This window comes from Phocoena sinus, chromosome 17, assembly GCF_008692025.1.
Source record: "Phocoena sinus isolate mPhoSin1 chromosome 17, mPhoSin1.pri, whole genome shotgun sequence".
Classification (NCBI taxonomy): Eukaryota; Metazoa; Chordata; class Mammalia; order Artiodactyla; family Phocoenidae; genus Phocoena; species Phocoena sinus.
In genome coordinates this window covers 11,233,361-11,810,076 of record NC_045779.1, presented here as the reverse complement: position 1 = coordinate 11,810,076, position 576,716 = coordinate 11,233,361, and the positions used below count along the sequence as shown (strand labels likewise).

General features: G+C 40.5%; 5 protein-coding genes, 1 long non-coding RNA gene, 1 other non-coding gene and 2 pseudogenes across 16 annotated transcripts in view; 6 read left to right on the top strand and 3 right to left on the bottom strand.

Moving 5' to 3' along the window:
- DNAJC5B (DnaJ heat shock protein family (Hsp40) member C5 beta) overlaps positions 1 to 56,287 on the bottom strand; it is an 82,060-nt gene extending 25,773 nt beyond the window's left edge. Inside the window, exons 1-4 of one of the 2 annotated variants that reach the window (XM_032610042.1) lie at positions 56,186 to 56,237; positions 39,655 to 39,805; positions 28,106 to 28,225; positions 21,729 to 21,856 (exon numbers count right to left, since the gene is read on the bottom strand). In XM_032610042.1, coding sequence (XP_032465933.1) covers positions 21,729 to 21,847 — 119 coding nt within the window. In that variant the 5' untranslated portion in view covers positions 21,848 to 21,856; positions 28,106 to 28,225; positions 39,655 to 39,805; positions 56,186 to 56,237. Of the gene's footprint in view, positions 1 to 21,728; positions 21,857 to 28,105; positions 28,226 to 39,654; positions 39,806 to 56,185 lie in introns of both variants that reach the window. The other variant, XM_032610043.1, reaches the window with a different exon arrangement.
- Positions 56,288 to 65,985: 9,698 nt separating this feature from the next.
- On the top strand, positions 65,986 to 66,715 carry LOC116742413 (annotated as a pseudogene).
- A 126,722-nt stretch (positions 66,716 to 193,437) lies between these two features.
- Positions 193,438 to 309,431, top strand: PDE7A (phosphodiesterase 7A). 2 transcript variants are annotated; one of them, XM_032609998.1, is made up of 13 exons: positions 193,438 to 193,607; positions 262,113 to 262,173; positions 265,318 to 265,401; positions 284,440 to 284,591; positions 286,583 to 286,646; positions 292,286 to 292,381; positions 294,176 to 294,276; positions 299,315 to 299,446; positions 299,641 to 299,732; positions 302,160 to 302,304; positions 302,746 to 302,842; positions 303,738 to 303,818; positions 307,635 to 309,431. In XM_032609998.1, the coding sequence occupies exons 1-13, from the start codon at positions 193,470 to 193,472 to the stop codon at positions 307,841 to 307,843; spliced, it is 1,452 nt and encodes a 483-aa protein (XP_032465889.1). In that variant the 5' UTR covers positions 193,438 to 193,469; the 3' UTR covers positions 307,844 to 309,431. The 2 variants fall into 2 exon arrangements, with proteins under 2 accessions (XP_032465889.1, XP_032465890.1); XM_032609999.1 differs by lacking the exons at positions 193,438 to 193,607; positions 262,113 to 262,173; positions 265,318 to 265,401 and adding an exon at positions 283,512 to 283,609.
- LOC116742395 (PX domain-containing protein kinase-like protein) lies at positions 227,561 to 231,317 on the top strand. Its single transcript, XM_032609997.1, is given in 1 exon segment — positions 227,561 to 231,317. A coding segment is annotated over 1 exon segment (1,728 nt). The 5' UTR covers positions 227,561 to 228,109; the 3' UTR covers positions 229,838 to 231,317.
- On the bottom strand, positions 249,048 to 249,336 carry LOC116742398 (annotated as a pseudogene).
- A 316-nt stretch (positions 309,432 to 309,747) lies between the features above and the next one.
- Positions 309,748 to 317,046, top strand: LOC116742399. Its single transcript, XR_004346452.1, has 4 exons — positions 309,748 to 312,214; positions 313,977 to 314,143; positions 315,210 to 315,333; positions 316,911 to 317,046. It is a non-coding gene; the product is annotated as an uncharacterized LOC116742399 (long non-coding RNA).
- Positions 316,059 to 396,509, bottom strand: MTFR1 (mitochondrial fission regulator 1). 8 transcript variants are annotated; one of them, XM_032610008.1, is made up of 10 exons: positions 383,724 to 383,818; positions 370,440 to 370,579; positions 369,028 to 369,111; positions 361,876 to 361,974; positions 356,069 to 356,143; positions 353,826 to 353,941; positions 327,294 to 327,529; positions 325,213 to 325,465; positions 318,476 to 318,644; positions 316,059 to 317,640 (listed from the first exon to the last, which is right to left on the bottom strand). In XM_032610008.1, the coding sequence occupies exons 5-10, from the start codon at positions 356,120 to 356,122 to the stop codon at positions 317,572 to 317,574; spliced, it is 897 nt and encodes a 298-aa protein (XP_032465899.1). In that variant the 5' UTR covers positions 356,123 to 356,143; positions 361,876 to 361,974; positions 369,028 to 369,111; positions 370,440 to 370,579; positions 383,724 to 383,818; the 3' UTR covers positions 316,059 to 317,571. The 8 variants fall into 8 exon arrangements, with proteins under 8 accessions (XP_032465899.1, XP_032465894.1, XP_032465892.1 ...); XM_032610003.1 differs by lacking the exons at positions 356,069 to 356,143; positions 369,028 to 369,111; positions 383,724 to 383,818 and adding exons at positions 395,843 to 395,915; positions 396,010 to 396,509; XM_032610001.1 differs by lacking the exon at positions 369,028 to 369,111 and having other exon boundaries at positions 383,816 to 383,871.
- LOC116742814 lies at positions 351,112 to 351,215 on the top strand. Its single transcript, XR_004346593.1, has one exon. It is a non-coding gene; the product is annotated as a U6 spliceosomal RNA (small nuclear RNA).
- A 202-nt stretch (positions 396,510 to 396,711) lies between the features above and the next one.
- Positions 396,712 to 431,655, top strand: ARMC1 (armadillo repeat containing 1). Its single transcript, XM_032610352.1, is given in 8 exon segments — positions 396,712 to 396,912; positions 400,307 to 400,471; positions 400,474 to 400,526; positions 406,774 to 406,865; positions 416,119 to 416,308; positions 428,377 to 428,493; positions 428,580 to 428,654; positions 429,446 to 431,655. Coding segments are annotated over 7 exon segments (846 nt in total). The 5' UTR covers positions 396,712 to 396,912; positions 400,307 to 400,344; the 3' UTR covers positions 429,638 to 431,655.
- Positions 431,656 to 576,716: the final 145,061 nt, after the last annotated feature.

The following is a 576,716-nucleotide window of genomic DNA, read 5'->3' as shown; positions in this document are numbered from 1 at the left end:
CTATGTATTTTATCTTATTGTTTTGTTTTTTGTCCTCTGTAATTCTTTCTGGTTATTTTCTTCTGGTCTGTTGTCCAGTCAGCTCTCTGACCTGTTTAACCTTGCCTTTGAATTCTTGAATTTCATTGTTGTATTTTTTTTTAGTTGTATAATTTATGTTTATTTAAAACATCTGGAATGTCCCTTTTCATAATTTTGAGTTCTCTGTGAAAATTCTCAATCTTGTATTTTATCTTCCTGATCATAGATGTTTTAATGTCTTTCTCTGATAATTCTAATACCTGAGTTTTCTGAAGTTCTGCTTCCGTTGTCTCCTTTCGGCTGATTCTTGTTCTTATTGTCTTAACTTGTGTCCTTGATTATCTCTGGTATGACAGATATTTAAAACTTATAAAGAATGATCGGAGTACTAAGAAGATGTTATACCAGAGAGAATTTTTATGTCCTACTTTCAGATGTCTGGAGGCATTTACAAAACTGGGATCATGTTAATCCAATATTAGGAATTGAGATTTTCCCAGTCACCCAGATGGCTCAAAGTTCAGTTACAGTCCATACAAGGGTGGTGTTTCCATTATCTGTTTCTGTGTAACAAGCTACAGTAAAATTTAGTAGCTTAAACCAACAAGCAGTTTATTTATTTGCCTACCACGTTGTAATTGGGTAGGACTTTGTGGGGACAGTTTGTCTTTGCTCTGTTTGCCTTTGACTGGAACTGCTCAACTTGAACTGAAGGATCTGCTTCCAAGATGCCTTCACTGACCTGCTGGTAAGTTGGTGCTGGCTGTGGCTGGAAGCGCAGCTAGGGCTGTTGGCTGGGCACTCTGTTCTCCTCCACGTGGCTTCTCCACGTGGCTAGGTGAGATGCCTCACAATGTGATGGTCTCAGGGTAGTCATATTTCTTAAATGTTGTCAAAAGTATATTGCAAAAGTAGAAGCTGCTAGGCCTTTTTAAGATTTAGGTAAATCATCACTTCTGTCATATTCTGTTAGTTAAATCAGGTCAGAAAGCCAGCCCAAATTCTAGAAGACTACACAGGATATGAATACCAGGAGATATGGTTTATGGAGGACTACCAAAGTAATTGTTAACCACAGATGGTTTACTTCCATTTTTGCCCTTTCTCCTGGGGTGCAGCACTTTGGAGTCTAAATAGAATTGCAGGATTTCCATTCTTATGGGGCCAGGGTCCTGGTTTTTTCCCCCTTCTCTGAAGGCTGAGTCCTGCTCAGCCTCTCAGCTTCTCTTCTCCCATATCATGACCTAGTAAGCAGCAATTCTTTACTCTCAAATGCTTTTAAGATGTACATATATAAATATAATTTTCCTTTCAGTTTTTCTAGTTTTTAGCAGAAGGGAGAACTGGTACTTTACCTAGCCAGTGATAACCAGAAACTCCTGATTCAGAAATTCTTGGTTATCTTTCATGTTTATATTCGCTTCTTTCAACTCTATGTTAATTTCACAAAGAGCTTTTTACCACTGTTATATGAATGAGCCAAAGAGTGCCTCTGTGTATTGACCCCTACATTGTTTATTTCTTTACTGCAGACTGAGACCCATTAGCTCAAAAGCCCGCCAGTGTCAAACTCAAATTTTCATACATTCAGTTATTTTTATTTTTTGACCACACCATGCGGCTTGTGGGATCTTAGTTCCCTGACCAGGAATTGAAACCAGGCCATCGGCAGTGAAAGAGCAGAGTCCTAACCACTGGACTGCCAGGGAATTCCCTCAGTTATTTTTCAAATAACCCAAATAAGCAGATTGCTAGCCATTCAGAGCCTGTCTACTTTACATATCTGCAAGACTCACCCCACATCTGCTGGCCATTGGTAAGACAGAGCGTTATGGCTATAAGACTCCAAGCTGCTATGGCCCTTTGGAACTCTCCGACTCAGAGACTCCGCACTGTGCTCCCCAGTGACACCACCTAGGTACATAAGCCCCCTTTCCAACCTTCCTCTCACCTGGGTGTTCCCTCGACCTCCTGCCTTTTTGATGATAACCCCCATGCCATAAGCCTGTGGATGGTCTCATGCTGTGAGGAACTTCCCCTCTCATGCAACCCTGTTCAAGCACCATCCAGTAAAGCCTGTTGTGTTGCTGGCTCTTATGGTCATGTCTTTTCTGTTGACCAGCCGCCAAATCTCTCAACCGCCCACAGCCATTTCGTACGTTTGTACTGAGTACAGTTTCCGTCCTCATAAGACATTTTAATACAGTAAGGTGCTGAGAAAAAGCTGGAATGAGAATGTAAGTGGGACTCAAGGAAGCAGGAGCCACTGGGCCAGGATTAGTGTAGAGTCAAGGGACAGAATAGCAATGTCAGGGCACCATTTGACTTCACATTGCAAGTAATGATGCCAATACTACCCCTACTGTGTAATTATTTCTGAAACACCTGCTGCCATAATGCATGATTCAAGTACCTTGACTACCAAGGCTTTATCCAGGGTCCTCTGAAGGCCACATTACACAGTCCTGTGATTTCCTCACACGTACAGATGGAATATCTGAGCAGCTCACCCCAGAAATTGTTAGTTTTCTCTGGTTTTCTGGGATCCACAGTCACATTCAAGATTCAAGACAGATTGCATGAGGTAACGATGGGAACCATACTTGATGGTCTATTTCAGAGAACAGTCCTTTCTCTCATATAGAATGACATCGAGAGTCCAGTGCTGACCTCTAGTGGCAGTTGAGACAGTGATCCCATCGTGCTTCAATGATCCCTTGCCAGATTTTTTTTTTTTTTTTTGAGGTACGCGGGCCTCTCACTGTTGTGGCCTCTCCCATTGCGGAGCACAGGCTCCGAGCGCGCAGGCTCATCGGCCATGGCTCACGGGCCCAGCCGCTCCGCGGCATGTGGGATCTTCCCGGACCGAGGCACGAACCGGTGTCTCCTGCATCGGCAGGCGGACTCTCAACCACTGCGCCACCAGGGAAGCCCCCTTGCCAGATATTTACTAGAATTTTTACTTCATGAGGCGTTATGCTTGTTTTTTATTTTTTTAATATGACTTAAAAATACTTAAACTTCTGAAAAGTTCAAATGCCAATTGATAGAGCTTTGTTTTAGGTCATTTTCTGATCACTACAATTCTTTTCTGTGGCTAATTTTAAGAGCAGCTCTTTACCCTCCCTAATAAAATAGGATAGACTATAATATTTGTGCAAACACAGTAGATAAAATGTGGCCAATATTAGAAGTATTTGTCTACACCAGTCATAAGAGTACTACTTTAGGGGATGGAGACCTGAAGTTCGGACACCAGTAGGCCTCTGACAGCCTTCAGCAGGCCACTAAGATTGTGTGCTATATTTAATCCTTTTCCCCACAGCCTACGGCTCACCCAGAATCTGAGAGCTGCATATAATACAAAATCTCAGTATCTGGCCCAGGTTGCCATCAAAAGTTTCTGTGCCTCTAACCTTATTACATTTCCTGGGGAAATTTTTACGTTCTTGTTTTTTCAAAGCCGGCAATCTCTGTTGAACTCTGAACATCAAGGGATCGTAAGACCAGGATGTAGGAGAAATGGCTTTACAAACCTTGTCTCCTTCTTCCAACAGCAGCTCCAGCCACTGGTTCTTGTCAAAGCCCTCAGAAGGCACTTGCTCTCTGTAAGCCTTCCTCCTGCTGGCTCCCTAGCTCAAGCTCAGTAATAGTGTATCATGTCAACGCCACAAGCAGGTCCTGGTAATTACCTGTAGCAGGCCCAGCCACTGGCCCTTGTAGGGCTCCCAATGCTCACTTTCTTGTCCTCCCTAAACGCATTTCCCCCCAAACCAATATTTTAAAACTAGCAGGATCTATTCTTCTAGACTGTCAATTTCACTGACTCAATTTCCTTGACTATCTGGACTCAACCTCATGGTCATACTGTAGGAGTGCTGCTCAAACCAATTTATTCACTTCCTTAAAAGTTCTGATTTCCTGTCATACCTCCAAGGAGATGACTCTAGCTATCCACTACTTCCACTCCCATTTCTGGGAGAGCAGTATTGCTGGAGAAGATTGCAAAACTATGCAAATCAAGGGCAATAAAGACAAACAGCTTCCCCCCTCTCCACAAGAAACCTCATTTCCTACTTCAAACGGGGTTAAAAGTTCATTAGAAAGAAACTCCTTCACACCCTTTTACTTCTATACTTCTGCATAATTGCACCCATCTTTCCCTCCTCCTGTTATTTAAGGGAAGAAGAACCTCTCCTTTTTAAAATTAAATTTGCCAGCGTGTTCTAGACTCTATTTATCTGGGCACTTTCCTAAATCCTGGTCCATCAGTCATCAATCTCTACCCCCAACTCCAGTATCTTCAATAATGTCTTCATTAGCTCCTTCTCCTCAGCAAGCAAACATGCTCATTGTTTGTTTGTTTGTTTTTATAAATTTATTTACTTTTGGCTGTGTTGGGTCTTCGTTGCTGCACACGGGCTTTCTCTAGTTGCAGCGAGCGGGGGCTACTCTTCATTGCGGTGCACAGGCTTCTCATTGCGGTGGCTTCTCTTGTTGCGGAGCACGGGCTCTAGGCATGTGGGCTTCAGTAGTTGTGGCTCGCGGGCTCTAGAGTGCAGGATCAGTAGTTGTGGTGCACGGGCTTAGTTGCTCCGTGGCATGTGGGATCTTCCCGGACCAGGGCTCGAACCCATGTCCCCTGCATTGGCAGGCAGATTCTTAACCACTGTGCCACCAGGGAAGCCCATGCTAATTGTTTTTTAAAAAGGGAAACTATTTTTTTTTTGTCCTCCCCTCCCCTTCAAATTATTGAAATGTTAATTATCTCCTCCTTCCCTTCCCCATACACTTCTTCAAAGTGTAGTTTACACAGGAAGGTTGCATTCTCAATATCCATTCACTCTTCAGCTCACTGTAATCTGACTTCTACTTCTAGTCTCCGCTGAACTTGCTCTCCGTTCCACAACATCCTAACTGAAAAATCCAGTGGCCCATTTGCACCTTCATTCTACTTGGCCTTTCTGCAAGGTTTATTGGCCACTCCTTCTTTTCTCTTGGCTTCTAGGATGTTTTCCTGATTCTTCCCCTGCCCTGGCTGGGAGGCTAGGCAAGGTAGTACAAACATGTGGGTCCCTTAGGGCCAAGGTTGGCAGGAGTGTGTCTTATCCAAAGTGACCAGTGCACCAAAAGCAAGCGGTTATTCAAACACCGAGTAAAGATAGAGCAGACAAAGAACTGGGAAAGCAAGAGCAGGAACTGGAGTGTAGAGTGAACACATCAGAGACAGGATTTGATTCACTCCCTACAAGCCAGAGGGTGGCCACTTCTCATAAAAGGACCAAGAACAGAGTGGCTAATCCGACTGTGTTACTACAGTCATCTATGCTTATCATTTCTCCTCTGCCCACCAGTTAAATCAGTGGTTTTCAACATCTGGTATTAAAAATCGTCTGTGAAGGGGTGTTCTTTTTAAAAACTCACATGTCGTGTCATATATATGTCTTTCTTTTCTTTCTTTTTCTTTCTCTAGAACTTTTCTACATTGCAAACTGAAGCTTTGTATCTGTTAAAACAACTAACCATTTCCTCCTTCCCTCAGTCCCTGGAAACCACGATTCTATGTTGTTTCTTTAAGCGTGACTACTTTAGATAGAAATTTGTTGTTTTGTTTAATGTGTACGTGAATTGCTAGCTTCAAAGCTGTTTAACACTTTATTAACAGCTTTGTTGGAATGCTATTATACTATTAATTATTTGATGCTTTTTTTCCTATGGTAAATAGTTAAGCACACTGTACAATATTAATGGCAAAGCATTATGCACATACAACATCAAGTTATGACAATTTGATCTCTATTAAAAACATTTATAGCCTATTCTTTTTGCTTTTTTTATTTTGTATTTTCCTCCAGGACTTATTTATTTTATAACTGGAAGTTTGACCAGCTTCACCCATTTCACTCAGCCCCAGCCTCCACCTCTGGCAACCACCAGTCTGTTCTCTGTATCTATGAGTTTGGGGTTTTTTTAGATTCTACGTACGAGTGAGATTACACATTATTTGTCTTTTTCTGAGTTTTTCACTTAGCATAATGCCCTCAAGGTCTATTCATGTTGTCAAAAATGGCAGGATTTCCTTCTTTTTATGGCTGAATAGTATTCCATTGAATACATATCACATTTTCTTTATCCATTTATCCATTGATGGACACTTAGGTTGTTTCCATGTCTTGACCATTATAAATAGCGCTGCAGTTAACATGGGTACAGATATCTTTTCAAGTTAGTGTTTTTGTTTTCTTTAGATAAATACCAAGGAGTGGAATTGCATGGTAGTTCTATTTTTAATTTTAAGAATTTCCATACTGTTTTCCATAGTGGGTGCACCAACTTATATTCCTACCAGCAGTGCGCACAGGTTCCCTTTTCTCCACATCCTCACCAACAGTTGTTATTCCTTGTCTTTTTTGTGTGTGTGCTGTACGCGGGCCTCTCACTGCTGTGGCCTCTCCCGTTGCGGAGCACAGGCTCTGGACGCGCAGGCTCAGCGGCCATGGCTCACGGGGCCAGCCACTCCGCAGCATGTGGGATCCTCCCGGACCTGGGCACGAACCTGTGTCCCCTGCGTCGGCAGGCGGACTCTCAACCACTGCGCCACCAGGGAAGCCCTTTCTTGTCTTTTTGATAATAGTCCTTCTAACAGGTGTGAGGTGGTATCTCATGGTGGTTTTGATTTGCATTTCCCTGATTATTAATGATGCTGAGCATCTTTTCATGTGCCTGTTGGCCATCTGCATTTCCTCTTTGGAAAAATGTCTATTCAGTTCTTCCACCCATTTTTCAGTCGCGTTGTTTGTTTTTTTGATGTTGAGTTGTATATGTATGCAGTTGTTTTTTAAATAAGATAGGAAAAAGGAGGAATTACAGACAAACAGATTAATTCTGTCTTTTATATTTACCTGTGAAGTTACTTTTACTGGTGTCCACTAATTCTTCATGTGGGTTCAAGTTAGTGCCTAATGTATTTGCATTTCAGCCTGAGGACTCCTTTTAGAATTTCTTATAGGGAAAGTTTACTAATGACTCATTTATTTATTTCTCTAGAAATGTGTTGATTTCTCTTTCATTTTTGAGGGATAATTTTGGTAAATATGAAATTATTGGTTGACATATATTTTCTTTCACACTTTGAATATATCATCCTGCTGCCTGCCTTCGGGCCTCATAGTTTCTAATGAGAAATCAGTTGTTGATCTTACTGAGGACCCTTTATACATGATGAGTCACTTTTCCCTTGCTGCTTTCAACATACTTTTTGGCTTTGAACAGTTGTTTATGATGTGTCTCAGTGAAGATTTTCTTGAGTTTATCTTACTTAGAGATCATGGAGCTTCTTGGATGTGTAGATTAATATTTTTCATCAAACTTGGAAAGTTTTCAGCCATTATTTCTTCAAATATTCTTTTCTCCCCTTTTTCTCTCTTTCTCCTCTCCTCTGGGACTCTTATTATGTATGTGTTGGTATGCATGATGGTGTAGGCAATGAAATTGACCTATTTTCAATTTCACGGTTTCTTTCTTCTGCCCACTCAAATCTACTATTGAGCCCTCTAATGAAATTTTCATTTTAGTTATTGTACTTTTCAACTCCAGAATTTCTATTTTGCTTCCTTTATATAATTTTTATTATTTTGTTAATATTCTGTATGTGATGAGATATCATTTTTATCCTTTAGTTCTTCAGGCATGATTTTCTTTAGCCTTTGACATATTTAGCTTATTTAAAGTCTTTGTCTAGTATGTCCATATTTGGAGCTTTCTCGGGGACAGTTTCTGTTGATTTTTTTTTCTCCCTGCATGTGGGCCTTTCTTGTTTCTTTGCATGGCTCGTAATATTTTTTTTGAAAACTGGACATTTGAATAGGATAATCTGGCAACTCTACATTTCAGAATCTCCTCTTTCCCTGTGGTTTTCAGCTGTTGCTTGTTGTAGTTGTTTGTTTAGTGACTTTTCTGACCTAATTTTATAAAGTCTATATTCTTTTTTTTTTTAATATTTATTTATTTGTCTGCACCAGGTCTTAGTTGCGGTACATGGGATCATCATTGCTGTGTGCTAAGAGCCTGCATGCCGCAGTTAAAGTCTGTATTCTTAGTCATGTGTGGCCACTGAAGTCTCTGTTCTATTAGCTTAATGGCTAGCTAAAGATTAGACAGATTTTCTCACATTTGGAGCCCAAAATCACCCAGTCTTTGCAGATGGGCTCTGTGTGTATGGTAGGGCACACCTTCAGCACTCAGCTAGGCAGTTTACAACTCTGCCTTAGCCTTTACCTCCTGCCTGCACAGCTCTTCAAGGTCAGCCAGAAGTGAGAGCTTAGGGCTTTCTCAGGTCTTTCCTGAGCGTGTGCAGACCCCTGGGCATGGTAGTAGCTTCTAGATTCCCAGGAATAGGTCAGAGCTTTTCAAAGCCCTTCTTCCCCAAAGTATCTCATTCCCCAGCCTTTTCTTCCAAGTTTCTTTAGTGAGTCTACCGTTGCCCCAACTGTTATTTGTTACCTCAGGCAGCAATGACTAAAAATTTGCCTATAAATGTTTTAAACACATGCCCTCCCTCCTTTCATAGCAACTTTATAGTACTGGATAACTTTTGATGTAGGTGGGATAAAACAAGCCTTTTAAGCAGGTCTTCCAGGGAGCTACCGGACAGATCATCTGATGACAATTATTTGCAAATAAAGTCTTTTCTGCTTCTTCTGGTACCACTGGTACCAGGAATGCAGACAGCTATTTTCAAGGTTACAACTGAGCTAAGGAGCAGGGTATGGGACTAGGACAGTTTAAAATGCCATGAAGTTCGATGTTCTTACCATGATTCAACTTTAAAAAAAAGTGCACCCAGTTGCCACAAGCTTCTGTATAGTTTTCCAGGTTCTGAAAAGGTTGATTCTGATGGTTCTGATAGTTCTAAAAATCTTTTAGATTTTTAGTTGCTTTTATAGTGGAGGAGACTTTTAGAGTTCCTTATCCTACCATTTTCATTGATATCATCACCTATCAATAGTTTAATATCTATATCAATTCCAGTAAAATGTATAAAGTTTATAGAAAACATTTCTTTGAAAGTATTCTTTTATTATTTATGCTTTTCTTTGAAGAATACTGATGGACATAAAGCAGATTTAAGGAATGTTTTGATACCTAATAGATGTAACAATATTCAATGAGATAAACAGTGTTAGTGTTGTTTAAATTTATGTCCACATAATTTCTTTCAACCACTGTATTAGGTTATTTGGCTTGATGGCCATTGCTAAAGCACCCAGAAAAAAAAAAGATTGCTTTTTCTTACTGATTTATTCATTTATAATTTTCATGCATGCATTTATTTACCAGTTATTTATTAAGTACCTAGTCCATCAGGTATAGCTATAGGTTCAGGGTATCTGGCACATAAAATGCGCCGAATGATGCCATGATTTTATCAATAGATGACTTAAGAAGCAGTTGGGCTTAACAGTATTGCCAGAGAGAGGTGCCTTACATTACCTTAGGACCTATATGGACTCCCTTGCAACTCTGACTCATTTAACCATCTAGAACTTTGCTAGTAAATACCAAAAGCTACTCCTATCCAGTATAAGAGTAAACATCACATTAGCTGGGATGTGCAGTCATCTCCTGGGTGTGCCAACAGTGGACCCACTTCCCCACACTGTCTGGAACTTACAGCTCTGTGCTAATTCTGGATTCCTCTCACTACTGCTGTCTTTAAATCTCAACCTGGGCCTAAGAACCCTAAATTTTATCCCCAACCTTCCTTCTCAGACCCTGATCTTTGCTCCATCCTTCAGTGTGGCCTGTCACTCAGATTCAGGCCTTTATATCCTTTGGATTCATGGTAGCTATTCTAAAACCGGAGATGTAATGGTTAAGAGTGGTAGGCTCTGGAGTAAGGCAACCCAAATGCTGGTATTAACTCCACTACTTACTGCTGGGTGACTTCGGACAGCTACTTATCCTACCTTCCTAAGCCTCAGTTTTCTCGAGTGTAAAATGAAGATAATAATAGTATCTACAATACAGAGATGTGAGAATTGAATTGAATAATGAATATAAATCACTGAGCGTAGTGCCTGGCACATAGTAAGCATTCCATATATGCTGGTTATTTTTATTATTCTTGTTATTAATGACTCATTGTGGCTCTTGTGATTGTCCTTCTGGCTTTTCTTTGATTGGTATAATTTGTACTATATAAATTGGTATAAATTGTCCTAAAATTAAGACTGCATTAACTTTCTTGGGGAAGACTTCTCTAATCCCTAGTCCGGATCAGCTTTGTTATATACTCTCATGAAGCCATCCTTTTTCCTTCAGAACACTTCATCGCATCAGTAATTATACACTCGTTTTTTTCATCATTTGATTGTTTTTTGTCTCCTCCGTTGGACCTCAAGTTACATGAGATCAGTGACAATGGTTTGCTTAGAATTGTATCCCCAGAACCTAGCATAATGCCTGGGATAGGAATGAATAATGGCAGGAAGCATTCACCTTCATTTAAATGATTAATATGAATTCTATGCTCAAGTTAATCTATTCCCCTCACTACAATTTCCCTTGTTTTGCTTGTCTTCTTCTAGTATGAATCTTTTAAACCTTACTGAATCTAACTTTTTATAAGGTAAGCTCTTTAAATGGTACAAAGTTTGTGGTTACAGATGGGTATAGATAGACGTAGATATATAGATAGATATGTATATTCATCTTTCATAGTATAATGTATTGATAATAGGTATCTAGTAGTAAATAGGTATTGAGTAAATGAGCGAGTGGAAAAAAAAAAGTCATTGATCCTAGTGATTCCAGTGCCCAGGAATAACTGAAGGAGAAGCTGCATGAAGAACTAAGAGAATCAAGTGGAAGCTTTGCCATAGGAGACGGGAGGTTATGCACTGACCTGGAAGATAACGCTGACATAGCCTCATATACACTTCTTTTTAGTGGAAGGTTTTAGAACTCAGGAAACAAATTAGTGCTTGATAGAGATTAATTTCAATTTATTTTGTGAGCTTGAATCATCACTTTGCCTTGTAAATATTTACAATTCTTATTAGCTATGCATTCCCCTGACATTTAAACTTTATTCATAAGCAGCCTCTGTTATGACCTGTAATTGCTAATAAAGATGGGTAAAAGCACCACAGATTGGGGTTGCCACAGATCACTATGGAAATGACACTCTTTCCTGCTCCTTGTGAAAACAGCATTGCCACACTTTGGTCTACTCTGAGGCAACTCACCTCTTCAGAGGTGGAAGATAATTTCCAGAAAGTTCCATGTGAAACTGAATGAAGTAGAAAAATCAGTTGAGTCCCTGCTACCCTGTGAACCAAGATATTTGGTACCTTGTCAACAAGGAGAAATTAAGCTCATCCATGGGCGCAGAGACCCAGGTGCTAACATACAGAGCAGTTCACTTTGATTTTGTGGTTCTCTGAGGACCTAAGGAAGAGCTCGATCTGTATCTGATTTCTCATCCAGCTGGCCAGTGTTATGTTAGGCTCCTGTACCACATACACCAGGGGAACCAGTCAGCCTTCCTTTCAGCCATCTTAAATTTGTTTTTATCTAACTTCAAAAATGGACACATCAGTGTAAATAAAAACTATCATTTAGGTTGCATATGAGATTTTGAATACTCAAGACTTAGATTCTCTAAATCGCATAACCGGCTCTATTTCCTACAGTTTTCCCTTCCTTATCCCCTAACTACTTCTCATCTGAAGGCTCCACAGCCATGTAAAATGTACTGTGTCCCTACTGAAACTATGGTCTTTCCTTGCTGATCTGCTCCTCTCTATGTACTGGGTCAGTATATGACTCTCTCTTCAGCTAGGTGACCAAATATTTGAGAAATGGTCCTAAAGAAGCTGAGAATATAATCAAGGAGAAAACCCACAGGCAAAAATCTATTTGCTGACCAGTTCATTCTTGCATTTGGTAAATATTGGCTTGGTGCTAGGACTGGAAGTGCGATGGAAGACAAAGCATACTGCCTGCCCTCAAGGAGTTGATGGAGTGGGAAAGGCAAGAAAGGGAATTACAACCTATGAGGATTTCATGCTCTGATGGGACAGCACAGTGGGCCATGGAGCGTGTAGAGAGCTTCCAGGAAGGTCCCAACACGCCCCTCTCCTCAAACCCACCTCAGTGTTTCCTTGGTTCCTTGTAATCACTTTGGGTATGATGTTTGGGTTTCTTCTTTTTTTGTTCTCTTCTCTCTTGCCTCTCTCCTTCCCTCCCCTTCTCTCTCTCTCTCTCTCAATTAGATTCTAACTTTCTGCTTATATGCTCCTGAAAACAATTTTGAGAAATTGTTCCTTCCACAATCTTAACTTGGTATCTAAAAGTTTTTTGATAAAAGTGAATAGATGTGGGAATTCCCTGGCAGCCCACTGGTTAGGACTTTTCACTTCCACTGCAGGGGGCATGGGTTCGTTCGATCCCTGGTTGGGGAACTAAGTTCCTGCATGCTGCGGGGAGCAGCAAAAAAAAAATGAATAGATGCAAAGGGTGCAATTGTCAGCATATTACAAACATTGACATGTTAAAATATAAGTTGTTACACTCTTTTAAACGTGTTCAGTGGAATTTAAATGTCACAGAATCTAAATACCCCCCATACACACACTCTCTTACACACAAACATACACACACTCTCTTACACACACATATACACACGGACACGCCCTCTCACATACATGCACACACACACAGACATTCCTTAGAGAGTCTCTTTGCACCCATGCCCCAACCGGGTTTGAAGAATACCATTCTTTAAGGTTGTATTTCTCACTCCTTATGTATCCTTTGTGGCAGCCAGTACCCATGTGCCAGACCTTGGCTAAACACTTCACATGTATCATCTCATTTAATCCTCAGCAACTGTCTGAGGTCAGTACCATTATCTGCATTTTACTGTGAGAAAAATGAGGCTAAGAGAAGGGGTTTGAATCCAGGTCTTTCTGACTCCATATCCTGCACTCTTGACTGTTACTATATACTTAGAGTTCACTGCAGTAAAGGGATTTTAGTGTTAAAATCTGTGTGGAACACCTCAAAGAGAATATGTAACGTCCAGCACCATTCCTAGCACTGCTTTGCTTTTCTCCACATCATTTACCAGCATCTGGTATACTGTATATTTTACTTCTCTGTTTATTATTAAGCCTCCCTCATTTCCGCAGCCTAGAATATAGGCTACAGGAGTGCTGGGATTTTGTCTGTTTTGTTCACTGCTATTTTCTCAGTGCCTAAAACCCTGCCCAACATATAGTAGGTGCTCAATAAATATCTGTTGGGTAATAAACAAGAGTTGCTGCTATAAAGCCATTACGATTGTAGGAGACTCTAAACATACCAGTGGTTGCTAAGTGATCTGACCAGCCTTCCTGGCTTCTGCAATAATTAGATAGCAGTATGAGGCATAGACCAACAATCTACTGATTTTGGAGTGAAGGATTTTTATGTGACAGTCAATATCAAGAAAAGAAGGCTCTAATCACACACCTAAAGTGCTTGCTGAGCACAGATTAATGACAAACTGCATTTACGTAATTCGGGTTTTTAAGGAGAACGTAGTCAGGTAGCCTTGTTGTAGGGCTATGGTAGGGATGCATCTTGTAGCCGTCACAGCCTGCCCTGCACGGCCAGGAGTTTGAACAAATCAGGGCATGCTTGAGAGCATGGTGATGGCAGCCTCCCAGAAATCCCCCAGGGCTAGAGAGCCTTCCAGAAGGAGTCTAAGCCATATACCCTGCTGGAGCAGTCACAGTTGGGTGAGTCTGACAAACTGGTAGGGCAGCCTGACAGAAGCCTCTCTGGGGGTGGGCTGGGAAATGCAGAGTGTTCTGGGAAAGGATGCTGTCTTAGGGAAGAAAGAGCCAGACATGATAAACGTGACCCTTTATCAAGGGAACAAATGTTTATCTGTCAGAGGGGGTGGAGATTCTAGGTATAGCATCATTACTGCTACTCTCTGACTCACCCTTGAGCACGTATCTGGGTCCTATAGAAAAAGAGATCTGCAAGAAAATCTGGAAGCTTTTCTACCAACCTTTGACATTCACTGGGGGCTGTAAGAGAGTATCACAAAAACGAGGGAGCCATTCCCGACATCCATCCCCCCACCTCCCAAGGGCACAGCCCAGCAGGCATTTATGACTCCTTTGAGCCTCAAGAGAAATAGCAGAGGCAGCTTCTTGGCCTGGAGGAATAGTCAGAAGACTTGAGCACTGAGGAGTTAGCAAGGAGCACCTGCTATGCCTGCCAGGCCTGGGAGAGTGGCACAGAACAGCAGCAGAGCAGCTGTACCCAGCTGAGAACCAGGGACCTGCAGCAGCAGAGCCTAGCATGCCCCAAGTTGTACCTAGCAGTGGCCGTGGACATGCTCACTGAGTGAATGGCAAAGCAGATATCATCAACAGGGTGGAAACTTGGTTTGGTGGAGCAATCCTGCTACATGGGAATGAACTGATTCCTGGGTCCTGGGAGACTCTCCCAGGGGAGCCTCCTAGAAGGACTTGGGTGGTGGAGACTTTACAGGGAACCTAAGCTCTTGAGTCACTTGAAAGGGGCCAAAGACTGGTATTGGGGGCTATGTAGAAAATAATCTTTGAGGGTCTTATTTCAGCAACCTACCATGTCCCCAGTTGTCCCACCGTTCACTAGTATTTCTGTCTTCCTCTCCTCCTCTGCCAGCTTCCTAACTCAAAATTTCTGTTGGCTCAGAGAGACTGCTTTAATTAGGTGAGAGGGGAAAGCTTGCCTGTTTAAAGCTACAGCAAATATGTGAAAGATGGGTAACCTCTTAGCCATTCCAGGTGTATCTGAACTTTAAAAGCTTAACTCAAGTGAGTCTCCTTCAGACAGCATGAAAAGGGGGAGTAAAGACTCTTAGGCAAGAATAGGGGAAAAATATTTGTTCATCTTGTGAAGAAACATTGGTAGGATTAAGCGACATGACCCAGCTATGAGAGAATTGAATTAAATAAGGCTTACACTTCAAACTCCCTGGAATTATTATGCTCTGTAATATGGGAGGCAGATTTATTCCATAATGAAGGCCCTGGCTAAGACTCATACCACGAGTCTCATTCTGTGCTATGGCACTTTTGACATGGAGGAAAAACTCGCTTTATGCTAGATAAATGGTTTTTAAACAGTAGCACCAAATGGCAGGATAATTTTAGACTTTTAAGGATGAGAGTATCTGTCCATTCATAACAGTACCTGGTATTTTCACTGCGATTTTCCACAAAGGGCCCCAAGAGCTTTGAAAAAGTGATCTCCTTTCTCTTTACAAAATCTCAGTGAGGCAAGTGCTTCAGTACATTATGAATTGACACAGTAGAAACCTTCCTGCAGTCGTCCTCCCTGCTGTCCTTTGAAATAGCTGGGGACTCCAATTTATCAGCTGACTAATGAAGTGTGGTTGTACTTGTAATGTAGGAAAAACAATGATATAGGAAGACACGATGGTTTATTGACAGAAAGGTTCTGTGATAAGGGTTTATAAATAGACATAGGAAGGCACTGAGATAGGTCTGTGAGGCTGTTTATGGTATTTTCTCTTAAAAAATAAAGGACTAGAGATATTGACAATTTCCTTCCCAACTCTGTACCCCTCTTAGAGAACATAGCCACTTTTCCCTCCCATAGGGTTGGATCCTACAGTCCTTGCTGAGTGGTAGTGGGGATTTGCGATTTCAGATCTCTAGTTAGAGCCAGGTAGACGCGGGCGAGCATCTGACCCAGCTGGGCCCACTAGATACTTGCTCATGAATTTAGAATTGGTACATAGCAAAACTGGAAAGTGGACAGGAACACCAAGATAGTTCCCCTCTTCCCACCTCTAGCTACCTTTCTGGGACCATGGGAAACTTTCTGTTTGCCTCTCGGAGAAGCTCTAAGTTGGTTTAAAAAGGAAGCCTTGATGGAAAACAACCTAACTATCTATCAATAGAGAAATGATTAAATCATGAGATGGCTCTGCCATGGAAAGCTATACAGCAATGTGAAAAAATGGAAACTTTTAATGAACTGATCATTTCCTAGAATGATCTCCAAGATATATTAAGAGAAGAATGCAACTCACAACGTAGGAGTGATAGTACACCACCATTTGTATAACAAGAAAGGAAAAATATAACTCATACTTAGACCATTTACATTTAATATAATAATATGTTAGGGCTTAAGTCTGTCATTTATTTGTTTTCTGCTTGTTTCCTGTGTTTCTCATTTCTCCATTTCCCTTTTCTTGTCTTCCTGGGGGTTATTTGAGCATTTTCAAGGATTCCATCTTGATTTACTTCTAGTTTTTTGCAGTGTATTACTTTGTGTATTCTTTTTAGTGGTTATCACAGTCTACAGATAACAGTGTTTGACCAATTTGAGTCAAGTACAGAAAGCTCACTCCCATTTAGGTCCCATTATTCTCTCCACTTTTAAACATCATTGTCTTGAGTATCAGATGATATTATAATTTTTATACCAGTCATCATATATTATTTAGAAAACTCATGAGGAGAAGGATAGTCAATTGTATTTACCCATATTTCTGTGTTCTTCATTGTTCTTTCTTCCTTTCTGATGATCCACAATTGCTTTCTTCATCATTTTCTTTTTTTTGAAGAACATCTTTTAGCTATTCTTTGAGTAGCTCTGCTAGTGATTAATTCTTTGTTTTCCTTAATCTGAGAATATCTTTCTTTCCCCATAATTCCTGAAGTATAGTTTCACCAGATATAGAATTCACAGTTCTTTTAGCACTTGAAAAATGTTGTATCACTTCTTTCTGGCCATTATTATTTCAGATGAGAAATCTGCTGTCATTTGAATTACTGTCCCCATATAAGCATTGTCTTGTTTCTCCGTCTGCTTTTATTTTCTTTGTCTTTAGTTTTCAGAGGTTTAATTATGATGTGTCTTAGTATGGACTTGTTTAGATTTATACTATTTGAGATTCACTCGGCTTTTTAAAAAATTAATTTATTAATTAATTTATTAATTTTTGGCTGCGTTGGGTCTTCGTTGCTGCATGCAGGCTTTCTCTAGTTGTGGCAAGAGGGGGCTACTCTTCGTTGCAGTGTGTGGGCTTCTCATTGTGGTGGCTTCTTTTGCTGTGGAGCACGGGCTCTAGGCATGCGGGATTCAGTAGTTGTGGCTCGTGGGCTCCAGAGTGCAGGCTCAGTAGTTGTGGCGCACGGGCTTTGTTGCTCCGCAGCATGTGGGATCTTCCTGAACCGGTGCTCAAACCCATGTCCCCTGCATTGGCAAGTGGATTCTTAACCACTGCATCACCAGGGAAGCCCTCACTCAGCTTCTTGATTTGTAGGTTTACATGTTTTGCCAAATTGGGAGAATTTTCGGTGGTTATTTCTTTGAACACTCTTCAGTCTCATTCTCTTTCTTCTCCCCTTCTAGGACACGAATGCTGTAAGCGTTAGATCTTTCGTCATGGCCTCACAGTTTCCTGTGACTGTTTTCAGTTTATGTTCTCTTGTTCAGATTGCATACGTTGTATTGCTCTGTCCTGAGGAGGACACTGGACACTGACTCTTTCCTCTGTCATCTCTACTCTACTAGTGAGCTCATCCAGTTAGTTATATTATTTCTCTTATTTTTCAGTTCTTTCATTTCCATTTGGTTCTTCTTTACAATTTCTATTTCTTTGCTGAAATTTCCATTTTTTTCACTTGGTTCAAGAGAATTTGTAATTGCTTGTTGAATCTTTTTTATGATGGTTACTTTAAAATACTCAGATAATTCCAATAACTGGTTCATCTCTGTGTGGGAGTCAGATGATAATCTCTTCTCATGCAAGTTGGGATTTCCTTCGTTCTTTGTATAAAATGCGTGATTTTAATGTGGACATTTTGGCTATTATGTTAGGAGACTCTGGGTCCTATTTCAATTTTTCCTTTTAATAGACAGTCCGTTTGCTTGGGTTTAGCATGCAGGTCCTAGCCTACTTTTGTGGTCAGTGGTTCCAGTGACAATCTAGTTTTCAGAAACTCCATGGTGCTATTTTGGTCTGCTTGGTTTGTCTCCTGCCTCTGGGGCCGCTACTGGTGCTTGTTGGTACTAGTTGAGGAAGTGAAAGGAGCCTTCCCAGGCTGGATGTCTGGTGCCTTTAGGTGGCGGAAGGGAATCTCCAGGCTGCAGGGACAAAAACATTTCCTGGGCTGAGTGTTTGTTGTGGCAGAATCCCCCTTGTTAATTTCCCCTGTAAAGTGGGATCTCTGGGTGGGAGAGGGGAGTCTCAGGCTGGTGGGAAAGTCCTCTGGCTGGCTCTTGTTAGGCGGACATTCAGTTGGTCCTCTTTGCTGTTTCTGCTGGGATTACCTAGAGTTGTTGACAGGACTTCAGTTCAATTTAGAGGAAGAATAGGACTACCTGGCTGCCTTCCATTGCTAGAGCGGGTGTTGGGAAAGGCCAGGCCTGGATTACCTTTTCTTGGGTGTGGAGTTGTAAGATGCCTTGTCACTGTGTTGCTCCTTTGGTCCTGTGATCCCTAACCAATTCATCTCTTCTTCTTCCATCTACCTTTTGAAGGTTCTCTTTTTTTGTCTCTTGTGTTATTTCCAAGGGTTTTCGTCATGCTTATTAGCAGGGAGAATCTGTGAGAGACAAGCCTGTACCATCTTGCCTAGACCAGAAGGTCTCTTTATATGTTTATATAGCATAAGATCTCTCTAGAAGGGTACACAGGAATTTCTTTCCCTGGGGAGGGAACCTGGGGGATATGAGGTAGGAGGGAGAATTTTTTTGTATACCTGTTTATGTGTTCTCATTTTAATCAGGTGAATATATTATCTATTCAAAAATAAAATAAAATATTTAAAAAAAGAGGTCTTCTAGCTCAGCCTTGTTTTCAAGAGCACAACCAAGGGTTACAACAGAGGTCAAGCACCGTATGGATTCAACAGTTGGTAATTTTATTAAACTTCACTGACTTTTGATTTCACTATATTGTCACTGCTTTGATCCAGATCCCTGAATATAAGAATAATATTCTCAGTGGATTTTCAGCCTGCTCATACATTTTGAATAACTTGCAGAATACAAATGTGTCATTTAGTTAGAAGTAGATGCCTTGGGCAGCATACTAGTACCCTAATCAGCTGAAAAAATAATATTTGTATGACATTAAAACAAAATTAATAGGAAGACACTGATTACATGAAAAGACTTTAGGTTGTAATTATTAAACTTGCAAACTACTCAGCATAATTAGCGTCTTAATTAGGATATGACTTGAAATTTTAGCTTACAAAATAAATAAAGGCAATGAAGAGTCACATTTGTAAAGTAAAGCGGGCTTTAGAACTTATAGTTAGACATCACTTTTCTTCTCATTTTGGGGTCGTCTTTGTGTAGGGTATTATGCCTACAGTGCATATACTTTGATTCCCAGTCCCACCCCAGCACAGCGTCTCAGCCCAAAGCCTTAAAGGTCAAGTTTAGTGACCCTTCACCAAGGACATCTACCCACAGGGGGCTGAACAGCTCCCAGCCACGCTCCTGGGTAGCTCTAGGGCACAACGAAACAGCAAAGACTTTTTCTTCTCCAGCACCTTAAGTGAAATATAAACTAGAAGATTGATATTGACTTTGATCAAAATCTACCATTTTCACAGAACTATTTGGATTCAAATGGAAATTTTCCCCACTGTCATTTATTCTTCAGCACATGCTTCTTGAAGACATTTCAGGTCCCATGGTTTACCACATGGTGAAGGTTCCAATTCAAAGCCAAAGAATTGTCCATCAGTAGATGAAAATGGAGAATTCAATAAATTTTGGTGGGCTAGTGATTTGGGGAAAAAATTAATCTGGAATCCTACCTTCATTCCTCATGTCAAAATAAACTCCAAATGGATCAAAGATTTAATATAAAAGCAAAATCATAAATGTACTAGAAGAAGATAATGGTTAATATTTTTATAATATTATAGTTGGGAGAGGCTTTCTAACCACAACAGGTAAAACAAAAGCCATAAAGGAAATGACTAACAAATTTGCCTACCTAAAAATATTAAACTTCCATACAACAAAAAACAAACAAAAATAAGTTTAAAAACCAAATTCAAGGCCAAATCAAGAAGTAACTGATTAAAATCTGAAACTTTCATTTGTGGTTTGATTCATTTTTCTTCTAAAGGCACAGCTTTATTCCTCAATAAGTTAGGAAGTAATTGGAAATATGCATCATCATTTATGTACAAGGATATTAAGTATAGTGAAAATTAAAAGAATTTACGTGTTAAAAAGTAGCTCATAAAGTAATTAAGTTACAGAATAGCCATAGGCTGCAGGCATTAAAAATCACAATATTAAACAGCACCAAAATATTTTCATGATAGGATCTTGTTAAAAAGAAAGCTAGTTAGTTGGTGGGAATGTAAATTGGTGCAGCCACTATGGAAAACAGTGTGGAGGTTTCTCAAAAAACTAAAAATAGAACTACCATATGATCCAGCAGTTCCACTCCTGGGTATATATCCGAAAATGCAAAACTCCTAATTTGAACACATACATGCGCCCAATGTAGGGATGGGGGAGTGGGAGGTGCAAACTACTGGGTGTAAGATAGGCTCAAGGACGTATTGTACAACAAGGGGAATGCAGCCAATATTTAGTAATAACTGTAAATGGAAATTAACCTTTAAAAATTGTATAAAAATTTAAAAAGAGAGAAAAATTATATTTTCCTAAAATATGAAATGCAAGAGGTTGGAAAAAAATTTTAATGAAAAAATACAACAAACTAGTGAATGTAACGTAAAAGAAGCAGACTCACAGGTATAGAGAGCAAACTAGTGGTTACCAGTGGCAGGGGAGGGACAAACTACTGGGTGTAAGACAGGCTCAAGGGCATACTGTACAACACAGGGAAGAGAGCCAGTATTTTGTAGTAACTGTACATGGAAAGTAACCTTTAAAAATTGTATAAAAATAAATAAAATTGGGACAAGACCAAAAAAAAGACAGCTAGTTAGAGAATATAGATAAATCCAATTCGAGTGTAAAATGTCTTCTCTAGATTTTTTTAAAAAGACTGGAAGAAAAAATATCAATGATAATTATCACTAGAGGTAGAATTATGGATAAATTTTATTATCTTCATTTTTAGTGATTTCCAAATTTTGCACGATAAGTAAATTATTTTTTTACTTAATCCTTTTTAAAATTCCTTGGTGCTTTGAAGAAAAAGATATTTCAATTCTTCCCAAAAGTAGCTAACTTGGAATTAGATCAGATATGAAAGATCAAAACTGAAGACTTGAAAAGCATAGCACAATACAGCAATTACAGAGAAGCTCCCCTTTATTTAGTTTTTTAAATCCCTCTACCAGATTTGGTGATGCTATCTTATGTGGGTTAAATCACAACTCCTGGTCATTTGCGGTGTTTGTCTGTATGTCTGTCTCTCTCTAACAATGCAGGCCTAGAACACAGGCTACCCTTTCCTAAGGCCCAGCATCACAAGAGAGTTCTTTCATAAAATCAGTGTGATGCCTGTCCATTCCCAACTGCTTATGCTGTAGAATAGGGAATGGAACATTCCAGGTCTGAGACCTGATTACCAGGTCTCAGCAGGAAGCTTATGTCTTTAATTGGAGGCACTCGCCAATCACAAAATAACTATCACTAGCAGTACAGGAAATATCATCATTGAACCTCCTCTGTACCTGTATGTTTTCTTAATTTCTTCATTTGATGCTCCCTTATGCAGACCAAGAATTTCATATAGAGCTTCTCCAGATGTTGACATAGTCCGCTGTCTTTGGTTAGGTGTGTTACATGCCATTTTCTCAAGCTGCAAAACCAGAGGGGAAATAGCCGTGAGGGTTATGCATACTGGATCCCACTGTCTCAAGGGAAGATAGTTCATTTCTGACCTTTTGTAAACTGACAATCTGAAGTACATCTTTGTGTTAGCTGCAAAAGGAGGGGAGGAAAAGGTTAGGAAAGCCAACACTAGAGCTTCAAGTCAGTCAGGGTTTTAAAGGCTACAGGCAGCCATGCAAATGGAATATGGCTTTGTCCACATGGGTAAATAGAAGCAAAATGTTATCTAAATAGCCAGCTAGCTCGTAATTGTTAAAAGTCCTCCCAAGTCAGGCATATATAGATTTTTTTGGTCAGAATTTGCATAACTCCTTTTTTGTATCTTTTCCAAATTTAGCCAGCAATGGAAATATCATCTATTTTACTTTGACTCTATTGGCCTAGCCATTGTTAGAGTATGAGTTTAAAAAAAAAAAAAAAAAAAAACGCAAAAAACCAACTTTCTGTAAGTATCAAAAAAAAAAAAATCCTGGTCTCATCTAGGAGCCTGGTTAGAACTTCTCTGCAGCTGTGGGATACCAAGTCCCCCAACAGTGCTCATGGGTTTGGCACACGAGATAGCACAGCACAGAAAGGGCTGTGCTGTCCCAAGTCCCAAGGAGCCATCTTCCTGCTGTGTTCTGGCTCTAGGGGGGAAGCACAGAGAAGCAAGCACACTGGGGACATTCCTGCGTCCACACTCACCTCTCCAAGCCTTAATGTCTTCACTTGTAATATGAGGATAATAAAGCCCACATCATAAGGATACCTTAAGGATTTAGAAATAATGCGTGTAATGTACCCAGGACATAGTAACTTCAAAGAACTATTTTTATTAAAGAAGGCACAGTGTGTAAGTCAGAGAGTGCACTGTAGTCAGACCCTCTGGGTTGGAATATTGGCCTTGCCGTGACCAGCTGCACGACCATCCCTATCTATAAATCGGAGACAAAAAAGTGTCGAAACTCATAGAGCTGTTGAAGAATTAAATGAGTTAGTATATTAAAAAACGGAAACAAATACCAATGTTCGTAGCAGCATTATTCGTAAAAGCCATATAAATGAAAATGTGGTATGTACATTCAATGAAATATTACTCAGCTATAAAAAGAAATGGAATTCTGATACATGCTACAATAAGATGAACCTTGAAAACGTTATCTAAGTGGAGTAAGCCAGTCACAAAAGGACAAATATTGTATCTGATCCCTGTTATATGAGTACCTTGACTAGGCATATTCATAGAGACAGAAAGTAGAACACGGACTACCAGAGGTGGGGGTGTGAGGGGGAAGTGGGGAATGGGGAGTTATTGCTTAATGGGTACAAATTTCTCTTTGGGATGATGAAAAAGTTCTGGAAGTAGATAGTGGTGATGGTTAAATATCACTGTGATTTTACTTCATGTCATTGAATTGTACAGTTAAAAAAGTAAACTTTATGTTGTATTTTATCACAAAAACAAAACAAGAAAAAATAAATAAATAAAGTTACTTAGATTGCAAGCTCCTCTGACCAGAAGTTCCTTGAAAATTACTGTCTATCTCTGGGCTTTGGGCTTTGGGCAGCAAGTGCTGTATGAACGTATATACCAGGGCTCAGGAGATGGCATCAGGGTTGTGGCGATACTCACGTTCAACACAAGGAATCCCTGGTGACAACAGTGGCAGCGGCAGACCCAAATGGGCACATCCCAGTGGTAGATGGGCTGGGTTGAAGCCAACCTTTGAGCTCTGCTTCCACCAGACTAATGACTGAACCACCACAGGCAAGAGCAGAGCCTTCTGGATGTCATTTGGTGGGTCAGGGTGGTCTTAGAGGCCCCTGAGACCTCAACATGGCACAGTGAGTGCTTGTGGTCCTAAGTAATTCGATTAAGAAGGACAATGTGCTGGGCTTCCCTGGTGGCGCAGTGGTTGAGAGTCCACCTGCTGATGCAGGGGACGCGGGTTCGTGCCCTGGTCTGGGAAGATCCCACATGCCGCGGAGCGGCTGGGCCCGTGAGCCATGGCCGCTGAGCCTGCGCGTCCGGAGCCTGTGCTCCGCAACGGGAGAGGCCAAAACAGTGAGAGACCTGCATATCGCAAAAAAAAAAAAAAAAAGGACAATGTGAAGAACTTCAAAATGTTTTTGTGAGCATTTAGCTTCTTGAGGGGAGAAAAGGAAGCCAGTGCTGGAGAAAGTCAGACCCCAAGCAAAAGTCCTGCAGCCCTGAAGACACTGGGGAAGAAAACTGACTTAACAGAGGACAACACCACAAGAACAAAGGCTCCTCTTTCGGCATGACTGTGTTGTCCCCTCCTCAGTTAGCCTTCCATGAAGGTGGAGCTTCTGGAGGCCAGAGGGGCCCTAGTCCCAAATGTCTGGTTCACACAAGGACAAGAGGAGGAGGAATCCTAATTTTGCTTGCCACAAAACAAAATCCAGCAGGTGTACATACTGACTGGCAGCCACTCAGTAAATCGTAGCACTTATTTTCACTACTGCTCTACCTTACCTTTCTTACCTACCATCACAATTTCCCTAGCAAGTAGGTAATTCAAGACTTGGGGCTGGGTCATTCATCCCTGGGTTCCAGTTCTGCAGCTCAGCCCTGTCTTGGAACCACAGCCCAACTGAATATTCACAACTGAAGGAAAAGTTGCCCAAGTCACTGACAGCCTCCCTACTTCTTTTCGGTCCCCTCTCTCCTGCTGCCACCACACACGTATGCTCATGGTACTGATGCTCTGCCCTACACTTCCACCTAACTGCTCCCAGGAATGGAGGCGACTGGTAGGTAGGTTTCTCACTAGTCACACTAAATGCCACGAATGAATGGGATTTGGAAAGTAGGGATTTCTGTGTGGCTTGGTAGACAAGGAATAGGACCACAGTCATCCTACTTGTCTCGGAGATTTTAAGATCTCGCTGGGTAGCAAGATCCCCAAAGTCACTAACTAAGAATATGTCAACATTGGGGCTTCCCTAGTGGCGCAGTGGTTGAGAGTCCGCCTGCCGATGCAGGGGACACGGGTTCGTGCCCCGGTCCGGGAAGATCCCACATGCCGCGGAGCGGCTGGGCCCGTGAGCCATGGCCACTGAGCCTGCGCGTCCGGAGCCTGTGCTCTGCAACAGGAGAGGCCACAGCAGTGAGAGGCCCGCGTACCGCAAAAAAATAAAAAAAAAGAATATATCAACATAATGATTCAAATCCTAGGACCGTAGAATATGGAGTTAGAAGTCATCTAAGCCAACTTAACAAATGCCTTTTGGGGCATTCTGACCAGAGATCGCTGTAGCAGACAACTTTACTGTTAGCCTATTAGCTCTCCTTTCTCCTCCTACTGCACTGCAGCATAGACGTCTCGCGAGACCTGCCTCTGTCTTACGTGATCTCAGTTGAATAGACCAGGAGTGTGTACCTTACGCAAGCCAAGTCAACCAGGTCAACCAGACTCCTCCCCTAAGATTTTTTTGTTTTGTTTTGGATGTAGAACAATCTCTCAGATGGTAAAACTTGTAAAATGTAAAATTTGGGTATTGTTGGCTGGGCTGAAATGAGAGAGATTGAAACAGACCTGCAGAAGAGGAGCAGTGGCAGGAGATGGAGAGAGAGCCTCGGTGGGGTTCAGTCCCCTGGTTCCAGGTGGTTTCGGGTACACTTGCAACACATCCCCTCCCACAGTTTGTCCATCAACCCTTCCTTGGGTTGAGCCAGTAAAATTCCTCCCTGTACACAAATGCATATACATTGTTTTCTTTTGAGCATGTCTTAGCTATAAATAGATTCTGGTCACTGTCAACCAATACTCCTTAGTGTCATGTACCTCAGTTAAACATCAGTAGCAGTTCCCTGAGCACCTTTAAGCCAGGCTTATCCACTGTGGATTTTTCTTAAATCACTGCAACCTACTCTACCTTTAAATTGAAAGTGGCTTGCAGGTACTTGAGAATGAATACTTCAGGGACATAACAATGGTATATATATGTGTGTGTGTGTGTGTGCACGCATGTGTGTGTGTGTGTATACACACACACACATATATATATATATATATACATACATACATACATACACTAAGGTATTCAAACCAAACAGATTCAGATATAGTGTATAGACATTACTAGTATGGATAAAAGAAGCAGTGATAAATCTGGATCGACATTTTCAGAAGGAAAGTTTGTAGAGAGCTAGTCAAGAGAACTAAGAAGAAATAAAAATATGAAAAATAGTTACCTTTATTTTTCTCTATATTCAAAAGAAACAGTTTCAGTTTGAGGGAATAAAATGTATTCACTCTTCATCATCTATCTCATGAAATAAGAGAGAGGCCATGGCTTGCATAAATCAACAGATTGTCCTAAAATCAATTTCAACAAGGCAAAAACATGCGCAGTTTCCCAATTTTGACTGGGACTTTATTTTTCCAAGACTGCCCCCTAAAGTTATTCCAGGTGAGGAACAAGAGAGGGAGGTCACTTGGGGGCTGGAGGAGTCCTGGAAAAAATCTGGGGTTCCCCCTTCCCTGCCCCACAGCCATCCCTTTATATACGCCTCTCCCCAATGGAAAAAGAAGGCAGAGTCCATCTCTCAAATAGTTCTGGACATAGAAACTCACGCCCAAGAAGACATGGTAACTGGCTATTCCTTTGGTTTATGTATTTTTTCATATCATCCTTTATTTAGAAATCTAATCACACTGTAATCTATTCCTGCTAAGTGAAATCCAGTAGCTGACTTTCCTTATGTTGTGGACTGAATAATATTCACAATGGGTTGTTACAGAGTTCGGAATTTGTTTATTTTCTGTTTCATCTTCTTTGCCCTATTCCCAAGAGATCAAAATATTTCTTTTTAGACGACAACATCAACGTCTCTTAATTGAGGTACTTAAAAAAAGTTATATCAATATTGGAACACAAGGAAAAGATAGTTGGTCAATAGCTGGTCAGTGTCGTTAGTAGTTGGCTGTCTATAAAGTGAAACATAAAGGAACCCAAAGACTGCAGGGTTGCTTTCTGTGTGTCAAGCAACAACCTGCTATTTTTCTGTGCCCTTGCTGAGCTGGAAACCAGACTCTTCATATATTATTAATGCAGATGGCATTTAGTGTCAAATTCAATAGAGTAATACATTGAAACCCTTAGTTGTTTATTGTGTGAAAATAAAGACATTATGCCAAGAACATACTAACTACAGAGCAATAGTCAAAACATCTCCTAAAAACTCTCCTTAAACTTAAATAATGGAGTCATACCCTTGTTTAATTCCTTATATAAAATATAATCTTTATGAGTTCTTCCTCTGTAGCCTTTTGAATGCTAATATTCCTATTAAAAACTCAAGTCTTTATTATTTATTCATAGTCTCTCATCTGTACTATCCTATCGAGAAAAGGCTGTTATGCAAAGTTATTAAGTAATTTAATTTTGATCATGATAAGTGCATGACACTTAATCATCTGAACTTAAATTACTTTCTAGCCGCATTACAATCCATTAATATCATAATATCTTAAACCACTGACCACTAAAGTCACTACCAAACCACATACAGCTTACCTGTCTCTTGATAAAGATATAATTGAAAGAACGTTCAGACATCCAATTCAAAATAAACACATATTTTAAAGGTTCTAATTCCAGGAGCCCTACAAATGCTGTTCTAAATTTTTCATGTTGACATGAAATGTTTCCTTCAGAGTAAAGGAAGCTTCACCTCTGTCTATTATGTGAATTCTGAAAATGGAAAAAAAATCAAACTATGCCTTTCTTGGCAGGGTCCCTTCACGGCTGAGAAAATGAATGTGAGCAGGGGAGATGAGATCGTTAAACAGCAAAAGCCCTTCTGATGGCCGTGATTGGAGGAGCCAACATGTTTCACCATTTTTAAATTACTTCTGTAATTCCTCTATAGAAATCTGTTTATTGGAGCCAGATCTCCTTATTCAAGGGGCGTTGTATCTTAAAGCTAAACACACATCCAAAATGCTAACCTATGTTTTAAAGTAAGAATTCTCCCTAGTGTGATTACAGTTTGCTATTGAAAACGAATTACCTCTTGACTGCACTGGTACTTCCATAAACAGCAACCTGAAGATGAGACAACTTGGGAATCTTACAAATAACCCATAGTACCTGTTCCTTTAACTCCGATTCTGTGTTTTCAAACAGGAATAACTTGCTGTTTTCAACTGGTCTGGAAATAGATGTGCAAAGAAATAAAAAAAGGCAACAACAAGGAATTGTTTCATACCTGTTCCGCTCTTTCAGAGTAAACGGCTGCTCCTTTCTGTCGTTCCCATGCAAGCTTAAGCGGGTCAATGGCGTCGAGTTACTTTTGATTTGTTACTCTATCAGCCAATTGGTTATCCCTCTGGAAAACATAACAAAGAGAGAATAAAACATGCATGACCACGAAGGTTGCCATTACAAGGCATCCAGTGATACCAAAATACACGCTACCTCTAATCCGATCATTAGTCAACTGTTGCTTGGCTCAGCCAGATGCTGCTATGGAATTGCTTCCAGGTTTCCACCAGAACTTTCAATCAAGAAAATGTGCTATCTCCTGACATGCAAAGTGGGTTCTTTTTTTTTTTTAATTGAGATATAGTTGACATATTTAATTCGTTTCAGGTGTACAGTGTAATGATTCAATATTTGTATATATTGCTAAAAGATCACCACAGTAAGTCTAGGTAACATCCATCACCATACATAGTTACAAATTTTTTTTCTCGTGATGAAAACGTTTAAGATCTACTCTCTTAGCAGCTTTCAAATATGCCATACAGTATTATTAACTATAGTCACCATGCTGTACATGACATCTCCATGACTTATTTTATAGCTAGAAGTTTGTACCTTTTGACCCCCTTCACCCACTTCACCCACCTGTTACCATGACCACGCCCCCCACCCCCCTCTGCTTATGGCGCCCACCAATCTGTTCTCTGTATCTGTGAGCTCAGGTTTGTTTGTTTTCTTTTAATTTCACATGTAAGTGAGATTATGTAGTGTTTGTCTGAATTATTTCACTTAGCATGATACCCTCAAGGTCCATCCATGTTGTCATAAATGGCAAGATTTCCTTCTTTTTTATGGCTAAGTGATATATACCGCATTTTCTTTATCCGTTCATCCATTGATATACACTTAGGTTGTTTCCATATCTTAGCTATTGCAAATAATGCTGCAATGAACATGGGGGTGCAGGTATCTATTCGAGTTAATGTTTTCTTTGGATAAATACCCAGAAGAGAAATTGCTGAAATATATGGTAGTTCTGTTTTCAATTTTTTGAGGAACCTCGGTACTGTTTGCCATAGTCGATGCACCAATTTACATTCTTACAAACAGTGTGCAAGAGGCTCCATTTTCTCCACATTTTCGTCAGCATGTGTTATTTGTAGACTTTTTGATGATAGCCATTTGGACAGGTATGAAGTGATATCTTACTGTGGTTGTGACTTGCATTTCCCTGATGATTAGTGTTGAGCACCTTTTCATGGACCTGTTGGCCATCTGCATGTCTTCTTTGGAAAAATACCTATTCAGATCCTCTATCCATTTTTTATTTGGGTTGCTTGCTTTTTTGCTATTGATTTGTATGCATTCTATATATATTTTAGTTATTAACCCGTTATCGAATATATGATTTGCAAATACTTTCTCCCATTTGGTAGGTTGCCTTTTCAGTTTGTTGATGGTGTCCTTTGCTGTGCAGAAGGTTTTTAGTTTGACATATTCCCACTTGTCTATTTGTGCTTTAGTTGCCTTTGCTTTTAATGTCAAATCCAAAATGTCACCAACACCGATGTCAAGGTGCTTACCACCTACATTTTCTTCTAGGACTTCTATGGTTTCAGGTCTTACCTTCAAGTTTTTAATCCATTTTGAGTTGATTTTTGTATATGGTGTAAGATAACGGTCCAGTTTCATTCTTTTGCATGTGGTTGTCCAGTTTTCCCAACACATTTATTGAAGAGACTGTCCTTTCCCCAGTGTATATTCTTGGCTCCTTTGTCATAGATTAATTGACCATACGAACATGTCTTTATTTCTGGGCTCCGTGTTCTGTTCCATTGATCTGTGTGTCTGTTTTTATGCCAATACCATACTGTTTTGATTACTATAGCATTTATATTAATAATATAGTTTGAAATCAGGGAGTGTGATATCTCCAGCTTTGTTGTTCTTTCTCAAGGTTGCTTTAGCTATTCAGAGTCAAAGTGGGTTCTTTTTAATTTTATTTTCCTTTGGTCTAAGGCTAGTACTAATCAGTTGCTTTAAAATTACTGGAAGGACCATGTAACATTAATAAGGGTGAAACTGTAATTTCTTACTACATTAATTCACTTGTTTTCATATCTGAACATTTTACCCTAATCTTAGTTAAGAGGCACTGAGTCACAGTGGTGACTGAGGTGGTTTTAAGAATTAGGGATAAAAAATAAAAAAAAAAGAATTAGAGATTTCTTGGGACTTCCTTGGAGGTCCAGTGGTTAAGACTCCATGCTTCCATTGCAGGGGGCATGGGTTCAATCCCTGGTCAGGGAACTAAGATCCTGCATGCCAAATGGCACAGACAAAAAAAATTAGGGATTTCTTGTTAAAACAATGGTCAAAGCCTCATATAAAGTAGAAGGTCACAAGAGAGAATAGTTCCCTATGATTTTGAGTAAGATCATACAGACTGAAAAAGTCTTAAGTCAAGTGAGACAGGTATTACTCCTGAATTTTGCAAAATGTGGTCTGGTTCCTGAAGTTAAAGGTAGTGTTTAAGTTTGATGCTTAGTATGACAGGTAGCAAATCCTAGTGCTATTTTGTATAAACATTTCAGAGCATTCTCACCTCTAGATATCGTTGTTTTCCTTCAGATACAAAGGCTATTTCTCATAGATCCTGATTTCCAGCCAGAGTTTAGAAAGCAGCCCATCATCATGCAGATAAATGGGGCAGGGATGGGGGGAACTAAAGACATATAAAGCTAAATACCCAAGTTCCATCAACCCTTCAGCTTAAGGACAAATGTCCTTTTTTAAAAAAAATTGAAGTATAGTTAATTTACAGTGTTGTGTTAGTTTCAAGTGTACAGAATAGTGATTCAGTTATATATTTATGTGTATACATATATACATACATATATACATGTATGTATTCTTTTTCAGATTCTTTTCCATTATAGGTTATTATAAGATATTGAGTATAGTTTCCTATGCTATACAGTAGGTCCTTGTTGTCTATCTGTTTTATATATAATAGTGTGTATATGTTAATCCCAGACTCCTAATTTATCTCTCCCCCACCCACCCCGCTATCCCCTTTGGTAACCATAAGTTTGTTTTCTGTGTGAGTCTATTTCCAGTTCATAAATAAGTTTGTTTGTATCAGTTTTTTAGATTCCACATATAAGTGATATCATATAATATTTGTCTTTTGTTGTCTGACTCACTTCACTTAATATGATCATCACTAGGTCCATCCATGTTGCTGCAAATGACATTATTTTATTCATTTTTATGGCTGAGTAATATTCCATTATATATATCTATATAAGTATGTATATAGATATATGCTACATCTTCTTTATCCATTCATATGTCAATGGACATTTAGGTTGTTTCCATGTCTTGGCTATTGTAAATAGCGCTGCTGTGAACATTGGGGTGCATGTATCTTTTCAAATTAGAGTTTTCTTTGGATATATGCCCAGGAGTGGGATTGCAGGCTTGTATGGTAACTTTATTTTTAGTTTTTTAAGGAACCTCCATAGTGTTCTCCATAGTGGCTGCACCAATTTACATTCCCACCTACAGTGTAGGAGGGTTTCCTTTTCTCCACACCCTCTCCAGCATTTATTGTTTGTAGATTTTTAATGATGGCCATTTTGACAGGTGTGAGGTGATACCTCATTATAGTTTTGATTTGCATATCTCTAGTAATTGGCAATATTGAGCATCTTTTCATTTGCCTGTTGGCCATCTGAATGTCTTCTTTGGAGAAATGTGTATTTAGGTCTTCTGCCCATTTTGTGATTGGGTTGTTTGATATTAAGCTGTATGAACTTTTTGTATATTTTGGAAATTAAGCCCTTGTTGGTAGCATTGTTTGCAAATATTTTCTCCCAACCCGTAGGTTGTCTTTTTGTTTTGCTTAGGTTTCCTTTCCTGTGCAAAAGCTCTTAAGTTTCATTAGAAGGGCAGTGTCCTTTGATGAAATGAAAATAGTTGCTATATTAATATGGTGAGATTATGGGTGATGTTTTTTAAAATTGAGGTTTAAAGCCTCAAATTCAGTTTAATAAATAGTTTTAGTAAAGTCCATTATTTTTACACAACTAACCACTCTCTTCTTAAATCATTACTTTTTAATTTTTTAATATTGGCTAAACCATGACTTTATAATTTTTTTAAGTATTGCAAAACTCTTAGGTGAAGTAAAACTACACCTGTTTCTTAGAGAGAAAACATAGTTTCTTATTCATCTAGTCATTCAACAGTTGGTTACCTACTAGGTCTAGGCATTGGGCTAAATGCTAGAAATATCCTGGTAAACAAAACCAAACACAGACTCTGGGTTTGTGGTTTACAGAGTTATACAACCTACCAGTAGAGACAGATATTAATCAAATGATCGCTCAAATAAGTATAAAAGTAAGACTTTGGAGAGATGTAAGACTATGTAAATCAGTGGAGCAGGGGAAGATCAGAAAAAGCCTCCCTGAACAAAAATAACCAAGCAGATAACTGAAAAGAACTAGATGAAGGGATTGTTTGTAGAAGCAAATATATTCTAGGCAGGTGGAAGAGTACATTCAATGGCCCTGGGCACTTAAATTGAAGAAATAAAAGATTCATGCTGATGTGTGCTCTAATACATAGGATGTCAACACATGCCTATACACATATGGCTTCTGATATATAATCTAACGATACAGCCAGAGATTAATGGAATCATATTCCACTAAAACAGGTGAGGCTTTCTAGAAATGGTGTGCCTCAAATGATATTTGTAAAAGGACATAACTCATGGTAAGCACATAAATAATTCCTTGATGCAAAATGCACCAAATGTACTATAAAAGCACTGCCAATGTAATCAGTGAAGTTTGAAGAGGGGAACCTAGAAAATATTCCAAGATTGAACCAATGTGGCCTTTCTAGAAAATTGCAGAGAGAAGTCTGTGTGTGTGTGTGCGTGTGCGTGCATGTGTGTGTGTGTGTGTGTGTGTGTGTGTCTGAGGGTGGGGGCATTGCATGCAAATTTTCCCTGTGTATTCTATTTATGGGGTCTTCACTATTCCCTTAGGTGCTCCTAGAGACCTTTTATATACCTCCCTGAATTACCACATGGGGTTAGGGTTATTATAATAAATGACTAGTTCCAATACATCAGCATAGAATCTGCAGCAGGTACTAGATGAATTTGAATATTTGACCAAAATAATCTAAGAATCATAAACATTAGGGTACATAGTGTTTAATGTAAACTTCGTATATCAGCAGGTGCAAGCACCACTCATTTTGAACATGTGATGTCCAAGGGCACATAGTTCCAACAAATAAATCCTAATCTAAACAACCCAATGCAGTGAACAAAGGCATTATTATCGCTATCACTGTTACTATTATTACCCTTCTACATTATTATTATTATTATTATTATTGCTATATATGGAATGCAGGCCACCCACTTTATAAATTTCATGGGATGAGTCATCTGGGTAAGCTTCATTCTGTTAAATGAATTTAGAAAGGAAGAAGATAAGTTATTGCCTTGACTGTGTAAAATTAAGAGGCTGTTGGCGACCACTCCAGCAGCACCTCAAACAAAATTACAGAACAATTCTGGCAGTTTTTCTATAAAATCAAGTGTTTATGTTTCAGAATGCAATTGGTTAATTCCTATTATGTCGCGTAATTTTCCAAAGTTAAAAAATGTCCCTTTTAAAAAGAGGTTACAAAGGTGATGGAATTTTAATGTGCCTAAATCTGTAAATATGAAGAAAGCATAGAATCATAGAAGGCTAAGGGAGATGGTAACCACAAATCAAAAACCTACATAGATATACAAAAACTAGAGAGAAAGGAAAACAAGCATACCACTAAAGAAAATTATTAAACAACCAAAGAAGAAACCAAAAGAAGAAAAGAACAGAGAAGAACTATCAAAACAACCAGAAAGAAACAGCAAACTGGAAATAAGTACATACCTATCCATAATCATTTTGAATGTCAATGGACTAAGTGTTTCAATCAAAAGACATAGGGTGGCCAATTGAAAAAAAAAACAAAAAAACAAGATCCATCTTACAAGAGACTCACTTCAGAAATAGACACACACAGACTGAAAGTGAGAGGATGGAAAACGATATTGCATGCAAATGGAAATGACAAGAAAGCAGAGGTAGCAATACTTATATCAGAAAAATAAACAGACTTTAAAAGAAAGTCTAGGGGCTTCCCTGGTGGCACAGTGGTTGAGAGTCCGCCTGCCAATACAAGGGACACAGTTTGTGCCCCGGTCCGGGAGGATCCCACATGCCGCAGAGTGGCTGGGCCCATGAGCTGTGGCCACTGGGCCTGCGCGTCCAGAGCCTGTGCTCCGCAACGGGAGAGGCCACAACAGTAAGAGGTCTGCATACCGCAAAAAAAAAAAAAGAAAGTGTATAACAAAAGATAAAGAGCATTATGTAATGATAGAGGGATCAATACAAAAAGAGAATATAACATTCATCAACATATATGTACCTAATACAGAAGCACCTAAATATATAAAGAAAGTACTAACAGACATAAAAGGAGAAACTGACAAAAATACAGTAATAGTAGGGGACTTTAACACCCCACTTGCATCAATGCACAGATCATCCAGGCAGAAAATCAGTAAGGAAACAGTGGTCTTAAATGATATTAGACCAGTTGGATTTAATAGCTATCTATAAAACATTCCATCTAAAAGCAGCAGAATACACATTCTTTTCAAGTACATGTGGAACACTCTCCATGATGGATCACATGCTAGGCCATCAAATAAGTCTCAACAGATTTTAGAGGATAGAAATTATATCAAGCAGTTTTTCTGACCACAACAGTATGAAACTAGCAATCAATTGCAAGACAAAAAATGGGAAAAGCATGGAGACTAACCAACATGCTACTAAAAAAAGAGTGAGTCAGTGAAGACAGCAAAGAGGAAATAAATCAGAAAATACCTTGAGACAAATGAAAATGGAAACACAACTTTCCAAAATCTATGGGATGCAGCAAAAGCAGTTCTAAGCAGGAAGTTTATAGTGATACAGGCCTACCTCAAGAAACAAGAAAAATCTCAAACAACCTAACTTACCATCTAAAGGAATTAGAAAAAGAAAAACAAAGCCCAATGTCAGCAGAAGGAAGGAAATACTAAAGATCAGAGAGGAAATAAAATAGAGACCAAAAAAAACAATAGAAAAGACCAGTGAAACCAAGTTGTTTTGTGTTTTTTTTTGAAAAGATAAACAAAATTGATAAACCTTTAGCCAGGCTCATCAAGAAAAGAGAGAGGACCCAAATAAACAAAATAAGAGATGAAAGAGGAAAAATAGCAACAGATATCATAGGGATACAAAATATCATAGGAGAATACTGTGAACAGTTATATTTCAACAAATTGGAAAACCTAGAAGAAATAGACAAATTCTAGAAACATACAACTCTCTAAGACTGAATCAGAAAGAAATAGACAATCTGAACAGACTGATCACTAGTAGCAAAATTGAATTTGTAATTTGAAAACTCCTAGGAAACGAAAGTCCAGGACCAGAGAGCTTCACAGGGGAATTTTTAAAAACATATAAAGAAGAGCTAATACCTGTCCTGCTCACACTATTCTAAAAACATGAAGAGGATGAAGAGCATTCCCAAATTCATTCTACTAGGCCACCATTACCCTGATACCAAAACCAGACAAAGACACTACAAAAAAAGAAAATTACAAGCCAATATCTCTGATGAATGTAGATGCAAAAATTCTCAACAAAATATTAGTAAGCTGAAGTCAACAATAAATAAAAAGAATCATGCACCATGATCAAGTGGGATTTATTCCAGGGATGCAACGGTGGTCCAATATTCACAAACCAGTCAGTGTGATACACCACATTAAGAAAAGGAAGGGTAAAAAAATCATGCGATCATCTCAATAGATGCAGAAAAAGCATTTGACAAAATTCAACATCCATTCATGATAAAAACTCTCATCAAAGTGGGTATAGAGGGAACATATCTCAACATAATAAAGACCATTTATGACAAACCCATGGCTGACATCATACTCAACAGTGAAAAGCCGAAAGTCTTTCTTCTAAAGTCAGGAACAAGACAAGGATGCCCACTCTCACCACTTCTGTTTATCATATTATTGGAAATGCTAGCCACAGCCATCAGACAAGAAAAAGAAATAAAAGGCATCCAAATTGTAAGGGAAGAACTAAAATTGTGACTATTTGCAGATGACATGATACTATTTCTAGAAAACCCTAAAGTCTCCACCAAAAAACTCTTAAAACTAATAAATGAATTAGTATAGTTGCAGGATACAAGATTGATATACGTAAATCTGTTGCTTTTCTAAACATTAATATGAACTATCAGAAAGAGAAAGCAAGAAAACAATCCTGTTTAAAATCACATCAAAAAGAATAAAATACCTAGGGATAAACTTAGCCAAGTAGATGGAAGATCTATACTCTGAAAACTGTAAAACACTGCTGAAGGAAATTGAAGATGATACATAGAAAATGGAAAGATATCCTCCCATGTTCTTGAGTTGGAAGAATTAATATTTTTTAAATGGCCATACTACCTAAAGCAATCTACAGATACAATGCACTCTATATCAAAATACCAATAACATTTTTCACAGAAGTAGAACAAATAATCCTAAGAGTTATATGAAACTAAAAATGACCCTGAATTGCCAAAGCAATCTTGAGAAAAAAAGAACAAAGCTGGAGGTATCAAGCTCCCTGACTTCAGACTGTACGATAAAGCTACAGTAAGCAAAACAGCATGGTACTGGCACAAAAACAAATATATTGATCAATGGGACAGAATAGAGAGCCAAGAAATAAACTCACGAACTTATGGTCTATGACAAAGGAGGCAAGAATATACAATGGAGAAAAGACAGTCTCTTCAATAAGTGGTGTTGGGAAAACTGGACAGCTACAAAGAATGAAATTAGAACATTCTCTGACATCATACACAAAAATAAACTCAAAATGGATCAAACACCTAAATGTAAGACCAAATACTATAAAACTCCTAGAGGAAAATATAGGCAGAACACTCATTGACATAAGTTGCAGCAATATCTTTTTGGATTTGTCTCGTAAGGCAAAAGAAACAGAAGCAAAAATAAACAAATGGGACCTAATTAAACTTAAAATCTTTTGCACAGCAAGGGAAATCATTGACAAAACAAAAAGACAACCTAGAGAATGGGAGAAAATATTTGCAAATGGTGTGACTGACAAGGAGTTAATATCCAAACAGACAAACAACCCAGTGAAAAATATGGGTAGAAGAACTGAATAGACATTTTTCCAAAGAAGATATACAGATGGCCAACAGACACTTGAAAAAATGCTCAACATTTCTAATCATCAGAGAAATGCAATTAAAACCACAGTGAGATATCACCTCACACCTGTGCAACTGGCTATCATCAAAAAGTCTACAAATAAGAAATTTTGGCAAGGATGTGGAGAAATGGGAACCCTCCTACATTGTTGGTGGGAATGTAAATTGGTGCAGCCACTATGGAAAACAGTACAGAGGTTCCTCAAAAAACTAAGAACTGCTATATGATCCAGCAATTCCACTGCTAGGTATATATCCAAAGAAAACAAAAACACTAATTCTAAAAAAATACATGCACCCCAATGTCAGAGCAGCATTATTCATAATAGCCAAGATACACACACACACACAAACACACAATGGAATATTACTCAGCTGTAAAAAAAGAATGAAATTCTGCCATTTGCAGCAACATGGATGGACCTAGAGGGTATTATGCTTAGTGAAGTCAGACAGAGAAAGACAAGTGTTATCACTTGTATGTGGAATCTAAAGAAATAAAACAAATGAATGAATATAACAAAACAGGAACAGACTCACAGATATAGAGAACAAACTAGTGGTTACCGGTAGGGAGAGGAAAGGGAGGATGGGACAAGATAGGGGTATGGAATTAAGAGATACAAACTACTATGTGTAAAATAAATAAGCAACAAGGACATTGTACAGTACAAGGAAATATGGCCATTAATTGTAATAACTTTAAATGGAGTATAATCTATAAAACACTGAATTACTATGCTATATACCTGAAATTAATATAATATTGTAAATCAACTATACTTCAGTTTTAAAAAGAATCATAGAAGACTAAGGGGGAAGAACTAGATAGGAGCTCTTTCTAGAATCATTTGGAAAGATTTTAAGATTTCTGATGTCTAGACCCCACCCATGTTGTCCAAAAGCAACATCTCTCAGATTTATCCCAAAGCAAAATCTTGCAGAGTGGGCCTGGCTCAGGCACTTTTAGGGCTCCAGGTGTTTCTATAGAGCTGCCCACATTAAGAGCCAGTGCTGACTAGTTTCCTTATTCACTGGACCTGACAGCTTTAGTTAAGTAACACGGAAAGCACTTGTCGACCAAGCAGCTCTCTAGAGGAATTTTCCATTGCCTGGATTTCCTAAGAAAACACTTAGCAAAGATAATGGCATCTGTGTGATTCAACAGAAAATAAAATTTGGCTTTGCATAGTTTAAATCAAGAAGGAGTATCCCAAAACAACATTCCTGTAGACTCTGGGAAAGTCACTTTAAACCTGTGTCTTCTCTGTAAAAGAGTAATAAAATATGAACCGTTTTTATCTCAGACCTTTTATCAAATACCTCGTATAGGTGTGCTAAGAATGATACTAGGTACTTTTCTAAACACAGATCTAATGATTATTTTCTAGGGTTGGGGTTTGAGCAATTGTTAAGATGGTCCTCTCTCTCTCTGCCCCCTAAAATTGAAACAGTATGCTGGAAGAATGGGCAATCCTGGTAGATTTCATCCCAAATCTGTAATTCACCAGTAGGTAGAATGAGCTATGTGATAAATATAGTGCAAGACCTTATACTGGGGGTTGTGAGGGTTTCAGAGGTGGTGATGGTATTGCTGGTGATGATAGTAACCAGATGTTAACTAGATTCTCTCATTGGAACCCTACAAAATTCTAAGGTGGATACTTTCATATCCTTATTTTACAGAGGAGGAATATAAGATTGGAGAGGCTGAATGAATTGCCCAAGGTCACCAGCTAGTAAGCCGTGGACCCAGGCTTTGAAACCAGGCTGACTGATTTCACAGCCCAAGCTGTAACTCGCCAGAGAGCTTTGCTTCAGGAGTTCACAGTCTAGTTCTAGGGGGTTGTTGCCTGCTATATTCCCTTGCTTATCAATCTGTGAATGAGCCAGATGGAGCATATTTTAAAGCTCAAGAAAAATATTGTAGTAGTGGCTTTAAACAAGGAACTACCAATAAGCGCGTTCATTAATGAGGTCCAGTAAGTAGTTCAGTGTCAAGGACAGTATTTATTTGGTTAAGTAACGCTCTGAATCTGAGACCTGTATTACTGAAAAAATATTGACTGCGTCTTGTCCGCTGCTAGGAAACATAACATGTTTTGTCCGCTGCTAGGAAACATAACATGTACTTCACAGATGTGAAATTTAAACACCTTGCTGCTTACTTACAGTAAGCAATTGCTGTGATAAACCAGGGAGACTTCAAGTCCAACAGAAGTGTTTATTTGACAACGTGTCTGTAAGCAGAACGTGGATCCTTGATTTTGCGGATGGCTGTTCCCCATTCACCTTAGCTCAGGATGTCTCTTATGTTAATTAGCTTAAAAAGATAGAAGATAAAAACAAAGACATAAACTTCTGCTCAAGGCAAAATTTCTTTTCAATAAGGTTTCCAATACAGTGGTTGTTCTACAAATTGTCATCTAAATGTGGCTAAACGGACTACAAAACCAGCAGAGTACATAGAAACCAAAATAGTTTTCATTCCCGTTTGGGGGGGCATTTAAGTGCTAGTTTAATAGGACGGGCCTAAAGGCATATCTTTAACTCTAATAAAGCCCACCTTCAAATGAAGCCTCACCCAGCCCAGGTAACAGACATGTGTTTGAAAGTGAAGGAAATACTGAAGGATTCCCTCTAGAGATGAATAACTGCACTTAAACCACCCTTGGTAATTTCCTAATAAGTTTTTTTTCACAAGTGAAATACATTACCTGACACTCAGTGTCCATTTTAAGAAAGAGATAACTGACTACCTGCGGTCATATCACTTCCCCCAAGCATGAACATCAATAATAAGGGGCAGAAAGCTGGAACTGGGGTCCAGTCTAAGTGCTCTGCTTCCAAATCTGTGCCTTTAAATCCTTGTTAATTTAAAAGGCTGAATTGAGAAATAGAACCACAAATGGCGGGGAATCCTCTCTTGTTAGTACACGTGGCCAGGCCCCTGCAACAATCACAGGACTGGGGAGCAGCGCAGTCCCCTGTTGTGCGCCAAACAGATCACGGCCTTGCACCAATTTCTAGTGTCCACGCTGGATTTTCCAGTGGTACATTTCAACTTACTCACTGGGATAATGGCAATGACTTTGTGCCCTCTATTGTAGATACACATTTTCCCCTCGTTTTGCTGAAGTTTTCTCTTTCAGATGAACAACTAGAGCCCACTAAATTGTAATCAACCCATTAGCACAGCTTTTTGGTCTGCAAAGCCTTCTTCTATCTTGTGTAGTAAGTGGTGTTTTATTATTGACAACATATTGCTAAGAACAGTCTCTGTCTCTGCTGAATGCCTCTGGAAGGTGCCCAGAACAGCTAAAGCTGAACCGCCTCTCCCAGTGGGTGAAGGTAGACAGGCCCCTTTCTGAATGAGTTACGTAGTCAGGTGCAGAGTTTTCCACAACTGCACACACACCCATGGTTTCTGGGCCTGCAGAATTAGATGGGCCCTGATTCTGGTCTCCCTGCTGCCCACCTAGATGGGCACTTGTGCAGCTTAAGCTCTCCTCACAGGCCTCAGACTCCAAAGCTGAGCTCAGTTGCCCCTTCCCAGGGCCCTCACCACCACTGTCAGGCCTCCCATGGGCATCCCCAACTGCTCTACTGCAGCTGCTCCCAGACTCTTCCGTGAGGCATACACAGCTTTCCATAATGCTCCAAAAACCACGAACATTCTGCCAAATCGTCCTCACAATCAGAGGTCACTGGCGGGAGCTGGTCCAAGACCACAGACATGCAGACTGGTCAGCGGGCCACCGTCACCAAAGCCCCACGAGCTGCCCAGGTGATAACCTTAGGACCTGTGCAATCCCTCATCCCTCCTCACGGGGTCTCCTCTCTCAGGCTTCTCAATTCTCTCAGGGCCAGATACTAAGTAGAACTCATGAAACCGGTTTTAAATGAATGGCCCTGGAAGTAACAAGCTGGGTCCCTGCACAAGTTAGCTCTTACCTGGGACACAGTCCAAACCCTCCCAAAGAGCTGACCGGAACTAGACAGTCTCAGGATGGGGTGGGAGGGTAAGTGACAAGTGCTTCCCCACAAAGGAAGCTGTAACCCTACCCAGCACCCTTCGGTGGGTGTACCAGCCCCAGGGCTTGGACATCGGAAAATGGTCTCAAGAGCCTTCTGTATAACTTTCTTAGAGACCCGAGCAAAAGAGTCAAATGAGCGATATTCAACATTTGGTCTCACATTAAAAAAGCAAGGCAGAGCAGCTCTATCTGTATGCCTGTATCGCCCTCTGGTGTTCAAAAAGTAATGAACTATAAACAGTTTCAACTTCAAAAGATTTCCTCACCCCAAATCACCCTTTCTTTTCAGTATCCCTGACGCCTCTCCCTCAGCCACCCGAGATTGTGAGAGTCACCAAGAAAAATACTCATGGAAACATCAGGGTGGGGCAAGCCGTGTCTAGAGGGGACGCCGCCCTTCTGCCATATTCTTCTGAAGCTGAAGTTTTGCAAGAGTGTGGAGTAGCTAGTCAGCTAGGGGATTTAAATCATAACCCTATAAAAACCTGTTTTGAAGTTTCTGTCTGAAGGGGGACACTTTAGGGCAATTGTTGAAATTCTGAGGTCTCAGACCCACTTGCTGGGCCAGGACAGAAGACCCACGAGATCCAGGCGGCAAATTCACAGTGAATCAATGCCTGCTGGTTGCTGCCGGGGAAGGCAAAGGCCAAGAGACGTTCGCTCTCTCTCTGGCACATTGCATAGGTTCCCAGATGGCAGGTCTTAGTCAGGTTTTCTTTGGCCAACAGGGTGGGGTAAGTGTTTTATTTAAAGGCAGACGCACATTCCAGTCTGCAGTGGCTGCCCCAGTGTCACACTCAGCAACCTTGACCCACGCGCAAGGTGTCTGAGTTTACAACTTCTGGTTACCACCTAGAAGAGGAGGCAACACGTCTACACTTAAAAACATAATCCACAATACAAGACAGCTAACAAGGAGTAGCAGATGACTGCACGGAACATACGTCCGGAGGATGTAGGAGAGAAGGTTCCCTGGGAGCCAGAGCACAGGGAATAGGGACCTTCCCTCACAGCTCACACTGGGGAGCTTCCACTTGCCTTGTGCCCAGACTTGGCGGCGTGGCAGGTGTATAGTTTTCTAGCAATGCTGAACAAGGTAGCACAAACTGGGTGACTTACAATAACGTAAGCCTATTATCTCACAATTCTGGAGGTCGGAAGTCTGAAGTCAAGGTGTTGTTGGCTAGGTGGGCTCCTTCTGGTAGCTCTGAGGGAACATACTTCACGACATCCTCTTAGCTTCCAGTGTTGCTGGCAATCCTTGGCATGCCTCAGTCTCTGCCTCTGTCACCATGGCGGTCCCCCCGTGTCTGCCTTCACATGGTGTTTTCCTGTGTGTGTGTCTGTCTCTGCAGCTCCTCTTATAGACTATAGTCATATTGGATTGAGGACCCACCCTACTCCAGGATGCACTCGTCTTAACTTACATCTTAATTACACATGCAGAAGCCCTACTTTCAATAAGGTCACATTCACAGGTACTAGGGATTAGGGCATGTCTCTTTTAGTGTCACAGTTAAACTCACAACAGGACCGTAAAGTTGGGCAGATTTGGAGGTTATATTTAGACCTATTCAGTGGTATGCTGGAAAAGGTTTAGCAACCAGATTTCCAGGGGAGAAAAAGCCCTAGTATGTAGTGTTTGCAGATTTCCGTGGTGTAACTATTCCCTCCCGGGCCTACTTCAATCTACCAACATAATACCTGGCTTGCAAAAATTCCAGAAAATTTAACAATGCGTGGCCCTCATCCACTGGTACTAACCGGCTTCCGCGTGCTGTCGAGCCTATTATAGTTTCAAGTGTCAATGGCTGAAAGGAGTTTTCCATTATCATTTGTTTTATATGTTTACATATTGAGGCCAAGGCGCCCCTACAACTTTTTATTATCTGTACACAAAATGACTGACTTGTGTATACTGCATATCAAATTTTAAATCTGAGTACGCCTTTAGCCATTCTGTTTTCTGGGCCTCCCTTACCCCAAAGCAGCAGCAGCATTCTCCCAGCCCTCCCAGACACTCTGCCCCCGACCTTTGGTGTCCCTACCATCCACAGGTCCTGTTCTCCCCATGGCCATCCCCGCGTCTGTCAACTCACCCATATTCTCTCAGGACCCTGGCACTCAACTCTCTCCACCCCAAGTCCTGTCACTGACTTGGGGCCCTTCAGCTCCCATGTGGTCCTCCCAGACAGCACCCTCTCCCTTATGGCTCCTCGCCCTATTCAGATACCTGGATGTCCTGAGCTTGCAAACCTTTAACTCCAGCCTCACCCACCACTGCCTACCTCGCCAGCTAACGCCCCTGTGTTCGTGGTACTTACATCTCACTAATATTTCCCAGCTCCCCAAATCTATCAGCCTCGTTCCTTTCTTCAACCCTTTCCCTGTTCAGCTTAGACTCCGCCATCACCACTATAATTATAGTATTCCCATGTCCATACTCCTAATTCCTTCCACCACCGCAGCCAACATTCAATTGTACAGCCACTGGTAAGGCAGATGTTGCCACCACAGACCCATGGTCTCCAGTCCCAGCTGCAACCCTGCCCCATACCCCCTGCATGTCCCAGGGGAACCCTAGTCCTTTCACCATTCTCCACCAGTCTCCTCCTAAACTCCTACCTCACTTCCATCAAAAGACATTATGTCCTACACAGGAAAAAATATATAGAGTACTCTGTTGTTAACAAAGTATTTTCACATAGGTTCATTTGACCTACACAGCAACTGGGACAGGTAGGCAGGGAAAGTGTTCTTACTCCCATTTTACAAACCAAGAAACTCCTCTGAGCCTCAGACAGTTATGAACAGAGCCTGGGTAGGAGCACAGGTCTCCCAGTTACAAGAATCCCAAGTCAAGCAGTGAAGTGGATATTTGTCCAAGGGCACCAAGGAATCCTTGGCAGCCAGGACGAGCACCCATGTCTCTGAGTACCTTCCACATTCTGTCTCCACCTCTAGAGTGTGCTGCCTTCTCAACAATGGCTCTGTTGCTCCCAAAGCACCTGAAGTTCATTTACCCTTTATATTTAAATTTTTTTTAAGTAAAGTGATCTTGAAAACAATAAGCAGTTTTATTTTACTTTATTTTGAGAGTTGTTCCCACCAATGATTGTTTCTCTGTTAAGTATTTATCTGATGGTGTTCTCCGAGCCTCGGCTGACACAAGCCCAGTTGCCCTCGGCTCCTGTCATCAGGTTCACAGGCTCTGGAAACAACACCAGCAGTGAGATGTAGGGAGCCAGACCAGAGATCTAATCTAGAAACGTCATCCCATGGAGCCCAAATGCATGCCTGTTGACCTGCCGTGGAGAATCCTCTGGGTAGATCCACACAAACTTACAGTCGAGCTGAGTTTCTGTGGACACATGATATAATCCAAAGCCACTTCTGTTGGGAATGGGGGCCAGAGTGAGTCATTCACAGCAATTCCAGGCAGGTAGGAGTCTCAGCTCTTTCCAGGGCCTTCCGGTGAAGCGTGAGACCAAAGGGAATCTGCTTCTGTTAATAAGGGTCCACCCTATCCCAGTTTTCTAGCAACACCTTGCTTTGTTTGTGCTGCACCTACGTCATTGTACATTATTGTATACGGAGGCAGACGTGCAAAAGGGGTGCCGGCGCCCCTTGTCATCTGGTGCAGCCTGCGTATCTGCCCCTCGGACACCGCCTTGGCGATACACTGTTCTTCAGCCTGCCTCCGCTGGTTGGGACTGGCAGGCTGCCCTGTCCCCAGCCCATCAGAACTGGTATCTGTGGGCAACCCCAGAAGCACTGGACTGGGAGGCGGATGGCTTGGCTCCTAAGTGTGAACTTGGGTAAGATGCACACCCCCGGGTCTCCAATCCCTCCTCTCTAGGACAAGAGGTTTGCCGTGGCCCAGCTAATTCGGCAGTACTGGCAGGACTGCTTATGTTGTCACGACAAAGGGGATTCCCAAGAAGCAACCCAGACAGTGCTCCAGGGAGAGGGGACAGAGGAGTCTCCTCTATACAAGATTGATTTAGGGGCTCCCAGTAAGTTTACCACTGGACAGCATTTCCTGGAAGTGCTGGTGAAGGTAGAAAGTGAGGGGCAGCAACACGTCAGGCCGTGAGGGGCAAAGCAAATGAAGGGAAAGCCCAGGCCTATTCCGTAGGTGAGTCAGCAGATGGCACACACCTGTAGAATTATTGATTCATGCGTATTTTATGCTGGCTTTATGGGCAGATTGTGGGGAGGAGTAGAACAGGATTGGATTGGCCCATGGGGACATTTAAGGCAATGGAGGGTACTCTTGGTGGTTCTGAGGACAGTAGTTTAAGAGAGATGTCTCACAGTCCTGGCCCTTGGCAGCCCATGGTGACCTGTCAGCCGTCTCCCTACCACAGCAGAGGGGTGGGGTGGGGAGAACACAGGATCATTGTGAACGTTAAATAATATTATCTGTACAAAGCACAAGCATGAAACTTCCAGTGAAGAGTAGCATCTGTTAATGTTCTATGGAGGACCTCAAAGGTAAAGGAAAGCAGAGCCCTCCTAGCAGCTCCACGTTGCACTCAAGTCTGACGTGTACAGACCTGTGAAGACAAAAATGGGACCGCTCCCCACTGCTGCCCAGAGCTTCGACCAATAGCAAATACCTTCAGACCTGTCGCACCCCAAGCCTCAGGACCAGGGGGAATGCAGCACCAGCACTGAGGGGCAGGGGCCACACAGCTTAAGAATTCAGATGGAGTCATTTAGACCTAGGTTAGAATGCTGGTTCTGCCATTTACTAGCTGTGCCACCTTAGACAAGTTACTTCAGCTCTCTGAACCTCAGGTTCCTCATCTCTAAAATGTACAAACATTTATTGAATAAACATCTATTGAGCAAATGGGAATAAGCCTACTTTCCATATGGGTCTTTGTGGCAATTAAATGAGAAAATTCCTGAGCCTATTGGTGACGTGATAGGTATGATGGTTAATTTTATGTGTCAACTTGACTGGGCCATGGATTGTCTAGATATTTGGTCAAACATTATTCTGAATGTGTCTGTGAGGGTGTTTTTGGATGAGATTAACATTTGGATCAATAGACTGAGGAAAACAGATTGCTCTCCCCATGTGGGTGGGCCAATCCAATCACTTGAAGACATGAATAAAACAAAAGGGCTGACCCTCCCGCAAGTAAGAGGAAGTTTCCTCCTGCCAGACTGCCTTGGGCTGGGACATCAGTTTTTTTCCTGCCTTCAGACTTTAACTGAAACTTTGGCATTTCCTGGGTCCCTAGCCTGCTGGTATTTGGACTCCTGGGTCTCCAAAATGCTGAATGTGGGTCTTGGGACTTGTCAGCCTCTGTAATTGCATGAGCCAAGTCCTTATAATAAATAATATACAGATAGATAGATAGATATCTTTCCTATTGGTTCTGTTTAACTGGATAACCCTAATAGAGCAGGTGCCCCCCCCAAAAAAGGTTGTTTTTATGATTTCTATTTCTGTTATTTCAGAATTTGGCAAGAAATGTTGCCTATACATAAAGCTGAGTAAATTTATGTTGTTTAAGGGACAGGGGAAATGCCAGGAGGGTTTAAACAGCACTTGTTATTCATGTGCTGTTCAGAAGATGTAATTTGATCATCTAAAACAAGCACATATAACAACACGTGTGTATGTGTATGTCAAGATACTACACACACATTATGTATTATAGTATATATTATATACGTGTATATTATGTTCATTATTTATTAAATTATATATGTAATTTTGACAATATTATTACCTTAAACTCTGGGAAAAACATTTTAGATTTGAACTGATAATTATTTTCTGTTTGTATGGCTTTCTAAAATTAAAAAATTATATAATTTAGGGCTTCCCTGGTGGCGCAGTGGTTGAGAGTCCGCCTGCCGATGCAGGGGACATGGGTTCGTGCCCGGGTCCGGGAAGATCCCACATGCCACAGAGCAGCTGGGCCCGTGAGCCATGGCCGCTGAGCCTGCGCGTCCGGAGCCTGTGCTCCGCAGGGGGAGAGGCCACAACAGTGAGAGGCCCGCATACCACAAAAAAAAAAAAAAAAAAAAAATTATATAATTTATACTAATATAATATTGGTACTGAGGAATCTTAACTAAGATGAAATCATTGAACTGCAAACTTGACTTTCATCTAAAGAAGGTAAAGAAAGCCCTCAATGGCTTCCTCTCTCTGCAGCTTGCAGAGGTAGTGAAGGACCCCAGAAAAAGACAAGCAGGGACCTAGAGAAAACTGTCACAGCGAGATTCGAGGCACGGGGGAGAGGACACTGGTGGCCAAGGAAGATGGACCGAGTCCACTTTGGCTGGTCAGGCTGCAGATGTGCTGCTTCCTGATGACATGAGGGACCTTAAAATGATTCATAAGGAGAGGAAAGATGCAGAGGAAACTCAGTGTTCAGTGACTTTGTTCCAGGTGGGAATAAAGGTCACAGGGCTCCAGGGGGTATTTTAATCTCCTCTTGTACAGGCTATAGCTGAGACAGGAAGATGTAGGAAGCAGACAGCTAGTTCGGGATGGTGTCAAAGGACATTTTTTGGTTTTCTGATGATGACCAGACAATAGGACACCCTGTAAGGAATGCCAGGAAGCCTTTGAGGGCCATCAATGACCTGGCAGGCAGGAGACCTGTCTCCTAATTAAGGCTTTCCACTGAAATCCAAGTTGGGGAGGAAGAAAGGGTCTGATTACAGTTTACACTATGAAGGGCAATAGAGGATAAAATGCCCAACAATTCTTTGAAAAAAAAATGGGAAGGAAGACTATCAAGAATAATACTTATAGGCACAGATGTCTGTTCATCAGGATTTATTAAATACCTGTGTGCCCTGGGGACTCTAGCAAATGAATGAGATCCAAGGCCTGTATCCACTGCAGTGTCCTCTAAAAGCAAAGTGTCTGAAGAGCCCTTGACCAGCCTTGTTGAAAATGTCAGCTCTGAGAAGAAAAATCCCTGTTACTCTGAGCTTAACTCTGATTGGCAATGGGGCTCTGACATTTTAGAGTTTATGATACCCTTGGTGCGGCTGTATAAACACAGGATTTTCAAAGTACATTTCACAAATTTAGAGAGGATCGTCTGATCTTTTGCTCAAGGAATATGAATCTGATAAGCCAAGCTGATGCTGCCATCACAGATGACTCCACGATGAAAGAAAATTAAGGGTGTGCTAAATTCGTGTGGCTGCAGAGGGAGTTCTCTTACTTCAGATTTGAAAAGAGCTGTGTGAAAAGGTGGAAGGGGAGAGTGGCCCAGTGTGGGACCATGAGTGGTTTAAAGCAGCCAGCACATCACAAGCTGAGGGTGGTAGACAAGGAAAAGGACAGGCAAGAGCACTTTAAGACCAAGTTTGACTTCAGTGTTAATCAACAGGGGGTTTGTGAAATCACTGCAGGAGCACAGCCATCATAGACATTGAAGAGAATGAAGCAGAGCTCCCCAAGCTGGTATAAAAATGGTCTAACCATATACAGTTTCCCAGTTTAAAAAAAGTAGGGCATATGTATAGTAATCTCATTTTAAAAAGTGGATCTATGTGTGTGGATATATACATACATACACAGAAAGCATGTGCATAATACATACTCAGACACATTTGTGTATGCAGAGAACATTTCTGGAGAGATGTAAAACTTGCAGAAGCTCCATGGAGGAAAAGTACTGGGGACTGAGGTGGGAGGGAGAATCGTTTTTCATAGCATAACATTTTACACTGTTTAATATAACTTTTTGATTAAAACACTCCTTTTTTTTTTTTTTTAATTAAACTATGTTTGGGGCAGAATCACCAGTGCTGAGAGGAGCCCACTGCTTTGAGCAGCTGTGCGCTGTCAGCCTTCAACACCCCACGTCAGTGGTGTTGCCTTCTAGTCTGTCTGCGATCAGTGTTTCCCTTTCTGGCCATCCTGCACACCATTTTCAGTTTTCCCTTTCAGAAATGTAGGTTTACGTAAGCCAAGAAATCCTTGTTGTCTCCTGTTCCCTACAGGATCAAGTCCAGTCTCCTCCATGTGAGGCATTATCTTTAAGTGATACTGCAACTAGTACAGTATCATTTCTGGGCCTGTATGGCCGACTTCCTTCACTTCCCCTCCTCCATTTGATCCATGTGTGGTCAACCAGCCAGGCCTCATCAGTTCTCCTTTCTAAAGCTCCCTGAACTCTACTGCCTTCCTCTCTTCCCACTGTCACTAATCTAGAACAAGTTCAACACATCCTTGTTTTACCTGGCCAGCCTCCTAACTGATAGCCTTTTCTCCAGTCTCTCTCCACTCCCATCTGTTCTCTGGACACTACATTCTTTTAAAATGCAAGTAGTGTCCTATCACTGCCCTGCTTATAACCCTTTAAAGTGGTCCACTGATCGTAAGCTGAAATCCCCACTCCTTATCGGGGCCAGCCTCTGCATCTTTCTCCAGGGCCATGTCCTCCCAACCCCTTCCTCTCAACTCAGACTCTATTTCCACCAACTTCTGTGCACTGGTCAGTTCCTTGAGCACCATGTCCTGTTTCCTCTGAGTCTTTGACATGCTAGTCCCTGTCTTAAAACAGTCTTCTATTCCCTTCTCACTGGTCTTTCAACCACACCTGTTTCGCTCCTTCAGCATAAAGGGTCATAAATAATAAGAGTGTCATGAGAAGATCATAAATGACGGAGGAAGAAAGTGGTCAGCCCTTTGAGAAGGAATCCTGCAGGAGTTCAACTGTCAGAAGAGGCCTGCATGAGAAAGACCACAGCAGCAGGAAAGTGCTGGGCAGCCTGGAGAATCGGAAATAGAGGGATGCGTCTGGTGCATCTGGTGGAGAGGACTGGGTGAACGGGTGGCAGAGGAGAGGAGTGGCCACACGAGGCTAGAGACTGTGAGGGACCTTGAAAGTCAAGATAAGGAGTTCAGTCCTCATTTTTTTTTTTTTGTGGTACGCGGGCCTCTCACCGCTGTGGCCTCTCCCGTTGCGGAGCACAGGCTCCGGATGCGCAGGCTCAGCGGCCATGGCTCACGGGCCCAGCCGCTCTGCGGCATGTGGGATCTTCCCAGACCGGGGCACAAACACGCATCCCCTGCATCAGCAGGCGGACTCCCAACCACTGCGCCACCAGGGAAGCCCCAGTCCTCATTTTTTTTAACAATGGGGAAACTTGAACTGTTTTTAAACTGGCAAGTGACAAACTCTAGTATTTATTTTAGAAAGATGTGACCAACAGAGTGCAGAGGAATGAAGTTGGGGAGATGAGTGATCCTAGGGAAACATGATGAGAGCCTGGCCCAGGGCAGCAGTGGGCAGAATTGGCAGGAAGTGATGGATTCGAAAGAGATGTGGAGCTATAACCTCCTGGGCCTGCTGACCAAACGCCAGGGAGGAGAGAACTGGGAATCATGGAGGACTCGAGATTCTAGCCAGAATAGCTGGGAATATGGTGAGGTCATTGGCGGAGACCGGCATCACAGAAGGAGATCAGATTTGGAGGAAGATAATGAATTAGATTTAGAGCATGTTGACTTAGGGTGTAAGGTCAGGAAGCCCACACATCCATAATTAAAATCAGACACAACCCTGGTTGTAGCATGTAGGGCCTCTTACAGAAACCACCTGTTAGGGTGGGCTTCATCCTTCCTGGCAGCATGTTTCTATGACTCCAGTTTTCCCAATCCCAAAGAAGCCATGTGAATTGTTTGCATTGTATGCAAAGGAGTTGTAAAAGCACAGGGAGAAAGGAGATAAGGTCTGTGAGTGGGACAAGACCCATTGTGTTGGGGCCAAAATTTGCACCAGAAAATTGTTTTCCTCCTCAAGCTTGTGTCAGTCACTCTTCTGTTTCTCCTCAAGATTCCTCCCAAGTCCTAATTCTGCCGTGATGAGCAACCAAAACACTGGAGACAGCTTTGCTTCTGCCCTGCACTGAGCCCCTGGGACGCTTTGAAGTCCACGAGAACATTTTTCACATAGTTACGCAGTTCCTTCTTTGCATCTGAACTCTTCACACGTGTATATCTTGTCTCCTCACCTAAATCCTTAATTCTTAAAGAGCCCAATTTATGCCAAACATTTTATTTTGTTATTGCCACAGTGCCTGGTACATCTTAAGTTTTCAAAAACTACAAATTTGATTGAAACTGACACTGAATTCATTTGGGGTCGGAAGGAGAAAGATAACCACTGTCTTGAAAGGACAGGATACAAGAGGCAGTATGTTGGTTATATGAGTCAGTTCCTAACATACAAAGAACATTCTAACATGAAAGGAGTGCTTTCCCTTCTACTAATAAAAATGACTTTGCCTTCTAAATATGCTTGAAAGGAGCAGAAGAATACTGGCGTTCTAACTGCCAAGGGGTCTTTTCAACTGGCTAAAAAGTCTATTTTTCTTGGACCACCATTTGTTTATAAGCAGTATTGGTAAGATAAGTATAGAACTTGTCTTTTACAGTTAGTTATACTAAGTTGTACTAGACAGTGCTCAAATGGCAAGACTGAGAATTAAGTCTTTCACTTCCTTTCAGTTCTTTTTAGTTAGAGGTCTACTTGTGTGGCCATCATGATGGTGGGCGAATTAAAAGAAGGGTATTCATGGCTCAGCCCGTGACATAATTCCCTGGGCAGAAGAGGTGAGGCAACCTCCAGTATTGCCAGTGGCCAGCTTGTGCACTTGTCATGATGCAGGATGATGTTTGTTGGGGAGGTGGAGAGAAGACGTAGGAAGCTGGTTTTGTGTTATTACTTGACCAGTACCAATAGGCCTCTGATCACAGCACCCTCTCCAGCTGTCCTGCCACCAGCGCCTGGCACTCTACTATCAGCACCACTATTTAGTGGAACCTCCCATTACGATCACCCTTCACCCTACACAGGGGCACTGGAACAATGGGACCTAACACTCACAGCTTTCAGTAGGGGGCACAGTTATGAGTAGGAAAGGAAATGGCTCAAAAGTGGATCCAAGTCTTGGGAGCAGCACAGAGCATGCCTCTGGAGGTCTGCAGAGACAAGGGCGAAAGGCCCTGGGGTGCTTCTTCACACTCCTGCCAAGGGCTAGATTCCCTCTCCTTTTAGAGCATACCCTTCCCCTTCTGAGGTTCCCCCAAGTGTGAGGTAAACAGCAGGAGAGCTCCTCCTTGGCCTTGGTGGCAGCAACGCCTGTTGGCTCTGGGCCACATTCCTTTCCAGACTTCACAGACCTCCGGTCACAAAGGGCTCATTGCACAATTCTTAGGAAAGTGGGCATGGGGGCTGGGCCGAGATGAAGGGGCGTGTCTGGCATGTGTCAGAGATCCAGGTGTAGCTGTTTGCCAAGGCACCCCGGGTGGTGGCAGCAAGACAGAAGATCAAATGTCTCGGGATCTCTGGTGAGGTGGCTTTTACCTTTTTTTTTCCCTCCCACGGCTGTTAATAAGGCTTGTGAGGATGCATCTTCTCAGGTGGGAAACATTTCAGAAGTACACTTGGCCTACCTGTGTTTCAGCTTACTGGAGGGAGTTGAGAATTCAAAACCCACAATGAAGAATCTGAAACTAAAGCTCCTTTTATCCCTCCATTTTTCATAGTCAGCCTTCTGCGGTTTTATGTGGTAGTACGTGCAAGATTACTCAATATATTACACAACTTTTGAAATTACTATGGAAGCTGAAAGATATTACCACAGCTTTGTTTAAGCCCTATGCCATGATGGAATGTTCTTTCCTGTTGGTAATCATTTCATAATTCTCTTTTATTAAAGACAATCTATTTGGAAAACCAGAAACATATGGAAGATCCTTGTAGGATATACACATTTCAGTGGATTAAAAAACAATCTAATGTCCTAGAAAATATTAATCAGACCTTTGGAGCTGATGACTATGCAAATGAGGTCTATGCTTATATCCAACAATTCTTCATTTTCTTTCAGATTTGGGGACTTCAGGCTGATGTTAATACATTTGCAATGAATTCAATTGGAAAAAGCTCTGAGTATCTCTATCCAGGGGGTGCCTGGGCTCAAACTTACAGATGAATTAGAGATGCAAGACATAGACAGCTCTACATAAAACAAACCCTGGACAAACTTAAGACTGCTCCTAAATTATTGATAACTCTAAATAAAATGTTAATTCGTGGTCTAAGTCGGGAAAGGCTCACGTAGGGGACAAATTATGTAATAAAGATAGGTCAGTTACCACAGATGGCGTAAAGCCTCACAACTGCCAGATGAAGTGTTTACTCATATGGGCATTTACAGAGTATACACACGCAAACACATAAACAAAGTGATCTACCTAAACTAGAAGAGGCCACAGGAAGTCTGTATATTTATTATAAAGCCAAAAGCTCATTAATTGTATAAATGCCTCTTTTTATTTTTTTTTTAATGGACTGCTACTAATCAGGCGTCAAGGCAGAGTCGCCTGTCAGTTTCCCTGGATTCATTTTCATTGTATTCTCAGCCTTTTGGATGGGGTCTTGGGTGCTTTCTCCTGACCTTGATCAAAGCTTGTTTTGTTTGGAGCTGTGAAGGCCGGGAAAGCTTTGGTGAATAGTGTCACCTACCTAGAGTACCTGAATTTACCAATAACCACACCAAGGTGATCAAATGAGATTTCCTTATCTTAGAATATTCTGACTTGGAAATTAAAATAGTTCAAGTCTGAACCAATAAATTCCTTCAGAGTGAATTAGAGGCAGGGAGGACTGAAGAGGTCACCACACTAAGAGTGAGAGGACTTAAGCTTTAGTCTCAAGCTAGCACTAACTAGCACAGTGGCCTAAGTCAAGACACTTAACCTCTCTGTGCTGGGTTCCTCCTCTGGAAATGAGGACGTTGGAATGGTCGATCTCTTAGTTCTCCTCCAACTCTGAACGCCTGTGGTATGTGACTAACACAATGGTCAGAGAACATGCTAGTCAATAAATCTAAATGTAGACAAGTTAGGACATTCTGCGTTTTGTGGATATTATTTTAGGTTAAACCTAAACGTAGTTTTCAATGACTATAAAATGAATAAAGTCTAAAAACTGGACCAATGAGCTTTTAATTTCCAAGGACTTCAGAGGTTGGGTCATAATCTAATTGTGAAAATCATAGTGGCTTCTCTAGGCGGAAGCTGAATATGTGCTAGAGTCAATGTGCAGGTACTTTTTGTCTTTATCTGAACCTCTGAATTTATTTACATGCTTTGGATTATCACTACTTTTATAGAGTGAGTTTTGGCCTCGCGGCTGAGATATACTTATTCCCAATGGGTTGGAGGCTAAAGAGTGTTAAAATTGTGTCTTGTGGATAGACACTGGGTCTTCCCCACCTTGTCTATTGCTCTTGGGGTCCTCTGTGGGCAGCTGATCTACCTGTGAGAACACTGGACTGCTGTTTCCACTGGGGAGCATGGCAGTAAACTTGGGTCTTGCAGGCGAATCTCAGCGTGCCTGCCTGAGCAGTCCTGTACTTGGCTCTGGGGTCGCAGTGTGCTCAGGGAGGCCAGTGCCGATGAGTCAGGGCCTGGCACCCACCCCCGCGCTCCGCCCTACTGGTAAACAGAGCAGCTATTTGCCGTCATTCAGAGCTTCTCAGGGCCTTGAGACTCCAGCAAGAAACAAATATTTTAGAAGCCAAAACCCTAAGGCAAGGTAAAGAAAACAGAACTGTCCGCATCCCCAGCGATGACTTCACTGGTGCGAGTTCTTTAGGGGGAGGAGCTGGAGGTGGTTTCAGCTGAACTGTTTTACTTACTTCTCAGCCAGAAGGCCCTTCTCTTTCACTGTGTATAGGGGGTGGCCTTTTGCCTTTCAAGCCTTGAAATTTCAAAACCAGACTTTAGAATCAGTATCGGTTGCTAACCCATTAATAAGTTTTTTCTCTTCATTTTATTATATTACTTTTGTTTGCATTTTATACTATCTTCTATTAAAATACTTCTTTCGGTTAACTTATTTTAAAATATATATTTTTTTAATTTAGTTATTTATTTATTTTTGGCTGTGTTGGGTCTTCGTTTCTGTGTGAGGGCTTTCTCTAGTTGTGGCGAGCGGGGGCCACTCTTCATCGTGGTGCATGGGCCTCTCACTATCGTGGCCTTTCCTGTTGCGGAGCACAGGCTCCAGATGCGCAGGCTCAGTAGTTGTGGCTCATGGGCCTAGTTGCTCCGTGGCATGTGGGATCCTTCCAGACCAGGGCTCGAACCCGTGTCCCCTGCATTAGCAGGCAGATTCTCAACCACTGCACCACCAGGGAAGCCCCAGTTAACTTATTGTTTATTTAGCTTACTCTTCCCTATCATTCTGGGGAGAAGCTATTACAAGGAAAACACCTTATATAAAAGAATAAACATCATTAGGCAACAATTGTAGACTATTTTAGAAAGTAATTTTACACTGACCTCTTGCGGCTCCCTCCTGAGCCTCTTTTGCGCCCCCCAGTGGTGGGGGGAGGACAGTGAGGGGCTGACCGTCTTGGAAATGCCCTGTGGTTCGGCTTCATGGCAGTAAGTCTGGCTGTTGGGAGCACGTGCCCCAGCTCTGCTTCTGGTGGGACCACCTGTGGCCTTTCGTCTGCTCATTTGGATTCTTTACATTACCCTAAAGTAACTGGTGCATGGTCTCCGTGCTTATGCTGTCATCCCTAAGCCCGGAGACACGCCTCGTGTTCCTTTAGACACAGTAATTTCTCTTCTGAGCTCAGCAGATGTCACGTACCTGAACCGGAGTCATGGCTGGCTGATTCCTTCTAGCTCCATCAGGTAGCGTCCACCTCTAATACATCAGTAGCCAAACCTCCTGTTACCTTCTGCTTCTCAGCCAGGGTTGAGCCTGGGCTGGATATTGTGATGTCACAGAGTAGAATCCTTGCTCCTCCCAAAGGCCCAGCTAAGACCCTCCAGCTGCAACACTTCCTCTCCTGCCCATGGCAGGAGGTTGGGAAGGTCCACCCCCAATTTATAAACTGGCCCATGGAATTATAGAATCTTACTGCGGGTAGAGACACGGGAGACCTCGTGACTAAATTCCGGTCTGACTCCCTTATTTTGCAGCTGGGAAACTGAGGCTGGGGGGGTTGAGTGGCAGAGTTAAATCTCAAGCCCAGGTGCCTTCAGTGTCGCCCCTCTCACCCTTCTGCACACACTGTATTCACCCCGGGCTCCGCTCTCTGGATTTTGTCAGCATCTGATAAGCAGCTCATGGGATGATTCTTACCTGAATCCACCCACAAAAAGACACCATTCGAATAACTTGCATTATGGAAAGAGAACAGTGTCTCATGAAAATCATTAGCTTTTCCAACAATCTATAGGTGCCAGAAATAGCAACTTCTCGTCCTAGCCTGAACTCAGAAGTCCTGAGCTACCAGACCAGTCCTAGATTAACAAGTGAGTTCTGGGTAACCGATGTTTTCAGTGAGATTTGATGGTCAGGAGCAAAGCTCAGCCCAAAAGCCCAAGGGTAGTGTTGCTGCAGTGCCAAATCGGGTTCTAGTGTTTGCTGAGGAGGGACCGGGAAGGGACAAGCGGTAAAGAAATAGATTCTCACTGGAATTTAGTTCTTTCCTCTTTCATACCCTTCACTTTTTCTAGATACTGTCCCCATGTGGTATTTTAAAATTATCTGCATTGCATGAGACAACTTGTATCTGTGAAGCCAGAGAATTGTGCTTTTGGAATCTCTCAAGAGGGGACTATATATTGCACTTATATAATACCAACAACTAACATATTATGTCGTGCTTTAGCATTTACAAGCCACTTTCACATATATCATTTCACTTAATCTTCAGAGCTCAGTGAGGTAAATAGTGTATTATTTTTAGGACAATTTTATGGGTAAGAAAATTATAGCTTAGAGAGGTTGTGACTTGCGCAAGATCACAAAGCTAATTAAATGGAAAGGGTAACATTAACTACAAACCAGATCTTCCAACCAAGCGTTTTGCCCACCACCCGCGTCCCCAAAGGGTGGGAAGAATCGTGCGTTGGTCCCTGAACACACCTGAAGGCAATTGCATTAAGCAGTCCTTTGAGTAACAAGGAAGAAAGTATTCCCATGGATCATAAATACCACTTTGCTAACCTCCTAAATGTCTTCATAAAAACTTAGAGAAATTGTTAATTTCAAACTTTAAAATAATATAATCATTGCCCTTCCACCAGACAGTTTCACATCTGTGAATTCTCGTAAGGGAATCATCACGGATATGAACAATATTTAGCTCAAGAGGTTCTTTGAGGGAGTTCCCTGGCGGTCCAGCGGTTAGGACTCTGCGCTTTCACTGCCGAGGGTGCAGGTTCAGTCCCTGGTCAGGGAACTAAGAATCCCACAGGCCGCACAACCTGGCCAAAAAAAAGGAGGTTCTTTGAAGCATCGTTTATAACAGAAAACAAATGAAAAGCTCAACACTAGAAAAGTGGTAAAAAGGATTATGTTTAACTCATGAAAATAGTGTTGTAGGTGAGGTTTTCCCAATCTTTAATCATTCATATGCTATCTTTGGAATATTGCCATCTGTGCTAATATCTACTTAACATCTTCCTTTAAATTAACTCACATGTTTTACTGAGATAAGGATATTTAAAGGTAACTTTTTATCACTACATAAGTGGAAGTACAGTATAATTACCTTCAGTATCAGATAGTTATAGAAACAAATATAAAGAAAAATAGTAAGGCTATTAATGCATTGACTTGGTCCTAAAACCTAGCAAAAAAACCCAAAAAAACACCAACTGATTTAACCAAATCACAATTAATACCCTTTATTTCTGTCACACACCTAACCTTTCTGCACTAAAAAATCTCTTTTCTCACTGATGTACAAAAGGCCCAGTAAGAAAAATGAAGTACAGGTCTGATTCCAAAGCACAGTTATGCATATTTATACATACCTTGCATACTAAATAACCGCTAACTTCCAAAAGTGACCTTTGCTGTACCTCAGAAAAGAGCACAGCTGTCACGTTGACAGTCAGCTGGCACAGTGGTCAGAGGGCCAGTGCTCGTAATTGCACTAGCTCTCTGTGCAGTTTTCACTCGCAGTTCTCAGAAACTGTGCCTGGGGAGCATTTTAGAAATCTAAAATTTTTTGTTTGTTGCTGTTAATTGGGGGTTGGAAGTACTACTGCCTTTGTTGGGGAGGAGCCGGAAGTGTTAGACAGCTGCAATGCCAGGCATGTTCTCACCAGGAATTGTGACCAGGAATTGACCGGTAATTAATTCCAAGTGACTTCAAATGTCTTTCAGAAAATCCAAGCTGGTGAAAAGTCAACTGAGCCAGACCTAAAGAGTACTATATTCATAATTACCTAATCCAGACCTAAATCCATTTCACACGTAAATGCAAACTTTTTGCCCAGCTTTAATATATGCTAAATATATATATATATATGCTGATTTTTCCAGAAATGCAGCTACTTTGTACATCAGGGAAGACCGTTGTTTATTGTGTTCAGAATTCTACCAAAAGTTGTTCACAATTTTGGAAAATCAGTGTCGCCAATCGCCATGCAGCTCACAGTGTTTGAGTCGCCATGAAACTCACCTGTGTCTATCTACACTCCCAGCTTCACATTCTCAGTGAATCTCCCATTATGTCCATCATGGTAGTACATCCATCATTAAGACCAACCACTTAATTCACTGAAATGTTTATTCTTTTATACAAATTATTCTCTCTTGTTTCCCCTTTTTATCTAGGGTAGGGCATTATATTGACTTTTATTAAATTACGTGGATAGGTAGGCTATCTCTGACTGTCATTTTGGGATTGGACAAGGTGAGTTAAAACTTTGTCATTGAAAGGGACCGCTGGCACTGACAGGGTGAGCTCATCACTCCCACACTCGTCAAGTCCAAGAAGTTATCTGAAACATTCATGGGCATGACTAAGGGTCACACATTACTGAGGTAATCCACACATTCTTCATAAAGTCGATTATCGAGTTCTCCCTTCTTTAGCCTTATTATAAACAACAGTATCTGCAAAGTTCCAGGCTCAGTGCACTCGTTACGTTTTTCAGTTACAAACAAAAAATGTGACCATTAAAAATGTCTAAAATGTGTTCATGTAGCACCAAAAAGTCATTTCGTGCATCAACTGTGGCACACATTACATATCATCTTTAGGTAAGGCAAGATTCTCCATTTTAATGATATAGAAGAATGCCCACAAGATAGCAGAGAGCAAAAAAGATCAGTTGCAAAAAAGTGGGGACCATTTTTAATAAATACACGTATTGGGAGGATTGAAAGAGCTACACCAAAATATTCACAGTGGTTATATGAGAATGGGAGACTGTGTGTGATTCACTTCTTTTGCTTGGCTACCTTTTCTAAATGTTTTAGAATGGACATGTATTGTTCTTAAATTAAAAAAAAATAAAAGGCTATTTGAAATACAAATACTTAGGAGATAACTTTGGAGGGAGATATGGGACATTTATATTCATATATACATCTCTGTAGTGTTTGACTTTAACAAGCAATATTACTTTTGCTACTAAAAAATCTAATACAGTAGAAAATAAAACATAAAAATGTTGAAAGGAATACACTTGTAAATATAATGAATATCAATTTTTTCTCAGTTGAACCAGAAATGTTATAATAGATTTTTATATCACAACTAGCTAAATAAGCTAGTGAGGCCAGTATACAACATGCATCTTTCTTTTTCTTTTCTGGTAGCAAAAATATTCATTACCATATTCTTCCTACCACACAAAGTGGAAAGACCTATAGAGCAAGCAGGGATACATTAGAAGAAACATAAAATGAACCAACAATTTTCCTAATTTCATTAATATTTTTAGTAGTGTCCGTGGATTAAATAAAAATCCCCCAAATTTCTTTTAAAGGTCACCTTGCTTAGAACAGACTGTTCTCATGGCAGGATATGCAAAGGTGGAGCTCCCTTTTCCCAAAGTGATCTTTCTTCAGCTATCATCTCAGAAAAAAAAATAATAATTTAAAAAATTAGGTCCTTACTTGTATTTTATCTTGGCTGAGCATATACTTAATACTTTACGTTCTGCAGATGTATGGGTTATATCCCTTCTCCTGTAGCATAGGCTTCTGTGATGAAACATCACACCTGTGGAAGAGGTGGGCAAAGCCTCACAGCGGGGCCCACAGAGGTTTCCGTCCCTCTAACAGTGGGATGAGGGAAGCCTGCAGTGAGGGGATACCTTCATGAGCAGGCATTTTCAGGCTAAATGAATGTTATAGACGCTTGGAAGTCAGAGCTCAAAGGTTTTTGTTCAGTTGTGGAGGGGAATTTTGTGGAAAAAAATATTAATTTTGTCAACACTTAAATCCACTTCAAGCCAGAATTTCTCAGATTGTGCTTTATAGATCACCTATACCAGAATCTTAAAAAAATTACTGCAGGTTCCCATACAACTCCGAGAATTTAGTGCCACTGAATCTCAGGGGCTGGGTTAGGGACCTCTGTTTAGGCAAACCCTCCAAGGTCTTCTGCTGCACAGAAATATTTAAGAAGAATTGCTGTAGGTCAAAGGCTCCCACATTTTAGAGCAGAACATCAGAGGGTCTTGAGGGCTTACAAAAACACAGATCATTGGCCCTACCCTAAAGATTCTGGTTCTGGGGCCTGAGGGAGGCCCAAGACTTTATATTTTTAACAAGTTCCCAGATGATGAAGGGGCTGACGGTCAGGACTACACTTTGAGAATCCCTGTGCTCTGCCCAAGAAAGTAGGAAATTCTAAAAGCACTTTCAAAGACCTAGGAATTGCGGTTTGGGACCTTGAGTCTTTACCTCTTAAAGACTCAGAAAAGGATTTGTATACCAAAATTTGTTTATTTTATTTCGTTTAATTAGAATTTTTTTTCCACAAATAATTTTAATTTTCCCACTAAAATGCTTGCAGTTTTCGTGCATCCATTCAGGATTCTCCAAGGTTAAACAAAATCACTTTTCCTTTATTTTGTACCTGTTATATGTGAAAATGTTGTAGGTGAATACAACTGATCTCTGACTTCAAAGATGCCTACATTAATTTGATTTCGATGACCTGTTGAACACCAGTGTTAGCATACAACAGTTACCAGGAGCTAAAGCTACAAAATAGGTAAGGGATGTGACCAGACTGTGTGCTAGAGATTTTAATTAAGCCTTAGTGACTCCGAAGCTAGACTTTTCTTTAAAGGATGTTATGAGAATTCAACATAATCTTGAAAAAGTAAATCTAAATCCAGGCCTTTTTCCAAGCCAAAGTACTTATACTTATTAGCAATGTAAGCATGGCTGGAGGATGAGAAAGATATATGTTGTTAGTGTTTACCCCCAGGAGACCCACCTCATGTGCTCATAAACATCATCATATTTTCTCTAAACAAAGATAGTACTTTACACCTCAACATAATTCATTTTTACGTAGTGCTAATGACATTAGTAAAAGAAAATGTCAGCCAAGCTGCAATAGAACATTTCCACACTAATAAAGTACTGTAGTTGAGTCAAATGCTTTAAAATTACTGGCTTTGAAAGGTTAAAATAATAAGTGATCACAGATCCAAGAAATACAATGCTCATGTCATTAGCAGAGACATTTTCTACCAGATCATAATTAAAGTCTCAGGGACTTTAGATCCTGTAAGATCCCGTAAGGTGATCCTTATAGGACCGCCTTTGCTAGATGGCTCCTCTCTGAAGAACAGAAAGTTTTATACAGGACCAATAATGCAACCATCTTAGGAAATTTTTTAAATTTTATATTTTGCTTTGTAATGTATTTGTTACATTACATGTACACATGTATGTCCAAATTATTCCATTTGGACATAACGACCTGGTCTTTTTTTTTTTTTTCTTAAATATTTATTTATTTGGCTGCACTGGGTCTTAGCTGTGGCTCCGGGTTCCTTAGTTGTGGCATGCGAACTCTTAGTTGCAGCATGCATGTGGGATCTGGTTCCCTGACCAGGGATCGAACCCAGGCCCCCTGCATTGGGAGGTGGAGTCATCCACCGCACCACCAGGGAAGTCCCATGACCCGGTCTTTTGGAAATGCTTTAAACCAAACATAAGACACACTGTGAAGATCTACATTCCCAAAGACTGGAGCTGATATTGGTCTAATTTTCCCAGCAAGCCACCTTTTCAGAAAATTTTTTACTTCTTACACCCATGACAGAAGCAGACACAATCATGTCTCAGGAGTTAAGGGAACATATATATCATTTATTGATCTTTGTGAGTAGGTACTTGACATACATTATATTTTGTCCTCACCACTCTCTTGTGAGGTAGGTATATTATTATCGCCATTTAATCTGTAAGGACATAGTTCAGAGAAGTAAAATTCTCCTTGAGCTTCGTAGTAGTGAGTGGAGACAAGATTGAACCTGAGGAACATCTGACCCCAGAGGTTGTGTGCTCTCTCCCCCCTGGATCATCCTAACATGAGTTATATTACTTACCCCTTCTTCTACATTGGAGAAGGTAGTATGTTTGGGCTTAAAAGCTGAGCTAGAGTTCCCAGGAGAAGCACAAATAAACAAGAGGCAGTAAAAGGTCTGAACAAAGACCTTTGGTATCAACTCTTTCTGTTAACAAAAACATGAGAGCAAGATTTGCTTCAAATAATCCAAAGTTAGTGGTTAGACACGTGTACTTTGTGCCAAGAAATTGTTCCTAGGTCGGTTAAAATTTTGGAACTGAACTGTTTCTAGTTCACTTGAAATTTTGTAAATTATATATTAAATGCATTAAGGGAACGAATTATTTAGCAAAAACATGAAGTCAATCCCTTTGTTGAAAGAAAGAATATTTACATCCTAGTTTACCTCCTTTGTAAAGTTGGGATTTCCACTTCATAATTCATCCACTTCCACAAATGTTAATTTCAAACCTGTGGTACACAAGGCACCGTGCCAGGTGCTACAGGGGATGAGTTGAACAAAGACATTGTCCTCAGAGCTTAGAGCCTAATGGTGCGTAAGTTAAATAGCAAAAAAAAAAATTCTACCAGAAAGCAATGTATAAGTATCATAAGAGAATTATTATCAAAGTGCTATGAGATATTAAAGGAGAGAGAACCAACATCTAGGTCTGGCAGTCAGGGAAAGCTTCATGAAGTGGAAGGCATATGAAATGACTGAAAGGATGGGTACTTTTTTGATAAGTAAGATGAGAGAGGTGAGAAGGAATTTCTGAGTACAGCTGGGTTAGAGCTTATCAATTATCAATAATTCTAATCAAGTCAAATTCTTAGTGCTATAAAATGCAATCAGGATATGCATTTATTTGTAATCCACTCCAAAGGCTTTGAGAGAACACATGATTAAACCACACATATAGCAGGATAGTTAAAGATTATATGGGAATGCCTATACTTTCTGCTTAATTTTTCTATAAACCTAACACTGATCAAAAAAATTAAAGTCTATTATTTTTAAAAATAAAGGTAGATTCTGTTATACTACAGTTAAATTTTTGTTTTGTTTTGTTTTGTTTTAAGGAAAAATCCTCAACACTTGCACGCCTGACATTGTCACAGGTGGCTTCCATTATCTTATGGATGATCCAATCCAACACTCCATCCTCCTCAACTTCAGGGTTCTTCAGCTCAACTTTGCTGGCTCCACTCACATCTGTGGAGTCCCCCAGATCTTGTTATCACCCAGTTCTAAATTTTTTAATTCCAGTCTCTCTCTGATCATCTCCTCCTGTCGTTCCAAACCGACCGCTTCCTATTAAACTGCTCTTTGAAACTCACAGAAGCCTACATTCCACTGACCATACCAATTTTCCCAGTTTACCCTCTTGAGCTTAGGATGCCACCATCCCACCAACCAGCCTCTTGTGCACACCTCAGATGCTTTGCTCCAGTGTCCTGTTGAGCTCTTCCAGTAACAGCTCAACCCTTGGTAAATCTGCCTCTTCTCCCCTTTCTTTACCCCCAATAGTTATCCCAGCTGAAGAAACTCATAACCCCATGCAGACTGCTCCCACTAAAAATGGTCTGCAATCTCAGTCATGCCCTCAGCACAAGGCAGCTCTTCCACTGTCCACTGAACAGTCATTGTCAACCTTCTTCAGTCTCCTGAAGCCCTCTGTGTGACCTATTTCCCTCTCACTCTTAACAGTGAGACTTATCTCCTCTGCAAAGAACTGAGAAGTCATCGTGTTATTTCTCCCAACTCGAGCCCCACACCACTCTGAACGCATCCACATCTGTCCCCTCTCTTAACCCTTCCTTCAGCTCAGTTGAAAACGCATCCCTCCTCCAGACCAACGCTAATACCTCTCTTTGTGCCCTGAGCCCTATTCAGGCTCTCAGGGGCTACTTTAAGGAACTTGCTCCTTTAATTATCCCCTTTACCTAATTTTTACCTCTCTCTCTCTCTCTCTCTCTCTCTCTCTCTTTGCTGACTCTCTCTTCTCAGCATAAGAACATTCTCAAGTCTCTTCTATTTATAAAAACACAAACCCTCCCTTAAATCCAGACCCTTTCCCCGACACAGCTACTTTCAGTTCTCTTTCCTCCTTTTCCAAACCAAGCTAATGGAAAGAATAATCTATGTTACCTTTCAAGCCACAGTACCAATGTCCAAAGCAAGACAGGGAGGATACAAAAGTACCCAGGCTTGATATTGTGTTATACATAATGACTCCCTTCATGACGTCACTCCCAAATTCTCCTAGGACTTCCTTTAAGCTAGTGGACAAGCTACTCATGTCCCTGCCTGAAAGACTGTTTACAGTATTTTCACATGATTTTTCTCATTCTAATGCCATTGCCAGGACATCTGGTAGGAGAGTATGTGCAGTCAGAGTCAGATGGACATGGACTCCTGTTTACCCCCGATCTGTGTTTCTGTCTTACCTCAGTTTGGGCATCACAGAGATATAAACGTTCAGCAGTTTCCCCCCCCTCATGAGATCTTAGCATAATCTGCATGTTCCCTTGAAACCCACTGAACTCACAACATTTTATATCTAATGCGCTACCTCTGATTACCTTCCCTTTCCCTTTCAAACGGATTCCCCTCTGGATTTCTGCTCTGCTTAATACCCAGGTGGCATTCAGAAATCTAAAGGAACTTACCTCCACAGTGACCTAATCTTTCCTCTGGTGGTTAAACTTCTATCCAAGTTTAACTACTACTTGATCCTAAGATTATATTGATAGGAAACACCTAAGGGCTAATAACAGCTTTTCAGGAGAAGAAAGAACGAAAAGACTACCATGTAAATCAAGACACCAATTGAACGTGTTCCAATTTAAGAGACATTTAAATGTGGAAAGAGTAGCTGCTTTTTGGAATATAGAAAATCCAGTATTTGTTTTCACTTCTTACTGTGCAAGACACTATGAAGGGATATAAAGTGATACAGAGCCGGTCACATATGGTACCTGCCCAAAGAACTCCCCGACTGAATAGGGAGACGGAAATCACATACAATTCAAATGCAAGCCAAGTATTCCAGCTGAGTTGTTAAGATCACCGTTTTTGGAGTTAAATCCTGTCCTTGAAGCTACTATGTTCCAGAAAGGGGAGGTGCATAACAAACCATCAGGATTCTGGGGAATGATAAAGAGTGTTACCACTTCAGTACCAGGAAGTGAAAATCTTACTCTTATTCAACAGGAAGTGGATGCTTTGGAAGAACTAAGCAGGCAGCTTTTTCTGGAAACAGCTGATCTCTATGCTACCAAGGAGAGAATAGAATACTCCCAAAACTTTCAAGGGGAAATATTTTAATTTTCTGGGTTACTTGTTCTCTATTTACTATGTTTGGAAAATTTTCATGGCAACCATTAATATCGTTTTTGACTGAGTTGGGAAAACTGATCCAGTCACAAGAGGCATTGAGATCACTGTGAATTATCTGGGGATCCCATTTGATGTGAAGTTCTGGTCCCAGCACATTTCCTTCATTCTGATTGGAATAATCATTGTCACGCCTATTAGAGGGGTGCTGATCGCTCTTACCAGGTTCCTCTATGCCATATCCAGCAGTAAGTCCTCCAATGTCATTGTCCTGCTATTAGCACAGGTAATGGGCACGTACTTCGTCTCCTCTGTGCTGCTGATCCGAATGAGCGTGCCTCTGGAGTACCGCACCATAGTCACCGAAGTTCTTGGAGAGCTGCAGTTCAACTTCTATCACTGTTGGTTCGATGTCATCTTCCTGGTCAGTGCTCTCTCCAGCACACTCTTCCTCTATTTGGCTCATAGACAGGCACCAGAGAAGCATATGGCACCTTGAACTCATGCCTCTTACAGACTGCTACAGGCCAGTGGTGTCAGAATTTGGATATAAAAGGGAAAAAAATGGAGGGGACCGGGGCCTAACATTTTTTTAAACAAACAAAATACTGTGGTAGCATATTCTACCTCCAGCTTACACCTTCCTCCTCAGATGATGCTGTGATCGTGAGTGGCATCAGCTAGAAATGAGAGAGAGAAATAACTCAAGCTAGGACTCAGCCAAGAGCACCCTGTTTGGGTTTGAGGCTGGAACAGTTTGCTGGGTGGTGGGGCTGAAAAGAGCCAAGAAACTAAGGGGAGAAAATACACTGGAATTCTGGGGTAAGAGAGATCTAAGGTAGCTGGGCCAAACACATGAGCTTCCGTTTAAGTCAAGGATCACGTGGAGAAGGTTATGACGTTCCCTTGAGATTGACTCTCATTAAAATCAGAGATTGTTAACAACAACAACAAAAAAAGAACTCAGTTAAATCCTGAGTTCAAATCTTTGCCCAGTTTCCTCATCTATAAAGTGGGAATAATGATACCTGCTTTGTAGGAGTGCTGCAAAGAAGAAATGAAATGGATGGCGAATGTAGAGTTTAGCGCAGATGAAGCATATTGGAAGTTCTCAAGGACAAGTCAGTGGGATTTGGGTTATTATTAGCTTTATCATTATTATGGAGGGATAAACCAGATATGGTATGGATTTAAAGGAAGAAGAGCTCACATATGCTCGGGAGACTCAAGAAAGACTTCATTCAGTAGGTGGGCTTTGAAGAGCCTTGGAGAATGTGTGATATTTCTTTAGGACAATATGGAGGAGCTGTATCTCTCGGCAATCCTGGCATAGGGACCCAGAGCCTGCCCGTGTAACCACCTTAAGAGTCATGGGCAGAGATGAAACTTTGTATATGTTAAAATTTACAATACTTGTTTATGATTGTACCTGGTCTATTCATTTATTTAATAAATTCCTATTTATATCTTTGATTTGAAACAGGCGTTACTTGTTAAAGTGCTATAATATCCATAGTGATCAAAAAATGCAAGTAAAGGGTATTCTGAATAAGTGCTATTGTAAAGTAATTTCAGAAGAGCATACTGGTTATTAATGACAGGCAGTGTATTATGTACCCCTTGGCTTGTCATCCTGTCTGTGGAGTACATGTTATAAAGGAAGAAAAGTAGGTAAATATATTTCTCATGAACATCAAATTGAGTGTTCCTTCCTTGTAGTTTTGTAAAGTAGAATTGTGGCAAGATTGTCCCTAGTTAATGCCAGGAAAAGTGAAAAATAAATGTCTTTTTAAAAATGTCTCTTATATAAACAAGTAAAACCTGTTAAAGTGGTTTGCAATCATTAAACATAGGTCAGTTCCCATTAAAACAAACTCCATGGATAAATCTGAATTATTTTATGTTGGTATTTTGTTATATCAAATATTGCTTAGCATGAAATTAAATATATAGTTTGCATTGGAGCAAAATAAATGTCAAAATTATTATTAATTTATCCATTGTTGGCAGAGTCAAATTATTTTGCAATAAAAGAGTTTTAATTCTTCCTATATTCATCTTAATGGGTGCAAGTTTATGGCTCAAAAAATGAGCAAGTGAATTTTTAATGTTTTTATATAAATAGAGAAGTTAATTTTTATCTCAGATGCCTATTTTAATAATTGCCTTCAAGATACTAGAAAACTGCAGTTGAGATTTTGTTATAATTTGTGTGTTCTTCATAAAAACTATCTAACAGGTTCTAAAAGTATCCATAAATAGATAAATAAATAAATAAACAAAAACATTATCTAAGCGGTTCTAAGATTCATTAACATTCTATATCTCAGTCTCATTCCCAAGGAATTTCTTTGTAATAGGACCTTGTTTGGAACTATAGTTATTGTCTGGGTTTTAATAGTACCACTAATTATTAAAGTTTGATAAAAAATTCTGGACTCTAGTCATTTGAGGACATTTCTGATATACCTTGTGGATGTGATGTTTTGAATACTCTAACCTGATTTTGGAAATAGAGCTGATCGTTGTCTAGAGAAGTACTACAACTTTCTCCTCCACCTACTCTCTCACCTTTAGTAGGCTCAGATCCCATCTAGAGCCATTCCTCAGTTCTTTGGGAACCTTTGCCGGATGTATTAATCAAGTTTTGCCATGTACCAAAAAATTCTCAGTGGTTCACGATAACAAAACTTTTACATCTTGCCTACAGGTTGGCTGCGCAGCTGTGGCAGCCGTACTCTGACCTGTGAGTCAGGTTCAGGTTTGTTCTGTGGGTTCTTCATTCTGGGATACCATAATCCTAGATTATTTGGGACACCACATACCATAGTGGAACAGAGACAGGCTTCCAAAAATAAATAGCCCATTGCAGAAGGGGAAGCAGTCACAGATCTGTAGCAATTCTAAAATCTCACTGGGCAAACATTGCCAAGTTCCCAACCTGGAGGTAGGGAATGTTCCTTGCTCAGGCTCCAATTCTCTTCCCTGGGAATAGCTCTTTTCTCCATTGTTCTCATGGCTCTTGGCCCCACCTTGGGGGAGGCAGTTTTCCATTACCCCTTTTGGTCACGTCTGAAGAAGTATATGTCCTCTCTGGCAGCTGAGCAGCTTCCTCATCCTACTATCTGCCTGTAGAATGTTGGGGACCCTAAGGTCTTTTTTTTTAAATAAAATCTTAATTGAGAATAGTTTTAGATTTACACAAAAGTTGCTGAGAGAGTACAGAGTTCCCATATACCCAACACCATGTTTCTCTTATTAGTAACATCTTACAGTAATACGGTACATTTGTCACAATTAATGAACCAATATTGATACATTATTATTATCCTAAGATCTTTCATTATGGCTCAAAGAGTCACAATCTCATTTAGGAAAAAAATCAGTCTTTTTTAATCCTGGCAAGGCTGCTTTGGGACTTAAATGTCTCTCAGAAACTATTAAAATTTTTTGTGTGTGAATTCAAGTTAGCTCCATGAGACAACAGCCATATCCACATCATTTTCAAGTCATGCCTCCCTCTCTCTAGACTTAATTACAGGTAGTTTGAGTTTATCAAGTTTTGTGAAACCTAGTCCTTATTTCTTTTCTACAAGTTATTTTGTCCAGATGCCACCTTAATCCATTCAAAGGTCTTACAAAGAGTACGATGGTGACTTTTATTTGCTCCTTGTCCTGAGACCGGGTCTTATTCATATCTTAATCAGCCTTTGTGGCTTTAAACATTTCTCAATTTTTCTTGTTCTATTTGGAGATGAGACACAGTTCTATTTTAAAATTTGCAAGTCTTGGAATTTATGGAGTCACTCTTCACTCTTTCATTCCTGCTTGCAAGCAGGTCAGTTCCTTCTTGAAAGACCTTATGAAAAGCAGCAACCGTATCTTGAAATCTCTTCACCCAAAACCACGCATTCATGAGTTATATTTTCTGCCTTCAGGTTATCTCAGGTGACAGTTCTACCAAATATTTACTGCTTCATAATATGGATCATCATTTTTCCAGTTTCCAACACTTTCTTGCTGTCTGCTGTTTAGTCCCAAGACCAAAGACACATATTTTATGCTTTTATTTCAGCAGCATCACATTTTCAACAACTAGTTTCTATGTTAGTCGGCTTTTACTGCAATAATGCTGTGTAATAAACAACCCCCAGATCTCCATGACTTATAAAACAAAGGCATCTGGCTCATGGATCTTAGGTTGCCTGCAGTGGTTCTGTTCCGACCTGCAGGCGGTTCAGGTCTGCTTCTCTGCCCCTACTCTAGGGCCTAAGCAGAAGGAAAAGGCTCTTTTTATGGCAAAGGGCAGGAAGGCAAAAGGCTAAGCGAAACCACACAAGCACAGTTTAAGTCTCTGCTCACATTTTAGTGACCAAAGCAAGTCACACCGTCAGACCTACTGTCAGTGGAGGGAGGAGAGGAGAGAGCAAATAGTTACATGACAATAATATACACTCTACCTCACCGGGCAAAAGTCTGGCCTCCAGTATTCATCGTTCAGGGGGGTCCCTAAAATGGAGGGGGGCTGGAAGGTGAGGGGTAAAAATATGGTTAGGAAAAGATTTTTTTACATCTACTGCCACTCAAAGCTTTAATCCCTGTTTTCCTCCCTCTTAAATAGCTCCTTTCCCTAAAAGACCAGCCAGAGCTGGGCTGCGTCAGTAACTAATTTCTTTTTTTTTTTTTAACATCTTTATTGGGGTATAATTGCTTTACATTGGTGTGTTAGTTTCTGCTTTATAACAAAGTGAATCAGCTATATATATACATATGTTCCCATATCTCTTCCCTCTCGCGTCTCCCTCCTGCCCTCCCTATCCCACCCCTCTAGGTGGTCACAAAGCACCGAGCTGATCTCCCTGTGCTGTGCGGCTGCTTCCCACTAGCTATCTACCTTACGTTTGGTAGTGTATATATGTCCATGCCTCTCTCTCGCTTTGTCACAGCTCACCCTTCCCCCTCCCCATATCCTCAAGTCCGTTCTCCAGTAGGTCTGTGTCTTCATTCCTGTCTTTTTAAGGAATTTACAACGTGCTGCCCGGTCTCTAAGCTCTTTCCTGGCCTCGGGCAGAGAGGAAGACTGAGGGCAGAGTGGCTCCACCTTGGTCCTGGCCATGGCATCCAATTCCTCAACACCAAAGCCAAGGATCCTGGCCCCGCAGATGTACCTTTGCACATGTCCCTCCTGGGGTATTGGACAGCAGGCCTAGCCACACTTGTAATCCCTACATTTTTCTCAGCGCCCTCCTCTCTTCATCCCCACTGGCTCCAGTTCTTCTAGGCCGTCGTCACCTCTGGCCTGGCTTCCTACAACAGCCTTTGAGCCCAGCTTAACCTCCAGCCTGCCCATCTCCAAACGCTCTCCATTCACAGTGATCCAGAGTAATCTCTCCAGGGTGAAAATTTGATCTTGTGGCTCTCTCAGCTTAAATCCTCCGATGTTTTCACATTTTGTCTCTAGTAAATAAAAGATGGCTTTCCATGTGTGCCACGACCCCAACCTGTCCCAAAGTATCCAGCTTTGGTAAAGGATCAAGTTTCTCCCATGCACTCAGACTCCCACACCTGCAGGCCCCTGGATGCCAGGGAAATGGCCCCGGTCACCCTGCTGGATGGACCTCCTGCGCAGGAGGAGGCCTGAGAGCCTCAGGGCCCCACAAGCTTCCCCTCACCCCAGCCCAGCTGCCACACACCACTCCTGACCTCCCCCAAGGGGGAAATGACTACTGACAGGAATGGGATCACACTGCTGGGTACATGGTGTCAGCGCCACAAATTGTGACGCTTACGTCTGTGCCCATTTGTTTCTGTCTCTGTGGTATCAGGAAGTAAGTAAAGAAAGAGCTGCTGGGAAGTCAGTGGAGAAGGGGAAAAAGTTAACATTTCAGGAAATTTGAAAAAACTTCTCTTCTGTAGGGTTCCAGAAACTAGAAGAAAACAATTCCTGTCTGACGTAGGAGTAGATGACCCCGTGAGGCACCTTCTTAAGATTCTCCAGCAGCATTACTGGGAGGAGGAAGACGTCCTTTAGTATTCCTTCCATTTCTGTACGTGAGGAAGTGAAGAGATCAAAGCATGGTCACCAAGTTGACAGCACTGTCAGGAATAATCCACAAAAGTCACATTTACTCATTAACAGATCCCTCTTCCCTGGACAGAATTACTGTTCTCTTTGGAGATTATTTTCATCAAGGCTTTTTTTTTGTTTTCAAGTCATAAACACATTAAACGAGGTCAAGCAAAGCAGTGTGGTTATTGTAAGGATTCTAGGTCATCTTATAAAACTCAGGGTCAAGAAAGTGGGTCTTGTAACTCAAATGAGGAACTGGCTACTACAGTAAAAATTGAAGCCAGATATGAGCAGTATGTGTTGGTATTCATGTTTTCCTGTAATTATTAATGCCAGTAGCCCCGGAGACCAAATGCTGGACTTGTCCAATACCAGCTGTATCCAGCTTCTCTTTCTCCCTGAAACTGACCCTCCCACCACTTTCTATGCAGGGAACCGGCATGTACTTGTCCCCTACACAGGGCAGCCGCCGGTGGAACCAGATGAAGGCATATGATCCAGAGCAGTTTACCCAGTGCTGGCCAGAAACCCACGAGGTGGAGCAGTGCAGAGGTCTCGCTCCAGTAGTATCAATGGTAGTTAGCCGAGCCAATTAGTTTAGGTTCCTTTGGATTGTGGGGAATATGGAAAGGTTGGCCAGTGAGTAATAAAGGTGAATGGAACCAATTTACAGAGGGACACAGACAACTTAGCTAAGAGACCATGTTGGCTCAGAGAGCTGGAGAGAGTCATTGGCCTCTAGAAATGTCTTTCCCATTTGTAGTTTATAGGTGTCAGTGTTAGTTTGCTAGGGCTGCTATAACAAAGTACCACAGGCTAAGTGGCTTAAACAACAGGTATTTATTTTGTCACAATTCTGGAGGCTAGAAGTCTGATATCAAGGTGTTGGCAGGGTTGGTTTCTCCTTGGCTCGTAGATAGCTGTCTTCTCCCTGTGTCTTCACAGTGTTCTCCTTCTGTGCATGTCTGTGTTCTAATCTCCTCTTTTTATAAGGATGCCAGTCAGATTGGGTTAGGGCCCATGTAATGACTTCATTTTAACCTAATTACCTCTTTAAAGACCCTATCTCCAAATACAACCACATTCTGAGGTACTGGGGGTTAGGACTTCAACATATAAGTTTGAGGGGCCCAATTCAGTGCGTAACAATGCCACCTCCCCTTTTTTAAGAGTCTCGTGCAAGTCTATGCAATCAAAAGAACCTAACAAACTGTATTAGGACCCTCTGTTGGAAGCAGCAGAAAACTCAGTTCAAACAACCTTAAGGAAAAAGGGAATTTATTGGCTCAAGTAACTGAGAAGTCAGGAGTGTCATTATCTTTAAGTATGTCTGAATCCAGAACTCAGATAATGTCATTTGATTTGTCGGGGTCCTGGCAGGAATAGATGGCTCCACCCAATTAGGGTTTTTTTTTTTTTTTTCAGGCAAAGCTTTACTGGGGCCCCTGCTGCAGCAGCAGGGAGCGAGAACAAACAACAGGTTCTCTTGCTTGCCGACTCCCTGAGCGGGCGGCAAGCTTGTTCCTTATATGGGGTGAGGGTAAGGGTGTGTCCAGGGGTCGGGCCAGAGGGTGGCTTAGGTGTTTTGCCCACCCCTTGGTGGTGTTGTGTGCAGGTTTTAAAAAGAGGACTACTTACAAAGATGAGAGCAGGATTTAGGGAAATTACGAGGGGTATTGAAGTACCAGAGCAAGTAACAGTTAATAGTGGGACACCATTACCATCTCTAGGCCTAGAGGAGTAATAAAGCAAGTATGGATCCTGGAACCTGAAGACAGTGAGCTATGTGACCAGGTCCCCTGACAGAAGCCATAGGCTTCAGCAGAGAGACAGCTAACCTGAGGGGACCCCACGGAAAGGGACTGGGAAATAAATGACCTAATGTCTCTGATCTCCTGACAGCATTGCCACCTCGAAGCCAAAGGGGAAGAGAGGTAGATCGTGTCCATTTAGTCAGCTGGTAGAGAGCAGGAGAGAGATCTGTGGGCAAGTGGAAAATACCCAACAGCACTTGGTCTCCCTCTTCATCTTCTATGTTGGTGTCTTTCTAGGCAGGGTCTTAGCTCATCACCCTTACAGCTTGCAATCTGTGGGAAGAAAGCTTCTCTTGCACAAGTTTTTCCAACAGAAGCCCAGAAGTTAGTCTTGTTAACCTGGCTTATATCACCAAACTCATCTCTATTTCAGTCTATATTTATGCCCATCTCTAAATCAATTACTGTGGCCAAAGGACAACTGAGCAGGTCATGATCACCTGAATACCCTTGGAGCTGGGAGGATGGGATCAATCCCATAGAAACACATAGTGTGGAATGGGGTAGAGTGGTTCCCCCAAGGAAAATTCAGGTGTTGTTAACAGAAGAGGGGGGAATACATAGAGACTGGACAGGCAAGGACATCATATGTACACGGCATTACCCGGACTACTGGTAGTGCAACCCTGGATAAAAACGGAATGACTGATTGCCTTGATTGGATGCAGTTTGTTTTGAGAACTATTCATTGCACATAGTTGGAGGTCAGTAAACATTTGCAAAAATCTGTTGGATTATAAATGTTTATAACCTATGTACAGAATTAGTTTGCAATTGACTAGGAGACATTTCTGAATCCAGAGGACATTTTTTCCACTTCCAATCTCTATAGCAATCCTTATATGAATATTGACCTATGATTATTAACATCTTGTTTGTAAAAATCTATATTTACACTCCAAACACTGCCTCTTTCAGTGTTCTGAATTATTTGTAAACCCTGTTTATTTTCTTTCATTAGACCACAGCCTTGTGAATTTCTGGCTTGTTTGCACACATCACCAAGTATTTTTTTAGACTCATTTAGCAAAAGATCATCATGAAAGAGGCAATAAACTAAAGTAAGATTAGTGAGCAATTTAAATTTAACTGTTAATAAGGCTTCTCTGTTTCTGTCCATTAAAGATAACTGTCAGTGTTGCTAACAGCTATTTATTAAACTGATTAAAATGAGTATTGTCTTTAAAAAGTCAAGCTGCTGTTATCTGATCTCAAAGGTGAGCTTGTAAAATTAATTCTTCTAGTGTTTGCTTGTCATTCAAGCATGTCGTTAATTCTGTCCACACCCACTGGTTTTTTTGTTCAGCTCCAGCAGGTTTTTGGCAGTAGTTCTGTCAATGGCTCTTTGGATAAGAAGCCCTGCCAGCAGCGTTTAAGCAGCATTTTGCAGGGAGTGGGAGCAGGGATTCAGATTGGGCTGACGTTGAAAATCAGAGAATTTCCAAAGTATAAGAATCACTATTTTTAGAGTTTTAATGCCATCGAAAGGTTCAGATAGGAAACCTTTCCATTTATGTCTCCTATATTCTGGAGAGCAGTGATTTTAGTGATTTAGTCCATAAATATTTATGCAGTAGACAAGAGAAGCATGGACCCCACCTTAATGGGACTTAATCTCCTGTAGGGGGTTCCCCAAATACATGGATGATGGGGGTTGCCATGGTGTCTGCAGGTAAATTCATGCAGGGTGGTACACCTGCTGCCCCTTCATCCTTGCACAGGACATGCCAGGAGGAACCGGAGAGAAAGCCTGAAGTTATGAAGCAGCCACCTTTCTATCATCTGCGGCAACAAAGGCAAGCAACAATATAAATCTCACACATCCAATTTTGGAATACATGACAAACAGCAAGAGCAGAAGATTTAACTTCTCTCTCATCTCTTACATAGACATTTCATCTCTCTAAATCCCTGCCTCTTTTACTAAGCCTTTCTTATCGTTCCAGCTCAGAGTGATCTTATTGTCCCCTTTCTCTCAAAGCCTGTGGTTTGTAGACTTGATTATATACTCCCTCATAGTAGTATTGGATTTTTAGATGCCCCCCCCCCCATGCTCCTTGAGGGCAGGGACCAGATTGAATGCTTTTTTACATCCCATATGGCCTGTATTCTGGTGTAGAACAGGAGCTGTATAATCACTGACTAAAATAACAGAAATGCTTTGCTCAGGTTAATGTTAAACTTGGTTTGCATTCTCAGGCCATAAACCACCCAGTAATTAGAGGGTCATTTGTATAGAAGCAGCCTTGAATGTAACAGTAATGAAAAAGATCTTGTCTGGTGGCTGGAAGAAGTAGAGCGACCTAATAAAAATCTAATAAACCGGGTCAAAACTAACCCAGAGAACATCAAAGCTGAAAGAGTTTGTACAAAAATCATTTGGTTCACAGTCCCTCATTGTACAGAAAGGAAACTAGGGCCCTTAGAGGCTGTGGCTTGTTCAAGGTTACATTGAATTAGTGATAGAGGCCAGACCAGTAACTACAGTTCTTGACCAAGTTACTGGGTGAAGAGTCAAGTTGGGAGTCAGCTAGACTCAACTTTGTGTTTTCCAAGCCATCATGATAGTAACTGGCATTTTGCAACTCCATTTTGTTGTTCCTGGCACTGTGTCAGGTGCTTCTTATACAGTAACACACTACTTCATTTAATCTTCACAACCCATCTGAAGGACGTACTGTATCAGCCAGGGTTCCTCTTGAGAAACAAAACCAGTAGGAGACAGATATCAAGAAATATGTTTATTAGAGAAATGCAAATCAAAACTACAATGAGCTATCACCTCACACCTGTCAGAATGGCCATCATCAAAAAGTCTACAAATAACAAATGTTGGTGAGGGTGTGGAGAAAAGGGAACCCTCCTACACTGTTGGTGGGAACGTAAATTGGTGCAACCACTATGGAGAACAGTGTAGAGGTTCCTCAAAAAACTAAAACTAGAACTACCATATGATCCAACAATCCCACTCCTGGGTATATATCCAAAGAAAATGAAAACACTAGTTCGAAAAGATACATGCACCCCAGTGTTCAGAGCAGCATTATTTACAGTAGCCAAGATATGGAAGCAAATCAAATGCCCATCAACAGATGAATGGGTAAAGAAGATGTGGCATATATATATATATATATATATATATATGTAAAATATATGGAACTTAGCCATAAAGAAGAATGAATTTCTGCCATTTGCAGCAGTGCAGATTGACCTAGAGAAGATTATGCTTAGTGAAATAAGTCAGACAGAGAAAGACAAATACTCTGTGATATCACTTATATGTGGAATCTAAAAAATAATACAAATGAATGTATACACAAAACAGAAACAGACTCACAGATACAGAGAACAAACTAGTTACCAAAGGGGAGAGGGAAGGGGGGAGGGGCACATTAGGGGTATGGGATTAAGAGATATAAACTACTATGTATAAAATAGATAAGCAACAAGGACACGGTGTATAGCACAGGGAATTATAGCCATTATCTTGTAATAAGTTTTCATGGAGTATAATCTGTAAAAATACTGAACCACTATGCTCTACCCCTGAAACTATACTTCGATTTAAAAGAGAGAGATTTATTGCGATTGGTTTACAGGATTTGAGGAGCTGACTAGGAGAATCCGAAATCCATAAGGAAGGGTAGCCTGGGGTTTGGGGCACAGAGTGAAGCTGCTATCCACAGGTAGAATTTCTTCTTCTTCAAGGAAGCCTCAGCCCTACTTTTAAGTCCTTTCAGTACCTTCTTGGGGGTGTGTCTGATTCACCCCCATGTCTCTCTCCTGCTTTGACTTGTATCTGCTAGAAGTTTGGTTCACTTTCTTAGCCAGGCAAAAGAGGACAAATTGGTTGATTCTGGCTCTTGCTCTGTTACGTTTAGCCTGCCTCATCTGAATTCAAATCTCTTTTCTAAAAAAGAAATATTTCTGCCTTCATGAAATAATTGTAAGAAATGGCCTTGTATGTGGACACTTTGTGAGCATATTCCCCCAAAGTCACTGTCCTACTGCTTCCTAGAATGTTGAAGGTTGTCTACAAGGGCAATAGAATTGGACTTGTTGGGATTCTTTTGTCTCCCATGACTTAAGTAGGGCAAAAGGGAGTTGATTACCCCTTTTGTGTTCTCAGGATAAGAGCAGTCACAACCCCAGGTCCAATAACCAAGTGGCACCACTGATATTACAGTTTATCTATCCAAACTTGAAACCAACCATCTTAGAAGACCTTCAATGGCCTTGACATTAACATCACCAAATGAAAACATTTTTCTCCCATTGGAAAGTCACAACTGCATGTTTTTCTCTTCTACCAACCTGTACTTCGTAGTAAGGGAGCAGATATTTATCGAAGGCCTCACCTGTCTCAACCTGCTGTCCCTGAACACATCTCATGATAGCATCTCTGCACCTCATCCAGGTGCAGCTGGGGAAAAATATACCATAAGTCTCAAATATACTAGGTGTCTCTAACGTGTGGTCCCACACACTCAAGCCTTTTGCCATGTATCTTCTCTCCCCTATCGCATTCCTGCTGTCACTGTTCCAAACCTCTCACTATGTCCCTCTACCCAGCTCCTGCCTCCATACCTTGCTCTCAGCAGATGACCTTGCCAAGTGCCTTGCAGAGAACTTGAAGGCTAGCAGACAGAAACTCCCTCAACTTCCTGGCTGATCACCTTCTGCTTTCCCACTAAAACCTTGCTGTATCTGCCACTTTCCTTCCTTCCTCCACTCTCAGAAGAAGGGGTATTCCTTCTTCTCATTCAAGGTGAATCCCTCCGTCTGTTCTCCCCCTCACCCACCCTCCTTCTCTATCATTTCCTTTCTGGACTTTAGACTCTCTTTCATAAGATCCTACCCAAGAGCCTTTAAAGAGGTCCAAGTCTTGCCCGTCAGGAAGGAAGGGAGGGAAGGAGAGGGGAAGAAGAGAGGAGGGGACCGACTCCTCTAGCTGCTGTCTTGCCTCCTGCCCTCAGACAGGCTTCCCAGGACGGTTGTCCTCGTATCTCAAGTTTCTCATCTTTCCCTCTCTATGAACACACTGCAGTTTGCCTTTTGCTTCCACCATTTCACTAAAGATGCTTTTGCTAAGGTTACCAGTGACCCCCCAATGCCAAATCCAATAGATGCTTTCCATTCCTTATCAAACTTGATGATTATGGGACACACACTTGACACTGTCTCCGTAAGAAATACTTCCTAATTTCCAGGACACCACACACTCCTGGTTCTCTTCCACCTCCTGACAGATTCTCACCAGAACACTTCATTGACTTTCTCCTACAATCTGCTCCCTAAGCTTCTGTCCTGACTCTTATTTTCTTCTCATTCTATACCTCTTCCAGTGATGTCCAGGCCTCACCAGGACCTTTAATGGCTCCTTTCTCCCAGTGTCAGAGATCACTAGAACCTATACAAGTTGCTGCAGCAGTTCCCTGCAGCCTAGGGCATTTCTCTAGACAACACCGTTCATCCACTGCTTAGAACCTTCTTCTCTTGTTTGGTTTCCATCCCACTTCCTGGAACAGGATCCTTGCTCTCTGCTAAGTCTCTTTGCATGCATGACTTATTTAGATGATCAGCTTGGTTTTTGAGTCTACTGTAACAAGAACAAAATTATTAATGCATGAGTCCTTCCAACCTTTCCCCTCTTCCTGGCCTCTAAAAGGATCCTGACTTTGCAAGTTTTATTTCTTCTCCTCCCTCACCCCCAGAGAAGCCTCTCTTGCCTTACAGACTCATCTTTGGGGAAGTGGGAGGGAGATAGGAACAGGAGATGTGCAGACTGGGGTGGAGGCTTTTCAGGACATGTATGAGGGTTGGAGGAGCAGTTTGTGATGAGAGGGACATAAATGGGAAAGAGACAGGGCTTTTAAGAGGTATTGCTATGGTCTGTGTTCATTCAAAATGTTAAAGAAATGAAAGCGAATAACGAATAATTTTGGCGGCACTTGTGGGTTTTGGCAGATTATGACGGCAGCTTTGCTCTAAAAATGGACCACAGGGTTTCTCAAGCTTACAACTCCTCCCCCCAAGACTGCGAACTGAAGCACGGATTCCCCCTTGGACACCAGCCCCACAACTCAGACTTCCTCATTTTCCTTGAGGCCACCCTGTGTGGGAGAAAAGACCCAAGTGCTCATCTGGTCTTACATGTGAGGCTCTGGCCTCCAGACCTGAATTTCCAGATCAGTTCTCTCTTCTGAGCAGCAGACCAGTACATTAAACTGCTTACAAGACATTTCATCTAGACATTTCACAGAACCCTCACAGTCACCTTGTCCCTAAGTTGCCTCTTTATCTTCATCATCCCTTCTTCTTAATGTCCCTACTCTTAGGTCCCTCAGTGAGACATGAACCTCAACTTCGTCACCCCCTACAGAAACCTGGGTGTCATCCTTCCTTCGCTAAGCGCTCTCATCCGGATGGTCCCCAGTCCTCTCCTGATACTTAAATGTATCGACATGCCGAGCCACTTGGTGCTTCCTAAGCTCTTGAAGTTTCAAAGTCTCTCACATCATGCCATGGAGCGTTCCGTTGTGTTTGCATTCAGTGTCTTTCTATTCCCTACCTCAGCTCTTCTGTTCAACCTTAGAGGATACTTAAACTTCATCACTTTTTCGAAGCCCTCCTTGATTGCCCTACACGGACTGAACATTTTCTCCTTTATACTACCTTGGACTTACGGTGTTAAGGCAGGTATCACAATGTATTGCCATTATTTTATTTATTCAACTGTCTCTGCTCCTCGACAATGAAATCCTTGAGAGAAAACATTGTATCTTATTCCCCAGCATGGTGTCTAGTTTCTAGTAGTAGCTCAATAAATAATCACTTAATAATTGTGCAAATGAATTAACAATAAGTTTACGAGGCAGTCAGGAATCCAAATTAAAGATAGAAAAGATAGGCTTCATGGAGTTAAGTAATTTGCCCAAAGTTACACAGCTACTAAGTGAGGGAACAGAATTTGATCTTGGTCTGTTACTACAGCCCATACCTTTTGTTTACAATAATTACACCACCTCTTAGCTGGTCAAAGCCCTTCTTATACTTTAGAAAATTTTATGTAAATTTTCCTTGCTGATAGTGATAATGTTTATCTCTTTATGGTGACATTTTTAGGGCATTTTCTTTTTCTCTTTTTTAAAATAAATTTATTTATTCATTTATTTATTTTTGGCCGCGTTGGGTCTTTGTTGCTACCCGTGGGCTTTCTCTAGTTGCGACAAGCGGGGGCTACTCTTTGTTGCAGTGTGTGGGCTTCTCATTGCAGTGGCTTCTCTTGCTACGGAGCACAGGCTCTAGGCGCGCGGGCTTCAGTAGTTGTGGCACGTGGGCTCAGTAGTTGTGGCTCTCAGGCTCTAGAGCACAGGCTCAGCAGTTATGGCGCATGGGCGTAGTTGCTCCGTGGCATGTGGGATCTTCCCAGACCTGGGCTCGAACCTGTGTCCCCTGCACTGACAGGAGGATTCTTAACCACTGTGCCACCAGGGAAGTCCTAGGGCATTTTCTTGGAGGTATCCCGGGGATACAAGAATTATTTCAACCATTCTGTTTTCATTGCATATTTTTATGCTCATCTTTGAAGGTTGCCTCAAAAATTCAAGCTTTTAAAGCCATTTTTTCTACATTTATTTCACAAATTCTAGGTGGTGATATTGTTGGAAAGTAGGTTGGAGTTGGAGTCCCCCAGTTCTACCCGTTGTCACTCATGGAACGACAGCCATCTATACCAAGGGCACCCTGAAGCAAAGGTAGGTGCAAGAGTTTGTTTTGAAGAAAATTAAAGGATACAGTAGTGCTAGTTGTTTGTGGGGAAGTGTTTTGTGTTCAGTAAATCCTCACTATTACTCAGCCGAGGACCTCCCTATGGATTTCTAAGAAGTCAAGTCGAACAGCCACTAATACCCCGCGACTGTTCTTCTTCGGGATTCATTTCTGTAATTGCTGCCTATGGCAATGTAGTATGTGATGTCTGGACATATTATCTCAGGAAAGAAAAAAGAAACATTTGGAAGTCCACACTATTTTAAAAGCCTAACAAGCAAACAGTTGTTTCTCCCCAACTGGAGGCTGGAGAGTATGTGAATCAAATTGGGGGTTGTTTTGTTTGCTTATTCACAATATCTCTTTTATTTCATCTGACAAGTATGTAGGGTAGTATGAGGTCATTTCTAGTCATTAAAAAAATTGTACCACTTTTCTAAGTAGTTCAGAGCCCCTGAGTTCTTTATAAGTGGAATCCAGGAGAGATGCGGCAGTAACCACGGATCAGAGTCATTACTGAATTTTCAAACACGCATCATTCCTTTCCTCCAAGGCTTCTTACAAAACTTTCATTGCCAAATAGGCATTAATCTTTCCAGTGCTCAAGGAGGTGGGTGAAAGTGTACACTTTATCGGCATAAATTTATGGAACTATTTAGGGAGAACAGACAGCAGCTCACTTGCAGATGGAGTATGTAGGGAGAAATGTAGTGGAGATTCTAGTTAATTAGTTCCACTGTCATTTTCTAAGGACTTCCTAAGCATCAGACACTGTGGTGTGTTAGGGACGCAGAGATTAAACAAACAAACCTGGTCTGTCGTCTCAAAGCACCTCCAGAAGAGTAGGCAGTCGTGGCAGCTACACACTCACTGCTGAGGACCACGATGACTACAAGCGCTGAAACCCCAGGGGCGCACAGAGGAGCACCTTGGTGGGATGGGGATGAAGGAAGACTGCCCAGAGCTGGCACCTGGGCTGAGTCTTGAAGACAAATAGGAGCTGGGCCAAGAAGAATATTAAAGGCAGAGGAAGCAGCCCTGCCTGTAATAAATGAAGGAGAGAAGACAAGGCTCTTTCAGGCAATTGTAAACATGTCAAAGTGGATGAAGTAGAAATGTGAAGGCTGGGAGTGCTAATCCTGTGAAGGGTGTGGTAAGGGGTGGGATGCAGATCGGGTAGAACAAAAGCGTGAGCAGGAAAAGAACAGAGGGGCTTCCATGAAACTGCTTCCGCAGCTCGCTCTCCAGCTAGAGTTGAGCCGAATGTCTCTGGTTCGCAAAGCCTTTTTCTAGACAGACCCACTTCTCAGAAACAGCCCTGAGAGAGTCATTGCCCCAGAGGTCACAGAGCCTGTTCTCCGGAGCTCAGGGACTCTAGGAGGCAGAGAAAGGAGCCCCCTCCCACCCCCCATCCCAGGAAACACTTAACGAGGAGCCTCTGGCTCCTAAATGGGAATGGGCTTCCTAAGAATCCAAACACTGCAGGTCTTTGCTCTATCAAGGTTAGCCATCACCAGCAATTCAAGAAAAATGTTGCCCCAAGCTATGGAAGAACAACCCGCCTGCACTGTTGTGTGATTGTGTACCCACAGGGCAGGGACCAAGTACACAGTCTCTCCCAGCAGTTGCTCCTGATAATGGCTTAGTAAATCCTCACAAACGTATTGACTCTTCTTTTGTTTAATAGTAATTGATTGATGCTCAATAAATACTTGCAAATAATAATTACAGTTGGGCCCTGTGGTAAGGGAAAAACAAAGGAAAAGGAAAAGAGAGAAAAAGTTAATGTACAAAAAGAATGTGGAAGAAGTAACCAATATTAATTCATTGAGTACGTACTAAATCACAAGTCTTCATCGTAGCCCTTTTGTGTATTATACCATTTAATATTTACAATGACCTATGATATACATATTATTATTATCTCTACTTAAAAGGTGAGAAGACTGAGACTCAGAGAAGTTGAGTAACTTTCCTAAGGCCAGGGGAGTGGTTTTCTGATTCCAGACCAGGGATCTTATTTGCTAAATCCAGCTTCTGGTGAGAGAGGGAGAGGCCTTGGGGCTTCACTGTAAAGCTGTAGTAACAGTTCAGACGTGAGTAAGGACAGCAGGAGATTCTGCCTTATGTTTCAGTAACTAAAGAATAAAGTTTAAATCTTGCTTGGGAGGCTTAAAAAAAAAAATCTAAGAATCCAGCCACCATTCAATGCCCCACACAATTTTCTCTGAACATTCTGCATCACCACTGTCCCTCCACAGCCTCAATTATTCTGATCTTTGTTTATAATCCTTTTATATCCATTTTGATGACAAGTGTATGTATACTTTCTTGGTGATCTGCCTTAGCAGGGAAGCCAAAGTTTAGGATCTGATATCTAAAATGTATCATGACAAATGCCCACATTTGATGTACATTTTCCCATAGAATCATCTTGGAAGTGCCCATTTGACACGAGAAAAAAACTTTTCAATAGAGTTATCCATGATTGAGTAGTAGGTGGCTTTAAAAGCATTAATTCATGGGCTTCCCTGGTGGCGCAGTGGTTGAGAGTCCGCCTGCCGATGCAGGGGACACGGGTTCCTGCCCCGGTCCGGGAAGATCCCACATGCCGTGGAGCGGCTGGGCCCGTGAGCCATGGCCGCTGAGCCTGCGCGTCCGGAGCCTGTGCTCCACAACGGCAGAGGCCACAACAGTGAGAGGCCCGCGTACCACAAAAAAACAAAAAAGCATTAATTCATAAATGCGCTTTGACTATCACGTTGTCAAAAGCCCTGCTTAGAGGATCCGCTTAAAGATTAAGGGGAGATTGGATCAAGATGGCAGAGTAGAAAGACATGCTCTCACTCCCTCTTGGGAGAGCACTGGAATCACTACTAACTGCTGAAAAATCATCGACAGGAAGACACTGGAACTCACCAAAAAAGATACACCACATCCAAAGACAAAGGAGAAGCCACAATGAGACAGTAAGAGGGGCGCAATCACAATAAAATCAAATCCCATAACTGCTGGGTGGGTGACTCACAGACTGGAGAACACTTATACCACAGCAGTCCACCCACTGGAGTGAAGGTTCTGAGCCCCACGTCAGGCTTCCCAACCTGGGTCCGGCAACCGGAGGAGGAATTCCTAGAGAATGAGACTTTGAAGGCTAGCGGGATTTGATTCCATGACTTCGACAGGATTGGGGGAAACAGAGACTCCACTCTTGGAAGGCACACACAAAGTAGTGTGCCCATCGGGACCCAGGGAAAGGAGCAGTGACCCCATAGGAGACTGAACCAGACCTACCTGCTAGTGTTGGAGGTTCTCCTGCAGAGGCAGGGGGTAGCTGTGTCTCACCGTGAGGACAAAGACACTGGCAGCAGAAGTTCTAGGAAGTACTCCTTGGTGTGAGCCCTCCCAGAGTCTACCATTAGCCCCACCAAAGAGCCCAGGTAGGCTCCAGTGTTGGGTTGCCTCAGGCCAAACAACCAATAGGGAGGGAACCCAGCCCCACCCATCAGCAGACAAGCAGATTAAACTTTTACTGAGCTCTGCCCACCAGAGCAACAGCCAGCTCTACCCACCACCAGTCCCTCCCATCAGGAAACTTGCTCAAGCCACTTAGATAGCCTCATCCACCAGAGGGCAGACAGGAGAAGCAAGAAGAACTACAATCCTGCAGCCTGTGGAACAAAAACCACATTCACAGAACAATAGACAAGATGAAAAGGCAGAGGGCTAGGTACCAGATGAAGGAACAAGATAAAACCCCAGAAAAACAACTAAATGAAGTGGAGATAGGCAACCTTCCAGAAAAAGATTTCAGAATAATGATAGTGAAGATGATCCAGGACCTCAGAAAAAGAATGGAGGCAAAGATCAAGAAGATGCAAGAAATGTTTAACAAAGACCTAGAAGAATTAAAGAACACACAAACAGAGATGAACAATACAATAACTAAAATGAAAACTACACTAGAAGGAATCAATAGCAGAATAACTGAGGCAGAAGAACAGATAAGTGACCTGGAAGACAGAATGGTGGAATTCACTGCTGTGGAACAGAATAAAGAAAAAAGAATGAAAAGAAATGAAGACAGCCTAAGAGACCTCTGGGACAACATTAAACAAAACAACATTCTCATTGTAGGGGTCCCAGAAGGAGAAGAGAGAGAGAAAGGACCAGAGAAAATATTTGAAGAGATCATAGTTGAAAACTTCCCTAACATGGGAAAGGAAATAGCCACCCAAGTCCAGGAAGCACAGCGAGTCCCATACAGGATAAACCCAAGAAGAAACACGCCAAGACACATAGTAATCAAATTGGCAAAAATATAAAGACAAAGAAAAATTATTGAAAGCAGCAAGTGATAAACAACAAATAACATACAAGGGAACTCACATAAGGTTAACAGCTGATTTCTCAGCAGAAACTCTACAAGCCAGAAGGGAGTGGCATGACATATATATGTAGTGATGAAAAGGAAGAACCTACAACCAAGATTACTCTACCCAGCAAGGATCTCATTCAGATTCAAGGGAGAAATCAAAAGCTTTACAGACAAGCAATGCTAAGAGAATTCAGCACCACCAAACCAGCTCTGCAACAAATGCTAAAGGGCCTTCTCTAAGTGGGAAGCATAAGAGAAAAAAAGGACCTACAAAAACAAAGCCAAAACAATTAAGAAAATGGTAATAGGAACATACATATCGATAATTACCTTAAACGTGAATGGATTAAATGCTGCAACCAAAAGACACAGGCTCACTGAATGGATACAAAAACAAGACCCATATATATGCTGTCTACAAGAGACCCACTTCAGACCTAGTAACACATACAGACTGAAAGTGAGGGGATGGAAGCAGATATTCCATGCAAAAGGAAATCAAAAGAAAGCTGGAGTAGCAATAGTCATATCAGATAAAATAGACTTTAAAATAAAGAATGTTACAAGAGACAAGGAAAGACACTACATAATGATCAAGGGATCAATCCAAGAAGAAGATATAACAACTATAAATACGTATGCACACAACATAGGAGCACCTCATTACATAAGGCAAGTGCTAACAGCAGTTTAACACAATAACACAATAACAGTAACACAATAATAGAGGGGGACTTTAACACTTCACTTACACCAATGCACACATCATCCAAACAGAAAATTAATAAGGAAACACAAGCTTTAAATGACACAACAGACCAGATAGATTTAATTGATATCTATAGGACATTCCATCCAAAAACAGCAGATTACACTTTCTCCTCAAGTGCGCATGGAACATTCTCCCGGAGGGATCACATCTTGGGTCACAAATGAAGCCTCAGTAAATTTAAGAAAATTGAAATCATATCAAGCATCTTTTCTGACCACAACACTATGAGATTAGAAATGAATTACAGGGAAAAAAATGTAAAAAACACAAATACATGTAGGCTAAACAATACGTTACTAATAACCAAGAAATCACTGAAGAAATCAAAGAGGAAGTAAAAAAATACCTAGAGACAAATGACAATGAAAACACAACGATCCAAAACCTATGGGATGCAGTAGAAGTAGTTCTAAGAGGGAAGTTTATAGCAATACAAGCCTACCTCAAGAAACAACAAACATCTCAAACAATCTAACGTTAATCCTAAAGGAACTAGAGAAAAAAGAACGAACAAAACCCAAAGTTAGTAGAAGGAAAGAAATCATAAAGATCAGAGCTGAAATAGAAACAAAGAAAACAACAGCAAAGATCAATAAAACTAAAAGCTGGTTCTTTGCGAAGATAAACAAAATTGATAAACCATTAGCCAGACTCATCTAGAAAAAGAGGGAGAGGACTCAAATCAATAAAATTACAAATGAAAGAGGAGAAGTTACAACAGACACCGCAGACATACAGAGCATCCTAAGAGACTACTACAAGCAACTCTATGCCAATAAAATGGACAACCTGGAAGAAATTGGCAAATTCTTAGAAAGGTATAACCTTCCAAGACTGAACCAGGAAGAAATAGAAAATATGAACAGACCAATCACAAGTAATGAAATTGAAACTGTGATTAAAAATCTTCCAACAAACAAAAGTCCAGGACCAGATGGCTGCACAGGTGAATTCTCTCAAACATTTAGAGAGAGCTAACACCCATCCTTCTCAAACTCTTCCAAAAAATTGCAGAGGAAGGAACACTCCCAAGCTCATTCTATGAGGCCACCATCACCCTGACACCAAAACCAGACAAAGATACTACTAAAAAAGAATATCACAGACCAATATCACTGATGAATATAGATGCAAAAATCCTCAACAAAATACTAGCAAACAGAATCTAACAACACATTAAAAGGATCATACACCATGATCAAGTTGGATTTATCCCAGGGATGCAAGGATTATTCAGTATACACAAATCAATCAGTGTGATACACCATATTAACAAATCAAAGAATAAAAGCCATATGATCATCTCAATAGATGCAGAAAAAGCTTTTGACAAAACTCAACACACATTTATGATAAAAACTCTCCAGAAAGTGGGCATAGAGGGAACCTACCTCAACATAATAAAGGCCACATATGACAAACCCACAGCAAACATCATTTTCAATGGTGAAAAACTGAAAGCATTTCCTCTAAGATCAGGAACAAGACAAGGATGTCCACTCTCGCCACTATTATTCAACATAGTTTTGGAAGTTCTAGCCACGGCAATCAGAGAAGAAAAAGAAATAAAAGGAATACAAATTGGAAAAGAAGTAAAACTGTCACTGTTTGCAGATGACATGATACTCTACATAGAGAATCCTAAAGATACCACCAGAAAACTACTAGAGCTAATCAATGAATTTGGTAAAGTTACAGGATGCAAAATTATTGCACAGAAATCTCTTGCATTCCTAAATCCTAATGACGAAAGATCAGAAAGTGAAATTAAGGAAACAATCCCATTACCATCGCAACAAAAATAATCAAAAACATAGGAATAAACCTACCTAAGGAGGTAAAAGACCTGTACTCAGAAAACTTTAAGACACTGATGAAAGAAATGGAAGATGACACAAACAGATGGAGAGACATACCATGTTCTTGCATTGGAGGAATCAGTATTGTGAAAATGACTATACTGCCCAAAGCAATCTATAGATTCAATACAATCCCTGTCAAATTACCAGTGGCATATTTTACAGAACTAAAACAAAAAATCTTAAAATTTGTATGCAGACACAAAAGACCCTGAATAGCAAAAGCAGTCTTGAGGAAGAAAAAAGGAGCTGGAGGAATCAGACTCCCTGACTTCAGACTATACTGCAAAGCCTCAGTAATCAGACAATATGGTACTGGCACAAAAACAGAAATATAGATCAATGTCACAGGATAGAAAGCCCAGAGATAAACCCATGCACCTATGGTCAACTAATCTATGACAAAAGAGGCAAGGATATACAATGGAGAAAAGACAGTCTCATCAATAAGTGGTGCTGGAAAACTGGACAGCTACATGTAAAAGAATGAAATTAGAACACTCCCTAACACCATACACAAAAATAAACTCAAAATGGATTAGAGACCTAAAGGTAAGACGGGACACTATAAAACTCTTAGAGGAAAACATAAGAAGAACACTCTTGGACATAAATCACAGCAAGATCTTTCTTGACCCATCTCCTAGAGTAATGGGAAAAAAAAAATAAACAAATGGGACCTAATGGAACTTAAAAGCTTTTGTACAGCAAGGGAAACTATAAACAAGACGAAAAGACAACCCTCAGAGTGGGAAAAAATATTTGCAAACGAATCAACGGACAGAGGAATAATCTCCAAAATATGTAAACAGCTCATGCAGCTCAATATTAAAAAAACAAACAACCCAATCAAAAAATGGGCAGAAGACGTAAATAGACATTTCTCCAAAGGAGACATATAGATGGCCAAGAAGCACATGAAAAACTGCTCAACATCACTAATTATTAGAGAAATGCAAATCAAAACTACAATGAGGTATCACCTTACACCAGTTTGAATGGGCATCATCAGAAAATCTACAAACAACAAATGCTGGAGAGGGTGTGGAGAAAAGGGACCCCTCGTGCACTGTTGGTGGGAATGTAAATTGATACAGCCACTATGGAGAACAGTATGGAGGGTCCTTAAAAAACTCAAAATAGAACTACCATATGACCCAGCAATCCCAGTACTGGGCATATACCCAGAGAAAACCATAATTCAAAAAGGCACATGCACCCCAGTGTTCATTGCAGCACTATTTACAATAGCCAGGTCATGGAAGCAACCTAAATGCCCATCAACAGAGAAATGGATAAAGAAGAAGTAGTACATATATACAATAGCATATTACTCAGCCATAAAAAGGAATGAAATTGGGTCATTTGTAGAGACGTGGATGAATGTAGAGACTGTCATACAGAGTAAAGTAAGTCAGAAAGAGAAAAATAAATATTGTATATTAATGCATATATGTGGAACCTAGAAAAATGGTACAGATGAACCAGTTTGCACAGCAGAAATAGAGACACAGATGTAGAGAACAAACGTATGGACACCAAGCGGGGAGGTGGCGGGTGGGAGTGGTGGTATGATGAATTGGGAGATTGGCAATGACATGTATACACTAATATGTATAAAATAGATAACTAATAAGAACCTGCTGTGTAAAAAAAAATAATTAATTAATTATTATTAATAATAATAAAGATTAAACATGAGTGTGCTTGAAGAGGTCTGCTTTTGCTATACGTAACATGGCTCTGTACTTTTATGATTCATTGTGTGGGTCTAGGAGGCAGACGTTCTGTCTTATTTGTTTATTTTTGGCTGCGTTGGGTCTTCGTTGCTGCACGCGGGCTTTCTTTAGTTGCAGCGAGTGGGGGCTACTCTGCTGCGGTGTGCGGGCTTCTCATTGCAGTGGCTTCTCTTGTTGTGGAGCATGGGCTCTAGGCCCTCGGGCTTCAGTAGCTGTGGCTCGCGGGCTCTAGATCTCAGGGTCAGTAGTTGTGGTGCACGGGCTTAGTTGCTCCGCGGCATGTGGGATCTTCTGGGACCAGGGCTCGAACCCATGTCTCCTGCATTGGCAGGCGGATTCTTAACTGCTCACCACCAGGGAAGCCCTGTCTTATTTACCCTGCAGATAAATATTACTGAGTAAGCAGTAACATATTTTAGAGTAGATTAATGGGGATCAAAAGGGTAAATAAGAGGAAAATGTACCCTAGTATCAGAGGTTTATAAACATACATTTAGTCTGTAGTTAAATGCAGTAAAACTAAATGCAATAGGCTGTTTGCTTTCATAATTTCTTATACGGTCCAACAATAATGGTTACTCCATTGAAATGAAGTACTGATCAAGATCGTAGTTTCAAGCATCAGATTTAAAAGTGCATATTTCAGTGTCTGCCTTCAGTCATTCATTCATTAAAATAGTTACTGAGCACCTGCCTTATACCAGGAATCATTCCAGGGAGTGAGGATACAGTAGTGAAGAAAAGAAAGGTGTTCCCTCATGAAGCTTATACAGTTCCAGTGGGAGGAGACAGAAACAGACCCATGAATGTAGGATGTCAGGATGTCAGGTGAGGAGAAAATGAAGCCAGGCAAAGGATCTAGAGGTGATGGGGTGGTGTTATTTCAGATGGGGAGTCAGGAAAAGGCCTCCCTGCTGTGGTGACATTTGAGCAGAGACGTGGAAGAAGAAAACTCATGAGCCTTGCAGTGACTGAGGGAAGAAAATTCCAGGCAGAGGGAATAGCACATACAAAGGCCTTAGAGTGGGAGGCTGCTTGATGTGTTTGAGAGACGTTGAGGACGCCAGCGTGAAATATTATACTTAGGGTTTAAATCTCACTTAATTATAAATAGATAAACTTTCATTTTTAAAATGTCCTAATAAGCTGATGATTAAGCAGAAACACGTTTTGTTTCAATCCATATTAAAAATCTTTGTCAGTTTCCTACTCGGGATAAATAATACATTTCCGGCTTACTTTCATTTTTTTATGTCTCTTCTGTGCCAAGCACGTGTGGGCACTGTTGGGCGCTGGGCAAGCAGCACTCAACTTCACAGGCACATTCCAGCTTTGACCAAGCTTACAGTGTTGAAGAACTTGCACTCCTGGAGATCTTCCTTTTCATGATTCAGTGTGGAAAGGCTTAGGAGCCAGGATCGGGATCAACTAGGAAGAGGGATGGGGAGGGCTGCGGGGGGAAGCAAAGACCAGATGGTAGAGGCTCAGGAAGGTCTTGTAGGCAAACAGGTTCCAGCCTCTGAGAGAAGAAGGGAGAAATCAGGTGAGGAGCCTTGGGGGCCATGGAGTCAGTGACCCACCAGGCAAAGGGTTTGGGCACCAGGGGGCAGGAGTCCTGGCCAAGCATCTCAGTCAGTTACAGCCAAGCTCCCAAAGCAAGAAATGAGCCGAAATGGCCTGATAGGACTCAAGGTTTGACATGGAGGGTTTCCGAGCATTTTTGTCAGGGCCGAGGAACAAGAACTCAGTTTTTCTACAAGTTGAAATGGTGAAGGCAGGGGTTTGACTGCATTGTTCACGAGAGTTTGAGTTGATACATGTTTATGGAGTTGAATTGCCCAGTTTCTGACTGATTACCTTAAGTGGACCCATCTGCTTCCCAGCACTGGTGTCCTCCGGACCCCCGTGAGCCTCCTGACCAGCCCCTGTCACCGTTATTACTCACATCCGCGCCCTCTTTCCCAGACGTCCCTGCTTCCCCAGGCCCCTGCCTGACAAGGACGCTCATTGTAGAAAGTGCCAGAGAAGAAACAATGGCATTTTCTGTAAATCTCTGAGGTCAATTAGACTTTTTTACATGTGTGTTTCTTTCTGGAAAAAAATCCAGAAAACTTAACCTTTAATTTTAATTCACATATAAGCAAGATTGTTTGTTGCTATTGTTTGTTCTTTGAGATGTTTTTTCTTTGGTAGCTGTTGCCCTATGTACATGTTTTAAACAGACACACACTTTCTTCCCCATACATGGATGCACACATCTTATATCTTTTACATAAACACTGCATCATGTAACTCCATATACAATTATATCTAGTATACATTCATAACCATCATTCTCTACAAAGTGAAAACAGTGTTCAAAATATAAACCAAAGTAGGATGTAAATGCTGGTCTCTGGGCTTTATATAACACAAGGTAAAGGAAATCTGGTAGCTGGCATTCATAAAATTAGTTTAGGTGTTCGAGTCCTACTATGTGTTTCTTGGTTGCCTTAGCATCCCAGTGTACAGATAAACTCTGACATGATGAAAACCATGGAAAGAAGGTCAAATACTCAAAGCTATACTATTATAAGGATGATTGCAATCACCTTGTTATAGCTCCTTCAAAAACTTTTTTGAACAAGATTTTAATTTTCTGGGTTGAGTTTTTCTTGTTAACTTTTTTTTCTAAAAAAAAAAAAAAGGTATTCCTACTCCATGCAGAAAATTTGATAAACATATTTATTCCCTCTACCTCTGAAAATCAAGTCCTCTTAATCTCAAGGTGAATGACTGGATGCACGGAGATCACCGTTCGCTCAACTTATGCTTCAGACAACTCTGTAGCAACAGGTGTGATCAGACCAAAACAGGCCTTGCAAAGACAGCATTCTGAAATGTCTGTCCTGATTTTGTCAATTCCAGCACAGCATCTCAACTGTGTTGGTTAGTTCCTGTCTACCCAGATTAGTTATCTTTCTGTAACAATTGATAGAGAGGATCTTTAAGTCAGGGACCTGACAAAGGAATCTGTTGGAATGACAGCACCCTTTAGAAAGAGAACTACTCCTAAAGCACCAGAGGCAGCATTATTCTTAATGTCCAGCATCTTGTGGGCTACGTGTTACCTGCCTGTTATATGTTTCCATTGCACGCCCTGCTGCCTCTACCTCACACTCAACATCTAAGCTTGAACTAATCAGGGACTTCCCTGGCGGTCCAGGGGTTAAGACTCCGTGCCTCCACTGCAGGGGGCACGGGTTTGATCCCTGGTCGGGAAGTAAGATTCCCACATGCTGCGTGGCGCAGCCAAAAAATAAAAATTAAAAAAAGAAAAACAACAACCCTGAACTAATCAACTTCTTCCTAAAACCAGCTCACTTCTTGATTTCCTGCTTCTGTTATGTATTTTCCCAGTTACCCAGGCTTAAAGCTGTGAAGTCATCTTTGATGCTCCCTCTTCTTGGTCCTCTATTAGTCAACAAGCCCTGATCATTCATACTTTATAATCTCTTCCATAGTTGTACTTTTTAATCAATACCACTGCCATCATTCCGACTCACGTCCTGTTACTTCATGGAGGGACCACTGCAGTGGTCTCCTTGCCCCCTCCTTCAGGCTCACCCTCTTTCAATACATTCTATGCTCTGGCCAGATTATTGGTGATCAAAGACTGGTTTAATCATGTCACTTTTCTACTCACAAATTTCCAGTGAGTCTCTATTGCTAAAGGGATAAATCCCAAACTCCTTGATTTGGTGGGTAAAGTCCCGATGCCAAGCTATCTCCCTAATCTCATTTCTTAATTCTCACCTACCCTCAGCTCCAGTGAAATGCCATCTACTTGACCTTTCTTCAACATACCCTGTACATCCCACCCCTTGTCAGTGCCCAAGCCATTTCTTTCACTTGGTTGACTAACTTGGTTGTCATTCCTCACTTCCTTTTTCCTCTGGTCATCTTCCACTATAGGAGCTGGAAACACTAAATATCCCCTTCCCAACCTCCCTTGCAGCTTGGGTCAGTCACGTGTCACAGTGGAACATTTTGAATGTCATCATATTTGTTGTACTGCTGTTCTGTTTTGCTGCTAGAAAATTTATAGTAATTAGTGTAGAAATGTGGATTCAATGAAATGTCACGATGGGGGCTTAGTGCCAAAAGAGGAATAGTGCTACAGTTTCCAGTTTATTCGGCTAAATTAAAGATTTTCATCTAAGAAACATAGCACCTATTCTTGAGAAGTTAAATTTTTTTCCTTCTCTCTCTTTCTCTTTCTGTCTCTCTCCCTCTCTGTCTCTTCCTCCTTCTTTAATTTGATAGAAAAAAGATGAAGGAGGTGGGATTGCTTGTTTGACATCTAGAAGTAACAGAAAGGTTTAAGTCCTCTCCTTTACCTCTTCTGATAAAAAAAAAAAACGGTGGCTTTATTTGATAACTATTTAGAAGCTACATTTTATTTGATTGATTACTATGGCCTGGCACAGTTGTGCTATTAACTGGTAGTCATAAAACTTGAAGACTTATTGTTTACCTGAATTGCCGCAGATCCCTTTCACAGGGCTATTACATTTTTTTGTTTTTTGTGTTTTTAATGTGCTTCGGGGGTTACCAAGTCAAACTGTCCAACCCATAAACTGTTGAACTTTAGTCCACAAAGTAGTAACTATAGAAACCAAAAGGGTCATTTAGAAAGGCTGTGTACAGTTAAAGACACCTGTGGTTAACACCAAAAAAGAAAGAAGGAAAGCCCATCAATCCTCAGTCCACTCAATGCACAGTTTCACTTCTGATTCTTAACAGTAAAGTGTAAACCGATTTTGAGGTAAGATATCTGAACAAAAGAGTTATAATGTAGCAACAGCTGCAGAGGTCAGATCAAAGCTCTCCCTTCCGACAGGCAAGTGACGTTTGATGCCTTTGCACATCTGACCAATTTGACTTCATAATCAATACTTTTGTCAGAGTTCTCATAAAAATAACATCCCCTAAAGAATTTCAACTCTGGCATTTACGAGGCACATCAGTTGCTAAGAGGAAGTACAGTCGCATTCGCTTTACAAGCCTCATCGCATGCTTAGCCACGGCAGAGTTAGGAGCTAGTGTTGCAGGCACATGCTTTTTTTCCCCACGTCTTTATTGGAGTATAACTGCTTTACAGTGGTGTGTTAGCTCCTGCTGTGTAACAAAGTGAATCAGCTATACGTATACATATATCCCCGTATCTCCTCCCTCTTGCGTCTCCCTCCCACCCTCCCTATCCCACCCCTCTAGGTGGTCACAAAGCATGGAGTTGATCTCCCTGTAGGCACATGCTTTTAAAGGCCAAACTCTAATCCTAAATATATCCCAATGTGTCTAAGAAGAGTGACTATATTTATAAGCAACAAATGAAGAACCAAGAGCAGAAAGGAAGAATGAGAGGAAGGAGAAAGCAACTGGGAGAATGTAAAGTAGAAGGGAGGGCACAAAACAGGCACCAAATCCCCATTCCTTCCACTGCTCCCAGGGTTCTTTCAAATGCACAGGCCCCAGGTTTGCGGTTTGGGAGGGTGACGTAGATAAAGAAGTCTGATGGAAAGCTGCCCTTGATGAATATTTAAATAGCTCTCTGATAGCGACAGAAGACCAGGGGATGGAACGCTTCCTTTCTGCAGGTGGGAAGGGGGATGTTCTGATGGAGGTGGTGAGATTCAAGCGGGGTCTTGAATGATGAGTAGGATTGTGACAGATGGAGATGCACCCCAGGCCACAGAGTGCGTGGGAGCCACGATGACTGAATAGGAAAGCCAGACTCAGGTCATACACCAGGCTGAGAATTTCACACTTTTTGGCCGCCTGAAATGTAGTCAGTGAGGTGTCTGCCACATGAGCAGGAGGGAGAATGATTTGAGCGAAGGCCCTGGTTTCTGGGCAAAGTCCACTCCTGCCCTTTCTCCACAGGTCTCAGCCTGAGCCCCTGTCATGGCAGATAGCTTGCAATGCCCCTCCCCCTCCTCGATTTCCCCATCCTCAGCCGCGCTTCCATGTTCTCCCTGCAGTGGCACCTGTTCTTTTTGGCGCAGGACCCTTCCCTCTTTCTGGGACTGGCTCCCTTTTCTGGGGACTTCTTCCTCTCTCCAACCCAAGCCTCTAAGCAGAGGATCTAATGGGGTCAGCCAGTCAGAGCACCCTGAAGCCCTGGAAGTAGCTGCTCTGTTAGGACCCGTCAGTGGGTGCGAACCTCAAACCAGTCCTGAAGCTTCTCACACTGAACGTAGGGATTTAGTCTCTCTTTGGTGTTGAAGGTACAAGGGTAGAAGCTGCTGATTCACGAAACTGATGTAAGGGAATAAAAAGCTGAAGCAGAGAGGGCTTCCCTGGTGGCTTAGTGGCTGAGAGTCACACCTGGATCCCACTTCCAACTGAGAATCCTTAGACCAGAGCTAAGATAGGGATCCTTTACCCTACAAGGGCCCAATCTTGACTTTCTGGGAGCAATTCTTGGAAGCAGACTCCTGGCTCAGGCCTTTAATCACTGCCTGAGTGGCTTGGTCACCCCAGTCATTTATGCCATCTTAATCAGCCTTATCAAGACATGGATTACATGGGTGAGACATCAGGACCTTCAGTGAACATTAGGGAACTTGATGATGAACTTTGCAGTTGTCTAGCCAGTCACAAAATTTCATAGTCAACAACCCCAAACTCCTATACAGCTTTGAAAAAATAGTTTTTTTCTTTATCTCCATTTCCTTTCTGCAGAAGAGGTATCTCATACATGATACTGAATGATACTCACCCAAGCATGGCACACCTCTGTTGCTTTATTAGTTTCCCAGGAATGCTATAACAAAGTACCATAGATTGGGTGGGTTAAAACAACAGAAATTTATTCTCAGTTCTGGAGGCTAGAAGTTAACATCAGTGTCAGTAGGGCCGTGTTCCCTCCGAAGCCTCTAAGTAGAGGATCTTTCCTTTCCTCTTCCCAGCTTCTGGTGGCCTAGGTATTCGTTGGTTTGTGGCAATAGAACTCCGGCCTTTGTAGTGCTTCATTAATAGATTTTATGGAGAATTACAGCCAAGGCAAAAAGGCAATCTGAGAGCAAGTGCACAGTTTTCAGAGGACAAAGTGATGAAATTCCTTTGGTAATCCACTCACTATTTATTGGGAACTATATCACAGGAAATAAGACATTTTGAGGGTGGGTACCAGTCCTTTCAAATCTTCAGAGAAGCAGAAACTTCAAAAAAGCCTGAATCTGCTTTTTTGTTTTCATGAGTCATTCTTTAGGGAGGAAAAATCTCAGAACTGTCATTAAAAAAAACTGTTTTCGGGGCTTCCCTGGTGGCGCAGTGGTTGAGAGTCCACCTGCTGATGCAGGGGATGCGGGTTCGTGCCCTGGTCCGGGAAGATCCCCCATGCCGCGGAGCGGCTGGGCCCGTGAGCCATGGCCGCTGAGCCTGCGCGTCCGGAGCCTGTGCTCCGCAGGGGGAGAGACCGCAACAGTGAGAGGCCCGCCTGCGTACTGCAAAAAAAAAAAAACTGTTTTCTCCATAAGAATGGGAGGCAAACCAACTAGCACACACACAACCTGGCACGAGGCCTGCCTTCTGCATTGTGGACAGTGCCCGGCAAATTTCTCATAGAGTTACAAAAAGAAAGAAAGAAATCACCTCCTTCAACCATTACAGCAGAGCTCTTTGTGATGCGTTTTGATCCATACCTGGAAGGTGTGAATTAAACTAGAAGATATTAAGTGTATCCAATAGCTTTCAATTTGTGCCATCCTGATTCTGCTTTCGATCTTTCTCAACGGAGAAATTCTTATCAGCAGAACACTGTACTGGTCTGCACTTCCCTTTGATAGAATCTCTAGTGGCCATGAGGGTAACCATTGCTGGCTTGTTTGCGCTTGTCTTAGAGGCTAGGTGGAGGAAATTGGACATAATAATTAATTCAGATTCATTGCCCAGGGGTGCGTCAAGAAACCCGAACTTGAATCTCAGGTTGCAGACACGCAATTCAAAGAGAACATGATCGTCCTTTTCTCCCGGCGCTTTGCTGATAGAATTGTAAAGCTAAACGGAAGATCACCCCCTACGGTATTACTTTCACTTCAAACATCCTGCAGTCTAAGAAGCAGCAAAACTACAAGTAAAATGATATCACCAATGCCCTTCCTTGATTTAAAATACTACCAGCACGAGTCCAGTGGGAACTTTCTATATGATCTTTGAAAACGAAAACTGTGTCCTTCTACTGGTTGCTCCTACGTGAAAAACGCACTGTACGGTGGGTTTTTTCTTCCAAAAGCAATTTTGTAATGGAAAACCACAGTGACCTTAACCTTATGAAAAGCTGAAAAACACAGACCCACTTTATGTTGAACATCAACAAAAATACCTAACTACCAGGCTTATTTCCTGGCCAGTGTATTTGATGTGTTTATGAAGCCTTGTAAAGTATTCCAGCAGCTATGACTATATGGAAAGTCTCCTTGGGCAGGTTGGTACATGACCTCAGCCTTATTTAGAGTTGTCATCAGCTCCTTGTACGATAGTGGCTTTTTACAGTGGTCTATGATCCAATTGTGCTTTCCAGGGTGCAGTCACCGGCATCTGTATGATTGTTTCTTGGACTTTTGGTGATGCTTGTTTAATAGTTGGATAAGAAAACTTTTCCACTTGACTGCAAGCAACAAAACATCATCTCTTCTCTATACTCTATTTTTTAAGTATAAAAGCAATGTATGTTCTTTTTTAATTTGGAAAAACAGAGAAAAGGTTTTTTTAAAAAATCTTTTATCATCTCATCACTTCTTACATCCACTGTTAATATCCTGGTTATAACCTCACCACTTATCTGTATGCATTGGTTCTTATGTGGCGAATTTGGATGATTATACAAGGTATACAACTTTGTGTTCTACTGTTTTTGAAAGGTTGTGTCTTCGCTTTTGTTCATTTTCAGAGTCATTTTTAACAACTTCAAGCTATTATATAAAGTGTTGACACCATAGCTTACTTAGCCAGTAGCTGTTCCGTTTGCCCCCCACCGCCAACTCCAACACACACATTTTCTTCTGATTTTATAAACAACTTTGTAATGATCATCTCTGTGCAAAAAGAATAGCAAATTCCAAAAGATACAGTGGATCAAAAAGTATTAATATTTATAACTCTTGGGTCAGCGTGTCAAATTACTTTCCCAAAGGGTTCTGTTCTTTTATACAGACACTAGTTATGTGCAGAGTACCCAGTTAGTTTATCACACACCCTTCTTGCCTTTGGATTTTGTGATATTTTTAATGACTTCTCTGATTTAATTGATGGCTATGATAGTCCCCAGCAGAGTTCTTTTCTTCATAATTTGGTTCACTACTTGTATTTCTTCTCTGATAAACAAACTGTCTTTTTGTGATCTTTCCCACATCTCTATCAGTGTCTTAATGTTTCTCTTATGTAGTTGTGAAAGCTCATACTATTTAATATTTTGGTCTGCTATTTGCTATAAATATTTGTTTCACTTTTAAACTCATACATCCATATTTTAAATTTTTTACTGTAACCAAATATGTGTATTTTCCCTTCATTGACTTCTTTTAAAGAAGAAGTTGCTTTTAAACTTAGGAAACCTTTCTCCATGTATAAAATGGACAAATTCAGTTCCATTTTCTTTCAGATTTTCTGTTTAACTCTTTATATGGAATTAGTGTCCATAATGATGTATTGCTCTAAGCTGTTTTCTCAATAGTTAGCTAATACTCTTATTTATTTGCTGAATATTTATAATGTTGTATGGCACAGAAGTAATTCTTACATTTGAGGGTCAATCTGTTCTGTTTTATTGAGCTATCAGTTTAAGACTTACAGCTGAAATTATTGTAGCTTTACAATATACAGGCACAACCCATATGTCTCCAGAGGTAACATTTTCTTTCATTAGAATGCCTCTTGGACTGTACTACACAGACATCATTGAACATACTTATTTTTGGTACAATATTTTTTTCACCACTGGTTACATAGGAAACTTTGATGTTTTTCCATAAAACTCAATACCACATTTTAAGCAAAACTATGGATAGAATAAGACTTGAGTTAATAAATAATAATAAAAATACATAATAAGTCTTGAGCGAAATAAAATTAGTAGAATAGAGTCATATCGATATAATAATGTGTAGACCATTTTGAAAAGCACACTAAGTGATGGCAACGGGGATTACATCTGGGATATTACATACAAAGCAGAAGTTTGTTAAAATAGCTGTTCAGTTTGGTGAGAAAGTGATATTTTAAACATATTTTGTACTAACCTAATGTATCTGATATACAGGTATTTTACTTTGTTCTGGTTTTATGTTAGGAAAATTAGTTGGGTGTTTTATGTTAATGTACCAACCATTTAATTTTTCCCATAAAAATAATGGGAAATAGGCTCTCAGTCAGCACCTTTTGAGCAGTAAGTCTGATTATCAAGAACAAATTATTGACTTAACTGGGAGGTCCCTGTTCTTTATTATCTTGCAGGACCAGAACTTCCTTACCAATATTTCTCTTTTCTATAGCATTTTTTCTTTTCTTTTTTAATTTTTAAAAAACTGAACCACTGAGAGTAAGCTGTCTACATGCTGCCCCCAAACCTCCAAATACTTTAGTACATAATTCCTATAAACAAAGACATTTCCCACTTAACACGCCCCCCAAAGAAAGATCAAAATTGGTAAATTAAGACTTACGTGCTGCTACCATTTAAGCCATTAGACTCCACCCAAATTTTGTCCGTTGTCCCCAAATTGCTATTTATAGTAAAAGGATCCAGTCCAGAATCATGTGTTATATTTTTTTGTCATGTCTCTTTAGTCTCCTTCAAACTGTAATAGTCTCTTGATGTTTCCTTGTCTTTCATGACGTTGACACTTTTGAAGAATGTCCCTCAATTGGAGTTTGCCTGATTTTTCTTATAATTGGTTTCAGCTTTTGAATTTTGGGCAGGAATGTTACAGTGTTGGTTTATTTTCATTGTTTCTGCCACAGAGAAATACTAAAAGTTAGTTTATTGGTTTCATCTTCACGTTTATAAAGAAAATAAAAAAATAAATTACGTAAAACTGGACAGAACTACCAATACTTCTCCACCTTGTTCTTGGTTGGCAATAAATCAAATAGAAGGTTAATATACCAGTTAGCTAGTGCTATGTAACAAACCACTTCAAAACTTACAATTTAAAACAACAACCATTTTTTAGTTCATGATTCTTCACATTGGCAATTTAGGCTGGGTCCAACTGGGTGGGTTCTTCTGGTCCAGGCTGGGCTCAGATGATCTCAGCTGGGCTGCTCATAAGTATACAGTCAACTGGGTGGAGCCTGGCGGGGGGGGGGGGGGGTCAGTTGGGATGACTCATTTCTTCAACTTCTAAACTTTCCAAGAGAAAGAACAGAAGCACATAAGCTCTTGAGGCCTAGGCTCAGAACTAAGACATCACTTCTGCCACATCTATCAACAGAAATCATAATTGCAGATTCAAATTTTGTAAATATAACTAACAAATTCTATGAATGGGGAGAGCAAGTGCTTTGGATTAAATAGTGAATTCAAAATAGAAGTTGTTCTGGTCACCTATGGCTGTGTAATAAACGACCCTAAACTTAGTGACTTAAAACAACCGGTTTATTTTTCTCATGATGTTTCTATATTATGAATTCTAGAAGGGTTTATCTCTGATCCATGAGGTATCTGTGGTGGCTGAGACTGGATGATCTACCTCTAAGATGACTCTTTCACTCATATGTGGCACATCAGTTCTCTATGGCCTCTCTCTCCCCACACATGATGTCTTATCCTCCAAGGCCTCTCCAACATGGTTGGGCTTCTCACAGCATGGTGGTATCAGGATAGCCATACCTCTCAAGTAGTGGCTGACTTCAAAGAAACAGAAAGTAAAAGTTGCCAATTTCATACACCTGAAACCAGCACAACCTTGTAAGTCAACTATACTCCAATAAAAATTAAAAGAAAAAAAAAGTTGCCTATTTCCTAAAACCTGGATTCAGAAACTGGTGCAACTTCACTTTAGCCATATTCAACTGACCAGAACAGTCACAGAATCTAACCAGATTCAAGGGGAGGGACCCAAACTCCCCACTCATCAGTGGGAGGAGTGTCAAAGAATTGGTGGCCACAGTCTGCTCTGTGGTCACAAAGTATTATATTCTTCCCACATGCAAAATGCACTATCCCCCTTCCACAGTCCCCAGAAGTCTCACCCCATTATGTCGTTAGGTTTAAGTTGCAGATCTCAGGGCGAGGTGCAGATAAGCCTCCTTATATTTGGTTCCTCAGGTATATATCCTCTCAATCTGAAGTCCTCCTCTGAATAAGAAAGTAAGTTTCCTTCATACACACACACACACACACACACACACACGCACACGTGCGTGCATGGACACACACATGCATACACACACACACACACACACACACACACACACAATGCTGGGGCAGTCATGTGTAGACATGCCCTTTCAAAAATGGGGAAGACAGGGGACACAAAGCAGTCACCGTTCCATAGCAATATGACATCCAGGTAGGCACATGTTGCCAGTTTCTTGATGAAGCTCTAGACCTGCAGCCTTGGTATGATTCTCTGTGGTTCTTGGCTTTTGACCTTTGGGCTCTTGGTTCTGCCCTCTAAGACAGTCTTCATTTTCCATAAAATATAGCCTATGTTTTCTGCTGAGTAAGTTTCTCAGCCTGAGTCCTTCCTGTATTAGTTTAGGGGTCCAAAGCCCTCTTTTTAATTTCATATTGTCTCTGACCCTTTCACTCCAAGGTGGTTTAATTCCTTTAAAAACATTGTGGGATTCCTGTATATCAAACTATAATCCATTCTATTAGATCAAAGTCTTACCCACAAATCCTTTTGAGATAGGCTTTTCTCTGCCTTTGGCCTTTTGGAAATCTGCTTAAGGATGGTACAGTAGCCTTAAGATTACTAGAATCTATTGCTTAATAGAGAAGGATGATAAGGCACTTAAAATCTTTTGTCTAGCCGATAGGGCATCAACTTCAACGTTTCTGAGATCTTATCACAGGGATTTATGCTTGCAGATTTGACCTGAGTCTTGCTTTTACTTTCTTTTACTGCCCTGCTTTTTACTTTTACCTGGAGGCTATTTCTTGCACTAAAAGTATGTTCTTAGCTGGAAAGCAGATCAGAAATAGTGCTGTTTTGAAGCCAACAAGTCCTGGGTTCTATATATTTCCTCTAAATTCTGCTAAAAAATTGAATAACATCTTTAGCTAATTTCTCCCTATCTATACTTTACTGTATGCAGATACAAGAACTATTTGGCACTCTTAACATTCTGCCTGGAAATCTACTTATTGAAATCTGCTAGTTTATTAGGTACATTTTATATTTTCCAAAATACGTCAGGTGACAGTTTTATTAAACCTTCTACAACCAAAAAATAGAGGTTTCCCTCTTGCCAGACCTCGATAATAACCTCCTGTCCTTCTCCATTAACACTCTTTTTCAATCTCTGCCCACTGTTCAGTCCCCAAATCAATGCCACATGTTTTCGGTTTTTGTAATGAGGGCACCTATATCTGTTCCTGTTTTCTATTGCTGCATTACAAACTACCACAAAATTAAGTATCCCAAACAACTATTTTATTTGCTCAAAGTTTGGAGGTTCAGAATTTGGATGACCTCAGCTGGGCAACTTGTGTGTCTGATCTGTTTGTGGTCAGCTGGGGTCACTGGGGCTGGGTATCCACTTCCAAGATGGCTCATATGTCTCACTCATGTCTAGCATCTTGGTGCTCCTTGGTCTCTCTCTTGGGCCACATAGTGTCTCATTCTCCAGGTCCTCTTCACAGGGCTTTGACTTCTCACAACATGGTGCTCTCAGGGTAGCCACACTTCTACCTGGAGGATGGCTTCCAAGAGTGAGTGTTCCAAATGACAGGAAGTGGAAGCCATCAACCTCCTAAGGCCTGGACCCAAAAACTGTCAGAGTGTCATCTTCACCATATTCTGTCCTTTAGAGCAGTCACAGCACCCACCTAGGTTCAAGTGGAGGAAACATAGACTCCACTTTCAGTGGGAGAAGTGCCAAAGTTTTTGTGACCATCTTTAACCCACCATAGAGGTGAATCTTTTGTTCTCCTTGCTTTAACAGGGCAGGGAATTCCGAACCAGGAGATAAGCCAATATGATTGAATCCCAAGTCTAGCCTCCTTAACTGGTGTATTATTATCTTGGTGTCACTTTCCTTCCCTGATTCTCTGTTTCTTCATTTATAAATACAGTAGGATATGAATATTCCATAATTTAAGATTCATGGCTACATTTATATTAGGATCATCCTGAAGGTTCGTAACATGAAATAATTTGTCATTTGGCTGAGGTACCCATTTAAATTATGCTTGCTGTGAGTCTGCTGCACTTAGTCAGCTTACCAACATCTGCAGACAACTCAGTAGAGCTTTGTTTTCTTCCTGATGTCACGTAAGCAATTATTTTCATGGTTTATTTAAAATTTATTTTCGTAGGGAAAACCATTCAATAAAAAAAGATGTAGCTCTTAAAAGTTTTGGATAAAAGAATAGAAGAATGCTTAATTGATTGTGTCTCTAACACTATAACAGGAATGCGTATACCATCAAATTCAATATTCCATTTATTAATTTAAAATACATAATGCAGAGTCTACTTCTCTACTATATCTTCAACTTTGAGATTCCCAAGATCTCTACATGTATCTATTGTGAAAAACAAGAGAGTCTACTACAATGATAATATCTATTTCACAGAGTTGCTAAAATAATAGATGAGATACTCTGTATAAAAGAAATCAGTTGGGGACTTCCCTGGTGGCACAGTGGTTGAGAGTCCACCTGCCAATGCAGGGGACACGGGTTTGAGCCCTGGTCCGGGAAGATCCCACATGCCACGGAGCAACTAAGCCCGTGCGCCACAACTACCGAGCCTGTGCTCTAGAGCCCGCAAGCCACAACTACTGAGTCCATGCACCACAGGTACTGAGACCTGTGCACCTAGAGCCCGTGCGCCACAACAAGAGAAGCCACCTCAATGAGAAGCCCGCGCACCACAACGAAGAGTAGCCCCCGCTCGCCACAACTAGAGGAAGCCTGCTCACAGCAACGAAGACCTAACACAGCCAAAAATAAATAAAATTAAATCTTTTTTTTAAAAAAAGTAATCAGTTGACTTAAAACTATTGTTTCACTAGAACGTGGGCTCCTGGGGATAAGGACCCTAGTATATTTTTATCTTTAAGTCGCTAGTACATAGCACAATACCTGACACATTTTTCTGACTACAATTGACAGAAATCCAATTCACATAAGTGCAAGCAAAAATGGGAATTCGTTGCCTCACTATATCAAAGAAAGTGTGATAAAACTGTGGAAAGAGTAGTTGGTTCAAAGGAATAGCTGGAAGTATTCCTCAAGTCTACCAGGAGCTATATCTTTCATTTCTTTTCTCTTTGCAAATTGGTTACATTCATCTTCCAAGTCTTGCATCATACAACTTTTGACCTTTCTTTTACCAAGCCCAACAGTCTTGGATTTTATTTGTCAATCTTAGGTCAGGTGACAATCTCTGTAGCAATCAAATATGTTGATTTTTAAACTCCAGTTGAGGAGTTTTATAATTGGTCCACTCATAAATCAATTCACTGTGGTCAGGGGGTCATGTAAATGCGTCGTAAGATTCCAAGGTAGTCACAAGGAAGAGGCAATACAAGTTTTAAGATGAAAAGAAGCTGTAGGGGTGGTTTCCTCAGCAAACAGTCCCACAAATTTCTAATAATCTTGGCATTTGATAAAAAGTTGCTTACCAAGTGTCTGTTATTTCATGTTATAGTCCAAAACTATACTCTAAATGTCGTAGCTGTGTCGAGGGCCATTACGGCCTTAGCTGTGGTTGTACAGTCAGACAAGACATTATCACAATTACCACATGAGTAGCTCCCTCTGCCACAGAAACTGCTACGTTGGGTTCTAATCTCTGTCTTAGCTCTGTCTCCATGCTAGGAAGTCAGAAAACCATGGTAAAAAATGAGGCATTTGGGATTCTTCTCTAATACGCTGGCAAGGAAAAGGTGACTAGCTTACACCATCAGAATTTCAGTGGCCTGTCAAGTAAAAAATACAAAGTTCTGGAGCTTATGACCCATTGTGGGCATAGAAACGCCACTGCCATCCAAGGAAAAACTATAAACTGCAGTCCGATTCTGCTATTTCAGCAACAAACTGTTCAACGGCCACTTACTTGAGAAACATTTTTAAACCCCTGATAACCCTGCTCTCTGGGAAGGATCCCCGCCTCCATTCTCTGTGGTCACTGGCTCTGTCTTTCAGAAATACTTATTCCGGAAACACTTAGTGAGCACCTGCCAAGCCCTGAAGAACAAGCTATGCATAAATAAAGAATTTTAATGCAAAGCGATAAGTTTAATGACAGATACGCAAGGCCTTGGGGTGGGTCAAATGAGAACATTTAATCATCCTGGAAGACAGCACTGACTTCGTTGAGATGGCACTTGAATTAAGCAACTAGTAGGTGTTAACCAGGCAAACGGGAAGGGAGGGGATTCTAGCAAAATATGAATAAAGGGAAGCATCATGGTATGAGCAAGAAACTCGAAATATTTGGGTGTTCCTGAAGTGTAAAACAGAAGGAAGTGAGTGACAAGAAATGAAGCTGCAGAAGAAAATTGGAGCCACATAATGAAGAGCCTTGGATACCATGTTAAACGAGCTTAAATTTCATCTTAGAGGGAGTGGGAGGCCTTTGGAGCATTTCAGTGGGGGAATAGAAGAGTCTCATTTACATTTATAGTGATCAACCTGGTTGGTGTCTGGAGGATGGATATGGCAGTTCCTAATGATGACTGACACCAGGTTTGATTTGTTTCACGGTAATTCACGTGGTGTCATGGCCACATAGAGGGCAGCACCTGTAAGGGGTTATATTCTGGAATCAGCCCAGTAGCCAGTATACTTAAATGTAATTCCAAATTTATTCCTTAAATAATCCCAAAGAGAATCTACTTGTTTATCCATAATTTCTCATTCCCTTTGTTTTCAGTATTTCTACCATCCCTCAGTTGCTCTAGTATTTTCTCTCCATGCCCTAATAGTCTCTCTCCACTAAAATTTGGGAAAGTATGATATACATTCAGCAGTCATTTTGAACTCTGAAATCCCACTGCGTAAATGTCGTAGGGATCAACTCAGGAGCAGAGAATGTCCTTTTTTTTTTTTTTTTTTTTTTGCAGTACGCAGACCTCTCACTGTTGTGGCCTCTCCTGTTGCGGAGCACAGGCTCAGCGGCCATGGCTCACGGGCCCAGCCGCTCCACGGCATGTGGGATCCTCCCAGACCGGGGCACGAACCCGTGTCCCCTGCATCGGCAGGCGGACTCTCAACCACTGCGCCACCAGGGAAGCCCCAGAGAATGTACTTTGACCCTGTGTTCTAATATCCTCCTTGACCACATCTGGAGTGAACATTGGAGAATATGCCTTCCTTAGGGTATAACCTCCTACCCATCCAAAGATGGGAACCCAACGATCTTTTTAAGTCTTGAAAGTCACAGACTTTTAAAGTTCTGGCTCATGGTTTTTTGGTGGTTAAATTTAAAACTTAGTGGGATATATAGATACATCCTAACAGGCCACGGCCTAGTCTATCCAACATGGTAGTCACTAGCCATCTCTGGCTGAGTCTTGAAATGTGGCTAGTCTGAAATGAGATGTAAGTGTAAAATACACACCAGATTTCAAAGACTTAATATGGAAAAGAAATGTAAAATTCTTATGAATAATTTTTAATATTGATTACCTATGGAATGATATTTCTGATATATTGGGTTAAATGAACTATGCCATTAAAGTTAATTTTATCTTCTTACCATTTTTTTAAGATTTATTTATTACTTATTTATTTTATTTATTTTGGGCTGCATCAGGTCTTAGCTGTGGCACATGAGATCTTTCATTGCAGCGTGCAGCCTCTTCATTGTGGTGCACGGGCTTCTCTCTAGTTGTGGCGTGCAGGTTTTCTCTTCTTTAGTTGTGGCACATGGGCTCCAGGGCACATGGGCTCCGTAGTTTGCGGCACGTGGGCTCTCTAGTTGAGACACGCAAGCTCAGTAGTTGCGGCGCACAGGCTTAGTTGCCCCGCGGCATGTGGGATCTTAGTTCCCTGACCAGGGATCAAACCCAAGTCCCCTGCATTGTAAAGCAGATTGTTTACCACTGGGCCACCAGGGAAATCCCACTTTTTACTTTTTTAACGTGACTACTAAAAATTTTAAATTTACATATATGGCTTGCATTATATTTCTCTTAGACGGTGCTGATAATTAGATGGTAAGTCAGCAGAAAAAAAGGAAATGTGCCAACGTGCAAACTAGTTCTTAAAGTTTCCACCCAGAATAACACATATAACTTCTCATATTTCTTTGTCCAAAACAAATCACATGTGCATGCTAAGTTTTTTAGGGGAATGGAAATATTATCAAACCAAATGCACTCAGGGGACACACAGTCTCCAGCACTACGGACAATCACACCTCCTTCCCTTAGGCAATTTCATTAATGCCACTTACGAGACAGACTTAATATTAAATATCAATGAAGGGGCTGCCCTGGTGGCGCAGTGGTTGAGAGTCTGCCTGCCGATGCAGGGGACACAGGTTCGTGCCCCGGTACGGGAAGATCCCACATGCCGCGGAGCGGCTGGGCCCGTGAGCCATGGCCGCTGAGCCTGCGCGTCCGGAGCCTGTGCTCCGCAGCGGGAGAGGCCACAACAGTGAGGGGCTCGTGTACCGCAAAAAAAAAAAATCAATGAAGGCTGGAACCCATCAGTTTATTATTCCCACCATTGCCTTACTCTTTGCACGTGCTGGCTGAATGCACATTTCCCAAGAAGCTCTCAATGATGAGCTAACATGAAGCAGTGTTCCTAGGACGGGAATAAGAAACACTTCTAAGAATCAGTGTCAACCCTGCTTAGGTGTAGCGATACACATCAATGCTGACCACCCGGGCAAAGCTGCAGGAGGCAGACCCTCTTGGTGGGAAGCAATTGGAGATGGAGTAGATACTACTGAGCCAAAATGTCGTGAAATACATAAATAACAATGCACAGCACCAGCATGCACGTATTTAGAGCAGTCATGAAACAAAAAGCAGTGTGCATGCGTGCATTACATGTCAGCAGAGGCACTGTAGGGGTGCTCGCTTAGCACAAAGACAGGCAGGAAGCTGGAGCTGGCAGAGCAAAGAACATGCAGAGGCCGTGGATCTGGGCTGCACGGCAGCTTTGCAACTTGATAAGGCGCCAGGGGCCTGGATGCACGCACAAATGAAGCATGAGGGCAAAGCTGTGAATCAGACCACCAGTCTGAGCAGCACAGTGATGACTGGTCAGGGGAAGTAGTGGGGTAAGAACCAGTTCGGAAGGTAAGAAACAAGCGACCTTACGCACTGCAGAGAAAGGCCAGGAAAGCGGCCTGACGCTGCACCGGAAGGAAAAGGGCAGGGCAGAATGAACAAAGTAGAGGTGCAAAACACCGAAAGGAAACCTCAGTGTTGTGGGTAATCTACAGCTACAACCAGGACACTTCCTGTTTGCTTCTTTCTGGTACAGGAATTCATTCCTGGCTCGGTCTGGGAGCTATTGGTGGGAAAGGGTAAGAGGGTGAATCTGCCAGGAGTAGGGAGTATTCACAGAGAGGTAAGAGAAGATCCTGACCATTTCACATATAAAGAACAGATAATTACACAGTGGAGTGTTTGGAGCTCACACACCACACAGAAAGATATGTGATGTCTTTACAGGTGCATGTTGGCTTCATGACCCACTTTCAGCAGAACATATGCTCATCCTGAGTGGTCATGGTTGGCCCAGAGCCAGTTGAGTTATCTTGTTTCAGCCTCGCTTGCGACCCGTGCTACACACTGAAAAACTGACGGCGAGGCCAAAGCAAAGCAATCTGGTAGCATGATTCACCCCAAAGCTAATAGAGGTACAGCAGACAGTCCCTCAAGACTTGGCCAGTGGGGTAACCTCCTTTCTGAGAGCTCATGCTGTAGTTTGTTAGTTGGTTCAGTTGCCTGGCTGGGTGGTGATGGTAGTGTTGTTTGAGGTTTCTTCCTTCCTTCCTTTCTTTTCTGAGCATGAAGACCATTTGTCTACCTTAGGAGTTGGGAGAGGAGACTTATCTGAAAGAGTAGAAGACAGAAGTGTTGGGACAGGCTTAAGGCCTGGGCTTTCTGAGAGGATGACCAGAACTGGCTCACTTGTTCAGAGGCCATTAGGCTCCTTAGTGAGAGGGAAGAAGGGCACCGTATCTTTTGCTTATGGGGTCTAAAGAAGGAAGGACTAGGAATTGTGGAGAAGACTTGAGGGGAGGGACTGGGGCCAAGGAACCTCTCCCTCCTATTTTCCTACCACACACTCTCCTGAGGACCTCATCTATTCCCATGGCTTTTTAAAATATATATATATTGGAGTACAGTTGATTAACAATGTTGAATTAGTTTCAGGTGTACAGCAAAGTGGTTATACATATACATGTTCCGATTCTTTTTCAAATTCTTTTCCCATTTAGGTTATTGCAGAATACTGAGCAGAATTCCCAGTGCTATACAGTAGGTCCTTGTTGGTTATCTCTTTTAAATACAGCAGTGTGTACATGTCAATCCCAAACTCCCAATCTACCCCTCCCCCCGACCCTTCCCCTCTGGTAACCAACCATAAGTTCATTCTCTAAGTCAGTGAGTCTGTTTCTGTTTTGTAAATAAGTTCATTTGTATCATTTTTTTTGATTCCACATATAAGCAATATCATATGATATTTGTCTTTCTCTCTGACTTACTTCACTTAGTCAGATAATCTCCAGATCTATCCATGTTGCTGCAAATGGCATTATTTCATTCTTTTTAATGGCTAAGTAATGTTCGATTGTATATATGTACCATATCTTTTTTTATCCATTCATCTGTCGATGGACATTTAGGTTGCTTCCATGTCTTGGCTATTGTAAACAGTGCTGCAGTGAACATTGGGGTGCATTTATGTTTTTCTCTGGATATATGCCCAGGAGTGGGATTGCTGGATCATATGGTAGCTCTATTTTTAGTTTCTTAAAGAACCTCCATACTATTCTCCATAGTAGCTGCACCAATTTACATTCCCACCAACAGTGTAGGAGGGTTCCCTTTTCTCCACACACTCTCCAGCATTTATTGTTTGTAGAATTTTTGATGATGGCCATTCTGGCTGGTGTGAGGTGATATCTCATAGATTTGATTTGCATTTCTCTAATATTTAGTGATGTTGAGCATCTTTTCATGTGTCTCTTGGTCATCTGTATATCTCCTTTGGAGAAATGTCTGTTTAGGTCTTCTGCTCAGTTTTTGACTTGGTTGTTTGTTTTTTTGATATTGAGCTGCATGAGCTGTTTGTAAATTTTGGTGATTAATCCCTTGTCGGTCACATCATTTGCAAATATTTTCTCCCATTTTGTGTGTTGTCTTTTCATTTTGTTTATGGTTTCCTTTGCTGTGCAAAAGCTTTTGAGTTTAATTAGGTCCCATTTGTTTATTTTTGTTTTTATTTCCATTACTCTGGGAGATGGATCGAAAAAGATATTGCTGCAATTTATGTCAAAGAGTGTTCTCCCTACGCTTTACTCTAAGAGTTTTATAGTATCCAGTCTACATTTAAGTCTTTAATCCATTTTGAGTTTATTTTTGTCTATGGTGTTAAAGAAAGTTCTGATTTCATTTTTTAACCTATAGCTGTCCAGTTTTCCCAGCACCACTTATTGAAGAGACTGTCTTTTCTCCATTGTATATTCCTGCCTCCTTTGTTGTAGATTAATTGACCATAAGTGTGTGGGTTTATCTCTGGGGTTTCTGTCCTGTTCCATTGATCTATATTTCTGTTTTTGTGCCAGTACCATACTGTTTTGATGACTGTGGCTTTGTAGTATTGTCTGAAGTCAGGGAGCCTGATTCCTCCAGCTCTGGGTTTTTTTTTTGGTTTTGTTTTGTTCTGTTTTTCCTGAAGATGGCTTTGGCTATTCAGGGTTTTTTGTGTCTCCATACAAATTTTAAGATTTTTTTTTGTTCTAGTTCTGTGAAAAGTGCCATTGGGAATTTGATAGGGATTGCACTGAATCTGTAGATTGCCTTGGGTAGTATAGTCATTTTGACAATATTGATTCTTCCAATCCAAGAACATGGTGTATCTTTCCATCTGTTTGTGTCATCTTTGATTCCTTTCATCAGTGTCTTATCGTTTTTGGAGTACAGATTTTTTGCCTCCTTAGGTAGGTTTATTCCTAGGTTTTTTTTTTTTTTTTTTTGATGCAATGGTAAATGAGATTGTTTCTTTAATTTCTCTTTCTGATCTTCCATTGTTAGTGTATAGAAATGCAACAGATCTCTGTGTATCCCATAGCTTTAAATGCCATCTGTATGCTGATGACCCCCCAAATCCCTGCCTCCAGATCAGACCTCCCCTTCCAGGTTCCAGGTGTGTATTCTGGCTTCCCACTGGACTTCTCCTTCTGTCTGTCTCACACACAGCTGAAACTTAATTCCAAAACCTGAATGGATTTCCGCTCACTCTCACGACTGCATTTTCCCCTCAGATTTCCCCATCTTAGTTAATGGCACCATCATGGGCCGGTCTTTCAAGCAAGAAATCTAAGTCATACTCGCTTCCTCTTTGTCTCACTTCTCAGATAGAATCCAACAGGAAGTCGTATTGGTTCAACTACCAAGTAGATGGAGAAGGCCTCGGTTCCTCCCGAAGGCCCCAGTGCTCGGCAGCAGCCTCCTCACTGGTTCCCCCGCTTGCTTTCACGTCTGCATCCTACAACCCATTCTTCATGCACTTTGAAGCAAGGATGACCTGGAATTTCCATTATTTCATGTTATTCTCCCATTTCAGTGGCTTTATTTTTCACATAGAATTATATGCAAGCTCTCTACGGCCTTCCATCCTGCCACTGACCGTACCTCACTTCTCATCTTGTACTATTCTGCCCCTTGCTCACTGTCCTTCAGCAACCCTGATTTTCTTTCTGTTTCTTTAACATACCTACCTCAGGGAGTTTGCATATGCTGTTCTTTCTGGCTGTGACACCCTCCCTTCCTTCAACTGTTTGCATGATTACTGTGTCCTCATTTCTTTTGTCCTACCTCACATTGCCTCCTCAGAAAGGCCTTCCCTGAGTGGTCACCCTCCGCTGTTATTCTGTCTCTACCTCTTGCTCTTTTCATTCAAAGCACATTTCACAATTTGTAATAATGCTTTAATTCAGTGTTTTACTGTCTGAACCACTAGCACCTCGCTTGGGCCTTGCATATAGAAGATACTCAATATGTTTCATTATTGTTTGTTCCATGTATCTTAGACCTGAATGCTGCCATCATAGTTATGTGAAAATTCACTTGGTTGGCCAGAGTGTTTCTGTCCAGTAGACTGGAGGTATGGCTTCTGCAAGGGACACCAAGAAGATATCCAGAAAGTGTGCTGCAGTAAATGGGTTAACATATCAGAGAAAATTGCCCCATTACATGAGTGGGAATACTTTTCAGCCTGTGCTTCACGATCTCATCCATCTGCCATTCACTCATCATGTAAACAAGAAATCCCCTACGTGTGCATTAGACCGTGCCCAATACACATCTGATCACAGCATGAGGACAGCCTGCTGAGAACAGAGCAGGAATGCATAAACTCTAGAGGTCGACTGGAACCCTGGCAAGGGAGGGGAAGAATTCCTAAGTTGTCCTTTGGTGGTGGTCGAGGACACACTGGTACACCATGAGCTTGAGTCAGAGTAAACTAAGTAGCTCTATTTCACAGGAATTAGACTTCACCAGTGTCTGCGTCCCATGCATCAGATTGGAACAGAATTTATAAGACTGGCCTTCTTACAGGGACAGCTTGAAGGAAGACAGTCCAAAGCATCAAGGGATGCTGAATAAACATTACCCAGGGCAATGTAAGAGTGTGTGCCAAAGTGCAGAAGTAAAACCATATTAAGAGGAGAGGTGGGATTAACCAAGAGTTAGGAAAGACAGGAACGTGAGTCAAGTAGAACTAATAAACAGGAGCCGACCCTGGAAGGCACAGGATGGTCAGGCTGGGAAGTTCCTCCTAGAGTTGCCTCTACATCCTGCTGCAAGAGACCCACTTTTGTCCCTCCAGTTTGGTAGGGTGCCAGAAATTCCACCTGCTCTGCTCTGCTTAAGAACTATGTGCCTGAATGGCCATAACATTCCCCTGCAGTTTTAAGAATTTAAGGAGTTGCATCAGATTGCTGGCAAAGCACTCAGACAGAAACACGGGTCAGGAGGGAAAGGGAAGAGGCAAGAGGTGCCAGGACGGAGTGTGCTGTAGAATAGCTGCTTGAGTACCAGGTGTAGAGGTGTGGAGTGTCTGCCCTCAGGACCAGTAACTCAATCCGTGCCTCTACGCGGTGACTCATCTAAGCTCATCCCACAACAGTGTCGTGGGAAGTTATAGAGATCACAAGGTTCTAGGGAGCCCTGCTCTTGTATCACTTTGGGTACCCCAGGTTTTTATATAAGTGTCCAAGAGGCTAGGATTTATAGAGAAAGAGAACTCTGTTAGTTTGTCTACCTTCAGTTGCAGGAACAGGAAGGCAAAAATACAATGTATTCACTTAAAAAGCTGAAAGGTTTCAGGGCAAAACACTTCAGGCATGAATGAACTCAGTAGTTCAAAGCTCCCCACCAAAAGCCAGCCTCTTTCTTTCTCCCTCAGGTCTGGCTTCATTCTCAGAACGACTCGTGTCCAGGCTCTCTTCCTGTCTCTTTCTAAGAGGAGAAAGAGCTTCTTTTCTCAGTAATTCCAACAAAGATCTCAGGACTGGCTCAGTTTGTACTGATTTAGTCATATGCCTATCTCCAAACTAATCACAGTGACTAGGGGAATACACTGGTTGGCCAAGACCTGGGCAGTGTAGGAAAGAAGTTTAGCTCCACCTGGACCACCTGCACTAAGGGTAAGAGAAATTTCCCAAATAAAAATAAAAATATTAGGAATTCCCTGGCTGTCCAGTGGTTAGGACTCCATGTTTCCACTGCTGAGGGCCCGGGTTCAATCCCTGGTTGAGGAACTAAGATCTCACAAGCCGTGCGGTGCAGCCAAGAAAATAAAATAAAAACGAAAATATTGTTAAAATAATATGGTAAGAATGAGGAATGGAGGCCAGAAGAGCAAACGCAAGACACCAAGGGGACTGGGATAAACTAAGTTGGGTGTGAGTACATAGAGCCAAAGTCAAGATTTAACCAGGAGAGTCCTGGCGCCGAGCTGAGTGAAATGGGAATGTGAATTGAATGAAAGGGGCCAGGAGAGGACCCAAGTACAGTGAGCTGAAGGGCTGGTAACTGGGATTGTTAAGGGCAAGGTTCAGGCCAGTTTCACCAGAAAACAGAGCCTCGAGCAACACTGCATTGCTAATGCTTCATGGGGAGGTGCAATGTCAAGGCTGCAAAAATGAGGGAGAAAGGAAATGAGGCTAGAAGCAAACAGGATGGTGTCACTCCTTCATGAAGAGACACAGAGGACCTCTACTATAAAGGGGCCATTTCCTTTACACTGTACTGGAACACCGTACCGTGGAACAGTCCATTGTGGGGAGGGACAGAGAAGAAATGGATCTGCCATCACCACCGATCAAAGTGTGTGCCCACGGAGTTAACTCCCCCAAACCCCTGTGATGTTGCCTGTCCTGTTCAGTAGGGGAAGCCAGCTTTATGTAACCTGTGACATGGTGTTTCATCCGAGTGCATGTGAGGAAGTAGTGGGAGGTACCAAAGACTCTGGGCATTGGCCTCAGGCAGTAGAACAACCTGGAACTGAGCAGATCAGGCAGGGAGCTAACTGCTGCAAAAACAGCTGAGGAGAAGCAAGGGGCAGAGGGCCCAAGAGCTGGGTGAGGCCAGGGGAATCTGAGGTGGCACATAGGATGTATTCGGTACAGCGTTCATACTTTGAATTAGGATTTTTTAAACTGCTACTAGCCTAGCTTGGCACATTGTAGGCCCTCCACAAGTGTGGATAAATGAATAAGTTAATATGTGCTAGGCATTATGTTAGGTCCTTGGGATACAATAGCAACGAAAGCATAGATTTCAGGCAGATAAATTCTCCAGAACAGGTCAGGGATCAGTTATTTCATTTTTAGGGGAACCTAGCTGTGCTGAGGACAGGACTTTTTAAAGATGTAGTCTTGACATGGGTTCCATGCTGTAGTCTCTGAAACATTCCCATATTTTCCCATGTGGCCCACGTGGTCTGTGCCTCCTGTCTCTAGAACCTGTGAGTTTAATAAGCTTTGTGTTTTTTTTGTTTGTTTGTTTGGTTTGGTTTTCCTGAGTCTTTCCTGTGTCTTCTCTTCTGGCTGCACCTGACTGACCATTTCATAAAAGAATACAAGACAAACACCAAGTTACACACAAGACATTATATAATGAGAACATATGTTATATCTGTATCTGTGGATATATCTATGTCTATGGATACATCCATATATACACTATATATTGATCTGACATTGCAGATGGCATGTCACTCATGATTTCAGGAGATATAATTATTAAAATGTTAAACTGTAGCCACTCATCCCTATAACAATTATAACTAACAATTCTATAGCATTTACATGTCTCAAGCCCTGTTCTGAGTGTTTTGCTGATGTTAGCTCATTTAATTCTCACAACAATTCTATGAGATAGTGCATAGCCCGCCAAGAGATCTTCTTAGACTCAGCCAAACTCTCAGGCTCACCAAGTGACGACAGACCACCAGCCTATTCAGGATATAGGAGAGGAACCAAAGCTCACCAGCAGGGCACTTCAGACATTTCTCTTCAGTGGGAATTCTTGAAACGGTGCAACAGCCTGGGGTCAGGAAATAGGACCCACATGGGATAAGTGTAGGATCTGCCTGGCACAGAAGCCTCATTCTTCACCAGAGCCAATACCTCCTGTAGGGTTTTCCCCCCCTTTTAATTAATAGACATTATATTTTAGAGCAGTTTTAGGTTTCAGAAAAATTGAGAGGAAAATACAGAGAGTTCCCATATACTCCCTCAGCCCTCGATACACAGTTTCCCTTATTATTAACATCTTTTATTAGTGTGATACATTTGTTACACTTGATGAATGAATGAAGATATATTGTTATTAACTAACATCCTAGTATATTATTAGGGTTCACTCTTGGTGTACATTCTGTGGGTTTTGACAAATGCGTAATGTCACATATCCACCACGATAGCATCATACAGAATAGTTTTACTGTCTTAAAACCCCCATGTATTCTACCTCTTCATCCTCTTCTTTCCTCAGACCCCTGGCAACCACTGATCTTTCTACTCTCTCCATAGTTTTTGCCTTTTCCGTAGTGTAATGCCTTTTTGGTCTTTCATTTAGCAATATGTTTTTAACATCCCTCGATGTCTTTTCCTGGTTTGATAGCTCATTTCGTTTTTTAAAAAATAATTAATTAATTAGTTTGTTTCTTTCTTTATTTATTTTTGGCTGCATTGGGTCTTTGTTGCTGCACGCGGGCTTTCTCTAGTTACAGCGAGCAGGGGCTACTCTTCGTTGCAGTGTGCGGGCTTCTCACTGCGGTGGCTTCTCTTGTTGTGGAACACAGGCTCTAGGCGCGTGGGTTTCAGTAGTTGTGGCACGTGGGCTCAGTAGTTGTGGCTCGAGGGCTCTAGAGCACAGGCTCAGTAGTTGTGGCACACAGGCTTAGTTGCTCCGTGGCATGTGGGATCTTCCCAGACCAGGGCTCGAACCCATGTCCCCTGAATTAGCAGGCGGATTCTTAACCACTGTGCCACCAAGGAAGTCCCTGATAGCTCATTTCTTTTTATTGCTGAATAATATTTCATTATATGGATGTACCATAGTTTGTCTACCCATTCATCTATTGAAGGCCATCTTGGTTTCTTCCAAGTTCTGGCAATTACGAATAAAAGCTCCTGTAAACATTTGTGTATAGGTTTTTGTGTGGACCTAAGTTTTCAGCTTATTTGGGCAAATACCAAGGAGCGTGATTCCTGGATCATATGTTAATATTTCCTGTAGGATTTTTATAGGCATAACTACAAGGATCCTGAAAGATACAAGCCTAGTTTTAAGGGTCACCGTACTCAGGGAAGCCCAAAGCATAGCATCCCCATAAATGGCCATTGGGCATTTATAGATTTTTTCTAATTCCTCCCAGTCCAGATGCAATTTGCCACTCAGGGTTCATTTTTACCATAAACAACGATGTCTAGTAACATGGTTGACATTTCTACTTTTCCCAGATTACTGTAAGAACAGAGCTGGATAGTCAACCAATGTTTAAGTCTCACAGAGGGATAATAGGTTTTGTTAAACCCTTTGCTCACAGATGTGTATTTTTATTTCCCCCATTTTTCAAATGAAGAAGCTGAAGCACAGAGGATGCCCAGGATCACATAGCTAGTAAAAAGCGGAACCAAGGGGATTCCCTGGTGGCACAGTGGTTGAGAGTCCGCCTGCCGATGCAGGGGACGCGGGTTCGTGCCCCAGTCTGGGAAGATCCCACATGCCGCGGAGCGGCTGGGCCCATGAGCCATGGCCGCTGAGCCTGCACGTCCGGAGCCTGTGCTCCACAACGGGAGAGGCCACAACACTGAGAGGCCCGCATACCACACACACACACCAAAAAAGGTGGAACCAAGAATCAGACTCAGGCATTTGGCTCCAGAGTCTGTGCTCATAAATGCTATATTATAATGCCTCAAGCATTATTTGCCTTTCTTATAAATGGAGGTAGTGTTTATATAAATAAGTCATGGGTTAATACCCCTAGAATATTAGATGATAAGCCTGTGACCACTAAAGTTGCTGTAATGCTGACTTTATCTAAGAGCCTCTCTCTTTCTGTGCTCTGGGGGAAATTTTTTCGAAACCTCTAATTTTCAGGGGGTGGGGAAGTCCCCGGGGTTTCTGGGGACTCTCACCAACTTAAGGCCTCCAGATCTCCTCTGACTCAGGCCCCGGCACCAGAACTTACTGTCTCTATTTTATTTCCCACAAAAACCATGGTGCAGAATTTGGCCCCTTTACTGGTTTTCATAAGAAGTACAGTTGCCTCAAGCTTCTGTGATTTTGTAAACTATCCTGCATGTGCATGAGGTCACTGAGAAGAGGCACCTTGCTTAGTTCACAGTATTCCAGCAAACATGGCATTTGCTCATGTTCATTTCCCTTCTTTTCCTTTCTGTCCTTTCTCCCTCGCCTCACCACAATTGCAAATAAATCTCTCTTCTTTTACTCTCTTCTTTCCTCAGAAGACTTCAGAGCACCTATACCCTGCAGGGAAGTACTATTTCTTATGAATACAGGCTTCCAGAGGCTGTATTCATAAGAAAGGTGAGCCTTGCCCAAGAAGAACCCGTGTACACTTGTTATATAATATTTTTTCCATCTCATTACCTTGCGATCAAGGTAGCTGATCCGCAGTCCATTATAATAAGCCTTCAGCGACTATATTTGGTAACAGTGTTGCAATGACCAAAATATCACCAGAAATGTGTCACTAAAGATCTTTGTTTAGTCTGTTACATTCTTTTTTTTTCCAAATGCGTCTGCACTGAGAGCATCATTCTTTTTTTTTTTTAATTGGAGTATAGTTGCTTTACAATATTGCGTTAGTTTATACTGTACAGCAAAGTGAATCAGCTATACATATACATATATCCCCTCTTTTTTGGATTTCCTTCTCATTTAGGTCACCACAGAGCATTAAGTAGAGTTCCCTGTGCTATACAGTAGGTTCTCATTAGTTATCTATTTTATACATAGTATCAATAGTGTATATATGTCAGTCCCAATCTCCCAATTCATCCCATCCCCTCTCCTTTCCCCCTTGGTATCCATGCGTTTGTTCTCTATGTCTATGTCTCTATTTCTGTTTTGTAAATAAGATCGTCTATACCAATTTTTTCAGATTCCACATATATATGTTAATATACAATATTTGTTTTTCTCTTTCTGACTTACTACACTCTGTATGACAGTCTCTAGGTCCATCCGTGTCTCTACAAATGACCCAATTTCGTTCCTTTTTATGGCTGAATAATATTCCATTGTATATGTGTGCCACATCTTCTTTATCCATTCCTCTGTTGATGGACATTTAGGTTGCTTCCATGTCCTTCCTATTGTAAATAGTGCTGCAATGAACATTGGGGTGCATGTGTCTTTTTGAATATTACATTCTTGTTTTCTACTTTTTATTTTCCTTTTAGTATAGCCAACAAAATAGTAGAGAGAGCAGAAGCAGTTTATTTGTCATTCAGAGATTGTATGAGATTTTCTCATAAATCTCAAGCCGTACAGCCCAGGAATCATTGATATACAGTTGTTCTCCTCTGTGTCATCATATGTCCATTAGTTTTGACCGAAAGGGGGCCTTTTTTGCAATACCTGTCTTTGTTAACGTTTAGCCGAAGTCGCGGTTGGCAAACTAACAACAGATTGAAACATTTCACCTTTCATTCTTGAACTAATATTTTCAGATTTGCCATGTGATGTAATTTAGGTCAGAGCTATCAATTTCCTGTGAGATAGTGTATTCACTAGGTTTTAGTTCAATTCAACTCTCTATATATTTCGAATGCCTAGTATTTACAAAGTACCATGAGAGATGATGGGAGGGATGCCAAGGTGAGCAGGGTTCTGTCACCAGCCTCGAGAAAGCCAAGTGGAACAGGTAAGGCATGAACCCAGTAACTGCAACATAAGGTAGAACATAACTGCTGTAAGAAAGAAGAAGGTGCAAATGTTGTGCTGTGGGATTTTAAGAGGACAGATCAATCTCATCCAGTTGGGAAGATCAGGAGATGGCTTTAGAGTAGGTCTTTGAAGTCTAAGTACAATTTTGAGAGATTGGGATGATGGGGAAAGTATGAAAGATAGGAGGCCCACAAAGGCAAGAGTCTGGAAGTGTAAGGGGTAGAATCAGAGATCAGCAAAGTGCTTTTTTTTGGCAGGAACACAAGATGCTGAGAGAGGACTTTGGGTAACAGAGCTGGAAAGGTAAGGCATATTTCAAGAAGCTGAAAATCTGCCTTAAAATAGTAAAAATAGTTGAGGCTAGAAAACCTTCCAGTCTTGAAATTATAAGCAGTTTCAATCTCTCGGGTAGAGACTAGAATTTACCTTTGGGGCCAAACTGCTAAATCAGTTTTTTTAAACATAACTTCATTGGGCCCTTTAATTTTGTAGAAATGAGGGCAAGTAAGTACTCACTGTTTTTCCTAAAGAAGGACAAAATGCGACGAAGTAACCCAAATGCAAATGCTTTGAACAGTCTATTTAGTAACGTAAATTGGGTGTATCTTAAGCTCAGTTATGCTCCTGCAGAGTTATAATTTTTTTCTCAATCTAGATTTAGAATTTCTTATGTCTGAAAATTGCTGGTTGTTCTTGGGTGATGTGCTGATGGATTCTTGCCCAAGCATTTGTTTACGGGAGATCAGGAATGAAAACCCGGCTGTAGTAGGGGTGTGTGAAGGACCATTGTACTCTTCACCACATAGTGGAGGAAAGGTTGTAAAGGAATTGTATTTGGCTTGTGGTAATGCTTCCAGGCTGGATTCTTGGTGGCCCACATGTGGTGTTACATAAACTAGACAGCCTAATATTAATAAATGTGGTCTGGGAGGGTGGGACCTGCTGAGGTAGGTGAGCCTAATACTTAAAAGTGTGGTTCCCTGTAAGGGGATGATTCTCCTCAGTATTACTCATCCTGGGAAGACAGTCCTCCTAAATCAGGAAGTGAGGGCATTGAGGACAGTGTTTTTCTCTCTCTAGGCCCAGGTGCATTGCTGGGTCTGGACTCCCTAGAAGGGACATTATGGGAGCATTTGTGGTAGAGTGAGTCGAGCCTTCCATTTGGAGGCAGGAGCTCCTTTATTTAACGACTCTGAGGTCATGTTTTGTGAACTCTAAGAGTAGTAAATTTTCAGTAGCAGTTTGACATTATTCTCTGTGTTATGCTTGTGTTACCCTCAAGCACTGAATGAAGTTTCGTTAAAAAGCTCTAGCCTGGGGCTTCCCTGGTGGTGCAGTGGTTGAGAGTCCGCCTGCCAATGCAGGGGACACGGGTTCGTGCCCTGGTCCGGGAGGATCCCACATGCTCGTGGAGCGGCTGGGCCCGTGAGCCATGGCCGCTGAGCCTGCGTGTCCGAACTTAATAGTAGTAAAAAAGTGAATGTGTGCACGTGTGTGTATGTGTGAATATAGAAGGGGAGCAAGAGGAAAAGTAGATGAGACACTGAAAAGCAGTAATTTCACAATTGAGCACTCAATGCATAATAATTTATTATTGGAAGTGTGACTTTAGATGTATCAAATAGTACATCATGGTAAGGTCTGGGACATACAGGTGCCTTTATTTTGTAATCATATCTTGGTAAGGCTTGAGATATGCACATCATATGTTTAAAATACTTAATGCTACATTTATAAGCACTTTGATAAGCATGCATACCACATAATAATGTATCCCTTTTCCTGTTACCTGTAATATTGATTTAGAGCTAAAGCTTTCTAATTGCTTTGTTTCATGTTATGATAGAGAACAGGTGTACTGATGGGCATGATTGGTTCGCTTGCTACTCTGAAAATATATTGACTTAACTCATTTTTGCATCCTTAACATCTAGTAATGTTCCTAATAATGGTGGTTAATGAGTGAATTAACTAAATGAATTGAATAGCTGTATAAACAGCACTTAAAGGAGGCAATGAATTTCTACCACTTTATGAGATATACAGCATGGACAAAGGGAGATAAAAAGTGGACAAACCTTCCTGATGAGATCGGTGGACAGACCTCTCTTTCCATTTGCTTGCCATGGTATTCTCTTTAACCCAGATTCACATCTGGCTTTTTTTTTTTAAGTTTCATGTGTACAACATTACGTTTCTACTTCTGTCTACACTACAGTGTGTTCACCATGAAAAATTTAGTTTCCTATCATCACCATACAGTTGATCTCCTTTATCCATTTCTCCCTCCACTCCCACCCCACATGTGACCTTTATCTGGTTCCGCTATGACTTGGAGAAGCTCCAGCTTTATTCCTTCCTATCTGGGTATCTCAGCAAATGGCTCTCCTGAGTTCAGCGTTGTTTCTGGCATTTGCTAAGTTCATCTGTTTGATGCATTCAACCCTTGAGTAGGGAAGGTCTTGGTTTCTGCCAACCGGTTCCCTCCCTGGGGACTAATAAATTAGGGACCACATTAAGTTGAATGTCAAGCCCATTCCAAAGTACTGACCCCAAACACAGTATTCCTGGCTGGCAAGGGATAGCTATCAAAGCATACTGGCTGAGCATGTATTCCTCTGTGTGTGTGTGTGTGTGTGTGTGTGTGTGTGTGTGTGTGTGTGTGTGTGTGTGAGGGAGAGAGAGAATAGACAAGGAGGAAGAAAATGGTAGATGTTAGTAAAAGCCAAAATAGAGTATATGTCTATATTAAAGAATAAAACCATCATTTTTGCTTTTTTCTCCATTTTTGAGATTGCTGTGTATATACACATAATTCAAAATTCTTAAAGTATTAGGGAACATTTATTAACTTATTCTTCTCCCAGTATTCTGACAATATTAAAATTATATTTTAAATGTGATTTCATGAATAACTAAAAGAATGAGTCTTTAGGCCTGTTCAGTGCTCAAAGTTTTAAGGGCATTACCCCAATATATTATGGATTTAAAGATGGCCATCCATTTCATAAAGAATAAGATTAAAGGCAATAAGAGAAGTAATTTGTGTTTAGAGACAAAGAATATAGGAGGCATAAGTTCACATGTGGCAGTCGGTGAAAAGTTAATGGCCCTGAAAGAAAAGGGCCGTTTTCCGTTTTGCTTCATGTTCTTTGCACAGGTGATGATCGTTATATTGTAAAAACTAAGACAAAGGCTCTCTTTAAGCCTTGGATAGAGAGGATATTATGAGAACCCCTGACTGCCAGAAACGCAGAGATCATTGTGCCACTATCTGTAATTCCTAGGCAAGAAGATAGGTGTTGGATAAGGCAAAAGGCCTCCTAATTTTCAGACATAGGAAGACTTTTTTTTTTTTTTTTTTTTGCGGTACGCAGGCCTCTCGCTGTTGTGATCTCTCCCGTTGCGGAGCACAGGCTCTGGACGCACAGGCTCAGCGGCTATGGCTCACGGGCCCAGCCGCTCCACTGCATGTGGGATGTTCCCGGACCGGGGCACGAACCTGTGTCCCCTGCATCGGCAGGCGGACTCTCAACCACTGCGCCACCAGGGAAGCCCCAGGAAGACATTTTTTAATGCGTTTACTTAACAAAACTTTATTGAGAACTTTCTTATGTAACAAGTACTGTGCTAAACACTGGGGGTAAAGAGAGAGAAATAAGACATGGTTCCTAGAGAAGGGAGACGCTTAGCAGATAACACAAACATTTGGGAAGTGCATTATTGATTTGCACAGGATATCATCAGGTGATCCGAGCTGTAGTTATGAGCATGGGCTTACAAATTAGACAGATGTGCGGTTGATACTGGCTGTCTCATACAAGCCGTGTGGATCTGGAAAAGCAATTAAATAGCCTCATTCTCCATCTGGGAGTAAAATCTACCTCCTAGGCTTGTAATAGAAATGTAATGAAATAATGTAAAGAAAGCACTTAATACCATGCCTGGCACAGAGTAGCCACTCAATAAAACGGCAATGAGTGGGGTTATTATTATATCTGGAAACTGTGTATTGGTAATGTTAATCCTGGTCAAGATTCAAAAACTGTAAAATATTTTTTTTCCTAATAAAGAAAGATGTGACCACTGTGAGCTATACAACGGGTTCACTAACAAATCAGCTATGATTAACCTCATTGCTTTTTTGGCATAGTTACCCTGACACCTAGTTACTAACAAGTCAGATAAAGAAAGAGGTAAGTAGGCATAACGTTAGTGGGTTTAGCAAGACACCTGGCAGTCTCCCATCCCACACCATTAGGCATTTGGGAAAACTAGGTTAGGCCTGGTGATGGTACAGTGAAGTGGACTTGCCTGTGGCTGGCGGTACTTATTACCAAAGGGTGATGTAAACCTGAGGAGAAGTGTATAGGGCCGTTGTTCCTGCCCTTCCAGTTCAAAACTTTTATGAACAAATTAGAAAAGAGCTTTAATGGCAGTCTGATAAAATATAACTTCTCATTAGACGAAATAAGCAATACGTTTCATGATGGATTCAGAACCCAAAAGGAGCTCTCTCCACAGACCAGAAAAACAGACCTAAGCTCCTTGAATTTTATTCTCTATGTGTAGTCTTTAAAGTAGTTTTGATCATTGTGGACTACATGGTCTGAATTTACAGAGAAACAGTAAAGCTTAAGTGCTCTACTCCAGACTGAAAGCAAGGAAAATGTTAAAGTACTCATCTTACAATATATTAGAGATGTATTCCTTCTGCAGAAAGAGAGACATAGTTCTGACAATCGTACTGTGTCACTATTTTGTACTAAATACATATGCAATATGATATAATAAGAATTTAATTCAGTTTCTTAATGTCCTGGTTTTCTCATTTTGGTAAATAGCTAAAACTAACTTTTGGTGACAAAATACAAGCTTTCTCTCTCAATTTTTTGATAAGTTTCCAAATTATACACAGATGTTAGCCTCAAAATTAAAATAAAATTATTGCCCCTAGAACAATTACTCAAACTTTCCCTTTAGTGTTTAATAAAATCAGCATGGATGTTTGCATAGCATTATGCCTTAAAGAACAATTTATTTGGCTTCTGTTTTCATGGAGTAAGGTTATGTTGAGTTGAAAATATATGTTGTCTCACTGGAAAATACACTTAAGCAGGGCTGATGCTTGTTACAGTCTTTCTACTCCCTGGAACTTGAATAACAGCCTTTCCAGGTTTGAAAAAGCCAAGTGAATCTGTACAATAATCTGTGCATAACTGTCGAAGGAAACGTATTTCTGGAATACGCTAGTCCCTCTTTGCATTGAGGTTAACTCTATAAAGGAAAGTAACTATCGAGGCAGCAACCCGGAGCCTCTGGGTTCAGAGCCAGCAGTGATCAGCTTTGATGTGCTCACACGAAACCTGTATTGGAAGAGTGTCCCTTCGAAATTCATGTCTTTCCCAGAATCTCAGAATATGACCTTATCTGGAAAAAGCATCTTTACAGATACAATTAGTTAAGATGAGATCATACTGGAGTAGGGTGTGCTCTGAATCCAATCTAACTGATGTCCTAATAAGAAGAGAACAGACAGGCATACAGGGGGAAGACAGTATGAAGACACAGAGACACACGGGAGAGAGCCATGTGATGACAGAGGTAGAGACTGGAGTGATGCATCTACAAGCCAAGGAATGCCGAGGATTGCGGGCAATACTGGAAGCTGGGCGTGGACCACATTCTCCCCCAGAGCCCTGGAGAGAACATGGCTCTGCCAATATCTTTTTTTAAAATTAATTTATTTATTTTTGGCTGCGTTGGGTCTTCGTTGCTGCACGCCGGCTTTCTCTAGTTGTGGCAAGCAGGGGCTACTCTTCGTTGCAGTGCGTGGGCTTCTCATTGAGGTGGCGGAGCATGGGCTCTAGGTGCGCGGGCTTCCGTAGTTGTGGCACATGGGCTCAGTAGTTGTGGCTCGCGGGCTCTAGAATGCTGGCTCAATAATTGTGGTGCACGGGCTTAGTTGCTCCACGGCATGTGGGGTCTTCCCAGACCTGGGCTCGAACCCGTGTCCCCTGCATTGGCAGGTGGATTCTTAAGCACTGTGCCACCAGGGAAGCCCTCTGCCAACATCTTAATCTTAGACTTCCAGCTTCCAGAACTGTGAGAGAATAAATTTCTTTTGTCTTAAATCACCCTTTGTGATACTTTGTTACAGCAGCCCTAGGAAACACAAAATCTGAGGTGCCTATGGAAAATGAATTTATCATGGGATTCGTGAAGAATGCAGCTTTGGGGTGCCTCAAGGCTTTCATAGATTTCTGATGATGCTTCACAGAACATCAGATATGGCCTCCTGACTTACCTTCCTTTGACTGGTCTTGCCCTACGACAGTCTGTTTTCCCCTTGGCCACCAGGGTGATCTTCCCAAAGCCTACATCTCATCCCCTCATGCCTCTGCATAAAACACAGCAATTGTTTTCCCCATTGCCTTCAGGATAAATCCCCACTTTCCCAGAGTGGGGTCTTCCTGATCTGTCCCCCGCTTATCTCACCTGGTGCCAACCCTCCCCCCTATAACTTCTTCTCCAGCCACCCGACCTGTTCAGGGACTCCTGTTGTTTCTCCCATCTGGCCTTTGTGCCTTTATTCCCTCTGCCTGGAGCGCTTTCCTCTGGTGCGTCCCAGTACCCCTTCTCCCAGCTCATGCTGCCCATTCTAGGCTTGGACCTCTCTTCCCAGGAGGCTTTCGCTGCCCCTCCCACGTGCTCCCTGTGTGCTCTGCTTCACCCAGCATTGCTCTTCCCTCTGCGTTGCCCTTGCTTGTTTATTTGTGTAGCAAGGACTTTTACTCTTCACCACTCAGGTGCAAGAAATGTCACATTCCATTCTTACTAAAATCAACTAAACGCGCTTCTCATTCTCATCCTCTTGAATCAGAAAAAGTCAGGCTCTGAGCTTCCCCCCGTCCCACACCCCCGTGAAGTCAGCCAAGGTTTCTGAATCCATGCAATACCAGAAAACTGGTTCTCCAGCCGTATGATGCTGCAGTTGACCGGCGGGGTGCCGGCTGTCTGGTGGACTCAGGGACCACCCCTCACCCCAGCAGTGCTCTCCACTGGTGGCAGGAGGACCCTCCTAGCCACTCAGAGCCTCAGCATGGATTGGCCAGTCTGGATGGACTCCCCACTAAGGCAGAGTTCACCCCACCTTATACATCCCACCATAGAGAGCAATCCTCAAACTCCTTCCTTTTTTTTTTCCAAACTCCTTACCTTTATTTACATCTAGGGAAACCTCTACTGCCCCTCTGCTCCATGCGCCGCGTGTGTGTGCATGCACACTCACTCACACACACACACTCACACTCACACACACTCACACACACACACACACACAGCTAAGCATTCCTGTCTTTTCCACTTAAGTCTCTTTCCTCTGCCCTGAGTCACACCAGAATATTCTTCCTCAGTCCACTAGAAGCAGGTAAGGTGTGTGTGCCAACCAGCTGGCAAACTCAGGGCCACCCTTACAACCACATAGGGTAGGATGGGTAAAAGGTAACTGGGCTTTACAAGCACAACTCAGGGCTCTCCATCTAGGCAGAAATGGAAAAAGATCTTGATCCGCATTGCTCCACATTCAAAACAAAAGCAATATAAAAACCAAAATACCAGTCAATTTTTAAAAAACACTCCACCTATTACACAGTTTTTCCTTTCCACTGAGAGGAGAGGGAGAGTGCCATGTTCACCATGACATTGTACTTGCCCTGTAGGAGGTGTTTTAACCATTTCACGGTACTGCTAGATAGTAGACTATCTTTAGAAAATGGGCATGCTTACTAATAATAGCCTAGAGTAGGGGTAAAAAGCTTAGAATTAGACAAATCTGGATTTGAACACGTGCCCTGCTACGTATAAGCTTGTGACTTTGATGTACCTAGAATATTTGACAACCTGAGTAAGCCGTTATTTTTAACATCCCCTCTGCTGTACAACAAAGCTTTTTCAGTAATATTTATGTGATAATTGGTAAATGGTCATTATTTTCTTGATTAATTCTTTAGTTTTAAAATAATTAACAGTTTTTTAAAAGTACATTTCGAATCTAACGATATCCAAATTCAGCCAAATATTTAATAAGTGAACAGATTATACCTCAGAGTTAATTGTTTTATTACTTTAAATTTTAAAGAAAAACAAAATGTCCAAACTGTTCGCATAGAATGACAGCATTAAAGTGACTCAAGTTCTGTTCTTTGTATTTACAATCATGTGCTATCATTGTTTATTTTAAATTTAGTATTTAAACACAGGAATAGGTAGTTCCACAGGGGTTCAAGATATGAATTGCACTCAAAGCAAAGCTCAAACGATTTCAACCCATCACTAATTTCTCTAAATAGATAGAGGAAGACTCTATAACTCTTGTTCTCAGATCACTTCCATGTAGAATCCAGTGTTTATTAAAGGAAAAGTAAGTTTTAAAGTGTGCTAGTTTAAAAAAAAAGTGCTAGTTTTGAGGCATATACTCTATTGTTAAAATTCCATACTACCCACAACAATTGCTTAAAATGTGGCCAGCAAAAGACTTTTTTCTGGAAGGACTATTTTATCCCTGACATTATCTAGAATTGCTGGTATATAATGATTTAAACACACGCATGCACGTGCACACATGCATGCAGACACACACACACACACACACACACGCACACACACACACATACACGTTCATAGGAAAGTATTCATAATAGCCAAAAAGTGGAAGCAACCCAAGAGTACATTGATGGATGAATAGATAAACAAAATGCGGTATATACATACAATGGGATATCATTCAGCCTTTTAAAAAGGGAGGAAATTCTGAGACACCCTACAACATGGATAAACCTTGAAGACATTCTGCTAAGTGAAATGAGCCAGTCACAAAAGGACCCTGTGACCCCACTTGTATGTGGTACTTAGAGTTGTCAAAGCTATTGAGACAAAAAGTAGACCGGTGTTTACCAGGGACTGGAAGGAGGGGGGAATGAGGAGTTATTGTTTAATTCGTTCAAATTTTCAATTTTGCAAGATGAAAAGAGTTCTGGGGATGGATGCTGGTGATGGTGGCACAATACTATAAATAGACTTAGTGCCACTGAGCTGTACACTTAAAAGGAGGTAAGATGGTAAATTTATGTGACGTACATTTTACCACAAATTTTTTAAATGCCAAAAAAAAAGAGAGTCTGACTTTTCGTCAGTTTTGTTATTATATTTAAATCTCGGCAGCCAGTGCACCTCCTCATTGCCTGAACTCAGGGCAGATCACATCCACGTCCACCTCTTGGTGTTCTCCTGGACTTTTAGCACGTTTTTTAACTTCTTCGAGTCTTAGTTTCCTTGTCTGCAAGGTGGAGATAATAATTTCTTCAAGGAGTTGTTGAAAGAATTAAATAACTGCCTTTGGCTCATAGTAAGTGCTTAGTAGTGCTAGCACTATGTTCATATTTAAATGATTTTTAGATGCCAGGGAAGTGACAGAAATAATGTTGGCAGAACTAGAAACTGGCAGCATGATAAATGGGTCCTTTTTTAAGGAGGGAGGGTAACAAAGTGCAGTGTGCAGTTTTGACCTACTGTTTCACTTTACTGAATATGAGCTCCTCTAAGGGTCCAGGCCCATCCCACTGCCTCTACTGACCGCCCAAACCCAAGCAAGCATCCTGCCCATCTTTGAAATTAACAGGAGTCAGCCTCACAGATTTAAGGTGTTCCTTTCAGCTAAACAGTACCTGAAGGGTATAATGGGGTGCCAGGCCCAGCAACATTATCAGCATCTCCTTGATCTGCTCAAGGTCTTTTGGCAAAGATTGGGAAACTGGAAGTGCACAAAGAGTGGTATCAACAATGTTTAGCTGTCATTAGAGAGTCCTCTCTTGTAAAGTTAATTTATAATGATAATTTGTAGAATACTCTTCTGTATGGAATTTATTAATTCTCAGAGGCAGCTTCTGCTTCTGCAGCATGCAGGAAGCCGTACTTGTTCCTGCAGAAACAGGATCTCATTGACCACATCTGACATGACAACACAGGGAGGAAACCCAGTGTCTTTGGTAAGTGTATGAGACCAGCTGCTGCTACAAGAGTTAAAAAAAAAAAAAAAAAGTAGGAAAGAATACACAAGCCAGTATAATTTACAGAGCACATGCCATACAAAATAATGACTGCAGTGTCCTCAGTTCCAAAATTAAGGACTAGAAACTGTTTTTTAAAAAAGGAAAAAAGAAAGAACAGCAGAAGGCCCAAAATGGAGTCATTTGCCCCCAACGATACCAAACTGAGACTTAATTGCAGTTTGAATCCCTCCCAGAAATGACAATCTGAAATTTCCTCGTCCACACTGCTGGGGTAATCGTCAGGATAAAGACCCCTGCTGTTCCTTTCCTCCCAAAGAAGGAGGCCAGGCCTGAAACAACCCTTTCTTTTCTTTTGCTAATACCGTCTTGCCCCACCCTCCTTCTGCCCATAAAAACCTTCCATTTTGCACAACCTCTCTGAGCGTCTCTCGACAGGCATACCTTGATTTAGTGCACTTCCACTTCGCAGATACTGCATTTTTTTACAGATTGAAGGTTTGCGGCAACCTTGCGTTGAACAAGTCTGTCGGCGCCATTTTTCCAACAGCATTTCCTCACTTCTTGTCTCTGTGTCACATTTTGGTAATTCTCAAATTATTTCCAACTTTTTCATTATTACTGTATTTGTTATGGTGATCAGTGATCTTTAATGTTACTTTTGCAAAAGGATTGCAATTCACTGAATGCTCAGATGATGGTTAGCATTTTTTAGCAATAAGGTATTTTTTAATTAAGCTATGGACATTGTTCTTTAGATGTAATGCTATTGTATACTTAATAGACTACAGTAAAGTATAAAAAACTTTTATATGCCCTGGGAAACAAAAATTCATGATTTGCTTTATTGCAATATTCGCTTTGTTGTGGTGGTCTGGAACCAAACACGAAATGCTTTGAGGTACGCCTGTATTTGCTATATGGGGTGCTGCCCGATTCATGAATTATTGAATAAGGCCAGTTAGATCTTCAGACTTTCTCGGTTCAATTCTGTGCCCCGGGTTCGTGCCCCGGTCCGGGAAGATCCCACATGCCGCAGAGTGGCTGGGCCCGTGAGCCATGGCCGCTGAGCCTGCGCGTCCGGAGCCTGTGTGTCCCGTGTGCTCCGCAACGGGAGAGGCCACAGCAGTGAGAGGCCCGCGTACCGCAAAAAAAAAAAAGAAAAAAAAAATATCCTCTTTATTCGGGATTTTAAAAAATTAATTATGGAAAACAATTTTTCCCCATCCCTGCATAATGGGCAAGCTATTTTGAACATAAGTTTTATCATCAGTGACAGCTACTGATGGGGATTCCGAGAACCAACAACAGTAATGTCACCAGAATTTAGTAGGAACATTATTTTTTTCTAAAGAGTGAATTAAAAAAAAAAAAACTGAGCCTTGTTTTTCCAAAGGAAGTAGAGACAAGTGATGTAAGACAAGTGATATAAAGAAAATTATCTTCAGAGTCTTATTTGACACACTATAAACAAGTATCCATAGTGAATCTAGGCAGCCATTTTTGAATTGAAGGACATTTTAAAAAGGCTGCCATCTGCATAACAAAATGCGTTTCAGCACAGCACTACCACCACCACACATCTTTTCCCCTGAATCCTGGTACGGGTGTAGAAGGACATGTTCTGAAGTATAACTCAAGTTTATAGAAGAGACAGAAATCACATAACCTTAATTAGGCACAAAATTCTTAGTAACAAGAGGAACGAAAGGAAGGAAGGGGAAAAGAAAGTAGAAAGAAAGGAAGAGACAAAAAGAGAGGGGGAGTGAGAGAGGGAGAGAGGAAGGGAGAACGGTAAAAAGAAACAGAGCAGGAGGGGAAGGAGGGAAGGAGGGAGGGAGAAAGGGAGAGAAAGAAAGAGAGGAGGAAGATAGGTCAGAATGTACATTTCTCCAAGTGGTTTGTAGCACGTGAAAGTAAGGAGTATTGTGTTCCCGATGGGGGCGGGGGCCCAGACACAGTCTCTTCCACACTTGGGTCTGGTGCCCCAGCTGGAGAAAGCAGGGACAGCCCAGGCCAGACGCCAGACTCGGAAGGCAAGGATGTTAACAGAGCTGAGAGAGGGCACAGGTAAGGGCCCAGGACAGATGGGATCTGTGGCCACGTGGAAGGCCTGCAGGAGGCACAGACCGTGGCACGGAGGCCTGCGCCCAAGATGTGGCTGGAGACCCATCCCAAATCCCTGCCGCCCTGAGGACACTGTGTGATGAGACATCACCTCTGGAAGCCAAAGGGCTGAGCGACCTGTTCCCAGTGTGTCTGCCTTGCCATCAGGGAAGCCGTTTTGTTGTGAATTCTTCTGTCCTCTCACACAATAGGGCTTTGGAACTGAGATTACTCTTGAAAGTGTCGGGTAAATGTTTTAAAATTAAAATAAAGCCACTTGACAAAGGGAGCTTTGCTGAAGTAATAGAGATTTTAGGAAGGAGTGCATTAGAGGGTTCTTGACTCCTTGGGAAGCAGATTGTCACCAAGGAATAGGTGACTCATTATCAAAGACAGAGACACTGTTGCCTACTTCAAGGGGCACGTCTACCAACAAACGTCAAACTCACGAAAACCCGTTGGTGAATGCCTTCTCCTGCAGCTCCACATAAGGGAGATGCCATAAAGAACAACCAAGTAAGCCCGCCCTTCCTCCTGACGAAACAGGACTTTATTCTACTGATAATCAATTTAGATACGTAAAAAGGAAAGTACTCCACAGAGGACAGTGAATTGAATGATACTTCAGCAATTTTGACGTAACCAAGGTAAATAAACTGAAGTTCTATTGAACAAGGAAGGATATTGATACAACCTAAACTCACTTGTTCTACAGAAAATATCAAATTCTCCCTTTTCTGGAGGGTCTTGGAGCCTCTCACCAAGAGACCATGGGCCCAAAGCCATGTGTTCAGGTATCCTCTGAGCAGTGTAGATTCAGCTCCATTGTCAGAGTAATCAAACCTGCTGAATGGGACAGGTTTGCCCAGATGCAAGGCCATGTTTCTCTTTATCGTTAGGAAAAATGGTTGTAAGTAGAATGTCATGAGAGGACTAGAGTGGCTGGGATCTTAGAGCAAGATCCCTTCCGATAACCGGAGTGCACCACGAGTTCTTAGAACCTGCTGCTCCCTTCATATTTGGCATTAACCAGCTTATTGTCCTTGTGTAGACAAGTGCTCTGGGCTGCGTAACCACTGAATTGCTACATAAAGCCTCTATTCATTCAGAATGAAAATGTGTCAACAAGTAGCCTTTGAAGTCCAAGAGGGGCCTTTGTGCAGAGAAAGGACTATTTACGGCTACTTTAATTTTAAATTAATATTTAGTTATTAACATTACAAAATTTAAAACCTAATTCCCTTACATTTTAAGTGCAATTTACAAGTCATATTCTTCTATTTATAATTCTGATAAAATATGAATCATTTTTACTCATTCTTTTATTAATATTTGATTAAATCAAACGAAACAAGCTAAATTCCTTTTAACAATCATTCCCATTTACAAATTCCCCAAGTTACTTCATCACTTCCTTAAATATTTCAACTACATTTGCAAATTTCACATATTTACTGTTCTCTTTTAAGATATTAAGGTAAACTAAATAATCGTTACAAGCAAAACAACTCATGAGCTAATTTAATGCTAATTTAGTGAATCTCAAATTATCCTAAAAATTTAAGAACTATTCATAAAATTAGCCAAATTATTATGCCTATTAATTTAAAATTGCAAGTCTGCAATCAATAATGCAGGTAAAGCTGAAAGCACATGGGTGATGTGTCAGATTCCTTAAGCACTACACTTTAAACAACAAATATAGATTACCCCAATGATTACTTATTCCTGTACCTTACACAAAAGTATTGTTTGTGGGTTGGTTCAATTTATTATATTTAAATTTAATTCTAAATTTAAATATAATTTAGAATGGTTGGAAGGACACGTAGCTGGACAGAAGTGAAGTTGTAACATCCTGGGCAAGTTGAGATGACTATGCTGACCATTAGACCCTGAGACGGCTACTTATCAGGTGAGAGTCCAGGCAGGACACAGCCCTGAGGATACATGCTTGCAAACAGAAGCTGTATAAGACAGGATTCTAATACTTGCTCCCTGGCTTTGTTTTACCTTTCTTCTTTCAGCTTTATTATTTTTAATTTGTATTTGTATTATTTTTTATTTATTACATGTTGATTTTGGTAGATGGAATTCTACAAACCACCTGCCACCCTCCCCTTGTTAACCCTAGCTGAATTAAACTAATCCTTTTATTGCATGATTGAATCTGCATTCTTTTTAGATCTTTCTCAGACAACAGCTTTCCAGCCCTCTTAATGTCATCTTAATGTCATGGATCATGAATTCTCTCAGTCCTCTGTTTGGCTCTGTGGATACAAATCTAAAAGTCATAAAACTGCAAAATGTTATACTAATCACTTGTATATTCTAATCTTTGAACACTTGCAGGCGGATTGTTAGAGAGGCTAAGAGAGTTGTCCTGCACCATTTACTAGCGATATGAACTTGGGGTGTGTCACATAATGGGTTGATGACCCAGATGCCACTTAGTCTTCCCCCTTGTCTTTTTCAACTGCAGAGACTCCAGAACTAAGATATTTCTTTCAAACTCTTTTGAAGATGACAGTGGTCATGAAAACAGTTCTTGTCAATGAAGAGAAAGTGGAATTTACAAGGAAGATATTCTGGGGGAAGGTTTTCGTTGTCCTGTTGTTGTTTAACAGCAACATTGCTAACAGGAATGGCACATTATTTTTTACCAAGGATGAACCCATACTGACACATCATAATCACCCAAAGATCACAGTTTACCTTAAGGTTTATTCTTGGTGTTGCACATTCTGTGAGTTTGGACAAATGTACAATGACATATGTCCATCATTATGATATCATACAGACCAGTTTCACTGCCCTAAAAATACTCTATGCTCTGCCTATTTGTCTCTCCACTTTCATCCACCCCAACCCTGGAAACCACCGATCTTTTTACTGTCTTCCTAGTTTTTCATTTTCTGGAATGTCTTAGAGTTCCAGCCATACAGTATGCAGCCTTTCAGATTGGCTTCTTTCACTAGGGATATGCCCTTAAGATTCCTCCTCCATGTCTTTTCATGGCTTGATAGCTCATTTCTTTTTAGCACTAAATAATATTCCATTGCCTGGATGTACCAAAGTTAATTTATCCATTAACCTACTGAAGGACATTTTGACAAGTTTTGGCAATTATGAATAAAGCTGCTAAAAATATCCACGTGCAGGTTTTTGTGTGGTATAAGTTTTCTTTTTTTTTTTAATGGCATCTCACTTTATTTATTTTTAATTGGAGTATAATTGCTTTAAAATGTTGTGTTCGTTTCTGCTGTACAACAAAGTGAATCAGCTCTACATATACATATATCCCCTCCCTCTTGAGCCTCCCTCCCACCCCACCCCCCAAGCCCACCCCTCTAGGTGGTCACAGAGCACTGAGCTCGTCTCCCTGTGCTATACAGCAGCTTCCCACTAGCTACCTATTTTACACATGGTAGTGTATGTATGTCAATGCTACTCTCTCAGTACCCTCTCCTTACCACCCTGTGTCCACCAGTCCATTCTCTACGTCTGCGTTTCTATTCCTGCCCTGAAAATAGGTTCATCAGTACCATTTTTCTAGATTCCACATATATGTGTTAATATACTTTGTTTTTCTCTTTCTGACTTACTTCACTCTGTATGACAGACTCTAGGTCCATCCGCATCACCACAAACGACCTGATTGTTTTCCTTTTTATGGCTGAGTAATATTCCATTGTATATATGTACCACAACTTCTTTATCCATTCATCTCTTGATGGACATTTAGGTTGCTTCCATGTCCTGGCTATTGTAAATAGTGCTGCAATGAACATTGGGGTATATGTATCTTTTTGAATTATGGTTTTCTCAGGGTATATACCCAGTGCTGGGATTGCTGGGTCATATGGTTTTTTAAGGGACCTCCATACTGTATCAGTTTACATTCCCACCAACAGTGCAAGACGGTTCTCTTTTCTCCACACCCTCTCCAGCATTTGTTTGTAGATTTTTTGATGATGGCCATTCTGACCAGTGTGAGGTGATACCTCATTGTGGTTTTAATTTGCATTTCTCTAATGATTAGTGATGTTGAGCATCCTTTCATGTGTTTGTTGGCCATCCGTATGTCTTCTTTGGAGAAATGTCTATTTAGGTCTTCACCCATTTTTTGATTGGGTTGTTTGTGTTTCTGATATTGAGCTACATGAGCTGCTTTTATATTTTGGAGATTAATCCTTTGTCAGTTGCTTCATTTGCAAATATTTTCTCCCATTCTAAGGGTTGTCTTTTCGTCTTGTTTATGGTTTCCTTTGCTGTGCAAAAGCTTTTAAGTGTAATTAGGTCCAATTTATTTATTTTTGTTTTTATTTCATTACTCTAGGAGCTGGTTCAAAAAGGATCTTGCTGTGATTTATGTCCAAGAATGTTCTGCCTATGTTTTCAATTCCTTTGGGTAAATACCAAAGAGCACCATTGCTATATTATATGGTAAGAATATGTTTAGTTTTATAAGAAACTGCCAGACTGTCTTCCAAAGTGGCTGTACCCATGTGTGATGGGTATAGCATTCCCATGAGTGACGGGTATAGCATTCCCATGAGTGATGTATGAGAGTTCCTGTTGTTCCACATCCTCACCAGCATTTGATCTTGTCAGTGTTCTAGATTTTGACCATTGTAATAGTTGTGTAGTGATATATCATTGTTGTTTTAATTTGCATTTCCCTGATGGCCTGCAATGTGAGGCATCTTTTCATGTGTTTATTTGCCATCCTTATATCTTCTTTGATAAGGTGTCTGTTAAGGTCTTTGGTCCATTTTTCAATTGGGTTATTTTTATATTTTGGATAATAGTCCTTTATCAGATGTGTCCTTTGCAAATATTTTCTCCCATTCTGTGGCTTGTCTTCTCATTCTCTTCACATCATCTTTCACAGAGCAGGAGTTTTTAATGTTAATGAAGTCTAGCTTATCAATTATTTCTTTCATGGATTGTGCCTTTGGTATTCTTTCTTTTTTTTTTAATATTTATTTGGCTATGCCGGGTCTTAGTTGCGGCTCATGGGATCTTCTTTGCCACGTATAGGATCCTTAGTTGCAGCATGTGGGATCTTTTATTTGCAGCATGCAGGATCTTTTAGTTGCAGCATGCAGGATATAGTTCCCTGACCAGGGATTGAACCTGGGCCCCCTGCATTGGGAGTGTGGAATCTTAAGCAATGGACCACCAGGGCAGTCCCTGGTATTCTTTCTAAGAAAGGCATCGCTATACGCCCAATTATCTAGGTTTTCTCCTCTCTGGGAGCTTTATAGTTTTGCATTTTACAGTTAGGTCTATGATCCATTTTGAGTTACTTTTTAGGAAAGTTATAAAGTCTGTGTTTAGATTCTTTTTTTTTTTTTTGCATGTGGATGTCTACTTCCACCTTTTTTAAAAGATTTAAAATTATATAAAATAATATTTAGAACTATATTATTGAATTTATAAAATATATAGGTATAATATGTAAAATAATAACAATAGCACAAAAGTGGGGAAGAAGGACTAGAGTTAAATAGGAGTAACATTTCTATATCTCATTGGAATAGTTAGTGTCAATCTGTAATAGATTCTGATAAGATGCATATGATAAGCCCTAGAGCAACCACTAAGAAAATAACCCAAAAATCATGAAAAAAATAATTAAAGGAATTAAACTATTATACTAGAAAATATTCACTTAATGCAAAAGAAAGCAGTAAAGGAAAAATAGAGGAGCAAAAGAGACTTGAGATATATAGGAAACAAAAAGTGAAATGGCAGGCATAAATTCAGCCGTGTCAGTGATAACATTAAATGTGACTGGATTAAATAATCCAACCCAAAGTCAGAGATTATGAAACTGGATTTAAAAAACCAGATCCAACTTTTTGCTGCCTACAGCACACTTTAGATTCAAAGACACAAATAGATTGAAAGTGAAAGAGTAGAAAAAGATATATCAATGGGTCAAAGAAAACTCAGCAGGGAAATAAGAAAATGCACTGAGATGAATGAAAATGAAGATACAGCATACCATAACTTAAGGGATGCGGCTAAACAGTGCTTAGAGGGAACTTTACGACTATAAATTCCTACATTCAAGAAGAAGAAAGATCTCAAGTCAATAATCTAACCTTCTACCTTAAGACACTGGATAAAGAACAAACTAAACTCAAAGCAAACAAATGGAATGCAGTAATAAAAATTAGAGCAAAAATTAATGAAATAGAGAATAGAAAAACGGTAGAGAAAATTCAATGAAACAAAAAGCTGGTTCTTTGAAAATGTCTACAAAATTGACAAATCTTTAGCAAGATAGACCAAGAAATAAGTAGAGACTCAAATTACTAGAATCAGAAATGAAAGAGAGGACATTACTACTAACCATAGAAAAATAAAATGGATTATAAAGAAATACTATGAACAATTGAACATCACATACTGTAAGATGAAATGAAAAACTTTCTAGAAAAACACAAACTACGAAGACTAACTCAAGAAGTAATAGACAATCTGAACAGGCCTTTAACAAGTAAAAGATTGAATCAAAACTACTCAGAAAGAAGAACCCAGGCCCTGACTTCACTGCTGAATTCTACCAATGAAAAATTAATACCAATTCTTACGAACACTTCCCCAAAATAATTACTCTCTTTTGAACAATTATGTTGTTTTTAATTTTAAGTATGATAAATAATGTTATAATAGGCATCCATATGCATAAAAGATGAAAAGACCCTTATCATTTCTGGTGCTTTCCTCAGGATAAATATAAAAATCTGGAGAGGAAATATTTTGCAGTATTAACAATCTTATCTCTGAGTGGGGGAATTATGGGTGATTTTTATTTTTTCTACCATTTTCTATACTGTATTACTTTTATAATCAAGAAAATTTAAAGTATAACTTTTATATTATTTACATTTACATGAACTTGGAAAGAATTAACTAGTTGAATATAATATACATCCAGAAATAAATGATACTACTAAGAAATATTTAGGTCTTCCACTGTTGATGTGAATAAAGAATTTACCTTATTGCAGAGACCATTAAAGCATATAGAAGTTGCAAATGAGAAAGGAAGCCATGATGACTAAGCTCCTGGTATGACACTAGCACAGTGCTAAGTTTTGTAAGACGTATGAATGTCTGATAAAAGGGCCGATATCTAGCAGGACCTTTTTACTTCAGTAATTTATAATTGAGACATGGAAAGAAGAATAAGAAACAAACAAAAATGTATATAAAATCATTCCAAATGGCACATGGTTAGATTATATATTGCTTGAAGTCTTGGACTATACCTGACCCTTCTTCGTATCTCCCATACACTTAGGAGGTGCTCAATCATATTTGTTGACTTTTTTTATCAAGTGCTCAATAGCATGTAGGCTCAAAATCTTCTACCAATGTAAGACTGTATTGCAGTTTTGTGAAAAGAGACTTTAATATATAATTCATTATAACTATAACATACTTATGTAAATATATCCATGACCATTAATTATTTAATGATCCCATTGCATGTTAGTCTCTAGTAACAAAATGAGAAATTGCCCCACATTCCAAGGAATATTTTATCAGCATATAAACACTCCTTCTGTAAACGTCTCTCTAGATTTTTGCTGCATTTTCTGATCCTTCCAGAGACAGTCAGCAAAGGTATGTGTGATCAGGAACCCGTTTGCAAAAGGTCAACTGACCAGAGAGCATCAGTAGTGCCGCTGACTGGGAGAGGCCATACTAGCTCAGGGTGGGGGGATAGTTGGAACAGCAGTAAGATTTGAAAAATGGTTTAGGCCAACCCAGCTGCTCTGGAGGCAACTCGCAGCCCTAGGACTTAAGAAACATCCCAGAAAAAAGCATTGAGAGCTTTTCATTTGGTGGATGGGAGCTATTGATCAAGAGGACTTAGAGATAAATTCTTAGTTTGGCCTTGCTTAGGATCCCCAGGCTAGTGAGTTGTAGAAACATGATAAATATGATGAATTCTGAACCCCTCAGCCTGTCATACAAGACCCTCTAACAAACTGGCTTCCAACTTCCTCACCAGTCCTGTCTCCCAGCTCTCACCAACCTCGGTAGTGACACTTCTCACCAAGGGGCAGTCTAGTGTGGTCATAAAGATCATGCTCGGGCTTCCCTGGTGGCGCAGTGGTTGAGAGTCCGCCTGCCGATGCAGGGGACGCGGGTTCGTGCCCCGGTCCGGGAAGATCCCACATGCCGCGGAGCGGCTGGGCCCGTGAGCCATGGCCACTGAGCCTGCGCGTCCAGAGCCTGTGCTCCGCCACGGGAGAGGCCACAGCGGTGAGAGGCCCGCGTAACGCAAAAAAGAAAAAAAAAAGATCATGCTCTGTGGGGCTGCACAGCCTGGGCCTCCTGTCCCCTCTCCATTGCTTCCTAGCTGAGGGACCTTGGGCAAGTTGCTAACCCTCTCTATGCCTCAGTTTCCTCATATGTGTGGTGAGGAGCATGTTAGTAATCACTGTATCTTCCTCACAGGATTAACGCGAGTGCAGATTAGATGAAGTCACTAGAATTCACTAGATGAATCAATTCTTGCACATTGCCCCATTGTTTTTACTTGTAGTTTTGCTCTGTCTAGAATTCTGTCCACCTTGCTCCCTCCATTCTGTTTTCCTTCTTCGACAGCCAGGTGCTCAACGGCCTTTAAATTTCAACCAAAGACTCCCCTCTCTCAAATCCTCCTGCGTTCTACCAAAGTATTCATTTCTCCTCTGGGCCTCCAAAGTATTTATTCATTACTTTTGTCCTCTTTGCATAAGAAAGAATAGCTATAGTACATCTGTGATGGAGGCATGAGGGCTCAGAAGAGAGAGGCTCAAAGAGCTTCTATTGTCATATTGCAAAGGAAGACACTATGCTTAATTGTGAACTTGAAGCAACTAAAGATGGAGAGAATAAGAGTTTTCTGCAGTTTGGCATAAAGTCCTGATTACTTCCTTCTTAAAGACATTTCCAGTTCCTTCTGCTCACATGGAGAATAGGAAACAGAAACTTAAATTTTATCTCTGAATCTAGGAAACATCTGTAACCCCAAACCACATTATACTAGAGGGAAATCAGATGGAAGAATGATAAATGACTTAGCAGAACACAGGGAGGTCAAATCTAAGTGTCTGCAGAGGTGATACTGGCCAGAAGCAAGCCAGTTTGATTCACAGGATCCCAGTATGGCTCAGAAAGCAGAGACACCAGCACCCTGAAAGGTGAGGATGTTAAGAAGAAGATGATCATTGAGAAGTTTGTAAAAGGAAAAATTGAATTGTCACATCTTCATTCCTACCTCTCTCAGCCTGGTGACCATCCCTCTGGAGAAATTTGAACTAGAGAGGATACTAACAAAGAGATTGGTCAGGCGAACAAGAGTAAAACCAGGATTTTAAGCAAAAGTCTGCATATTAAAGCTCAAGAGCCCTGCCAGCACCCTCCCTTTGCCCATTCTAAACGTGAGCATCCAGGTTTTTACCTTCTGGTAGGGGACTGGAAGATTCTTCCGAGGAGAAACTGACCACACGCGCCAGAGGAAAGTCCTTTAGCTATTGACATAGGGGGTCCACAATGAGAAAGCATGCTGGCCATACCCCCACACCAGGGTTTCTTAATTAAGCACTACTGACATTTTGGACCAGATAATTCTTTGTTGGGGGAGCAGGAGTAGAGGGGACACTGCTGTCAAATGTCCCTAGGTGGTGGGGCGGGTGGTATAGAGAACTACTGACTGACAATGACGCTTATCAGTCTGCAAGCCACTCCCTACACAGAGTTTCTAATCTACTTTTCTGGTGTGTCACCAGCTCTTTGAGCATAGCCTCTGACACAAAAGATAGAGACCAAAAGAAATCATAACCTGTAATTAATATCCCCAGAGAGATAAGGGAAGACGGTTCATATTTAAACAAGAAAAATATGTTATATAAAAGGAACGGAGAATAAGAACTCTTCTTTTGTTTTGTTTTGTTTGGGGTTTTCTTGGCCGTGCTGCACAGCCTGCAGGATCCTAGTTCCCTGACCAGGGACTGAACCCGGGCCCTCAGCAGTGAAAGCACAAAGTCCCAACCACTGGACCGCTAGAGAGTTCCCACAATAAGCTCTTGAAAATAAAAATATCATCAAAAATTTTTTTAATTTGATAGAAGTGTTAGAAGGAAAAGTTAAACAAATCTCACCAAAAGTAAGACAAGCAGACAAAGCTTGAACATAAAACATAAGAATATTAGAGTACCAGTCCTAGAAGACTGGTACCACATCGAGCTAATAAGCGTTCCAGGAGGAAAAAAGGAAAACCAAGTGGGGAAAGTTACCAAATAGTTTGAGAAAATTGTCCAAAACTGAAGGATAAGAATTTCCAGATATTAGTGGCTAAATGCCTAGTAAAATAAATTTTAAGAAAATACCCATATCAACTTCACTATATTGAATTGTAGGGGGAAAAAAAGAAGATCCTAAAACCTTCCAGGGAGAGGAAAAAACACAGACATACAAAAGACTGGGAATCAGAATGGCATCAGACTTTTCCGTAGCAACATTAAAATTAGAAGACAATGGATCAATGCATTTAAAAATCTTTTGGTAAATGATTTGTATCCCTGGATTTTATACCCAATCAAATTATCAGTCAAGATGTTTAGGATAAGTGTGGCACAGAAAGATTAGTCATAGATTAAAAGAAAAACTAGGAAAATTAAGGAAAGTTGATTATCAACTGGAAAAATAGAAAAGGAAAGGTAATCATAGTACATTTTTCTGATTCAGCATTGAATATTTTCATAGTCAAAGCAGGAAAACATTGACTATAGAATAAGCAAAACAAAAACAAAGCTAAACTAAACTGAAAGCCCCTGTGTTGTACAAAATCAAGAGGATGGAGAGTGGAGAGGAAAAGGGTATGAGATAAAAATTCTCATCTGCCACAAAAAAAAAAAAAAAAAAAAAAAAAAAACAGAGGACCTCCATTTCTGGTAATATGGTGGTTATATGCTGAAAACAATTGAGAGTCCTGGATAAAAGGTAAACATCATCTTTTTAAAAGCATTAGTGAGTTGATAAAAGAATTCTCAGGCTAAGTGTTCCTTCTCCGTAAGGCTGGGACTTCAAAAGTCTACACCCTCAGAGCCCAGGTGAACTGTAAATAAACCTGTACTCTCCATCCCCCCAGGGACTGTGAGGAGACTCACACAGCAGCACGGGCGTAGCCCTCAGGTCCCAGCAGGAAGCAGCACAGCTCAACGGAGGAATTAAAGAGAATAATTCGTCTGTGTACAGAGGTGTGAGCAGGGTTTAGGGAAACCAACAGAAGGCGGGGAAGAACCCTGGTGCTAGCAATTGCAGGGAGCTCTTACCACCTCTAGGCATGAACGGTGGGGTTGCCAGAATCCAGAGAAAGCGCTGTTTGAAGAGGGTTGCCAGAGAACACAGCCACTCATAGCCCCCGGCAAGGAGCAAGCCAGGGATCCCACTTTCTTCTCACCCTCTGATGTCCTACAGGTTCTTCTCTGTTCAGGCCCGAGACTTCCACTGTGAGCATTTTTAAGGCAGGTTCTGACCTTCAGTGAAGCAGGGTTCTTTACTTACTGCTCTGAGCCCACATCAGACCCATTCTCATGGCCGGCCATACAGCTCACAGAGGAGGCTGTCATTGAAGTCAGCCGTCTCCCAGGTCCAGAATCAAATTCGGTACACACTTTAACTTCAAGTTTCATCATTCCTTTAGGGAAGTTCCTATCTGAGACATGCTTGTTAACATGCATCTCTTTTGTAGAGAAGAGATTATTGATGTATAGAAATTGAAGTTGATCAGCTCTGGTTTTCAGATTTGTCCTTTTACCTAGAATTGCTTTGCGTACTTGCCACCAACTAGTTATCTCTTGCAAAATGATCGTTGGTTGTGGTCATTATAACTTATGTAATACATACAGCACCCTACGAAGACATTTTGAATGGCCATTATTTCTTAAGGAACTCACAATGAGAGACATGATTGTGGAAAAACGTAATTGCACTTCAATGTGAGAAATGCTATAATAGAAGCATAGAATGAAGGATCTTCATTTTGATATCATAGGCCCCAAATACTCTATAACTGCTTAGCTGCATAGAGTCTAAGTGTAAAAGATAAAAAAACTAGTTCTTTCAAGATGTTAAAATATCTTTTACCTGTTCTTGTACTCAAAGGGGAGAATCAAAAGAAAAGCTAGTTCTTTGTAATTTGTCCTTTCTTTCTCACTGAAAATGGATAGAGAGGTGATGTAAATGTAAATGTGGTTATAAAAAGTTACAATTATGAATAATTGCTACTGTCAGTTATGGATCCTGATAAGTTGCTGGTATACAGAATCATTAAGATAATTGGCAATGGAACGTTATAAAATCAGATACTGCTTCCCTAGGAGATTATTATGGGGAAATAGCATCAGAATAGAGAAAATGAAGCTGATTTTATTTGGGCTTTTACTGTCTTTCACTGAGTAATGTATTCTTCATAAAACTGCATAGTATGGGTCAATTTCTAGAAGGTTTACTTTGACGGGGAAAGGATAGCAAAACTCTGGGAAAAAGAATGTAAGTCCAGAACCAGAAAGCGTCTTCACATTTTAAAGAGTTGTTTTGTATTTCTTATATCTACACCAAGGACGACAAAAATATAAAATGAATTGTGGAGAAGGGAGATGAGGAATATTAGTTATGATCTTGGCAACAGCTGTAGGAATGGAGATTATGGGTCATTTCACTGGGCTTCCCATTTTAAGTCTGGTTTATTTTACAGATTATATCCGGCCCTCATCTCGAAGAGCCAGTTATCAGTAGAGCATATCTCAGTGGTGCAAGTTGTAGACTGTATCGGACATTTGTGGTGCCTTGCGCTCATGCACCAGTTCATCTGATGAGAGTTTAAGCTATAGTTTTACTGAGATACTAATTTTATCAAAATTACAAGTTTTGTTTTGTTTTAAAATGACTCTACTGCCAGTGAGGGTGTTGCGAAATAGGTTAATGTTCACGATTTCAGTTAAAAGATGATGTTACCAGCACAAGTAACAAAAGAAAAAGTAGATAAATTGGACATCATCCACATTAAAATTTTTGTGACTCAAAAGACACCATCAAAGAAGTGTAAAGACAGCCCACAAACTGAGAGAACGTTTTTGCAAATCATATACCTAATAAAGCACTTGTGCCTGGAATATATTAAGAATGCTTACAATTCAATAATAAAAAGACAAATATCTCAATTAAAAATGGGCAAAAGGGCTTCCCTGGTGGTGCAGTGGTTGAGAGTCTGCCTGCCGATGCAGGGGATGCGGGTTCGTGCCCCGGTCCGGGAAGATCCCACATGCCACGGAGCGGCTGGGCCCGTGAGCCATGGCTGCTGAGCCTGCACGTCCGGAGCCTGTGCTCTGCAATGGGAGAGGCCACAACAGTGAGAGGCCCGTGTACCGCAAACAAACAAACAAACAAAAATAAAATAAAAGTAAAAATGGGCAAAGGGTCTGAATGAACATCACTCCAAAGAAAATAGTTACATGGCAAACAAAGCACGAGAAGAGATGCTCAGCATCATTAGTCATCAGGGAAATGCAAATTCAAACCACAGTGAGCTACTACTTCACACCCTATAATCAAAAAGGATGGCTATAATAATAAAAAGAAAAAGACAGCTAATAATAGGTGTTGGCAAAGATGTGGAGAAATTGGAACCCTTGTACATTGCTGTTGGAAATGTAAAATGGTGTAGCCACTTTGGAAAACAGCCTGATAGTTTCTCAAAATGCTAAACGTAAACCTAGCAACCCCACTCTCAGATATATACCCAAGTGAAATGAAAACTTATGTTCATGGGAATTCCCTGGCAGTCCAGTGGTTAGGACTCTGCGCTTCCACTGCAGGGGGCCAGGGTTCGATCCCTAGATGGGGAACTAAGATCCCACAAGCCATGTGGCAGCGCAGCCAAAACAAAAAAAAGAAAAGAAAGAAAACTTATGTTCACCCAGAACTAGTACTCAAATGTTTAGAGCAGCATTATTCAAATAGCCAAAAAAGTCCATCAGTTAGTGAATAGATTTTTTAAAACTCCTGCATGTCCGTACAATGGAATATTATTCAGCAATAAAAATAAGTGAAATGTTAGTAGTAGGTACAAGGTGGATGAACCCAGAAAACATAATGCTTAGTGAAAGAAGCCAATCCAAAGGACCACATATTGTATGATTCCAAGTATGTGACATGTCCAGAATAGGCAAATCCATAGAAACATGAAGTAGATTAGTGATTGCCTAGGGTTGGGGAGGTGGGAGGGAAATAGGAAGTGTTTGCTAATAGGTAGAGGTTTGGGGGAAAGAGGGGATGAAAATGTTCTAAAATTGATTGTGATGATGGAAGCACAACTCTGAATATACTAAAAGCCATTGAACTATAAACTGTAAATGGGTGAGTGGTATGGTATGTGAATTATATAATGTATCAATAAAGCTGTGATTCAATAATAGGGTAAAACTAAGGTGTGGGGAATATGGGAACTCTCTGTACTATCTTCCCAATTTTTCTATACATCTAAAACTATTCTAAAACACAACATTTATTTAAAAAATCATGATGTCACCATCCCCAACTATTGCTTAAAATTATGGAGTTCAGTATGGGGAGATCAGTAAACTGTTGAAGGAATATTGGCTTTGGTGTGTCGGTCAAAGTTCAATCAGAGAGGCAGAACTGCTAGGAGATATGAATATATACAAAAGAGGATCGGCTACAGCAGACCTTATGTAACTGTGAAGCTGCGTAATAAATCTCTGTAAGGCTGTTGCCTCTGCTTCTGATGCTGAAGATTGATGGGGGCAAATTGGAAGGGAAGATTGACATAAGTCTGTGGAAAGCAGATACAAGCTAGAGCCCACAAACATGAGCTGGAGCCCAGGAGCATGCACTGAAACTTGTGTCAGATGTTGTCGCTTCTAACCTTCATGGTGTCGGTGTGCTGTAGAAGCCAGTGGAAAGCTGAGCTGACACTCTTTCCCCAACTTGGAGGCAACAAGGTGGTGCAAGCCGATGCCCCATTTTCATCAAAAAAGGTGTGAGTGGGGCTTGTTAAGCTGAGCAAGCAAACTCACCTGTCCCATGATACACCTCAAAGGGAGGCTGCTGCTTTAAAAGAAGATTAAAGAGAATCTGGACTCTTAATATAATATCCCAAATGTTCAGGATATAATTGAAAATTACTTATTATATAAATAACCATGAAAATTATAACTTACATAAGAAAAAAACAATAAAAAGATGCCAACACTCTTTATGCAGTACTGTTTACTGCATTTATTTATCCATTCTAGCCCTGTTAGTCTCATCTGACAAGGATTTTAAAGCAACCATCACAAGAATACTTCAAAAAGTAGTTACAGGGCTTCCCTGGTGGCACAATGGTTGGGAGTCCACCTGCTGATGCAGGGGACACGGGTTCGTGCCCCAGTCTGGGAAGATCCCACATGCCGCAGAGTGGCTGGGCCCGTGAGCCATGGCTGCTGAGCCTGTGTGTCCGGAGCCTGTGCTCTGCAACGGGAGAGGCCACAACAGTGAGAGGCCCGTGTACTGCAAAAAAAAAAAAAAAAAAGTTACAAATTCTCCTGAAACACATGAAAATATAGAAAATCTAGCAAAAAAAATTTATAAAAACCCAAAAATTTTGAACTGAAAAATACAATTCAGAAATAAAAAGCTCAGTGGATGGGTTCAATAATAGAGTGATGACAGAGAATGGAATTAGTACCTTGAAAACAGATTAATAAAATCTATCCTATCTGAAAAAAACAGAGAGAAAACAAACTGAAAACAACAACAACAGTATCAGGAACCTATGGTACAATAACAAAAGAGCTAACATTTGACTCATTGAAATCCCAGAATGAGAGAAAAGAGAGAGTGAGACTAAAATAATATTTGAAAAAAAAAGGGCTGAAAATTTCTCCAAAACTTTTTGGGGAAATATAAACCTACAGATTCATGAAGCTAAGAAAACCCCAAGTAGGATAAAACCAAATACATTGACATCAAGTAAATCATAATTAATCTTCTGAAAACTAAAAACAATGGAAAAAAATCTCGAAAGCAGCCAGAGAGAAATGATGCATTATTTACAGGGGTACACCAACGTGAACGACAGCAGATTTTGCATCTGAAACCATGGAGGTCAGAAAAAAGTGGCACATTTTTCAAGGCCTGATAGAAAAGACCTGTAAGCCATGAATTTTATATCTGTCAAAAATATCCTTCTTAAATGAAAGGGAAATGAAGACATTCTCAGACAAAGGAAAACTAATGAATTTCTTTGCTGAAAAAACCCTACCCTTAAAGAATAGCTATAGGAAGTTTCTGTAAACAGCAAAGGAATGATAGCACAAGAAGTCTTGGAATTTCAGAGAGAAATGAGAGAACATCAGAAGGGATAAAGATAGGAGTAAATATAATAGACTATCCTCATACATTTCTCTTTTAAAAAATGCACTTTATTAAAGGATATAATTCAGTGGTTTTTAGTATATTCACAAAGTTGTATAATCATCATCACTATCTAAATCCAGATTATTTTCATCACCCCAAAAGAAACCCCTTACCCATTAACCCTCTATCCCCAACTTCCCACCTCTCAGCTGCTGGCAACCACTAATCTATTGATACTTTCTGTCTCTATGGATTTGCCTATTCCAGGCATTTCATGTCAGTTAGATAATATGATACATGTCCTTTTGTGAATGGCTTCTTTCATGGACAACAATGTTTTCAAAATACAGCCAGCCCTTTGTATAACCAGGTTTCACATCCATGGATTTAACTAACCATGGATCGAAGTTTTAGTCCAACTGTGGACTATTTTACATTCCAACAAGCAATGTAGAGGGTTCTAATTTCTTCACATTCTTGAAAACTCTTGTTATCATCTGACTTTTTGATTATAGCCATCCTAGTTGGGATCTCATTGTGGTTTTGATTTGCATTTCTCTGATGATTAGTGATGTTGAGCATCTTTCCCTTTGCTTGTTGGCCACTTGTGTATCTTCTTTGGAGAAATATTTGTTTTTGTATATGGTGCAAGGTAAGGGTCCCATTTCATTCTTTTGCATGCGGATATCCAGTTGTCCCAGCACCATTTGTTGAAAAGACTATATTTCCCCCATTGAAAACAATGGGTACCCTTGTTGAAAATCAATTAACCGTAAGTGTCAGGGTTTATTTCTGGACTCTCAGTCTATTCATTGTAATCCTTATGCCTCATGTTTCTCTTAAATCGTTTTGATGGTGCAAGTAGAAAGCACAACACTGTCTATTGTGGTGCTCATTTTATTGTAACACTTAGGACAACCATATTTTAAAAGTGGAGAGGAAGCTTCAATAGAAGTAAGTTTTCTATACTTCACTCAAATTGGGAAAACATCGATACCAGTAGATTGTGAGAAATTACATGTGTATATGTAATACCTAGAGCAACCACTAAGAAAACTATATAAAGTGATGCACTAAAACAAAACAAACAGTAAATAAATCAAGATGGAATCTGAGAAATATTCAAGTAACCTACAGGAGGGTAAAAACAGAAACAGTGGAATGAGAAACAGGAAACAGATAAAAAAGAAATTGTAAAATGGTAGACTTAAACCCTAACATATAAATAATTACTTTAAATGTAAATGGCCTGACTATATCACTTTAAGGACAGATTGGCAGAGTGGATTAAAAAACATGATCTGACAGTAGGCTGTCTACAAGAAACTCACCTCAAATACAATTACATAAGTAGGTTGGAGATAAAGGGATGGAGAAAGATGCTTATATCATGTAAGCATTATTTTTTTTTTAAAGCAGTAGTGGCTGTATTAATATCAAGTAGACTTTGGAGAAAAGAAAATGACTAGAGATAAAGAGAGACATTTTATAATGACAAAGGAATCAATCTACCAGGAAGACATAATGATTCTAAATGTAACAGCACCAAACAACAGAGCATCAAAATACATAAAACAAAGGTATTCAGTTGTCCTGTACCCACTCCAGGAAAGGGGCTGGCTGGTGGGCTAGAACAATTTGTGTAATTACAGTGGGTTTAGGACAAAGTCTTACATGGCTTATCACAGCTGGTATGCAGGGAACCAGAAGACAAGAAAAGATACCACACTTAAGAGAGAGCTCCAAGTACCAAAGCCAAAGGCACATGTCTAGAGTAGTGGCCACAGGAAGAAAGGCTTTAGAGAAGGGAGTCAAAGACTCAGAGAGCTGGGAACATAGAGCATAGAATTGTAGGTTGAAACACACAAGCAGTAGTATGAGGGATTTCTTGCTACAGTTGAACAAGTGCCATGCTCAGACTGCATGTTGCATGAAATCCATGGATACTTTTAAAAGGCCTAGGATAATGAATTGGAAGATTGGGATTGACATATATACACTAATATGTATAAAATAGATAAGTAATAAGAACCTGCTGTATAAAAAAATAAAATAAAATTCAAAAAAAAAGGCCTAGGACATTATTAAAACTTGCAGATGAATGAATTATGAACTAAACTTTTCCCAAAATAATAAAAACATCACTAACATTGATTGAGCACTTACTATTTGTCAGGCAATAGTAACATATATGCATTATCTCGTAATTTTCACAATGATCTTATAGTATTAGTTTTTGTTTGCTGCTGCAACAAGTTGCCATAACCTCGATGGCTTACAAGGACAAAAATTTATTATCTTCCAGTTTTGTAGGTCAGAAATGTGACATGGGTCTCACTGGAATAAATTTAAGGCATTGGCAGGGCTATGTTCCTTCCTGTACATTCTTGGTAGGATCTGTTTTCTTTGCATTTTCAAGCGTCTACAAGCTACCCACATTCCTTGGCTTGTGGATCTCTACCCATCTTCAAAGCTAGCAAAGGTAATCCAAGTCCTTCTCACATCATATCAACTCTGACCTCTTCTGCTTCACCCTTTCACTTCTAAGGACACTTGAGATTATATTGGGTCCACCCAGATAATCCAGAATAATCTCCCTATTTTAAGGTCACCTGACTGGCAACAGAAGTTCCATGTGCAATCTTAATCCCCCTTTACCATGTAAGGTAACATCATCATAGGTTCCAAGCATTAGGATAGGGACATCTTCAGAGGCTCTTATTCTGCCTACCATACCTATGAAGTGGGCTCTATAATTCATAATTTAACATCTGAAGCAGTGATTTCCAGGCAGGGGTGATGTGCCATGTCTGGAGACATTTTTGATTGTCATGACTGGGGGGAACTTCTACTGTCAACTAGTGAGTAGAGATGCCAAACATTTTACAATGCCCAGAACATTCCCCCACAATAAAGAATTATCAAAATGTCAGTAGAACCAATGATGAGAAACCCTGGTCTAAAGAAACTGAGAGTCTGAGAGAATAAGTGTCTTGACCACAGTCACAGCTAAGTTTCAGAGCCATGATCTGAACCCAGGTCCACCTGACACTTTCCAACTTTGCCACATGCAGTACTATGCCATCAATTGTCCTGTGACAAGCAAAACTGAATGGCCCCTCCATGGGTGTATTCATACACAATGATATGAGGACTTCTTTAGTCTCTTAACTCTGAACATACAAATGTCCAGCTCCAGCTAGCCAGTGCCTTGGTGATTTGGACAATGCAGTCTTGTTCAGTAGTTGAAGCAGGTGTAGTTGTTTCATGGAAGCGTTCACTGAATATAGTTCACTCAGGCCTTAGAGTAATAAAACCAATATGAGGAGTAGCATGCTTTCTCAGTGCTACAGGTAGGAAAGGAATTGGTCCTATAAGATGAAATATCACGCCAATCTTTTGCTTCTTTTTACCCATCTCCCTAGTTTGTGTTGCTCCACTTACCAGAATGTCAGTTGCTGACAACATTCAGAAATATGTGTTTCTCTGAGGATGGGTAAATACCAGAGTCTGTGCATTCTCAGTACACACTAAGTGTGAACCTTGGAAAGTCCTATCCCAGCATATTTATATAGATGAACCATGTATGAAAGTAACGCATGACATTTATCATCCAGCATGTGAAGAAAGTATTGCTTTAGCATAATGCAACAAAAATTAGATGGTCAGTCACAGATTTTTTAAATGATAACATATTTAGCTGTTCTCAATAATCACATCATTTACGACCCGTTGCATCTGAACATTAACATTGCATAAGCCGTTACATCATTAAATAACACTGAAAATAATTATAGCAAGATTATTATTTTCTATAGTCACATGTTCCCTGAAGCTCCAAGAATTCTTTCGAACATAATTATGGCATCTCAACTGTACAAATATCAGCATGAACTTAAAAGACTTTAATTAGAGAACACCTTTAGCTTTCATTGGGTAAACGGTTACCTTCCAACATCAATAACAGCAATTTACGTAATTACATATTTGTGTACAGGGTTTAGTTGGTCTAAATTATTTAACAGTTTGAATCAATTTTACTGCCTTACAGAGGTTCAAACCCAGACTATCACAGTGCCACCAAAAAAGAAAATAGCATCAGCCAAATGTAACATGACATGTATGTGAAGGAAGTTGCAGATCTTTAAGAAGTGGTCACTAATGATCTAAGACTCCATAAAAATCAATCACCCTCTGCTTACCCTGAGTTGTACTGATTAGAAAATTAATCCATTTTCCAAGAAGCTCCAAGAAGCTAGTGATTTTCTCAAGGTCACCCAGCTCCCAAAATCAGATCTAAGACCAAGTCTCAGGTCTTCCAATTCCAAGCTACTTAAAATAACAGATCACATCTTCCTCATTCCTGTTCCACCCTGAGGGGCTTGCTTAGTGTCTGGCACAGAGTCAGGTATCTGCTGGATTGAATCCTCAGTCTAATACTCCATTTACTCACCACACAAATGTCTCATTTTATGTTCAGAGCTGATATTCAGCTGAATTCCCGGGCTATTGATCCCACCTCTGGACTGGCCAGTAATCCAAGAACTAAATGGAATTTATTGACCTTCTGGACAGGGTTACAGTCAGTATCCATTCTGATTGTCAGGTGTCCCTGCCATAACTACTGTTAAAAGCTGTGAACATCACCCTGGTTTATAGCTAACAAACTTCAAGCTTGACTTTAAGTAAGTTACCTCACCTCTCCTCTCGTCTTAAAATGAGGGTGAAAATAATAATGGCTCTATTCTTAGGATCGTAAGGATTATATGAGATCATTCGCTTAAGGCACTTAACACAGTGCCTGGCATACAATAAATTCTTAATAAATGTTAGCTGTCATTCGCTTGCTAGCAAAAAATTAGTTTCTTAAAATGAAAGAAGCCAGTGCACACTATTTAAGATGCTCAAAATGCCCAGACTCAATACATTTAACATTTTAAATGATTTTTTATGTAATAAGAGTAAGAATAATTATAACTGTAGAATTACACTTGGGTAGAACCTTTACTAAATAACGTTTACAAAGTGCTTTCTGACACATTATTGAATTTATACCATGAACTAAAAAATAGTGGCTAGCCTTAGAGATCCTGTGAAAGATAACTTCATCTTAGTCAAAAGGGGAGTTATACATGATTTTAATTTGAGGAACACTAAAGAAAGCTTAGTGAATGATATATTTCTCCAGTCCAAATGCCACAGTGTCTGAATTCCATTACTGTAGTAAAGATAATAGCTTTATTTTTGCCAGCTCCTTCTTTAAAATGCCATTACTTCTTGAACTGCTGATAGCTCAGGCCATATATATATATATATATATATATATATATATATATATATATATATATATATATATATATTTAGGTTTGTGTGTGTGTTTTTTTTTTTTGCGGTGCGCGGGCCTCCGGGCTCCGGATGCGCAGGCTCAGCGGCCATAGCTCACGGGCCCAGCCGCTCCGCGGCACGTGGGATCCTCTTGGACCGGGGCACGAACCCATGTCCCCTGCATCGGCAGGCGGACTCTCAACCACTGTGCCACCAGGGAAGCCCTATATTTTAGGTTTTTATCATGCCTACTGCCCAAAATGATTCTGAACTTCTTAATACAATATAAAACAGGACAATTAGGAATAAGAACAGAAGTCATTTAAAAAGAGCAGAAAAGTACAGAATGCCAAACTTTGAAGAGTTAAAGTTGGGCACTGAATTTATTTTAATATCTTGGAAACTATGGCAGAAGTTGGAAGCATCTTGTGTAACATGATCTACGTTTTCTGACCCCCAAAACAAACAAACAAACAGAACACCAAACACATTTGTCTGCAAACACAAGTAGTACCAGAAAGATTGCCGCACCTGCTCTAGTTTGAGTGTGAATCTCTTAGGATTGACTCCTCATCTTAAGGGCAAGAGGTCAAGTGTGGAATTGAGAGCCTGCTCCTCTAGGTAGGATTCTCCTGTCACGGTTGAATGAAAATCTGCCTGGTGCCTTTGTCTCGTTAACTTTTGCCCTTCCTATGCATGTCGTATAAAACCACAAGATTGACCAAAGTTAGTCTCAGCTATTAAAATAAAAGAAAATGTATTACAGTTAATTTAACATGTATACATTTATTATTTATCATCAATCGCACTAAAATATAAGCTCAATTCTAAGTACAGTACAAATAATGATTATAGCAATACCACGTGTGTAAAACTTTACAGTGTACAAAAATGTTTTCACAGACATTATTGATATGCACTGATTAATTCAACAAATAGTTATTGAAAATTAATTATGTGTTAGGTATTTGTGCCCGGAGAGAATAGTATAAAATATAAACATGGTTCTTGCCTTCTCAGAACTCACAGTTTAGTGGAGGAAGTTATACCTTGAAGAAATTACTAACCAAGTAATTAATAAATTACATTTGTGATAAGTACCATGATGGAGAGTCTCCAACAGGGGAGCCAGACCTAGATGAGGACACTGGGGAGAGTTTCCCTGAGGAAGTGAAAGGAAGGTTGAGACCTGAAGAATGCATGAATCAACGTTAGCAAAGAGATGTGTGAGCGCTAGAAGCCGAGGAAATAGCTGTGCAACAGGCCTGAGTTTGGAAGGGGTGCAGCCTATTCTAGGCAGTGATGAGAGAACACCGGGGTGGCTGGGCATCCAGATCCCAGAGACAAGTCACATAAGAAGAGAGAGAATCGGCAGGGAGACTCGGGCTCACATGCTGAGCTTTGAAGACTACCGTCTTCTGAGAATTTGATCATAGGACCTCATAAATGGATACATACAGGTGGATAGTGCGGGGCAAAGCCAGGCAGTAATGCCTGGGTGGGTTCCACGTGGTTTCATTTAGTCACATTAAGCAGAGTTGAATGCCCCATATCAATCGAGCTGGCCACAAACTACAGTAGCTAACAGCTGTAGCAGAGTTACCTTGGCTCTCTAAGTATCTAAATGACTTCAGAGAGTCAGGGTATTGGCGGTTAACAGTCAAGCTTTCTCACCTTGATTCCGATTCTGACTTCAGAGAGTCAGGGTATTGGCGGTTAACAGTCAAGCTTTCTCACCTTGATTCCGATTCTGACTCATGGCTTTATGACTGTGGACAAACCTTTAGCCACTCTGAGCTTCAGCTTTTTTGTTTACAGAATGAAGATAATTTTTGCCTCACCTGGTTATTGTGAGGATTAACAAAGGAAAGGACTTTGCAATGATAAAAATAAATGCTCAATGTTTATAGTTTTATGATTCTGACTCATGCCATGTTTTCCTTAGTGAAAGTCTTAAGTAATATTTTATTCTACAAGGTTTTAGAATGCCTTCTTTCATATGCTTAAAAGATAGCTTGGTGTAATAGAAAAAGCTTTGGCCTTGGAAACACCTGAAGTCAAATGCCAGTCCTGGCACTTCCTAGCTGGATGACAATGGGAAGATTGAGCCTCAGTTTTTTCATCTGCTAATTGGGAGCAATAGATTATACGTCTGTTGTTATTGTAGGTATTAAATGATACAGCATTGGTGATTCTCATACTATAGTGCCTATTACATAGCAAATCTGCAGTAAATGTCTGTGCCGTACTTCTAGCTCTCTTTCTCCAAGAAGAAAAAAATTTCTATGTTGCATTTAAGAAAGCAGGGCAGACTAGTGCTTCACAGACATCAAATATGCATAGGAAACACTTGGGGATCTGCTAAAATGCAGATTCTGATTTGGTAGGTCTAGGATGATACCCAAGATTAGGCATTTCTAACAAGCTCCCAGGTGATGCTGTCCCAGCTGGTCCACAGATCACAGTTTCAGTATCAAGGGTCTAGATGATCTTCCTAGTTTACTAATACCATCAAACTGCTGTCCATATCAGAATAAGTTAGCTAATATTGGGATGTATCTTAGTAGGCTTCCATGCTTCCTGGAAAAAAATTTAGGGCTTCTTATTGTTTGATTTCATTTACTTTTCTTGATCCAGAAATAAGAAACATATGCCTAGAAAATCTAGGTGAGAGAGAAAAATCTAATAAGAATCATTTTTAATCTAGAGGTTTGATGATCACTCATTTGAGGGTCTCTCAGGCATGCTAAGAAAAGCTAAAGATGAGCAAAAGCGTGCCCGTGGCAAGGAAAAACAAAGTTTGTCTTGCTTTTCAACTTAAACAGTGATTATGGAAGCCAAGAAATTACTCTAAATATGGCAGAGAAGGCAACAAAGGATAAAATTCTTCTTTTGTTTTTATTGTGGTAAAATATATGTAACTTAAAATTTACCATTTTAATCATTTGCGGCCATGGCCCACGGGTGCAGCTGCTCCGCGGCATGTGGGATCCTCCCGGACTGGGGCATGAACCCGCGTCCCCCGGCATCGGCAGGCAGACTCCCAACCACTGCGCCACCAGGGAAGCCCCGCATTTCAATCATTTTTAAGTATAAATTCACTGGCGTTAAGTACATTCACATTGTTGTACAACCATTCACCACTATTTATCTCCAGAACTTTTTCATCACCCCAAACAGAAACTCTGTCCTCATTAAATAATAATTCCCCATGCTCCCTCTCTTAGCCCGGATAACCACTATTTTACTTTCTGACTCCATAATTTTGACTCTTTGGGGCTCTTCACACAAGTGGAGGCATACTATGTTTATCCTTTTGTGTCTGGCTTATTTCACTTAGCATAAAGTCTTTAAGGTTCATCCATGTTGTAGCATGTATCACAATTTTATTTCTTTTTAAGCTGAACAACATCCCAATTGTCTGTATGTATTTGCCACACTTTGTGTGTTCCATTCACCTATTGATGAACTTTGGAGTTGTTTCTACCTTTTGGCGATTGTGTATAATGTAGCTATGAGCACTGATGTACAAATATCTTTTTAAGTCCCAGCTTTCAATTCTCATGGGTATATGCCCAGAATGGGATTTCTGGGTCATATAGTAATTCTATTTCTAATTTTTTGAGGAATCACCACACTGTTTTCCACATAGGCTGCACCATTTTACATTTCCATCAGGAATGCCTGTCTCTTCTGAAAAGAAGAAAAATCATGTTTTTCAATAAATCATTGAAGAATCATTATTTAAAAGATGCCATGGGGGGACTTTCCTGGTGGTGCAGTGGTTAAGAATCCACCTGCCAATGCAGGGGACACGGGTTCGAGCCCTGGTTTGGGAAGATGCCACGGGGCAACTAAACCCATGCGCCGCAACTACTGAGCCTGCGCTCTACAGCCCGAGAGCCACAACTACTGAGCCCACATGCCACAACTACCGAAGCCTGCGTGCCTAGAGCCCGTGCTCTGCAACAAGAGAAGCCACCACAATGAGAAGCCCACGCACCATGACGAAGAGTAGCCCCCTCTTGCCACAACTAGAGAAAGCCCGTGTGCAGCAACGAAAACCCAACGCAGCCAGAAAAAAAAAGAAGATGCCATGTGACAGCAACTCCCTCCTAAAATGCACTACCTTTTAGGGCCTCTGATGAGACAAATGAGCTGACTTTGCTGACTTTACTTACTTATTATTTACCACATATTTTCCCCAGAACTTTATTTTCTTTTTGTTTCTCCTGGTTCTTCAAAGGACCTCCTTTAGACAGGGAAGATAGTGTGCTATAGCAGAAAGAACGAGGCATTTTGAGTGGTGTATCAGAAAGAACAGGGATTTGGGGCTGTAAGATCTGGGTTCTAATCCTGACTCTGCCCCATACCAGGTGTGTGACTTTAAATAAGTCACTAAGCCACTCTAAATCATTTTCCTCAAGTGTAAACTAGGAATAATAGAAATGCCTTCCCCATTGATGTGGAGGCCAAATGAGGCATGTCATTGATTTTCATGGAAGAAAGTGAACCCCAAGGCAACACCTCCCAACCAACACACACACACACACACACACACACACACACACAGAGTAAACTTCAACAGAGCAGCTCCACTTTTATTTTACATATTAGTTTTCCCTGTGAGACTGATTTGAAGAAACAGCTCTAACAGAAAATGAAAACCGTTGAAATATGTGGACCTTTCTGTCTCATTTTTTTCTTTTTAAGTAGTTTTAACTGTTTCTGCTCTCTCCTGGCCATCTTCATACATGCAGGTCTCTTGTCTAGTGGAGAGAAAGTGGAACAAGGCAACGCTTCTTTTAACCCCTTCCACTCCTCCCAGATAATTTACTATTTTTCTACTTTCTTCATTGCTAAATTCTTATAAGGAGTGACCCTACTTTCTGCTTCTATTTCCTCTCCACTACTCTCCTTTTACTCCCTTATTATATGAATTCCGGCCCGAGGATTCCATTGTAACTATGTACTTAAGCTCAACTTCTCACTAAATTCCATCCCCATTCTCTTAGCAGCTTTTGAAATAGTTTACGCCCCGCTCTCTTCCTCAAAACCCCTTTCTTCCTGGTGTTCAGGGATGCAGTGAGATTCTGGCATACCCCCTTTTTCCCTGGCAGCTGCTTCCTGGACTCCTCCTGTCCGAGGACAGTGGTGGGTCCCCGAGGATCAGCTGTCAACCCTCTGCTCCTGTCCCCCCCCCAAGCCCTCCCTCAGAAATCTTGTCCAGCTTCACGGCGTCAGCTGTCACACTATGAAGACCCAAGGTGTAACTAGGACCACTCCTCAGCTCCAGTTCCCTGGCTTCGGTGACCTGCTGGACTTTTCATTTCACATGTCTGGCCCTGACAATTGCTGATTAAACCATTTACCTAGACCCAAAATGCCTCCCCCTCCACACTTCCTGTTTATGTTACGGCATGGGCTGCCTCACCGTTCTGAGATTTAACATCACCCTCATGCTTGCTAATTCCTTGTCTTCATCTCTCTACTCCCATATCTGATCCGCCACAAACTTCCACTGACTCTTACCCCTCGATGCTTCAGAAACCTCTTCCCCCTTCTTCACCCCTTCCTCTGGCGTTCTAGTCCAGACCCTTTAACAGGGCCATGGTAGTCGTCTGCAGAGACTTACCTTCAGAGTCCGCCTTGCATCAGCTTCTCCCGTGCACCATTTCTTTACTTTTGCCAATCTCCTACTCAAAACCTTTCTTTTCTCCCTTTCACCTCTAAGACGCAATTCAAACTCCTTAATCTGGCACGCTGTGCCTTCTACAACCCGACCTCAACTTACTTTTCTGAACCTATTTTCTGTCTCCCTTACTTTAAGTTATATCTTACTTTAGTCAAATATATGACCTCACTGACTTCAGTTCCAAGAAGTGAGAGTTCTAAGAAGAGAGAGTGTTATAAGTTTATTATTATTATTATTATTTTTTTTTTTTGTGGTACGCGGGTCTCTCACTGTTGTGGCCTCTCCCGTTGCGGAACACAGGCTCCGGATGCGCAGGCTCAGCAGCCATGGCTCACGGGCCCAGCCGCTCCACGGCATGTGGGATCCTCCCAGACCGGGGTACGAACCCGCGTCCCCTGTATCGGCAGGCGGACTCTCAACCACTGCGCCACCAGGGAAGCCCTATAAGTTTATTTTAAATAAAAGGCCCAATGCTGGTCTAGTTGGCTACCATCTAGGAGTCAGGGTCATGCTCAGGTTTGCCTTCTCTGAGTCTGGATAGAGGACTTTTCTACCTTGGAAGTACAGGCAAGGAGAAAATTATTGCTAGTACTGAGAAAATGCTAAGCCAGTGCCAGCACCAAGAAAAGGGTGGGGGCAGGCTTTACCCGCTCCCCCTGACCCACCCTAATTGTCATACATCTTCCTGTAATGTGTGTGGACATAAATGGTCACTTGGAGCTTCCTCAGTCTTTTGCAAATGTAGTCTCTGGTCCCCTTCCCCACTGCGACAAGCTGCAGCCCAGAAGCCGCTGCCTTCTGAGATATCCGAGACCAGTCACTGAAGGTCTGTACAGGGATGGTTCCTTTGTTGGACATTTGACTTGGCCAGAATGACAGCTAAATTAAGTTTATTTGCATATTTTGTTTTGAGGCTACAAAATATGATAATTGTACTAAAAATATTAGAAACTAAAATTTGATATCCCATACATACAGGATTGGTCCAATATTTTGCTCTCTTGACTCTCTGATCAATTATTAGAATGAATAACAGACTCTACTGCGTATACGAAGCCAGAAGGACACTAGTTATGACAACTCACTTTTATTTACCTCTTTACCAAGATATTTTGGATTCTATGTTGTCCTAAATAAAAGCTCATGTCAAGTTTATTCATGTCATAGAATAAATATTAAACTTTAGCATAAATATGAAGAACTACTTTAAGAGAATGGAGGAAAGGTAGTGATTCCAATGAACAGGTGAAGAACTTGATATTGAAATGAATTTGTCAACAAAGTAAGAAACAACATGGAAGTGTCTTCACATTGTGTAAGAGATAGAAATTCTGTTATCTAAAGAGATGCTGTAGAGCAACTAAGTTAAACAGTCTTATTTTTCTTTTTTATAGCTTTATTGAGATATACTTCATATACCATAAAATTTACCCATTTAAAGTTTATAGTTCAGTGGTTCTTAGTATATTCACAGAGTCGTGCAACCATTACAAGAATCTAATTATAAAACATTTTTGTGGGTTAAAAGAAGCCTGACAACCTAGCCCCTGACAACCATTAATCTACTTTCTGTCGCTGATAAGCCTATTTCGGACATTTCCGGACATGCATGGAATCATACAATATGTTTTCAGGGTTCATCCATGTTATAGCTCGTGTCAGTATCTTGTTTCTTTTTATGGTTGAATAATACTCTGCTGTGTGGATATGCCACATTCTGTTTGTCCAGTTGATGGATATTTAGGTTGTTTCTACTTCTTGGCCATAATTACCAATGCTGCTAAGAACATTTATTTTGGTGTGGACATGTTTTCATTTCTCTTGTATGTATACCTAGTTGTAGAATTGCTAGGTCATATTCTAACACATTATATGCTAAATGATATACATACATATATATAAAGAACATATTAAACACTATATCTAAAATGTATTAAATATATTAACTTTATGTTTAGTATTTTTAGGAACTGCTAGACCATTTTTCAAAGTGGCTGCACTACATTACCTTCCCATCAGCAGTATACTAGGTTTCCAATTTCTCTTCATTCTTGCCAACACTTGTCACTGCCTGTATTTTTTGTTTTAACTATCGCAATGAATTTAAAGTAGTATCTCATTGTGGTTTTGAATCATTCTTATTTATAGCAAGAGGAAGCAAGTCTTGAGTCTCGGGCTTTGTTTCCCAGCTAGTCATGGGCAAAATCTGATCTCTAGAGCTGTGTTGTCTTAGAGAAAGGTATGAGAAAATACCTAACTAATTGTTAGTTTTAGTTACTAGAAGGTAGCGATTTAGGAAAGGAAGAGGGGAAAGACTATTAACTTTTTTCTTTATGTTCATCTATTGTTAAAATGATCATTTTACATATATGTTTTGCTTTAATAATTAAAACAAAACTATAAGAAAACAAAATGAGAACATCCGTGTCTTCTGATTTCCAGTTCTGTAGTTAATCCTTTGGGGGTTTGGGTTAAAGTCTTTTGTGTGTATAAGGATTACCTATATGTGTATATAAGTTATATAATATAGTTATTAGATAATACATTTAATAATAGGCATATATAAAAACTTACTTAAAATACTGGCAGGGTCAAACTTGGCCAAATAGAATCTGAGTATTCTGTGGCAAGTGTTACACAACGGCTAATGATTTGCTGGAATGTTTGAGTAGAAGTGTTACGCTATCAGTATTTTCAGATTATGGAGCATTTGCCTGGAAGAAATTTGGTTTTTGTGAGTAAAATGCAGTAGAGCTATAATGGTTCATATTCTCCTCACAATCCTTGAACAGTTTAATAAACAGGAAAGGCTTTTTTTTTTTTTTTTAGCGGTACGTGGGCCTCTTACTGCTGTGGTCTCTCCAGACGCACAGGCTCAGCAGCCATGGCTCACGGGCCCAGCCGCTCCACGGCATGTGGGATCTTCCCAGACCGGGGCACGAACCCACGTCCCCTGCATTAGCAGGCAGACTCTCAATCACTGCGCCACCAGGGAAGCCCCAGGAAAGGCTTTTGACTTGATAAGCACCAAGTTGTGCCACTTGGCAGATTTGCTGCCATGCTTCTGGGGACTGCTTTTTCTGATCTGGTCTAACAGTCTACAGAAAGTCATTCATACTGGCTTAGCAGTTCACAAACCTCTATTGGGTCATTCTTTCAACACAAAGAACACGATAGATTTAACTAATTGCAAATACTTAATGGCAATAAAACCAACATGTAGATTAAATGTAGTTCCTCAAGTGGATAAAATTTGTGAAATTGTTTTTTAAATGAAGCTTAAGGCAACTTCTGTATATCTTCTCAAAACTTTTTTTTTTTTTTTTTGTTTTGTTTTTTTAAATTTATTTATTTATTTTTGGCAGTGTTGGGTCGTCGTTTCTGTGCGAGGGCTTTCTCTAGTTGCGGCGAGCGGGGTCCACTCTTCATCGCGGTGCGCGGTGCGCGGGCCTTTCACTGTCTCGGCCTCTCCCGTTGCGGAGCACAGGCTCCAGACGCGCAGGCTCAGTAGTTGTGGCTCACGGGCCCAGTTGCTCCGCGGCATGTGGGATCCTCCCAGACCAGGGCTCGAACCCGTGTTCCCTGCGTTGGCACGCAGGTTCTCAACCACGAGCGCCACCAGGGAAGCCCCTCAAAACTTTTTTGATAAAATATTTTTTTTTCCTGAAGTCTTGGCCCAGAGGCCAGTGACCTTGGTAACTGTTTCTTTTCTTTTTTTAAAAAAATATTTATTTATTTATTTGGTTGCACCGGGTCTTAGTTGTGGCTTGCAGACTCTTAGTTGTGGCATGCATGTGGGATCTAGTTCCCTGACCTCGGATCAAACCTGGACTCCCTGCATTGGGAGAGCAGAGTCCCATCCACTGCACCACCAGGGAAGTCCCTGATATAATATTTTTTATACATCCGTGTTGCATTAGGATGTGTGGAAAACATGACAGATGCAATCTGTTTCCCATAATTGGATTTTCTAAATGCTTTGTTGTGCTCCATCACAGTTTGAGCAAAACTGTCTAGTAGTTCTTTTAGCAGAGCTCAAGCAAAAGAGAGAGAAAAGCAGACAGAGCAGGGTCTTAACAGAGTCTCAATCCAGTTATTATCATTAATCAACTACATACTGCCTGTAAGATTTATACTGGAGAATTAAAACCTGATAATAAATACTTCAGAAAAAAGGATCTAACTCCAGAATGAAAAGATAAAAATTCAAGCAGCAGCGGAAGTAGAAGACAGTTTCTTTGTGCTTTTCCTGCAATACCATTACCCTTCCTTATGAAGGTCGGTCAATTGGAAACCAAGAGTGAATAGCACTTTTGAGGGCTTTGGGTACATGTCTGGGATAGATAGGATCAGAAACTCCCAGATCTCAAAAAGATAACAAGGAATGAAAATTCCAGACACAAGAATCTACCACCAACAATGTGCCTTTGCTTGCCCCGGAAATTCAGACCTTTGGAATGAAGAGCAAGAACTAACTAATCATCCTAACAGGAATTTATAGAGGCAGCACCAAGAAAACGGGTTCTAAGACACTGTAATAACCTATAGCTTGACATGCCACTGACACTTAGTTACACTTTCTAAGGAGCTGAATCTGTACATACACCTGAAATGAAAAGTAGGCTCCCCTGGACAGAACCCTGCTTAAGTAGGTAGGAAAGACAATTCAATTCAGTAACCCACTGAGTACCTTACATACATGTTTTGGGCTTGTATTGTTTAGAGAAAATTCCTCTAATATAAATGGAAGAATTCATAAAAAATTCTGGTGACAAAAACACCCTCAAAACTAAGTTTTTAAAAAAATGTTTAACATTAATATTCCTCCAGTGCTAAGCAACTAATAGTATATTTTGGAATAGGAGAGAAGTGAAGCTCAAAAAATACAGTAAAAATTTAAATATAGAAGCAAGTCACATACTTTCCCTTATGTAATCTCATCTAAACCTATGACCATCATATCCACCAAGAGAAAATATGTTTTTATTTTTAAAAAAAGATAGGTCTTCCTCCTTACCTAGCTTGTAGCACCTTGACTATTTTTATTTTTACTATTTTTCTTACTAACTTCATTTCTTATTTGATTAGCTCATTGTGTCAGATGCCAGGGATCAGCTTGACTTAGATCATCTTTCATTCAGAGGCAGATTCAGGTTTTGTACAGATGCAAGCTTACATAATTGGGGGCCCTTCTTTAAATAGAAGAATACAAAATTATGGGGCTTCCCTGGTGGTCCAGCAGTTAAGACTCCACACTCCCAATGCAGGGGGCCCAGGTTTGATCCCTGGTCAGGGAACTAGATCCCGCATGCTGCATCTAAAGATCACGTGTGCCGCATCTAAAGATCACACGTGCCACAACTAAGACCAGGCGCAGCCAAATAAATAAATAAATATTTTAAAAAATTAAGTTAACTGTTTAAAAAAAACAAAGAATACAAAATTATGAATGAAAATGAGGTTAAAAATTAGAATGATAATACAAATTACAATAAGTTAAAAACATTCTAATGCTGACAAATAACCATTAATAATAAAAACTCCAGGAAAATTACATGATATTTTTATTAATTAACTTCCTGACATACCATTATATTACTTTTCTTATACATTTTTTTGGTTTAATGCACTTCGGTAGCTTCTTTATACAACAGCTATTTTGTAATATCATCTTCTATAAAGAGAATAGAAAAGTAATTCAGTCTTTCTTGTGGTATAGTTGATCAAAATTTGTTTTACATATTGAGACTTGGGATGCATAAATCATCACAACCTCATACACAGACATACTTGCTGTTTTTAGTACTGCTGCAAGTTTGTACCCTAAAATCAAAAGAATTTTGATCAATTCTATTTCACACAATTCTCATCACAAAAGAAAGACATATATGGTGCGTTGATAATTGTACATCATCATATATATTCCAACTGGAAAGCCATGGTTATGCCTAGGCTTCTATGCAAACTGAATCCTCTACTCACAGTTTTATACATCTGATGATTGGAAGAATTTTCCACACACTAGCTTAGGACATTTCAAACACGTTTCTCCACCACTTGCCTAACACAGTCCTGGTAAGAGGTGTAATAGGACCCATTCATTTTGTATAAACCCAGCTTTGACCCTTTATGTCATGGCGCCAGGTAGCTCAGCATAATGGGAGTTACAAGTTTTCCTGGAAGCTATTCCTTCACCAGGACACCTGGCTATAACTTAACTTACCACAGAAATGACTGCAAACCACATAAAGATACCCTATGAGACCTAAACTTAACAATATCACCAACTTAACTTCCACTTACCAGGATCCAGTAATGTCCACAGCCACTCCAGCACACCTAACGCAAGGACAGACACTACAGGGGGCAAGTCAAAGGGGCGAGAGAGTACTGTTAACTGAGGGTGGCTTAAATATCTTCATTTTACAAATTTTGCAAAAACATATGGCACATGAACACATTGCTTAGGCCTTTCCCAAAGCCTTGGAAAGACTGGTGTAAAAAGAGGACCTGAAGCTTCAGCATCCCCTACTTTAATCCATCTGTTCCTGATCCCATCTTTTTTTAATAAATTTCTTTATTTATTTATTTTTGGCTGTGTTGGGTCTTCGTTGCTGCGTGCAGGCTTTCTCTAGTTGCAGTGAATGGGGGCCACTCTTCGTTGTGGTGTGTGGGCTTCTCATTGCGGTGGCTTCTCTTGTTGCGGAGCACGGGCTCTAGGTGTGCGGGCTCAGTAGTTGTGGTTCGTGGGCTCAGTAGTTGTGACTCGCGGGCTCTAGAGCGCAGGCTCAGTAGTTGTGGCGCATGGGCTTAGTTGCTCTGCGGCATGTGGGATCTTCCCAGACCAGGGCTTGAACCCATGTCCCCTGTGTTGGCAGGTGGATTCTTAACGACTGTGCCACCAGGGAAGCCCTCCTGATCCCATCTTATCTCACTTCTGGAATGCTAACCTGGCGAGCCACACATGGAGAAGCACATACATGTCTACACAGAAATAAATCATGATTTAAAAGAAGTTAGTCTGCTTCTCCAGAAGAAAGAAGTTCACTTCCTATTATAGCAAATAAACTTGACAACTAACTGAAGCCATATTTCTCTGAGACTTCAGGAATTTTCAGTAGAATTTTCTAGGGACGATGAAGGGAAATTACCTAGTTGAGAGAATAAGGACCAAATACCGTGGAAATGAAGCCCAGGCTCAATCAGGGAGAATCCTCTGAGTGCCCGCCCAGCCAGCCTGCCTAGACCGCTAGCCCATGGCTGTCCTCACGGGTGTGAGCCAGGCAGGGCACCAGGTACGGCCTGGAAGAAAAGAGGCCCCACTAGGGAAAATGGGGAACATCAAAGAGGAACTGGGCTATCTCCAGAGTTAATGCCTGGGGCAGATTTTACCAGACACCCTAAAAGAAATCTAGGTGCAGAATCCGAGGCCATCCCAGCAGGTCGGCACAACCGGAAGGAAAACCAGCAGTGTTGAGAAAAGCGTTTTAGCTCCCTACAAAAAACTTTCCTTCCAGATTAGATCAAGACCTATTTGTACCTGAAAGCAGGAGTGATTAGATGATTTCTTACAGCATTCGTCATCAATCTATGATATCATATGAAAAAAGGATGAAAATTTATTCTCAGGGGAGGATGAATGCCAAACGTGTGGATTTGAAAACTATTCTTTTAATGATCTATAAATCTTATAGGCTCTTTAAGCCTTTCAGTATTTAAGATGTTATAATTTTCCCACTTGAGAAAACAGAAAAGAAGCAGTGAGCTGATTTTAAATGTGCTTTGAAAATATCCTAGAAAAATCACCGAAATGTCATTCTCTAATGTATTTTCTTTAGGTTCTTCTCAATTAATTTTTCCATTTCTATTTGAATAGGAATATAATAGAATTTTCACAAGTATGATTAAGTATATGTAAAATCTGAATTCATAACAGACCATTAAGCTAGGAAAACCAACACTTCTTTTGCAGCAATCTCTCTAGATAAATATTACAGCTTTAATGATCCTTAGAACACTAAATTAGAAAAATCATGGAACTTCAACTGTACCTAATATTTTCATTTCCTAGGAGATTCGACCTCCTGACAAGTTAAAGCTTTCCTTTCCTTTTATTTCTCCTTTGTAATTGTGACACTCTCGACAGTTTTCTCATGTTCATTGTCCTGGTGATGTCACATCTTCCATGGCAACGCTTTGTCAGTCTATTGTAAATAAGCTACAAAATTCTTGGTTGTATTTAAAAAAAAAATTATATAGTTCCTTAAAATGTCAGATATAATATCTGTTTATTTTCCCCCAAAATTGAATGAAATATTGGGGGTTGGATACTTTAAAATATGAGCCGAAAATGAAATTTAGGCCAAACTGGGAAGGTCAGGTAACACGCTAGAGATTTGAGTAATCAGTGCTAAGATTATGTAACAACAACGCTTTCCTCTCTGGCCCTTCCCACTTGATGTTTACGAACCCAGGCTTAGTTAAATGTCACCCAAGGAGGTAAACGGCAACAATGACTTTTGAAAAATGAGCTTTTGAATAATGCCATTATTTTAAGAAAGAGGATCTGAAATTGCAACCACACAAATATATATTTACCTATCAACAGGACTTGAAGGAAACATGCAAAAATGAAAAGAATTGGAGCGTCAGGGGTAAGAGAGTAATTTTTTTTTTCAAAAAAGTTTTTAATCTCATTGTTCTCTCAGCATCTCTATAATAATGATTTGAATCATGGGTGCATCGTTTGGTTTAAAAGAAGAGAATCATGTAGTCTGGCTTTGCTGCCTGCAACCCCTCAACCTGGTGCATCTGGAAGCCAACAAGACAGTAGCTGTGCTCTCAAAGGGAAGACTAAATCTGGGAATTTATTTCCATACCTCACTGCGAGGGAAGCAGTAACAGAAATCATTTTATAAGCTTAACACCTCTCAAGACAAAGGGCTAGACAATAAACAGCTGAGTCCTCTCCCCCAACCTGCTCCAGAGGTTTCTTTTTATTTCTTAGCTCTGAAAGAGAAAGCTTGTCCCACTCCTAGTGACAGCTATCTATGACAGAAGCCATGTGGACCTTAATTCCAAGTTTTAGAGAGTCATCTACAAATTCAAGGATTTTGTGAGACTTTGGTAAAATAATAAATTATCAGTTTCATTCTTTAATGGTTAGAAAAGAGAGGACAGCACTGAAGTAAAAATGGCATCATACCACCTTAATAAAGCATTTGTCTAATTCTGAATTTAAAAACAGCATTCATCTAAATGCTTAATTGTTATAATGAAGAGTTAAGACTTGAGACAGGGGAATGATATCTGTGTTTAAAACATATTTAATAAATTAGAGAACCTTGACATCACAAAAGATTCAGAGTTGGGTGTATAGCTTGCCTTTCAAGTCTTCTCTGTTTCTGGAACACTTCTGATGATTTTATCTCTTGTTAAGATGATATACTTAGAGCAGCAGTGCTTTTGAGTTTCCTTTTTCTTATTCTTTCCATCTTCTCTCCTTTTTCTGTCCCACTGTCTTCCTTCCTTCCTTCCTTTCTTTGTATCTATCTATCTATCTATCTGTCTACCTACCGACCTATTTATCATGGTTTTCCCAAGTATCTCTTCTCTATCTGTTTTCCTGAGGGACCAGAAAATTGGATTCATGCTATGGCTTTGTTAGCAATTAAAGTCTGTGACAGGGAGAAATTTTCATTAAAGCTGGGACTTGTCAGATCTGACTTTATCCTGTATAGATTCTTTTTTTTAAATTGAGATATAATTGACATATAATATTGTATTAGTTTCAGGTGTACAACATAGTCATTCAGTATTTGTATACATTGCAAAATGATCACAATGAGTCTGGTTAACACTGGTCACCGTAAATAGTTACATTTTTTTCTTGTGATAAGAACTTTCAAGGTCTACTCTTGGGAGTTCCCTGGCGGTCCAATGGTTATGACTCTGCCCTTCCACTGCAGGGGGCATGGGTTCGATCCCTGGTTGGGGAACTAAGATCCTGCATGCGGTGCAATGTGGCTCCCCCCGCCAAAAAAAAATCTACTCTCTTAGCTACTGTCAAATATGCAGTACAGTATTATAACTGTAATACTGTAGTCACCATGCTGTACGTTACATTCCCATGACTTATTTATTTTATAACTGGAAATGTGTACCTTTCAACCTGTTCACCTAGTTCATCTGCCTTCCACCCCCTGCCTCTGCCAACCACCAGTCTGTTCTCTTTATCTATGATCTATGACCCCCCCTTTTTTTTTCAGATTTCACATATAAGTGAGATCATATGGTGTTTGTCTTTATCTGACATTTTCACTTAGCATAATGCCCTCTACGTCCATCCGTGTTGTCACAAATGGGAAGATTTCCTTCTTTTTATGGCTGAGTAATATTCCATTGTGTGCATACACACACACACACACCCCACATCTTTATCCATTTATATGTTGGTAGACACTTATGTTGTTTCCATGTCTTGGCTATTGTAAGTAATATTGCAGTGAACGTGGGGGTGCAGATATCTTTTTGAATTAGTGTTTTTACTTTCTTTGGATAAACACCCAGAAATGGAATTGCTGGGTCATATGGTAGTTCTACTTTTAATTTTTTGAGGAACCTGCATACTGTTTTCCATAGTAATTACTCTTGTAGAGACTAGATCTCCCAAAGATCTTCTAAGGTAGGATGCCAGGCCAGAACTTCTCTGCAAAACCATATATAAGGACAAATACACAAAAGAGTTCTGAGTTCCATGTAAGAAAAATGTCACATAAATAATAGACTGAAATTTCTCTTAGCAGCCTTTGATACTCAGTATTCCAGTCTAAGACATCTATTTCCTTTCTCTTTTACTTTAATAAGTAACAAAAAGAAAGCTAAATAGTCCTAAGATCTCTATCATTATTCTACATGCTCTCATTTTTGAGTTGATATAAACTAGTAAGAAAACTGTAAGCTTTTTAAAATTGATAGAAGATATGGAAGAAAACTTGAGGGAGGGTCTGTAGGAAAGGGCCTCAGGCAAAGAAAAAAATAGAGAAAATTAGATGAGGAAATAAATCATCTACAGGGTAAGGAAAAGGAAATTTTCTAAAAGGGAGAAATAATGAGAAGCTGATGACAGAAAAATTGAAGGCTGATTACCCCTTATAGGAAAGAAGTTGCTTCTGGCATGATGCTGAAAAAGCAGTAACTATGCTCGTAAGAGTCAACAAATTCTCTTTCATAGAATTATAGTCGACCCCCAGTATCCGCAAGGGTTTAGTTCCAGAACCCGCCTGATGCCAAAATCCTCAGATGCTCAAGTCCCTTATATCAAATGGCTGTATTATAGTCAGCCCTCATATCTGCTGGCTTCTCATCCAGGGATTCCAGATATGGAGGGCCAACTGTATCTTGTTGTAACTCGAAATATCCTAACTTTTGATGAGTGAGAACTTGCTTTTCCTTGGGATAATAACTTTTTTAAGGCTGATTAATAGAATGGACAATTTCAATGGCTTTTCATTTTCTACTAAAATAATTAATTTTATGACACTGAATTCTATTTCAAAAGCAATAAGCCCAAATGATTCAAATACCATCTTCAATGCATAATAATTTTTTAATGGAATTTCTGCCAAAAATACTTAACTGGCTAAAATGTAAATGAAATCAGGAAAGTAAAACTCACAAAATCAAAACAAAGTACATTCTGGAAGTAGAGACAGAAATAATACCCTTTCCCACCAAACCAAAACAAAACCAAACCCTCTTTGAAAGAAACTTTATGTTGAAGTCCACCAAAACATGGATCTGGAAAATCAGCAGTTGGAATGGAATCCCAAGGGTTAAGAGGAGATTATTCTTGAGAATTTTGCTGTGCCATTTCTAGAAGGTTTCATTTGGAAAGACGGTGTCTAAAGTACACCAATCTTCACTGCTTTACTCGCATTTAGACCTAAAGGCAGTCTGATGAAAACAGACTGATCTGCCACAATAATCTTAATGACTGTTATCAGCAATACCACAACTCTCTCCTTGAAGCAAAAAGGAAACCAGTTTGGCTTGCAATGTAGGTCTTATGGATATCTTCGGGTCAGAACTGGACACTGCAAGGTCACAATGTGGTAGCCAGACATGTGTTTCTAAGCAGCGTAGCTTAGAAGGACAACCAGTATTGTTAAGAGTGTTTTATGTCTAATTTTTAAAATGTTAGAGAATGCCCTGTGTGGTCTTGGGCAGTTCACTAACCCTCTTTGAGGCTTGTTTTCTCATCTGTAAAATGCGAGTAAAAATACCTACTTCATTGGGTGGTTGTGAGAAATAAATGAGATAGTATTTACGAAGCACTTAACAAAGTACCGAGTACATAGAGATGACTGCAGTAAATGGGTAACTTCATTATGTAATAATCAAACTTGACCTATCCAGCCTTGCAGAGACTGTCCTCTGATAATAGTTTTTGAGCAGACGACCGCTGTAAGTCAGGAAGGGAATTCCAGAGAGAAGAACCAGGATTTTGCTGGGAAAGCAAAAGATCTGATTGGAGTAACATAGCAGAGGCAGCTATACTTGGGCAAGAGCAAGAAAAAGGTGGAAGGAAAAACTCATCATGAATATTTTCAGAACTCACAGTTTTTGCTAAGAGACGCTGGACATACTCTGGATTTTGATTATAGATTTCGGGGAATTCTTAAAGCTGGAGGGGAACTTAAAGAGATCATTTCTCCAAACTTATTTTACAGATGAGGAAACTGAGGGCTAGACACATGAAAAACTCTTCTGAAACTACATGATCAGTTACTGACCACGGTGGGTTTCAGAACTGCCGACTTTGATTCTAGTGTTTTCTCCGTGACTTAATACCCTTTGTCACATAACAGTGAGCAGGACTTCATGAGAGGTTTGGACAGGTGCATTTGGGTCGTTTGTACCCAAAGGCAGTGGTGTCATTAGCATAAGGAGAACAGAGAAAGAAATTTGGGCAGGGAAGATGATCATTTCCACCGTAGAGTTAGTGAGTTTAAGGTTTAAAGAGGCAGCTTGGTGCAGAAATCTCACAGGCAGTCAGAAATAAGGGGCTGAAACTTGAGAGAACCATAGGACTGAAGATGGGAATGGAGATTTTGGAGTCACATTCATAGAGGTGAGAGAGAGTTGAAGCAGTGGAGAGATGGCCGTGGTGGAGGGATATGTGTATCTGAGTGTGTGAATCTACACTCTTGTCAGTAGTGTAGACTGACAAGAGAATAAGGTCCAGGATAGATCTTTGGAGAACATCTGTATTTAGAAGTCCAGAGAGATCATTTATGTACACAATAAATAAAATCATACCATGCAGAAATGGGAGTGCCTTAAGGGAAGTACACGAGAGAGAGGCATGGACATATATACACTACCAAACGTAAGGTAGATAGCTAGTGGGAAGCAGCCGCATAGCACAGGGAGATCAGCTCGGTGCTTTGTGACCGCCTGGAGGGGTGGGATAGGGAGGGGGAGAGGGAGGGAGACGCAAGAGGGAAGAGATATGGGAACATATGTATATGTATAACTGATTCACTTTGTTATAAAGCAGAAACTAATATACCATTGTAAAGCAATTATACCCCAATAAAGATGTAAAAAAAAAGAAAGAATAAATAGAATCCTTTCAAAAAAAAAAAAAGAGAGAGAAGTACAGATGGTCTTACAGGACCTCCTAAGAGAGAGATTGCTTCCAGCTGAGAATTCAGGAAAGGCTTCATTGAAGATGGATATTTAAACTGCATCAGATGATATGTGGGATTCGAACTTGGGGAACCTGGGTGGGAAGGAACGGGTCCTCAATTCGGAGAGAACAGCATGAGCAAAGAGTGCAGACAAAAGGGCAGGGCGCTTGTGGCAGCAGAAGTTTAGACATGCTAGAGTGAGGGCTGTGAGGATACCAGTACCTCCGAAGACTCCAAGTCACGTGAGCTGTGCAGAAGCCAGAGCATTCTCTCCCCTCACTGCCATCTCTGTCCACTTGTTTTCCAGAACAATTGGCAGGTTTTGGGGGGATTTTTTGGTTTTTTTTCTTTCTCTTGCGGTACGCGGGACCCTCACCGCTGCGGCCCCTCCCGCCGCGGAGCACAGGCCCCGGACGCGCAGGCCCAGCGGCCACGGCCCACGGGCCCATGGGCCCAGCCGCTCCGTGGCACGCGGGACCCGCATCCGGACCGGGGCACGAACCCACGTCCCCTGCATCGGCAGGCGGACTCTCAACCACTGCGCCACCAGGGAAGCCCCTGAAACTCTACACAGATTAAGGAAAACATTTATTCCAGGTATCTCTTTCATGAGACTGAATTTTGTCTAAAGTAAAAACAACTTGTTTCTTGTGGTTCCAGAGGTATTTTTATTCATTTATTTAATTTATTTATTTTTGGCTGCGTTGGGTCTTGGTTGCTGCGCGCAGGCTTCCTCTAGTTGTGGCAAGCGGGGGCCACTCTTCGTTGCAGTACGCGGGCTTCTCACTGCGGTGGCTTCTCTCGTTGTGGAGCACGGGCTCTAGGCGCACGGACTTCAGTAGTTGTGGCACGTGGACTCAGTAGTTGTGGCTCGCGGGCTCTAAGAGCGCAGGCTCAGTAGTTGTGGCCCACGGGCTTAGTTGCTCCGCGGCATGTGGGATCTTCCCGGACCAGGGCTTGAGTCCTTGTCCCCTGCATTGGCAGGCGGATTCTTAACCACTGTGCCACCAGGGAAGTCCTGTTGCCCATTTTTTTTTTTTTTTTCTGTTGCCCATTTTTAAACTGAGTTGCTTGTCCTGGGAAAATTTTTTTAAAGCTTTGACCTTGGATCATTTCATTTCCTAGAGCTAATGACCATTATTACTAATTATATTCACTTATTTCCAAATGAACAAATTTTACTTTAAACTTAACTGAATTTTGAATACTGACTCCTTTCACTCTGAGAATTGTGAAGTTTTACTAATTCTTAGACAATGTGATATTTCTAAATACTGTAAGTAGAAGAATTATTTTGGTTGCATTTAAAAATTGATTCGATACTGCTAATATATACATAATATTTTGCTATACCTTGTAAATTTTTAATTCTATAAGTTGTTTACCTAAAAAAAATTAATGCTGAGATTTTTCAATAGCAATTTCATTTTTATTCCTCAACTTTACAGTTATTTTGGTTTTGAGCTGTGAATAAGATGTTCTAAATGGATGTTAACTGGTTTATTCAGAAACTCTGGCTAGCATCTGCTCTAAAGAAGTTCATGGGCAGACTTTCCGGTGGTCCAGTGGTTAGGACTCTGCACTTTCATTGCCAAGGGCCCAGGTTCAATCCCTGGTCGGGGAACTAAGATCCCACAAGCTGCATGGCGTGGCCAAAAAAAAACGAAGTTCGGTGGATGTGGAAGAACCCCATGATTCTGTGATTTTTAGCTTGAAAAGGGGATAATGTTTGTTGGCTCAGATGGTTATCTGTAAATAACCACCATCTCTCTTTCAGGCTGTTTAAAAGCTGTTCAACTGATCTCCTTGCTTCCACTTTTTATCTAGAAACCATTGTTTACAGAGCACCCAGAGAGACCATTAAAACATATAAATCAGAGAATGTCACTTCTCTGATTAAACAAAACAAAACAATAAAACATTCCAGTGGCTTCCCGTCACACTTAAAATAATATCCAAATCCTTAACCAGGCCTATCAGAGCCTACATTGATTTGGTCTCATCTCCCTTCCCTGCTTCTCAATCACTGTATTCCCTCGACATCGGCCTTACTCATGTGCCAGGTGTTTGTACTGTTTCCCTCTGTCAAGAAAGTTCTTCTGTACCCACTGATCCTTGCCTAGCTTACTTCCTTACTTCATTCAGGACTCAGATGTCATCTTCTCAATGATACCTTCCATAAACTTCTAAATAGCACTTTCTAATAGACTTCCCTGTTTTATATTTCTTCACAGCACCTAAAACTCGCTTGTTACGTGATGCTATGTGTTTATTTGTTTACCACTCTTCTCCATTAGAGTTTTCACTTCATTCAGACAGGGACCTTTCTCAGTCTTATTTTATCTCTAGTGACTAGAGGAGGGCTTAACGCATAGTAGTCACTCAACGACTATTTAATGAATAAACAAATGAATGAAAAAACTGGAATTGAAAAAATTTTAAAGGACTCTTTCCCTCACCCCAGGTATTATAATTTTGATAAAAGCCCTGAATATTTTTTTTTTGGACATCTTGCTTTATTTATTTATTTATTTATTTGGCTGCATCGGGTCTTAGTTGCAGCACACGGGCTCTTTGTTGCAGCATGTGGGCTTCTCTCTAGTTGTGGCATGCAGGCCCAGTAGCTGCAGCACGCGGGCTGTAGAGCACACGGGCATAGTTGTCCCCGCGGCATGTGGGATCTTAGTTTCCCCCACCAGGGATTGAACCTGTGTCTCCTGCACTGGAAGGCGGATTCTTAACCACTGGACCACCAGGGAAGTCCCAGCCCTGAATATTTGTTTCCTAGGACTGCTGTTCAAAGTTTCACAAACTGGGTGGCTAATGGTAAATTTTATGTTATGCTGTATAATCTGGGTGGCTTAAAACAAGAGAAATTTATTCTCTCACAGTTCTGGAGACCAGAAGTTCAAAATCAAGGTGTCTGCAGGGTTGGTTCCTTCTCAGTGCTCTGAGGGAGACTCTGTTCCATGTCTCCCTGCTCGTCTCTGGTGACAGCCAGTGATCCTTGGCTTGTAGATGCATCTGTCCAGTCTCTGCCTCCACCTTCACATGGCTGTCTTCTTATGAAAACACTTGTCATAATGGATTATGGGCCTGTCCTAATTCACTATGACCTCATCTTAATTTAACTAACTATATCTCTAATGACCTTATTTCCAAATAAGGTCACATTCTGAGATACTGCGGGTTAGGATCTCAATGTATCGTTTTTTTGGGGGGTGTGAAGAGGTGGGGAGGAACTGACGTAATTCAACCCATAATACCCTGTAACCAACTGCTTTAAGATCTTCAATATCTCATTATTTTTAAGAAGATATTGGACCCTAAGACAAGACACTGGAATTAAAAGTGTAGGAAATGTAAATAACACCAGTGGTTTCTTTAAATCTGTTACTATTTCATACAAAAATGACAGTTAACAAGCTCAGAGATACTTATTAGTTGGATAAAATGTTTAAGTAATCAATTTTCAGGTCCACTTTAAAAGAGTTTGCTGTTTTGGGGACTTCCCTGGTGGCACAGTGGTTAAGATTATCCGCCTGCCAATGCAGGGGACACAGGTTCGAGCCCTGGTCTGGAAAGATCCCACATGCTGCAGAGCAACTAAGCCCGTGCACCACAACTACTGAGCTTGCACGCTAGAGCCACACCTACTGAGCCCGCGTGCCACAACTATTGAAGCCTGCACACCTAGAGCCTATGCTCCACAACAAGAGAAGCCACCGCAGTGAGAAGCCTGCACACCGCAACGAACAGTAGCCCCTGCTCACTGCAACTAGAGAAAAGCCCATGGACAGCCATGAAGACCCAATGCAGCCAAAAATTTTTAAAAAGTATTTTTTTTAATTAAAAAAAAGAGTTTGCTGTTTTGAATAATGTTCACTCTGTTCAACATTTTACATTATTACTGTGCAGGGTGTGAAGGAAGAGGGCCCTATCCTTTATAACTATTCTTCTCCAGAGATAGCAGGAGAGAAGGGTATTTTAAAAAACAGAAAGTAAATCTCAGGCAGGCGTACACTTAAATATTTATAACTAGAGACCAAAATTCGTGCTTCACATTTGCCAGTTCTCCCACGTCCCTTAATTGAGCAGATGGGTTTTATACTGTGCCCTAAAAAAACAAACAAAAAAAACCCAGCTAACTTGATTAGTTTTTTTTTAACCTCAAGTGTGGAAATGTACTTAGAAGAATTGACCCTCTGTCAAACATCTCCTGCTCCAATTCAGATACACAGAAGTTGAGTAACACGATTGTATTAGTTTCCTTAGGCTGCCGTAACAAATTACCATAAACTGGGTGACTTAGAAAAACAGAAACATATTCTCTCATAGTTCTGGAGGCTTGAAGTCCAAAATCAAGATGTTGGCAACGCCATGCTCCCTCTGAAGGCTCTAGAAGAGAATTTGTTTCATTCCTTTCTCTTAGCTTCTCTTGGTCGCTGGCAGTCCTTGATGTTCCTTGGCTTGTAGACTTAACACTCCCATCTCAGTCTCTGTCTTCACATGGCTTTCTTTCCTGTGTTTATGTGGGCCTCCAAATCCCCCTCTTCTTATAAGGACACCAGTTGTTGGGTGTCAGGCCCACCCTAATCCCATATGACTTTATCTTAACTTGATTACATCTGCAAAGTCCCTATTTCCAAATAAGGTCATAAGTACCAGAAGTTAGGACTTAAACATATCTTTTGGGGAACACAGTTGAACTCACTATAATTATTTTAATTTTTTAAAAATAAATTTATTTATTTATTTATATTTGGCTGCATTGGGTCTTTGTTGCTGCGCACGGGCTTTCTCTAGTTGAGGTGAGCAGGGGCTACTCTTCCTTGCAGAGCACAGGCTTCTCATTGCAGTGGCTTCTCTTGTTGCAGAGCACGGGCTCTAGGCATGTGGGCTTTAGAAGTTGTGGTACGTGGGCTTGGTAGTTGTGGCTCACGGGCTTAGTTGCTTAGCAGCATGTGAGATCTTCCCGGACCAGGGCTCGAACCTGTGTCCCCTGCAACGGCAGGCAGATTCTTAACCACTGGGTCACCAGGGAAGCCCTATTTTAATTTTTTAATGAGAAAAATAATACATAGTTTTTAGAGTTCAATAGTTCTACTCTATTATAATAAACCTAGGAGCATCTTGTTCCATCTCAGTATTCTACCAGCTCCTGCTCTGCTGAGGCAAGAATGTTCACTGTTTTAAATTGCTCCTAACAATATTTAGCTCCATATTATTAACTCACATCCCGATTTTAGATATTATCGATTAATAGATATTATTGGGGGTTTTTTTGGAGGGAGGATTCTCTCTATTGTTTCTGTTTCTTCTTGTTTGTTTTTCTGTTTTTTCTGTTGTCTCTCATTTTATGATATTTATTCAAATTCTGGTAATGCTTGATTGTTCCTTCACATTTAAGAATGAGACACTGATAATGCTATTTGTAACTCCATGTATATGGGTAGGACTTACCTTAGATTTATGTGTGGACCCACTTATTTGGTTGGAAGACTCCAAACTGATAGAACCTGTAAAACTTTTGCCTTCGATAGGTTCACTTTCTAAAAGAGACATCTTCCAACCCCTTGCCTCAAGGATATTAACTTGGCTGTCAACAAGTAGACAGATTCTCATTTATTCCACTGCTTTCCATACGGTACTCTAACCCCACTCTCAGTTCTGCTTGGTGAACCCATGTCCAGAGCCTGTTTGGTTCAATCTATCCAATCTTCTGCTGAGGTGAAGGAGAGCACGAGGTTGTGGAGCAGATCTGGGGTTCTAACCACTTGTTTTAAAGAACTTCAATTGATCTGTCTCTTTTTCAGCCCACTTACATCCTTGCCTTCCAAAACAGCTAGGGCCTCTAATTTCTGCAATTATTCTGGGTCTTTGCAACAGGAATTGGCTGGATATAGACCTCCCCATTTGTAAGCTTAGGTTTCAGCTTTCTGTTCTGCCGAGACGTGTACAACTTGTCCATTCCCTTTCAATTTCTAGAAGACAAATTTGTCAGTTTTCATTTCCCCTTCTTTTCTCTTTGTCTTTCTGGGTTTATGCCTTATTTTCTTCCTTCAGTGTCATTTAGTTAGGGTTTGGGGAGGGAACAATGATGGATGCATGTATGTAATCTGCTGTGTTTAGCCAGATGTCCTCTGACTGATTATTCATTAGTGTACCACCAAGAAAGGTGCTTGTCAATTAGTGTTGAGCTACTAAATAGTCTAGAGCAACCAACCGGCAGGTGAAAATTTCCTTCAATTGTCTTTTATTTCATTAAACATTCATCATTGCATTTTAAACGTTTTATTTTTATTCATAGTTTATATTTTTAACAAATTAATTTTTGTTACAAAATGACATGTTTATCTTAGAAAACTTGGCAAATAGACTTGATCAAGAAAACATTTTAAAAGAAAAGGAAAAACCATAATCCGACCACTTCTAACATTTGGGGGATGTACGTTGGGGACTATTTGGAGGGAATATACAGATCTTACTTTATAAGCATTATTAAGTAGAGAAATTGAATTAATAATTTTAAATCCTCCATAAAGAAAAACCCAGGTCCAGATAGTTTCACTGGTGAATCCTATCTGATATTTATGTAAAAAAATGATACCACTTGTATGCAAAATCTTTTAGAAAATAGAAGAGTAAGGTTTATTTCCCAGCTCATTTTATGAGACCAACATCACCTTAAACCCAAAGCCAAACAAAGTTAAAAAAAGAAAGAAAACTATAAGCCAGAGAGAGCAGAGCATATATTATTTTTAACATTTTAACCTACCTGGGGCTGCCTGAAGGACTGGTCTCTGCTTTGTCTAACTTGGATTTCAAGCAGGAAGAAGCAGGAAATGCTGCTCAGGAAAATTAAAGGGAGACTGGCCCACAGATACTTGGAGTAAGAGATTATGGGTAGAGGCCCCAAAAAGAGACACTTTGGGATATTAAGACAATTAAAAGCAGCTGTATACACAGGGAAATCAAAAACGTCAAACACAGCCCCAAGCAAGAGGCACACGCAGTAAAGACCTTATGATTTCTCCTTGGACTGATCCCAAAGCTTAGAACCGAGGGTCAGGTAATTAGTGACACGTTTCCCTGGCACAGGACCAGTCTACAAAGTCTGAGATAGATGGCTATTTTTTAAATGTCCAGCGATCAACAATTAAATATCACAAGACATAAAAAGAAAGAGGAAAACATGACCCACTCAAAGGAAGAAAATGAAGTGGCAGAAACCAGCCCTGAAAAAAACACAGGCATCATACTTAACAAACAAAGACTTTAAAACAACTGTTTTTAAATACATGCAAGTTGCTAAGGGACAACACAGACAAACAACTAAAGGAAATCAGGAAAATGATATATGAACAAAATGAAAAGATCCATGAAGAGGTAGAAATTATAAAATGAAACCGATAGAAATTCTGAAATTGAAAAATGCAGTAACTGAATTGAAAAAAATAACCAGAAGTGTTCAACAGCAGACTTGAGCAGGCAGAAGAAAGAGTCAGCGAACTTCAAGATAGGGTATTTGAAGTCATCACATCTCAGAAGCAGAAAGAAAAAAGGTTGAAGAAAAGTGAACAGAGTCTAAGGGAATTATGGAACTAAGGGAATCAAGTGGACCAATACCTGTATTACAGGAGTCCTTGAAGTAGAAGAGAGAGAAAGAGGCAGAGAGGTTACTTGAAAAAATAATGGCAGAAAACTTATCAAGCTTGTGGAAACATGAATCTACAAATCCAAGATGAATGGACTCCACTAGGATAAAGGAGACCCACACTGAGACACATTATAGTCAAACCGTTGAAAGACAAAGACAAAGAGAAAATTTTGAAAGCAACAAGAGAAAAGTGATTCCTGATATATTAATACAAGAGCTCTTCATTAAGATTATCCACCAATTTCTCAAAAGAAGGCTTGAAGTCCAGAAGGCAGTAAGATGATGTTTAAGGTGCTGAAAGAAAGAAAAAAAAAACTTCCAACCAAAAATTCTACATTTGGCAAAATCGTCCTTCAAAATTTAGAGAGGAATTAAAACGTTCCAAGATAAGTGAAAGCCGAGGGAGTTCATTCCACTAGACTTGTCCTATAAGAAACGCTAAAAGCAGTCCTTCAAATTGAAGTGAAAGGACACTAGACAATAACTTGAAGCCATATGAAGATATAAAGATCTCCAGTAAAGGTAAATACATGGACAAATATAAAAAACAGTATTATTGTAATTTTGGTTTGTAACTACACTTCCCATTTTCGACAGGATTTTGAAGACAAATACCTAAAAAAATAAGTATTAATTTATGTTAACTGGTACACAATACATAAAGCTAAAACTTGTGACATCAATAACATAAAGTGGGAGGAGAGCTGTAAAAGGGTGGAGTTTTTTATAGGGATGGCAGTTAAGTTGGTATCAATTCAAAATTAATTGTTACAATTTTAGGATGATATATGTAATCCCCCTTGTAACCACAAAGAAAATATCTAACGAGAATGGAATCCAAACACGCCACTATATAAAAATCAATTAAACACAAAGGAAGGCAGTTTTAGAGGAAATGGGGGTCCAAAGAACCATAAGACATAGGGAAAACAAATAACAAAATGACAAAGTAAGTTCTTTCCTATCAATAATTACTATAAATGTAAGTGGATTGAAATTCCCAAACAAAAGGTATAGATTTGCAGAATAGACTTTAAAAAACATGATCCAACTATATGATATCTACAAGACACTCACTTTAGCTCTAAGAGAACGCACAGGTTGAAAGTGAAAGGATAGGAGAAGATATTCTATGCAAATAATAAACAGAGAGCTGGGTGTCTATATCAATATCAGACAAAATCGTTTTTTTATTGAAGTATAGTTGATTTACAGCATTTCAGGTGTACAGCAAAGTGATTCTTTTTCAGATTCTTTTCCATTGTACCTTATTACAAGATATTGACTATAGTTCCTTGTGCTGTACAGTAGGTCCTTGTTGTTTATATATTGGGTTGGCCAAAAATTGTGTTCGGGTTTTTCATGTTACAGAAAAACCCGAAAGAACTTTTTGGTCAACACAATGTTTTATATTTAATAGTGTGTATCTGTTAATCCCAAATTCCTAATTTATCCCTGCCCCCTCCTTTCCCCTTTGGTAACCACAAGTTTGTTTTCTGTGTCTGTGAGTCTATTTCTATTTTGTAAATAAGTTACTTTGTATCATTTTTTAGATTCCACATATAAATATCATTTAATATTTGTCTTTGTCTGATTTACTTCACTCAGTGTGATAATCTCTGGGTCCATCCATGCTGCTGCAAATGGCATTATTTCATTCTTTTTTTATGGCTGAGCAGTATTCCATTGTTTATGTATAACACATCTTCCTTATCCATTCATCTGTCAATGCACATTTAGGTTGCTGCCACATCTTGGGCTATTGTAAATAGTGATGCTATGAACATTGGGGTGCATGTATCTTTTTGAGCTAGAGTTTTCATCTTTTCTAGATATATGCCCAGATATATAATTCCCAGGAGTGGGATTGCTGGATCATACAGTAGTTCTATTTTTTGGTTTTATTTTTTTAAGAAAAATAATACTGGTCTCCATAGTGGCTGCAGCAAGTTACATTCCCACCAACAGCGTAGGACGATTCCCTTTTCTCCACACCCTCTCCAGCATTTCTTATTTGTAGACTTTTTGGTGATGGTAGACAAAATAGTCTTTAGGACAAAAACTGTTATGAGACAAAGAACATGGTATCACTATTAAAGAGACAATTCACCAAGAAGATATAACAATTAGAAACATATATCCATCAGACATCAGAGATCCAAGTTAGCTGAAGTAAACATTAACAGAACTGAAGGGGGAAATAGTTCCACAGTAATACAAGGAGACTTCAATACCCCATTTTCTTTCCTTTTTTAAAAAATTTTTAATGGAAGTATACTTGATTTACAATATTGTGTTAGTTTCTGATGTTCAGCAAAGTGATTCAGATATATACATATCTTTTTAGATATTCTTTTCTATTATGGTTTATTATAGGATATTGAATATATGTCCCTGTACTGTACAGTAGGACCTTGTTGTTTATCTATTTTATATATAGTAGTTTGTGTCTGCTAATCCCAAACTCCTAATTTATCCCTCCCCCACCCCCTTTGCCCCTAGCCATGAGTTTGTTTTCTATGTCTGTGAGTCTGTTTGTGTTTCATAGATAAGCTCATTTGTATCATATTTAAGATTCTGCATATAAGTGATATCATATGGTATTTGCCTTTCTCTTTCTGGTTTAATTTAGCATGATAATCTCTAGGTCCGTCCATGTTGCTGCAAATGGCATTACTTCATTAGTTTTTATGGCTGAGTAGTAGTCCATTGTGTATATATATATATATGTGTGTATATATATATATATATATATATATATACCACATCTTTATCCATTCATCTGTCAAAGGACATTTAGGTTGCTTCCGTGTCTTGGCTCTTGTAAATAACACTGCATGAACATTAGAATACCCCATTTTCAATAATGAATAGACAACTAGATAGAAGATTAATATGGAAATAGATGGCTTTAACAACAATATAGATGAATTGGACCTAACAGACATACATAACACACAGAACACTCCACCAAACAGCAGTAGAACATACATTTTTCTCAAGTGCACATGAATCAAGGATAGATCAAATGCTAGACTACAAAACAAATCTTAATAAATGTAAAAGGATTGATATTATACAAAAGAATCTTCTCCAGCCCTTGTGAAATGAAGTTAGAAATCAACAGCAAAAAAACTGGAAAATTCAGAAATATGTGGAAATTGACACATCCTTAAATGTCAATGGTCAAAAAATAAATCACAAAGGATATTAGAATCTTGAGACCATTCAATGGGGAAAGGGCAGTGTTTTTTAACAAATGGTGCTGGGTAAACTAGATATCCACATACAAAAGAATATGATTGGACTCTTACCATACACCATATACAAAAATTAACTCCAAATGGATTAAAGACCTAAACATAAATTGTAAAACTCTTGGAAGAAAACATAGAGGAAAACTTCATGACTTTGGATTTGGCAATGGTTTTTGGCTATGACACCAAAAGCACAAGCATTAAAAGAAAAAATAGATAAATTAGACTCTATCAAAATTCAAAACTTTTGAGCATCAAAGTACACTATCAGGAGAATAAAAAGATCACCGAAAGAATGGAAGAAAATAATTGCAAATTACATATCGTTAAGGAATTAATATGCGGAACATATAAAGAACTACTAAAACAACTACAAATAACTCAATTCAAAAATGAAGAAAGGATTTGAATAGACTTTTCTCCAAAGAAGATATGAAAATGATCAAATAGCACATGAAAAAATGCTCAACATCACTAATCATTAGGGAAATGCCAACCAAAACTATGAGATACCACTTCACATCCACTAGGATGGCTATTATCAAAAAACAAATTACAAGTGTCAGAAAGGATGTGGAGAAATTGGAACAATTGTGTATCCCTGGTGGGGATGTAAAATGGTACAGCTGATGTGGAAAACAGTATGGAAGTCCCCCCAAAATTTTAAATATAGAATTACCATATTATCCAGCAACTCCACTTCTGGATATATGTTTTTAAATTGAAAGCAGGGGGCTTCCCTGGTGGCTCAGTGGTTAAGAATTCGCCTGCCAATGCAGAGAACATGGGTTCAAGCCCTGGTTGGGGAAGATCCCACATGCCACGGAGCAACTAAGCCCATGTGCCACAACTACTGAGCATGTGCTCTAGAGTCCGGGAGCCACAACTACTGAAGCCCGTGTGCCTAGAGCCCGTACTCCGCCACAAGAGAAACCACCACAATGAGAAGCCCGGGCACCGCAACAAAGAGTAGCCCCCGCTGGCGGCAACTAGAGAAAGCCTGCTCGCAGCAACGAAGACCCAACGCATCCAAAAATAAATAAATAAAATTTAAAAATAAAGTAAAATAAAATAGAAAGCAGGGACTCAAACAGATATTTATACGCCCATGTTCATAGTAGTAATATTCACAGTAGCCAAAAGGTGGAAACAAACCAAATGTCCATTGACAGATGGATAAATTACGTATAGATATATGAATATTATATATGAATATATATGAATATTATTCAGTCTGAAAAAAGAATGTAATTCTGTTATATGCTACAACATGGATGAACCTTGAAGACACTAAGAGAAATAAGGTGGATACAATCAGGTAAATACTGTATGACTCCACTTATATAAGGTACCTAAAGTAGTGAAATTCATAGAGATGGAAAGGACAATACCGGTTGCCAGGGGCTGGGCAGGGGGCAATGGTGAATTGCTGTTTGATGAGAACACTTCTGTGTTGGGATGATGAAAAGTTCCGGGGGTGGTTATGCTGCAATGTGAATGTAGTTAATGCCATGACTTCTACACTTAAAAGTGATTACAATGGTAAAAATCATGTTATTTATATTTACGACAATAAAAAAAATGAAAGGCTGGGTGGAGCTCAGAGCAAGCGAAGAGTATGTAAGGAATCCATGCTGCCATATAAGCTTCTCTGTCACTTGGGCCATATGACCCAGCAGATATGCTGCTGTGATAGGTTGGGGATACCATATAAAGCCTTTGGTGATCCTCTATAATTGAATCAGTGCAGCCTTTTAGGGTATTGGAGCAAAGCTATGTCACCTTCTCTACATAACTCTTCCCCTTTTGTGAAATTATTCTTGCTTCCGCTGCGCCCTAGTAGAAACTAAATGCTTGATCACGAACTATCAAATTACCTTGTGACCTGAGCAACCCAAAGTGTACTAAATGTATTCTGATACACCAAACCATAAAGCTGGTCGTGCCTAGAAGCACTGCGTCAAGCGGAAGTGGTATACGTGAGATCAGGCTCAAGCAGGTCTTTTGAGGTGCAGGTCAATTTTATAATCTAGTGGCCCAGATGCCCATCATTCCTATTACTACTACAATGTCTCCTCCCTCTCAACTTTCATCTAAGGTATCATGGGGGAGCCCCCTATCTACTGTTGAGTGATAGAAGAAAAAGATTTTATTTGGGACTGTCTTACAGATAGTTCTGTATTCTGCGGTGCAGAAAGTGGATAGTTCCAGCACTATGACCACTCTTCAGGGGTAGTCCTGAAGGTAGTGAAGAGAAATAGTCCCAGTGGGAGAACTTGGAGCAGTACGCCTGGTTGTTCATTTTTTCTGAAGAGAGATAGCTAGATATGCAGATCCTACTGATGGGCAGTGTCTGACCATTTGGCTGTATGGTCTGGAACTTGGAAGGAACATAATTAGACAACTGGTGTTAAGGAGGTCTGGGAAAGGTGTATATGTGGATAGACTGAATGAGCAGGGTGTGAATATATTTGTGTCTCATGTGATTCCTAAGAGGAATCTCATTAGAGTATGATCATAATAATCAGGTGGATGAGATGATACATTCTGTGTATGTCAGTCAGCCTTTTCCTGCATCAACCCCTGGCCTTGCCCAACAGACTCATGAACAACATGGCCATGGTGGCAGGATGAGGGTTAGATGTGGCTTTAGCAGGATTGATTTCCACTCAACAAGGCCAATCTGGCTACAGCTATTGCTTAAGTGCTCAAGTTGCCTACAGCAGAGTGTAAGACTAAGCTTCCATTTCCTGGAGGTATCACTTAGCCATCAGGTACATTGCATTAAGCCTCTTCCATTATGAAGAAGCAGCCCTTTTTTTCTCCCTGAATACATACTTATTCTGGAAATGAGTTTCCTTCCCCGGTTGCAATGCTTCTATCAAAACCACCATGCATGGACTTACACCATCACACTATTCCACCCAGTGTTACTTCTAACCGAGAAACTCATTTTATAGCAAATAAAGCAATGGGTTCCTGCTCATAGAATTTACTGGTCTTATTATGTTGCCCATTACCCTGAAGTAGCTGGCTTAATAGGATGATCAAATGGCCCTTCTCTTCATTGTGATAAAATTACAGTTTTAACCATTTAAAAATGTACAATTCAGTGGCATTAAGGACGTCCACAATGCTGTGCAACCATCACCTCTATCTAGCTCCAGAACCTTTTCAGTACTCCAGAAGGAAACCCCATGCCCATTAAGCAGCCTCCCCATTTCTCCCTCTCCCCAGCCCCTGGCGAGCACTAATTAGCTTTCTGTCTCTATGGTTTTGCCTGTTCTGGATATTTCATATAAATGGAGTCATACAATATTTAGCACTTTGTATCTGGCTTCTTTCACTTAGCATGTTTTAAGGTTCATTGGAATCGCCTTTTGAAGACTCGATAATCCGTCGTACCAACTGGGTGGCAATACCTCATGTAGCGAGGATAATATTCTCCGGGTTTTGGCATATGTTCTAAATCTAAATGTATATCCATGATCCAGGAATCAAGGAGTGGGACTGGCAGTAGATCCTCTGACTTTTACCCCTAGTGCAAAATTTTGCTTCCCATTCCTGCAACTTTGGGCTCTCCTGGTCCAGAGCCCAAAGAGGTCTTCGTTCTCAAAGAAGAATGTCTCCACCAGGGTACACAGCAAGAGTTCAATTAAACTGGAAGTTGAGACTGCCACTTGGCCACTTGGGGAGCCTTGTGCTAGTTAACCAACATGCAAAGAAAGGGGTTACTCTACTGCCTGGGATGACCCTGGCTACTAAGCAGATTTGGAGCTGTTGCTACACAATGGGAAAAGGGAGGAATATGGCTGGAATGCAGGAGAGTCCTTGGGGGTGCCTCTTAGTACTTAGTACTCCAATGCTCTGTGTTATGACAGTGGAGAGCTACAACCAAGAATACTTTTACTGATAGCAGTAGAACCTCTGCTGGCCCAGCTCCTTTAGGAATGAAGGTTTGGGTCACTCCACAAGGCAAGTGGAGTGACCCACATCATTTTCAGCTGAGATGCTTGCTGAAGGCAAACGGGATATGAGACAGGTAATGGGAGCAAGAAAATAGTTATAAATAGTAATAATGATCATGTTTTCAGTTGCAGATACAAGGACTATAACAGTTCTGAGCATTTTTCCTAATTTTGATATGAATTTATCTGTGTATTTATTTATTTTATCTTTATTACATCTGTGTATTTATTAACCAATTATTTTCTTTTACTCCTCTCTCATTCCCCTATGATGTGTTAATAGTAGGTAAACTTATATCTTAGTATATAAGTTACAGAATAGCCAAGGTATATACTGTGACTCGTCAAGAAGAGGAATTAACATCACTCAAAGACTCCATCCTCTTGGGGAAGGAGGGAGCTGTTTTGGGTTATATGAAAGAGAGTTGCATCATATGGACAGAGGCATGATTTTGCTATTGTCTTTATTTGAAAATTAAATACGATTAAAAGAGTGTGTATGGATGTCAAGTTGGCAAGTGTTGGACTGGGGTGGTTATGTTCTGACAGCTTAGCTAAGTTGGAACTACATTTCCCAGAATTCTCTTCCTTTTATAGTTTTGGTTATGGTTGGCCACAATAGAAATTTGCAAAAGAATTAAAAAGTGGAAGTGAAGCACCAGCCATTACACTTGAAAGGTCCCTGCAGGGTCCCAGGCACCACTGTGATTTTGCACATGATCCACTAGCTCTCCTCACTGGCAAGGGGGCAGCTCCTCCAGCTTCTCTGACCTCTGGAGGAGGAACATGTGTGGCAAATCAATCTTGCTCTCCCTCTCTCTCTCCCTAGCTCTCTCTCCCTGGCTCTGTATATACTTTATAGGTTCTGCTTTTCTGAAGAACCCTAATACACTCTCCAATACAGTAAAGAACACTGAAAACAGCTGAAGTTCTGGTCTTGAGCAACCACACGGTGTGGTGGAAATGCATGGCTCTGAAATCATACAGAACAGAGTTCAGTGGCACAAATGATTTATGGCTTCGAAACCTGATTCCCCATCTGTAGAGTTGGGATCAAGTTTTTACTTTTGCAGCTGTTGCACAGGGCTAAGTTAAACACTATATAGAATACCTATCACAGTTCACAGTGGGTGCATAGTAAATGTTAGCTCCCCTCTCTGCTGAGGGAGATCTGAGTCTTGTTAAATGATTTCATCAAGTCTCTTAGATGTTATTAAATATGACAGAGTTACTTGGCATATACTGTCTGATATCACACCGATACTGCTTTCTGGGTGTTTAGATGAACACAGAATTCAGACATTATTTGAGGTAAGTTCTGCCATTTATCTGTGGAAGATCTAAGGCAAGTCATGTTTCCCTGAGCCTCCTTTCAATTTAGAAACTATTACCTCATGGGGTTTTTGTCAGATGTAAATACGAGGGAGAACTCAGCTTAATCACAAGTATACAGAGGATGCTCAAATCTGCTAGACGTCGTGGGAGTAATTAGGGTTTCAGAGATGACTTGGGTCAGCTGTTGGGAGACAGGCTGGGACCTGAGACCCTCTGCTGCAGTATTTACACCTGGACCAACAGCTCCTCAAGCAAGAGAATACAAAGAAACAATAAGGGACTAAAAATAAATGCATGCATACACAGCTGGGGCAAATTATGAACAATAAGATACAAAAAGACCAAAAACCCACCTGACGCTTCTGAGGTGTCCGGAGCAAAAGCAGGGTACTGTGCAGGATCCCTGCACACAACACCGTCAAAGGGGTGGGTAGACTACCTAAGCCACCCCCCCAGCACGACCCCAGGATCCTCCCCTCCCTCACCCCATCTAAGGGACCAGCTCAGGACCTCACCCCCTCCCCCCGCCCGCCCAGTTAGCAAGGGAACCTGTTATTTGTTTTCACTCCCTCCTGCAGTAGCAAGAGGCCCAGTAAAGCCTTGCTTGAGCTTCCCGTCTGGCCTCTTAGTAATGAGTACAAGAACCCCGGTTGGTAACAGTTGCGCTGAAGGGAAGCTTACCATCTAGTGAAGACAAAAATCCATGAAACCACATTGGAAGTGATATCCTTTTAATAGTAGAAAGCAGACAAGTAGAAAAATGCCCACGAGAAGGTAGAAAGTTTTAAGTGATATAAAAGAAACAGATGTCATGGAAAGACGATAAAAGGTCTTGTAGACGTCTGTTGATTTATGGGATCAACAGCACATGTTACCTGATCTCATCGGTACTGGCTATGCAGTACTTTCAGAGACCTGCCACCTTGCCCGTGGCTGGTCATAGCACAGAAGTGGAAGCTTGGGTGACCTGAAAGCAGAGCCAAATCAGTTTTGCCAGCAGGGGAAAGCTTGTTCAGGCTGATGTCCCAGAGGCTGGAATGTACTTGAAACAAAGGGTTGCAGCTGAAAAGCTTTGATGGTTTGGGAGGAAATGTAACAAAATGAACCTGCAGTTTACAAACCATGTCAAGAGTTATTTTCTCCTGCCTTCTACAAATCAAAGCCAAGAAACGAAAACACTTTTGGTAAAAGGGCATGCTGTCTCCTTTCCCGCTCTGGCTTCTCATTTTCATCCTCCCCTTCTCATATTTTCCAGTGCATACTCTCACTTCTTCTTTCTCAGTCTCGGTGTTCCCTCCCCACCCCTCGCCCCCTCCCCACGCCCGCGCTCTCGGCTCCGCTCTTGGCCCCTCCGCCTGGGACGGCCCCGGGGCCGCACCTGCCAAGGGAGCGCCCAGTGCGACCCCGCCGGGGGACTGGCAGTGACGTAGAGGGGAGGACGGTGCCCGCGCGGCCCGCTGACGTCACTGCCGCAGCGGTCCCGAGCGAAGCCCAAGAATGGGAATTCGAGGAGGGAATCACGGCGGTGACCCCGCGGTCGCGGCTGAGCGCAGCGTGTGGGCCGCGTGCTTTGGGTTTTTGGAGCCGAAAAGCCGGAACCGCGCCTCTAGTGTAGGCTGAGCCCACCCCACACCCTCAGCGCGCCCGAACGCCTGAGTTTAGCGATAAGGGGAATGTCCCCAAACGGTGGGGCCTCGTGCGCACGCGCCTTGGCTGGGGGGCCTGCAGGACGAGGATTGGTGGGGGAGGAGGGCAGCGTGAAGCGGGAGAGGACTGTGACTGAGCTCCAAGGTGCGGCACAGGAGGAGGGCGGCTCAACCGCTCCGCTGCTAGCCGGTCTCCCTGGACGCTGCGGCGGCGCGGGGCCTGCGGCGCAGCGTCGTGACGTCACGGTGGCGGCGGCGGTGGTTGGCCCAGGGTCCGCGGCTGCAAAGTGTGAATTACGCCGGGCTCGCGCTGGCGGCGGAGTGAAGTCAGGCTCCGGGGGAGGGGAGGGGAGGGGCAGGACCGCGGCGGCGGCGGCCGGAGCTGGTGGCTGCACCCGAGCCCCGTGCGCCCTGGGTCTCGCCGCTGGCTCCAGCAGTCTTTTCTTGCACCGCTTTGCTCTGTCCTTGCTCCGCTCCTGCGCCGCTGGCCCCGGACCCTCTCCTCTCGGCCGAAGAGCCTGGCGGCGCCGGGGTTCCCCCGCCGACTTGGCTCGTGCTGCCCCAGCTTGCACCCCGGAGCCGGGAGCGCGCTGCTCTTCGTAACCGTCGCTGCGGCCGCCGCAGCGCCTTGCCGCCGGCAACCCGGGTGGAGTGTTGGGGTGGGGGAGGCGTGAGCGCGGCTTCCCCGCCAGGGGTCGACGCCCGCCCGCCCTGCCCCCGCCTCGGCCCGGCGCCCCCGAGCCGCGGCCCCTTCCCAGCGCAGGGGCCGGCGGCCGCGGCAGGGCGGGCGCCGCGCGGGGGCAGGGCGGGCGTATTCAATGGAAGTATGTTACCAGCTGCCGGTGCTGCCCCTGGACAGGCCGGTCCCCCAGCACGTCCTCAGCCGCCGAGGGGCCATCAGCTTCAGCTCCAGCTCCGCGCTTTTCGGCTGCCCCAATCCCCGGCAGCTATCACAGGTAAGCGCCGCCGCCGCCGCAGCCACTGGGGGCCCACGCCTGGGGGCTTCTCTGTTGTTACCCCCCTCCCATCTGGCTTCACCTCCGCGACCCCTACTCCCCAGTCCTCGCCGTTCACCCCAGATCCACTACTGCCCATTGTTCGGGGATTCCTAGTCTGGCCCCTCGATTCGGGAGCCTTTTCCTTGGCCCTCGGGGCTTCAGCCCCCCGGCCTGCTCAAGCCTGGACCCGGGTGGGCTCTGGGAGCCCTGCAGACCCTTCCCAGGCCCGCCCCCTTCTGTGCTCAGCGGCTTAAGACTCAGGAATGACTTCGTTTTCCTCCCTTTCTCGACGTCTCGGTCTGGAAGTTGGGACTCTCTTCGTCGGCGGTGGCCCTGGGCACACCTGGCCACCCTCACGCCCACACACCTGTGCTGGGTGCGCGCCTCGCCTCCCGCAGCTCCCACGCGCCCTGCGGTGCTCGGACGGTCCTGCGGTCCTCCGAACAATAGGCCGATTCCCGGTTGCTCTTCTCCCCGACTCCTTCGGTGCTGTGAATGGACCCTAAGTGGTGTCGGTCTCCAGAGTGCTTCCTCGAAGCTTCGGTTTTCGTAAAGTTGATAGCCAGGAACCAGTTTTGTTTTTCATTTGATAAGGAGGTTTTAAGAGAAAAACTACTGTTGGAGCACTCCCAGGAAGACTTTGTTTTGAATGGGCCATTACCGGTTGCCCCTGAGAATTTCGTGTTTTGTTTTTTCTGTGGTGATGCTGTTGGCCCAGCTCTACTTCTGGCTGATTTTGATTGCCGGATTTAAAATAGGGAGGTTAAAAGAATTTTGTTTTGTTTACATTTGAACTGAGTGAGTGCCCTCCATTTCTGCCGCCAGAACGTCACATGTTCACGATCACTTTTTAAATCACGTATATTTATTTTTCCTGTTGATTAACATTAGCTTCTTTTATGGGGGTATATGTTTTTCTCCTATTATATTGTAAATATCTTGAGCCCGGTCTGTATTTCTTTTGGGTTTTACTGGTAATGTGGATAGCACCCGATAGAGATTTACTTACAGTAGGTGTGTCCAGTAAATATTTGCCATTTGCTTCTTTGCCTAAATTGTTTGTAGAGAGAGCAGTAGCCTATATTTGGGTTTCTCTGTGAATTGTTTTTATTTAAAATCAGACTTCTTTTGCAGGACAAGGTGGTATGCTAATGAGGTCAGAGTCAACTTGTAAAGATTACTATAATATTAAGTGACATCTAAAAATAATGCTACATAGTTACTTTTAAAGTTAGGTCTGTGATCTGCCTTTACAGTACTGCTTAAAGCATTTTCAGGTTCCAAATTTAATACTGAAGAGATACTAATGCATTAAAAAGGTTTTTAATGGTAGTAACTTTTTCATTTCTTATATCAGCAGCACGTGACTAATACCCATTTCCGGTTCAGTCTAAATAATCAAGGCAGTCAGTACTCATTTGTAAAATTATAAAATGTGAATAAAGTTACTTGTGCTCCCCAAGGAGAAAATGAATGAGATGGGAGATTCCAAGGGAGTTAAAACAAGTAAGGCTGATGCCAGGGAGTTTACCTGATGTTTTAATTAATCCACAGAGACCAACTTTAAGCTCCATTCCTTCTTGACTCATTTCCTAGCCTTAGATTTAAATGGGTAATGGAATTTTAAAAATATGATTGGCAGATAAAGCAAATATTGTATAGCCACACCATACTTACTATTAAAGCTTAAAAGAAATTGTTTGTACCCCAAAGTGAAGTGTATAGGAACTTCTGAAAACTTGGACAGAAGTTTTCCTGAACTAACACTTTTTTCAAATTAGCGATGCACAGTATTAAAATGACAGTAAACTTACCATGATGCTGAATGGGTATATTTATCATTATCAAGACTTTGATTATCATTTAATACTAAAACATATGTCATAGTGATTTCTTTAGGGCCAGATGGGAATTTGTAATAGACTGAAAAAGAGGTAGAAAATCTTGGAATCTTATTCAGAGCTGTATAAAGTAAATATTTGGTTAAATCAAAAGCTTTCTTTACCCTTGAATCTTCAGTTTCTAAGTCTTAAGTTAAAGGAATTATAAAAAGTTTGGGTGGTTTTGTAGTTTCATTTAAAAGACTTTAAGAAATCTGTTTTTCTTTTTTTTTTTTCCCCTTAGGCACTAGCAGAACAGTTATTTATATTAGAGTACTTGTATTTTAAAATATGTTCTCAATTCCATTTTCATTGTAATATGGGAGCCCAGTTCTTAGTAGGGACTTAGTAATATTGGTTGAATGAGTGAATGGCTAATGAAGTTTTAAGTTTTATCTCTGACTGAGCATCAGTTGAAAATAGGACATCAACGAAAGGACTTTCATCCAGGTAAAGCAGTAACTCTTTTATCCAAAACTTGGCTCTCCAGACTTTAACAGATTCAGGAAGTAAGCAAAGACTCTGAGCGACCAACGTAGATTTGGAGATCCTCTCAAAGCCAGTGTGTTTTAGGCAAAATTCTGACGAACTTGTTTTCCAAGTAGCAGCAGATTTGAAGGGGGATGGGAGGCTGCTAGAGTCAGGTTCATACTGATAGCAGCAAAAGTTGACAGCTGACGCACCAAAAGCTCGGGGTCAGAAGAAACGCTCTTCAAAGCCAAAAACTTTTAAAAAGGACATAAAGTTTGGCATCTTGAGTGTTATACAACACAGTTATGTTTTTGACATTAGTCAAAATAACATTTAATGGAGTCTGTTTTTAAAAGTTGAAAGATTTGTGCTGTTTAAAAAAAAAAAAAACCTCCATGCCGAACATTTTAAGTGTTGATGTTTAAATGGACAAGCCTGAGTTATCTGGAAGATTCATTTATGTGGAGCACCAAGTCTCCCAAGTAAATGAAGCATTAACTTTTTGTTTTAAATCAGGTCATGTACTACTTTCTCAAATAGTTAATACAAATTTTTTAATTATTTGAAAAATAAGGATAATAGAAGATGGTTGATGATTGTTTTCACCATTCTGGGGATATCTGTTGTTGATAGTTGAGTATAAAAACATTTATCTTGCAAAATACGTTTCTTATTTGGAAAAAAATATTGTGAGAGCAGAAATTATCTTGTTCACCACTGTGGCCACAGTGCTTTGCATAGGTAGGTGCTTATTAAGCATGGAAGTTGAGCCAGTGTATTGATAGCATGCCAAAACACCGCACCTGGGATTATTTCAGTCAGATTTTCTATACACTGGAAACAGATCTTATTTGGGTTAGAAATCTGAGGTTTAATTTTTAAAATTTAACATAAATCTATGATATGTATTATTATTGAACAAAATTTGGGGATCTAACATGTAAACATATGCTTTTAATACCATAATAATCTAAATTTGATTTCTAATTTAGCATCTGTATCTTTTTTTTAAAATAGATTTGATTTTTTAGAGCAGTTTTAGATTCACAACACTGTTGAGTGGAACACGCAGAGATTTCCCTCACCTGGAACATGCGTAGCGTCCCCATCATCAGTATCTCCAACATGAGCAGTACATGAACCTCCCTAACACATCAGTATCACCCAGAGTCCATAGTTTACCACAGGGTTCATTCTTGGTGTCTTTTTTTTTTTAATCCAGAAACTATTCCACAGATATTTACTGAACACCTCTGTGAACGAGGCTCCTTGTGTTAGGTGCTGAGAAAATATAAAGAATTAGTAGTTTAAAAAAAAAAAATCACTTGTGAGCCTGCCAACCTAACCAAGTTTTTCTTTGAAGCATTGCCTTCCTTATTCATAAACATTTTTCACCTGTATTCACAGTCCACATCTCTGGTGTCTTTGGTAACGTTCTAAGAATATAACAAATTATCAAGGTCCTGTATGTGCCAGCACAGTTCAGAGCCCCTTGGATAAAAGTTGGTTGGTTTCTCCTTGAAAAAGCTTTTACAGGATTGTGGTGGGGAAAATGGTATGCTTACATATGACATAATTTTTGTACTGGGGTTATCAAGCTCTAATGAGACTACAAGAAGGTATACCTACATTTCCTGGGTAAATCAGGGAAAGCCTCACGTGGTAGTTGAGCCTTAGGCTAAGGCCTTAAGGTTAAGAAGATGTTTCTCAGTAAATGGGTGCATGTAGGGGAGGAGGAGAGAGGAGGCACAGGTAGCTATGTAGATCAAAAAGCACCATCAAAAGAAGTTTTTGTGATGATGGAAATGTTCTCTGCAGCACCTAAGATAATAGTCACTAGCCATATAGCTAGGTGAGCCCTTGAAATATGACTAGTTTTGACTGAGGGATTGAATTTTAAATACAGTTTTGTTTAAATAGCTCCATATGGCTAGTGGTGACTGTATTGGCAGAGCAGGTGTGTAGTGTGCTTAATGATGGTTAGTAGTGATGTCATGTTGATCTGTCCGTAGCACGTTCTCCGGATGTGGAACATGAGAGCTACTTTCAGGTTGTTGCTGTTGGCTGCAAAACTTCATTTAATACCTTCATGCAAATTTGATAAAGTCCTTAGAGTGGAAGCACTAGATTGGGTCGAGAGGTAGGAACACTTTCTGGCTTTCTAGAATTCTCTCTTCTTTTACAGTGCAAAGATGAATGAGCATATCTCTTTCATCTCCAATCACATAGTATTAAATTGTAATACTTATATGTTAAATAACCATTTTATAAACATTTATATAAACGTTTTACTGCTTCAGTAGATGTGCTGTGGTACACCGAGTTTGTTTTCACTTGCAGTAAGCAAGGGTGTACAGTTTCTCGACTGTTTTTTGTACATTTGCATTACCTCTTTTGTGACATTTCATTTGCATATCCTGTGCTTATTTATGGAGGCTCTTATATATCTAATATCAGTTTGTAAATTGCATCATTTCAAATATTGTTAGCATAGTTGCTGCCTTTTCACAAGCCTGTATTCAGAAGCCAGTACAGGGGTTGTGTGAACAGTGGTGAACGGGGGAGTGATTCTGTTCCTGACACCTTCCTCCCTGCCCACTCCCAAGACACTCCTTTGGTTGGGACCTTGGTTTCATTTTTCTATTTTCAGAACTACTTCGTATTTTGATTTAAATTCAGTACTACCGTATTTTGGCTTATACTTCAGAACAAATATGTATTTATACTATATTTCAAATAACATGCTCAAACATAATATTAATATAAATTTATAGTGTATTTGGACTGCAGATTTGATTGTGGAGTAGGGTGTTCAAATTACTGGTTTATAAGTTGTCATCAGGAATACGTGTAGTCTGTGGGATGTGAATTGAGAGGTTTTAGACCTATGTCCAGATTTTGGTGCTTTGTTGCAATGCCTAGAGTTCTGTCAGTTGTACATACTGTCTACTCAAAAAAATTTTTTTAACACAAATGTCCTGCGAGAGGTAAAATATTAAGCTCTTTGCAGGAGTTAGGAAGATTAGGGCGCCCACTTTGGGTGGAAAGAGGGAGAGGGATGTACCGTCTGTTCTCTTCGAGGCAGTTTGATAAGACTTATGCTAACACTTTAGTGTAAATTTCAACTCTTCCTTTCCCCTTCCCTCCCTTCCTCCCTTCATTCCTTTTTTCCTTTTTCAGAAAGGATTACAGCAGTTTTAAAGAATTGACTCCTTTTCTGGGGATGGATATAGAGACAGGCTTGGAAGAAGGGAGCTGAAGAAAGGGAAACGGGCAGAGTTTAGCTTAACTCAGTTTTTGTCTGGGATCATTAATTGTCATAAAAACACCTAGGAAATTTAGATGATAAAGAACCCTCATTGCCTGCAGATCCTCTTAGTGAATTTAACTTTTTTCTTTTTCTGTACTAAAGACTGTGTGTATCACATTTGTTGTGTGGCTATAAAATCTTTCTAATTTTGTTAGAAGTCTCTTGACTCAATATCTTTAGTGGAAGTTTTCTGGACATTCTTACATTCCCTTTGGCCACTCCAGAAAACTTCAGCAATTAATTTTTAATCTTCTAATTTAAAAACTCAATATTTTTTTCTGGCTACAGATTGCTCATATCTTATGATTATTTTGAATTGAGAGAAAATTAAGTGTATATTCTCTTCCATATTTAAATGGCCTGTTCTTGCCTGAAAATAAGGTAGACCGTTAATTTTTACATTGCTGCCAAATATGCCTTTCAAAAGGTTATTCACAAGTAAATGATACTTTTTGCATGGTTGCATTCAGGTGTAAGTGTTCATGCGGTCAGTATGTGAGGAAAGGAATAAAAGCTATATTTGTAGATGAGCCTTCTAAGCTTGTGGGGCTTCATTTTGGCTGCTGGCAGGAAGCCTTCTGAAGGGATCTATGCCACTGATCCTGTGGTTGTCATCAGAGAATCTCTTGCTTATAATTTTGAGTAGGAATTTTGGATTATTGCTCCATGCCTCCACCTGCTGGTAGGGATGGCTCTTCGTTTTCTGAAGATGATGGCTAGAGGGAGGAGAGGGCAAAGGCAGGGCATAATGTGGGGAAGAAAAATTATTAATCAGATAACTAAATTTCGGCAAAACCTACTCTGTTTCTCGAAGTTTTGAGTAGACCAAACTCTAGCTCAGGACCATGTAAAGTACTTGGTAAACAGTGCTTAATAAAGATGCAGTAGTCTTGCTTCAGTATTAATTATAATTATTTGTTTCCATTTATTGAGGACCTCCTACATGCCAGATACTGTAATTGATGTTTTTAATCTTTACAAAAGATTGCTTTATGAGATAATTGGCGGTACTCTCATTTTCACCAAGGAGTGAGTAAACTGAGCTTAGAGACATGAAATCCCAGTTTTACCAAGAAGTAAGTAAACTGAGCTTACAGGCAAGTTAAATCGCTTGTCTGAGGCATCAGGCAAGATCTTGGAGAAGAGCCTGTCGTGTTCCACACCCTTACTTTCAAACTGGTCTCCCTCATTGGTGAAGGTGAGTGGAATATAGTTAGACTTTTAGGTTTACGGATTATAGATTTTGTTCATGGATCTTGATAAAGAAAACAAATTTGATGATTTGAGATGATTATTTGAAATGATAACCTTCGCTCTGGTCTTTTCAAACCATATCTGGAATATTTTGTTCTAGATGCCATGTTCTAGGAGGAGATGATTAAGCTAAATCAGACTCTGAAGATAGTGACCAGGGTGGTGAGGTGATTTGAAAACTGTATTGTTTGACAGGTGACTGAAGAAATTGTAGACATTTAGTCTGGAGAAAAAAGACTCAGGTTTTGGGCCAGCGGGGGTGGGAATGGAGGTGGGGAATGCTTGGTGAGAGATGGTGGAGCATTGCTGTCTTCCAGTATTTGAAGGATTGCCATGTGAATGAGAGGGAGGAGAAGAGGATTAATTTAGATTTTGATTGGTTGTATGTTCTTGATTGCTATACCCTTTTCCTACTTTGTGAGGTCAGTTGCTAATATACAGGAAGAGATCCAAGCTTAAAGTTGTCACTTGTCCAAGGCCACACAACTAGGTACTGGAAATGGATTAAACTCTGGGTCATTCTGACCCTAAAGCCCATGCATTCTCTTCTACTTCCTCTTACTGTGTGGAAAAAGGATGTTACCTCGGAGGGTAGATAAGTACCAATAGGTAGAAACAATAGAAATAGAAAGGGAGATCTTGTGTTTAAGCACAGTAGTAATAAAAGAAATGCAGGTTAAAAGAATGATACTGATTTTTGCTTTCAGATTGGCAAATTTTAAAAAAATAAGTGTATAGCTTGAAGATTATACTCACGTAATGCTAGTAGGAGTCTAATTGTTTTACGTTTTCTGAAAAGTAATTTGGCAGTTGAATAAAATAATGAATACTTTTGCCTGATAATTTACTTTTGGGTATCTGTCCTGAGCAGATAACTAGAAATGTAGGTAAAGATTAATGATCTTCAGGGATATTCATCGTGTATTTATCACTGAAAAATTGAAAACAAATAATTTATAGATGGTTTACTATAGTATTTCTTATTGTGAGTATATGGTATTTATTTTTATATTGTGTGACCACTAAAATGCATTGAAGAATTTAAAGTATGTATAGTGTAAATAGTTTACAAATGGTTAAATAAATTTTAGTATTTTCTACTGTTTATGTATTGTGTACCCACTAAATTACTTGGAAGAATTTGAAGAATATTTAATTGCATGAAGAATTGCTTACAACATTAAGCTAGCAAACAAACAAAACATCCTCAGGGTATTTACAGATTTATCCCGATTTTGTTTAAAAATAAATCACAAGATATATACATATTCACATACTGTGCATGATAGCAGAAGGAAGAAGAGCCAATATATATCCCAGAATGCTAACAGAAGCCATCTGTGGATGCTGAAATTATAAGTAATTTTTAACTTTTTGTTTAGAATTTTGTGTAATTTTACGTGTTCTTCTTTTAACATGAATCTCCGTTTTAACTACAATAATCCTAGAAAAAGTCAAACAAGTTGTATTTGGGCCCAGATCTCTGACAGAGATGTCCAGAGAGGAAAGTACACTGCCTCATGAGATCAAAAATTCCCGAAAGATACTTGGATGAGGTTCTTGTCAAGGGGTTTGACTTTCCTGGTTCTGTCTGACCTCATGATTCTGTAATCCTTGGCGTAGCTCAGCTGTATGCATGACAGGTATTTTTGTATAGCTCTGATAATGTTAAAGTAGCTTCACTCTCCATGGGAGATGTTGGGAAGTAAATTTAAGTATAGTTATTGTTTTAAAGGAGAGCTGTTTGATGGTAGCGCGTGAAGAGATCTTGAACAGTGACAGTGGTGGAAGGAATAGAGATAGGAAGCCAGGAGTTAGGTCCTCGGAACTGATTTGATTTGAGAGGTTAAAAACAAACAAACAAAAAACTTCACCTTTTAAATTTAGGAGACCAGGTAGATCATGAAGCTAGTAATAAAAATACAAAAGGAAGAAGAGGCAGGTTTTATTTTTTTTTCTTTTCCTCTTTTGTGTATGTGTGTGGAGGATTGGGGGAGGGTGGTGGAGTACATTATAAGTTTACTTTTTAAATATGTTGAGTTCAAGTGTCGGGGAGCCCTCCAGTTGGGATGTCCAGTAGGCAGTATCTTAGGACGAAGGTTAAGACGAGTGACATATTTTGACTTCTACAAGGGTTTTCAAGCATTTTTTGCTCACATATCCCTTTGAAAAACTAGGGGAAAAAACCCACAAAAAACTGGATACCTTCTTACATATCTAGAATTTTTCTTCCAAGTGTATTTGTAAATGATGTAGATTTTGGTGTATTATTTAAATCACAGTTTTAAATACGTCCAGGGGAATTTTTAAAATTTGATATCCCCATCATCTGTTTTAATAAAATGTGAGCAAGCTCTTAATTTTAACAGAATCTTTACATTCCTTATTTTTCTCTTTGAACTCATTTCTGTTTGACAGTCTCTACATATTCTTATCCTAATGTATTCTTTTATATTTGAAAGCGTTTTATCAATCACAGTGTCATACTTTTCTACAACAAAAGTAAATTCATTCATTAATTTAGTAGATGGAAATAGAAAGTACTTAAGCAGTGTCACCCACTTCTTCTGAGTTCTATGCAAAAACAGTTATAATTTAAAACATTTGAAATTTCCTGTGTCTGTAAGGCTGTGTCAGATTTATTTTGGATTGAGTTACCAATACAGTGATAACCAGTAGACAATCAAAACAACATGTGAGTTATTAAATTTAATAAATAGTAAAAATTTCATTGGAAATGCATTTTGTTTTAAATCATTTAGAAATCTATTTTATCCATTTATAAGTATTATTAGAAAAGATGAGGTTCTGCACCGATTCTCTTCCTTTTTTACCTTAAAGTATTGAGAAATCTTGTCCACAAATTTAGTAGATGGTAATAAAAAGTGCTTTATTTTAGCAGTATCACCCATTCTTTTGAGTTGACAGCAAAGTGATCCACAATCAAAAATACTTTTAAGGCTTTCTTGAGTAGCAAATGGATTTGGTTCTCCTTCCATTTTCATGGAAATAGGAGCTGGTGACCGTTTGATTTGAAAAAAATTCGATACCCAGTCTGGAGAGCAATTACCTTTTTCAGCATTAATATTTGAAACTCTCCTTTTGGCTCCTCAGCTGTTGTTAGGCCCCAGCTCCACAGTAAGTTTCAGGACTTGTAGAGATTTATGTAGGGCAGAAGAGGAGAGGTGAAAGGGGAGAAGGAGGTAAATGAAAACTGACGTGTCAGTAGAATAGTTCTAGAAAATTGTACATATGGAAGTTGAAGACCTAGAAATCAATTCCCTTGAAACTTTCCATGCCCAGGTGCTCCTCAGGGTATGTATGCATGACCCAGTTTGTAGACCACTGTTTACTGTATTTCACCTTATTACCTTGTTGCTGTATTTTACTGTTCTCCATAGGCATACAGAAATAATACCTTACACATCAGGTGTTTTTTTTTTTTCCTGATTTTGTTTGCTCATAATCCTGGATCTCCATACTTAATCATTTTAGGCCTTCTTTAGGAATGGAATCAGAATATTAATGCTTGAAAGAGACCTTATAAGTAATTTATCTTCAACAGTTTGAAGATTTGGTTGTCGAGACTCAGAAAGGTCAGGATTTCTCCAAGATCACACAATTAGAAAGTGGAAAAATTAAAGCTGTAAACTTAGTTCTTCCAACTTTTAATCTGTTGCTTTTCTCACTATACCCCTACTTCCTTAAAAAAGGATTGATTTATAGGATTTCCATAAGTAGCAGTCTTTCTTTACTGAACATTCTTCCTTTGAGTAGCATTTGCTGATAGACCTGTGATTATTTGAACAAGTTAAAGGACAAACACACTCAATTTTTAAAATGTCTGAGTTACTTCTACTTAAAATATAGTCAGATAAAGCAAAACCATTACTGAAAGTATATTGGGCCTGTTAGGAAGATATTTGTTAAAATGTGATTTATGTATAACTCAGCAGGAATAACCTTTTAAAAAGGAACACATATTTCACCTGTATTTTAAAAATTAACTTAAGAATAAAACTTTTTTTTCCACTTTAGGGAATAAAAGAATTTTAGCAAATAAAAGAATATTCTTGATATAAAAAGAGCTCACTCTCTAAACCATTTATGTGTTTACTGTGTATGAAAGGGTGAGTGGTAGAATTTTTTTTTTACTTCATTTTACTTTTTGCTTGAATTCTTCATAGTGCACGTATATTTTAAGAAAAACAATGAAGTTATTGTGAAAAGCGAACTTTTTTTTAAGAGCAGTTTTGGTTTCACAGTAAAATTAAGAGGAATGTCAGAGATTTTCCATGTATCTCCTGTCCCTACACATGCTTAGCCTCCCCCATGATCAACCTCCCCCCCAACAAAGTGGTACACTTGTTACAATTGATGAACCTAAATTGATATGTCATAATCATGCAAATTCCATACTGTGTATATATATTAGGGTTCACTCTTGGTGTTGTACAGTCTGTGAGCTTGGACAAATGTATAATGAAATGTATCCATCAGTATAGTATCATACAGAGAATTTTCACTATACCCTAAAAATCCTCTGTGCTCCACCTAATTATCCCTACCCCTCAGTTCCCAACAACCACTGAACGTTTTTACTCTCTCTCTAGTTTTCCCTTCTCCAGAATGTCACATAATTGGATTCATACAGTCCTCTGCCTTCAGGATGGCATCTTTCACTTTGTAATGTGCATTTAAGGTTCCTCCTTGTTTTTTCATGGCTTGGTAACTCACTCCTTTTTAGCACTGGATACTATTTCATTGTCTGGATGTATCCCAGTTTATTTATCCATTCATCTACTGAAGGACATCTTAATAGGCTTCCAGGTTTTGGCACCGTGAATAATGCTGCTACAAACATCTGCTGGCTTTTTGTGTGGACATAAGTTTTCAACTCCTTTGGGTAAATACCAAAGGAGTGTGATTGTAGGATCATATGGGTAAAAGTATATTTAGTTTTGTAAGAAAACACCAAACTATCTTCAAAGTGGCTGTACCTCTTTGCGTTCCCACCAGCAGTGAATGAGAATTCCTGTTGTTCCACATCATCACCAACATTTAGTATTGTCAGTGGTCTGGATTTTAGCCGTTCTAATAGGTGTGTAGTGATAGCTCATTGTTTTAATATGCATTTCCCTGATGACATCTTTTCACATGCTTTTTGCTATCTGTATACCTTCTTCAGTGAAGTGTCTCTTAAAGGTCTTTGGCCCATTTTTAATTGAGTTGTTTTCTTATTGTTGAATTTTAAGAGTTCTTTATATATTTTGGATAATAGGCCTTTATTAGATGTCTCCTTTGCAAATATTTTCTCCCAGTGCATGTCTTGTCTTCTCATTCTCTTGACATTGTCTTTTGTAGAGCAGAAGTTTCAGCTTATCAGTTCTGATTTTTTTTTTTTTTTTTTTGGTGGACTGTGTCTTTGGTGCTGTGTCTAAAAAATCATCACCATACCCAAGGTCATCTAGATTTTTTCCTGTGTTTTCTTCTAAGAGTTCTATAGTTTTGTATTTTATATTTAGGTCTATGATTCGTTTTGGGTTAATTTTTAAAAATTTATTGGAGTATAGTTGCTTTTCAGTGTTGTGTTAGTTTCACCTGTACAGCAAAGTGAATCAGCTATATGTGTACATATATCTCCTCTTTTTTTGGTTTCCTTCCCATTTAGGTCACCACAGAGCACCAAGTAGAGTTCCCTGAGCTATACAGTAGGTTCTCATTAGTTATCTACGTTTTGGGTTAATTTTTGTGACAAGTGTAAAGTCTGTATCTAGATTCATTTTTGCATGAGGATGTCCTGTTGTTACAGCACCATTTGTTAAAGAGACTATCTTTGCTCCAGACTATCTTTGTTCTGTTGTCAAAGATCAATTAACTGTACTTCTGTGGCTCTATTTCTGGGCTCTCCATTCTGTTCCATTGATCTATTTGTCTATTCTTTCATCAGTACCACACTCTCTAGATTATTGTAGCTTCATAGTAAGTCTGGAAGTCGGGTAGTGTCAGCCCTCTGACTTTGGTCTTCTTCTTCAATACTGAGTTGGCTATTCTCAGATTTTTGCCTCTCCATATAAACTTCAGGATCAGTTTGTCGATATCCCCCAAGATAACTTGCTGGGGGAATTTCCTGGCAGTCCAGTGGTTAGGACTCTGTGTTCTCACTGCTGAGGGCCTGGGTTTGATTCCTGGTTGGGGAACTAAGATCCCACATGCCTCATGGCGCAGCCCCTCCCCCCCCAAAAAAAAAAGATAACTTGCTGGGATTTTTGATTGGGATTCCATTGAATCTGTAGATCATGTTGTGAAGAACTGACATTTTGACAATATTGAGTCTTCCTATCCATGAACGTGGAATGTCTCTCCATTTACTTAGTTGTTTGATTTGGTTCATCCAAGTTTTGTAGTTTTCCTGCTATAGATCTTGTACACATTTATACCTAAATACTGCATTTTGCGGGGTGCTAATGTAAATGGAATTGTGTTTTTAATTTTAAATTGCAGTTGTTCATTGCTGGTATATGGGAAAGCGATTGACTTTGTATATTACCCTTGTACCCAGCAACCTAGCTGTAATAACTCATTAGTTCCAGGAGTTTTTTTGTCTGTTTTTTTCCAATTTTCTACATAAATGATCATGCGATCTGTGAACAGAGAGAGTTTTATGTCTTCCTTTCTAATCAATATACCTTTTATTTCCTTTTATTGTCTTATTGCATTAGCAAGGATTTCCAGTATGATGTTGAAAAGGAGTGGTGAGTGGCCTTAGTCCTTGAAGGATTCTTTACTTTTAACAGGGCAATATAATAAGATCTATAGGAAAAATATTAAGACTACTCAGCAGAAGGTTAGCAGAAGACTCACTCAGTTCCAGGAAGAAATACAAAAGTAGGAAAACAGGTTCAGCTTTGCTAGTAATAAAGGAAATGCAAAATAAAATAAATTTTAAAAATTTGGGGGGTGGGGAAACATTTTCTTACTGGCAAAGACTGGCAAAACCCAATCTTAGCAGGGTGTGAGAAAACGGTCTTTTTGTTTGTTTGTTTTAATATATTTATTTATTTATTTTATTTTGGCTGCATTGTGTCTTCCTTGCTGCACACTGGCTTTCTCTAGTTGCGGTGAGCGGGGGCTACTCTTCGTTGTGGTGCCTGGGCTTCTCCTTGCAGTGGCTTTTCTTGTTGCAGAGCGCAGGCTCCAGGCATGTGGGCTTCAGTAGTTGTGGCACGTGGGCTCAGTAGTTGTGGCTCATGGGCTGTAGAGCGCAGGCTCAGTAGTTGTGGCTCATGGCTTAGTTGCTCAGTGGCATGTGGGATCTTCTCGAACCTGGGCTAGAACCCGTGTCTTCTGCATTGGCAGGCAGATTCCCAACCACTGTGCCACCAGGGAAGTCCTGAAAACAGGTATTCTTGTAAATGTAGCTGGGAGCATCATTTGATTCAATCTTTTGGGAATACAGTAGGTCTTTACAAATCAGAATTTTAGATGTGAATATTACCCTTTCTGCAGTCCTGTAATTTATCCAAAGGGACAGTTAGAACAATTTGCTAAGATACATGTGCATAGATTTTTGGCAACAATTTGCAGTATTGATATTGATGGATGTTTAGGTTATTTCCAGTGCTCATCATTGGATATTGTTAAAATACGGTGTTCTAATTCAGCGTAAAACTCTATATCCAGTAAAATGATGCCACAGATCCATATTTGTCTTGGAAAGGTATACGTAACAGTTTGAATGGGGAAAATTTTAGCTGAAAAGTGGCATGTATATATTAGCCTGTTGATTTAACTTTCTGTGTAATATCTGTATTTGTCAATAAAAACATGGAGGATATTGTATACACCAGTGTATGAATACATACAAGTCTGGAAGGTCGCTCAGCAAAATGTTAACAGTGACTATCTTTGGGTAGTGGGGTTTCTGGTAACTTTTACTATTTTTGTACTTTTGCGGTTTATTGTATTTTTTTTTTTTTTGTAATCAGTTTTTTTAAAAAAACAACATTAAAAAAGTAACTTATGCTGTCAGGTGGAATATCATTTAAGTAGAAATAAAGTTATGAAGAAACTTAGGTCTAGTTAGCTAATAATTTATTATAGGTTGGTCAGAAACCAACTATATTCACTGGCACATAGTGTAGGTATTCAGAGTGGTTTATTAAAATGGAATTATAGTGGGGGAATGATGTATGGAGGAATGCAGTGCTTTTTTTTTTTTTTTTTTTTTTTTTTTTCCAGTATGTGGGCTTCTCATTGTTGTGGCCTCTCCCGTTGCGGAGCACAGGCTCCGGACGCGCAGGCCCAGCGGCCATGGCTTACGGGCCCAGCCGCTCCGCGGCATGTGGGATCTTCCCGGACCAGGGCACGAACCCGTGTCCCCTGCACCGGCAGGTGGACTCTCAACCACTGTGCCACCAGGGAAGCCCTGCACTGCATTTTTAATGGAAAAATGAAGTGAGTTTGGAGGCAGATAGTTTACAAAAAATATTATGCCTATTTCAGAGCTGAGAAGGTAAGCTTTCTGCTATAATATTTATGACCTGGAATCATAGAACATCAATGTTAAAAGAGTCTGTGGAAGTCAGCACTCTCAACATCTAGATAAGTAAACTGAAACCAAGGAGGTTAAAGGACACACCGGGCAATCCAGTAGTCTCTTCTGTTGAACATCCTGATTTTGGCTGCTCAGTTTTTGCTTGAACATTTTTGGAATGAGAAGATTACCACTTTACAAGGCAGTCCATTTTGGTGTTGAAAGGTGTAATGGGTTGAATAGTGTCCACCAAAAATTCATGTCTACTTGGAACCTCAGAATGTGACCTTATTTGAAATGAGGATCTTTGCAAATGCAATCAAGATGAGGTCATATGGGTTAGGGCAAGCCCTAAGTCCAATGACTGAAGTCTGTCTAAGAAGAGGAGAGGACACACAGAGCCTCTGACACACACACAAGAAAGAAGGCCATTTGAAGAGGGAGCAGAGATTGGAGTGATGCAGCTACAAGCCAGGAACTCCAAAGATTGCAGGGATACACCAGAAACTACTGAGATGCAAGGAAGGATTCTTCCCTATAGCCTTCATTCCGAGGCAGCACAGCCCTGCTGACACCTTGATTTTGGACTTCTGGCCTCCGGAACTGAGAGAGAATAATCTGTTGTTTTAAGCCACCCAGCTGGTGGTACTTTGTTACAGCAGCCCTAGGAAACTAATACAAATGGGTTTGAATATTTTAAATGTGTTTGTTCGCTCTTGCAGTCAGCAGATGTTTACGGAGCACTCTACGTGCCAGGCACTTGGCTATAGGTATATCAGAGATAAGTAAGACGTGCTTCCTGCCTCCATTCCTAGAGTGTGTCCGTCACGAAGGACAGCCATGTAAGTACGTGACTGCAGTACTGGGTTAGGATTGTGTGTGAAGTTCAGTGGTGGCACAGTGGAGCTGGGAGAACCAGGGACGGTTTTACAAGAGACCTTTATGGTGGGTTTGAACGAAAGAGCTGAAATCAACCTCTCTGGGAATTCTGCTTGATTCTGCCACCGCTAGTGCTATCACTCCTACCTAGTTCAAGGTATGTAGCATCCTGTTACTAGAATTCTCTCACCACAGATCAGTCGAAGTAATTTTTATTTTTATTTTCTTATTTTGCCTGCACTGCATGGCTTGCGGGATCTCAGTTCCCTGACCAGGGATTGAATCTGGGCCTCTGCAGTGAAAGCGCCAAATCCTAACCACTAGACCATCAGGGAACCCCCCGAAGTAATTTTTAAAATGCAACCAGATCGGGCTTCCCTGGTGGCGCAGTGATTGGGAGTCCGCCTGCCGATGCAGGGGACTCACGTTCGTGCCCCGGTCCGGGAGGATCCCACATGCCGCGGAGTGGCTGGGCCCGTGAGCCATGGCCGCTGAGCCTGCGCGTCCGGAGCCTGTGCTCTGCAACGGGAGAGGCCGCAACAGTGAGAGGCCCGCGTACCGCAAAAAAAGAAAAAAAAAAAATGCAACCAGATAATGCTTCTCTGCTGAAAACATCAATGGGATCTTATCACAATGAAAATAAAATCCAAACTCCTTTTCATCATACAGCCCCATAAAATCTGATGCCTCCTAACTTAAGTCGCATCTCCTTACACAGTGGTCTTCTTGTTGTCTGTGAACACTGTCAGGTTTGTTCCCATCTTGGACTTTGCACCTGCTCTGCCCTCAGACCCAGGATCTTCCGTGGCTCCTCTTCCTTCAAGTCTCGGCTCCCTCTTTGCAGAGGAGCCTTCCCTGACCACCCTATTTAAAAGCCCCCCTCCCCCATCTATCTATTACCTTGTTTTATTTATGGCATACACCCCTAACTGGATTTGTCTATTTCTGCCTCACTTCCAGCCTGCATCCCTGCCACCATAGAATGTGTGGTCTGGAAGCAGGGATCTTGTTTATACTGTTCGCTGCTTATACTGTTCACTGCTGTGTCCCTAGTGTACAACACACAGGAAGTGTTCAGTACAGAAGAAAGAAGAAAAACTTACTTTTAGTCTCAGGCTTATCATGTCAGATCATATGTCACCATGACTCTCTTTGGGATGCATCCCAAACTGCATTCTTATAATTTCATTTTATAGTCCCAGCCTATTCCCTCCCCCCCAAAATTGCACCTTCATCTTCATATCCTTTCTGAGCTGCCCTCTGTGGTATTGGAGCTATCTTAATTTCTAAAATTGTGTAATCTTATTTAAGGATGCATTGAGTTTTAGAAAAGTTGCCCAAAGTAACACAGCCATAAATGGTGTTGCTAGGATTTGAACTTAGATCTCTCCCTGACTAGAGCGCCTTTCTGGTTGTTCTCCTATGGGGGTTTTGGTGAGTGGGAGGTAAAAATCCAGAATTAAAATAGGAGCCTTGTCCATTTGGACTAGAAATAGCAAACACTTATTATTTGTTTCTATAAAAAGAGCTGCGTGATATTTGTTGAAAGGAATTCTAAAAAGTAACTTTAATTTTTTTTCGACTAAAGTTAATTTGCTTGTTATAAAGAAGAAAGTAAACATCATCAGTAGTCTACCACCCAGAGACAGCTGCTGTTAACATTTTAGAACATTTTTATCCAATATTTTTCTGTGCAGAAATAATGTTATGTCATTTTCCTACATAAATCTTTCTCTGAATTTTGAAATAATTTCCTAATGTAATTATTAGATCAAAGCATATTGCCAAATTTTTTTCCAGAAAGGTGACCCCAATTTACATTTCCGTGAGCAGCACATGAGTGCCTTTTCATACCTTTTCAATATTTTTGGTTTCCACTTTTTGGATTTTTCTTGATATTAAACTTGGAATATATGTTTATTAGTTACCTACTAACTCTCCTGGAATTGTCTATATCCATTGCCTATTTTTCTATTGGCAGCTTAGTATATTTTAAATCAGTTTTTAAATTTTATATTGATAATGAAAATTTTGTCATATTTGTGGCAAACTTCCACCTTTTTGACTTATTTTTATTTTTTTAAATTTTATTTATTTATTTTTGGCTGCGTTGGGTCTTCATTGCTGTGCGCGGGCTTTCTCTAGTTGTGGTGAGCAGGGGCTACTCTTTGTTGCGGTGCGTGGGCTTCTCATTGCAGTGGCTTCTCCTGTTGCGGAGCACGGGCTCTAGGCGCACGGGCTTCAGTAGTTGTGGCACGTAGGCTCAGTAGTTGTGGCTTGCGGGCTCTAGAGCGCAGGCTCAGTAGTTTTGGCTTAGATGCTCTGCAGCATGTGGGATTCTCCTGGACCAGGGCTCGAACCCATGTCCCCTGCATTGGCAGGCAGATTCCTAACCTCTGTGGACCACCAGGGAAGTCCCTTGACCTATTTTTAATAAAATGATGTTCTACCTGTACTGCTAAGCCTTTATCTAGTAAGTCTTATCTCTTTAATGATGTAGTCATCAGAGGGAATTTTTGTTAATAAAAGTTTTCAGCATTTTAAATTCTTCCACACAAACTTTGTCTTCAGCGTACTAATTTGATAAAGATCTTTTTCATTTTAATAAGTTGTATGGATTAATTGTCAATAACAAATTATAGGTAATTATCTCTTTGTATTTTAAATATATTGTAAAAGGAAGGTGACATAAGTACTTTTCCAGAATAGAACCAAGAATGTGAAATTGGAGGAAAAATTTTATGCTTGGAAAATATATTGAAAATGAATGACTTGAGAACTTCTGAATGTACTTTCTAAGCATTCTCACCACTAAAGCAATTGGCATGTAACCTATCCCCCTCCTGCAAACATTTTTAATTTTGTGATAGTAACTCAAATTTTGTACTAAGAAAAATGGAACGTAGGACCCATTTTACATAGCTTTTCTAAAATCTCTAAAATTTTAGAGAGAATTTATGTCTTACAAACATTTGAGAGGATTTTTAATGGCTTATAATATTAACATAAAAGAGGACAATTTGAAGATAAAAGCAAAAACATAGATTACCTGCAGTGTGTAGAACCAACATTTTCATTTTTTTTTCATCACAGTGAAAATACTCCAAATTCATTTTCAGAGAAAAACTTTCCAGAAGTGACTTCAAGAATTTTTTATGGTTGGCCTCAGTTCATTTCCATTTGAGGTGTAGTTTTAATAACTTTTTCAAGGCTTTCCACATTTATTTCCCCATCAGTGGCGTTTTTTAATTTCCTTTTTGTCGTTTTTTTGTTTGGTTGGTTAAGTCTCTTAGAGCAGGATTCAAGAGGGCTGTGCAGGAAAAGCCATTGAAGATGTAAAAATAAAATTTTAGAATGTTTATTTTTAACCTTATTGTTTCAGATCCTAATTTTATTTATGTTACATGGAGTACATAAAATTATATGTATCTAATTCATAAATAAGTGCATTCCAAGTTTGGAGACTACTAATCAGAGAATCTGTTGATTGTAATGTATTTCTCACACGCATGTGTGTGCACGCACACACACACACACACACACACACACACACACACACACACAGGTCATGCAGGAACATAACATTTCAAAGGGTTCTTGGAGTCCGTCCATCATACCTCTAGAATACTCACGTTCCTGTTTAACCATAACCTGCCTTGCCTCCTGAGTGCACTTAGCCGCAGCTCTTTGTCTACTGATTTATTTAATTAAAAAAAATTTTTCCTTGAAGACAATTTCATGAGGTCCATGGTATTTGGATTATAGAAATTTGCTAGGCAAACAGATTTTTTTTTTTTTTTTTTGCGGTACGCGGGCCTCTCACTGTTGTAGCCTCTCCCGTTGTGGAGCACAGGCTCTGGACGCGCAGGCTCAGCGGCCATGGGTCACGGGCCCAGCCGGACCGGGGCACGAACCCGTGTTCCCTGCATCGGCAGGCAGACTCTCAACCACTGTGCCACCAGGGAAGCCCTAATTTATTTAATTTTATTAACCAACTCTGATTTCCATCCTTAAGGTTCCAGCCGAGGGTTAACTCTTAGAAGAGCCACCTTGTGTACCTATCTGTCCTGATTTCAGTTTGGTTAAACCATGAGCTCCTTAAGAGTGGTCACTGTTTATTTAGCTCAGTTCAGCCCAATGCTTCATACAAAGTAGATATTTAGCAAATGAAAAGAGTGCGTCAAACCTTTATAAAGTCCTGTCAGTGACCCATCCTACAGAGTCCAGCTTCCTGCTCTCCCCACACTCCCTCCTATTTGCCCCTTCCCACGATGCCACCTCATACGCTGCTGCGGCAACAGTCATTTCTGTCTTAAAGGGTCTTATGCCATCTCAAGGTGGCCGCGCTTAATTCTTTGACGACTGAAGGATTTCTGGAAGGCCTCAAAGTGGTAGTAGTATTCAGATCCCCTCATATAAAGCTGGTAAATGACATGGTCAGGATCAGGGATAGGCTTTCAACCTTGAGGACTTTATAAAAGGTCTCTAGGGCTTCCCTCGTGGTGCAGTGGTTAAGAGTCCGCCTGTTAATGCAGGGGACACGGGTTCGAGCCCTGGTCCGGGAAGATCCCACATGCCACGGAGCAACTAAGCCTGTGTGCCACAACTACTGAACCTGCGCTCTAGAGCCCGCGAGCCACAACTACTAAGCCCTCATGCTACAACTACTGAAGCCCACATGCCTAGAGCCCATGCTCCACAACAAGAGAAGCCATGGAAATGAGAAGCCCGCGCACCACAAAAAAGAGTAGCCCCCGCTTGCTGCAATTAGAGAAAGCCAGCGCGTAGCAGCAAAGACCCAACACAGCCAATAAATTAAATAAATTACCAAAAAAAAAAAAGTATCTGGATTTCTCCTGGGGCTTTGGTTGTCTTAATGGATTATAGACCCTTGTTGTTGAGTAACCAGGTGATGACTATAGGTAGCCCTTTTCTTCAGTACGCTGTGGGATGTAGCCCAAGGTCAACACACCCTCTTTATTCTTTTTTTTTTTAAATAAATTTATTTATTTATTTGTCTTTGGCTGCGTTGGGTCTTCGTTGCTGCGCGTGGACTTCCTCTAGTTGCGGCGAGCGGGGGCTACTCTTCGTTCCGGTGCGCGGGCTTCTCATTGCCGTGGCTTCTCTTGTTGCGGAGCACAGGCTCCAGGTGCACGGGCTTCAGTAGTTGTGGCGCACGGGCCCAGTCGCTCCGCGGCATGTGCGATCTTCCTGGACCAGGGCCCGAACCCGTGTACCCTGCATTGGCAGGCAGATTCCCAACCACTGCGCCACCAGGGAAGCCCACCCTCTTTATTCTTTAGCATATAAGTGTGGAACTAGAGAACGCTTAGCCAAAAGAAAATGGTTATAAAATTTTTCTTGTTAGAAACTAGACTGGTTGGTTCAGGTATAACACCAGTGATGCCCAGTAGAAATACAGTGTGAGCCATGTATGTCGTTTAAAACTTTCCTGTAGCCACATTTAAAACAGTAAAATGAAACAGGTGAACTTAGTTTTAATGTATGTTATTTAACCAACTCTATCCTAAATATTATTAATTTAACATGTAATCAATACAAAAAAAATGTTAGTGGTAAATTTTATGTATTTTTGGAGCACACATCTCGGTTCTGACCAGCACCATTTCAAGCACTCTGTAGCCACAGTGGCTACTGATTCACTGGACAGCGTGGCTCTAGAAATAATGATATTTTATAGTACGTCTTGTTAGAGGGTGTCAAGGCCACCTCTTTTTTCTATAATTAGACACATTTGTTGTTACATTTTATGGGGTTCTGTACATTTCCCTTATTCAAACCTTGTTTACTTATTAGGCTTGGAAATACCGAGATACCGGTATAAGTTAGCTGCATTTTTAGAGATTGTATATAGTAGTCCCCCACCTTGTCTGCGGGGAATATGTCCCAAGACCCACAGGAGATGCCTGAAACTGTGGATGGTACCAAACCCTGTACATACTCTGTTTTTTCCTGTACACACGTGTGATAAAGTTTAACTTAAAAATTAGGCACAGTGGGCTTGCCTGGTGGCGCAGTGGTTGAGAATCTGCCTGCTAATGCAGGGGACACGGGTTCGAGCCCTGGTCTGGGAGGATCCCACATGCTGCAGAGCAACTAGGCCTGTAAGCCACAACTACTGAGCCTGCGCGTCTGGAGCCTGTGCCTTGCAACAACAGAGGCCGCGATAGTGAGAGGCCCGCGCACCACGATGAAGAGTGGCCCCTGCTTGCCACAACTAGAGAAAGGCCTCGCACAGAAACGAAGACCCAGCACAGCCATAAATAAATAAATTAAAAAAAATATTAGGCACAGTAAGAGATTAACAACAATAATAAAATAGAACAATTACAGGACAATTATATAGAACAATTATAATAATACACTGTAGTAAAAGTTAAGTGGATGTATCTCTCTCAAAATCTTAGTGTACAAATCTAATGCCTTTTCCATCTTAACTAAGCACTTAAAATGTACTGTGGCCATAACTTTTGCAGTTTGAGGTGTGACAGCAAAACTAGCACAAATTTCTTTTTCCTTCACAATTTCGCAGATAGAAGAGTTGTTCTTACCATAGATCTTAGCAACCCCAGCATACAATTTTTTTTTAAGTCAAGAACTTTCACCTTTTCACTTAAAGGAAGTACTTTACGGCCTCTCTTTGGCATATGAGTCACCAGCATCACTACTTTTGCACTTGGAAGCTTTATTAAGTGAATAATTATTAAGTAAGATAAGGGTTACTTGAATACAAGCATTGAGATACGGTGTTGTTCTGATAACTGAGATGGCTACTAAGTAACTAATGGGCAGGATACGCTGGACAAAGGGATGGTTCATGTCCCAGGTGGGACAGTTCAAGATTTCATCATGCTGTTCAGAGGGGTGCACATTTTCAAACTTCTGTATTGTTTATTTCTGGAATTTTCCATTTAATATTTTTTGAACTGCGGTTAACCGGGGGTAACTGAAGCCGTGGAGTGCGGAACCTGAACTAAGAGGGGACTGCTGACTACTGTAGTTTGAAAAATGAGAGGACGACAGAGTTTTTAGCAGCTCTGTTTTGCTTTCTTTGGGCTTGGTTGTTTCAGTTTCTTAGTTCTGGGGTGTAGGGACTTCAGTCTTAAAAGCTATGCTTTTCATAGTGGGGCCAGCTCTTGTCCTTCTCCAGAAAGATTTTTTTGGGTTGAGGGAAGTTGCTGGTGAGAAAAGGCATAAAGCTTCTTGTTGGTTCAGGTTCTGTATATCCCCTTGCACGCATGGAGACTAGACTTTGTTTCCTCGAAGAAATACAGATGTGAAAGATGAAGCAAAAGGGTTTTTTGTTGTTGTTTTTGTGTGTGTGTTTGTTTTTTACAAAGTAGAAATAGTTTAGTTATGTGAAGCCAGTCTTGTTTGGGTAAGGCTGTTAGCTAGTACCCTAGAGGAACATGGGTAAATAATTATGTATTGTTAAAGAAAGAACACAATGGCAGGGTTGCAGACCAGGTACCTTGGATGTGAACATTGGCCAGAGGATCCATGCTTTATACCACTATGAAAGTGGATAGGATAAAAATCCTTTAAATCTGGGGCTTCCCTGGCAGTCCAGTGGTTAATACTCCACGCTTTCAGTGCACGGGGCACGGGTTCGATCCCTGATCAGGGAACTAAGATCCCACATGTGTCATGGCTGAAAAATTAAAAATAAATAAAAAATAGGGAAAATTTATTTTTTAAAAAATCCTTTAAATTTTTTGAATTTAAAGGATTCAAAAAATTTACAGGATTGAATTCTGTTTTGAAACCATTTTTTTTTTTTTTTTTAAATAAATTTATTTATTTTATTATTTATTTATTTATTTAGGCTGTGTTGGGTCTTTTGTTGCTGTGCACGGGCTTTCTCTAGTTGCGGTGAGCGGGGGCTACTCTTCGTTGCAGTGCACGGGCTTCTCATTGCGATGGCTTCTCTCGTTGCAGAGCACGGGCTCTAGGCACATGGGCTTCAGTAGCTGTGGCACACGGGCTCTAGAGCACAGGCTCAGTAGTTGTTGCGTACTGGCTTAGCTGCTCCGCAGCATGTGGGATCTTCCCAGACCAGGGCTTGAACCCGTGTCTCCTGGATTGGCAGGCGGATTCTTAACCACTGCGCCACCAGGGAAGCCCTGAAACCATTTTTAAGACAGGATTGAATTCTGTTTTGAAACCATTTTTAAGACAGTCTTAAAACAGAATGGAAAATGTCTCAAAGCAGATTTAATTCAACAATTTCAACTTTTTAAATTATCAGACTAACTTAATATTATTGAAAGTTTGAAAGGAATAATCATCCATAATTCTACCATTATAGCATTATTATTTTTATGCAGTTGCCATGTTTTTATATGTATTTTAAGGTAGTTGTGATGAATGGGTACATTTAATTTTGTAGCTTTTTAGAATATGTTACTTTTTAAAATGTGGATTTGTAATGTTACTCAGTAATAAGATACCTTTTTATTTAGTTGTCATACAGTCGCCTGAAAATAGATGCAGGCTGGTGAAGTGATTCCATTCCTTGAAGTAATACAGGGATTTCATTTGTCACGGTTGTCTGTGAGTTGCTGCCAGTCTGTGGGGACGGGAAAGAGAGGAATGTCAGGGCAGTTTACATCGAGGAGGTGGGCAGGAAGCTGTGGCATCTCCCCCACTCTTGTCGCATTGGTGAGAACTACATGGCTCCACTTAGCCGCACAGGAGGCTGGGAGGGAGAAATAACACAGTAGGAACGTGCTGTGCACAGCTTTCTCCACATTGTGGGCTTCCCGGGGGTGGTTTTTATAGAACTGGGATTACTGGTCCAAAGAGTACGAACATTTGAATAGAATATTTATTTCTACATTACTTTTGTAAAGCAACCATTTCATTGGTCTGGAGACTGACGAAAGGCCAATTGCATAAAGCTTTGAAAAGTGTAATGCTGTCGAGCTTGGAGTAAGAAAAATGGGAATCTCTGGCATTCTTGGCTGGGGCTACACATTCCACCCTACTCTCTCCCAGCTCGCTTGGCATGAGGTTCTGCCTGCAAGAAGCAGGCTGTGAAGCCCTCGCCTTGAAGAGGGCTCAGCTCTTTGGAGTGGCAGCTGATGCTCAGTGGCATTTTCTGTGGGTGGGGATTTCAGAGGGGCATGGGAGGGCCAGTGGCTCCGCTCATATAGCAGACCGCAGTACTGTTTGGGGCACACGTATTCCTGGATGAGGCTGAGCATAAGCACAGAGAAGATCTGAGCGGGCCCATGGTATTCACGTACTTTAGACTGACCCTGGAGTTCCATGCATGCACCTGGGAGATGTGAAAGGGCCTGAGGAAAGATAAACCTGGGGCAAACTGGAAAACAGACTGAATTTCACAGGCGCTCCCCTACCCATGCACATACCCATCAGCAGAGGTGGGAGCCTCACTGGCTCAAGGTGTTTGAGCATAACCTCTGTCCAGTTACAAGTTGACCGTGAAATTATGCAAAGCTGCAACCCCTCAGGAAGTCAGGCTTAAAAATAAAAAGATACATTTAAAACAAGACTGAGCAGAGACATCAGTGGTGGCATATCACAGGGAGACAGAGTTCACATATTTAGCCCAGACATGATACCAGACAGAAACAAAAGTAAGACAGCAACAATACCTATTAGGGGGAAAAGAATCAGAATTCAGAGTTGCTGTATTATATTATATAAAATCCATAGGCTTAACAACAACAAAATTACAAGCCACGGAAGGAAACAGGAAAAAAGTGTGACTAGTGCACAGGAAAAAGGAGCAGTCAAAAAAAAGTGTCTCTGGGCTTCCCTGGTGGCGCAGTGGTTGAGAGTCCACCTGCCGATGCAGGGGACACAGGTTTGTGCCCCGGTCCGGGAGGATCCCACATGCCGCGGAACGGCTAGGCCCGTGAGCCATGGCCGCTGAGCCTGCGTGTCCGGAGCCTGTGCTCCGCAGCCAGAGAGGCCACAGCAGTGAGAGGCCTGCGTACGACAAAAAAAAAAAAAAAAAAAAAAAAAATCTAGACTTGAAGACTACAACACTTGAAATGAAAAATTCACTAGAGGGTCTCAACAGCAGTTTTGAGATGCTAATAAAAAGAATCAGTGAATTTAAAGACAGACCAGTAGATATGATTCAATCTGAAAAACAGAGAAAAATGATTGGAGGAAAATGAACAGAGCCTCAGGGTCAAGCATACAACATAGGCTTAATGGGAGTCTCAGAAGGAGAGAGAAAGGTGCGGAAAATAGCCTTTTGGGAAGCTTTCCAAATTTGATGAAAAACTTTAAACTTCACATCCAGAAGCTCAGTGAATCTTAGTAGGATAAATATGAGACCTGTGCCTAGACACAACATAGACAATCTTGTTGAAAGGCAAGAGAAAACCTTGAGATCAGCAAGAGGAAAAGCACTCATTGCATACAGAGGATCATGGGTATGATCAGTGGCTGCCTTCTCGTCAGAAACACTTGGGGCAGTGGGGTCGCACACCTGAAGTGCTGAAAGAGAAAAAGCTGTCTGTGAATAATTCTATATTTAGCAAAGCTATCATTCAGAAACGAGGGTGAAATACATTCCTGTGCAGAGACTGAGAGAATTTGTGGCAAGCAGACCTACCTTACAAGAAACATGAGAAGTTCTTAAGGTTGTCAGGAAATGACACCAGATGGTAACTCAGATCCACAGGATGAAATGAAGACACTGGAAATCTAAATATGTAGGTTAATATGAAAACTTGAAATACATTTTTTTCCCATTGCTTAACTTTTTAAAAAGGCATTGAATTGTATCTAAAAACAAATTAAGTACCTGTAACATTTCATTCCCCCCCCCCCACCTCCACCATGTTATAATTCATCCATCCCAGTTGTACACAAATTGTTCCCAGCTGTTTGCCTTTTGGTCTGTACGATCTCCAAAGTTTTGGTTTCAGGACCCCTTTCCACTCTAAAAAATTGTTGAAGACTCCAAAGAGCTTTTGTTTATATGGGTTTCATCTATTGATATGTTTTTGTATTAGAAAATAAAATAGAAGAATTCAAATACTGTTCATTTAAAGATAACTGTACTACCAATTGCATGTTAACGTAATGTTTTTTAATGGAAAAAAATCTGTATTTTCCAAAGCAAAAAAGTTAATGAGGAGAGTGGCATTGATTTACACTTTGCAAATCTCATTAGTTTTGGCTTAATAGCAGACAGTCTGCTTGGAACTTGTTGCTTTGGCTGAAGTACATGAAGAAAAGCTGGCCCCGCTCGTTGGAAAAGAGAGGGGTACTGTCGTAGCCTGTCCTTGTAATTGCGGATATTTTCCTTTGATATGAACCAGAACTCAAGAAATGGTAGTTTCTGAGAAGTTAGTTGCAATGTGGGATCTAAAACATACCAGTGAATTTTTTGATTCATTGTTACATTAAACTTCGTTCCATTAAAACTCATTCCTGTTTAAAGGATAACGGAATAAAAAGTTTGCTCTCTGAAGTAACACATTCGGAAAAAAACTATTAGGGTAATCAAGTATTGCGTAAGAATGTCTTTTGAAAGGCTTTTCATTAAGTAGCATTTGAGATTTCTAAGTTAGGACTTAGTTTAAACTCCTGGGAGCTGGAATCACAGATTTTCTATATCATTACTAGGTACTTGATTTAAAGCTTAGTTATAGCATCATCGTCACCACCATCATTATTGTAAAAGTAATACCTCCTTGTGGTAAAATTAAAAAATTCAGAAGGGTATAGAATGCAGTTAAGGAAACCTTTCCTTCCCAGTTCCCCAGAGGTAAGTAGTGTTTATAGTTTCTTGAAGCAAGAGGAAAAAGCACTCATTGCATACAGAGGATCATGGGTATGATCAGTGGCTGCCTTCTCGTCAGAAACACTTGGGGCAGTGGGGCAATTTTGCAAATTTGGTCACATAAACACCTTGATATGTATTACAAGTATACATAGGAAAATCTTTTTTAAACACATGGGATCATAATAAACGTTGTTCCGTAAATACACAAATCTCGAGCATCAGTACAGTAGGTATGTCATTCTCTTAGAGACCACTTAGTATGTATGTTACTAGATTGGTTATTGGAAGAAAAAAATTTAGTAATAAAGCACCACTTTTAAAATTTGTTCCCACTTAAGTATTGTTCCTGATGCATTATTAGTATTTTTATTGGTCAAATACAATAAAATCAGCTGCAAAATGAAATTGCTTATCTTACAAAAAGTATGCAGGTTTTCATAAAATTCATGGGTGTGACATTAAAAGATTCAACACTATTGACAGACTGCCAACTGAAGATCTAAGATGATAACATACTAGATGTCTTTATTTTTATTTTTTTAACATCTTTATTGGAGTATGATTGCTTTACAATGGTGTGTTAGTTTCTGCTTTATAACGAAGTGAATCAGCTATACATATACATATATCCCCATATCTCCTCCCTCTTGCGTCTCGCTCCTACCCTCCCTATCCCACCCCTCTAGGTGGTCACAGAGCACTGAGCTGATCTCCCTGTGCTGTGTGGCTGCTTCCCACTAGCTATCTATTTTACATTTGGTAGTGTATATAAGTCCATGCCACTCTCTCACTTCGTCCGAACTTACCCTTCCCCCTCCCCCTCCACGTGTCCTCAAGTCCATTCTCTACGTCTGCGTCTTTATTCCTGTCCTGCCCCTAGGTTCTTCAGAACCTTGTTTTCTTTTTTTTTTAGATTCCATATATATGTGTTAGCATACAGTATTTGTCTTTCTCTTTCTGACTTACTTCACTCTGTATGACAGACTCTAGGTCCATCCACCTCATTACAGATAACTCAATTTCGTTTTTTTTTTTTATGGCTGAGTAATATTCCATTGTATATATGTACCACATCTTCTTTATCCTTTCATCTGTCGATGCACACTTAGGTTGCTTCCATGTCCTGGCTATTGTAAATAGAGCTGCAATGAACATTGTGGTACATGACTCTTTTTGAATTACGGTTTTCTCAGGGTATATGCCCAGTAGTGGGATTGCTGGGTCGTAATAACATGCTAGCTGTTTTTTAAGGGAGCCTGATTCGATTGCAGTGACTTTTGATGCAAATGATTAGAGAGAGACCCTTAGGAAAAATGGATGAAGCCATTCAGTATTTTTGAAAAGATGATCATTGTGATTGAGAAAAAAACATGAAGGATATATTATATTATGTTATCATACAATTTTGTTGAAAAGCTTACACTAAAAAATAAAGTCAACACAATTCTGTTTTTTATTCTTAGAATTTGTGCATAGTTAAAATTATAACTTACATCTTGTTAACTATAACTTAAACTTGTTTTTATATTTGTTATTTTTCATGTCAAAATCTTGAAAATCAGTTATCATTTTCAATTTTATAATTACATTTTGGTGCTTAGCTTGAGAGAGTTCACTAAGTGGCCTTTTCCCAGTATCAGTCATCTCCAGAAGACTAGGAACTCATGAATTGTAGTACATGGATGTACTTTAACTTAGGTCCCTGTCAATTAAGATATTTAGGCTAGCGAATTCCCTGGCAGTCCAGTGGTTAGGACTCAGCGCTTTCACTGCAGGGGCCTGGGTTTAGTCCCTGGTGGGGGAACTAAGATCCCGCAGACCACGTTGGTGCACCCAAAAAAAAAAAAAAAAAAAGATATTTAGGCTAACAGTATTTTTTTGTGCCTCTTATAAACAGTGCTGCAGTGAATGTCCTGTGCACATATCTTTACATTCCAACGTATGTCCATGGTATACATTTCTGGGAGGGGAAGAACTTTGGGTCGAAAGCTACATGCATTTACAATTTTGCTAGCTCCAAAAGGGTTACATCAATTGACATTCTCACTGCAAAACTGTGTATACTTCACAGTGTATTCCTTGTTGCCCAGATCTTTTCTTAAGTTAGCATAGTGAGAGTTTGTACAATGAGTTCAAATAGTGAAAGATGAGGTGTTACTGAACTCTGTTTAGTTCCTGAGATTTGGATGGCCAGAGTCGGGACAGCCTGGACAGTGAGGGGTCCATCTGAAAACTGATCATACTCTGGTCCCTGAGTTAGATGGTGAGAGTTTGAATAATGCAGAATTCCAGCTGTTTCTTTCTTCTGTCATCTCCACACCCTCACTGGCAGTGAGGTATCATCAATGTTTTTGTCCTTGATAGCGTGATGGGTTAAAATAAAAAGGTGTCTCCTTAGGTCTGTTTCGCTTCTCTTTAGTTATAAGTGATACTATGCATATTTTTATTTGAATCGCATTTATATTTTAAAATAATATGTAAAATATCTTCTTGTATCATAAGAGTAATTTTCCACCATTAGGGAAATAAATTCGTTTTATAATATTACTAATATTTTATCGAATTTTTTACTTTTTATGGTAATTTTTTGTGTGTGGTAGTTTTATTTAGTGAAATGTATAATCTTTCCCCTTTTAAGGCTTCTGGTTCTATGTCGTAGAGTCTTATCTGCTGTACCTCAAGGTAATAGGTCTTTCATGTATTCTCCTACAGTCTTTTACATTATTCTTTCGATAATTCTATTAACACAGTTTGTTTTGTTTTTTTTGCGGTACGTGGGCCTCTCACTGCTGCAGTCTCTCCCGTTGCGGAGCACAGGCTCCGGACGCGCAGGTTCAGCGGCCATGGCTCACGGGCCTAGCCGCTCCGCGGCATGTGGGATCTTCCCGGACCGGGGCACGAACCTGCGTCCCCTGCATCGGCAGGTGGACTCTCAACCACTGCACCACCAGGGAAGCCCCCACAGTTTGTTTTTCATGTTTTGATCTTTGCTTCATCTCTGGAATTTATTGTGGTGTAAGGAGTAAGGCAGAAATCCAGCTTTTTTCCTCTCCTTACTATCCAGTTTCCCCTAAATCGTTTATCAACTTACACACCTTTTCCCCCATGTATTTGAAATGCCGCCTTTATCGTGTGTGAAGTTGTTATGTCTGGTCTATCGCTGGGCTCTGTTGTGTTTCAGTGAGCATATTCATGTGCCAGGATTAAACTGTTTTAATTACAGCTTAATAATATTTTAAAATATGTAATAGGACTATTCTCCCCTCTTTTCTCTCCTACCTGATTGTGCATGCATGGTTATTATCCTAGAAGAATTTATCATTAGTCAAAAACTCCCCTCTCACTACCCGTAAAATATCCTATGGGTGTTTTTACTGGGATTGTTGGAATTTGTTGTTTGGGCAAACTGGCATTATTAGAATTAATGCAAATAAAGTGGTTAGAGCAGCGCCTGGCAGAGAGTAAACAGTCAGAAGAGACCAGCTGCTGCGCTGGATGTTCTTTCTGTGCTTTCAGTGTGTTCACTCCCTCCCTCTTGCTCTGCGCTTCAGGGGGCTGACCTTTATGGACGGCCTCATCAGGGCTGTCTTGCCACTGGCTTCTTGTTGGACTTGGCAGGACTGGTAGGAGATGGGAGGGTGGGAGGGAAGAGAGGTTAGTGTGTATTTCCCAGCCTGTCACCCTCTTAGCACCGTTTGTCTCCCGAAGGCTCACCTTCTGCCTGATGTTTCCTTGCCCATAGTCAGAGTTCTCCCTAGGGTCTGGAAGTCACGGTGGTAACAGCTTCCTGCTGCTGTTGCTACCCTCTGGGAGCTTCACCCTGCCCAGTCCTTAGTAAATAGTTCTTTCATGAATTTCTCCTCAGTTACTCCTTGAAGTGTGTCATCAGTTTTCCTACCAGGAGCCTGACTGATACAGCTGCTCTCATCCTAATACTGAATCTTCCTATTCTAGTCTTTTTTGAGATCCCTCAATAGAGATGAAAACTAGAGTCCATTATCATTTTTGTTGTTTATACTCAGGTTTACTTCTCTTTGGTTGCAGTTGTAAATGGAATCTTTTCTCTCATTATGGTTTCTGTTTGTAAATAGACAAACTATTGATTTTTGTATGTTAATTTTGTCGTCAGCTGCATACTGAATTTTCTAGTAGTTTTTCAGTACCTTTTCTTGTTTATTTCATAATCACTTGCAAATAATGATAACTTTGCCCTTTTATCTTTACTTCATTGGGAGTATTTATTTGGGAATGGTTGTTTATTTTATTCAAATGCATTTTGGGGCATTTGAGATGCTTAAAGTTTTTCACCTTTGATCTACTAATTTGGTAAATTATCCTAAATTATCTAAAATTAACTTACTGTTATATTCCTAGAATGATTCTTACTTGGTTAAGGTATATTATTCTTTTAATGGTTCTACTTGCTAGTATTTTGTTATAGGACTTTTGTAGCAATATCCCTTACAGAAAATTATCTATAGCTTTCTCTCCCCATCCAGTATCGTGTTGCGGTAATAGTACTCTATTGGTATCATTCTTGTATTTTTTTTTTTTTTTTTTTTTGCGGTACGCGGGCCTCTCACCGCTGTGGCCTCTCCCGTTGCGGAGCACAGGCTCCGGACGCGCAGGCTCAGCAGCCATGGCTCACGGGCCCAGCCGCTCCACGGCATGTGGGATCCTCCCACACCGGGGCGCGAACCCTCATCCCCTGCATCGGCAGGCGGACTCCCAACCACTGCGCCACCAGGGAAGCCCTCATTCTTGTATTTTTTGAGGCAAGTCAAATACAGTAAGGCAGCAAAGAAAAGAAAAATTTTTTTTAATACAAAGCTTTTTAAAGCAGTGAGGAAGTTAACTGGTTACCAGGGAAACTAGCATCATACATTGCTAGTTATAAGGATGTCTTTTGTATCAGAGTGGAACAAAATACAATTGTTACAAGACTTAAGATGTGTCTCTGATGAAGTGGTGGCACATAATACCATCTTTCACTTACTAGTTCTTTCATCTACTTTGTCTCATACTGTGAAGAGAAATGGGTAGGTATTAGCCCCATTTAACAAATGTGAAGGTTTAGGTTCAGAGAGGTTGCTGCTTGCCAGAGGCATAAGGCTAATAAGGTTGACCTCTAGACCTAGAAACCAAATCTTTTGACTCATGGCCAATGCTCCTTTACTTCATTATCTTTAAGAATAGAGTTAATGCAGTTTCATGGATCATATCACATACGTATTTCAAAATGGGAGAGATTTTGGCTTAGATTTTATTTTCAAAATGATTATGTGAATTCAGCACTCTTCTTATAATGCATATTATAATTCATTTTCTGTCTGCAACATCTTCTTGGGGGTAGTGTCAGAGAACAAGGTTATAACTTTGTACTATAGATAGTAGCACAGAATCATCCGATTTAAAAACTGGAACTATCTTCCTACCTGCAGAGAATTATATAGGCTCTACCTGGATACAACTGAAATAAAAATAGTGTCTTCTTGTGTTCATGAACAAAAAACACTAAATTTCTTCCTTTTAAAAGCATAAATTGTGTTTTTCTTTATTACTAAGGTAATACATGTTCATGATGGAAAATTTAGGGAAAAAAATAGTCATGCAAAAAATATAAGAATCATCTGTAATTCTACCACCCAGAGATGACAGTGTGAACATATTGGTGTCGAGCTCAACAATCCTAGTATCTGTCTATCTAAATATATTCTCTCTTTCTGTGTCTTACTGTGCATAATGTTTTATAATCTTTTTAAATTTACATTATCAGTAATTTTTCATATGGAGTATTTTATAGCAGTATTTCAGATACTTGAGGTTTTTTTTTTCTAAATAAAGCCTTATTAGAAACCCAAATATATGCAGTATTCCATTGGTAAATGCTAATTTATAGCTTCATTATGGGAATAAAATGGTTGGTTTAATGAACAGAAAATTTGAAATTGGGTTGTATCCAGTGGCGTGCTGGGAAGTGTTTATAATGACTGGATCTCTGAGTTGTGGTGTTTGCCAGTTTCTGTAGTGTCCTTACTCTTAGCATGGTTGATATGAAGCTCTCGATGTAAAATCAATGAACGAGATGTTGGGACAAGTGCAGAACTTTCTGTCTTGAGCCAGTGTGCGCAGACTCCAGCTCACCACTCGTTATACAGATAGAGTGTTGTTAGTTGCAGGTAGCAAAAAAACTAATTCCAGTTTCTGCAAACAAAAGACTTACCAAGAAGACTCAAGAGTGGCTCCAGGGCGGCGGCAGATCCCGGCGGGCGACGGGAGTTGGTACCTCTGGTTCCTGCCCCTGGTCCTGAGGCGGTGGTGGATAGGCGTTCCGGGATGGCCTTCACGGAGAAGCCGCCAGCCGGCAAGGTCCTGCTGGACGACACGGTGCCACTGACAGCAGCCATCGAGGCGAGCCAGAGCCTGCAGTCCCACACGGAATATATCATTCGGGTACAAAGAGGAGTTTCTGTAGAAAATAGCTGGCAGATGGTTAGGAGATACAGTGACTTTGATTTGCTGAACAGCAACTTGCAGATTGCAGGCCTAAGTCTACCTCTTCCTCCCAAAAAATTGATCGGTAACATGGATCGTGAGTTCATAGCTGAGAGGCAGAAAGGTCTTCAGAACTATCTCAACGCTATCACCACAAATCATATCTTGTCTAATTGTGAGCTGGTTAAGAAGTTTTTAGATCCAAACAACTATTCTGCAAGCTATACTGAGATTGCCTTACAACAGGTTTCCGTGTTCTTCCGATCAGAACCAAAGTGGGAGGTGGTGGAACCATTGAAAGACATAGGTTGGAGGATAAGGAAGAAATATTTCTTGGTGAAGATTAAAAATCAGCCAAAGGAACGGCTAGTGTTAAGCTGGGCTGGCCTTGGTCCTGACAAGCGTCTGTCAGATAAAGGTTTTCAGTGTCTAATCAAACTTCTGCCGTCCTGTTTGCACCCTTACATCTATCGTGTTGCTAACGAATCCTCAGCATTGCTAATTAGAATGTTTGATGAAAAAGGAACTTTAAAGGACCTGATCTACAAGGCAAAACCAAAAGAGCCATTCCTAAGGAAGTACTGCAACCCTAAGAAGATTCAAGGCCTTGAACTTCAGCAAATAAAAACATATGGGTGGCAAATATTAGAGGTACTAAAGTTTCTCCATGACAAGGGATTCCCTTATGGGCACCTTCATGCTTCCAACGTGATGCTGGAAGGGGACGCTTGCCAGCTGCTGGACCTTGAGAATTCCTTGCTGGGCCTTCCTTCCTTCTACCGATCTTATTTCTCACAATTCAGGAAAATCAATACATTGGAGGGTGTGGACGTCCACTGCTTTGGCCACTTACTGTATGAAATGACTTACGGACGACCGCCAGACTCACTGCCTGTAGACTCCTTCCCTCCTGCACCGTCTGTGGCTGTGGTGGCTGCGTTGGAGTCTACGCTGTCTTGTGAAGCCTGTAAAAATGGCATGCCCACCGTCTCCCGGCTCTTACAGATGCCATTATTCAGTGATGTTCTGCTAACTACTTCCGAAAAGCCACAGTTTAAGATCCCCACAAAGTTAAAAGTGGCATTGAGAATTGCCAAAGAATGTATGGAAAAGAGGCTAATTGAAGAACAGAAACAGATCCACCAGCATCGAAGACTGACGAGAGCTCAGTCTCACCATGGATCCGAAGAAGAAAGAAAAAAGAGGAAGATCTTAGCTTGAAAGAAGTCAAAACGATCTGCTGTTGAAAATAGTGAAGAGCATTCAGCAAAATACAGCACCTCCAATAATTCAGCAGGATCCGGGGCCAGCTCACCTCTCACATCCCCGTCATCACCGACTCCACCCTCCACAGCAGGGATGTCCGCGTTACCCCCACCTCCTCCACCTGCGCCTCCGCCACCAGCAGCTCCCTTGCCTCCTGTGAGCACAGAGGCGCCCACACAGCTTCCGCCCCAGGCTGTGAATGGCGTGAGCCGAGGGGCCTTACTCAGTTCCATCCAGAATTTCCAAAAAGGAACTTTGAGGAAAGCCGAAACCTGTGATCATAACGCTCCTAAGATCGGCTAAAGCTTTGTGTTTACACTCGGAGGGAAAAGTTGTTTTGTTTTTCCTTCCACCTCCAACCCCTAAAGTACCCTCTATCTGGATGAATAATTGCTGAGCCAGTACAGTCACATACGACTTCGCAGATGCTCCTGTAAGAGGCTTTTCAAGAGGGAAACAGTCTTCAAGTAGAATAAAGTCAGGCTGGCATTGCTGCCTTAAGAAATAGTTTGCTCCTTTGTTACTCTTGTGAAGGAGTCTTGCTCTTCCTCTAATGGTCATCTTTTGGTGGCAGCAGCATATTGGAATCAATGATTTCCACCAACAGAAGGAAGTGGACAAAAAACAATGACAATATACAGTCACAGCGGTGAATGGCCTTCGTGTTGCAGTCCCTCCTATACCATCAGACAGCTCCTAGAAATGTTCCTCTCATGGTTCATTTCTCTATTCTGAAGCATTTTCTGGTTATTTCTTAGATAACTCCCATTATTGCTACCTTAATTTCATCCTAGACATTAACACTGTAGCCCAAAGCATAGTTATGTCGCTGAGAGTCAGAGAAGCAACTGAGTTCTTCATTTTCCCTTCAAGTAGAACGGGGAAAGTTCGTAACAGTCTCTTAAGTTCAAACAGGAACTCCACTGTGGTTATAGAACTCAGGGCTGCTAAAGGAACTACTCTAGATTCTTAGTTCCTTTTAGTATGTATCGAACGGACAGAAAAATGTTGACATCAGAAAAAGCTCTTGCCGGTTAGAGGATCTTCTTAATCCTCAGCAATTAAGTCAAGTTTGGCGTTTGTGGGGGTGGGTTATTATACAACACAAGTGCATCCGGCAGAATCAGTTCTGATTTTCCAAAGATTTATCCAAATATATCATCTTTTTAATGTTACTCATTTATTAGAAAGATCCTTTATCTATGATTTGCTTAAACCCTTAAATAAATTGCACTTTAAAGGATTATAAATAATCCATCTAAAAATTCAAGTTACACACATCAGTGTTGATTACTATGCAGAGAGAATGTCATTGTGTATAGTTTCATGTAATCTGTGATAAATGTTCAGCTGTATTTTTATTAAAATAAACCATGTCTAGAAAATGAAAAAAAAAAAAAAAAAAAAAAAGAGTGGCTCCAGATTTGGTTAATTCAGCAGCTCAGTATCGTCATTACTGACCCAGGTTCTTTCTGTCTTTCTGTTTTGCTAGCTTCAGTATGTTGGAGTTGTGCTCATGCCATGGCTGCACAGTGGCTTTAGTAGTTCCATGTATTCAGACATGACAGCTTCCAGAGGACGAAATGGGCAATCTTCCCTTTTGTCTCATTTTAAGTTTAAAGGAACCCATCCCATGAGGCGCCCCACCGCAGACTTTGCGTCACACCTGTTTTACGTGGCCATTTCTAACTCAGTCTCTGGCAAGAGAGATGGACCCATTATGACTGGTTTGGACCAGTCAGGGCCCACTCTTCAGGGCTGAGGCTGCCCACACTTCCCTGAAGCACATGGCTGCCCAGACACCTGAACAAAATGTTGCTTTAGGAAGGAGGGAAGGAGGGGTGGATATTGAACATACAACCGACAGTGTTGTCTGCACAGGATTGTGGATGGCTCTTCCAATCATATGATCAGCTTCGGTATTTATTTTTCTATTTTATTTTGACAGTGTGATAAAATTTTTCATTCATTGAGAAAAATTGCAAATATTAACAGTATTCTTCTCAACTCATTCTGTGAGGCCAGCATTACCCTGATACCAAAACCCAACAAAGACATCTCAGGAAAAGGAGACCACAGACCAATATATCGTATGAATATGGACACAGAAATCCTAAACAAAATACAAACTGAATCCAGCAACATATATAAAGAATTATACAGCCTGACCAAGTGGGATTATCTCAGGAATGCAGGGTGGTTTGATGTTCAAAATTCAATTAACGTAATAACCGTATCAGTAATAATACACCCAGAGAACTAGGAATAGAAGTGAACTTCCTCAACCTGATAAAGCGTATTTATGAAAATCCATAGCTAACATCATACTTGATGGTGAAACTTTCCCCATAAGATCTGGAACAAGGCAGGGTGTCCAGTCATGCTACTTCTATTCAACATTGTGCTAGAGGTTCTAGCCGGGTCAATTAGGCAAGAAGAAGAAAAGGCATCCAGATCAGAAAGGAAGAAGAAAAACTATTCACAGATGACATGATCCTCTTTTTAGAAAATACTAAGGAATTATTAGAACTAATAAATTAGTTCAGCAAGGTTGCAAGATACAAGGTTAATATACAGAAGTCAGTTGTTTCTATACTCTAGAACAACTGAAAATGAAATTAAAACAGTTCCATTTACAGTAACATTAAAAAGAATAAAATCCTGAGGTTGTTTGTTTTTTTAATATTGAGTTGTATGAGTTCTTTATATATTTTGGATATTACCCTTATTGGACATATCATTTGCAAATACCTTCTCCCATTCAGTAGGTTGCCTTTCCGTTTTGTTGATGGTTTCCTTTCCTGTGCAAAAGTTTTTTAGGTTGATGTGGTCCCATTTGTTTATTTTTGCCTTTGTTGCCTTTGCCTGAGGACACAGATCCAAAAAAATATTGCTAAGGCCAATGTCACATCACATACTTGTCTGTTTTCTTCTAGAAGTTTTATGGTTTTAGGTCTTACGTTTAAGTCTTTAATCCATTCTGAGTTTATTTTTGTATATGGTGTAAAAAAAAATGGTCCAGTTTTATCCTTTTGCATGCAGATGTTCAGTTTTCCTACTATCATTTGTTGAAGATGCTATCTTTTCCCCATTGTATATTCTTGCCTCCTTTATCGTGGATTAATTGAACACATGTGCATGGGTTTATTTGGGGGATCTCTATTCTGTCATTGATCTGTGTGTCTGTGTTTGTGCTGATACCATACTGTTTTGATTACTGTAGCTTTGTAGTATAGTTTGAAGTCAGGGAGTATGGTACCTCCAGCTTTGTTCTTTTCTCTCAAAATTGCTTTGGCTATTTGGGGTCTTTTGTGGTTCCACACCAATTTTAGGATTATTTGTTCTAGTTCTGTGAAAGAGGCCATTAGTATTTTTATAGGGATTGCATTGACTTTGTAGATTGCTTTGGGTAGTATGGGTATTTTAACAACGTTAGTTCTTCCAGTCCGCAAGCATGGTATATCTTTCCATTTATTTGTGTTGTCTTCAGTTTCTTTCATCAATGTCTTATAGTTTCAGAGCACAGGTCTTTTACCCCATTGGATAAATTTATTCTTAGGTCTTGTTTTTTTTTTTTTTTGCAGTACGCGGGCCTCTCACTGTTGTGGCCTCTCCCGCTTCGGAGCACAGGCTCCGGACCCGCAGGCTCAGCGGCCATGGCTCACGGGTCCAGCCGCTCCGTGGCATGTGGGATCTTCCCGGACCGGGGCACGAACCTGCGTCCCCTGCATCGGCAGGCGGACTCTCAACCACTGCGCCACCAGGGAAGCCCAGGTCTTGTTTTTTTGATACAAACAATCTGGCTGACAAACGGAAAGAGGACGCAAATAGGCATTTTTCCGAAGGAGACGTACAGATGGCCAACAGGCACATGAAAAGATGCTCAACATCACTAATCATCAGGGAAATGCAAATCAAAACCACAGTGAGATATCACCTCATGCCTGTCAGAATGGCTTTCATCAGAAAGACAAGAAATAGCAAGGGTTAGTGAGGATGTGGAGAAAAGGAAACTCTTAAGCAATTTATTTAAGGGTTGGTGGGAATGTAAATTGGTGCAGCCGCTATGGAGAACAGTGCGGGGGTTCCTCAAAAAGTTAAAAATAGAACTACCAGGGGCTTCCCCGGCGGTCCAGTGGTCAAGACTCCACACTCCCAATGCCGGGGGCCTGGGTTCGATCCCTGGTCGGTGAACTAGATCCCGCATGCAGCAACTAAGACCTTGCATGCCACAACTAAGAGCCTGCATGTTGCAGCTGAAGATCCCACGTGTGCAACTAAGACCCAGAGCAGCCAAATAAATAAATACTAAAAAAAAAAAAAAATAGAACTACCATATGATCCAGCAATTCTACTTCCAGGTATTTATCCAAAGAAAACAAAAACAATAATTTGAAAAGATATATGCACAGAAATATTCATTGCAGCATTATTTACAATAGCCAAGATATGGAAACAATCTAAGTGTCCATCAACAGATGAATGGATAAAGAAAACATGGTGTTTATTTTTATACATAGATACATACATATATATGTGTTGTGTGTATGTGCCACACAGTGGAATATTACTCAGTGCTGAAAAGGAATGAAATCTTGCCATTTGTGACAGCATGGATGAACCTAGAGGGTATTATGCTAAGTGAAATAAGCCATACAAAGAAAGATAGATACTGTATGTTTTCACTTATATATGGGAATCTAAAAAACAAAACAAATTAACAAATATGAAACAGACTCACAGATAAAGAGAACCAATGAATTGGGTGGGGCGATAAGCAAAATAGGTAAAGGGGATTAAGAGGTACAAAGTACCAGGTATAAAATAAATAAGTCACAGGATATAATGTATAGCACAAAGAATATAGTTAATATTTTAATAACTTTGTGTGATGTGTAATGTATAAAAATACCAAATTACTCTGTTGTACACCTGAAACTAATATTGTAAGCCAACAATACTTCAATTAAAAAAAAAAAGAATGAAATACTTAAGAATAAATTTAACAAAAAGTGCAAAACATCCTCTGAAAACTACAAAACATTTAAAGAAATCAAAAATCCAAATAAATGGGAAAATACCCTATGTTCATGGATCAAAAGATGAAATACTGATAAGGTGGCAGTACTCCTCAAGTTGATCTACAGTTTCAGCACAGAATCTCAGCTTATTTCTCTATAGAAATTGATAAGCTGACTTGAAAATTTATGTGGAATTGCAAGAGAACCAGGATAGCAATAAACAATCTTTCAAAAAGAGAGAACAAAATAGGAGGACTCACACTTCCTGATTTTGAAACTTACTACTACAAAGGAACAGCAGTCAGGACAGTGTGGTACTGGCACTTAAGCTTGCAGTACTTACCTTTCATACTTATAGACATATAGATCAATGGAATGAATTGAGAGTTGAGATAGAAATCCATGTGCCTTTGATCAACTGAGTTTTGAGAAAAGTGCCAAAACCATTCAATGCGGAAAGAGTACCTTTTCAGTAAACTGTGGTAGAACAACTGGATAGCTAGCCGCATGCAAAAGGATGAAGCTGATCCTTATAAGTTAAAATGGATCAAAGATCTCATTTTAGGAACCGAAACTATAAAACTTAGAAGAAAACATAGGGTGAATCTTTATGACTTTGGATTTGGAAAGGATTCTTTGATCTGAAAAATGCATGAGCAACAAAAGAAAAAAATAGGTACGTTAGATTTCATCAAAGTTAAAAGTCATTGTACTTCACAGTACACTATCAAGAAAGTGAAAAGACAACCCACATAGTGGGAGAAAATCATATACCTAATAAGGGAGTCATTTCTAGGATAGAAAACGAACTCGAGGGACTACCCTGGTGGCATAGTGGTTGGGAGTCTGCCTGCCGGTGCAGGGGACACGGGTTCGAGCCATGGTCCAGGAGGATCCCACATGCCACGGAGCAACTGGGCCTGTGCGCCACAACTGCTGAGCCTGTGCTCTAGAGCCTGCAAGCCACAGCTACTGAGCACACGTGCCACAACTACTGGAGCCCGTGCTCCGCAGCAGGGGAGGCCACCACAATGAGAGGCCCACGCACCACGGCGAGGGGTGGCCCCTGCTTGCTTCAGCTAGAGAAGGCCCGCGTGCAGCAATGAAGACCCAACACAGCCATAAATAAATTAAAAAAAGAAAAGATAATGCAATTAAAAAATGGACCAAGGGTCTGAATAGTCATTTCTCCAAAGAAGATATACAAATGGCCAAAAAACACATGAAAGATGCTCCAACATCTTTTCCATCAGGGAAATGCAAATCAGAACCACAATGAGAGATGGCTAGAATTAAAAAGTCAAGATAATAAGTCTTAGCCAGGGTGTGGAGAAATCAGAACCCTCGTGCACTGCTGGTGGGAATGTGAAATGGCACAGCCTCTTGGGATAGCAGTTTGACAGTTCCTCAAGATGCTAAACGTAGAGTTACCACATGACCCAGCAGTCTCACTTCTAGGTATATACCTAAGAGAAAGGAAAACCGGGCCCCACAAAAATTTGTACATGAATGTTTATATCAGTAACAGCATTATTAAATAACCAAATGGTAGAAATACCCTGAATGTTCATCAACTGATAAACAGACAAAAAGTGTTATGTCCATAATGGAATATTATTAAACAATAAAAAGGAATAAATTTCTGATACATGCTACAACTTGGGTGAACCTCAAAAACATGCCGAGACACAAAATAAGCCAGACACAAAAGGTCACATTGGGTGTGATTCCATTTATATAAAATATCCAAAAATTTGATTGCTGTAAGGATAGAAACAAGATAGGTCGTTGCTGTGGGCTGGGGGAGGGAGAATGGGGACTGACTGCTCATAAGTATGGGGCTTCCTGTGGGATGAGAAAAATATTAACAGTGGTGATGGTTGCACATATGTGCAACTACCCTGAAAACCATTGTACTGTGTATTTAAATGGGGGAATTGTATTATTTGTGAACTGTATCTCAAGAAAGCTGTTTTAAAAAATCTTAACAGCATTTTATTTAGAGATTTCCTTGCAGTTTCAGAATATTTTTAAATTAATGATCCAGAATTTTGAAGGAAAAATAGTCGGAAATGTTAGTTTCAATGTATTGTCAGCAATAATATCTAAACTTTTGTCCATCTTGTTTGTCATAAATGTAAAGTCAGAAAAGTAAGCCAAAGTTGTACTAAGCATTAAAATAATAATATACAACCCCAGTGTGTTCTTACATGTTCATCTGTTAGTATAAAGCTGCTTCATTTTAATGAAAATATATGCTGAACAGATGCATCTGAGCTGTGTCTTGCATTTGTTTATGGAGCTTGGTTCCTTCCGTGGAGCACAGTTTTACACAAGGAACCATGCACAGGCACAAATGAAAAAAGAGAAGGTTAATTCAGAGCCCAAACTTTTCTAATCAGTAACACGTGTATGAAACAGTCATATCCATATACAGAGAAGCCAGAGGATGGCCTAATTTAAGATATATGTGAAAAGATGTTACTCTGGGAGCATAAATTAATATTTTGGTAGGAGTCCCCAAAGAGTTAAAATTTAAATGTTTGAATATGTGCATTTTTTGAGAAATGACTCACATACCATAAAATTCACCCTTTTAAAATGTACAGTGTGCTTTTTAGTGTATTCACAAAGTTTTGCAATATTGTACACCTTCACTACGATCTAATTTCAGAACATTTTCATCACCTAAAAAAGAAACTCTACCCACAGTCACTCCTCACTCCTCCCTCCCCAGCCCCTGCAACTAGTCATCTACTTTCTCTCTGTATTTACATATGGAATATGTGCATTGTTTTTACTACAAATTTGAAATAGTTAAAAGTATCCAAGAATTAAATGAAATCTTTTTGAAGACAGAACATTTATGTTTTATAGCATTCACTTTAAATGATTGTAGGTAGTCCATATTTCACTTTAGTAATCAACCAGTCAGTCCATTATGGTAATTTCCTTAAGATTATTTCCTAGAAGTGGTATGACTAGTTAAAATATTAGGTGTAGATTAAAGCCTTTTGATAAACATTGCCAAACTACCTTCCAGAAAGCTTATATCAATTTATACTCAAACAGTAATGTAAGAAAGACTCATGTAAGTTGTAAAGTATAATAATACAAGTAACTAAATTTGTATATAGGGAGAGAGGTTCATAACTGCCTTTCAATTAAATGTTTACTTGTCTAATTTTGAAAATTGTTTTCTCCTCAACACTTCAGAAACTTTTCAGTGAACAGGAGTCATAATTTTTAAATCAATTTTACTTGAAACATTACCTCAAATTAGGAATGCAGCTGCATAGTACCAGTCTGTATTCCAGGTTCAAAACAAGAAACTCTTTAAATATACCTTATTCATCAGTTGTAAATTGCCTGTACTTTATGTAACTGGCTCTTAATTGTTCATACAATAAATCCTTCAGCTGTATCAAATTACGTATTTCAGTTCGTTTTTTTTTTTTTAATGCTTCCTCAGTAAATCTTGAAATAAGCCATTTGGATGGCCCAAATGACTGTTTAATTTTCTCTTTATACAACTACATGTTGGAGATGTTAAAACCGATGTGGCTTTCCCAAGTGGAAGGGAATTTATTCCAGATAGAGGAAATGAGTTGGGTATAGGTGTGGCAGTTGTCATGTCCAGGCTGTGATCAGGAAATTGTGAGCAAGTTATTTGGTTGGAATTGGGGTACATAAAGGGTGAAAATGAGATAATAAGGTTAAATTTGTGCCATAAAAGGCAAATATTAACTGGTTTTCTGTATCTTCTTGTTAATAAAAAAAATGCTGCTAATAGGGTATAGGGGAGGATGTATGATAAGGTGCTGTGTATGCAGTTTGATGAGAGGGTTAAAGATTCTGTGCTCTTTGGAGTGTCACCCCTTTTAACCTTGATCATATAGGTTTTTCTTACATCAGTTTTTCACATATCAGCTTTTCCCCCTCAGTTTTATCAGGTTTTTTGTTTGTTTGTTTTTTGTTTTTTTAAGTGATGTGATGGTGTGCTGAAGGGGGCACATCTCTTTCAGAAGCGTGTGTATTTGGGTGAGGATGAGGGGGAAGCGGGAAGGGCACGCATACACGCACACCTGGCCTAATTGATAATGGCAAATCCCAGAAGAATCTCGGATTTGGGCAAGGGATTCATGAATCCACATGTATTTGCAATAGTAAACTTAAAAAAAACAGACTCATACATATATATATATTATTATTTTTCAAATATAAGTAGATACACCTGTGATTAAATAAAATTCATTTAAAATAACTACTGAACTCTCAGTGTTAGATCATTTTGTATTTTCTCGATCAGTGCATATGTTTTGTATTCTTTTATGAGATGGTCAGTCACATGAGTCAGCCACAGTGCTCACGGGTCCTAGAGACAGGAGCCCTGGTACGCCACACAGGGCCACGTGGGAGAGCTCCAGGGTGGTCAGAAGACAGAAGACAGGAGTGAAGGGGAAGTTAGGCCATGGCCTCTATGCAGGTTTCCTAGAGAAAGGCAAGGCGGGGCAGAGTGAATGGTTCAGAATTGGTTACTTTGAATCATTTTGCAGGCTTTGGGCTACAGGAGTGGTCCCTAGTTGCCTGGTACCTGACCCTGGGATGATTAGTTGTTTTGAGATGCAAGGGTCTGATGGAGGTCTGGCTCTGGATTGGCTGGTTTGCATAATCAAAGACATGCTTCTGGCTATCTTTAAGAGTTGGCTATCCCATGGAGGGGCAAGTCTCCCCAGTCAGAAAGGTTTTTAAGATGTCAAAACAGCATTACAAAAACAAAAAAACAAACAAAAAAAACCCAGCATTATAGGGTTTCCCTGGTGGCGCAGTGGTTGAGGGTCCGCCTGCAGATGCAGGGGACACAGGTTCGTGCCCCGGTCCGGGAAGATCCCACATGCCGCGGAGCGGCTGGGTCCATGAGCCATGGCCGCTGAGCCTGCGTGTCCGGAGCCTGTGCTCCGCAACGGGAGAGGCCACAACAGTGAGAGGCCCGCGTACCGCAAAAAAAAACCCCAAAAAAACAGCGTTATATGCGGATAATAATGGTATAAAATTACACGCAGTGCAGGATGTCAGAAGAGTAACCTGTATCGTGTGGGGTGCACGGACTATTGGACACTTAGGAGGTTAACCACCGCCTATGCCCGCCATGTCTGATCTCCTTAAAGGGGTAGAATTGTGACTTAGACCCTGAATTACTTGGGCAAATTTATGATTGTTACGTGCCTGCCTGTTTTTGATGCCACTGACTGAAAACGGACTATTACCATTGGGTAATGACTGACAAAAATTTGATAAGGGGAGCATTATGGTCAAGCTTTTACCATGAGCAAAACCAATGAGTAAGTTAATGAGTTTTTTTTTTTTTTTTTTTAATTCCATGGCTGTCTTACATTGTAACTTAGAGAACCTGGTAATTTAAGTAGGAGCTAGGTTGATTGCTCTGTAGAGAGGGGAAAGCCATTTTATAGAATTTGATTCGAGTCTTTGATATGCATGAACATGTTAAAGCACTGGTTAGAGGGTGTTAAATGATTTTTAAAGGCTTATAAATTTTAGTTAATGACCCTTCCCTGGGACTGTGTTGGAGAATTGGGTAAGAACACCTCGGTAACGTTCCTGGATTATCTTTAAGCATACCTTAGCTGTCTACTTTCCCATTATCCAGCTGGAGGAAGCCAAGGCTTTTAGAATGTAACTTTTGTATCAAGACTCCATGATAGGAAGGGTAGACCTCAGATTTGAACCCATGATCACGTACGTGATCCAAAGTCGCTGCTCTCCTGGTTCAATTATAAGAAGATAGTTGTTGGCATGAATTTCAAACTTAAGAGAATTCCAGACTTTGAGGAAAATTAGATGAAAATATTTTTCCTCTGTACTTTTTAAATTGTACTAAAATACGCCTAACGTGAAATTTATTATTTTAACCATTTTTAGATGTACAAACCATCATTTCTGTCCATTTGCCCAGCTTTCTCATTGGCCACACAGAAACTGTGTACCCATTAAACAGTAATTGCTAGTCCCTTCTTTCCCAGCCCCTGGAAACCTCTATTGTGCTGTTTGTGTCTATGAAGAAAATTTCTTTGTAATGAGAGAATTTGTTGATGTTAGATGATATAAATTAAGTTTTAAATTTCTTTGTAGAGTGTTGATTATAAAGGCATTTCTTTTGAACAAAGAAGTACCATGTACTTCAATGTAAGTTTAAAGTTATTTTTGCCCTTTTAATTCTTTGCCTATTCTATTTTAAACAAGATATTATAATTACGTGTGCGAAGTACAGAAGCCTTGGTGTTCTCCTTTTATTAAATGTAAACCAATGCTGTTAATTTAAGAGAACATAGTTCTTTTTTCTGAACCTTTTACCAAGTTGCTTTTTATACATTGTTCCAGTTCCAGCTCCTTAAGGTAGTAGCATCAGTCTTAATTGCCTTTGCAATTAAGTTCATCGAAATGGTGGCAAATTCAAAAGCGGACAATCTTTTCGCTAGCCTGCGTAAATTTGTATCATGTTCTGCTAGCTGATGGATGTCAAATTGCACATGATTTGATTCAAGCTATTTTTTAAAATGAGCACAGAATGTTATTATTATTGTATCCCATTAGCAATAGTTACTGGGAGGTGCTCTGTACTTTGTCCAGACCCTGGGCTTTGGGCTTCTTTTGTTCGATATACTCAGGAGGTTGTGAAAAACGCAGAGTTCAGGTTCACCCACTTTACTTTGACCTTGCAGTGAGAGCCAGCTTCAGTACTCTGCCCGCCTTTATGCATACCTGCCTTTACTTAGTTTTTGCCCGAGTGTTCCCTTATTTTATTACCAGCTCATGGATTCATTTCAGTAGGTATTTTCTGTATTTTCCAGCATTTTCAGTTGTTTTCAGTGGCAGGGTCCATTCTCTAAACTAGTCTGCTGTTGGAAATGATCCTGTGATCAAATGACTCCTGTGATCTCAGAGACTTAAACCGAATCGTTACAGCCACCGGGTAAATAACGATAGGAATAGGAACACAGGTTTTGTCTTGATGATTAGCTATAATTTATGCTTGGCTGCTTCTTCCAAATCAGTGTCTGTTACAGAACTGGATGGCAGAATTTTTAATATTATCTTCTGTATCTTGCTTTCATTTTGTAAAGGAACTAAGGGAGCCTAGATTGGAGGAAGGGGCTGAACCAAAAGTTCCTTCTCTGGCCTAGGTCTGGAAGAAACTATTAACAAGCCCTACAGGGGATGCAGTTTGAAATTTGTTGAGCGTTGGCCTTCTTGTCACTTGCTTTTTGTATTACAGTTAAAGCTGTTTCTTATTGGCTTTAATGTTACAGAGGTGTAAGAGGGAATGTTATTTATATTTATGTGTGAGAGAAAATAAACGCGTGGGGATGTGCTGTTTAGTTTGAATAGTTACCATTGGCGAGTTTTGGTCTTTTGCCCTCCCAGTCCTTTCCTGTTTGTAAGCCTGAAGATTTTGGTTTTAACCGTCTTATCTTCTCTCCTTGAGTAATCTTACCACATGGTCTTGAGTGCTTGGGAGGGGATTAATCCCAAATCCCTTCCTCAGCTCACCACAAGCCAGACTCCTGGATGGACATTTCCACTTAGTTGTCCTTGGGGCACTGAGCCCTCTCCTGAAACAGAGCACATTAGTCTCCTGAATCCTGTCACCTTTTCTCTGTTCCTGTGACCGCTCCCCTAATCTCAGCCATCGTCTTATTCTGGGTTAAGGCAGCAGCCTTCTTACAGAGCTCCTGAAGACGGAAGTCTTCTACTGTATTAATCCATTCCATCCGCTGGCACCCAAAGTATTTTTTCCAAAATAGAATTTACGCATCACTCTCCTAAATAAAACCTTTCAATGGGTTCCTTTTGTCCTTTGTACACAATTCAGACTGTCAGTATTGTTGACAGTCCTTATTCTCTAGTCTCAATCCCTTACCACTCCCACCTTCACTTTACACTGTAACCTGTACTAAACTTCCTTTGTGGGTGGGAGGGAATAGATTTTGCTCCTCTTTTTGAAATTAAACTTTATGGAGGTATAATTTATACAATGTGATGAGTTTTAACAAACGTGTACACCTATGCAGCTACTATCCCAATCAAGATACTGTGCTCTTCCATCACCCCCAGAAGCTCCCTTGGGCTTCTGCCCCAGACCACCACTACTGATTCGTTTTGCTTGTTCTCAAACTTCATATAAATGGAATCATACAAAATGTAGTCTTTTTTTCCTGATTTTTTTTTTTCACTTAGCACAGTGTTGTTGTTTTTTTGTTTGTTTGTTTGTTTGCTTTTTGCGGTACGCGGGCCTCTCACTGTTGTGGCCTCTCCCGTTGCGGAGCACAGGCTCCGGCTGCGCAGACTCAGCGGCCATGGCTCACGGGTGGAGCCGCTCCGTGGCATGTGGGATCTTCCCGGACCGGGCACGAACCCGTGTCCCCTGCATCGGCAGGCGGACTCTCAACCACTGCGCCACCAGGGAAGCCCAAGCACAGTGTTTTTTGAGGTTTATCCGTGTCATTGCACATTATCAGTAGTTTCATTTTATTGCTGAGCAATATTCCATTGTATGGATATACCACAGTTTATTTATCCGTTAATTAGTTGTTGGATGCATGTGTTGTTACCAGCTTCGACTAGGGGCATACCTCATTTTATTGCACTTTGCAGGTATTGTATTTTTTACAAACTGAAGATTTGTGGCAACCCTGCATTGTCAAATGATGGTTATCATTTTTTTAGCAATAAAATATTTTTAAATTAAAGTATGTACATTGGTTTTTTGGACATAATGCTATTACACACTGAATAGACCACAGTATAGTGTAAACATAACTTTTTTTTTTTTTTTTTTTTTTTTTTTTTTTTTTTTTTTTTATGCGTTACGCGGGCCTCTCACTGTTGTGGCCTCTCCCGTTGCGGAGGACAGGCTCCGGACGCGCAGGCTCAGCGGCCATGGCTCACGGGCCCAGCCGCTCCGCGGCATGTGGGATCTTCCCAGACTGGGGCACGAACCCGTGTCCCCTGCATCGGCAGGCGGACTCTCAACCACTGCGCCACCAGGGAAGCCCTAAACATAACTTTTATATGCACTGGGAAACCAAAAAATTCATGGGACTTGCTTTTTTGTGACATTTGCTTTATTGCAGTGGTCTGGAACTGAACATTTAATATCTCTGAGGGATGCCTGTATGAATGAAGCTATGAACATTCATGTTCAGGTCATTTTGGGGACATGTTTCATTTGCAGAGTTCTAATTGCTCCACAGCCCAGCACTAGATATTGCCAGTCTTTTTAATTTTAGCTGTTCTTGTTGGGTGTGTAGTGGTATCTTGTGGTTTTAGTTTTCATTAAATTTAATCTTCATTTAATTTTCATTTCTCCAGTGATTAAACATGTTGAGCATCTTTTCGTGTGTGTATTAGCTATGCATATATCTTCGTATATCTTCTTTTGTGACTTGTCTGTTCAAGTTTTTAGCCTATATTTTAAATTGAATTAGTTGTGATTAAGATATGAGTTGTCATTAATATATGTATAATATATTCTGGATCAAATCCTTGGTCAGATATTTATATTGCAAATATCTGAGTCTGTGGTTTGCATTTTCATACCTTAACACTGTCTTTGAAGAGAAGTTTTTAATTATAATTAAGCATAATTAACATTTTTTATGACTAGTGTTTTTGTATCTAGAAATCTTTACTTAACCCCAAATCATGAATATATTCTCGTACTTTTTCTTAGAAATTTTGTTTTAGCCTTTATGTTTAGATATAATGATCTGTGTTAATTTTTTGTATAGCGTGAGATTGCACGTTGAGATTTTTTTTTCATAAGTTTATATAGTTTTTCCAGTGCCATTTGTTGAAAAGATTACATTTTCCCTTGAATTACTTGGGCACCTTTGTCAAATATCGATTGACCACATAAGTGTGGGTCTGTTTTTGAACTCTCTGTTGAGCTCTGATGCTCTGCGTCTGCCTTTATGTAAAAACCACATTGTTTGTAGCTTTAAATTAAGTCTTGAAATCAGGTAGTACAAGTCCTCCTTGAAATCAGGTAGTACAAGTCTTCTCTTTTCTTTCCAAAACATTTTTGGCTATTCTAGATCTTTAGTGTTTCCATATAGATCTTAGAATTCGCTTGTCAGTTTCTTAAAAAAAAAAAAATGCTGGAATTTTAATTGGGATTGTGTTGGATTTATAGATTAACTTGAGAAAAATTGGAAACAATATTGAGCCTTCCAATCTGTAAACATGTGTATTAGTTTCTTAGGGCTGCCAAAACAAAGTATTACAAACTGGATGGCTTATAGTACAGAAATTTATTTTCATGGTTCTAGAAGTTAGAAGTCAGAAGTTAAGGTGTCAGCAGGGCCATGTTCTCTCTGAAGGCTCTTGGGGAGGAATCCTTCCTTGTCTCTTCTAGCTTCTTGTGGTTGCCGGCCATCCTTGTTATTCCTTGGCTTGTAGATGCATTACTCCAGTCTCTGCCTTTGTGTGGTTGTGTGTCTGTGTCCAGATTTCTCTCTTTTTATAAGGACATGAGTTATACTGGATTTCAAGCCCACTCTAACCCAGTATTCTGTTATCTTAAACTTGATTACATCTGCAAGGAACCAAGTAAAGTCACATTCATAGGTACTGGGCGTTATGACCTTGACAAATCTTTTGGGGAAAACACAATTCAGTCTTGTAACAACATGATATATTTCTCCATTTATTTAGGTCTTTAATTTCTCCTAAAAATGTTTTATAATTTTCATTGTACAGATCTTGCTCATATTCTATTAAATTTGTCTTTAAGTATTGATGTTTGTGGATGCTATTGGAAGTAGTATTTTTTTAATTTCATTTTTCAATCATTTTTTACGAGTATATAGAAATGCAGTTGATTTTTATATATCAAATTTGTGTCCTGTGACATTGCTAAATTTTTATTAGTTCCAGAAATTCTTTTGTAGGGTTTTTATGATTTTCTATATAGATGATAATATTGTCTGCAAATAAAAGTTTTTCTACTTTCTTTCCAATTTGTATGCTTCTTTTTCTTGACTTAATGCACTGGCTCTGACTTTAAGTACCATATTAAAGATGTAAAGCAGACATCCTTGTTTTTTTTTGTGATCTTAGGGCAAAAGCATTTAATTTTTAAGTATGATGATGGCTGTAGGTTTTTTAATAGATGTCCTTTATCAGATGAGGGAGTTTCCTTTTATTCCTAGTTTAGTAAGAGTGTTTAGCATAAATGAGTTGAATTTTGTTCAGTGCCTTTTCTTTATCAGTTGAAATGATTATATGATTTTTTAAAAATTCTAATATGTTGAATTACATTTATTGCTGTTTTTGAACAGAAAACCAATTTTGGATTCTTGGGATAATCTCCACTTAGTCATAATGCATTTCCTTTTTATATATTGTTGGATTTGATTTATTAATATTTTCTTATACATCTTTGTGTCTGTGTTTATGAGTGATTGGGTTTATGATTCCCTTTTGTAATGTCTTTGGATTTGGTATCAGTTGCTTTTTTTAGTAATTTTATTGTGATGTATCTTGGTGTGGCTTTCTTTGTGTTTCTCCTATTTGGGGTTCATTGAGCTTCTTTGCTATCTGGATTAATAGTTGTCATCAAATTTGGAAAATGTTTAGGTAATTTCTGTTGATCTCTTCTATAGCATTTAGTCTGCCGTTAAGCCCAACTGCGAAATTTTAGTTTAGATGTTATGTTTTTTAGCTATAAGTGATCCTTTTTTTTTTTTAAGTTTCAGTTTCCTTTTTCAGTGTGCATGTTTTTTTTTTAAATCTTTGGATATATTTACAGTAGCATTGTAAAAGTCCTTAATTTACCAACTCCATCATCTTATTCATTTCTGGGTTTTTATTGACTCCCCACCATCACCCCGTTTGGGGTCCCATTTTCTTGTTTATTCTCCCAATTCGTTATTTTTCACTTGTCATCTTTAAAAGAGTGTTGAGTTTTGATCTGATAAGCAATTTAGTTACTTGTGGATCAGCCTGATCCTTTTAGGCATATTTTAAGCATCATTAGTGGGGCTCCAGAACAATGCTGTCCAGTAGAACGTTCTGCATTGATGGGCTACATTTGCCCTTCTCCTGTGCTCTGGCATTTCTTGGGTCGCTATGGAATGTCCCAGGTATTGTGTGAGAGCTCTTCACTGTGGTTGGTGGGGACCAGATGTTTCCCAGCTCCCCTGTAGTTGTTCTTTTCCCAGCCTCATGGTATCTCATTCCACACATGGCTAGCTTAGTATTTAGCCAAAGGTTCAAGGAGACGCATTTTCAGGCTTCTGGAGCCCGTTATCTTCACGGCTCTTCCTGTCTGGTACTCAGCCCTGCAAAATGCAAGTATTGTACCCTCCCTGAACTCCAGTCTCTGAGTCCTCAACTTTGTGAGACTTCTTGCTCTGCAGGGTTACTCTGCTCTGCCTTGGGGTTTGGTAACTGCTTTCAAGAAACCTAGGCAATTACAGGTCTCACCTTATTTGTTTTCTTCCCCCTTCTCTCAGGGATCAAAGTCCTATCCTACTTGTCTAACATCTGAAAGCAGTGTTTCTCATAGATAGCCTAGTTCTCTAGTTGTTCATGATGGGAGTTCTAGTCCACTACCAGTTGTCCTATCATTTATTGAACCTTGTTTATATTTTTATAAACAAGCCGTGATTTTGCTTACCTCGGGTTTTTGCAAATACTGCTTTTTCTGTGCTTGGAACTCTTTCCCCCACCTCTTGTGTGACAAACTCTTATGAAATCATTTAAGAGTCAGATTATGTGTCACTTTTTCCCAGTGGTCTTCCTAGCTACGACTGAATCCTGGGTTAAGTGTCATACTTGGCGCTCAGAGCATCTTACATCTGCTTGTAATCGTGGTTATTTGTTATGATTGTTTGTAGTCCCCACAAAAATCTGAGCTGTGTGAAGGCAAGGACTGTGTCCATTTATGTTATATCCTTCATGCCCAACACATTGGAGATCTCAGAATCTCTTTGTGCGTCTCCTCCTTTCCCTTGCAGTACTATATGTGGAGATGAAACAGTACTATTTGGTGTGCCTCAAGTATACTTCAGAAATTTTTTGGGCTTCTACTCTCATTGGTTTGGAGAGGGAAACAGTTGTTGACAGTTGGTGTTTCCTTTTTAAATTTGACCAATCTCTGAGAGATTAGTAATTTTCTTCTTTAGTATTTATGTTATAAATATTTTGATATATATTTACCCACAAGTAGTGGTCAGTTCGTAGTAGTATTTTTAGTGTGAAGTTTTTTTCCTTACCTACAAATAGTTCTCATTTAAAAATTATCTTTTGAGATAAATACCACTAACCACTTAGATGTTAGTAACTTTGAGGAAATCAGTATGGCTGGGTCTGTGGGGTGTGGTGGCAGCTTTCTTAGAAAGCCTTCTTTGATTATGAAATCGAGTCAGGTATAGTATTGTGGGATCTTAGAACTGGCAGAGACCTTGAAGGTCATTTTTTCTAGCCTGCTCCACAACTGCCTTGACAGAGGCTAGTTTGAGGCAGCTCCTTTCAATTTCCATGGTTCTAACTGTAGAAAGTTCTTAGAAAGTAATATTGAATCAAATTCTGTTTTCCACAAACTTGTGCCCATTGGTCTACTTCCACCTTTCCTAATTTCACAGAATACAGCTGAACTCCTTGGCTTATTTTATCTTACAGCAGTTTATATATCATCCTTATCTGCATTTAAAGATGTTACGTATGAATGCGTCTTCCAGGGTAATACTGAGAACTGAATTCAGTCTTATCCATGTGGCCTCTTTGAGAACAGTGGAGTAGCCTGGATTTGGATACTTATCTGACTCTCAGTGCTTCCCAAGATTGCCTTTACTTACTGTCTCTTATTAATTTAGAGTTTAAACATTCTGGCCTTTTTTTTTTTTTTTTAAGGAAACTTGTAAACTCCATTTCCACTGTTCCATATGCATGCAGTTTATTTTATTTTAAAATTCATACTTCATTCTCTCTTTAAGTTATTTTGTAATTAAGCATGGTGGTTTATACTTTGTGTTTTATATGCAGATATGATATGCATTAGTCCGATCTGCATCCCGATAAATGTGGAACAAGACAAAGCCAAATGTAGAGTTCTGTCAGCGCCTCTAGAATACTTCCACCAGCTTGACATCCGGTACTTGAACTCTGGTTATGTTTGTTCAGTCAGCTAGGAGTCAGCCTAACATTGCTCTGTTTTGTTCTCAAGGATGCCTCCAGAGACTGTGTGTGCAGCCTTGCTGAAATTAAAGTGTCCGGGGTCTATGACATTCTCCTGGTCTTATATACTAGCAGCCTAAGTCCAAACTCTACAGTTGTCAAATCTACACCACTGATTTTTTTTTTTTTCCCTTCTGGAAATTGTGACCATTTCTACTTTTCCATAATTTTTTTTTTCCGACAAAAGGTCTCACATATTTAGTACTGAGCCAAAGCACGAGTGCAGAAGCACAAAGAGAAAAATCATTTTCCCAATAAAACACGTCCAGCTGTTCAGATAGTAGTGATGTTCTCAGAGTGATATGGTAAGATGCAAGTGGCCTTGACACAGCATAAATATGTGTGCCACTTCATATGCGACGCTCCTTATAGACCCAGCTTGGTTCTTCTCCAAAGTCTTCTCTTGGAGTTGTACCTGATTTTATTACCAGTTTTCATTCGAATCCATTGGGGAATGGTACGATTCTGCTTTCGTTTCTTGGCTGGGAATCACTTGATCCTGAAAGTCTTGTGAGAAGACATGACGAGCAAATTCCCATAATTTTTTTTTTTTTTTACATCTTTATTGGAGTATAATTGCTTTACAATGGTGTGTTAGTTTCTGCTGACAAAGTGAATCAGCTACATACATATACATATGTTCCCATATCTCTTCCCTCTTGCGTCTCCCTCCCTCCCACCCTCCCTATCCCACCCCTCTAGGTGGTCACAAAGCACCGAGCTGATCTCCCTATGCTATGCAGGTGCTTCCCACTAGCTATCTATTTTATGTTTGGTAGTGTATATATGTCCATGCCACTCTCTCACTTCGTCCCAATTTACCCTTCCCCCTCCCCATGTCCTCAAGTCCATTCTCTAGTAGGTCTGTGTCTTTATTCCTGTCTCACCCCTAGGTTCTTCATGACATTTTCTTTTTCTTAAATTCTATATATATGTGTTAGCATACGGTATTTGTTTTTCTCCTTCTGACTGACTTCACTCTGTATGACAGACTCTAGGTCTATCCACCTCATTAAAAATAGCTCAATTTCATTTCTTTTTATGGCTGAGTAATATTCCATTGTATATATGTGCCACATCTTCTTTATCTATTCTTCCGATGATGGGCACTTAGGTTGTTTCCATCTCCAGGCTATTGTAAATAGAGCTGCAATGAACATTTTGGTACATGACTCTTTCTGAATTACGGTTTTCTCAGGGTATATGCCCAGTAGTGGGATTGCTGGGCCGTATGGTAGTTCTATTTGTAGTTTTTTAAGGAACCTCCGTACTGTTCTCCATAGTGGCTGTACCAATTCACATTCCCACCAGCAGTGCCAGAGTGTTCCCTTTTCTCCACACCGTCTCCAGCATTTATTGTTTCTAGATTTTTTGATGATGGCCATTCTGACTGGTGTGAGATACTGTGAACAGTCATTCAATAAGCAAATCTCTGAGTTCTTTTAATATCATAAAATGTAGTTTTCTGGACCAGAAGACTTGAATGTTTGTAAAAGGTCAGGGTGTTTTTATTATTGAATACTTCATACCAAGACTAATCACATGTTCATTGCCGTTAATTACTATCCAACAGAAAACTTAATTCAGAACTCTAAATCAGTATGACACAAAGGTCTTAATTAAGTGGTAAAACTCCCATGTTACCATAGTTTTAAAATAATTTTTGTTACTTATCAAGGATTAATTTTTTTGGTCAGTTTCATATCTCTTGAAATTCATAACATTTGAAAAATAATAAGCTCCGATATGTGGTTTTTAGTAATAGAAATAAAAAACCCGCCCTGATTTACTATTTGGTATTAAAATTCGTTGGAATTCAAAATGATAAAAGCACAGTTGGAAGGTTTAGACTATAGTATTCACATTTTTCTATTATAAATTTGGTTATAATTTCCAACAGACATTACATTTGTATAAAAAACTCTGGGATAGGCTCTTCTTGTCAACAGGATTCCAAAATTATAGACACTGATGTCAATGCAGTTGAGGTTAGCCTAATTTGGTCAAGAGAAGGACATGCTGAGTCTCTGTATGGATAGCTAAAGGCTATTGCCAAGATTGACAGGTGTCCTGTGAGTGGCAGAGAGCCCCAGGGATAAAATTTGCACTTGGATTACTTCTCTTAAGACACAGTGATCAAAGCTGTACCTTTTCCTTCTATTGATCATACTCCTAAAATAGTGAGATTTGCTTTTAATACCCAGACTGTTCAGATATTACTTTTATAAGCCCCAGCAAGGTAAAGAGTTTTATACCTTTTTCTTATAGTTTTAAATTCTGTTTTCATAAAGCTTAGCTGTCTCCTATGCATTCATTTTTCTAGTAGTCAAGTGATTTTTTTTGTTGCTCTGTCATGTTTCACTAAGGCTTTGAGACAGGTGAGAAAAGTTAATGTAAAAGAATACATTTGTTATTATTGTAAAAGAGGCAACTATTTCTTTATGGGATAATAAATTATTTTATATTTAGAAAGATTAATTTTAAGATAATTTTCTAAGAAATAGACATAATATTGTAAAGGAGTGTTAATACAATTTGATGACAGCTTTTGTTTCTGTTTCGTCTTATTGAAAGTTTTTGTTACGTTTTATACTTTATCAAGATGAATTAGTGATAAATATTTCATATCTTAGAATAGGAAAAAGTTTTAAAGCCATTAGGTCCGTGCCATTAAGAAAGGTGAGTGTACTGTTTCAAGAAAAACTTGTATTGCCTGAGTTCTTTGTGAGATTTGAGTGATGTGAATGTGTCATCAGCAACGAAGGAGCTATGATTTTAGGCATAAACTTAGTAGCTATTTCTATTCAAATAGGAAATTTCTGATCTGGAAGGACTGTGTCTTGATTATCTCTGTATTTCAGTGTCAGACATACAGTAGATATTTAAGAAAGAGGATGCTGGGGAACCATTTTAGGGAGCCAGCCTATATTCACTGGTGTGAAAAATGACCTTAGCCCTACCAGGCCTCAGGAGAGGTTCCCAGGGCACTGGGCAAGCACAGCACACGTTGCCCTCATGAACCATGTGATTTCAGTTAAGCCCAGAGTTGGGGTGGAGCTGGAGTGGTTAGGTCATGATCATTGTTAGGTCTTAATTATTTAATTTGGACTTGGCTAAATGTTATTGAGAGCCTGCTATGAGTGAGGTATTCTTTTACAGATGTTATTTAACTCCTGTGAAGGGAGGAAAGCAAGGCCCTTACAGGTGGTGATTCACCCAGGTTCACTCAGCTCTTGGCAGTACAGCTGGGAAATAAACCCAGGCTCTTGACTCCCAGTGGAGTTTTGAGATGGTGGGATAATCTCGACAGAAGTTCATTTAAATGAGAGAATTTTTAGGACTGCCTTTCTTTTTTCCCTGTGAGTCTCAGTTCTGATTCTTTCCCTCTTCCCTTGTTCAATCCTTCACTTGTATTTATTTACTTCTTTTTGGCTCCGCCCTGCCGCATGTGGGATCTAGTTCCCCGACCAGGGGTCGAACCTGCGCCTCCTGCCATGGAAGCACGAAGTCTTAACCACTGGACCACCAGGGAAGTCCCAATCCTCCACTTTTAGGCGAAAAGCAAGTTGAGATTCTTGACCTCACCACCGTTAACCAAAAGGGCATTTATCAAAACGTACCAAAAATAATAGGATCGTGTTTGCTTCGTAGAACTCAACTTTTCGAGCAGCTGACTGGCTGGGAGCTGTGAGGATAGGAAGTATTTCTGGGCTGGGCATCGAGGTGGTAGGCTAATTTGGAGAGTGCAGCCCAGGCTAGTGCGGCAGATAACGAATGATGACCACCAGCGGTTCTCCTGAGGGTGGAGCTGATTACATTTGGCTGCTCTGACCTGTTCCTGGGCATCCTTTGAGTTTGCCGGCTGGAACCTTACTGCCCAGAGAGTAATCCAGGACCCTGACAATCTCATGCCACACCTAGTTTCATGACAGACTGAAAAAGTTATCTCCATTTGTGCAAGGATTAGCATTACAGCTTGTTAGTTCAGTAGAAAGAAGAGGTGTGTGTGTGTGTGTGTGTGTGTGTGTGTGTGTGTGTGTATAATGTATAAGGTGTAGTGGGAAATGTATGGCCATATGTTATGTATAGCTTCAATTTAGAAAAATTGTGATGTGCATCTGTAATTTGAGTTTATGCCTCATTTTGACGGGTGGAGAATTAACTTTTTAAAAAAAAATAAACTCTTCCTACTGAGGAGTGGATAATGAAAACAGCGTTGGTATTTGAACTATTTGGGCTGTTTTCAAATATTTTAAAACTGTCATGTGGGTACCGCCACTAGGCAGATGCCTTTGTCTCACCATGAACTGCAGCCCATGACGTAGTCCTGTCGCATCCAGAGTGTTTCCCAGCCCGTCCACGTCTCCCCCCAGCACAGTCCGTGAGCGCCTCTCCTGGGCCTCTGCTGTGGCGTCCTGACCGCCCCCCAGCCCCTACCCCAATGAGCTGCCCTTGACCAAAACCTGCTGAAGTCTCCAGCAGGGTGGGATTGGCTTTTAGGATGCAGACGAAGCCCCTTCTCGGGGCCTCCACTGTGGGGTCCCACAGCCTGCACTGCAGCCTCCTCTGCTCTTCCCGAATCTTCTGCTTGTCTTTGTTGTGTGTTGTCATGTCTGTGAAGATCATTCTTCCCATCCTCTTCGTGTTCTTGCCCTTGCAGTTCAGCTCAGGGACATTTCAGGGCCTCTGGGAAGAAGCCCCTGACCTCCTAACCAGGTCAGACCCGGGGCTTTGTTGGCGGTTCCCGTCGCAGCTCTGTCGTACTTGTTTCCGTTGCAGTTTTGTATTTATTTGCAGACTTCGATTAACGTAGACTGACTCAACTGTAAGTTTCGGGAGGGCAGGAGCCCTTTCCGTTTTCCCTCAAAGATTATACCCCTGGCGTCCAGCAAAGGGCCTGATACCTAGTTGCAGCTTAATGAATACTCGCATGAAAGTTTTCATGAAAGGCCTTTTCTCTGCTGGCTGCTGTGAGAGATCATGAAGATGAGTAGAGGCCCACTTTGCTTTCACCGAGCTCACTCACAGCTGAGAGAAGAATGAGACGTGTAACACAAATATTATCATGTAAGCTAGATTGCAAGTCGGGCTTAGAAATAGTGTACTTTTAATTGCTTGAAAAATGCAGATAGACTGGCCTTTGTCAATAAATCCATAATGAGTGAATTATAATGTTAAATAGCACAACATTATCTATGAAAGCCCCTAGCATTCATAAAGTAATCCTAGCTCTTAAGGAAATAGAGTTGACCAATTCAGTATTTAAAGTTGAAAAAATAGAGTAAAATGCATTAATATTTTTAAATGCCAGGACATTATGCCTGTGACACTGGTCTACGTGGAGGAAATGAGGAAATTTTTAGTACTGCCAGACATTTTTTGGAAGTTATTTGAAAGCATTCCTGGTGTTAAGGTCGGGGATGTGCTTGGGGCCAGCTGGAGACCTCGTTTGCCTACATTTTGTGAGACTGTTAGGTTAGCGCTCACGAAGGTGTTTCCTCCCCTCTTCCAGCTTTACTGACTCTCCTTCCCCAGCCCTGGGCTGTGGCATTAACCACGCGCTGGTAGGAAGGCCGGCTGGCAGCATGTTCTCAGAGAGTCAGGTGACCCTTGTTTGAAGGCAGCTGCGTGAGGTTCAAGGCAGGCAGTGTCCCCTCTCTTCTGCCTCCGGACAGCTGGTTATTGTCAGATCCTAACAAATCTTCCTTGCTCATTGCTCTCTGGGAGAGGAGGGAGGCTATGCAGGGGACTTTTCATTGATCCCAATGGGAATTACATTGATCTGGTGTCTGGCCTTGGTTCTTATCAAGTGGATCGCCTCTAAGGTAGGCCGTCTTTATTTTTAGGATTGTGACATTAATCATTAGTTTATATATGGGTAGGAGTGAACTTGCTAGTCAAATTTTTTCTCCTTTTGCTTCAGTGTTATTTCTCTGATTAAAAGAGCTACACGTTTTACCTGTCAGCTGAGAAGCTTGAGATTACTGCATGTGATTTTTATTCTTCTCCCACCTATTCCTCCTGAAGGGCTTTTTATGGTATCATTCCTTGGTATTGAGGTAGCTTTCCTCAGGATCATTCCTTTAAAGAAGTTTTTATACTTAAAGAAGTTCAACTTTTAAGATTATGGAATTAAACAGGTTAGACATTTGGTGTACGTACTTTAAACATTCTCTTCTGGAGATAGCAAATTTACTGTTGCTTATAAATTTAAAGTATAATGATTGAGGATTTCTAAACAATTAAACACTTTTTAAAAACTAAATACCACTGTCTCTCATGTTCTCACTTAAGGTCTTCCTGCTGCGGAAATATATGCCTTACTTTATTTAATATGTTGAAAAGAGTAAGATTATTATATATCTGTTGTTTTTAAATTTGGATTCCAAATATCGGGCTTAAGAAATGCTTGCTATAGTATTTCATCAACTGAATCTAGCATTCCGTATTAAGTTGTCTTCATTATTCCCTGTTAAAATTATGCTATGATTTAAAAAAAAAGAAAGAAAGAAATGCTTGCTAGAATGCTAGCCATTTGCCATCCGAATGGGAGTCCAAAGTAGGAAATACTTAAGATTATACTATTTGAAATTATTTTTCTATACTTGTATAAAAATGATGGTCTTTCATCCACCAGGCAGCTTTTGTCTTCCTTTATTAAGAAATTGAAAAGTGTGAATAGTAACTTAAAATGTATAAGGCCATCACTGTTTGCTAATAAGCAGCACAAAAGCTTCTTTTATATTTCTTCTTCAAGCGAGGTTTGAATCCCTGATAATGTAATGTTTTTCACATTTAAGCATATTGTTTTAAGCATAATTGTCTTTTTCTTGAAGCAGTCCTGTTTTCTTAGTGAATACGATTGAAGAAATCTCTTCAAAACAGCGCACTCAGATTTTTTTTTTTTTTTTTTTTTTTGCGGTATGCGGGCCTCTCACTGCCGTGGCCTCCCCCGCCGCGGAGCACAGGCTCCAGACGCGCAGGCTCAGCAGCCGTGGCTCACGGGCCCAGCCGCTCCGCGGCACGTGGGATCCTCCCGGACCGGGGCACGAACCCGCGTCCCCTGCATCGGCAGGCGGACTCCCAACCACTGCGCCACCAGGGAAGCCCGCACTCAGATTTTTTAAATCTTGTGTTTTGTAAGTTAAGAATGAATTTTGTTTCACTCACACCAATTTACTAATTGTTTTTAAAGGATTAGCTTGCCAAGTTACTGAATGAAGGTCAAGTTAATGTTAATAATGCGTTAGTTGAATTGTGGATGTTTTCAGAGATTTTTTTACTTTTGTTATAACCACCAAAAATTTTAAATTAAGTTTTTAAACAAAAAGAATGCTAGTATTTTAAGAGTGTGTGTGTTTTTTTTTTAAATGTTTGCATAGGGAAGAGGACTGGGAAGGATAGTGTTCAATGGATGGATTCGTACTTGGATAGGCACTCAGGTGCGAACACTTTCCTAGCATACGTAAGATGAATACGGTCTGAAAAAGCTCACTTTACTGCATCAGAGAAAACTGCTTTCAGAACTTTGGGCTTCATCTTTTGTAGCGTGTTACCGTTTTTGTAATGTTACCCAAAAATATACTTAGTGCTGTTGTGTTTAAGCCCTGTGACCTGTTTACTAATCTCCAAAACCCAGCGTATAAGACCTGCCTCACAGAGGTCTTATGTGCGTAAGTGAGGTTTTGTTTGAAAGCGCCTGGGGCATTTTCTGGCACAGAGTAGGAGCTCAGCAAGGAGTTAATATATCATTACTTCACCATCTAAGGGAAATACACACGCCTTTGCACAATAGATTATTTTACTGGAAAACCCAAACAAGATAAAAACCATAGCACTTAAGATATCTTTGCTCAGTTTTAAAACATGTCTGTCTGGGGAATTCCCTGGCGGTCCAGTGGTTAGGACTCGGCGCTTCCACCGACGTGGGTGCGGGTTTAATTCCTGGTTGGGGAACTAAGATCTCATAAGCTGTGCCAAAACAAACAAAAAAAACATGGCTGTCTTTAAAAGTTATGTATTAACCAATATCAGGAACAACTTTTACGCCTTTTGTCATTTACCTTGTCAGTCAGATCTTTTAAGGAAGAGCCGCGATTCACCCCGATGCAAGCTTGAGTGTCTTACCAGGGCGCTCAGAACTCCTGTCTGTGTGGTGGTGGATCCTTTGGAACCTTAGAGTTTAACTTGTTTGTGCTGCGGCTGTCAGTTTCTGATTAGCTGGGCCTCACCCGTGGTTTGACTTACACTAGTTTGCTTTACGAGCTGTTCCCAGGATGGCTAAATTAGAAAAGTCACGAGTAGAAGCTTCTCAGTTGTTTCCATTCACTGGTGAGGTGAGGTGGGAATGTGGACGATAGCCCCGAGTGTTTTATGACTGACAGTGTGACACGGGAATTTGATTAAATTTGTTTTACTGTCTTTATTAAAAACAATTTTACTAGTATATGGCTTTAAAAATGGTAGTCTTTTACAAAGATACATGTTAAGTCTGTGCTGCAGTCTTGGTGTATAAAGCACATATAATTATTTTTTAAAGTAACATTCTAACACGGAAATCAAATTTTTTATGTTATAATTTATAGTATATTTATCCAAAAAGAGTTACTTTAGATTATTTTACCTAGACTGTTTACAGTTTAATAATATTCATTTAAATCTTGGTCTGTGAGGCAATAAATGAGTAAATTATCACTCAGAATGTATTCATTGATGGGTCCACCTTTTTTTTAAGTCCATTCTTAAAAAAATTTTTCTGTTATCTCATTTGGATTTGTTTCATGAGAGTGTGTCTTGCAGGTTAGCATAGCATTTAAGCTAAGTATTTGTGGACCAGGCTTACTTAAATTAGTAATGAATAAAATAACTTGAATATTTTGCACGTCCCAAAGTAATTTGTTAAAATATATTAAAGTTAAATTCTACCCTTTTTGCCAAGTTTTTGTAATGGTTAACTAATACTAAGTTAGTGCCTCTATAACTAAGTCTAAAGTGATTACCTTAAAATAAATTTAGTGTCACAGTTATAATCTAGATTATGTTCATTGCCCAGCTTCTTACTTATACTATTTTAACAGCTGATGTTAGTCTTTCTCAATCCTTAAAGTGATAAATGAGACTTTACCTTTCTAATTAGTGGCTCTTTTAGTAAATACCCTTCCCCTCATGAAAAAAAAAAAAAAAAAAGGCAACCCTTCTCCTGAAGAGAACTGTTAGAGATAACAGGTTAAAATGTGTTTTAACAAGCTATCTACCCAATTTGATTGGATAATAGTGGGTTGATAGGTCCTGACCATGACAAACTATTACATAATTATATCTGTGGTTTCATGAATATGATTTGGCCAATAGAAATATTTATCTCCACATATGTGCTCTCCAGACTATTAGGTTTTCCTCTAATATGGTGGTATTAAGGGGAGTCTTGAAATCTAATAAGATAAATATCTTGGGGTAGCGATGGGAACAGCAGGTGTGAGTCGTGCCTTTTAATACCAAGTGATTACAGTGGCTGTTTGCTCCAGAATAAGTAGTTTACCATGAAACACTGCAGGAGGCTCAGGGTCTTCTGTTGGTGCAAGACACTAACTTTATTAAGCATGTTGCTGCCAGGAGTGAGTTCTGTATGATTTAGTCCCTTGGGTTTTGAGATCATCCATTTCTTTGTAGATTTCTTTGTAGTACATTCTTACTGTAGCTTTAAATTTTAGTTCAGTGTATTTTGTGAATATATAATAACTACACGTGCTACAAAATTCAAAAGATATTCATTGAAAAGTCCTCTTCCTACCCTTGTGTCTGTCCTTCAGCTTCCCTGGAGGCGGCCAGTGTTGAAAATCAGAATTTTATTTTTGCTTGTGACTTGTGTTCCTTTTATATTTCCTGAACTGGTGGGGTTTTTTGTTTGTTTAAGGATACATTAAGTCATAGCAGTTTAATTGATGTTTTTCTCTTAAATGATAAGCACCGAGGAGATAATAACAATGATTTGGGGAGCTATTTTGCATACTAAATCCAAATGAGGGCTTTAATACAGTAACTTTTCTTTATAATAACAGTAAAAAAAATGATTATTTTTCCTTGAGATTTCTAGGTATATGTTGAAGAGTTGTAAATTCCATGCCAGGGGTTTGTGAGGAAAGAATATCGTTAATATGTAAAAATACCATCTCATTTCCTTAATATGTATTTTGTTAATGAAGTCAGGCGTTTTTTTCTTGTGTTTATTAGTTTATTATTTCTCTTTCTGTGAGTAGTGTATTTATGTCCCACCTGTTTTTCTACACTATTATTCATTTTGTAATTGATTTGTAAGACACTTTTTTCTCCCTTCATTTTTAGGTGTAGCAGGGAAAAATTAGCCCTTTGTCATATCTGTTGAACTCATTTTTCTTTGTTTGGAGTTTGTCTTTTGCCTATGTTTATGGTACATTTTGCCATACATAATTTAACTTTTATGTGGCCAAATTGATTTGTTTTTCATGACTTCTGGATTTTATAGAACAGTTAGGCCTTTCCTAGTTAAGATTTCTTTTTGAGTCGTTATTTAAATTAAAAAAACTTTATTGAAGTATAGTTGATTTACAATGTTGTGTTAGTTTCAGGTGTACAGCAAAGTGATTCAGTTATACATATATATATTCTTTTTCAGATCCTTTTCCATTATAGGTTATTATAAGATATTGAATATAGTTCCCTGTGCTATACAGTAGGTCCTTGTTGTTATTTGAGATTTTTTTAAATACAGTTATGTTTTCTTCTAATATTTTCATGCTGTTGTTTTACATTAAAATTTCTGTTCCATGTGTAATTTATTTTGGAGTAGGAAGGTAATAATACAGCCTTATGTTTTTCCAGATAGCAACCACTTAATCTAACATTTTAAATCAAATAATTAACTTGATTTTTTTTTTTTTTGGCTGTGTCACACAGCTTGTGAGATCTTAGTTCCCTGATCAGGGATTGAACCCCAGCCCTTGGCAGTGAAAGTGCTGAGTCCTAACCACTGGACCGCCAGGGAATTTCCTCTCCCCAGATTTTAGATCCTTTATTTAGCATATACAAAATTTCTGTGTATTCTTGGATTTGATTCTAGATTCTCTGTAGTGTCACACTACTTTATAATAGCTCATGACGCTAGTTCTATTTATTACTGTTTTTTAAGAATTTGCGTGCCTGTTTATTCAGCTAATATTATTGATTACATTAGAATGTGCTGGGCACTATTCTAAATGTTGGGATTTATTCTATATCTGGGGATACAGCATTGAACAAAGTCTCTGCCTCCACAGAGGTTAGATTCTGGTATGAGGTTTGGTTAGTTTTATCTTCTAGATGTTTAGTTTGTCTTTATATGAATTCTGTTGTTCGTTAATTTATTCATCAACTTAATTTGTAAATGATTATTCACTAATTTATTTACAATAAGTGCATTCAATCATTTATTTACCAAATATTTATTTAGCATCTACTAAATAATAGTAGTTTTTAGGGCCAAGGACACAGTGGTGAATAAGTCAGACATGGTTCTTGCTCTTGTGGAGCTTTTGTTTTAGAACAAGCTAACAAGAGTAGTTCAGCTAGGTGTGCTGTACAGAGCATGAACGTAGGGACTCTGGGGAGGGTGACTGCTTGGTGACTTCAGGTTTGGTAGTCTGGGACTGCCTCTTTGAAGAGATGACATTTCGTCTGGAACCTGAGAGGTAAGAAGGAAACGATGATGCAGTGATCCTGGACAGAACAGCAGGTATCAAGGCTGTGTGTGTGGCGTGGTTGAGGAAGGGCAAGGCGGCCAGGGTGGCTGGCTCTTAGTGGTAGAAAGAGGGCGGTAGGACAAGAGGACTGAGGGGTAGGCAGATCATGGAGAGTTAGGTGTTTGGAGTTTATTCCAAGTCTAGTGGGGGCCATTGGAGCACTTCTGAGCAGTAGCTGGAATGTTCACTCTTGCTTCTGCGTGAATGGAGTGGGGGCCAAGAGATGCAGCAGGAAAACCAGTGAGCAGGGCAGAACATTGCAGGAGTCCAGGTGAGAGATGCTATTGCCTGAGACAGAAAGAAGAAGTGGAGATCGAGGAAGGGAGATGGGTGTGAAGGTGGAGTTGGCAGAACTTGCTGAGGGTGTTTCAGGTCTTACAGAGGTGTTTTTTGGTTTCTTGCTTTCGGGTTTTTTTTGGTAATTATATTTAAAATATTTGCAATACTCGTTATTTTTTATAATGGCTTTATTGAAGTATAGTTCATGTACCATACAATTCACCCATTTAAAGTGGGTGGTTTTTTTTTAAATTCAGTGCCTTTTGGTATATTCAGAGTTGTGCAGTCATTACCACATTTAATTTGAGAACACTTTCATCATTGCAGGTAGAAACCCTGTGCCCGTTAGCATTCCCTCTCCAGTTCCCACCAACTCTCCCAACTCTAGGCAACCACCAGTCTACCTCCTGATTCTGTGGATTTGCCTGTTTGGGATATTTCATATAATTGGAAACATATGCTTTGTGGTCCTTCCTGACTGGCTCCTTTCACTCAGTATACTGTTCTCAGGATTCAACCATGTTGTAACATGTATCAGTACTTCAGTCCTTTTTATGTCTGAATAACAACAATAGATACTGAATACTGAATAATATTGTATGGCTATACATTAGTTGGTAGACATTTGGATTGTTTCCAGTTGGGGGCCATTATGAGTAATATTGCAAGATACTTTTTATACCTGTTTATTTTTAAGCTCAAAATATATTTTAAAATCTGTTCTCTTTCAGTGCACCCCATTTTTTGTTTTACTCAGATTTCTCTGAGTACACTAATTACGTTTTTTAAATTCTCTTATTTCTTGTAGCTTCTGGGCCATTTGGTTTTTCATTTTGTTCCATTTATTTCTAGCTAAAGAGTTTCTTCAAACGTCTGATGATTCTTGTTTGCTTATTCATTCATGTTTAAGTGAAGGGAATAGTGAAGTAGTTGAACTGTGTCTCTCCATCAATTCCGACTACCTCTGCAGAAGCTCTCTCTTCAAGTGGGCTTGTATGATGTACTCTGACATTAAATTTCCACCTACTGTGTTCCTCACTCTGTATCCACTTCTCCAACAATGCTTAATCATATTGTATTATAATTATTTGTCTTCCTCACAACTAGAGATTTCAAGAGCAAATGCTGTATTTAATTTCATTCTGTATATCCCAACTTCTCTTGCACAGTGCGTCACAAAAAATAATAAATACATGTTTGTTGAATTGAATTTTATATCACATTTTAAATTATCATGCATTAAAATGTGTGGGTTTTTTTTCCTAGAGACGTGGAGCTATCTCCTATGACAGCTCTGATCAGACTGCGTTGTACATTCGTATGCTAGGTAAGAATTATTTATTTTGCACCAATATCAGTTAATTTTGTTATCTGCTGTCAATTCAAGATCGAGATATCTTTCGTTGGGTAGCTTTTCATCACTGTTTGCAGCAGAAATGACCTATTACTTTGAAGTTGAGTCTAGAAGCCAAAATTAATATGATGTGAATAAAGAGGGGCATCTTAGAGTTTGGGTAATTGAGAAATCTCTGGCTTAATAACTGGGACTCTGTGATTAGTATACAATTTTAAGTTGCATCCTGATTATTCTTCATAAAAAGAGTCTTAGATTTGTACAGTTGCTGAATACTAAAAGGTAACATGAACAAAGACGAGACCATGAATTACCTGATCGCATAGTCCTGTCACTGGATGTGTTTGTTCTCAGTTGGCTGGTGAGAAGGCCATTTGTCTTCTCCTAGTCTCAGTTCTTAAATCTTTAATGTATTACTCAAGTGCAGAGGGTAAAATGAATTTGATGTGTGTATATATACATGTATAATTGATATATATATATACACACACATACATATATGTGTGTAGTTTCTCTCTTTCCCTCTCTTTGCCAGATTTTTCTCTTCATCCACGCACTCCTTGATCCCTTGTACTTTAATTCATACTATTAAAAACATACTATAAAGATTCCAGTAGGCACCTTTACTCATCTTTTCTTACTGTCTTTTCTTCATGAGTGCTCTCCTTATACTCAGAATTCCTCACTCAATTTCTATGATATTTAGTCATTCTTCACCTGCTTCTGGGGTGGTGATTTGGTTTGGGGTTTTTTGTTTGTTTGTTTGTGCCTCTTTCATCAACTCTTTTTCATAGTCTTAGGCCTGTGTGTTCTCCAGTGTCCTGTTTTTGCTCTTCCCTTTTTCTCTCTTTAATTTACCTTGTGTATCTTACCTGCCTAGTCCCATTCTACTCTAGCACATATTTCCCCCCAGGAATGTTGAGCCTTTTCTTCTTTACTGTCTCCATCTCTCTCTGTAGACATGTCAGGATTCTACTCTCCTTAAAACAGAGTTTTAGACTCCTGTCTTCTTCACTCTGTGGAGCATCTCCACATGGTTATGGGTACCTCACATTTAACATATATGTTAAAAGATTTGTGTTCCCCAGGTCTGTGATTTTGCATTCTTTCACCGTCTCAGAAAATGGAACTCCATTCTTCTGGTTGTCAGGTCAGGAACCTTGGCGTCATTCTTGACCCTTATTTCCTCTGCGTTTACTTCATCACCACATCCTCTTGGCTGATACCTTCAAAGTGTATCCAGGATTTCACCACGATGCTGTTACCATCCCTAACTGAACCACAGTTACTCGGTTTTTTATCGGTAGCTGTCGTCACATAGTTGTACGTTAGATCTCCAGAACTTCCCTTGCGTAACTGAAACTTTGTACCCCCTTGACCAGCATCTCCCCATATCCCCTTCCCCACAGGCCATAGCTGTTGCCTCGTTGAATGCACTCACTCCTTAAGTGTCTCCCTGCGTCTGCCTGTGCGTCTCTACTTGATTCTAGTCTGTGCAGCCAGAGTGAACCTTTTCAGACCTAAGTCCATCTCACCCCTCTGTTCTGAATCTTCCGATAGTTTTCTGTCTTGGAGTAACAGCCAAAGCTATTATAGTGGCCCGTTGAAGGTCCAGTGTGATGTGGCCCTACTGTTTCTCTGACCACACCTCCTACCGGTTCCCCTCATTCACCTCACTCCAGCCACGCGGGCCTTTTTGCTTGGCCTTGAACGTGACAAGCATGCTCCCGTCTCAGGGTATTCATACTTGCTCTCCCTACGTCTGGACCCGTCTTCATCCAGGTAGCCGTGTGGCTCACTGCTTCGCTGCCTCCAGGCCTCTGCTCAGATGCCTCCCGTTTGCTGAGGTCTCTGACCACAGCCATGAATCACTCCTCCCCAACTCCTCCTCCCTGTTCTTCTTTCCTTGCTTTAGTTTTCTGCATGGTGCTTTTTACCATCTTCCATAGAATGAAATTATTTATTTGTTTTATTATTTGTGTCACTCCATGAAAGGGTGAGCTTCTTGAAGACAGGGACTTTATATATTCTGCTCACTGCTGTGTTAACCTGACATGTAGTGAGTGCTCAGTAAACATCCAATAGAGAGTGAAGGCATCGCCACATGAGAGAAGGGATTAATCGTTGTGGGATGGACTCATGGTGGATGACGGGCACCTTGAAACAAAGAATAAGCAGGAGAGCCTTCCAGGCAAGCGGAATTGCGAGGGCACAGGAATAGGGACTGGAGACTTAAAGGTTATAAACTCGGAGGCTGTGGAAGTGTAGTGGGAAAGGTGCTGCCTTTGGAGCCCGCAGAGCTAGGTTTAAACCCTGGCACACCTTTACACTAGCTTTGTGGCATATGCATGCTCTTAAACATCTAAAAATCTCAGTTTCTGCATCTGAAAATGGTGGTTAAGATTCCTATCTCTCAGATTTGGTTAAAGAATTAAATGAAATAATGTCTGCAAGGCAGAAAAAGAGTACCTGGCAGAAGATTGCAGTGGTTATGTGGCTGTATGGAGAAGTAGATCCAAAAGCCATGTGAATATAGGAAGAAACAATACTGAGCTTATAAACAACAAAGTTTAAGACCCAACTAAAGACCTTGACTATACCCACTGTCAATGAGAAAAAAGAAGATTGACCAAATTAAACATTTCAGCAAAATCTTTAACATTTTAATTTTCTGTACATGTAAACAATTATAAGCTGCTTGAGAATAGGTAATATACTTTCTATTTCTTTATATCCCTTATAGTATAGTGTTAGGCACAGAACAGACACTTAATAAATATTTGCTTCTCATTGTGGCTTTTTAAAGTTTTGTCTTGAGGATTTTTTTTAACTCCATGTGAGTAATAAGATATGAGGTTGGATTATCATATACTCTAAAATAGAGATTATAATTATTAGAAGGGTAGGTTAAAAAAAAAAAACCTCATCTAGCCTTATAACTCAGTGCCAAACATTTGTAAACTCTTTCAAATAAATCAGCTCTTAACTACTTATTTCATTTATATCATTAGTAGCCTGAGTTATGGGTTTGATCCCACATAGACCTTTATCGCATGTGGGAGCTTCTTCCTGAACGGCAGCCTTCTAAACTTACGTTTTATTCCTGATTCTGTCCAGGAGATGTACGTGTAAGGAGTCGAGCAGGATTTGAATCAGAAAGGAGAGGTTCTCATCCATATATTGATTTTCGTATTTTTCACGGTAAGTGTTAGCAGATACAGTATTTCTCTCAGACTTCCAGTAAAAGATCTTCATAAAATTATGTAATTTTCATTTCAGATCTTCATAAAATTATGTAATTTTCCAAGGGAAAGCGAATACAAGGAAAAACATTATGTTTAAAATGTTTTTAAAACACTGGGTCATGATAAATGACACTTTATTTCTAAATAATACTTGTAAGTGTTTAGAGGCAAGTAGAATTGGAAAGTATCAAAATATGAAAGCTGGTATGGTTTTTCTTCTTTCTTATTTAAATGTGAAATTACTTTGGTACTTTTTTTCTTTTTAAAAACTATATGTTCAAAAAGTTGTTTTATTCTAAATGTTTTGTCTTCACGACTCTAGATAAAATGTTTTTGTGCGGGTGACATTATATAAAGGTATCTCATAGTTAACAAGGTATATATCCCTTGGATTTATTTAAAAACACCCATACCCCTGAAAGATGTTTGGTAGAATGCATATTTTGAAAACAAACATTGTTTGGTTCCGGCGCATAATGGGAGAAAAAGGCAAAAAACAGGACTTCTAAAACCCTTAAATATTAACCATATTAAATCTGTTTTTGGAGGAGTTCCTCTTTTGGTAATGTTGGATAAATTATTTGGATTAACAATACAATTGAAAAAATTAGAAAAACTCGACACAGTAGAAAAGACGTGTATTTGAGTGTGTCAGAGTGCTGTCGAGGCAAGGGCGAGGCAGGCATTTCAGGCTACTGTTCCCCTTAGTGGCATCTGCTCATGCTGGGAAAAGTGGGTGAGAAGCTGAGCAGAGCTTTTGTTGGACACTTGAGGCCAGAAAAACAAAAACAGGTGTTTGTAGTTCACCAAGGTTGGGGAATTGTCCTGGTAAACTCTCTATGCTTCAGCCAGAGACCCAAAGTGCTTTATATTAGAAAAAAATCCCAGCTTTAAACTCTCTCAAATAATGATTAGATTAAGGTGGTCTGTGATTTTAGTGCCTCTAAGCCACCTGCTTAGAAGTGAGTGTTAATCTTCTTCGGAGGAAGGAGACTCTTTTGGATTTGGTTTGCCAATATTGAGAATTTCTGCATTTATATGCATGAGAGAGAATGGTCTGTAGTTTTCTTTTTTTTTTATAATGTCTGATTAGAGTGAGTTAGGAAGTGTTACCTGTGCTTCTGGCCTCTGAAAGAGATTTTAGAGGATTGGTATAATTTCTTCCTTAAAGAATTCACCAGTGAACCCCTCTAGGCCTGATGTTTTCTGTTTTGGAAGGTTGCTGATTGTTGATTCAATTTCTTGAATAGAGATGGGCCTTTTCAGGTTGGCACCTTCTTCTTGTGTGAGTTCTGGCAGACATTTACTGTGGGATTAACCTGGTCAAGCTCCTGGAGGTAAATCTCACAAAATTCTGCTCCCCCCTCCCACCCCATGACTGGATTTCCCTGGAGCTTTTAACTCTCAGAGAAGCCTCCAGAAGTTCATCGATTATAGTTCAGGTTTCTCTGCCGCCGGCACCGGTTCCCAAGGAGGTTTCCATTTGTGAGTCTCTGTGCCAGTAAGTTGTCTCCCTTTGCCTGTCTCTCCAGCCTTGGGGCAGTGAGTTGCCCTGTGCCCTCACCTCTTCAGTGGATCCTAGAACAGTTGTTGATTTTGCAGTCTGTTCAGCTGTTTATGTGTTGTTAGGACAGAATGGCAGCTTCTGAGCTCCTTATATGCAGATTCAGAAACCAGAAGTCCTATTATGTTATTTCTAAATGAAATGATAAATAAGTATTTTGAATTTTTGTTTTAATTTCTATTACGGAAAATATCCGTAGATACAACGCACATAAACTAAAGCTCTTTGGGGCAGTGAATAATTTTAAGAGTGTGGAAGAGTTCTGGGGTCAACATGTTGGAGAAAGCTACACAAGAGTTACCCCTAAAAGCATGAGGTCTGGAGATTTTACAGGCAAATTATTCAGTGTCTTTAAGAGACTGATAATTAGTTTCACAGCACTTTAAATTCTTTCGGATTACACAAAAAGAAGTCTTTCAGAGCTATTTTTATAGAGCAAATATAACTTTCAAGAGGCAAATGTAATACTTGTAAGTGTAAATGTCTATAAAAAAATCTTTGGAAAAAATATTAGCAAAAAGAATACCAACAGCATAAAAGAATAATACTCCAGGATTAGTGGGTTTGTCTGGGGAAGGAAGCGAGAGTGATTCAATATGTCGTTTTTTTCTGTAACAACACATTAGACCTTAGTAACATGGGTTGCCTCCAGGAGGGAAACTGGGCGGCCTGAGGACGTGAGAGAGAAAGAAGCTGTTTGTTTTACACCCTTTTGAATTTTGATTCATGTGAACATATTACTCACTGAAAAGTTTAAATAAAATTATTTGTAAATATTGTAATATACAAAGATTGGCTCTGAGTAAGGATATCAGTAAAATGGTTAAGTCTCAATGTTGACCTAAAGAAAAGTACAGTGGTGCATTGGGAGTCTCTAGGTTACCCCTTGTCTTCTACTGCATTTTAGTGAAAGAGAGGATTTGAAAATCATAATTGTTATAAGATGCTGGAAGTCTTAAATAGGAGACATAATGGCGCATTTCTGTGGGGGAGGGAAGTTGGAAATGACCAAATTGTTGGAGGTACTCTCTCATGGAATTCAAATAGGATGTTTATCTTCTAAATCATTATGAAACCAGGAGCAAATGATGTAAAATCTTAAGGACAAAATGAGAAAAGGACGAGCAAAGGTATCAATGATGGCAGGAGAGGTAAACGGACAAAATATTCCTTCTAAGAGATAAAGATGCTCAGATTGGGTGCAAAATGAAACCTAGTGGCAAGAAATGGTTGAAAGCAGTGTGCAGCAGTCCCAGGCTTGAGGATGTTCCTCGGGCTTGGGGACCTGCCCTTGCATCTTACTGGGGAGCCTCTGTGGTCTGGTGTCTCAGCACAGCAGAGGCCACTCGGCTTCTAGGCATGCAGATTCTCTTCACGACCCCATCGTGACAGACGTTCTGAGACTCTAGGCTGTAGCTGGAAATTGTCACTGTGGAACTGACCCTGTAGTTATTATAAAACAAGAGTATCTCTCTAAGCCAAAATGATAACGTAATTTGGAGGGGGTTTTTAAATAGAGAAAAATGAGTCATTCTTTCCTACTCATGTCGTAGGTTCTGTTTATCACACAGCTCAGAATTCTGAAGAGAAAAAATTTTCATCGAGCGTATTTTGTGAAATGTGATCTAATCAGGGGGTGAGTGCATGCCCGAGCTGTGGCTGAAGCCTCCCGAGTGCCGCCTTCAGCCCTGTCCCGTGGACCTGGCCAGTGCTGAGGGGTGGGCGTAATCCCTCGAGGGCCTGAGCAGTCGGACTTCAGTAATGTGCCCTCTCCTTTGTATACAATTAAAAATATGATTTTATTTTTCACAGTGACATAAATATTTGCATGCTGAAGTTAAAATAGTTTCTAGAATGTTCTGAATACAAAATTCTGGATAGGTGTATTAAATTCATTGAAGCTAAAATTTTCTCTGTGTACAGCTCCTCACCCCACGCCTTCTGTGCATCTTTTTGGTTTTACCTTAAACTCACTGTTAACTTTCCCTGTTGTAAAATTGTCTCTCTCAGTTCTTTCATTGCTTACAGCCAGTCTGCATTCAGTCCCATGTATTTAGTAACCGAAAATAGCTGTCATTCTCCTCTCCTTTCTGTCCTCCTTATCTCCTATCCTGCTTGATTCAGACCTCTGTTACCACAGTCTGGGGTTATTCTGGTGGTCTCTTAACCGTTGTCCTTACTTTTAGGATTCTGTCTTGTAATCTGTCCTCCCAGGGCAGGGTCTTTTTAAAGAGAGAGAGAGAGTTTAAAATACAGGAGAAAATGCATATCAGCAGGTTAGAAACATATATTATACCATTAGTACATTATAACTACTGCTTGTCTGTAATTTTGTATTTCTTCCGTGTGTTCTATTTGTGAGGTGCTGCTGATGTGTGTTTAGGTGCTGGAATAGTTTTAACTTGTTTCTGGATTGCGATTGTCTCCACGTTGAACATAATTGTCTTTATTAAATTTGCCTAGAAATTAGACATCTATACTGCAATATTGAGCTTTTTTTGAAAGATTCTTTTATATATACGGTTTATTATAAACAGTGTTTGGGTTTACCATCCCAAGGTGCACTCTCCTCTAGCTGTTTATCCAGTTAGAGAACAATTACAGGCTCCAAAGTTAGCAAGTGAGACCTCAATAATAATTTTATTATGTAAATATTGCAGTTTTTTCTGCCTTGAGTTTTTGCAGTGTGGATTATCTTTTGTCATAAATCCTTGTTCTCGTTCTTGTGAGGCCTAGAAATGGATCTTCACAGTAGGGTTTGCCATGGGCATTATGATGCCGCAAATTCTGACTTTGAGTCTTTCTAAAAGGGTATAAAGAGGCAAAAGAAGAAAATTAGCTAACACATGAGTACATTAAATACAGAAACAGTGTTCAACTTCACTACTAAACAAATTCCTGTCAAATTTAGAAAGTTAAGCAAACGATCAGCTAAGGTGCTAGTGATAGAAGTTTGCGTTATTACAAACTTTTTAGAAGGCAGTTCGTCACGGTGCATCAAGAGTCATAAACATTTTTTTTCTCTTTGATTTCAGCACTAGACATGTATGCAAAGGGAATAATCTTACACAAATGTCAGTGTATGTGTGAGGCCATTCCCATTGGCCTTATTTATAATAGGAACATGTATTAGGTTGTGGTGTTATTCACTGAAGTATTTGAGGGTAAAAGACCAGAATGTTTATAACCTACCCTCAGATGTTCAGAAAAAGAATCAAGTACGCACCACACACACGTACACACACACACACACACACACACACACACACACAGTACAAATGGTAAAGCAGGTGGATAAAATGTTAACAGTGGCAAATCTGAGTAAAGGGTAGTGATAAAGGGTATTCCCTGTACTATTTAGTTTTGCAGCTTTTTGCATTTTTTATTTGTATTTCAAAATGATCTCTAAACAAAAAGCTTTTAAAGTATGGTAATTAAATTATGCATTTATTAAAAATCATGGGTTTATAGTCGGAGTGCAGATTTGTTAACTGGTATTAGACCAGGTCTGTGGTTGTTTATAAAGAAATGGGAGAATTCAAACTTTGGGAAGACGTTTTGAAACTGACCTGTATTCATGGTTACAGAGGGTGGGGGGATTTGGAAGATCATGAATCCTCGTTGCCAGGAAGTGTTTGCAGAAGACCTGGTGTAAGTCTGCAGCCAGGGTTAGCCTGGCAATTTGTCACAGATTCTGCTTTAATCAAGAAATTCTACTCTAGTTTTTAAGTCGTCACACAGAAGCTTTCATTCTTAACTAGGTTTTGTTGTTCTTGTTTGGGGGTTTTTGTTCGTTTGTTTTTTGGTCTCTGCTGCTTTAAGTGGACTATTCATGCCAACTTCTTTGTGGATTTATCAGGTGTTATCATCTTGGTTCTATGGGGCAAGAAAACAAACTTTCCCAGATATCATCTCTCACTGAAGAGATTTTATGAAGCATTCTTTTTTTTTTTGCGGTACGCGGGCCTCTCCCTGTTGCGGCCTCTCCCGTGGCGGAGCACAGGCTCCGGACGCGCAGGCTCAGCGGCCATGGCTCATGGGGCCCAGCCGCTCCGCGGCATGTGGGATCTTCCCAGACCGGGGCACGAACCCGTGTCCCCTGCATCGGCAGGCGGACTCCCAACCGCTGCGCCACCAGGGAAGCCCTATGAAGCATTCTTTTACCTTTGTTTGTGTTCTTATTACCTATGTTATGGTACAAAAGATAATATATATCATACATATTTACATAGTTTGAGTTTGAGAAAGGGATTTTTCACGTAAGGAAGTCATTGTTGACATTATTTTAGGATGATCAGAAACATTCCTTGGAACATTGTTTTTTCAAACTAATATTTTCTTCTCTGGGAAGTGTTCCATTTTGCAATTTAGATAGAACATGCATATCAGTGGGAATTATATGATGGGTTGTGTTTATTAAGAAATTTGGAAGCTCTTAGCTCATTAAAGATACTGCTGAAATGTTCGGATGCTCATGTTAAGTCAGAAATTTTTATTCAGCCCAAAAGGAGATGTGAAATTGCTTATTGAATAGAAAGCAGTTTCTGGTTATACTACCTAAAAGGTGTCATGACAGTCCATGAGTATTCACAGTATGCTAATCACTAATTATTTGTTTAGATAACAAAAAACTAAGATTGGTGCTTCTTACTTAACCTCCTTGTCCCTTGTCTGTCCCCCAGAGCTGTACATGGAATCTTGTAATGGTGTTTAGGGCTATCGGATTACTAGCAGATAACGCAGCTAGCTCTTCTAAGCATGTGATCGTTTTATATAACTTTTTTTTTTTAAGGATTGGTCCACTTTCTCAAAAGGCAGATGATTAGTTTCTGACAAATATTTAAACTTCAGTGTTAACGTTAATACTTCTTTGATACCTACTGAAAAACTTCAGCTTTCATCCCATTTTTAGAAGATCCCTAACCTTTCAGACCTGCCCTATCTAGGAATTACTCCCACTGAGGTCCAGATTTCTGGTCCTCCAGCATTTAATAAACTGATTCTTGATGTCCCGCATTCAACTAATTTTAACCTATTTAGTCTCCTGACCTTATGTTGTGAAAATTCGAGGTTTGAGGCACCTGATAATGATGAGCAATATATACACTACCAAATTGGGAGAAAGAGGTAATGGGGGGTAGAGAAGAAGGCTGGGGAGAGAGAAGCTGATTGATTAGAGAGTGGCAGAGATGTTAGGCTGCTGGCTGGGTGGTGTGGACTGAAAAGTGCCCCGAGCTGGGTCTCCCTGACGCGGCCCCGTGGCTCCGGACCATCTCTCCTTAGCGTGACAGCTCCTCTTCCGCGGGCTTTCTCAAGTTCTGCTTTCACTCCGCGCTCTGTGGAGAGAGAACCAGGAACCTCCCTCCCGTGAGTTTCCTCCTTTCGAGTATGTTGGCTTCAGTAACCAGCTTTCCGTAGGGTGGATTACGAGCCCCAAATTTTCCTACAGATATTTTTCTATGTCCAATTGGCCGTACACCTGGTCTCTTGAAATATAATATTTTGACTTTTAAATTAGTTGGGCTTAATGAAATGGATTCCTTATTGACTTTGTGTCAGAATTCATCTCTTTTTTGCTGTACATTTGATGCCCCTAAATTTAGTAAATTATTCTTCTAGTTACACATTCTTTTTAGCTTATATGGTAACAAATTCTAATATCTTTAAACATAAAAGCATTATTATAATTCTGCTCCACATGTGCACTGATACCTTCCTTTGCAAGGTTCTGGCGTGGTTATTAAGTAGGAAGGGGAGCTGCCAGCTTGAAATTTTCATGGAATTCACCAAAGCTCATTGACGTCATCCAGACTGGAAGCCATGGTCTCTCTGCCAACGTCGGACAAGATGTAATACCAGGAGAATGTTTTTTCATGTCTACACAAACGCGTTTTCCGTTTTCTTTTACTCCCGACACATGGTAATGTTCCATTCTATGTAAATGTGTTTTGCCCATTATCTTGAGCCTTTTTATTCATTTTAGCACTTTATTCCACCCCATACTAGGGAACCTTTCAGGATATTTACATTGTAGCCTAAAAGGCTTTTAGCCTTACTCATCTTTTTGTTCCTGGTTTCTGGCAGCCTCTGGCTCATGGTAGAGATTGAATATATTCCTGTTGCATCAAATTGACTAAAACTGCATATCTTCTACCAGTTAGACTTAATAGGGTCCCACTTGTATTTCTCTAAGTATGATCTGTATTAGCTGTAAACTGAATTCAGGCTGGCTACTGCCCTTCTGTTGAATCGAATGTCTCATGTTGTCTTTATTATAATGACCCACTCTGAAAGCAGACAAAATTATTAAGTTCTGCCTTAGACCCTCAGGTGCGTTTGATTTTGTGTTGTTTCTTATCTTCCTAACAGGGCTGTGTTAGACTTGGATACTTGTTTCATACTTAGTGACACGATCAGAAAGAACATCTGTTTCTGCGTTTATCTTGAGCTTAAAAGCTTATGTCATACTGACTTTATTGTCTTAGTTTATCTTAGTCTTTAATGTATAGTAAACTCCCACACAGACTCAGGTCCTCTTATATGCCGAAGCTTTTACTGCTTCTTCCCTTTAAGAATAGAAGTTGTTGCGTGGCGTTTCCCTCAGCCATGACTTTTTCTGTGTTACATTGTTTTTCTTATTATCTTTCATACTGTACTGCCTGGTCATCACTTTCCTATTTACAAGCATGTATATATATATATATATATTTTTTTTTTTAGCCATTTTTTGTTTGATTTGCTAAGGTGGCTGTCCATGATTTGTAATTTAGTCTCTCATTCAGATGTGAGTGTGCCAGCCTCTACTTATAGTTCTGGTATTACAGACTAAGGTCATATCTGTCTGGAGTTTCTATTAAATTTTAGTTTGTTCCCAGTCATTCATTTATCTTGAAATCGTATCTGGTTGTTTCAGAAACACTTCTGTAATAGTTCATAGTCACAGGAAACAATCTCATGTCCTTTTCCCCTGTCTGTTCATCATGCGTGTTCCTGCCTCCTTCCTGTAACAATCCCCTTGCCAAGCAGTGCCTGTAGAGATGAGTACTGCTGTGCTGAATCGAATTAGGAAACAGAGCATTGAGCATTCTGCCCCCCTGTATGTATTTTTTTAAATGTATCTAGTTTTCCAGGAGATTGTGAAGTGCCTGCATTTGAAAAACCACTGATTTTTGTTTCTTTTTTGTCTCAAATTGAAAGAATATCTCCTAGATATCTTCTCTAACTTCATAGCATAAATTAGGGAACCGATATGGCTTGGACCTTAACCTTAATAAAATTTAATGATAGTTTAATTCTGCCTGACCTTTGGAGAATTGGAGAATTAACTTTAAGCTTTATTTTGTATGTTATACAGTAAGGCTTGTGTGCTTTCTTTTCCTTCTTTTTTTCTCAGCTCACTAATAAGGGAATTAGGAATGTAACAAATGAGGAGCTGTGTTCAAGTCCTACGTTTGAGCATAAGAGGGACCCAACATGTCACCTATCCCGTCTCTGTAGGAGAGTTGGGAGTGATACTGCTCAAGACGTGTTGATTTTCCAGCCCTTTTGTTTCCTTAACCTATTACCTATATTTCTTTTTTCTGTCCACTTTCTAATATGAAGGAGAAAAGAAATGCCTAATCCATAACAATAAGAGTAATCTTTTTAAAAGGGTTTTATATTGACTGTTTTATCAAATCCTGTCAAAGTGAATATTGAATACTGCAAACTAAAGTTATAAGAATTGCTTAAGGGAAAGAATATTAGTTTATTCTCATGTTAACATTGATCTAATTTTAGATTATGAGTAGCTCCTTTATTTCTTTGGTTTGTAGTGAAGCTTGGAATGTCTATATATTTATTTTAAAGTAATGACGTATGCATATTTTGAAATCTTTAAACGTGTGCATTTAATTCTACAGTATGTAAAAGTATACAGTGGTCTTCAGAAGGAAGTTATGCTATCATGAAGAATAAATCTGGCTTCGTTAAAATAAATAGTATGAAGTCATGTGCTTAAAAATATTTAAACATGAAACCAATGTTATATGTCAATTATGCATATTGTTTTAAAAGAATTGATATCTGTAACAACTATAGCCATTAATGTTAGTGTTTATTCTTTGCCCAAAAAGACATATTGCTGTATTATCTCTTTTGATTTTTACAACAGTTCTGTAAGGCCTGTTTTACAGTGAGGAAACTGACAATCAGTTCAATAACTTAAATAGCTTTCCTGATATCATGAAACTAGTAAAAGGGGCAGGGCTGGGGTTCAAAATCAGATATGGAACTCCAAAGCTGATGTCTTTATTTGCCCTGCTGTACTGCTTCTCCGTATCAGAACAAGCTACTCTACTAAAGACCATTGCTCTGAACACCTAGCTGTTTTTTCTCCATTTATCCATGCATGCTAAATGTAAAAACTCTTCCAAGAAAACTTGAATTTAGATGTAGCTAAATGTGTTTATTCAGTATTAACAGTAGGCTTTCTGATATGGCTTCCGTTCTTTTTAAGGAAAATTAAAGAGGAGATTAGAACGAAGAATGTCTTAATATTTTTTATTCAGTTATCATTCAATATGACCTTGCCCTAGACTAGAGTTAACACCTTACAGCACTGAATTTAAAAAAAACATTTATGACAGTCTCCAAGGGTAATTCATGCTAATGCGTCTAAATGATGGTTACGGTTTTAAGGTAGCAGGTATAGTGACTGCAGGACTCCCTCTTGTGGACAGTTAAAGCAAGTAGTGGTCAAGTCTCAAGATCCACAGGCTTTTCTGTTAAAAACCTCTTTTGTCTAATAATATCGGTGACATCTTTGCCATGCCGTTTGGATGACAGACAGAGAAGAGGGTCTGTAGGAGAGTTGAGAGTGATACTGCTCAAGACGTGTTGATTTTCCAGCCCTTTTGTTTCCTTAACCTATTACCTCTATTTCTTTTTTCTGTCCACTTTCTGATATGAAGGAGAAAAGCAAGAGAAAAACATGGCTTCTAAATTTGCTGCTATCCCACATTTCAATACTGGCTCAGAGAAGCCAGGAGTGGATGACTGGAAGTAATTCCCATGTTCATTAAGTAACGATGCTCATTTAGTTTTGGTGGGTTGATTAGTTTGTTCGTGATCACAGAGTGAGGTAATGTGATATTTTAGACAAGAACCAGCAGCGCCAACAGTTCTTAATAGTAACTTGATTAAGTCACTGAGCCCTGTCGGCTTTCTAAGCTGGATTGGAATGTAGGTAACCATGTAAACTAGAACAAGCCCGAGACTTAAATAGTCCTAGCCTGGTGGAAGCTGGGCTTGAATAAAGACAACTTTAATCTGTTGTCTTTTATGCTGTGAAATAAATACTGGTGTGTCTCATGTCACAAAATGAGTTCGTGAGAATATTGGTTAATAGGGTCAGATTTTATGTAATATGGTCAGGGAGTGAGCCTTTTAGCCATTTAACTGTCTGAATGAAAGTACTAGTTAAGTTCTCAGGATCATTCTTTCTTGTTCCCAGTTCCCCATGTATCCTCTTTTTATCTGTTCCTAAATGATACTACTTATTCAACTTGATACCTTCTCAATAGTGGCCTCTACTTGCTTGTTTCAGTATAGGAATTTTATTTTTAATCATTATAGGGAATCAGTATGTATCTGTGTGTGGAGGAAGGCTGGGGGTGGGGTGAAGCAAACCTGAAACTAAACTTTTCCATCTTAACATGATCTCATCATGCTTCATCCTTGATTCATAGTTACGATTCCCTTTTCTTAGATCATATTTTGGAAGCTATTCTAGGAGAGTTCTGGAAACCTCTCCAATTTTCTTTTAGAAAACCTATTGTCCAGTTTGATAGTGTGTTTTAGAAGCCATTGAAATGTGCTCCTATGTGCTTGTTCTACTTCTGAGGGTTTGTTGTAAGGGAATCAGGACGTGTGCGAAGACTCAGTTATAAGAATGTTTATTACAGAGTTGTTGGTAAGGAAAATGAAAGTTAGGAGCAGCCTAACAGCAGAAGGATTTAGTAAATTATGATAGTTTCATACTTTAGGATAATATGTGGCTAGTAAAAATGATGGCACATGTAAGTGCCATTTATTGACTTGAAAAGATGTTCGTGGATTCTTAAGTTAAAAAATGCTGTGAACTGTCTGGGATAAAAGAGAACCTGTATGTTTATGCATATATAGGAAATAATTCATAGAAAAATACCTAGAGCACCAGGCTGTTGATAGGTGTTGTTTCTGGACTGCTAAGCTTTTCCATGCACCTTGTCCCCATTCTCAAACCCAGGTTGAGCGGAAGAGAAGGCTTAGGGCAGCTACTCCCAGAAGGGACCAGGCAAAATACCTTTTAAAGGAAAGGGACAGTGTGGCTCAAAAATAACAGGGTAGGGGGCTTCCCTGGTGGCACAGTGGTTGAGAGTCCGCCTGCCGATGCAGGGGACACGGGTTCGTGCCCCGGTCCGGGAAGATCCCACATGCCGCGGAGCGGCTGGGCCCGTGGGCCATGGCCGCTGAGCCTGCGTGTCCGGAGCCTGTGCTCCGCAACGGGAGAGGCCACAACAGTGAGAGGCCCGTGTACCACAAATAAAATAAAAATAACAGGGTAGGAAGCTCTAGGGGTTGGTTCCTCCATCAAAACAACCACTAAAGTGGAAAAAAAAATTGGCAGAATTAACTATTTCAGGACTCTGGACCCTGACTGGACACTTATAACAGCCAGGGGAGTGCTTGATGAGGGAGGGGCTGCTGTTCTTTGGCAGTTGAGCTGTGTGCACAAACCAGTGATCATCCCCCTCTCCTCAGCCCCTCGACCTGTGGGGAGAGTGGCCTGTGTTTCTTTAGTGACTTGCTAAAGCCAGGTGGGCAGTGGGGACCTAGTCCTCCAGAAATTTGGGGTTGCTTCTTGACGTCAGTCTGGCAGATCCTGAGGGTTAGGCACAGATGTTTGCCTTGGTTTCAGCCCTTTCAGCTGCAGAGGCTTTGCCCAGAAGCATCTACCAGAAGATTTAAAGAATCGGTACTTCTCTCCCCACCCCCCAGCCTTTGGAGCCAGGCATATAAGGGAAATCTGTGTTGGGTCTTTGGCTGACTGCAGAGATACTGTAGCAGGAATTTCAGTGACCACACACAACAAGGAATAAACAAACTCAGATAGATATGCAAAGACCAAAATAGTCTGGTCACAAAATAGTCACAAAACAGATGGCTTCTGCCCACAACAAGCAGAAATAAATAGCCCTGGAAGAGTGAGAGATTAGATTTCCAGTTGCCACAGCATAATACTCACAATGTCCAGTTCTCAATTAAAAACTGTAAAACATACAAAGAAAATGGAAAGTATGGTCCATACATATGAAAAAATGAACTTCACAAAAACCATCCTGAGGAAGCCCACACATTAGAATTGCTAATCAAAGATGTTAAATCAACTGTCTTAAATGCTCAATGAGCTAAAGCAAACCATGGGAAAAGAACTAAAGGAAATCAGGAAAACGTTGTATGAACAAAATCAGAATCTCAATAAATAGAAATTATAAAAAAGAACCCAACAAGTTCCAGAGCTGACAAGTATGATAACTGAAATGAGAAATTCACTAGAGGGATTCAGCAGCAGATTTGAGCAGGCAGAAGAAAGGATTGGCAAACTTGAAGATAAGAACATTGAAATAATCCAGACTGAGAAGCAGAAGGAAAAAAAGAATGAAGAAAAATGATGAGAGCCCAAGAAACCAGTGTAGGGATCATCACGTGTACCAACATATGACTCATAGGAGACCCAGCAGGAGAAAGAAGAGAGAAAGGGGCAGAAAAATGATTTGAATGGTGGAAAACTTCCCATATCTGAAGACATGGATATACACATCCAAGAAGCTCGGTGAACTCCAAGCAGGATAAACTCAAAGAGATCCACACAGAGATGCATTATAGTCAAATAATTGAAACCCAAAGGCAAAGAAAGATAACTGGGGCAGCCATGGTAAAAGCACCTGAATATTGAGTATGTTTAATGCTAGAGCTGAACTTAAAATGCAAATGGGGATTGAAGTGAAAGGGGGAAAAAGGCACTCTAACAACTAACAAACACTGGAAGAGGAAAAGGCAAAGAAGATGGGATATAGAGTGATTTCCTGTGTAGTGTTATTTCCTGTTTGTAATAATAAAACATTAAAGAATGATATCTAAAGCTGACAAGTAGTGGAAAGCAAGTAGTGGAAATATAAGCATATTTAATAAAATGAAGGTATTTTTGCAAATTGTGAAGTTGTAGCAGTGCCCTTCAGTAGAGGATTGCTTAAATAGATTATGGTCCATCCATATGATGGAATACTTTGTAGCCTCAGAATGAGGAAGGTCTCTGTGTACTGATAGAGAAAGAGCTCTAAGATAAATTAAAAAACAAAGTACAGAACAGGTTATATGGTATGCTGCCATTTACGTAAAAGAAGTAGAAACATAGTATATAATGATGTTTCCATATATTTGATCCAAAAATTGAAAAAGGATACCCGCAAAACTTTTAAAAGGTGATCATTTTAGGGGAGAGTTTGGCATTTGGTTGGATCAGAAACTGGGTAGGGGTAAGGTTTTTCACTGTGTTCTTTTCTCCCTCCCTCCTCCTTTCCCTCCTTGATTTTCATTTTTGAAACGTGAGTGCAGTACATACTAAAAATTAGATTAATGAAAAAAAAATCAGATACCACCCCTCCCCCCATTTTGGTCCCACCCCTCCTCCCATTTTGGTCCTATACTTAAAGTCTCAGGCAAAGCTTTGAGGTAGTTTTAATTACCATCTCTGCAAAGTCTTATGAGATTTTCAGTTCTTGCTGGAATGTAATCTTCTTAGGTATAGGCTCCTCAGTCCCCCTAGGTGAAGAAAATTCTTTTCACTGGATGATTTGCCATTTCATTTGGACAGGTTCTCTGTCCTTTCTTAGATTGTTTGTGAAATAATCCGTCATTGTTAAGGCTGGTTCTATCACTAAGTGAAGGTCTGTTTCTTATCCTGTTGTATAGGTTATTTGTGGGATTAGTCTCGCTGGAAGGCATTGGGTTCCTATGATGAGTGAGCTTTTCCCCTTCAGTTAATACCTAATATTCATGCTCAACTTAATGTGGTCAAAACAGAACTCTTGATAATGAGTCCCAACTTCAGGGCTCTGTGAAACAGGAAAAAAGATGAATTATGGTTAGTTTTTTTTAGTTAAGGAAAATGAGACATTGAGAAGTTGTGACTTGTGAGAAGTCACCTAGAAGATAGGAATAAGGCAGGGGGAGGTACAGCTGTGATCTCGTGGGTAGAGCCCTGACTCCCAGACAGTGCCGCCTGTCTTAACCATTGACAGTGTGAATCCTGCCATGTTGATGTAGGGACTTAGCACAGTGGATTGAGCCCCTTCAAATGAGGCTTATTAATTTTTTGGACCTTATGTAATTATCCTCCCAAAGAGATTCTCAAGTTTACTTCAAGGGTGGATTAGTTTGGACATACAATTTGGGAGCAGTGATCCTACTGTCAGTGTCCACACACAGGATGCAAAGGAATTGCTAGTGATAAAATTGTTACCTTTTGTGTGTGATTTAAGATAGTAAATTGAAGGGAATGCTTATGAAGTCATGCTTATGACCTTGAACTCTTTCAGGTTTCTTTTCCATAATGAATAGAATACGTGTCTTCTGCAACATTTTTTAGAAGCTTTCTAAATGCCTTGGCTCTAATGCGTTAATTGTATTGCATTTCTACTTTGGTTTCTAAGGTTATATTTGTAAAATGGGGATGATAATCTTTGCCATCTTCACAGGACTGTTGTGATTATTAAATGGGATGGCAGATGTGAACGTGCTTTTTGTAAAACAGTCAAGTGCCTTGTAAATGCAGAGATGGCAGTACTCGTATTAATTAGTTCTCATCTGCTCCCCATGTGTTCGTGTCATTCCACTCTGGCCCTTCCAGGTCCAGTCTTTTCTAGGAATAAGACTAGAAGGGTCATATTAAATTCTTGTATTTCTGGGACTTCCCTGGTGGTGCAGTGGTTAAGACTCTGCAGTCCCAATGCAGGGGGCCTGGGTTCGATCCCTGGTCAGGTAACTAGATCCCACATGCATGCCGCAACTAAGAGTTTGCATGCCACAACTAAGAGCCCACAACTAAGACCCAGCACAACCAAATAAATAAAATTAATATGTATTTAATTGAATACTTTTATTTCTGTGCGTTAGCTTTTTTCCCTCTGTGTTTCTTTCTGTACATACTTTCATCTAAATAAGGACAATTTTGAATAATGGTATACACAGAATTTTATCATAAACAGTCAATAAACCATACCGTAGAGATGTAATAAGAAACTTGTGCGTAATACTGTGGACACACAGGCTTTGTCAGTAGACCTGTGTTTTAAAACCTAGTTGTCAGGGACTTCCCTGGTGGTGCAGAGGTTAAGAATCCGCCTGCCAGTGCAGGAGACAGGGTTTGATTCCCTGGTCCGCGAAGATCCCACATGCCACGGAGCAGCTAAGCCTGTATGCCACAACTACTGAGCCTGCGCTCTACAGCCCTTGAGCCACAGCTACTGAGCCCAAGTGCCACAGCTACTGAAGCCTGAGTGCCTAGAGCCCGTGCTCCGCAGCAAGAGAAGCCACTGCAAAGAGAAGCCTGCGCACCGCAGCGAAGAGTAGCCCCTGCTCACTGCAACTAGAGAAAGCCCGCATGCAGCAATGAAGAGCCAACACAGCCAAAATAAATAAATTTATTTTTTTTTAAAATCTAGTTGTCACCCTATATTGGCTGTATGATCTTATATTGGCTGTATGATCTTATATATATAGTATATACACCCTATATTGGCTGTATGATCTTATATATATAGTATATACACCCTATATTGGCTGTATGATCTTATATATATAGTATATACACCCTATATTGGCTGTATGATCTTATATATATAGTATATACACCCTATATTGGCTGTATGATCTTATATATATAGTATATACACCCTATATTGGCTGTATGATCTTATATATATAGTATATACACCCTATATTGGCTGTATGATCTTATAATATATACACCCTATATTGGCTGTATGATCTTATATATATAGTATATACACCCTATATTGGCTGTATGATCTTATATATATAATATATACACCCTATATTGGCTGTATGATCTTATATATAATCTCTTGTAGATTCAGTGTGCTCATGTATAAAGTGGAAGATAATAATACTTGTTTTTTTATCATTGTTGACGGCTAGATGAGATACCTCTTCTTTTTTTTAAAATTCATTTTATTTATTTATTTTTGGCTGTGCTGGGTCTTTGCCGCTGCGTGCGGGCTTTCTCTAGCTGCAGCAAGCGGGAGCCACTGTTTGTTGAGGTGCACGGGCCTGTCATTGCGGTGGCCTCTCCCACTGTAGAGCACGGGCTCCAGGCACACGGGCTCAGTAGTTGCAGCTTGCGGGCTCCAGGGCACAGGCTCAGTAGTTGTGCCGCATGGGCTCAGTTGCTCCACGGCATGTGGCATCCTCCCGGACCAGGGCTCGAACCCATGTCCCCTGCATTGGCAGGCGGACTCCCAACCACTGCGCCACCAGGGAAGCCCTAGATAGCTTTTTTTAAAGCACATGGAACATTACTTTCACTGAACTTATTAAACTAACCTCATTTCCTCAAACATACTAATTCTAGTTCAAACATAATTGCTTGATATTAATAACGTTACCATTTTGGTTCTAGTCCTTTTAATGTAAGTTACATTGATAAAGATAAAAATTTAACTCCACAGTTGTTCTAGATACTCTATTTTAGATCCACTGGGATGAAAAATGAGAAGAAACCCACGTAACTGTGCGTTATCTTATTTCTGGCTTATGTCAGTGTATGGGAACCTCAGAACTCATCAGGTATTTCAAAAACAGTATGCATTTATTCATTTACTCAGTATGTTTTATACATACCTACATGGCACTGTTATTAGGCTTTGGAATACAAAGATGAAAAAAAAAAAATCCGTGCCTGTATTGGAGGTCATCATTTGTTGAAGGAGACAGATAAATAAGCAGTTGTAATAACAGCCTCAAAAGTAGTGTGATAAGTGTCTGCATGGGTAGCCTTGAGAACCCAGAGGAGGTGCCTCCCATCTCTCCTAGATGGGGAATGTGTATATAGGTTTCCAGGTGTGCTTCCCAGGGAAGGTGTCATCTGAATTGAGTCTGGAGAGAGCCAGAACCTGGAGCATGAAGCCTTTTCTTCCAGGCCAAGAAGATGGAGTTCATTTTAAAATGATGAGGGATCAGTGAATATTTTTATTTAGAGCAACATAAACAGATTTGGAACTTAGGATAATTACCTAGATGCGTACCTCCAAGCAGTGGCATCAACATCAATTTTATTATCCTCTACATTGCCATCATTTATTTAATACCTATTATATATCTGACTCATGTGTATATTATCTCATTTAATCCAGCACCCTTTGAACTAGATACTATTGCCATTATTTTATAGATGAGAAAACACTGGGTGATAGAGGTTAATAGAACAGTTAGTGACTGGACACACAAGAGAGAATGTGTTTGATTACCTGTCATTCCACCAGTGGGATGTTAATGGAAGGTAAGATGAGAGATGATGATCTGTTGATCCTTAGTCTTCCACTTTGATGTTTCGTATTATGAACATTTCACTTAACTTAGTTAGATTCTAGAATTTAAAGATAACATTCATGCCCTACAAGACAGCTTGTAACCAATGTCTTTTATTTTGTCTGGTGCCCCAGAAGCTTTGGTTCATTCTAACACTGCAGGGACACTGTTAGACTGTTAGACTCATGGAAAGAAAACGTATCCGTATCCAATGTGGAACCACATTTTTTTTTCTAGAGTTTTTCATCTTGCAGGATTTTTATCCCTATCCTTTAGAACTCTTACAGGGTATAAGCTACTTTATTTATTCTCCATTCCATCTCCTTTTCCTCTGAATAAAATTCTCTTAAGGAAAGATTTGAAATGATACCTCATTAGGATTTGAGATGTTTGAGTTGAATGATTAATTCTTAAAGTCTCATGTATAACTTGGGACCTGGCTTCTCAATATGAAGGATAGTTTGAAACTAGATTTTATCTTTCTGCTTCATAGTGTTTGTATAGTGTATTGAAGCGATGGAGTGAAAGGTAATAATTCTTAGGAAGTTAAAAAAAAACTGATTATTAATCTAACCACACTCCTCATTAGCTTTCTAAATGCTGATAAAATTGGCGATTTGCCCCTTCATTCTCAGCTCTTTAATTGAAAGTACAAATAAAGTACCTCTTCTCTTCTAGAAATATGGCATGGAAGCTGATTAATTTTAAGAAATACTTGTATGTAACTAGAAGGGGTACAACAAAGATAGGGTATGCACAGTTTTGAGTTGCTCTACTCACCTTTTACTCCTTTTATTTCAGCTCAATCTGAAATCGAAGTTTCTGTGTCTGCAAGGAATATCAGAAGGTTACTAAGTTTCCAGCGGTATCTTAGATCGTCACGCTTTTTCCGTGGTACCAGCGTTTCGAATTCTCTAAACATTTTAGATGATGATTATAATGGACAAGCCAAGGTGTGTATAGCTTTTTCAAGAAAACATTAATTTTTAGATAAGTTTAAGCCTTGTTTTTCCCGTATGGTACTGATTTATAGAGCCTTTTTTTGTATGTGAAATCAGTTGAACCCATTTTTCAGGTTTTCCCTTTAGAGCAGCTAGCTGTTCATCCTATAATTAGGTATTACAGAGCAAGGAACATTTCTGAAGTAACTAAAATAATGAAAATGTTTTCAATTTATTATAACAGCAAGTAGATCAATAGAAAGTTAAGCTATAAGATCACACTTAACGCTGGGAAGAATATTATGGATTGTCTGATCTAATTTCTGTATTCTGTAGCTAAGAACAGTATGGCCTTAAAAAAAAAAAAAAAAAAAGAACACTATGGCCTAAATAGTATAAGGAACTTGGTTGAGCTCCCCCAGCTGGTTAGAAGTAAACCCAGCACAGGAAGACTCATGACTTTCAGTCAAATGATTTTTCATAATCTCTTGTATCAGTGAGATATTTGGAAGATTTAGATTTTTTAAAAATTAAACCTGGGGCTTCCCTGGTGGCACAGTGGTTGAGAGTCTGCCTGCCGATGCTGGGGACACGGGTTCGTGCCCCGGTCTGGGAAGATCCCACATACCGCGGAGCGGCTGAGCCTGCGCGTCCGGAGCCTGTGCTCCGCAACAGTGAGAGGCCCGCGTACCGCGAAAAAAAAAAAAAAAAAAAAATTAAACCTGGTGATTGTGTGCATTGTTTTCTTTATATAGTTTAAAAGAAGTATGTTAATGAAGGTGGAAGTTAGTTGAGGTTGTTTTTGACCAAATGAGGATTTTTAAAATAATCTTATGTTTCTAATATTTGTAAAAGTATTCTTTGACTTAATACTTACAGGCCAGATGTTGTCAGTTTGTGTAGATAGGGTCAGGGTACCCACTCTACGGTTATACTAAAGTGAAAAAATTTGCCTCCCAGTTTGATAAAACAAATCAGTGGAAAAGTACTGATGCTTTCCTTAAATTTTAAAAAGTTCACAAGTTTTGTTTTTTAGAATGAGAATATTATGTGTATCATTGGTTGTTAGTATTATAATCTCAACCAGTAGTACCTTAATGTTGCTTATGTCGATTAGGTCATAAATGTATACGACAGTGAAGTTTTGGATACAAAATAAAAATTTTTTCTTGAAAATAAAAGTCCACAAAATTTTCAGGTTACAAATATATGGTGTAGAAATATCTATTTGAGTTTTAGGGTTGTGGGATTTATTTACTTGGCTGAAATAACCATCAACCTAAAAATTAACGTAGTAAATGCTATTGACTCTTTTATAAGGCTATTTAAAGACTATAAATAAATACCCGTAAATTGGGAGTGTATTTTCAGAAAACGAATAACAAATAATTTGAGTGTAGTACAGTGTAGGTGTCTGGTGCCTGGGTTTCAGAATCAGACCACCTGACGTCAGATCCCAGCTCTGTTACTTTCTTGCTGAGCAAGTTAGAACTTTTTGCCTCTTTCCCCATCTGTAAATGAGGATTGAAAACAATGCCTGCTTGATAGTGTCGGCATGAAGAGTAAGAGTGAGTAAAGCACTTTTAACAGTGCCTGGGATATAGCAAGTGTTCGGCTATTATAATTTACTTGTATTCGATTTTAAAAATCTGGTTTCTAGACCATGCAGTGTATGAACCACACTTCTGTGATGTTAAGTTATATTCGAATTCTTGACCATTCATGGGAGTATAGGAATAAGTCGAAGGGAACACTAACCTTACCTATACATTTATTAACTGGAAAACAAAATAATAATTGTTTTTTTCAAATGGAGGTTATCCCTCTGGACATGTTTTGGAGCCGTTTGGAAAGGTCATGATTAAAGGGAGAATGATACTTAACATTCCTTAAAGTAAATCAACCACTTCCCATTTTCATTAACTTCCCTGTGGACTGTCTACAAAAGATAGAGAATGTTACTGAAATTAAATTACAGTAGGAATGTTTGGTTTTCATTTCAGTGTATGCTGGAAAAAGTTGGAAATTGGAATTTTGATATCTTTCTATTTGATAGACTAACAAATGGTAAGTGAAGAATTTGACTTACTCAAGTTAATGTATTCTTCAGATTGCCGCACTGACGGTACAGCCGCTGGTGGGCTGCTGCTTTCATTTACTAGGTTAGGAGCCCTCTGCTGGCAGAGGGAGCATTGTTGTGTTGCTTCTTTAGTGACTGACTTGTAAGCCTAGAGAATCCATCTAAAATTTTATTTTTTGATTATTACTCTTAGTAGTAATCAAAAGTAACCACTGTCATCATCACTTGGGCGTCCCTTATTAATGCTACTGTTATTAATAACCCAAGGCAAACATCACTATCTCATCATTTTTTATTTTTTTTTCTTTTTTGGTTTCTTTTGTACTGTAGTCACAGTGACATCCTCTGATCTTGTATTCCAGTTTTGATAGCCCCAGATATGTGGTAGATGAATGGCCCTTTGAGAGATGGCTTTTCTTCTAGCTCTGGCTCCTAGGCTTTCCTTTCTCTGCTCACTTGAGAGATGGCGTGTTAATGATCAGCAACAGTGGTTCCTTCTGGCACTGCTTCTCCATGGCGGGGTCGGGTGGGGTGGGAGGAGCTCGTGGCTTCTTGAGGGGGCGTATCAGAATCTACGGAAAGTATGAGTACTTTGAAAAAGACAGGTGATTCTTTTTTTTAGATGCTGGGGGTAGGAGTTTATTAATTAATTTATTTATTTTTGCTGTGTTGGGTCTTCGTTTCTGTGCGAGGGCTTTCTCTAGTTGTGGCAAGCGGGGGCCACTCTTCATCGCGGTGCGCGGGCCTCTCACTATCGCGGCCTCTCTTGTTGTGGAGCACAGGCTCCAGACGCGCAGGCTCAGTAGTTGTGGCTCACGGGCCTAGTTGCTCTGCAGCATGTGGGATCCTCCCAGACCAGGGCTTGAACCCGTGTCCCCTGCATTAGCAGGCAGACTCTCAACCACTGCGCCACCAGGGAAGCCCCAAGACAGGTGATTCTGATGTGTTTACCTCTTTCTGAGTTTTGTTTTGCTTTGCGGGAAGGGTTCATTTTTCTTTATTCTGTTTGGGAATGGGAACAGAACTCCCTTTGAGAATCATTCTTTATTTAGTGTAAAATTTTTGGCATTAAAAAAGAAAAAAGGTGGGCTTCCCTGGTGGTGCATTGGTTGAGAGTCCGCCTGCCGATGCAGGGGACACGGGTTTGTGCCCCGGTCCAGGAAGATCCCACATGCCGCAGAGCGGCTGGACCCGTGAGCCATGGCCGCTGAGCCTGCGCGTCCGGAGCCTGTGCTCCGCAACGGGAGAGGCCACAACAGTGAGAGGCCCGTGTACCGCAAAAAAAAAAAAAAAAAAAAAAAAAAAAAAAAGGTGGTACTTGTTGTCCAACTAGACTTTGCCCCTTTTGCCTTAATATGTTTTAAATGAAGCAGAGTGCAAAGTTCACTGAGAGGAAGTCAGTTCTGATGGTTGAGAATGAAATAAATGTGTGATTCACTGCTATACTTTGAAATCACTTTTTTTTTCTTATTTTACTTTGGAATAAAGCTCCTTTCCTAAGAAAGCCAAGTATGGGAAATGGACAAGCAAATAGAACTGTATGCGTCTTGAGAACAGCACGGGTCTAGCTTTTTAGTGTCACTACGTCATTCGCTCTGAGCTGTATGGTCAGGCATAGTGAGGATACCTTTGTGATCACCTTCAAGTGGTCTGTGGACTGCTGACCGAAAATAAACCGAAGCGACCCAGGCACAAGTGTAAAGACAGTAAAGTTCTCCTCAGTGGTGGAGCCTCCCTCCCGCTTCCCTGCCTTTTGTTTTTCCCCCTTTTCTGTTCCTACTCACCTCTCTTTTGCCCTCTGGTGCCTAGTGTCTGTTCCTCTCCCTGCCCCCACTTGGGCCTGTCCACACAGAAAAGGCTCTAATATCATTTAGGGCCTATCGGAGGCTCTTAATATCAGCTGTCCTTCCTTGCAGCCATCCCCTTTTTGAAAATATAGGTGCCTCAGCTTCTTCTAGGTCTGGGAAACTCCCCTTTCCTAATGCAACACAAATATTACTTTAGTCATTATCTCAAGATAAACATAGATAAGACAGTGCCGCCCTTAACACCTTCAAGGTCTAGCCTCACATAAACACTAAGAGCTCATAGCCTATTCTTAGTCTCCTGAGACACTTGTCACCCACTGAAATAGTTGATTGTTTTTCTCTAGATTTTATTTTTAAAAAGAACATACCTGCTAGTCAGGGGGCGTGGCGATAAAAGTGGAATGAGGGTGACGGTGCAGGATGGGCAGAAGTAATGGCCACTAGTCTACGTCAGTTAATTTAGCACTTGGCTTTCCTTCAATCATCTCACTCCTTTTTTGTGGAGAAGGTGGCCGAATGGTTTCTTCTTGGAGTTGTTAGGGGTTAGTAGAAACGACCCATGGTTAGCCACCCACCTGTGCTTTTACAGATGGTGATATCTATGTTCAGTTCACTACAGTCACCCAAAAGTTACAGGAATTCTGTACGTGAAGAGATATTACTGGGAAACAAGTGGGCAGGAGAAAATTCCTTTAACTTGCATTATTTAATTGGATCTGCTTTCCTTTCAGAGCTGCTTAGCCTGAAACGAATTCTGGATGATATATGTACATAGTATCCAAGTATATAGTTTTCCCTTCTTGCTGTCGACCTGGTGTGTTCTGTGTTTCTTCCTCTGGTGATTTCCCAAATGATACTGTGAGGAGGGCAGGGAAGAAACAAAACTCTGATTCCCAGCTTGTCCACTGCAAAGCGGGAAGTAGTTACTACCTGGTAGGATATATTTGATGTTGCCTTTGCAGGAATGAGTTAGGTTACATCAGATAGCAAGATAGGGCTTGTCTCCCCCAAAAGTCACCTGGTGCATGAGGACCCTCGTTGCCAGGCCTGTGTTATAGCCGTAGCCCAGTCCTGCCAGCTCCCAAGTATTGAAGAGAATCACATCCTAAAACCTGTCGAGAGCCGTAACACCGTAGGCAGTTCCGTCCTTTCATATATCTTTATATAAAGGGTAACTTTTCTATAAGTGCAGTTTTCTTTTCCAAGAAGGTGTTTCCATTCTCATATAAAATAACTGCTTCTATGCCTGTTTCTTGTTTAACGTATCAACTAAGCATCATCACTTGCTTTGAAGTGTTTCGTTGACTTGTGTTCTTATTTACTGGTATTGAGTCAGTTGGTATCTTACAAACTGAAAATGAGAAAAAGCGTCGCCTACAGTTTTTCATTTTGATATGGGCGGTACGCTGTTAGATTGGCTCTTGTCAGATTCCCCCAGGCTTCTTGGTGGAGGACGTTAACATGCGTTTCTTACTACCATTCGCCTGAATTCCAGATGAGGGTGTCTTACCATTGGATTGCAGCTTTCTTAAAACTTATTCTAGATCCTAGAAATTGGTAATTTATTTCATTAGGTTTGGGAAACAATTCGGGGAGAATCCTGCGATTACCTAAATACACAGAATGAATATACATTCTTTTTTTTTTAAATTGAGGCATAATTGACATAGAACATTATGTTAGCGTCAAACATACAATGTAATGATCTGCCATTTGTATGTACTGCAAAATAATGGCCACAGGGGGTCTAGTTAACATCCGTCAGCATACATAGTCACGGTTTTATTCATTATGATGAGAATTTTTTTTTTTTTTTTTTTTTTTTTTTTTTTGTGGTACGCGGGCCTCTCACTGTTGCAGCCTCTCCCATTGCGGAGCACAGGCTCCCGACGCGCAGGCTCAACAGCCATGGCTCACGGGCCCAACCTCTCCACGGCATGTGGGATCTTCCCGGACCGGGGCATGAACCCGTGTCCCCTGCATCAGCAGGCGGACTCTCAACCACTGCGCCACCAGGGAAGCCCTATGATGAGAATTTTTAAGACCTTCTCTCGGCAGCATTCAAATACACAATGCACCCATTTTGTCCCCTTGCCCCACGTCTGACAACCAACCGCCGGTCTGTTCTCTGTATCTGTGAGCTCGAGATTTTGTTGTTTTTGTTTTACATTCCACATATAAGTGAGATTATACAGCATTTATCTTTCTCTGTCTGACTTCACTTAGCACAGTTCCCTCAAACTCCATCTATGTTGTCGCATATGGCAAGATTTCCGTCTTTCTTATGGCTGGGTAATATTCCACTGCATATACACCACGATTTCTTTATCTGTTCGTCCATTGATAGGCCCTTAGGTTGATTCCATGTCTTGGCAGTTGTAAATAATGCTTCAGTGAAGGTGGGGGTGCAGGTATCTCTTTGAGATAGTGATTCCATCTCCTTCAGATGTATACCAGCAAGTGGGATTGCTGGATCATAAGGTAGTTCTACTTTAAATTTCTTGAGGAACCTCCATGGTTCTCCATAGTGGCTGCACCAGTTTACAGTCCCACCAACAGTGCACCAAGGGTTCCCTTTTCCTCACATCCTAGCTAACGCTTGTTATCTCTTGTCTTTTTGATAATAGCCATTCTGACAGGTGTGAGTGGATATCTCATTGTGGTTTTAATTTGCATTTCCCTGAGGATGAGTGATGCTGACGAGCTTTTCTTGTACCTGTTGGCCATTTGTATGTCTTCTTTGGAAAAATATCTATTCAGATTCTCTGCCCATTTCTTAAAACCAGATTGTTTTTTGAACATACGTTCTGAAATATCTCTATATATGCCCTAAGAAAAGTTGGTTGTTACCGTGGTCATGACAGAAACATAGCTCGCTTCTTCACAAGTGATTCTAGACCACATGGGTTCATGTTTGTACCAGTAGAGTGTTACTAGGATCGGAATGCGTTCTTACATTTAACTCCTTAAAGGGAAAAGATTTGAAATGGTTTTTTCTTTCTGTGTGAAGGTGATGTGTCGGATGGTTTTTAGGAAGACTCTCGGTTGCCACATCCTTCCCACTGTTGCTTATGCAAACCTCGTTCCAGTTAGTTGACTTTTTTCCTCATCTGTGGGCTTCTAAACAGTTGTTCAGGCAGTTTTGGATAATTAGTTTAGCCTGATAGTTCTTTGTAATTCTTCATAAATATTATTACTACAAATTTTCATTGTGGGACTAGTTGGGTCTTTTGTACATGTTTGTAAGAATCATAGATTTTTTTCGAGAATACCGGCATCCTGTGTATGTTATTGTTATTGTCTGAATGCTGGCAGTAACTTATGAGCTCACAGACCTTTAAAACCTACCGTCTGTTTAATTGTTAAATAACATAGCATAGGCAGCCACGGCGCTTTGCTCCGGGACACCCCCACTCAGAGCAGTGTGGTGGAGGGATGGTTATGAGGAGGTGAGTGCACACGTTTTAGGTGCTTTGGGAAATTGAATTAAACTTACTCAGTGTGGACAATTTTCAAAGTTTTCTATCAATTCTAATTATTTTGGTGTCTTAAAAAAAAAACATCTATTCAAAAATGTTTATCTTCCAGTTGTTTGGTTTTGGAAAAATAAAACCAAAACATCTTTTTTTCTTAGAATAGAAAGAACCTGTGATATTTAAAGTTCTAAACTGGTAAAATTAAAATAAGTTGTAAATTTTAGATAGAGAAAAAGTAGGCCTTAGCACTCTTCATGTTTTGTGTTCAAACCTACATTTGGAAGTACAGTGCAGTTACATAAGCTTGTATTCCTGCTAATATCTCCTCTTCTTCCTTTTTAGGAAATAGTCTAGTAAGTTTAACCTTTCATTTATTTAGTCTTCATGGATTAATTGAGTACTTCCGTTTAGATATGATGAAACTTCGTAGATTTTTAGGTAAGTGGTTCTAACCCATTTAACAGTAATAAGATTTATACTGGTACTTGTTTAACTTGTCTCTCAGTTATATCAGCTGTTGCTCTACAACTAATCACCCCAAAGTTAGCGGCTTAAAGAAAACACACATTGGTTTAGCCCCGAGTCTGCAGGGCTGTGGAGCGCGGCTTCTGGTCTGGCTGAGTTTGTCCGTGCCCCCGCCCTTGACACCCAGTGAGCTGCACTGCGGCGTCCTGGGCCTCCGCTGGTACACCGGGCCCGACCCGGCTCAGCTCCACACGATCTCCTGTTAAATTCAAAGGAGGCACCATAATAGAGCCACTTTAAAAACAAAAAAAGGAAAAAGATTATTTTCCAACAAGCCCAGCTTGTTCAGAGAGCAGTGGCCAGTTGGCAGGAGAGCGCTGGCACATCCAGACCCCCGAGCCCAGCCCGGACACTGGCTCGCCTTGCTGTCCGCCGCATCCCGTCAGGTGGGGGGTGGGGCACACCTCTGGGTGGGGAAGCTGCAAAGGCCCAGTGCCGCTGGGGGCTGGGTCAGCTTTGCTGTCAGTCTCCCACATCAGCCCCGGCTTTCTCGCAAAGATGACACAGTTTCTGTCCTTTCCTAACTTTTTGAAGGCTAAAACCTTAAAAGATCCAGGTGCCTTGCACTTGGGTCTCCTCTTTTTCTGATCCCAGAAACCTCCTGACAGGAAACTTCAAAGATTATTTTGAACATGTTTTCATGTGCAGAGTGATATTTAAGAGCGCTCTGCTAGGGAAAAAATTAGAGTCTTTCACCGAATAAAGGAAAACGTTAGAAGAAAATTAGCATAGGATTCTTGTTTTTGTAACGAAGTTGATAATATTTTCTTTCCTCTTCGTTAGCAAAGTAAGATAAATTTATTACCTGAGACGTTGAGAAACTTCTAATGCATATTCATTTACAAATTGTATGCCTGCAATACTCTATCTGTTATAAAACACATCAATAGATATTAACACGAGTGTTTAGAAAACTATTTTAAAGGATGGGATCAAAGTACATACAGAATTCTAATGCTCTTTGCCTCTCACCAGTGAGTCCTAGCTCACCACCTTGGGGTTGGCTCACCGTACCTGGAGATCACTGGATTGAGTGATGGGCTGTGAGGGCCACAGTGCAGGTTTGGTGGCAGTGGGGACGGCTCTACCCTCTCATCCTAGTCTACTTTTTCATGGTAGCATAATACAGACACTGAGCAGAGAAGGCAGGATTAACACATCATCCTTCCCTACTACTGAAAAACTAATTGCAGGTCTGAAACTCACCTCACTGATGGAGTATCCCAAGGATCGTGTTCACATTCCCCAATATCTGTATTATTTTAGCCTCATAAAGATTTTTGTCCTCTGATGAATTCCTACTTCCTAGAACGGTATCTACTACAATGAGTATTTGTTGAATGAACTGTACAGTTTTTATTAAACTAAGAAACTCCTTTTAAATTAAAAAAAAAAAGTCAGAGGAGTGGGGCACAATGATAGATTGACATTTTAAAAGAGAAAAAAAGGAAAAAATTTTTTTATAATTTTGACATGAATACCTTCATGCCATTTAAAGAGTTTCAAACAAGAGTCAAGGTGGTGTTGATGCCTCGGGTATACATGTGAGTTATGATAAGTGATTATCATCTCCCCGAATCAGAACAATTAGCTGATAGCCACATGAGAAGGGTAAGTGGAGAATGCATAATTGTTGCAATTTTTGTATTTGTACATGCCTCCTGTTCGCAGTTAAATCTGAGGTCTTTTTTTTTTTCTTTGACGCAGTTATGATCCAAGAAGATTACCACAGTCAAAACCCTTACCACAATGCAGTCCACGCTGCAGATGTTACTCAGGCCATGCACTGTTACCTAAAAGAACCTAAGGTAAGGTGTTGGCATTTACAGTCAGTGAAAGTCCTGAGAAAATGCCCTTTATTTAATTTCAAATACTTTTCCTTAAGTTAATGTTTTAATCAGACTTAAAATCAGAAGCTTCCTTCACAAGAATGAGATGTAGCTGGATCAGGTTTCCAGGTGTGGCTGTATTTGTAAGTTGACAGCTAGAGAGCTGGGGTGATTGTCGAGAATGAGGCTGGAGAAGCCCAAGTGAGGGTCAGGCTGTACGGCCCGGCCACACATGTCAAGTCACCTGGCGTTTACGCTGGGCTCCACGAGGGCAGGGATGACACTCGTCAGATCCCGTGATGAATAGGAAGCTACGGAAGGGAAGCAGGAGATTTTACAAAGCTATCCTGGCTGTGGGGGGAGAATAACTCAGACAAGACCAGAAACATGCACGCTGCCCGTCAGGAGCTGTTTCGATAGCCTTGGGGCAGGAGAGAGGCAGACGCTTGGTGAGATCTCTTGGGAATCAGAACATGGAGGATGTGGTGTCTGGATGCATCTAGGGGAGTGAAATAGGGAGAGGAGTCGGTGGAGACTGTCCCCGGCAGCTGAGTAGCAGGTGGGAGTCGCTGTGAGGGAGAGAATGTAGAAAGGGAGGGAGGGCTGGCAGAGATGATGAGCTCCATTGTGGGCACGTGCGGTTAAATGTATTCGCGCCATATCCGAATGCGGGTGTCTAGTAGAGAGTTGGAAAGGAGTCTGAAGCATAGCAGAGAAATCAGAGTTGGGGACTACCAGCTGTAGATGTTAATGGAAGCCGTGTTTGCCCATGGGCGTTTCCTGTTCCTGGAGGCTGTAAAGTTACATCTGCCACCCTTAGACCTACTTCTAAACTCGCCTCCCCAGGGATCTTAGTTCGGCCGGATGTTGGGAGGGAAGGAGGCTGACTGAGCCAGTTGGTGCTAGTTGATGCCAACTCTGAGAATATAGCCATGTGGTTGCCAGTCTCCTGATTTTTCAAGAGATGTGGAGTATGTGAAAGTACCCCAATTTTTAAAGTATATTATGACTTAAAAAAAATTATGGCATCATTTATATGCAGTAGTAAAATGCATACATTCTATGTGTGTAGTTTTGATAAATGAATACTCCCATGCACCCCAATTTTTTAATTAAAGTTTAAAACAAACATTGGGCCAAGCCTTAAGTGTCTCTGTTGAACAGTCTTGCGGGAGAAATTGGTAAGTAATCACCATACAGCCAGGGAAGTGGAATGATGGAGCTAAGTGCCCCATGGGACACACAGTAGCTAAACCTAGTCCACGGGGCTGTGAAGGCCTCACCCGCGGGCTGGCCATGCCCAGCCTGAAGCCAGGCCTGGGGAGCGCCGGCACCCAGCAGGACCAGAGGGGCAGAGTGCAGGGCGAGCGTGGTGCAGACACTGTCTTACCCAGGCAGCTCTGGCAGCACTAGTTTTAAACACTTTTTGCCTATGTAGCTCTGATCATTCTTATTTTAAACACTTTTCATCATTAACATACTCAGTGAACTCTTCAGTCAAAGCTTCAGTTAAGGATACCGATAAAATCACTAAGATTTAAAATACAGCAGTTCCCTCCTCCCTTACCGTAGAGATAAGAAAATAGAAATGGAGTTGCTCAGAGTTGACTGCGCCTCTTCTACTTCCCGGTCCTTTACCGGCCATCGCATTGTCGAGTGTGTTCATTCATTTGTTCTGTCCGTTTTCCTGGCGCTAAGAATCCAGTGGTAAACAAGACAGGAAAGGTCCCTGGCCTTCAAACAGTTGCCCTCCCAGTGAGGGGCAGGGGGGCAGTCTTTAAACAGATAAACAGAACTTTGACCTCTACTGTGGTAAGTGCTGCTGTGAAGTCATGTAAATAGGGTGATGTGCTGGGGAGTGACTGGGTGGCTGGCGAGAGCTCACAACTTCAGACAGACGGTCGGGAACCATATAAACCGAGAGGCAGTGTTTGAGAAGGAGACGGCCGCGGAGAAGAATCCAGATGCAGAGGGGACCGTGAAGAGGAAGCCATATATACAGTGTTCAGTGGGAAACCTGCTTCCATTTGTTTGTTTAAACACCAACTTTTATTTTATGGATTGGTGCTGTTATTGGGTTTTTTTTACTGTTGTTTATTTTTGGCTGCGTTGGGTCTTCGTTGCTGCGCGCAGGCTTTCTCTAGTTGAGGCGAGCAGGGGCTACTCTTCCTTGTGGTGCACAGGCCTCTCGTTAAAGTGGCTTCTCTTGTTGCAGAGCACGGGCTCTAGGCACGTGGGCTTTAGTACTTGTGGCATGTCGGCTCAGTAGTTGTGGCACACGGGCTCTAGAGCGCAGGCTCAGTAGTTGTGACACACGGGCTTAGTTGCTCCACGGCATGTGGGGTCTTCCCGGACCAGGGCTCAAACCCGTGTCCCCTGCACGGGGGAATCCACATTGGCAGGTGGATTCTTAACCACTGTGCCACCAGGGAAGTCCTGCTTTTGGTTTTTATATCTTATGATTTATATGTAAGAGCTAATTCCCGGCTCTTCTAAGTCAAAAAAAAAAAAAAGAAAGAAAGAAAGACAAAAATATTTGAAAACCAAGAAATTATTGAAAGTTCCTTCGGTGTGTACTTGTATCAGCTCTAACTTTAGTATTTATTTTTTATGTCCTCAAAGCTGAACCTCAGAATATAGATTATAATTTTGTTCCAGTTGAGCCTAACGGCACCTAACAGCAACAGTCAGAAATGGGGATAACATTTGTCTTTTTAAAAAAAACCTAGTTTTAAAAACTGCATTAATGTCATTGACTTCCTTGTCTTTGTTAGGAAACTCATAAAGTTTTTTTTCTGATGAAAGATTTTTGTAACAAGCAGAAATGTTGCATTTTTATTCAAAATTTTTTTTGCATGTGTGATTTGTTTTCAAACTTAGAACTTGCTTTTCCTTCACAGAACTTTAACAGCCCAACTGCTGCTTCTCATGTTTCTATTTTTAATAGTTAACTCTTTAATCTGCCTGAGACTGTTTGATGTCATGTGTAAATCATACATTAATTTTTAACAATTCTGGATTATTGCATTCTCCCAGGCTGGTACACGTCTGTTCTTCTGCCAAAGTTATCATAAGAATATAACACTTCTAAATGTTGCTTAACAAATCGCATGTTCATAAGGTATCCACAGCCACGCCTGCATTTTTATGTCAGGACGGGATGTGGCTTTATATGCAGGGTGCTCCATGGAGTGTGCCTTCCGCTCATCTTGATTAGTAAGCAGCACTCTTTTTATTTAGTTATTTATTTTGGGCCACATTGGGTCTTTGCTGCTGCGCGCAGGCTTTCTCTAGTTGCAGCGAGCCGGGGCTACTCTTCCTTGCGGTGTGCAGGCTTCTCATTGCGGTGGCTTCTCGTTGCGGAGCACGGGCTCTAGGCGCGCAGGCTTCAGTAGTTGTGGCTCATGGGCTCAGTAATTGTGGCTCACGGGCTCTAGAGCACAGGCTCAGTAGTTGTGGCGCACGGGGCTTAGTTGCTCTGCGACATGTGGGATCTTCCCGGACCAGGGCTCGAACCCGTGTCCCCTGCATTGGCAGGTGGATTAGTAACCACTGTGCCACCAGGGAAGTCCAAGCAGCACTTTTAAAATCTTTTATTTTTTTTTAATGCTTTTGCCTATCCTAAAGAGGAAATAATTGTCTTCACCATCTTCTACCCATTCATTGAGTTTCTCTATATACCATTTACAGGTAATACAAAAATAAATAATTTACATTCTCTGCCCTCAAACAGCTTACACTATTTTAGTGGATTCAGGCCCTCCGACAGTGGTTGTTTTCAGACCAAGATGAACTTGGCGCAGGGGATGGAAAAAAAATCCATTCTGGCATAGAAAGAATATACTAGAATTTGAATCAAAAATTTTTTTATCTCATATTTGATAACTTCGGTTTTCATCCGTGTTTTATCACGTGCAGTATGGGTTGGCTCTGTGTTGTAATCTGTAAGTACGTATACCTATACGGGTGGCCTACGCTCAGAATACTTTTCTGCTGTTAGGGCACAGGACCCTACACGTTTAGAGAGCACTGCCCCAGTGTGAAGCTGAACAGGCGCACGCTGCGCTCTGGCGGTGTTAGTGTGGCAGGAACGCAGTCAGTCATGTGTGGGCTGGGGCTGGGCGAGGGCTGGGCTGCAGGCGGAGAACGCAGGTGGGCTGGGGAGGCGCTGGTGGAGCTGGGCTTGCCGGGAAGCGAGAGGCGGTTCATGAAAAGCAGGTGCGACACACTCCAGGTGAGTGTTTTTTGTCGTTGAAAACTTCAGTCAGGTAAATAAGCTTATTTATTGTGATTATTTTACCAAGAATAATAAATGACTGTTGAGAGGAAAATTACAATGGCTAGTGTACAGGATGGCTTTTCCTGAGCTGAATACACTGTGTATGCTGTTCTGAACTGTCCATCCATGGGGAGAGGATTTCATTACCAACTTGACGTAAACTTCCGCTCCGTGATTACTCAGTAGCTTCCTTCAACATTTGGGACCTCAGAAGTAACCTTGGATTTGGATTCTTGATTGAAACCCAGTAACCAGTTTATTGATAAACGCACACGCTTAGTCATAGGTTTACAGTATTGTACACTTAAACATCTGTTAAAAGGGTAGATCTCACCTTAAGTGTTCTCACCATGATAAAAATGTTTTTAAAACCTCATAGGCCTTCTCTGACTACAGTAACAGAAATACTCAAATCTCTGTTTGTTGTTTGAAAACTCTTATTTCTCAACAAGGTGGTTTATACTTTAGCTGTCATCTTAATGATGCTAGTTTCCAGTGAAGGATGAGCTGCATCCGCGAACTCCACGTGGGCAGGGACACCGTTATACCACACCTGCCGCCAGGGTCGTGAGGAGACCAGCCGCTGGCAGGCACTCCGTGGCCTGGATGAGCGGCCTGAGAAACATGGCGGGAGGAGACCGCCGACGCTCAGTCGAGGCTAATTTAGAGCAGCTACTGTAATGGCGCAGAGCGTGTCTCAAGCATGTCTGTAATCAGCTATTCCTTGCCGCACTCCAGCTTGCCAATTCTGTAACTCCTTGGGACGTCTTGCTGAGCTTAATTGCAGCTGCCACTCATGATCTGGATCATCCAGGTGTCAATCAACCCTTCCTTATTAAAACTAACCATTACTTGGCAACTTTATACAAGGTTAGTGCAATTTTATCCTCAAGATTTAATATTCTTGCATTCTAGAAAATGTGTCATGTTTAAAGAAGTGAAAGGAGTAAATAAATTCTCAATGAATGTTCAGATTTTAATCAGATTAATATTACTTACAAATAATTCTTTATGTTCAGAAAAAGGCTTACCATTTACTCAGAGATGCCCTTTTCTTTTTGTAGAATACCTCAGTACTGGAAAATCACCACTGGAGATCTGCAGTGGGTTTATTGAGAGAATCCGGCTTATTCTCCCATATGCCATTAGAAAGCAGGTAGGTTGGATTAAGACAAAATTAATTAGTTATGAACTATAGAAATTCAGTTGCAAGCACAACCGTATAAAGTTTTTAAAATTATGTTGTTATATTCAGGTGTTCCACAATTTTCGGGTAAATTATCTTACTTTACAAATTTACATCAAAATTTTAATAATTTAAACCTGTTCTGAAATACAGTCAGTAGTAATTTTTTTTCAGTGAATTTTTATGAAGGATCACACATAGATACTATAAAATCCACTCCAAATACACAGTGGCTCAGTCATGGTTTACTGCTTATTTATGTAAATGGTATTACATATTTCCATTTTATGCTCTTTTGAATAAAACCGTAAGTTCTAGCTGTAAAGGTAAATTGGACAGAAAGTAAACAATCTGTATAAGAAATAGATTCATTAAAATCTGTTCCAGGAAGTTTTCAAAACCGGTAAGACGTGAAAAGAATGCTTTGTATCCTCAACGGCATAGTCCTAGAGTCACTGCTAGAGTTACAGGATAAAATAACGAATTGAAAGAACAGAAAATACCACATTTTTTTTAGAAAATATCATTTGATGTTGAGCAGGCCATTTGAAAGGCTAATAAAAAGCGTTAATGTAAATGAGCCCAATACGATAATGATGGTGGTGGTCAACAAAATCTCATGTCATTGGTCCACAAACTGAAGCTTTTAATGATGCCTCACCAAGAGAAGGTGCACTTAGGAAAACCACGTCAGTGGATATAAACCACCTACTTCTAGAAAAAAGGTGAGACATAAAAATACATTTGGGTATCAAGATCTAAGTTACTGTCATTGTTCTTTCCTTTCTCCCTTTCACAATTTAAAACAACTTCATAAAAAAACAAAAATGTTTTTGGTAATGTCCGTGAGAAAAAAGCTGGACTTCTTATTTTTTTAAATCTGTGTTCGTGGATACCATTTGGAGTTATGACAGTACTTCTGGTAAGTAAAATTGTTTCTTGTCATAGTACAAATATAAAAACTGCTTAAACCACACGGTGTTTGTATATATAAGTTCTCTTTTTCTTAACTAAGGCAGATTAAATTGTTGGCTTCATTATTCCCTTTCTATCATGTTTTGCATTTGATGATTAACCCTGTTGAATTCTCATATTTTAATACAAATAAAAACTGAAAATAAGGAATACTGCATAATAGCATTCTTTTATGTTTGCTTAGGGTTTGTTTTATTTACTGTTCAATACTGTGAGCCTTTTATTTTTTTATTTTATATTTTTTTGAAGCAAGGAATACGACTTTATTCGGAAAGTCGGCAGACCAAGAAGATGGCGGACTAGGGTCTCCAGAAAACAATCTTTAGAGCCTTTTAATCTATTGACTGCTCTTTACTGATCATTATACAAAGATAATGTTTGTGATGGCCCATTGAAACAGAAGGAATTTTTAAACATTTCTCTTATTTGACTTGAAACAGTTTTTTTTTAATGCCTTTATTGGAGTATAATTGCTTTACAATGGTGTGTTAGTTTCTGTTGTATAACAAAGTGCATCAGGTGTATGTATACATCTGTCCCCATATCCCCTCCCTCTTGAGCCTCCCTCCCACCCTCCCTATCCCACCCCTCTAGGTGCACACAAAGCATCGAGCTGATCTCCCTGTGCTATGGGGCTGCTTCCCACTAGCTATCTATTTTACATTTGGTAGTGTATATATGTCCATGCCACTCTCTCACTTCGTCCCAGCTTCCCTTTCCCCAGCTGTGTGCTGAAGTCCGTTCTCTATATCTGCGTTTTTATTCCTGCCCTGCCACTAGGTTCATCAGTACAGTTTTTTTTAGATTCCATATGCATGCATTAGCATACGGTATTTGTTTTTGAGGCGGTTTTTTAAATGATATAATGTATTTGTTATTTGTATTAACATGTTACCTTTTCCCTTCCAGAAAATTTGGATAATTAATTCTTGAATTTGGCCCTGAAAGCATAGTTGAGTCTAAACTTTATTAAATTGGTGGAACTTCATCAGGTTTTAGTCAGACATCTTCAAAAGTCTGCAGAAGTCCGTGGGAATGGGCTGTTCTTCCTCCATCTGACCCTCCTCCTGCCTCTCAGATCTCAGGCACCAAAAAAGAGTCCAAAGTTGTTCACTGCATCCCAGCCAATCTTACATAGACTTTCTTAGGCATATAATTCCACCTTTAGGCATTCTTTTTGGAGTGTTTGCATATTGGTATTTTCCTACCAACTCTCTTGGTTTTAGTTTTGATTATTTTAGTAGGTTTTTAAAAATGCATTCTTTAAATCCATCTTTTTGGTAGGTTAAAAGTTGAATGGCAGTTAGAATATCTTAGGGCCCTGTAAAGCTTTCTGAGTATTAAGACTTAAGGAAAAAATAATCAAGAAGTAGCTATTAAGTTGAAAGACTTGTATTTCTCTTTATGTTTTTCTAATTCCAGACAACAGATGGAGGCTCAGATAGGCGCTCTGATACTGGCCACGGACATCAGCCGGCAGAATGAGTACCTGTCCTTGTTTAGGGCCCATCTGGACAAAGGCGACTTACGTCTGGAAGACATCAGGCATAGGCATTTGGTTTTACAGGTAAAATGAGCTTGGAAAGATTCTATTTCTAGAGCAAATCACATGACTATTAGAATAAAAATGAAATATTCTCGTGTAGTCTTCTGAGTGGTTAAATCCTGAGGGAAAGCATTTCATTTTAATAAGTTCTCATATCTAAAAAATGAGAGAGAAGTGGCTGATTCCTTTGTAGCTTTCTGGTTAGTGCAGTCCTATGCCTGCCTCTCCGGAATTACCAAGCGTGTATAATTTGCTTAGTAGGCTTTCAGTGTTTCTGCAAAAATTATTGTTACAACTAATAGTATCGTAAGATCAGTATAAAGGATAACGAATTTCCTGTTGCAACGTTTTCTTTTTCTTTTCTAAGGTATTCTTTTCCCCACTATTAGCGTATATTAAGCTTAGTAAAATTGAAATTTTACCTTTTTTCTTAAGACACATTTCATATTTTGCTTTTGCTAGATGGCTTTGAAATGTGCAGATATCTGTAACCCATGTCGGACCTGGGAATTAAGCAAGCAGTGGAGTGAAAAAGTAACAGAGGAGTTCTTCCATCAAGGCAAGTTACAGTATTGAGTGATAGTCTATTCAGTTCATTTTTTAGCATCATATGAATAAAATAACTCAGACAATTGCAGAGTCTAGCAGAAGGTGTCTGATAGTTGTAGTGACGATTCACAGTAGATGTACATATAACCAGTAACGCACAAATTGAGCATCTGTTTTGAAAATCAGCAGTTCTCTTTTGAAATGATCTGATGTGTGTGTAGGCATTTATGAATTAGACGTGGAGCCGGCTGGAAGGTTTTCTGTACAGAAAGATTTTCCTGCCCTTGCTCCATCCTTGTCTTGTGTGGAGGGTGTGGCCATATGAGCATGTAAGACATGTTTTGTGATTTAAAGCCAGGAACCAAGGATCTTCGTTCCATGCACCTTCCTTTCAGAAATCTGAGTTTTAAATTAAAATGCTGACAGAATTACAGTCTTGGGATAACACCTAGTAAAAGTTTTCCACCCTCTCCATTTAAAATAGGATGTTGGCTTGGCAGCCTTTTCTATGTATGAATAACTTAAAGTTTAAAAAAGAGCTAATTTAGGGCTTCCCTGGTGGTGCAGTGGTTGAGAGTCCGCCTGCCGATGCAGGGGACACGGGTTCGTGCCCCGGTCCGGGAAGATCCCACATGCCGCGGAGCGGCTGGGCCCGTGAGCCATGGCCGCTGAGCCTGCGCGTCCGGAGCCTGTGCTCCGCAACGGGAGAGGCCACAGCAGTGAGAGGCCTGCGTACCGCCAAAAAAAAATTTTTTAAAAGAGCTAATTTAGAAGGCATCCTCTCGTGAGGATTGTGTTACATTATTCCTAAGGAATTTACAGGTAAGATGAAGACTTTCATTATATATTTAACCAATAGGTATATTCCGCATTAAGAATTCTTTTTTTCTTTTTTCCATTTCTAGGAGACATAGAGAAAAAGTATCATCTGGGTGTGAGTCCACTTTGTGATCGTCAGACCGAATCTATTGCCAACATCCAGATTGGTAACTATGCATACTGAGATATAACTGGTTTTTAAAATGCCACTGATTTTAAGTTTGCCAAGAAGAGAGGTACATCTGAAATATCAGTATTAAAATTATGCTTATTTCTAATTTTTAAATAATTGAAGAAATTTTATTCTGGTTTTTCCTTTTTTTTTGGCTCTTATAATTTACTCTCATTTGATTTTAGTTCCTCAAAAGCAGAGCAGGTAGCAATAACTTTCTGTTCTGAACTGGAAAGAATGCATCATTTTCCCATGTGGGAGCCTCATTGGCGTCATTCTGGGACCGCTGGGCCTGACGGTCATGGGAAGACCGGCTTCCAAGACTGCCGGCTTTTCTCTCACCGCTGCCTGCTGGTTGAAGCTAACTCTTCAGCACCTCACACAGGCCCCTCGCAACCTGGCCTCCAATTGTCTCTTCCGTCTTCTCCCCAACACCTTCCCCCTCGTTTACCTACAGCAACTCGGGACTCCCTGGGGCTCCCCAAATCCCTGGGGCTCCTTCACTCTGTGCCTCGCCAGGCCCCCCGTCTGCCTCATAGCCTCCTCTTCCTTGAGGGTCCACCTCAGATGTCACCCCCAGAAGCCACCTTCCACTCTCTCTGGGCAGCCGTCACCCCTCTTGAGGCGCTGGATGCCTGTCGTCACAGCTCCAGGTGCCGACCTGGCCTTTGGAGGGGTGTGTGTCCCCAAGGCCAGCGCTGCCCCTCGGGGCGGGCCCACTTGAGAACTGCTTGTTGAGTGGACTGTGACGGTAAGAGAAAGCACGATGAAGGGGCTGTGATTCAAGAACGTGCAGCTTGTCGTAGACGAGCCGAGGGAAGATGGGCCAGGTTTGGGGTGCGGCGGGTGGATTGCCAAGTGGGGGTCACTCAGAAGGATATGGAGGGACGGGCGTAATTTTGGTGGCTGATACTGAGCAGGACCTCTCGGGACTCGGTTGACAATAGTGAAGTGTGTCCAGAAACTTCGGAGAGAGAAAGTTTCTAGGAATTCGGAAGGTAGCACAATGCTGTGGCATTGCTAATACCCGGAAAAGCGGACTGTGCTGGAGGGTCAGAAAATCAGACAGAGAATTCTCACACCGTACAACAGCTGAAGAGGATCCTCAGCGGGAGGCAGTGGGTAGTAACGATCTGGCCGCAGAGCGAGCAGTAGAGATGCGGGAGAGTGAGGCCCAGGCCCGCGGGGACAGCGCGGGGACGCCGAGTCCCCCGGGAGCTGGGACTGGCCAGGAGCGCGGGAGAGGGAGGCGGGAGGGCAGGGGATGACGGGACAAGAAGCCTGTCTGCTCTGGCCTGGTCCTCAAGGGCGTAGCCTTCGGATGCGGAAGAGCAGACGAAACGTGGGCAGAGGGGGCCGAGTTGAAGAGCAGGGCTTGGCTTGTGGCACACACTCCAGCTGACTTCGTGCCTCAGCCCGTTACTGCCTTGATTCGTGAGAGACGTTGCGAATGAGGTTTAAAAAACTGCACGTTTTAAAAGGGACAAGAAGCTAGATCCCTTAAGCCGTTCTTGTCGTTTCTGACCTTGTCAGCGTTGGGCAGTCGTGGACCCGGTCCCCCGGGGGGCAGGGATAAGGTAGAAGGCGGTGGCAGTTGATGGGGGCTGACCCCTCCCGGCACCCTAGGACACAGGCACTGCTGATGTTCTTTTCCACATAGTTTGCCCAGTTTATACAGGTAACAGGTGTTGGTCTTTCTGACATCAAATCCTAGGTAAAATGGGGCTTGCAGAGGTCCTCTTCCTGGGGTGAGTCAGGACGATTAGAATGAACTCTGCACACAGCAGCAGTTACTCGGAGCCAGCACACGGTCAGTAGGTAGAAGTCGTGTTTAATTAACACGGTTTCCTTCTTTGGTAGGAACACTAGGTCCTGTCACGTACCGGGTGAGGGTGAGGCATTGACGCAGCGCCCTGTGGTATCTGAGGAGAAGAGATAGAGGCGCATGGGCTGGGACAGTTAAGGGGGTTCACGGGTGGATGAGCAGCTCACGAGTAGCGTCCTGCCACCTGGCTGTGTCCGCGGCCCCGGCCCGTGCATTGTTATCAGGTACTTACAACCTAAAAGAATCCTAGGTACCATAGAGCCGGAAGTGAGAGCTGATTTGTTGGATGTGAGAAGCAGGATGCAGCTCTCAACCAGCTGGGACAGTGGGAGAATCAAAGAAGATGGATCGCGTGAAACCTGCGGTAATAAGGTTCTGCATTTGGGTGCAACACTCCGGCTGCTCACGACTTGACTGTGGCACCTGGAAAAGACAGGGCTCTGGCGGCTGGCTCAGCCTGACCCGGGGCTGAGGGGGTGGCTTGGCTGCCAGAAGCCGCTCTGCCCTGACTGCAGTGATGCCGTTTTCCCGTGTCCTCTCTCTCCTCACCAGACGTAACTCGTGGAGAGCACATCTTGTCTGTTTGTCCACTGCTTATCCGTGGCCACCCAGAGCAGTGCCTGGCATCTAGAAGGTTCTCAGTTAACATGTGTGGAGGGGATGGAAGAGATGAAAGAAAGAAATGGAGGACTTCCCTGGAGCCCTGGTCCGGGAAGATCCCACATGTCGCGGAGCGGCTGGGCCTGTGAGCCACAACTTCTGAAGCCCGCGTACCATAACTACTGAAGCCCGTGCACCTAGAGCCCGTGCTCCACAACAAGGGAAGCCACCGCAATGAGAAGCCCGTGCACTGCAACGAAGAGCAGCCCCCGCTCACCTCAACTAGAGAAAGCCCGCGCGCAGCAACGAAGACCCAACGCAGCCAAAAATAAATAATTTTAAAAAAAAAGAAATGGAAGAAAGCCTTATTTCCAATATCATTACTACTTCAGATACCATAATCTCTACACTTGAAAAAATTCAATCATCAGACCGTATATGACTTTTCCAATTAAAAGTAGTGGGTGCTTTATTTCCAGTGAGATTTTTTTTTGTTAGCTAAATGGAACCTGTGTTGTCTGTGGTCCATGTGGTCTTTTGCTGAAAAGAAAAGGTTTTGGAGATGCAGAAAATTTTAAAACTGTTAAACAAGCAGTGATAGAATTTGAATGTACATTTTCCTGTCCTTGATCAAAAGTTTAGGAAGACAATGTTATTTGCTTCTCCTAATAGATGTGATCTGATTGTCAAGGTGAGGCTTCTTTCGCCCTGTGTAAGACACTATGTAGTTTTAAGTCAGCTGTAATGTGGGCTCGAGTGCTGTGTAACCCAGAGATGCAGACAGGCCCGAGACCACTCCTTCTCCTTTTCTGACTGAATCAAGGGAGATCGATTGTAGGAAGTGTCTGTAAAGTAGGCCTCCTGGTACACTTTTGATGTTCACTTTCCTAATTGTCTAAACTAATCTCTGTTCGTTCTAGACTCACACTTTGTGGCATGCGTTTTGGCTTTATAAATGCTGAGATTCATAGCGGGCCCACTGTGCTCATGACCAGGTGTGACAATTACCAGCCCGGACGGTAGGGCAGCCGCGCCTCAGTCCGGCCTCGTCACCCACAGCCCCGGGGGGACCCCCTTAGCCTTGGGCACACTGTGCCCTGCTCCTCAGGGTTGAGAGGGCCGCCGCGGGTTTGCTGAAATAGAAGGATATGGTTGGTGCAGCTGAGAGGAGTCGTCAGAAGAGATGGGCTGTGTTTGTCAGTTCACCTTTACTTCAGGTTTCAGTAAGTTACCTAAATAGATTCTTCAGAGAAGATATGTAAATCTACACACACATCTTTTGAAAAATAAGAGGTAATATTGGAATAGGACTTAAGAGAGTAAACACTACCTTGACGTTGTAAAGTTTCAGAACATCCACTAATACCTTTTCTCTTACTGTCTCAGGTTTTATGACGTATCTCGTGGAGCCTCTGTTCACGGAATGGGCCCGGTTCTCCAACACCAGGCTGTCCCAGACAATGCTCGGACACGTGGGGCTGAACAAAGCCAGCTGGAAGGGACTGCAGCAAGAACAGTCCAGCAGCGAGGACGCTGATGCTGCATTTGAGGAGCTGAACTCACAGTTATTACCTCAGGAGAACCGGTTATCCTAAATGCCCCCCCAAGTCATTGGGCAGACTGCCTCTGGAGCTCGTTAGAAATGTGAATGGGGTCTTGAGGTGAGAGAACTTTACTCTTGACTGCCGAAGGAAGTGAATGACGCCAGCATTATTTATTTCCAAGATTTCCTCTGTTGGATCATTTGAACCCACTTTTTAATTACAAGACCCGAACATACAGCAATATGCATTTGGCTTTCGTGTGAAACCTTGAATATGCAAAGCCCAGCGGGAGCGAACCGAAGGGAATAACAAAGTTTTGCAGGAAGTTTTGCGGTGGCCCTCGTGCTTCTCGAAGCATCATGAAACTTGAACCAAAGCCTTCAGCAGAAATCTTTGGAATTTAACCCGTCTGATGCAACAGTGTGTATCTGTACCTTCCACTAAGTTCTCTCGGAGAAAATGGAAATGTGAAGTGCCCAGCCTCTGCGCCTCTGGCCAGACTCGATGTTTACAGACCAACTCTGAAATACTGGTTCTCAATCCGCCTTGGAGCACGATTGTGAAGGAACCACTAAGAATTTTAAAGATCAAACCTAAACTGCAGCCCTTTCCCCCGGTTTGCCTTTCTTCTTTGGATGCCACCAAAGCCTCCCATTTGCTATCCTTTTACTTTGTGCACTGGAAACAGAGCATTTATCCTAGAGCGCCGCCGAGCTTTCACTCCAGTGCTGTTGGGCAATGCAATTTTTTTTAACTCTTAGTTTTTAATTTGGGGCGGGGGGGGCAGAACCCCAGTGTCCTAGCTGTATTATGATTCCGCAGTGAAGACGTTGCATGTTGTTTTCACTAATGTACACTTGACCTGCACATGCAAGAAAAGGGTGGAATGTTTTAAAACACCGTAATCAGCTCAGGGTATTGCCAATCTGAAATAAAGTGGGATGGGCAAGTGTGTCCTTCAGAGCAAGGGTACTAAAGTCCCTCTCGCCGCAGGGAGTGAGAGGTATGTTGTGTGTGTGCGGGTGTGTGTGTGGGGCACGCTCGTGCATGTGTGACTGTGCATGTGTTCTATTTATCCACGTGGGAAGGATTGGGAACATCAGCTTTTATTTATTATTTTAGAATGTGACGCAATGAGCAGCCACACGTGGGGAGGGGAAGGGAGGTCAGCTGTAACAGATCGCTCCAGATGCCTTAAACTATGCACAAAGCTAAGTGACCAAACTTCTTGTTTTGATTTGAAAAAAGTGCATTGTTTTCTTGTCCCTCCCCCTTTGATGAAATGTTACCCTTTGATGGGCCTTTTGATGTGAACAGATGTTTTCTAGGACAAAATCTAAGGACTGATTTTAAACTTATAACATTCCACTTTTGTAATTTGTTTTAAAATGTTTTATGTGTAGTAAGCACAACTTGTAATCTAGTTTTAAGAGAAACCGGTGCTTTCTTTTAGTTCAATTGTATTTCCCTTGTTACTGTAAAGGACTGTTTATTAATTATGTTTACAAGTTTGTTGCAACAGTCATTTTCTTGGGAGAAAGCTTGAGTGTAAAGCCATTTGTAAAAGGCTTTGCCATACTCATTTTAATACGTGCCTGTTGCTGTTAACTTTTGACGAATAAAAACCTATCTTTTCACATTTTCATCTTTGATATTTACCTATAAGTCAGTCCGTTGGAAACCACGACGCTAAATTACTAGGGAAGCAAAGAATTCGCTTCTCGGCTCCGGCATTCGCTCGCCACACATTTGTTCAGGCAGAGCTGGGCGCAGGCAGAGTCCTGCGGGCTCGTGTGCTGCCTGCACCTCACGGGTGAGCAAGCTGAGGCCGGGATGTAGTGGACAGAGTCCCAACAGCCGGGAGAAGTCGGCTCTGAGCCCAGCCTCTTGACTCCACAGCCCTTTGTTCCACGGCGGGAACCTCAGGCCTTTGTGCAGGTACTAAGATACTACTCGTATTGGCCTTTTAAAAGTCAAGTAATAGGAAATGGCCACTTAATACTACTTTTGGTATCAGCGTAAGAAAGGTACCACTGGGCCTCTCCTGGATCCTCCCAAGTCCATTTCATTAGAAGGGATACATGTCAACTTTGAACTCAAACATAGTCACTATTTGCACAGAAGAGTGATGTCGGATAGAAATACAGTGTGAGCCGAGTCGGTGAGTGTCAATTTCCTAGGAGTCACATTTAAAAAAAGGAAAAAGAAACAGCTGGAATTTTAATAATATTTATTCCAACATATCCAAAGTATTTTATCATTTCAATACGTAGTCATTATAAAAAACTATTGAGATGTTTTACATTCTTTTTTCTGTTACAAAGTCTTTGAAATCTGGCGTGTCTTTTATGCTTACAGCACGTCTCGGTTCGGACCAGCCATGTTTCAAGTGCCCGGTCTCCACATGTGGCTCGTGGCCACCACACTGGACAGCTGGGTGCAGAAGTCCGAGGGCTATGTGGGGAAGGTCAGTTGGCCACTTATACGAGGAGTATCGTCTTGGCACATTTGACGCATCCAGTGTCTGTCTGATAAGGAAACTTGCCAGCTCACACACCTAGCATGTCAGCACATGGAAAGCAGAACTGTATCTCATAGCAAACTCACATTAACCAGTTTCACAGAAACTGATGTTTTTTAAAAGCGTTAATAGTTAAATATAACTATCAATCGTTCTCTCCCTTTAGGCAGACGTTCTCGGGAAGCCAAGTGACGATCAGCCGGTTGCTTGAGCGTGGATTCTGAGCAAGGGAAGCAAGTCGCCCCACGCATCCTGCGGGGACATACCTGCTGCAGGGACGTACCACGGTTCCCCTGAACGAGGCTACAGATTCTCCGCCAGGAGCGGCTTCTCCACGCCTTCTTGATTGGCACATCCAGCAGACATGTCAGACCTTCAGCCTTGCATCACTTGAGCCTGCCTGGGCTCCATCTGCCAGTGTATGATTGCTTTCTCCTTCTCTGACCTGTTACATGTTTCTCACTGTTGGATATTCAGAGGATTGTCTTCTTATTGCCATTCTCCAGGGGGAGACACCTGAGCGTTGCTCCCATCTCCTGCCTACACATAAAATAAACCCACTGCAAAGGTATGTTTTGTTACATATATGTGGTATTACCGGCTATAGCCCTGCTTCTTCAACAGGACCTATATTCTTTGAACATCGGTTTTCTAGAAAAATCTGAGGAAACAGTACAGTAATTTAGAAGGTCACAGTTTAAATAATTAAATATTATAGAAGAGAATGCAAAATTCACAAATTTTAAAGATAAAACAGGAGACTTCAAAGAATCGTGGAGCGTTGCAGCAGCCCTTTGGGGCTCTGGGCCGGCCCTTAGTCAGGTGGGGGCAGCTCCTCTGCTCTAGGCTGAAAGTCCTCGGAGAGAAAATTGTGGTAAGCCTTAGCTTAACAAAAACAATCTGGTTCCTGGTCAGTATTTGCACTCCGTAAGTGTGGTGGTTTATAATGATCCTCTTTACATAAAAGAAGTAAATATTTTATGTCCTTTGTCCAACCTGGGCAATGTGTTTGTACCTTAGATACAAGTTAGAGGTGCAAATGATTCTTTGAAGATTCCTGTAACAGCCTTTCTTTCCAAAAATCTTTCTTGACTCTTAAAGCTTTCGATTTTCTTAAAACTTTAAAATTTTCACATTGGAGGTTTACAGTGTTTTCATGTGTACTTTTTTTTTTTTTTTGCGCGGTACGCGGGCCTCTCACTGCTGTGGCCTCTCCCGTTGCGGAGCACAGGCTCCGGACGCGCAGGCTCAGCGGCCATGGCTCACGGGCCCAGCCGCTCCGCGGCATGTGGGATCTTCCCAGACCGGGACATGAACCCGTGTCCCCTGCATCGGCAGGCGGACTCTCAACCACTGTGCCACCAGGGAAGCCCCATGTGTACTTTTTTTAATGTATAAATATTTTGTTTAAATCTCCTCCCAATCAGTATCTCCCGCTTGGGTCAATGACCGACAGCTAATCTGCATTCAGGAATGTTTTTAAATAAATGTGACATTAATCACCATACTAGCAGCATATATCTGAAACACAAAGTTATCCAGATATGTGCAAGACTTAGCCTGAGCCATTCCTTGTTTGCTGAGGATTTGCAGACAACCTGTATCCTCTGGAAGGCCCCCAGTTGTCCACTGTCTCCAGGGGAAGTGACCGCTACTTGCGGGGGACTACCAGGGGTGCACAGCCGTCTCCTCCACCTTTTTTTCTCTTGTGCTTAGCACAGGGCTAGCGTGAACTGTGCCGTCAGTAAATGTTGAGAAAATTAACTTGGAATTGTTTCCTTTTTAGCTATCAGTCTACCATCATGAGCAATTATGTGGAAACTAGTCTGTCAATGCCGAAGTCACGTGGTCACGGTATCCGAGTTCCTGTTGTGTGCAGAACTGCACTGGATGTAATAAAGGTATTAAAACTAAATACCGAGACGGGGTCTCTGTTCTCAAAATGTTTGGGTGACAAGATGATGTGTGGAAAGCATCTGTTATGTAATATGGGAGGTTTCTATATTGTACAAAATGAGTGTAAAGTGTTGGGGTATTGTTGAGAATGAATGATTTTGTTGGGTTAATGATGAAAATGACACCATTTCCAGTAATTATTGAATCTTACTAACATCCGTGACTGGTAAAATCATTTAGCTTTCAAGTTTGATTCTAAAATATAAGTCTTAGATGTTCACTGTGATACTTCTAGTAAAATACTAATAACTTTTATCAATCACAGTAACATTGTTTTTTACTTTTACAGCTATGCTAAGTCGTCCTGAACCTATCCTGAAGTCTGGTAGAATGGTCAGGGAAAGAGAAACACCCCTATTTTTAGTATTAGATTCCTTTTAGCTGTATTTTAAAACTGAAGCACGGTGACCTATTGGTTTATTGCAACTTTCCACTGGTCCCATCAATAGTCTTGTTAAGAAAGTTCATCTTATATTACATTTATGTTTAAGCTATGCATTGTTTGAGATTTTTGAGCATAAATTTGAAGTGTTTCTTTACTGTTGAGCTGCATCCTATAAAGAATCGGGAGGCTGCATGGTATCCCAAGGTGCTTTATCTTTTGAAGAAAGTATCATAAAGGAATGTGTTTAAAGTTCCTAGTTGAACATTTGCAGGAAAGTTTCTGAATTTCCATCTAAGAATCCTCACAAGATAGGGGTTAACTTTTCCATTGTAGGGAACAGAGTCTCACTCAGATCACTGCAGGGTAACTGGAGCTTTATCTTGAGGATTCATGTTCACGATAATGAGACAAACCCTATGAAGGCTGTAGAAGCAGAACCTGGGGGTCTGGGCGCTCTGAGATGTAGCTTCTTGCTGCGTCTGCTTCTTCCCACACTTCTCCTCTTCCTTTCTCTTCTCTACCTTGGAGTGTCTGCTTAGAAAGGCAGTAAAGTTTTTAAAGTGTTGTCTTTGTGGCTAGATCGACTGTGTTAAGGTCTTTGGTCATGTATTAGCGCATCACCTCATCTTCTGCGTGGCTCCCTAACCTATAACATGTCTGCCTCGTGAAGGTAAAATAATGTCCTGACACACGGTTCAGTCCCAGTGTCCTTGTTCGTGTCCTCGTCATCTGTTTTGTATAAACTGCTCGTAGGTATCGTGGGTACACGTGTACCTCATGGCGTGCTTATTTGAGCTCCAGGTACCAACTGTGCCCCTCGCTCAAGGTTGCCTATTCAGATTCCCAAGGGAGGACGTGGACCAGCTCGTCAGGGCTGCGTCCTGAGTCACACATGTCTCTGCATTAGCTGGTGCTCCCCTTGCAGAGGGCAGTCTGCTCCGGAGCTGCGTCAGAGAGATCATCGTGCGGAGTGTCACGTGCTCTCCACCGTCACCGATCACACCTGCATTACACAACAGTGTCCCCACCACACCTGCTTCGCACCCTTTTTCATCCTCTGATAGCAAGCATGACTGGCCAGTGAAGAGGGACGGCTCCTAGGCCATGTGAACAGAAAGCTGTTCACAACTCTGGTAAAAATCCTGTTGTGAAGAGTGTCTTTCTCCCCATATTACGGCTTTTCCAGCTGGGAAGACTGGTTAGGAGGGACAGGACTGCCCTGTAGTGGCCACAGCAGTTTGGGATGGAACGCGAGGTGCTATTTGGATCATCTTCTTTAGCTTCCTGGTAATGTCTAAATTACACTCGTGTTATTCTCTCAGCTTAGAGAAGGAGCTCTCTGACCTTTAGAAGAGGCTGGAAAATCTTCCAGGGGAGAGAAGTTTGAGAAGCTCCAGCTAGAGGAACATTACGTTTCCCAGCCCCTACCAAGTGGACTAAGGACAACAGCTTTCGGGGAAACATCCAAGATTTCTGGATCCTTCCATGGGTATGCTATTTTTATTATTTTATTTTATTGTCCTATCTGTTCTCAAGTGATCAGACTAGTACGAACCAAGAACTAGCCTGCTTACAAGGTTTACAAGGAAAAACTAATAAGAATTTTAAGAAAAAGGCTCAGTGGGGTAGCTCAGAAGAATGCTGAGTCTAGGATGAGAAGGGGGAAGAGGACTCGGGAATGGCTAAAGGCTCATGGGAAAGACTGTGACAGTAACAGGCAGAACAGTGGTACTGTTGTAAAACCAAGTGCCTCCTTCTGCCTGGCAATCCCAGAGCTGGTGCTACTGGGCTAACGCCTGAAAGTTTAAACTTGTATCTGCCAGATCTAACCTACACAGAAAACTTACGTTTTTTGGAGAAGTTACCAGAGGATGGATTGTTTTCAGTAGTTGTTACCTCATGTTTTCTTCCTTCACCACTGAGGCACAGACTCATAGGAACTCTTAATACAGCAAGAGGACAGCGGACTTCCCTGGCGGTCCAGTGGTTAAGACTCTGGGCTTCCAATGCAAGGGTTGTTGTTTCGATCCCTGGTCGGGGAACTAAGATCCCACATGCCATGCAGTGTGGTCAAAAAATTTAAAAAAAAGAAAAAATGAGGACAGTATTCTTCTGCAGAAGGGCCTACGACTGGGAAGACAAGCCAGAACTGAAGACTAAGACCTACTGCTTCACCCAGGCCTGTGCAAAGAATGACACCTTTTCCAGGTGCCAAGAACACTGGAGAAATCCGTCTACTGGGCACTGGGCACTACAGTGACCTTGTGTAAAATAACGTAGTAACTTAGTTAGCAAGCTGCCATTTACAGAACGTGTTCAGAATCATTATTTAATCCTAGTTTTCTGGCCTTAGAATTATTCCCATTTTAAAAAGAGGTGTGACTTGGCCAGGATCACATACATGGATCGTGTTTTAGCTCCAAGTCCAGCGCTCTTTGCCACACTCATTATGTACACAGTTGACCCTTGAGCAACACAGGTTTGAACTGCATGGGTCCACTTACATGTGGACGTGTTTCAATAAATAATATAGTACCTGTATTTTCATTTTACAGCTCTTTAAGTTACATATGGGGAGAAGTGTGTGTTTGACCAGAGATCACAGGACATGGAATCAAAGAAACTAAGGGTTGAGTCCTGACCCTATCCAAACTGTTTCAGCTTCCTACCCACCCTTGGGTGAGTCATTTACCAATTCATTTGTTGTTGAGGCAGAGATAGCAACGTGTGGATTTTCGACTGGGGATGAGAGGGAGTCAGTGCCCCTAACACCCACGTTTTCTTTTTTTTTTTTAAACTTTGATATGGACCAATTTTAGTCTTTTAATTGCATTTGTTACAACATTGCTTCTGTTTTATGTTTTGCTTTTTGGCCAGGAGGGATACGTGGGATCTTAGCTCCCTGACCAGGGATGGAACCCACACCCCTTGCATTGGAAGGCGAAGTCCCGCCCCCCACATTTTCAAGGGTGCACTCTGTAAGAGTGAGTCCCTAGACTAGTGAGAATCACGGGAGAGAAAACATTACACCAGTTATTTAACTTTTTGAGCCTCAGCTGTAAAATGTAGAGTTGAACTATTTTTAAGGTCTTTCACCCAACTATTGTGTTGGGTGGGAGAACCAGAAACTGAATGAGGTGGGTGTAGGGGAAGATGAGAAAAGAGCTTTCACCAGTCCCAGAGGTGGATTATAGGCTTGAGAACCCTGAGGAAACTCATCCCAAGTGACTGCCTTTCTCTTCTTAATGATGGAGTTCCTTTAAGAGAAAGATGAATGAGAGGTGATATATTCTAGGCAATATATTTCCCCTTGAAAAATGCAGAAAGCAAATAATTCTAAAGAAGCTGCATGTATAATATAAAAGAATCGTGCCTATTGTGGAAAAAAAAAAAGAAAGCATTTGTATAGGCATTATGGCCCAAGGAAAGTAAAAAGTTTATTTCAAAACAGTAATTTCCTTGTAATTGGAGCACTGCCCAAAATTCAACAACAGTGATACAAATATAATACATACTTTGACCTCCTAAGAAATTTATATCAGGTGAATTTTCTGAATTCCTTTTAAAGGCAGAATTTTTAAACCGTAGAAAATAATCAGAAACAATGTATCAACATGTGTAAAATAAGCCACAGTTCAAAGTTCAGCTGAATAACCAAACCATGAAAATCACCCCCAACTAATATTTGCTATTATTTAGAACACTGCACGTATTTTCAATAACTTAAAAGGGTCTTCACATCTCCTAATCCCCCCAGGAAGGACAACTTTCTTTTCACTAGATTTAAATAATAGATCCAAATATTTACTCATAGTAGGAGGTTCTGACATTAAACTATGTGTGTTTAACAGAAATGAATATAGAAAATCATGAAGATACATGCATTTAAAAATGATCACTTGTAGCAAGTCCTTGGAAGTCGTAGAGGAGAAAGGCAGTTGTCTACTTCCTAATAGCACCTAAGGTTTATGCTACATAATATAATTCAGCAAAACACCATTCTGACCAATGATAAGCAACTTACAGAACATTCTTTCTCCTATTCAATGTTTCATTATAAAGCTACTATTTTGACCAATATTAAAAAATTTTTAACTCCATTATGCTGACATTTCCAGAAGTATTAGCAGCAAGTTATCTTCATGCCACTTATTAAACTGAAAGAAAAAGATGGTATATTCTAGTTTTTACTTTAAAAGAGATTTAATTCAATCATTTGATTCCTCACTATTTGAAAACTACATTTTCTTCCTCAGCACTGGATGGCACTACAGTGAAAACGGTTTCCATGATCCCTGACTTCCCTCTTTAAAGGAAAGCATTATGGAATTTCAGCAGCAAACATTATCTGGTTCCTACTCAAACTCCATCTCCAATCCAAGAAAACGTGAGAGAATCTAACATAAAAAGTTCTGTTCAAGGTAAGAAATTCCAATCTCAAAACCATTTCATTCCAACAACTTGGTTATTCCACCTGCTCCATCACTGAATAGAAATGATCACTGAAAACAAATGACACTGTCAGCACCCTCGTCACCCCCTTGCTAAATCTTATGTCCTGAATACATGCACATAAAACGTGTACAGATAAATTAGTGTTAAGAATTAAAAACTCACATCTACAAAGGTCCTTTCTTTATTCTGAAATCTATATAATTGTTTTCCAGACTGGAAATCTAAACATCTTGGCTACACATTAAAAACACATCAGAATATAAATATGCTATGGAAAACTTCAGAACGGACCTTCTCTTAAAAGCAAACAAACTTAGAGTGCTTTTGTTATAGCTTAATCCTCTGAGACTTAAAAGGAGACACTAAATTCAGGTATTTACCAAATGGTGTATTAGGGCTGTTCGGCTAATAGAAATCAACACTAACAGCTGAACTAGTAGGACAGTCTTTCTCAGCTCAGTATTAGGAAGTTGAAACATTTTCAATTAAAGCCTTCATTTTTCCTGTAGACTTCAACATGTGTGGCCCAAACTAGAAAAGAAACAAAAAAGACACTGGTTCATGTAACAGTAACGGTATGCCCCACTCCCAATCATGGATCAAAGGTATGTTCTTCATGAAAAACCAAACAGCTACGTAATATTAAAACCTTTATGAATTGACAAGTTGTTATAAACATGACATATCAAAAGAGTGAAAGGCAAAGAGACAACAAAATTATGCCCTAGAAAACTATAATTACCTTTGCAAGAGCCTAGCTTAGTCCAATTTTACTTCTCCGAATAAAAGAAGGAAGGAAGGTACAGAGTTTCCTTTTCAATGTCTGAAGACTTTCAGAGATGCTAGAATTTCTAAGATATCTACATCTCTGGAATAAACACATATGCCCCATGACAGTACCCAGAATAAAGGTAATGTATAAACTAATACACGATAGCTTCCATGAATCTGCTCAGTCTCCATCTGTGGCATGCCCACAGCCTGCAAGACCCTGGTCAAATGTCTCTCCCTCTTCAGGAGACTTCCTCACAGGTGCCCTAAGAGAAAATGATCTTTCCTTGCTATATCAGCATTTTTATTGTCCTCAGATATAAATTTTATTGTAATGAATTTCACTTCGTTATACTTAAATAAAACAGCATGAAAAATTTAACACAGGAGACACTAAGCAATGAAACCAGGGGTTAACTTGTGCTTCCTTCTCTGTGCTCTTCTGTAACAGGTAATCTAGCTGTAGGGAGGGACTAAATCCCGTAGCACGCGTCCTTTTGAATCTCGCAGGCGCACACAGCTCAACGTGTTGCAGCGTGCAGCAGTGAAGGGAACTACCAGGCTGTACTTGGAGGGAACTGTGCCCAGTACTCACCAACACTCTTTCTGAGGTGCCCTCTGATTCAGACTTTGGAATTCCTTTTTCAGCTTCACCTTGGCTATCACATCGATACCGATAAGCAAACTTCTTTCTCAGAGCCTCTGCTATGAGGGCAGCAGGGTCAGCAGCATCCACCGGTTTGGGCTTCGTGTCTTGTGCTGACCTGAGAAAAATGAACATGAACCAAGGGGGCGCTGATCCCTCCGGGAAGCACACGGGGAGCCTGATGGCACTTCTCTGGCATCAATACACTTGACAAAGACACTGACACATACTGATGCAGTGAAGTGGAAAACCTAGATTTAAAGCTCAATGAAAGAGCACAAAAGTGCCCAATAACAGTCCCTCAGGTCCTCTCAGGAGCAGAGATTATGTGCTCCTTCAGGGCAATTAGGGTTCCATCCTTCTCCAAAAGCCTGGTGACTGCCACAGCAGGGACGCATACAGCTTCACTGGATGAATGACTGCACAGTAAAGAAAAGCCTTCAAATGTAGTTGGGGGAGAAACTGGAAAGTTACCTGCAAGTGTTTATTCTGCTAATCTCTTAGGCTCCTGTACACAGTTAACTATCTTTTCTAAACTAAAAACTTAGAGCTACTCCTGTAGTCATGTTATAAAACAAAGTTCGCAAGAAACCTAGTACTTGGGAGATTGGTTCAAGGTGGCACAGTAGAAGGACGTGCTCTCCCTCCTGCAAGAGCACCAGAATCACAACTAACTGCTGAACAATCATTGACAGGAAGACACTGGAACTCACCAAAAAAGACAGCCCACATCCAAAGACAAAGGAGAAGCCGCAGTGAGATGGTAGGAGGGGCGCAATCACAATAAAATCAAATCCCATAACTGCTGCGTGGGTGACTCACAGACTGGAGAACACTTATACCACAGCAGTCCACCCACTGGAGTGAAGGTTCTGAGCCCCACGTCAGGCTTCCCAACCTGGGGGTCCAGCAACGGGAGGAGGAATTCCTAGAGAATCAGACTTTGAAGGCTAGTGGGATTTGATTGCAGGACTTCGACAGGACTGGGGGAAACAGAGACTCCACTCTTGGAGGGCACACACAAAGTAGTGTGCCCATCGGGACCCAGGGAAAGGAGCAGTGACCCCACAGGAGACTGAACCAGACCTACCTGCTAGTGTTGGAGGGTCTCCTGCAGAGGCAGAGGGTGGCTGTGGCTCACCGTGGGGACAAAGACACTGGCAGCAGAAGTTCTGGGAAGTACTCCTTGGTGTGAGCCCTCCCAGAGTCCATTATTCCAAAGAGCCCAGGTAGGCTCCAGTGTTGGGTCACCGCAGGCCAAATAACCAACAGGGAGGGAACCCAGCCCCACCCATCAGCAGACAAGCAGATTAAACTTTTACTGAGCTCTGCCCACCAGAACAACAGCCAGCTCTACCCACTACCAGTTCCTCCCATCAGGAAACTTGCACAAGCCTCTTAGATAGCCTCATCCACCAGAGGGCAGACAGCAGAAGCAAGAAGAACTACAATCCTGCAGCCTGTGGAACAAAAACCACATTCACAGAAAGATAGACAAGATGAAAGGGCAGACGGCTATGTACCAGATGAAGGAACAAGATAAAACCCCAGACACCAACTAAATGAAGTACAGACAGGCAACCTTCCAGAAAAAGAATTCAGAATAATGATAGTGAAGATGATCCAGGACCTCGAGAAAAGAATGGAGGCAAAGACTGAGAAGACACAAGAAATGTTTAACAAACACCTAGAAGAATTAAAGAACAGAGAGATGAACAATACAATAAGTGAAAAGAAAAATACAGTAGAAGGAATCAATTGCAGAATAACTGAGGCAGAAGAACAGATAAATGACCTGGAAGACAGAATGGTGGAATTCACTGCTGTGGAACAGAATAAAGAAAAAAGAATGAAAAGAAATGAAGACAGCCTCAGACACCTCAGGGACAACATTAACCGCAACAACATTTGCATTATAGGGGTCCCAGAAGGAGAAGGGAGAGAGAAATGACCCAAGAAAATATTTAAAGAGATTATAGTTGAAAACTTCCCTAACATGGGAAAGGAAATAGCCACCCAAGTCCAGGAAGCGCAGAGTTCCCATACAGGATAAACCCAAAGAGAAACACACCAAGACACATAGTAATAAAATTGGCAAAAATATAAAGACAAAGAAAAATTATTGAAAGCAGCAAGGGAAAAATGACAAATAACATACAAGGGAACTCCCATAAGGTTAACAGCTGATTTCTCAGCAGAAACTCTACAAGCCAGAAGGGAGTGGAATGATATACTTAAAGTGATGAAAGGGAAGAACCTACAACCAAGATTACTCTACCTGGCAAGGATCTCATTCAGATTCGAGGGAGAAATCAAAAGCTTTACAGACAAGCAAAAGCTAAGAGAATTCAGCACCACCAAACCAGCTCTACAACAAATGCTAAAGAAACTTCTATAAGTGGAACACAAGAGAAGAAAAGGACCTACAAAAACAAACCCAAAACAATTAAGAAAATGGTAATAGGAACATACATATCGATAATTACCTTAAACATGATTGGATTAAATGCTCAACCAAAAGACACAGGCTCACTGAATGGATACAAAAACAAGACCCATATATATGCTGTCTACAAGAGACCCACTTCAGGATACAGACTGAAAGTGAGGGGATGGAAAAACATGCCATGCAAAAGGAAATCAAAAGCTGGAGTAGCAAAACTCATATCAGATAAAATAGACTTTTAAAATAAAGAATGTTACAAGAGACAAGGAAGGACACTACATAACGATCACAGGATCAATCCAAGAAGATGATGTAACAATTATAAGTATATATGCACCCAACATAGGAACAGCTCAATACATAAGGAAACTGCTAACAGTTATAAAAGAGGAAATCAACAGTGACACAATAGTAGGGGACTTTAACACCTCACTTACACCAATGGACAGATCATCTAAACAGAAAATTAATAAGGAAACACAAGCTTTAAATGACACAATAGACCAGATAGATTTAATTGATATTTATAGGACGTTCCATCCAAAAGCAGCAGATTACACTTTATTCTCAAGTGTGCACGGAATATTCTCCAGGATAGATCACATCAAGCCTCAGTAAATTTAAGAAAACTGACATCATATCAAGCATTTTTCAGAGCATAACACTCTGAGATTAGAAGTCAATTACAGGCAGAAAAAACGTAAAAAACACAAACACATGGAGGCTAAACAGTATGCTACTAAATAACCAAGAGATCACTGAAGAAATCAAAGAAGAAATTAAAAAATACCTAGAGACAAATGACAAAAAACATGATGATCCAAAAGCTATGGGATGCAGCAAAAGCAGTTCCAAGAGGGAAGTTTACAGCAATACAATCCTACCTCAAGAAACAAGAAAAATCTCAATCTAACCTTACACCTAAAGGAACTAGAGAAAGAAGAACAAACAAAACCCAAAGTTAGCAGAAGGAAAGAAATCATACAGATCAGAGCAGAAATAAATGAAATAGAAACAAAACCATAGCAAAGATCAATAAAACTAAAAGCTGGTTCTTGGAGAAAATAAAATTGATAGACCATTAGCCAGACTCATCAAGAAAATGAGGGAGAGGACTCAAATCAATAAAATTAGAAATGAAGAAGAAGTTAAAACAGACACTGTAGAAACACAAAGCATCCTAAGAGACTACTACAAGCAACTCTATGCCAATAAAATGGACAACCTGGAAGAAACAGACAAATTCTTAGAAAAGTATAACCTTCCAAGACTGAACCAGGAAGAAACAGAAAATATGAACAGACCAATCACAAGTAATGAAATTGAAACTGTGATTAAAAATCTTCCAACAAACAAAAGTCCCGGACCAGATGGCTTCACAGGTGAATTCTATCAAAGATTTAGAGAAGAGGTAACACCCATCCTTCTCAAACTCTTCCAAAAAACTGCAGAGGAAGGAACACTCCCAAACTCATTCTATGAGGCCACCATCACCCTGATACCAAAACCAGACAAAGATACAACAAAAGAAAATTACAGGGCTTCCCTGGTGGCACAGTGGTTGGGGGTCCGCCGGCTGATGCAGGGGACACAGGTTCGTGCCCCGGTTCGGGAGGATCCCGCGTGCCACAGAGCGGCTGGGCCTATGAGCCATGGCCGCTGTGCCTGCACGTCCGGAGTCTGTGCTCCACGATGGGAGAGGCCACAGCAATGAGAGGCCTGCGTACCGCAAAAAAAAAAAAAAAAAAATTACAGACCAATATCACTGATGAATATAGATGCAAAGATCCTCAACAAAATACTAGCAAACAGAATCCAACAATACGTTAAAAGGATCATACACCATTATCAAGTGGGGTTTATCCCAGGGATGCAAGGATTCTTCAATATATGCAAATCAATGTGATATACCATATTAACAAATTGGAGAATAAAAACCATATGATCATCTCAATAGATGCAGAAAAAGCTTCTGACAAAATTCAACACCCATTTATGATAAAAACTCTTCAGAAAATGGGCACAGAGGGAACCTACCTCAACATAATAAAGGCTATATACTACAAACCCACAGCAAACATCATTCTCAATGGTGAAAAACTGAAAGCATTTGCTCTAAGATCAGGAACAAGACAAGGATGTCAACTCTCACCACTATTATTTAACATCGTTTTGGAAGTCCTAGCCACAGCAATCAGAGAAGAAAAAGAAATAAAAGGAATACAAATTGGAAAAGAAGAAGTAAAACTGTCAGTGTTTGCAGATGACATGATACTATACATAGCGAATCCTAAAGATGCCACCAGAAAACTACCAGAGCTAATCAATGAATTTGGTAAAGCTGCAGGATACAAAATTAATGCACAGAAATCTCCTGCATTCCTATACACTAATGATGAAAAACCTGAAAGAGAAATTAAGGAAAAACACTCCCATTTACCATTGCAACAAAAAGAATAAAATACCTAGGAATAAACATACCTAGGGAGACAAAAGACCTGTATGCAGAAAACTATAAGACACTGATGAAAGAAATTAAAGATGATACCAACAGATGGAGAGATATATACCATGTTCTTGGGTTGGAAGAATGAATACTGTGAAAATGACTATACTACCCAAAGCTTCTACAGATTCAATGCAATCCCTATCAAATTACCAATGGCATGTTTTTACAGAACTAGAACAAAAAAATCTTAAAATTTATATGGAGGCACAAAAGACCCCAAATAGCCAAAGCAGTCTTGAGGGAAAAAAATGGAGCTGGAGGAATCAGACTCCCCGACTTCAGACTATACTACAAAGCTACAGTAATCAAGACAATATGGTACTGGCACAAAAACAGAAATATAGATCAATGGAACAAGATACAAAGCCCAGAGATAAACCCTCACACCTATGGTCAACTAATCTATGACAAAGAAGGCAAGGATATACAATGGAGAAAAGACAGTCTCTTCAATAAGTGGTGCTGGGTAAACTGGACAGCTACATGTAAAAGAATGAAATCAGAACACTCCCTAACACCATACACAAAAATAAACTAAAATGGATTAGAGACCTAAATATAAGACCGGACACTATAAAACGCTTAGAGGAAAACATAGGAAGAGCACTCTTTGACATAAATCACAGCAAGATCTTCTTTGATCCTCCTCCTAGAGTAATGGAAATAAAAACAAAAATGAACAAATGGGACCTAAGGAAACTACAAACAAGACAAAAAGTAAACCCTAAGAATGGGAGAAAATCTTTGCAAACGAATCGACAAAGGATTAATCTCCAAAATATATAAACAGCTCATGCAGCTCAATATTAAAAAACAAACCACCCATTCCAAAAATGGGCAGAAGACCTAAATAGACATTTCTCCAAAGAAGACATACAGGTGGCCAAGAAGCATGTGAAAAGCTGCTTAACATCACTAATTATTAGAGAAATGCAAATCAAAACTACACTGAGGTATCACCTCACACCTGTTAGAATGGGCATCATCAGAAAATCTACAAACAGCAAATGCTGGAGAGGGTGTGGAGAAAAGGGAACTCTCTTGCACTGTTGGTGGGAATGTAAATTGATACAGCCACTGTGAAGAACAGTATGGAGGTTCCTTAAAAAAACTAAAAATACAACTACCATATGACCCAGCAATCCCACTACTGGGCATATACCCAGAGAAAACCATAATTCAAAAAGACACATGCACCCAACTGTTTATTGCCGCACCATTTACAACAGCCAGGATGTGGAAGCAACCTAAATGCCCACTGACAGACGAATGGATAAAGAAGATGTGGTACATATATAGAATGGAATATTACTCAGCCATAAAAAGGAACGAAGTTGAGTCATTTGTAGAGATATGGATGAATCTAGAGACTTTCATACAGAGTGAAGTCAGTCAGAAAGAGAAAAACAAATATCATACATTAATGCATATATGTGGAACCAAGAAAAATGGTGCAGATGAAGCAGTTTGCACAGCAGAATTTGAGACACGGATGTAGAAAACAAACGTATGGACACTAAGGGGGGAAACTGGCTTTGGGGGGGTGCTGGTGTGATGAATTGGGAGATTGGGACTGACATGTATTCACTGATGTGTATAAAATGGATAAGAACCTGCTGTATGAAAAAAATTAATAAAATTCAAAAATTCAAAAAAAAAAAAGAAACCTAGTACTTGGTTTTAGGCAAAAAAAATCAAGGGAAGTGAGAAAGAAGGCAAATATATCCTCACCTTTTTACTGACCGAAGTTTCACGCTGTTCATGTCTTTAAGGATCTCCAGCATATTTGGCATATCAGATTTCTTTGGACTGCTCTTGACTGAAGTCTTTCCAGCACAGGCGTTTTTCTCTCTTCGATCTCTAATCAGATCAATAGCAGATGCGCTTTTGTGGAGCCCTGACAGAGGGAGGGGAGGTGGCGGAGGGGGAGCTGGTGGGACACAGGGTGGCGCTGGGGCAACGGATGCCGTAGATTCTAAGTCACCTACAGAAACAAGGGAAAGTCATTTTGATCCTGCTGGTAATAGGCAAATAAACTATTTTAAAAGCAACATTATGTTAAGGACTTTATATCTGAAAACAGTATCCTTAAAAAGAATCAAAGTTATGTAAGTAGAAAGGAAGTTTCAGTTACTTGGTTGGAATCTAAATGCCTGCATCTCAGTCACTGTATCATTTAATCCCAAACTCTCCAGATGGAAACATTCCATTTAACTTAACAGGGCGCTTTTGTGATCTCCACTGTTCAAGTCTGACTGCTGCCAAGTGTGTAGCTACTTTTAGATGAAACAGAGCATCTGTACTGCACACATAACTATCTTCAGTATATACAGTTTGACAATTTAGTACTAGAGTTAAGTATTTGAAAAAACCATTTGATACATTCGTGGTTCTTTTTAAGTATATTTACATAGAAGATTTAATTGAGCGTTAACTAGAATGTGCATTGACCAAAGTGTGTTTAAAGTTTTAGATTTATTGTTGAACAAATTTCTGGGAGGAAAAAAAAAGTTATAGTTAATTTCCTAAACAAGAAGTAACCAAGAGTTAAAGTGGTTCTAAAATAAGGACCTAAAAATTCATCTTTCTGCATAATTGGAAATTACAGAGTTGTTTTGGGGGTGAACTGTATTAATTAGGGGGAACTCGATGCACACGAGTTTTACTCAAGGGATTTGGATTGTAAATAGAAGTTTAACATAAAGCCCCAAATTATCTCACAATTTACAGTAGTTTTCTAGTCTGCCGGAAGAGGGAGGTAAAGCAAAAGAGAAATGTAATTCATAGGTTAAACAGAAAAGGGCAGGACTTTGGTTTTTCATAAGTTACATGCAAATTTCACTTAAGTAACACCAGGTGTGGGGAGTGCACTCGCCCTCTGCCCATCTTGGCCTGACCCAGGTTGGATGAGGCTTCCATGTGGGGTTACATTAAACTCTAGGACCACAAGCAAAGTGGCTCAGAGGCAGAATAACTGTCCTATCCTTTAACCTTTAGAGTTGGCTTATGCTGAGTCTCGCCAGGACTCAGGGAACAACACTTGGAAAAACAACCACTATCTACCAACAGGTTAATGGGCTAGGATTTCAAGGCTATGGTTTCTTCTCCAAAGTGACAGTGCCACACAAATAAAAGCAACAGTAGTGGTCCAGGAGTCAAAGGACCTGAATTCAGTTTCCACTCTGGGCAAGAGGGAGAAAAATGACTACTGAATATCTACTATGTGCTGAAGGTATCGTATATAATCTCCACGTTTACTCCCTACCATAGGTAACTACTATCCCCATTTTAGAGCAGGAAAGGGAGGTAGAAAGGCCAAGTACTTGCCTCAGGACATGTAGGTCAGTAAACAGCACTCAACCCTGTCAGGGTTGTTTTTTGCGATTACCTCCTGTCTGATGTGAATGGTGCCATTATCACAGACAACTAAGTTTACCACAGCATTCACTAGTAGCAATTCAACTGTTATCAATGTATGTATATGTTGTGTTTTCAAAATACACTCATCATCCTCTCTGACGGCATTAAGATTGTTCAAAACAAACAAAAACTACTTAACCTTGACTGGGTCCTGTACTGGACAATGCAGAGGACTGACCCCTGATTTTCCAACAAGCCCAATGGCTGTTACTTTTTTTTCTTTTTTAAACTTTTATTGTAATATAGCTGATTTACAATGTTGTGTTAGTTTCAGGTGTACAGCAAAGTGATTCAGTTACACTTCTATATATACATTTCTTTTTTCTTTTCAAATTAGTGGCATTCTCCTAATTTCCAGTTTGCTGGTTAAAACAAATGTAGGACTTGCAGACCTGCACTGAGGTTTTGCTGTTCCTGGAGGGTCACAATTTTGGCAATCTGAGCTCTGAGGGCAGCAAGCTCACTTTCGAGGGCACAGATCTTCTGCAGTGCTTCCTCGTTGGCCAGTGTCATGGTCTGCCGTGGAGGCTCTTCCGGAGACAGGTTTGGTAAGGAAAACTGCCGGCCTAGGGGCCTCTCGAAGAAAGGAAGATCATCCTGAAGGGGTTCCCTTTTCCGGATCTCTGTCCTGCAAGGAAGACAGAAGGTTGGCTGTCACACAGGCTTTGTTAGGGAATGTAAAAAATCATCATTTCAAAGTCAATCAGAACACAGCAGAACATAACATCTGAGAACCATTTTTCAGGCTGACCTGACATAAAACCCCTGCTGTAAGTTTCAAAACAACAAAGCACTTATCAACCTGATGTAGATACACACCACACCAGGTTTCTTGTTGGCATCATTCTTCTTAATCTTTATCTCTACGTTATATGCACAAGCCAACACTATCCGGAGGAATCACAGATTCCAACAATGTTTTTGCTAATTCATGTTTTGTTTTGGTGGTTTGAACTAAGGTGATGCAACTTTTAATGCTGTTAAAAATGGTAAACTGGGACTTCGCTGGTGGTGCAGTGGATAAGACTCCACGCTCCCAATGAAGGGGGCCCGGGTTCGATCCCTGGTCAGGGAACTAGATCCCACATGCATGCTGCAACTAAGAGTTCGCATGCCACAACTAAGGAGCCCAGAGCCACAACTACGACCCAGTGCAATCAAATAAATATATTTTTTTAAAAAAGGTAAACTAGGGCTTCCCTGGTGGCGCAGTGGTTGAGAGTCCGCCTGCCGATGCTGGGGACACGGGTTCGTGCCCCCGGTCCGGGAAGATTCCACATGCCACGGAGCGGCTGGGCCTGTGAGCCATGGCCACTGAGCCTGTGCGTCCGGAGTCTGTGCTCCACAATGGGAGAGGCCACAACAGTGAGAGGCCCGCGTACCACAAAAAAAAATAATAAATAAAATAAATAAATAAAGGTAAACTAATTATTGGCTATATTTGACAAATCAAATCAGTAATCCATTAGCCCTTCCCCAGGGTCTTGGTTTCTGCATTTCGATGTCTGTGTTTTCCACTTGTGATAGAATACACCAAACTGCAAGACACACTGTAACAATATGGGCCAAATTACAGCATAAGAAACTGAAAAGGGGGAGAAAGTAATTATAATTGAACCCATGCAGTAATTATACAGATGGTCTCATTTTCACTTGAGCGTAAAGAAAGGTTTTCTAATATGCACTGCTTCGTAGGTTGAGAATAAAATTCAGATTTCAGCTGTCAATTTATCCATTTCCTCCTATTTTCTACAGTTAGGTTTTTCCAGCCTCTAAGCCCTTTTCTTTTTTCTTCATCCAGCTTTATTGTGGAATAACTGACAAATATTGTGTGTGTGTGTGTGTGTATATACACACACACACATATATAGTACAGCATGATGATTTGTTAATGTGTATACATTTTGAAATAATCACCACAATCAAGTTAATTAACGTATGCCAGTTCCCCTCACAGTCTCATGTGGTCATGTGACGGAGCTGTGTCTAACAAGATGGTGAGCCACTTCGGAAGGCTGCTTAGAGGGCAGTGACTCAACTCTACAAGAAAGAAAGTCCTTTCATCTCTAGCCCTACCCACTTTTCCTGCTTCTGAGAGCCTTGAGAGTCGCTGAAGGACAGAAGCTAACCTTGACAGTAAAGCCAAAGCTAAGGATGGCAAAGAGCCTGGCTGGTCCCTGAGGATACAGTGGAGCCACTGTCAGCTTCAGACTATCCACTCTGGATGTTTTTGACTTGAGAAAAATTTCCATCACCATTATTTTGGGCTTCTGTTTGATGTAGTCAAACTCAGACTGACTGTTATAACATTCACCAACATTATACTGTATTTCAGTTTTCCTTTAACTGAACACTGCTATTTTAGTTTTGCTTGAGAGCTATGATAACTCATTCTACCTAGTGTCTGAATGAATGAATTCTTGGACCTTTAGCTTTTGGTATTTTGCATTGAATTCAGTTGTTTTTCTTCATATCTAATTTTGATTATGCCCTGTTAATTAAACTGTCATACACAGAGGCTGCTTGCAAATTGTTTTTTACCTGTAGTATTAATTATTAAACAAAAATATTTGGAGAATAAATGTGCTCGTTATTACCTAGCTAGCAACCAACTCTAATAATACTAACCTCATTCACTTTATTTAATTTAGAATATCTGTGGGGTAGGGAAATATATTGGGCTTGCAAAGCTTTAATTACCATTTCCTTTCTTACCCCACACGGGGAAGAAACAGGTGGTGAAATGTCTAAAAAAAGTACATGACGATTAAACAAAGGTAAAAACTTTTATAAGAAACAATACCAATGCTCTGATTAAATACATTAATATGTTCTTTGAAAGATTATCTGTAAGTTCAGATTAGAGCATGTGCTCTAATCAACCTGCAATAAAGAAAGTAATTTTAATAAGACATTAAATTTTTTTTTAAATCACTATGGCTTTTTGTTAATATAACACTGAATTTTGATTTCTACTTACCTTTCATAGGGTAGGTCAAATAATTTCATTAAACGTCTCTATACGATAAACACATTAAATTACAAGAAGACAGAAATTGGTCTACTGAATGAAGTTTTTCTGGGGGGGATATTTACATAGAGTTATTTAATCAGTATAATGTCAAATATTTAATATGGTTCCTCAACTATATTCTTGACAACTGTCTAATAAAACATAGTAAAACACTACTTTTAAAATAGTGTTTTAAAATACTATTTAAAAAATATTACGTTTTGAAAGAACTAAGGAAACCACTGGTAGATAGGATACTGGCAGAGTCAGAATTCTAGTCCTGAGGAAAGATCTGGGTAAAATATAGAAATCTCAAATAAATGTACAATTAAAGTATCACACTTGTTCGAAACAACAGTGGAGAAAGGAGGAAGACTACTAGTAGGAACGGAGACGGCGGGTCTCGAGCAGGGGATGATCAGAAGCAGAGAGTTCTCAAGACGGGACAGGCGCCCTGCCACAGGCAGCCGGATGGAGCACCTGGAGGGTGACAACTGGATGGAAGTGCAGCCGAGCAGAGAAGCATGAGAGCCTGGAGGTAAAGACGCACCTCTACCCCCTACCGTCTCCCATTTTCCATGAAAGTTGGATTTTGCTTTGTTTATCTGAACTTACCTAAGAGAATGAATATTTTATTGGGAACATAAGCAAGGATGATGGTTTGTTTTCATATTATGTATGAGTGCAGAGGTTTCATAAACTATATATTATAACAGCAAATAAAGATAAATTTTATTTATTTTTTATTTTTTTTGCGGTACACGGACTTCTCACCGCTGTGGCCTCTCCCGTTGCGGAGCACAGGCTCCAGACGCGCAGGCTCAGCAGCCATGGCTCACGGGCCCAGCCACTCCGCGGCGTGTGGGATCTTCCCAGACCGGGGCATGAACCCGTGTCCCCTGCATCGGCAGGCGGACTCTCAACCACTGCGCCACCAGGGAAGCCCTAAAGATAAATTTTGAATGCCAGAATCTTTAGTGCTACTAAACAAAAAATGATGTTATAATAACTGATTTTTCAAGAACTCGTAGTCACTTTAGTAGTGAGTATACCCTCCCAGATCACAGGATCCAAAAGTATTATATGCTTTTACGTTTGTTTTAAAATGTTATCACTCAAGTAAGCCAATCGTCTAATCCCATGAACATTTACACTTCGATACCCAGAACTGGAACGAGATAATAGGGCGATTTGGATTAAGAGATCAACTACAAGGCATGTCTGAACAGCTTCCTTTCTTTAAGATATCTTCCAGCCAAAATACATTTTAAGAGGAAATTAACCAATACTTAACAGCAAACTACACTGTTTAAGAAAAATAAGAATTAAGCTTCTACCTCTCCCCATAACTCCTCCAGATGAATTCTATCCTTCTGTTTTTGCATCTACTGAGAATTAAGGGATAAGCACTCATTAATCTTGAAAAACAGTGTGCCAGGGTAAGAGGGAAAAAGTTTAGGACCTTTAGCAAAACGATTTAAGTGACAGTGTCAGATCATCTATATTTTATATGTCTATACCATTTTTATAACTTTGGTATAGATTCTGCATTTCCCTGCTATGGGTTGACAGCTATGGGTTCAAACAAATTATAGGAAATGTGGAAGTTTAAATGTGGATTTTTAGAAGCTGGAAAAGGAAAATAATCTTGAAATGATCATGCATTCTCAAAGACATAGAAAGATTTGACATTTACAGAAGCTTGAGAACCAAAGGCAAAAAAAATAAAGAAAAAGAGTTGCTCTGTAATATTCTTATATATGGAAAAGCTTAGGTTTTATGAAAATTCTCATACATGTCCCTTCCTTTAAAACTATAAACACACACACACCCTTTTCCCACAGACATCTGTTTTATAAGGCAGTCTACAAATAACTTGTTCTCAGAACCAATCTGTTTTGCCATCCTTCAGAATACAAGGCTATTAAAGAGCTAGAATATAGAGGCAAAAGTAATCCAAACTAAGAAATGCTCTTTTCCACTAAATCTGTGTATAATTCAGAGAAATTTTAAGTAAACAAATATAAAAACAAAAAGAACAAAAGAGGCGTCAAGTACGGATGTCCCCAAAGCAGAAGACAAACAGCCAAAGTATGATCATTTCTTAAAAATACTGTCTGCCGCAGACCTACTAGAGGATGGACTTGAGGATACGGGGAGGGGGAAGGGTAAGCTGTGACAGAGAGAGAGAGGCATGGACATCTGTACACTACCAAACGTAAAACAGATTGCTAGTGGGAAGCAGCCACATAAGCACCGGGAGATCAGCTTGGTGCTTTGTGACCACCTAGAGGGGTGGGATAGGGAGGGTGGGAGGGAGACACAAGAGGGAGGGGATATGGGGATATATGTATACGTATAGCTGATACACTTTGTTATAAAGCAGAAACTAACACACCATTGTAAAGCAATTATACTCCAATAAAGATGTTTAAAAAAAAAATACGGTCTGCATACTGACTTGTGCTGGCGAGACTTCTACCCTTTTTGTTTGATTTGGCTCTGAAGTGCCTATGGCACAAGGGTGCAGGCTCCCCTTCAGAGTACCATCCACACGAAGTGTCTGGCTCGCTTACCTTTTCAATGTTAGTATCAAGGGCGGCCACTCTGAAGTACAACATACACAGACACGAAGGGCTTTTTAAGCTCCACTGACTATTTTAAAGAAAATCCTCAATTAAATACAATGTACCTCTTGGATCCTTTCCCCTTACCTCACAGTTAATGAAAACTCAAAATCTGAGATTCTTTTAAATGAGCCCAGTGCCCTATGAAAGGTGGTATTCCCCGGATGACTTTTATTGAGTCTCCCTCACTGTTTTAGTTGAGAGAATAGCTTAGAAAGGTACAGAAATACATGTTACTGTCAATAGGGTGTGGAGAAGGGAGGACAACTCGTAATGTAGTTCCCTGAAAGCACAAAATTGGGTAGAAAGCTAACAATATTTTTCAAAGTGAGCAAATAGCTGGATAAAGACAACTAGACTAGGGAAATTATTCTGAAGAAAGTAATCCATGAAAGGACAATAGTGGGGAATAGTCAGGACTGTCATGAGGCTGCAGACCCAGATGACTAGTGGGATTCATCACCTATTCTAGATTCTGTTAAACACAAGTCTCTTGTTTTGTATTTTAAAAGCTGGATCTTGGGCTTCCCTGGTGGCACAGTGGTTGACAGTCCGCCTGCCGATGCAGGGGACGCAGGTTCGTGCCCCGGTCCGGGAGGATCCCTCATGCCGCGGAGCGGCTGGGCCCGTGAGCCATGGCCGCTGAGCCTGCACGTCCGGAGCCTGTGCTCCGCAACGGGGAGAGGCCACGGCAGTGAGAGGCCCGTGTACCGCAAAAAAAAAAAAAAAAGCTGGATCTTCCTATAAGTGATATTTAGTGGCAATGACATTTCTTCCTGGAATGCAGTACTGTACTGATGTGCATTATTAGTTAATGTCTAGTGTCAAATACTTAAGATTAAAATGGGAATGAATAACATCTGCTGTTTGCTGTGCTGTGAGTAGGAAACCGTCTTGCCCTGATCCTTTGTGTCTCCTGGTGTACACTTGCACCTATGGCGCTGTGGCCAGCCAGCCTGCTTGCTTGCTGAGTCATTTCCTTTGGAGTCTTGTTACTCACTGTCATCCTCTGTAAGGTTGGGGTTCTTCCCCGACACTCCTTAAAAAACAGCACATTTCATTTTACAATTGATATCTTTAGTCAAAGCCTTCAGTCTCACTTTATTCACTATTCTTATATCAGATTTTTGTAAATACATTCATCTTAATTCATTAGCTTACAAACATTCTGGTATAAGAAAAAGGGCTACCTCAAATACTTTTAAATCCTATGAACCTGTAGATTTTTATTTAATACATACTCAGTTTGATATGTATGTGGGCACTAAGAATTAAGAATTAGATACAATTAGAAATTAACATATTAATAAAGAATGAACAAAGTGGAGTTAAACTTTAAACATTTCAATATTCCTTAAATAATGTTCTACTCCAGGGAGAAAATACGTGCAAATGATGGGACCGACAAGGGTTTAATTTCCAAAATATACGAACAGCTCATAAAACTCAACAACAAAAACACAACCCAAATGAAAAATGGGCAGAAGACCTAAATAGACATTTCTCCAAAGACGACATACAGATGGGTCAACAGGCACATGGAAAGATGTTCATATCCCTTATTATTAAAGAAATGTGAATCAAAACTACAATGAGATACCACCTTACATCAGTCAGAAGGGCCATCATTAAAAAGTCTACAAATAACAAATGCTGGAGGGACTTCCCTGGTGGTCCAGTGGTAAAGAATCCGCCTTTCAATGCAGGGGACGTGGGTTTGATCCCTGGTCAGGGAACTAAGATCCCACGTGCTGCAGGGCGCCACAACTACTGAGCTTGTGCACCTCAATGGGAGAGCCTGTGTGCTGCAAACTACATAGCCCATGCTCCCTGAAGCCTGCACACCACAACTAGAGAGAAGCCCACGTGCTGCAACTAACACCCAACATGGCCAAAAATAAATACATACATACATACATAAATAAGTGCTGGAGAGGGTGTGGAGAAAAGGGGATCCTCCTGCACTGTTGGTGGGAATGTAAATTGGTGCAGTCACTACATAAAACAGTATGGAGGTTCATTAAAAAACTAAAAATAGAGCTGACACATGATCCAGCAATGCCACTCCTGGGCATATATCCAGAGAAAACTCTAATTCAAAAAGATACACGCACCCCTATGTTCATAGCAGCACTATTCACAATAGCCAAGACATAGAAGCAGCCTAAATGCCCATCAACAGATGAATGGATAAAAAAGATGTGGTATATATATACAATGGAATACTACTCAGCCATAAAAAAAAGAATGAAATAATGCCATTTGCAGCAAAATGGGTGGACCTAGAGGTTATCATACTAAGTGAAGTATGTCAGAAAGAGAAAGACAAATACCATATGACATCACTTATACATGGAATCTAAAATATGACACAAATGAACTATCTATGAAACAGAAACAGACTCACAAGAGAACAGACTTGTGGTTGCCAAGGGGGAGAGGGGGTGAGGAAGGGATGGAGTGGGAATTTGGGGTTAGCAGATACAAACTGGTATATATAGAATGGATAAACAACAAGGTCCTACAGTATAGCACAGGGAACTATATTCAATATCCTGGGACAAACCATAATGGAAAAGAATGTAAAAAAGAATGTATGTATAACTGAATCACTTCGCTATACAGCAGAAATTAACACACTGTAAATCAACTACACATCAATTAAAAAAATAAATTTTTAAAAAAATATTCTACTCCAAAAGCAATCAAAAACTTGATGACAGGGGCTTCCCTGGTGGCACAGTGGTTAAGAATCCAGCTGCCAATGCAGGGGACACGGGTTTGAGCCCTGGTCTGGGAAGATCCCACATGCCATGGAGCAACTAAGCCAGTGCATCACAACTACTGAGCCTGCACTCTAGAGCCACGAGCCACAACTACTGAAACACGTGGGCCTAGAGCCCATGCTCCACAACAAGAGAAGCCACCGCAGTGAGAAGCCCGTACACCAGAACGAAGAGCAGCCCCCACTTGACGCAACTAGAGAAAGCCCGCGTGCAGCAACGAAGACCCAACACGGCCAAAAATAAATAAATTTATTTTAAAATAAACACAAAGCTTGATGACAATGCCTATGATGTCTGCCAGAAGCCACATAGATTATAGCCTTTAATTTCATCACACATAGTGCAAATGTTATGCTGTGTCTATGTCCAAAGACTACACATTCTCCATAGGCTACTATTATGAAAGAGAACAAGTTAATTATCTGAGACAAGACTCTCAGTTATATTGATTCTTTCAAAGGATCTCAATGCTTCTTATAAAAATGAAGATTTCTTTCCAATCCTGGGGCCATTCTGTTAATTCAAAGGGAAATAAAAACGTGTACAGAACAGAAAAAAAAATGAGGACTTACTTGTGCATGGCACTGTGCTATAAGTTTTCTCATGTTATCTTTCAAAATTCTCCTCTCAAAGTAGGTATTGGTGCTTCCAATTTAGAGATGAGAAAACTGAAGTTCAGTGTATTTGAAAAAAAAATCAATTGTACAATAACCAATTAAGGACTCATGTGTATGCCACTTTCCCAGAGAGATAATACTGTAACATTGTAACCAACAGTTATAGAAATGCCATCAACAAATTTCAAGGGAGAAATAAGAAACAAATATATTGAATAGCTTTGGCTTTCATATAAATATAAATGTGACAGGCAGGGAAACACTCAAATGGCAATACATAAATCTTGAAAGTACTCCATATTATGTTTTTAAGATTTAAGTTACAGTTATGAGTTAAGTTACAAGTTTAAGCTATAAAAATTTGCCATGGAAATGCAGTTAATATCAAAATGACAGATGAAAAAAGACTCAAACTGCCTGGTAAGAGTACTAGTATTAAATAATTGTCAAGACAAAGTAAAATTCCATCAGCTTTCATCCTTCTATTTTGTCCTATTGATTAAAATACATGATATGGTAAATCTGCTATCTCATCAATCTGTACAAAACACACTTTATCTGGTATGTGAAACTGATCAAATAGAGCTTCCTCAAAGTTCCAGTCCTTAGGAAGATGGTGAGACTTAGATGTGTCAGCCTGTTTATCAGGATATCAGCCACAGGAACATAACAGAGTACCTTTCCCAGCCATCTAGGTTTATTATACACATCCACAGTTAATCACAACTGATGCAAAAGGTGATATAGCACCACACAGCAAAATAAAAAGTCTGCCCAATCTCTCTAGTCACATGGGCCGTGTCATTAACCTTGGAACTCTGGGGCCACTTCCCACCTGTCTGTTGACTTCCTCCTCCAGAACATTGCGCAAATCCAGCTGGGTCTCCTCTGTTTCCTTCTCACTTTGTTCAGGTTCAGATTATCTTTACCTAGAATGCTTCCAGGCACCTTTTCAAAGATCCTTTAGCCAATTACTTTCAACATCATAGACAAAATCCATTATCCAAATCCATTATGCCAACTCAATTACTCTATAATCACAATCCCCATAATAGCTACCCCATAATGTCATATCAAGTACAAACATGACATTTGTGTTAAAAGCCCTTTAGAGACTTTTCTAGGAAGATGAAGCAGATGAACTTTTCACTATTCTTCCTCCTAACTACAACTATAATCTCTGGACATCATATATAAAACAAATGTAAGAAGACTTTCGGACTTCCCCGGTGGTGCGGTCATTAAGAATCCGCCTGCCAATGCAGGGGACACGGGTTCAATCCCTGGTCTGGGAAGATCCCACATGCTGTGGGGCAACTAAGCCCACATGCCACAACTACTGAGCCCGTGCACCACAACTACTGAGCCTGCACTCTAGAGCCCGTGAGCCACAACTACCGAGCCCACATGCCACAACTACTGAAGCCTGCATGCTGTAGGGCCCATGTGCCACAACTACTGAAGCTCACACACCTAGAGCCCATGCTCTGCAACAAGAGAAGCCACCGCAATGAGGAGCCCGCGCACCGCAATGAAGAGTAGCCCCCACTTGCTGCAACTAGAGAAAGCCTGCATGTAGCAACAAAGACCCAATGCAGGGGCTTCCCTGCTGGTGCAGTGATTAAGAATCCACCTGCCAATGCAGGGGACATGGGTTCGTGCCCTGGTCTGGGAAGATCCCACATGCCACAGAGCAACTAAGCCCGTGCGCCACAACTACTGAGCCTGCATGCCTAGAGCCCATGCTCCACAACAAGAGAAGCCACTGCAGTGAGAAGCCCACGCACTGCAACAAAGAGTAGCCCCTGCTTGCTGCAACTAGAGAAAGCCCACGCACAGCAATGAAGACCCAACGCAGCCAAAAAATAATTAATTTTGTTAAAAAAGACAATGCAGCAGAAAAATAAAGTTAAGAAAAAAACAGCAAGAAAAAAAGTGCAAAAAAAAAAAAAAAGACTTCAGGCAGAGAGAAGACAGACTGAGTTGGACCTTGGGATCCAAAAGAAAAAGAAGAAAAAAAAAAAAAAAACCCCAGCCTAGGAGTGAGTTCCTTGAGTTTCCTTTTACCTCATATATCCCAGACTGGGCGCTGGAGTAACAGGTAACCCAGAAATGCCAATGGATGCAGGGGAAAAAGTCTCAACAAAAGCCTGCTCTCTTAGCCAAAGGACCAAGAAAGGGGCAGCCTCCCACAATAGATAACTTATATAAAATAACTGCTCTACTCCAGCCAACATCACAGAAAATGCTGCGGCCCCACCTCCACCAAGGCTAACTTCCCTCCTTTCTAGGCTGTAATGAGATGCCTCAAACCCTACAAGATGGTGTCAGAGAAAGCAGGGACTTACTCACCTCCCTGTAAGACAGTGGAGACAATCTGGGGTGGGGTGTGGGGGCAGAATTACACCCCATCCAGCATCAATGAAGCAGCCTCCCCTATCTGCTAGGATGGTGCCCCAGGAGGCCTCGTGGGGAGCTGGGGCACCCACCGCCACCCAGCAGTAATATGCCCAGCAGTAAAATGGAGCACTGCCCTGGGGGTGACTGGAGGCCGAGTGGGAAACCTGGACTTCTGCTCCCACCTGGTAGTAACAAGATGGCACACTCTCCTCCCTTGCTATTAGTGAAAGCCAGCTAAAAGAAAAAGCTGAAATAAGATCCAAAGTCTCAGATACTCAAAATATCTAGATTTCAGTAAAATCACTCTTCATGCCAAGACCCAAAAAGAACACAAACTGAATGGAAAAAGACAATCAGTAGATGCCAACTCTGAGATGACAAGAGATGTTTGAATTATCTGACAGATTTTAAAGCAGCTACAATAAAAAGGCTTCAATGAGCATTTAGCAGCACTCTTGAAACAAATGAAAGTAATAGTCTCAGCAAAAAAAAAAAAAAAAGGGGGTGGGGGTGGGGAACCAAATAAAACTTTTAGAACCAAAAAGTAAAATAACTGAAATAACACAACGGATAGGAACAAAAGCAGAATGGAGAAGACAGAGGGAAGAATCAGTGAACTTAGAGACAGAACAACAGAAATTATCCAATCTGGAAAACAAAAAATGAACCAACTAGGGAAAAACATGAGCAGAGTCTCGGTGACCTGTGTGGCTACAACAGAAGATCTAGTAATTGTGGCATCAGGGTCCCAGGAGAGGAGTAAAACGGCAAGGCTGAAAAAGTACTTAAAAAAAATAACGGCAGGGCTTCGTTCCAGCCTGATGGGCGTCGAAGGCAGGCCAGTCTGTGGCCAAACAACGAGGCCACATTACAGCGGGACAGTGACTGCGACCACGCTGTGGGCCCCAGACAGGCGAGGAGACAAGACGGCAGAGTAGAAGGGCTTGAACACACCTCCTCTCACGAAAACACCAAAATCACAACTAACTGCTGAACAACCATTGACAAAAAAGCATGAAACCTACCAAAAAAGATACTCAAAGACAAAGAACAGGCCACAACGAAATGGTAGGAGGGGCGCATTCATGATACAATCAAATCCCATACCCACCGGGTGGGCAACACACAAACTGGAAAATAATTATATCACAGAGGTTCTCCCATAGGAGTGAGAGCTCTGAGCCCCACATCAGGCTCCCTGGTCAGGGGGTCTTGGCATTGGGAGGAGCCCCCAGAGGATTTCGCTTTGAAGCCCAGCAGGGCTCAACTGCAGAAACTCCACAGGACTCGAGGAAAGGGAAATCCTACTCTTGGAGGGCACACACAAGGTCTTGTGTGCACTAGAACCCAAGGAAAAAGCAGTGACTTCAGAGGAGCCTGGGCCAGACCTACCTGCTGGTCTTAGAGGGTCTCCTGGGGAGGTGAGGAGGGCTGTAGGTCACTGGTGACAGAGGTACCAGGGAGTACTCATTAGCAAGAGCTCTCCTGGAGGCTGCCATTTTGACACCAAGTCCTGGGCCATCCAACAGCCTGTAGGCTTCAGTGCTGGGACACCTCAGACCAAACAACCAACAGGGTGAAAACACACCACACGCATCAGCAGACAGGCTGCCTAAGTCTTTCTGAGCCCACAGCCACATCTAAACACGCCCCTTGACATGGCCCTACCCACAAGAGGGACAAACCCACAAGTGGCCAGGCACCAGTCCTTCCAGCCAGGAAGCCTGCACAAGCCTCTAGACCAGCCTCACCCACCAGGGGGCAGACACCAGACGCAAGAGGAACTACTATCCTGCAGCCTACAGAACAGAGACTGCAAACACAGAAAGACTGACAAAATGAGACAGCAGAGGAATATGTTCCAGACAAAGGAACAAGATAAAACCCCAGAAGAACAACTAAGTTAAGTGCAGATAGGCAATCTGCCTGGAAAAGAATTCAGAGTAATGACAATAAAGATGATCCAAGAGCTCGGAAAAAGAATGGAGGCACGGACTCAGAAGATATGAAATGCTTAACAAAGAGAAGATGTAAAGAACAAACAAACAATTGAACAATAACTGAAATCACAAATACACTAGAAGAAATCAATAGCAGAATAAATGAGGGAGAAGAACATATAAGTGAGCTGAAAGACAGAATGGTGGAAATCACTGCTGCAGAGCAGAATAAAGAAAAAAGAATGAAAAGAAATGAGGACAGTTTAAGAGACCTCTGGGACAACATTAAACACACCAACATTCACCTTATAGAGGTCCCAGAAGAAGAGAGAGAGAAACGGCCTAAGAAAATATTTGAAGAGATAAAGCTGAAAACTTCCCTAAGGTGGAACAGGAAACAGTCACCCAAGTCCAGGAAGCACAGAGAGTCCTATACAGGATAAACCCAAGGAGGAACACACCAAGACACAAATTATTCAAACTGACAAAAATTAAAGACACAGAGAAAATATTAATATTAAAAGCAACAAGGGAAAAGCAACAAATAACATACAAGGGAATCCCCATAAGGTTATCAGCTGATTTTTCAGCAGAAACACTGCAGGCCAGAAGGAAGTGGCACAATATATTTAAAGTGATGAAAGGGGAAAACCTACAACCAAGAACACTCTACCCAGCAAGCCTCCTGTTCAGATTCGACAGAGAAATCAAAAGCTTTACAGACAAGCAAAAGCTAACAGAATTCAGCACCACCAAACCACTTTTACAACAAATGCTAAAGGAACTTCCCTAGGTGGAAAAGAAAAAGCCACAACTACAAACAAGAAAATTACAAATGGGAAAGCTCACCAGTAAAGGCAAAAACACAATAAAGGTAGGAAATCATCCACACAAATCTGATATCAAAGCTAGTAATCTTGAGGAGAGTACAAATGCAGGATATTGGTAATGCATTTGAAATAAGAGAGCAGGAACTTAAAACAGTCTTGTATACACATACTATGAGGTTTTGCTATACCAAACCCTCATAGTAACCACAAACCAAAAATCTACAATAGATATACACACAAAAAAGAAAGAGGAATCCAAACATAACACAGAAGACAGTCATCAAATCACAAGAAAACAAAAAAATAGAAGAAAAAAGACCTACAAAACCAAATCCAAAACAATTAACAAAATGACAATAAGAACATATGTATCAGTAATTACCTTAAATATAAATGGGTTAAATGCTCCAACCAAAAGACACAGACTGGCTGAATGGATACAAAAACAAGCCCCGTAAAATATACTGTCTACAAGAGACCCACTTCAGACCTAGGGACACATATGGACTAAAAGTGAGGGGACAGAAAAAGATATTCCACGCAAATGGAAATCAAAAGAAAGCTGGAGTAGAAATACTCTTATTAGACAAAATAGACTTTAACATAAAGTCTGTCACAAGAGACAAAGAAGGACACTACATAATAATCAAGGGATCAATCCAAGAAGATATAACAATTGCAAATATATATGGATCCAACAAAAAAGCATCTCAAAATATGAGGCAAATACCAACAGCAGGATGAAAGTAAAAGAACAGTAAAAGATATATTATGCAAACATTAACCAAAAAACAACCAAACAGTTCTGACTACATTAATATTAAATAAAGTAGACTTAAGAGCAAACAAAATTATCAGGGACAGAAAGGGACATTATATTACAGTAAAAAGATAAAAGACACAGCAATCCTAAGTATGTATGCACCAAACAATAGTCCTCCAAAAAGTGAAAAGCAAAAGCTGACAGAAAGGAAAAATACACAAATCCACAAATACAGTGGGAGACTTCAACACCCCCTTTTCAACAACTGTTAGAATAGAAAATCAAGAATGATACAGAAGAATTTAGCAACACCATCAACCAACAAGTTCTATTTAACATTTATAGGACATGCCACTAACAACAACAAGAGTACACATTCTTTTCTAGTACCCATAGAACATTAACCAAAATGGCCCATATCCTTGGGCCATTAAAAAAAACCTCAACAGGGCTTCCCTGGTGGCACAGTGGTTGAGAGTCTACCTGCCGATGCAGGGGACACAGGTTCGTGCCCCGGTCCGGGAAGATCCCACATGCCGCAGAGCGGCTGGGCCTGTGAGCCATGGCCGCTGAGCCTGCGCTCCACAACGGGAGAGGCCACAACAGTGAGGCCAGCGTACCGCAAAACAAAACAAAACAAAAAAAAAACCTCAACAAATTTTTAAAGAATGGAAATACACCCTTCAACAACACAGGGGTTAGGGGCTCCAACCCTCCCCGCAGTCCAAAATCTGCATATAAATTATAGTCCGCCCTCTATATCTGCAGTTCCTCAGTATCCACAGTTCTGCACCTGCAGATTCAACCAACCTCAAATTGTGTAGGACTATAGTACTTACTACAGAAAAAAATCTGCATATAAGTGGGAACACGCAGTTCAAACCTGTGTTATTCAAGGATGAACTGTATACAGTTTATGTCCTCTGACCACAAAAGAATCAAACTAGAACTCAATAACCAAAATATAATAGCAAAATTTCCAAATATTTGGAAACCAAACAACAAACTTCTAACTTCAACAGTTAAAAGAAGTTTTCTCAAGGGAAATTTAACAATACAATGAACTGAATTAAAATAATATATCAAAACTTGTGGGATGCAGCTAAAAGCAATGTTGAGAAGGAAATTTACAGCACTAAATGCTTATATCAGAAAAAGAGGATTTGGTTCAGGAAGGTGGAGTAGAAGGACATGCTCTCACTCCCACTTCCAAGAGCACCAGAATCACAACTAACTGCTGAACAATCATAGACGGGAAGATTGTCGACAGGAAGACTCTGGAACTCACCAGAAAAGATACCCCACATCCAAAGACAAAGGAGAACCCACAATGAGAGGGGAGGAGGTGGGGCACAATCACAATGAAATCAAATCCCATAACTGCTGGGTGGGTGACTCACAAACTGGAGAACACTTATACCACAGATGTCCACTCACTGGAGTGAAGGTTCTGAGCCCCACGTCAGGCTTCCCAACCTGGGGGTCCAGCAACGGGAGGAGGAATTCCTAGAGAATCAGACTTTGAAGGCTAGCAGGATTTGATTGCAGGACTTCAACAGGACTGGGGGAAACAGGCTCCACTCAGGGAGCACAAAGTAGTGTGCGCATCAGGACCCAGGAGAAGGAGGAGTGACCCCAGGGGAGACTGAAACGGACCTACCTGCTACTGTTGGAGGGTCTCCTGAAGAGGTTGGGGGTGGCTGTGTCTCACCATGAGAACAAGGACACTGGTAGCGGAAGTTCTGGGAAGTACTCCTTGGCTTGAGCCCTCCCAGAGTCTGCCACTGGCCCCACCAAAGAGCCCGGGTAGACTCCAGTGTTGAATTGCCTCAGGCCAAACAACCAACAGGGAGGGAACCCAGCCCCACCCATCAGCAGACAAGCAGATTAAACTTTTACTGAGCTCTGCCCACCAGAGCAACAGCCAGCTCTACCCACCACCAGTCCCTCCCATCAGGAAACTTGCACAAGCCTCTTAGATAGCCTCATCCACCAGAGGGCAGACAGCAGAAGCAAGAAGAACTACAATTCTGCAGCCTGTGGAACAAAAACCACATTCACAGAAAGATAGACAAGATGAAAAGGCAGAGGGCTATGTACCAGGTGAGGGAACAAGATAAAACCCCAGAAAAACAACTAAATGAAGTGGAGATAGCCAACCTTCCAGAAAAAGATTTCAGAATAATGATAGTGAAGATGATCCAGGACCTCGGGAAAAGAATGGAGGCAAAGATCGAGAAGATGCAAGAAATGTTTAACAAAGACCTGGAAGAATCAAAGAACAAACAAACAGAGATGAACAATACAATAAGTGAAAAGAAAAATACACTAGAAGGAATCAATAGCAGAATAACTGAGGCAGAAGAACGGATAAGTGACCTGAAAGACAGAATGGTGGAATTCACTGCTGTGGAACAGAATAAAGAAAAAAAATGAAAAGAAATGAAGACAGCCTTAGAGACCTCTGGGACAACATTAAACGCAACAACATTCGCATTATAGGGGTCCCAGAAGGAGAAGGGAGAGAGAAATGACCCAAGAAATATCTGAAGAGATTATAGTTGAAAACTTCCCTAACGTGGGAAAGGAAATAGCCACCCAAGTCCAGGAAGCGCAGAGTTCCCATACAGGATAAACCCAAAGAGAAACACACGAAGACATATAGTAATAAAATTGGCAAAAATATAAAGACAAAGAAAAATTATTTAAAGCAGCAAGGGAAAAATGATGATTAACATACAAGGGAACTCCCATAAGGTTAACAGCTGATTTCTCAACAGAAACTCTACAAGCCAGAAGGGAGTGGAATGATATACTTAAAGTGATGAAAGGGAAGAACCTACAACCAAGATTACTCTACCTGGCAAGGATCTCATTCAGATTCAAGGGAGAAATCAAAAGCTTTACAGACAAGCAAAAGCTAGAAGAATTCAGCACCACCAAACCAGCTCTACAACAAATGCTAAAGTAACTCATCTAAGTGGAACACGAGAAAAGGACCTACAAAAACAAACCCAAAACAATTAAGAAAATGGTAATAGGAACATACATATTGATAATTACCTTAAACATGAATGGATTAAATGCTCAACCAAAAGACACAGGCTCACTGAATGGATACAAAAACAAGACCCATATATATGCTGTCTACAAGAGACCCACTTCAGACCTAGGGACACATACAGACTGAGAGTGAGGGGATGGAAAAAGATATTCCATGCAAATGGAAGTCAGGAGAAAGCTGGAGTAGCAATACTCATATAAGATAAAATAAACTTTAAAATAAAGAATGTTACAAGAGACAAGGAAGGACACTATGTAATGATTAAGGAATCAATCCAAGAAGAAGATATAACAATTATAAGTATATATGCACCCAACATAGGAACACCTCAATACATAAGGCAACTGCCAACAGCTATAAAAGAGGAAATGGACAGTAACACCATAAAAGTCGGGGACTTTAACACCTCACTTACACTAATGGACACATGAGCCAAACAGAAAATTAATAAGGAAACACAAGCTTTAAATGACACAACAGACCAGATAGATTTAATTGATATTTATAGGACATTCCATCCAAAAACAGCAGATCACACTTTCTTCAAGTGCGCATGGAATATTCTCCAGGATAGATCACATCTTGCATCACAAATCAAGCCTCAGTAAATTTAAGAAAACTGAAATCATATCAAGCATCTTTTCTGACCACAACGCTATGAGATTAGAAATCAATTACTGGGAAAAAAAATGTAAGAAACACAAACACATGGAGGGTAAAAAATGTTACTAAAAAACCAAGAGATCACTGAAGAAATCAAAGAGGAAATCAAAAAATACGTAGAGACAAATGATAATGAAAACACGACAATCCAAAACCTATGGGATGCAGCAAAAGCAGTTCTAAGAGGGAAGTTTATAGCAATACAAGCTTACTTCAAGAAACAAGAAAAAACTCAAATAAACAACCGAACCTTACACGTAAAGGAACTAGAGAAAGAAGAACAATCAAAACCTAAAGTTAGCAGAAGGAAAGAAATCATACAGATCAGAGCAGAAATAAACAGAAACAAAGAAAACAATAGCAAAGATCAATAAAACTAAAAGCTGGTTCTTGGAGAAGATAAAAAAATTGATAAACCATTAGCCAGATTCATCAAGAAAAAGAGGGATAGGACTCAAATCAATAAAATTAGAAATGAAAAAGGAGAAGTTACAACAGACACTGCAGAAATACAAAGCATCCTAAGAGACTACTACAAGCAACTCTATGCCAATAAAATGGACAACCTGCAAGAAATGGACAAATTCTTAGAAAGGTATAACCTTCCAAGACTGAACCAGGAAGAAACAGAAAATAAGAATGACTAATCACAAGTAGTGAAACTGAAACTGTGATTAAAAATCTTCCAACAAACAAAAGCCCAGGACCAGACGGCTTCACAGGTGAATTCTCTCAAACATTTAGAGAGAGCTAACACCCATCCTTCTCAAACTCTTCCAAAAAATTGCAGAGGAAGGAACACTCCCAATCTCATTCTAGGAGGCCACCATCACCCTGATACCAAAACCAGACAAAGATACTACAAAAAAAGAAAATTACAGACCAATATCACTGATGAATATAAATGCAAAAATCCGCAAACAGAATCCAACAACACATTAAAAGGATCATACACCATGATCAAGTGGGATTTATCCCAGGAATGCAAAGATTCTTCAATATATGCAAATCAATCAATGTGATACACCATATTAACAAATTGAAGAATAAAAACCACATGACCATCTCAATGCAGAAAAAGCTTCTGACAAAATTCAATACCCGTTTATGATAAAGACTCTCCAGAAAGTGGGCATAGAGGAAACCTACCTCAACATAATAAAGGCCATATATGACAAACCCACAGCAAACATCATTCTCAATGGTGAAAAACTGAAAGCATTTCTTCTAAGATCAGGAATAAGACAAGGATGCCCACTCTCACCACTATTATTCAACATCATTTTGGAAGCCCTAGCCACAGCAATCAGAGAAAAAAAAGAAATAAAAGGAATCCAAATCAGAAAACAAAAAGTAAAACTGTCACTGTTTGCAGACGACATGATACTATACATAGAGAATCCTAACGATGCCATCAGAAAACTACTAGAGCTAATGAATGAATTTGGTAAAGCTGCAGGATACAAAATGAATGAACAGAAATCTCTTGCATTCCTATACACTAATGATGAAAAACCTGAAAGAGAAATTAAGGAAAAACACTCCCATTTACCATTGCAACAAAAAGAATAAAATACCTAGGAATAAACCTACCTAGGGAGACAAAAGACCTTTATGCAGAAAACTATAAGACACTTATGAAAGAAATTAAAGATGATACAAACAGATAGAGAGATATAACATTTTCTTGGATTGGAAGAATCAACATTGAGAAAATGATGATACTACCCAAAGCAATCTACAGATTCAATGCAATCCCTATCAAATTACCAATGGCATGTTTTTACAGAACTAGAACAAAAAAATCTTAAAATTTGTAAGGAGACATAAAAGACCCCAAATAGCCAAAGCGGTCTTGAGGGAAAAAAACAGGAGCTGGAGGAATCAGACTCCCTGACATTAGACTATACTACAAAGCTACAGTAATCAAGACAATATGGTACTGGCAAAAATACAGATCAATGGCACAGGATAGAAAGCCCAGAGATAAACCCACACACCTATGGTCAACTAATCTATGACAAAGGAGGCAAGGATATACAATGGAGGAAAGTCTCTTCAATAAGAGACTGGGGTGGTGTTGTGATGAATTGGGAGATTGGGATTGACATTATATACACTAATATGTATAAAATGGATAACTAATAAGAACCTGCTGTATAAAATATAAATAAAATAAAATTCAAAAATTCAAAATAAAGAGAAAGTCTCAAATTAATAATATCAACTCTCACCCAAAGAACCTAGAAAAAGCAAAATAAACTCAAAAGTAAGCAGAAGGAAGAAAATAATAGATAGGAGCAGAAAACAATAAAATTGAAAACCAAAAGAAGAAAGAAAGAAAAATCAATGAAAGAGAAAGCTTGTTCTTTGAAAAGATTAATAAAATTGACAAATATTTAAAAAAGAGAAGGCATAAATTACTAATATCAGGAATGAAACGGGATATATTCTATAGACCACGTAGCTATCAAAAGCGTAATAAGGAAATACTACGAACAATTCTATACACATAAATCTAACCAGTTAGATGAAATGGACCAATTAACTGAAAAATACAAACTACTACATCTCTTCCAATACGAAATTCGTTAGACAGTCACATAACTCTATTAAGGAACTTGAACTCATAATTTTAAAAACACACCAAAACTCAATTCCGCCTATGGCCAATTAATCTATGACAAAGGAGGCAAGACTACACAATGGAGAAAGTCTCTTCAATAAATGGTACTGGGAAAACCAGATAGTTAAATGTAAAAAAATGAAATTAGAACATTCTTTAACACCATACACAAAAATAAACTCAAAATGGATTAAAGGCCTAAATGTAAAGTCAGACACTATAAAACTCTTAGAGGAAAACACAGGCACAACACCCTTTGACATAAATTGCACAGCAATATCTTTTTCAATCAGTCTCCCAGAGTAACAGAAATAAAAACAGAAATAAACAAATGGAACCTAATTTAACTCAAAAGTGTCTGAACAGCAAAGGAAACCATAAACAAAACGACAACCCACACAATGGGAGAAAGTATTTGCAAACAAAGCAACCAGAAAGGGAGTAGTATCCAAAGTATACAACCAGCTCATGCGGCTCAAAATACAAAAAAACACCCAACCCAATCAAAAAATGGGCAGAAGACCTAAGAAGACATTTCTCCAAAGAAGACATACAGATGGCCAAGAAGCACATGAAAAGATGCTCAACATCACTAATTATTAGAGAAATGCAAATCAAAACTACAGTAAGATATCACCTCACACCAGTGAGAATGGCCATCAATCAAAAAATCTGCAAACAATAAATGCTGGAGAGGGTGTGGAGAAAAGGGAACCCTCCTACACTGTTGGTGGGAATGTAAATTGGTACAGCCAGTATAGAGAACAGTATGGAGGTTCCTTAAAAAAACTAAAAATAGAGCTACCGTAAGATCCAGCAATCCCACTCCTGGGCATATATCCAGAGAAAAACATACACACACCCCAATGTTCACTGCAGGCACTGTTTACAATAGCCAAGACATGGAAGCAACCTAAATGTCCATCGACAGATGAATGGATAAAGAAGATGTGGTACATATGCACAATGGAATATTACTCAACCATAAAAAGAATAAAATAATGCCATTTGCAGCAACAGGGATGGACCTGGAGATTATCATACTAAGTGAAGTAAGTCAGACAGAGACATATGATATTTGTCTTTCTCTGTCTGGCTTACTTCACTTAATATCATACGATATCGTTTATATGTGGAATCTAAAATGGAGTTATAAAACAGAAACAGACTCACAGACTTAGAGAATGAACTTATGGTTATCAGTGGGGAAGGGTGGGAGGGAGGGATAGACTGGGAGTTTGGGATTGACAGGTACACACTGCTATGTTTAAAATAAAATGCCTTTCTGTATGTATAAATAGATAAATAGATAGATAGATAGATAATTAATTCTCACCAAAAAGAAATCAATAGGTCCAGATGGTTCACTGGATAATTCTCCTAAATGTTTAAAGAATTAACACCAGTTCTATACAATCTCTTCAGAAAATAGATAGCTTCATTTTTTGAAGCTAGTATTACTCTGACACCAAAACTGGACAAACAATCAGAGACTTAATTGTAAAACATAAAACTATAAACTTGAAAAAAACAAAAACAGGAGAAAAATCCAAAGGATCTAACATAGGCACAGAGTTCTTACACTGACACCAAAAGCATGACCCGTAAAAGGGAAAAACGAATGAATTAAAATATAAAATTTCTGCTCTGTGAAAGACCCTGTTAAATAGATGAAAAGATAAGATTTAACTTGTCCTACTTGCCCTACATTTGGGAGAAAATGTTTACAAACCCACACCTCTGAAAAATGGCTCATACCTAGCATATATAAAGAACTCGCAAAAGAAAACCAAATTAGAAAATGGGCAAAAGACGTGAAGAGACATTTTATTCAAAAGCATATGAAGATGGCAAACATATGAAACGATGTTAACATTATTAGCCAATAAGGAAGCACAAATTAAAATGAGATGCACAATACACACCTATTAGAATGGCAAAAAAAAAAAAAAGGAAAAAAGTAACATCATCAAATGCTGGTGAGGAAGCAGAGAAGCTGGCTTAGCCATACACTGCTGGTGGGAATGTAAAATAATGCAGCCATTCTGGAAAATAGTGTGTCAGTTTTTTAAAGCTAAACATGCAACTACCTTATGACTCATATAAACCAACAATTGCCCTCATGGGCACTTATTCCAGAGAAATGAAAACTTATGCTGGCTCAAAATCCTGTACACGTTTACATTAACCTTACTTATAAAAGCCAAGAACTGGAATCAATCCAGATGTCCATCAACTGGTGCATGGTTAAACAAACTGTGGTCCATCCATACCAAGGAATACTACTCAGTACTAAAAGGGAAGGAACTGCTGATACACACAGCAATCTGGATGAATCACTAGATATTATGCTTAGTGAAAAAAGCCAGTCCCAAAAGGTTGTATATTGTATGATTCAATTTATATAACTATCTTGAAATGACAAAATTGTGAAAATGGAGAACAGATAAGTGATTGCCATTAAGGAGGGGTTGGAGATGGAAGTGAAGTGGGTGTGGCCATAACAGGGCCACAGGAGGGGTTCTTATAGTATGGAAATGTTCTGCATCTTGACTTAACCAGTGTCAATATCCTAGTTGTGATAGTGTACCATGTTTTGCAGGATGTTACCACTGGAGAAAACTGGGTGAAGGGTACAGGAAATGCTTCTGTGTTCTTTCTTGTAACTGCATGTGAAGAATCTACAATTATCTCAAGAAGTTTAATCAAAAAAAATTAAATAAACATCTTAAAAAAGAAAGGCTAGGGCTTCCCTGATGGCGCAGTGGTTGAGAGTCTGCCTGCCGATGCAGGGGACACGGGTTCGTGCCCCGGTCCGGGAAGATCCCACATGCCGCGGAGTGGCTGGGCCCGTGAGCCATGGCCGCTGAGCCTGCGCGTCCGGAGCCTGTGCTCCGCAACGGGAGAGGCCACGACAGTGAGAGAAGATTAGCATGGCCCCTGCGCAAGGATGACACGCAAATGCGTGTAGCATTCCATGTTTTTTTCCAATGCAGGGGTTGCGGGTTTGATCCCTGGTCGGGGAGCTAGGATCCCACATGCCTTGCAGCCAAAAAACCAAAACATGAAACAGTAGCAGTATTGCAACAAATTCAATAAAGACTTTAAAAATTAAAAAAAAAAAAAAAAAGGCTCTTTACCTGCTAATCCTGCAATAATCTGGTCTGTTCATCTACTGCTATGTCCTCACTCCTACTTGTCATTCAAATCAAATTCCTTTTTTGCTCTTGGATTACTTAATTCTTATTTTATTCAGCTAATACCACTCAAATGAAATTACTCTCTAGCTAAAGTCAATGATAATCTTTCAACTGCAAAACAAAATGGAAACTTGCTAGGTTTTTGGTTTACCTAGCCTCTAAGTATCTGACACTGATGGAAGTTTACTTCCCTGAAGCTCTCCTACCTCTGCTTCCATGACAACACTCTCTGCTGGTTCTCCTTCTGCCTCTTGAGCTACTTCTGGCAGGTAGGGAAGTCCCTTCTTTCTCTTTTTTTTTTTCTCCTGATTTACTCCCAAATGCCAGCTTTATCCAGGATACAAATGCTCTTCATGTCTTATATATGCTCCTTGAGTACTCTGGGTACCAGCCATTCTATCCACATGTTGAAGTGCAAGCATTCTTTATCAATATCTAGCTACATAAACTGTCTCTAGAGCAATGTCAACATCCCACAGGAAGCTCAAACACAGCATATTCCACATTGGACTACCACTTACTCCCACCCTCCAGAAAGAAATCTGTTTTCCTATATTCTTATTAATTGTTCCACCATTCTCATATCCTAGCCAGAAACCTGGGAGTTATCCTAGACTCTTCCTTTCTCAACCCCAATACCCAAAAAGTTTCTTAAAAAATTTTAACATTCTTCTGAGTATCCCTTGATTTTGTCCTTTTTCTCCACGCCTTCTGTCGGTTTCTTAGTCACACTCTTATCATCTCTTATTTAGCCTATTTCCTGACTTGGCTCCCTTCTATTCTTTACACTGTTTACAAGGAAATTTAACTAAAATACAAATTTGATATTATTACTATGATGCTTAAATTTCTTCCATCGCTCTACAGTGCTTTCAGGAAAAAGTGTAAACTTCTTAGCCTAACATGTATGATCTTTAAACCTTGACCTACTTTCCATATTCTTCTCTTACAGCTTACCCTTCTCTGCTACTCTCTAGCCTCATGGAGCCATTTGGAGTTTCCTGAACATGCCATGTGGCCTCCTGATTAGTACCTTTAATCATATTCATTTTACCTGGAATACAGCCTTCCTAGTTGAGTGGCTCCTACTGCCCCTCAGCACTCAGCTCTATCATCCGCCTCCCGAGAAGCCTTGCTGAACCTCTCAACCCACAGTGGCCTTCTGTATTCACTTAGTAGTCTTTCCAGTATCGCTATTATTGATTTCCTTTTGTAATCTCCTCTAGCAAGTATTTCCAAGTATTCCTAGAAAGCTGGGACTGTGTCTTATTTTTTCTATGTATCCTTGATGCCTAATAAGAAGAGTTGAATAAGCTGAATAGGTGTTTATTAGATTGATGAGTAGTCAATAATTTACTCAGGCTCTATCAAAGAAATGAAAGCACTTCTCTAGCTCTTGCATACTGTCTCCTTTGAATCAAAACTCATCCTGAAGCCAGGACATGAAACCAACCTAAATGTCCATCGACAGATGAATGGATAAAGAAGATGTGGCACATTTACACAACGGAATATTACCCAGCCATAAAAAGAAACGAAATTGAGTTATTTGTAGTGAGGTGGATGGACCTAGAGTCTGTCATACAGAGTGAAGTAAGTCAGAGTGAGAAAAACAAATACTGTATGCTAACACATATATATGGAATCTAAGGGGAAAAAAAAGGGTACTGATGAACCTAGTGGCAGGGCAGGCAGGAATAAAGACGTAGATATAGAGAATGGACTTGAGGACACGGAGTGGGGAAGGGGAAGCTGGGGCGCAGTGAGAGTAGCATCAACATATATATACTACCGAATGTAAAATAGCTAGTGGGAAGCAGCCGCATAGCACAGAGAGATCAGCTCGGTGCTCTGTGATGACCTGGAGGGGTGGGATAGGGAGGGTGGGAGGGAGGCTCAAGAGGGAGGGGATATGGGGATGTATGTATGCATATGGCTGATTCACTTTGCTGTACAACAGAAACTAATAACACAGTATTGTGAAGCAATTATACTCCAATGAAGATCTATTAAAAAAAACCTATCTTGACTATACAAATTTCCTAATTTGATCCACGGTGATTCCTCTGCCTCAATAAGACCTTTAGAATTACTTACTTATCTAAACGTATTTATGATAGGTCTTTCTGATTTCTCATTTTAGAATGTAAACTTCCGAAGGGCAAGGAATTCTGTAATTCTTAAGGACTAGGACACAGTTACAGGTCTCTAAGAACTTTACAAATACCAGCTGAGTGTTTAAAATGAACAGAAAAGATGACCGCTCAAAAAAAAAAAAAAAAAAAAGAACTGGGTTACTAGAGATCAAATTAGGCTAATAAAAGGAAATACTGTAAATGTATCATCTTAAAATACTAAATACTGCAGCTCAGCTCTGATAGCCATCCAGACTAACCTTCGTCTTGTTGAACACTCTCCTTCTTCTTTGGCTACCCATCCAACATCAGCAAAAGACACCACTGCATCCTCTCCTGGCTGTCTGGGGCTCCATTCTGTTGTAGGGCTGGTAAGCTATAAGTTACAAATAGGGAAAGTTCTTCATCTAGCACCGAAATGGTAGAATAAAACATTTTCTTACCTAAGGAAAATCAGCAGCTCTAGCGTTACAAACACATGGACAGTTTCTAGCGTTTCCATTGAAGGTCTCCATGAAAGAGACCTTTAGTTATGTAATACTGTTGTTTAATAGTGCATGCAATCTCTGAATTATAATTTAACTCATTCAATTTTTATTTTACAGGTCAAATGAGACTCATTAAAAAAAACAAAAACCTCTATTCATCCTAAAACATTAAGAAAATTTTTAGAATTTAAACATTGTAAATCAGTTCTTTTCTGAAGAGATTTAGTAAAAAGTATAGTGAGCCAATTTGTGCTAAATCTGGGGAATATTTTTAAATGGATATTATATAGATACACTGTTACAATAATGAAAATACATTTTCAAATATCATTAGAGCTCTTGATTTTTAAATTAAAGTATTAACTATATTAAAGAACCAAAAATACAAATAGCAGAACAGAATTCTCTAGCTAACCTTAAACACCTAGATGAAGGAACAGAATATTCTGAAATAAATATAACAAAGAAAAAGCGTGCAAGTTCTGAAACTGACCTTCAAAAAATGGAAAAATAACTTAATTGAATTAAATTTGTTTTGTTATAAGAATAATGCCTCAGAGCCAGATGGCCAATGAATAACAGTTATCAGATTAATGTAATACTTCCTACAAGTTGAAGTAAGGTTTAAATAAAAAATAAAATGCAGACTTTTTAATTGAAGAAAAACGTTTAAGAGGCCAAAGAGATTTACATGTATTTATCAGAAAGCTTCTACAGTAACCCATGCTTTGTTTGAACCTTCTTACTATTATCATTGCCAGATGAAGCTTTTGGAAGCTACACTTAAATAATACTTGTCCTCAACTGTAAAATATACCATAAAAACACATAATACTAATACGGTTAAAATTTTTTAATAATATATCTTTAGTTTTTAAATAATATATCTTTAATATTAAGAATAAAATTTTAACTAAACATATTGGCTACTGGTATGTGCACGCATTCAGATATCGTAATTGCCCAACATTATCAACTTCACAGAGTAGTATTAGAAAACTGACATTTTAACAACAAGATACTAAGAATATCAAGTATTTAAAATGCCTTAAATTCTGGCTTTGGGGAAGGACGGGGGTATAGGAAAGAAAGAAAACAAGTATATTAGAAGAGTAGAGATTTAAGGACTTAATCCTGGGCAAAAACAAAAACAAAAAAACTAATAACGGAATTAAGATGAAAAAGCTTTCAAGATACCAGTGTTTTGGGCTCCCCTGGTGGCGCAGTGGTTGAGAGTCTGTCTGCTGATGCAGGGGTCTGGGAAGATCCCACATGCTGCGGAGAGCCATGGCCCGTGAGCCATGGCCGCTAAGCCTGCGCGTCCGGAGCCTGTGCTCCGCAGTGGGAGAGGCCACAACAGTGAGAGGCCCACGTACCGCAAAACAAAAACAGAAACAAAAACCCAGTGTTTTAAGGCACACAGTGGAGTAACTGTGGTCAGAAGAGAAAAAAAGTATAAGCTTCAGCAAGTACATTGTCAAGGGATATGATCAAAGAAAACCATAAAGAAGATTTTTCTACTTCTCCCTTATATGTTTCAGAAATTTATCTAAATAAGTCAATAAACAAATAGTTTTCAGTAAATTGGTATCTTGTACAACTTAAATAATATAAATGAACTGGGCATCACATCTGGTCTCAAGTGCCTGCGAATCTGGCAATATTCTGTTGCTATCCATTACTAAGAACAGAATGGTATATTAATACTCCCATAACATTATAAAATGGAGATTCTAAGTGGGTTACATGGGGATTCGGGAACAGGAAGGTCCCCCAAGCTCTGTGGAAGCTCCTAGAAGATACAGTATTTAATGGGCTATTTTGTACAAGTGACAAATCATAAAGGTAAAACCTGAATGGTCCCTTCCTTATGGTGCTAGTTCATGAAAATCAATTTGGTTACCTAAATCTTTGTTTAGAAAATAAAATTTTGTTCCAATACACTTACTAGTTGGTAGGAAGAAAGGTATATTTAAGATAAATAAAAATCTAGTTTTGACCTTAAGACTTCTTACCTTCCCATAAAAGCTACAAAAATTGCTGTTTTCTTCCCAGGTATTTTTGTTCATAAAAGGAAGCAAAATACTTTTCTAAGAATACACAAAAATATAAGTTAAACCCATTCTGTGACAGCCTTGCAAAGTATTTTATTTTATAATGTAAAGATCATACAATATTTCTCAATTTTACATCTGTAACACTTCGCATATTAAACATGAAATGTTGCTTTTTGCACAAACTTTAAAAAAAAACAATTATTCCATGGACTTAGTCTGTAATCTTACTGAGCACTGATTATATTTAATCACTGAAATAATACCATGTCTATAACATGTACTCAATGAGATGAAAATGTTAATGATACTGTCAGGAACCAATTCCAGAATTGATAATACCTGTATCATTTCTAATTGACATCCTGCACCACAAAACAAAGTAGTTTTAGTATTTAAGTCACGTACTTACATTATAACAGTGATTTATGCCACCAAAAAAGAAGCCTAACAAAGTACCTGGGGAAACTCATACAAAAAAACAAAATAAAACTGAAAAAAATCTAATCTTTTTTTAAAAGGCCACTTCAGTTGTTGCTGAAATGGGCACTCAGTAGCATAAGAATGAAACAGGAAGTACAGTTCACCTAGTAAAGTACTAGTTTAGGTGAGGTCAGTGTAGGCAAGGGGACTGAGGGCATGGAATTCTTGGAGGTATGATTTAGACACCACTACTGACATGCATGGATGATGGATGGGAAGTTTGAAAAAGAAAAGGTCAACTTACTGAAGGTTCCAGCAAGGTCCTGTCCTACCACAGCTATTGTTAGTAGGGGGAAAAAAAAAAAAAACAACAGAAAATTTTTTTTTCAAAATCAAGGGCAGTATAAAAATAAAATTAGTGCTTATTGATTTATCAGTATCCTAATTCCTTTCAGAAAGAAAAGCATTTCATTCAGAGCAAAATTCAGTAAGAGCATTGTATTTTTACTGATCTTAAGAAATTCAAATCAACATTTGAAACAATTTAAATTATCCAAGATTCAATTATATTTCTAGAATTTTACTGAAGTAATTTTAGGTAATTTTAAATATTCTGATAATGTAAAACTACACTGAAGAAATTGATTTATTTAATAAAACGCATAAAAGAAAAATATAAAGCTTGTACAAAAGTTGAAATACTTAGAATAAAATATTAGAAGAGCTCGCTTTGTCCTCATGTGACTTTTCATAAAATAAACACACTGGCACCGGGAACTAGGATTCTCAGTTTCTTGCCAAAAACGGTGTAACAGTAAATATACTCAGTCTATTTTACCACCTTTTGTTTACAGCCAAATGCAAAACATGTATTCTTAAAAGCAACACAGTTCTAGATTTTTAATTACAGATTTAATTATTCCTCATTTTCTACCAATTCCTGTCATAGTAAGAAAAAGTAAAAGCAGAATTTCTGCATTTTAATATAGTGACATACAGTGACACCAATAGGCCAAGAGGCATACCTGAGTAAAGAACACCAAACTAAATATTCTAGCTGAGACAGGCACTAATATTGCTGAGTAATGTGGTCACTTTAAAAAAAACTGAGCATCTATTAACCCTTCCTATTCATGACACACCTAGAATGGGGGAGGGAAAGAAGGTGAGGGGAGAATAGGGAGAAGAAAAAGGACCAGAGAGACAAGAGGGAAGGAAATGTGTGTGTGTGTCTCTCAAAATAACCTAGGAAGGTAAGTAACAGTATCTCCATGGAAAAACAAGTCTGTAAGAAGTCAATTACTGAGAATGAATAAAACATCACAAACAGATATTTACTGAGTTGGGCTTCAAATTACTATGCCATGTTACCAAATTTATAAAACATAATGCATATATATCTGGATTCAGTTACCCGTAAGGGCCATATTATAGCTAAAAATATCCAGAAATGGTATGACATCACATGTATGACATCACATGCTAGCATAGTCCAGACTATCAGACAGTAACTGGGAAAAATATGAAGTTTAACAATGAATTTTAGTATGAATCCAGGTACTTATCCACAGATGGCTCAGACATCAAAGACCATGATACCACACTACATCTCCCACCTCACTAGCTCCTGACAGAGGGGCCTTGTCTTAGCTCAACAGTAACTTCTGTCTTGCCTCAGGACCTCTGCACTTATTGTTCTCTCTGCCAACACTGCCCCACATCCATCCCTCTCCCTAACTCATTGAGGGGCTGGCTCTTTTTAATCCTTATTTGTCATTCCTCCAGGGATGCCTTCCCAGACCACCACTGTTAGTCTCCCCATGCTATACCAATTTTTCCTTCACTGCACTTAGTACAAATTATAGTTTTATGCTTATTAGCATATTTTCTTGCTTAATATCTCTCCCACTGAACCATATCCCAGTAAGGGTAGAGATCATGTCTGTTTGGTTCACCACTGACCAACAGCACCTAACATAATGCATGGATTTCAAGTTGATTTGCTGAATAAAGATGGGCGGCCAGGTGGCAGGCGGCTGTTTTACTTCCACCTTTAGTCACAGTGCGTGGACTTCAGTGAGAATCTTATTCATTTCTTGTTTGGTTACAGAACATTCCCTCCACCACCAATTCCAACAGTCACTCCTAGCAATCTAAGAAAATAGCCTGGGGCAGGGTTTCCACAGGAAAAAAAGGTAATCCAGGTTAAATTTCCCAGAGTTCTGCCAGTTACTGAGCAGGGATTCAAACTACTGTAGCACAGGGCCCACCCTCCCCTTATCTGATGGTATGCAAGAGCACTTTTTTTTTGCCTTAGATTTTTCTAAGTGTAGTATTTATTACCCCAATAAACCACACTTAAGTTCCATGTTTTTCTTTAACTCATAAAATTTGAAATTTATAAAAATGACCCCAAAGGTGTTTTAGTGATTACTTTCATAATTTGCCAATAGATAATTATGTTACTACTGTAAACTTTCTTTAGCAAAATACTAAAACACAATCTGTAAATGAAGTCCTCAAACTCGGCTACATAAGAAGCTTCTGAAGAGGTTTTAAAAAACAAATGAACAAAAAAATCGGATATATGAAATTCGGATTTAGTAAGCCTTGGATGACACCTTATATTCTTTATACGTTCCGTAAGTGTTTTTGCAAGGAGGCTGGGGCCTTGGAGGATGGTGCCTGAGCATGGATATTTTATTTTTTAAAGCTCCTGGTGATTTAATTATGTAGCCAGTATTGAGAACCACTGCAAATCAAAACCTCTGAACTCCATTCCAATAAACAGAGCAAATAAACATTGAGTGCTTTTATGTTTTTTTTTTTTAACATTCATTACCTGATTTTATTCCCAGCCCAATATTCATTGGGCCCATTAACTGGATGAAGGTGTAAATAAATGTGCTGATCTGTGTTCTGATTTGTGAACCTATAAATACACAGAAATCCAATTTGTTTAAAAAAAAAAAAAGGCAAAAGTTTTGGGAATTCCCTGGCAGTCCAGTGGTTAGGACTCCAGGCTTCCAATGCAGGGGGCACGGGTTTGATCCCTGGTCGGGGAATTAAGAGCTCGCACGCCAAGCGGCACAGCCAAAAGAAAAAAAAAATCCAATCTGTAAAACCAGGGAGTTCACTTAGACAACCAAGTAAGTTAATCTGCTATTCTGCTGCAAGGTGGCAATAACAATAAAATCCCACCACTAGCATACTTTTATTGTGCACTAATTATGTACCAGTTACAATATTCAGGGCTTTGCATGGATTATCTTGTCTAACCCTCAAAACACAAAGTAACATGCCTGTCTTGCCCATCATTTATGTGAGTCTTACTTGTCTGCAGATATATGGGTCAGCTGACAACAATGAAAAGATGGTGTGATTTAGAAGGAACACACTGAGGCTTAAGATTTTGGAGGTGAAACTGTTGTGAGGGCAACCAACTTGAGGTGATGCCTATTGAGTGCTGGGTACAAGAAAAGGAATAGAAGTGAAAGTCTGCAGGAGCAGAGGAAGAAAAGAAAATATGAGACTAAGTTCTAAAAGACAGTGAAATCACCCAGGATAACAAAGGACTGGCTTTGACTACTAACTCCTGCTTCTGAATTGACCCATGAACACCTCATTCTCAAGTTTAATCTATTTCAACTTTTCTCTCCCTCCCTGGGTCCCACGGTGGTTCCCCAGTTCCAGACTCTCTATAGCAGTATTTACTCATGTTGGACTCCTGGACAGTCCAAATACATTCCATATCAATCAAACCTCCAAATGAGCCAAAAAAAATAGCAAAAATGAACTGTCAATTTTATTACTCTTAAACGGCATCCCTTATATTTTTGGAAGACTCTACACTTTTTATATTTCTGATAGATGTAGTAAAAAAAAAATTAAAAAAACAAGATACAGAAGAATGATAGCAGATTTAAAATATCTAAATCAGTAGCAGATAAAACACTCACTTTAAGATTGATGCTGAATTTGAAAAGACGCAGCATGCTGCAAAACTGCCTGGAAGTGAAAAATCTCACTATAAACGTCTTCTGTTTTCTACTACATTCTCAAGTAGGTCACCAACATTCCTCTTACCTTACTCTTCTCCTTTATGTTAATCTCTCTTTTCAAATGCAGCTCCTGTACTAAACCTAAAACTCTTATTCTGCTCAGATGCTTCTAAGTGACTAGTAACATTGAGAAAGAGAATCCTGCCAAGAAAATGAACTTGGCCCTAGTACTTCGGCCCACTGACTGTCAAGGCAGATTTGGGTTGCTACCAGAAAATGCTGGATTATCTCTACGTCCTTTCATACATCTCTAGCTATGTGAACACAAATGCTGAAGCAAGTTCTCCTGCAACAAGGTTAAGCAGACAGATAAAATTTTAATGGAATAAATGGAGCAATCAGAAGAAAAGTTACTAAGTCTTAGTTAACACAATGGTTATTTGAAGGAAACTGGCAAATAAAGCAATCAGCAATTGGTGTCTCAGTGAACTGAATTCTCAGAAATCGTGCTTGAGAGAATTACTATCATAGGTTTCTCTACTGTGAGTTTTTTTTAAAAGCGCATCATTTGTTAAAAATTACTTCTGCAAAGTTCCAATCTGTCAATCTCTAGATTGATGCACAAAGGTCTTGCCAGTCAATCTGCAAGTGGGCGTAACAATGACCTACCTTGTTAGTGAACCTGAACAAATGCTCATTTCTACCACTTACTTAGAAACAGATTTTTAACTCTCTACAAGGAGGAGTGATTTATAAGTAAGACATCTAATAAGCTCGCAGGGGCACTTCTGACCTTCTGAATTATGAGTTAAACTTATCTTCCACACTTCACATGCTAATCTATTATTTAAAATTGGTATAGATTATCTGCTGAACTTTATACACTTAAACGTTGAACTAAAAGATTTTATTACTACTGTAGAGAATTACTGAAAAACAAGAATAAAGCTATGTGAAACATGTCTCACACTAAAACAACCGTAAGGAACAAAAACCCAAATCAAGAAAATAGGAAGTTATCTCCAAGCAGAGTTGAGCTACTCCTGATCTGGTGCTAGAAGACAATGCTCAAGGTCACCTGGGAATTAACAACTGCTTGGCTTATTATATGCTTCTAAGTCTGTATGTATTCTTAAGGATAAATGTCTTACAGAGCTTGAATAATCACTTCACAGAGGAACTAAAATTAGAAAGACTTTACCGTGGTTTTTATCCTCTTTTATTTTATTGATAGCAGCATCAATAGTGGGGAGAGGTTCAAAAAGTACTTTTAAAGCTGTCTGGCCTATTTACATCACCAATGCACATCTTAATATAAAATTTGAAATATATAAAGTACAGTACCTGAAACTGAACTCTTGGACACTGGATCAGAGATAAATTAGTACCAATTTTCCTTACGATACTTCGAGATGAACCATACGGCTTCCCAGACCAAAGTACCTAAGTAGGAAAAACCAAAAGTTTAATTACAAGACTTACAGAACTGTTAATACAAAGCACTAGACAGTTAATTGCATGACATGCTGACACATTAATTACGGATCACAAAGCTCTATGTTACGGGAAATGAGCTAATATTTCTCAATTAAAAATTAAAGAATATATACAGCAGGTTGTTACTAATGCAATAAAGTTTAATGTAAGGCATTATATAAAAATGTAAAAGAACAACTAGTGGAAGTTCCCTGGTGGTTCAATCTCTGGTTGGGGATCTGATCCCACAAGCCGTGCAGCATGGCCAAAAGGAAGAAAAAAAAAAAAGAACTACTAGTAATTGTAAAATAAAATTATATTAGGAGTAAAAATTCATCTGTTTTCATTAGGTTTTCATCCTACTCTGCAGAGGAAACTATTTTATCTCCTCTGCTATATTTTTAGAATTTTATCTATAAGTTTTTCAAAACTACAAGCTACTTACAATAGACTTTCAAAACAAATGCAAATCAGTACAAAGTTCAGAATCTGAATTTGTACAATGCAGGATGCTGCATTTTGTTTGCTACACAAGAAGGCCTGGCCAAGGGTGAGTGGGGGCCAAAATCCAGTTGTACTTGTGAGGCCTTGTCTCAGGGGAAAGGTGTCTTTTCCTAATTTATACAAAAGTACTAAATAGGCTAGTGATAACCCCAGTGAGCAGAATTTTTCAGATGAAATCATAATACACAGAGGACATTATGCTATGCTTAAAGCAAAAACAAATACAAACCTCAAAGCAAAAAGCAAACAAAAAATGCACAGGCAGAATGTTAAAGCATTACGAATTGTACCTTGAAACTTCTCCCCAAGTATATGCTCTTTCCTTAAAGAGAAAAACTATCCATCTGTTTTGAGTGCTATACCTGAAAGCCTGGACAGAAGAGGTAAAGAGAGGTGGTATACTATTAAAAGCAATTTGGAAAAAAAAGAATGAGAATGATATGACTATTTACTAATTCATTCAACTGAGATATTCAATTGCATCCTAAAACTATTAAATAAATAGTACCAAATCAGCTGGCATGTATTCTGAGCAATGGACACTGACCCCTTTTTAAAGTCACTCCATGCCCATTCTAATTTAAAGAATGGAATTACAGTATGACCAAGCAATGTTACTGTAAACAGCCATGGCTCCAACACATAACCCTAACTAGACCTTTAGACCATTCTAAAAGCATGCACAGCTTGTAAAACGAGCATAGAAGCAATCTGACTTCTTAGATTTTAGCAATCAAATCCAATTTAAGGTTAACAGTATGAATCAAAGTGAGGATCATGGGGTATATCTAATACCTCTGGCATCTGCCTCTGCTCATACAATTCTCATCATCAATATGGTCAAAGTTTCAGATAAATAACAAGGACCTACTGTACAGCACAGGAAACTATATTCAAGGTCTTTTAATAACCTATAATAGAAAAGAATCTGGGGCTTCCCTGGTGGCGCAGTGGTTGGGAGTCCGCCTGCCAATGCAGGGGACACGGGTTCGTGCCCCGGTCTGGGAAGATCCCACATGCCGCGGAGCGGCTGGGCCCGTGAGCCATGGCCGCTGAGCCTGCGCGTCCGGAGCCTGTGCTCCGCAACGGGAGAGGCCGCAACAGTGGGAGGCCCTACCACAAAAAAAAAAAGAAAAAAAAAAAAGAAAAGAATCTGAAAAAGAACAGATATATACAAATAAATGTATAACTGAATCACTTTGCTGTACATCTGAAGCTCACACAACATTGTAAATTAACTATACTTCAATTTTTTTTAAATGGATTTAAAAAATTGTTCAAAGTTTCACTGACTGTTTACCTGGGAGAGCTCCAGGAAGTACTATAACCTACACTGGCTACTATAACCAACAAAAACTATAACTCCTGCTTTAGAAATATAAATGAAAAGGATGGACAGGTTGGAAAACTGGTCAGTGGAAAGATAAGAAGACATCAATACTGAAATAAGAATATTAAACAAAGAATATAAGAGGTAAAGTTACTGTGAAGCTTAGAATTACGTGGAGTTCAGGAAAGCAATCATTCAAACCAATGATCATACAGAGGATCATCACATGAATAGTGTTAATAACACGAGGACCAAGAGGAGGAAAATCATCCGACCAGAGGAAAAAGGGAATCACAGCCTTACAAACCCAACATAGGAGGCCAAGAAAAGCAAGAGGGAAGGGAAATGGGGATATATGTACAGCTGATTCACTTTGTTATAAAGCAGAAACTAACACACCGTTGTAAAGCAGTTATGCTCCAATAAAGATGTAAAAAAATAAAATAAAATAAAACAGACAGTATTTAAGCAAACTCTTTACCTTATACATGTTAATAGGCATCGATCTTTTAAAAAAATAGCCATAGGGCAATAGTAACTACACCACTCAATCATTTCTCATGTCTTCTATTTAGCCGTAAGTCAAAACTCGCCTATGATGTAGGAGAATGCTATTTATACATCACAATGTGACAATTACATAGTCTAATGTGAATCTTCCATCCCTCCAGTAAGCAAAGATCTTAACTGCAGATGAAGAGGACAAAAAAGCTCACGAAGAAAAGTTCAAAAAGGACTTGCCAAGGTCAGAAACTAAGATTTCTGCCAGCTTTTAGCCTTCCTTGCTATGCATGCTTCAGGGCTAAGTTTCAACTATTATCTTCCCATCTGCTTTATATCAGAAGGAAAGAATACCAGGTGCCTTCAACAAGGGAAGGTGGCCAAAGCTTCAGCTTTTACTTATAAGGAATTAGTAGACTATTTAGGCTTTTGATGCAAAGTTAAGGAAAGTAAAAGAACAGATTGCCTTATGTGATTATTTTTTCAAGTATACACAGTGGACTAACATAATGTTGTTCTGTTACTTGTGAACTGCATAACATTTAGCACCAAAAATTATGAAGCAAGAGTCTTTATAAGCTAATGACTGGGATATTTAGAAAGAAGAGGAGCCATAACCTTCAGTGGATTGAAGAAAAAGTAAGGGGAAGGAGCAGCTAACTTCCAAGAAGTCTAAAACTAGGTCTTAACTTTATTTTTTCTATTCAGCCCTCATGGAGGGGGAGAAATTGTAAATGGCTGTGAAGAAATAATGAACAGATGGTATGGAAAGTCACCATCTGTGCATTGGGAGGCTGTACGGCCCAAGTGCATCTCCTACCCTAACTGGTGGCTGAACTGTGTCTTGTCAGTACACTTGTTTGGAGAAGGAAAGGCTTCCTCTAAAGATGAACTGTCAGTAATATCTTTTCAGATCTAAGAGAGAGAGCAGGGAGAAAACTGTCATTACTAGACAATTCGATTTCATTAAGAAATAAGAATTCGGCTTCTCTGGTGATGCAGTGGTTAAGAATCCTCCTGCCAATGCAGGAGTCATGGATTCGAGCCCTGGTGCGGGAAGATCCCACATGCCACGGAGCAACTAAGCCCGTGTGCCACAACTACTGAGCCTGCGCTCTAGAGCCCGTGAGCCACAACTACTGAGCCCGCGTGCCACAACTACTGAAGCCCACACACCTAGAGCTCGTGCTCCACAACAAGAGAAGCCACCGCAATGAGAAGCCCGTGCACCGCAACGAAGAGTAGCCCCCGCTCAGCGCAACTAGAGAAAACCCACGCGCAGCAACAAAGACCCAACGTAGCCAAAAATAAGTAAAATACATTTATAAAAAAAAAAATTCAATTCCATTAAAAAAAAAATTAAGTAACAGTAATTTTTTTTAATTAATTTATTTTTGGCTGTGTTGTGTCTTCGTTGCGGTGTGCAGGTTTCTCACTGCAGTGGCTTCTCTTGTTGCAGAGCACGGGCTCTAGGCGCGCGGGCTTCAGTAGTTGTGGCTCACGGGCTCTAGAGAGCAGGCTCAGTAGTTGTGGCGCACGGGCTTAGTTGCTCCGCGGCAGGTGGGATCCTCCCGGACCAGGGCTCGAACCCGTGTCCCCTGCATTGGCAGGCGGATTCTCAACCACTGCACCACCAGGGAAGCCCTATTTATTATTATTAAACAAAAAAACTGCTTTGCTTTATTTATAAGTACTGATAAATAATGTAATAATGAATCAGTGTGGGGCATGCATGTTTGCATGTCTGAGTCTAGTAATGACAGTCCATAGCATCTGGCAACAGAGTTTGTAAGTGATGACAGCAAGGAGGAGGATGACACCAGGAGAGCAATTTGTTCTTTGTTAACAATGTGAAAAGCTATTGTCGAAGTGCCGAAGTGTGAGGCTGGAATCTGAAAATGTCATCTGTCTCACCATGATGACTGCACTCAAGCTTTATACGGTGGTGATTCATTTCTTAGAGACTAGTTAAATCTATATTTCTATCTGAGAGTCACCATTTAGCAAGAAAAAATATAAACTTAATTCTAATCAAATGTATTTTTCTCAAAAAAACTATGTAATATTAACCCAAGGTTCTTATTCTGATATATAATTTCGCATATCCCTGAAATTATACACAAAATTATGTACATATACAACATTTTTCTGGGAAGAAGGTCCATACCATTAATCAAATTTTTAGGGAGTCTAGGACCCAACAAAGTATAAATTCTTAATTCCAAGGGAACCAGAGGAAAATAAAAAGTATGTGTTGGGGAGAAGGGGGTGGAGATAGGAAGATAAAATTCTATAACAATTCTGAAATCCCCAACTGAAGACAACCCTTCCCTCAGTTCTCTTCTTCCTTATCTAAACTCCTAGCCACATTCACATTCTTCCTCCAAAACAGAAGAGGAAAACAAGGTTGCAATTCTTAAGTATTACTGGAAATATATTCCTAATACAAATTAGATATTTGCTGTAACTTTTCAACATAAAATACTGAGATGAACCAGAATCACATTAGTTTCATAGCTTGCTTTCTCTAGTTTAAAACGATTTTTACTTAAGGGCATAAATATAGTAATAATAGAATGAGGAGAAAGTTTGGACAAATGTGAATACAGCTGACCCCTGAACAATGCTCAGGTTAGGGACACCAAACACTGCCCCCACTTTCCCAACAAAATCCACATATAACTTCACAGTTGGCCCTCCTGTATCCAGGGTTTCACATCTGCGGATTCAACCAACCATGTATCATGTACTACAGTACTTACTATGGAAAAAAATCTGCATCTAAGTGGATGCAAGCAGTTGAAACCCACACTATTCAAGGGTCAACTGTATATAGTTTTAAATTCAAACAAATGTTGAGGCCAAATGGAACACAGTGAAGAGAAAACATAGAGACCACGGCAGCATATAGGCCTGGTTTTAAAAGTAGGCTCTACCATTTATTGTCTGTATAAAGCTGGCAAATTATTGATCCCTCTATGTTTCCCTTTCCTCATCTATAAAATGGGAACAGTATCTACCTCATAAGCCTATGAGTCTTAAATGAGTTAAGGGAGGGGCTTCCCTGGTGGCGCAGTGGTTAGGAGTCTGCCTGCCAATGCAGGGGACGCGGGTTCGAGCCCTGGTCCGGGAAGATCCCACATGCCGCGGAGCAACTAAGCCCGTGGGCCACAACTGCTGAGCCTGCGCTCTGGAGCCTGCAAGCCACAACTGCTGAGCCCACATGCCACAACTACTGAGGTCCACGCACCTAGAGCCCGTGCTCCGCAACGAGAGGCCACTGCAATGAGAGGCCCGTGCACTACAACAAAGAGTAGCCCCCCCTCGCTGCAACTAGAGAAGGCCCAAACGCAGCCAAAAATAAGTAAAATAAATAAATTTTTTTAAAAAACTGAGTTAAGGTATTTAAATATAACACAACTTTAATAAATACTGTCTTCTTCCCCTTCTATTATAAGAGGTAGCAAAGTACACTAAAAAGAAGATTCTGGAATCAAAATTGGGTTCATATTACAGCTCTGCCACTTATTAGTCAGGTAACTTTGCACAAGTCAGTTAAACACTCTGAACCTCAGGTTCCTCATCTGTTAAAAAAAAGTGTTGTCCTAGTGAACACACAAAATACATGTAAAACACTGGGCATAGTAAGCCGATCAGTGATAGCTATTATGATGGTGCTGATGTGTACGGTAAAATACAAAGAGCTAATCATCACCAGCTGGGCCTAATGGCAAAAACAAAACGCAGATCTCAAAACCTGCACTTTCTTTTTAAAGCAGATAAAATATGCAAAGAATGAAGGCATTTTCTGCTCTTGAATACATTCAAATATAGTACCAAGTTCATTTATATGTCAAAGCAGTGAGAAATATGTATTTATCATTGAAAGATGGAACTAAAAAGTTTTTTTTTTATATTCAGATTACTCTTAAGCAGCAAGCTAAAAGATCCCAGAAACTAAGATAGAAAATAACTCCAAAGGGTCAAATTGTTTAATGTTAGGAGAAAATTTATTTTCATACAGATTTTCAGTTAACTGATTAAAGGTGATGATTATATGTTACATAAAAAAATGATCTTTCCATCTACTGGTAGAAATCAGTTGTGATTACAATATTGGGAGCAAGTTAATGCTCTCTTACCTGGTCCATTCTTTGATGAAAGGCACCCATGTTACAGCTCAAAATGAACAAAGCTAAATAAGTAAACTAAGCTAAATAAAGTGTGTTATCTATTCCTGAAACAAAATTCTGCACTTTGGCCTCAATCAGCACTGGTCACATTGCCTGACTTGGGGTGGGGGCAGGGGGATGACAGAACAAAACAGTAGGAAATTAACCATCATTGAATGTACCTACACTACATACAGGCCACTGTGATAGGTATTTTACATACACTGCCGTGTAATCCACAGGTTCATTGTGCAGGAGTAGTTCTTTCTACCTGTAATTTGTAGATGAAGAAAGTAACTGGCAGAGATAAATTTCATACGCAGGTTTGTTTGAATCCAAGACCTACAATCTTTCCACTCAACTATACTTTTTTTTTATACTTCTTACTAAAATTGCAAATAAATAGGAATCATAAGCTGTAAAGTTTCACTTTTGGGGAATCGTTAGCAACAAAAGCTTCCTGACTTTCTGAAAAGAAATTCTTTTGCTGTCAGTACTGAAATGTTAACCTACCCTATGTAGCCAGATGATGGTAAGTAGCAATTGAGAAAGGTGGTATATTGCATTAAGTGAAGTTCAAAACATGAGAAGATGTAACTGAAAAAGATGAAAGTATTAACTTTACAAACCATTTTCCTATTGTTTATCCGAAAGATAATACTCAAAATTATGTAAATATAAAAAAGGGTAGGGACTTCTCTGGCAATCCAGTGGTTAAGACTTTGTCTTCCAATGTCAAGGGGTGTGGGTTCGATCCCCAGTCGGGGAGATAAGATCCCACATGCCTCACAGCCAAAAAACCAAAACATAAAATAGAAGCAGTATTGTAACAAATTCAATAAAGACTTTAAAATGGTCCGCATCAAAAAAAATCTTTAGGGGCTTCCCTGGTGGCGCAGTGGTTGAGAGTCCGCCTGCCGATGCAGGGGACATGGGTTCGTGCCCCGGTCCAGGAGGATCCCACATGCCGCGGAGCGGCTGGGCCCGTAAGCCATGGCCGCTGAGCCTACACGTCCGGAGCCTGTGCTCCACAACGGGAGAGGCCACAACAGTGAGAGGCCCGTGTACCGCAAAAAAAAAAAAACAAAAAAAAACAAAAACAACTTTAAAAAAAACTGGGGGTGGGGGGGGGCGGGCGGGGTAAATGTTATTTGGTTCTTTGCTTTTTATCTCCAAAGAAAATAGATGGAACTTTGTGGGACTGGGGCAACAAAACATTCAACCTTCTCTTAGCAATATTCAAAGAGACACAAAATAAAAACGAAAAAGTAGTACGTTAAAAAGTATACCCATATTCAAATTATGTAACCTGCCTATATCTTTAATGAATACAACGTAATTCCATGTCACCAATGACACTGAATATGAAAATGAGAAACAAATATTCCACAAAATATGCTTGGCACAAGTACTGCTCTAATAACTTTACACTGGATCTGAAAAAAAAATTATGTATTAGTAGAAAATACTTTTAAAAATGTCAAGATCCGAACATCTTTGGCACAGAATAACAATATTACACTAATTTTTTCCTTTGTATCTACAGTTATATTTTAGGAGACATGACTTACCTTTTAAACAGCTGTGTGATAAACCACATTATAAGAGCATTCAATATTAACAGCTCTACAACATTCAGAGTTGTCAAGCATTAGTCAAACATATTTTATTCAATGATTTCTATATACATTTAAGCCTTTTCCTCACTAATAACAAATGCATTGCTTTTACCAGTCACATGAATATTGGTTAAGTTTTCGATGTAACCAACCCATCCCTTACTTAGGATGCTGGGTAAAGATTCACTTCCATGATTTAAATAGTAAGCAAATTAAATACTACATAAGTTGGCCATACATAAGATTCATTTTTCTCAGAAAAAATTCTCAATGTCTGGATTTTAAAAATGAATTTCAAGCACTCACCGATTGCATGCTTCCAACCTGTTGAAAAACCATCCTAATTAGGCATTTAATCCAGCCAAGCATTTAGATGGCAAAGTCTCTCCAAATTTGCATTTCAAGTACTTCAGGCAGACATAGTAGCACATGGTCCATAAAGCACACTGAAATGTTAAAATGTAAATACTGAAGTGAAATAATTATTATTTAGAATCTTTACTGTCTACAACACATCTCACAAAGTAAGTTTAGTCTACATCTTAAACCTTTGCATGTATAAGTTTACTTAAGGAAAAAAATTTTCAACTAAGACCTGACACAGCCAAAATAAATAAAACAAATTAAAAAAAAAAAGAAAAAAAATTTACTTGTGATCACCTTTAAATAAACTAATGGTACAATTTTTTAAATTTTTTTAAGTATTTCTTTTCCAGTCAGGGTTCTACCTTGGAAGCAACAAAAACCTACTGTGGCTGACATAAGTAGAAAATATATTTATGGAAAGACACCCAGTAGACAACAATCTTAGAAGAAACTTACAGGCTACACAGCCAGGAAAGACATCCAAAACTGCAGCAGAACTGGTCTTGGAAGACACCACTGCAACTGCTACTGCCACCCCTGACAGAACAGAATCTACCAGTTCCCACTTTCCTGTCCCACTGGCTCCTGAGTTGCTGTCCATACTGGCGGCATTTGCTTGGATGAACCTACCTGGCTACGGTTACAAGCCGATTCTGGCTCTCACCAAAATCATAAAGGAATTCCGGAAACATAAAACAGGAATTCAGAGGCCAAAAGGTAAAAAATAACAACAAACCACACTCACTGGCACTATAACCCCTGCCACTCACCCTCTTCACCTCCCCATCAATATACTGTATATCTGATAGAATTATGAGCTCATATGACATAAACCAGTTTACCTGAAGTGTTGGTCTCCAACACAAGTTTACACCAGACTATAAATCAATGTGCTGCTTCCTTGTCAAGGAAGCCTTTAAAAAAAAAAAAAAAAAAAAAGCAGTACTTAGTCAGGGGTCCCCAACCTTTCTGGCACCAGGGACCGGTTTCGTGGAAGACAGTTTTTCCACGGACGGGGCGGGGCGATGGTCCAGGCGGTAACGCGAGCAACGGGGAGAAGCAGATGAAGCTCCGCTCGCTCGCCTCCTGTCGTGCGGCCCAGTTCCTAACAGGCCGTGGACCAGTACCGGTCCGCGGCTCAGGGGTTGCGGACCCTTGTACTTAGTGATATACTTGATTTACATTCTGATATAGGCTTACCCCTATGTGGACCAGAAATGACGTTTGTGGTCTACACTTTGAGGAGAACTTGATGAAGAATTACAAAGAATTGGGGCGGGGGGGGGGATAAAGTTGTCACAAATACGCCAGACGCTGGGTGAAACATGAACCAGAAAGAGCCCAGCCCTAAGGACAGATCAAAGTATGCAATGAAAGAGTTCTAAGCGCTGACAGGAACATATAATTTATTTATAACTAAGAAATGGCCGGGGCTAGAACTTTGGTGAGACATATATTTAAATATTACCAACATCTATAGTTGCCTATAAGAATGAATATTCTGAGAGGTAACGGTAATAAAAAGTGCAAAGGGCCAAAAATAAGCTGGAGATGACTGACAAAAAACTGGTCAGAGAAAAAGGATGGTTTTATGTAATTGGAAAACCTATCACTTTTTTTTTTTTTTTTTTTTTTTTTTTGCGGTACGCGGGCCTCTCACTGTTGTGGCCTCTCCCGTTGCGGAGCACAGGCTCCAGACGCGTAGGCTCAGAGGCCATGGCTCACTGGCCCAGCTGCTCCGCGGCATGTGGGATCTTCCCAGACCGGGGCACGAACCTGTGTCCCCTGCATCAGCAGGCGGACTCTCAACCACTGCACCACCAGGGAAGCCCTAAACCTATCACTTTTTTTTAAAAATTGAGATATAACTTACACAGGCAAGTGCACAAATTTTAAGTATGTCCAGCTTAATCAATTTTTATATATGTATAAACCTGTGGAACCTCCATCCAGATCAAGATGTGAAACATCTGAAGAACCCCAAGAGCTCCCTTGGGCCTCTACCCAGTCGATATCCATGCCTCACCTACCTAACTACTACTCTAACTTTTACAGCCTATCACTTTCGCAGGCTGCATGTACTCTTCTGTGTCTGACTTCTGTCACTCAACATTGTCTGTGACATTTATCCACATAATTTGTGAATCACAGTTCTTTTTCACTGATGTTCAGTATTTTGTTGTGGTACTATACCACAATTTACTTGCCCAGTTTACTGGGGGCTTTTTTGTTTGTTTTTTGTTTTACTTTATTGGAGTACAGTTGATTTACAGTGTTGTATTACCCAACTTACTGTTCATGAACATTTGGGTTGTTTCTATTTTTTAGCTACTATAAATAAAGTTGCTGAAACAATTCGTGCACATAACATAGCAAGGTACACATAAGAACTAATTTCTCGGACTTCCCTGGTGGTGCACTGGTTAAGAATCCACCTGCCAATGCAGGGGACACAGGTTTGAGCCCTGGTCCAGGAAGATCCCACAAGTGGAGTAATTAAGCCCGTGCGCCACAACTACTGAGCCCACGAGCCACAACTACTGAAGCCTGCACTCCTAGAGCCTGTGCTCCGCAACAAGAGAAGCCACCACAATGAGAAGCCCACGCACCGCAACGAAGAGTAGTCCCCGCTCGCCACAACTAGAGAAAGTCCACGCACAGCAACGAAGACCCAACACGACCAAAAATTAATTAATTTTAAAAAGAAGAACTAATTTCTCTTGGGACTTCCCCGGTGGTCCAGTGGTTAAGACTCCACGCTTCCACTGCAGGGGGCGTGGGTTCCATCCCTGGTCTGGGAACTAAGATCCCACATGCTGTGCGGCACAGGCAAAAATGAAAAAAGAACTAATTTCTCTTGAGTCTATACCCAGAAGTAAAACTGCTAGATCATCAGATTACACAGAGATAGAGATATAGCTAAATCTTTGAAAAATCTGTAGAAACTAACATTTTTCTGAAGTGGCTGTACCAATTACACTCCCCGCAAGCAGGTATATACAAGAGCTCTAGTTGTTCTATAATCCTTGGTATTGTCAACGGTCAATACTTGGTATTGTCAATCTTTTTAATTTTAGCAGTTTTAGTAGCTTTTCCACAGGTTTTGGGGGCATCTTGATACCTTCCATTAAGAAGTGTCTTTCGCTCGCTCTTTTTTTTTTTTTTAAAGATTTCTTTTGATGTAGACCAGTTTTAAAGTCTTTAATGAATTTGTTACAATACCGCTTCTGTTCTAATGTTTTGGTTTTTTGGCCTTGAGGCATGTGGGATCTTAGCTTCCCGAGCAGGAACCGCATCCCCTGCATTGGAGGGCGAAGTCTTAACCAGTGGACCGCCAGGGAAGTCCCTTTCCCTCGTTTTTTAAGCAGATAGTTTTGTGTTTTTTTTTTTTAACTATTTTTTAAAATTATTCTTGCCAGAAAAAAAAAAATTATTCTTGCCAGGAAGGAGTCTGTGCCAGAGATAAAGATTAGGAAGCACTGGCTTAGAAAAAGGAGATGCAACCTAAGAGTGAATGGGCTAACTCATACTCAGAGTAAGAAATGAAGCCTGAATAGAAGCCTCAAGAAATACTTGCGCATCAAGCAGAGAAAACAAGAGTCACTGGGAAAAAAATGATCAAAGGGGTAACAGAAAAATGAGAGAGGTGTTGTCACCAAAAAAAAAAGGAAATTTCAATAAGGGGAATGGTTCTTGTTACTGATAAACAGTGAACACAGAGGAAAGGTCACATAGTCGGTGGCCGCCTACAGTTACCCTTTCCTCCAAACTTCTCCACTGTGCTCTCTGGAACCCTGTTTGAAGGTAAGCATCCCCTCCCTCGCTGAACTGAAATTTGGCTGTCCCTTTAGAATGCTGCTTCCAAGCCTTCTCAAAGGCTCCTGTGCTTGCTTATTCTCTCCTACTTTATATCAAGGCTGTTTCCAATCAATTACTGCTCTAAGCTCTTTGAAAAACCCTCCCTCAAAGGCAAAACTAAAGTGACAACAAAACAGAGCAGTGGTCACCAGGGTTATTAACTACAGCAAAGCACAAGGGAGGTTTTGGAAAAATGGAAGTAGTTTATATCTCGATTGTGGTGGTGGTTACATGACTCTATGTTCAAAGAAATGTCTGCCAAAAGGAGTGAATTTTGCTGTATGTAAATTATACCTTCACTTAAAAAAAAAAAAAAAAGCTCTCCTTAGGAAGCACTGCTTTACCACCCTCTGTCCCTCATGAGGGTTGACTTAAGGACACTTGAATCATTCCCTATGGCTCAGCTATGACTTCAACCGAGCCTTCTTCTCTACTCCAAGTCCTTTCCTAAATGGAATTCTGCACTTCGGCCTCATTGGCACTAGTACACCAATAAACATATATTCTTGCTGGTGCTAGGTGATTATAATATTCACAGAGATGATGCATCCAACAGAGCACTGTTTGAGTCTACTTACATAAAGACCTAAAACAGGTAAAAGTGAAAGCAATCTCATCAGAGATTATGAATTTTTTTTTTTAATTTAAACTTAGTCTTTTTTGTTTTGTTTTGAATTGTTGGAGGCAGAGGTCGTGACTGGCAGCAGGCCCGAGAGGGATTTCTGAGGGTGCTGGCAATGTTCTATTTCTTGACATACGCAGATACTTGAACGTGTTTGCTCTGTGAAAGCTTACCAAGATACTTTTCTTAATGTAAGTTATGCTTCAAATACAAGTTTTAAAAACACACAGAGCCTTTGACCAAGTTATGCAACTTTCAGGAATTTCTTTTGCAGAAATAAAAGCATTATACATAAAGAATATATATAAAGGTATTTTCTGCAGTGCTTTTTCTACTCACAAAACTAGGATCAACTTTAAATGTTCACCAATAAAACACCTGTTAAATAAATTACTGTATATGCATATTACAAACTTTATGCATCTATTAAAAGTGAGTTACAGTCTATGTAATGACTTGATGGTATATATATGTTACAGGAAGAGAAATATACTAAGTATGATTTCATTTCTGTAAAACAAAAAAAAATCTTCAACCTTTTCATTTATGAAAAGCTATACATCAAACTATTAAAACTGGCCAGAGTGGGTAGAAGTAAATTTTTCTTTGTATGGTTTGTACTGTTTAGACAATGCTACAAAAATACATGTTTTAATTTTCATTTAAAAACAAAATCTAGGGACTTCCCTGGTGGTCAACTGGGTAAGACTCCACGCTCCAAATGCAGGGGGCCCGGGTTCGATCCCGGGTCCGATCCCGGGTAGGGGAACTAGATCCCGTATGCATGCTGCAACTGAGAGTCCACATGCCGCCACAACTAAGAAGCCCACATGCCACAACTAAGACCTGGCGCAGCCAAAGAAAAAGAAAAAAATATCGAAGTTACAAAAACCAAATATGTCACCTTTCAGCTTTCACTCAGACACTCCTTGGACCATACTGAGACCTTCAGTCTCCTCCTCTGCACTTGCCGTCAACCTAACCAATCCCTTCCCACTTTCACTTTCATCTACCTCATGAAGCCCCAAATCACTTGAACTACTGCTTTGTTAGAATTTTCAACTCCTTTTTCTGTTTTGTTTATTCTACAAGCCAGAACCTGATGAGTCCACAAGCCTACACTTCCTACAATTGGGCTGTAGAAAAAAGACTATATCTCACATTTTGATGTTGCTACAAATGTACTACCTCTGGTCTCAACTGGGCCTTCACTGCTGCCTAGCGTTCAGGAAAATCTTATTTTCTGCTCTTCCCACTCTTCCATTCTCCAGAGCAGCTATTTCAAGCATTCTCCATGCTACCCAAATCTCTCTAACCCTTGCTCCATCATTTCTCAGCAGATGACCAAGCTTACTACTTTAAATAGAGAAGTCTTCTGACACAAAATCCCTCAACTTCCTGCCACGCCACATGCCATACACATAGCATCTCTGCATCCACACCTATTCTGTCCCTCCAAGTCTGTCCCCCATTCTCTCTTGTCCCTCCTTCCAACTAAGTGCTCAGGATTATACCCCCCTCTGCCCCCAACCCACAGGTCTCATTACATCAGCTCCATCCTGTATTACATGGATTCTCTTTCCTCTGCCCTGTTAAATTCAATCACATGCTGCCTTCTGGTTTCTCCCATCTTCTTTTAAACCAAAGAAATCTGAAACTGAACTCCTCAACTTTCCTCCTTAATCTGTTGCTTATATGTTCCCTACCTCAGAAAATGGCACACCTAGTCAGTTATTCCTTCTTTCTCTTTCATTTTCTACAATCAAGTTCTATTTTGCTTCCTAAATATATCAGATTCCATTTCCATTGCCCTTACTGCTCTTCTAAGTCTATACTATTGTAAAAATCTATTAACTACACTATTTGCACCACCCCCTCCCCTGATTTTGCTATCCCTTTCTATCCATTCTCACTACCAAAGTAGGTCTTTTATGATTTGGTCATAAAGAGGGTTTTCCTGATCAACCAGGATTAGGGCCCTCCTGTATGTATTCTCTTACATAGTGTATTAAAACAATGTACCTAAACTGCTTACCTCCTCCATGGCACTTCAATCACCGTTAAGTGCAAAGACTCTATCTTATTCATCACAGTGACCCCAGCATGTAGCACAACATATAGGATATAACAGTTGCTCAGTTAATATGTGAATATTAAATGAAAGGCATCTAAGCCCCAAGCCAGTACCTTTTCTATACTGTCTCAATTTCAAACAGATATCTTAAGAGGAATTTTACTTCTATTTATAGGTGAACTAGGTAATTTCAGACAAACCCTCCTCCCACTGAGGACAAGTAAACTAGGGGACAATATTTTTAAAATCATCTATTTGAAAGCATCAGAGAACTATTAAGGCAGAGAAGTATAACCAGGCCAAGAGTTGGTTCTTTGAAAAGACTAATAAAAAGAATTGACCTCTAATGAGATTTACTGAGGAGAGAAAAGGCACTTTGCCAGTATAAGGAATGAAAAAAGGGACATCACTATAGATCTTAAAGGCATGAAGAAAATCATAAAAGGCAAAACAAACCTATAGTGTAAGAAGTTACAATGGTGGTTACCTTTGGATGGGGTGGCTAAGAGTTGGAAGGGAGTATAAAGGGGGTCTCTGGGGCTTCCCTGGTGGCGCAGTGGTTGCGAGTCCGCCTGCCGATGCAGGGGACGCGGGTTCGTGCCCCGGTCCGGGAAGATCCCACATGCCGCGGAGCGGCTGGGCCCGTGAGCCATGGCCGCTGAGCCTGCGCGTCCGGAGCCTGTGCTCCGCAACGGGAGAGGCCGCAGCGGTGAGAGGCCCACGTATCGCAAAAAAAATAAATAAATAAAAAAAGGGGGTCTCTGGAGGGCAGACAACTTTCTATTTCTTAAACTGGGTGGTCTCTGCATGGATATTTGCTTTGTGATCATTTATTAAGCTGTATATTTATGTCTGTGCATCTTTCTGTGTTACACTTTGTGTGTGTTATACTTCACAAGAAAACAGGTTTAAAAAAAAGATAGCTATCCCTGGTGGCGCAGCGGTTGAGAGTCCGCCTGCCAATGCAGTGGACACGGGTTCGTGCCCCTGTCCGGGAGGATCCCACATGCTGCAGAGCGGCTGGGCCCGTGAGCCAGGGCCTCTGAGCCTACGCGTCTGGAGCCTGTGCTCCGCAATGGGAGAGGCCACAACAGTGAGAGGCCCACGTACCGCAAAAAAAAAAAAAAAAGATAGCTAAGAATCAGGCTGCACTTTGTTTTCTAGGTTCTTTATGTATGTATATGTGTGTGTGTTTGTAAAATTTAACTTCTAGGATTATATGATGATGGTATAGGCTTATAGTCGAGCCTACTCTAGCATAGACCAGACATACAGAAATATCATGCAGAAGTAGCGTGGTGGGGTAGCTGGCAAGGCAGTAGAAGAGAAAACCAAGAGTAAAGGAGAAACAGATAAAACTGTGAAAACAGACTTTCTTTTCCCGCCACAAATACTATGAAACTATGTGTGTGCAGGTAGACCAATTAAAGTATAGAGCAATCAAATCAAAGATAAAACAACATAATATTGTTTCAACTAACGCAGTGTATGTTTTTGAGATACTTATAATAAAAAAAGTTATTAGCAATAGTTTCACAATAAACCTGTTAGCAGTGATACCAAAGTTGTCATTAAACTTAAAATTCCAAAAACTTTAAAAGCTACAACAGTACATGGGGCTTATTTTTATAAGGTCTTTTGGAACTATTCAAGGAAATGGCCATTTAATTATCTTTACAATGTAACAGAAGAGTGTGACCATTTCATTCTGGGGTCCGAGGAGTCTAAAAAGATTAATAGAACATTCTTAGTTATTTGGTTGGCTAAATTACTGGAATAAGGTTTCCTGTTCTCAGAAAACTAAGAGATCAGGTAAACCATATTAGTGCATCCCAAACAACAGTCTACATTCTGGCTGCAAACAATGATGCAAAAGAAAAATAAGGACCATGAAGTAAAAAATAAAAACTTATTCAATTTAAAGTTACTGTCCTTGACCCAGCAATCCCACTACTGGGCATATACCCTGAGAAAACCATAATTCAAAAAGAGCCATGTACCAAAATGTTCATCGCAGCTCTATTTACAAAAGCCCAGAGATGGAAACAACCTAAGTGCCCATCATCAGATGAATGGATAAAGAAGATGTGGCACATATATACAATGGAATATTACTCAGCCATAAAAAGAAACGAAATTGAGCTATTTGTAATGAGGTGGATAGACCTAGAGTCTGTCATACAGAGTGAAGTAAGTCAGAAAGAGAAAGACAAATACTGTATGCTGACACATATTATGGAATTTAAGAAAAAAAATGTCATGAAGAACCTAGGGGTAAGACAGGAATGAAGACACAGACCTACTAGAGAACGGACTTGAGTACATGGGGAGGGGGAAGGGTGAGCTGTGACAAAGCGAGAGAGAGGCATGGACTTATATACACTACCAAACGTAAGGTAGATAGCTAGTGGGAAGCAGCCACATAGCACAGGGAGATCAGCTCGGTGCTTTGTGACCGCCTGGAGGGGTGGGATAGGGAGGGTGGGAAGGAGGGAGACTCAAGAGGGAAGAGATACGGAAACATATGTATATGTATAACTGATTCACTTTGTTATAAAGCAGAAACTAACACACTATTGTAAAGCAATTATACCTCAATAAAGATGTTAAAAAAAAAAGTTACTGTCCTTTATTTTGAGAATATGTCCTTCTTATGTTTTTAGTATTAAAATGCTATTTCTTTTAGGATGTGGGGACAGTAGATGAGTGTTACTTTTGATTTTTTTTTTTAATGCTTACTTATAATAAAAAGTTGTCAGGGCTTCCCTGGTGGTGCAGTGGTTGAGAGTCCGCCCGCCGATGCAGGGGACACGGTTCGTGCCCCGGTCCGGGAAGATCGCGGAGCCATGGCCGCTGAGCCTGCGTGTCCGGAGCCTCTGCTCCACAGCGGGAGAGGCCACAACGGTGAGAGGCTCGCGAACCGCAAAAAAAAAAAAAAAAAGTTGTCAAAGCCCTACCGTTTCTGGAAATTAAACTTGAAATTCAAGTCTAGTGACCACTGCTATACTTCAAGTCAGTCTGGGCTGAGACTTTAAGTCAGAACACTTACCACACTATAAAACATTGACATAGTACTCAACCTATGGGTACAATTTACTGGCAATATTCTGAATTAATATTCTATACTATTCATACAAATTAAGTACACTGCTACATTCCCAGTACCTAGCACAGAGTCTGACATATAATAAGTTTAACTTTTTTCAGTCCACAAATTAATAAATCTCATGACCTGTACTACATCTCTCAAAAACAAAAGAAAAAGCTGTTTAGATAAGAAACCTAAGAACATAACCTAATTAAAACTTGATGAAAATTCTTTCAAGTTAATGGGCTATAGATATGAAACTAAACTTCTAAAGGACATTTTCTGTAACATTTTTAGAAGTTAACTTTCTCTCCGTATGCTATAAAAGAAGTTAGAGGTAGCTTTATATTTCCATTTGAACTAAAGATGTGCCATTTTCATGTGAGGATCTCTGACATATAACCCTCCTGTGAATGAGATAGGAATTTCCTTTAAGTATTATTTTAAGTATTCCCATGCAAATGAATTAAGTATCCTGGCATCAATTTTAAAACAATCTTTCGAAAAGACTGCTCAAATATCTTAAGTGGTCCTGGACATCAGTAGAAAAAAATACTCACACTACTTGGAAGTCAATAATATTTTTCACTAACTAAAAGTGCTTCCTTGGGCCAAGCAAATTGATGAAAATTCACTATAAACGTGATTTTGATAAGTTGTGTAATAATTACTGTCCCCTACATATTATGTGTATTAAAAAATTCCCTTATGGAAAAATTCAGTAAATTATACCTTCATAAGTAAAGGTGTTCACTTTTTTTCAAATTTTAACAATACTTTTTATTTTTTTTAATTCAAGTAGTTAATTTACAATGTTGTGTTAGTTTCAAGAAAGGTGTTCAGTTTTTAAAAGCTAGTAAGGGTAGTTACTGAAGTATCAGTTGTAAAAGAGAAACTCTAGAGGCAAACTAAATGTCCATCAATAAGGAAATAGTTATATTCAACATACTTATTCTAAGTTTATGGCCATTAAAACAAAAAGCTATACATGAAAGGATTTCATGATAAAAATCTAAATGACTAACACATATGTGATTCTGTTTTTAAAATATAAAACAAAGCATAGAAATAGTGGTGAAACAGATATTTTATGTACACATGTACACAAAAGAAAAGATTTGAAAAGATACCAAAGCTTAACACTGCTTGTGTCTGAGGCCTGGTGAGGGAATTCTCTACCTTTTCTTCTTTATATTTATGCACTTCTGCATCATTACACGGTGAGATTACAGTATCACTTTTTGTTGCTTACCTAAATTGTGTAAGTTGTATCAACAGTAAATAAACATAAAAGAACAGATGAACAGCTGAGTAGTTAACATTTCAAAAAGCAGCTATATAGGAATAACACTCATCACCAAGACTGCCCAAGAAAACAAAGGGGTAGAAACTGAAGTTTATCAGCACTTCAGAACCTGCTGCACCACTGTGCCATGCTGTCTCTTCCCCTCTCTTTTTTTTAAATGTCTGCACCACTGGGCATGTACGAACTTAGTTCCTGACCAGGGATGGAACCCCTGTACCCTGCACTGGGAGTGCGGAGTCTAAACCACTGGACGGCCAGCGAAGTCCCTCTTCCTCTCCTTCAGAGTATTTTTTTTTTCCTCCACTCCTTTCCTTATATCCATACGTTCACCAGTTACCAACTTCTATTTCCACCAGGTTAATTCACTAATTGCTTCACATCTCAGGTGCAGCCATTTTTGACAGGGCCAGCTCACTATCTTCTTATGAGACTGTGATCATGTCACTTCTTTGCTCAAATTCAAACTCCTTCAACTTGGCACTCAAGTTCCTCTATGTGTGAGTCTAACCTTACTTCTAGACTTTTGAACTAGTCCCCTACAGTAGGAATCCTAAACTCCAGTTTAACAGGTCTTCTCTGCTGTCCTCCGAACAAGTCCAGCTGTCTCTTTCTAGACCTTACTCCTCTAAAACTACTTGGATGAAGATGAAGATGCTCTCTAAGAAGTAATATAAGATAGAAAAGATGAGGGCTACAGATTAAAGTATCCAGTATACATTGCCAGTATATGCTAAGTGCCGAAAGAGGTAGCGATTATTCATTGATACATATTTTTTTTTCCCCTTTTCCCTTCCTCTTTAACTGGACATATTCTATAAAATAAATGTTTTAAATTCTATTTACTGAACTACACTTATATACTTTGCTCATAACTTTAAATTCAATTGTATTAACCTTTTATGGTTTCAAAGAAACAAAAATACCTAGCTTACTACTGTACGCATAAATACCCAGGGGTTTTTTTTCTCCCCCCATTATGGATTTGTAGCTCAACAGAATTTCCCACAGCAGTTAATTTACTCCACAATTCTTAGGACATTCAATTATGGTTAAAAGAGCAAGAACTTTGCAGTGACCAGGGTCAGCATCCTAAATTTCAGCCCCCTGCCCCTTACATCAGTGTGATCACAGGCAAATTGCTTAACCTCTCTAAGCCTCTTTTCCCCTCACCTGTAAAATGGGATAATACCTACTTCACACAGCTGTTGTAAAAGTTAAATGAATAGGTGGAAACAATTTCACAGTGCTTCATACATATCAAAACCTCGGTAAATATAAATTATCAATACAAAAAAGACTTTAATAAATAATCAATACATAATGCTACTCAAAAGCAGTAAAGCTACAGACAAAACTAGATTATTTGAAAACCTTTGTTTTCAGTGATTCTGAAAAGCTGAGCACCAGGTAATGAAACTGCACCGTCAGAGAACTGCCCACATTCTTGCAGCGCAAACTAAATTAACGCTGTCTACGCCTTCAAGTGTGCCTCACTGTACTCAACCTCTCTAGAAAGCAAATGACTGGAAAAGTATGATTACTGATCATGAGAAATATGTAAAAGAGATGAAATATGTCTGGAATACACTTCAAAATAAACCGGGGAGAGGGAGCAAGTCTGGCCATGTAATGATACTTGTTGAATTGGTTAAATTGAGTGATGGGTACACCGAGTTCTTCACACTATTCTCTCGACCTCTGTAGAGTTTGCAGATTTCCATAAAAAAATGTGTTTTTAAATGTCCAAAGGTCGATTTTTGTTTTTTCCCCTTGGGGCTTAATGCAAATCCTGGTCCTGGTCAGGAAGACATTGGGAAAGTCCTGAGCGGCGGAAAGTCAACGGTAACGCCAGTCAGGGAAAGCTGGTTGAATCTCCCCGGCCGCCCGGTAGGCGTGCTCCTCCCTCCGAATCCCCGAGGCCTGGCCGGGAGGTGCGCCCGCCAAGTCCGGCCGCCGGTCCCGGGAAAGAGCAACACCCACGGGAACCGCAGCCAAGGGCCTTCCAGACGGCCGGCGGGCCAACTGCGGGCTCCAGACGACCGACCAAAGCCCGGGGACGGGGAGGCGCAGCTGCGGGGTGGGTGAGTGCCAGCCTTCGGGGCAAGTCGGCCAAATTCCCTCTGCTCCGCCTAAGCTCCAGCCCCACCCGGGTCCTCAGCCACCCTGGCTGCCCCAGATCCTCTCCGCCTCCCTCCAGCAGCGGCACAGACACCCAACCGGTCCGCGGAGCCCGCCGGCCTCCCCGCAAGCCCGAGCCCGGCTCCTTCAGCGCCTACCCTGTCACCAGGGTTTCCCACCGCCGTCTGGCCCGGGGGCGCCTCCTCGACCCCACGCCGACCGCTTTCCAGAGTCGCTAGCCCCACTTTACCTTAGCCGCGCGGCAGCCACGCACCCCTTACAGCAACTCCGGCTTCCAGCTTGGCTGACCCGGGGCGTTGCTGCCAATCACCCGACCTCCGCCCCGAGCCCGGACCAGGCTGACCAATCAGCGGTTTCCTCCGGCCCTGAGGCGGGCACTGAGAGCGGGAGCGGAAAGCTAGACGACCGCCGGAAGCGCCTGGAGAGGCCCTTCGCAGTGTGCGCACGCGCTGGGCTCGGCTGGGGCGTGCGCTTGCTCGTGCGCCTTGCTTTTCGTTTTCACTTCCCTGCCCTGGGAAGTGCCTTGTAAACCTGAAGATCTAGGCGTCCAGGGAGAATCACATGATGAATGTAGCCGCAAGTGTGCATTACCTTGAAAGAAGCTGTGAATCTTAAGCCCTTGTTAAGCTAACCAGTGTGGAGCTTTTTCATCCCGCGCTGTAGGGACCTGTGCTCACCCGGCTTATCTTCTGCTGCCTTTTACAGACTTTGTATCCCCGGTGTGTTTGTCTTTAGAGAGAGTGAGGGTGTGGGGTTGTACAAAGTGCCTGATGGATGACGATTTTACTTTACTGAGTCTTCAGTTCCAGCATCTGTTTAATAGCTGGGACACATGGTTTTTAAGAGCTTAATATCCTAGGACACTCTGGATTGCAAATCATTCTGTCATGAAAATATGATTATTACATTTATAGCTAACAATATATTAAGCATGGTAACGTGTGTAGTACTGATAAAAGATTCACAGGTAGAATGAGAAACCTATTTCTGTATGGCCTTTCAAGAGGCTGTTGCTGATTGGCTTGATTAGTTGCATCTCTTACCCTCCCATTGTAATTGATCCCAGAGGTCAGTCTGCAGACAGCGTAGCGCCGATGTTCTTATCCTGGGACCCCCAGTCTCTCCCTGGCGAGGGCTTCCCTCCTTCAGCAAGAGCATTAATTCATTTACTCAACAAGGGCTTGTTGGGGCCCACTATGACAGTACGAAGATTTTAAAAAAGCTTTGAACCACGCCCTCAGTGAGCCTACAGGATAACAACAAACTTAATTTATATAACCAAATGTTATAATAGAGACATGGAGGGGCCTGGGAGACCTGCCTACGCCTGCCCCGGGTTCTCAGCACATCCAGAAAGAGTTAATGCTTGGGCTGGGATGAAAGAGCAGCATCTCCTGAGCTAAAGGGGCGGGGCAAAGCATGGCGGCATTTCTGACAAAGTTCACCTGTTTCTCCTGAGATCTTCCCAGGGTGGAGCTCTGCTAAGCTAATGAAGCTTCTGCCCGGGCCCCAGGACTTGCAACAGGTCTTTCCAAGACCCAAGGTGGGCCCCTAGCACCGAGTTCACCTTATCACATGTAGCTTTCGACTCTTTTTAAAAGGAAGATGTCTTAAAGCTCTCCTCAATAGGGATTGGTTAAGGCTTTTTTTCCGTTCCAATTTCCTTTCCTTCACATTTCCCTTCATCCTAGGTACGCTGGAGTGGCCGTGGGCATTTGGGGAATCTGGGTGAGGGAAAAAGAGTTGAGATGAATTTGAGCTACTTCCCTAAGTTACTGCTGACTCTCCCGGTGTTGGAATGGCTTCCAGGAATACTCCTAGCCGTGCTTTATTCCATCTCACAAATGGATGTGTCCCGTGGCACCTAGCACTAGAAGCATTTAGCTGGTGGAAGAGAGAGTTTGAAATGTGCTCAGCCAGAAGCTAACCTAGGGGGAAATCTTTCAGTCATCACACTTTTTAAATTATAAGTAGGGGGCTTCCCTGGTGGCGCATTGGTTGAGAGTCCACCTGCCGATGCAGGGGACACGGGTTCGTGTCCCGGTCCGCGAAGATCCTACATGCCGCGGAGCGGCTGGGCCCGTGAGCCATGGCCGCTGAGCCTGCGCGTCCGGAGCCTGCGCGTCCGGAGCCTGTGTTCCGCAACGGGAGAGGCCACAACAGTGAGAGGCCCGCGTACCGCAAAAAAAAAAATTATAAGTAGGATGCTTTACTTTCTGTTTTTAATAAACTTTATTTTGGAATAACTTTAGATTTACAGAAAAGTTTGCAAAGAGTACAAAAAGTTCCTGTGTACTCCTCACCCAGTTTCCCCTAATGCTAACGTCTTACATTATCATAATACATTTATAAAACTAAGGAGCCAACACTGGTACAAATTCCAGACTTAACTCAGTTCTTACTAATCCTTTTTCTGTTCCAGAATTGAATCCAAGGTGCCACACTGCATTTAGTCATCATGTCTTTTTAGACTGCTCTGGTCTGTCAGAGTTTCTCAGTCTTTCCTTGTTTTTCATAACTTTGATGTGACCACGACAGTCTTGAGAGGTCTGGTCAGGTATTTTGTATAGTGTTCCTCAATTTGAATTTGTCAGATTTTTTTTCTCATGATTAGACTGGGATTATAAATTTTGGGAAAAATACCGTATGGGTGGAATGCCCTTCTCAGCACATCACATCAGGGGTACATGATGACTTAATTACTGCTGATGTTAACCCCAATCACCTGGACCATGGTAGTGTTTGCTAGCTTCTCCACTGTAAAGGGGCATTTTTCCCCTCTTTCCCTATTCTCTGGAAGCAAGTCACTAAATCCAGCCCACACTGAAGGACAGTAAGAGATTAAGCTTCACCCCTTGGAGTAGAATATCTATACAAATTATTTGGAATTCTTCTGTAAAGAAGATTCATCTCTCTCCCCACCCCCCATTTATTTATTTGTATTCAATAATTTGTTTATAAATATGCATGTATATTTATTTTATACTTCATTTTATATTCTATATATGATTTTTATTTTGTTGCTCAAATTGTTCTAGCGTGACCATTGGAAGCTCTCTTAGGTTGGCTCATGTGCCGTTTTTGCGTTTTAAAATTTTATTTATTTTTATTTATTTATTGCTGTGCTGTGCGTCATGTGGGATCTTAGTTCCCCAACCAGGAATCGAACTGCTCCTGCATTGGGAGCACGGAGTCTTAACCACTGGACCGCCAGGGAAGTCCCTCCTTTTTTGGTTTTTTTTTTTTTTTTTTTTTTTTGCGGTACGCGGGCCTCCCACTGCCGTGGCCTCCCCCGTCGCGGAGCACAGGCTCCGGACGCACAGGCCCAGCGGCCACGGCTCACGGGCCCAGCCGCTCTGCGGCATGTGGGATTCTCCCAGACCGGAGCATGAACCCGCATCCCCCTGCCTTGGCAGGCAGACTCCCTGCCACGCCACCAGGGAAGCCCCTTTTTTGCTTTTTGATCATCATCTTTTTTCTTGAACTACAAGAGGCTCCAGGCTGATCTTGTACTTTTCTTGCCCCAGCATTAGAGTCAGCCATTTCTCCATTTCTTCAAGGAGTCCTGGAATGGTATTTAGAAATCAAAATCTAGACATTGGGTGTACTAGTTGCTCCTGGGATATCATTGAATCTAACCTCTCCTGGTGCACATATATTGCTGCCTTGTTTTTTAATTCTTTGTTTATATCCCTGTGATAGGCAGCCTCTAAAAGGGCCCCCAAAGATCTCTGCCTGGTATTCATGCTCTTGTGTAATTTCCTCTCCTCTAGGGTGGATTGGACCTAGTGACTCCCTTCTAACGAATAGACTACAGCAAGAAAGATGGGACGTCACTTCCAAGATTAGGTTACAAAAAGACTGTAGCTTCCATCTTGCTTGCTCTCTCCTGGTCTCTCCTTCATTCACTCTGAGAAGCCATCCACCATGATGTGAACTGTCCTATGGAGAGGTCCACATGGCAAAAAACTGAGGGAGGCCTCTGACCATCTGTACATCAGCCTATAAGAAACTGAATCCTGCTAACAGCCGTATGAGTGAACTTGGAAAAAGATTCTCTCCCACTTGAGCCTGGAAATGATTGCAGCCCCACTGACACCTTGATTGCAGCTTTGAGAGAGACCCTGAGCCAAGAAACATCCAGCTAAGCCACACATGGATTCTTCATGCACAGAAACTATGAGATAATAAATGATTATTGTGTTAAGTTGCTATGTTTTGGAGTAATTTGTTAGGAAGCAATAGATAACTAATACAATTTCTGACTCCATAAGATCAGTGGTTCTTAAATTTCACTTTGGAATTTGTTTAAAAATACCTATACCCATAGAGAGCCATGATTAATTAAAAATGTATAAAATATGATTCCATATTGATTTAAAAAGCAAATACGAATATATTGAATATGCATAGAAAACTCTTTGGAAGGATATATATAACAAAATGTCAATAGTATTCCTCTCTGGGTGGTAGAATTATGGTTTTACTTTTCTGTATTCTTTTCTGTATTTCAATAACTTTTGCATATTTAATATGTGTTAACTTGTATAATAAGATTAAATAAATTACAAAATAAAAAATAAATACATATACCCAGGCTCCTTCCCAGAAACTTAGGTGGTTGTTCTGTATAGCTAATTCTTAAAATGTAGAAGGTTACAGGGCAATCCATTTGGGGATTTTAGAAGACAATAGACTTTTCTTTTTAGTGTATCTGATCCTGGAATTCTTTACCCAAATTAATGGCTTAGCTTTCTTGGCAGAATCCAGAATAACTGAAATTTCATCTGCTAGTTGAAGTATTTATTATATAGGGGAGAAAAAAACAGCAGAGTTCTCTCTTACTCAACATACAGGCTTGAAAAAGTCCCTTGACCTTTATACGCTTCCAGATTCCTAACAGGAAATTAAACGATTATAATGCTGTTATTTAGGCAAAGAGATTTATCATTATTAAGTGTATATTAGGCAATAGAAAGGTGACCAAGGCCAGTTGTGGGCCAGTTTCCTCGCAGAGATTTAACAAGAGGTTAGATTCCCACTTGTTCATTTTGGTTGATAGGCAGAATTCTATTGTAGAAAGACTGTGGGCTTCTAAGTCCGACAGACCTATATTCAAATACGCCTCTGCACTTACCAACTGTAAGTCTCCGCAGGTCTCAATTTCCTGACCTCCATCTCCTGACAGTGGGGAAAATAGTCACCCTCAAAGGGTAGCCCTGAAGACTGATTGTGTAACATTTATAAAATACTAAGGGCAATGCATGCCTTATCACAAGGGCCCAATTAATAATAACCATGAAGGACAAACAGTCAGTTCATATGATTGTGACCCTGATATTAGTAAAGTAAGGGACAGACAAATGTCCAAATATGTCCATCAGTCTGTTTCTCATATTAGGTTTAAGGACAGCCCTATTTGGAAATCGAGACCCTTTCTCTAGTTCTGATTTTTGACAGCTCTGATTGCCTGTCTATAAAAAATATATCACACTGAAATGGGCCTCAAGAGGTCCTGAGTTAGAATCTAGGAAAACCTAGCTGGTAAAAGACCACTGGGTAGGACAGCGAAGTACCCATGTGAGGGACACTTTAAGACAAAGGGAGGCTGGATGTGTAGGAGAGATGAAGCTGCAGGACTACTGGTCAGAGCTAACTGGTGGGCCAACATGATCTCACATTAGGGGACAGTCAGAAGATGCCGGTTAATGCCTAATAGGTCAGGGCTATTGGCTTCAAGGCAGGTATTGTTAAGAGAGAATAATGTTTAAATCTGCTTCAGTCATGTAAATCTCAGTATAAACGAATGTGTTTTACCACAGTGTCCAATGAAGAATTTGTTAAGCTATTGTGATTTAATCATGTACTATTGGATAAATTTGGTAGTTCTAAGCCTTGAAACTATTTTTCTCAGATCAGTGTACAAAGCGATCTGATGTACAGTAAATCCTTAAAGACGTATATCCAAATAGGTCAAAAGGTCACTGCGTTCCAGAGATTGTGATATTTCCTTCTGTAAACCAGATTTTGGGATAGACACTGACCCACAGAGCTCTTATTTATGTTTTTAAATGGTTTTGTTTTTAAAACTGTAATTCTGGGGACTTCCCTGGTGGCGCAGTGGTTAAGAATCCGCCTGCAAGGACTTCCCTGGTGGGGCAGTGGTTAAGAATCCACCTGCCAATGCAGGGGACACGGGTTCGAGCCCTGGTCCGGGAAGATCCCACATGCTGCAGAGCAACTAAGCCCGTGTGCCACAACTACAGAGCCTGTGCTCTAGAGCCCACAAGCCACAACTACTGAAGCCCGTATGCCACAACTACTGAAGCCCGTGCACCTAGAGCCTGTGCTCCACAACAAGAGAAGCCACTGCAATGAGAAGCCCATGCACCGCAACAAAGAGTAGCCCCTGCCCACTGCAACTAGAGAAAGCCCACACACAGAAACGAAGACACAACGCAGCCAAAAATAAATAAATTTATTTATTTAAAAAAATTGTAATTCTGGAAAATGTTAAACGTACACAAAAGTAAAAAGCACAGTACAATGAATCCTCATATATCCATCACACAGCTTCAACAACCAGCCACCTATTCCTACTGGTTTCACCTTTGCTCTTTCTTGGCCTCTTTGACTCTTTTTGTTGTTTCTTGTTTAGAGGTGATGCCAGGGAATAAACCACAAGGCCTCATACAAGCAAACTCTTTGATTCTCTTGAAGCTAATCTCAGGCATGTCATTTCAAACATAAATATTTCTGTGTGTATCCCTAAAAGATAAGGAGTCTTTTTATTTTATTTTTGTTTGTTTTTTATTTTTTTTTTTGGCCATGCCATGTGGCTTGCGGAATCTTAGTTCCCTGACCAGGGGTTGAACCTGGGCCCCTGGCAGCGAAAGAGCCAGGAAGGAGTCTTTTGAAAAACATATCTATACTATTATCAGGCTTGGAACATTAATAATTATTTCTTAATGTCATCAATTCAGTGTGTACATTTACCTGGTTGTCTCATTTATTTTTAATTTTTTTTTATTGTTGGTTTCTTTGAATTGGAATGTTAAACAAAGCCACGCATTACATTTTGTGGATAGTCGCTGAAATCTGTTTTAATCTACATAGCACGCCCCTCACCCCACCCCCGACACCCCACTATTTCTTGTTTTGTTTTAGTGAAGAAACTGAGAATTTTGTCCCATAGAAATTTCCCACATTCAGGACTCTGCCGATTGCATTCCTATGGCGACATTTAACAATTCCTTTGTCTTCTTTTATTTTCTGTAAACTGCTGATTAGATATAAAGGCTTGATCTGATTCAGGCTCCATTTTTTGGCAAGAATACTTCATATGTGGTGGTGTATTCTTGCATCAGAAGCTACATAATGTTCATGTGCTTCTTTTTGTAACGTTAACAGCTATTGATGATCACTGCCTAGATCCGTGATCTGATTATGGTTTGCAGAACAGTAACACAAAGGGATGTGTTATCATCCCTTTTCATTTGTTAGCTAATTGGTTACCTTGAGGCATGTTTGTAAAGGAAAGCAGGTTGATGCTTGTTTCTTAATAGCTACCAGTTTTCAGAATAATCTCATGTCAACAATTTTGTTACACTGAAGTGTAGTACATTTAAGAAAGGCAAATTTAATGCTTGGTTTGATTCTCTCTTTATTTAGCAGTTTTCAGAAAAATGAGTTGGTTCCTTCAAATTCTCTAAAGGTAACCAGTGACATTTCTTTTTTTCCCCCCAGTATTCAAGCACTCTTGAATTTTATCATTATAAATTAGCTTTCATCAGATCTTTTCTAGATAGCAGATTTTTTACAGAGAGACATGGCACTAAATGTACATTTATGGAACATCTTCTAGATACTGCTGTGGGTGCTCTCACTTACACTATTTTAACTAATTTCCACAGCAATCTTGGAAGGCAGGTGCCATGATCTCTGTTTTTTAGAAGAGACTGAGGTCCTCAGCAGCAGTGACTACTAGTACAAAGTCATACAGCCAGCAAGTAAGCAAACTCAGATTTGTCTGAACCATACGGCACCATGTAGCTTTTTTGAATTAGGTCCTACAGACACTGAGGCACTAAGTAGGGCTCACTGGTTGCCCCACCAGCCTCCCGCCTCCTATGTATCTTCCTCAGACTGTTTGGTGACCCCCAGTTTGTCACTCTCATACTTACAAAAGTACAATAGCTCCTTGGAACTGCTAAATACCCTTTTGCCTTTTAACCTAACACACAGATACACTTTATTACATATATGATTTTACTTAATGCAAATTTATGCATTATATATAAAACTACATTTACAACCCCCTAGTAAAGTTACCTTATTATTTTTTAATTTTTTGGCCGTGTCGCGTGGCAACCTATTTTCCTAGGACCAGGGATCTAACTCGGGCCCCCTGCAGTGAAAGCGCAGAGTCCTAACCACTGAACCTCCAGGGAATTCCCAAAGTTACTTTATTTATTTTTGGCTTTTCTTGGTGTGGTGGGTTCCTAGTCCCCCAGATCCTACGCTATTTATTCATGTAATATATGATGAAAACCTAGATTATATCTCTCTATATTTTCCATGCTCACACAATAACATATAAAGATATATAAACATGTGTAGGATATTTGTTATTGTTTTCAAAAATCAGATCATACGACATATAATTTTAAGCATCTTACTTTTATTACTAAACATTGTGTCTTTTCCTAGAGCTCTAATTTCCTTTTCTTAATGACTTTTAATATAGTTTTCATAATGGTCCACGTTTTTTAGCTATACCATCATTTACTAAAACATTCCACTATTGATATGCATTCATTTGATGTTGGATGTTGTTGGTGTTGTTTCAGGGTTTTTTTTTTGTTGTTGTTCCAACATGAACAATGCTGCAATAAACATCTTTGTTCTTACTGTCTTTATATACCGGTGCTTTTTGTTTCTGTGGTTTAGATTCTTGAGAAATGAATTGCTGTATCAAATATGAATTATTTTTAATAATAGATTTTTCTAGATTGTGTTCTAAAACGCTGTAATAATTTACATTTTCACAGCATTACCTGAGAGTCCTCTTCCTACCCAGTATCCCCACCAGCAAATTTGTGTTATTTTGATTTTTGTTAGCCTGATCAGCATCAAGTGATTATTCCCATTGTTATATTAATTTGCATTCCCTTATTACAAGTGAATTTAAATGTCTTTTCTTGTTTATTGGCCATATGGATTTTCTCTTGATTAAATACCAATTTATATTCTTAACCCAATTTCCATAGGGTTATTTACGCCCTTGACAACTTGTAATCAATTTTTTTTTTTTTTGGCCTAGTGGCTTGTGGGATCTTAGTTCCCCCACCAGGGGTTGAACCTGGGCCACGGCAGTGAAAGCACCAAGTCCTAACCACTGGATGGCCAGGGAACTTCCAATTTGTAATCAATTTTTGAATGTTACTATCTGCCCACCGAGTTGCAAATTTACCCCCAAATCTATTATCATTGCCATTGCTTATGTATCTTTTTTCCATACCAAAAAAAATGTTTTTTAAAACAAGTCAAATATGACCATTTCTTCTTTTTTATAAAAATTTCTTGGTTCCCACTTTCGTTTAAGGTCTCCCCTACTTCTTTGCTGTAGTCTCTGAAATTTTCCTAAAGGATTTTTTTTTTTTTTTTTGTGGTACGCGGGCCTCTCACTGCTGTGGCCTCTCCCGTTGTGGAGCACAGGCTCCAGACGCGCAGGCTCAGCGGCCATGGCTCAAGGGCCCAGCCGTTTCCGTGGCATGTGGGATCCTCCCAGACCGGGCACGAACCCGCGTCCCCTGCCTCGGCAGGCAGACTCTCAACCACTGCACCACCAGGGAAGCACCCCTAAAGGATTTTTAATATTTTATTTTTTACGCTTGAGTGTTTAATCCACCTGGAATTTAATATTTTGGTAAATGAGGTAATAATGGATACAATTTTATATTCAGTGCTTCTATTTATAATTATTTCTCATCCTTTAAAATTTTCTATTTTGACATATTTTAAAGTCTACATCAGTATATGTATAGCATCTGTGAATAAATAAATACATATACATATATCAGAGCTATGTGCTCAGAAAATTTTTTTTAAGCTGAAAGGGATGCTTGATCAAAAAGTTTTGGAAACCACTGCACTAGACCATGAGCTCTTTGAGGGCAGTGATTATATTCTTCCTCATCGTTGAACCCATTGCTAAGACTGTCTCTAGCACATTGTATGTGTTCCAAAAATGTTTGTTAAATAATTGAATTAATAAAACTGCCATTAGGTGATTCATGTGTCTTAAGCAACACAGCCATTGAGAAACTTGACATTCCAGCTGTGTCCTGCCTGAGGTTAAACACAAGCAATGACTCACAATGGCAGGTAGTATAACTTCACTGGTGTTGAGTTCATACATTTTTAATATGGGGATATAAATTCTTAAAACCTTAAAAGACTTTCCTGTGGCTTACAATCCATAGTGCTTATGAAACTGGTAATTATTTTTTGTGAATGCATTCCCTGCTTTTTTTTTTTACATCTTTATTGGAGTATAATTGCTTTACAATGGTGTGTTAGTTTCTGCTTTATAACAAAGTGAATCAGTTATACATATACATATGTTCCCATATCTCTTCCCTCTTGTGTCTCCCTCCCTCCCACCTTCCCTAACATTCCCTTTTTTTTTTTTTTTTTTTTTTCATTCCCTGCTTTTTAATGTCAGTCACCTACTCTCTGTAATGGCAGTTTGCTAGGAAGAAATTGGTCTTTTTGATACTGTAAAGTCAGAAGTGTGACTACATTTATTTATTTATGTCCAGCTACAAATGTTTATTTTTTTACTTTATTATTTTATATTTTTATTATTATTTTTTTACAGTAGGTCCTTGTTGGTTATCTATTTTTTAAAATTAAAAAAATAAATTTATTTATTTTATTTTGGCTGCGTTGGGTCTTTGTTGTGGTGCACGGGCTTCTCATTGCGGTGGCTTCTCTTGCTGTGGAACACGGGCTCTAAGTGTGTGGGCTTCAGTAGTTGTGGCACGTGCGCTCAATACTTGTGGCTCATGGGCTCTAGAGTGCTGGCTCTGTAGTTGTGGTGCACGGGCTTAGTTGCCCCGCAGCATGTGGGATCTTCCCAGACCAGGGCTCGAAACCATGTCCCCTGCATTGGCAGGTGGAGTCTTAACCACTGCACCACCAGGGAAGTCCCTGGTTATCTATTTGAAGTATAGCAATGTGATATGTCAATCCCAAACTCCCAATCTACCCCTTCCCCCCACCCTTCCACCCTGGTAACCGTAAGTTCATTCTCTAAGTCTGTGAGTCTTGTTTCTGTTTTGTAAATAAGTTCATTTGTCTTTTGTTTTTTTTTTTTAGATTCTGTATATAAGCAATATCATGATACTTGTCTTTCTCTGACTTACTTCACTTAGTTCGGTAATCTCCAGGTCCACCCATGTTGCTGCAAATGGTATTATTTCATTCTTTTTTTATGGCTGAGTAATATTCCATTGTATATATGTGGAAGTGTGACTATATTTAACTTTAGATTGTGAACTTCTAAAAGTAAAAAACTCTATTGAACATATATTCTGACTGGTGCCAAAAACCTATATCAATAATTAGTTGGGAAAACCCCAAACGACTTTTCCTTTTCTAATATACAAATTAACCTCAGCAAAAATAGCAAGTTTATTTCCCTGGGTTATTGTTTTTGATAACAATACTGAACAAAGTTTAATTTACTCAGTCAAATGGGCTATGTTTAACCTGACTCTGCCCTTTGTACTTCTTATATTTTTTACAGTTTTCTACATTTACGATTCCTTTTTTCCTATTTCTTTCTTTCTTTCTTTTTTTTTTTTCAGTTCCAGCAGTTAATTGGTCTGGCTGAGTTTTACAAATGAGGCTGGTGCTTCTATCACTGGACATCATGCCACCATCCTCTTCTCCTTTTATTTTAGATTCAATATTCACTTACTACCACTCTCTCTTGTGACTTTGGAAAGTAGAAACCAGCCAGATGTGTTTTTGCTATAGGTCAAACGGTGTGAAAGAGATCTTTTCTACTCAACTTTGCCCCTTTTTGCTTGAGCTTATTAGGAGGAAGAGAAGGATAACGAAGAACAAGTGAAGGCAAGGAATTTGGGCTGAAGTAACCGTTTGGTTTTTAAATTCACTTACAGACGAATCAAAGTATTGGAGAAACATTAGGAGAGACAACTGTACAGCCGGGGATATTTATACTCACTCACACTCTTTCTCCATTAGAGGCCTCTCAAATTCCTTCGGACTTAATATAGGAAGTACGTGGCAGAATCAAACTGTGAAAGAGAATTCAGAATTTTTTCAGTGAGGTTATTGAGTGCAACGGAAGAATTATAATCAGACTGTCCTTGGGATTTAAATTATACTTACATTTAGAGATATATTAAAAGAATATAAAACGTATACCTAAACAGAACAAAAACTTCAGTGACTGCCATGAATAGAAACAGAATTTAAACCCTTACTTTGATAAACTAAATAGAAGACAATGTTTTAAAAATACTTCTTCACGAGTTTAAGAAAATTTCCCTGATCATAAGGCTCTTTTTCCTTACAAAAAAAAAAGTCCAAAAAGAAGTTTCTATTTAAAAACAAAAAACTGTACTTTGCTACCTTCGCGCTTCTACGAAGACAGTGCTACTGTCCTCAGTAAAAAGAAAAAAATTTGAAAAGATTCTGAATTAAGACTCACAGAAGCCAGTGAAATATTACAAAGCTGCCCTATTGGAACTGAAAGAGTTGCTAGAGAAGTACGTTCAACTTGAATTTCTTGAAGGCCGCAGGGGACAGGTTCCTCTACCGCAGGAACGCTGGGAATTGTAGTCGGGAAAGCGCGGCGGCTTCTCAGAGGGAACCACGTTCCATTGCTTAGCGCTTAATGGACGGAGAGTCGTTTGGTCCAATTCACTCTTCCCGGGTTCTCCCTAGACCCTCCTGTTCAACGCTTCGAGCATTTCCTTGTTCACCAATGAACGCTTTAGTCTAAGAAGGCCTTCGTGGATTGGATGTCTTACACTCTGTGGAATGGTATTAGCCAATGGGAGGGCAGAAACCGGCCGAGGTGGCTGGGTCATGGGGGAGAGTCCGTAAAGCCTTTCCCTGCCAGCGTCCTAGGTTTTTTTGGCTCCTAAAGTCAGTAGGGTCGTTTGTCATCGCCGAGGCCGCGTCTGCGAAAGGAGGGACTCGCTCCGCGCCTGCTGGGTTTCCTCTACGTTATCCGTCGGTGTGGCCCTGATGCTGCAGCAGGCTCCGGATTCCTAGAACGCTGGAGCGGTAAGTAGGGTCCAGCGACGGCAGACAAAGCGGTGGAGCCGGGAAGGCCGCAGAAAGCGGCACCTGCACGCAGGCGGCCAGTCGGCCTGGGCGGGGCGCGCTGCCTGCCTTGAGGCAGTGCGTCCCTCCAGGCGCTTTAAAAGCTCTGCTCCCACGTGTCCTGGGAAAATGTTAGCTTTGTTCACTTTCTCCCCGTCCCCTGCACGTCCGATTTTCACAAACCCTAACATTATTAATGGGTGTCATCTCACTTCTTCATCTCTCCAGGTTGTTGTTTACTAACTTTCTATTAGCTTTATGCTCCTGCGTGTCTACTAAGAGCAGAAGGACATGGTTGGGTTCGGCTTCATTCAAGCGAGACCAGCGTTCACATCTCTGTATTTTAAAAACAGTTCTTGGGGGCGTTGTGCCTACAGCACTTCCTTTCGTGGTAGTGTACTTATGTGTGTACCCCAACACGTGGCCAAATAGAGGTTCCCACAGGATCAAGTATCGTTCTTGTTTGCTAATTGCTGGTACTGTTAGCACCATCTGAAGTTCTTATTTGATCCTGACAACCACTCAGGATTATTATGAGAGGAAGCTGAGGCTCAAAGGAGGTAACCCAACTTCTCAAAGAGTTAGTTGCTAGTAAAGGGCAAGCCGAAATTTGATGTCACTGCTTACGTTATTTTTTAAAAAAACTCGCTTAACTGAATATGGATTTAAGTTGTGGTTGTGTAGCTCTGTGTATTTATATTAAACTCTGTATATGAGAGCTAAATAATTCTTTGAGTTGAATGGTACATCTTGGCTGAAAGAAAATCAGGCAGCTACCTAATTACAGGTGCCTCCCATCTATCACTTAACTCCTAGCTTTTTAAAGCGTCATTCTGGCAGCATAGACCTCACCTGGGAGCTTGTTGGAACTGCAGACTCTCAGACCTCACCCCAGCTACTGAATTAGAATTGGCTTTTTAAAATAAGATCCCTTAGGTGATCAGAGTGCCTGTTAAAGTTTGGGGTGCGTTCATTGTCATAAGGATTTGTTTGCCCGAATTGAACTAAACAAAAGAGAAAGTAAAAGGTATACCTTGTGTTATTCCCTACATTTTCCTGGGCAGATCCTAATTTGAGCCCTCTCCTTCTGAATGGGCTGATAAGGTTAGAAGTTTTAACTCTTGGCTTTTGTTCATCTCAAAGGAACAGGAAAGGCTGTAACTTTCAGAATCATTCCCACTGAGTGGTTCTCTAAGTACTCCTTAGATGAGAATGGAGCGCTCCAGTTTCAAGGCCAGTGTTGTAAGCAAAAGGCCATTACTCTGGGTATTTGGTTCTTGGACCTTTGGGCCAGTGATTGGTTCTGCAATTTTCATTTTTGACAGGATTTGTGCTGGTGACAGCACATAAAGTTCATGATGCATAACTGGCTTGTAAACAGCAATATTCAGGATGTTGATAATAGAAGCACCTAAGAGGCAAACCCTTGCGTCTTATTTCTGTGTACAGTATTCAGTCTATTGCTTTTTTGTTAAATCCTTTTTAAAATTGCTGAAGTAACTATATTTTCATTTTGAGAAGATTATCTGCCAAATACTATCCTGTTGAAGCCTTGTTTTCTCTGAGTCCTTTATTTTATGCTTGCTTGAAAACTTCAAAAATTTAACTTTTAAAGTATTTTATCTGGGATATGATATTTTTCCCCCATGTGTTACGAGTTAAAGATCTTAGCAGTGGTTTTAAATTGCTTAGAAGTTATTCCAATACCCTTTATTGAATAATCTTACTATTTTTCATTGATTTTTGACCCCATGTAACTTGCAACCATTATTTATTGAGCACTTAGAATGTGTCACCTAAGCCTTTTACGTGTATTGGTTATTTCATCTGGACAGTATAAACCATTTGATAGCTGCTATGACTAATCCCATTTTACAGATGTAGAAACTGAGACAAAGAGTTTATGTGACCTGCCTAAAATCACACTTACCAAGTGGTGGAGCCAGGGTCTGATTCACGTAGAGCCTGCTTTCTTAGATGGACTGTATAAACAGCTTTCCTGGGAGAAGTGTCTCTCAACTACCTCCCACCCCGTACTACTGCTTTACTCTTTATATCTTTGTATATTTCAATATATGGGAAGACCGTTTCAGCTTTATTACCTTTTTCCTCCCAAATAACTTTAGTAGGCTGTCTGGCGTTACAGAATAATTTCCCAGCCCACCTCCCCCAGTTGGCATGGTTTTTGAAATTAGCATTAAAACTAACTCATTACTTTGTGGAAAGTATTTACTACACCTTTATATTCTTTTTTTTTTTGTCCCTGCTGCATGGCATGGGATCTCAGTTCCCCCACTAGGAATCGAACCTGTGCCTCCTGCAGTGGAAGCACGAGTCTAAACCACTGGACCGCTAGGGAATTCCTCCCCCAACACCTTTATATTCTTCCTAATAAGAAATATATTGTGTAACTTGGTTAATGGAAGTTACTATTTTTAACTTTCTGCATCTGTGAAAATTATTCCTTGTTATTTTGTATTTCTGCTTGTATGTTTATTATGTTACATTTTCTAAAATATCTTGTTTACTTTTGTGGGGAAAAGGTATGCTGAGTTTAAAAGGAAGGTATGGGAAGTGGAACGACTGCTGACCAGTTTAGGAGATAATAAATAAGCTTTCAGCCCAGTTCTATACTAACTAGCTTTTGTCACCTGAGGCAAATTATTTAACTTCTCTGTGACTGTTTCCTTATCTGCCAAATGAAATACCTCACCTCAAAATCTGTTTCATTCTTCTGAGTTTGGACCACTTAGGGACGGACAGGTGTGGTTAGATTCGGTTCAGATCCACCCTGATCTCGCAGACTCCACTGGCCTGAGGCACAGGGCAAGATCCCCTTCTTGGCTTCTTTGTTCATGACCTTCTTTGACTCCCTCCTTCTTCTTAAGGGATGTTATCTTTTGTAAACCCAGTAAACTGGGTTTTGTTCACAGATGATTTAGAAAAAAAGCTGTCAGCCAGCCACTTTTCTCGGAGACACTTGTCTTAGGCTCCAGAAGTGTTCTAGAGGAAAAAAACACTGGCAGTTACAGTTTGAGAAGTGTAGCAAAGGTTGTAAGTTTGAACTGTAAAGATCTTGTTTATTGTACTTCGGTGTTAAAATATGTATTGCTAAAAAGTTTATTGGAATAATGAAGATGACGTGTTCTTTGAACATTGTGCACACATAAATAACTTGATTTTTTGTTGTTGTTAGTTAGCTTCCTATGTTCTCAGACTGGAATTGCCAAATGCTTAAGTTTTTGCGATTTAGATTCATCTGTTTCTTTCTGAAAGTGCTGTGATTCTGATTACTTAACAAATGCCATAATATGCCTCACCAGTCTAGAACTAATTTTGCCAACCATTTCTACAGAATTTAAGAAGATTTTGTTCACGTGTATGGCATAGAAGATGAATTCGTCCTCCTCCACCATGAATGAAGAACCTGATGCTCTCTCGGTAGTTAACCAGCTCCGGGATCTAGCAGCAGATCCATTAAACCGTAGAGCCATTGTCCAGGATCAGGGATGTCTGCCCGGCCTATTTTATTTATGGACCATCCCAACCCCCCTGTCGTCCACTCGGCTCTGCTTGTAAGTTGCCTTTAGTAATTTCAGTCTCAGTGTTATAATTTTGAAATTAAGGAGAATTTGAAAAAGTATTAGATGACGTGGTAAAAAGTTAAAAGTGTAAAAAGTTAAAAGTTAAAGTGTAAAAAGTTAAAAGTGTAGAGCAAATAATAGTAAGTTTGTATGTATTTCTGTATGTGCAAACATGTACGTGTAGTCCTCTTACACAAATGGTAGCATACTATATTGTTTTTATTCTTTGACACAAATGGTAGCATACTACATGCATGGAATGTTCTGCAACTTCCTTTTTTCACTTAAGAAGAAGTCTTAAGGATTATATTATATCAGTACAGAAAGACACTCAAAGAGGCACTTATGGTTTTGTTTTTCTTTTGTAACAGTTTTGTTAAGATGTAATCATATACCGTGCAATTCACCTAAAGTGTACAATTCGATGGGTTTTAGTGTATTCACAGAGTGTGCAGCCATCACCACCATCAATTCTAGAACATTTTCATCACCTCAGAAAGAAACTCTGCTCTTATTGTTTCTCAGCCTCACCCTCTTTCCCTAAGCAGCCGTGACTTCCTGTTTCTTTGTATTTGCGTATATCTCTGGCAAAAGTGCCTGTATATATTTATATAAATGGAAGCATATAATACGTGGTCTTTGTGACTTGTTTCTTTCACAGAGCTAATGTTTTCAAGGTTCATCCACATTGTAGCATGTATCAGTACTTCATTCCTTTTTATGGTTCCTTCATTCCATTATATAGGTGTGCCAGATTGTTTATCTGTTCATTAGTAGATGGATGTAGCACTTGTTTTAATACAAGATGGGAAGGAAAGATAAAGGAGAAGAAAAGAGAAAATATACAGGATAATAGCTAATAATGCACAGGAACTACCATATATGAGGAATGTGGGGGCTAGAGAAACATGATAAAGAACAATACAAAGCAATCAGGCAAATACAGAATGTGAAAATTTCTGGAAGACAAATAATCCAGTTCAGTGAACAATAAATTGCATTAAAAAGGCAGTTGGGGTGTGCGAAAGGCATAGCAGTAACTGTTACAGATTTACAGAGACTTAAGGGACATATCAGCCAGGTATAATATGTGGACCTGACTTGGATCCCAATTTGAACAAATCAACCATAAACATATTTTTAGATAACTTGAAATGAATGTGGACAAGACAGTAGATAATATTAAAGAACCACTTATTGCTTTGCAGGGTATTATAATAGTATTATCACTAAGTTAATTTTTTAAAAAACATTAACTTCTTGGGGATATACTGAAGTATTTACAAATGAAATTATATGTTCTGTGAGATTTGCTATAAAATGCTCCAGTGTGGTTAGCAGCGGGGGAGATGGATGAAACAGGATTGCCTAGTGGATGATAATTGTTGAAGCTGAATGATGGATACATGGGGGTCACCACACATTTTCTCTACTTTTGTGTCTTCTGAAAATTTTCACAGCAAAAAGTTTAAAAAGAAAATTACTGTCATAGAAAATTTTAAACTCATTGTCCTTTACTTAAGGACCCATGATCAATTCCCATTTAGTGTAATTTCACAAGTTCATACAGAAAAATAATATAGGCTGTTTCTTTTCAGAAATCAAAGTACATAATACAGATTTCCTATTTTACTTTCATAGAATGACGTTTATTTAGGCAAAACAGACATTGGTATGAGTGAACAGTAGTAACAAATGGGGAAATTTGCGTGGCCCCTAGTTTGGGTCCTATTTCAATGAGAATTGGAATAAGGGTGAGAGGAGAGAGTGTGTTGGTCTCTTGACAGAGACTTGGGGTTGAAGGGGGTTGTTTATTCTAAATAGACTAGTCTTGAACTTATTTAAATTCAGAAGGCAAGGGGCTGCTGAAGTGGGAAAGGTTTGAGGAGAAGGCTCTCACAGTTGGTACAGAAAATGGGAAAGGTTGCTAACTGAGGACGATGGTGAGATTGTTCACAAGCGTTGAGGGACTGCTTAGTTTGGTAACGCTGATATGAGGCTTACAGCTTATGAAACTCCTTTTTCACCCTGGTTCAGGCCTGCCATAGGCCCTGAGAGCCAGATAGTTGGATTTGTTTGAGGTTGATTCTTGGCCAGGCAAGTTGGTAATTAAGGGCGTTTAGGATTTTGGCAAGAGAGTAGTTGAAACAGTAGACTGTAGGTGCTGGGCTAAATAAGAAGAGAAGTCAAGTCATGGAGGGACCTAGTAAGGAGAGAGTAGAGGGAGCCAGGGGCTCAGAGTTCCCAGAGAGGTTGAAGAATATGTTGGTGTTCTCATAATTTCATTTATCTTCACTGTTGACTTATTAGCTATACCTTTTTGTTTTTAATTTTTTTAGTGGTTGTTATAGGTTTACATTATACATCTTTAACTTGTTACAGTCTACTTCATGTATAATGTGAGAATCCTACAACCATATATTTCCATTTCCTTCTCCCATCCTTTGTGCTATTTTTTGTCACACATTTTACTTCTGTGTATGTTTAAAAAATCTACAGTATTTTTTTTCTCTTACTCTAAGCTATTTTAAAGAGATTAAAGATTTAAAAATCAAGTGTATTTTATATTTACCATTTCTGGTGTTCTTCATTTCTTTTTTTTGCGGTACACGGGCCTCTCACTGTTGTGGCCTCTCCGCCTCTCCTGTTGCGGAGCACAGGCTCTGGACGTGCAGGCTCAGCGGCCATGGCTCATGGGCCCAGCCACTCCGCGGCATGTGAAGCCCTTCTTCATTTCTTAATACAGATTTGTATTTCTACTGGTGTCTTTTATTTTCCTCCTGAAGAAGTTTAACGTTTTTTGTAATGCAGTTTTGTTTTGTTTTGTTTTTTTGCGGTACGCGGGCCTCTCACTGTTGCGGCCTCTCCCGTTGCGGAGCACAGGCTCTGGATGCGCAGGCTCAGCGGCCATGGCTCACGGGCCCAGCCGCTCCGCGGCATGTGGGATCTTCCCAGACCAGGGCACGAACCCATGTCTCCTGCCTCGGCAGGCAGACTCTCAACCACTGCGCCACCAGGGAAGCCCTGTAATGCAGTTTTGCTCTTGGCTTTTTTCCCCTGGTGCTTTACAAGATGTTTCATTTTTTTTTTTCTTTTTTTTTTTTTGGCCACACCGAGTGGCATGTGGGATCTTGGTTCCCCGACCAGGGATCGAACCTGTGCCGTGTGCGTTGGAAGCGCAGAGTCTTAACCACTGGACTGCCAGGGAAGTCCTGTGGATGTTGTTTTATCTTCTGGCTCAAATTATTTCTAATGAGCAGACTGCTGTGATTCTTACCTTTGTTCCTCTCCATATAATATATAAGCCTTTTTCTGGCTTCTTTTGTGACTTTATCAATGGTTTTCAGCAAATGATTATAATGTGCTTAATATGGATGGTTTTCTTTGCGTTTTGGTTTTGTTCTTGTTTTGCTTGGGATTTGTTGGTCTTGGTTCTACAGTTTTCATCAATTTTGAGAAATTGTGATTCATCATTCTTTCAAGTTTTTTCTGTCTCTTCCCTGTCACTCCTCTCGTGGGATTCCAGTTGTATGTGTTTTAGATACCTCATGTGGTCCCACAGGTCACTGTTCCTTTTTTTTTTCTTTAAGTCTTTTTCTTTTCTCTCGCAGTCCTTCGTTTTGGATGGTTTCTATTGCTGCATTTTAAAGCTCACTGATGTTTTTTTCTATCGTGCCTAATCTTTTGTTAATCCTATCCACTGTGGTTTTCATGTTAGACATTATGTTTTGTCCTCTGGAAGTTACATTTGGGTCTTTTTAATATCTTCCATTTTTTTTCACACGATACTTAGGTGTTTCTACCCATCCTTGAGCATATGGAACATAATTATAATAGCTATTTTAATGCTTTTATTTCTCATTTTGCCTCTGTCATATCTTGGTCTGTTTCTATTAATTTTTTTTTTTCCCCTTGATGATAAGTCATATTTTTCTGCTTTTCGTGTCTGGTAGTTTTTAATCAGATGCCAGACATCACAGATTTTATCGTATGGGCTTTGGAGGTTTTGGTGTCCCTATAAATATTCTTCAACTTTATTCTTGGTTGCCCTTAAGTTACTTGGGATCAGTTTGATCCTTCCAAGACTCCTAACGGGATGCTCTTCTGAGGATTCACCCTGATTCCTCCTGCACTGTGAGGTCTTTTCACTGCTGGCTGGTGGTGTCACAGACTATTCTCAGCCCAGTGTGAGGTCCAGGAATGGTTTTCCCTACTTTCTGGTGGTTTTAGTCCCAGGCCCTTTGGTCTTTTACTCCAGGCATGTGCAAGTCAGTATTCAACCATAGATTCTTGGGCACCCCTCTGTAGATCTCTGGAGCTGTCTTGCTGTGCTGATCCCTCCTCTCTGTTACTCTGCTCTGCAAATTCTAGCTGCCTGGGGTATTTTCTGACACCAGCCAATGTCCTCTGTGGACACCAGCTGGGTGACCAACAATGCAATTTTGACAGTAACCACTCAGAGTTAGGTATCAAATTCCCCAGGTTTAAGACTCAGTTCCCCAAGACTGCCTTCACTTCAAAGGCCAGTTGCAAGTATCAGGTCACCCATGTTTCTAACAGAGCAGCTATAAATTGAGTGTTCCAGTGACCTCCTCCTCTGTTCAGTAATTTACTAGAATGGCTCCAGAACTCAGGAAGCCACTTTACTTGCATTTACCAGATTTTTATAAAGGATACAAATGAACAGGCACATAGGGCAGGATCTGGAAGGGTCCTGCGTACAGGAACTTCCGTCTCTGTGGAGTTGGGGCACACCACCCTGGCAGGTGGATGTATTTACCAAGCCAGAAACTCTGAATCTCCTTGTTCAAGAGTTTTTATAGAGCTCAATTTCCAGCCCTTCCCTACCTCCCAGGTCAGTGGGTGGGGCTGAAAGTTCCCACCCTCTAATCACTTGGTCTTTGTAGTGAGGAGCTGCCTCCTGAGGCCATCTAGGGGACATAGCCTAACTCACTTCTTTAACATGAACTCACCCAAGTGTGATCTGAAGGGCCTCCTTATGAATAACAAACTCCTATCAAAAAATTCCAAGGGTTTTAGGAACTCTATGCCAGGGACTAGACGAAGACCAGACATGTATTTTTTTATTATACTACTCCACCCTAACCTCCCCAGCTCTCATCTCTGTCTCCCTAGCTTGGCAAGACCCCAGGACTTCACTGGGCGTCCTTCTCCCTGTGCTGCAGTCTGGAACTGCTTCCAAAGCAGTAAGATGGGGCAGTTGTAGGATCTGCCTCATCATTTCTCTTAGGGATTCCAGTCCTATGCAGCTTCTCATCCAGTTGTCCTGTTTGTTAGTTTTTTTATGAAGGGAGGGCAGTTCCCTTGGCAGTTAATCCTATATGGACCAAAGTGAAAATCAAGGTAAGACTAGTTACAGAAAGGATAGGAGATTGTAGTCAGAGACAGGTTGTTGGATTTGTGATTTCATGGATAGTACCATTTTTGGTAAGGACCAGGCACTTTGGAAATGTAGTGTAGAGAACTAGTAGGAAATGAGAAGGTCAGTGAACTGAGGGGGCAGCTTTGGATGGTGTAGTTCACAGAGGTATTTCCCTGCGAATCAGGTACTAAAGTCTGCAGTGAATGATCAGAGATTAGGAAGTTTGTAGCTAATAAAATCCCTCAAGAATCAGCATGTGAAGGAAATACTTGCAAAAATGTACTTTAAATCTTAAGAGAAAAGCATCCTAGAAAAGTTAACTTCACAGAATAGGAATTTGTGAGAGTGAGTTCGTCTTTTGGTTTTCAGTTTAAAAAAAAAAAAAGTCATTTTAAAGGTGTTTTATAAAACTAGAAACAGTTCATTCCATAAAGGGGGTTGTATGTTTTGTCCCTCTCAGCAGTTTATTTTAGTTAATATGTCAAAAGCACCTAGGGAAATGATGGCTATTGGGACTGCTCCCTGAAATTAATAAATGGACTATAGTTCCTTGTATCCTTGTCAAGATGAAGTGGTGAAAATGAAACCGGAACAGCCTAATTTTGACCTTGCAGATAAGTTGGGAACCTTCATTTCAAAGAGCAGATTCAGCTACTGCAGCTCAAAGGAATATTTTTGTCCCCTAGAGGACTGCTCTGCTTATCACATTTAAAGAAGAGTTTCTAAACATTCAAAACCAATTGGTTCTAAAAGCAAAGCCCTGTTTTTCACTCTTTCCTCTCGCAGTAGCTTAGTAGTGGGTTTAATTTTGAGTAGTCTGGCATGTGGACTGACCTATTCCTGCTCTCGCTGTAGGCTCTTCGATACTTGGCAGAGTGCCGTGCTAACAGAGAAAAGATGAAAGGAGAGCTGGGTATGATGCTAAGCTTGCAAAGTGTTATACAGAAGTAAGTACAATAGATAGTGTCTCCTAATGGAGTAGAAAAGTGGGTCATGTTACTTTACTGAAATTTGTACTCTTAATGTGACGGCATACTTTCGTGGGTTATATGTCCAAAAATGTTCTGATGGTCAGTGTTGTGATTATTTCTAAACGTTGATATTAACAGTAGTCCTTATGAAAATGCTCAAATTTTATTTAAAATGTTGATACACGTTGTACTTATGAATAATATTTCTAAAAAGAAACAGTCCTACCTTGTATGAAGTTTTGTGAAGTAGATATAAATGGATTTGCTAGTAGTGCAACACAGGTGGCATTGGAAAATGTGCAGCATTATAGTATAGTACATAATTCTTTTCTTACTTCCTCACAGTCTTACTCGAAAGAACCTTGATCTGTATCATGACAAAAAGGGCTTTTGGTGAGATTTTCCTGAGAATCACTGCGATGTCTCTTAGAGATTTAGGGCCATTTAATTTGAATTCTAGCAAATGGGTGGTTTTTAGTTGTACCTTTCACCTTAGGAAGGTTTTTATATCTATCATCTCATTTTGCTATTTACAGCTTTTTGAGGTAGGTTAGACAGATAATAGTTTTATGGGTGAGAAAATTACAGAGGCTGAGTTTCTTATCTGTAGTCCTTCAGCTGTGTTGCCTCTGGGAACGTCTGGTTTTGCTCCTTTCCTAGGCCTTGCTGATTTCCTTGTAGAAGGCTAGAAATTGAAGATTAAGTGTTTTGTTATTTCCACTGTGTCTGAAAGCAAAAAACTATGCTTTCTGAGGTTTTATCTTAGTTTACTTTGTATCTTGATCTTATTCAAGACATGACTGCCTTTAAGACTATAATAAATAACCATTTAATATACTGATTTTTAAAACTTGCAGTTTCTTTGGCTTGAGTGCTCACAAAAGTTCTATAATTCCCAAGCACTGTAAGTTAAATTATATCAGTGGACCGCCATCCAAACTGACTTCCAAGGCAGTGTATTTTTTTTTTTTTTTAGTGTTCTTGGCTTCTAGATAAATTTTATTTTAATAATCTTTTTTTTTTAATCATGCTACCCCGATAGGTGTCTTGATCTTTAATAATGACAAGTTAGAGACTGAAGGGTTTTTTTTGTTTTTATTCAGGTGATCAGTTAGGAATAAATATTAGAAAATATTGACTGGCATCAATTGTATTAATCATTACCTATGGTTTGAGGTCAGTTGCATTAGTAAGATTTGGATTGCAGTTCTGACTTGAGAGAAATGGTCTCTTTGACCCTCAGTTTCCTTATCCATACACCTGCAGTAACAACGTCAAAAGTGCTCGATTCAGTGGGATGATAGGTGTAGAAATGGTCTGTAAATTCTAAAGTGTTGTATAAAATATGAGGTTGCATTGTTCTTGTTCCTAGTATGTTTTAATGCCATGTAATTATTTTTTTTATATTTTATTTTTTTGCGGTACGCGGGCCTTTCACTGTTGTGGCCTCTCCTGTTGCGAAGCACAGGCTCCGGACGTGCAGGCTCAGTGGCCATGGTTCACGGGCCCAGCTGCTCCGCGGCACGTGGGATCTTCCCGGACCGGGGCACGAACCCGTGTCCCCTGCATCAGCAGGCGGACTCTCAACCACTGCGCCACCAGGGAAGCCCTCTTTAGCTGTTTTTTTTTTGTTTTTGTGGTACGTGGGCCTCTCACTGCTGCGGCCTCTCCCGTTGCGGAGCACAGGCTCTGGATGCGCAGGCTCAGCGGCCATGGCTCACGGGCCCAGCTGCTCCGCGGCATGTGGGATCTTCCCGGACCGGGGCACGAACCCGGGTCCCCTGCATCGGCAGGCGGACGGACTCTCAACCACAGCGCCACCAGGGAAGCCCCCATGTAATTATTTTTAACTGGCATATTCTTTTGGAAGTCGTGACAGGATTAAGCATAATATGGAGCCTTCTGTAGGATTATTTTATTCATATGATGAACTTAAGATTGTGTATTTCTTTAACAGGTTTGGTTATTGAAGCTGAAAATACGTGGTAAAAAATTTTAAAATGTAAGAAATTATATGTAAAGTTAATGTTGATATTAAAATATGCTTCAAATTTGAGCTTTAAACATTTAGAGCAAGTTTTAGAGGTACTGTAGATTTAACCTATAAAACAATTTCTTAGCTTGGTTGGCTAAGGTTGTGGTATGTGCATATATATGTGTGTATCTGTAAGTGAGAGATACATCTAAAATATTGGGTTGGCCAAAAAGTTCGGGGTTTTCCGTAACATCTTAACGTTAGGGAGACAACTTGTATTTTTTTTTAATAAATTTATTTAGTTTATTATTTATTTATTATTCTTGGCTGTGTTGGGTCTTTGTTGCCACGCGTGCGGGCTTTCTTTAGTTGCTGCGAACGGGGGCTACTCTTCGTTGTGGTACGCCGGCTTCTCATTGTGGTGGCTTCTCTAATTGTGGAGCACGTGCTCTAGGCGTGTGGGCTTCAGTAGTGTGGCACGTGGGCTCAGTAGTTGTGGCTCGCGGGCTCTAGAGTGCAGGCTCAGTTGTGGCACACGGGCTTAGTTGCGCCACAGCATGTGAGATCTTCCTGGACCAGGGCTCGAACCCGTGTCCCCTGCATTGGCAGGCGGCTTCTCAACCACTGCATCACCAGGGAAGACCAACAACTTGTATCTTTATAAGAGAAGTATTGTGTCAGTTCAGGTCATTATCTTGCAGTGTCATCTGGGAAGGAGATCTTGAGATGGAGTTAGAAATGGAAGAGGTTTATTGTGAGATATCGTCTGTAGAGGTAGAAGGGAATGAAGAAGGATTGGACTATAGTCGTTAGACTGCAATGCAGATCTGACATCTGTAAAAGGAAAGTGAAGAGGAAACCGAATGGGGCAAGGAGAGTCTCAGATTGCAATGCAAATCTGACAGCTCAAGGGGGAGCTCCAAAGCGAGGATTACCCTGTAGATCAGTCTTGCATTGGGCAGAAATGGCCAGGCCCTATTGTGCCCCTGCTGCCCAGGCATTGAGTGGGGTCTCCCTGGGAACAGTCAGGCCTTGGAATGAAGGATTGAATGGTGTGAGAGATCTCAAAGCCACTACTGCTGGTGGCTCTACTATTCTACTCCCTGTAGCCAAAGGGCAGGTTTCCTTCTTAAAGGGAGATCCAAGCAGTGGGTCTCCACGGTTGCCACAAGCAGCTTCTCTTTAATACAAATGATGTATATTTTTTAGGACACTGTGGTGATCGTTGCTGGCTCCTCCAGCAGTAAAACAGGTATGCATTCATTGCATACGCCATTATAATTTGGTCCTGTACCCCTCTCAAAAGTGGAGATATGATGTAATAATTTTTGTATATATTTTCCAGCTCATTTGGCTGTGGGAGATCTCAGATTTGAAGGTTACCTTTCAAGCTTTCTTAAAAGTCACCTCTGTTTACTAAAATAATCATCTTAGAATTTATCAGTTACTGTTATCAGAAGGTCAATAAAACTATGTGTTTTAGCTTGTAAACATTAAGACTGAAGTATTAGAATCAGGTTTTGGTTCAGCATGTTTAGCTTTGTGTTGTGAATTATCTCATGGCTTGGACATAATTTTCTTTTTTTACATATTTATTCATTTAACTTATTTATTATTTATTTTCAGCTGCGTCGGGTCTTAGTTGCGGCGTGCGGGATCTTTGTTGAGACATACGGGATCTTTTGTTGCAGCACGCGGACTTCTCTCTAGTTGTGGCGTACGGGTTTTCTCTTCTCTAGTTGTGGTGCAGGGCTCCAGGGCACATGGTCTCTATAGTTGTGGCGAGGAGGCTCCAGAACACTGGCGCTCCAGGGCACGTGGGCTCTGTAGTTTGTGGCACATGGGCTCAGTAGTTGTGGCATGCGGGCTTAGTTGCCCCGCGGCATGTGCGATCTTAGTTCTCTGACCAGGGATCAAACCCGAGTCCCCTGCATTGGAAGGTGGATTCTTTACCACTGGACCACCAGGGAAGTCCCTCATTTTCCTTTTTTAAGAAATTAGATTGCTCTGGCATTATTATTTTCTCCTTATTTACTTTTTTCTTTTGGGTACCTGTATTAAAAATTCTTAAAAAATCAAAAGGAAAAGTTTTTATCATATAGAGCAGGGTGAGTTTTATATATGCATAATCGTTTTGACACTGTAGACATATGTTCTTCAGACATTATTTTGCATTTTGACGTCTTTGTTGGCAGATACAGATGACTGATTTACCACTATTCCATTCTTATATAGGTCATCTTGGTAAGCCATAGCACAAGAGATCTAAATTATATACCCCAATTGTTTTCATTGATGTGGCTGCCCCATGAAAGCTAGGCAGTCAGGGTGGGATTCGTATCAGTTTTTCTCTCTGTTTAGGAGTACTGAGTTAGGGGGAGATTTAGCTATGATTCTGTGGAACTATACAACTAGGGAAGCAGCAAAAGGATCTTACCATACCCCAGTGAGACCCATAGAACAAAGAAAATCTGTTGTGGAGGGATGCTGCTTTATTGACTGAAGAGAAACCTTCATCTGGAGTGATCAAAGGGGAAACCAGAAAGCAGAAGTAGGTGGGGAGAGTGGAGGTTATTCTTAACATGAGAAGCAGAGAGCAATGTTTTATAAAATAGGGAAAATTCTGTGTATTGAAATTTTTGCCCTTTTATCACCAAATTATTTTTTGCTACAAAATTTTGCTGAGATTTTAGCAAGTTATTCAACAGCAGGTTTGACTTAATGTTTAGGTCAAATTGGTGCTTACAGATCGACAGTTGGATTGATTTCAAAGTCACTGTTACTTTCAGTTCTTCAATTGTGAAGAGAATTTCAAGTTCTCTGTCACTCAAAATGAATCTGGCATTGTGTTCTAATTTTAATCTTCCATAAATGAAAACTTGTCCTTAGAGGTTAGAACCTTTTTACATTTTATTTTTAACCCTGGATCCCTTTGTGAAGAGAATTTTCAAAATGTCAGTCTAGGAAGATATCTAAATGCAGTTTAAGACATTTGTTAATTTGTATTTCAGGAGTAATACTTTTGATACAAAATGTATTTTATAAAGGCACTTGTGAATATCTAACATGAAGTATGCTGTAAATAAAAGTCACTTTAATAAAATGTGGCATCTCAACTTTAAAATACCTCATTTCATCTAGAGAACTTCCTAAAATTCTAGATTTTGAAACAGTGCCATAGTAATGGTGGTCTATTCTTCTTGCTAAAATCTTGGATGAAAAGTATGTGCTTCATTTCTTTATACCTTTCTTCTGTGTTATTTTATTTTCTTTAAAATACTATTTTAAAATCTTATTACAAGTATGTGGTATGTGGTTTATTTATAAAAATTCAAAAATATAAAAAAGAAAATCCATAACGCCATTTATGTTTTCATTTAAATATGTTTATACATACATAGTTTTTTAAACTTTAGTTTGAAATGACATCAGACTTTCAGAAAAGTTGTACAAACAGTACACTGATGCCTAGATAAGTATACCAGTAGTCCCCAAATTTTAACATTTTACCATTTGTTTTACTGTGTTTTTGTTTTTTTTAATATTTATTTATTTTGGCTGCCCTGGGTCTTAGTTGCAGCATGAGATCTTTGTCGTGGCATGCGGGGGTCTTTTAGTTGAGGCATGCGGGCTTTTAGTTGCAGCATGTGGGATCTAGTTCCCTGACCAGGGATCAAACCCAGGCCCCCTGCACTGGGAGCACAGAGTCTTAACCGCTGGACCACCCGGGAAGTCCTTTGTTTTACTATTTTAACATTTGCTTTATTCTTTCTCCATACATGTTGTTGTTTGGTATATATGTCTTCATCACTTATATATAGTCATTGTGAAGTATGTATTTTAAGAGAAAAAAATGTGTCCTTTTTCATGTTTAATGCTTGGATTTGGGGCTGGAATTCTACTTTGTGTGATATCAGTACACAATTCCTGTTCTCATTGTTTCTATTTGCCTTATCTACACTTGCTCATTCCTTTATTTCTGAATCACTTTTAGTTGTGTCTTGTTTTGTGAGTCAAAATGAAAATCTTTTAGTGGGGGCAATAAAGTAGGAGCTTGGGATTAACATACACACACTACTATATATAAAATAGATAACCAACCAGGACCTACTGTATAGCACAGGGAACTCTTATCTATTCAATAACCTATATGGGAAAAGAATCTGAAAAAGAATGACTATATGTATACGTATAACTGAATCACTCTGCTGTACACCTGAAACTAACACAACATTGTAAATCAACTATACTCCAATAAAAATAAAATAAAAAATCTTCTAAATTAGTGAGCTAGGTCCATTTATATTTATTGCTGTTACTGATATATTTCATCTTAACCCATTTTTGTTGTAATTACCATGTATATTTTAATAGTTGTGTTTCTGTGCCTGCTGTTTTCTTCTTTTATCTTGAAAATTTCTTCTGATTTGTCTTATTGTTATAGTGGTTACCTTTGTACTTATACTTTAAAGAAATGTTCTAAGTTTTCTGTTTTCTTATTTAAACTTTCACCATCTTGCTTGTTGGTTTTAATGGTAATCTTTTCACTCCCATAGTCAGACTTTTTCTACTTTTCCCTTTTCTTCTCCCTTTTCCTTTCTTTTTTTAAGTTGCATTATTTCTACTTTATCTGAACATTTATATATTCTATTCTCTTTTCCACTTTAGTTTTAAATTTAGATCTACAGTTAAATGTGTAAAATGCTCATCATCAGTCCTTTTGCTAGTTTTCCTAGTCATCTCTTTGTTGGTTGAAGCTTAATTCTCTAGTAGATTGCTCAAGTAAGACTCTAATATTCCTTGAGTTCCTTCATGTTTAAAATTCCTTTTCTGTAACCTTGATACTTGAAGGAAAACTGGACTGCACCCATGGTTCATCTTTTGTTTTCTTGTGATTCTTGAAAATGCTGCTCCATTTTGCCTTGATTTTTATGTTGTTTTTTGTAAAGTTTTTAGAACAGAGGGTGGCAACTTTTTTTCTGTAAAATAAAAAGCCAGATAGTAACTATTTTAGGCTTTGTTGGGCTCACAGTCTCTGTTGCGGCGCTCAGCTCTGCCCTTGTGGGTTAAAGCAGCCAGAGATGATATGTAAATGACGGACTTTTGCTCAAGGATCATAGTTTTCCTGCCTTTGGAGTTCATTGTTACCTAAGCAGAGTTGCTGACTGCCTTCTTAGAACCCTTTTAAAGTTAGGATTGGTTTTGCATTGAAAGATGAAGGATGATTTTCTGAGTTGCATAAATGTTATAAGAACACTTTTTTTAGTGAACAACACAGAAAAAAAAAAGCAAAACCAACTCCTAAAGGAAAAGTTGTGAAGATCTTCAAAAGATGATAGCAAGTCTTTAACATTAAAATAGTATATTCACTGCTTTCATGAAGTATATGGAAGTCTTAACTGGCTTTTATAGGCGGTATAAAATGTTATTAATAGCATCTATATAGGATTAGAGTGAATTGGTGTTTATGACTAGTGAGGAAATACATTCAAAATGAAAATTATTTTTGATATATAATGAAGATCAGAGTTCACCTTTCAGTTGTGTTTTATGAATAACATTTTGAACATTTTCAATATAGATAACTATTTAGAAAAAGTGGTGAGGAATCAATATACTTCATTATGGAATAGTAAATTACTGAGAGCAGAATTCCAGTTATTTAGATGAAAGAGCTTTTCAAGATAGTCTTTTCTTGGGTGTCATATTTTAAAGACTGAACTAAATCCAGGGCATTAATCAGTTCTTTCAATTTTCACTAGACTAAGAAGCTTAGGGCAACTAGTACTTGTTTAATTATATAGTCTTTCTTAGGCTTATGGCCAACTGTACCATATAACTCTAGACTTTTTGTACTTGAATGTTTTGAATCACAGTATTTGAATAGTAATTTTTGTTGGTTTTTTTTTTTTAAAGACTAAGATACCTGCTTCCAAATCTGTAGATGCTCTTGGCTTTTTCTTTTTGGTTTTAAAGGCATTTTTAAAAAATAAGGCAATAATTATTTATCATTAATTTGTTGAACAGCAACATACGTAGATATTTGTGATACCTCATATAGTGCCGAGATCAAGAAGTAACTTCGTTGTTTTTTTTAACATCTTTATTGGAGTATAATTGCTTTACAGTGTTGTGTTAGTTTCTGCTGTAGAACAAAGTGAGTCAGCTATACGTATACATATATCCCCATATCCCCTCCCTCTTGCGTCTCCCTCCCACCCTCCCTATCCCATCCCTCTAGGTGGTCACAAAGCACCGAGCTACTATGCGGCTGCTTCCCACTAGCTAGCTATTTTACGTTTGGTAGTGTATATATGTCAATGCCACTCTCTCACTTCGTCTCAGCTTACCCTTCCCCCTCCCCATGTCCTCAAGTCCATTCTCTAGGTCTGTGTCTTTATTCCTGTCCTGCCCCTAGGTTCTTCAGAATCATATATATATATATATATATATATATATATATATATATATATTTATTTATTTATTTATTTATTTTTTTTTTGCGGTATGCGGACCTCTCACTGCTGTGGCCTCTCCCGTTGCGGAGCACAGGCTCTGGATGTGCAGGCTCAGCGGCCATGGCCCACGGGCCCAGCCGCTTTGCGGCACGTGGGATCCTCCTGGACCGGGGCATGAACCCGTGTCCCCTGCATCGGCAGGCAGACTCCCAACCACTGCGCCACCAGGGAAGCCCCAGAACCATTTTTTTGTAATCGTTTTTACTTCATTTTTGCATATATGCTTTTGCAAATTTCATTCTGCCTAAGACAAAATTTTACTTAGCTTTAAGGGAGATTTGTGTCTATAGAGGTATTCCCTTAACTGTTTCGTAGGAAGGGCAGCAATAAAATTAGTCCTATGAGGTATACCAGAAAAACATACTTAGAACAACAGTGGGACCATCATGTTGATTTGACTATGTTATTCTTTTAAAAATTTTTGGTTTTAAGTAGATAGAAATTGAAAATCTTCCAGAAAGGAATTTATTACTGTATGAAAATGATGACACTTTGAACTATGAAATAAAGGAAGTTAAAAATAGTGATGGTGGGAGTATTTATTTCCTATAACCATTTTTGCCAGTCTGTGGTCTATAACTGTTTTGTTTATCTAAGTAGATTTAGCCTATGTGACTCTAGAAATAAAGTATAGATCAGAATGAAGAAAACAAGGTTTTGCCAAGTTGAGGAATAAAATTACAGAATCTGTAGAAGTGGTAAGACTACTTTGTTAATTTATATGTTTCTTTTCAAGGACTACAACTCCAGGAGAAACAAAACTGCTGGCCTCTGAAATCTATGAAATTCTTCAGTCTTCCAATATGGCAGATGGTGATAGTTTCAATGAAATGAATTCACGTCGAAGGAAAGCTCAGTTTTTTCTGGGAACCACAAACAAACGTGCCAAAACAGTGGTTTTGCATATAGATGGTCTTGATGATACGGTAAGACTTTTATAAACACATGGTTCATAACATGCAAGAGGCAAATCATGTTAACTGGTTATCTCAGTGTCACCTGCTAACAGTCTTTAAGAATAAGTCCCTGGCTTCCCTGGTGGCACAGTGGTTAAGAATCTGCCTGCCAGTGCAGGGGACACGGGTTCAAGCCCTGGTCCAGGAAGATCCCACATGCCGTGGAGCAACTAAGCCCGTGCGCCATAACTACTGAGCCTGCTCTCTAGAGCCCGCGAGCCACAACTACTAAGCCCGTGTGCCACAACTACTGAAGCCCACATGCCTAGAGCCTGTGCTCCGCACCAAAAGAAGCCACAACAATGAGAAGCCCGCAGACTGCATCAAAGAGTAGCCCCCGCTCGCCACAACTAGAGAAAGCCCACATGCAGCAACGAAGACCCAACACAGCCAAAAATTAAAAATAAATAAATTAAAAAGAAAAGAGTAAGTCCCAATATTAGCATTTTATTCTGATAAAGAGGGGCATTTTGTGCTTAACGGGTCAGTTATTCAAAGGACATAACCATTGCAAATATTTATGCCCTAGTAATAGAACTTCAAAGTATATGAAGCAAAAACTGATGGAAATGCAAGGAGAAATAAATTCACAACTAGAGCTGGAGATTTGATTACCATTGTCTCAATTAATAGAAGAAGTATATAGAAAATCAACAGGGATATAGAAGACGCAACACTAATAATCAACTTAACCTAACTGATATTTATAGAAAGCCCCACTCAGCAGCAAGGTAATATTCATTCTTTTCATGTGCACATGAAACATTTACCAAGATAGACCATATTGTGTCCCATAAAACAAGTCCTGATTTAAAAGAATTAGAACCAAGCAAAGTGTGTTCTCTGAGCACAATGAAAAGCAAGTTAGAAATCAATCACAGAAAGATACTTGGAAAACCCCCTAAGAATTTTGGAAATTAACCCATTTCTAAAGTAATCCATGGGTCAATAAAATCAAAGGAGAAATTAGGAAGTATTTTGAACTGAATAAAATGAAAATGTGGGGCTTCCCTGGTGGCGCAGTGGTTAAGAATCCACCTGCCAGGGCAGGGGACGTGGGTTCGAGCCCTCGTCCAGGAAGATCCCACATGTCGTGGAGCAACTAAGCCCATGCGCCACAACTACTGAGCCTGTGCTCTAGAGCCCGCGAGCCACAACTGCTGAGCCCATGTGCCACAACTACTGAAGCCCGCGTGCCTAGAGCCCTTGCTCTGCAACAAAGAGAAGCCACCACAATGGGAAGCATTCACCTCAACAAAGAGTAGCCCCCACTCTCTGCAACTAGAGAAAGTCTGCACGCAGCAACAAAGACCCAATGCAGCCAAAAATAAATATTTTTACAAAGATGTAGTATTAGAATTTGTGGGAAGCAGCTAAAGCAGAGTTTAGGGGGGAATTCATTAGCACCAAATGACTGAATATTTATATACAAAAAGGGAAAGGTCTCTGACTTAAGCTTCTACCTTAAGAAACTAGAAAAAGAAAAGCAAATTCAATCCAAAGTAAGCAGAAGAGAAGAAACAAAAAAAACAAATCAGTGGAATGGAAAACAGAAAAATCAATGAAATCAAAAGCTGATCTTTGACATGATCAATTAAATTGATAAACCTCTAGCCAAATTGATCAAGAATAAAAGAGGGTCACGAAGTATCAGTATCAGAAATGAGACAGCATTGCTATAGATCTTTTAATGTGGACACTGAAAGGAAAATAAGTGAATATTTTGAATAACTTTATGCCAATAAATTTGATAATGTAGATGAAACAGGAAAATTTCTTGAAAGATGGATTGCCAAAGCTCACTCAAAAAGAAATGGATAACCTGAATGAATAGCTCTATGTCTATCAAAGAAATTGGATTCGTAGTTAAAAACCTTTCCATAAAGACAGTTTCTGGCCTTGATATTTTCATTGGTGAATTCTACCAAACGTTTAAGGAAAATGTAATACCAATTGTACTGTATTTTAAAGTATTATACAGTAGTAGTTGTACAGTGTAGTTTTTTCTCAACTCATTCTACCTTTTCTGCTTTTTTTTAATATTTTTTTTATATGGACCATTTTTTAAGTCTATTGAATTTGTTACAATATTGCTTCTGTTTTGGTTTTTTGGCCACAAGGCACGTGGGATCTTAGCTCCCTGACCAGGGATCGAACCCACACCCCCTGTATTGGAAGGCAAGGTCTTAACCAGTGGACTGCCAAGGAAGTCCCTTGTCTGCTTTTAATATTAGCTGCTCAAGCGTTCTTTTGATTATAGTGTGTATCTTGTATTTGTGTCTGTATTTTACTTGGATTTCTTAGAGGCACCATATAGTTGGGCCTTGCTTTTTTAATCCAATCGAAAAATTTCTACCTTTTAACAGGAGTGCTGGGATCATTTGCCTTTAATATGATTATTAATATGACTGGATTTAAAACAACCATCTTGCTAATTGCTTTCTATTTGTCCCATGTGTTCTCTTTTCCTCTTTTTCTGCCTTTTGGAGTAATTGAAAGTTTTTTATGATTGCATTTTATCTCCTTTGTTAGCTTATTTGCCTTAATTCTCTTTCCTTCCTTCCTTTCTTTTATGTTTGTTGATTTAGGGTTTATTTTGTGTATCTTTTTTTTATTTTTGAATTTTATTTAGGATTTATTTTCTGTATCTTTAACTTTTTTTTTAACATGTCTTAAATCATATTTATTTATTTATTTTAACATCTTTATTGGAGTATATTTGCTCCACAGTGGTGTGTTAGTTTCTGATGTATAACAAAGTGAATCAGCTATACATATACATATGTCCCCATATCCCCTCCCTCTTGGGTCTCCCTCCCTCCCACCCTCACTATCCTACCCCTCTAGGTGGTCACAAAGCACCGAGCTGATCTCCCTGTGCTATGTGGCTGCTTCCCACTAGCTGTCTATTTTACGTTTGGTGTCCATGCCACTCTCTCACTTTGTCACAGCTTATCTTTAACTTATCAGTCTAGCTTCAATTAACACTAATCACCATGAGACACTTATAACACTATACTTTCATCTGCCTTATCTCTGCCTTTGTGTTCTTGTTATGTTTTACTTCTTCATGTTATAAACCCCAAATTACTTTGTTATAACATTAAATATTCTCTTTTTTTATTAAAAAAATTTTTTGTGGTAAATTACACTTAGCATAGAATTACCATCCATCTTAACCATTTACAAGTATTTAAAGACATTAAAAAATAAGAGTATTTTCTGTCTACCCACGTATTTACAATTTCTGGGGGTCTTTATTCCTTTGTGTAAATACAGGTTTTCGTCTAATATTTTCCTTCTGCCTGAAGGACTCCATTAACATTTCTTTTTTTTTTTTTTTTTTGAACATTTCTTATAGTAAGTAGTACACGTCTGCTGAGGATGGACATTTGGCTTATTTCCACCTTTTGGCTATTATGAATAATTCTGCTATGAACATTTATGTACAGGTTTTTGTGTGGATATATGTCCTCAGTTCTCTTGGGTATATTCTTAAGGGTAGAATTGCTGGATGATACGTTTAGCTTTTCGAGCAACTGCAAGACTGTTTTCCACAGTGGCCACTGCATTTTACGTTCCCATCAGCAAGGTGTGAGGGGTCAAGTTTCTCCACATCGCTGCCAACATTTCTTATTTTCCATTTCTTAAAAAAATAGCTATTCTAGTGGGTGTGAAGTGGTATCTTATTGTGATTTTGATTTGCATTTACCTAATTACAATCATGGTATCTTTTCACATGCTTATTGGTCATTTTTAGTGGTTGACTTAGGGTTTATTGTGTATGTCTTTAATTTATCACAGATTTTCTCTTTTGGAGAAATGTCTGTTCATTCTTTGTCCATTTTTTAAAAAAATTGCTGGGGCTTCCCTGGTGGCGCAGTGGTTGAGAGTCCGCCTGCCGATGCAGGGGACTCGGGTTCGTGCCCCGGTCTGGGAGGATCCCACGTGCCGCGGAGCGGCTGGGCCCGTGAGCCATGGCCGCTGAGCCTGCGCGTCCGGAGCCTGTGCCCCGCAAGCGGGAGAGGCCACAACAGTGAGAGGGCTGTGTACCGCAAAAAAAAAAAAAAAATTGCTTATTATTTGTCTTTATTTTTGAGATGAATTAGTTCTGTTAATATCATGTATTGCATCAGTTGATTTTCCTATGTTGAACCAGCCCTTCATTCCTAGGATAAATCCCGATTGGTCGTGGTGCATAACCTTTTTAATGTGCTTCTGGCTTCAGTATGCTGGTATATTATTGAGGCATTTTGCATCTGTATTCATACAGGGTATTGGTTTGTAGTCTTTTTTTCCCTTGTGTTGTCTTTTTCTGGTTTTCGTATCAGGGTAATCCTGGCTTCATAAGAGGATTTGGGAAGTGTCTGGATGAGTTTGTGAAGGATAGGTGTTATTCTTCTTTAAACATTTAGTAGAATTCACCAGTGAAGCCATTTGGTCCTGGGCTTTTCTTTGTGGGAAATGTTCTGATTATTAATTCAGTTGCTTTACTTGTTGTATAGGTTTATTCATATTTTCTTGAGTCAGTTTATGGTTTTGTCTCTTTTTTTTTTTTTTTTTTGGTACACGGGCCTCTCACTGCTGTGGCCTCTCCCGTTGCGGAGCACAGGCTCTGGACGTGCAGGCTGAGCGGCCATGGCTCACGGGCCCAGCCGCTCCGCGGCGTGTGGGATCTTCCCAGACCAGGGCATCGGCAGGCGGACCCTCAGCCGCTGCGCCACAGGAAGCCCTGTGGTTCTGTCTTCTGAGGCATATATCATCTCGTAGAGGTTGTCTGATGTGTTGGCATATAGTTGTTCATAGTATTCGCTTATAACCCTTTTCTTTTGGTAAGATTGGTCATAATATATCCTCTTTTATTCTTGCTCTTAGTAATTTGAGTCTTCTTCCTCTCTTTTCTTCGTCAGTCCAGCTAAAGCTTTATCAATTTTGTTGCTCTTTCCAAAGAACCAACTTGTGGTTTCATCGATTTTTCTATCCACCCCTCCCCCATTCTCTATTTCTTTTTTTCCCCTGCTCTAATCTTTATTATTTCCTTCCTTCCATTTGCTTTGGGTTTAGTTTGCTCTTCTTTTTCTTGTTTCTTTTTAATTTTTTTTCGGCTGTGTTGGGTCTTTGTTGCTGTGCGTGGGCTTTCTCTAGTTGCAGCAAGCAGGCTTCTCATTGCGGTGGCTTCTCTTGTTGCAGAGCATGGCCTCTAGGCACGTGGGCTCGTGGGCTGAGTAGTTGTGGATCGCAGGCTCTAGAGCGCAGGCTCAGTAGTTGTGGCGCACGGGCTCAGTTGCTCCGTGGCATGTGGGATCTTCCCGGACCAGGGCTCGAACCCATGTCCCCTGCATTGGCAGGCAGATTCTTAACCACTGCGCCATCAGGGAAGCCCTTTTTTCTTGTTTCTTAAATGGAATATTAGGTAATTGGCTTGAGATTTTCTTCTACTTTAATGTAGTTATTATAGCTATAAATTCCCCTCTGAGCACTACTGTCTGCATACTATCAGATTTGGTATGTAGTTTTTCATTTCATTCATCAGAAAGTATTTTCTAATTTTTTTGGTGATTTCTTGTTTGACCCATTGGTTGTTTAGGAGTTTGTTGTTTAATTTCCATATATTCCTAAATTTCCCAAATTTCCTTCTGTTAACCGATTTCTGATCTCATTTCATATGCATGATTTCAATTCTTTTACACTTGTTGGGGCTTATCTTGTGGCCTAAAGGTCTATCCTGGCGAATGTTCCACGTGCACTTGAGAATGTATATACCTTTGGTTGGAGTCTTCTACAAGTGTCTGTTAGGTTTGGTTGGTTTACAGTGTTAAGTTGTCTTCTTCCTTGTTGATCTTCTGTCCAGCTGTTCTATCCATTTTTGAAAATCAGATGGACTTCCCTGGTGGCGCAGTGGTTAAGAATCCTCCTGCCAATGCAGGGGACACGGGTTCAACCCCTGGTCCGGGAAGATCCCACATGTTGCAGAGCAACTAATCTCGTGTGCCACAACTACTGAGCCTGTACTCTAGAGCCCGCGAGCCACAACTACTGAGCCTGCGTGCCACAACTACTGAAGCCTATGCGCCTAGAGCCTGTGCTTCGCAACAAGAGAAGCCACCACAATGAGAAGCCTGTGCACTGCAACTAAGAGCAGACCCTGCTCACCACAACTAGAGAAAGCCCGCGCACAGCAATGAAGACCCCATGCAGCCAAAAAATAAATTAATTAATTAATTTTAAAAAAAGTCAGATGGATATTGAAGTCTCTAACTCTTTGAGTTTTGTGTATCTGGAAAAGTCCTTATTGTATTTTTCTTTTGAAAGATATTTTTATGTGTATAGAACTCTAGATGACAGTTCATTTTCTTACCATACTTTATGAATATTGTCCCACTGTCTTCTCCCTTGTATTGTTTCTATTCAGAATTCTGTCATTCTTTTTTTTGTTCATCTATGTGTAATGTATCTTACTTTTTCCCTCTGCCTGTTTTAATAGTTTCTCTTTTATTATTGCTTTTGATCAGTTTGTTTATGATGTGCTTTGGTATCATTTTCTTCATGTTTATTCAGCTTCTTGGATCTCTGGGTTTATAGTTTGCAGCAATTTTTTCCATTATTTTTTCAAGTACTTTTTCTGTCTTTCAGGGAATCCTGTGACATATTCAACCATGTGAAGTTGTCCCATTGCTCACTGATACTCTGTTAATTTCATTTTCATTCTCTTTTTCTCTTTCATATTGGTTGGTTTCTGTTGGTATATTTGCTAAATTTTTCTTCTTCCGGTATTTACTTTGCTGTTAATTTTTTCACCATAGGCATTATTTTATTTATCTCTAGAAGTTTGATTTGAGCCTTTGTTATATCTCCTTAACAGTTTATACTCTGTCTACTTGAACATACAGAATATGGTTAGAATAACTGTTTAATGTCTTTGTCAACTAATTCAGTCATATGTGTTATTTTTGAGTGTGTTTCTGTAGGTTGATTTTTCTAGTTATAGGTTGTATTTTCTTGCTTCTTTGCACACCTCATAATTTTTGATTGGATGCCACATATTACAAATTTTACATATTGGGATACAGCATGTATTTGTATGCAAAGCCTTTAAATATTCTTGAATTTTGTTCTGGATCAGTTAAGTTACTTGCAAACATTAGATGTTTTTGAGTCTTGCCTTTAAGCTCTGGTAGGCAGACTACAGCACCGTTTAACCTAGAGATAATTTTACTACACTACTGAGGCCATACTCTTCTGGGTTCTCTGTCTGTGCCCTGTGTATATCAGTTTTCTCTGCTCTGGCTGATGGGGACAGGAAGTATTCCCAGCCCTGTGTGAGTACGCAGGATGGTTGCTTCTATTCCTTTCCAGCCTGGTTGTTTCCTCACATTCGTGCACCCTTCATCACTCAGCTGAAAACCAGAGGGGAACCCATTGCCGATCTCTGGTGTGTGTCTTCTCTCTGCGGGGCCCCCTTTGTGCAACTGTGTCCTCTCATGCTCTGTGCTATGAATTATAGTTGCCTTGACCTCCCTGAATTTTCAACTGTGTCCTCAACTTGGGGAGACTGCTGGTTCTGCTTGGCTTCCTGCTTTGTGAGTTGCAGCCTAAAAATTTTCCAGGCAATCCGCTGCTGTGCTGGTGAGCCTAACTTCATTTGCTTTCCTTCTCTCGGGGGTGTCTGCTTTCCAACACCTGGAAATCATTGTTTTATTCATTTTATTTTGTCTGTGTTTTTAGTTGTTTAAGCCTTGAGGGTAAATCTGGTCCCTGTTACTCCATCTTGACTGGAATTGCAGGTCTCCCTGAAGTTATCTTGAGCAGTGATAAGTTATATACCTTCACATATTGAGGGGTGGCAACTGTTGGATTACCACTTATCTCTTTAGCTGTGCCAGGTAGGTTACATTGGATTATCCACAGCTTTTTCTAGTTGTGGTATTGGGGCACCTAGCCCTCAGGATTTAGGATTCAGTAAACAGGGATTGGGGAAAACTTTTCATATGCATATCATCCATGACATTGCCAAATAAGTTAACAACTATCTTCTCAAAACTGGGGCCACAAGATCCCAAAAAGTTTCTAGAAAGCAGGTTCTGGTAAATGTAAATTAATTGAATGAAAGATATTAAGATGTATAAATTGTCACCAGTACCATTTGTTTAATGTTAATGAAGACAGTACAGTTCCTTTTTAAAGCTAGCAGAAACAAAATAATAACACCCAACAAAGCTCACACACACAAAAATATAGGCCACATAGGGGGCTTCCCTCGTTGTGCAGTGGTTAAGAATCCACCTGCCAATGCAGGGGACACGGGTTCAAGCCCTGGTCTGGGAAGATCCCACATGCCGCGGAGCAGCTAAGTCCGTGTGCCACAACTACTGAGCCTGCACTCTAGAGCCCACTCACCACAACTACTGAAGCCAACACGCCTAGAGCCCATGCTCTGCAAGAAGAGAAGCCACCGCAATGAGAAGCCCGCGCACCGCAATGAAGAGTAGCCCCCGCTCCGCAACTAGAGAAAGCCCGTGTGCAGCAACGAAGACCCAGTGCAGCCAAAAGTAAATAAATAAATAAATATATTAAAAAATATATATATATATAGGCCACTATATCTTAAAAATGTAATTGCTAAAATCCAAAAAAAAAAAAAAAAAAGGTTAACTGTGAAACTGTACTGTAATGTTTTGGCAGCATAACCTGGCACCTAGTATGTGCCAGGCACTATTTTAGGCACCAGGGATACAGCGGTGACCAAAATAAGCAAAAGTTCTCATGAATCCTATGTTTGACTTCATTAAGCTAATCTCATAGTTGGAGGAGACCGTCAACAAGCCAAGTTTTATAGTATAGTAGAAGTGGTAAGTTCCATGGACAGAAATAAAGGGAAGGTAGCTAGGGATCGCTAAGGGGTGGGATGGTGGATTATAGTTTTAAATAGGATGGTTTAAAAATCCTCTTGGAGAAACTGACATTTAGCCAAAACTTAGGAGTGACCCAGTGGATATCTGTGGAAGAGTGCATGTTCCCAAGAAAGGGAGCCATGAATGTCAAGCCTTCACACATAGACAACTAAGAAGATACCTAAGAGTAATAAAAGGATGTGGAAGAAATTGCTTTAGGAAAGAGCTCTAGTTTAACAGTAAAGTTTTTGCTTTGTTAAATGTATTCTTAAAACATAAAAACAAGTAGGAAAATATTTGTAATGAATAATTGACATCAGGTTAGTGGCCTTATTACCGTGTGTAAAATAGGTAGCTAGTGGGAACCTGCTGCATAGTACAGGGAGCTCAGCTCGGTGCTCTGTGATCACCTAGATGGGTGGGATGGGGGGAGAGGGTGGGAGGGAGGTCCAAGAGGGAGGGGATATATGTATACATAGAGCTGATTCACTTCATTGTACAGCAGAAACTAATACAACATTGTAAAGCAGCTATACTCCAATTAAAAAGAATAAAAATTAAAAATATATATCAAAAAAATCAACAAAAGAAAATCCAACAGGAAAATGGGAAATTCCTGGAAGAGATGTAATTTCCAGTAAATAGTATCAGCTAACATTTATTGCAGTACTTGCAGGTACCTTTCTGGTGTGTTAACTCATTTATTTTTCTTAAAAGTATAAGGTCTACTTATAGTCCCAGTTTACAGATGAGGAGACAGAAGCACACCAAATTTCAATAGCTTCCTGGTGTAGTAGAAGTGGTAAGTGAAGGACATGGGATTTGAATCTAGGCAGCGTGGGTCTAGCTGCAGAACCCCGCTCTTAACTGCTGCTTTGGACAGCTACGCAGGGAAACGTGTCTACTCTCACTAGTAATGAAAGCAGTGTACATTATTTTAGTGTACGTATCAAGGCTTTTAGAAAGATATTCCTGATTTTGGATTGTCACATTTTTCCCTTTGCTTTATTTCCTCAGCTGCAAATCATGCTACCATGGAGTCTTTAGAAATTGGAGAGAGGCTACTATCTACACTCTCTCCCCCTCCCCCTCTTCCTCCCTCCCTCCCTCCTCCTCCCCCTCCCTCTTCCTTCCTCCCCCTCCCCTTCTCCCCCCCCCCAGCACCCCAACCCTTCTCCTAGCAATTGCCAGGCAGTTAACTTTGACCCATCTACCTCCTTGCCCAATTCTTAATTTGATCTGCTTATGATTCTTAAAACCTGATCTTGACCTTCTATCCCTATCAAGAAGTTACTCATCCTTCGTAGCTAATTCTTGATCCTATTTGCTCTGTTGAAGATCTCATGTTTACATCTTGGAGTTGGACACCCCCCTTTACCTGTTGCAGATGTGTTAATTTGTGTTAAAATAAAGATGAGTTGGCATCATGAGTGTGGTTTTTCACTGTCACACATAGTTGGAATTTAATGTCAGACTCTTGTGATAAACCAGGAAAGTTGCTTAACGTTTATATTTTTTGGTTTCCTCACATTTAAAATAAGGAAACAGATTAGACTAGTAGTATCCTAACTTTCATGTTGTATATGCTATGTAAACTTTCGTTCACTGTTAAGTTTACCTGGTGTTGAATATGTGGAAGAGATAAACATGGACCTTTTGGGCACTAATCCACCAAAGGCGCTTTGCAGAAGGGACAGTGCAGTACATGAGCCCCGTGCGCTGCCATGCACCACTGTATGCGAGACCCTTGCCTGAATAGTGTTGAAACGCAGAAGTGGAAAAATAGTTTAAGTAGGAGATAAACAATGATGTGAGTTGTTTTGAAGGATGTGGGAATAAGTTTGAAGACTGATTTTATTCAGTAGAAAAGAATGAATCAGGTAATTGAAGGCAGTGCTTCCTAGGCTATGACCCAGAGACTTGGTGTCATTTGCTGATTCCTGTCCCCTCAGAGGTACTGAATCGGAGTCTGGTCTCAATACAGAAACAGGATAATTTAGAGATGTTGATTCGATGTATGGGTTGGAGGAGGAGGGAGGGATGGGGAGAACTGTAGTTACTTTTTAATTCATTTTCTCTTTGGATCTTGTGTTTAAGATGACCACTTGTTATCCACGTGGATGTGTTTGTAGACAAATGAAAATAAAATCATATTGGAAGTAGACTTCTGTGCTTCTACATGGTAGTGATGGTTGAAGTGATCTGAATAATCTACTGAGGGATGAAGTAGAAAGAAAATCACTTAGTTTTAGCACTGGACCTTGGAGATAAAATGAGACAGATGAAATACTCAGTGGTGTAAGCAGAACACCAGGGTGGTGTATTATTAAGAAGTCAAAGAAGCATTGAAGGGAGTATGTTATGGTGTGTTGTCAAGAGGAAAATGAGAACCAAAAAGTGGATATTGATAACCCTTGAGAATACAGTGGTAACCACCGAGAATGCCATGAATGATGGATGCCGTGATATAAATACCAAGTGATTTAAAAAATAGTGACTCCTACACTGAATGCTCACTAATTCTAACTTCAGTCTGTTAGAATCTATCCCTGGAGGTTTTTAAGCTAGAGCAGGGGTCAGTAAACCCTTTCTTTACAGGGCTGGATAGTAAACACTTCAGGTTTTGCAGGCATATGGTCTCTGTTATGACTACTAACTCTGCTAGAGGGTGAAACTAGACTTGGACAGTATGTAAACAGATAGGTGTGGGTGTTTCCAATAAAACTTTATTTACAAAAACAGCTGTTGGACCGTAGTTTGCCCACCCTTGAGCTTGAGGAAACTCTGCTTTTCAGCATGTTTTCTGTATTATTCTTCCATTCTGTTTGGTTTAAGATTTAAATTAACATTGGCAAATTTATTTCTGATTAAAATGATTAAAATTAAATATTAGTAATGAAGCTTGAAAAAATCTAGCAGGAATTACTATTTTGTTGGATCTTATAAATTTTCATAAACTTGACTAAGCACCACCCTTTCTGTGCCCTCAAATATGTGATTGTAGAATTGAAATAGGGACATTAGCTTTCCCTTGCCCTGTGTTCCCTCCTTCCCCCCAAATATAAAGACTAGTTCAGTGTTGTTTGATTTGATTTATTCCCTTATTATTTTGCTAGTTTTAATAGCAATTTGCTTTTACTTTTTCAGTCTCGGAGAAACCTGTGTGAAGAAGCTTTGTTAAAAATCAAAGGCGTTATTAGCTTTACTTTTCAAATGGCTGTTCAAAGATGTGTGGTGCGAATCCGTTCGGATCTGAAAGCAGAGGTTGGTATTTTAAATGGCTAAATATGCTTGAGGTTACGGGTAAACACATCCGTGTTCAAAACTGTTGTCTTTCTATCCTGGCCTAGGCTTTGGCATCAGCGATAGCATCAACCAAGGTTATGAAGGCTCAGCAAGTCGTGAAAAGCGAAAGTGGAGAAGAGGTAAAAGCTCGATTTAGTTTGCTTTATGCTTGACTCCCTCTTGATTGTCCCTTGTGGCCAGCAGATTGCTAGTATTTCTAGACTAATAGCTGCTGAGTATATAGCGATGTGGCTGAGTCAGATTATCTTAATGTTTCTTGGTTAACAGTTAACACTTTTAGAAATACAGAGAGATCTTTGGTGGATTTCAGAATCTCTCAGACTCTGTTCTTGATGTCAGTGGAGATGTCTTGCTGATTTTATTTGGAAATAAAGGATATGTGGTTTCCTTGCATTGGTTTTTAAATACTTTCTAACCCTTAATTGGTTTTGCCAGTCCAAAAATAAAGATCCAGTCCCATCGTTGGGCAGGTATATATAGTGATAATCTCTGCATCTTGCTACTCTTTCCACTGGCTTTGTGATAGGGAAGAGGAATCTGATAGGGAAGAGGAATCTGTATGGCTTTAGCTCATTTGAGTTTCCACAGAAAGGAGGTTCATTGGCCCTTCAGGGCCCCATAGCAGCCGGTTGCTTGTTTTTGTCGTCTTTAAATAGAGGTTGAACATTTATTCCTGGAGCCTCAGGAGAAAAGCATCAGAATTTTCACGTCTACTTCTTCCTTCTGTGCTTACACAGTGCTCAACAATTGGGCCTACCTTCATAGAAGAGGATACTTTTTAAAGGAATATAACCTCTGAGAATAAATATGGTGATGACAATGAGAAATAAAGTTGACTTTTAACGTTTGACATGTACCTATATCAATTAGGTTGACTTTGTAACAACTCTTAACGTGCTCTCTGCATCAGATGCTGGTCCCGTTCCAAGACACGCCTGTGGAAGTAGAACAGAACACAGAGCTGCCCGACTACCTGCCTGAGGACGAGAGTCCCACAAAGGAGCAGGACAAAGCAGTGTCCCGGGTGGGCTCACACCCAGAGGGTGGAGCTAGCTGGCTGAGCACAGCTGCAAACTTTTTATCCAGATCATTTTACTGGTGACTTCAGTTTGGGGCTCAAGGACTGTGTAAACGAACAAGGGGCCAGTTTTCCATTGTTGTGGTGAACTGTCAAGTGCAATTTGCAATAAGTTATCATGAAAAGTTTCTAGATTACATGATTAAGAATGCTGCATTTTACATTTTACTGGACATTTTACCCCACTAAGTGGTAAAAAGGACAGGCTACAGGTGGAATTGCTTTGTTTATGAAGGTGTTTTGGTTTTGTTTTCCTTTGTTTAAATTGCCTCACTTTTTAAAAAACATGGGTCCACCGTTAAACCAAACATGTATTTGTGCAGCTTTACATTTTATTTTACACAAAGCACGTGATTAGGAAAACTTGTTTTCTCAAGCCTCAGGACCTATCTGAAGAGAAGTTTTTTGTTGTTTTTTTTTTTTTAGCTCAAGTTGTGCATGAATTACTGAACACTTTGCCTTTTCTCATGAAAGATACTTGCTTTGGTACTCTTTCTTTCTCATGAAAAGATACTTGCTTTGAAAGCATTTCTCATAATTCCCCTTTTGTGCCTTTTTTATTTTGCCAACCATGTTTATAGAAAGGACGTCACTAGTGACATTTTGTGAATTAAAACATATTCATTGCAATGTAACAGACCCCTAAAAATACAACTCTACAAAAACTTGGCAGTCTTAGTTGTTATAATTTTTAAAAGATTAACACAAAATCAGTCGAGAAGGAAACATGTGTATCAGCAAAGTGTTATTGGAGACCATTTGAATGTGACCAAATGTGGTTCTAGTTGACTGCTGTTCAGTTTGGTTTATATCAGCTCTTGAGAATTATGTCCACCCTAATATTGGGAGTGACTGTAAATGGTCTCTAGGCCTTACTTTGTGATTACACACTATCCCCTGCTGAGAAGAAGAAAAAAAAAAGTAGTAAAGAACTGACAAACTTGAAAAAAGAAAACAAAAATGGAACGCCTATAATGCCATAGTGCTATTTGGTAGAGTCTAACCTTAAAACATGAATCACTTGGCAGATGCCTATTCAGTAGGTGTTTCCTTGTATTGCTTTTTGTGAATTTATTATGAACATGCAGTCATATTGAATGAAAAGAAAAAAGACTCAAATTATTGCTTATAAAGAAAGCAAGCCAGCATTTGTCCGTCCACTTAAACTTTCTGCCAGAAAAAAACAGGACTTCAGCAAAGGTAAGATAAATAAATATAAATATATATACATATATATTTTTGGTATAGATTTAAGAGCTAATCACATATATGTAATGCTTTATTAAATTTCTGAAATATTTGGCAACAAAAAAATTTTCTTTTGGAAATCCAACTAACTCCAGATAAAGTTTAATGCTAATATGATTTAAAACTAATAGGAGGAAATCGAAAACTTTTTTCGTCAACATGTAGAGCTGCTATTTAACTCCTTGGAGAATGTGAAGTGAAAATTGGACCCTGGAGGGTTTCCTTGCGTTTTCATTGCTTCTCTTTTAGAGAAAACTAAAAGCATCCAGTGTCACTGGAGAAGAATTATTGTAAAATAGTTCGCCAACCAGAATCTTGAGTTCAAGAACATTGTGACCTTATAGAGGGAGGGGTGTTGAGGGTATGGAGAGTAATATTTTTTCACCTGGGCTCTGACTCAGGTGATGTGCACAACTGAAAATATAAGCTTTCAGGGCATGTATTGCTTTAAATGCATAGTACAACTTGCTGCCAGACCGGATGTGTTGAAAAAAACAAAACAAAACAAAACCACCTCCTTTCTATAGCCATTGAAACAAAGTTTACTGTTCTAACAGGTTTGTATTTTATTTTGCATTGCCACACATCTGCTTATTTAGAAAACGACATCCTTTTGATAGTAATTGTTCAGCACAAGTAGGTATTACAGCTTGATGTTTGTGTGTTCTAATTCTCAGTGTTCTTTGATTCCAGGTCTTATATATAGAGAGCAGTTAAGGCAACTGTAACAGCATTTTTTGAAATGTATTGTAAAATAATAAAAGGTAACATAATTAAAATTGAATGGATATTGCATTTTTGTGGTATAAGCATTACTGATTTCGCTAAAGCCTGTTTGTATCCACACTGCCTGGCACCTTCTCACTCCCTGCAAGTGTGTTATCCGACTAATTCCCGGGCATCTTCCATTCATCTCCTTCCCAGCACCACACCTGCTTCTTCCTGGGTTTGGATCAGTGCCCCTGTACATATATGCATTGTAGTGTTTATTGCATTAGATTAAAATTATATTTACCAGTGTCTGTGCCCTACTTAGCTCTTTGAGAACTGAGAAGGTCTGTAGTAGTACCTGGCTAGTATTTAATGCTCAAATATTTTTTTAAGAGAATGAACAAAGAATTTTTTTTTTTAATCAGTAAAAAATAAATGGAGGGTACTATTTAACTCGTTGGGCAAATAGGAAAAATGTCAGGCTGTATTTTTTTTCTTTTCTGGTATGTTTATTTCTGGCTGATTAATGCTAGGCAAATTCCCCCATTTATTTTGTCATTTGGTTTTTATTTTTTCAAAAAGCAGGAGAAAGGGGTATAATGCTCCATTGAATGAAGTTAAAATTAACTTATAATATCCTGATTCTTATAGAATTATTTTAGAATATTACATATATATAGTACTGGTACAAGTATAAGATGGAATTATTGTTACTGGAAGTTTGAAATGATTCTCTTCTTGTCTTTGATTCTCAAGCAAGACACTGTGCCTTTCTAGTCACACTTTATGTGACTTATCTTTCTGTATCCAGTCAGAGGGATTTTTTCTTTGAGGCTAAGTCCTCAGCTATTTGATTTTTGTCTAAATGTTGACCCTTGAAGAACTCATCTCTTGTCTTCATTTACCTCTGTGCAGATACCTTCTAAATCTCCATTTACTGTCATCTTTGAGAGTTCCCCTCTCCTTTGCTGTACCTGTCAAGTGTAAAGTCTGTGAATTTTTATTTCTCTTAGGACTGAGGTCATGCAATAAATTTCACAAAAACTAATTCTGTGCCAGGCATTGTGCTAAGTGCTTTACAAATATTTGTTCATTTAATCCTTAACAACTGTGAGGCAGGTACTGTTACGTCTCCATTTTATAGATGGGGGAAAATGAGACACAAGTAACTCATTAGTCCCAGGTCGCAGAACTAATAAGTGGTGAAGCCAGGACTAGACTGCGTGGCCTGGCCTAGTTCCCGGCCTCCGCCTCTCACGGGCAGCCTACGTCCTGGGTCCCCTGCTGAGCCCTCCCGTCTCCCAACACCAGCGTTCCAGTTCAGTGACTTCACCCGGGTGTCTGTTAGCAATCCAGAACTCTGTCTGGAGGCCAGAAGAGGTAGGTACGTGAAAGAAGTGAGTCTGTTTAGGCCACAACGTAGGAAAACACACAGAGAGCACCCAGCCTGTCTAAAGAGGGAAACCACGTCTTCCTCACGTGGATTGTGGGCTTTTAACAATCAGAGCTTCTGGACTTGGTTGCTTTTCCAGACCCTTAAAACACTACCTGAGCCACAAGAAACATGCCTGTGGCCAGAAATTGGCTACTTTTACTTGTAGAGTAGCCACATTCTGATGTGTCAAATTAATCTTAACAGTACCTTTGTCGTTTTTCTGCTTTAATGTCAACAAAGGCCTGTGGATTAGTTTGCACTGCTTTGTCCAGCACCAAAAATGCCGTGAGAGCTTAGCCCCCCAACCTAATCTTTCATACGTTCTGCAGCATTACCACAGCCTTTCTATATGTGAGGCACAGTTGTATATCTCGTTTCAAAAACAGTCTTTTTTAGAAATATGAAATGGAGACCTAGAATTTTAATCAGTGCAATAAAGTTTGTAAAACTCTTAAAAAGTCTGCTTTATTTAGGCTTGCCTGTGTATTATAACCTAAATATTCTGTATTCAGCCTGCCCTCTAGATTTGCTCATATTCTTTCTTATCTAGAATTTCCTCCTTTACACTCTCATCTCCTTTAAAACATTTTCTTATGAAAATTATAGAAATGCATAAAGAAGATGCAAGTCATCTGTCCATCCTACAAATGGACAATATCGATAACTGAATGTTTTGATTTATTTTGTTTCGATTGGTAGGAAGTTACACTTTGAATTTTTTAACATGTTCAAGATAGGCATCCAGTGATGGGTGACTCTTCCTTTGAACCTTAGTCACCTGGTTCCCCTCACCGAGGACAGCCATTGCTACTAAGTTTGTGTGCCCATCAAGGATAGTCTATAAATTTACCAACTTTTTCATGTTTTTGTCCCACACAAGTAAGATAACGCCCTGCACCCTACTTTTTTCACTTAAAGTGTATCTTAGAAATTACTCTAGATCCCTGTATAAAGTAGCTTCCTTCTTTCACAGCTTCACATTGTTAACATTCTAATGTTCCACTGTTTATTTAACCAGTGTTTTGATTATAATCCTTTGCTTCTACAAATGTTGCTACTTAAGTATATCTGTAGAATGGATTCCTAGATGTAGAATTGCTACGTCAAAGGCTGTGAGGGCTTTTAATTTAGATAGTTCCTGCTTCCTCAGAAATTATTCCAGTTTCCTCTCTCACCAGCAGGTTATGAGGTTTCCTGCTTTCCTTCATTCTCTCCAACTGTGTTATCTCATATTTAGCCCTTTGTGGTCTAAAAAAATGGATCTATTATGATTGAGAGTGAGCTTTTTATGTATTTAAGAGCTGTTTATTTTTTTCTGTGAGTTGTCTCTGTCCTTTTTCATTTATTGGTAGGGGGAGGAGGATTTGGTTTTTCTTACTGGACTTACAGAAGTTCTTTAACACGTTAAAGAGATATGCCCATTTCTTTAATAAAAATATTTGCAACTTGCACACTGTACAGAGTATTTCCCACTGCTTTTTATTCAAATCCATTACACCCCTGTGGTCATTTTTCACCCCATGATTCATTCTTTCTCTTAACTGCTATGGTACTTACTTAGGTTTGGGACCTGTCATTTATGGTCCGTTACTTTCCATAAGTATATTACTTCTTATTGAGATCAAGATCTGTAAGGGGAGGGAGTATTTCTTAGGATTTCTTAGTGTTTGCCACACTATGGAGTGTAATACTGTGTGTGCCGAACATCTGGGGAGTGTTTACGAATGAGTTATGATGGTAAATTAACAATGATGGTAGTATTTCCATGTCGAGGGGGTGGGTATTTGGTATTTTGAGTCTTCTCTTGTTTGGATTAATTACTGTACTTCTGGTTTACTGCCACCTGCTTCTTAGTAACATTTAACATTACTTGAGCGTTAACTACATTCCAGGCCATGTACTGGGGCTTTTACTTGTGTAATCTCCTTTAATCATCCCAACGGTCCAGTGAGCTGGGATTTTAGTACTCATTTTACAGAGGAAACTGAAGGTTGAAAATAAAATAACTGGAGTTAAATATAACAAATAAGTGTCAGGTTTGGGGGTTTTTTTTGTTTTGTTTTTTGTTTTTGGCTACGCTGCGTGTCATGCTGGATCTTAATTCCCCCACCAGGGATTGAACCCACGCCCCCTGCAGTGGAAGCATGGAGTCTTAACCACTGGACTGCCAGGGAAGTCCCCAGGTTTGAGATTTAAATCTCAGAGGTCCTCTTAGTGACCAAATAGTTGCCAAAATAATTATATGTTTTTATTTTCTACTCTCCTGGCTTTAAGCCTTTAGTGACTTTTATTGTGTCAAGTCTAAATTATTATTATGTTCTCAATATTCTCTGTAACCTGTCCTGCTCTTCTAATTGATCTGACATTCTTATTTTTAGTTGAACTGACATCTTTAGTCTTCAGTAAATGCATTCTTTTCTCAAATGACCAAATTCTATCTATTCTTCAAGGCTATTCCATGGAGGCTTCTCTGCCCACTTGGGCTGTTGCCAGTCTTTCCTAACCATTTAAACTCTTTCAGCGCTTACCTGGTCTGCTGTACCCTTGACCACTTAGTTGTGTCTTTGGTCTCTTCATTCCTAAGCGTGTTTATTTCGTAAGTTACAACAGCATAGGTCACTTTCAAAGCTGTGCTTCCTCTTGCCCTGCCCCCTTCTTATCAAGCCCACCTTGAAGCCTAGCTCCAAGCCTCCTCATTACTGATGGCTTCGGGACTAGCCTGTTTCCCGAAGTTCTTTTCTAATCTATTCTCTTCCGATAAGGACTTTAATGTGAAAATATGAGTTGCGTAAGTATCCATTTTCTCACGTTTAAATATTCCAAGTGGAAGGATAGTTTATTAGGACACAGATATTTCAGATATCCAGGTACATTTTCAGAAGAAAAAGTAATCTTGTGATTGGTGGGAAAAAAGGGAAAATTTTAGCTTAAGATAAATGCACTAGAAGATTGATAGGTAAGAAATGGAAAAAGGCAATACATGGAAAATCAGTCACCCTGACCTTACCAATGAGTGAAAAAATAGAGTGAAAAGCCTAAGGCAGACTGAAAGAGTTGAGCTAGAAGGCAGGGCTCCGTTTTAGGAGATAACATTCTAAGGGAAAAAGAATCATTACCTCTCCATGTTGAAACTCAGAGGAAAAGTGTACTGCTTTAAGGAAATTCGTATGTAAAAATAAAGCTTTGTAAAACTTTCTTTACATGGGCATTTATACTTTTAGTTTTGATTTTATTGATTTTTTTAATGTATCAAGTTCTTCCGGGCAATATAAGGTCTTTCTTAAAAAAATTAGATTCACATGACACACATGGGATTAAAGCAAGATGTACCTAGTGAGAAGAAATCCAAGTGTTTCCGGTCCCACTGAGAGTTAAATTCAGTAAAAAACGAGTGTTTTTTACTGAAGGACGATAAACAATGTGTAAAGACTTCTGGATGAAGATACTTATGGTGCCTGGTATTAAGGACTACTAGTGTTTTATTTAACTTCTTGTGGAAATGTATGTAGTAAAACTCACGGGGATGACAATCTACAGGGATTTTCTCTCTCCCTGATTGGATAGTAAGTAGCAAGTGTAGGCTGGTAGGAGGTAATGAGTTAAAGAAAAATGTATTCTAAATTAAGATCCTGATCACTGAGCTATTAGTTATGATACAGGATGGGAGAGCAGATACACTTTCTTCCTTCATTATACCATTTCTTAGTGTTGTCATAGCAATATAGGCCAAGCAGATGGTTTGTCACCTCCATAACTTATGTTAGAAATGTAAGTTTAATACTAGGAAAAAGAAGATACTTTCCTTACCCTGGTTGGTGAAGCTCAGTGGAGACAAAGTGATGGAGAAATGCCAACGATTACCGACTCATGCTGACACTTAAGGGTATGTTTCAGTTAGGTCATTAAAGTTAGTTATTAAACATTTGAAAACCTATATTGTCCTGGTCATGGTGCTGATGGATGGAGTTATAGACATGGTTCTTTGTGGGGTTCATGGTCTAGTGGGAAGGAAGGAAGATCATGGAACAGCTCATTACAAATATGATGTACCTGGAAGTGGTACCGGAGGTTCGGGAGACCTGATGTTGTCTGGGAAGGGGCATGGAGGAGTCAAGATAGGCTTCTTGGAGAAATTAAAGTTTAAGCCAGAACTTGAGTGATGAGCAGGCATTCATTGGCCAAGTGGGACAAGGAGAGCATTCCAGGCAAAAGGAACAGCTTTGTGAAGGCTAAGTAAGAGTAAGGCTGATGTGTTGAGTCCAAGATGAGACGGAAATGTTGGTGGAGGCCAGATAAAACAAGACTTTGTAGGCCCTTTTAGTCCCTGAAATTTTGTTTCCTCTACTAATGCAAATAGTTCAATTGCTATTAAGTATTTGTACATTAATAAACTAATAATAACCACCATTTATTATGCTTCACAGTTGCTAATTGCTCTTGTTTAGTATTCATTTGATCTCAATACTTCTATGAGGTCTGTTAATTTAAAAAAAGTGGATTTGGGATTTCCCCGGTGGTCCAGTGGCTAAGACTTCGCTCTCCCAATGCAGGGGGCCCTGGTTCAACCCCTGGTCAGGGAACTAGAGCTCATATGCCGTAACTAAGAGTTTGCATGCCACAACTAAGATCCCAAATGCAGCAACGAGGATCCCTCATGCGGAAGGAAGGGAGGGAGGGAGGGAGGAAGGAAGGAAGGAAGGAAAGAAGGAAAGAAAGACTGAAACATGGGTTTGGTAATTGGTTATTTGCCCAAGAGATTACTTAGGCTACCATGTGGAGAACGGGCCTGAGAGAAGAATGGATTGGAGGATACCACATTATAAGGCTGTTACCATATTTGCAATGCAGGGACAATGGTGGCTTGGACTTGGTAAGAAGCAGTGGGCATGGAGAGAGGTGTCACGTTTGAGTTTTTTTAATGCATTATCAGAGAAGGACATGATGATTCGTTGTGAGGGGAGACCCCCAGGATCCTTAGCAGCTGCACTGATGGGCTTGTTGGACACTGAGCTAGGGGACACTAGAAGAATAGGATTGTGGGCGAGGGTGTTGATGAGGGATCTAGGGACGCGTGCTTTAAATGGGAGAGACTGAGATGTTTAGATGTTAGTGGGATGGATCCTAGAGAGAGAAGATATAGAAAAGAGACATTTAATGTGGAATGAGGTTCAGAAGCGAGTGTAGTCCAGAGGAGGGCTGGAAGGACTGGTCTTTGATAGTTGAACTCTGGATCCTTCTCTAAGGCTGAACAGAGACTTGCTGGATTGGCCAGTTAGGAATTTTCTTATATTACTCTTATTAAATTCCTAGTGGACTAAGGAGACAAGTTGAATTAGTTTTATCTTAAGCCTATTTAAAATTAACCAGAATGAGAATGTGCTCCAGTCACTCATATTTTTTATATTAGCGTGGATGAGTTTATTTCCATGAAAGACCATCAGACTCCTAGATTACGATCTGCTTTCTCTGATCCTTGCATCTAGTTCAGTGGGTCTCAACCCTATCTGCACATTAGGATTATTTGCCTGCTTTTAATAAATAACATTGTCCCCACTCCAGATACTTGAACCAGTCTCTGGGGATGGGGCAAGGGCATGGGTATTTTTTAACAGCTTTGGGGTGATGCTAATATACAGCCAAGGTTGAAAACCATGAATTAGTCCTTGTACTTCTAAGATCTAAAGGTCTTGTGAGAGATGTTACTTTTTGCTCAGTTCAGGAAAGCCCCTTTCCTCCAACCAACTGGTTTCAGAAACTGCTCAAATTGAAATTCAGAGCAAAAGCTTATATACAAAACCTTTGATGTTTAGTTGAATATCTTTGCTGTTTTATTAGTTACTCAGCTTTTGTATGATTTTTAGTGTATTCATTTTGCCCTTGGGCTTATTTCTGAAGTGTTTCCCATTATAAATGTCAGGGTACCCTACATAGCATCCAGCATGGTGCCACCTATTTGATAGCAGATATTCTTTATAGATTTGAAGTTTCTTTTTTTTTTTTTTAACATCTTTATTGGGGTATAATTGCTTTACAATGGTGTGTTAGTTTCTGGATTTGAAGTTTCTTAACCTTGAAATTCTTTTTTATTTCAGCCCCCAATAGTATTACCTGTTTTAAAATATTGCGACAACACATATACCCACAAATGTTCGGATTCTCCAGATATCCAGAATCTAGGTCATGATCCAAGTAAAAATATATCAGGGGCTTCCCTGGTGGCGCGGTGGTTGGGGGTCCGCCTGCCGATGCAGGGGACACGGGTTCGTGCCCCGGTCCGGGAAGATCCCACATGCCGCAGAGCGGCTGAGCCTGCGCGTCCCGAGCCTGTGCTCCGCAGCGGGAAAGGCCACAACAGTGAGAGGCCCGCGTACCGCAAAAAAAAAAAAAAAAAAAAAAAATATATATTAAAAGGGCAAGAATATATTTCAAAAATTTCTCAAGGCACTGCTGGGGAGAAAGTTTAAATTTAATCAATTGAATACTTAAAACGGACATAAACATTTTAGAGCTAGCAACTATTCAAAAGCATAAATGTTTTAGGATGAAGAAGCCTTTGATAGTTGTAATAAGCTTGAATTGTTATTTGGTATATGTTATAAACTACAGCTTCTACTATTACATAAACATGGAATTATGTTGGTTGGTGAGGCTTGGCTAATGGGTGTCACACATTTCCTGTATATTTATAAATTCTCCAAATTAAAAAATACTAATTCACAACTGTAGAAGCAAAACTGTCATCAGTAGAAAGGCAGCTATCTTACATGACTTTTTAGCAAGTTATGGCTGTTACTTTTCTTCACCTGTTTCAAAGGAATGCATAGTATGTTTTTATAAGTGTTTGTGTTCATGTCATCAGTACTTACCATAGAGGAATGGTAATGACTATTTAATTTCAGTTGTCTACATTTTCAAAACAATGAAGACATATGAAGACTCTAAAATAGAAATAGCAACCATTCAAAATAGTTGAACGTTTATTGTATCATTTGCTCTACAGCAGCAATCTCATTATTAAAGTAAATATAGCCAGTTTATGTGCATATGTAGATACAGGGATCTATAATGTACATTATGACTTATAACTATCAAGTACACAAATGTAATGGATATTTTGGTTTATTTTCAATACAAAGATTCTGTGCCTGTGTGCTCTCTCAGGAGTGGTTGCAATTTCAGCTGAAGATTTGAAAGTTTTCTTATGAAATTTTACCTCCCCCCCTCTTTTGCAGATGAACTGTTCAAGAAAAAGGATGAAAGCAGATTGATTCTCTACCTACTTTTTAGATTTCAGATTCACATGTGTTTTAACAGTTGCCTCCATGCAGTCTTACTCAGTTAAGGCTTTCTGGTTTGTAGTTCTTATAAATAATTGTGCAAGGGCTCTGCAGTGTAATATATTCGTGATATGTACAGGCATAACAATTTTCCAAAAGTATGTCTAAAACTAACATATAAATGTCCTCTATAAAATCAGTAATATTTGACTTAGTAATTTATTAAATCTGAATTTTTTTAAAGAAAAAATTTGAAATGATATGTGAAAATTATAGAGGTAGCCTGATTTTCCATTATATTTTATTCTTTCAAGTTAAAAAGAGGTCCAGGTCCTGTGTGATGATTGGGGGTGAGGTGGAAGAGAGAAAAGTATTCCCGAGTTTCGAGTTCTGACTCAGAACCCTTCTGTAACTTAAATGAACACAATTATCTACTAGAATAAGCGATATTCGTTATTCCTAATCAATATCATAGGGATGTATTACTCCAGAATTAAACCCAGCTCAATAGTAAAGAAGTCAGCAAGTCAAATTATACGTTAGTATAGAAAAATTTCCCAGCTACATCTTACATTGAATATATCTAGTCTCCTAGAAACCTCTTCCAAAGAACTAGCTATCTTTGTCAACTTTGTCCAGGTCTGCTATAATATCTATCACAGTGGTTCTTTTTTTTAAGATGTTGGGGGTAGGAGTTTATTAATTAATTTATTTATTTTTGTTGTGTTGGGTCTTCGTTTCTGTGCGAGGGCTTTCTCTAGTTGTGGCAAGCGGGGGCCAGTCTTCATCGCGGTGCGCGGGCCTCTCACTATCGCGGCCTCTCTTTTTGTGGAGCACAGGCTCCGGACGCGCAGGCTCAGCGGCCATGGCTCACGGGCCTAGTTGCTCCGCGGCATGTGGGATCCTCCCAGACCAGGGCTCGAACCCGTGTCCCCTACATTAGCAGGCAGATTCTCAACCACTGCGCCACCAAGGAAGCCCATATCACAGTGGTTCTTGAAGGGGATGAGGAGAGTGGTATAGGGTTTTCACAATGTCTGGGGGCACGTTTACGGTTCATGCCCACCCTTTGTTATGGTCATAGTAATGGAACGAACTATTGGGACTTAGTGTGCTGGGGCCGGGATGCTAAATGTCCTCCAGTGCTCAGGAAAGTCCCAAGTGTTGAGGATCTTCAATGCAAGTAGAGATGCAGGTAATAAATATATTGAGTATGTGTAGGTAATAATACCATAACTTTACTGATTAATAAATATTATGTAAATTTAGATCAGATATTTTACATTTTATCTGGGTATAAATGAGTAGCAGTTTCAGATTTTGAAACAAATTGGGACAGAAGATTTTTTTGTGTTATGTATGTTCATTAAATCTCAAAGGAAAATTATGGTAGCCTTTAGGAGATCGTGAAGTCCTAAATCACTAATGGGGAGATGTTTCTTTAATCATTGACATGCTATAATGCAATGTGGCTTGGTCAATTTAAAAAATCTCCACTCATAAACACTTAATGTAGGAAACAATTACATTTTACTAAACTGAGTCAAACAAATAATGATGTATGAGTAACTATACTTAATTCCTTACATTAATTTTATATTCACACATTAAACTATCCATTTTTCTAATGAATCTAAACTTCTTAAGCTACAGCTATATTTGTGATTCTTTATGCAGATTGTTTACTCGATCTTTTTGCTTTAGTTAGATGAATAATACGCTAAGGGAAAGGCGATTTTACCAGGAGCCTTTTAAACTTTTGTTATCCTATTTCAGCAAGATAGGTATAGATGGCATTCCTAGTTTTCACTAGCCCTGTTACACACGTTGCTAAAACTGTAAAATTTTTATTTCCCGGGCTGCTACTTATCCTATTCTGGACTTACACATTCAACAATTAAAATAATTGTGTACTATTTTAAATACTTTTCATGTTCCTGTAATGATTATGCCAAAGTTAGCCATTGATTTACTTATCAAGAAACCTACCAAGTCAGCTTCCTAGAATCAGAAGAGACCTGGGTTTAGAGTCCAGCTCTAACCTACATGTTATATGACTTAATTATGCTCTTCAATTTCTTATATGCAAAGTAAGGTTAATACCCATCTTCACAAGATTTATGCGAGGCTCAATTTAGACAATATTTTAATATTATTTGAAATGAAAGTAAACTTGGACTTAAAAATCTTAAAACAGGAAATTCCCTGGCGCCCCAGTGGTTAGGACTCTGCGCTTCCACTGCAGGGGGCCTGGGTTTGATCCCTGGTAAGGGGAACTAAGATCAAATAAATAAAAAAAAAATCTTAAAATTTTTTAAACCAGGTATTATCTTTTTAAAAACAATTTCATGTGAACTTACTGTGAAGAATAAACGTGGCTTTTAAACAATCTTTGTGATCATTTGGAAGGGCTTGGTATTTGGTATTTGTACTAAAGGAGGTTGGGGCCTTAAAGTGACAGCCTGCTAAGTTGCCTTTGTCAGAGGAAAGTACCCATGGCAGCTTTGTCTAAATGGCGTAGGAGTGTTTGCATTTCGCCATGGTCATGGGTCAGAGGTGGTGGATGGTGACAAAATGATCCAGTAAGCTTTTTAGCTAGGATTATTTGGAGCTAAAAAGCCCTGACATAAACAGAGATGACACTGTCAAAGTACTAGTGCCGTTAGTGATGCTGATATGTCTTAAAAATAAATCATTTTCCTTTAAGTTTACCTGGGCATGTTTCTTTTTTTTTTCAGGTAGAGCACTGGGGATTTTAATAGAACAATACTCTCATGGTCCGTGCCATCAGGAAACTTATTATATTCTTTTAAAAACAAAAGTTATACATATGCATGGTTTAAGGAAATAACAAGGATTATAAGGTTTTCTATGAAAACAGAAGGCAGTCCACTACCTTTTCCCCCATTTCGACTTTCACAGAGGCATCAGTTTCAACTCTTTTAGTTGACTGTATTTTAGATTTATCTCCATTATCTCTAAGTAATCTTGTTTTCTTTTCTTTGAATTTTAGAATTTTATTTTTTATACAGCAGGTTCTTATTAGTTATCATTTTATACATGTTAGTGTACACATGTCAATCCCAATCTCCCAATTCATCCCCCATCCCCCATCCCCCTCCCCCATCCCCCCTTCCCGCTACTTTCCCCCCTTGGTGTCCATACTTTTGTTCTCTACATCTGTGTCTCTATTTCTGCTGGGCATGTTTTTTATTTACAACCTGAGCAGAGCAATAACAGAATCTGGTACCAGGAGTGGGATATGAACCACCATTCAAAGACCTTTATTTTTTATTTTATTTTATTTATTTATTTATTGGCTGCATTGGATCTTCCATTACTGTGCGCCAGCTTTCTCTAGTTCCAGCGAGCGGGGCTACTCTTCGTTGCAGTGCAAGGGCTTTTCATTGCAGTGGCTTCTCTTGTTGTGAAGCACAGGCTCTGGGCACGCAGGCTTCAGTAGCTGTGGCTCACGGGCTCAAGAGCGCAGGTTCAGTAGTTGTGGCAAACGGGCTTAGTTGCTCCGCGGCATGTGGGATCTTCCCGGACCAGGGCTCGAACCCATGTCCCCTGCATTGGCAGGCGGATTCTTAACCACTGCACCACCAGGGAAGCCCTCAAAGACCTTTATTTTATTACGAGTGTCTTCATGAACATAGGGGAGTCCCATCAGAGGCACATTCAAGTTTTATGAGTCCAAGTGTATGTGCTGGGCCAGAGGGAAAGAGAGAGGTTGAGGGTTTAAGTCATGCAGTCACTTCTGACTACCATTTCTCTTGAATACTCCCCAGACTAAGTGAGCTCCCTCAGTTGGTCATAGATTCTTTGTGCCTTGTAGCGTGAGCTTCTCACTGTGCGGAGTGTGATTCTAGTGTTTAAAGATAAGTATTTTTTTATACAAGATGGCCTCAAATGCAAGCCAACTATTTCATCTGGTGCTCACCCAAAGATTGAGCCATCTGTTTGAACACTGAAGGAAAAACTGGCTGTGTTGGACACGTTGAGAATCTGCTTCCAACATGGTCTGTAAATGTTGTATACTGTATTTTTTAAAGGTGACTTTGATTTCCAAGCATAATTTTGACTCCATGAGATTTTTTTTCTTGTGTATATAACTCTGCACGAGATACAACTCCACCATAATAAATGCTGTATCCTTCCAATTTTCCTTTGTGGCTGGGTAACATAGATATTTTCAATAGTTCTTTATCTTCCAAGGTGTATGGAGACCTTTTTTTTTTTTTTTTTTTGCGCTATGCGGGCCTCTCACTGCTGTGGCCTCTCCCGTTGCGGAGCACAGGCTCCGGACGCGTAGGCTCAGCAGCCATGGGTCACGGGCCAGCCACTCCGCAGCATGTGGGATCTTCCCGGACTGGGGCACGAACCCGCGTCCCCTGCATCGGCAGGCGGACTCTCAACCACTGCGCCACCAGGGAAGCCCCTGGAGACCTTTTTTAAAAAAACTTTTCATTCAAGGAATTAAAATAATGACCTGAATATAAAGCAAGGTTTTGAGCAAATATCTTTAGTTTATATTTAGTTGTAAAATGACCCATGCAAAGTCAAAGTTATAAAATTTTATGAAATTGCACATTTAGTGAAATAAGCCCCAGTCATGGCAACATCCTTATAGGATTATCCTCTGTAATTATCCTCAGGCCAGGACATGATGTGGCAGGGTTTACTAGGGCTAGATGATGATGTAGTAGACCAGAGATCAGCATTTTTTTCTATAAAGCACCAAATAGGAAATATTCTGTAAGGGCCAAAAAAGGCTTTGAAGGCCTTAAAGTTTATTGCAACAACTCAACTCTGCAGTTGCACCAAGAAAGCAGCCACAGACAAGAAGTAAATAAATGAATGTGATTGCATTACCATAAAACTATTTTTATAAAGAAACAGGTTGGCTTGGACACAGTGGATGCTCTCTGAGCTAGAAAATGATAACCTAGGCACTGTTTCTCATATGGGATTCCCAGATCGGCAGCACTGATCACTGGAAACCTGTTAGCAGTGCAAATTCTCAGGCTCCCTCCCCTGCCCCCAACAGTAGCGACTGAGTCAGAAACCGGGGCTGGGGTCCAGCAATTAGGGTTTTAACCAGCTCTCCAAAGGGGTCTGACACACGCATGCTGAAGTTTGAGAATCACTGCTCTAAAGATCTAGACCCCTTAAGGCCAACCCTAAAACTACACAAGAAGATGTTTTTGGTTGTGTTACCATTGGTGCACAAGACAATAAAGCAATTTGAACGTTGAAGTTAACTGTAAACACTCTTATCGAGTCAGAAAATAGTTTTAGCCTTCTAGTAAGGAAACATTTGTTTTTCCAGTTGATGAAGTTGTCTTTTCTGTTTAATACGTTTGAATGGGTTCTAAATTTCTCCTGAAAATTTTCCCTTAGAGACCAGCTTTCCTTTGTGCTATCATCATATATACTAAAAACCCATGAAAATAGTACCAAGTTTCTTGTTGTGGATCCAGTTTAGAGTGGACCCTAACAATGACACAAAGTTAATGCCTACGATTTTTTCTGGCATGGTTTTAAAAGACCCATGTCTTACAAATACCTGTGTCAGGATATTCAATAGGAACTTTCTTATTATTCTGGAGTTGCAGCAAGGCCCAAAGCTGAGAATAAAGGGTGCTAATTCTCCCATAGTCTACTGTCCGACACTGCCAAATTTTAATTTATTTTAGCAATCCCTTTCTTCACCCACAGTTACGTCAGGAGAAGCTTGAGGAGGGACCATAGGGGAAACGGTGTTTGGAGCCAGTGGCTACCTCCTCTCCTCCTGGGGGCAGGAGAGGGGGTGGTTTCTTTCAAGCCCAGGGAGGGGCTGGGGCTTTAAGAGAATCAGTCTGAACCCAAAGTGCGTCTTGCACTGTCCCTTTAGTAGAGCAAGGTCAGAGCCTAGAGAGAGCATGAAAATATTCCGTAGAATGTGAGGAAGTATGTGTACATAGAAATGAATATCTGCTTTTGTCTGGAGGTTTCTGAAGACAAGGAATCTACAAGAGCAGCCTATGTTGGCAGAGTTTGAAGGATGTGGATGCCCAGGTAGAGGAGGGTGGTAACTGCCACCCCATTCTGGGATTCCACAGCTCTCAGAGGCTATGGAAGAGTTACCTAGAGGTTCTTTGGGATCCTTGGGAAGGAATTTGGAAGTTAAAGAAGGGCAGGAACTATATAATTACCTAGGTTGAGTGAGAAGACAACTCCCATCAAGAGACATTTACCACATCTATGGGTGAGAGGGTCTAGGTTCCTCCTCCCTGAGGGGCTTCTCAGAAATGGAAGGAGCTGAGTGAGGCTGACAGTAGCCTAAGAAACACACATAGCCTCTTTGGAGACCACCAGCATCAGACAGAACCAAGTCTAATCAGTAGTAATGAGAAACGAGGAATTCCTAACACCATCATCAGGCAGGCAGTTCAGTTACATGTTTCTAACCCCCTAATCCATCCTCCTTGCCTTAACTCCAGCCTTAAAGAAGGAAAGAGAGGTTTCAAGGAGAGACAATACCGTTACAAGTCCTGGAGCCGCCACCCATCCGTGGTTGAGATGCACATAGGAGTATGGGTGGGCTGGGGGTTTGGCATCAGATGTGAGTGTCCGCAGCTGTGAAGGGTCTGATTTTACCTTGCAAGCTAACAAGTTAGCCTGATAGGTTTCACGTCTGCTGGCTGAAGACCTCAGACTCCTGTGGCAGAGACAAATGGCTTTTATTACTCACCGCACAATAAAAGCATGAGCCTCAGCATGTTCCTGTTGGTTTCCCTTGCCCGCAAGTCCCATGGGGGTGATTCATGGGCTGAGGTAATACGGATACATGCAGTGGGTTATGTTCCAGGAGAAGGACCCAAGGCCAAAAGCCTAGTGCTTTCATTTATTTATTTATTTTTTGCGGTATGTGGGCCTCTCACTGTTGTGGCCTCTCCCGTTGCGGAGCACAGGCTCCGGACGTGCAGGCTCAGCGGCCACGGCTCATGGGCCCAGCCGCTCCGCGGCATGTGGGATCCTCCTGGACCGGGGCACGAACCCGTGTCCCCTGCATCGGCAGGCGGACTCTCAACCACTGCGCCACCAGGGAAGCCCACACCTAGTGCCTTTGGAGCCAGCTGTAAACATTGTAGGAAAGAGCAAGAAAGCCAGTTTCCTTCTTCTTGAGAATGAGCCGTTAGGTGGTGCTCATCTGGGCTGGGAGAAGGATGGGGCAAGGGACGGCACCCACGGTGCACAATTTAGGGAAGGATTCAGTCTTGCGCAAATGCAGGATTGGCACCTAAGCATGAGAGCCTCCTTAGATTTTGTGCTCTGGGTGCCTTGCTTGCCTCGCCCTAATCTTGGCTCTGCTCATCATGCTGGGCTACCTGGTAGTCACCTGGACTCAGCTGTCCATGTGACTTAGTTGTCTACGCTCAGTGTCAGAAGACACATAAGCCTGCCAGTCTAGCACACTCAGCAGGAACGTGCAGGGACACTCAGGGGGCAGGGTGCCTCTCCCAACAGTGAGATTGAAGCTCAAAACTGAAGTGTTTTGTTGAGGGGAGGGATAAATTAGGAGTTTGGGATTAGCAGACACAAACATTTACTATATATTCAATGTAAAATAGATAAAAAAACAAGGTCCTACAGTATAGCACCGGAAACTATATTCAATATCTTGTAATAAACCATAATGGAAAAGAATATGAAAATATGAGTCACTTTGCTGTACACCAGAAACTAACACAACATTGTAAATCAACTATACTTCAATTAAAAAAAAAAACCACAAGTGTTTTAATAACCCTCGGGCCAAATCCAGCCCCAGCCCACGGTTTTGACATTTTTTCTTTATTTTTTATTTTTATTTTTAAAAATAAATTTATTTATTTATTTTTGGCTGCGTTGGGTCTTTGTTGCTGCGTGCGGGCTTTCTCTAGTTGCGGAGAGCGGGGCCTGATCTTTGTTGTGGTGCACGGGCTTTTCACTGCAGTGCCTTCTCTTGTTGTGGAGCATGGGCTCTAGGCACGTGGGCTCCAGTAGTTGTGGCACTCAGGCTCTGTAGTTGTGGCTCGCGGGCTCTAGAGCGCAGGCTCAGTAGTTGTGGTGCACGGGCTTAGTTGCTCCACAGCATGTGGGATCTTCCTGGATCAGGGCTCGAACCCGTGTCCCCTGCATTGGCAGGCGGATTCTTAACCACTGCGCCGCAAGGAAAGTCCTGACATTTTTTTAAAGGATTGCAAAATAAACCAGAATATACAACGGAGATCATATATGACTCACAAAGCCTAAAATATTAGGCTATTTGGCTAATATCTGGCTCTTTACAGAAAAAGTGTTCTGACCCCTGTAAAACTGAAAGGCAGTTAATTTGCCCATATCTTTAAAAGATAAGAGAGGGACACTCAATGCAGTAGAGCTCAAGGCAATAGTTTAAAAAAATTGTTTTACATTTACTCCCCCAAAGAGCTGTGTCTCTGCCATAAACTCGTTACACATATGATAGACATTAGGCTGCTTTCAAGTGGACAGTACCCAACTTTAATTAAAGCCAAAGAGAATGCGTTGGTTCGTATGGACAAACTGCAGAAAGGGCACGCATAGGATCAGTCTGAGATTTGAAAGCCACTGGAACTTGGGCACAGGTCGACTTCATTTTTGCCTCCACAGGGTATCTTAGGAGCTTTTCCCCAGTGGTAGAGAACAAGGCTCAGGCCACTCCAGAATCCTCTGCCTCCAGTGCTGCAATTCTGGGGGCAATAAGGAGTCTGCTTCCTAGTTAAGGGTTTGGCCGTTGTCCAACCCGGGACCAGCATCATGGCCAGGGTGGGAGAGGTACCCTGTGACGAACCCAACCCTGTGCCATCTCTCATCTCGGAGAGAGGTAAGATCTCTTAGTAGAGAGCAGTGAAGGGCAGGAGCACGGACGTGACCCTGAGTCACCATTGGCGGCTGCCCCTGTCTACCACAGTGTCCTTAAGTTTGGAATCACGTGGGATTTTTAGGCCCTGTCAATGTCTGCACTTGAAGCTCTTTGCCTATAAAACTGTCACGTGTTTAACATTAGCTGCTCTATTTCTGATTGATGTATCAGCTTGGCTTCTAGCCCTGTTTCTACAGTTTGATCACGTTGTTTGGAGTTGTGCTGACTGTGACTGGCCCTCGCAGCTCTTCCTCTTTTACTGTGAGCTCACCACAGAAGAGTTGCTTAGGGAACTTTCATTCATCATCCTCTCATGGTCAGGCACTCCTCCTGTCTTTGTGGCCTCGCCAGATAGTTCTATGGTGAACATTACATTCCTGATTCTAGACTCTGCATCCTATAATCGCAGTGACGATTCTGTTTCGCTAATTAACTTTTAGTGTGGCTTGTAGATGATGGTCATGAAACAAGTGAAATGTGACAGGCTTACAATCCATGAAGAAGCCGGAGTTAAGCAGCCATTCTCTAGATGGTAACTCTATTTGGGCCTTATTGCCGGATTGATCCGAGGGTCCTAAAAGACTTGCTAGGCTAACTCAGTTCTCTTCCGTTTTGTCTGACACTATGTGGCAGCTTGGTAATTCCACTGTCCATACTGGGTCAAATATTGTATCAAAATATATCCCAAGTGTCTATTTTCTCAGCATAAACTCTGGAGGCAACATCCTCTCAATGTGAAACATCTCATTGATAAAACTCTGAGTTGAGGGCTTCCCTGGTGTCGCAGTGGTTGAGAGTCCGCTTGCCAATGCAGGGGACATGGGTTCGTGCCCCGGTCCGGGAAGATCCCACATGCCGTGGAGTGGCTGGGCCCATGAGCCATGGCCACTGAGCCCGCGCGGGCCCATGAGCCATGGCCGCTAAATCTGCGCGTCCGGAGCCTGTGCTCTGCAAGGGGAGAGGCCCGGGTACCAAAAAGTCTCAGAGTTGAAAGGAATGGTAATTTAAAAAAAAATGGTCGTTGCATTTGTCAGCCAATTGCTTCTGTGTCCATTGATTTAGCCCTTCCTAGGCTGCCCTTTCAGTCCTCAGACAGCTCTGATCATGGAGAAAGCTTACCTCTTGTTGCAAGGCATCTGCTTCCCTGTTGCACTTACAGGGCAGAGCTAGTCTATTCTCCCCGGAGAAGGTAGGACCCAGCAAGCCCTCTCTCCTTTATCCTGTCTACTCTACTCTCAAGATATTTAATTCTCTGGGTTAATTCTAGTTAAAGACATATTTGACCAGAAAATATCTATTGGATGTTATATTTTCATTGGCTTTCTGCAATAAACTAGTTTTTATTTCTGAGAGCTTCTTAATAGGGTCCTAAAATGGTCAATAAATGCCCCTAGCACCAAAAAACTTAAGAATATAATGTTTCTCTTTTCTTTCTTTTTTTAAAAAAAATTGCTCTTACTCCAGAACCCAGCAGTATCTGACATACATGTTTGTTTAGTAAATACACATATGAGGAATAAAAAATGAGTGAAGGCATGAATATCCCTGTGTTTCCATTCTCCTGCAGTCTATCAACCCACCATCCTATTGCCAATTAGCTAAGGATCTGTAGTGGCTTCACGTTCTGTCTCATTGGTAGAGAATCTTTACTCCCAACTGGAGGTTGAAAATGGGTATGGAGAGAAAATTCTAGGATGAGGAATTCAGCTAATCTTGCTGTCACATTATTGTATATTAAATGGCAAATATGTGGTAAGTTATAAATAGATAGGTATTAAAAATCTCTTTTTTTTCATTAACTGGACTATAGTGATAGCCATGAATTATCAAGTTCTTACTAAACTGTGCTAAAGCATTTTTTCTGTGTTATCTCTTATATAGTCTTCATAACAGTTGTTTGAGATGCATTATCCTCATTTGAGAGAAAAGTGAATCAATAAGCCAGTTGCGCTTAACGGATGATAATATGAAACAGAGCTAAGATTTGAACACAGATCTGATTAACTAAAAAAGAGCCCACGTTCACTAACGTCAGCTGTTTCCTTATAAAGAAATATTTAGCTCACAACACAAAAGAAAATGATATCGTTAACAAAGAGGCTGATTTTTTTTCTTCCAGTTTTATTGAGATATGATTGATATACTGTATACGTTTAAGGTGCACAGCATAATGGTTTGACTCACAGACATCATGAAGTGATTACCACAAAAAGTTCTCTGAACGTTCATCTCATATAGACCCAAAATTAAAGAAATAGAAAAAAATTTTCTTTCCTTGTGACGAGGACTCAGGATTTACTCTCTTCACAACTTTCATGTATAACACACAGTGGTGTTCATTGTATTTATCATGTTGTCCACTGCAGCCCTCATGTTATAAATGGAAGTTTGTACACTTTGACCACCTTCACCCATTTCCCCTACTCCTCCCTGCCCCTGGCAACCACCCAACTGCTCTGTTTCTGGGTCCTTTTTTTTTTTTTTAGTTTCCACGTATAAGTGAGATCATACAGTATTTGTCTTTCTACGTCTGACTTATTTCACTTAATATAATGCCCTCAAGTTTTATCCATGTTGTTGTAAATTGCAGGATTTCCTTCTGTTTTTATGGCTGAATAACATCACATTGTATTTAATTTAAAAATATATGTATGTATCTGTATCTCTATCTGTATCTATCTCACTTTAAAAAAATCTACTCATCTGTCAATGGACATTTAGGTAATTTCCAGGTCTTGGTTACTGTAAATAATGCAGTGAATGATGAGTATGGGGGGTGCAGATGTCTCTTTGAGATAGTGACTTTATTTCCTTCAGATATATTTCCCAGAAATGGAGTTGCTGGATCATGTGGTAAGTTCTATTGTTAGTTTTTTAAGGAACCTCCCATACTGTTTTCCCTAGTGACTGCACCAATTTACATTCCTACCAACTGTGGGCAAGAGTCCCCTTTTCTCCACATTCTCACCACACTTGTCTTTTTGATGAAAGCTATTCTAACAAGTGTGAGGTGATATCTCATTTTGGTTTTGATTTACTTTTCCCTGATGATTGATGATGTTGAGCATATTTTCATGTACCTGTTGGTCATTTGTGTATATGCTTTAGAAGAATGTCTTTCAGATCCTTTGCCCATTTTTTTTTTTTTTTTTGCGGTACGCGGGGCCTCTCACTGTAGTGGCCTCTCCCGTTGCGGAGCACAGGCTCCGGACGTGCAGGCTCAGCGGCCATGGCTCACAGGCCCAGCCGCTCCGCGGCATGTGGGATCTTCCCGACCAGGGCACAAACCCGTGGTCCCCTGCATCAGCAGGTGGACCTCTCAACCACTGCGCCACCAGGGAAGCCCAGAGATTAGCCTTTTGACACAACTGTGTGATGACCAGGATGGCACGAGTAAATTTTACCTGCTAAACAAGCACACACCAATTCTGGCTAAATAACTGTCTTCTGTAGCAACATTTAGCCCATTGTTCACTTTGCTCTAACTGAACTGTCACGTATGGCAGCAGTCTCTTTCGCAATTCTTTAAAAAATTCTCTCTGCTTTGGTAGTTTTGGTCTCTGGAGACGTGAATTTATTCGTCATTTGGAACCTGAGATATGGACCCTTCCATCCTCGTGGCCAGACCTCCCCAGAGGAAGCAGCAGCCAGGATAAGACTTAGATGGAGTCTGTACAGCAGGGGGCGGCCACCCCCGATGCCAGCAGCTGCGGGACTTCAGGCTTCCGTTCTATCAAACGGTCATGCTGGGGGACGTCTCTAAGGTCATTTCCAGCCTTGATATTTTATCATCTGACAGATAATATGCAGGTTTTGCTGTTAACCAAGAGTCAGTACAGACAGTTGTGGTCTATTTGTTTAAAATACATCTCTTCACCTCCTTACTCACGAGACCAGGTTCTCTGGGCAGCAGAAGAGAGGCATGAGGCCCCTGTGTCCTTCGGCCCCCTGCCCGTATCACCTGTGTACCACCTCCTCTGTCTCTCCCCTCACTGGATGACGAGCCTGCTCTCCCCCTTCCTGGTGTTGAGCATGCTTCATGCATGCAGTGGTGCTTACTAAGTATCTGAAGTACCGAAGGGAATAATTCTACTTGACCTTCAGTTCTACCTGTAATTATAACCTTAATGTAATTTGCCATACGTTTTTACCCCATGACATTTGGAAAATTTGTTACTCAGTGTATTTTTAGGCAATTTTATCTTAATAATTTAGAAAGATTAGCTTTATGTTAAAAAGGAATTACCAGTTTGTTTCTTTTTCTCCAGTTGGGCCGTCCAATTTCTTTCTCATTGGGGAAGGGGAAGATTAAGGTTGCTGGATGAAATTCCTGAAGCCCACTAGAAATTTGAATTTCAGATAAACAATCGATAATTTTTAATATTAGCATGTCCCAACTGTTTGGTTTTTAATCTGAAATTTTAATTTAACTGGGTGTCCTTTTTTTTTTTTCTGCTTAATCTAGTAACCCCAGGCTCTTCTCCCGGTCAATCTCATTTTCTATCCCGAAGTCCACAGAGGTAGATTCTACAGAACCTAAAGGAGAAATAGTATTTCTGAGGCCAGGATCTGACTCACAACATAGGATCTATCAGTCAGGGCCCATCTCCTCCCATGCAACCATTTAATTACAAGCAGAGGTAAATAAATATGCAACTGAAAGCACATATTACTACCCTGCTTTCCCACCTTTTACTGTATCTACTGTGCCCAGAGCACAAATCTGCTAAAAGGTGCTATTCTGGCAGTGAGTGTAGAGATATCAGTACAAGTCCTAGATCTTGTTCATGGGATTCTGAAGAACACATTTGAAGGGTCTCATAAAGGTTCTCCTAATACATCCTTTTAAGTTCTTCTCAAGTGGGAAAATTCTATATTTCTCAGGTTTACTGGAGAAAGAATTGGGGGCAGCAGGTGTGTGGGGAGCAGAATTTTTTTCCAGTGTTGTCTTCAGTTCTCCAATACATGCATTATGACTAACAAGAGTTTCTGCTTTTCCCCTCTATCCCTTTCTGGGTTTATTGCTGACCCTAAAACCTAGACACTGCAAGGAATGCCTGCAGGTCCAGGAATTGTATGGGAAATGCAGCATGAATCTGTAACAACACTTGACAGTGGGTTTGGCAGCCACATGTTAAGCATACCTCTGCTCATCACACTAGCCTTTGCCCATCGGGACCGCGTTCAGAATCTGCAAAGGGATGAAGATACCGACAATTCTGACACCAGTTCCAATACGTGTATTTTCCACACCACCAAGCAATTCTTTGACACCAGCCAGGTGTCCTACAATTCAACCCAATTCTGACACTACCTGGAGATGGCATCAGATCCCACAGATTAAGGGCTGGGTCTCACAAAGACTGCCCCCTACTTTAGATGCCAATGCAAGTTCAGGTCGTAACCTGTGCTTCTGACAGACCAGCTACACGGAGGTTCTAAGGACCCCTTCCTTGAATGAATTCGATTAATTTGCTAGAGTGGCTCACGGAACTCAGAAGCATTTTACTTACTAGATAACCCATTAATTATAAAAGGATATATAGCTCAGGAGCAGTCATGCATAGGGCAAGGTATGGGGAGAGGATGCAGAACTTCATGTGTCTCTCACTAGCATCTCCACGTGTTCACCAACACAGAAGCTCTCTGAACCCTGCCCTGGGTTTTTATGGAGGCTTCATTACATAGGCATGATTGATTAAATCACTGGCCATTGGCAACTGATTCAACCTCCAGCCCATTACATTGTTGGTTCCCTTGGGCAACCAGCCCCTATCCTTAGGTGCAACGCCAAAGTCGCCTCATTAACATAACGAAAGTCGCCTTGATCACCCTTATCATTCAGGAAATTCCAAGAGTTTTTAGGAGCTCTGTGCCAGGAAGGAAATGAAGACCAAATATATACTTCTTATAAATCACAATATCACAATACTGTTTCCTCTTTTCCTACACCCACATTTCCCTGCTCCCAGTCTCTGTGGAGGGGGAACAGCTCTGCAGTTATCCTACTCATTCACAGAGTAGAAATCAGGCTGCAGGTACTTTCGGTGGGTGTTCCTATTCCTACTGCATTGTCACACCACCAGGTGAGTTCACGTGTCCTCCCCTGCGGTTCAGTCCCTTTGCTTTGGAGATGGCTGGTATTCACAGGTGTTGGGGGAAGGTGCTCAGACAGAGAGCTCAGGCCATAGACCCCCATTGTCTAAGACCACAAGTTAATTCTTGCTATGTGTTTTGGGGTCATTTCCCAATGGCATGTGGGTTTGGAGTTAGCCTTAAATGCCATAGATATTATCTTTTTAGACAGTGGAGGATTTTACCTTTTTTCCCTAAAATTTAATATTAGGTGGTAGAGGTAATGCCAACAGTGTATATTAAAAAACTAGATTTTTAAAGGGATCATTGCCTTAAAGAAGATATTTATAATTTTTTTAAATAGTAATTATTGCATAAGTAGTGGCAAAAAGTGCTTTGTTTCTCTAACAAGGTAACGACATTTAAAAGCTAAAAGATCTTAGTATTAACCTGGTTCTTAGGAAGAAGTTTAATATGTTGGAAGTAGTAGTCCATATACATTGCGTATGATTTCAAATAACCAATAAGTCTTTTCGTATCTGGCACAATCTGGGGGAATTTGCCTGCTCCTGAGCTTTGTCCGCATTACCTAGATAATCCACGAGATGGCAGCAAAGAAATGTTCATTTAAATTTATCATTCAGAAAGACGGTTATAAGCATGCTTTAACATAATATAGACGAACCTTTGTAATTTGGTCCTTTCTAAACAAAGAGTAGCCAGTGAGAGCTTTAAAGTGATTTCTCAGGTCTTTTATGAGAGATGTAATGAGGGTTTTATTTTCCTTACCCAACAAAAATCGTTTTCCTTGTTTACCATATTTTGCAGTGAGAGTCACGTCTAAATGCCAAGCAGTGTATATGCTGATGTATGTGTTTCTGTCACCGTTAGCACTCCAATAAGTAATCTTACGAATACTGAGAACAATAAACTTTGGAATCTTACTAAGTGTGTTCTTCATGGGGATTTACAGCCTATTCCCACCATCACTTAGGAACAATCAAGAAAGAGAAAGAAAGTGGTTTTCAGGTCAAGGCCTGAGTTTATCGGGGGGAGTATGTGTGGGAAAAGAGGGGTGCCTGGGGAAAAGGATATTTCTATAGAGACTTCAGTTTTCAACTAAGTTTATGTTATCTTATATTTTTGGCTTCATTTTCACATGTTTGTTCCAGTGGGTAATTGGAGTAAGTAGATGGCTGCAGGTGTTTTTGAGTCAGAAGAAAAGAAGTTGTTTTCCTGTGAACGGCCTCAGCTTTCTAGTTCTAGGGTCATGTGTTTCTTATGAAATTATAAAAGGCATAGGCCTAGTCTACAAATAGAATAGCAAATTAATGATCATTACTCTGTACCATTTCTTTGAATTTCATCACGCCCAAAGCTTAGTGAACTTTCACACACACACACACACACACACACACACACACTCCTGAATGTGTGTTTTTGTTTATAGAAATAATAGATGCTTGCAGCAAGCTTTTAAATCATACAGGGATGTATGACATAGAAAATGCAGTCTCCCATAATCCTCTGAGGTAGTTTGTTAATATCTTCCTAGGTATTTCTTTAGAAAACATTTAGATTTTAAATGAAATAAGATCATACAACACTGATACTGTTTTGTAACTTAGGTTTTAGATTTACTGTATCATGGAAATCTTTCTGTGTTTAAGTTTTACAAGCTATGTATTATTCCATTGTATGTTTGCAACGTAATTTCTTCAACCACCTCTATTGATGGATGTTGTTTTTCATGTTATTTTTGTTGCTGTAATATCAGTAACAATGCCGCACTGAACAATTTTGTATGTTTCTCTTTGTGTACTTGAAATCTGAACTTTTGACCAAGTAACACTTTCAAAACTGGAACCCCACCATTGAAATTAGTAATAAAATCCTACAATTACATTGTAGCCAGAGAGGACAGCGCTTGTACGTTAAACTTCAGAACATGTTGATAAACTCTCCTTTCCTTTTTTAAAGTGTTACGGTGAACCCTGATCTTGAACGGCGGCAACAAAGGCCAGGACACGCTTTCTCAAGTTTTAGGCTGTGTTACACAGCAGTGATTTTTGTAAGCGCCCTCCCTGGGGTGTCTTTACACCTGTGCTGCTCTGAGAGCACTAGCTCCCGGGGTGCCTGGCCTAGCAAGTTCCGGTGCTGGCTTCAATTCTGACAGCCAGTCAGAATTGAAACGAGCTCTCCCCAGGATCCTCCTACTCGATTTTTCCAAGGTGCCCGCGATCAAGGAGCTGAAGGTTTGACGTCCGGGAGCCCAGAGGTAGGGTATCCTCAAGGAGGCAAACGGGCCCTGGAACGCACCCCGTCCCGCGGCCCAGCACAGCCGGGTCTGAAGGCCTTCAGGGCACAGGGGCGGCCCCATCTGTCTGTTCGGGCGCCGTTCTGAGAGGCCGCCTTCTGGCGACTCCCCTCACCCACCAGCCGGGAAGCGGCCGCAGCATCTTCTCATCTCACCGCTGCACGCGGAGGGGCTGATGCTGGCAGAGAATTGTTTTATCATAGGGCTTCCCAAGCCAAGGGATTCAGACTCTTAATTATTCCATACGATGGCTGACAAACATTTTATACAAAGGGCGGAAGTTTCAGTCTCAGAGAAGGTGCAACGTCTCCAATTCAGAACTCTTTTTCAAGCCCGATTATTTATTGAATCTTCTCTTTCGTGGGTTATATAAGCTGAGGATCTAGTGCCTTTTGGAAAAATATCTCTGGCACTGGATGAACTGGGGGAAAAGACCCCGACACTTTTCAACGTCCTAAGTTTTGCAAGAAAGCCCATTAGAAACAACTTTTCCTTAGCACGTTAGGCAACCATTTTTTTCCTATTCTTAGACAGTAGCTTCTCTTCTTGGTCCACTTTTGAACTGTGTCTCGTTCCATTGTCTGGACTCCTGGCTGCTTGTCTGCTGTCTCAGAGATGCCTTTTAGGTGCTGAATGCACCGAATGCGTTGTTGTTTGTGATGTTTACAAAGAAAACATGGCTCTGCTGCTTATGGTAAAATATATAAACAGGTAAAACTACTGAATGTGCACTTCTGCATGGCAGAGGCTGTTTCATATGTTCCGTATCTCTATGAACTTTAAAAAAAATTATTTATTTGGCGGTGCTAGGTCTTAGTTGCGGCATGCGAGATCTTCTAGTTGCGGCATGTGAACTCTTATTTGCGGCATGTGGGATCTAGTTCCCTGACTAGGGATGGAACCCAGGCCCCCTTCACTGGGAGTGTGGAGCCTCAGCCACTGGACCACCAGGGAAGTCCCGCCATGAACTTTTAATAGCAACAAGGGCAAAATACAAGGCTTGCAGTGTGTTAATGCTTTGATTTCATTCATTCAACAAGTTTGCATTCAGTTCCTGTGCCAGGCACTGTTCTTGTCACTGTTTTGTGTGGGGGGGAAGACAAATAGTCTTTTCCTCAGCATACTGATTTTTTAGTGGGTAGAGAGAGATAGTAAGCAAATAGACTAATCTTAGTACATCAGAGGGTGGTCAGTACCAAGGAGGTGAAGAAAGCAGGTAAAGTAGCTGCAGGTGTAAGTGGGGCAGTCGGGGAAGGCCCTGCCAATAGGATGAATAAAATGACATTTGAACACTGACTCAAAGGGGTGGATAAATGGGGAAAGAGTGCCCCGAAGAGGAGGCAGAACCAGCGCCAGGACTCCAAGGCAGCAGCCGGCCGTGCGAGCGTGTGGCTGGAGTGCCCTAAGCAAGGGGAAGGGTGGGATGTGATGTGGGCAGGGGGAAGAGGCCACACAGCATGAGGCTTCGGAGAGAGTTGGGAGCCACATTTATTTATTTAGGCTGCGTTGGGTCTTCCTTGTTGCGCGCGCGGACTTTCTCTAGTTGCGGTGAGCGGGGGCTACTCTTCGTGCGGTGCGTGGGCTTCTCATTGTGGTGGCTTCGCGGAGCACAGACTCTAGGTGCGTGGGCTTCAGTAATTGTGGCACGTGGGCTCAGTAGTTGTGGCGCACGGGCCTAGCTACTCCGTGGCATGTGGGATCTTCCTGGACCAGGGCTCGAACCCGTGTCCCCTGCATTGGCAGGATTCTCAACAACTGCACCACCAGGGAAGCCCAGGGAGCCATTTAGGTTGTAAGCAGAAGACGAAAGTGATTTGATTCGATTTTTAAAAGGATCGATGGAGCTGGTGTGTTGAGACAGAGTGTAGTGGGTGGGCAGGGAGACCTGTACAAGTGGTCGCTGTCACCTTAGGAAGAGGTGATGGTGCCCACCCCAGGTAGCGGCAGTGGATGGACAGATGTGGAATATATTTTGAGTGTCGTGTCAACTGGATTTCCCGATAGTATGGGATTTACCTAATAAGTCTGTCAGGGAGGAGAGAATTTCTCAAATGACTTGAATAGAGGAGCACAAGGAAAAGAAATGTAAAGACCAGATTGAGGTGAGATCATTAAGAAGATAAACCTAATAATAGGGGGAGGATTTGGAACACAAAGGGAAGCTAAGAATTCAGGTAATTCACAGCATCTTCATGAAGTAAATGGTGAAAACCTTTAACATGATCCATAGCCTGGGAGATTCCATTATGGTTTAAAGAGTGAAACTGCCCCACTTGAAGCAGAACACACACCAAAAAATCCCTTTGCCAGTAGTAGTATGGCTGGTATAAAGGCAAAAAGTGTTGGGAAAATATAATAAACTCAACAAACCTGTAGTGAGCCAGTGATAGAAGGGAAGGAAGAGTTAGTAAAAATTTGGTACAGAAAACACTGGCAGAATTTGGCAACCAATTTAGTGTTCAGAGTATGGGTTAGAAAACAATACTACTCCCAAGTTTCTCATTTGTGATTTTGAAGAGATGTTAGCAACTTTCCAATACTTGGAAACTAGAACCTGGGAAGGGCCATGCAGGAAGAGGAAATGATGTGTCTCTTGAGAAGCATCTAATCTAACAGATCTTGTAGGGAAGCACTCAGGGGATGAAAATACAGGGCTGGGGCTTCCCTGGTGGCGCAGTGGTTGAGGGTCCGCCTGCCGATGCAAGGGACACGGGTTCGTGCCCCGGTCCGGGAAGATCCCACATGCCACGGAGTGGCTGGGCCCGTGAGCCATGGCCGCTGAGCCTGAGCGTCCGGAGCCTGTGCTCCGCAACGGGAGAGGCCACGGCAGGGAGAGGCCCACGTACCGCAAAAAAAAAAAAAGAAGAAAAAAGAAAGAAAATACAGGGTTAAAGTCAACTGGGGAGTTTACCAAGGTGAGGTGAAGAAATAGGTAAAGAGCAAATGGTCTTCTCTTATTGTAATTAGAAAAAGTAAAAGGTGATTGCAGGGCCCTTAGAAGCTTCCAGAAGAGGAGGGAGAGAAGGACCCCAGAGTGCTCCTGTTTAAACAGGGCTCTGAGAAGACAGAGGTGTCCGGTGATATTACAAGTTGTATAGAAGTTTTAGGTGGGGTCTCTGGACTGTGGGAGATAAAAACCCAATTGGCAAGGATGCTAGAATCCTGTCTTATCCTCCAAGCAGGATACTAGCATAATAACACTCCTGGAAACAAGTTTAGGGCAGAACAGAAGAAGGGGAAGGTGAAAGCATAAATCAAGATTAGGGGAAGGGACATCCAGGAAGCTCATATCTGTTTCTTTTTTTTTTTTAAAGAAGATGTTGGGGGTAGGAGTTTATTAATTAATTTATTTTTGCTGTGTTGCATCGTTTCTGTGCGAGGGCTTTCTCTAGTTGTGGCAAGCGGGGGCCACTTTTTTTTTTTTTTTTTTTTTGCGGGGGCCACTCTTCATTGTGGTGCACAGGCCTCTCACTATCGCAGGCTCTCTTGTTGCGGAGCACAGGCTCCAGATGCACAGGCTCAGTAGTTGTGGCTCACTGGCCTAGTTGCCCAGCGGCATGTGGGATCCTCCCAGACCAAGACTCGAACCCGTGTCCCCTGCATTAGCAGGCAGATTCTCAACCACTGCCCACCAGGGAAGCCCTGTTTCTTTTTATTACTATAAATAACCAGTTGATGGATAAAGCCCACCAAGCATTTGCTGTAACAGGGCATACAACTAACATCACTGTCACATGGAAAAGAACCCCTTGCCTTCATAGAGAAAAGAACACTTTTCCTTCAGTAACTGCTTGCATAAATTCATTTATTCACTCATTCAGCAAAACTTACTTAAGGTCTGCTGTGTGTCGGTCATTGAACTGGATTCTGGGAATACAAAATTGGGCAAGGTCTGAACCTTATCCATGAGATACTCCCAGTTTAATTGGGGAGAGAGACATCAAACAAGTAATTGCAATACAGTACCGTACATTCAATAATCAAAGTGAGAAATCGCTTGGGCTTTATAGTCAGACAGACAACATTTAAATCCCCTGCTTCACCACTTCCTTCCTTGTGTACCCTTAGGAAATTGATCTCTGATTCTCCACCTCTTTATCTAGAAAATGGATACAATGACTTCTGCCTTGCATTTCAGGTACAGGGAACAAGATGTGTCAAGGCACATGGCCATGACACACCATGAACAGTAAGAAGTTTGGAAAATCAGATAAGGGCTTTTCTGAAAGGCAGTTTTTACGATATGGGAAACAGGTGAGGTAGAGATAGGAAAGAGAACTTTGACCTTTTAAATTTGTGTAATATCTTTGTTGAAGACACTGATATCTGCTAATTACATTATTGGCTATCATTCCTGGCTCTGGCTTTATAAGACCCTTTCATGCGATCTTTATTTCAGCCAGATGATTACTGTTCCCCTACATCCTCTGCCCTTTCCAGCTCTGAGCTCTCCTTGGGGTGTTCCCACCTCAGTATCTTCTTGCAAATGCTACCAGATCCAGGAGACCTTTTGTCGCCTCTAGAAGTTTGGGCCTCTCATGTCTTTGGCCTTCCTAAGCACTCTTTCTGCTCAGTGGACTTTCTCCATCACCATTTGAACACTTAACCCTGGATGAAAAGTTCCCTAGGGTCAGGAATTATCTTATGCATATTTGTATCCCCTCAGGACTTAGCTCCACGTCTTACACATAGTAGATGACATTAAGTATTTGTGACACTGAATTTGGCGAGGCAAGCCATTTCTTGTCTGACAGCCACAGAACAAGAGCTAATCCATAGCTGGAAAGGGTTCTGGATCATTGAATGAAAGCTGCTCCTTCAGCAGATCGTAATTGTGCAAAGCTGTTATGTGTATACTTTTGAAGAGCAGGTTTTGCTATGTTGCTGAGTTCATGTTACCATGACAACCTTAACTTTTGGCACTTTCTGAATTTAGTGTCCTACTTAATTTCCTGCGTTGAGCTCTGAGAGACCATATTGTTCTACCCCCTTTGCTTGTATGAATCTTTTGTTGTTGTTTTTTTTTTTTGCGGTACGTGGGCCTCTCACCGTTGCGGCCTCTCCCATTGCGGAGCACAGGCTCCAGACGCTCAGGCCCAGCGGCCATAGCTCACGGGCCCAGCCACTCCGCGGCATGTGGGATCTTTCCGGACTGGGGCACGAACCCGTGTCCCCTGCATCGGCAGGCGGACTCTCAACCACTGCACCCCCAGGGAAGCCCACTTATATGAATTTTTAAAAAAAATTTATTAGTTTGTTTTTATTTTTGGCTGTGTTGGGTCTTTGTTGCTGCGTGCGGGCTTTCTCTAGTTGCGACGAGTGGGGGCTACTCTTCGTTGCAGTGCGCGGGTTTCTCATTGCGGTGGCTTCTCTTGTTGCGGAGCACGGGCTCTAGGCATGCAGGCTTCAGTAGTTGTGGCACACAAGCTTAGCTGCTCCGCGGCATGTGGGATCTTCCCAGACCAGGGCTCGAACTCGTGTCCCTTGCATTGGCAGGTGGATTCTTAACCACTGCACCACCAGGGAAGCCCCATGAATTTTTGAACTGAAAATCATTTATTAATTTATTTTGTTTGCCCTATTAGATCATAAATTCCTTCAGATTGGGGACTTAGTCTTATTATCCTTATGATCCCTGATAGCACCAAAGTATTCCCTGTACATTTTAGACAGTGGATACATCAATACACATTTTAGATGAATCGAGAAATTATTGATGTGGTAGGTAGGCTAAATATGGTTGCCCCAGAGATGTCAAGTCCTAATTCTTGGAACTTGTAAGTATATTATCTTACGTAGTAAAAGGTAGATGTGATTGCAGATGTGATTAAATTAAGACTTCTGTGCTGGGGAGATGATCCTGGATTATCCAGGTTGGCCAATGTAATCTCAAGGGTTTTCGCAGGAGTGAGGCAGGAGGGTCTGAGTCAGTAGCAGGAGGCATGATGGTGGAAGGGAGATGTTGGAATGGCCCGGAGAAGGGGCCACAGCCATGGAATGGAGGAGTTTCTAGAAGCTGAAAATGTCCAGGAAATAAATCTCCCCCTGAAGCCTATAGGAGGAATAGAGCTCTGTCTACCTCTTGATTTTAGACTCTGGACCTCCGGGACTGATAGAGAATAAATTTCGGTCCTAATTTGACAGCCCATCTTGCTAGTAATCATACTGTGTGAGGCATTTCCCAACGTGCATTCCTTTTTTATTTATTTATTTTTATTTATTTTACTCTATTTTATTTTTGGCCACACTGTGTGGCTTGTGGGGTCTTAGTTCCCCGACCAGGGATCAAACCTGGGCCCTCGGCAGTGAGAGCATGGAGCCCTAACCACTGGACCGCCAGGAAAGTCCCCCAACGTGTATTCTTTTTTTTGTTTGTTTTGTTTAAATAAGGGAATTAAGAAAGTTTTTTAAAATATATTTATTTTGGCTGGACCCGGTCTTGGTTGTGGCACGTGGGATCTTTTAGTTGCGGCATGCAGGATCTTTTAGTTGTGGCATGCGAACTTCTTAGTTGCGGCATGCATGTGGGATCTAGTTCCTGGAACAGGGATTGAACCCGGGCCCCCTGCGTTGGGAGCTTGGAGTCTTACCCACTGGACCACCAGGGAAGTCCCACCAATGTGTATTCTTAAGACACATGTCCCCTAGGGCGGAACATCAACATCAGGTTAATGGACTTTGGAAAACAATCTCCAGTATATTTACCTTTTCAGAGGTTCATGATTAAAAGCTTTCAAGTATTTCTAGATTAAAAGAATCTGTTTGACCCTGCTTAACTCATATTTTCAAAACTTCTTTGACCATTGAACTGCCTCGTTCTGTAACACTAATTCAATATGCTGCGCAATGAATGTGCTCCAGGGCACACTGGAGAAAACACTGATCTAGAAACATTCAAGTAGCGATAGTATTTGCCTTATTTAAAAGGCACCAGTCAAGGAGTAGGGATCTCTTAAATTATTGTAAACACACGTATGATGCATCAATTCACAGTAAAAACAAAGGTCACAGTATTTCCTAGTCCAGAGAGTTCATTAAATGTGCATGTTTTAAGAGTCACAGAATCATACAATTTCTATCCAGATGTCATCTCCATATTGATCATGGTGTGGGGATTGATATTCTCTGAGCACTCACGCCTCCCACATACTCTCACGCTTTGTCTTCCATTTTAGAGCTGTTCCACTTATCATCACTGCCATTTTAAGGACAAAAAAGCTGAGACAAAGAAGCTAAATACCTTGGCTGAAATCAAACACCAGTACCACATGGACTGTTCTCGGAGTACTGAGTTTTCCAGGCAGTATCTCATTTAATCCTCCCACAAGACCTACAGGGCAGGGATTAATGTGAGTGTCCAAAGCCCCTCTGCTCATATGTGACAAATCAGACTGTCCCCATGTCCTCCTCACTGCAAGGTGTGATCTTTCTGACTCCCAGGCACTCCACTTTTGTCTTCTCAGGATGTAGCTAAAGACGTGGATGCTGACATAGTACAGTGGGTTAGTACAGACACAAAATGTATGATTGAGGAAAAGAAGTTTAAGTCCTAATAGGACTGAATGCCACCAGTAAGGAGAAAAGTGAAGAAGTTTGATAGACATCTTAGAAGCTGAGTCTTAGGAATGATGAGCAAAGTATTATCACATTTACAAAAATACATTAGGTCGGGAGACTGAGTTAGCTGTATTTTAATTGAAATCTTTCTCTGTGTCGAAAATATTGGTATATAATCCAGTACCTTTTTGGAAGGGTCCTCTTTCTGAGTCATAGTTTCTCAAATGTAGTTGTTAGAATCAATGTATAAACAACTTGTTGTAAAACAACACAAGTTTGAATCCAGTGCTTTGGGACCACGTGCACAGCTGTTGGAAGCACAGTGTCAGACACCCTGGCCGTGTGGGAACTTCCATGCAACAGCAGCATGGATTCTGAGCAACTGAAGCAGCCAGCAAATGAAGCACATCAACAGGAAGGCTAGGCTGCAAAGTTAAAAAAAAGGCGTGTCCTCAGACCCACAAATCCTAGAATATTCTTTCAAAGAACCAATGAATTTGTCATGTAACATTTTTCTTTTTTCAGCCATGCACTCACAGTGAAGCCATCACAAAAATCAGCAGGATTATGTTCAATTAGGAAAAGTGGTATTTAAGTTGGGACCACTGGAACTTGAGATACGTGTCTTCTTTCTGCTTCTGATATTATCTGTATGTGTTCTGGTCCAAAGACCTATCAACTTCCCAACTTCTCAGAATTATTTTTTGTTATAACTTTTCTGATGAGTCATTTGCAGAAAACAAGCATGACATTTCGAGGTATGCGACTTAATGGTCCCTTCACCTCTAGCTCAGGCTTACAATTTAGCATGCTTGTTCTTCTGTTAGCGTTACTGCCAAAGAGAGGAAAAGAACAGGGTGCGTATTTTTTGTTCTTGTCATACAAGGACTAAAAGTTTGAGATGCTTCCTTTCCTGATAGGAGATGGTTTTCATACTCCTTGTGATTGAGTCACTCAGAGTTTCTGCTCACATCTGTCTTATAATATGAGAGAAAGAGCACTTTTGAAAAATGGAATCCTAGGTGCTTCCTTAATGCAGGACCAAGAGAATCCAACGCGCATCCTCGTCGTTGCTTTCTGAATGGTAGGGTAAAAATGGGTGACCTCATGCATCAGGCACTCAGGGAACAGGCAACAATTAGAGATAGTAAGCGTGAATCCTCACGCTGCTGTGGGCTTTGTGGGGTAAACAAGGCAGCTTTCTCCTCTCTGTCAGATTTTCTATTTGTAAAATGAGGTCACGACACTAATCCAGCTCAGAGAGCAGTTATGAGAGAAATGAATAAATGCAACACTATTGCTGGATCTTTATATGAAATGCCTGCATCCTGAGTTTTCAGGGAGATTAATTATTATTGTTAGAAACAAATGTACATTAACATATAAGCAGATGCCTTTCAATAGAAGTTGGTAGGGAAAAACTTTGTGTTTCAATAAATGGTGCTGAAACAACTGGACATCCACACACAGACATATGAATCTAGACCTTACATCCTTCATGGAAATGAACTCAAAATGGATCATGGGCTCAAATGTGAAATGCAAAACTATAAAACTCCTAGAAGATAACATGGAGAAAAATCTAGATGACCTTAGGTTTGGCATGAATTTTTAGATATAGCACCAATAGCATGATTTATAAAGAACTGATAAGCTAGACTTCATCAGAATTGAAACATTTTGCTCTGTAAAAGTCACTGTCAAGAGAATGAGAAGACAAGCCCCAGATTGCAGGGGCCGGGGGGAAGGAGGAAATATTTGCAAAAAAAACGTATCTGGTGAAGGACTGGTATCCAAAATATACCAAGAACTCTTCAAACTTGACAAGACAACAAACAACCCAATTAAAAATTTGGCCAAAGACCTTACAGACACCTCACCGAAGAAGACATACAGATGGCAAATGAGCATATGAAAAGATGCTCCACATCAGATGTCATCAGAGAAATGCAAATTAATACAACAATGACATACCACTACACACCTATTAAAGTGGCCAAACCCAGAACGCAGACACCACCAAATGCTGGTGAGAATGTGGAGTAACAGGAACTCTCACTCATTGCTGGTGGGAATGGAAAATGGTACAGACACTTTGGAAGACAGTTTGGTAGTTTCTTACAAAACTAAACATACTTTTAGGTGATCATATGATAAGATCACATGATCTTATCACATGAAGACTGCACTGTTGTTCATTCCCAAGCATTGCTGTCCATGCTCTGGAAGCACTGGGTTTTAGAAGTTATAAAGACTATGTCCATTCCTATGTGATTTTCATGTATCTTCTGTGTTGATAAGTGGTCTTATACAAAACTCAGTAAGGTGATTACGTGGTATCAAGATATGTAGGTCTGAACTATACGACTGTTTGCCACTTGCCTTTAATATGCGAATAACTTTTTCTTCAGTAGCTTTCCTCCATTCCGCTCCACCTCCTTACCTTCTTTCTTCACTGTTCCTGCCAAAATAATTTTCTCTGTTTACTGTTTGGATTTGACAAATGTATTTGTTAGCTATTGCTGTGTAACAAATAACCACAAATTTAGAGGCTTAAAACAGCACCCATTCATTAGCCCACAGTTCTGTAGGTCAGAAGTGCAGCACAGTGTGACTGGGTTCTCTGTTCAGGATGAACTCAAGACCAAAAGCAAGGTGTCAGCCAGACTGAGTTCCTGCCTGGAGATTCTGGGAAAAAAAAGTCAACTTCTAAGCTCCTGTTTGTTGGCAAATTTCAGTTGTTTGCAGTTTTGGGACTAAGATTTATGTTTCTTTGCTGGTTGTCAGCTGGGACTTGCTATCAGCAACTAGTTCCCACCTGCGTTCTTGCCTTGTGGCTCCTCCATCTTCAGGTCAGCCATAGTGAGTTGAATCCTTCTCATGCTCCAAATCTCTGATTTACTCTTCTGCTCCCAGCTGGAGAAAACTCGCAGCTTTTAAAGGTTTCAGGCCATTAGGCTGTGTACATCTTGATAATCTTCCTTTCTTAAAGTGACATGTGTCAAATTACGTAATCTAACCATGGGAGAAAAAGCCATCAGATTCACAATACTGAGGATTATGGGGTGTGTGTATGGGGGTGAGGGAAAGAGGCAGGGCATCTTGGAGTCCATCTTAGAGTTCTGCCTGCACTGTACCCCTCCCCTCCCTAAAGCCCTATAATGAATCAAATCTGTGAGCTTTAAAAGCCTTCTCCAGGGTACTATGGACAACCCAAATTCCTTTTGTCCCCGTCTGCCTCTGTCACATGTCATTATTCTCCTATTGTCAATCCTCCCTCAAGGCAGCATCTCATGGCACAATTCCCAAATGTTCCCAATGTTCCCAAATGCTCACTGAGCTCCATCACACCAGTCCTCAGAAGCTCCAGCTGCTCAAAGCTGGATCCTTGGGGATCCTTGGCTTGTAAACAATTCATGTTGTCAGATATGGGGGGGGAGAGTGAGGGGTGGCGGGACACCCTGCTGATTTTCTCTGAGGACAGCCTATGAATATTAAGATATGTTACAATTATTACGGACAAAATAAAACAATAACAAAACTGAAGACAGCACAATTCCCAAGCCTACAGAGCCTATAGCCACTTGACTGAATTACTTAAAATCTTAAGAGCTGACAGTCCTCAAATTGCTATCAAGAGACCAGAAATTAAGTTTTTGCAGTCTGCCATCTGGGCCTTGAATAAAAGAGAAAATTTTGTGTAATCCTCAGTTCCAGTTCTGTTTGGAGGCAAAAAAATTTAAATAAAAGAGGTCTTTGGCAGCAGAACCTGAGAAATGATATGGTATCTTGTTTTAACTTGTTCATTTGTCACGGCACCTGGGTGGCCTGGTGATAAGCACGGTATAAAATTACAGGCCAAAAATGCTTTATTTAGTCTTTGACCTGGAACTTCTTGATTTGGATTTTTAATAGATATAATTCAGTTTTTTTCTGGATCTGTCAGTTAATATACTTTTTAAATTGTTGCAAATAACTGAAAACCTGCCTCAAACTACCTTAAAATTAAAAGAGGTTGATTTTTTTTATGTCACTGAACAATGGAAAATTAAGCCAGGCTTTGGGGCTTCATTTAGAGCTTAATCATGATATTAAGGTCAGTTTCTTCCTTCTCTCCATTTTGCCTTCTAGAATGTCAACCTTATCCCAAGCCTGATTCCCCCTGGTGGTTGCAAAGTGACTTGCAATAACTCACAGTGCAGTATGCTGTTATCGTTTATCTCTAACGGGAGAAAGAACACGTCTGAATCAATATCCGGAATTTCATGTTTACTGGACCTCCTTAAGGTCCAGGGCCACCCCTAAACAGTGACGTAGCCAGGGAAACGGATGTGTTGGTGAGTTGAAGACATCGTAGGAGGAGTAAAGTACTGTAAAACAAATCCAGGTGTTATATACCAGGTACCATTTTCTGTATTTTAAGGGAATCTGTAAAAACCATCTTCCTATACAGTAATCCCCCCTTATCTGTGTTCTCACTTTACGTGGTTTCAGTTACCCCAAGCCAACCAAGGTGTTTTAAATGTATAAAATGGAAAATTCCAGAAATAAACAATTCATAAATTTAAAATTTCTCACCCTCCTGAGTAGCGTGATGAAATCTTGCATGGTCCACTCGGTCCCCACAACCCAGATCCTCAACCATCGGCGTCGTCCTGGCTTAATGACTCAGGACCACCCCAAGCAGATGATCCTTCTCCTGATGTATCATCAGAAGGTCAACAGCAGTGAAACTGTGGGTTAAATCCATCAAGGTCGTCTCAAGACTTGCATGTCTTGCAAGCGGCACGTAACCTGAAGAACAAAATGTTTGGGCTTCCCTGGTGGCGCAGTGGTTAAGAGTCCGCCTGCCGATGCACGGGACCTGGGTTTGTGCCCCGGTCTGGGAGGATCCCACGTGCCGCGAAGTGGCTGGGCCCGCGAGCCATGGCCGCTGGGCCTGCGCGTCCGGAGCCTGTGCTCCGCAATGGGAGGGGCCAGAGCGGTGAGAGGCCTGCGTACAACAACAACAACAAAAAAGAACAAAATGTTTGCCTGAGTTCTTTTTTTTTTTCCAGGAACTTGGAGTTTGAGCTGAGCTGAGAGGCAGCTGTGCCTAGTTGGAACTGACCTGGTTAAGACTGGACGGGAACCACGGACCCTTCAACTGGGCATGCGCGCGAGTCGCTCTGTGCCCTTTTGACGTCAGAGGACCAGGAGCTCCACCCCCGGGACGTACAGAACGTCTGCGTAGAACGAGCGTCGCTGCAGGTTTTTCCAATCATTCTTCCTCAGGCTCCCCACGTCTCACGTCGCTCTGCTGCTTTCTTCTTTATTCCATAAATGCTCCAAACACTTTGCATTTGGGGAAGTGGGCTTGAGATTTGTTCTTCTGTCTTCTCGCTTGGCGGCCTTCCAAAGAAACCGTCTCTTTGCGGCAAACCTCTGCGTCCGCGTTTTGGCTCGCTGTGTGGAAGGTGACATACGGTAACAGCAGCCTTCCGCTAGGTCACAGTGCCTACGTCACTCACCTCGCTTCATCTTATCACACAGGCACTGTATCATCTCACGTCATCACAAGAAGCAGGGTGAGTACAATCTAAGACCTGAGAGACAGACCACATTCGTATAACTTATGACAGGTTAGTGTTATAATTGTTCTGTTTTATTATTAGTTACTGTTGTTCGTCTCCTGCTGTGCCTAATTTATAAGTTAAACTTTTCATAGGTATGTATGTATAGGAAAAACCCAGCGTTTATCGGGTTTGGTACTATCCATTGTTTCAGGCATCCACTGGGGGTCTTGAAATGTATTCCCCACGGGTGAGGTGGGATTCCTGTATTTCTAAGGATTTTGGCATATAGTCACTTAAGCTATATTTGGATGAACCACTTATTGGCATTTATATACGTTTTATGATTTTCATCTAGTTTATATCTAGTCTGAAACTTTAAGGAGCTTTACATCTACCTGTACCTTTTACTGTTTTTTCCAGGAGTTGAGAGATACCAAAATATTACTGAAATAATTTCATGTTCCCTTGATTAGTAACCTGTAGATGCTGCCCAAAGAGCGTTCCAGGAGCATTCTCCTAAGAGGCTGAAACTCCTTTGGTCACGAGAAGCAAAGACATAGCGGGTGGAACGGAGGGGCTTGAAGTTGCTGGCAGGCAGCCTCAAGGTGGAGCTGTTTTTGTCTAAATAAAGGATTGCTTTTTTTGCAAACTAATACAAGTACCAGTATCCTCAAAACATCTCATTAATTCTAATAGCAGACTATAACTTTCAATAAGCAGGAGAAACTGTATGGGAATGTGTTTTGAATAAGCTAGTTCCCCAAATGGCAATATTATGCCTTTATTAATCCAGAAACAGAAGAAGAGATCCGTTCCTGCTCTCAGGTTTCTCATAACTTGGAGACTTAAATACCATCATGGCTTAGAGTGGATAACTTAATAAAAAAAGTCAATATCTGAAATCGAGTTGGAGCATTGTATGTGAAAGGACCTTTCATGACAGTAGGTTTTCCTCTGTCTTTCTGATTAGTGTACATCCTGAAGCCTTTAAACTATTTGGTGACACCTGACAGCGAGCAAGACCTTTCCTTCCTCTAAAACATATTTATCAATTCAAATGTTAAAAAAAAAAAGACAAACTAGTCTCACCTGTGCTCTTTACAAAGCTGCAGTCATCAGGGAATTTTCTCCCTGAATACCTGGGCTTTGTTGTGGCTACAGCTTCTCCCTAAATGACAGCATCTTCTTCCTTCCTGTGTTGTGTCTCTGACCTCTGCATCATGCTACGTCTTGCAGTGCAGCTCAGTGGTTTCTGCAGACAAATAATGGCCAAGAGGGGCCGTGGCCTAACCCCCAGGGCTGAGAAAACCACAGTATCAAGGGTGTGTATTCAATGTGGGAAGATGATTTCTCAGCATCTTGCCTTCAACTCCTAGGACTTCCTCTTCCATACTTCTTGGAGGTCTTATAAAAGACTCTATCTCATCTGTTTCTTCCAGTGGGATATTTAACCTGGGTTATTATCACAACTATTTTGCTATGTGCGATGAAATTAGCAGTGATTCCATTTGTTGAAATCATATGTAGACGGCAGTGCTCTCTGCCTTATTACCAAACAAGTACAGTGTGCCCTTCAGTAATTCTTTAAACTCTCAAATGCCTTGGAAATAATATGCTGGAATATTACTGAGCTGTGACTGAAGCACCATTTGTGCTAAATATGACAGTGCACAAATGATATTCCTCTATAAAAGTTCAAACTACATTAATCTTTTAGGGAGGTCCATTGACTAGGGAGATGACTTAGATATAAAATAAAGAGACCGAGGGCTCACTGAGGAGAGCTTTCCTGGTCAGGATTTCTAGGAACAAGTGTAAGGTAAGGTCCACAGTTAACCCTTTATGATTAGGACGTGAGTAAGAGTTTGGTATTCTGAAGGGGAGAGATTGAAATGATAAAGCACTTATTTCAGTGTGAGGAAAAACAGGCTTCTGGGTGTGAGAAATAGAGATTAAAGGACAGGTATTAAACAGCTGAGATAAATAGACAGTATTGTTATTGTAGGGAATCTGGACAAAAATGTGGAGAATTCCCAAGTTCCAGGGATTGAACCCGTGCCCCCTGCAGTGGAAGCGTGGAGTCCTAACCACTGGACCACCAGGGAATTCTCTCCGAGTTGATGTCTGTAGTCCCAGCCCTTAACCATATAAGGATACATTTGGAGGAATGGCAGCCTCTTCCTATGCAGTCTCTCCAATGCCATTTTGTAAGTCCTTATCTTAGCACTGCACAAAAAGAAGTGATTGCATGGCTGTCTTTTCGTGGGTTTCTCAATGTGACTGAATCAGTAGGGGAGTAGTATATATCAGGAGGTGAGAATAGGTAGGAGACTTAATTAGCATTAACAAAGGTAGTTTCAATGTAAATACGTCATAGTATTAAGGTTTTAGTACTAGTTTTTATAAAATGTATGGAGCGTATAAAAAACATTGCTGTTTTAAAAAATTATAGAAGTCATATATACTTAATATCATCTTATAAATTGCTTTTCACTCAATGGTGTAATGCATTCCTCCATGCCAATAAGTAAGTAGGGTAAACCTTCTTCCCCCAAATGAAAGAGCTGATTATTAATATTTTTATTATAAGAATTATTACGGTGGACCTTTGAATAATACAGGTTTGAACTGTGTAGGTCCACTTAATATGTAGATTTTTTTCAGTAGTGAATACTACAATACTACATGATTGAGGTCGGTTGAATCCACTGATTTGAAGAAACCACATATACAGAGGGCAGGCTGTAAGTTATACTTGGGTTTTCGACTGTGCAGAGGGTGGGCACCCCTAAGCCCCATTGTTCAAGGGTCAACTGTGTAATATTATTATAAAAGTACATTTTTTCAAAAAAATATACAAAAAAAAACTCCTCTGAAACTCTATCACTCAGAGACAACCCCAATGAACATTTCAAAAAAACATTCTTTGATATAGCCTTAGCAGGGTGATAAGTGGGTCCCCCCTCAAGCCCTGAGTCCCTTCTGAGGAATTCCTAAAACCCATAGGAACACAGTTTGAACACCAGTGGGTTGGAAGGTAAGACCCACCTCAGCAATCCCTGTGAGGAATGATGAGAGTGTAAAATAAATAAGGAAAGAAATCAGAAGGATATTAATGGGGTAAAATCAACATAATATATGGATAGAATGGGTGGTGGTGGGGAAGAGAAGTCTCTGGTGCTTTCTCCTCCTCCACTGCCCACTCGAGTGTTGTGGGAAAAGAGTCCAACCTCGCTTCTACTTCTTTACCCCTCGCTTGCTCGCATGAGCAGCCAGGCCCTCCTCCCGCCCCCGGCTTTGGGCTTGTGCTCCGGCCATTTCCTCTGCCTGGACCGCTTTCCCCATCGCCCCCCGGTATCTGCTTTGCCAGCTCCTCGGCATTTGCCAAGAGTCTGCTCCGATATTACCCTGTCCTCTCCACAAGGACTCCCTGCCAGATTGTCTAACACTGTAACATACCTTTCCACGCCCCCATCCTCCTTACCTCGCTCTACCTTCGTTTTGTGTTTTCATCGCACTTATCACCTGTTACCGTACTATACAGTTGACTTCTTGTGCTTCCTGTTTGTATAGTTTCCCCTGTAGAATGTCAACTCCTTAAGCACCGTGAGTTCCAAGTACCTAGAATAGTACCTACTGCATAAATAGCTGCTCAATTAATATATGTTGAATGAATTAATTAAAGGGCATTGGAGAGTTCGGAGACACTTGCGCCCAAGGGTGAGATAATGAGAGTGGGTATAGGTCAGAAGAGAGGAGGGGAAAGACCTGAGAGTTATTACAGGGGTAGAATCTATAAGACTTAGAGGAGAAAATGAACCAGAGATGTCTCTAGGAGCCCGTATGAAAAAGATTCCCTGGCTTTTCACTAGTGATTCCCTGCCTTTTCAATAATTTCCTGTCAATTATTTTTTAGTCTTTTCCCAGTAACTTATAGACATAGCTTACCAGCAAAGAGAGGTGCATAGAACTGGGTCTAAAGAGCCTATTCTTTTTAGGTTAAATATATATTGAATACTTGGAGCCAGAACCAATTGATCTATTGATTTGAGAGCTGAGACAGAAAGTCCATTTATCTGCCAAGTTCTGATTTTCCAAGTCAGAAGAAATCCCTGCACTGTTGATTAGCTGCTTCTGGGTGCCGTCAATATATTTCACAGCTGGATGTTTCTAAGTAAGGATTAAGGTAGAGATGGTGACTTTTAGATACCAGTTAGTGCAATGATAACAGAGATCAATATTGTCAATAAAGATTTTCTATTACACACGAGCTTATGGGGCAGGATATTGACCTTTGCCATTCAGCCTCACACATTACAGGGAAGTCATTTAATTTTTTCCCTCAAGCATCTCTGTTTGCCTTTGAGTCTTGCCTGTGGCACTAACATGGTAAAGAACATCCCTGCCTAGACTCTTCACTGTCAATGATATGTAGCGTGAAAGTGCTAATAAGCTACTTGATGATGGTAACTATTTTGTAATTTTTTTTCTGACTTGCGCATCAAAGAATCTACTCAGCTTCAGTCTGCAAGCTTCACTCCCTCTCCGCCTGCTGAAACCCCTACTACTTGCACTTGGATGCTCAAAAAGCCAATAAATCAAGCCCCAAATGTTCATATCCATCCTAGTGGTGAGTTCCGTACATCTGGGTATTGTGGTGCAGCTCTGATACTTGACACTTGACATAACTTTTATTAATTTTCCAGTCAACAATATCTTAAGCTTTTCCTTAAGAGCCTTGTTTTCTCTTTAAAATTCCATCCCCTGCTCCCACCCACCCCCCAGTTTCCATATCACAGTAAAGGCGTCATACACCTCTGATTACTTCCTTAAGCCAGAAACGTAGCAGTAGTTATCTGCAATTCCACCAGCATCCTCACCTACCATATCAGTCCAATCAGGAACAGTATTTCCAGATGTCTCAGCTCTTACCTCTTCACATCTCCAGTGTGACCACCTTCATCTTCTAACTGCCTTTGTAGCTACAAAACAAAGATCTCAATAATAGATATTTGCTATTAATGAATTGGCCTCATTTCCCAAGGAGTAAATCTCTTGGAGTGATAAGAGTGTTGTCACTTTTGAAAGTATCCTTCAAAACACAGCCCATTGCCAGTTCTGTTACTATTGCTGTATGTTCGTGAGATCTGGAAGGTCACAGGACACATCCCCTTGGTATGTCAAGGCTCTACCATGATGGGTTTGGTCACTAGAGCTCACCACGCCAATTTGCTAATGGAGACATTTTGGCTTAAAGAGAAATTGATATTTGGACCTTGGACATATCTTGTATTCATGGTTTTGGGACTTCCTGATCACACAGCCATTCTGAGGAAAACTCCTGTTAAAGCTGGCAGTAGTCCTCCAAATACACGGAAACACGTCTCTTTCTCTCACAACATCTCTCTCTCAATCACAGTCTCTTGCCTTTAAAGACCACTATTATGGGATTAAAAGGAGCAGCATATACAGGAAGAATCTGAATCCTTCTTTGTAATCCAATGATTTCCTGCTTTGATAAGTCTATTTGGCTCTAACCATGTAAACAGCAATACATAGTTCCTGGTTTGCATATTGCAATTCTGGGTTGCCTCTTGCAATACTTCCAAATTGTCTCTTCCTGTCGTAAGACTGGGTTAAATTTTTCTGAACAGCATGCTCTCATCCATAGTATTTCACGGCAGTGTATCTTAAAATGCCAACAACTCAGCACATTTAGGTGGCTCTGTCCATTGGCAGGGAAAAGTAATCACTTTCTTTAATCTTTAAAACCAGCTGTTCACAGACATTAATTGCCATGTCACTTATGTTCCTCGAAACAGTATCATTCGACAAAGACACATTTTAATTTGTCTGCTGCGTCGGGTCCTATTACACTTGATACCTGGCCATTGTCGGGTGTGAGGGTGTCTGAGCCACTGTGGGCGGCTGGCGTTGTTGTGCAAAATGCAATGATTCCAAATAGGACGTTTTTGAGAATAATTACATTCATATGATATTAGTTTGGACTCTTAAGTCTTTTTTAGTTGAAACCATCACATTTTCCATGAAGGCACAAAATAACTCAGTGCTGACTTTTTTTTAAGGACGGATGCATTTATTTTGAAGTCAGGTGGTATGTGGAGGGCTTTGTACCTTCATGACCATAATGCACTGACATTTTTTTTAAAAATTAATTTATATTTTTTTATTTTTGGCTGTGTTGGGTCTTCGTTGCTGCGCGCGGGCTTTCTTTAGTTGCTGCGAGTGGGGGCTACTCTTCATTGTGGTACGTGGGCTTCTCATTGCGCTGGCTTCTCTTGTTGAGGAGCACGGGCTCTAGGCACATGGGCTTCAGTAGTTGTGGCATGTGGGCTCAGTAGTTGTGGCTCAAGGGCTGTAGAGCGCAGGCTCAGTAGTTGTGGTACACAGGCTTAGTTGCTCTGCGGCGTGTGGGATCTTCTTGGACCAGTGCTCGAACCCATGTCCCCTGCATTGGCAGGCGGATTCTTAACCACTGCGCCACCAGGGAATTCCTGCATTGACATTTTTATAAGAAAATAATTACTTGCATACGTAATGCGTGGGTCAGTATATTTTTCAATTTCTTTTTTTCTGTTTCACTAAGATTTTGTGACTCATCCAATAAAGCAAAGAAGTGATTTCTCATTAGTTATTATCTTTAGACACTTTCACATAAAAATACATAATGTATATAAACTCATATCTCCTTGAAATACAAGAGAGTTCTACAGAATGTAGTGACTGTTTAACTTGTTTTTTCATGTATTTATTTATTACACATTTATAAATGTAGCTACTCTTTTCCAGGCAGTGTCCTAGACTTCAGGGATATAAATAAAAATATAACATTTCTGTACATTATAACCTCAAAAGCTAGAAGGAGATAAAAATTTGTAAAGATGTAATTATAATACGGCAGTAGTGTGACAGTGAAGTGTGGCCAAAGTATTACGTGAACCGAGAATATCTAATGATTCATTCTACCTGGAGAGTTCAAGGATTGACACAGTGGCAACCTCAGCAGTCAGAATTCAAGCTGTTGATAACTTTTTCCTTCCTACCTGACTCTGAAGACAGAAAACAATTGAACACTGAGAATTTGGGGGCTGTGTTGAGAGGTGGAGATTTTATGACCCTCTTGGCTTGCTGTAGCCAGGGACCTGGGCAGAACACAGGTAACCTCACTGTCTCACTTACACAGGAGCCTTGATTCCCTCTTCCATATCCTTGGTTGTCAAACCCCATGCTCTGCATTCAAGGCTCATCACCATTCTCAGCTCATGTTGCTTTGCTGGCCTATTCCTATTCATTTTGGGCTTAAGTAGCTTCTTCAGTGATACTTTCCCTGGCCCCTTAATCAAAATACTCTCTCCTCTTAAAATGTTCATCAAACTCTTCAATTTTCCTCCATAGCCTTTATCACAGCTTATAATCATAGATTTATTTGTGTGTTGATTGGTGCACGTGGCATGGACTGTGTCTACCTGTTACTGTGTCATTTTCAGTACCCAGGACACTGTGTGGCATGCACTAGGTGTTCAGTAAATATCTGGGGAATGAATAAAGTATTTGTGATTTATACAGCAACATAGTCCTGGATGTAAAGTACCTCAAGAAAGGAGAACTTACCTACCCCTGTGAAGAGGCAAGCACTGCTTCTTCTTAAATTCTTTTTCTTTCTTATTGTCAGGGGATTTTTTACTCTTTGTAGTTGCTCTGAGCTAATTATGGATCTAGTCAGTCATGAGGGTTCAAACTCCAGACACCCACTGGGTAGCCTTCCCTGTTCTTTAGTTAACAGCCTCTAGTCTTGGCTTGTGTAAATAATGACATCAGAACTGTCCATTATCAGGCAGTTTATTTTCTTTTGTGATGGTACATGTTTCTGATCCTATGGATATTTGCCAAAGGTGTTTTAGACTGAAAGGGCTCCAGGGGTGCTCTGGTTGGGCTGATGATACAAATATTCTTGCAGTTTATTTTCATTAATTGTAGTGACTGTAACTAACATTTTGTAGCAACTGGTTATTTACAGATGTCATCTGTTGTAACTACTAGTTGCCCCAGGAAAAAGCCATAGGAGAGGGCAATCAGATGGGTAAAGTTGAAGGAATTACATGAAAGCATCAATATTAAGGAAGCAAGGATCTCCAGGAAAAAATAACCCTTGCTAGAGATCAAATTAAAATAAATCGGGGGGCTTCCTTGGTGGTGCAGTGGTTAAGAATCTTCCTGCCAATTCAGGGGACATGGGTTTGAGCCCTGGTCCGGGAAGATCCCACATGCCACGGAACAGCTGAGCCCATGTGCCACAACTACTGAGCCTGCGCTCTAGAGCCCTCGAGCCAAAACTACTGAGCCCACATGCCACAACTGCTGAAGCCCGTGTTCCTAGAGCCCGTGCTGTGCAACAAGAGAAGCCACTGTGATGAGCAGCCCGCGTATTGCAATGAAGAGTAAGTCCCCGCTCGACGGAACTAGAGAAAGCCTGCACACAGCAATGAAGACCCAATGCAGCCAAAAAATAAATTAATTTTAAAAAAAGAAAAAAATTGCTTAAAAAAATAAATACAGTAAATCAGAATCTTGGAAATGAGAATCCAAGAAGAAAGTCAAATGGTATAATAATATGGATACTTTTTTTTTGTTTTTAACTCATATCATCTATTTTGCAGCCATTAGAGGCAGTGGCTTAAAGTAGCAATACGTGTGTACTGTGGTCTGCACAGGTTGTTACAGGTTGTTGGTCTCTCAGGTTGTTACCTCATCTCATTCCTTATGGTCAGGTCTGGGGTCATTTCCTCACAGCGTGCTCCCCGAGTTCTCTGGGAAGAATGGGCCCCTCCCTCCTGGTTGTGACGGGGCCCCTCCCCCTTTATATCAGGCAGGTGGTGGCCCTTACCAGCCAATACTTTCCCCACCATTACATTTGTTATACATTCTCATGAGCACATAATCTAATGTCTGTTTTCCCTGCTAGACTTTGCATTCTGTGAGGGGAGGGATGATTTTGTGCATGTTCATCTCTATATTTCCAAGGCCTAGACAGATTCTGCCTAAAGGCTGGCATATAATATGTGAGCTGCATGGCTGAATATGGACAGAATCCCTTCCCAGTCCTGAAACGTGGACGCTGACTATGGCACCCTGCGTGAGTTCCCCCTCCAGTGAGCTGGGCAGAAAATGGCAAGTTACTGCTAGACCAAGGGTTTGGTGGGCCCCAGGGAGAAAAAACTTGCTCAGTGACTTGGAGAGAATGGCCGTGTCTCATCCATTTAACTCCAGCATCATGCATCCTCCAAGCAGAGCAGGCTTTTGCTCTCCTTCTGGTTCCCAGTCTTCACTCTAGCTCCTCATGGGAGCCCACCTTTCAATCCCATGCTTATCAGCTCAGAGCTTTCTCAATGGTCTAGTTTATTTCACATCTACTTAGAAGCCCTGCGACCACCTCAGTCTACCCTGTCCTCCTGTTTCTGCCACTTAGCTGTCTGAGCTTGGGAAAGGTGATTTAGTCCTCTAAATTTAGCTTTTCTTATCTCTAAAATGGCCATGATGGTATCCACTTCATGTCTTTGTCGTGAGAGTTAAATGAGTTAATGTACATGAAGTACTCAGTGCAGTGCTTGAGACTTAGAGCAGAGGCTTCGAGAGGATCTGGTGTGAGAAATGCCCAGAGTGGACAGACCTGGCCTTGTCTAAGTCTAAATCTGAACCAGCTGTGACAAAGACTTCTAATTGTCCCCCAAGTCCATTTCCTCCTTCAGTTCTTCCTTCAGTTAAAGAATCCCCAATTTCAGGGGTACATGGCTGCCCAACTAGGATTACATTTCCCAGGCTCTGGCCAACAGGATGTGGACAGAAGTGACACGTGCTATCCTGAATTCTCCTTCCCCTTCTTGCAAACTGTGGTGTGGTTTGCCAGCTCTGAAGATGGAAATGAGGACAACACCCTCAGAGACAGTGGGACAGGAGTGTAGAAGGAATTTGGGTCCCTGAATGATTTCGTGGAGCAGAGCTACCAGCCCTGAGGACTGCTCGTGACCTTTGGCTATTATATGAGAGAGAGGAATATCTTTTATATCACTGTCTTTGAGAGTCTCTCTGGTAAGTGGCTGACCTATAACATAACTAATACATCAGCCTAGTGAGAAAATCTGGGAGTGTGAGTGGGTGGGACTCCAGGAGAGAGTACAGGAAGCAGTGGCGCAGAGCATGGAGAAGCAATCGACGTAATGGACACCTGTATTTTACTCACCTTTGTTCTCTTGTGCTCATGTTAACAAGAGCAGGCAGATACACGGAATAGCAGTTTTCAGTGAGACTCTGCCAGATGGTTGTAGGGCGTGGTAAAGAAACCCACGTAGGAGATCCTTGAGTGTCCAGAGAGATGCAACAGAAACTAAACGAATAATCTGTGGTTTTCGTTGCACAGCATGGGTTTATAGGTATAGTATAACCACGAAGACTCATATTCTAGAAATTTACAGAAATGGTTGGTCGGTAGCAGATAGAAATCAAGTTCCTTGTGGCTAGTATTGAGTAGACTTGTGTAACTTTAAAGGGATAGTTAAAATTTGCAATCCAAATTTTTTTATTATGGAAAATAATATTATGGAATATAATGATTATGATTGACTATATTAATACTTATGTGCAAAATCCTATGTGAACTTTTCTAAGATCTTACAAGAAAAATATATAAATTGGGTATTTATTGTTTAGCCATGGATAAACTAAAAACTAAACGGAGATTAGGTTTTTGTTCTCTAGATTTGACAGGTAGATTACTGGGCTTTGTTATCCGGTGTGAATAAAATATGTTTATAGGGGCACTGGTGATACAGACAATTTTAGTGGGACTTAGATATCTTACTGTAGCTGAGAAAATGATTTCCTTGACTGAAATGTCTGCCCTTCAGTCTCCTCTTTGTGCTACACTGAGTCTCTGCATCCACCCTAAGCTCCAGTCACAACAATTACTCACCCTTCCATAAACAGACTTGTGCTCCAAAAGGGACGAAAGATGCATGGCAATATGTCTTACCGGCTAGCTTTCTCTTTCCTTTCTCGGTTCTCTTCTTTTTTCTATGAATCTCAACCATTCCCGTGCTTTAGGAATGATCTCTGTGATGATCATTCTAGAATCAGTTTCCTCAGCCTCTGACTCTCTTTCAAGTTTCAGTTCCCGGTTCTTAATTCACGGGTGCCCTCACCCACCTCAAACATAACATATTTAAAATCAGCTTCATTTTTTTCTCTGCTCCATCACCTTCCAAGCTCCTCCTATCTGGTTTCTCCTCATGAAATTCCTTTAGTCTTCACCACCCACCTACTCACTCCACATACCCTTCCGTAGAACTTTCTCCCATTTCCCATTTCCAGTAGGTCTCAAGTCCAGTCAGTTTAACATGGTCTCCTACATAGGCTGGCTAACTGAGCTTAAGTATTACCAGCAAACACTAACACAGATCATGTCATTTCTACATAAATCAGTGAAAATTCCTGTAGTAGCCAACATTTGGAAAATAGCCATGATGCACCTTGAGTGCTGTATGAGTTTTTAAAGAGTGTCGGGTTCTCTGAGGAGGCAGCCTGGAATGCTCCCCGACCTGGGCAGCTCAGGCAGTCACCTGGCTCAGGTGTTCTCTGGGGAGTGGGTGTCGTGAGAAGGAGATGGCAGCTCCCACTGCCCGAAGGAGGAATATGTCAGGATAGAAGGGGGATGATCGACCTGAATGTGCCCGTTATAATTTAGCAGAAGCACACCTCCAAAGTAATTCACCTCCAGAGTTAATGCAGTGTCAACCGAGGCAAACGTTTTTGTGTTCCTGAGCGTGGCCACCACGAGCAGAGTCCCCGACGCGAGGGAATGGGAACGAGAGCCCTGGAAGCGGACCCTGCAGAAAAATGCCGAGTGCGGACACGTTGGCCCTCCAGGCTGATCTTAACAGCAAAAGAATGTCTCTGGCCTGGTTAAATTAATATAATCTTATGTAGGTTGAAAAGAAGTAAATGTTAGTGACAGAACTGATGCTCTGGAAGCTGTCAGAGTCCTGTCCAGAGATGGCAGGGAGCTTTTGTGACTAAGCCAGCGAGTGACTGTAGCTGACAAACAGGACAGTGTCTGGGTACGAAAGACAGCTTTAAAGAAGCCGGCTAACTAGAGTCCACGAGAACAGACTTAGCGTAAAGTGCTTGCAGCTTCCCTCTGTGATCACTGTGTGGACTATTTCTTATTCCAGTAATGAATTTTATACTAAATGTCTTGTCAGTTTTAAAATAGTGCTTTAACCCCTAACGATGGGCGGAATTCTGTTTCTCATTTCCAGGATCTCAGTCCGTCAACTTTACACAAACCTCAGTTGTTCAGGAACAGCTACCAAATTTGATGGCACCTGGAACCATCCAGCAGAACTTATGACCTGGGCTAAGGTGCTAACAGCTTAGTTAAAGCTTCTGTTGAGAATACTTATAAAAAAGGTGAAGTGGAGGCTAGGGAGAGAAAGGGGAGGAAAAGGACTGTTGCATAGGTCAGTGCAACCTCGGGGAGATGAAGGTGGCTGAGCACCGCGCATCCAGCCGGGCTTCTGAGGTGCCGTGCGTCCCCTTAGGAGAAGATTTCAACCTGTGTGAGGGGACTGGCGGGGCTCCGGGGGGAGAGTGTGTGAGGGAGCTCGAGGGCTCCTGCAGGAGCTGCATACTGCCCTGTATTGTGGAGAGAATCTGAGACTAACTTGTAGATGCATTTGGGAGTTACCCTCAACTATTAACTGTGAGTCTGTTAAATGAAGTTTACCCCCAGTTTTTCACACCTGAGACATCTGTAGTTCTCCATAGTAGCGGTAACATTTGCAAGTGTGTTGCCCTTACATTTGCAGCTGTTTGCTTCTATAGGCAGGTAGATTTGTAAATAAAGACAAATCATGTTTTTGCCTGCTCACTGGGTCGGATCCCGATGTCGTGACAAGAGAAAAAGAACTGAGAGCACAGTGTATAGATTGACATAACATTTATTAAAGAATCCCAGCTCGAGGGTCGATGTGGGGTGTTTAGGCATCTTTCTGTGACTGTTAACACAGAATCATGGTCTGATCTCTCATTTTTATACAGAACTTGTGTAGACATGATCCCACTGGATTGTCATGAGAACCTAGCACCGGCTGTTATTATTGCCCAGATCTCCACTGCTCGCTGGAGGCTCGGCTGTGCTTTCTTGCTGGTGAATAGGAGCAGCGGCAGGGCTGGTGGTGGCTGGAGCAGAAAGTCCACCTCCGAGGTGGTGCGGGGACAGAGCCTTGACGCACTGAGCCAAATGCAAGCTCCCGCGTTATGCTGCGGTCCCAACAATCAACAGGGGACTGTGGAGGCTCCTCAAACCCCAGGGAGGCTTGGGGAACAGAGGGCATCAGGAATGGAGAGAGCCCACTTATGAATGAATGGTGGGGTGGGAGCGTGAGGACCACAGATGCCTTGTTCAGCTGAGCGGGGCCGCTTAGCTCTCATTGACAGATGAAGACTCAGGAGACATGGAAAGCTGGAGTGAATTTTCCAGCTCACACAGTGAGCGGCGAGACGGGAACTTGCATTTACTTTGGCTGATCCCTGTTGTCAGCGATGCTTTCGGTATTCAGGATGTTATATGACATATCGAAGATCTTTCTTGGTTCCTGGTTTACACTTTTGCACTTATTAACATGCAAGAGTTTTGATAAAATAACACCATTTTTATGTATTTTAAGTAAAATATCATTGTAATTTTAGTTTCCTAACCCTAACTTCCTCACCCTGGTTTCTTCCTATCTTTGGATCCGTCCAAATAGAAGTGTATAATTACATAAAATTTTAAGTTAATAACAGATATATGAATTAATAATTGTAGTCAGAGTGTCCCCAGATCTTCCAGATTTTATATTTTCTTTAACATTTATTCTAAACAGAATAATTGAAGATTTCATCACGTCAGATATTGAGGGTTCAGGGCTCTCTCCCCAGTATTCCCGAGGATTCCTAGTAGAACTTACGTTCTCTCCTCGCTTTTGTCCCGTAATCCGTGCTAGCTCTTCAGTTCCATTTTCCCTCTCACCAACCCTTGTCCTTCAGCTCCCGTCCTTTCTCCATCCCACAGCGCTCTGCTTGCGACCCAGCCCCTGCTTCTTGCCTGCCAGAATCACCACTGACGAGGTGTTGTGTGCAGCAGACTACTGGGAAGCTTTTAGGGATGATAAAGTCATCACAGCTCAGAACCAGGAATGACTTAACATTCAACATCAGACATGATTTCCCCAAAAGTAGTTTATTAATCACTTTATAGTGTGGGTCACTTTTTACTGGCCATAGTCTGCTCGGGGATGTCCTAAACTGTTTCAATATGGCTGACCTTTCTTCATAGGTAGAGAGCTTGTCACCTCTCTTTTCCGTGTTTCCAGGGCTCCTGAAACCTTGGAATTACCCAGAAACAAGTTCCCAGATTCTTTCTTTCTTTCTTTTTTTTATTTTTTTTGTGGTATGCGGGCCTCTCACTGTTGTGGCCTCTCCCGTTGCGGAGCACAGGCTCCGGACGCGCAGGCTCAGCGGCCACGGCTCACGGGCCCAGCCGCTCCACGGCCTGTGGGATCCTCCCGGACCGGGGCACGAACCCGTGTCCCCTGCATCGGCAGGCGGACTCTCAACCACTGCGCCACCAGGGAAGCCCTGCTCTTTGTTTTTTAAACATAATTTGGATTCCTTTCAGTCTCTCCATTTAGATGAGCTCCTAACCTGGCCTTTCATAACCTGCATGTCCGTCATGGGGTTATCTTGTACAAAAGGAGAATGCCCTGGCCCTTAGGATATGTGATATAAAGAACTGGTAAAAGCTTTGATTTGGGGGGAAAAGATCCAAATTCTTAGAGTTTTTCCTACTCCCACCTTGTCAGTGATGATTGATTTTAGTTGTAACTGGTACTTTTCTTCCTGTTCCATGAAAATCATACTAGTATTACTATTACTTCTTTTACTTTGTACCAGGCACGGGACTTAGTGCCCTTAGTTCATTTGTTGCATTTAACCTTCACAAACGTCATATGAAGTAAGTACTGCTATTGCGCCCCTTTTACAGCGGCTGAAGCTGAAGCTCGGAGGTTTGGTGTCTCCCTTGAGTTGTTCAGCTCCTGCTCGCAGGAACCAGATGGGAACATCAGCTGTGTGGCCCCGGGTCTTTGCTTTGACCTGCTGAGCAGGGGCCCACTCGCTGCGCACTCGCGTTGTACAGATGACACCCTCCTGATGTCTTTTTCTGAACTTAAACATATGTATCAAATAAAGGATTTATGAATTAAAAAAAAAACTACTATGGGGAGAGGAAAAGGGATATGGTTAAAGGGAGAAAACTGTTTGCTGGCAGCCAGTGGTGATGTAAAGAGTTTGCTTATCGTGGTTCGGCTGCCCTGCTCCATTTATCTGCCGTGCAAATACGAGGCCACTTCTTGTAGAGGACAACTGTTAAATGGACAAATGGATGAGGGGGAACATCTTTTGCACAAAGTTATTTGGTGTGAAGTACTTGCAAGACAGTTATAAAGTAACCTTTGGGTAAGGAAAACAAACTTGGTTACGTTGATGCTTTCTCGGTGATAGAAAATTACTGGAAGTCATCTCGAGCTTCATTTGGAACAGTTTTTAAAGTTATTTGCCAAATTTGCTTTGAACACTTTTTGATGTTTTTCTGTATTTTCCTATTTCTATCTGGTTTTCAGTGCTATTCACAGTGACTTTTTCAGTAATCATGCCTCTTGAAGTCCTGGGATAGCTTGAAAAAAAAACTAAGGGTAACTTTGCCCCCCAGGAATTTGGGAGGGTTGCTGTTGATATAATTGATATAATGTATGGCAGAACATGACAGTTTTTCACTTGCTTATGCAACAGGCATTTAAAAAGGCTTATGTAAGACAGAAATGGTAACGATGCTTCACAACGATGTGAATGCACTTAATGGCACTAAAGTGTACACAAAAAATGGTTAAAATGGTAAATTTTATGTTCTATATATGCTTCCACGATTGGGAAAAAAAAAGAATAGAGAAAAAAAGAGAAACTGTATCCCCAGTCTTACCACTGTCATCTTCCTCCGTTATTCAGAGATATTTCTCCTGGGAGACCCCCAGGAGTGCCCACGGCTTGTGAGCGTTGATGAACCTGAGGTTTTAAGACATCTTGATGCTCTCTGGTCTCCCCCGCGTCCAATCAAAACAGACCAGACACATGCACAGAATTACGTGAATCCTCAGTGGTGGGATTTGTGATATACAGAGAAGTATAAGATGAGGGTCACATTCTCAAAGAGATGATGGAGGGTTGGAGAAACAGTTTGCAGATGTACCCCCCCCACACACACACATGCAGCAAAGTACTATACAAGGTCTTTAGTGGTAAGTTATTAATGTCAATTAGGAGATGGGCAAGGGAGAGAGTCCCAGAGTACTAGGACTATCAGAAGAATTCATGAAAATGGTGAAATATGAGTTGGAGCCTGAAAGATGAGTAAGAATTAGACTGTCAAATTTGTCCCAATATGAGAGACGAGTTATGATTTGTATCTAAGAACAAATTTTCTTATGGTGACTTCATTCTTTTCCTTCTTTGTTTCCATAACATCATGTTTGCCTTCATTTATGAATCATTCAGTAATTAATTTATTGAACACCATGTGACTTGCACATAGCCTGACTCCTGTCCATGAATTGGGGTACACTGTGAACAAAATAGACATAATATCTGCCCCTGTGGTGCTTGCATTCTAGTGAGGGAGACAGATGATAAATAAGATATATGAGTGAGATATAGTCTTAACTGCAGAGAAAATAAATGAGGGAAAATATAGGTTGCTGGGGAATATTGAATATGAGAGGGTGGCCAGAAAAGGTCTCACTGAGAAGGTATATTTTGAATAAAGGTCTGGACAAAGTGAAGGAGCTACTTGGGGGAGGAGCTTCTTGGGCTGAGGGTCCATCAGGTGTAGGGGTCCTGACGTGGAACTGTGCCTGATGTGTTCAGGGAACTGCAGGAAGGCCACTGCGACTGAAGTAGGGAGAAGGTGAGGGCATCAAGATGAGGTATGGGAGGCCATGGCAAGTCTGAGCACGTAGGACCTTTTACGTCATAGGAAACACTTTGAGTGAATTACGTCATCTTTGCAGGTTTGAGCACAGAAGTAACATGATCTGACTGGCTTTAAAACAGACTCTTCTGAAAAAGGACTGAAGGGGAGAAACTAGTTTAGCAGTTACTGAAGTAACTGAAGTAATCTTGATCTTTAAATCAAGGAGTGACAGTGCGGATGATGAGCAGTGCTGATTCTGGATGTGTTTTGAAGGTAATGCTGATAGAATTTGCTGATGGACCAGATGTAGCAGGTGAACAACAAGGGGAGTTAAGGATTTTGACTTGAGTGGAAGGATGTAGTTGCTCTGAATGAGATGTGGAAGACTTTAGGAGGATTATTTGGGGGAGCGTATCAGGAGCTCATTTTGGACATAGTTACATTGAGGTGTTCATTAGGCATCCACTTACGTTATCAAGTAAGCTGTTGGATATATAGATTTGGAGTTCAGGGAGAGATTCAGGTTGTAGAGATAAACTTGAGGTATATGGATGTGTTTAAGGTCTTGTGATTGGATGGTATGGAATAGAGAATGAATGTAGAGTGAAGGGAACCAAGGACTGAACTCTGGGGCTTTCCAACCTTTAGGGATTTGGGAGATAAAAGATACGAGCAAAAGAGACTGAGAAGGAGCAGGAAGAAACTAGTGTGTAGTGTTTGTGTCACTGGCGACTTTGAAAAGAGTAGCTTCAGTGATGCAGTTGGGGTGGAAACCTGACATGTCCAAGAGAAGATAGGAGTGGAGAAATGGGAGGTAATTGAGTACCGTTTCAAGGAATTTTGCCGTAAAGGGAATGATACGAAAGAGAAGTAGCTGGAGGAGAGAACTGAGGTCAAGAGAAGTTTAAAAAAAAATTATATGGGAGAAATATCTGAAGGATATGCTGATGGGAACAATCTAGTGGAAAGGGAAGAATTGATGATGCAGGAGAGGGAGGATAATTGCTGGAGAAATATCCTTGTAAAATGTAGAACTGGGTTTAAGAAATAGTTATAATAATCTGAAGTAAACTGAGAGAAGGCAGAGTATTTGTACATACGTGAAAGTAGTGAAGATGTGATAGTGGTAGTTTGCACATATTTATCTCAGCACATTTTGTGTCTGTTTCTTTGAATCCTTTATGAACCTCCTCAGACAGAGACTACTGCTGCGTTTTTGTGTGTAGCCCACGTCTGACATACAATAGTCACTCAACAAATATTTCTTGAATACATGAATGAAAATGAATGGCTGAAGATTGAATGCACATTAACTAAAAATTAGGTTTTAAGCATTGTAAGAAACAGAGTGGAACCTAATATTTTTAGTCTTTTCCCACAAAGGTTAGGCAGTTGGTGTTAGGAAGAAATAAAGACATTTTTATTCTCAAAAGAAATGTTTTCATGCTTATCACCTAAGAAGATATTGATAAGAAATGACTTTTTAATAACAGTAGCTTTATTGAGATATAATTCACATGCCATAAAGTTCATTCTTCTAAGTGTACAATTCAGTGGTTATTAGCATATTCACAGAGTTGTAGATCCATCGTCAGTAGCTAATTCCAGATATTTATCACCCTTAAAAGAATACTATAGCCATAGCAGTAATTTCTTTCTTCCAAGCCCTTGGCAACCACTAATCTACTTTCTGCCTCTATGCATTTGCATATTCTGGGCATTTTATAAAAATGGAATCATACGATATGTGGCCTTTGTGGTTGGCTTCTTTTACTTTAGCATAGTGTTTTCAAAGTTCATGCATGTTGTAGCATGTATCAAAACTTCATTTCTTTTTATGGCCAAACAATATTCAATTGTATGAATATACCACATTTGTTTATCTGTCCACCAGCTGGTGGACATTTGAATTATTTTCACTTTTTGACTGTCATCAATAATGCTGCTATGAACATTTATGTACAGATTTTTGTGTGGACATATGTATTCAATTCTCAGCCCATTACAGCATCAATTCATACTTCAGAACCTCTTCTAAATATAAGCTCTAAAGCCCAAACGTAATCAATTTACGTCATCTAAACTAGGTCTAGGTAAGGCTCTGGTGATAATCCATCCTGGGACAAAATTTACCTGTATCTGTGGACCTATGAAACCAGAAAGCAAATTATCTGCACACAAAATACAATGGTGGGACAAAAGTAGGTTAACCATTGTAGACATTCCTGTTCAAAACGGGAGGACAAAGAATGAAAAAAGGAGCCATTGGTCCCAAGCAACTTCAAAATACAGCTGGAAAACTCCTTTAGGGTTTAAGTCTTGGGAATAATCCTCCGTAGATCTTGGCTCCACCCTCTGGGCTCTCAGTTCTACCATCAGAGTTATCCTTTCTTTTTTGTAGCACAAAAGGGAGCACATCTTTTCAGCTTAGCAGTTTTATCAGCCAGCTTCCTACCTCTAGAATTTTGGGTGTCTAGCAGCCGTCTTTCATTTTGTACTCTCTTTGTCCTTTTGGGTCCAAGCTGGTTGTGTTTCTGCTAGTATTTAAAATCTTCAAGAACATTGTGGGTCTCCTGTGTATGTGGTGGGGATTCACTCCATATTCAAGAGGTCCTTCTAAGATATTTCTTAGATAATTCCATTTTTATTCTTGGCCTCTGTGGAGATGGCTGAAGGGATTTATGAGGCCCACACTTAATCTTTTCAGAGAACCTTTTCTGTGATATGTGACTAAATATTCTGACCTTTTGATTGATACGAGGTATTAGCAAAAGTTTATGCAGCCACACACTCAGTTGTTTGTTTTTTTTTCTCTCTTGACAGTGAGTAACTTCAAGTTCAGTATCTCTGGCAACTGGAAAGGCTGAGAATTCCTCAAACCATGAAGTCCTGGTTTCTTTTTTTTTTTTTTTAACGTCTTTATTGGAGTATAATTGCTTTACAATGGTGTGTTAGTTTCTGCTTTATAACAAAGTGAATCCGTTACACATATACATATGTCCCCATATCTCTTCCCTCTTGCGTCTCCCTCCCTCCCACCCTCCCTATCCCACCCCTCTAGGCGGTCACAAAGCACCGAGCTGATCTCCCTGTGCTATGCGGCTGCTTCCCACTAGCTATCTATTTTACATTTGGTAGGGTATATATGTCCATGCCACTCTCTCACTTTGTCCCAGCTTACCCTTCCCCCTCCCTGTGTCCTCAAGTCCATTCTCCAGTAGGTCTGCATCTTTATTCCCGTCTTGCCCCTAGGTTCTTCATGACCATTTTTTTTTTTAGATTCCATATATATGTATTAGCATACAGTATTTGTTTTTCTCTTTCTGACTTACTTCACTCTGTATGACAGACTCTAGGTCCATCCACCTCACTACAGATAACTCAATTTCGTTCCTTTTTATGGCTGAGTAATATTCCATTGTATATATGTGCCACACCTTCTTTATCCATTCATCTGTCAGTGGGCACTTAGGTTGCTTCCATGTCCTGGCTATTGTAAATAGAGCTGCAGTGAACATTGTGGTATATGACTCTTTTTGAATTATGGTTTTCTCACGGTATTTGCCCAGTAGTGGGATTACTGGGTCGTATGGTAGTTCTATTTTTAGTTTTTTAAGGAACCTCCATACTGTTCTCCATAGTGGCTGTATCAATTTACATTCCCACCAACAGTGCAAGAGGGTTCCCGGCTGGTTTCTTTTTGTTTAACAGTTTTCCCCTCATTCTACAGATGGTATGTTAACAACAATTTAGGAATTCTCTAAGTCAGTGTATGTTTTATCTACCATGCTTCCTCACTTCCTTCTGAACCTTCACTAGCAGAATTGTTAATATCCATATTTCTGCTAACAGTCTGTTCAAGGCAATCTACGCTTTTCCAATCATGCATCTTAAAAGTGTTCCAGTCTCTGCCCACTGCTCAATTCAGAAGTCACTTCCAGACTTTTAGGTATTTGTTTCATCAGCACCCTACTCTCATCACCGTAGTCTCTATTAGTTTTCTAATGCTGCTATCACAAATTACCACAAACTTAGTGGTGTAAAGCAATACAAATTTATTATCATGCAATTCTGAAGGTTAGAATTCTGACCCAGATCTCCCTGGGCTAAATCAGAGTGTCAGCAGGGCTGACAAGATTTATGGAAGAATATGTTTCCTTGCCTTTTCCAGTTTCTAGAGGCTGCGTGCACTCCTTGGCTTTTGGCCTCCTTCCTCCATTTTTAAATGACAAAGGGTTAAATGCTTCTCATATTGCCCCACTCTGTCCTCCTGTTTCTAGTTTATGGACTCTTGTGATTACACTGGGTCTACCGGGATAATCCAGGATAATATCCCTATTTTAGGTTAGTTTGTTAGAAACTTTAATTGTACGTGCAAGCTTAATTCTCCTTTGTCACGTAACGCGACATATTCACAGATTCAGGTGATGAAGACATGGGCATTCGGGGGGTGCCACTACTCTGTCTCCCACACTGAGGTAAACTCTTTATCTATTGTAGATCTGCTCAAATTGTCAATTTCTTTTTGAGTCAGTTTTGGTACTTTGTGTCTTGCTAAGAATTTGTCCATTTCATCTAGTTTTTCTAATTTGTTGGCGTATATTTGTCCAGAGTATTCCCTTATAATCATTTTCATTTCTATAAGGTTGATACTGATGCTGTCTACTTTCATTCCTGGTTTTAGCAACTTGAGTCTTCTTTTTTTCTTTGTTAGTTTATCTAAAGGTTTGTCAAATTTTAAAATCTTTTCAAGGAACTAACCTTTGTTTTTGTTGATTTTTCTCTATTGTTTCTCTAGTTTCTAGTCCTAAAACTAGGAACAGAAGAATAGAGTAGGTTCTTAAGGTGAGAGATTAGATTATTAATTTGAGATCATTTTTATTTTATTTTTAAAATTAATTAATTAATTAAAAAATTTAACATCTTTATTGGAGTATCATTGCTTTACAATGGTGTGTTAGTTGCTGCTGTATAACAAAGTGAATCAGCTATATGTATACATATATCCCCATATCCCCTCCCTCTTGCGTCTCCCTCACACCCTCCCTATCCTACCCCTTTAGGTGGACACAAAGCACTGAGCTAGAGATCATTTTTATTTTGAAATACAGATGTTTACAGCTATAAATTCTCCTCTGAGCAATGCTTTAGCTGCATCTTTAAGTTTTGATATATTGTGCTTTTGTTTTCATTATTTAAAATATTTTCTAATTTCCTTTGTGACTTCTTTGACCCATTGGATTTTTAGGAGTATATGGTTTAATTTCTACATATTTGTCAATTTCCTAAAACTTCCTTCTGTTATAGACTTCTAATTTTATTCTGTTGTGATCAGAGGACATACTTTGTACACTTTGAATCTATTTAAGAAATTTGAGACATGTTTTATGATCTAACACATGGACTGTCTTTGGCAATGTTTCCTATACACTTGAGAAGAGGGTGAGTGCTCTATTGTTGTGTGTTAATTCTAGTTGGTTGATAGTATTGTTCAAGTTTTCTATTTCCTTGTTGATCTTCTATTGGTTGTTCTAGCCATTGTCAAAAATAGAGTATTGGATTATCTAACTATGGTTTTTCTAAAAATAAATTTATTTATTTTTGGCCACGTTGGGTCTTTGTTGCTGTGCACAGGCTTTCTCTAGCTGTGGTGAGCGGGGGCTACTCTTCATTGTGGTGCACAGCCTTATCGTGGTGGCTTCTCTTTGTTGCAGAGCACGGGCTCTAGGCACATGGGCTTCAGTCGTCGTGGCACACGGGCTCCATAGGTGTGGCTCATGGGCTCTAGAGCACAGGCTCAGTAGTTGTGGTGCATGGGGTTAGTTGCTCCACAGCATGTGGGATCTTCCTGGATCAGAGCTCAGACCCATGTCCCCTGTGGCAGGCAGATTCTTAATCACTTTGCCACCAGGGAAGTCCCTCTAACTGTGGTTTAATTGTCTCTTTCTTTTTTTAGTTATGTCAATTTTTGTTTCATGTATTTGGGGGCTCTCTTGTTAGGTATAGATGTTTATAATTGTTTTGTTTTCCTGATGGGTTGAACTTTTAATCATTATAAGATGTCCTTCTTTTTCTCTTGAAACAGTTTTGTGTTAAAGTCTGTTTTATCTGGTACTAGTATTGTTACTCCAGCTCTCTTTTGGTTACTGTTTTCATGGTGTATCTTTCTGCATCCTTTTAATTTTCACTTATTTGTGTCTTTGTCTTTAAGTGAGTCTACTGTAGACAGCATATAATTGGATCATTAAAAAAAACCCTCAGTTCTGCCAATCTCTGCCTTTTGATAGTAGTCCACTTATATTTAATGTGATTACTGATAGGGTAGGATTTATGTCGGCCATTTTATAATTTGTTTTCTGTGTGTATTATTGCTTCTTTATTCCTCTGTTCCTATAATACTGGATTCTTTTGTGTTAAGTAGATATTTCCTAGCATGCCATTTTCATTCCATTGCTGTTTTTTCACTATATGTTTTTTCATTTTTTAAGTAGTGCTTGTCCTGGTAATTATAATTAACAACTTAAAATAATCTAGTTATATTAATACCGGCCTAATTTTTATAGTATACAAAATTTTTGTTCCAGTATTGCTCTCTTCTCCTTTGTATGGTTATTGTTATACAAATTGCATCTTTATACGTTATAATCCACAGCACAGTTTTATAACTATTTCTTTGTGTGTGTGTGTTGGGGCACATTTTCAGTGCTATGGCAGGTTATAAGTCTGCCTTAGCCTTCACTATCTGCTTGGGCAGAGCCTCATGGTCAACCAGGGATACAAAATTGTGGCCTTCTTAGGTGTTATATGGACACGTGCACAGCCCTGGGTATGCGCACAGCCTTGATCAGACACTTGACTTTCTTGCTTGCTAGAAATATTTCAGAATTTTCAAAGCATGTATGGACATGTCATTCCCCAGTTTTTCCTTTAAAATTTTTTTTGGTCAGCCCCTTGTTACCCCATTTGGTGATGCTGCCTCAAGCAGCAGCAATGTTAAACAATTGCCCCTGATTGTTTTTGACAAATATCCTATAGATAGGGCTGTTTGCACAGAGTGAGTTCTGAGTCATGTCAAATAAAGACAAACCCTGAGAATGGAGTTTTCAGTGAGCTGCCAGACAGACCAAATGGTGATAATTCTCTGGAGACAGAGCTTTTGGGAACTCCAAAGCCCTTCTGTTTCTTCTAGTGTCTGCTAGACTGCTGTTTTTCATAGCTACCATAGAGCTTTTATTCTCATGGTTTCCATCTTGTAGCTGTCTTTAAGAACTAGACGGGATAAAAAAGGAAGTCATCATTTATTGTATTAAAGAAGAAAAACAATACAAAGGAGATATTATATCTTTTTAAAAATGATGAATACCCTTGTTTACAAAGGATTTTATTAAAGAAAAGCTAAGTGCCATCTTTCACTTCTACCCACCACCAAAAACAATCGTAATTTCTCCACAGTGCTGGGTAAATAACTCTCTATGAGTTGCAGAGAATCCTTATTCAGAGAGATCCAACTCTTTCCACATTGATTCAGGTATAGGAATAGTCTAGGTTGATATCATTTTGTAGAAGCACTTAGGTTTGCTCCATAGCAGGTGAGTTAAATGCTTTCACCTGAGATTAATTTCCTATTCCTGAACTGGAAATTACCACCAGAGTAGCCCAAGTGTGTAAGACGGTCATGACAGCTGGACTTCTGGCTTTATTGCCAATTAAATTTGGTTAGGTTGACCTCTGAGTTCTAAGCTACAGAGCAGAATTTCTAGCCAGCATCATCTTTGAATTTGCTGAACTCAGTAGACAGCAACTATAAAAAAAACACACAAAAAAACAAATATACATACAAAAAAGCTGAGCATAAATATTTGAACTTTATTAAGATGAAGCTAGAATAACCAACAAGTCATTTTATTCTGGAGCTAATTTCATGGGACTTGGAATTTAATTCAAACTTGTATGATTTGGCTTTCCATCTTTTTCTTTAAGTGTGACTGGTCTATTCAATTGAGTAAAAAGATAGTGCCATTGAGTGCCTGTTTTCTTGGGTTAAACCTGATAATGTTTAGCTGTAGTCAGTGATTACAATTTTTAGTCAGTCAAATGAAATTTATTTATAATTTCAGGATTCTGTTTGCCTTTTTTAAACAGAAAAATAAACTAGTTGTTTTGCCTTTTTTTCGCTGTTTATTTCTTTGGTGCTTTAAATCTTTATAAGATAAAATCTAAGTAATAATAAAACATTTCTTTGATGGGAGTACTGATGAAAAATAAATTGGTCAAAATTGGTATTTTTCATAGAAAGAAAAGGCCACAAGCAGTGTTATTCAACTCTCTAATCAGATTTGGGTCCTGGGCAGCCAGTTATGCTTCTTTGACCTAGGAACCTTAACAGACCTGAAGGTCAAGGTAACTTTTTGTAAATTTGTTGTTACACAAAGATTAGTCTCAGTGCAGCTTGGAGTTTCTTTCTTCTAGTTGGTGCAGCTTTGTACTCACAACCAGAACTGATAAGTATTTGTCTAAGTTATGAAGATGAACAACAACACTTTAGAAATATTTGATGAGTCTGTTGGATGTACTTGTGGGAGTGTATTACCATTGGCCTTGTTGGTGAATGATAGTTTTGGTTATGTAGATAACCATACGTATGTGTTCCCCTCCCCAGCCTCTCCACAGAAACACATGAATGTGGCTGCTGGTTTATGGAGTGGGGAATATCCATTAGTCTCTGGCGGCTTGAACCAACATAAATGATTCCTTAGAGCAGTGAGATGGGAAACTAGAAATCCAACTAGCTATATGGCAGACAAGGACTAGACTTCCTTTTATAATTAACGTGCAAGGTGGGAGCATTGCTCCTTGAGAGGCATGATGGCCTCTGCGTCATGTAGCTCACTGGGTGTGAATGATGTCAGCTTGTTTATCTGGAGGTCTGAAAGTTTGCCTTTGTCTTATCTTTACACCTCATTGCTCCTCCATCTCCTTTTCAAATCTCATTTGAAAGGTATTTAGATATTTTCTCCTTGCTCATCTTTCTTAATTTTACTCTGCCTCTCTTGATGGCCTTGTGATTCCAGTTTCTAACATTTTTTTCAGGGTGTTTGCCAGTCTTCTTCAAATCAAACTTTGCTATAAAATAACTGCAAGTTTGGCTTATGAAACTCAGCCTAGTGTGTGGAACTATAATTGTATAGATTAGTCCAGAATATATATTGGTCTCTTATGAAATTGCATTAACTCAGTCATTAATAGTTTCAGAAGCTAAGTTATCAGTACAGTGTGTGAAAACACTTACTGGTTAGGGAATATTTATAGATTAAAATATGTATCTATTCTGAAATAAAAGGATCCTTTTAAGAGTTTGGTCCCTCTTTTTTATAGTAAGGAAGTACACTAGCCCGAGGAGGTGAGGAGATTAATTAGTTTTGTGAGGATGTTAGGCAGGTTGGTAGTTACTGAGGAGTATGGAAAGGAATTTAGAAAATTCTGACCAAGATTTCCTGCCATGAAATTGATAGAAGTAATATTATAACAGTGCCCGTCAATATTTAAACCGATTATAACTTATGCATACTTGCCCTCTCCTTGGCTGAGGGACAGAGGTCCAGGATGGGGACCATGATAATTACCTCTGGTAACACCCCTACTCTCTCACACAATTGGTAGAGCTAACTCGAAGTTGGTCTCAACCAGCCTCAACCAATTGTGTGCATTCTACCAGATCGAGACTGAGGTCAGTTAATTAGTTTTAGTTGACCTGTTGGGACCCTTGTCCTTCGTGTCTAACTTCAATCACAAAGTAGAATATAGACACAGGCAGAATGTGGTCCAGCATCATTGGGAGGTACCGTTCTAAAAAGAATCAGATTTTTCCCAAGTCTCCAACTCTTGAGCATGAGCTGCTCTTTTTCAAAGACCATGTTATTCCTCGAGCTAGTCTTTGTTCGCTGGTTATGGGCAAGCTAAATCTGTCAGGTATGTGGTAGGGAATCCAGACAAAGAAGTGGGAGTGTGTGTGTGTCTTTTTCTACTGTAAGTGGGCTGAGCATCTCAGTTTCTGGGCTACCTTCAAAGTTGGTGAATGCCAACATGTTTTTCTGTATTGTTCTTGGCAGTATTGATCCTGGGGAGACTGTTTCTTGGATGGATGCTGCACTGCAGGAAATAAGGGTTTCTGGCCAATGTGGTACCATTCCAAGGAGCTCTGCCTTCCAGGGAGAGGCTTTCTGTGAAATGCATGATGCCACTGCTTTGAGAGATGTCTGTCAGCATCTCATGGAGACTGAATCTGATCAAGTGACTGGAAGCAGAGCTTTAAGGACAGAGCTTTGGATTTTCTTCCACACCACTTGCAAAAACATTTCAGAATTTGGATCTGGGAGCTCGGCTATCAATGTTCACCAGAGAAAGAAGGCACAGCTTTAACTTACGCTTGCTCCGGAGTGTTATTTCTTTGATTCACTAGTCTTCTCTTTTAGATCTCTGTGGGGAGAACTAAGACATAGGATTTAATTTGCTTATTTGTACTAGGATTGAGGGGAAACTACATTGGAGCAGTTAATAATCTCCAATTGTTGCTTCCTTGTAGAAGAGCCTAGAGAAAGGCCAACACATTGAAATGGAAGAGACTGACATATACGCTGGTATGTTGTCCTGGTTTTCCAAATTCAGTCTGTTGAGTTCCAGGATCCTATGGGGCCTCCCTAAGGATTTAATTATTTAAAAAATTGAAGTATAGTTGACTTACAATATATTAGTTTCAGGTTTACAGCATAGTAATTTGATACTTTTATAGATTACACTGCATACAAAGTTATAATAAAATATTGACTATATTCCCTGTGCTGTACATTCCATCTTTGTAACTTATTTATTTTATACCTAATAGTTTGTACTTCTTAATCCCCTTCACCTGTTTTGCCCCTTTCCCCACCCCTCTCCCCTCTGGTGACCACTAGTTTGTTCTCTGCATCTCTGAGGGTTTCTTTCTTTTTTTTTTTTTTTGCTGTACGCAGGCCTCTCACTGTTGTGGCCTCTCCTGTTGCGGAGCACAGGCTCCGGACGCGCAGGCTCAGCGGCCATGGCTCACGGGCCCAGCCGCTCCGTGGCATGTGAGATCTTCCCGGACCGGGGCATGAACCTATGTCCCCTGCATCGGCAGGCAGACTCTCAACCACTGCGCCACCAGGGAAGCCCTCTTTTTTTTTTTTTTTTTTAAAGGAGCATTTATTTATTTACTTATTGGCTGTTGGGTCTTCGTTGCTGTGCGTGGGCTTTCTCTAGTTGCAGTGAGTGGGGGCTACTCTTTGTTGCGGTGCAAGGGCTTCTCATTGTGATGACTTCTTGTTGCTGAGTGCAGGTCTAGGCACACAGGCTTCAGTAGTTGTGGCACGTGGGCTCAGTAGTTGTGGCACACGGGCTTAGTTGCTCCATGGCATGGGCGATCTTCCTGGACCAGGTATCAAACCTGTGTCCCCTGCATTGGCAGGCGGATTCTTAACCACTGTGCCACCAGAGAGGTCCCTCCCCAAGGGTTTCTTTCTTTTTTTTTTTTTAACATCTTTATTGGAGTATAATTGCTTTACAATGTTGTGTTAGTTTTTGCTGTATAACAAAGTGAATCAGCTATACATATACATATATCCCCATATCCCCTCTCTCTTGCGTCTCCCTCCCACCCTCCCTATCCCATCCCTTTAGGTGGTCACAAAGTACCGAGCTGATCTCCCTGTGCTATGTAGCTGCTTCCCACTAGCTATCTATTTTACATTTGGTAGGGTATATATGTCAGTGCTACTCTGTCACTTTGTCCCAGCTTACCCTTCCCCAACCCCATGTTCTCAAGTCCATTCTCTACATCTTTATTCCTGTCCTGCCCCTAGGTTCATCAGAATCATTTTTTTTTCCAGATTCCATATATATGTGTTAGCATATGGTATTTGTTTTTCTCTTTCTGACTTACTTCATTATGTATGACAGACTCTAGGTCCATCCACCTCACTACAAAAACTCAATTTTGTTTCTTTTTATGGCTGAGTAATATTCCATTGTATATATGTGCCACATCTTCTTTATCCATTAATCTGTCGAGGGACACTTAGGTTGCTTCCATGTCCTGGCTATTGTAAATAGAGCTGCAATGAACATTGTGGTACATGACTCTTCTTGAATTATGGTTTTCTCACGGTATATGCCCAAGAGTGGGATTGCTGTGTCATATGGTAGTTCTATTTTTAGTTTTTTAAGGAATCTCCATACTGTTCTCCATAGTGGCTGTATCAATTTACATTCCTACCAACAGTGCAAGAGGGTTCCCTTTTCTCTCCACCCTCTCTAGCATTTATTGTTTGTAGATTTTTCTTGATGATGGCCATTCTGACCGGTGTGAGGTGATACCTCATTGTAGTTTTTTTTTTAATAATATTTGAATTTTATTTTATTTATTTTTTTATACAGCAGGTTCTTATTAGTTATCTTTTGTTTTTAAATAAATTTATTTATTTTTGGCTGCGTTCGGTCTTCATTGCTGTGCGGGCTTTCTCTAGTTGTGGCAAGTGGGGGCTACTCTTCATTATGGTGCGTGGGCTTCTCATTGCGGTGGCTTGTGTTTTTTGCAGTGCACGGGCTCTAGGCACGTGGGCTTCAGTAGTTGTGGCATGTGGACTCTAGAATGTAGGCTCAGTAGTTGTGGTGCACGGGCTTAGTTGCTCCGTGGCATGTGGGATCTTCCTGGGCCAGGGCTCAAACCTTTGTCCCCTGCATTGGCAGGTGGATTCTTAACCACTGTTCCACCAGGGAAGTCCTAGTTATCTGTTTTATACATATTAGTGTATATATGTCAATACCAATCTCCCAATTCATCACACCACCCCTACCCCCCACCACTTTCCCCCCTTGGTGTCCATACATTTGTTCTTTGCATCTGTGTCTCTATTTCTGCCCTGCAAACCAGTTCATCTGTACCATTTTTCTAGGTTCCACATATATGCGTTAATATACGATGTTTGTTTTTCTTTTTCTGACTTAGAAATGTCCTGTAAATATCAATTACATCCATCTTGTTTAACGTGTCACTCAAAGCTTGTGTTTCCATATTTATTTTCATTTTGGATGATCTGTCCATTGGTGAAAGTGGGGTGTTAAAGTCCCCTATTATTATTGTGTTACTGTTGATTTCCCCTTTTTTTTTTTTTTTTTTTGCAGTGCACGGGCCTCTCACTGTTGTGGCCTCTTGCGTTGCAGAGCACAGGCTCAGGACGCGCAGGCTCAGCGGCCATGGTTCACGGGCCCAGCCGCTCTGTGGCATGTGGGGTCTTCCCAGACCGGGTCACGAACCCGTGTCCCCTGCATCGGCAGGCGGACTCTCAACCACTGCGCCACCAGGGAAGCCCGATTTCCCCTTTTATGGCTGTTAGCATTTGCCTTATATATTGTGGTGCTCCTATGTTGGGTGCATAAATACAATTGTTATATCTTCTCAGATTGATCCCTTGATCATTATGTAGTGTCCTCCTTTGTCTCTTGTAATAGTCTTTATGTCAAATCTATTTTGTCTGATATGAAAATTGTTACTCCGCCTTCTTTTGATTTCCATTTGCATGGAACATCTTTTTTTCATCCCCTCACTTTCAGTCTGTATGTGTCCCTAGGTCTGATGTGGGTCTCTCATAGACAGCATATATACGGGTCTTGTTTTTGTATCCATTCAGCCAGTCTGTGTCTTTTCGTTGGAGCATTTAATCTATTTATATTTAAGGTAATTATCGATGTGTATGTTCCTATTACCATTTTCTTAATTGTTTTAGGTTCTTTTTTGTAGGTCTTTTCCTTCTCTTGTTTTTCCTGCCTAGAGAAGTTCCTTTAGCATTTGTTGTAAAGCTGGTTTGGTGGTGCTGAATTCTCTTAACTTTTGCTTGTCTGTAAAAGTTTCAATTTCTCTGTCGAATCTAAATGAGATCGTTGCTGGGTAGAGTAATCTTGATTGTAGGTTTTTCCCTTTCATCACTTTAAATATGTCCTGCTACTCTCTTCTGGCTTGTAGAGTTTCTACTGAAAGAGTAGCTGTTAACCTTATGGGGATTCCCTTGTATGTTATTTGTTGCTTTTCCCTTGCTGCTTTTAATATTTTTTCTTTGTATTTAAGTTTTGATAGCTTGATTAATATGTGTCTTGGCCTGTTTCTTCTTGGATTTATCCTGTATGGGACTTTCTGTGCTTCCGGCACTTGGCTATTTCCTTTCTCATGTTAGGGAGGTTTATAGTTATAATCTTTTCAGATATTTTCTCAGACCCTTTCTTTTTCTCTTCTTCTTCTGGGACCCCTATAATTCGAATGTTGGTGCATGTAATGTTGTCCCAGAGGTCTCTGAGACTGTCCTCAATTCTTGTCATTCTTTTTTGTTTATTCTGCTCTGTGGTAGTTATTTCCACTATTTTATCTTCCAGGTCATGTATCTGTTCTTCTGCCTCAGTTATTCTGCTATTGATTCCTTCTAGAGAATTTTTAATTTCATTTATTGTTTTGTTCATCGTTTGTGTACTCTTTAGTTCTTCTAGGTCTTTGTTAAACGTTTCTTGTATTTTCTCCATTTCTGTTTCCATGATTTGGCATCATCTTTACTATCAGTACTCTGAATTCTTTTTCAGGTAGACTGCCTATTTCCTCTTCATTTGTTTGGTCTGGTGGGTTTTTACCTTGCTCCTTGCCTGCTGCATATTTCTCTGTCTTCTCATTTTGCTTAACTTACTGTGTTTGGGGTCTCCTTTTCTCAGGCTGCAGGTTCATAGTTCCCGTTGTTTTTGGTGTCTACCCCCAGTGGGTAAGTTTGGTTTAGTGCGTTGTGTAAGCTTCCTGGTGGAGGGGATTGGTACCTGTGTTGTGGTGGGTGGGGCTGGATCTTGTCTTCCTGTGGGCAGGGCTGCATCCAGTGGTGTGTTTTGGGGTGTCTTGTGAACTTACTGTGGTTTTAGGCAACCTCTCTGCTAATGGGTGGGGTTGTGTTCCTGTCTTGCTAGTTGTTTGGCTTGGGGCATCCGGCTGTGGAGCTTGCTGGCCGTTGGGTGGAGCTGTGTTAGCATTGAGACGGAGATCTCTGGGACTGCTCTCGTTGATTGATATGACATGGGGCCGGGAGGTCTCTGGTGGTCCAGTGTCCTGAACTCGGCTGTCCCACCTCAGAGGGTCAGGCCTGACAGCAGGCCAGAGCACCAAGACCTTGTCAACCACATGGCGGATGAGTAGTTTATTACCAGGGGTATTAAAACACAGGAGCCAATAGCCAGATGAAGAGATTCATAGGGTGAGTTCGAGAACAAAGAAACTTCAGTCCTCTTGTGGTTCGGAGCCCAGCACGGTGGCACGTGGAGGCATTCCGCTTCACCAGCCTGGAAGCTCTCTGAAACCCCTCCTTTTGGATTTTAATGGTCTCTGTAAGGGTTTCTTAAAGGAAGGTTGGCCATGGCTGGTGTTTCTCTCTGCTCTGTTATTGCCACATCTCATCCTCATCACTGTTTTCAGAGAAGAGATTCTAAGTCATAACTTCCTGTCTTCAGAATAACACAATGAATTGAGCTACATGTCTTCATCCTCTTATTTTTTGGTCAACATTGATTGATGCTTTTTGTATGAAGCTAGAAGCGCATGAATTTCCCCCTGCCTCAGTGAGAGAGTGTATTGTGCTTTGTTAAGTCAGTCACCCTTTGGTATCTGGTGCCTCTTCAGAAAGTGAAAGGTCATTTTCCTCACAGCAACAGTGTGAGGGCTAATTTTTTAAAAGAACCTGGTTGCTAGGCCATAGATTCTTTCTCCCTCTGCTTTGTCTGGGGTATTTTTCAGTATGAGCTTTCATGAGTTGAAATGATTTCCCAGTGGTGTGTCTTGTCTCCTCAGAGTATCTTTCAGTTCAGTGCCCTCAGATGACGACGAGTGCGCCTGGATGTGAAAGCTTTTGGCTGAGGCTGAATAAGCTCCCTCTAAGACAGGTGTTCAGGCTGTAGAAATGTAATAGAAAATCCATTCAGTGTCTCATCAGGCCCCGGTTGATGATGTGATTCAACTTCAGGTGCTTTGTCTTCAGTGTAAACTTTTTCATCTGTTACTTTGAAGATGGAATGATGGTTTCAAATTGGGTTTGGGATGCTGATGGAAACCAGTGCCTACCTCATTGCTCCTGGTGACCAGCACACTTGTCATTCTTGTCACCCAGAGAAAAGGCAACCTTTTGCCTGTTTAATCCCCTTTTTGTTTCAGGTTTTACCCTTCAGGTTAATATTGCTTCCCTTTTCTCAAGGTCCATACTGCTAAGTCCTTTAGTTGCTGTGATAGGTTATAGTCATCCTTGAACTTCTCCCTCCTTTCTTCCCTTCCTTCCCCTCTCACCTGCCCCATTGTGTTCTGATGGGAAGACCTCAAGTGCATTTGATCAGCATCTCCATTTTCAATGCAAGCCACCAGTTCTTTTAATAGTATTTTTTAAAAGATTTATTTATTATTTATTTAATTTATTTTTGGCTGCGTCGGGTCTTAGTTGCGACATGTGGGATCTTCATTGAGGCATGCGGGATCTTTCAGTGCAGCGCATGGACTTCTCTCTAGTTGTGGCACGCGAGTTTTCTCTTCTCTAGTTGTGGTGCGCAGGCTCCAGGCTGTGTGGTCTCTGTAGTTTGGGGCATGCAGGCTCTCTAGTTGAGGCACACGAACTCAGTAGTTGTGGCACGTGGGCTTAGTTGCCCCGCAGCACGTGAGATCTTCGTTCCCTGACCAGGGATTGAACCCACAACTTCTGCATTGTAAGGCGGATCCTTTACCACTGGACCACCAGGGGAGTCCCCCATCTCTTTTTTTTTTTCCGGTACGCCGGCCTCTCACTGTTGTGGCCTCTCCCATTGCAGATCACAGGCTCCGGACGCGCAGGCTCAGTGGCCATGTTTCACGGGCCTAGCTGCTCCGCGGCATGTGGGATCTTCCCAGACCGGGGCACGAACCCGTGTCCCCTGCATCGGCAGGCGGACTCTAAACCACTGCGCCACCAGGGAAGCCCCCCCATCTCTTTTAAAAATACTTCTCTAGGTCTAGCCCAGTGTGATAGATGTTTTGTAGAGGAAGGAACAAGGTTGATATGAATCAGGTCTATCTACACTAGTTAAAATATTGAAATATGTCTAAACTAGTCAGTAAATGGCTACTTTTTTGAGACTCTGGGTACTCCCCTGCTACTTTGGCTTCCTTGGCCCCTGCCCTGGAACTCATCCCTTGGAAATTCCTATCAAGGGGCTTTTCAGACCCTACTCTAGTTAATGGTATCCAGGAATCCATTCTGATTGGTTGGTGCCCATGCAAACCAGCTATGAATATTTTTAGCATTGCCCCTGTTTATGCATGAAACATAATTTATTGGCAGAGCCTTCTAGACCATAACATGTATACCTCTTCTGGGGATCAAAATTTTTTGTTGAAAAGCTTGACTTCAGGATTAGATATCAATATCCTTCTGGGGATGAAGATAAATGTCATATTAGAAAATAAACATCATGTCCATGTTAATCCAATAGTAGTTTTAAAACAGTTGCTCAGAGGTAGGCTAAAGCCCTCGTGGTTTTCTAGACATTGTCCCAACATCCCTCCTCCAAGCAGTATTTGGAGCCAACTTGACTTTTAAAGTTTTGGGCAACAGGAGGTTGTGTATTTAAGAATAATCACCTCCACATCATTAAGAAAAATTCTAATCTTCCTGAGAAATTTTTGGAAAGCCTTTTAGGTGTTACCTCTTTGTTTAGTGGTGTGGCAGGAGGAGATGGACTTTACCAGCTTCTAGGAATTAAGGTTTGTCTTTTCAAGTAAAAAAAAAAAAAAAATGTGTCCTCTGTTTGGCATTTTAAAAAATGTGATTCAGTGCCCTGTACCCGTAAGCTCTAGAGTTACATTTCAGAAATGGAATGAGCTCACCTTTGTGTGTCAGTATCTGGTTTTATGGATGGGAATGGATGGGCACGTGCCCGTTGCAGGCCTATTCGTTCCTCTTATGTTTGAAAGCTTCATTCCGAAATGCCTTTAACAGAAGATGTTTGTGTGATATAGAGGTGATTGTTCACTGTACCGTCACTGATGTGCTGCATTTTGACCAAATGACTAACTTTGACCAAATGACTAACTTTGCAAATAGACTATTTATGTCAAGTAGGAGCAAAGCTTCTCCACCGAAGTGCGTTTTTAACGATCTACTTTAAGAGTAAGTGGGTTGAGAAGTAGCTGCCCAGGAATCTGATTGGCTGGCACCAGTGTCACTTCCCATAATTACCCGATAAACCATAAGGGCTTTGTTGGCACATCTATTCATGCCTGTCATGTCAGACCAGCTGCCACCCAGCATCCCAAGTCCACTGCTAGTGTCCTCTTTAAAATCTTTGAGGAGAAATTTGGTGCCTACATACCTTTGAAAGATCTTTGTGGGGAAATTTGGTATCCATGCACTGCAGATTTCACAATGGAATGTTGTGCTGTTAAAAAAATTGTTAATGTTTTCCCTAAATAGGAAAAATTATGAAACTCATGATCTGGACTAAGCTTCTATATCAAGTTTTTTAAAAGGTTTCACTTTTTAGTACGTCTAGTATATGCACTAAAGCATGTAGATGTAATCTAACCTAAAAGATGCAAATTGTAAATTCCATCTTGAAACAAGCTCTTGAAACTTGTGGAAATAATGCACTTAAAAAAATTAAAGGGAATATAAAGAAATTTAAATTTTATCCTGGAGGGAGGAAGTAACCTGTTCAATTTCTATGGTGAAAAGAAAACAAAGAAACTATAATGTAAGAAATCAGAATAGCATCCCATACACTAAGTATAATCACAGTATTTTCCAATTTCTATATGAAGTATTTCAGTTGTATCATAGACCAAGGGTATTCTAAATGATTCTTATACCATTTTCTGAGGAGGAACAGAAAACTATTGAAACTATAGTAAATATAGTATATTTAGGGGGAACTCATTTCCTTTCACAGGAATATAGAGATTATGCATCTTTTACCTATGCCTTCAGATCTTTCTCCTAAGATCTCAGTCGTGTTTTTTTAAGTGACTAGAGGGTGAGTAAATAGCTCTGTCTGTGGGCTCTGCCATTTGTTGTTGACATTTAGAGTACTTCTGCCTATTTTCTCAGACTACTATGGTACTCTCCACATTACCACATAATTACGTGGAACATGGGAACAGTGACATACTGAATAAAGAACGTGGACATACACTGAAAGGCTAAAAGAAACCAGCTCTCACAATGGCTGTCTGGGTCTGAATAGAATAGCTTCACTTTCAGGAAACCGTCACTGAGTGACTCTGTGTATTAGTGTAAAATAAAAACCCAGTATTTCCCCAGCAGAATATCAGCCCTATGGGGATGAGAATACTGGCCATGGGCTAACATGAAATAGAAGAAATTAAATGCACTTGACAGTAGTTGGCTGAAGAAAATTCAGGAGATAGCACCAGAGTCCAACAACATGACGCTATTAAGGACACATTAGCCATATGTCTCTATTTTATTGAGAACACAGCAATTGAAATGACCAGGTGATGACCTTCACCCCAAACTGGAAGGTGGATGACAAAGTCTATGTTGGTTTGGAAACTAAAGGTGGAAAAAGGGATTAAATTTTGTAAGGCACAGGAACGGCTGTGGTTTGTAGCTTGGGGCCAATGAGGACTTGATAAAGGTTCATTAGGGGGCAATACTAGAAAAATCATCTCAGTATCTCTTATGGAGTAAGTGATATTAAAAATAGCTTTCATGAAATCTCAACGTGACCTCTTATAATCTGTACTTTCTCTCAGCAAATAGTTATATGTGGTACATGTTCATATATCAGAATAAGACTGTCCTTAGTATTCAAGAGTGAACACACTTCCATAGCCACTGCATCTTGTGCATGAAACAATTACAGCCCTGATCAGATGGTCCTGTAATTGTTGGCTTACCTACCTCTCTCCTAACAAGCCTCTGATTTTCTGTTAGATGGCCACTAGAATCCAGCACAGTGCCAAACACACCACAGTCCCTTAATAAATAGTCACTGAATGAATGGTTCTCATGGTGATTTCGGTGATGAGACTGGGTGTTCTGAAAAGGCTGATGCGCTGGCTCTTTAGAAGCCTTCTCTACACATCACATACATTTCATGTCTTTTTTATGGGTTCATTCTAAGAAAAGGCTTGGTCATAATACTGTGTGTTTTTCTCATATTCTCTGGTTGTTGCCAAACTATCCAGACAGATAAAATAAATATGTGGTAAAGAGGTAAAGGAAGTTACAATAATTATAAATGGAGTATAACCTTTCGAAATTGTGAATCCCTGTATTGTACACCTGTAACTTACATAATGATACACGTCAGCTATACTTCAATTAAAAAAACATTGAAGAAAGAGGTAAAGGAAGGAGGAAAGGATAAATTAATGAAGCAGTTTAATGTTAAGAAATGACATCCCCAAAATGTTCTATTAGTAGTGGTAGGGTAAAGAATTTTATTATAAATCTATTTATAAATATGTTTATAAAGTTGTAGGTTAGTTAAATCCTGCAGAAAATTTAATAACATATATACACACATGTATGTATGATACCTAATATCTACAAATACCTAATGTAACGTGATTGAACACAGAATCATAGATCTTCTGCCCTCGTTTACCACATGTTCTGCCTCCAATTTTACTATGAGCACTGGTTGTACAGGTGTTCCAGCAGTGGGCAAAATTTCATGTTTTATATCACTCTGCTTCAGTTCTGTAATTTCTGTTTTGTTAGCAAAAGGAATAAAGATTTTTATTTACCTTTTTAAAGGTGCCTGGTGTAGCTTAAAAATACTTGGCCTTTGAGTTTATATGGGGTTCTAGGTGAAACCATTTTTGTGCTGTGTTTTATATTCAGTTTGTTTTCCTTCAAACAAGTTTGCATCAGTATAGCTTACTGGAATACCAGTCTCAGATTTAGTAATTTGGCTTGGTACCTGCTGGATCAACCACAGGGCTGAGGCGGAGAAGACAGGCTTTTTGAGGCAGATGAGTCTGTATTTAGGTTCCAGCTTCTCCCCTTACTAACTGAGCAATCTCAAGCAAGCTACTTAACACTTCCAGGCCTTGGTTTTCTCACTTGTAAAGAGAAGATGATGTATTCCTCATTGGGTTGTGGTGATGATAAAGTCCCATGGAAATGTTCAGTTAATGGTAGATCTTAGTAGGAGAACACTTCCTGTTTCCTTTTAGCATTTGTCTTCATAGTTATTCATGGGAGAGCTATCATTTTACCTCTTGTTACCTTATTTTCTCTGTGACAATGTTAATACTATAACATTAGTAGATAATACTGTTTATTAGATTGATTTATTATATGCTAGGACTTCCTCAGGCCCAATGAACATAACACATTTAAAGTGAATGAATTCTGATTCTATCAGAGTGAGGTTCCTATGTTTGCTGATTATAGGATGGAAGTACTAACAAAGAAGCTTATGTATTTGAACTCTTTGAGAATCAGAATTATATTAAACTTATATGAAATTTAATATTTTGTATTATGTTATACATATATTTATATTATATTTAAATTATACAAAATAATTGAATATAAAATTATATTAAAATGCATCATCACAAAAGTGTCCACTGATTGGGTGTTGTTACACGCTCAGGGAAGATGAGGCACTTTATGCAAGTTTAATGTTGGTACAATCCAAACATATAAGTAGGTATATATCATTCCCATGTTATGGATAACAGAATTGAGGAACAGGTAGTCTATACTTTTCCGAGGTTTGAGCTGGATATAAACTGAGATCAGTGTCACTCCAATACCTACTCACTAAACTGTTGCGTGGTTGTTGTCATTGTTATTTTAAAATTTATCTCATTCTTTCTTTTAAAAAAATTATTTATTTATTTATTTATTTTTGGCTGCACTGGGTCTTTGTTGCTGCGTGCGGCTTTCTCTAGTTGCGGTGAGCGGGGGCTACTCTTTGTTGCGGTGCGCGGGCTTCTCATTGTGGTGGCTTCTCTTGTTGCAGAGCACGGGCTCTAGGCGTGTGGGCTTCAGTAGTTGTGGCACGTGGGCCCAGTAATTGTGGCTCACGGGCTTTAGAGTGCAGGCTCAGTAGTTGTGGTGCACAGGCTTAGTTGCTCTGTGGCATGTGAGATCTTCCTGGACCAGGGCTTGAACCCGTGTCTCCTGCATTGGCAGGTGGATTCTTAACCACTGCACCACCAGGGAAGTCCCTAAAATTTTTGTCATTCTTACCCCTCCTAAGAGTGTTTAAAACATTACAATATAGCTCTAGATTTCTGGAATTCCAGGGGACTTCCTGGGATGAACTTATTCTATTTTCCTGAATATCACAAGCTATTTTGTGTGTGTTTGTGTGTGTGTGTGTGTGTGTGTTTGACCTTAATGGATGCTACTTACACTGTATAATTCAGACGCCTTTGCTCTAGCTCATCCATCCCTGAACGTTGTCCTGGGTGACTGAAGGGAGGTTTCTACGTCATCGAGTTGTAAGGGAATTCTGATTTAGGATGCTACTCTGGGTGTAACCGCTCTGTGAGGACTATGCTTCCGAAGTTCCTAACCTCATGGCTTTTCTGACTTCATCAGCCAAGCTCAGCCCCCAGCAGTTGGCGGTAGTTAGCCTGGCAGTCTCATGTTTATCACCTAACCGATCCATCTTCTTTGCCGTGTTCCCTAATCCAGCCTTCTAGAATCTTGTTCCAGGTCCCTGGCCCCAGCCTGATCCTCCCCTTCACCTCTTCTGGGCATGATTTTGGCGTCTTTCCGATCAATTACTGTATTGGTTTCCCAGTACAGCATAAGTTCTTAACTCCTCTGCTCATATCAGAGCAATCAGGAGCTGAACTTAGCCTCTGTTGCTAAGGTCTTGCTCTGGTGCCATAATAATAATAACTAAATAATAATAGCAACAACAAGTTCTCCTTTTTTTTTTTTTTTTTTTTGTAGTGTGCAGGCCTCTCACTGTTGTGGCCTCTCCTGTTGCGGAGCACAGGCTCTGGACGCCCAGGCTCAGCGGCCATGGCTCACGGGCCCAGCCGCTCCGCGGCATGTGGGATCTTCCCAGACCGGGGCACGAACCCGTGTCCCCTGCATCGGCAGGCGGACTGTCAACCACTGCACCATCAGGGAAGCCCAAGTTCTCCTTTTTTATTTATTTATTTACTTTAAAAATTTCTTTCTTTTCTTTTTAAGACAGAGGCACTCCGTAAATTCTATTAGAAAAAAATATAGACGTTTCCTCCCAGTCTCTTTACCCAGGAAAATATACCAGAGGAAGGACTGGAGAAAGCAAAGCCACCCCTTGGAATCTATTTCAAGGGAAAGAAGCAGCCTTGAATGACCTCATTGTTCATGGGACTGTTTAGAATTCTTCCACTGTCTAGTAGTACTATCTAATATTTATCTCTGGCAACATATATTCATTTCTGTTTCATGTATAGATCTACGGCACTCTGGGTAAGCTCATTCTTTGGGAATTTAGTCCCTAAAGTCAGGTTAGAATGAATATTAGAGATAGTTTTAGGGGACAAAAAGACAATTTTCCTTGCCTATTCCCCCAAAACAACTTCAGGTCCATGAAGGCCAGGAGGGGGGTGAGTTGGAAAAACCTACATTTCTCCTGTCTCATTCTCCCTCAGTTTCACACAAAACACTTCACTCCTGACATTTCTTGTTACCTAACGTGTGGGTTTTTTTCCCCACACCAAGCAGGTTCTGCAACACCTAGTGGGTGTCCTATAATTTAACTCAATTATGACAGTACCTACCTGGAGGTAGTGTCAGATCCCACAGGTAAAGGCAGTCCCACGAGATTGCCCCCCACTTCAGATGTAATTAATAGGTCCCCGGGTTACCCACAACTCCTATCTGACTTGGCTATAAATCGAAGATTCCCATGACCTCCTCCTTCTTGGATTTGATTATTTGCTAGAATGGGTCAGAGAACTCAGGGAAACTCTTACTTACTTTTACCAGTTTATTAAAGAATATGATAAAGTATACAGATCAAGAGCCAGATGAAGAAATACACAGGGCAAGGTCTGGGGGAGTCCCATGCCCAGGAGATTCAGTCCCTGAGGACTTGGGATGTCTCACACTTCTGGTACGTGAATGTGTTCTCCAACCTGGAAGCTCACCAAACCCCATACATTTGGGATTTTTAAGGAGGCTTCATCATGTCATCACAATCAGTTAGCAACCTTATTTCTAGCTCCCCTTCTCCAGGTAGATAGGGGGCAGGAGTGAAAATCCCAATCTTTTAATCATGGCTTGGTCTGTCTGGTGACTGGCTCCCACCCAGGAGCCCACCCAGAGTTGCCTCATTAGAACAAAAGATGCTCCTAGTGTTATCACTTAGGAGGTTACAAGGGTTTTAGGAGTTCTGTCCAGGAACCTGGGCAAAGACCAATGTATATATTTTTTGTTATCTCACAGAGAGGTATGGGAGAAAGTAATAGTAGGTCCACATGATTTACTCTGGTTGGAGTGTGGCTGAGGTTTTTGGACCATGGTGTACTGTTTAACACGGTGTGCAGAAAGGTTGATCAGTTACCCCAAACGGAAAACCAGGATGGGGTAGTTACATCTGCATGGTCTACAGTCCTGGGATGTGATTTGTCAGTCACATGGGGCTGGATCTGGTGTGCCTTTGTCTCAACTCTTATCCATTTACACAGAACATCTTTATTAACCGAATTAAGTCTGGGTTAATGAATGAACTCCTAGTTTTGGGGTTAAGGTAAAGGGTTTGAAAGTAGAATTTCATATGTGGTAGTTTAATTTTTCTACTAAGTTGCACTTCATACAAATTTATATTTTCTTCCTTCTGAAAGAATTCAAGCCATACTGGGGCATTCTGATGCTTAGAATTTATCCATTGACTTAGGTGGAAGGATCATAAAGCATTCTGTAGAAGCCACGCTGATATATCACTCTTGAAAGGTGTTAATTTGGTTCTCCAGCTCTGATTTGTTTAGTAGAACATATTAATTGCTAGGTGGACAGAACTAAACCATTTTAGGCTTCAAAAAATTGCAAGCTCTGAAAAATAAATAGCTTGATCATTGCAGAACATTCATTCTGACTGTAGCAGCTTATTTGATCAAAGACAGTATAAGTTTATTCTCAGAATTCTTCACAATTGCTTTTAAAATGGAATTTGATACTGATACAGTAGTTCAAATGAAGTACAGCTTCCTTCAGCAGCTAAATCAAAATGGTAGGGATGAAAATATTGTCACTCTCCCTTGAGGGCGTTATCACAAGAAAACGTAGCAGTCAGTAAGGAAGAGGATGTTTTGACCTAAAACGTCAGCAGAATATTAACATGATGAATTCCTAATATCAATGCCGGCCATTTGTTGAGTTTTTAACCTGTTATGTACCTAGCTGGCACCTTGTGAGTCTTTGCATGAACCAATTCATTTAATCCTTTTAAGACTCACCTACAGATACGCTGTTATTCTCATAATACAAGTGAAAGAACTGCAGGGTAGGGAGGTATGCTTTGCCAAGTGTCAAATACACCAAGTGGCAGGTCTTTCTGATTCCATGACCTGTACTTTCAATCCCTTGACCTCCTCATCTTTACTCACTTACTACATCTCCCCAACAATCTCTCCAACTCACTGTTGAATGTACGAATACCATTTCTACCATCCAACATTCTTTAGGCAAAATTGTAAGTAATTTAAAAGTATTTTGGGATATGGAAAATGTTCTATATCTTTATTTTCAGCTTTATTGAGGCATAATTGACAAACAAAACTATTATACATTTCAAGTGTACAGCATGATGATTTGATATATGTACACATTGTGAAAGAATTCCTACCATCAAGTTAATTAACATATCCATCACCTCACATATTTACTTTTCTGGTTTTTTTTTTTTTTTTTTTTTTGGTAAGAACATTTAAGCTCTACTCTCTTAGCAAATTTCAGTTATACAATACAGTGTTATCAACTGTAGTCACCATGTTTTACATTAGATCCCCAGACATTATTCATCTTATAACTGAAAGTTTGTAACTTTTTACTTTTTTACTGTCTCCCTGTTTCTCCCAACCCCAGCCCCTGGCAACCACCATTCTCTCGATTTCTATGAGTTTCACTTTTTTTTTGATTCTATATATGTGATGTCATGTAGTATTTGTCTTTCTCTGTCTGGCTTATTTCATTTATCAGAATGCCCTCCAGGTTCATCCATGTTGTTGCAAATGACAGGATTTCCTTATTTTTTGTGAGTGAATAGTATTCCTATGTGTGTACGTGTGTGTGTGTGTATGGTCACATTTTCTTTATTTGTTCATTGATCTGTGGACACTTAGGTTGTTTCCATACCTTGGCTATTGAAAATAATGCCACAATGAACATGAGAGTACAGATATCGTTTTGAGAAAGTCATTTTGTTTCATTTGGATATATACTCAGCCTTGGAATTGCTGGATCATATGATAGTTCCACTTTTAATTTTTTGAGGAAACTCAGTACAGTTTTCCATAGTGGCCGTACCAGTTTAAATTCCTACCAACAAGGTGCAAGGGTTCCTTTTTCTCTACCTCTTTACCAGCATTTGTTATTTCTTGTGTTTTTGACAATAGACATCCTAGTAGGTGTGAGGTGGTGTCTCATTGTGGTTTTGGTTTGCATTTCCCTGATGATTAGTGATTTTGAGCTTTTCATGTATCTGTTGGCCGTTTGTATATTGTCTTCATAAAAATGTCTATTTGGGTCCTTTACTCATTGTTTAACTGTTTACTTTGCTTTTGGACTGCATCGGTTCTTGGTATATTTTGGATATTAACCCCTTATTGGGTATGTGGTTTGCAAATATTTTCTCCCATTCCATAGGTTTTTTATTTTGTTGATAGTTTTGTTTGTTATACAGAAGCTTTTTAGTTTAATGTGGTCCCACTTTGTGTGTGTGTGTGTGTGTGTGTCTGTCTGTGTTTTCTGCCTTTGCTTTTGGTGTCAAATCCAAAAAATCATTGCTAAGACCAATGTCAAGGAGCTTACCCCCAATTTTTTTTTCTAGAAGTTTTATGCTTTCAGGTCTTACATTTAAGTCTTTAATCCGTTTTGAGTTGTTTTTTGTGTATGGTATAAGATATGGGTCCAGTTTCATTCTTTTGTAGGTGGCTATCTAGTTTTCCAAATACCGTGCATTGAAGAGGCTACCCTTTTCCAATTGTGTAGTAGAGTATCTTGATTGGCAGTTTATTTTCTTTCAGCACTTAACATATCATCCACTCCCTTCTTGCCTGTAAGGTTTCTGCTGAAAAATCCATTGATAGTCCTATAGGGTTTCCCTTGTACTTAATTAGTTGCTTTTCTCTTGCTACTTTTAAGATTCTCTCTGCATTTTTAACTTTTGATCATTTAATTGTAATATGTCTTGGTGTGGTTCTCTTTAGAGTCATCTTTTTTTGTGGGTACTCTTTGGACTTCCTGGATCTGTATGTCTGTTTCTTTCTCCAGATTAGGGAAATTTTTAGCCATTATTTATTTGAATAAGCTTTCTGCTGCTTTCTCTTTCTTCTTTTTCTGGGACCCCTCTGTTGTATACATTAGTCTGCTTGATGGTGTACCATAAGTCCGTTAAACTGTCTTCACTCTTTTTCATTCTTTTTATTTATTTATTTATTTTATCTTTGGCTGCGTTGGGTCTTTGTTGCTGCATGTGGGCTTTCTCTAGTTGCGTCGAGCAGGGGCTACTCTTCATTGCGGTGTGCAGGCTTCTCATTGTGGTGGCTTCTCGTTGCAGAGCACGGGCCCTAGGCATGTGAGCTTTAGTAGTTGTGGCTCGCGGGCTCTAGAGCGCAGGCTCAGTAGTTGTGGCACACAGGCTTGGTTGCTCCGCGCCATGTGGGATCTTCCCAGACCAGGGATCAAACCTGTGTCCCCTACATTGGCAGGTGGATTCTTAACCACTGTGCCACCAGGGAAGTCTCCTTTTTCATTCTTTTTAATTTGGCTCCTCTAGTTGGATGAATTCCACTGCCCTGTCTTTGAGTTCACTGATCCTTTCTTCTGCTTGATTTAGTCTGTTGTTAAATACCTCTATTTAACTTTCCAGTTTAGTTTAGTTTATTTTACAGCTCTATGATACTCGTTTTGTAACCTCTTAATATTTTCTATCTCTTTGTTGAAATTCTCACTTTGTTCATGCATTGATCTTTTGACCTTGGTGAAGACTTAAAGACTGTATTTTCAAGTCTCTGTTGAGTAATCTGTTTCATTAAGATCAGTTTCTGGGGATTTATCTTTTTCTTTTATTTGGTTCATATTCTCTTGTTTCTTTATTTTCTTTGACTCTCTGTATTGGCTTATGCACATTAGATAAAGCAGCCTCCTCTCCCAGTCTTGACAGACTTGTTTTGTGTAGGAGATGAACATTGTCCATCAGCATGTCCTGAGGTCCTGGTTGTCTCTCAAGCTTTTGTGATTGTCCAAGCTGCCATCTTTGTTCTTAGTGGCTCCCAGTAGTTGTGGGTGTGCCACAGCCCACCAGTGTTCTATAGGAGAGGATCGCCATCAGCACATTCTTACAGGCGGATTAGAAACCGGACCTTCAGGCAGCAGCTAGGAAAGTATGTAGTTAAGCCTCTTCCAGGGAAAAACTGTGAGTGGATGTTTTGGCCTGCTCCCTCTGCACTGAGCTCGAGTGTACTCATGGCTCGAGTGTAGCCATGGGGTGAGGGGAGCTCCTGTGCCAGTTTAAAAATAGACGCTTCATTTGCTATTTTCCTGTGAGACTCATGAATGCAAGTTCCATTGGCTATCAGAACAAACTGATTTGGAGGCTGTCCCTCAACTGACAGCCATAAAAGTTGGGGCAGTAGATGTGCGGACAAGCTCCTTCAAGGGAGACAGAGATGACTTGGTTTGATTGTTGTAGGAGCTATAGGGAGAAGGCAGGGAAGTGCCTACTAGCTCTTTCAGGCTCTAGGGAAGATATGTCAACCCCTAAAATGCAAGCTAATTAGAAGCTAGACCCTCAGGCAGCTTGTAAAGTATGTAGTCGAGTCCCTTCCAGTAAAAGAATGGGTGTTTTTGTGTGCTCCCTCTGCACTGGCCCCTGGGGATGATGGCCGTGGTGAGTGTTCACAGTTAAAATGTGCTTCTTTGTTTGCTATAATCCTGTGGAACTTGTGGATGCAAGCACCATTGGCTTTCAGACCTTGGTGTTTTGGGGGTCTGTCCCTCTTTTTTTTTTTGGCCACACCATGTGGCCTGTGGGATTTTAGTTCCCTGACCAGGGATCAAACCTGGACCCTTTGCAGTGAGAGCGTGGAGTCCTAACCACTGGACCGCTAGGGAATTCCCAGGGGGTCTGTCCCTTTGCTCTTCAGGGAGAATCTGGGAGTTGGCAGTTCCCTCCTGATTGCATGGTGCTGTGCTGGGAGTGGTGCTTACGGTAAAAGTGTGTCTCAGACTTGCCTACTTGTTTTCATGTGGGTATTTTCCCCTATGTGTAGAAGCCACTCAGCTAGTTTCTGGTTTTTGTCTCAGAGGGAACTGTTCCATGTGTAGGTGTACATTCGATGTGTCTGTGGGAGGATGGAAGTTCAGGAGCTTCCTTTGTCACCATCTTGATCCCTTCCAACCAATGTCCTATATCTTGATCTGGGTGTGGTTCCCTGGGTGTAGAATTGTGTAAAACTGCATTGAGCTGCACAGTTCAGACTTGTGTGTTTGACTGTATATAAATTATACCTCAATAAAAATTAAAAAATAAAATAATTCTAATTTGATGTGTTTAGTTTATTATTTATTTAACATTGGTTAGATGTCCACTCTACCTTTGGCTGGCCACAGCCTATAGAGAGGCATTTCTTAAAGCCTGACTGTCTAAGGGGTGAGATTGTCCACTCTGAGACCTAGAGGGGAGAGTTAAAGTCAGGGAATTTTAGCCCTGATATGTTCTTACTGTCCTGAGGCGAGGCTGCACATCATGTTCTTACATCTCTGTTTCTTTTTCCTTTTCTTGGAAATAAATTGATATGAGACACAAATTCAGAGTGAGTTGTTTTTTGTTTTTTGGCCACGCAGTGTGGCTTGTGAAATCTTAGTTCCCAGACCAGGGATTGAACCCAGGTCATGGCAGTGAAAGCGCCAAGTCCTAATCACTGGACTGCCAGGAAATTCCCCAGAGTGAGTCTTCATTCTGTATTTCTGTAGTGTCCTGTCTCAAGAAACACAATGTGGTTTCTATTAAGAGGGAAATTAAAAGGGATGTGTTTCTCTTTCAGTGTCTTCATCCGGCCTTAGTAATCTGGGCTCAGTCTGAATTAAGCTCAAGAATTTGCCCTTCAAGAAGCAAGGAGAAAGGAGAGCTAGGTGGAGTGTTGTTTAGCATTTCATCTTTCCTACTAGGAGAAAAATTCAGACATAAGCGTTTGAAATTACAAAATTGTCATGATTATGCATTTTACAAAATAATTTACTTTAAGTTCTATAAATACTTGGATCTCTAGAATAATTGCATATTTGATTCACTATAAATTCCTTGACAGAGACTGGTGGTTGAAAAACTGTAGAGTTGAAGATTTAACAGTCACTCTTAATTGAAAGTTAGTTAGACATGAAGATAATAAGGCATCCCTGAACATGAAGATAATAAAATGTCCTTAAAAGAGAAGGTATGACTTTTTAAATAAAAATTTCAATTTACCACCAAATTTTTAGGACTCTATTATTTTAACAGATATAAATGTATTGTGAAGCATTGTTAGAAGAAAGATTCAAATGTTCTTTTTTCAAGTTGTAATTTCTATTGTTATAAATTCTTCTTGCAAATATCTAATAAAGTATAAGAAATAGGGACTTCCCTGGTGGTGCAGTGGATAAGACTCCGCACTCCCAATGTAGGGGGCCTGGGTTTGATCCCTAGTTAGGGAACTAGACGCCACATGCATACCGCAACTAAGAGTTTGCATGTCACAACGAAAGGAGCCCGTGAGCTGTAACTAAGACCCTGCACAACCAAATAAATAAATAAATATTAAAAAAAAAAAGATCAGTAGAGTAGAATGGGATCCAGAAATAGACCCACACATACATAGTCAATTGGTCTTTAAAAAAAAAAAAAAGAATAAGAAATAACTACCATTTATTGAACCCGTATTATTAGCCAGGGTCTGCTGAAGTATTTCATCTAACTTTTCTCAGTTCTCTGAAGTTTCTTGAGGTAGACTTTATTATTATTTTCATTTTATGCTTACTGATTCTGAAATCCTTCAAAGTATTGATACGTTTTCTTAATAACTAAAGAAAAGTGAAATTAGGTATAGTTCTGCTATGTGACTTGGAAAATTATCGAACAATTGCATGGAATAAGTCTTTGTCAGGCATAATACTGGCTTAACAAGAGAGGAAGTATGGAGTGCAGTGGGGCTCCTGGGCCCCGGCTGTGGTCTGAATCCCAGACCACCCCAGGGCCAGATAAGCAGGTAACTGTGTGCTTCACTTCCTCAGTTACTGAGGGCAGTGTTCACCATCTGTCCTTCATAGAGCTGTCCTGATGATACAGTGAGCAATATGTCTACAGCACTTAGCACAGTGACTGCACACAGTCAACTCTCAATAAATACTAGTTATTGTTAATATTCAGTTACCTGAAAGCATCAGTAAATGTCAAGTTGATGTAGTTTGTTAATGCCTGGGACATCATTTGTTCTTTTAAGGGGAAGTGAGAATTTGAAGAATGATATAAGGGTATAGAAATGATGTGAAGATGAGCCAGAGAAGTGTTATTTAGTTCATGTTTTATTTTATTTATTTTTAAATAAATACTTTAAAAATATTTATTTGTCTGCACCAGGTCTTAGTTCTGGCACATGGGATCTTTTAGTTGCGGCATGCAAGATGGTTTTTTTAGTTGTGGCATGTGGGCCCCTTTGTGGGCTCTTAGTTGAGGCATGCGGGATCTAGTTCCCTGACCAGGGTTTGAACCTGGGCCCCCTGCATTGGGAGCATGGAGTTTTAACCACTGGACCACCAGGGAAGTCCCTAATTTATGTTTTGACTTATTAAATAAACATTGCCAGTTTCTTCTGATGGCTGGATTTGTTGTTATATTATCCTTTCTCCTTCTCCTCCTTCTTCTCCCCTCCCCCTTTCCCCTCTCCCCTCCCCTCTTCTCCTCTCCTTTCACTTTCCTTCCCCCTCCCCCTCCTCCTCCTTCTTCCTCTTGTAGGATATAGGGGGAAGGCAGAAAGGAACTAGCATGTTGAACTCTGTAGCTAAAATACAACTTTCAGGTAAAAGGAAATTGATGTGGGGTCCAGACCAGGTTTTACCATTGTTTCTTAAAAAAAATTTTTTTGGCTGCGTTGGGTCTTCGTTGCTGCTGCGCATGGGCTTTCTCTAGTTGTGGTGAGTGGGCGCTACTCTTCGTTGCAGTGCGTGGGCTTCTCATTGTGGTGGCTTCTCTTTGTTGCGGAGCACGGGCTCTAGGGCACGCAGCCTTCAGTAGTGTGGCACATGGGCTCAGTAGTTGTGGCGCACGGGCTTAGTTGCTCCACGGCATGTGGGATCTTCCCGGACCAGGGCTCGAACCCGTGTCCCCTGCATTGGCAGGCAGATTCTTAACCCCTGCGCCACCAGGGAAGTCCCTTACCATTGTTTCTTAAGTAAGATAAGCTTGATACATATATTTGCCTCTTTGAACTTTACTTGTAAATGGGGCTAATGATAATTTTAAAGCCTCTTAGGATTTTATCACAATAGTGAATTCATTTTTGTGATGTGCTTAGGAGATCATGCATGCCTTTGCCTTTTGTAAAAAAGCAAAAATGTAAAATCCTAGTAAATAGAAAAAAATCCCATTTATTTATAAATTAATCACTTTGTATGAGTCCCTTTTGGTCCTCTAAAGACCAGAAGAGTAATGTTTTCTCTTTTGATTTGGCACAGTAGGTAAATGTGTTATTCAAAATGCTGGTTGTGTAAGTTGGGAGAAAAAGTGACATTTATCGTTTAATTAGTTCTTTTGACTGAGGATCCAAAATTACAGTCCAAATTTTCTAATAAGCTGAAGAGTGGGAGCAAATGATAACATCTTGCTATTAATAAAAAAACAAAACAGACAACCTAAGGGATACCAGCAGCTTGTGTTCTGACTTAATTATTAGTGGGATATTTTCCTGATATGTTTAGATTCATGTACAGTGGCTGCTCTGATGCTTCATTATATTTTTCATGATATGGAAGTTTCTGGTGGGTAAGAATTTTTTTGATGTGGACCATTTTTAAAGCCTTTATTGAGTTTGTTACAATATTGCTTCCGTTCTGTGTTTTGGTTTTTCGGCCACGAGGCGTGTGGGATCTTAGGTCCCCGATGAGGGATCAAACCTGCACCCCCTGCATTGGAAGGTAAAGTCTCAACCACTGGACCGCCAGGGATGTCCCCTCTTTGGACTTTGAATTGCCGCCTCTTTTTGATATCCGTGTAGCTGACTCTTAACTCTGCTGTGCCCCATGCCTCCAGAGACTTCCCATATGAGTACAGACGGATGACCCCATTCCCTATCTGTGATGTGGCCACTAGGTTCTCTTAAAAGGACTGACATACACCTCTTACTTCTTTTGGGGGATCTGACATGCCCTGCACCTTTCCTGTCAGACTGGGGAATAAGACTCAAGTTATTTAGAAATATTTGTCTATTATTTAGAGATAGGCAAAGCATGTAGTGGTAACAAAGATCCCCCAAGCCTCAGTAGATTAAAACAGAAAAAAAAAAAAAAAAAGGTTGCTCATGGGGTGGGTGGAGAGCTCTGTTTTCAGTTTCGTTTCTCTTATCTTGTGACTCTACCACTCAGCCTGATACTTGAGGATTTCCAGTGTCTGAGGAAGTGTAGGATGGAGTGTGTCACTCCAGCAATGATATATTCCCACAGCTCACTGGCTAGAACTTCTTGCATTGCCCCATAGGAGTATGGGGTGGTAGGGAAGTGTAATTCACCCATATTCCAAAAGCAGAGCGGAACTGAGTTTGGGTGACCCTTTGGTGTCTCCACTTCAGCATTCTTTGTTTATAAATAATATTATACCTTCACAGTAGTACATTTTATACATTGCCTAGGCATTATTCAGAATGTCTATGAAGTAAACATTTCCCATAACTTATCTATGCCCCAAACGTAGACACAGTTATATGCTACTGAGCCATCTTTGGTACAGCAGATGCTTTAAATGGCTTTGGTAATTGGTGCTGGCTTTGCACTGATCCAGTTACATTCTATAAATCTGCAATTTATTACATCAGTTCTGATCATGGGCAAGTCTGTGAGGTGAGTAGCGTCCATTGGGAACAGGCAGCGGTCTGAAGGTAACTGGCCTGCCCGAGACTTGAGCCAGTTCTCGGTTGCATTTGGATTGTGTTCTAATGAAATGCACCCATCCTTGGCCCTAGCCTGGCTTCAGGGTCTCAGGATGTCAAGTGACCATGAGTTGAGTTCCTTAACCTTCCTCCTTTTTATTGGAGTGAGGAGGTGGTAGTTTATGAACAGAACAGTTTTCTAGACTTTTCATGCAAGGAGACCAATGGCTAGGAGATGACCCCTGGCTGTCCAGAGAATGGGGTGAGCTTTTTACTCCTGTCCCTGAAGCCACAATATGAAATTTTCAAATTGGAGAGAATCTTGCTGGCAAATGGAAGTTTTGCTCTTCTAATTTTTTATAACTTTTGGGGTATAAGAAAGGTCATCCAATTTTTCAGATTCATCCGTCTAAACTTTTTTTTGGTCCATCTGTTTTTGTCCTGGCACACACAGTGGTAAATTCTTCATTTCAGGGCTGCTTCACTGCTCTTCCAGAACAGAGAAAAGAGAGCACTCAGAATTATTATTAATTTCTAAATAAAATGGGCCAGGTCTTATGCTCTCCTAAAAATGGAAACAATCTTTTTCACAGACCATACAGGGGGTAAGATTTTAGTGTCATTTGTGGGAGAGCGGCTGTCAGAGTCTTTGTAGGAAAAGGCAATTAACTGTTTGTGAAGCTGGCAGTGGGGCCCTGGGGAAGGGGGAGGAGTGGGAGATGAGAGGGTCAGGTTCTGATCCCCTTCGGCGGTCCATGTGGCTCTCTCCTGGCAGAGCGCCCCTCGATGTCAAAGTGAGCTGTGTGCGCCAGCAATGCAGCAGAGTGAGGAGAATCAGACACCGCGTCTGAGCGGTTTGCATTTTTCCTTCTTTTCCTTTTCTCCCTTTTTGTCTTTTACCATGACAGTTTTCAGAATAAAGGAACATTGCTTTCTGAACAGAGTGACTCTTATACAATTATTTGGAAATGCTGCATTTAAGCCCCAGGGACAATATTTTTGGCTATGAAGCTAAGTGCAAAGTTGAAGTTGAAAATCAGACACTGGGGTTCCTATTATTATTAAAACTTGCCTGAATTGGGGCTTATCCTCAAATTTGGTAAGTTAAGCTGGTCATCTGGAACCAGAGGGGAAGCAAGGTCAGTAACTCTCTAGGTATTTGTTCTTGTCTCTGCCCTCAACCGGCTCGGTGTCCTTGGGTGAGATCATTCAAATCAGTTTCTTGTTTTACAAAGTGAGAGTGGATAAGGGTACAAGGGGAGCCCGGAAAAATGCAATGTTTAATCAAGCCTTTATAAAGCTTTGGTTGGGTGGTATAAATTGTACTATGCCTAATAAATGATTTTTAATCAGGAAGATGCTTATGAAAGGGCTGAGGAAATATGGTAATTAGCACTATGGGACCAGACATAATCAAGTACAAATGGTGCCTCAAGGTCATCTGGTCCTAACATTTGCTTCATGGCAGGAGCAATTCCAACCATTTGATTGAGTCCTTTCATTTGACTCTCCTGATCATATTTACTTGCCAGTGGATGAGGAATGTGTGTGTTTGTGATTTAATATTGTAATATATTGTGCTATAGCTATATTTTTAGGGTCTTGCCAGGCATTGTGCTAAATGCTCTGTAGGTTCTTAACTCATTTGATTGTCATAAGAGCTTTTCAAATAGAGTTTAAAAATAGATACAGTGTTTTCTGGTCTCATAATAAATAATGATTATTATTATTTTTAATAATGATTATTTTAAAAAATCGAAATAATTTCAAACTTACAGAGTAGTAGAAAAGTCTCAAGAGTAGTAGAAAGAATTTTTCTTGAACCCTTTGAGAACAAGTTGCTGATGTGATGCTCTGTCACCCTAAATGCCATGTGTATTACCAGACCTCCATCACCATAGATGGTACATTACAGCCATGAACTCACAGACCCATTCAAGCCTGCCATTCTTTATAGTGAAGGGGTTCAATCCAGGACCATGTGTTGCATTTAATGGTTATGTCTTTATAGATTCCTTCAGTCCAGAACTTTCTTTTCTTGAGTTTCGTGATCTTGACACTTGTGAAGATTATAGGCCAGTTATTTTGTAGAATATATCCATTAATCTGCGTTTGTCTGATAATTGCTCATGGTTATCACCAGCAATTGGTGAGGCATATCACAGAATTGATGCTGTGTTCTCACTGCACCCTATCAGACGGTACACAGTTTTATTTATCTCATTGCTGGTGATGGTAACCTGGATCCCTTGATTAAAATACTGTCAGGTCCATCATAAAGTTACTCCTATCCCCTTTGTAATCAGGAAGTATTTTGTGGGGACGTACTTTGAGATTAAATATTCCATTCTTCATCAAACTTTCACCCACTAGTTTTAGCACATCCATTGATGTTTCTTGCCTGAATTAATTATTACTATCATGGTAACCAACTGGTGATTTTCTGATTCCATAATTCCTCCCACATTCATCAGATGGCATTCCATTGTGAGGAAAAGCTTTTTCTTCTCTCCATTTCTTTCTTTATGTATACCAGTATAGACTCATGGATTCTTTTTCTGTTTAATGGGTTATAATCTATTGCTATCATTGTTTATCTTGATATTCACATGGTCTCAGATTTGGCTAGTGGTAGCCCCTTTAAGCTGTATTGTGTTTTTTAATGTGTACTTGTCACTCTTTAAGCAGTGCCTTACATTTGACACAACAAGATGCTCTAGGCTCATCTCGTATTTTTCCTGACCCAGCCGTGGAATCAGTCATTTCTGCAAAGAGCCCTGGGTTCATTTTAATGGAGAACAGTATTTAGCAACCAGGGGCGGGGTGCTGGATGTGCTCATTACTATTGGGATTGCTGCTTTCAGACCCTCTCAGTGGACAGAACTAGGGAGAATATGCATATATGTACACACACGTCCACTAGATTTATTTCTATAAATATCTATCTATATTTAAAATCTTGAGTTCACATCAACACTTAAAATTCGAATCCCGCAACACAAAGTTCATTATAGTTTTCCTCCTGGATCCCATTATCATCTTTATGTTTACATATTTGACCAATTGCCCTTGTAAGCAATGAATCTTGCCAATCACCATTCTCCCCTCGCCATGTAACAGATCTCCCAGTACCACTGCCTGTCTTGGGCTCTCGTGCTCGCCGCTGCACTCCTCTTTCTTCCTATAGGAAAGGCTCCAACACTCTGTGCAGGGCTGCTGGCTACTTCCCTCTCCCCAACATACACACCCTCCCCTCCCTGTCTCCAGATTCCTGCTTTACTCTTTTCAGTTTAATGCCTTTTAATTTGAATGATTCATAAGGGGAGAGAGGGAGAGAAGGAAGGAAGAAAAAATGGCTAATTTTTTATTTAAAGCTGATGCTGATAGAACTTGCTACTCAGTATTCTTTCTTTGGTTTGCATTGAAAAGTGATGTCTCTGCCACGCATGTGAAACAAGTTATATTCCCTCCTTAGCGTGTCCTTGTTAGTGTGAGCAGGCTGCTCTAATCAGAATACCTGTCAATATGTGACAGAGACCCCAAATAGTAGTGGTTTAGACAAGATAGAATTTTTTTGGCCAACTTATTTATTTACTTTTTAAACTAACACTAAGCATTTATGAGTTAGGAGCTGTTGTAAGTGTACTATATACATATACATAAAAACTCACTGAATCCTTAATATCCGTGTAGGAAAGAAGAGGAGACAGAAGCACAGAGAGGTTAAGCAACTAGTTCAAGGTCACACAGCTAGTAAATGACAGAATTGGGATTAGAGGCAGTCTGGCTTCAAAGCTCATTTTTTTAACAAGCACCGACAGCTGCCACAGTCTTGATAACTCTAGCTGCTTAAGCAAATTCAGACACAAGTGTAATCTACCTTAAAGACCACAACTGTTTTTAAGGTTTTTCTCATATTGCTTTATATAAATTATGGCTCATTTTGGCTCAGTAGTGCTAATCTGATTTAAATTAAATTGATACCTTAAAAAAAAGAGACAAACATATTCATCAAATGTTAATTTTGCACAACAGCTACATTTTACATAATTTACCCTGACAAAACTGTGGACTGTCAGTTTTTTGTGTCAAATAGCATTTTTTTGTGATTCATCAAACTGTAGTTATGAGATGCAGAATCATACAGTAACAGGAACCAAAACTGGAAAGGGGGTGGGGCAGTTCAGAGAAGGCCAAAATCAGGAAAAAAACTCTATATTTAGGAAGCAAAACCAGAATATTTTTGGAGTAATTTTAATTACAGATGTCCATGGACTCCAGACATATTGCTGCAAATGTTTATGCATGATTTTTATGTAAAGTGACTTCACATAGTGAGACATCATGTGCCTGTATGCTTATTGCGACACAACCAAATCATCTGATAGGATTCTTTCCTAACACAAAGGGCTTTAAAACTTTTGGAAATATAAACTCTGCCTTGATAGCTGACGTAGATGCTAGTCTCAGCATTTCCGTCAAGGAGAATCTGTGTCAATTTTCTGTGCTTGTTTCCAACCCATTAGATGGAAGCAATAGTACCAGCTTTACACTTTTTGCTCTAGAATGTTACTAACTTAAATAGGGTTTATTAGGGGTGTGAGGGACATTAGAAGTCATCTAGTCTAATGGTTTTCCAGCTTTTTGAAAGCACTAGCTCTCTTTTAATCCATGTCTTTTAATATAAGTTATCACTAAAAGGTTAGAGCAGATCTAGTCTGCTAATAACATGCTTGGGTCTGGGGTCCGGGGCCCGAGGCCTGGCCTGTTGGCCTCACCATCCTCCAGCAACCTCTGAGGCCCGCAGAACACAGGTTGAGGACAACTGAGCTCATCCAACTCACTCCCATTTCACAGTTGCGAAAACCAGGACCCAGAGGTGGTCACTTAACAGAAGTCTGATGGAGGACTTGCACTGGAGCTGAGATCTAATCCCTAGTCTTTTGACTCCCAATCAGGTATTCCTTCTGTTAAAGTAAGTTTTATTATTATTCTCCATTTCTTACTCTCTTCTTTAAAAAGATCATAATTCTATGAAATTTAATTATTACCTGTATGTAGATGACATCATAGTTTTTATCAACTATTCTTGTCTATCTTTCTGTAAAGTACATACCCATTTTTGTCACAAGAATGCTTGGTTGAATTGTTTCCCCTTGAAACAATATAGCAAAGAGCTTTGTAGCGATAGCTGCTCAATACCTAACTAGTCTTTCCAGTTCAAAATACCACTCTTATTCTGTTCTCTAGTACTTAAACTTGGGGGTGATATTTGATGCCTCCCTTTCCTTTCCGTATCATCCACTCATTTGCAAAATCTAAGTCACCGTAAATTGTTTCTGTTGAACTATTGAATTGGATTTTATGCTTTTTTTCTACACAACAAACTCAAATCTGAACGTTGGCTCCATGCTGTTCTTACATTGCACACTGAGAATGCACATACATAAAATACGAGATTCAGGCAGTCTTCCTGCCCCTTTCTCTCCCCTCTACCCACAGCACTCCCGTTGATGAATTCACAAATTAAGGGGACAGTGAGGTCGCAGTAATGGAGCCAGACTCAGCTGGACCATGGAATCCTCACTTCTGAGTTTCTTCTTTCCTGATTTTATTCATTCAATTATTTGTGGGTTTCAGTTAAAATGGTTCTCCAACCATGCCCGCATGTTACATTCTTCGTCAGTCTCTTTCGAAAAACCAGGTACCATTGTGAGTGTTTAAAGACCCTGTGTGATGTTTCCCCCGGCCCTCCCATCCTAGCAGGAGCACATGTGCCTTCTCTCCTCTTCCCCTCTGTCCCCTAACCACACGCTCCCATCAAGTCTCACTTTCTTCTTAGCAAGGAAATTTTCTTGTCATCCCCACCTCTTGCATCGCTCCTTCTCATATATTTTCCATCATGCTTTGTTCAGAAACACTGGTTTGAACATCTACCACCCTGGATTCTTTCTGGTCTTTATTTATTTAAAAGATTAAAAAAAATAAATTTATTTATTTTATTTGTTTTATTTTTGGCTGTGTTGGGTCTTTGTTGCTGCATGCGAGCTTCCTCTAGTTGTGGCGAGCGGGGGCTGCTCTTTGTTGCGGTGCGCAGGCTTCTCATTGCGGTGGCTTCTCTCGTTACGGAGCATGGGTTCTAGGCGCTCAGGCTTCAGTAGTTGTGGCACGTGGGCTTAGTAGTTGTGGCTCATGGGCTTTAGAGTGCAGGCTTAGTAGTTGTGGCGCACGGGCTTAGTTGCTCTGTGGCACGTGGGATCTTCCTGGACCAGGGCTCGAACCCGTGTCCCCTGCATTGGCAGGTGGATTCTTAACCTCTGCACCACCAGGGAAGCCCTAAAAGATTTTTTTGATGTGGACCATTTTTTTTTAAAGTCTTTATTGGATTTGTTACAATATTGCTTCTGTTTTATGTTTTGGTTTTTTGGCCACAAGGCATGTGGGATCTTAGCTGCCTGACCAGGGATCGAACCCACACCCCCTGCATTGGAAAGTGAAGTCTTAACCACTGGACCACCAGGGAAGTTCCTCTTTCTGATCTTTAAAAAAATACCCCAAATCAATCCTGTAGGAAGCTTTGATTAATCCTGTTCTACCTGTTCCCACAAATAATATCGTTGTAATCTTGAGAGTTACAGGAGTTTCAAAGAGTTACCAAAGCCCAAGAGTTTCTACAGGCTCATTAGGAGGTAATGTGACCTTTCATTTTGACATTTGTCCTGTTCAGTCTTTAAAACGTTTTTTACATAGATGGATGTTAAAATAAATAGCCCTGTGAAATTAATTATATTTAGTGTAAAGATATTGATGTGGGCATTGTTCCCAATGTTTTGGTCATGGACTTTATAAATTATGTGACTGATCATGTTTCTTTTGGTGCACTGGTTGCCAGGAAGCTCAAAGCAAAGTTTGTGGCAAATCTTCAGAAAGCATTTAGAATTTCACAGCTTTTGCTGCTTTTTTTCAACTTTACCCTGTGGTTTTATCTTTATCTTTTCCCCTGCTCTCCTCTGAATTTTTGTTTAATCTCACTATAAGTAATTTTTTGTACATGTGTTTATAAAACTACGTTAATTTGCTTTTGAAAAAAGGCAAAGCAAAACAAAACATGATTGCTTATTAAGCTATAGATTTAAGTAGTTAGCTAAATGTAAAGCAAGCCTGTGATTCTTAACATTCCGTGTGGCTTCAACACAAGTGTGGTACTCCAGTGTGCACTTACACATGCTGGGCAAAGAGATAAAGAGAAGATATTATAAATGCAAAATAATATTATTTACTTGAGGAGATTTTAGAGAAATTTTAGAGAATGTGTTAGAAGGCTGCTTGTTTCTTTGCAGCTCAGGTTTTATATTTTTTCTTTCAAAATTTGCTTTAAATGCTACTTTTCCTTAGGAAGAAAAAGTTGTTTAACTTAATGAAGTTGTATTTAATGGTCAGTACTCAAATTTGCTTTGGAAGTTGGCTTACTTGTGTGTATTATCTCACTTCCACTCACCAGAGCTAAGTCCCTGCTGCTGTGAATTCAAGTGTGCTGTCTCTTGATGTTGAGGCAACTGCAGCTGGAAAAGTAGATGTGTTGATATTAATCAAAGTGACAAATAATGTTTCATTGAAAAACAGCTGCGAGTGAGCAAAAATCTTAGGAGACAACTAAGAAACTTGAGACTGAAAAAGGAAATACCACTTAGTCAATCAACAAACACTTACAGAGCATGCATGGTATGTAAGGAGTTTCTTGCTACACATGTGATTTATAGCAGGCAAGTTATATCGGATGGTGTCTCTAAGAGGATTTTCTACATTTGCATGCCCAAGAGCAATCGGAAATAATGACGTTAATTATTCAGTAAATGATAGGCATTAAAAAGTCTAACCTCATCCAGTGAAAACTGTTCTGAGCCAGAAAAGATTTATCAATATCCCACGAGCTCTGCTATCAGAGTACGTGGGTCAAATATTGGGTCTTAGAAGTATGCTGTCCAAAGAGCACTGCCAAACATTTATGGACCCCTGGGCTGTTTTAAGGGCCATAGAAAACGTTTCAGCTAAAATATGAACGAGAGATCATGATGATGGTGGTGATTATGATGGTAACAATAAAGCAGCTACCATTTACACAGCTTTGCTTTGTGCCAAACCCTGTGCTAAGCACTTTACATTTGTTATCTCACTTAAGCCTCACATCAGCCCTATGAGGTAGGTTCTATTATTTTCACTTTTACTGATGAGTAAGTAAAAGATTAGGGAGTTTATTAGACAGGCTAGGCTAACTGCTATTTATTTACTTACACTGTGTTGGGTCTTCATTGTTGGGTCTTTGTTGCCGTGCGCGGGCTTTCTCTAGTTGCGGCGAGTGGCAGCTACTCTTCGTTGTGGTGTGCGGGCTTCTCATTGGCGGTGGCTTCTCTTGTTGTGGAGCGCAGACTCTAGGGCCCATGGGCTTCAGTAGTTGTGGTGCGTGGGCTCAGTAGTTGTGGCTCGCGGGCTCTACAGCACAGGCTCAGTAGTTGTGGTGCACGGGCTTAGTTGCTCCAAGGCATGTGGGATCTTCCTGGACCAGGGCTTGAACCCGTGTTCCCTGCATTGCCAGGCGGATTCTTAATCACTGCGCCACCAGGGAAGTCCCCTAACTGCTCTTAATACCGCAACATCTGTGTTGCCTAACACAATCAAGGTTTATTTCTCTCTCCATGAAATGAGGGCCCAGGAGAGGACGGCTCTGCTCCACACAGCCATTTGAGAACAGGTTCTTTTCATCTAGTGGCTCTGCCATCCGTAGGGCCCCAGGGTCCACCCCTGGATCCTTTGCACTTGATTGGGAGCCTAGGTCAGGGAGGGTGTGGAGAGCAGAGGGCTGGACACACATCACTTTTGCTCACATTTCATGGGCAAGGACTCAGTAACATGGCCACACATAACTTCCAGGGAGCTGGTACTTACGAGGTTCCAGGAAGAAGAGGATACAGGTGTGATGAGCATCTAGCCAAGGTTTGTCACAAGAGATGTGACCAAGGTCACGTAGATACTAAGGGGCAGAGCTGAGATGCAAACTCAAAGAGAGCCTTCCCTCAAGGAAAACATGCACAAGGACCCATAAAGCACATGTCCTTCGTTAAGGAGGAAAATTACATTGTTGAGCGTAAGGTTTATGTTGTAATTTGGACAAAGAAAGGAACCTAAAGAAATAAGTTAAATCCACCACTGTCAAGATGGGAACATTAATTACTTCTCTGAAATGAGCTTGAAAGGGTCAAGCAGGATTGCAAAAAAGGCTTCTTAGTATGGCCAAGATTTTTTTTTTTTTTTTTTTTTTTTTTTTTGGCCAAGATTTTTATAGGCTGAAGTCAGCCTAGACTAGAATTTTTGCCTTAAATTACCAACCCTGCCCCTGCCCTCTTAGTGGCAGAGGGCATTTTATAGAAAGCATTTTGCTGGGTTCATTCTTTTTTTTTTGGCCACACATTGTGACATGCGGGATCTTAGTTCCTGGACCAGGGATCGAACCCGTGCCCCCTGCATTGGGAGCATGGAATCCTAAGCACTGTACCACCAGGGAAGTCCCTGAGTTCATTCACTTCCAAGGAGACATATGTCTTCCAGTGACATGCGGACTTACATAATCACAAATGATAAGAGAAATGGATAGATTTTTATTAACAAAACCACAAAATAGCTATGTCTGTGTATTTAAATATGTACATGTGCATTAGATTGAACCAAATGGAAAAGCCAATATTTGATTATTTTTGACCTGCAGAAAGGCCATTTCACATGGTTCAACCTAATATTTGTTGGAAATGAGTGTCTAAATTAAGCGGTAATCTGTAGATACATAATGTCATAATGTGAGCTCAGTGCTTGTCAAGCAGTTGAAATGACCCCGACCTATACTAAGTAGAGAGGCTGCCCAGCCTCTGCTGGCCCGGGGCAGTCAGCAGCATGGATAGAACCATTTGTGACTGGTTTGAGCGAGACTTCTTGCGGTGGGAGTGTGCTTGTCCCTCCTTTCATTTCTGTTGTGACACTTTGCCGCTGTTCCAGAAAATCCCTATTTCATTCACTTTAATCCATTTGGTAGTTTTAAAAGCAGCTACTAAGTGCAAATGTTTTGGAGAGGAATTGCACAGAGAATCCCTATCCAAAGATAGCTCCTTTGCTTCCTAGCAGAGTGTGAGGCTGTGAAGTCCTGAGACACAGAACAGGTAGGATTTGACGGAGAAGAGGGATATGTTAGAAGTTTGGGACATCAGAGGTATTAGGCAGGGGTCAGTTAGAAGTCACTGTATACTTGCTGGGATGGGAGATTTGAGGTCACTGGACGGAAGAAGGGATAGAGAAAGGGGCTTGGCGTGATCTTGGAGATGAAGTTCGCCTCTGTCACGATTTTGCACAGGGCTGGTTTTCCACGACTGTGGAGTCAGTAGGAGGAGAATGTGCTCTCTGACTCTTCTGCATCTGCTGATTCTGAAAACCTCCTCACGGGTTCTGGGAGATTTCTGTCATGTGGTGTGCTGATGGTCCCAGACAGCATGGCTAAAACAACATCTGCTACTTCTAACTCCAAGAAAATAAAAGAGCCGTGTGGAGAGAGGTAAAGTATCTGGCAAGAAGCGGCTAGAAATGTAAATAATTATTGGCCCCATTTCCTGTATCTTCCTGATTTCTTATATTCTCTCCTGTTATCCTCCAGTTGTCCTCCTGTGGCCCTTCATTCAGCTTTTCTTTTTCTTACTCCAAAATTAATACATAAGAATGATAGCGGGACCTCTTAATGCTCGAGTGCTCAGTCCTCCTTACCTTCTTTTTCTCTGTTTTTATTCCCTTGGGAATCTCATTAAGTCCCATGGCTGAAAATAGAAACTGTTGGCTTAAGAGTCTCAAGCTTCTGTTTCCAGTTCAGATTTCTCCCCTTATCTCCCGACTCGAGCATCTGACTTGGACGTATATGTTCCTTGTCTGGTAGACACATCAAACGCAACCCAAATTGCCTTCCTGGTCTCCCCCAAAGCTGCCTCCCCCTTCTCAGTAGATGGCAAATCCATCTTTCTGGTGGATCGGACCAAAAATCTTTTTTTTTTTAAAATTTTTGACCACGCTGTGCTGCATGCAGGATCTTAGTTCCCGGACCAGGGATCAAACCCGTGCCCTCTGCAGTGGAAGCCCAGAGTCTTAACACTGGACCGTCAGGGAAGTCTCCAGACCAAAAATCTTGAAGACATACACTTGCATCCTCTTTTTCTCACACTCCACATCTTATCTGTCAGAATCTCTCTTCTGTGTTGTTGCACTGAGCTCTTGTCTGGTCACCTGATTTTCCTTCTGTCTGTCCTCAACACCCCAGCCAGAATGCCCAAGCCTCTTCTCTGCTCAGGGCAGTGCTCCCTATTGCACTTGGAGTGAAAGCTGAAGTGACCCCAAGGCCTTGTAGGACCTGCTCTATCCCACACCATTCTGACTATCTCTCTTCACTCATCCTTTCTCCTCCTGCCCTCCCCCTTCCACTTTATTATTATTTTTTAAATTAATTAATTATTTTTGGCTGTATTGGGTCTTCGTTGCTGCCTGTGGGCTTTCTCTAGTTGAGGTGAGCAGGGGCTGCTCTTCTTTGCGGTGCACAGGCTTCTCATTGCGGTGGCTTCTCGTTGCGGAGCACGGGTCTAGGCTCACGGGCTTCAGCAGTTGTGGTTTGCAGGCTCAGTAGTTGTGGCTCACAGGCTCAGTAGTTGTGGCTCACAGGCTCTAGAGCGCACGCTCAGTAGTTGTGGCACACGGGCTTAGTTGCTCCATGGCATGTGGGATCTTCCCGGACCAGGGCTCGAACCTGTGTCCCCTGCATTGGCAGGTGGATTCTTAACCTCTGTGCCAGCAGGGAGGTCCCTCCCCTTCCACTTTAGCCATATGACTTCTCTGATGTTCCATGATCAGGATGGACACAGTCTTAGCTTAGGGTCTTTCCACTGGCTGTTCTCTCTGCCCCCAGATGCATGCATGGGTCACTCCCTCACCAACTTCAAGTCTTTGCTGAAATTTCATCTTTTCAGTGAAGCCTACTCAGGCCACTTTGTAGAAAATTATGTCATCTTCCTGTCCTAACTCTCTAAATCTCCTACCTAGCTCTACTGTTTTCTGTAATACCTATCATCTTCCAATATTATATATTACTATATAATGTACCATATAATATACCTTTTTATATATTTAATTTTTTGGTATCTGTCTCTTTTCACTAGAATGTAAGCACCATAAGGGCCAGGAAGTTATTTGTTTCCTTCACTGATGCATCCCAAGCATTGAAAATGAGAGTGGCACATAGTAGATGCTCAATAAACATTTGTAAAATGATATATTATATGGAGGTTAATTATATTTAATACATAATTGAATGAAATCCATCTTAAAATTTGTATGAAACTCATTGCATACTTTCAGCAGGTGTTTAAACTTTAACCGTGGTTTGACTTCTGTCCCCTTTAGTGCGATGGACTAGATAATTTGGGCCAATATTCCTGTTGAGATTGACTAAAAAAGCTTGACAGAATATTTAAAAGTCTTTCAAATAACATCTAAGAACTGACAAGAGAGTAAAAAATTACGCTGCCAAAACCTGGGAGAAGACAGAAATCCAGAAACATAATCTTGTTTGGGATCACCTTTGCTTTGTGGGGAGTATTTACCAACCCAGAACAGGTGGCTGAGAGGCTGAGCAGTGCTTTCAATAACCTCACAGTGCAGGGGGGATCAAAACTGGAGTCCAGTGATACCAAGAGGGAGGAGTCCCAGGGAACATCCAGGTTGTGGATGGGACACCAGAAGGCTGCACCCCAGGAGTGAGAGTGAACAGACATAAACCATCTCTTGCATGGATTCCAGCCAGGCTTCAAGTTGTCGGGGGGTCTCCAAACTTCAGCCTCTGAAGTTTGACCAAATGGATCCTAGGTTGTCAGTTCCCCTGAGCTCCTGGCAGAAGCAAATGGAAGTCTTTTGGAGGAAGACAAAGGTCATCCTCAACTTTAAATTATTACTAAAATTTTTTTTTTTTCCAACTACGATGTTCATCACTAAAGATAACTAGGCACACAGGGAGACAAGAAATCATGAATGAGAACCAGTATAAACAACAGACCCCAGAAGCAGATCCATGGGACATCTGGATACTATAATCACCAGAGGCAGAGTAACATAAACCCTGTTTATTATGCATATGGAGATAAATCTCAGTCTTAAACATTTCACTAGGAAACTGAAAGTAATAAAAAGTGATATTGCAAATTTGAAAGAGTGAGCTAGAAACTCTAGAATTGAAAAATATAGTAATCAAACTGGAAGTGGTTTTACCCCCACTAATATTCTCTAATAATGATATATTCCTTGTTGAAATAATGCAGTGTTGGTCAACGTTCCTATTTTATTTTCACTTTTTCTGGCCAAGTTTAAGCTGATACAAAGTAATTGTTAAAATGATCATATTTTTATTCTCAACATTATATTTTCATTCCCAATGTTCCTTTGTGACAATGTAGTGAAAGTTATCGTGTTTAGAAGAAGTTGTGTTTTGTTTTTGGTTTTTTTTTTTTTTTTTTTTGCTGTACGCGGGCCTCTCACTGCTGTGGCCTCTCCTGTTGCGGAGCACAGGCTCCGGACGCACAGGCTCAGCGGCCATGGCTCACGGGCCCAGCCGCTCTGCGGCATGTGGGATCTTCCCGGACCGGGGCACGAACCCGTGTCCCTTGCATTGGCAGGAGGTCTCTCAACCACTGCGCCACCAGGGAAGCTCTCTGTTTTTGGTTTTTGAACGGTTTTGCAGTTGTTTCTTTTATTTAATTTTCTTTATTTCTTGATTGCAACATTTCTCCTTTGGTAATTGGTTAACTTAGTCAGCTCTGAGAATTTCAAGAATAACAGGATTTTAGAGGGAGAAAAGGAGCCAAGGCCAGAAGTCTCAGCCTCTTACTCCTGATTTTAGAGAATTCTGTAACTTTGGAGTTGCTTGGCATTCCAGACTGTTCTAATTACTGATATCAGCCTCATAGCTGACCCATATCACTGATGTCTGAAGGCTCAACAAAGGAATCCTCTTGTCCTTTGAAGGCATTCGTTTAACTGTGGTATTGGTTAGTATATTTTCAGAGAGTTTTATAACCATAGATTGCATATTTGAAAGAGATTGTACCGAAAGAAGACACACCAGATGGCATTAAGGGGGAAAAAGCCAATCTAATCTAAAATGTGGTAATAAATGAATTTTTATTTAATTAGTATGCTAATGATTAATAGGAAAGTCAATACAACTGACACCAAAGATATATTAGACGTGTATTATAATAGACACTCAGATTTATGCTGCTGTAGTCTTTCAGATAGACACAACCCTGCTTGTGTACCATGTGACTCAGGAGCAGAGAAAGAAAAGTACCTATTGTTGATAGGCGCCACACTGGATGCTTGCTTTATTTAAACAGCTCCTGTCTTTCTTCCTGAGGAGCAGCAATGTAGTAGCCAAGTGCTTTGAAGGATGTGATGTAACAGCAAGAGTTTCCAGGTAGAGCCAATGACCGAGCCAGGTGAGTGGTCCCTTTGTGGCTGCAAATGTTTTCTGTTTGTTTGAAGATCAAATTCCTGATCAATGGCTGAGGTTTAAGAGCAGGGTCTATGCTCCCAGGAAGGAAGGGATTGGAAACAAAATAAATCAAGGTTTTAGGAGTCCAGATGAGTGGGCTGGGTTCAGGAGAGGGCACCTGCCTTTGGTGGGCAGGTAGGAAGAGGGCACCTGAAGTCATATCAAGGAGACAGAAGCACAGGCGCACTGATGGGAAACATGCAACTAGGGCTTCCACCAGAGGCCTCCAAGCTGGGAGCATTCATTCTGAGGAGTGTGCATGGCGACTCATCGGACAAAGAAGAGAAATACCAGCAGGACCATTTACGTTTGTTTTTGTCTCATTAAAAAAAAAAAATTGTACTCTTACATATGTCTTCTGATGTATATAATATAGTGCTACAAAGGTACAGGTGTGGGACGCGTGCTTAATAATCTTTTGTTTTCTTTCTCTTGGCATTCTTTTTTTTAAAAATTAAAGTATAGTTGACTTACAATATTGTGTTAGTTTCAGGTGCACAGGAAGTGATGCATTTATATATATATATTGTTCAGATTCTTTTCCATTATAGGTTATTACAAGGTATTGAATATGGTTCCCTGTGCTATATAGTAAATCCTTGTTGTGTATCTATTTTATATATAGTAGTTTGTATTTGTTAATCCCATACACCTAGCTTATCCCTCCCCGCCTCCCTATCCCCTTTGGTAACCATAAATTTGTTTTCTATGTCTTTGAGTCTGTTTCCGTTTTGTATACGGATTCATTTGTATTATTATTTAGATTCCACATATAAGTGACATCATATAATATTTGTCCCTCTCTGTCTGACTCACTTCACTAAGTACAGTATTCTCTAGGTCTATCCCTGTTGGATACTCAATAACCTTTGCAAATAGCGCGCTATCATCTCATGCCTAAATACAGTAAGATTAGTTCACTGGCTAATCCAGTTTTGTACAGGTGTACAGGGTTGGCTCAAAACCCAATGGGACTGAACCTGCAGGTGACAGGCTGCTCCGTACCTGGAAGAGGTGAGCAGAGAAAGGAGGCGAAGGACTGGCAAACTCAAAACCTTGCACGGTTTTGTTTTTTTTTTTAATTGAAGTATAGTTGATTTACAATGTTATATTAGTTTCAGGTGTACAGCAAAGTGATTCAGTACTTTTACAGATTATACTCCATTAAAAGTTATTACAAGATAATGGCTATAATTCTCTGTGCTATTCAATATATCCTTGTTACTTATGTATTTTATACACAGTAGTAGTTTGTATCTCTTAGTCTCATAACCCTAATTTTCCTCTCCCTCTCCCTTTGGTAACCACTAGTTTGTTTTCTATATTTGTGAGTCTGTCTTGCATATACATTCATTCGTATTATATTTTAGATTCTACGTATAAGTGATAGGCAATATTTGTCTTTATCTGTCTGACTTATTTCACTAAGCATAATATTCTCTAGATACATCTGTATTGCTGCAAATGGCAGAATTTCATTCTTTTTTTAGGCTGAGTAGTATTCCGTCGTGTGTATATATATATATATATATATATATATATACACACACCATATCTTCTTTATCCAGTTGTCTGTTGATGGGCATTTGGGTTGCTGCCATGTCTTCACTATTATAAATAGTGCTGCTGTGAACATGGGTACATGTATATTTTTGAATTAGTGTTTTCATTTTTTTTTTCTGAATATATGCCCGGGAGTGGTATTGTCTGCTCATATGGTAGTTTTATTTTTAGTTGTTTTGAGAAACCGCAATATTGTTTTCCATAGTGGCTGCACCAATTTATATTCCCACTAACATTGTATGAGGGCTGCCTTCTCCCCACATCCTTGCCAACATTTGTTGTGTGTAGACTTTTTGGTGATAGCCATCTGACAGGTGTGAGGTGTTGTCTCATTGCGGTTTTGACTGGGCCTTTGGAAGAGTCTGGGGGTCAGAAGAAGGTCAGTGTGTCTGAGTCCCAGGAGCAGAAGGTGATTTGTGTGTAGTCATGCTCACGAGGCAAGCAGGAGCTGGTTATGCAGAGACTTTCAGGCTGTTGTATTAGGGGTCTGAGAAAGAGAACTGACAAGATATATCTCTATATCTACCTATCTATCTATCTATCAGTCTGTACAGGCAGACCTCAGAGATATTGCAGGTTCAGTTCTAGACCACCACAATAAAGTCAATATCGCAATAAAGCAAGCCATATGAATTTTTTGGTTTCCCAGTGCATATAAAAGTATGTTTATACTATACTGTAGTCTATTTAGTGTACAATGGCATCGTGTCTAAAAACCCCAATGTACATACCTTAATTGAAAATACTTTATTGTTAAAAAATGCTAACCATCATCTGAGCCTTCAGCAGGTCATGGTAGTAATTTTTTTTGTTCTATTCAGTCTCTCAATCGATTGGATATGCTCATCCACATAGGGAAGGGCAATCTGCTTAACTCAGTCTACCAATTAAAGTGCTAATCTCACCTAGAAACACCCTTTCTTATATATAAGAAATAATTATATATTTCTTATATATAAGAAATAATTATAAATAAATAATTTATATTATATAATATATATTATATTATAAATAAATAATTATTTCCAGGGCATTTCTTGTTATTTATTGCACAGTTAGAAGTTTCCCTGAGTATTGGATATATGTAGTAAATATCAATTAACCCCAAATTCTAACTTGTGTGAAATTTATTTGTGTTTAGGAACCAAAGTTCTGAGTGGAATTTTTGTCACAGTGTTGATCTCCATCTGTAGTGCATGGCTTTCCTATGCATATAACACACATTTTGATATTGCCTCAGTATTTTTCATCTAAAAGTGAAAATGTCAGACAAAACACATTTCAAAGTTCCTTGCATATTTGTTGGTGTCAGATTTAGAAAACCATTCGGTACCACTGATATTGAATGAACAGGTAGAAAGCTTGTATTGTTCAAGCTTCTTGTCTCCAGGACTTAGAATTGTATCTGGCACATAGTAGGTGTTCAACAAATATCAAGTGAACCAGTGATGATAGAATTTATGCAAAATGACCAGGCACATTGTAGGTATTGGAAAAATACTTGCTGAATTCAGTGGACTCTCTTAGAAACTGGAGAAGAATGTTAAATTGATGACTTAGAATAAATGTGTTAATATTATACATATTTAACACTTAATTTTGAATGTTTCCATAGAGCCAAATTATATGTAAAACTCTAGACATGCTTTTATCTGTTTCATTTAGTTATTCTACACCTCAAAAAATGTTTTTATTTGTTTTGTTTGAAACTAAACCCAATGGATTAAATGATATGCCTACTGTTTTCAAAATGAAAGAATTATCTTCTCCCAAATGAATGAAATATCCTAGAATGTAAACGCTTAGAGGGCAAGAATCAGTATTTTCATGTTATTTAATATTCTGCAAAGGAAAATGCAAAGCCATGCACTGAGGAGACACTTATAAACACCAGCTGATTATGATAAAGCCTCTTGAAACCAGGTTTAAAATAGTTCTTTGTTTTCCAGATTGTCAAAATATTATCTATATTTAGCAACACAAAATTTTTTAGAAAGCAGATAGTTTTTGGTTTTCCAGATTGTCAAAGTATTATCTATATTTAACAATTCAAACTTTAAAAATAATCTAAACATCTTTTAAATGGTTTTTAAATGTATAGGTAAAAATCAAATGAATTCCCTTAATCTCTGGGGTTTCATATTTGTTTTTAGTGGTTTTGTTTTATCATTAGTTTATCTATTGTATCAATCATGCTTTGGCTTTATTTCTACCTTCCCATTAGAATTTTAAAGTAAATGTAAAGTTGCTTGTAGTATAAAGCTCATTCAACAGAAAATTGCTCTAAGTGCTCATAAAGAATTTTTGAAGAAATATAACAATCATAGGCAGTAAGAATAGGAATTTAAGGATTCCCTGCTCTGTAAATGATCCTTCTTCAATAATCTCAAATTCTAGCTTTTGGCTGGTTCTAAACAGATGTTAAGGGACTTCCCTGGTGGTACAGTGGTTGAGAATCCGCCTTCCAGTGCAGGGGACACAGGTTCAATCCCTGGTCAGGGAACTAGATCCCACATGCATGCTGCAAGTAAGAGTTCGCATGTCACAAGGAGCCAGCAAGCTGCAACTAAGGAGCCCACAAGCCACAACTGAGAAGCCCACCTGCTGCAACTAAGACCTGGTGCAACCAAAAAACCCCCCAAACAGATGTTCAGAACATTGACAGTATAGGATTTCATTTGCCAGTGTGAAGAGAATGGCTGGGGAAGGCAACTAACTTTTCTGAACCACCTGCTATGTACTAGGTGCTTGTACACCTATTGAGTCCTTTAACCCTCAGAACAACTCTGTGATAATCTCTCTTACCTTGAAATCGGAAAACTAAAGCAAGGAGGTATTGCACCAGTTTTCCAAGGACACACAGATGGTGAGTGGAGGAGTGGGGTGCTACCGCTGGGCTGGCACAGAGCCCATGCACTTCCACCACACTGGGCTGCCTCTCTTGAAGTTATCCACTGGAAAGCTCAGAGCGGTTTTGGCCATTATGCCATGAGTACTTGAGACACCAATGGGCAAGATGATGATTTCATCGTGGAAAATTCTGGAAGAGAATAATCTATAGAGGAATTTTGTCTGACCTCTAACACCAGACCCATCCTTAGACTGTGGCATGTGAATGGGGCTCTGACTTAGAGCGGGAGATGGTTTCATGCCATTCATCATTATTAGTCTCTTTCCAATATTCTTCTTGACAGATTACCGAAGAAAGGCCGTCAGTTCCTTTCTCACATCCAAACTCATTGTTAGGTCTAACCATAGTCTTTCTAGGTTTAATCTCTCCATAACTGCCATTAACCTTCATTTGGAAGCTGTAAAATGTAACTGTACAAGGTGTTTAAGTGTAAAATGTTTGAGGCAAAGGATATAAGGAAGGAATATTATCAAGAGCACAGTTTGCAGTAGCTCATTATGGATGAGTCTGCTACTATTCCCTGCCTCCTTACATTTTAAAAAACGATCTAAAACTGAGAAGCCAGAAGATTCACAGTGTTTTGGCAAAGTCAGTCTTGAGAAATTCACATGAAGATATATTCTGATAAAAATCATAAAACATTTTAAATAATGAAGCTGATGAATTATTAATGTTTTAACTTACAAGGAATCTGGGGGGTGCTGGGGTGTGTGTGTGTGTGTGTGTGTGTGTGTGTGTGTGTGTATATATATATATGAAAAGGTAGGGAAGATATATACACCCCAGCCCCAGACTCCCCAAAGGAACTTCACCTTGAAATCTCTGCATGTCTCTTGCCAGAGGTTTCCATTGTCCTGAATTTTCTGAATAACATTTCATTTTTTTTATAAAGTATTTTTATTTCTAATTTTTATTTATTTTATTTTTGGCCGTGTTGGATCTTTGTTGCTGCGCGCGGGCTTTTCTCTGGTAGCAGTGAGCAGGGGCTACTCTTTGTTGCGGTGCGCAGGCTTCTTACTGTGGTGGCTTCTCTTGTTGAGCGTGGGCTCTAGGCACGCGGGCTTCAGTAGTTGTGGCTTGCAGGCTCTAGAGTGTGGGCTCAGTAGTTGTGGTGCACAGGTTTAGTTGCTCCGTGGCATGTGGGATCTTCCTGGACAAGGTCTCGAACCCATGTCCGCTGCACTGGCAGGTGGATTCTTAACCACTGGGCCACGAGGGAAGGCCCAGATAATGTCAAATTACTTTTTATAGCAGTGGTACTAACTCAACCCCCATATCCTTATTAACCTGATATTGTCAGGCTTTTAAACTCTTCCCAGTCTGGTGAATGTAAAATGGTATTTCATTGTGGTTTCAATTTGTATTCAGTCCATATCTAAAGAGTTTGAGCATCTTTTCCTATGTTTATTGGCCATTCAGGTTACTGTAGTGATGTGCTTCTTCAAGTCTTTTACTGATTTTTCTATTGGATTGTTTGGCTTTTACTTACTGATTTTTAGGAGTCTTAAAATATGTTCTGCACACAAATCCTCACTTTGTTTTGTGCTTAAAGAATGCAGAAGCATCTAAATTTAGTGCAGTTGAATTTATAAATTTTTTAAGATTTATGTATTATGCTTTATGTATCTTAAGAAAACATTCCCTGTCTCAAAGTAATAGTATCCTATGTTGTTTCCAAAAAGTTTTATCATTTTGTCTTTTATATTTGAATTTTTAGTCCACCTAAAATCTACCCCCAGCTTCTTTCCTTCTTTTTGGTAAGGTATAAGGTAGAGATTTACTCCCCCCACCCAGAATGGATAACCAGTTATTTCAGCACCATGTATTGAAAATCCATTCCCCACTGATTTGTACAGCCAGCTATAAACCATATATGTGTAGATTTCCTTCCAGGCTCTGTATTCTATTCTCTTGATAAGTTTTGATATCTGGTAAGGTAGAGCCTTCTCCCTTATTATTTTTTTCAGGAGTTTTTGGCCCCTTCATCTTTTGTATAAATTTTACACTTGCCTTATCAAATTTCAGTTACACACATGCACACAAGAACATGCTGAGATTTTGATTGGAATTGTGTTGACTCTATATATCAATTTAGGCAATTAAGGAAGATTTGACATCTACATGATATTAAGGTTTTCAGCCTTTGAAGATGGCATATTTCTCCACTTATTTAGCTCTTTAAAAATACCTTTTGATAAAGGTTTATGATTTTCTCCATAGAAGTCTTACTTATTGTTGTGAAAGCTCTTTAACCTCCAAGTAGGGGATATTTCCCAGTGCCCACATCAGGTATGGCTATGAAGAACAATGGTCATGGAAGCACCTTTCAGAAGGAGGAACTCAGAGATCAAGGGAAGCATTCCCAAGGCAGTTCCTTTGAGAGCATAGAAAAGAGTCAAATCAGGGTGCTTTCCATCTCCCCACAAACTCCCTGGATCTAGAACTTTTATATGGATTCTCCTGCAGGATTTCAAGATCAGTAATTTCTGGATGTCTCTTATTCTGTTTCTAAATGGATTTTTTACTGTAGTTATCCTGATCCAACTCCACTGCTGTATTTTGCATATTAGAAGAGTAGGTGACTTATGTTCTTAGTTCATAGGTCACCAAGCCTTGAGGAGCCACATCAACATCTGATTGAGAGGACTGCATGCCACCTTAAAGTCAGAAATGAATATAGTGATCAAATAGGACTAAGTCTTGTCCCTCTTGGGGAGGCAGTGAATGTATTTTATGTGTGGGGATAAGAGTAAAAAGGTTACCAGACCCCTGCCTCACACCACACACATTTTTAAAAAATGAATCACAGACGTAAATGTAAGATGTAAAACTGTAAAACTCTTAGAACAAAGTATAGGTGTAAATATTAGTGATCTTGGATTAGGCAATGGTTTCTTAGATATGACTTGAAAAGCACATGTAGCAAAAGAAAAAATATAAATTAGATTTCATAAAAAATTGAAAACTACCAAGTGGGATTTATCCCAAGTATACAAGGCTGGCTAGATATTCGAAAATCAGTTAATGTAATCATCACATCACAGGCTAAAGAAGAAAAACCACATTATATTCATAGATGTAGAAAGATCATTTGAAAATTCCAATACCCATGCACTATAAAAACTCTCAGTAAACCAGGAATGGAGGGAAACTTACTCAATTTGATAAAGAATATCTGAAAAACCCCTACAGCTATCATCATATGTAATGATGACAAGCTTAAATCTATCCCACTAAGATCAAGGTCAAAGCAAGAGTGAACCCTCTAACTATTGTTTTTCAACATCATACTGGAAGTCCAGCTAATGCAATAAGGCAAGAAAAGGAAATAAGAGGTATACAGACTAGTAAGGAAGAAATAGAACTGTCTTGCTTTGCCGATGACATGATTGTCTATATAGAAAATCTGAAAGAATCACCAAAAAACACCTTCTGGAACTAATAAGTGATTACAGCAAGATCGCAGAATACAACGTTAATATACAAGTCAATTATTTTTCTATATACCAATAATTAAAAAGTTAAATTTGAAATGAAAAAATAATTTACATTAATAACCCCCCAAAATGAAATACTTAGGATAAGTCTAATAAAATATGTGCATGATCTATAAGGAAAATTACAAAATTCTGATGAAAGATGTCAAGGAAGAACTAAACAAATGGCGAGATAGCCCATGTTCCTGGATAGGAAGACTCAATATTTTCAATTGTCAGTTCTTCCAATCTTGATCTATAGATTCAATACAATGCCAGTGAAAATACCAGTGAGTTATTTTGTGGTTATTAACAAGCTGACTATAAAGTTTATATGGAGAGACAAAAGACCCAGAATAGCTAATATAGAATATTGACGGAAAAGAACAAAGTTGAAGGACTAACATTTCCTGACTTCAAGACTTACCATGAAGCTACAGTAATAAAGACAGTGTGATATCAGTGAAAGAATAGACAAATCAATGGAACAGAATAGACATCCCAGAAATAAATCTGTATAAATATAGTCAACTGATCTTTAACAAAGGAGCAAAGGCAGTACAATGGAACAAAGATAGTCTTGTCAATAAACACTGCTAGGACAACTGGACATTCACATAAAGAAAAATCTAGGCACAGACTTTACATCATTTACAAAAATTAACTCAAAATGGATCATAGAACTAAATGTAAAGTGCAAAACCATAAAACTACTTGAGGATAACAGAGGAGGGAACCTAGATGACCATGAGTATGGTGATGACTTTTTAGATACAATATCAAAGGCACAATCCATGAAAGAAAGAATTGATAATTTAGACTTCATTAAAATTAAAGACTTCTGCTTTACAAAAGACAGTGTTAAGAGGGACTTTCCTGGTGGTGCAGTGGTTAAGAATCCACCTGCCGATGCAGGGGACATGGGTTTAACCCCTAGTCTGAGAAGATCCCACACGCCCCGGAGCAACTAAGCCCGTGTGCCACAACTACTGAGCCTGTGCTCTAGAGCCCACGAGCCACAACTACTGAGCCCGCGCGCCACAGCCACTGGAGCCTGTGCCCCAGAGCCCACGCACTGCAACTACTGAGCCCAAGTGCTGCAACTACTGAAGCCCGTGCACTTAGATTCCGTGCTCTGCAACAAGAGAAACCACTGCAGTGAGAAGCCTTTCACCGCAACAGAGTAGACCCTGCTTGATGCAACTAGAGAAAGCCCATATGCAGCAGTGAAGACACAACACAGCCAAAAAAAAAGACAATGTTAAGAGAATGACACAGACTGGGAGGGAGAAAATACTTGCAAAAGATACATCTGATAAAAGACTGTTATCCAAACTATACCAAGAATTTTAGGGACTTCCCTGGTGGTCCACTGGTAAAGAATCTGCCTTCCAATGCAGGGCACCCGGGTTTGATCCCTGGTTGGGGAACTAAGATCCCACATGCTGCGGGGCAACTAAGCCTGCGTGCCACAACTTTTGAGCTCGTACGCCTCAACTAGAGAGCCTGCGTGCTGCAAACTACAGAGCCCACATGCTCTGGAGCCTGTGTGCCACAACTAGAGAGAGAAAACCTGCACACCACAACTAGAGAGAAGCCTGAGCGTTGCAATGAAGAGACCGCACCATAACGAAAGAAAAAATCCCGTATGCCTCAACAAAGATCCCATGTGCTGCAACTAAGACCTGATGCAGCCAAAAAAAAATTAAAAAATAAAAAAATAAGGAAAACAAATAAAATAAAAAACCAAAAAAACCAAAATATAACGAGAACTCCTTAAACTCAACAATAAGAAATCAAACAACCTAATAAAAAAATTAGTCAAAGACCTTAATAGAAACCTCCCCAAAGAAGATATACAGATGAAAAATAAACATATGAAAAAATGCTCTACCTGACATGTCATCAGGAAGATGCAAATTAACACAACAATGAAATATCACTACATACCTATTAAAATGGCCAAAATCCAGAACACGGACACCACCAAATGCTTGTGAGGATGTGGAGCCACAGGAACTCTCTCTCTTTGCTCGTGGGTGTGCAAAGTGGTACAGCCAGTTTGGAAGATGGTTTGGTGGTGTTTTACAAAACTAACATACTCTTACCATGCTATCTAGCAATCGTGCTCCTTGGTAATTACTCAAAGGAGTTGAAAACTTATGTACACCCAAAAACCTGAACATGGATGTTTGTAGCAGCTATATTCATAATTGTCAAAATTTGTAAGCAACCAAGATGCCTTTCATTAGGTGAATGGACAAATAAACTGTAGTACATCCAGACCAGTAGGCAATTATTCAGAACTAAAAAGTAATGCACCAGCAAACCATGAAAAGACATGGAGGAAAAGTAAATACTTATTACTAAGTCAAAGAAACCAATCTGAAAAGGCCACATATGGTATGATTCAAACATTATGGCATTCTGGAACAGGCAATAAAGACAATAAAAAGATCAGTGGTTGTCAGGATTTAGCAGGGAGAATAGATGAATAGGCAGAGCACGGAGGATTTTTAGGGCAGTGAAGCTACTCTGTATGATACTATAATGGTGGATACATGTCATTATACGTTTGTCCAAACCAATAGAATGTACAATACAAAGAGTGAACTGTAATGTAAACTATGGATTTTGGCTGATAGTGGTGTCATTGTAGGTCCATCAGTTGTAACAAATGTACCACTTTGGTGAGGGGATGTAGATAATGGAGGAGGCCATGCATGAGTGGGGGCCACTTAGTTTCTGTGAACCTAAAATTGCTTCAAATAATAAAATCTAGGGCTACCCTGGTGGCGCAGTGGTTGAGAGTCCGCCTGCCAATGCAGGGGACACGGGTTTGTGCCCCGGTCCGGGAGGATCCCACATGCCGCGGAGCGGCTGGGCCCATGAGCCATGGCCGCTGAGCCTGCATGTCCAGAGCCTGTGCTCCGCAATGGGAGGGGCCTCAGCGGTGAGAGGCCCGCGTACTGCAAAAAAAAAGACAAAAACAAAAAAACAAAAACAAAACAAAACAAAAAAATAGTAAAATCTATTTAAAAAGTAAAAAACCAAAAAACTAAAAAACTTTTGTGCCTCAACAGACACTATAAAGAAGTGAAAAGATAATCCACAAAATGGAAGAAAATGTTTGCAAGTAATACATTTAATAAGGGACTTGTGTTCAGAATGTATAAAGAACTCTTACAAATGAACAACAAAAAGACAGATAACCCAATTTGCAGCACTATTTACAGTAGCCAGGACATGGAAGCAACCTAAATGTCCATCAACAGATGAATGGATAAAGAAGATGTGGTACATATATACAATGGAATACTACTCAGCCATAAAAAGGGACATAATAATGCCATTTGCAGTGACATGGATGGACCTGTAGATTGTCATACTGGGTGAAGTTAAGTCAGACAGAGAAAGATAAGTATCATATGATATCGTTTATATGTGGAATCTAAAAAAGTGGTACAAATGAACTTATTTACAAGACAGAAATAGAGTCACAAATGTAGAAAACAAACTTATGGTTACCAAGGTGGAAGTTGGGGGGAGGGATAAACTGGGAGATTGGGACTGGCATATACACACTACTATATATAAACTAGATAACTAATAAGGACCTGCTGTGTAGCACAGGGAACTCTACTCAGTGCTCTGTAATGGCCTGTACGGGAAAAGAATCGTAAAAAGAGTGTATATGTATAACTGATTCACTTTGCTGTACAGCAGAAACTAACACAATATTGTAAATCAACTATACTCCAATAAAAATTAATTCAAAAATAAAAAAATGAGCAAATGATTTGAGTAGACCTTTCTCCCTAGGAGATATACAGATGTCTAATAGGCACATGAAAAAGTGCTTCAGATCATTAAGTCATTAGAGAAAAGATAACCAAAACCACAGATACCACTTCACACCCACTAGGGTTGCTAAAACAAGAGAGAGAATAACAAATGTTGACAAGGATGTGGAGAAATTGGTACTCTCATGCATTGATGGTGTTCTCAATGCAGTGAAAAGCTCAGAGGTATCTTACCACTCTGGTTTTCAATTTCCTCTTTATTTTTGGCCCCCAGAGGTTTTGCTTACTTCTTTTGTGAGCTTAGATTTTCCTTTAAAATAAGTAAGAAAAAGGATCCATATTTCCAGATGTTTTGTAGTGGTGCATTTTCTCAGGAAACATGAGCCACCAAATTGATTAGAAATGGAAGTTAGCATTCTGTAAGAGATGCTACGTCACCACTGGCTATCTGTGATTCTCCATTTCTGGATATCTGATAAATAAAGATATCTAAATCTTCACTACAACAATATTTTGACCCCTTTTAATCTAGTTTTCTAAGTATAACATAAACTTGAATGAATTACTGGGTTTGAAAAAGAGCAGTTACATATGAATAAAGCATAGTTGGGGATGAGAACTGTGACACTTGGCTGAAAAATTATATTAAATAAAATTATGTACACTGTATTATAGATGGTGTAGAGTGCTGATGGTCTAATCTACCAATTCTCCTCATCAAGGAACTGGTGAAAATCCTTCAGCAAATATAACTAAGTGAATAGTCTGTATAAGCTCAGCCAGGACTCCTCTTTCATCGTCCAAGTGCTGTTGACCCTTTCCTAAATTCTCCCCCTCAATTATGCTTCAGGCTGTTCTGTGCTGGGAGGTTGCTTCTTATATCAGGAGCCTTAAACTACCGGAAAATGCCCAGATCCTTTTTTGTACTTGTTGAAAGTTCTTCTTATAGACAATCTTGGTCCATTGTATTTTTAAGGGGGTTGGCCGTTTTCACTCTGCTCTGTAGAATGTGACTTGATGACTTGGTCATCTGGGAATACATGTCTCATATAGTTGCCTGTTGTGCACAAGGTGAGATCTCTGTCCAGGGTACCTCAAACACCTCATCTTTGATGGGTGAGACACTTCTCGTCAGAGGTCTGATCTAAAATTGCATTTTCTATTGGGCAGAATGAGGGCCATCCAGACCGTTGTTGTATAGAAAGAACTATGTAACATTTTCCTTATTTGCAGAGGCTCAGAGGACTGTTGCACTAACCATTTTATTATCCTCACTGACTGGGCACACATAAACTCTCAGACTTTACGTTCTTATGGCCCATTCAGGCTACAGGAGCCCAAATACTCATGCAGGAGGGAATTACAGTTGGATAATAAAATACAGTCTACAGTCCTTTCCGCGGATAGGGAGGGCTGACTGTAATAAGTTTTCTGTTGTTATCTTTGAGAAAATCAATTACCTTATAGCTTATATTATACACATTGCACCTTAAAAAGCTCAGTGAACTGAACATCTTTGCTTCTAGACATGACCACAGAAGAAGGACTAAGTACTAGTCCTGGTATGACTTTAGTGACAATGTTTTTCTCCTGTTATAGAGGGAGGATGGGAATGGAATTTACATTGCAACCAAAAGCAAAAAGAGCAATATTTAGTCTCAGTCAACAGACTTTCCTGAAGCCCTATTGTAACTTAAGTGCACTGGTGGCAGCTTTCTACTCATAAAAAATACGTGTTACAGAGCACATACCACTAAATGAACCAAAATGTACAAAGTGGGGTTTTCTGTTTAAATAAATAAGCACCATTTGACATCTGGTGAAAATATCTCCGCAGCACCCTTTGTTCTCTTTAGCTTACATTGATGAGGTTTTAAAGTTGAGAAACTGCCCTGTTGGGAAAGGAAGCACACGAAGAAACATGACTATTAGTTTTCCTTTGCAAATGTCTGAAAATTTCACATGTAGATCCTGTAGTTATTATGGGGTTTGGCGTGTGGGTGGCTGAAAATATGGTACTTGGCCTTTTGGTGCCAAACTTTCACGCAGCTTCAGCTGTCTGTATACAAAAGGCATGGCAGAATGTGTCGCTTTACTTTTAATATTTGGAATTGTTCGCCTTGCCAGTGGAATAGTGAATATGTGGATGGTACTGTTGATCTTGGAGGCTGCCAGTCTCATAGCATCTTAATTGATGAAGGTGCTGTTAGGAACAGAGTGAGCATGTGGGTGGGGGACGGCTTAGTGAAAGTCTGCAAATTAGAAAATGCTGCCCTGGGCGCCATCTCCTCTCGAATCTTGTCCTCACCCTCCACACCCAATTTTCTACTTTTCCCTTTTCCTGCCTCAAATTAACATCTTTGATTTACCCTGGCCCCTGATCTTCCAGGGTAAGTAGAAATTAAGTGAAAAATTTCCAAGACCCCAAAATACGAATCTTCTGTTGAAACTTCTTAAAATTTTGTTAGGTTTTGGAAAATGGAAGATATGATCTGGGACCCCCTCCCCACCCCAAAAAACTTCTGGATGACCTTCTCTGGAAGTTTGATATCGTAAAGGCCTTGGACTGGAAGGGAGCTGTAAGCTCTGGTCCACGCTAATCATTTTTCTCTTTCTGACTGTCTGCATTTCTGTCTTCCTTCCTTGGCTTTCTGCTTCTTCTCATGAGTTTCTTCCAGCTCTACTCCCTGTCTCTGAGTTTCTATCTAGTCAAATGGAGAGCTCTTAAAGCCTTACTTACCAGGAAAAGTGCGAAGAATCATGAAATGGATAGGCCATGTTACCTAGGGAATTTGGGAAAATCACATCTCTGGAGAATTTAAAAAATAGTGTCAAGGATGATGTGCCTGGGATGAATCCATGCGTGATTCTCTCTTGAAGTGGCTGAGCTATGACCACTCGAGCTGTGGATACATCACATTCCTCACATCAAAGTTGATTTCTGTGTGTGGATTCCAGCCTAGGAAAGAGCAAGGGACATGGTGTCTTCTTCATTCTTGGTCACATTCATGCCCCTTCCTTCCCCCCATGAAGAATGGCCTTGCTGCTTTTGCAGGCTTTTTCTGGCATGGGTTTGATATATTGATTTCGAGGAAGGAGTATTTAGTTCTATGAAATAAAGGGCTTCTATCAACATTTGTACAACATATTTATTGACTATGTCCTATGCAATTGCCTGTCAGGCACTGGGGTTGTGACTGGTGATGCAGCCAAAAAAAAAAAAGACACTCTTTTCCTGTACGATGCTCACTGTCTCGGGGAGGGGGGCAAGACCAACTACATATTTTAGTGCTTTTGTTTGTTTGTTTGTTTTGGTTTGGTTTTTGTTTTTTGGCCACACCGTGAGGCATGCGGGATCTTAATTCCCCAACCAGGGATCGAACCCGTGCCCCCTGCATTGGGAGTGTGGAGTCTTAACCACTGGACCACCAGGGAAGTCCCAAGACCTACTGTATAATTTGTGAGTCTGCACAGTTTGTGAGGTACAGCATGAAGATTTTGGGTCTCCTTGTTTAAAAGTTGCTTAGAAATTCAATATTTGACAGTAGAGAACTGTCAAAACTCTGTGAGAGTTCACAGGGAGGACACCCATGGGAGGCTGGGTGTGGGAGAGAGAGATGATGATGTAAGTAAGTAGAAGGCTGGGGGAAAGGACCCAGGAGAGCTCTGGACGGTCTCCTGACTGCACTGAGGAGACAGTGGTTTCCCCCGACTCAAGGAGTGAGAAGGCAGCCTTGCCTCTCAGAGATTTCCTGCCTCATCTCACTGTCACTAATGGACTTCAGAAAAACGGATTTCTCACTTAACTCTCTCCCTGCCATACAATAACCAACAGCTTTAGCTCTGTCTTGCCAGAATGAGTATATTTTAATAAGAAACTCCTTCTTTGTTCTGCCAAAAAAAAAAAAAAGATATATGTCATTGTAGTACAAAAACTAACACACAACAATAAAATAATATTTCTAAAAAGTCAGTGAGGAAAATAAAGCTAATGGAAGGGTAGGAAGAATAAATGAAGACAGTAATGAGGTAAGTATACAATATACATGCATTGAGATCCTTTACATTTGCTAGAGACTGGCTGCAAATTTAGATTTTTATTGTGGCAAAATATACACAACATAAAATTTACCATTTTAACTTTTTTTTTTTTTTTGGCTGCATTGCGACTTGTGGGATCTTAGTTCCCTGACCAGGGATCGAACCCACGCTCTTGGCAGTGAAGGTGCTGAGTCCTAACCACTGGACAGCCAGGGAATTCCCTCATTTTAACTGTTTTTAAGTGTATAGTTCAGTGGCACTAAGTGCATTTACATTACTGTGTAACCATCATACCATCCATCTCCAGAACTTTTTCATCATCCCAAATGGAAACTCTGTGTCCATTAAACAATAACTCCTCATTTTCCCATCTCCCCAGCCCTTGGTAACTGCTTTCTATCTCTATAAATCTGGCTATTTCAGATACCTCAGAAAAGTGGAATCATAAAGTATTCATGTCTTACTTGGACTGGCTTATTTCACTTAGCATGATGTCTTCACTTTTCATCCATGTTGCAGTGTGTATCAGGATTCCCTTCCTTTTTAAGGCTAATATTCCATTATATGTATAGACCACAGTTTGTTTACCTATTCATCTGTCAGTGAACACTTGGATTGCTTCTACCTCTTGGCTGTCGTGAATAGTGATGCTATGAACGTGGGTGTACAAGTATCTGTTTGAATCCCTGCTTTCCATTCTCTTGGGTGCATACCCAGAAATGGGATTGCTGGATCATATGGTAGTTCTATGTTTAATTTTTTTTCTGCGGTACGCGGGCCTCTCACTGTTGTGGCCTCTCCCGTTGCGGAGCACAGGCTCCGGACGCGCAGGCTCAGCGGCCATGGCTCACGGGCCCAGCCGCTCCGCGGCATGTGGGAATCTTCCCGGACCGGGGCATGAACCTGTGTCTCCTGCATCAGCAGGCAGACTGTCAACCACTGCACCACCAGGGAAGCCCTATGTGTAATTTAGTTTTGAGGCTTCTAGGGGCCATCTCAAGATAGGAAACATAATAAATCACGTGATTCACAGTGCCTCCAAAGTAAATACGGATCAGTTGTTTGTGAGAGTAGAAAAACCTTTCTTTCTCCCTCGGCTCCATGTTAAGAAGGTACCCTGAGTGTGGTGAGCGACACGACCTACCACAGCATCAGAGTGAAGATGAGGACGGCAGTGCGTTTCCGGTGTGCTCATGGCACAAGGCCAGACAGAGCACAGGGTGAGGAACGCAGACCACGTGGTCCAGGCTCGGAGTGGGGCTGTGTCCTCTTAGGATGCAAATTCCAAAGAAGAAAATGGTTAGCAGGGGAGAGAGAAATTAAGAAATAGAATCTAGGTGAGAAGGGAGGCAGCATTCACAGCGCTTTGCAGTTTAGAAAGGAGCATTCTCTTCCAGGATAAACTGTTTTTTATTACTCTCTGTAGCCAGCCGTATTGCTGAGTAACCACTGCTTTCACAAACTTCAAGTAGGCCATTCAGGCTGCCGTACCGCTGCTTAATGTCCTGTCCTGAGCCTGCTCTTCCTGCAGTGCCTGCCTAGTGGTTTGTTTGTATTAGAAATTCACCTTGCCTGGTCTACTGAGGGGAAGGAAAAAGGAAATTAGACCCTGGAGCTTGGCAAGCCCATAAAACGGCAGAGATTCCTGAAGAAGCCTCCGCTGAACCCCAAGGCCCCGGCTGCCTGCGCGGTAATGAAATGCATGAGCACAGGAGCTAATAATAATTGCAGCAGTGGCTCGTTACAGCTCCCGGATGATTTGGTGCTGTCAGGAGTGTGCTGTCCTCTGACATCCCAGGAGGCAAAGGGCGTCGGTGACTGCAGGCCCTGATTGGGGCAGTGAAATATTGCTGGCAAAAATTAAAAGGTCCCTGTGTCAAAATAATTCATGATATGCATATCTTCCATTCCGATGAAACGGCTGATATCCGGATTAGCAAGATAATAAAACTGATCAGGCTACAGTTAAACAATTTAAGTTGGAGAGCTGTTCATTTTGTAGGTGTCACTTGTCAGATCAAGGGGTCGAAGCAGAATGAAAGGCTCTCCCTGGTAACCTTCCAGTGATGTGGATCTGGAATGTTCTTCATGATTTGTCCAAAGTTTTCATCACCGGGCTGCCGACCAGCATTACTGCGGCAGGCTGTATTCTGACATTCAAATCCCCAGAATGACAGGTTATTAGGAGCGGAGAACTGGCTCTACATACATTAAGCCCCATATCTCTGACCTGTAATGTGAACCGATAGTGATATTGTAATTGAGTGAGTCTGCAAAAAGAGGAGGGGGGAGTATTTATTAAAACATGGGGAGAGAAAGGATAGCATTTATGTTTCCCATGATCTGTGGGTTTGTAAAAGAAGCTTTTGGGTGATGATTTATTTTTCGTTTCTAAAAGGCTGTGTGGTGTGCCTAGTGTTTATTTGGTGTAGCGGTTATTTAACGAAGATAGCAGCAAGCTCTCTCAGCCTGCTCTTCACGTGCTGAGCAGGTGCAGGTCAAAAGCGATTTGTTCTGTTAAAGGCAGTAGCTTTAAAATGAATAAAATGGACCCAAGTACATCCTGAGGCTGGGCTGCCACTCGGGATATTGGCCCCGTAGCTCTGGCGTCACGCTCCGCCCCTCCTGGGCCTGAGCTCTGTCTCCTCTGTGTACCAAGGGGGCTCGGGAGGGGGCATCTATCGTTGGTGTCAGCGACAGCACCAGGGGTGCTGTTGTGCGCAGAGTGGTGAATTTAATGTGCATTAATGGGGTCTCGGTTGATTCCTTTCTGGTTTCTCTTGAAGTACCCTCGTCTAAGGGAGTCAGGCAGGCAGATCACTGAATCGGAGGGTAGATGTGGACTCCCTCAAACAGCCTGATTCTTTGGTGACCGTAAAGAAACTCAGCGTGGTGTGTGTGGATGTATTTGTGTGTGCACCCCTGTGTGTACAGGTGCATACACGTGTGGTGAATATGAATACGCACACATTTGGGATTGCCACCTGATTTCAGAGGGTAAGGACTGCCCAGAGACAGTTCTACTGGAGTGTGCGCTGTAGCGGGCATCGGGAGGTTGAGATCCTGGGATGAATTTCAGCAGTGACATACTAAGTGGCCTTGGGCAAGTTAACCGGCATCTCCATCTGTAAAATGGCAATAATAGTTGTCACGGTGCTGTGGTCGGGAGAGATGACGTAAGGGGCACAAGAGCCCTTATAAACTACAATGTGAACATAAAATATTGTCATTAACCATAAGAATAGGGCTGACGCATGTTTAGCCCCATGCAAATGTAAGGGCTTATTATACCTACGTTTATTGGATACAATCAGAGGAACCCTCACTCAGATTCTTCAGTATTTGAGGTATGTTTCATAAAACTACCCCAAATGAAGCATGGTACCTTTAGACATTTTGAGAACAGTTATCTTCAGTCTCTGTTTAGTTCTCACTATTACAGTAGTCACCCATTTTTCATTTTATAAAAATTATTTGGCAAAAGCTGTATGTGCAGAAGAAGCATCTCAGCCTTCAGTACCACTCTTCTCCTCTTACAGATGTTGGTGTAACAAGGGCGTTCGTAAATACCAATAGTGAGTTAGCAATGAGAGAGAGTAGACACAAGGATGATCCAAGGTTTTTGGCTTAAGAAACTGGGTCAATGATGGTGATATTTTTAGCAATAATGAAGGCTGGGAGAGGGACAGTTTCTGGGTATAAAAATTAAAAATTCAGTTTAGGACATACTACATTTGAAATGCCTATTATGTTATATATATATTTAAATTTATTTTATTTTTTAATTGGAGTATAGTTGCTTTACAATATTGTGTTAGTTTATACTGTACAGCAAGGTGAATCAGCTATACGTGTACGTATATCCCCTCTTTTTTGGATTTCCTTTTCATTTAGGTCACCACAGAGCACTGAGTAGAGTTCCCTGTGCTATACAGTAGGTTCTCATTAGTTATTTATTTTATACATAGTATCAGTCGTGTATATCTGTCAATCCCAGTCTCCCAATTCATCCCCCCCACTTTCCCCCTTGGTATCCATACATTTGTTCTCTATGTCTGTGTCTCTATTTCTGTTTTGTAAATAAGACCGTCTATACCAATTTTTTCAGATTCCCCACGTATGCGTTAATATACGATATATGTTTTTCTCTTTCTGACTTACTTCACTCTGCATGACAGACTCTAGGTCCATCCACATCTCTACAAATGACCCAGTTTCATTCCTTTTTATGGCTGAATAATATTCCATTGTGCATGTGTACCACATCTTCTTTATCCATTCATCTGTTGATGGACATTTTGGTTGCTTCCATGTCCTGGCTATTGTAAATAGTGCTGCTGTGAACAAAGGGGTGCATGTGTCTTTTTGAATTATGGTTTTCTCAGGGTATATGCCCAGTAGTGGGATTGCTGCGTCATTGCTGGTAATTCTATTTTTAGTTTTTGAAGGAACCGCCATACTGTTCTCCATAGTGGCTGTATCAATTTACATTCCCACCAACAGTGCAAGAGGGTTCCCTTTTCTCCACACCCTCTCCAGCATTTATTGTTTGTAGACTTTTTGATTATGGCCATTCTGACCGGTGGGAGGTGATACCTCATTGTAATTTTGATGTGCATTTCTCTAATGATTAGTGATGTTGAGCATCTTTTCATGCATTTGTTGGCCATCTATATGTCTTCTTTGGAGAAATGTCAATTTAGGTCTTTTACCCATTTTTTGATTGGGTTGTTTGTGTTTTTGGTATTGAGCTGCCTGAGCTGTCTGCATATTTTGGAGTTCCCTGCTATAAATTTAAGAATAGTATCCTCGAATGACTTACTTTTATATTCACATAGGGGACATGTTATAAAGTAACAAACTTACAAATGTTATAAATAATTTTTGTTAAATAGATAAATTACAAAAATAAATCAAGAATTTGCTTAAATTCAACAAACATAATGGACACCTAAATATATAAGGCCCAGTTTATAAAGAATACATAAATAGCTCATTGTGTTCTCCATATGAGAAGAAAATAATATATAACAGTAGAGAGCAGTGATCATTGTGGATTAGGGTAATCAAAGGATGCTTCCTGGAGGAGGTTGATTTAGAAGGAGACCAAGAAAGATGGGTTGATGGATGGGAAATACAAGGACATTCCAGAGAGAAAAACATCATCAGTAACTGCTTCAAATATGCGTCTGTGAAGTCCTATCCAAATGTGACTTTCTGATTTAATAAGAGTATAATTAAATGGTAAATAGACACAGAAGTGAAGAAAAGTTGAAATAATGGAAGAGCTAGAAGAGCTCGTATTTTAGAAATAGTTTTGTGGGGTGATGTATCTATAACATGATGCCTTTTTCAAGGTCTATCAGGGACTCTGAGTCAAGGATAAGCCAGTTAAGTCAGACTGTAATTCAATGAACAAACTCATTCTTCACACACATGCGCAAACCAATAAGATTTTCAGTTACTGAAGGATTCCTGGCTGGAGAGTAATCCCAGGTACTGGGATCTTGAATGGCCAGAGTCCACCTCTCCATGCCTGTTTACGAAGATGTCTGCACATGGTCCGCCTGGCACCAGGGTGCCCTCTAATCTGGTGACATAGGAGAAGCAGGAGAACTGAGAGTGAAAGTGTTTGGGTAAACACTGCTGGTAAATAAAGTATTTTGTGTTTATCCATTTTTAAATTTGTCTGAGGCCACTGTGGTAGCTGGAAGTAGTTTTGCTATGTCCTGGGCTAATTCACACACTGGGAAGATCTAACTCAATCTAAGCTACTTGTATCGGTAAAGATACTTTGAGTTACTACACCAAAGAACCTGTTAGCAGCAGGTGTGAGAGGATCAGTGTATAATCTTTTTCTCATTTTGGGAGTCATTAATTTAGATAGAAATTAGACAAAAATGCATCCTGAATCCTTGCATTTTAGGATTAAGGACTGGGCTTACATCAGATGTCCAATGAATATGATCCTACTATACCTATAATTTGAAAAATAATATATAAAAATTTATTTTTACATGTTTAAGAAGTGTTGTCAGTGTCTGTTGTGCTTACATGTAATAGCAAATGAAAGAAAAGAGGAATTGATGACTGACAGTGTCACCCAGTCTTGCTATGGCTGAGATGCTTGCACGGGAAGACTTATTATATTATCCATTTGGTGAATTTCAGGACAAGTGGATAATCTCATCACCATCAGTACCAGGTGAGTTGAGACCAGTAATCTTCCTGAATGGATATAGACCAGTGTTTATTTACAGATAATCATAATTCCATAAAAAGTGAAAGTAAAGTTGAAAATCAAATAAGGTACTGAATTAAAGTGGGTCAACGTTCTGTTTATGTTGAAAGTATGAGGAAGAAAATTTCAACTTAAAATTTTCTTACATGGATCAACATAGCTAATATAGTCTTATGTAGGGTCTCTAATGTTATTTGCATGTTTTGAATACTAAAATTATTTTTTGTTTCCCAAATAATGTTATTTACTCTTTTGTAAACCATTGGTTTAATAATTACACACAGCGCTTTAGATGAGATGTGAAGTCTTTAATCAGATGTTCCATGCAGGTCAGAGACCTTTTGGTTGTATGGATAAAATTTCTACAAATTCTTATATATCATAGATCTAATATGTTTCAGGATTCTCCAGTATGGAAAGTAAAACCGGAGAGCGTTCTGGAAGTACCTAATTTAGTTCCACGTAGTTAGTTCCCTTAAACCAGACCTTTGGGCTTCACTTGTCACCTTCCACCTTTTGTTGGCATTAGTATTCTTTGTGTTTATTATCATTACCCTATTTTCTTTGGTCTCATATTAGATGGAAGGGAACACTTGTAAATATGCATTCTCCACTTCTCAGAAAGAGGGCAAACTAGGAGAGAGAGCCAGGGCTGTTTAGGACTGTGGTTTTCGACAGTTGGAGGAATAATATGGTCCAACCTAGTTTTTCATAGGAATAGTTTTTATTCTTACGATTCTTCTTTTTTTATTGAAGTGTAGTTGATTTACAATGTTGTGTTAGTTTCAGGTGTACAGCAAAGTTATTCAGTTATACGTGCATGTATATATCTATCCTCTTTCAGATTCTTTTTCCAATAAAGGTTATTATAAGGTATTGAATATAGTTCCCTGTGCTATACAGTAGGCCTTTGTTATTTATTTTATATATAGTAGTGTGTATGTATTAATCCCAAACTCCTAATTTATCCCTCCCCGACCCTTTTGCCTTTGGTAACCATAAGTTTGTTTTCTGTGTCTGTGAGTCTATTTCTGTTTTGTAAGTAAGTTCATTTGTATCATTTTTTTAGATTCCACATATAAGTGATGTCATATGCTCTTTGTTTTTGTCTGACTTCACTTAATATGGTAATCTCTAGGTCTATCCATGTTGCTGCAAATAGCATTTCATTCTTTTTTATGGCTAACATTCCATTGTATATATGTACCACATCTTCTTTATCCATTCATCCATTAGTGGACATTTAGGTTGCTTCCGTGTCTTGGCTATTGTAAATAGTGCTGCTGTGAACATAGGGGTGCATGTATCTTTTCAAATTATGGTTTTCTCCGGATATATGCCCAGGAGTGGGATTGCTGGATCATATGTGAACTCTGTTTTTAGTTTTTTTAAGGAACCTCCATACTGTTTTACATAGTGACTACACCAATTTACATTCCCACCAACAGTATAGGAGGGTTCCCTTTTCTCCACACCCTCTCCAGCATTTATTATTTGTAGGCTTTTTGATGATGGCCATTCTGACTGGTGTGAGGTGATGCCTCATTATAGTTTTGACTTGCATTTCTCTAATAATTAACGATGTTGAGCATCTTTTCATGTGCCTGTTGGCCATCTGTAAATTCTTACACTTCTTGATTGAGGAATTTGTAACATTTCAAGCAAAATTAATGAGGAACCTCAGCTGCCTTCCTAGGGTGAGGGCATTAAAGCTTTGTGGATTGGAACAGGTGCTCTGAGTCTGCCAGCCTGGGTTTGAATCCCTGTGCCATAACTGTGTGATTTTTGAATGGGATACTTACATCTCTCTGTGCTTCAATTTCTCTATCTGTAAAATGGGGAACAGTGATAAATAATAGTTATCTCATAGGGTTAGTGCAAGGGTTATACTAGTTAATCAGCGCACAGCGCTTAGACTAGTGTTAGCTTATACTCTGATCGTCCACAGTTTTCCATTATACGCTTATTACCCTCTTTGGCTCCTGGTGAGATAGGACTTCACTCTTTTCCTCTCATTCTTTCGGAATCTAAGAACCGGTGCCAGCTATTATCTTCATTGTGTGTTTGGAGCATTATACTTTAATATGTTATTTAGCAACACTGTTAAACATCTTCTTAATGCACCAGAATGGAAGTTTTCCTCTTGATTAGACTCCAGGAGGGGAGGGGGGAATGGAAGGGACTGGGGAGGGACATGGCCCCCGAGGGAAGGAGGAAGCTATGAGATTTAGGGGCTGGAAACAGACTCCAAAGGGAGCTGCCCCTGTGCACGGTCTGTCAGGAATCCGTCCCCACAGCGCTCAGATCTGGCTGGGTCCTTCCTTCTCCAGCAGTGGTGGTTCTGGGTCTCACCTACAGGGGGCAGCACCACAGCTCTGGTCGTTTGTATCCTCAGGCTTCTCTCTGTTCCTTCCCATTTCCTTTCTGAAATACATTGTTTTTACAGCCCATCTAATTTGGGTGTAAGCTTGGCCAGCCTCATTGTCATTTTAATATATATTATTTCAGTTTTTCATACAATCTGTAATTTATTTTATTGACTTTCTAATAAATAGCGGGGGAAAACTCTTATTTCCATATGGACTGTGCATTTTGGAGAAGCTTCTCATGGCTCAGTAGTGGAGCAAATCCACTCTGGCTCATTTTCATCCCTCCCATTTGAGGTTTATGTGTCTCTCCTCTCCTAATTTTTCATTAGAATATAATAATAGTCCGAGGAAAGGGTGATTTGATATGTGATATATTTCATTATGTTCTTATGGTAAGGGTAGCACCCAAAGTGAGAGAGCATCACTAATTTTTCGGCACAGTAATTTATTCCGCAGTATTTAAATGTTGTAATTTTCACACGGAGGCACATGCTGCCACATCTATCTTCCCCTGGACCAGTCTGTCTTGCTCTTTCCTTTTCATCTGTTTTGTTTTTGCATATTTTTTTCATAAATTCGACAGATGGCCTCTTGATGAATCCTTGATAATACTGTCATGTAAAGCAGCAAAGACTAGAAATCATCTCACAACGACTTTTCATTGCAAGAGGAAAATTGAACAGAGCAAACATCACTAAGTCCATAACAACAGCCACAAAATATCTACTTCACGTCAATAAAGAGGACAGGCTTGCCTACTCATGCTTCCCGCACCGATGCCAGCGTCCTTTCAAAGTCCTCTGAATATTTTATACTGTGTTTAGATCCCCCTTTCAAGCCTTGGGTCGGTTGAGATTTGTGGGTTTCATATTCCCAATGTTCACACAGCCTCTCTCACGTGCCCCCCTTCTCTTCTCCCCGAGCCCCTCCTTCCAGGGCTCGGTAATTGTGGATCAGGTGAAGTTTGCATCCCCTCATTTCAAGGTCATGCACCAGTAGGACCATTTTCCTGACTCAGAGGGCACGTAATTTCACAGCCGTGTACTCCTCATTAATCCCCCCAAGTGGGGGCTTGGGGAGTTCCAGATCACAGATTTGTTTTTGTCTTGTTCTCTGACTCAGTGCTTCACAAAGGGATTAGATTAACCCCTTTGACTGTATTTGTATCTCACTGCATCATGTTAGAAATAAAGGGATTTCTTCTACCCCCTCTGGCCCCCATACTCCACCCCCTCCCATCTCCTGTCTTCATATTTCTTCCTCCCATTTAATGAATAGGTTGCAGTTCATTAAAGAGATATTCGTGGCAAATATAGGGAATTGTTCATTTACTGGTAGTAATTTTAGCTTTCTTTTCTGATATGCAAATAGATATATGTGTGTGTGTGTATATATATATATTTTTTCCTATTCTCTTTGAGAAGACTGTCTATGAAATCTCCAGGATTACCACAAAGATGAAAATTTGTTGTCCAGTGGGTATTAATTGAAATCCCTGTGTGTCTGAATTCTTAACGGTTTCTAAAATTTAGAATGTCCTGAAACAAGGCTCTCAGACAAGGTTTTTAACCCCCCATTTTAAAATGGCTCCTTTCTCCTTGCCCTCCTGCCCCTGTCCTCATTCCAGGTTCCGAAGTCCTCCGTGACTTTCAGCAACCATGAACAGGACCCATCTGGGCCTTTTATGATTTCTGAGGATGTGTGAGCCATTGCAGGCTCTCTCTGCAGGTACTGAAATTTGCTCCCCTCCATGATGGTAGCAACCATAGCGTTCATATAGCCAGTGATTTTCTGTGTCAGGCGTTTACCGCCTCCCACTGAGGTGGGCATCATCATGCCCATTTTACAGAATAGGAAGCCAGGCTTCAGAGAAGTTAAGTTGCCTGAAGTCTGCATTGTTAGAGAGTTTCAGCCAGGACTGAACTCAGGTCTCCTTCCCCTGTGCCATCCTGCTTCCTCACCTGAGAAGCTCTTCTAAGCTCCACGTTAAAACCAGTAGGCTCAGTTACACATTTATGTGGCTGCAAATGCAAAATGAAACTCTACTCCATTTGGGGAGATGATGCATCCCCCCCTTTTTAACTTCTCATCCCTTTGGCAATAAACAAGAGCTGGTAAATAAGTGTGCAGAATTGGGGTGAGATGTGCTCAACTCCAACTTAAGAGACAGGATATCTAGGCCTGCCCAGACAACTGATTTTCATTCAGGGAGAGATTCAGTGGAATGCAGCAGTTGAGAGCATCAGCTCTGTGTCAGGCAGACCAGGTTTGAATTCTGACTCCTCTGCTTACTAAAGTTACTTTCCTTCTCCAGAACATAGATTGTTGTGAGGATTAAAAATGGTTAAAAAACAAAATTCAAAATTCAGCCGAGTAAATCTGAAGATGTAATTGGCCTTACTTGGTGATTCGTAAATTATGAGGGGAGCATCCTATCTAGCAACTAGAAGGGCATTCAGAGTTATGCAAAACGGAAGGTTTTTATAGGAAGAAGCATGGGGCAAGGGAGCTATTAGCAAAAGAAAAGAAAGGATTACTTTTAGGCCAGGGCATCTTTTGGGGGGAAGGGAAGGGCATGAATTTTATCTTGCAAATTGCCTCTTCTTCCTCTAGGGGAGGGTGGAATGGAGAGGTCCCACGTGACAGATGACCTCATTGGTGCTGACCAGAAAATTCCATACTGGTTGGTTCATTAAAGTTACATTTCTGTGATGAGTGCGAACAACAAGGGCTTAATTTCCAAATATACAAACAACTCATACAATTCAATAATAACAACAAACAAGAAACCCAATCAAAAAGTGGGCAGAAGACCTAAATAGACATTTCTTCAAATAAGGCATACAGATGGACAGCAGGCACATGAAAAGATGCTCAACATCACTAATTATTAGAGAAATATAAATCAAAACTACAATGAGGTATCACCTCACACCGGTCAGAATGGCCATCATCAAAAAGTCTACAAACAACAAATGCTGGAGAGGGTGTAGAGAAAAGGGAACCCTCTTGCACTGTTGGTGGGAATGTAAATTGGTGTGGTCACTATGGAGAAGAGTATGGAGGTTCCTTAAAAAACTAAAAATAGAACTACCGTATTATCCTGCAATGCCACTCCTGGGCATATATCCAGAGAAAACTGTAATTTGAAAATATATATGCACCCCAGTGTTCATAGCAGCACTATTTACAAGAGCCAAGACATGGAAACAACCGAAATGTCTATCGACAGTTGAATGGATGAAGAAGATGTGGTACGTATATACAATGGAATATTACTGAGCCATAAAGAAGAATGAAATAATGCCATTTGCAGCAACATGGATGGACCTAGAGGTTATCATATTAAGTGAAGTAAGTCTGAAAGAGAATGACAGATAGCATATGATGTCACTTACATGTGGAATCTAAAATGTGACACAAATGAACTTATCAATGAAACAGAAGCAGACATAGAGAAAAGACTTGTGGTTGCCAAGGGGGAGGAGGTTTGGGGGAGGAATGGATTGGGAATTCAGAATTAGCAGATGCAAACTATTATATATAGAATGGATAAACAGCAAGATTCTACTGTATAGCACAGGGAACTATATTCAATATCCTGGGATAAACCACCATGGAAAAGAATATGAAAAAGAATGTATATATAAATATATAAAACTGAATCACTTTGTCGTACTGCAGAAATGACAACATTGTAAATCAACTATATGTCAATAAAATAAATTTTTTAAGAAAGATTACATTTCTGGTGAAGGTCAAAACTGCTGTTAGTTTAAGTATTAAATCTAGGTTTAGTATCATGGGCTTTAGACCAGGTGATGCCCTTTTGGGCCTGTGGTTTTTCTCTTTAACAGTTATCCCCTTTTGATCAGACACTCAGCCTAACAGAGATGTGATCACAATTTTAGGCATTAGAGTTACTATCAGCTCTGTGGTCCTCCCAGCTTTGTTTGTCTTTGATAGTATCCGTAGTCATGGTGTTTTTGCTAATCTCTGTTGACACTCATAGGTCACAGCTTCAGGTTCACAATCTTTAGGTCGGTCATTCTGTTTCTTTTCCGAGTTCCAGTCTTAGGGAGACAATTTGTTGTGAGTTTGTGGCTGCGAACGTGCATTTAAAGCTTTTGAGAGAATGTAAGGCACCGTGGGATTGTTAGGATTATAATAAGTAGGATAATTCCAAATGTGTGGTGTGTACTTGGAAACCATGGTCCCCAAGACCCAAAGCAATCAAATAAAGACCCCACTGACAAAATCATCCTTTTAAGCCAAGTGGCTTGCTCAGTGATCTTACGTAACTGAGTTTCAACTTCCCCAGAAGTGTTGCTCCAAGTACAGCAGGTGGTGTTGGGCATAGCACAGATACCTCTTTGTTTGGCTAAGGATAATAAAGGCAACAGCCTTGGCCAGAGAGTCTCAGAGTCTTTGCTGGGCAGCTAACAGTGTTAATAACAATGGAATTGGCAGTGTCTCCAAGAGTTAAGGAGAGGTTTCTGATCATATTCTTATTTGTATCTATTCCTAACCAGGGTATGGATTTACTCTCAGGGATTTCTGTGTTTACATGTTCAGTCCTGGGGTTAGTCATGTTTTTAGCGGAGGTGGGAAGTGAATCTCCCAGTCTGAAATAAAAAGTCATCCTAAGTGCCTTGTAAAGACGGATGCTGCTGGTAAGGGTGCTTGGTAAGCGGGGCAAACCTGACCTAGATAATTATGGATAGATTGGAATCTTCGATGACAAATCCAGTAATTTGAAAGGTTACCCCTCTTAACAATGGCCTGGGAGATATAGATGAGGGTGTGATCTTTCCAGGCCATTGCCATAGTAAAAGGAAGAAAGAGAAGAGAGGGTTTCATGTTTAGCCAAAGTAGGAAGTCTTGATCTGGTGTCTTGGGTGGAATTAGTACAGGACCTCGTGTCGGGTGGAGTCCTCCTTAGCTGTGAGATGGGTGTGTACCCAAGCCTCAGTACCTTCTAGTTTCACAGCAGTGTCTGTGTTCAGGAACACCTGGCAAGGTCCCTTCCAACAGGGCTTGAGGGCTGTCTTCCTCTGATGACATTTCCAGAATACCCAGTCACCAGGTTCTAGATTGTGACCAACAAGATCCCTTGAATTGGGATCTGGGAAGGCTTATTTAACCTGTTTATGATAGGCTAGAGCATAAGACATTACGGACTTATAGTAGCTGGTCATCCTAGCATGAGACAAGGATCAGCAGAAGTTTGTATACCAATAGACATCAGTCTGCCGGGGACCATCCACTGTGGAGTGAGTTTATGTTTCCCAAAGTGGGTGCTGTGAACAAGACCAAAGGCGATACCTTAGGCCAAGAGAATCCAGTAGTTTCAGCAGGTTTAGCAGTTTTGAGTCTGAGGATCCCATTAGTTCTCTTGCCTGATGATCGGGGGTAATAGGGACAGTGATAGTTTCAAGAAGTTTGCAAGGCTTTCGTGAAGGCTTATATAATTTGGTGAAGTGGGTGCCTTAGTCACTGGAGGTTGTGGAAGGTACACTCCAAGTGGGAAACACATTTTCTGACCGTTTCTTTGCCATTGTGAGGGCATCGGCCTTGTGGCAGAGGAAGGCTTTCAACCCATCCCGAAGACATACATACAATAATAAGAACATATTGATAACCCACACTGAGGGGCACTTGAATGAGGTCCAGCTGTGGGTGCTCAAAGGGTCCAGAGGGAGGAGGTCTGAGGCCTCTGTGGACAAAAAATAGTTTTTTCAGGGTTACAGATCTAGCAGGTCAGATATTCCTGGTAAACGGTTTTTGAAATTTTATGTCTCCCCACCAATGTCTGTTCATAATTTGGACCATCTTAAATGCACTGTGGTGGGTGAAGGAATGCAAAAATGAAAAACGGGGTCTGCCAGGGAGCTGGGGAAAACCAAGCAGACGTCTGTGGTTTGTGGTTTCCAAATGAAATGTCATTTCATTTGCAGGCATTGTTCACCCATCTTAATTTCTTGGTTTCGGGAGCAGACAGTTGTCATGTTACAAGGACATCAGGGTGGCAGAAGTCTGGCAATGAGAGGCCAGTTTTCGTGGAAGCAGAATGGACTTCATCCACATGTGCTGCAACCTGTATAGATTCTGTTGCTGCTGCTGTAGCATGAGAGTCAGCCAGGGCTTTGCCCTGATTCGCAGGTTTAGTCCTTTTAGTGTGAGCCTCAGTGATGACAGCAATAGTAGAAGGTAAGGGACTAGCAGTTAGAAGAGTATTTACTTGTTGCCCATGTTTGATTGGGGTTCCAGAGGACATAAAAAAAAAGCCCTTTGTTTCCATAATATCCCCAAATCATGCATGATCCCAAAGGCATACTGGCTATTGGTATAAATATGAACAGTTTGTCCTTTTGATACTGGCGTGTTTGGGTAAGGGCACGGAGCTTTGCTTGTTGGGCTGATTTAGCTTGTGGGAGATTTCCCCTTTCAAGTAGGCCATACTGGGTAGTAATAGCATAACCAGCTTGAAAATTCCCTTTTTCATTTCTATGTATGAGCCATCGACAATCAAGATTAAACCAGGATTGGTTAAAGAGTATCTCATAAATCAGGACGAGATGTCACAAAATGGGACATCATTAGCTCGCAGTCATGGAGTGCGCCCTCATCAGGTAGAGGTAGTAACATAGTAGGATTTAGGAGATGGCAGCATTTCAGATGTAGATTAGGAGGTGAAAGCAAAAGGATCTCAGGTTAGTCTGCTTGCGGAGAAATGTTGAGTCAGTTTAGAGTTAAGAAGACTTTGGACAATGTGAGGGGTGTGTAAATAAATGGCATTTCCTAGGGTTACATCTCTTGACACTTGTACTAATTTTGTAGTTGCTGCTGTAGTCTTAAGGTGGCTGGGATAGGCATAAGCCCACTGAATCAAGTTGCGCGCTGTTGTATATTTATTACCATGTTCTTGTGTGAGCATGCCCGGGCTTGGTTATCTCTTTTGTGCACAGATGAAGTAAAAGATTTTGAATAGTTAGGTAGCCCTAAGGCAGGCATTTCTCGGAGCTGTTGTTTTTTGTTTTATAAAAGCCTGCTCGGGCTTCCCTGGTGGTGCAGTGGTTGAGAGTCTGCCTGCCGACGCAGGGGACACGGGTTTGTGCCCCGGTCCGGGAAGATCCCACATGCCGCCGAGCGGCTAGGACTGTGAGCCATGGCCACTGAGCCTGCGCGTCCGGAGCCTGTGTTCCACAATGGGAGAGGCCACAACAGTGAGAGGCCTGCGTACCGCAAAAAACAAACAAACAAACAAAAAAGCCTGCTCATGTTTATCTTCCCAAGGAAGGAGTTCAGGGACTGAAATTTCAGTCAATTCACAGAGTGGGGAAGCTAACAGAGAGCTATTAGGAGCCCATAATCTGCAATAACCAACTAATGCTGGAAGTCCATGGAGCTATCACTTAGTTGTGGGTCTAGGAAATTCTTAGATTAGCTTAATTCTTTTTGGAGATTGATGAATTCTTTCAGCATTTAGATTATGACCTAGGTAGTGAACAGTGTCTCGAGAGAATTGTAATTCTTCCTTAGACACTTTATGTCTTTTTTCAGCTAACTGTTTTGGTAAATAAATGGACGTTTTAATGGATGCCTTTTTGGTAACTGAGCACAGGAAGTGGTCATCTACGTATTGTAAAAGTTTGATTTCCCCATTCAGTCTTTGACCAAGGGTTGAAAGTTACCTGAGTGGGTTTGTCTGCAACCTCAGGTAGTTTTATTTTAAATGGTGATTGTCTAGTAGTCTGTTCAGAGCAGAAAGGCAGTTTAGGCAAAGAATGAGTAAAACGTGAGTACTCAGACAAAAAAAGGAAGTGTGGGGAGAGTAGGGGTCACGTCAGTTCCATCATCTTTCGTTTTTGGCACTTCTTGTGTCTTAATTTTTCATTAGCCTTTTGTAATGAGATTTCTTTTTTTTTTTTTTTTTTTTTTTGCGGTATGCGGGCCTCTCACTGTAGTGGCCTCTCCCGTTGCGCAGCACAGGCTCCGGACGCGCAGGTTCAGCGGCCATGGCTCACGGGCCCAGCCGCTCCGCGGCATGTGGGATCTTCCCGGACTTGGGCACGAACCCGTGTCCCCTGCATCAGCAGGTGGACTCTCAACCACTGCACCACCAGAGAAGCCCTGTAATGAGACTTAATGAAGCCTTTTGTAAGCTTCTGCATACCAATTAAAGTAGGCATCCCATTCTGTCTGTACAGTTTGGGATCCCTTGTTCTCAAGTGTGCTTCTTTAATGAACAATCCTATAATTGGAGTGTTCCCCATAATGGCCATTGTAATTCTAGTAAAATCTTGCCATCTTGTTAGATATTTTCAGCTTCCGGGACTGTAGTTGCTAAACATACTGTAAAATAAGCAGGTGTACGGGAAGGTAGTACACACAACTCTTTGGATGTAAAGGAACCGTTTTCTTTAGCTAGGCCTTTGGGTTTTTTGAAGCCAACTGATCAGCTTCTAGGTACTTCCAAGATTCCCATTAGCAACTAGCTTTTATTTAATATCCACCCGAGGCCTCCCACTGGACCAGTCCAGCTCAAATTGGACCCAGTCCAATCCCAAACCCAGTCTGATTTTCAAATCAGACCTAGTCTGATCCCAGACCTGGCCCAGTTCTTAAGCTGGGCCCAGTCCAACTTTGGCCCACCACTGTCACCAGTTCCCATGGGACTTGGGACTGGGAGAAAGGGTTGAACCAGCAGAACTAAAAGGATGGGGACTGCAGACTGATTCCACACAAATGGAGAACTGCAGCTGCCACCAGTAGTTCCCAGCATGGCATCTGGGGAAGGATTCCAAACAAGCAGGGAATACTGACTAAACTGTTAGCAGTTCCCAGCATGGAATCCAGGGACAGAACTAAGGGCTGGGTTTTCCACCTGGGGAGTTGTCGTCTGAAAAGGGAATTAGATCAGGAGCTTGAATGTAAAAAGAGCAGAGCTCAATCCAGAGGAACTGACCAATGGCCTTCGGAAATGGCGAGAAAGGCAGTGAACTCAAAACGGGGTTTGTGGGGTGCCACCCCTGTGTTTCTTGTCCCTGAATGCCAACAGAAGTTGACTTTGAATCCCACTGCTGCCACCAACTTGTTAAAAAACAAAATTCAACTCAGTAAATTTGAAGATCTCATTGGCTCCATTAGGTGATTCATGAATCAGGCAGCATCCCATCCAGCAACTAGGAGGGCACTCGGCGGGGTTGTACAAAATGGAAGGTTTTTATAGGAAGAAGGCTGAGGCAAAGACGCTATTAGCAAAAGAAAAGCAAGAATTACTTTTAGGCCAGGATATCTTACTTTTTAGGGGGAGAGAGTAGCAGGAGTTTTATCATGCAGATTGCCTCTTCTTCCTCTGGGGGAGGGGGTATGACCAGAAAATTCCAGACCTATTGATTAAGATTATTATGGTGAAGGTCAAAACTGCATTTAGGTCAGGTATTAAATCTAGGTTTGGTATTACAGGCTTTACCACAAGTGACACCATTTTGAGCCTTTGTTTTTTGTCTTTCAGCTTAATACATGTAAAGCCCTTTAGAAGGTCTCTAGCACAGAATGAACACTCAGTAAGTGATGACTGTTGGTTTTGTTCTTGGTGAAGGTATTGCTCTATGGCCCATCAGGCAAAGAATGCCAGGCACACACCTGGAGTCAAACCAAAGACAGGTTCACAGCTGCTGCAGCCGGTGACGGTGCATGCGCCCCAGAGAACGCCGAGGAGACTTCTCAGAGGGACTCGGAGGGGCTTATTGGAGGATCTGGGCTTGTGCTGGGTAGTTCTAAAGAGGGCTTAAAGAAGCAGGGGCCAGTTTTGGGTGGGATGCTGTCAGGATGTAGAGTCAGTTGGATGATTGGCTATGTTGGTAGTTATCTGGGAATCAGGAGGATTGAAGAGCTGTCATTGCTAAAGAAGCAGAAGTTGCTCATTTAGTCATGGGTGAGGGATGTTTATTAAACTTTTCTCTGTCTCATTTTACACACGGCCTTGAACAGGCCTTGTCTGTACCTTATTCCCCTGCACCCACAGAGTGACTTTGTCTGATATTTGTTTACATTGTGAGCATTGTTTACATGCAGTTATGAACACTGTAGCTTAGGAGGCAACTGCCAAGGCCTTTTTTTTTTTTTTTATTACTACTTTCTCATTGATTAGAAACCTTCTTTAACATTAAAAAAATATACGTACTTGATAGAGCTTACTAAATGCCTTGTCGTCAGTGTCTTCATATATAAACCTCATTTTATCCTCATAAAAAGCCTGTGAGGTAGGTACTGTCATCATCTCAATTTTAAGATGAGGAACCAGAGTCAGGGAGCCGTGCAGTAACTAGCCCAGGTCACAACTAGAAAGTGACTAGTGACTGCTTTTCTCTGATAGCCTCCATTTCTTTATGGGAGGAAAAACTCATTTGGTGCATTTGGCATTCCCTTTGGATTTGGAGAATTCTGATGGCCCCTCTTGTGACCAAGGCATAATTAATGATGAGAGTTCCTTTCTCCGCTTTGCTGTATGGAGTTTATGTTATTTAAATGTGCAGATGGATGCTGGATGAGGAAACAGATAAATTTAAGTTGTGGACTTGGGTGAAGAGGTTGGGAGGACTCAGATGCTCTTGGAAATTTCATGGAGCTGGTTTTATGGAGCATAATATACTAGGAGCCCAGGGACATGGGTTGTTATGGTGAACACAGTTGGGAGAGAATTAAATTGGGGGATAATTGGACAGAATATTGTATTATGGACAGTTTCATGATATTGGCAAGACAATAAAGTTTTATAAAATACTGAAAGTCAGACAGGGTCTGGATTTTCTATTTCAAAATGGAGAGGCTGTAACTCCTGTAAAGGGTAGTGAAAATGAAAATCAGAAAGGTAATTTTAAAATGTAATAGGAAAAGAACTTGAAATTTTATTATTTTAAAAATTCATATTCACTGGGTATTTATCTGAAGAAAATGAAATCATTATCTTGAAAAGATATTTGCACCCCCATGTTCATTGCAACAATATGATAACCAAGACAAGGAAACAACCTGTGTCTAGTGACAGATGAAGGATAAAGTAGTGATATGTATATATATACCGTGGAGTATTATTCAGCCATAAAAAAGAAGGAAATCCTGCCATTTGTGACAACATGGGTGGACCTTGAGGGCATTATGCTAAGTGAAATAAGTCAGACAGAAAAAGACAAAACCCATATGATCTCACTTATATGTGGAATCTTAAAGCAAACAAACAAAAAACTGAACTTATATATAGAGAGGATAGATTGGTGTTTACCAGAGGCAGGGGTTAGGGGTGGGGAGCTGGGTGAAATAGGTGAAATGGGTCAAAATGTACAAACTTCCAATTATAAGGTAAATTAGTCCCGGGGATGTAATGCATGGCATGATGACTACAGTTAACAGTACTACTGTGGGGGCGTCGGTGGGGCCAGGTTCCTGGCAGGCTCAGGGAGGAGCCTCTGGGTTGGGCTGCTGGGCTAGAGAGGCCATCGTGAGGGCGGTGGAGCCCCTGGTGGGCAGGTGGCTCCCCGCTAGGACTCAGGCCTCCCAGTCCACAGCCCCAAACTGACTCTTTATTTTTTTTGTTTTTACCAATACCTTGCAAATATCTAGACTAAATATAGATGGCTACCTGTTCTTTTAATCAAAGTAACTTTTAGTTTTATGAGTATTGTTTATATTTCAAATATTTGTTCAACAAATCATTCAACTGTTGACTGAAAAAAAATGTACAACCTGAAAATTGAGAATTATGTTTTAGTTGGTGAATTTTCTGAGGACTTAAGCTCAGAAGACAGCCTCCCATAAAGCTCTGAGGGACTGCTCCGAAAAGAGGTATCCTCCACTATTCTTCAGCTGCCTAACTAAATCACCCCATTTGGATCCTTCTGAGAACAGCAGAATCAATCAGCCATGTGGCTGACAGGGTCTGGGTGCTCTGGCCGGGTGTCAGGCCTGAACCTCTGAGGTGAGAGAGCCGAGTTCAGGACATTGGACGACCAGAGACCTCTCAGTCCCATGTACTATCAATTGGCGAGAGCTCTCCCAGAGATCTCCATCTCAACGCTAAGACCCAGCTCCACTCAACAACCAGGAAGCTCCAGTGCTGGACATCCTATGCCAAACAACTAGCAAGACAGGAACACAACCCCCCCCATTAGCAGAGAGGCTGCCTAAAATCATAATAAGTTCACAGACACCCCAGAACACACCACTGGATGTGGTCCTGCCCACCAGAAGGACAAGATCCAGCCGAACACAGGCACCAGTCCCCTCCACCAGGAAGCCTACACAAGCCAGACACCAAAAACAATGGGAACTACAAACCTGCAGCCTGCAAAAAGGAGACCCCAAACACAGTAAGTTAAGCAAAAGGAGAAGACAGAGAAATACACAGCAGATGAAGGAGCAAAGTAAAAACCCACCAGACCAAACAAATGAAGAGGAAATAGGCAGTCTACCTGAAAAAGAATTCAGAGTAATGATAGCCAAGATGATCCAAATCTTGGAAATAGAATGGAGAAAATACAAAAAATGTTTAACAAGGACCTAGAGGATCTAAAGAACAAACAAACAATGATGAACAACACAATAAATGAAATAAAAAATCTCTAGAAGGAATCAATAGCAGAATAATTGAGGCAGAAGAACGGATAAGTGACCTGGAAGATAAAATAGTGGAAATAACTACCGCAGAGCAGAAAAAAGAATGAAAGAATTGAGGACTGTCTCAGAGACCTCTGGGACAACATTAAATGCACCAACTTTCGAACTATAGGGGTCCCAGAAGAAGAAGAGAAAAAGAAAGGGACTGAGAAAATATATGAAGAGATTATAGTTGAAAACTTCCCTTAACATGGGAAAGGAAATAGTCAATCACGTCCAGGAAATGCAGAGTCCCATGCAGGATAAATCCAAGGAGAAACATGCCAAGACACATATTACTCAAACTATCAAAAATTAAATACAAAGAAAAAATATTAAAAGCAGCACAGGAAAAACAACAAGTAACATACAAGGGAATCCCCAAAAGGTTAACAGCTGATCTTTCAGCAGAAACTCTGCAAGCCAGAAGGCAGTGGCAGGACATATTTAAAGTGATGAAAGGGAAAAACCTACAACCAAGATTACTCTACCAGCAAAGATCTCATTCAGATTCAATGGAGAAATTAAAACCTTTACAGACAAGCAAAAGCTGAGAGAATTCAGCACCACCAGACGAGCTTTACAACAAATGCTAAAGGAACTTCTTTAGGCAGGAAACACAAGAGAAGGAAAAGACCTACAATAACAAACCCAAAACAATTAAGATAATGGTAATAGGAACATATATATCGATAATTACCTTAAATATAAATGGATTAAATGCTCCAACCAAAAGACATAGACTGGCTGAATGGATACAAAAACAAGACCCATATATATGCTGTCTACAAGAGACCCACTTCAGACCTAGGGACACATACAGACTGAAAGTGAGGGGATGGAAAAAGATATTCCATGCAAATGGAAATCAAAAGAAAGCTGGAGTAGCATTTCTCATATCAGACAAAACAGACTTTAAAATAAAGACTATTACAAGAGACAAGGATACTACATAATGATCAAGGGATCGATCCAAGAAGATATAACAATTGTAAATGTTTATGCACCCAACATAGGAGCACCTCAATACATAAGGCAAATGAAAACAGCCATAAAAGGGGAAATCGACAGTAACACAATCATAGTAGGGGACTTTAACACCCCACTTTCACCAATGGATAGATCATCTAAACTGAAAATCAATAAGGAAACACAAGCTATGAAAACACGACGACCCAAAACCTATTGGGTGCAGCAAAAGCACCTATGAGGGAAGTTTATAGCAGTACAATCCTACCTCAAGAAAACAAGAAACATCTCAAATAAACAACCTAACTTTACAGCTAAAGCAATTAGAGAAAGAAGACCAAAAAACCTCAAAGTTTGCAGAAGGAAATAAATCATAAAAATCAGATCAGGAATAAATGAAAAAGAATGAAGGAAACAATAGCAAAGATCAATAAAACTAAAAGCTGGTTCTTTGAGAAGATAAACAAAATTGATAAACCATTAGCCAGACTCATCAAGAAAAAAAGGGAAAAGACTCATATCAACAGAATTAGAAATGGAAAAGGAGAAGTAACAACTGACACTGCAGAAATACAAAGGATCATGAGAGATTACTACAAACAACAACATGCCAATAAAATGGACAACCTGGAAGAAATGGACAAAGTCTTAGAAAATCACAACCTTGCGAGACTGAACCAGGAAGAAATAGAAAATATAAACAGACCAATCACAAGCGCTGAAATTGAAACTGTTGTTAAAATTCTTCCAACAAACAAAAGCCCAGGACCAGATGGCTTCACAGAATTCTACCAAACATTTAGAGAAGAGCTAACACCTATCCTTCTCAAACTCTTCCAAAATATAGCAGGCGGAGGAACACTCCCAAACTCATTCTACGAGGCCACCATTACCCTGATACCAAAACCAGACAAAGATGTCACAAAAAAAGAAAACTACAGGCCCATATCACTAATGAACATAGACGCAAAAATCCTCAACAAAATACTGGCAAACAGAATCCAACAGCACATTAAAAGGAACATACACCATGATCAAGTGTAGTTTATCCCAGGAATTCAAGGGTTCTTCAATATGTGCAAATCAATCAATGTGATAAACCATATTAACAAACTGAAGGTTAAAAACCATATGATCATCTCAGTAGATACAGAAAAAGCTTTCGACAAAATCCAACACCCATTTATGATAAAAACTCTCCAAAAAGTAGGCATAGAGGGAACTTACCTCAACAGAATAAAGGCCATATATGACAAATCCACAGCCAACATTTTTCTCAATGGTGAACAACTGAAACCGTTTCCACTAAGATGACTCTTCAAAAAGTGTTATCTGGGCTTCCCTGGTGGCGCAGTGGTTGAGAGTCCGCCTGCCCATGCAGGGGACATGGGTTCGTGTGCCGGTTCGGGAAGATCCCACATGCTGCAGAGCGGCTGGGCCCACGAGCCATGGCCGCTGAGCTTGCGCATCTGGAGCCTGTGCTCCGCAACGGGAGAGGCCACAACAGTGAGAGGCCCACGTACAGCAAAAAAAAAAAGAAAAAAATAGTGTCATGTACCACAATGTTCATTGCAGCACTGTTTACAATAGCCAGGACATGAAAGCAACCTAAGTGTCCATTGACAGATGAATGGATAAAGATGTACTATGGAATATTATATATACCATATATACTATGGAATATTACTCGGCCATAAAAAAAGTGAAATCGAGTTATTTGTAGTGAGGTGGATAGACCTAGAGTCTGTCATACAGAGTGAAGTAAGTCAGAAAGAGAAAACCAAATACCGTATGCTAACACATATATATGGACTCTAAAAAAATGGTTCTGATGAACCTAGGGGCAGGACAGGAATAAAGATGCCGATGTAGAGAATGGACTTGAGGACATGGGGAGGGCGAAGGGTAAGCT

What these genes read in the sequence shown, in the direction of transcription:
- MTFR1 (XM_032610000.1), bottom strand. Translation starts at nt 370,502, where the DNA reads ATGCTTGGCTGGATTAAATGCCTAATTAGGATGGTTTTTCAACAGGTT. An exon ending in AGGTTGGAAGCATGCAATCG is followed by an intron (nt 361,975 to 370,439) that starts GTGAGTGCTTGA and finishes TTTCCTACTTAG; the next exon opens with GTACTTTGGTCTGGGAAGCC. An exon ending in ACAGCAAAACCTCAGTGCAG is followed by an intron (nt 325,466 to 327,293) that starts GTCTGCAAGTCC and finishes TTGTTTCTGTAG; the next exon opens with GTGACTTAGAATCTACGGCA.
- PDE7A (XM_032609998.1), top strand. Translation starts at nt 193,470, where the DNA reads ATGGAAGTATGTTACCAGCTGCCGGTGCTGCCCCTGGACAGGCCGGTC. An exon ending in ATCCCCGGCAGCTATCACAG is followed by an intron (nt 193,608 to 262,112) that starts GTAAGCGCCGCC and finishes TTTTTTTCCTAG; the next exon opens with AGACGTGGAGCTATCTCCTA. An exon ending in ATTATAATGGACAAGCCAAG is followed by an intron (nt 284,592 to 286,582) that starts GTGTGTATAGCT and finishes TTTTCATTTCAG; the next exon opens with TGTATGCTGGAAAAAGTTGG.